Below are 487,507 nucleotides of genomic sequence, written 5' to 3'. Positions count from 1 at the left end.
TATATAAAAACATTGAAACTTGATAGTCTATTATCTCTGAAGTGATGTATCTGTATATACCCATGTATACATATAACCCACCTGTGGTTCAAGAAAAAACAGGGACTTGTGTTTACATGGGTAAAAATTGCAGTTTCACATACTTTCAGATGATGTCTGATGTTTTTGAAGGAATCTCTATTTTTTTTAAAGAAAACTAAAGAAAAGCTGAAGTTAGATATAAACATTCTCAGATGTAATGGAGCATAGTAATGGAGATGGGAAACCCAGGCCATTTGATCACTTTGTAATTCAATGCTTTCTCTTATCTATGCTGTTAGGGATATGCTTACTTTGTCTGAAACTTCAGAAGTATTTATTTTGCTACTGAAATCTTATTTCTATTAATACTGGAAAGTGTGCCAATAGCAGGGTATTTTTGCTTTCTCAAAATGACTGCTGTTGTCATCCCTCTCCTCATTACAGTGCACTCCAGATTGTCTCTGAAGCAGAATCAGTTCTGGTCCCAGGCTGACTCCATACATTTTTACTTAGAACTGATTTGAAATGCAATTTAGCTACTACCAGCTGCTAAATTCCAGTTCAGCTACTGTGAACTTGATCTTTCCTTGATGTTTGTCTCAGTTCACTTGCACTTGCTCTTTCCCCAAAACATCCTAGATCAGTTTAGTTGCTCCCTAGGCTTGGGGATCTACCTTTCATTTTCAATGATATTGATATAAACAGGTATTTCTTAATGCTGCATTTTTATCTCTGCATTTTTAGAGACAGTAATGTATTATTTCAGTTTGTTTGCAACACTTTATGCTCGCCACGCATTACCAAAAGCAGAAGTTAGTCAGTTTGAAAAAGGACATAACAAGTGGCTCTGGTCAAGTGTTTGAGTGAGTCATCTGCAGAGGAGTTGAGGGTAATGGAGGTGGGATATGGGTTGTTCTCATTTTTCAATCACTGTTTTTGGAACCTCTGCTTGGAGTGGAGAAAGTGGCTGCAGAACACTTGAAGTCTGCCACAAGACAAAACAGAGAGGGAGGCCTGATGTCAGGTTTAAACTTGCTGTGCAGCAGTCTGGCTCTCTGCTGGAAAATCAGTAGGTGTCTATGAATGGAAGAGTGACAGATGCCTGGATTACTACCAAAAATTATGTTTCCATAAAGCAACAATATTGCAGCAAAGATTTGGTAAACAAAGAACATAAGGCTATCAGCAGAGAATGATGTTGACCTTATGTGCTATGGATCATTAGCTCACTAGGCCTTTTATAATGGTGTAGACTGCACAATAACAACTTTCATGGTGTTCAGTAAAAGTATTGTTGTACTAAAGAAGGGTAAGGGCATTTGCTAGACTAATGGAACAAGTCTTACACAACCTTGCTGGACATTAGCCCTGCTACTCAGTAACTTGTATGACATCAATCAAAGATGATAGCAGGGTAAGACATAAACATAAACCTACAGCTTTGGTAAAAGCTGGTTATATACACAGCTCAGAGATCCAAATTAGTGCTGTCACTCAGGGAAATGAAATGTAGTCCATAGCTAGCTGCTATGGAGCTGCTAGCCAAGGAACATGCACACACACCCCCAGATACTAACCACGATATGCTTCTTGGCCTCTCTTCAGAGCCATGGCTGCAGAACGGCTGCTCATGGTAAACAAGCAGGAGATGAAGGAGCCGTTACTTACAGTAAAAGCTGTCCAGCAAGGTCAAGGCAGAGTACAAGCATGGGAGACAATACAGGTTAGGAATTTTTACCAGGAAAGAATTTCCACAAAACATGACTCCATTTTTCCTGTAGCCTTTTGCTGCACATTACCTGACTTCACAGGGTTACAGCCTTTCTGTAGAGGCTTACTAGTAATAGCTAACCAAGTTTACGGTACAGAGTCCATTCTCCCTAATACACCTGCTGAAGATCATAAACCTACAAATAGAATAGAATCATTGGTTGGAAAAGACCTCAAATGTTAAGCCAGCATTTCCAAGTCCCCCACTAAACCATGTCCCTAAGCACCACATCCACAAGTCTTTTAAATACCTCCAGGGACGGTGACTCCATCACTTCCCTGGGCAGCCTATTCCAGTGCTTGACGAGTCTTTCAGTAAAGAAAGTTTTCCTCCTTCTTTGGCAGAACTTGAGGTTTTTTCCTCTCACCCTATTGGTTGTTATTTGGGAGAAGAGACCAACCCCCACCTGGCTACAACCTCCTTTCAGGTAGTTGTGGAGAGTGATAAGATTACCCCTTAGATTAGAACCTCCTCTTCTCCAGGCTAAACAACTCCAGCTCTCTCAGCTGCTCCTCTTAGGACTTGTGCTCCAGACCCTTCAACAGTTCTGTTGCCCTTGTCTATACACACTCCAGCACATTAGTGCCCTCCTTGCAGTGAGGGCCCCAGAACTGAACACACAGTCTGAGGCGTGGCCTCACCAGTGCCAAGTGCAGGGGGACAATCACTGCCCTGGTCCTGGTGGCCACACTATTCCTGATACAGGGCAGGATGCCATTGGCCTTCTTAGCCACCTGGGCACACTGCTGGTTTGTGTTTAGCTGCTGTCAATCAGCACCCCCAGGTCCTTTTCCACCAGGCATCTTCCCAGCAACTGCCCCCCACCTGGAGCTTGCACAGGTCTATCTGCATAACAATTTCACGTAGTGAAGTTGGATGAAAGGTGTGTGACTTTTTTTCAAGTATGTATAGCACAAAGAAAGGAAGACAAAAACTGCAGTAGGCCAAGTGAGTGAATTAGAAGCTCAGGTTCAGATAAAGGAATTAATGGAGAAGCTACAATACGGAACTGAGAAAACAACACCCAAGGGAGAGGGCAGGAATGAAGCTGTTGCCTGGAATGGGGAGTTGCAATTGCCAGACTTGGGAAGCACCATCAAATCAGCCCCCAGCTACATTCTCATACTTACTTTTCCTCCGGAAATGTTGGACTAGATGACAGGGCATCAGATTTACAAAAATTGCTTTTTAAATACATATAATGTATGTTTGGATGAGTTATTTGTATCCCAGACTCTTGCTGTTATTTTTGTCATAAATAACCAGCTGATTGAGACTGGACACTCAGCCAAATTCTATCACAAGCTATCAAAAAGCAATCAAATGCAGCTATTTTGATATGGAGAAATGATTACCATGCTGACTAATAATCTAACTGCTAACCTGTCTGGTTCAGTACAGAAAAAAAATCCTGGGACGAAAAATGTGAGGAAATCAAATTAAAAATGAGGACCTGAGAGAGTCATGATTACCTGGCCTGTCAGTCTCTCCCACAGCTTTTGAACCTCCGAAGCCACTTGCAGACCAATGTGGAAGAGTAAGAGTCTTCAGAGATTTTCTACAGGTTCAGGAACAAGGGGGTGGGTGGAGATCAGCAGCTGGATAAAGAAGAACAAAACTCACGCTCCCACAAGCAGAAAGGCAGAACTAAGGATAACGCCCCCCCAAGTATTGCTGCTTGAGATTATTTGTGGGGGATGATACAGTCAGGGACCAAGAGCACAGAAAGACAGGTTTCATTATTTTCACTGCTATGGAAGAACTCATTTTTAATTGCTAGACCACAATAACTTGGCCAACGAGTTCCTAGTCTGTAGCAATTAAGAAAAACTGTACATGTCAGCACTTTCAATCAATTAGCATTGCTTCCTGAGGCAGAACCATTTCAATCATCTTCAGGATAACAACACTGCTTTTAATCTATTCTTTAGAACCACTGAACCAGGACATTTGGGCTAAGAAGAGGCAGGCAGGACACACTCACTGCTTCCTATCAGCTACTGCACATTACTGCCAGCTTCTGGTGTGGATAAAGCCTCTGGCCGTTACATTTCTGCGAGGAACAAACTCCTTTTTGGTTTAGAAGTCTAGTAAGATGGATCTGATCGGTTTCCATACACAAAGAAAATGAACTACAAGCTGAACTGTGTAAATAACACTCAAGAACCAACTGCACAGATAAACTGAAGTGCCGTTCTCACAAAAGCTAGGACATTATTACGCTTTAAAGATTTTATTTGCATTAACTGAAGATTCAAATATTAAAATAAGTCTATATTAAATTATAACATTAAATATGCTTTAAATACAATAAACTAAACATTTTTAGTTTCTAAACACAAAGGGAACAAAAATAATTCAGGAGAATGCAATAAAATTAACGACACCAGATGACAGAATAAGGACTTTTAATATGTAGATCCAGATGACAACAATGTTTACTTCAAGAAGAGGTGGTGGCCTTTTAACTAATGCACAAAACTCAAGTTACATAAACTTTATAAGATATCCTCAAGAAAATATTGCTCAGTTAAATTCTCATTTATGTAGTGATCAAAACTCTTGGTAGCTCTTTTTCAGAATGAAACACACCCCTATGCAAATCAGGAAAATAAACAATCTTTTAAGTATTATCACAAATGGTGTCTTCCTTATAGTTACAATTATCTAACAGATCTACAGTGTCTTTCATTCTTGAATTCAAATCAACTTACTTATATACAATATGTAACAAAGTACTCACAAAATCCTTAGTCTTTCAAGACATGAAGCTATGCTTTCACAATATTGAGACCATAAGTTTTTTGAAAAAAAGGTTTGTTGTTTTTGGTTTGTTTTTGTTTTTTTAAAGTGGAGCACACTGTACAGTAGGTTCCCTGTAGGTTATTTTCAAGGCAGAACTAAATGTTACAGCAATTACATAAACACCTGTTGCTGTAAAATGAAACACTTGTTGCCCTAAAATGAGGTAGGGCCTCTTTGAGAGGCCCCAGATCTAATCTTTGCCACCCAAGCCAGCAGAAGTAGTAATCACAGAACAATCCATTTTTTAGCTAAATAATCCAACAGCTCAGTACACACCTGAATGCAGTTGTCCTCTTGGCACTTCACAGATCTCACTTCAAAACCTGATTTATCCAAACCAGACTGAAGTTTGTAGTAACTTGAAAGAAAATTAACTGAACCCAAGTTTAAGGATTTTCATAACTTCAAAAATTCAGTGTATTTCAACAACACTGCTTGTACATAAGTGTTCATCAATTAAGAGTTTTTAAAAGATACCCAAGTTGTCACTGTAGCTAAAGAATGCAGCATATAGGGACTTTACGGATGCAATTAGGAACACCTAAATGAAGAAACCACACTTGCATCCATCACAGAAGTATTTCTCACACAGGTAATTTTACCTCTCCATCCAACTTCAATGACATTGTTAAACAAAACTGTAAAACTAAATTTTGAAGAACCTAGAAGAACAAAAGAGTAATGAAAGATAAAAACACCCCAGGATGTTTAAAATTAGTAAGGAGTCTTGACAAGGGTGATCAATGAACATGTCATTTTGCTTCTTTTCCACAGCAGTGCATGCAGCTGGTTGTAGAATATATATCAACCTGAAATCTGCTAAAAGGAAAGTCTGGAACAGCATAGGTATTTGGTGTCTTGAAGATATATGTGGATGATTTTGGTTTTTACTTTTTGGGTTTATTTTTTATTTTTTTAAATAAAAGTACTTCTCCATTATGCAACATAGTGGTACTGATTGGGGTTGTCTTTGTCTCTCTCCATATAGTCTCTGTCAATGAGAGATTCAATCCTCTTCTTCAAGTCTCCAGGCTAGAAGGAAAGATGAGATGAGTATAACAGTAAGTAATATAAACGCAAATATATTTTAGACAATATGACGGCTAAAAGCTACATAAGAAAATGCACCATAGTATATAGTTAATTTACTACTAAGTATTAATACCTTGATAATTAGGTTTGATTCTGTGACATTTCACATTTCTTGTTCTTATGGACAAGCTGAATAGAAAAAATGTATTACATATGTTTAGATAAACATTGGATGGTTTGACAAACAAAAACATAAGTTACCTTTACGGGAAATTTCAGTTGATTATACAATTCAGAAACAAGCAGATTATGACCAAGAGTCTTTCTCATCTTCATTATTCGTACAATAGCAGCATCAATCTGATACTGCCTGTCTTGAAATACTCTTTCAGTTGTGCTGACCTGTTCCTCAACCTAAAGAACAATAGAACGCCACAAATCATATCACTTTCTATCACTATTTTTATTAAATATATTTCTATTGTTAACCTTTACAATAAAATGTAAACTCATCTACTCTTACTTATCCCTGAGACAGATGCACATATTACTGCATGTTATGAGCTAAGTGATTCTGACGTGTACTGCTAAAGCAAGTCAAAGATAAAATTAAAGATAATGTAAAGGAAAAAATAATGTATGTCTTATTTTAAATCTATTTGATAAATTAAACTAAATCTTAAAAACTCCCTTCAGCTTTCTGAGAGAACACTCACCAGTTCAACAGACCAAACAGTCTTTTGTGTCAAATGCCAATTTGACTTTTAAGAATTTTAATACGCACAGGCAAAAAACAAACAAGCCAATGTTAATTAAAATATGCCACCTTTTGTCAAGCACTGGGATTCAGGTACAACCAAGACATCTGCTGCAAAGTCAGGGACAACCCTGATTTTTATAGCCCTCTTACCTGCTACATATAGAAGCAACGTGGTGACATCTGATTTATGAGCTCAGTATAGTACCAACACTTCAGCAATACCACAGAAACTTCTAAGATGGAATGAAACATCTACAAGATCCTTTCAATCTAATATATAAGCATTTAAATTTGGAAGCACAGGAAAGAACCTAAATTTTTTCGATTCCAATGAGTTTTAAAATCTTCATTGCCTCTGTGAGTCACCCTGACTACCCAAAAAAAAATTAAATACCTTTCGCTTTTCTCCATATGCAAAAACTACAAGAGGAAATACAGAGATTGTCTTTTCACACGGGATATCTAGATAAACAGTTCATATATAAACAGAATGAATACAAAAAAATACATACTGTTTCCTTCATTTGGATTTGGTTGATCTTTATTCTAAACAATTTATGCTTGAAATCACCATTGAAGATGAACTTATCTCCATCTTCTACATCCTTGCCCTTTGGATTTTTAATCAATACTCGTGCTTTTCCACAAGCTAAAGACTGCAAGGTTCTTCTTAACTCACTGTCCTCTGTGAAGAAGTTCAAAATATGAGAGAAAGCAGAACAAAGCATTAACATGAGATGTTTTATGTGATTAATCTAGAAATACAATTGAAAAGTTACTGGTATTATGTTAATACTTTCTTCCAGCCAAGTCCCAATTAGGAAACAACTCACAGCCTTCAAGCTCAGTCACATCTTTCACAGGTAAGTGCTAAGAGCATGCACAGAGTTGTGTGTGTCAGAAAGACAGACTGAGGCTCATCTCAGTGAGCTTTCCATGCAAAACAGATGGAAGATTTCACATTAACATGAGCCTGGCTTTATTGTTTTAGTTTTGTTTGGTAATAACAGGACATTAGAAGAAAAAAAGTCAGTGGGTAACAAGAAACTCAAGCCACCTATTTTATGATTTCATCACTGTTTCTGACACACACCAAAAAAAATGTAATAGAGTAAAAAAACCCAGAAGCCTAAATTGACAGAAAGATGCTCTGTGAGAGGGTAGAGCTGATAGCTATTATAGTCAAACTTCCCCCACAGCAGGAAAGTAGTAGAAACAAGTGGGTTAGGAAAATTTTATCTACTAACATAAGGCTAAAAGCATTTGGACAAGTAGATAAAATGAAATCTTAAACATTCTAATAATTATGTTGAAAAGTTTTGTATCAGGATTTTGCATTAAAACATTCTCTAGAATACTTTATTCACAATATAAGATTGTCACCAATTTTGTTAGATCTCCTGAACAGAGTTTTAGTCTAAAAATTGAAAGATAGGTTTTGCAATCTAGTGGTGAAATGCAGGGTAGCTGAGTAAAAGATTCATAGAATCACAGAATGAACCAGGTTGGAAAAGACCTCTGAGATCATCAAGTCCAACCCCTGATCCAACACTGTCGTTACTAGACCATGGCACTGATGCCACATCCAGTCTCATCTTAAAAACCTCCGGGACAGAGAATCCACCACCTCCCTGGGCAGCCCATTCCAATGTCTGATTATTCAATCTGCAAAAAAATTTCTTCCTAATATCCAACCTAAACCTCCCCTGGCACAGCTTAAGACCATGCCCTCTTATTCTACTGCTGATTGCCTGGGAGAAGAGACCAGCCCCCACCTGGCTACAGTCTCCTTTCACGTAGTTGTAGAGTGATGAGGTCTCCCCCTGAGCCTCCTCTTCTCCAGGCTAAACAACCCCAGCTCCCTCAGCCTCAATATCCTGAAGTGCTCCAGCACCTCAATATCCTTCCTGAACTGAGGGGCCCAGAACTGGACACAGTACTCCAGGTGAGGCCTCACCAGTGCTGAGTACAGGGGAAGAATCACATCCTTGGACCTGTTGGCCACACTGCTCCTGATCCAGGCCAGTATGCCATTGGCCTTCTTGGCCACCTGGGCACACTGCTGGCTCATGTTCAGCTTCCTGTCAATCCAAACTCCCAGGTCCCTCTCTGCCTGGCTGCTCTCCAGCCTCTGTGTCCCCAGCCTGTAGCCCTGCATGGGGTTGTTGTGGCCAAAGTGCAGGACCCGGCACTTGGCCTTGTTGAACCTCATCCCGTTGGAATCAGCCCAACTCTCCAGCTTGTCCAGGTCCATCTGAAGAGCCCTCCTGCCTTCCAGTAGATCAACACTCCCCCCCAGCTCGGTGATGACACCCCCAACTTGGTGTCATCTGCAAATTTGCTAATGGTATGCTCAATCCCCTCATCCAGATCGTCAATAAAGATATTAACACTATTACTATTTTTAAAATAGTTTAACTTTCACACAGAGAGACCTTTTCCTTTTTTTAAACTTTCAACTGCTCTATGATTACTAAAAAAACCCTTCAAACCACGCGGACTAAACAGGCTTGTATGACATTTGACACATTTTGTCTGTTTCAACTTCAGTAAATGCAGATTGTTGAGTTGTGTTTTTGTTCAAACACAAAGCTGCTGTTAAAACACTTCAGAGCTTTACTTCTGCCTTGTGTGAGAAGTTGCAGGTTGCCAAAAGGAAGGAATCTGCAATTACTTATCAATCACAGAAGTAAAAGTAAAAACTGCAGACAGGTTTTGCAATCTAGTGCTGAAGTGCAGGGTAGCTGAGTAAAAGATTCATAGAGTCATAAAATGAACTGGGTTGGAAAAGACCTCTGAGATCATCAAGTCCAACCCTTGATCCAACACCGCCATGGTTACGAGCCTCCTAGAGGCTTCCTTGACAATGAGAAATACTCTGCATTCTTATGTGCCTATTTGCACAACACATCTTAAAGCACCACAGTTACCAGAGAGAAGGTAAGCATTCTTTCTCTGAGTGACAGTTTATGCATTTTCTAACTCTACTAATGTATCAGGAACAATCTCATCAAAGAGACTGGTGGTAATTTATTTTAACAGTGACTGGAAAACAAATTCCAACCATGGTCAGTTAATGCCTACAAAATAATTAAGAGGGACTTTTTACAAGAGCATGTAGTGACAGGACAAGGTGGAATGGCTTCTATGGCATGGATCCTGGCCCCAAAGGAAACCTCTGGACCATAAACTGTCCTTCTTACCCACATTCCTATACTACTTCTCTCTAGGAGAAATATAGACATGGCACTCAGTGCAATAACATATAGGCAGCTCCCAACTATCAATTCCAGCCAGCTGCCTTAAAAACACTATTGAAATTCTTTATTTTGTGCTATAATGTAATGGATGTCCATGCAGCAGATTTTATCTGTTGTTGTCAAGTAGCCAGAATGCAAACTCCAAGGTACAGCAATACAAGATGAGAAAGAAGGACATGGATCAGGCTTGTGTGAACCTATGTTTGTTCAGTAAACACTGTAGTCTGACCTAACAGGCCTCTCTGGAGGCTATCCTGATGTTTATCATTCACACTGGCATGGATTTTCTTCAGCTCCTTTACCATTAATGGAGTAGATGACTAAGCAGCTTGAAGCATTGATGCTAAGAAGCTAGTGTACTGCCTTCTGAAGTGCAAGGATTCTTGATATCCCCATTTTACAGTATTTTACTAAATATATTACAATGTTTTAGTACTTGTATGGGCTCAAATACTCTTTCAGCATTGCTGGTTTGGGTTAATCTTAAATTTCAAAATGCAAAGGGCTACTCGGTATAACCTGCTGATTGATGCAGAACTTCCAGAGAATAAAGAAATGACAGAGTTATGGCTGTAACTACCTCAAGAAGGTGTAAGAATTTGGAAAAAAAAAAACACGCAAGAACATAAGAATACAGAAGGCAGAGACTGCAGATGGTTAAAAAGAAAACTATATTTCTTCAGGTTTTTTTGTCCTTTCTGCCTTCAGGTTCAAGTGCAGAGGTAGAGAGTTACAAAGTATACATCCAGCACAACACTGCTGCTCTTAACAAATCAGACCAACTATAAATGGAGCACTCCAGCAACAGTAATAGGAAACAGGTGGAAGAGCTCTCTAAACAGTTTAAACTGAAAATACTCTCCTGAATCACCCCCAAATGACAGCATTCTACAGCAGATCATTTTCCAAATCTAGTATGTGAAACTAATGGAACGAAAATAATTTGTACACACAACAGTGTATCACGACTTGAATTTTAAGAATTGCAATGATACGTTCTGTAAATCTAATCGGTTGTTAGTAGTAGCATATGCTATACAGCTGTTACTATTAATTTTGTGAAGCATGTTACACACTAAGAAAAATACACTAAGAAACACCAGCAGTGTGTTTTCATTTCTTCTGGTGTCTGTAGCCTATTGGCTCATAAAGTTTGTCTAATGACCAAGGCAAATTTCTTAAAATTAGGCATTTACATACTGAATCATAATTCACAATCACTCAATTAATACATTTAGGAATCAGAAAGTGTTTTTCCTACCTACACCAGTGGCCATTTTAATTTCTTCAAAACTGAATTCATCTCCTTCATTAAACATAAGCAACACTAATGTCTGAAAGAGCGATACTTGAAATTCTTTCTTCCCCTAAAAGAGAAATATGAAATAATTAGAAGTAATATTCAGAAAATTTTCTGCTGTACCCCCAACCTCTGACAAGTTACAGAAGGCATACATTTACTTTTCTATTCCTAGAAGAGATATGCATTTTAGAATGCCTGGCACACCGGCAGTATTGAGGAAACAGGATATTTCTAAAGACTCTTTTTTTTTTTTTGCTCCTCTAACAGTAGCAATACAGTACACAGCAGCTCATTAGAATGGCCTGGTATTTACTTCCCATCCTTTACTTCATTTTAATTACAATATATGAAATTCTGGCATTGCCACCATCAATATTGAATCTCTTAGTAATTAACTCAAGTTTCATTTTATTGGAGATAAACTAGTACAAAAGAAATCTTGGCATTGGATCAGATACGAAAGAAACAAAAGAAAACTTTGGTTTACTATGACACACAGGGACAGTATTATGAGTAACACAATGTTTGTACAAACAGGCAATGTTCAAAGAACTTGAACTCTTCAGCCAGCTGTGGACATTTCTGTCAATTGACAACTACAAGCTCATCCATCTTACTCTTATGTAATGACTGAACTTCCAAGAGTCGTGTTCACAATGAGTTAGCAAAAGAATTCAAGGTTTTTTTGTCTTTGTTGTGGCTCAATGAAACTGCATGATTACAAGGCAAGATATAGCATGAGACAAAAGAAAACCACATTAAGAAACAATGTGGTAAATAATTCAACAAGCATTTAAAGTTTAACCACAGTCATCACATGACTAACATCCTTCAGTCTCTTCTGGTTATCAGTTAAGCATACTAAAAGCATCACCGGTATTTCTATGATCAAAACCATTCCAGATTAAAAAGAAAAAGATGCTACAGTCTTCTTTCATTAATTTCCTGCTTTATCACAACTTGCTTTATCTGAATGAGCAACAAGTCCTATCAAATGAATATTACCACAAGGTATCACACTGTTGTCTTCTGTTAGCAAGGCAGCATTTCAGTTTAATTATAGAAAGCTTACTTTCTATATAAAATAACAGTGTTGAATTGTGATTGTTTCTCCATAAAAATGTTACTACCTTTATAAAAATACAATACATGTCTAGATTCCAAACAATTGACTTAAATTTTATCCCAACAGCCTTAGCTTTAAAACAGGAAAGCTTACTTCCTTAAATTCTGCCTTTAGGACAGCATGCCCTAAAGTGGTCTGCCACTGAAGCTTTCGACCACTGTGTTTTCCCAGGTAAAAGGTTTTAAATACCTCTTGAAGCTTTATCATCTGTAAAGAAAACAGAGAAAAACATTTATTAGCATTTTATCAATGCAGTGATACCAGATGATTTCATGCATGTAATTGCTTTATTCTCCTCAACCATGTTTCAAAATTAGTGTTTTTGTGGGGAAAACTTTAATCCAAAGAGCAAAATTCTGCTCTCAAGTACACTTGTACAATTATGCACAAAAGAAAGTCTCAATTCAAAAATAACTTTTAATTTCCCTGGAGTTTTTTACCTTTTGTTTTGTTTGTTTTAAATAAAAGTAAAATAAACCCCCCTGTAAAGGGTTTTAAACATCAAAAATAAATACTTTTTTGTCCTGGACTATGAATCTGACCAAAAAGTCATCAGACAAAAAGCATACATCTCACACCTTTGCCCTGTTAACTACCATCTGCTCCCATGTTCTTCCTGTATTTTGTCCTGTACTGGAATTCAAATCTGATTCCAGTAACTTACTCTCTTACTTCCAAGTAAGGGGTTTCTACCCCTTCATTTTCATGCCGTGTTGCTCAGGCTAGATCATTCCACAGAGGAAAAGATGCCTCAGGAGCAAGAGCACAAAAGCTTCCACATTTTCTGAATTGAATGGGAACCCCACTCCCACCTTTGGCCTCTGAAGTGCTTCCCACACTTCAGATCAAACAAGGTATTGTAGGAAATGGGACTACAAATACATATTTCCATCTACACCAATACCAGCAGGAGCTTTGCAAAAATCTCTCAACTTGGAAGCAATCTGTTTTTGTGCAAATACTACTTCAATGCAGGGGTTAGTTTGGTGTGACACATTGCAGGGAACAGAGGAAGGATCTTTCAGAAAAAAGGAACGTGCAGTAACATAACTATTGGCTAGATCAAAGTGCCTAACCAATGTAGTTAAAGATTGACTAAGTTAAGGTGAACTGACTTTAAGTGTTTGACTGCAATGCTGTCAGTGAGGATAGAAGGGTTTTTTAATACTAATTTTATATTATTATTACAATTATTAAACAGGTTAAAAACCCACACTGAGTGAAGCAATCATCTGAAAAAAGTGGATTTTACTCACTACAATTTTTGCAATCCTGCAATCTTTAAAATGACATAACCCCCTTAAATATCTAGCAGAAAAACATTTAATGAAGTGCATTAGTTCAGCCTGTGATAGTGATTATGATTCCACTCTCTACAGTGGATTAAGAAGAATTTAAACACTAACCTCTGAATTTAAGTGGACTTCCATAGGTGTATAAGTTGGCCAATATCCCATAGTTAATATATTTACTGTCAGGTCTATATTTCCTGGGTCACTTTGGTTCTGCATATACTAAAATACAAGAGACAAAAATCATTCAAGTATACTGTCTGCATATTAATTAGAAAAAAAAGATATATTTAATTAGAATTTTAAAATTAGTTATAACAATGAAAAATTTCTACATGCCACATCCTTGATTAGACGTGCTTTGCCAGGACTTTGAATAACTATTTAAGGCCCCCCTCCCCAGTTTCAAAACACAGCAAGTGGTCTGAAGTACAAAGAAAGAACAATATGCCTTGAAATATCCTAGACCACTGTCTCTACAGGATATTGAGGTCAAAGACCTCTAATCACATGCAAATAAAGCAAAAGAAAAGCTTTTTATCATGGCAGAAGCCATGGCAGGGACCATAAGATCAATAGGATCCCCTTGGACTTTCACATCTGTTATAAAAAACATTGTCATATAATTTGAGCATAGCATCATTCAAACTAGGCTGCAAATTTTGGGATAGAGAAGTTACTTCAGTATTTTATTACAGGAGCAAGTGTCCTGGGTTTGATCTCTACCCCAGAATCCTGTCTTCAATAAGGCCCCAAAACAAGTACCCAGGGAGAACAACAGGGTGTGTATATACAGTATTTCCTCCAAGCATTCCCTTGGTTACCAACAGGTTGGAAACTTTGGGGCTGAGACATGCACAGTTTCTGCACACCTAGCAACCTTCAGGGAGTTACTGTGGTGTGGGCCATTCACAAAGGATTCATCAGATCACCAACAGTTTACAGAATTAAGGGATAAAGACTTTAAAAGATGTCAGTTGACTAAATTACTATGTGGTATTTAGACTGTAATTTACTTAAAAAGGAATCAAATAAAACTATAAAATAAGCTTATCTCTGAATAGATACAATAAATAAATTCTGTTCTGTAAAAATAGAATAGTCTACAGACACTCTTATTATGACCAGGACCTGCTCAAAAGTTTTAATTTTAGCTTAATCCGAGGTATAACAATATTAAATGTTTCCCCATGACTTCTGAAAATTTAGTTTGCAAACAAAAGAAAAGGTAAATGTACCTGCTTAAACTGTACCATGACATCTTTTGACAGCTCCATGTCCTTGAACATGCCCTCCAGTTTGCTGGTAAAAGCAGCACCACATTCTGTCACACAAATTAATGCAAAGATCCCACAGTTACAAAGAAGCACAGAACAAGCAATAAAGGTTTAATGTGAGACAGTCAAGCCACATGTGCCAGGTTACAGAGCACCCACAAATAGGTGGATTTTTAAGGATTTTAAGGATTTGGTTCCTCTGTAAGTACATTAAATGAACCAGTCTCATACCTAAGAGGTCAGCCCAATAGTTCTCACTGAGCACAATGAAAGCTGTGATATATATATAGCTAAGTATTTAAGTAAGAGTTGTTCAGTTATTACTTAAAATCTGGCTTGTCACTTCTTAAAATGAGAAAATAGGGATTCCAATTTATGTGCCAAAAAGTGATACAAATTTAACACATCTGAATATGCCTACCATGTTTAAGCTTTGACAACATGGACTTCTCAGCATCTACTGATGCACTTTTTCCAACCAGCAGTCTTTTGGCCAAGTCTTTCTTATAAAACGCCTCAAAAACATCTTTCCCTGTAAAGAAATTGAAACAAAAAATAAAATACAACTGAAATAATACAGTCTATTTGCATAATTTGTGACACAAGCCTTTCTTGTGGCGTGCTGATCTCAGAAGAATATTCACTACACAGCAGTGAAGAAAAACTTGTAGACATTTTGTTCTTTTTATATTTTAATAAATCTATTAACATATGTCGCAAAGTTTTTCTTTCTTATTTTTGCCCCAGGAACATGGACTGCATTGTATTTCCCATTGGATCAGCCGCAAACCACATGAAATTACTCTGGGGGCAGAAGAAGATTCTCCCTCCTGTGGTTTGATTTATTAAAAGAAATTATAGAGGAGGTTTTCTATGTATTAAAGAATATATTTTAAAAGTCTAAGATTAAGAAAAATTGACACAAGTCTTCCCACTTGGTTTGCCAATAGCTTTTTGAAACGAAGCAGCCATACAGACACCCACAAACTTTCACACCTCAAACCCAAGCTTCCACATATCTTTTCTACCGACATGTCAAGATATCAGCAAGTTGTTTCACTTTTAAGAGGAACAAATTCACTGTAACTCAAGGTACTATTTGCACTGCCTGCAGTAGCCCCTCAATTCCTTGTAAACACCTTCCAATGTGGCAATTCCTCCCATAGTCTTCTTTCTTCTCTAACCTGTCCTCTGGTAAAGTGATGTTTCATGGAACAGCTGCACCAAGACATCACCAGAAAGTCCAATGCCCAGAAACTACCTACTAACTATCATCTGCTCTTTAAACACTAGACAACTCAAAATAAAATTTGCACTTTTAGCTCAAAAAATATGAAGAGAAAAAGAGCTGGTGAAAATTTCAGAATTAACAGAAATTAACTTCTTACACTGACAAGTTGCCATTGCAACTGTTTTCAATCACCATCTCTAGCTGATAAAAATCATGATGCAAATGATACTACTTTATGACTTGACTGCTTTCCCATTATATTATACTTGTTTTGGATTTTATGAAGACAAAACCCGACAGATCTCAGAACAAACTAATACAGAATTGGGTCATTCCTGCTCATTCCACCCCAGCCCAGGATACGTGTTCCACTTCCCCGAAAACAGTGACCATGCATCTCTATTAGACTAGACCACTTTTTTTTCCTGATATCCCATCTAGAAAAAAAGAAAATCTCCTAACACATTTAAGTGTTTTGCTCAGACAGGGACATACATGAGGGAAGTGCATTTCAAAGGCAGTGAAACTCAGCAATAACACTTTTTCCTGTTGTACTGAGCCCTCCGCTGTGTTCCCTCTCAGCCATGATGAGAAAAGAGAAGTCATTAGTTGCTGGATTTTCACCTACTTGCACCTACAACTACCGAGGTAGACAGGGAAGAGAAAATCTGTACTAACATCCGTTCTCTGCTGTTAGAGGAGAGGCTGTGCCTACAGATGCGGTTAATTTATGTGAAAAAACTTCCAGCAACAGCTCTGACTCTCAGGTCTCCACCCACAGACCACGAAAGGCCTGTAACTTGCCAATCTCCATAGAACTAGTTTGTCCCCCCGGTGTATTTATTGTGCTCCTTCAGGTGTAAGGCAATCTGAATTAAAGACCAAATAGAGCAGAAACTCATGCTGAAAAAGATCTATTACATTCAGAGGAAAGCATCTCTGCTAGGAGCAAGGAAAACAGTTCCAATTGCATCAGCAGTGAAGTGCTATTTCTTACCATGAATGAATCTAAATATGATCATGATTTTGTCAAGGATTCTTTCCAGCTCTTCATCTGTTGCTTCTTTATTACCAGCTCTTAACTTGGAATCCACATATTTTGCTACAAATAAATAAAATCATTTAACAGCTTAAAAATAAATCTAAAATAACGAACTTAAGCATCTCCCACTTGAAATATTACTATGTGTTAAATATTACTATATGTTAAAATACAGGATAAATGTAAAACTTTTTATTTGCCCTTTTCCCACCCTTATGTTCAGTGGGAACACAGACAGAGTCCTACTGTACTACCAGCACAATGGAAAATTATTGCAAAAAGTAACAGTCCAAGAAAAAAATGAATACAGTATAATGATTAAAATTATCACATTAGAAATTCCCACATTTTGTGTTAGTCTGAACAAGCACATTTCTTGTTGAAAGACAATGTTTTGGAAGCGTACAATGCATATGAATGTATTTATGAGAAACAGAAACAAACAACATAAAGAGGACTATATTTTTGTAGACCTTTACCATGTCCCTCATGCTCCTTGGTGGGAGCATATCAAAATTTAAATAGAAGCACTACTTTCAAGTTAGTAGCTTCAGAATGCCAGAAATAAGGTTAAGCCTTGAGTTTAGCTAGGTATTTATTAAGCTACATTAGTATCCTTATACAGCCTTCTGTGTAAGAAGGAAACCTTTGCAGGAGCTGAAACACCATGATCCACAAATGACAGCAGCCCATATCACAGCTTTAACCTGTATCACTGTGTTGTGCAATCTGTCCTACATAAAGCTGATTTCAGAAGGAAGTCACAAAATAAGCTGAATAAAGGTAAAAGAATGTACAGAGGAAAAACAAACAACCAAGGAGCAGGATCCTCTCCTGGTATAAAAAGCCACAGCTTCAGTTTTGCTGCAGGCAAAATAGTCAGAATAGTTTTTGCCGGATCAGGGATAAACCAAGTAATAGTATTTTTAAAATATTTATTATTTTCCCCCCTTAATATGTAGTAGTTCCCCTTTCAAGGTCTCGAATTTCATTTCCTCTATTAAAATTCCTTGTATCTGAAAGCTTTAAAATCGTTATCCCAACCTAAGCCTTCAAGGCAGATAGATGGGCTATGCTTAGTCGTTTCTGAAAAATCCAGAACATCCAAAGAACTCCTCTACTATCACAATGAAAACCAGTTCCCTCTAATTTGCCACGGCTGCTCTTTCCCCCTAAGCATTTACTCCACTGGTAGCACCAGCACCACGCTCTCTGAGCAGTTGTTAGCACCAGCACCGTGCAAGCAGCAGAGCGCAGGGGCAGCAGAAGGTGACATGCTCCGTCAGGACACCGTGCTCACACCTACGGCACACCCAAGCTCCTGGAACCCGCGATGCTCCCAGGTTAACGTTTGCCTCGTATCCCAAAAATGAGTCTCCTAAAGCAGAATGCGTACTGCACCACTACTGCACTAGCACACTCAGCAGCAATATCTTATCATGCTTTCTATAGATTTTTGAAATATTTTACAGAAAAATATTTGTGTACCTATCAATTCTGCAGGCTTATTTGGTCTCTTGTTGATAAATGTTTCAAAGGACTCCTTCATCAAGTTTATAAATTTTTCATTTTTCTGAAAGCACACTTCTATGATATGGTCCACTTTATCCTTAAAATCTAGTAGCTCTTGCACCATATCCTTGTCTTTTTCAGGATTAACCACTATTGTTGTCCCAAAGTTCTGTAAAACAAACACTTTTGATAGTAAAATACTTTAGAGCGCTACCTATCTCCCCCAACAGACACATTCACCCTTATAAAATTTCTCATTAGAAAGAGTAATTTTTTTTTTATGGAGCTACTTATGTGACTTCAAGTTTTCAAAAAATGAGATGCATTGAAATTTAAAATAAAAACCCAGACACACATTAATGGATTTCATACATTATTGTTTGATTTAAAGATTATATACATTCAAGACAAATGCTAAAAAAAAATAAAATAAATACACAGTAGACATGACTATGACGTGCAAATTTACAGTTAGAGAACTACATGATTCATGTAAAATAAATTATATGGAAACTGCCTCAGAAATGTTAAGTGTAATAGAAAACTTCACACTATTTTTCTTAAGTCCACTAGAGAGCTCTATTGATGGAACAGGTGGCAAAAATTCAACTGCTGCTCATCACTCCAAGATTCCTCTTTCAGGAAGGGTTCTGAAGCAAAAGAAAACCTAGCTGAATTGCAAGGAAACAAAAAACTTTCCCATACACAGGAAGCAGCCACAGACTTGACTTTCACTTCTTGTCCTACATGTATTACCTTAGATACAACACCATCTGTCTAATGACTCAAAATATTCTGTAACAGAGGATTTAAATTTACTGGACAATTTGCTTACAGTTGCTTAGTAACACTGATCAGCGCCCTGGACAGAATGGTCAGTTTTTCAAGGTGAGAAAGGGGAAACATCTGCACAGTAACAGCAAAACACTACTATTTTCATCAACTGAAGCATATTAGCCACAACAACAGTAAAATATGGGGAAATCCCTTTCAAACCTCAGAAGTTCCACTTCAATACATAATTAGCAATTGCCATATTCATGGAGATTTTTCTCAAGTAACATTTCAGAGTGAAGCTGAACACAAAGCTGCCCAAGGTCCTTAGATTTAACATGTGTATCACGGAGTCACAGAATGGTCTGGGCTGGAAGGGACCTCTGATGATCACCTAGTCCATCAGATCTTCCACTTATCACAGTTTCTCCTTCATTAACACAGTATTTGGGCATCTCACAGTCTCTATCAGTTCTGTTCATAAAATTGCAAGGCATTCCCCCCATTTTGCAAATGGTAAATCGAGATACAGAAAGCCAAGTACCACCTCTGGAGTCATAAAAAGGTGATGACAATATAGCACAGACCTTCAGCCCATAACTCAGCTCAAGATAAACTTTAAAAGTTCTCGAAGCCTCTCTTTAATGCATTTTGTCATACAGAATGTCCAAAATGAGATTTACTGACACTACAGAAAAGGGTTTCTAACTTTTTGAGTATGTAAAAAGCCATCTCAAAAACACAGTTCTGAGTGTGTGAGATTTAGTGTATGATAAGCCAACTTAGCAACCTGCTGCTGTGAAAGGAGAGGGTCAGGTCCTCCTTTCCTTATTTTCCTATCTGTCTTGAACTTCTACTTCTTTCCTTGGACTTTTCTGTGAGCCTCTTTAGTTTACTAAAGAGGCATAAAACTGACCTTGCCCAGGTACTGTGTTGAAACAGATCACAAAAGAGTCTGTCTATGGAGTGGCAGGCAGCACAAGAGTTAAAGTCAGGAGCCTGATCTGGGATCAAGTAAGGAGAAAGATGTTCCTCCTCAGCCACAGCAAACCATTCAACTGGCCCAGCTGCCTATGGATCCATGGGCTGTGTATGGGGACACTGGATGACACCCTGTGGAGAAAACTCCACCTCAGTTCTGGGGGACAGAGGGGTGTCTATATCCACTCCCATGGGCTGCAACACTGGTGGATCATGCCAAACTCCAGACACAGGTGCGCGGGAAAGGCACCTCTGAAATGAACTGATATTGTGCACTTAGTCCTAAAGGCTGATGAACACACAAGCAATTCAGGGGAGAACCACCCCAGCAGGAATTATCAACTCCACAGACAAAAATCTTCTGTGAAGCTTTCCTGCCTTCATCTCACAAGAGCACTAAAATGCACTCTCTGGGGCAGTATACCATATGCATATTATTCAATAGGAGCATTTCCTTCAAAATAGCTTAAACATTCATCAGCATTGCTGTAGGTTGGTTATATGTAGCACTGTAGAATAGCAATGTTCTGATGTTTCTGATGTTTTTGCAGCTATGTAAACACAGTTGAGTGTATTTTCAGTAAAACAACACACAGTACAGGCCAGCATACTCCACACACATGTGCATGTGGTTCTATTTAAAAGCAGAGCAACCAAAACATCTTGTATAATGTTCAAACCTATAAGGAAAGCAATTTCCAAGTAGAAATTTAAAACCGAAACAGGTGTTGCTGTTTCTCATCATGTGATTGCTACTGGGGGGGAAGCATTAACATCCCTCCCAATATTTGCTTAAAACAGAACTCTGATGCATACACCTACATATTATTCTTGGGTTTGACAGAAGACATTTATAACAGCATAAATTCTGACATCAGTAACAGATCTTGGAAATACCTTGATGTATTCACTCCAGTGTTGCAAAAGGATCTGCTGCCCACCTTTTACCCGGCTGAACAGCTGGTATGTCTGAGTCAGATCTGATATTCTATTTTCATCGAGCAGGTTATCAAGTCCTAAAAAAATTAAATTAGAAGAAAGAGCAAATTTGAATACAGTTGCATAAATACAGTTAGAAATATATTAGAGAAATCTATATGCAATACAGCAAAAGACAAGATGTTCCCTCCTGTGTGCTTAAAAAGTATGAACATTTTAAAACTAAATTTCAGAAAGCAAGTGATATGTTCTCTTGTTTAAACAGGATGAAATGATTTATGGTATACTATTTTAAAAAGCATTTCAACTGAAGTACTTTCCCAACAAGGTGATGACCGTAAGCCTTTTGCAGAATGGTTATGAAGAAAGCTTAATTTATAGGGTGCAGTTCTATCAAGAATCTCTAAAGAAAACAGTAAGCTAAGTAAACTGCCCTAAATTTAAAGTAAAGATAAATACTTTTTGAGATTTTTTTTCTGTGGAGCATGGTGAACCATGTTTTTAGATTAAGAATGTGGTAGGAATTCTCTATGCTCCTACCGATGGAATAACACGACTACAAATTCCTTTCAAGCAACTTTTGCTTTACTAATTCACCCTACTTGAGACTAAGCTTTGGTTTAACAAATGGAGAAGTGAAGCTCAAGGCACATAACAAGCAAATAACTTAGTACACATTTTTACGTTCGAGAATATAATGAATGTAGTTCCAGCGTAATCAGAGATACATTGTCTGGTATCAGTTACAGAGGCTTCAGTAATATGGGAGCATAGCATCAAAGATTTATGACATTTTTTTAAAACCACAAAGCTTGATTTTACATAGGCTGACAATTCACATCATCAGTGTAGCTGACACTGCACAACTGTCCCACTTCACAAAATGTATTTCATTAGGCCAATTTTTAAATGGTATTAGATTACAAAAGATTTTCAATCACTAAAGAATTACACCATATTCTACTGTATTTTTCAGCTTAAAAAGACTTTCACTGTGTATTATAATTTACTTACATGTTCAGAAAGGTAAGCAATGATCAAGAATGATGTCAGGTAAACTTTTGTCTGATATTTTGAGATTTCCTAAACTTTTGAGATACTAGAAGAACAAACGTACTTTAAATGTAAGACAACAGACTACAAGGTCTCAAATACAGGTGGTTTGGTATTGAGCATGGAGTTAGAATCATAGAAAGGCTTGGATTAGAAGGGACCTTAAAAATGAGCTAGTTCCAACCCCCTCTGTCATGGCCAAAGAGGCCACCCACCAGACCAGGTTGCTCAAAGCCCTATCTAACCTTCTTGAACACTTCTAGGGATGGGGCATCCACAACTTCTCTGGGTAACCTGTTCCAGTGCCTCACCACCCTCAAAATAAAGCATTTCCTCCTAAAATCTACTCTTAAATCTCTCCTCTTTTAGTTTAAAACCATTCCCCCTTGTCCTATCACTATCTCCGTAAAAAAGTCACTCTCCCTCTTTTCTAAGCCCTCGCTAAGTACTGGAAGGTCACAATGAGGTGTTCCTGGAGCCTTCTCTTCTCCATGCTGAACATCCCACACTCTCTTAATTCAGAAATGCCCATTTCATCACATCCAAGCATCATCTACTACTCATTTAAAGACACCAATACACTAATTGCTTTACTACAGTCTAGATAAAGTTTAGCCTTCCCTCTTCTTCTAGCTTGAGCTCTGTGACTGAAAATTTTATCACACATTTATGTGATTAGGACATATAGCAAAGTCCACTGATTAAAAGTTTCATACAGCTTTCAGAAACCACTGTCACAGTCTTGGAAAAATTATTGTACTCGCAACTGAAAAACCCCAATATCTAGCCAATGGCAGTTGTAGTGATACAAGGAAAAACAAAAAGTTTCTTACACAGACTCTGCATTTTTAAGCTTTTTTCTCCCATATCAAACTGACTACCTCACATGCCTTCTCTTAATGAAGAAAACCTACAAAAGGCAGTATTTTCTTCTACTTGCACAGAATACTAGGATGTTATAAGCACATTACAACATGCTCTGAATCAAATGAATACAGATGGTTATGCAAGTCAAGTGATGCTGGTTTTTTAACTTTTTTCTTTTAAGTGCAGACGTAGAATGCAAAAGCTGATCCAACAATACTAGAGTCCTGAAGCATAGTAACTAGAATAATGTACAAACCTCTCCATATTTACATGGATGGTTCATGTACCTTGTAAACCAAGAAAAAGTTCAATTTAAAACAAGACCACATACTTTCTGTTTAAGGCACCTAATAAACAAATGTATCACTGGAAAAGTTACTTAAAAATAATATTGAAGAGCAACCAAAATTGACATATATCAACAAAAAATAATGATTCTTACCTTTTCTGTTTATGATAAGTTTAAAAGTAGCTAAGATGGAGTGACCATGCTTATTTTTATAAATATGTTGAAAACAGTGACATGACCCATTCCCAGAGCAGCTGAGAGAAAACTGTGAGCATACGTCATCTTTAAAGGGGGCAAAGAAAGACGTGGAAGGGGTATTTATAACAACATGTAAGTGTTAACAAACGTGTAAGTGATGGAGCTCAAAGATACCAGACTACCAGGTACATCTGTTTTGCAGCAGTAAGGGAAATAAAGATGAAAAGACAATTTGATAGAAGATCTAAAACCTAAGATATGGCTACTGCAAAAGAAGGAGATCATTTAAAGTATTAAAGGATCAGGGAATAGTGATCAAATCCAGAAATTCAGTGAAAAATGAGATATTAAAAGTTAAGAGGAATAAAGAAATGGTGATTTGAAGACACTAATGTCTGAATAAGGACTTCCTAGGAAGACTGCAGCTCTTACCTGAAATTGCCAGAGAGAAAGTAAAATACAGACAAAATCACATGAAAGCTCATTGCCTCAAATGCTGCCAGTTCCAGTAACTCATGATTCTTGAACTATACAATCACAAGAATATGTGAAACTATTGCACTGCAGTTGTGTGATTATGACGTAAAAGAAGTTACAACAGTAACTGCAGCTCTCATTTAGAAGTTTATATAATTCTAGGAAATAAGCAGTTCCAAAGGTTTAATTCCTAAGTCCACTGCTGCAAGTCAAAGGAGATTTAGGGGCCTAGTAACCTTTACAAATATGGAATTTTATTTTAGACATTTACACAATTTACTTGTCACAATGGGTGTAACAATCACAGGGGGTTGGCTTTCTGTGTCTGTGGAAGTTTTTCCCATGGCTAATATGCCTCCTAAAGTAAAAGCTGTGGACTGTATAGCTATTGCAGAGTATGAGAGATTATCAAAGATTATATGAATTTAAAAAATTACCTTTTTGCAAAATAGCTGATAAGTGTTCTCCTAGTAGCTGCTTCTCCACACACGCAATCAGTGGTTTCCTAAATTAGGCAAGAAAAGTATCTTAGAAACATGAGAGTATAAGAGACTTGCCTTCTGTCACAGTGTAATTGTGTATAACTTACATTATAATACAAAAAAACCCCAACAATTTTCTACTTAAAACAGAGGCTACAAATTAAGACAAAAATGTCACATGCAATATAAGACAAGAAAGACAACAATAAACCATCTGTGTAATTAAAAAATAAATTCAGGTTTGAACACTAAAAATAAAGTCTTTACACAGTAGAAGAGAGAAGCTGAGATAGCAAAAATAAATACAAAAGCATTACTGGGAAAAAAGTTATATTGACTTTTGGAAACAAACAAGCAAACAAACAAAACAACAAAACAAACCAAAAACCTCCAAGGGTTTGAACTCTAAACCAACATAACATACACTGGTGATGTTTAAAACTCAATCTAATTGTGTTATGCACCTACACAAGCATAAATTGAGCTAGAACCATAAGACTCAAATTTGCAAAACGTTTTAAATTTGTCCTTGAATATTCCCTATCAAGTATTTGTTTGATACATTCACAGAGTCGGAACTGAAAAATAATGTCAAGTTTTCCTTTACACCTTTCATAGCATAAAAGATGAAAGAAATTGCTTGAAGTGCAAAGGGTAATTAATTTTAACATTTAAAATTCTACCACTGCTTACAATGTGACAATGTAAAGACCAACCATTTATTTCCAAGTTAACTTTTATAAAACTGGCTCTCAGATCCTTAGTTTAGATTTCCTAGAAGAGAGATGCTCAACTTGGATTTATGGAAGGCTTTTACAGAGCAGCATACGCTTTTGCTAAAACATAAGTGTATCTTTGCTAAAACACTATCTTTCCTGAAAGAGGCCATCAGTGACATGCCTGACTTTCCGTACAATACACCAGTTTAGGCCCTTCATCTCAAAAAGACTAGATGAGAATTTGGAAAGGTTCAGAGAAGGGAGCAGGGATGATCAAAGTATTCAGCACAAGCTACAAGGGAGACAAATGCAATGTCAAGATTCTTTTTTCTGGGAAAGAGATGACTTAACAGGTATACAGTGCATTGACAGGTAGAAATGATGTGGAAAGGAACTGACTGATCACTTCTCTTTCCAATGCAAGAACTGGGTTCACTAACGATGGTATTGGCAACCAGACCTGCACAAAAGGAGGCAACTTATCACACAGTGGCTGGTGCACTAGTACAACATTTTGCCAAAGACCAGACAGAAAAGCTTATGTGACTCCCCATGAGACAGTACAAGTATTTCAAATAAGACACAGACAAACCACATCAGGTTCAGAAAATACTCTGAGATGAAAACAGGCAGATACTAGGAGAGTATCAGGGCATACACTTTCTCTTTTCTTTCCCTTCAATGGTCATAAGTGAACATGAAATATTGTTTAGACAAACCCTTGGTATTAACACACAGACATTTTTATGGTCATTTTCATATTCCCTGGTATTTCCAACTACTGCTATCTGCAGTTGCTGACTTTCTCCAACAACAGCAGAAGGAGTCAGGGTTGTGTGAAATACCATCCTTGGCTCTGAAGACCTATTCTGCATACAGGGGAAGAAAGTACAATTCATCAGCTTGAGACCAAGAGGTGGAGCACAATATCCTAACAAGCAGACAAAATGGGTATTTTATTTATCTTGACTGCTAGCTAAGGAACGAGCCTGAAGATATATTCTGTATGGCCTCAAAGTCATATACCTCGGTCATCTACAGATTGACAAGGAAACATGCTTATTCTGGTCAGCTGTCCAGAAAGGCATTTACTGATAGGCTAAATGAATCCTTCTGTGGGCTTCAATGACACACTTTCCATGCATTGTTTGAAGTATTTGGAATTATGTTTCCCCATGACAGTTTTGTCCTGGAAGTATCATTTCCATCTCAAGACAAAATCCAGTAACTAAATTTAACATCCTTTCTGCTGTTGTCATGCACACATACACAGATAGTATGACCCCAGGAAAACTCAAGGGCACTAATTTTAAGAACTGCTGTTTCCTAATGTAAGGAAAGGAAATCAGTCTGAAGCCTTCTAAAAGTAGGTTTCTAAGCCTTTAACTAAGGGCAAGATTCAAAGTAAGAACTTGATGTCTATCTAGACTGAAAATACAACGTACCAATCCATTTTTTAACCAAAACAGCAAATAAAAATACATATCTGTGTTAACTTTATACACAGAAATAGTTCCACATATTTCAATGTGAATAATATTGCCAGAAAAAGCTAGTCAATCTGCAAGCAGCATTTACAGCAAGATTCAAAAATGAACCATGACACACAATGCATGTGTGTGAGCGTATACATAAAACGTCTGAAGAAAATCCTAAGTTAAAAAGATAATTTTTATTCATTTATCCTTTTGACACCGAATGAATGCCAATATATCATCTGGAAGACTAGAAGATAAAATAAAATGTTATGTTCTTAATTAAAAAAAAAAAAGAAAGGCAAGTGCTTACTGCAGGACAAATTATGTATGGATTTAAATACTGTGTCAGTGACTCTGCAGTACTTCCTGAATGCACATTTCAACCCACGAAAACACAAACTATTACTCAAAACCAGGGGGGAAAAAAAAAGGACAAGCTACTCTACACAGTACATTGGCAGCAGCTGCACCAAAGATGATGATCTGCTAAATTCACATCCTGAACTGCTCATGAGTGATGTTCATGTCGTCCTCTGCCCTTGTGGGGTTTGTTTGTTTGGGTTTTCTTGTGGGTTTTTTTTGTTTGACTGGTTTTTTTTTTTCTAATGAGTCTTTCTTTCCCGCAAGGGATTTGTGGTTACAGTTGTTATCAGTATATGAATGCCTAAAATCAAATGTTATTTTGATAATGCAAATCTGAGTTCTTATATAATGTTTCGTTAACTGCAGTACACAGGACTGGTATTTCTGGACAAGTTTCTCTCTTCTTACCAAAAGCATATTTTCATTTTAAAGAAATAATTTTTGATAAAAATGAAGTCTTTAAAAATCCAAGCTGTATCACAAGCACTGATAATGTAAGATAATGCAGAAATAGTCTTTGTGTCTCTAAAACCATGAATAATCATACTGATTTATGAAGGAGCCTTGACTTACACTAAAATTGACAAAATTTGTACTCACTGTGTGCTGTGGTCTAAATATGTTATTACTCTGTCTCCTTCTTCTTCTAAACGTTTATTAACATGGTGAAGATATTCTGGGACCTAGTGAGACGAGAATGACAAGTTCAGCTACAAAGGTATGAAAGACAGATAATATTGTTCCATGACAATTATTTAAACTACAAATCTAAAGAGAATATGAATTGGAAAGAACTGTTTCACCAGAACGTTATTTACTACATAATCTATATTTTTATTATTCAATGTTACTTCATATTAAACATATTATAATGGCACCTGACAGAAAGGAAGAGAAAAACAGAAATCTGAGAATTTTTCAGGGTAAGTTAGTTTTTTCTCAAAATCCTCCTGAGCTAAGCTAGCCCATAAAGAATCACGGAGCAGGTTTGCAGTCGGTGTGAACCATAGAGTTCTATTATTTCAATGGCCCTTTCTCCAGTACAGCATATTTTCCTATGGAGAGTTAACACATTTAGAACATATCATGACACATGTATGTGCATGTACATATGCATCTGTGCATATATATGTGCATATGCATAAGTATGTACGTGTATATAGTGTGTACATTAGGGCCTCACTCCTTTTGTCTTTTCCCGCAGCTTTCCACTAGATATACAAAAGCAGTAAGACCCTTGATTTCAATATCTGTGTCGAAGCATTTCACCTCAGGTCCCACTGGAACACCAGGGAATGAGGTGAATGGTGCAGAATTAGACACAAGGATTCATCTCAGTGCAATGAAAACAGGTGTTTTCAAAATGTTTGTAGTGACTCTGCGCTAAAATGAATACTAAACATAGTCTTCTGTATTTCAGACCACCAAGAAATGCATACATTTTCCGATACCCACATTTGCTGGCTCCCCACCACAGGACATAATTTTATCTCAAGAGGACAGAAAACAAAAATATATTAAGTCTATTTAACTAATTAAGGAAAAGAAACTGCAAAACAAATAGAACAAAACAGCAAAAAAATAAATTGTTCACTTCGGTATTAACCACATAGTAAAATGATGCCAGTGGACATTTTACAGCTCTTTGGCAAAAATAATATTGATGGCACACCTTTAAGCTTTCTGGTAGAGTGGCTTCATCTACAGAAAATGTCACTGGGTTACTCCACACTTAATTATATATATCAAGTACCATGGCAATCTGGAGTCTGCTCTTCCCTTTGACACAATTGTGGTCCACATCAAAACACATGAAACACTGTCTGCCAGTAAATTTCATTGAATATTAATACACAATGGCACTACCACAAGTTCTCGTGTAATCCCACAGCTGATAAAACTAACATAAAAGCAATCATCTATGGCATGCACCTACCTCTCTTTCTTGCATTAATCTTTGGCCTTCTGCAGCATATAAACAATTTGTCTCTTCCAGAAATCTCTGTTCAAATGATTCCTTGTAAACCTGCTCAAGAAATTAATTTAGTTACTTACATTAAGCTCCCAGTAACAGTAGCATATTTTGTTTGTCAGGTATAGAGGGTAAGTAAAATCTCAAAAGTGCACACCACTGTGAGAAGTGTCAGAGTAAAATTACATTAACACAGAAGTTCTGTTTGCCCACTGGTTTTAGAAAGACTGAGATCAGAGCTGACTTCCTAGCACAGCAATGGTGTGTTTCAGTCATCAGTACTCAAACAGTCTAAACTGACAGGCTTCTGTTTAAGGCACACAGCCCAACACCAGTACCCAACATCACAGCACAGCAATGACATCCAATCCACCTGAGCTCAAAACTCCACTGATATTTCTGTGGAAGAAAAAAGTACTTCCAACTAGTGAAACATCGGCACAAAACAGGTAATTCTCATCAGTAAAACAGTAATATGTTCAGTAAAGCATCATCACATCTGCCAAGTTTCTCTAAGTGGCCCAAGAAAAAAGAATTATACCAAATAAAGTGAAATCTCTTTCTCCAGGTAACGAATAAGGTGCGCAAAAAAGAGCATCAACAACAATCACAGACATTGAAATATCTTTGCATAAGGATAAACAATTTATTATAGAAAGGAACTAAGTTAGAAAGGACAACTATAAAAAAAAAGTTAAAACAGTCTGAAAAAGGAAGCTAGGGGAATAATATGTAAACAGGGGGACAGTGAAAAGGGAAAGATTCCTTGAGTGTGGTAGAAGAATAGAAGAAAATATTTCTTCCAAAACATATTGCTCAGCTGTAAAACTCATTACATTGTGACCACTTTTTTTCTCTTAAGGACTTCTAGAAGAAGGTTTCCTGCCCATGGCAGAGGAGTTGGAGCTAGATGATCCTTAAGGTCCCTTACAACCCAAACCAATCTATCATTTTATGACTTTTAAAGGCTTAATTTTTTTATTCAATGCAAACTTAAATATGAAACTTCTAGCTTGACAAGCATTCAGAACATGATAATTCACTAACTCAGCAGCACCAGTAGACATCAACTCATTGTTTCAGACTCCTCTTTGTCCTACTTCCACGTTCAACAGAATCAAATATTAGTTTTAATTTCTTACCTTCCTTTCTATCAGGATAACTGAAAAAAACATTAACAGTATATGCATATATGCACAAAACACATCTAAACCTCTATAATAGGAAACAGGTATAGAGTAGGATTTATGCAAGGAGGAACCAATTTTCAGCAGCTGGGCCTCAACTGCATAATTGCCTAAAACTCAGAAATTAGTTGGAAATTAATTGTTTTAAATCAAAATACAAGATTTGCTTAATTAATCTTTCTTCAGGAGCTATCTTCTGTTCAAAGAGGAAGAAGTAAAGATCCTGGCATATAATTACAGGTATACAAGCATATCTCTATCTCAGTGAAGCAACAGCTACTATAAAAGAACAGATCAGACTGTCTTATTTTTCCTAGTGAAAAAAAGGGAAAACTACATTTTTAAGCCAATGAAGGAGAATGCAGACTTAAATTCTGTAAGAAGGATCCAATAAAGTGGAACGTGTCCTTTCAATCAGCAGAGTACTTTACTAAAAATTAATAAATATTAAAAAAATCAACACCTAGAAAGAGATGATGCAGTTAGAGAAACTTGGCAAATAACAATAGGGAAAGAATCTGGGGAAAAGCACACAAATCAGATCTGGACCTCCAGGTTACGATCTGAAAATCACTGACAGAAGTTTGCCTTTTCTCTTGAACAGGATAATTAGTTATTAACTTTTCTGGTATGCTAGAGAAAGCTACAGAACAAACTTTGAGAGGATTACCATGAAAGGCAGAAAAGCTGGTAAACTGCCTAACCAAAAAGGACTATTTTATGCAGTCTTCCCCTTTAGGAGGACTTTAATTTTAACCTTCAGCTAGTTTCGTAATGCTGTATGCCACTTGGAAATGGAGTACCCTCACAGTTTTTAAGAGCAAAAGACTGCTTCTAAGTTTCATTGCACATCACACAAGGCTGCAACATCAATTCAAGGACAACCTATAGTGAGGACAGAAGCACAGCATTCTTCAGTCCCCTTGGTTACTCAGTATCTCTGCTGATGGAAAGTTCCAGTAAGTTACAGTTTGACATGATCTATTTGAAAACCTTGGCCTTAACTTGGCATCCCATTCTATCCTTGGCATTTCTGCTAAGAAGTTGCCAATACAGTCATGTTTTTGTGATACAGACCCAAGATCTGGACTCCACAAAGTGATGCCTTTATACAGTGACAGAGTGGGTCTTTTTATTTTCCTACATTTAATTTCACTGGGATTAGACAACGAGTGATTAAGACAGACAAAATATCGCACATACTAAAAGACTTGCAAATCTATTAAGATCTGCAGGCCATTACCTCAGCTAAGGAAAACAGGCAAAGAGGTCTCATTTACAAGCAAAGAATAAAAGATTGTATATCAGCTAAAGAAGAGGCAATCTTATCAATCTAACAGCTAGACTGTGAAGCACATTTACTAGAAGAACAGAATCATTTTTGTACAAAACACGGATTAGAAGAGTCAACTTGTGTTTCTAAACGTAGGTGTTAGTGAATGTTGCTGTACTCACCTGCAGATCAGACAGCATGCTCAACAAACTCCGCAACAAACTTCTGTCCACAGCTTCACCATTTCTTTCTCGTTCGATCAGCAGGAGGATTCCATCGATAGTCTTGGTCTGAACTTGCTTGTCACTAATGATGTGGTTCCTAAATAACTCTAGCCCCATATCCCTGGATGAATATTGAAAATCAGGAAGTCACACTGTTGATTCTTTTGAAAAATCTGTATCTCAGTTTGAAGAAAAATAAATACATATAAAATATAGTGTATATATAATATGCAGAAAGAGACTTTAAAAATGGTGTGTATATTCTTTTTGACACTGTCCACTAACAAAACTATAACAATAATTATCATAAAAATACCAGGTCACATGCTACCAGATGCATATATTTCAGCTGAGAACTGTGAGCAGCCTGTCCATCTTTCACATAATAGAGCATAACTTTCTCTGTTAAAAAATAACAAAAAATCTGAACATATACCTTAACATAAGATTCCCTGGATCAGTTAATCTCTGTGCAATTTGTAAGTTTTTTTTCAAAAGCATGAATTCTTTTTATCTTTAGGATCTTATCACCTGTATCAGATTCTTTTTTCATGCCAAGATGAAAAATGGTGCCTCTATGCCATGAAGCAGCCAATTTTTAAACACTGTCTTGGCCATGTAAAATTGAGGAACCTTAGATAAAACTTGTTACCTCCAATTTCTTCACATGTATCCAGATCTCAATAAAAGGAATTTCCCAGTATGAGAACAGACCTCTTGAACAATGTATAGTAAAAGGAAGCCTAGCACAAAGAGTTGGAGAAAACTAATGCAAAGGTTGGGAAGAAAGATGTCCACTGGACAAGCCAGAGATGGGACAAAGATGCCAAGCTCCTCAGACAGCCTACGGAACTCATAAGAGCACAGACCAGCCAGGCAGGGAAAAGACATGCTCTTACTTCAGTACTTTATCTACAATTATTTTTTTCTTTAGAGGAAGTAACAATACCAGAAATTTTTGGCAAAGCCTGGGTTTGTTTGCTTGGGCAATGATATAAAATGCCCCTCAGGAGAGATGCTTAAAAACAGAATGCTCTAAGATTCAACTGTGGTGGGCTGAAAGCACAAAAGCATTATCTCAATGCTCTGAGACACAGGTCTCAACTCTTAAGAGGCCAGTGTTGGAAAGATAATCTGCACCTTGTCACTGTATCTGACTACTTAAAAAAACAGAGTAAGAAATGAAATGTTGAGTTTTGTCAAAACCATAGGAGCAGCTAAAGTAATGCTGGGCCAGTACTAAGGTGCAGAGGTAGCAGTCAAGAGGAGGTTCCTCACCCGTGCTGTGACAATTACAGCTTGTAGTCATATACCTTGACTTTTATGTTCACAGACATTCTTTTACCCTCACTTTACAATGAAATGATGTATATGCAAATGCTGACACATTTATTTCCATAAACTGACATAAAATTTTAAAGATCTTATATTAAATAGATCAAATATAATGTGAAAAATTTATTTTCTATCTTTGCAAATATCATAGCATGTCCGCACTCTAAAGGTTTTCAGGAATACTTACATGGATACCTACCATATAGAAGGAAGCATTGAATTCTGAAGCACATAGGTACGATCCAAAAATAGAAAAATGCTTCTGATCATGATCTGAAAATATATAAACAAAACGTTTTTTTCTTCACCACCATGTGGTATTTTAAATTACAGTAAAAATTCTAAAAAATTACATCATATAGACATGCACTTTAATTACTGATGCAGGTATCTTCAACTATTATGGTGACTTCTACAGTCACCGGTATGCAATTTATTAAGTTAATACTATTAAGTGGTATTGCCAAGTACATTCCAGACAGTTTTCAAATTCATAACCATTAACTATACAGTTTTATTAACCTGCTAGGACATACATAAGCTATTTGAACAGTACCACCAAGACAGTCAGTAAAAACCCTGAACTAGCATGCTGCCATGGTTTTTGCTTTAAAATTTAAAAAAGGCAGCTTTGTGCAGGGACAGCAATTAGCTGTGCAACAGATCTTTTCATAATAAAAGTTAGCTTCCAAAATTCATGAAAAAAACAGAGACACATTAAATCTAACAGGAGAAAGAAGATATAAAAATATATTATCTCATTCTTAAATTAAAAAGTGGGGTGGTTTTTTTAGCCTATTACTCTTGCGCATTCAAAATCCATTTTTAACTCTGCTCATAAAACGGCTGCCCAACTCTCAAGTTTAGCATTAGCATAAATCAGGATGTCAGTAACTACTTCACCCCCAGGCCAGATACACATTTGTCCCTCTACTTCTTCCCTAAAAGATTTCATTGCTTCTGAAAGCAGTTCTCAAAATGACACAGCTTTTGGCCAAGCATATTAAAGTAAAACAGCAATAAGCCTGATTTTTTTCTTAAATACCACAAGTGCTAATCCAGTACATGGATAAGAAAGCCACTTGCTACAGGTTGTTGCTTTAAGGAAAGCAGGAAAAAAAAAGAATGCTCACAAGTAATTAAAGTCATTGCTCATAGTAAAAGCCTTTTTATAAAAACAGAGGTTCAATTTAATTACATTTTCAAGAAAATACACTTCAACTCTGTTTTCATCAGACTGTTGAGTTTGTTTCAAATAGTTTCCCTAACACTTTACAATTTTAATTCAGATAAAAATCACACACCTCTACCTATCCCTCACAGGGAAGGAGAGAAGTGGATTTGAGGAATGAAAATAGAAATTCAACCATTTAGGGCATTTGTAGGTAAAGCTAAGTGACAATGCAATAAAAACTCATTATAAAATGCTGGGTTGGAATTATTGTGATGCCTTCTTAACAGCACAATTCTCATGGAGAGTGTTTGAGAGAAGATCTTCTGTAACATAAATCATTGTGGAGGTAGAAGACAAGAAAGGCAGAAAGAAAACAGGTTTCAGTTCTTTAATCTACCCCTTTCTTTGCTCTCTAGTCAGGATTATCATCTCTGCTTTGAAAAAAAAAAAAGTCACAAATTAACCTAGTTTTTGAAGCTATCTAAAAGCTAAGATTGTGGATTCTCCGATTACTTTAAATTATAAACTGCAAACAGTTTCAGCATTGCCTGGTTAGTTTTTCTTTTCATCCACAAAAAACAAGGTGTCAATATATTTCTGAATGATATTTCAACTTCACATGAAACTAATGAAAGTCAGAGGTAACACAACAGAACTTAAATTTCAACAAAAAACTGCCCTCAGCTAGCAAAGGGGAAAGCAAAAAGCAATGCTGAAAGTTGGAGGAGGTGTAGCACAGTCTCAAGTTAAAACTATGACAAACTCGGTTTTGCCAGATTTTGCAACTCAAGGATATGTACTGTGAACAAACATTCAACTTACCATTTGTCTGCAATGATCTTGCCAGCATTTATTTATCTTCTTTAAAAATAAGAGACTATCCAGAGAATCTGTACAGCACCCATTAAGGAAAACTAGTTTGCCAGTATCTTTTGAGGCCAGATTCTGGAGATGATCTTTGCCAGCCATTAAGCAAAGCTGCTCCATGGATATTTCAATGTTACTGTGCCTGTCAGAGATAAACCGTTAATTGCAGAGCTTCTGCCCAGCACAGGGGCTGGCAGTTCTCCAAAAGGCCTCCCTATGTTTTCAAGGAATAACACTCACTGCTCTTCAGTAATACCATCTAGTGGCTGTACTGTATAACCTTAAAATAGATTTAAACAAGAAATCCCACCAGTGTCAAAAAAACCCTTGTCACCAACCGAGGTGAGAGGGATGGAAAGGTTATTTTGTTTGTTTAATGAGTTCACACTGTGCACAACAGGAGTGACCCTAATCTCTCAAAAGCAGTTACAGTTCTAAATAATCCTCAACAAATCCAAATACCACTCTTTTCATATACATCTCCAGGTCACCCTAAGTAATCTACAGACTTTCTTCATTACACAACAGATCCAACTGTTATTCAAAAATAACAGAATTTTCATGTGTCATATGAGTAAATCCAAATGAGGCTTTACCTTCCGCTCCCACACATTATCATCTCCAACTCACTCTGGCCAAATCTGATTAATCTGATCTCGTGTCCTTGGGACATAAAGTGGTATACCTGTAAAATACAAAATCCTCAACTCTCCAATCCACCAGTTCTGTCAAGAGGGCAGGGTGAAAGTAAAGTTTTAAAACATCTCTTCATAAGATAAATCTAAAGTCTGAAAAAGCAGGGAGGCAAAAAATGGTTGACTGTACTCTGCTTTAAAGCAGAATATAAGATTTGGTTCTCAGACATCAGGTATGTTTAAGAGACTACTGTACTGACTAACGTGCTATGTAGAAGCCAGACTCCTTAAATTGGACTCAAAAAAAAAAAAACAAACAAACCAAAACCCAAAACAAAACCCAACCCCAAAAACATATAACCCAAAACCACGTTAGTATTTAGCTATGTAACAGGAAGAAAAAAATTATCTTCTTTATGACTGTAGGCACCTACTTGGGAAATGCAGTGAAGTGAGAACCTGAGTCATAATCCAAAGCACATTTAAAGCATTCACCTGGAAAGAAGGCTCTTTCTAGGCCCCGGTCCCTTGTTTCTTTCTTTTTATCCTATCAATTGCTGCTACTAAAATACATACAGAGACCTGGGAAACACTGCCAGCAGCCACAGTAGTGTAGTATCTGTTCAATATGGCACCCTCCATCCAGCATCTGCTTGCTAATACACTTTCCAAGAATGTGGGGACAGCAAGGTGAGCAGGGACTCTACTGCCCAACGAAGTGCAGATCCGAGACTATTACACAAAATGCAACTATCATATAAAGCACCTTTTCAGCATGCAAAGCTTGACTGGATTCAGACCACAGGTCTGGTTGCACCCAGGTGTCCACAGAAGATCTACAGGCACTTCTGTGACCCACTGAGACAGAAGAAAAACCCAGCAATGTAACTTCAGTAAACCAAGGCAAAATTTACCAAAGAACTTCACATCTGTGCATTCCAAATGATCTCCTGAACTTAGAGCTCTCTCCCAAGAACCTCTCAAAGTACACATAAGATACCTGAAGGCTTGTTGAATGCCTTTGTGACACTTGCTGCTGACCACTAGTTATTATTGGTCAAACAGGTGCACTTTATGTTTGAGAATTCTTTTACTGTTGTTGAAAAAAAATCACTATTTTTTTTACGCTGTTGCTGCCATAAGCATCTCTACTACTCACACGCCACAGAAATTTATATCTGCTGTGTAATCTCAGAGTGCTATTAAAATTTTATAGATTAGGTGTAAAATTTGCATTCCTATTAAAATGATAAGTAAATTCTTATTTGCATGCTACTTATAGATACACAAAAATTATTCACCCAGATGATTAAAGTTGCTAACGCCCAATTTGAAAATATGTAAGTGGTCAAAGAACCTCTTTAACAAATAAAAAATTACTGGAGTAATTTTTACAGAGTGTTGTCTTAAAAATAATTATTTAAACTAATAATTCTAATCATTTCTGTGCACGACAAAAGGATATTCTCTAAATTGAAGGATTTGTGCTTTCACATGTTCTTCACAGACTTGTCGTAGCTGTTTGTACAGTGTAGCAGAGACTTTGTAAGAGCAGAGATTTTCAACAGCCTAAAAAAACAAAACAAGATTACGAATGAGACAAAAACACCCTCAAATTTTTGCGTCTGTATAATTGACACTGACAATAAAGGAAAAAATTCAGTATTATAGTTTCAGTGCGCGTAAACCCAAAACACCAAAACGAAATTCTGTAGAAAAATTCAGACTTCATGACTCCTTTCTTATTTTGGTCCCTTCTTATTCTGCTACATTTTGTGTGCAAACAAGGTCCACCATCACAATCTGGGTCATAATTCAGATGTGTTGTTAAACATGACCAGAACTCTACCTCCTCCAATACTGCCCAGCAGCAGATTTCCTCCTGCAGGTCCATTTTGTGCATCCTTCAGTGCATGCATACATGTGCTTTTTTGGAAGGGGAACACAATCATACCAAATATTTTAATTTCTTAATACTGTAGGGTAGATTTTTCAACTAGTCTCTTTAAATGGTAAACGAGTAATAGCTACTTTCCTGTCTTTTTAGCAACTTATTTCTTTCCAAATACTTGTACTGATTCACATACTCACGCTAAGGTACATAAACTGAAGGGAAAAAATAATTTAACAGCATCCCCCCCCAAAAAGCCCCCAACCCCACATTAACCCTTATATAAAGACTTTAATTGATTTTTTGGGAGCTCATGGAATTTAGTTTAGCATTTATTCTTAGTTAACTAAGGAGATCAATTCTGCCCCAAACCAAATGTTCTTGTCACTATATTAATGGCAGCAGCCTTTATGCTATGAGGCAACACTGCAGAGAACACTGCCAAACATTTAAAGTACTGTGTCACCTGGGCAACTAAAACTGACCAAAGAATGTTTTCCTTCACTCAAGACGATTTACAATGTCACATTTTGTTGATAAATTTTCCAGTAACATCAGTGAACTTAGACAAAGTTTCAGTATTTTTGCAGTGCTAGGCCTTTATGGATTTTTTTCCAAATTCTAGCTTTTTTTAGTGTCTTATTTCTTTGTATTATAAAACATTATGGTGCCTAATGCCAGCATGTAATTCTTTGTCAAAGCATTACTAGATGTTCTTCACTCTATTGCAGTTTAAGATCACCCAAACACATTGGCTAGCAAGTGCACAGGCCAAGAGAGAGGTAAGGGGAAAAAGAGAGCTGCTCTGATCAACCTGGTCTAATAGAAGGTGTCCCCGCCCATGAGAGGGGGGTTGTAACTTGATGATCTTTTAAGGTCCCTTCCAACCCAAACCATTTTATGATTCCTTGGGCAACAGCACTGGTTTAAAGTGCATTACAACCTGCAGCCATACCACCTCCGTGCCACTTGTTCCTGCTTCGTTTTTTGGTTTGTTTTGGCATGAAATCAAGTAATTCCCTCCTTATTCACCATTTGTTTAATTCAGTTTTTCCTGCCTCTCTTTCTGAAGAAACTTGATTTGACTCTTATTCATCTTGCATATTTCGTTTGAAAAAAAGATACAGTAATAATCATGTCTACAACGATAGCAGAGAGATGACACTTTTAGCTTCTTCACCCACACAGATCTAGTAAAAGTTTTGTTTCAAATCAACCTTTTAATAACTTGTTTGAAGCAGAGGCTTCTGTTTTAACATTTACCATGCAAGTTATTGCTAATTCTTGTATAATTTCTCTCTGTAGGTTCAAACATACTGAAGAGTTTGTCTTCCAAAACGTAAAGTCAATCTGCTTCATAGAGTTCTCTGCATTGTCTATCTAATGTAATTTTATTTAAATGTACATAAAAATGGCTTTCTCAATTTTGATACAACATTAAAGTACACAAACAAACAAACAAAATTATCACACAGTGATATTATGTTTTTTTTAATCTGGTCTTGAAACAGGTAAGTAAAATGACACCTGGAACAAAGAGTATTCACACTATCTGTTTTGCAGATAGTTTGTTATGTTTCTTCAGACATAGTTTTTCCTATCCACTCATCCAAATAAAAGTCTAGTCGGGACTCATAATTTTTTTTTCCTTTACTACTACACTGCCCTATTCTATGTCCTCCAGAAGGGCAGTGGTGCCCCATTTCAGGTTATTTAGGGCTTCATTGCAAAGGTAATTTTTTTTCCCATTATTTTTATCACTCATTCCTCAATTCTTCGAACTGCCCCAATTTCTCTATCCCGCCAAGTAAAAGCTACTTCTATCAAAACCTGTGCAATCTACCACCAATCCCAGACATCATTTCTATTTTGGTCAGAAAAAATTGGCTGCCACCCTCCCATTGCTCACTGACTATGCCTCTGCCAATCACCTTCATGCCTGATCCCATGCTGCCTCTAATGCCTGGAAAGGAGTAGCCTTCAGGCTTCCTACAAAGCCTCGTCATTGTTCTTTGGTTTCTCCTCAGCCACTGAGCCAAATTAAATAAATAAATCAGAAAGTTCAAAGGCAGGCTAGTACCTCAGCCTGCTCACTGCACTGAACTCTAGCAGGCCTCTCACTTCCTTCTATAATGCTGGAGAAAGACTCAAAAAAAAAAAAAAAGGCAAAAAAAAAGCCCCAATAGTAAGAACTGATGCACACTGTGCTCACCAACAGGCAATTAAAACGATCTGTAAGTACAGATCAGGTTTCAAATGGATGCTGAACCTCATCTTTTATTCCTTTGGCACGTAAGTACCTGTCTGTGCACAGGAACACTGACTGCTACCACCCTCTGCACAGAAATCTTGCTGATATGCTGCTTCACAGATTATTCAACCGGCCTTGTGCCGTTTTTACAAACAAGCAGGCAAAGAGAAAAAGCAAGAAGTACAGTTCTCCCTTCACAGTTTCTCTGAAATCTCTCTTCTCCTCTTCTGCCAAAACTCAAGCCTGTATCCCAGCGATTTCATACCCATATTACTATAATCTCATTTCTGAGACTCTGAAAACAAGTTAGGTAACGCTCAAAGCATCTGTGGGATTTTTTTTTTAGCTAAGCATGAAAAAGCAGGATTTTTTGAAATGCTGAGTTTAAAACAATAAAATATATTATGCAATTCAAACTCTGAGAACCTGCAAGTATTAACAGATGAATACATCACAGTCAATTTTTCTATTTAAAAGGAATAAATTATATCAAGTCAATATACATTTGAGTCAATACTCATTTTAGATCCATATATTATACACCCTACTAATCACAGAGACAAGTATAGTTACAGTCAGTTCTCAAAACCAGCCTGATTTTCTTGAGCATGAATATGAACTGCTGGTCTTCTCCTCTCTCTCAAAGTCTGCACTTTGCAGACAACATCAAACATACTTCAACTGAACACTGAGAAAGTGTCAGGTGAGCATAATAGTATCTTAAGTCCTGATCTGCCCAGGGCATCAACAGATGGGGCATCTGCACATCAAACACCTGCACCCACAAAAAACTCGTAACTAACTTGGTGCATTGGTAATTTTTTATAACATGATCACTGTAAAAAATTACTACTTCACTTAAATACCTCAAAGTACATACATTTAAAATAACATAGAACTAAATCACATACAAACTGAGAAAGTAGAAAGAAATGGTTCATGAGTATGTCTCTCTTTTACCCTTCCTAGTCCCTACTCTGTTAGCACAGATGTTCCAGAAATACTTTTTCACCACCTGAACAAAAAAAACTAAGATCCTGATTGTTATGTAAATATAACAGTAATCTGAAACATGGGTAAACTGACAGTTTGTTGCCTGCTCAATTGAGATTCCTTCTCAATTCCCCAAAAAGTATTGATGTTGAAGTGTTGTGTTATTATCTAATAATAGCAAACATTTCAACTTCACTATTTACAAGAGACCATACCATGTACAAAAATCATTATAAAACATATAACTTCATAAGCCAGTTAGAGGAACATCCTGCTTTCAGTATGTTGAGTGGGCAGAGTATTGAAGATACCAAGAGAAATCTCAGCCCTGCCCAGGAATAGCTTTCTGTGTCTCCCACCATAAACTGTTTTTTCATGGGCCGAGATCCTGGTAACTCTCCAAGGAACTGATATATAAAACTGCAAACTGACTGGAAATGGAGCATGGAGCAAAGCGTTCAAAAAATACACTCAGCTTTTAACAAATCAAAATACTTTATGTTGAATGTGTGCTCTGTGAAAGTCTCAAAGCAGTTTATTTACTTTCCGTTAAACTCAAAGAAATGAAACCAAAATCCTATGTGCCTTACCTGGTAGAGCTCTTCGAGGTTGTATTTAATAGAAATACTACTCTGTATTGCTCCCACGGCTTCATGTAGTTTTTGCCAGGTGTCGTGAGTGTAATTCTCGGGTAATTTGGGTCTTTCTGTGAAGTAAGACACAACTAGTTGAAAAACAGCTACCCAAGAGGAGCCTGCAGCAATCTCGCTCACCCTGCTCCATCGAGTCCTGCCAAGCCATGCTGCGCTTGACCGTGTAACTCTGGCACTGCCAGAGGGAACACCAATTCCACCCGAGACGACCAAACCCTTGCACGACGGACATGATCCCCTGGCTGCTGTGCTTGACGCCTGTGTTACTTTTAGCGAGGTAACGACCCTCGCCTGGCTCTAATCAGCGCTGACACTAAGGTGGCTTTCTGCCCCCTCCCCACAGGGTGCAGCCGCCGCTGCCCCCGCGCACGGAGCCCCCACGCGTGTCCCCGGGAGCCCTGGCACGGGCACAGTGCCGGCGGCGGGTGCGGTATCATTCCGGGGCAGCCGCCCCTCGCCCCGATAAGGCGGCGGGGCGAATGACGGCTGCGGGGCCCCGCCGGCCCGGCCGCGGCGAAGGGGCGGGGAGCGGCCGGGGCCGCGGTAAACAAAGGTCGGGCCGGGGCCGGACGGCGGGGCCGGGCGCACCTGCCGGGGCAGAGGGCCCGGCCTGCCCAGTACCCACCTTTGAAGTTCTTGATCACGAGTTTCTTGGAGGAGGCGGTCGCGCCTCCGCCTCCTCCTCCCGCGGCGCGGGTGGCGGTGGCGGCCAGCGAGGCGGGCTTGGTGAGCCCGTTGGTGTGCCCCACCAAGGCCGACAAGTGCGGCTTCTTCTGCGGCTCGTCCGCCATCTCCGCCCCGAGCGCCGTGTCCGGCCGGGGCAACGCGCTGGGTTGGGCCGGGCCGGGGCCGCTTGGTCTCCGCCTCCGCTCCCCTCCTCCTCCTCCGCCGCCACCCAGCCGCCCTCCCCCACTGCCCGCGGGCGGCTGCCAAGCGCCGCCGGGCCGGGCGGCACCGACAGCCGCCTGCCAGCCCCGGGGCGCCTCGGCGGCCGGCTCGCTGTACGGGTCCGCGTCCGTGCCCCGGTCTCGGCCACCCGTGGCGCTCGGGCAGTGGCATCTCCGCTCACAAGATGGCTCCCGGGCCAGGGCAGCCTCCCGCGGGCCGGGCGGGCGGCGACAGCTCCTCTCGCCATCGCCTCGCAGCCCCTTGGAGCCCCCCCCTTCTTCTCCCGGCTATGCCTGCTGGTAGCCGCCGAGGGGCAGCCGGAGCAGGACCCAAAGAGCAGCCGCGCATCCCGTCCAGAATAGCTACCAGCCCTGCTCACCGGCTCCCTCCAGCCCAGCTCAGACAACCGAGTCCAGCCTGCCCGGGCATGGAGCGTGTCCTTGTCTTACACGCCTCCAAGGCGTTAGCGCCTTTAGGAGCAGCCGTTTCAAGAGTTAAAAGCTCCATTCAACTTTTTTGACCCAAGTTCAGCGAAACCCCCACGTAGCGCTCCCCGCGGGCAGCTCGGCTCCCGGGAGCGCAGCCAGTGAGGAGGGATGGGAGGAGGGCGCTCCAGCCCCTGCGTTCTACCGGGCAAATGACTAGGGTCTCCTGCCAATGGGGTCCTGTCACACGGGGCTCACGGAAGGCATCGCCCGCCACCTTTACGAGCCAACAAAACATGGGCGAGCAGGTTGGGGGGGGGGGGGGGGGAGGAAGGGTGCCCCGCCGCTGCCCACAGAAATAAACACCACCCACACACCGCTGAACGCACTGCGCGTCCCAGCGCACGAGGCTTATCACTGACGTGCCCTCTCTGCCCCGCCCACCACGCTTTCCCATTGGCTACGGGGGCCAAGCCGCGCCCCCCCCGCCACGCTGTGGGCGGGGCAGAGCGCAAGAGCTGCGATTGGGGGTGGAGTCGGGCGGCTGTCACGTGACCCACCTCGACGGGTGCCGGAAGCGCGAGGGGAGTTCCGGGAAGCGCCGAGCCGAGGGCCCGGAGGGTGACAGAGAGTTGGGACTCTTGCCTTACCTGCTTACGGTTTAATGGCGCACATCACCATAAATCAGTATTTGCAGCAAGTAAGCCAGATTTTTTCTGATTTTTTTTTAAATTAATTTGCGGGCGCTGAGTATGTGGGTGTAAATGCGTTGCTGTAAATAGGTTGTCTTGTTTTAGAAGTAGAACGAGCGATGTGGTGAAGACATATATTTCTTCACACACGCCGTCTGAGTGCCGAGGGCCTTTACCTGGAATGCCCGAAAGGTGTGATGGTTTCTGGTGTAATGGATAGCGAGGTAATTTATCCGTGAGAACCGACACGGAGGGATGGTGAGAGAGTGCAGGAACAGGTGCAGCTCAAGGATTCGAGAAACACAGGGATTTAAGATCAGAAATGCGGAGACACCGAATGTACGGCAGGGAGGATGGAGAAACGGGAGCAGAATCACAGGGACACCATCTGGACTTGATTGTCAGTGTCAAGCTTTCAGTGTCCACTCCTGCTGGTTCTTTCCGGACCATTGCATTCTCATCGTTGTTATCTTCCTGCACCTGACATCAGTCAAGTCGGTTAAGTGAAGGGCAGAAAAAGAGAGCAATTGTTTGGGTTTTAGTCTCCAAAAATGGAGCATCTTGAGATCACTCTGGACAAGGATCTGCTCTGAAAAGTCAGCATCTTGTCCAGTGGACAGTACGTTGAATATTTAATAGGAAAAAACTACTTAAACCCCACAAAATTAGCTCTTCCTTTTCCTGAAGGAAAAAATCACTGCCAATTTTTGAAGGAGTTCAAGCAGAGGATTTTCCCTCTTTTGCTGATATTTTAGTCTATAATTTTTTCCCGTTTGATATATATTTCCATACAGCAAAAAAATTGTTTTTTCCATATTGGTACACAAAAATATGACAAATAAAGCACAAGCAGTGGGAAATGAACTCAGAAGAAGTAATATCTAAAACTACTTCCACGACTAAAGAAATTTCCACTTTGATGTCACAATAAACTGTTCAGGCAGACTAATGTTTACAAGGAGTTATCTTTAGCAGGAAGCAGAATTAAACCATTCTCCCACAGAATATAACATTGACAGTCTTAACAGATTTCAGAAGTGTTCTGAATAGATGCCAGTCTAATATCAGATATTGCTTTTGAATGATATCTACATCTTAAGTCTGCCTGACTTTATTTTAAAGCATTACTCAAAGATTGTAACTTCACATCCATGTTTGATGCCCATGAGTCCAACTGGAATGTGGCTCACAACTGCTATTTCACAATGCTAAGCCCATGTACGTTGTGTGGGGATCCTCTGATTTGCTTGTGTCCTACAAATAAGGAAAAAAACACAATAGTGTTCACCTTGCCTTCTCTCTGGGACCTTTTTGAAAACAGGTGTATTGAAAATACAAAATTACTCATTCAGTTTTAAACCCTTTAAAAACTCAGATTGGAGTTGATATGAATGAGGATGAGCAGTGGTAACAAGAAGATGGCTTCTGTAGTTGTGTAAATATATTGTGTGCGTGTTGCTGGATTTTATTCTGTAATGAGGCTGTTTACTTTGGTAGGTACAAGAAGCCATTGACAGCAGAGATGGACAATTTTGTGCAGAATTAGTATCATTTAAACATCCACATGTAGCAAACCCAAGACTACAGGTGAGAATCTAGTTTTGATCTTTCTTTTGCTCTGCTTTCAGTTTTCCTAGCTTTCTATGTGGGTTCCTTTCCATTGGAGATAAATCTCAGAAACCTGTTTCATAGGCCAGAGCAGGATCCCCTTGTAGTTTTGCTTCTCTTTTCTTCTTACACGAATATTCTATATTTCTTTCTTTTTTAATTATTTTGTTTCATGAATGGTTCTTAGTGTTCTGGATAGGTACAGTCTTGAAAGTCCTTTCTCACCAGGTCTACATTAGTAATTAACATGACAGAGTGGAAGTGACTATAGAGAAAAAAAGCAGGGGGAAGGAAGGACCTGGTGTTTGTGATCTGTGCATTTCAAATGCTTTTACTTAAGGCTGGCTCTGATCAGGTTCTGGAGACAGAATGCACAGTAGCAATTCATTGCACTGAATGTGATTTTTAATATAACTTAAAGATTCTGATAGATGCCATTGTACCAGATGGTCTCCAGAGGTCCCTTCCAACTCTAACAATTCTGTGATTTTGTGAAAACTGCCATGACAAAATATCCATATGACACTCTGTTTCTGGTGCATTGGATGTTCCTTTAATGTTTCGTTTTATTCTATACTTAGCTTCCATCTCCAGAGGAGAAGTGTCAACAAGTTTTGGAGCCACCATATGATGAAATGTTTTCAGCCCACTTAAGGTAAAGATGGGCCTGGAATGTAAAGTCAGTTGTGAGGCATCCAGCAGGGATGGGGAAGGAGATATCCTTAAGTTTACTTACCTATTTTAAAGGGCTTACATCTGGAAACTTGGTATTTATTACTCTTAAAAATAATGCAAGAGCTGCAGGAAATAAAGACTTTCTCCTCTCCATATAAAGTTTGCTCTGTGAACCTGGCAGTCATCTGCATATAGCCTTTGGCACAGCTTTGGTTTCAGTGTTTCCCTTCCTCTGTGTGCACTAGCTACATAAGAATTTTCAATGAAATAAATAAGAGAAACATTTTTAAAAGGGAATTTTAGTCATAAAAGTACTCTTAAGACAGCTGTAGTACCTAAATAATTCTGTGAGCCTTTTATTTTAAAAAAAATTTTATTAACACAGTCTTTAGTTCTCTTTCAACAGTCTTGGATTTTTGTTTCTTATCTAATCTTGTTGACCATTTCAGTAAGTATTAGCTTAATAAAGCAAATCCTCATCCATCTCTTGGATCAGTTTTCTACAATTATCAAGCTTAGTGCTCTGTTAAAATACTTGTGCCATTTTGTTAGGAACGTTCTAATCACATTTCTGTGTCTCTTAAATAAACTGTAAAACTTTATGCCTGTTAAGAGACAAAAAGAAATATTTGTTTTACATGTATTTTCTGATGCACTAATGCACCTTTTCTTTGACAGGTGTACTTATGCTGTTGGAAACCATGATTTTATAGAAGCATACAAATGCCAGACAGTTATTGTCCAATATCCTTTTCCATAACTCTTGTATATTGTTTTCAGATTAACTCTGTCTTCTTGTACAAAAAGTTCTCCTTATGCCTTCTAAAAATGTAATAGAATGTGATTTGCTTCCACTTCAGCTGCTTAGGTTCCTAAGCGAGGAAATCCAGATACACTCTTCTTTTAACTTTCTGTAGCGCTAAGAAGGAATCTATCACTTGGCTCTCAAATAGAAAATTAATTTCTCCCAGAGTATAGAAGACCCTCAAATCATTAATATACCTTGCAGTTCATACTTGGCTAGAGGGGAAAATAATGATAAAGAAGCTTCTATCTTATCTCTGGCCAGTGTTTCTTGCTGCTGCTGCCACATGAAGGAATGCTTGGCTGTGCTCACGTTCTTCCATAATGTGTCTTTGCATCCTGACTCCTCAACTACTTGATGCTTTTTTGGTTTCTAGTCTTTCATGTAATAATATATGGTACCATTCAACTGCCGTTTCTTAAATATGTGCTTCATGTCATGGCATTTTAAATTCTCCTGAATATATTACATCTTTCCTGCGAGCATTTCAGGCACATAAAGAAGAAAATTGGTGAGTACATCATAGAAAGCTACTAGAAACTAGATTCGTCTTTTCTGTCTGATACTGTAGTAGTCAAATAAAATTATGGCTATAATTTTTATTTATCCCTAGTGATGCTTAAATCCAACCTAATTGCTTTTGCTGCATGTTTGAGTTTTTATGTTCAAAAGTGTGAAAACTAAACATCTGCACCTAATTATGTAGAATGGTCCGTAAGTGAACACGTGAAGAGTTTGTTCAAAGGGAGTTGGTATTTTAAAAAGTCACATGAAAAAAGGCTTCAGAAATAATAATTGCAGTGTAGATTTATAAAATGCTGAGAACTTGAAGAACTTTCCTTTTAAAAAATGCATCCTTCTTTATTTAAAGATTAATGTATACTTTTCTGATTTTATGATCAACTAACAAAAAAATTGCTTTTTTTCTCATGTTTTACTTATTGCATGATTTGCATATACTAAGTATATTGTGTTTTACTTTTTCAGGGCCTTACCTATTATGTATGCTGTAGCCCTTGATCTTCGAATTTTTGCTAATAATGTAAGTAGATCTGACTAACAACCTCATTGCTTTTACCTGTTTGGTATTTCTACAATGGAAATTTTTCTAGACTTTATTGCACAGCCTAATTTTGTTCTTTAACTCATTATTTAGGATATTGTTGACAAACTAAATTCATCCAGTCCTGTTGAAAAATGAGGTTGCTCAGTCTGTCCATCTCTCATTTGCAGCTTGAACTAGAGGGGTTCTGAGGACCTGCATGCAACTCCTAGCAATTGCTTAGAACTTAAGAAGGGATTGAGTACTTTCTTTATTGAGTAGCATATGTCACAACTCACTATTTCCACGTGTTATCCTTGGGATTTGGTGGAAATCTTTATAAGGGTGCAGGTATCACAGACAACTGAGCTAATCTAACCATTCACCACATCTGAGGAGGGGAGTTTCTGCTCCTTTCCCCTTTTCGAGCTGTGTGCACTGCTTTTGATGCTCATTGGAGCCCTTTCTGAGCTATACAACTGCTGACATGCAAATAATCCCCAAATTTACATTATTTTTCTTGTGCTGATGAATTGAAGTAGCTTGTGTAGAGATCTACTGAGAACTGCTAGGCCAAGGTAAGTGGCAGAGTTGTGATTTGCTCCTAGTCACTTTACCTAAGAGGTGAAGCTAAAGTTCAAGTTAGGTTAGAGTTTTTATGATAGTATCCACTCAGAACTCTCTTGTGCTCTTATCACTCTTACCCACGAAACCACACATGTGGCATGCTTGCATAGAGGATATTTTGTGTGTGTGTGACTGCTCTGTAACAATTTGTCTCAGTCTGAATGAGACAAATCCATATATCTGAGATGCATGAGAAAGGGGAATTTTGAATCAGTCATACTGGAAGTGTTTGGACTCTGTCTTCTAACTGTAGTATATTCAGAGGATGTGGATGCAGAGACTTCTGTAGCAGAGGATGCATTTCCATTTCTTTTCTTTATGTTTCAGCTAGTGAGAATGCAAGCACTATAATAAAACTTTTTAAAAAGTAATAAATACCTACTTGCTATGTTTTTTCTGTTGAAGTTCTGCATTAGTCAGTGCGTGGATCTTTCCCATGCATTGACAATGGAATTCTTTTTTTTTTCTCTTGCTGCTGTAACATAGGTTCTATGTTTCTTCTGGAAGTCTCAGGTCTCAGCATTGTGTGTTACTACTGGAAAATTTTGCATATGGTTTAGAAATAAAATCTAGTCTTCATGGCTGTGGAGAGAAACTGAATAAGGAATTCTAAAACTCAAAGTCCGTAATTTTTTTCCAGGCTCTTGGTCTTCGTAAACTTGAGTTGAAGTTTTAATGCTCCAGTTCAGGTATTGAACCTGAATTTAGGTTTCTGAGACTTGCTTATTTTCAAAGGACTGTCCTCCTGTGCATTAGATTTGGTACATGTTCAGGAGCCTCTGCAAGTGTTTCCTTTTATTCTGTGAGCCTGATTGCCTTCTAGATTTGGGAGATAGCAGGCATGACAAATCTATTGCTATAATACTTTATAAAATGCTGTATTAGGGAACTAAACTGTTTGCAACCCAGCAAACCAGGATGTAGAATTACATTTTGTTTCTTGCTGTGTAATTCTAGGCAGATCAACAGCTTGTGAAGAAAGGGAAGAGCAAGGTTGGTGACATGTTGGAAAAAGCAGCAGAACTACTGATGAGCTGTTTCCGAGTCTGTGCCAGTGACACGTAAGTGAAAGACCCACTATAGAACTTGCACTACGAAATTGTTAAGAGCTTAATGAACTTTACTTATCTTTTCCCACTTACTGAGGCCATGTATGGGTAAGAATAAAGACTTCTGAGTCTTGTTTCCTGTAATTTTTAGTCTGTTCTCTCTTGACTGTTGACTAGAAATGGAGAGCCCTCGCTCCAGGCTGCATTCCCAGCAGATGTTGTTGGGAGGGACTGATTATGTCCCTTTTTCTCAGAAAAGGTGATTAGTGTTTTTGTGCCCTGTTCAATTGTGAAATTTGCTCCACTAGGCTTAGATGGAAAAGCCTAATGAAAGATGAAAACTTTGGTCTCCAGTCTTTGCAGTTTTAACACTTCTGAAGTGTAAAAATGCTTTTTTTCCCCAATCTTTCATCTCAAATATTATAAGTCACTACTGTGCTAGTGTATGTGTTACCTGCAGACTAGAGTGAGAGCCCTCATGCAGGTGGATAGTACTTTGCATGACACCTTTTCGTGGCATTGAGAAGAAATGTAGCAGAGGTATTTATATGGAAACACATGTTCTGTTTTGACAATGCTGGTTTGTCTATAAAGAGTTTAAGGAATTTGGCAGTGACTTTTATTTTCAGACACCTACGTTTACTCTAAAAATCCATAAAATATCTATTAAGTGAATTTACTATAAAGACAAAATAGTTATTTTCTTAAAGGGTTCCGTACTAGTAGATTTTTTCTTTTTGCTTTTGACAGTCGAGCAGGCATTGAAGACTCCAAAAAGTGGGGCATGTTGTTTCTTGTTAATCAGCTGTTTAAAATTTATTTTAAGGTAGGGTTCAAGTCTGGTAAGCTGTGTTCTGTATTTCATATTCTAAGTCAAACCCACCCTTTTTTATATGATGCTGTTTGTCTACACTCTCTAAGTAAAATGCAATTTTTTTTTTTAACAGATCAACAAACTCCATCTATGTAAGCCCTTAATTAGAGCAATTGACAGCTCAAATCTGAAGGATGAATATAGTATGGCACAGCGAGTTACATACAAATATTATGTTGGACGCAAAGCCATGTTTGACAGTGACTTTAAGCAAGGTACTGTGTGCCAGTAAGACACATTGAAAGTCTTTCTGCTTGGTGTGAAATCTGATGTTGTATGTGACTCAAAACATGAGTAGAAGATGCAGTTGTGTTTGCATGGATTAAAGGAAAATCATGTTGAAAGGTACAAGGCCCACAGACTGACTCAGAACAGAGATGAGATTATGTGACACTTCTAATTGTAGTGTATGTCCAGTTTTAAAATATTTGCATGAGGTTCAGTGAGGTTCCCTGTAGTCTTATGCATTATGTGTGTGCATTACAAAATGTATGAGCATCCAGAAGAATAGGTTTGTAAAAGGTTTCACAAAGGAGGCTTTGCAGCTCTTTTGTCCTCTTCATGTTGCTGTGTGCCATGTAGGAAATCTTCAGCAAACTGTAATGTAGATATTAGTTGCTCGGTGCATTGATTTTGGAAGATGTAGAAACTGCTTTTCATAGATTTCTAGTAGATTTCACTAATAGAAATGGTTCTAGAGATTAGGTGTACAACTTCATCATTAACTGAAGCCCCTGACCAAAATCTATTCTGGAGCTGGTTTTGTTACTCTTAACACTGTCTTCTGCCTGTCAGGCTTATCATTTTTATCTGTTATTGGAAATTGCTGAGAGATTTTCATGTTGTTATGCTGTGTGGTCTTGCTGGCACATTTCTGCAGTTCAGCAGATGTGCTGAACTGAAGAACCTAATCTGAATTTAGAAAATAGAGTGCTGTATCATCAGTGCTTCTTGAGATTCTCTGCTCCTGTAATAGGAGCACAATATTACAGAAATGAGCTGAAAATTCCAATATTACTTGTAACTGTTATGTCTGACATCCAGACCTTGGCAAGTTTTCTTTGACTTTATGAAGGAGAACTTACTTTTCTGGTAATACTCTGTATTTTGTTTGAATCTCCAATCTTTCTTCATGTATTTTGATTGGTGTGATTATTTTTTATGTAATTTCAAATGTCATGTTCAAGCTAGAGGTGGAAATTGAGCACAGAATTTGAGTTACAGTTTTAATCTGTTTTTGTTGTTGACTCATGTTACTGGTGCTTGCATTTGTGTCTGCAGCTGAAGAGTATCTGTCATTTGCCTTTGAGCACTGTCACCGATCCAGCCAGAAGAATAAAAGAATGATTTTGATCTACCTGCTGCCGGTAAAAATGTTGTTGGTAAGTAGATGTTACTCTTCTAAATAAGGGGAGGAGAGTGACACACACAGGTAATAAACCTGATGCTCAGTATTGTTCTTGGTTTTCCCTTACTGGAATTCAGAGGCTATGTTTTACCCCTGTAAGAGCCAGCACATGCACACTTTGTTGTTTGAGGACAAAAAACGTTGAGCTGTCATTTATAGCAAAACAGGAAAGGAGAAATGGAGGGTGGAAACACAGCCAAACAAACAAACAAATCCCTCCCTGGCCCACCTTAACAAAACCAACCTGTTCCTCCCACCCCTCCTGAAGGTGCAATCTGATGATACTTCTGTAAGAAAGATATCTTTGAGTTCTTTGGAGAAGCACTTAGCAGTGTAACTTCTGTCATGTAGCAGTGTGCATCTCTGGTGATCAACTGCACAGACGAGCACATTCCCACGGAAATGTGTGAATTCACCAGGATAAATTGATCTTTCACCTAGTGGAAGAAAGGAGGATGTGCAAACAGATGGATGAGGACTGTTGAGAGGGGTTTGCCACAGCCATAGCCTATCTTTGAGTTTTCTATTAGCACTTTGTATATTTGCCTATGTCAGAAGGGTCATGAGGTAGAGCATTTTGGTTTTGGAAAAATCACTGAAGACCGGTTAGTATCTGATCATTTTGTATTTCTGTTAAAAGAATGAAACACATCTGTTTCTTGTTCCTGTCCTTTCCCATGTGCTGTGTTAATATTTGTCTATTCCTGAATTAGTGCAATTATGCTAACAATTAATTCAGTGTAACTGAGGGGACAAGAATTAGACTTTAGAGTTTCCTCTTCCCAGCCCTGTTACGAAAGTTACCCATGGGTAATGTTATCACCTGCCTCTGTTGAGTTGCCACAATCTATTTGTGACCACTCTTCCTTTTCCATTCAATGCTCCCTATCCAGTCCCTTGCTGTGTCCAGTGGGTAAAGGGGAAGCATAATGGGTGTGATAATTGGCTTCTCTTTTCCGTTTTTTATTTATTGGCTTTGTTATTGGTTATTTTCAGATCAATCAATGGTAGGGTTGATAAAGGAAAACTAACAGTCCTCCTAAAAACTGTCACAGTCCTGACTGGGTGCCTTAAACTGGTGGGTTTGGTAGTGCTTGGAATTACTGTGGCTTTTCTGGAGCAGTTCTAATGTACAAGAGCCACTAAAGAAACTAGATAAAGATCACTGTTTTCACAGTTACTTTTTTAAAATCAGAGCCTAAACATTAACACTAACCTTAAACTGTACTAAAATAGTTTGGATGTTGGGTTTTTTTAATTCCTAGCAGCTCTCAAGTAAACATGCAGCTGAGTTCTGCTCTCAGCTAATCCTCCATCCAGGAAAGGAGTTACCAACAGCATAGCGTGATGTAACTAAATTTAAAGTCTGACCAAGTCAATGTGCAATCTGATCTTTGTTGTGCACGGGGAAAAACCGAAGTTTCCTTTTGATAGTGTAGATGGTTCAGTCTTACCTGATTCAGCAATGAGAATTAATTTTGTTTCTTTAAATTTAACATTTCCTCTCTCTCTCTCTTTTTTTTTTTTGGAGGGGGGAAAGGAGGTTGGTGGTGGTGCTTGTTTTTTGAGAGGACATTTTTATTTCCACATGGAGGCAGAGAGAATAAAATCTGCTACAGACTGAGTTGGCATTTGACAGTGCTGCTGCACTCTTTGTATTCCCTTGGGAATGCTTGGTATTTCCACAGTTCTTCTGTTTGCAGATTAGATCATACAGTCATGACATAAAATTTGAATCTGCGTAGGCCTCATGGCATGGGATCTTGATTTTACACATTTGATAGCTGTTCCTTAATACTAAGTATGAAGGCTCCCTAAATCATGATAAATCAGTAGTTATTGTGAGTTAAGCTACAAAGTGTTTGACAGGGACAAGGAGGTTGTCTTACAAATACTTTTATTTGCTTCTTATTCTGTAGCAAAAAAAAGTGGCTAAACGTTTGTCTTTTTCTCTTCACAGATTTTTTGTAGCTTATTAGATTCTATTTAAAATGCATTTGACTTTACCCTGGAAAACTTGGAAACCATTTATTTTTCAGGGCCATATGCCAACAGTTCAGCTCTTAAAAAAGTATGACCTTATGCAGTTTGCTGAAGTAACAAAGTCTGTGAGGTATGATGCCTGTTTCGTTGCTTTGTGTTCAAAAAGTATTAAGTAAAAGGTATTTATTTGGGATCATTGAGGAAGGCAGGGGATACGTATTCCTACCAAGTCAGAGAATTTCTTTTCTCATTTGAGTGAGACCTTCTTATTTTTTCATTTATTCATCCTTGCAGTGAAGGCAATCTTCTCCTACTGAATGATGCTCTGACAAAGCATGAGACCTTCTTTATTCGATGTGGAATCTTTCTTATCCTTGAGAAGCTGAAAATCATCACATACAGAAATCTCTTTAAGAAAGTGTAAGCATAACAAAACCTATATTTGGTTATATATGCTCCTTAGTTCCCTCTGAGAGACCTGACTTCCTCTTGAAGTGAATTTATTGTAGAAAGGCTATTTTTCTAAGAACCAGAATTTTTAAGTATTTCTCAGTAACACATTTGTTCTGTTGTGTCTTTCAGATATTTGCTACTCAAAACCCATCAGCTATCTCTAGATGCCTTTCTGATTGCCCTGAAGTTCATGCAAGTAGAGGATGTTGATATTGATGAAGTCCAGTGCATTTTAGCTAACCTTATATACATGGTATGTGTTGACCACTTGTTGTGTGGTCCTTCCAGACATGAGGCAGTAAAAAATATTGGACAGAGAATAAAAGTTTATTACAAACACCACATCAGTAATCCCACATTTTCTTGTGTAAAACAGTTGATTCATTTGTGCTCAAAGTCAAATGTTTTCATTTACCCTGAGGACTTCCTCTAGTTCCTGCCTTTTTTATTGCAGGAATCCGTTAAAATTGAATTTTACATTACAAATCTGATACTACCATTTTTTCTATATATGCATAAATATTGATTTAAAAATACAAACATTTTAACTGGGACCAAAAAGGATTTGTTCTGCATTTGAAGTAGGAGACTCTTGACCTTCTAACATTAGAAAAAAATAAAGTCAGATTTCTTTGGGTTTGTTCCACATTTTGTCTTTTACTCTAAGGGGATTTCAACTACTTATGAACAGATAAAGGCTTGAAATGTAAAGATTTCTATTAAATCAGAGGTTTTGGAGCAGCACTGCGATGTCAGCAAAAAAACGAAACACATCTCTCTTTCTGAAACAGATGATGTGATGTGGTGTAGGTCACTGGAAGATTTCTTTCAGTGTTGCAGCACAATGTTTGAAAAGGAAGTACTATGTAATTTACTTTATTAGGTGTGGAATACTAATTGATTAAAATCCTCACTTTAAAGTGAACAAAGAGTAAATTTAGAAACACTTCTGTAAAGCTGTGTCTCTTCAAGATAATGTAAGCAGACCAATAGGGGGCCCTGGCAAGAGGCTCTCAAACTGAGAGGGTAGGTAGTACCCAAACACAGGGATGGTTCCAACTTTCTCCGAGTTGACATAAATTGGACCCTTATAGATATTAAGTTCAGTAGTGCAGCGGTGATTGAGCATACACACACTGCTGTGGTTAGGTTATAGGTGTTTGCCTAGGTTACAGGCCTTGTGTTACCAGCTGCCCATACTAATGCTCCCTTTTTCTCCTTCTGCCAGGGTCACATTAAAGGCTACATATCCCACCAGCATCAGAAGCTTGTGGTCAGTAAGCAGAACCCATTTCCTCCACTGTCAACGGTGTGTTGAGTATTGCATCTTATCCATGCAAGTGCTTCCCAGGTACTCGGCTTGTCCAGTGGAACTGCTCCTAATCACCCCAAGGACACTGTAAATTGCCTGGTTCATGTCCAGAACTGGAATACCAGGAACTGTTTGTGGCTCCTTTCCCAGAAGGACCAAGACTGCCAGTGTTACAAAGTGCGTTGGAATGAAATGCTGACTTTTAAATAATAATTTCCACAGTCTTTCTAGATAATTCCAAGTATTTCATGAAGAAATAAAGCAAAGCATTCCAAATTACTCACAAATTACTTAAAAGTTTTTATAAAGTACTTTGTGTTACTATTTTTGCATTTATCTTTCAGAGAGAAGTGTCAGCCTTTGTTACTCGTGTTAATCCATTCTTCAGAATGGAAATAATGTTTTCTTACATGGTTTCCATTTTTTTAAGTCTCTTCGATAATCTTGCTGGTATTAAATATTCTCTTCAAGCTTTCTCTAAAAACTAGAGAAGTGCTTGACACCAAAAGCTTTACTGTGTCAGTAATACTTACAGGTTCAAGTAAATGTGGGCAATTTGTCTGTAGGTGCCCACAGATGGGTTTGTTTTTTTTTTTAGTTCTGGTGATATTTGTTTTATTTCTATAATGGTAAACAAAAGATGATGTAGCTAACTTACCCATAGTCTGTTTCAATTTGCTTCTGGGGAAAACACAACCACTGGATCCAGTATTTTAAGTGTTATTACCTTGGGGGGTCGGATGGTTTGCTTGTTTGGGAGTGGTACAATGTAACTTTCTCCAAACTGATGAGATGGTAGTTTTGGGATTTTAAACTTATTTTAAAAGGAAATTAAACTTTTTCTTTTCCTATCTTTTACAGTTGGGTTTTATTTTATCCTCTAACTGACATGAACATCGTTCATAAGGGAAAACACGGGTACCATGTGTGAGGGGAAGCACTTTTAAACATGATGAAAGTGTCAGGTCCTTACACAGTCATTAACACAGACATGTAAAAGAAGTTCCCCTGGTCTTTGTAAGTTTTACTTGTATGAATCTTGAAATAAGAGTATGAATTTGCTGAAGTAAACCTCAGGGTACCAAGAATGGAAAAGACTCATTGCCTTCTAGCACTATTTAAAATCCCAGAAAAACATCAAAGTGTTTGGAGTTTTAAGATGAACAGTTCTAAGAAATTTAAAGTTAAATCAGTTTTTCATAAAATAACTAGGTTTACTGCATCATGACTTCCACAGTACTGTGTGTCAGCAGAAGAAGGAAAGACAAACAGGCTTTTCTGTATAACTTGGAGTTAAATACGTGCCATCATTGCAACTTCCATTGCTGTGAATTGTGATACAGTCAAATGGGTGTACTGGCTGCATCCATATGTTTCCTTGCAATGATTGGTAGGTGTTTGGTGCTTGAGAGTTGGTTGTGTTTGTGTCTTATTTCATTTTTTGTTTAACCCATATCATATACCTTGCGGTGTTGGTGAATAGAAGTGTTTCCCAGTCAGTGTCTTCTAGTGGCCAAGATCCCAGGATACCAGTCAGAAACCAAGTGCCCTTATACTCGGTAGCTAAAAAGCTTCCTCCAGCCAGTCGTTTGTCTACGGCCTTCTGGAGGTGCCCACAAAACTGCCTGTTTGTGAGGCTGATGTTGAGTATTTGTTTGCAGTCCTCAGCAGGAAGGTACAAAACCTGCAGCTCATCAACTTTAAGTTCATCACCTTCCATGCTCCAGCCACTAACTGTACCAGCCAATTTTGGAATTAAAACGTGTTCTGCAAAGTCTCTTTCAGGGGCGCATACAGGAAGCTGGTAGGTGTTGCACTCAACATGCTCTTGAAGTTGTAGCAATGCAACGTTGTTCTCACCAGTGTCTTCATCATACCGGATGTGTATGTGCTTCTCGCTAACTTGCATTATCCTCTCCGTTCCACTTGTTCCATTAGGCCCTGTGAAGCAATGGCATTTCAACTGCTCTTAGGAATAGTTTATCAGAGACCTGTAAGCTGCATGCAAGACTGCCTGGTCGTGCTGAGGAACACGTGCGGCAGAGAAACTGAAGGTGCTGTTTCTCAAAACCGCTGCAGTAAAGGGAAAGTAGGAATAATACCTTGACGGCTTTTTAATGCTGCGTAGAAGCACGCATAATTTCAGCAGTAAGGACAAAAACCCAACACTGATGTGAATTTTGGCACGAAACAAAAGCCACCTCTAAATCCACCATGTTTAGCTTATCGCTATGTGCTGAGTTCTGCATTATGTCCAAGAGGCAGTTGTCTCTGCTTGGCTTGTAAAGGAGGTATGGGGCAGCTGTAGTTCTAGCTCAGATACTTGACTGAGGTGCTTAAATGAAATGACAGCATATTTGTTTCCTTTTACAATATTTTTATGCAGCAATAAGTTTAGTAAGCTTTTTTTAAATTTAGCTTGTCAATACTAAAATGTGCTGCAACAAGAGAAGATGTGTTGGGTCACTTACCAGCACCAACCCTGATTTCAAAATGGTTGTGCAGAAGAGCACACTCTGCTGTGGTCAATACGAAGTTACTTTTTAGCAGCACTCCTCCACAGAAGCCTTTCCCTTCTGAGTTTAGCAGTAGCACCTAAGAAAATGCAAAAAGGCAATAGATAGCACTGTCCATGTGAGATTGAGTGATGGGTTTCATGAATTGCTAGAAATACCTGCCAGGGAAATCGCTCGTCGTGCTTCTTCCTGGTTTCACTTATCAGATTATCACTGTCTTGAAGTCTGCCACATGCACATTCATCTAGCAAATGAATTAAAAAAAATTCAAAATCTTGTACTGTACCATTTCAAGATAGCTAATACCTGCAAATGCCTTATTGCTTCCACCTTGACTTTTGGATTTTGTTTTTGAACAAAGGAAAAGGAGAATGACAAATTTCTCAGCTGATGAGAATTGGAATAATTTGCTTGGCATTTGTAGTCATAACAGTTTAGCAAGGGGCTGAACATTTTGGGTCATTGTAGTGACCGGATTTCACTGTGTCTGTAGCTAAGGAAATGAGGCTTCCTCTCCAGCCAAGCATCAGCACAGCTTGCTTTTTCAGTTTTATGTCCTGTATTCGAATTGTGCCAAATACCTGATAGCTGTGGCCCAGTCCAGATAAGGTAAATCCAAGGTTTTCTTTGTTAAAGCTGTCACTCTAGGAATGTGCATGCCTTTCTGTTATGGTTCAAACATGAGTGCTCTACAACTGGATCACCCAGTTATCTGCATTTGTCACTTTCAGTTCACTTTGTGGTTTGCTTTTGGGTCACACAGACTGGATTGTGTTCTGGTGAAGCTAAACCAGAAGACACCTTCCAGGAGCACACATAACATACTCTCATAGCTAATCGGTGCTTAGTCCACAGGACTGAACTAAAGCTAGTTTGATGTAAAGCCCACTTGAACTGTGCACTGAGTGTGGGCATCAGGCTTTCATCACCAAAAGAGTGGCTCTACAGCTGAACTCCTATTTGGCTGCCCCACTTGCTAATACAGACATGGGTCTAAATATACTTCTGTGTTTTTGGTAGGCCTACTTTATAAGGGGATGATATTGAATGAGATACCTAGTATGAGACTGAAAAGGTGAAAAGGGCTACTGCTTTAAACTAATTAATATGGCAGCAAATGTTACCCTTCACTTATCAGATCATCAGATGCCTGATGGGAATCAAATGAACCTCATTCCCAAACAAACCAGTGTTCAGTGGACTTACTCTTTACGAAACTTAGGAGTGGGAAACCTGGTCTGGTGAGTGATATGTAAGATGATGCCAGTTCTCTCTGCAGACTCATATTTAAATGTTTAGATCAAATATCACTTCTTTTACTGTTACTTTGGCATCTTAGGTGGTGGTCCCTAGATTTCTCCTTTTTCTACCCAGTAATATTCTCGTTGCTTGAGTCTCAGAGCAGGTTGATCATATCTGGGTATGAGGTGGTGACCTGCCCATCCCAGCCCTGAACAGGTTGCTCCTGTACTTCCATGCTCACACCTACCTAATGCAATGCACTGTTTTGTGTCCTGCCCAAGCTCATAGCCATCAGCACAGGAACAGCGGTAGGAATTAATTCCTGGGTAGCAGAAGTGTTGACATCCTTCCTTTGCTTCATGGTGACATTCATTTTTAGCTAAATAGAACAAGGGGAGGAAAAACATGGGGAACAGTTCACCCAGAGTATTCTTTCATAGCTTGAGTCCTCTTTACGTTTTATTTTTATTCACTTTGTGTGGAGACAGGTAGGAATTCCAGCTTGGTAGTATTTCCCAACACATTATTTTTCACTTGTTAAGCAGAAATCTGAGAGAGCAAGTGCAACATCCACAGACTCATTGCAAGCTGTGTTCCCCCAGCATCTCCCTGAACCGATTCTCTGCACTTCTTAAGTTCTGGGGAGCATTAGCCCTGGGCCTTCCATGTCAAGCCGTGGAAGGATGCCATGGTTTTTTTAAACAAAACACAGTATCTGCAGGGAGGGGAACTGTTGCACATGCTAAGAAGGCAACTCTCGCTTGAGGAAGAAGGTGGCAAAGGTTTCTGTTTTTCAGAAAGAACAACTGCATAGCTCTTATTTTGCACACTCGTTCTAAGAAACTTTAAATTATCAGCTGCCAAAGATAAGAAAAAAAGAAAGTAAGTATAAACTTAGAAACATGCTCAGTCAACTTTCCATAGCTGAACAAACACTTGAAGCTCTAGCACAAAGCAACAGGTGTTTGATCTAGCTCATATGTGGAGAAGTAGCAAAAAACCTCATATAACATACCTCCTTAAGGCTCACACTGAACAGATCCAGTTCCCAGCACTGGTCCAAACTGTGTCACCTTCTATGCTCTCCCAGAAGCTGGTCACAGTCACACCCCTTATACAGAAAATGACCCTGCCTTGCTGCAGCCAGGGCGTCTCCCACCCCAGGGGACCTCTGAACCAGCAGAAGTACTGATGTAAGGGCTGGAAAGTAGAACCTGGCAGATATAAAAATGTAGGATATGGCCAGGGTGTTTCATGTGCCAAAAAGCACATGCTGTTTTGCTTTATGCCTTTCAGTTCCACTGGAAACGGTTTGTCTTCTGGAGTCCCTCTGTCCCAAGGGACCAGCTTGTGGGTGTGAGTGGCCTCAGAGGCACTGGGCTGCCTGGGCAGCCAGCCACTCCAGCACTGCAGCCCTGGTTCTTCAGGCCACACGCCGCCTGGGACCACAGCAGGGCAAGCAGCCATGTAGCACAGGTGGCAGTGGCAGGGCTGCCTTTACAGCCCACCCATGAGGTGGACTTGCTTCAGCCCTTCTGCTGCATCTCTAGAGAAGGGAGACTGGGGGCAGGGACAAACTGCATAGCCTTGGGATGCTGTAATGTTTTGTAGCTGGGCAGCACATATCACTCCTGCTTTACCAAGATCTGTGTTTTAACCAAAAACATGATGACTGGCATAATGGGACACCTGTGTATGGTTTCATGGGAACCACCTCTGAAAGGAGAAGATAGGGCTTCTCTAGAAGGGGGGGGATGCCTTACCGAAAGCACAGTTCTCTCCCTCGTAGCCCTCAGCACAAGTGCAGGTGTAGCCACGAATGCTGTCCTCACACACGCCATTGTTCTGGCAGGGGCTCGAGGAGCACCTCCTGCCCTCTGAAGAAATGGATAGGGTTGAATCACCACCACCACTGACCCCGAATTACATAGCCCCTTTCCCAGCACATGAGCTTCTCATTCTACTGGAATGATTAAACTGTAAGCACCCAGCAAAATAAAAAGGTGGTAAGTAACAACAGAGAAATGTTGTGAAAGTGGTTTGGAAGGAAATGGGCTAAGTCTCACCAAACTGCTCCTCAGGGGTAACTTTAGCCCATCTGCTTCCAGAGGCACTCTTGCAGCCCATGTCAGAGAGGCTGGGAGGTGCCCAGAGGCAGAGTCTGGTTCTGGAGGATGGATGCTCTGCTTCAGGGAAAAGAACTGAGTTACAGTTCCATGTGTTCATTAAAAATGTAGTACGAGACTGGTGTTTTAGGTCTCCCATGTTAGGTTGATATGCACTGGATAGAAAAAGTTGTCATCAAAATTCTATAACAAGCATACAGCAAGCAACATCAAAATAGGAGGAAACCTCTTATATATCTGTACAATTGTTATACAGCAGCTCAGACACTAGCAAGTTTAGTCTTTCTGATGAACCAAATGCTGAAACCAGAGGATGTCCCGTTCACTACGAGTGAAGCACTGGGCAAAGCTGCCAGTTTCCCTTCAAGCTGCCTACTAGAAATATTCCCAAAGAGTTTGGAAACATACTCCAAATAAAAACTGCTTATTGTAGACATAAACTATCAGTGAGCGAGCCAGAAAAGCCTAAACTTTTAAAATTAAATTTAAATTTAACACTTCATCTGAGAGGTTAGCCTCAGTCCAGTGGGCTGCCCTAGTGTGACATCAGAGACAGAAAGATGAAAACTCTACCTATTACTGTGAAAAAAAGCACCAATCACCATCTTCTCAGGCTATGGGCATGCATATCTTTGAGTGTTAAATGTACTGAAATACTGGCTGAAAGAGCTATCACCTTCAGCCCATCTGCAGCCAGATGCCACCAGCACACCCCAGCACAATTTAGGCCTCCTGGGAGGGTTTTTTGGGTGGGTTAGGTGGGTCTTGTCTCCACAGCTGAGCAGGCAGAGATGAGGAGTGAGGACTTCCAGGAGCAGTCATGGGTAGCTGGAGCAATGGAAAGGGTTATGCCTGCAGCAGTTAGATGGTTTCAAGCCTCTGAAATGCATGCTGGGGATACAGTAAATCTAGCACCTACCTTTATTAAAGGAGGAAAGAGGAGACACAGGTAATTATAGAGAAATCAGCTACTGGGATGATTAAACTGTAAGCACCCAGCAAAATAAAAAGGTGTTAAGTAACAACCAACATACATTTTTCAAGATCAAATAATCCAAACCATTTAAATCTAATCATATTATAGGATAAGGAATCTGGGGGGAATCAAAGAACATCATAGAATAGAAATGTCTCAGATGACATTGTCATTAAGTGAGTTAGGAAAACATACACTGCTATAAGGCATGGACAAAACTGTTAAAAAAGTAATGTTTTAAGAGAGATCGTCAATGGCTAAGTTTATACTGTTAATAAAAGAGGGTCGGGGACAAGTACGACCTCAGTTGAAGTGCCCTGACATCCAGCAAGACGCTGCTACATCAGCTTTGACTTGAAGGACAAAGGTGGAGCAGTACAAAACAGAGCCAAAGGGTGACCCAGCAGTTGGGTGGGTGCTCAGCCTTTCTCCCCAGCACTCTTATTCACAATGCAGATTTACCCACTGTACTCTGGACTTTGTGGGGAAAGCAAAACAGATACCAGAAGTCTAGAAAACAAGATTATTGGAAGACAGGATGGATGTGTTTGCTTAGTAAGGAGGAGGAGAGAAGCCACTCTTCAAAGGCAATACTCTAAAATGTTAGAGAAGACATCACAAAGAAGGAAGCACACACTGCTGTTCTGTAGGAAGAAGACAGAACATATGGCTTTTAATTACAGCAAGGAAGCCATCCCTCAGGCTGAAGCCAGTAATGTGTCCTGATTGTGGCTAAGCTTGTTTGCATGGACCATTCTGAACTGGCTGCCCTTCTCTCTAGAGAAGAGGGGAAGCCCGCATGACATGCTTAGTACAAACATGCAATAACTGAAGCTAGAAGTTAATCCCACCCTCACAGAAGTAATAACATGCCAGATATTTAGCATCATTCTTCGTAAAATTTATATAGCACTGATGGGATTCTTCTATGTAATGATTCCTTGGACTCAATGTTTTAGTGGCTTCTGCAGAAAATTAATACTGACTGCTGGTTTTGCCACTCCTTATCTACTGTCTAAACCTAAGATTAGAAATTATTAAAAGCTAAGGTGAAAGCAAGAGAAAAGCTTGGAATGAGCCATGCAGAAAAGAGAGGGAATATGGCATAGTCACCAAAAGCTGGTGCCACAGGCTCCTTGTTCAGGAGGCATCTAGTTACATCAGATCCTCAGTTTCTGTAGATTTGTTTCTTGCGTCAACAGCTGCCAGGGGATGATGCAGCGCCAGCATCCAGAGTTTGTAGGTAGCCCAGTAGCTTTTAACACCTATTTATCTCAGGCTTAGTTGCTAGGTCTGGGAGATATTGCTGGTAAAGCTGTGCTGCTCTGTTGTATCAGCAAAACAGATATTCTCATGGCCCAGGTTGATTCAGAACAGCTTTAAGTTCAGGAAAAGAAGTAGCCTATTTACTATAATAACACTGACTCACTTCAACTTTTATTCTTTTTTTGCAGCCTAAAATTTTTTCCTATTTACTACTCTTTTTAAAACCTTTTACATCAAGACTTTTCCATGACAAATAGTGACTGGATGTTCCTTGTAGAATAAACTGCTAAAAACTCTTAGAAAACCAGCACTGGATAAGATCATACTGTTCACAATGTAACAGTACTATGAAGGAGAAAAATCAAGGGGCCAGCTTACCGTAGTAGATATCCCAAAACATTTTCTGGGGGAAAAAAAAGAAAAGAAAATTAGATTTTAATTCTTAAATAATGTCATAACCCATAAATATTTTGATAAAAGAAAAACATGCTATGAGAGAATATTTACTGCAGTTTGATGTTTGCACAGTTGCATGATTACAAATTCTGTCCTACTAGCAAAATATGCATGAGATGGGAGGGGGGTTTGCCTCCTGCTTATTTTATTGTTTCTTAATAAGCTATAAAGAAGAATAAACACTTCACAGGCCAGAGAGGAACAGTTGAATCCTTTATCAGCTTCCTGGAAAAACTGGCTGGCTATTGTCTCCCTAGCATGCAGCAGCCTGGGAAGTGACCCCATCCTGTCCCATACTGCTTGGCCCCCAGGAGGTGCTGCTGGAGGCAGAAAGGTCAGCACAGAGCAGAACTGCAGGTCGTCAGCACTAGTCACCACCACGTGCCCTGCATTTCCCTTGGTACTGCAGCTGACTCTAATGCTGCTTTTTCCAAAGGGATACCACTCCCTACCATTCCCTTCCTCAAAGCACCATGGCTATGCATGGGCAGCCCTACAGCTGTTTCCTTTGCTTGCCCTGAAAACAAAATCTCCATCAAGATTCCCATTAAAGAGCACAGCATCCACCTGTACATGTCAGGAGGGCTTCTTGTACAAGGGAATTTGCAGCTATTGAGCAAGTGAACCTCTTTCTATAGGTCTAACTACTTGCTGGTGCATTGCTTCCCTCCATCCCTATCACAGAATCACAGAATCGCATTGGAAGGGATCTTAAAGATCATCTAGTTCCCCCTGCCATGGGCAGGGGCAACTTCTACTAGATCAGGTTTCTCAAAGCCCCATCCAGTCTGGCTTTGAACACCCCCAGGGATGGGGCATCCACAACTTTTCTGGGCAATGCGTTCCAGTGCCTCACCACCCTCATAGTAAAGATTTTCTTCCTAATATCCAATTTAAATATACCCTCTTGCAGTTTAAAACCTTGCCCCTTTCCTACCACAGCATATTCTCCAACAATGGGTGGTTCTTAATTCTCCCAGTCCCTGTTTTCTGACTTCTGTGACTTGGGTCATGTGGCTGGAGCACTTGCCATTGAAGACTGGGGTAAAAATGTCATTAAGTACATCAGCCTTCCCCATGTCCCAGCAACTAGTTCTCCTGTTTCCTTCTGGAGACGGCCCATAGTTTTCCCAGTCTTCTTTTTATCACCAACATACCTACATACTTTTCTTGTTGCCCTTGACATCCCTGGGCAGGTTTAATTCACCCAGGGCTTTGGCTTTCCTGATTCCTGACTGCTCAGACAGTTTCTCTGCATTCCTCCCAAGCAGCTACCTGTCCTTGCTTCCACCCTCTATAGGCTTCCTTCCTGTGTTTGAGTTTGTCCAGAAGCTCCCTGTTCATCCATGCAGGAAGTATTTCTGTGTGTGGTCAGGATGGGACAACAACCATGTGATTTCACAACATAAGGTGCAGGACGCATAACTTTCAGGAGGGGACTTGAAAAATGTCAGGGCTGACCTTCTCACTTCCGTTTTGACTGTGGTAGACAACTACTTTCTACCTACTGAAGTGGAAAGTGCAAAGATTTTACATGGAGAGAAACCCAAACAAATGAAGCAGTCTGTGAAGCCGTGTTTAGTAAGAATAAGATCAAGGCAGCAATTTTTATTATGCACACAGGAAAACAAAATACTTACAAGCATTTCATCATTTTCAAATACTTCTCTTGCTTCTTCATGTGTACATCTCTCTTCAAGGCATTCCCTTTCCAAGCTGCCTTGGAGGATCTCCTCCAGAAGGTGGGAACTGGCACGCCTCTGTCTCTTGATAACATTGTTTGCCTCGTCAGCTGATATAAACACTGGAACATTGTATGACAAAATGTAAGGTTTTTTTGATGTAAGTACGTAGATTCATTTCCTTGAATACTTTTATCTCCTTTTCTAAAAGAGAATTAATTTTGGCTCATCCATGGTTTCAGCCATGAACTTACATACCTAAAGAGCTCTACTTTCTTATCCAAATTCAGCAGAGAAGTGTGTCCTTTTACTTTTAGGAAATGCCTGACTTGCTCCCAAGCAGAGAGCATTTGAGGCCCTTCCTGACACATTTTTTTACTGCATGAGACACACAGAGCAGCAATGCTGTAGCACAGCCAGGCAAAGGGGAAGCACGTTAACATAAAGGCAGAGACTATTTTGTGAGACTGCATAGGGCTTTCAAACTCATCAGTGGAAGTGAATATTAGTTGTGTTGGCTTATGATGGTGGATCCAAACTGACACTCTTCAGTTAGTTCATGGTAATTTATTTGCTGAGAAGCAAAGCTGTGACGTGGCTGAGTTCTCAGTTAATTCTCTCTTAAGGAGAATAAATAAAAGCTACCCCTCAGCAATGCTCATGTTGAAGAGGGTTATATAACATACGACCCTTTATGTGGAAGATACCACAATCTTTTTTATTTGAGTAAAGAGGAGGAGGGCTCAAAGACATGAGAGTGGTCAGATCTTAAAACTCCTCTTTGCAATGATATATGCAACAAAAACTGCTTGCCCGCTGGGCAGCTGGCGAAGTGCTGGAGACTGTTGCCCCCACATTAGGCAGTATGTGGCTGTGTTTGTCTGCAAGTGTTTGTCAGTTCTTCTGTACTTGGAAAGTAAAGGTGTTGGGTCAGGGAATGCTTGGGTTGTTTTGGTTTTTTCTTTTATACAGCATTTGGGGGCCCAACACCGCCAGGTTGAAATAATTAATGATCACAGAATTGGAAAAAGTGAGAGCAGTAACAAAATTATTCTGAAACTGCATACAGATGTTTATCTTTTTGAAGGTTATCCCATAAGCAATTGGCTTGCACATGATATTAAAGAAAGAAAAAGCTTCATGACTATGATTTATATTTTAAAGGGTTATCTGACCCTCAACATATATTTCTGCTGTGCAGTGGCTCTGCCACATCCAGCACAGCTGGCAGTGCACTTCTACTGCTGCCAGAGGCGTTTTGACCTTCTTAAGAGGTCACCATCTTTTTATTCCTTGCCTGACTCCTCCTTATTTTTGACAAAACATGAGGGATTAATACAAGTTTCTTCAAGCTATAACGAGAATGCATACCAGCCTCTTTCATACAATTCTCTTATATTTATGTCAGCAACAACTAGAAATAGAAAACAAAGTTTTCTTTAATATCTGGGGTACTTTAAAATTGTAAGAAAAGACAAAATATTACCCTGGCATAAATGATGGTACTTTAAAATTACATTGCCTCAGTAACCTACTGCAGTTTTCACTTAGGTGCATGAAATAAACAGGAGAAATATAAGGAAAATTATCAAGAGACATTCTTCAGGGATGTCACCCCGTGCTGCAAAGTAAACATGATACAAAGTACAAAATTACTGGTGTTTTTAGAGGAGTGGTAACACAAATTAGAATTAAAGGCACAACAAAACAAAGGCCATACCTGTCTGCTCTGTCTGACGGAAAAGGGCAGAGAGAAGGAACAATATTATCCAAGAGCACCTTGTCATTGTTACCCTCTGAGCCTAATGGCGCCTGCCTGCATTTCTGCAGCTCTTGGGCGAAACAGCTACAGGAGAGATGAAGTTTAAAGTCCAGCTGCTCATGAGAAAACAAAAGCTCTAAGGGCAAATCCTGGCTGTAATGTCAACACATGAAAAAAAAACCATCAAAAACCAAACAAAAACCAACCCCCTGCTTAATGGTGCAACAGTGCCCCTTCTCTTAGTGCCCTGGCTGACAGTGTAGACCTTTGCCAGCGCAGCTGAGAGCTGCTCCAAGATCTGGGTATTCCTCCTATGCCCCAGCCTTCACTTACCATAACACAGCGTGGGTGGAGATGAACAGTATGAACATTTCTTTGTGCCATATCAAAGCACAAGCTGGACAATGACCACAGGGAGCAAGTTTATGACATGGCTTTTTCATACACTGTCCCCACAAAACATTTGCCAAGGCTTAGCCACAATGGGCAAATCCCATCAGCTTCTGGAACAACCCAGCACCCAAGCATGGTATTTTCCCCTAGGGATGCATCTGAGTGGATATGGCATTTTTCTTTTTCACTGTTAGGTTTGTAATGCCCAGCATGAAGGAGAGCATGTGAAACTTTTCCTAATGTCAGGATCCCAGTCCCACAGAGACACACAAACACACAGAGTCTGTGAAAGGAGATGTAAATACAGAGAGGACCAAAGCACTCCCTGGGCTGCTAAGATATGCACCCAGTGGCTGGGGCGACCCTGCTTCCCAGCTCTGGACAAGAGGAAGGATAAACCCATTGGTGTGTAATGGCAATGGTACTGCAGGGAGTCTTTTGGCTCCCAGTACAGACAGGCTTCTGGGAAGAACAGGAAATGATTTCTACATTCAGAGCAACAGTTGTTGAGACAGAGTGGGTTTTTTTAATCATAGAGACCATTGTGTGTTTTCATGTCATAAATCCACAGCTATTATCTGAGTATGCAGTTCCTTTAACAAAGTATAACTCATCTGCACATCCATGGGTAAATCCCCAAATAAAACTTCACTTCCCATCAATTTCAACTTTTAAAACAAGATTCAGTGAGTACTGAGGCAGATGAGGGAAGCAGACCACATGCCTCACCAAGGCCAGTCCCTGGCTGATGTTACAGCTCACATCACAGACTCTAATGCCTTCAGCAAATAATCAACCTCAGTTTTAAAACTGCATTGTGTCCTGTACAATTTCCACAAGGCTGTTGCTCCAGAAGTTCACTTGGAGTTAAAACTCTTCTAATATCAAGCTCGATTTTATTCACGGTCAGTTCATAACCTTACATATTTGTTTTTTCCTCCTTGATATTTCTGCAGAACTACTTAGTACAGCCTTCCATCCTCTTTGGTTAACTGTGTGTCAAGTTTTATTTAGTAAATGGACCCTGCATTGTCTCCTCACTCCTCTGAGGCCACCAAGCCCCATTGTACCTGTCCCAACCAGAGGTTTCTTGGCTAGAGAAAGGGAGGGCCATTGCCAGTGGTCACATCTGGTGGGTGCTGGGAGGCTCAGCCAGTACCTCCTGTGCCCAGGAGCTGCTGTGGAGGCTCAGCTCAGCTCACCTCAGCTCACCTCAGCTCACCTCAGCTCACCTCAGCTCACCTCACCTCACCTAACCCCATCCCACCCTTCTTGCCTTGCACAGCAGTGGTTGTGTTGCTTCTCCAGACTCTTCTCTCTGTCCATCCTCATGGAAGCATCTGCCAGTGACCTGTGACTACTTGCCTTTACCTACTCACTGGTAATAATATCATCCTGTGCATATGCAGTATAGCAAGTTGGCTCCCTTTGGCTTGAAAAATATGTCACCACTTGATGTCAGCACAGGACTTTCTAAAACACAAGTTTTAGAAACTGTTTACATTTTGCAAACCAATTAAGGAACAATTTAAATATAAGTTAATTATTCAAATTGGGTTAATATTAACAACACAGAGCTTCAGAAGCTGTATTCTCACCAGATCTTAGTTTACATGGTCTTTTTTTTTCTGACTGTGTGTATTTTTTTGAAAAAGTATCCCTTGGCTGAGAAGCTGTGTCCTTCGGAATAGAACACAGTGTACTCAGTACATATGGCACTGACTTTGCTTTTTCTGTATTGGTATCAATGCAACAGGCTTTATATTTTAATTTTTGCATGACTGTGGAGGGGTTTAAAAGGGCAGTCCTTTCTGCACATCTTTCCTTATGACGTGTTACTGGGATTTCTTCTTCCATTCCTTTAATTACCACAGTGAGCACATGGTGATGTGTTTCATTAAGGAGACTCACACCCTATTTCCTGTAGCCTTGCTTAAGGATTGCCCCCAGCTTGGAGGGTTACTGGTTCCAGGATGAAGCCTGCAGACAGCGTCAGATGTGAAATTAGCAGTTCCTCAGGATGGAGTAACTGAGGGAGTTGTTCCTGCTCTAGCAACCAGTTCCCATGGAAGTAATTTCCTGCCCAGTGCAGTAAGCCAGGGAAAGTGGGTTTGCAGGCCAGCTGCCCAGGCAGTGATGGGGACCTGCCAATGCCACCCACCTCATGCTACGGGACCCTGGCTGGCCATCAGCCCTGCTGCAGCATGAGGGGTCAAGGGCAGCTGTTCTGAGTAACTGGTCACATGCTTTTTGGAAATGCATACCTCAGCTAGTGAAAGGGGACAGCTATTATTTACCAGAAAACATCACCTCTGCACTAAGCAAATAACGAAAGCTGATGACTGAGCTTGCAGCCACATTTCTTCCTCCTTCCGAGGGGCACACAGACACAGCAGTTAATTGTGTGTTGTGGATACTGAAGATGGACTGTGGTGCTGGTGGTTAGTAACCACCAACTCACTGGAAGTGGGGTAGTAGCAGGGGCCCCTCCAAGCCCCTCTGCTCTGAGCCATCTGTGCTGCTGGTAGACCTGGTGACTTTCTTTCCTCTGCCTCCTCTCCTTCCCCATTTTGCCTGTGGCACAGTCCTCAGCACCCTACTGGCTTCCTCTGTGCTCTGTCCTTGCTCCAGGTTACCCAGAGTCCTGACCAGCAGGGTGAGGAGGTAAGAGCAGGTGTGACTGACTGTAGCCCCGCTGCAGCCCACCTTGGGCAACACCTGTCCATCCCATATGGCACAGGGCAGCAGACAAAATGTTGCTGAACTCCACAGCCCCGTTACACCTTTTGCTAAACCTCCCATGGCTACAGCAAGCCACCTCCTTTTCCTCCACATTGTCCTTTTTTGCACACAGGTTACTCATCTCCTGCCTGACAAACTGAAGAGATAAACTGCCCTGTGCCCTGAGTGTTGACAGATCCCCAAAGCACCATCTTTTCTCATAAGGAAAAGGAGGGGATGAGGACTGACTGCCTACTGCCTGGCTGGTCTCTCCCCACAGGGAAGGACCATGGAGAAGCTGCAGGCAAATCACAGCAATTGTTGTCAGCTCCAGAGAGATGGAGAGGGCAGAGGCCAGGTTTTACCATGGCTTAAATCAGTAATTCCTCTGTCAGAGGGCTGATCTTTGGGGCAAATATGTTGTGGAGACTGAGGCTATTCTTTGCATAGACAATATGCAAGTGGAAGCAGCAGATTCAGGAACAAGAGAGAGCTTTTTCAAATTAAAGAAGAAATGCTCCCTTGCAGACAACTGTTTAGAACAACAAAATGGGAGCACATCCCTGAGCCCTGACTAGGCACCAGACTATCCAAAACAGGTGACTGTGGTCATGTGCAGTCTCAGTCAAGAGCTAGCCATGAGTGACATGAGCTAATCCCATTTCCATTCTCCTCATGTGAAGCGTGGTTATCAGCATGCATGCTTATAGGCAGCACAGGTCTTTGTGTGCAGAGAAGCTACAAAAATGTCAGATGCACTTTCTCCAGCCAGCAGAAAGGAAACACATACTCTGCAAAGGGTTAATGCTTAGTACAGTTAAAATGGGTTATGATTCAGCTAAACACCTGGACTGCCATCAGCCAGGTCTGTTCACCACCTGCAGACAAAAACCAAAAGATTTTCTTGCCAAATCCAACATGCATCAGCACTTCTAAAAGCAGGAGGAACGTGCAGCTGTTTCAAAAGAGCATCAGTGCTGTCTTTGTGGTTTGGTTAGAGATTGCAGGAAAACCTGCAATGGAGGAGAGAGCAGGGGGAAGGAATGTAATCCCAGAGAGCTCTGATTCTCTCCTGCGGATGCTGCATTCACAACAAGGCCGTGAGCATAGCCACAAGGATGTGTAAGTCTCCTGACATCCTGGCAGTGAAAACAAAAGACACCTTGTAACTACTCCAACATTTGCCACACCCATAGCAGTGTTCAAGGCCCAGCTGGATGGGACTTTCAACAACCTAGTCTAGTGGAAAGTGTCCCTAACCATGGCAGGTGGTGCTGTACTACATCATCTTTGAATGTCCATTCAAACCCACACCCTTCTATGATTCTATGGTCTGTGTAGGTGCAAGCTCTGACATTCTCTATTTCTGTGCATATGTTGTTAAAAATAGCAATTGTTGTTAATATTTCATTTATTAAAATACATTCTTTCTTTACATCCACCTTCGTGTTTCTTTACCCCCTTCCCCCCACTTTTATTTTAATATCTTTTTCTCTACCAAAAGTGCGACCAATAAAATTGACCAGAAGATGGCAGAGCACATGCACAGAGGACACTGTAGCACTTCAGCTCCTAGTTGATAGTTTAAAGGATGGATAAGGGGGGTTAGTAAGGTGTTTGATTTTGCTCTGAGATGAGGAATATTCTGATCCTTTGTTAAAAATGAAGAAAAATCACTTTGGAGTCTGTGCCATTTGGATAAGGATTTATTATTTTTTCTCCAATTTTCTCTGATAACATCTCCTCATTGCCCTATGCTGAACTTCAGGATAAAAATGGTTCTCAGCAAAATCTAAGCAGTGGATTTTTCAGGCAAACTCCTGTAACACTGACACAGTCTGAAGTGGGTAATGAAGAGAAGTGTTTGGACTTTACCTGGAATTCAGACCGGAGGGAAGTCCTGATCTGACCTCAGCAGCACCAGTGGAAAGTCTACACCTGACAGCTTCCGCCCATGGCCTAAACAGATGTAAGTGGGTGGTGGAAGTGGCTTCTGTCATAAACTTGACTCCCAAGCCATGTGAGACATGGACTCTGTAGACGTGTGCAACTGTCACACTGCCGGACTGCTTTTGGGGACTGACTTCTGCATTTATGACAGGGGAAAGAAATCTGTCCCTATTGAAAAAAGATGGCAAAAAAGCCTATTCAAGTTCCAAAGTTCCATCTCCAAGATGATCCAGGCCTTTTATACTTGGTTATGAATAAACCAGGAGTGCTGAAGAGCTTGAGCAAGTGGTAATGCAGGGCTGTGTGGAGGAGAGATGGATAGCAATGAAGGGATAGGTCAGCAAGTGCAAGCCCTGGGCAATGGCCCCCCCTGTAGTCCCTGGGACACATCTGAGCATGGCCACAGTTCATATATTTTTGGCTCTCCTCAATATATATTTTAGGGATGAACTGTAATCTGAGGCTTCAATGGAGATCCTATGGGAATTCAGAAGGGGTAAATCCTTTGGATAAAAAAAGGAACCAACGTTCCTTGCACTTTGTATAGGTATTGTAGTGTACAAATAAAATAGACCAGTCCTATATCCTGAAGCTGTAGCAATTTATACCCATTTTGGAGGAGTTTTAAAGGGCTACCAAAATGCCAAGCAAGTAGAAAATCAGAACTTTGCAATCAGAATAATGCTCTTAATGAAAACTTTGATATAAAGTTTTGGGCTTCATTACAATATTGCCAATGGCACAACCAAAAGCCTCAACACAGAAAAGAAGAATTTTGCCCCTCTCATTTATAGAGCAATATAGTCAGACTTAAACAGTAATTAGATATTTATTGTCTTTTAAAACTTCGAGAGTTTACCACTTTACATATATATTTGATCTTTCTTGATTTGTATAAATTTTTTTTGGGGAATTAAACAGACAAACAATTGGAATTTAGACAACCACAATTTTTGCTTTACTCTTGTAGGCTGAGTACAATTTTTATGACTCAGAACACCATTTTTGAGTGCCTAGAACTTGTGATAAACTACTTTTTAATAAACAACAGTAATAAATAATGTACTTGACATTTCAAGTATGGAACAGTATCAGAATAGTATCTACACGCTGTCAAAACAGTTATTGCTAATATCTGAATGAGGCATCTGGAATTCTTCAGGGTTTGGCCAACACAGGAAATTGCATAAATGTGTAATGCTAGACCAATTTAACCACATCAGCTCAACCACCTTACCTGCCAGCATACCTTCCCCATTTTATATTTGGCTTCTAACATATATAAGCTACACTAGGCTGAGCTATGCTTAAAGAAACTGTCCATTCTAGAAATTTAAACATGTATTTCACGGTTAGTCAAGAGGCAAGAGATACTGTTAGTCAAGAGGCAGGGAGGAATAACAAGAGAGTAAGAAAAACTCTGGCAGAATTCAGCATCTTGCATATGGAGACATGAACACAGGACACTTCCTTTTTTTTGTAGTAAAGGGAAAAGTGAGAAGTACTTACCAACAAGAAGTCTTTAGACTAGTTAATTCAATGAGCTCCAGAAAGTATAAAATACTCATTCAGAATTGTCCCCCTGCAAAACCATTCATTATACTCATCTACTAGTAGAACAGCTGGCAAAGTGAGAGAAGAAAACTAAAGCACAAAAACCTGAATAGCTAAATGAGATTCAAACAGTTTTCTTAAAGTAGACATTTTCATATGTATTTTCTGTCAAAAAGGCAATCTTCATTCAGAGGGGTTGAGAGTTACACTGAGATGTAGCTGCCACAATGGGAAACCTGTCAAGGCAGATCTTTATCCTGGCTCAAATCAAAGTTTGTGCATTCAGTTATTTTACCAACAGTTTTTGGTTGCTATTTTTTTAAAAAAAATTTAGCTGATATTGTAATAATGTTGTTTGTGCTTGGGCTTTTTTACTTCACTTTAGTCTTGGCCACAACAGGAACTCAGACTACTCTTCTGATATGGTCATCCTGCTATCTGCATGATTGGGTGACTGAGAGGGAAGGGGCTCACCAACCTCTGCATCCCATAACTGCAATGCTACTTCTCTCCTACCCTCTCCCTCTCAGCACTTGCTTGATGCTGAAATGGAGACACAACGTTATTTGTGGTAGGAGACCTGTGCAGTAACACAGTACTCAGGAGAGTGGAATAGCCCATCCAAAATGTTGAAGCCAGGGAAGTCTGCACCCTTGGGGAGCAGGCATGGACAAGCACAGTGAAGACTAAATGGGTGCCAGTCCTGGTGAACAGGGTCAGGCTCCTTACCTGCCACGGGGACATCCTGGGTAAACTGCCAGCCTCTCTGGTGACCTCCAGATGGCTGCTTGGGGCCTCTGTGGTTTCCTCATTTTCAAGATGAGCATCTTGATTTGCTGTGATTCCTGTGACTTCTATCAACTGGCTTCATGATTTCTTAATCTCATGTGGGAACTTGACTGCAAAGGCAAAACCAAAAGGCTAATACTTGATGTTTGGATGGTATTGGGACTTTGAAGCATGTGTCATGTGCTCAGAGTAAGGTGTTCTTGTTCATAACACTGAGCACACAGCTATGAAGGCTCAGCTGCTGTTACCAGCCTCCACCTGAGCTCAGAGCTATCTTTCTTGCTGATTTAAGCCAAAATTTAGGAGATGGAGGACTATAGTCTTTCACCTCTCTGGGGGATATGGTGCCTGTGCAGTTCCTGGGGCACCAAGCCAAATGACATGCAGTGGACAGTAAACTCCAGCACAGCAGAAAGACAGACAGTTGCTGCTGAAAGCAATTTCTGTCACTGAAGTGCCATTCAACAGAGCTTGTCTGACAGAGCCCTTGGTATAGGGGACAGTTTCATGGTCAGAAAACTAAATCTAACTTCCCAGTGCACCTTGTGTTGGTTTTCATCCCAAGAAATTATTCAAACCTGCTGGAGCATGGGTTTTGCAGTCAAAACCAGCCTTCAGAGTTACAGATAGGTACCTACACTGGAGGAACAGGGTTTGCAGGGAAACAGGTCACTTTCAGGGAATCAGCTGCTCATGAAAATGAGAAAACCTTGCTTAATAGTTCAAGAAAACTCCTCAACAGCAGCCTTTTGCAATCTAATTAGATATGCAGATGTTCTTGTCAGGGCTGGCTCTGCTAGATTTTTCAAGACATTAACAAAACCTTTGCAAATGCAAAAGGATCAGAATGGCTGAAAGTAATTTTCCACCTCTAAAATGTACCTGTTTTGAGTAAGTGGGCAAATGCATTCAGCATTTCCAAAGTATTTAAAAGTTACCTATCTTCCATTATTGGTATAATTATTTTCAGATACCTGCTGTTATTAAATCTTTTGTAAATGAAAAATAGAGTAAAGTCTTCCATGTCTGGAATCATCAACTCATGACAATAACTTGGTATTAAATTACAAAAGGCATTATAACAAATATCACCAGACAGGCAGAAGAATAGACTGAGACTAATAACTGTTAATGTTAATGGAGACTTGGCAGGGAGCCAGCTTCAAACCATATCAGAAGAAAAGAGAAAGGTGGTGATATGTGATATGAAAGGTGATGAAACAGGTGATATTTGAGGAGAAACAAGTGAGATACAACTGCAGTCACATTATGTTACTACCACTGAAATGATGAGTCCTTGCAAACTATATATTGTAAAGGAAGAAGTTTTTTGGGTTTCTATTCCTTTGTATCTGTAGATGTTCAGCACAACTCAGGCCTGGAAAATAGACATCAGTTTTCACCAAGCAAAAATCTAACTTATTGCTTTCTAACAAAATCCTCCAAAGCATGAAGGATCTGTTTCAGTCTGTGGGAGAAGAGGAATCTGGGCCCATTGTAATCACTTGTTTCTCACATGGCTTTGCCCCTGCTGGGACACGGGTTCTGCAGTCACCTGAGAGAATGCACCTACTTGCATAGAACAGTTACCTGAGCTATTTCTACTGCCACACATCCCTCACAGTTGAACAATTTGATATTACTTAAATTATGACCTTTAGCTAAGATCTTATTAAATTTGTTACCAACACCTCAAGCAATGTGAAAGGTCTGAACAATTAACATTATTTTTTACGCTACAACAGCGCCGCAACACACCAGCACTTCCCAAACGTGGTGCAGATGTGATGTGTGTCCCATAGAATGAACTTTAATTCTGGCTCCCTACCTACAGAAACACAGGTTTTGTCATTGTCCAGGGCATAGCCAGCAGCACATTAACATATGACTCCTTCATCTTCAGTTTCGCAGAACTGCTCACAGTTCCCAAGTTGACCTTTCATGCACTTGGTATGACTGCAAAGGAGTCAAATGTATAGATTCATGGTGACTTCATAAAAACACAAGTAGCTCATAAAAGCTTGCTTGCAAACATGAATCAAACACTCCACCACTTTGGGAAATATGGTGCAATTCCTGTCAAAGGCCTCAATAACCATAGCAGTTGTAACTACAGTTATTTTAAAAATGCTAAGCTGTCAACATTAGGTAGACCAGCATCATTCAACATCTTATGCTGTGTTTCCCAGCTATAAGTGACAGCTTTTTGAGGGCAAATCAAGGCATAATCTGTAATTTCCAGAACAGCCATAATACTAAGGGAAAGATGAGCATAAGTGTGGATAAGAGGCAAAAATTAGTAACTAAAGCATCAGTAATAAATGAAGTATTGTACTCTTGGTAGATCCTTGCAGTATTCCTTTTCCATCTGTATATAGTGCATGGTACTTACCTTAGCTCAGGTATTGCAAGATCACAGGCAGAATGTGAGAGCTCTTCCTGGCTCTAACAGTGTGAGAGCAAGTAAACTGCTCCTAACAAATGCTGTCTAACCTGTTCCTACAGATTCACAATGAGATTCCACAGCTCACCCACGCAGCTTAATCTACTCCTTAATTAGCCTTACAATGTCTAGAAAGTGTTTCCTAATATCTACTCTGAGTGTCCCTTAGAGTGATGGGATCTCATTATTTCTTGTCCTCATTAAAATGGAGAAGATGTCTTATTTTTATTACATATTTTATAAATTTCTGTGGTTGTGTGTTGTGAGACCAAAGGTGAAATTTTGGTTTTGTGTTTACATAATTGGCTCCTATTTACGTAGAATCACTGTTCCAGTTTCACAAGATTGCCTGAACTCTCATCTCAAGTTATGGTCATCCTTCCAGTCTGGAATGAGCTAAATGCAGTGAGTAAACACTCTCTTTTGTCTTGCATGTCACTGTGGAAAATATCAGCATCAGAGGTCCTCAGGCTCACCTCTGTGGAGCTCTGCACTCCATACAATCTTTCAGTCAAGTAGTGCAGTTTCTCAACCAGATTTGCACCAAACTTACAGTAGTTTCATCCAGAACAGTGTTTGTCTTTCTGTGGCAATAAAAGCATTATATAAAACGGTGTTAGAAGCCTCCCTTAACGGAGAGATCTGAAGTGTACTGCATCTTTTGTAGTCGCCCAGCCTGTTATCCTGTCCTTGGAGGAAATTGATGTGATTTGTCCCTTAGAAGACTTCGATGTGATTTTTTTTCCTGACTAGTGTAACTCAGTTTCTTTTCTCCTTGGTGGACTCAAGTAATCTGGTACTTTAAGGAAGAAAGACTTTCTTCTCCATTGGGCACAGACTAACATTCTTGGGCTTCTTTCCGTTATCTCTGTACATGGATCAGCTATTGATTTTCACATCATGTTTATCTTAATGTGCTTACTCCTTAGCTTTTCTAGTTTTATCCCAAGATGGTTACAATTCTTTATACAGATCTAGGTATTTCTGTGCTTCCTTCTGGAGGTCGTGAAAGAGCTCACAGTTTTAATCAATCCTCCTGCCCTTTCTTGACCTTGAGATAGTTAAGACACTGCCTTAAACACTTCGGGGTTTTATGGGGTTTTTAGAAGTAGCCTCTCTTTTAAAAATACATTAATACATTTATTTTCCTTTTCTTTTTTTAATATATATATTCTCATTAATGAGCTCTGTCATTTTTACAGTTATTTTATTAAAGTCATCTTCCATCTTTGTATTGCCAGCTACTTCTAGTTTATAGATTAAAATTAAATGCAAACAAGTGCACTCAAAATTGCTTTCTACGTGTTTGTTTGTATGTTGAAAATTTTCCATGAAACATTCTGAAGACAGTCAGGACAACCCATGTCCCATTAAGCACCTCTCCCACGTCACCTTTGGGATGTCAAAATCTAACTCACAGCACTTGTAATGGAGATGACTCAGGTGTTTGTTCCACTGTCTCCAACCAGACCTCTGTAATACCCAAATGACTTTTACAGCAAAATTAAACAGGGAAGGCATCATGTCTGCAGTATGATTCATAAACTGGATGAGAAGAGAAGCACCTCATGGTCCAACTTGAAAGACAGGTGGGATGCTTCATCAAGTGGAGAAGTGATGATTGTTAGACAACCACAATGAGTGATGGGGTAGGGTTCTTGTTCCCCCCTCATTGTTACATCTTGTGGGGTTCATTTTGTCACCTTATAAATGGATATGAAGGATTATTTAATTATCACATCTCTTGAGAACATGAAGAATGGCCCATTGTTTGTGTTGTGCATTTGAAAGCCCTGCTTATCAACCTACTGACCCCATATTTCACACTGACACTGTTCTTCCAGTCCAAAATGGTATTACCCATGAGCCTTAGACCTGGATATCATTACACTGCAGCTGACAAATGGGAGCAACGAGGGCAAGACAGCAAAGCTGCCCAGTTTTCACTCATGTCCCCTAGTCCACAAAGCACAAATAATGACAAATAATTACACAAACATGGACTTTTGTCACTCTCTTGCCTGTTCTGTGTCTGCTCTCACTTGGCTCAACAAGAACATACATACACACACCAGCTACTGCCACCATTGCCAGAGAGAGGTCCTGCCTTCAGCTGTCTCAACACCTCATACAGCCCAGTCTGCATTTTGCTTCAGTTCTCAAGCTCCAACGAAGTACAAGAAAGCCTTTAGCAAGAGTATGTAAATAGAATTTTGGTAGCATCTAGGCCTGAGGTTTTCTTTTGAAGAGGCAAGTTTCACCCTGGAGCACAGGGGTAGGCTCCAGTGGGACAAGGGAGAGGAACGGGAATCCAGTGGACAGAAGAACCCAGGGAACAAACATTGCTGAGTAAACACTGAAGTTAGCCCACTGAGGGGTTATGCAGGTCAAGACCATCAAGATGGGGTAACTGACCTGCTCACTAACCTTCCTGCCCACAATCACTACTGACTGCAGAAATACCTTGCTGCTTTGCAGAGTTGTATTTCCAGTTTGTCAGCCTGGTTTGCTCACAGCACCAGCTATACAAAACCAGCCAGTACCAGCTCAAACCCTAAGAGATAAGTGGCAGGTGTCTGGTGAAGTTCAGTGTTCCTCAGAGAACAGGGGAACATCACAGATTGGAGGAGCCTTGGAAAGGCCACCAGGATGGTTAGGGTGTAGAGCACATGATGAACTGTAACAGCCTGAGAGGTCTGGGTTTGTTAAAAAAAAAAGGAGTGAAGAAGAAAGAATGTTTTATTTCAAATGCTGGTGTACATCAATATTGTACCTGACAGAAACACCCAGAAAAATAGGAGATTTCCGATCCTCAGCCATACACAATCCACAACACAATACAGCAAACAATGAACATGCACATAAACTTTTTTTCTGATGAGCAGCAATGTTTACATTAAACTAAGGTGAACTGTAATCCATATAAAGCAAACCGCTATTTTAATTAGCTGCTGTGACCTGAGTAGGCCATTCTGTGGAATATGTGGTTATTATTCAATCACATTGAATATTTACTTGTGTCTCAGCTTTTGCCATGCAAGCTGCCTTGCTCCCTTACTCTTCTGAACACATCCAAAGGGACAATTTAAATAGCTCCATTAACAACAAACTCCCTGCTGAGCCAGATGGTTGCAATATGAGGATTAACTGAAGTCCTGTCCTGCCCACTTTCATCATGGCTAGTGATTGTTTAGAATATGTTTATGAGCCTCTGGTGGAAGCACTTGAGTCAACAGACAAGAACCAAAATGGCAATATAAAAATAACTAAAGCAAACAAAAGACCCCACTGAGCAACCATTTTGTTTGGGGAAATTCTGCCATTCAGCAAATTCAAAACACTACTCACAATCCACATATATGAGATTTAAAGCCAGGGATAATACAAATAGAAGCAGCACCATAACTTTAAGGAATCAGCTCTCAAAATAAATTTAGCAGATGTGGAAAAAAAAAAAGTTTCTGTTACAAAAACTGCACCTAGGAAGGTATCAGAAGGATCAGGAGACACACCGCCACTACAAATTCAAGGCCATTTTTACCCAACGCAAGAACCTGGACAATTTGGTATAGACACCATATTTGCCTTTCTTTGCACATCCTTCTCCCCAGCTAACAATTCCAGTAACAAAATAAGTATCCTTATATCTGGTTACATGGGGGCCTCCACTGTCTCCTTGACAAGCATCTTTTTGCTCTGTGTCATAACCAGCACAGAACATGTTCTCTGTTATTGCAAAGTTAGTCGATTGCTTGCAAGTGTTCCTATTAACATAGGGGACTTCAAGCACTTTCAGTTTTTTGGATAGTCGTCCACCTTCAAATTCACGCCCAAAGCCACTAACCATCCCAGATCTTTGGTTCATCAGAACTTCATTAGCAAAGTCTGCTTTGGGAAGGCACGCTGCGATAACGTACTCCGAAAATGTGATAGGTTCCTTCAGCTTTATTAAGGCTATGTCATTATCATAAGTTGCAGCAACATATTTAGGGTGAACAACTATTTTGTCCACAGTATGCATCGTTTCAGACTGTTCTTTCTTCTCTCTGTCCACTTCACCTGTACAAGATTATTAAAAGAGTCATTAATGTGGAGATAGTATAAGAAATTAAGAACAACCTTGATAGAGGAAGAGACTAGTATACCCATTCCTAACACTTAGCCTAAGCATTTATACAATACAAGTAAATGTAGGCAATATTTATTAGCAGCAACTGGATCAGTTTTGGTCCTGAGTTTTGATCTACAGAGATGTTTGTACCAGTTTACATAAAGGCACAAACCGAGCCAGCTAAACCAATGGAATCTCTTAAAGGAGTTTGAGCCTGACTTAGAGACAAGAACATGGTCTGGGTCAAGACTAAAACAGTAAAAGATAAAGTTGTTTTGATCTAGTGTCCCAGCTCAGAAGTGAAGCAACCATAACCTGAGTTTGTTCCTTTGCCTTCTATTGAATGTGTCATAGATTTCCTGAGTGTTCCTGCAGGAACAAATGTGGATGATTCAGATGTGTCAGAAATGACAAGCTTTCCGAAAAAGGACTGCTCTGCTGAAAACATTGATAGCCATCATTTATAAAACATTTGTTTTTTATCACTTCCAACTAGTTGGCAAAGAAGAAAGGGATGCACCATTATCATTTTCCACATCTGCTGTCCCTGTTGTTAAAAAGGAGGATTCCCACAGTAACAAGAAATTAGAAAAAGCAAAATAACAACAAAAAAAATAACAAACCATAACACGTAAAATAATGAGTACATCTCGCATGACATTTAGAACACAGAAGGTGAAGATGAAACACATGCTCAAACATTGCAGGAGTGAAATAAATAACCACTTACCAACAACAACTTTGATTTCTTTAGATTGGTTCATGCAATGAGCTGCAGTAAGTATAGAATTTTCATTCAGAATAGTTCCACCACAAAACTCTTCTCCTTCCTCATTTAGCAGCACAGCCTGTGAAAGAAAAAAATTAAGTGCAAAATTAAGAAGTGCAATTTAATGTGAATGAGCTATAAACAGGTAACTGATTTCTCTGCACACCACACATTCGCTTCTTACTGCAACACCTATGGGGCCCTCCAGGTCTCTCTTAATACTATGTTCATGGGTGAAGAAGCTACAGATCAGCTTGTACTGCTACAGAGCCTCGACTGTCTTTATGTGAAGTACGTTTGGATTCCATGTTACCGCACTCACAGTACTTTGTACTGTCTTTTAGACACTGACTGACTGAGCAGGCAGAGTGCAGCCCCCAAATCATCCCATCCCTTGGACTTACCATCCCCAAGAATTCCTGTCCAAGTTCTGTTCCTGTTTGTCTCCCCCTTACTATTCCCAAATACATTTTGGAATGTATTTGGAATTCATTTTGGTTGGCCCAAACTCAAAAGTAAAACACAGAAGTGTATTTCCAAAGTAAAACACTCGCTTTATCTGACATGCTCTTGGGTGTGTTCCCTGAGTGGATGCTCTCAAACAGAACCAGACCGTAACCTGCAAAAATGGCCTGGCAGACCATCATGACTCAAAAGCCCTGTGTGGGAATAGGTTAGGCAGCTCCATCTAAAATGGTGCAAAGCCTTTCATTTTGACAGTTTAAGGCCTCAAGTTGCAGAACAGCACATCTAAGTGCCCAGTTCACACAATTCAGCTACATCTCACTACCACTGGCAGTACATGGGTAACATTCAGAAGGCAGCCAGGTGAAAGGAGCCACTGCACACCTTCCCTCAGAAAAACACTCTGCTCACATGCAGGGCACACAAACCAGACTTACCTGCCATGGACATTCACCGAGACGGCATTCATCCCCACCGACTATCCTGGTATCAACATATGGATTCTTGCTACTTGTTCTGTTGACAGTGGGGGGGGTTGGGCTTTCTGTAGTAATAATAATGTCATCCTCTGAGCTTGTTTCATTTGTGGGAGGGCCTTCTTGATCACTCGTTACATTGCTATAACCACCAGGTAAAAGAACCGACCTTTTCTTTCTTCTCACAAAAACTTTTCCACAGGGGTATTTTACTGTGAAGAGCAGAATGTCAAAATTGGAGATGGACACAAACCCCACAAGAGAAAACTCCTTGGAAACACTAAGGAAAATGAGTGAAATAATATGGCTTACAGCAGCAATGTGTTATTAGTTATAAAGGATATTAAAACCAACATCATGAGCCCATGTTTGACCCCTCTGTCAAGGACTACTGAAATAAAACAAAAATGAACAAATGTTAATAGTACCAATGATAATTATCTAACATCGTCAGTTTCCAGTAAAGTAGTAAGTTTTTGCAAGCAGATATTTTATATGGCAGGTAAGTGTTTAAGTAAGTGAGTTATTACTGCAATCACTTTTCCCCTGTCAACATCAGAATTTACTGCGGTAATTCTGTGAAACACACCTTACAAAGGGTTCCAAAACAGCCAGCTATTGATCAAGTCCATCACATCACCTCACAAATGGAAGGCTTTGGAAATACAAATCAGTTGGACTCACTGTTAAATCTATCTCGTAGAATATCGATGTTTCAAAACACATTCTTCAACTGTGAATCAAGACATCCCTTGACTGTGAAAAAAGTCTCACCATAATTGTTATTGGTTTATCATGTGGCTTCATACCTGTTGAAACACAGTGTTTGCCATCCTCTGCTAGAACATACCCATCTGCACAGGAACACAATACATCCTTCTGTCCATCTTTTTTGATGCTGCAGAAATGCTCACAGTCACCATTGTTTATTTTGCAGAACTTTGGTATGACTAGAAAAGAGATGGTTGGTGAAAAACTGTAAATAAACACTGACTTCACAGAAGATCTCAAACTTCACCAAAACAAAATGCACACTTAAATGGGATCTGTCTCTACATCTGCAAAATATCTGAAGTACATCTTAGGAATAACATGAGTGGTGAACACCAGCTTGTGCCTTACAAGGCAGCCACATCCATCATACAAAACGTACTTGCTAAGTCCAAGTGGGCCCAGTGGCCATGTCATGGTGAGCTTAGAAAAGCAGAGACAAACTGTCAGGGGAAAAATGAATAAAACACTAATAGAGAAGATACTAGTAAACCCACACACGATTCCTCCCTCCTGCCCTAAAAATCTCAACTCCTCATCACTCCCCTCAGTCTCGGGCCTGAACATCAGTTCTGCACCCTCCACTCTTACTTCTGGGCTGCTGATACACCCTGCACCTCCACTGGTAGGACATTGTCAGGGGAGCAGTTGTATGCCACAGAAGCGAGCCTCAGGAAGGATTTTTATGCAAAATATGCTTCCTTGCAAACCTGAAGAAGTCTCTGCATTGTCTGCTGAAATCTGTTTTCTTAGTTTTTTTCTGTGTGAGCTAAGCAGGGAGGCTGTACTTCTGAGCTTGGAATAAAGGCTTTTTGACATGAGTTATAAGAATCATATGCTTCTTAGTTTTATCCACATGTTCTGGGGATTCCAGTTCATGTAGACAGGCTCCATCATAATTAAGAGTTAAGAAAGAATTAACTCCCTACTTTTCAGCTACCTGGGAAATTCACTGCCACAGTTCTCTAAAGCAGAAACTTACCAAATTCACAGTTCTTGCCTTGATAACCATCCAAGCATGTGCAAGTGTAGGAACCAATTCCATCTTTACAATGGCCACCATAGTGACAAGGATTTGGGCTGCATTGGTTCCCATCTACAAAAACAAACCAAACACCAAATTGTTGTAAGAGTGTAAGTATTTTCAGTGAACTCTGAAGGGGTGTCAGTTTTAAGAAGCCACCTTTTATCCTTCCTTTTAAAATACAGGTCCTGTGAGTTGCCACATTCCAGATGGAACAAACCATCTAACTGCAGTCTAACTGCAATCATTCCAAACCTGCAATGATTCATACACATATCCTCACTTTTGCAATCTGTTTTTGGTGGGTACTGTATGACAGTGCAAACACAAGCTTTTTTTGTAGAAAGATAAAGTAATACATCGTAGTCAAGAGCATATATAACTTACAATGAAGCCTGTAAAAGCAGATGGGACATTTCTACATTGCAACTACTGCCTAAAAAGCCTAAACTTTTATTTCCTTAAGGTCACCTTATCCCTTGTGAATGTCTTTTGCCTGTAGAGCTCTCCATTTAAAGACACAGCCACCAGCATATTAATCAGAAGATAATAAAACCTCAACACTTTACAAAGCCCTGCAAAATCCATGTTTTGTGCTGCTTAGAAGCACCAAAATTTTTCCGTTGTATCTGGTGAGGTGTGAGCTTGAGCCTCAAAATATCAGCTCTTACCTCACACTGCCACATCTGCGCTGGCATGTCCCACATTTGAAAGGTAGTTCTGCAGCCTTTCTTCCTTTCCATGACCTAGACAATAGTGGCTGACCTGACTCCAGGGCCCCAGCCACAATTATGTCACAAATTCAGTTACCTGGAGGACAGGGAGGCTGCACTGTGTTTGGAGACACATTCCATGGAGCAGCCCTTTCTCCCATCCCCACAAAGGTATCTTACTCCTGCACTGGTGCTTGCTGACACGGTCTTTCCCATTTAGTGTTCCCTCGTGACATGTGTCCCCTGGGCTGCACTGTTTGATAAGAAAAGCAGGATATCCAGAAGAGTGACACTTGCTTAATAATTTGTTGCTCTAGATTTGTTCTTTGAATTTCTGTGTTTTACCACCTGTTCTGCCCCCTCTTTGGAGCAGCTGAAACATCAGTGACCATTGAGGAGACAATATGCAAGAAACTACTCATCCTAAGGATCCAGCTTGCTGCCTGCATGGTGTTTCTGGACTGTGACCTCAGCTGCTACAGCCCTACTTGCCACAGGGAACAACTGACGGGCTTTGCAGACTGCACTCACACATCATCATCCCTTCTGTACCTGCATGTGCACAAAACCAACAGATCTCCAAATGCTCCAGCCACAGAGGCATTGAAACCTGATGTCCATCCTCAAAAGAGGGAAGGCAAGACCAATATTAACCAAAAGAAGGACAGACTCAAGGCCTGCATCACAGGTTCTAGTTACTGCCTCCTCTGAAGTGCCAGAGTAGTGTTTTATGTCAATGTTGCACAAATTCCCCTACTAAAAAAGGAAGCTAGAACAAATTGTTCTAGTAACTTGGCTGAGGGTAGCTGTGGTTTTCAATACTTCTGAACACCCATAAAGCATTTGTGAACTGTGGTTTAAAATGTATGAAATTGGCATTTCCGTTAAGAGCTCTGGCACTGATGTTCTGCTGCTTGTATTCTCATGAGAAAATGGTTTGAAATATTCCAATCCAGTTTACTGCAACACTGACGCAGGCTTTCCTTGAAATTTCAGCCTGTAGGTTGTAGAGTTCTTCCCCTGCTTAAAGGATTGTGAAAGTCTGCATCTTCTTTGTGGTAACTGTTTTCAATTCTCTGCAGATTCCAAAAGACAAAGCTGAGCTGTCTTTGGTCAATATTTTTGAAATACGCCTCCTAAATGCAAGCTGGACACACACTTTCTGGAGAACATGTTACAAAGCACTAATACATTAAAAATCTGTCCTTGCATAGTGCTTACAAACACTAAATAATAAATACAACTCACACCTTTAGAAAAAAAACTGAAAAGATTGTTAGGTAGTATTTGCTGATCTACTGGCATAACTTCCTTGAATTCCAAACCGTTCTGTAGAAAACACATCCCACAAAATGCTTTATAATATAGGAATCAATACCACTCTGGTATGGAAGGTGACAGGAAACAGGTAAGTGACTGTGAGATACAGTTTCACAACTTAGCGTTGGTTATGGCATTTAAGTGACACTCTCATCTGTAACTCTTTGTATCCTGAATTCTCCCATCTGGGGCTGACTCTCTGGAGGAAAACTGTTTGGCAGAGCCACAGGGACAGTTTCTACTTGTGATTGTCCTTAGTGTGCAAAGAGCCACTATTTTTTTTTGAGAGGACAAAGATCAGCCCAGCAACTGGAGGCAGCTGAACCCTGTCTGCAAATGAAATGACTGGGTTTAAGCAACAGCACTCAGTATGTCAGATTCCTTTTTCAGAGGAAACACAGTGTGAGGGTTTGCTGGAGTGAAAAGAGATGAAGCAAGGGAGCAGGAAGGGGTTACTTAAGAGGTGCATCCTTTCAATCCTTGCAGTGAGGAAGTTTAATCCACTAAACAAACACGAAGTGTTTCTTACCTACATAGATGTTCCAGAATTCCTCCTAAAGGTAGGTGTGGAAAATGGGGAATAAAAGGAAACAGAAAGAGTTGAATGAGAATTACTAAATTCCTCAGAAAAATATTAGACCTTTCATACACAGGATATCTGCAGCTAAGAATTGTTAAAAGAAATATTGCAAGGTACATGCCTTGCAGCCTGCTATTGCCATTTAATAACTTAAAACCATATTGCCCAGCTCTACAGAAACAAGTCTCATGCATTTTTCAGAAATGTCGGGAACTTCTTAGAGATACCACAGTGTGATTCACTCAGGATAAGCCACTTCATTTCTTGCATAACTGTGTTTTTCTATCAGTTTTGACTGAATTTACTTATTTTCCCATAATGCCAAATTTTCAGTCTCCATCCCCACCCCATACTCCCATCAACCACAACCTCATAAATCCTGACATTTAAAAACATTTTGTCTGATTTGTGTTCTCCTTTCCCTCTGCACTGAGGAATCCAGGTATGCTGTCTGTCCAAGACAGTCCTTTCCAGTGACATCTGGTCACCAGGTAGAACAGGCTGTGCTGGTTCTGCATAGGTAAGTCAACATTTATGCTCTGAAGTACACTGGCAATGCACCCATGACATCTCAGTGCCACTCCAAGAACATTCTGGCCATCAAGCAATGCTAAAGGGAAATGAATCTGGCCTTAACTCCAGTTTCAGGGTTGTTCTTAACAGCCACATAGATACAGTCGATGTTCCCTATTCTCCTCCACTACTAAGTCACTTCAAGTTTTAAAATACCGCCTATTCTACTGACTCCAGTCTCCACAGCTGCCCCATTGCTTTAATTTTCCCTTGAGCTTGGGAACAGATCACATTTCTGTCTTAAGCAAGCCATTGGAGTAAGGTAGGTGACACAAAAGTCACACATACAAACTTCATTCCAATTAACAGTAAGGCATTTAAGAACTGTCCACAGTATACATTCTCTCAATTCAGATAAAGAGAGCCACAAGATGATAAGCACTGCAAAACTGCTTGAGATAAGTTCAGTTAAATTCCCCCATGAAGTTCCATGTCAGCATTTGCCTTCTCAGACGTCCAATGGATTGTCTTGACCATAGTCATGGCACTCGGCTATGCCACTCAGATAGGGTGAACATATTTCCAACACTGATAGGTAGCATCAAAGCCTTTAAAGGTCAAATACCTCTCAGTGGCAATTAAACAGATCAGAACAAGTAAAAGGATTGAGGCTTTAAGATGGGCTGGCAGACATTTATGCCTTAGCAATTCCAACCACAATCAACCACTATTTTTTCTTTGTGTTAAGTGATTGTGAATAACTTGTGAGTTTTGATGCCCAGTTCAAAAGACTTGAATGGTAATTTTTAAACATGAAATGTACAGATCTATGTTTCATATTATTTCATCCTTACAGTTTTCTCATTGTCTTCAAAAGCTTCTCTTGCTTCTTCTTTTGAGCAGCGCTCCTCAACGCATTCTCTTTCAATATTCCCTTTCTTCAGTTCCTCTAAGAAAGAGTTAGCACGTTTTGTTCTTTCCAAGAACTTGTCGGCATTTTCTTTCTTGATGAATACTAGATAAAAGAGAAAAATTACACAGATGGTAACATTTGGTGGTGGTAAAGAGTCATTAGAAATAAGTGAGGTAGAAACAAAACCAAAACAGACCCTTTCACCCCTCTACCAGTACATAACATTACCTGTAAAGTTAGTCCTCACACAGGCTGATACATTCCAGGATCTCAGAACAATCTCTCTCTGAGAATCAGTAGCCCCAGGACAAAATGTAGGTCCCCAAAATTCTCTCCTACTCTTTTTATTCTCAAAAATAAGAACATGCAGGTTGCCATCAGGCAGGGGTTTACATTTCTGTTGCTCCTGCTCAAGACTCAGTCTTGAACAGAATGACTTTCCCTGAAGGCCAGGGAGATTGCATTCCTCAATTTCGTTTTAAAGCTGACCATCAGGCAACATAACTGCCTGATCTAGGGGCTTGTGATGCAGAAACTAAATGCCACACAAACTCAAGATAAAGCAATGTATCTAGTAACAGCTGGGAAGAGCCCATGTATGAGTTCTATTGCCCTTCACCACCCTAAATCCCACTGTGCTGCACTGGGATCCTCTGCCCCTCTTAACAGCACCTCTCAAGTGCCTGTAGAAATGTTCCTGCTTTACTGATATGTGTACTGATAAGGCAGCTGCCTTCTAAGATTTAACAAAGGCGGAAGTAAATTAGCATCAGCTTCAGCAGGAAAGTACAGCCTGAAGTCGGTTTGCTGAGTTGTTTTTATTTCTTAAAAGCTTGGTGTGACAGAAGCCTAAGACCTGCTGCTTTCAAGTTAAAGATGCAGGTAGCTGTTGATTTAAGCTGGAGGGTCAGAGGTGTTGGACTCATCTCAGGCATGTGGCTATGTGAGCAATAGCATTATTCTCCAGTGACTTGTGCACATATTACCAGGCAGGAAAAACAAAACCAACACTGGATGAAATAAGTTGCCAATTACTCTGTAAAAAGCGTATGTTCTAGGCAAGTGTGAAGAGTTTGGAAGTTGGCTTTTAATCAAGTTCTACCATCTGGAATTTACACCAAAAAAATACTTTCCAACCACAGTGTGGAAGACTGTGCTACAGATGGGACTCAAGGACAACGCCTTATGCTCAGTGCACAGCTTGCACATACCTTCAGGAGCGTTCTTCATGCAGCTTAATTCAATAATAAATAAATTGCTGATAGTAATCATATACCCTAATATCCTCCAAGTGAACAGAGAGGTGACTTATTCTGCTTTCATTGAAATTGGTGGATCAGCCAAACGGAGACAAATTCCGTTTGTGCTATTTATATTAAGCAATCCCATCCTTAATTTCAAGCCCTGCTTACTTTAAAACAGCTCCTCTCAAGGAAGGCTTGCAGAAAGTGCTTGTAACTTGCAGCTCAGTGACTGTTAGTTCATTCACCTGCTATCTTATTTGCCCTTAAATCCCTCTCTGCAGTAACAGGAAAGTGACAGGACACAGCTGGTGGGGTTATCGCCTCTATATTCTTTTGCTTTCACACTACCCGCATAAGAGGATGTTTTTGTAAACTTGAACTAGCTTATCAGTCTTCTGAGGTTGGTCGTTCTCTTTCTCAAGCTTTCTATCATGCTTCCTTCTTCAGAGACACCAAGGAGCAACAGGCACTGGACGACTGAAGTAGGATGTTCCAGAAATATGCTAAAGACTTGTTTTAAACTGTAAGTGGCCTGAGTCACCGAAGGCAGAGTTAACAACTTTTGAAAGGCCACTTCTTGATGCTGCCCTGGACTTTGGCATTGAGCATGGTGGTGGCACAAACAGAGGAGTCACCTCCACGGCCAAGCACACCCAACCAATGCTTGGCCAGGCTTCCCTTCACACACGAGCACCTCAGAGTGTGAGGGCAGCTGTATTCCAGTTGCAAAAGGTGGGGAGGAACAACAATCTCACTTTCCGGGGGAAAAAAGGGAAGACGAAGCAGCCCAGGAAAGGCCCCGGAGACGGCAACGGGACTTAGCATCCCTGGGGTCTGGCACCCCGAGATGCCCACAGCAGCTCCCTGTTCCCGAAGCGCACCTCCCGGCTGCTGCCGACGCTCTCCTGGTGCGCGCCCCCGGCCCGCAACATCGACCTTTCACCGTCTCTCGGCCCGGTAGCTCCTCCCCATCCCCGAAGACTGCTCCGAAGAGGGATTCCCACATCCCAAAAAAATGAGAAAGGTGCCGCCTTACCGCCTTCCTGAGCGCGGAGCTGGCCGGGCAGCGCGGCGCAGAGCAGGAGGAGCAGCAGGCGGCCGGCCATGGCAGCGCGGAGCGCCCCGCTGATGGCCCCGCGGGGACGGGGCACGGAGGGACTGACGGGACGGGACGGGAGCCGAAGTCTTCACCCCCTAGGGCGGGGTGAGACTGAAGCGGCGTTGCTTCTCCCTGCCCAGAAATAGCGGAAGCGCCGGGGCAGGGGGAAAGCCGCGGCGGAATTTCTCACTCAGGGGGGATGAGACTTTTCTTTCTTTTCCGTTTTTCCTTTATTTTTTCAAAGCCCAAGGCCGCAGCCTTTTTTTTTCTCTTTTTTTTTTTTTTTTTTTTTAAATACCTTTTATTTTGGAGGAGGAGAAGTGACTCGCCACCTCAATAAGCTGGTGCCGCCCTGGCCCGGCTCTGGGCTAAGCCGGAATCTTACCTCAAAACAGCCCAACACCCTTGGCAGCTCCCACCCGCGTGTCCCACATCCCAACCCCGTAAGCCGATGGTTCCACACTTTGGATCAGTGACCTCGGCATGCTGCTCGCTGGGAGCTGGCCTCAATCTCCCCTGTCTTGTGGGGGAGTTCATAGTGCGCTGTGGAGCCCCTGTCTTGGGTGCTTCCAGAGCCAGCTGCCAGGTCTCCTTCATCTTCTTGGCTTGCTTAAACAGGCTGTTATATTAAAAATATATCTAAACCCCAGCTTTGTTTTGAAAAGTCGCTCTGTGCAGCTATTATTACTACTGACTTCTTTCAGCGTTTTACCTGTTTTTCTGCAACGTGATGATTTGTTCATAAATGTTAGTATTTACATTGGAATGTTACGGAGGAGAAATCGCCTTATGGACCACGGAAAACCCAAACTGTTTTATCTTCAAGGGTCTTCAGGGATGATTTTGCAATGCTGAGTGACTCGTCTAAATGAACATGAGGCTTTATTTGCTGGCCACTACTCCTAGTCACTTTCCTCCCTGGGATGGGACTTCTTTTTGGAGTAAGGATATGTTTGCATACTGTAAGAGCTCTTGTTTCTCAGGGCTCTGAAATTTGCTGCTTTTCCCAGTTCAGTTCACTATTTAAATGAACAGTGTACCATTCTTCTGTGTCAGTAAAACAGGTTATAGGATGTTTAGTATTGCATGGTTTATGTGCCAGATGATATCAATGTTTTTCCCTAATAATAGAGTAAGATCAACTGTAATTGTCCTACTCTCTGATAAGCTTTTGTGATTGAGTTGATATTCCACATTATTTAAATGACCTTGGGTATAAGTTTTGAATAAGATTGCTAAACCGTTTTCTAATCTCCTAATCATTTTTATCTCCCTTACCTTTTCTTGGGTTTCATGCTTAGATTAGAAGGTATATTTTTAAATTTTATAGTTGATAGTTTTCAGAGTGTTTCAAGTTCTACCATTTATGCCTTAAGATTTTAGTGAATGGTATTTGGTCAGTGTTTTTCATACGGCCAGACAATTATTTTATTCTGACTTTAGATCTCAGTATAGAGAATACAGTTTAGATTTTACTGGACAACAAATGAAACAAATGTTCCCTTTCATTTGTGCTCTATGTATCAACAAGCAAGGCAAAGATAAGATTAAATCAATGGTATTCTTCACCACCCATAAATATAGGGTTAAATATTGCATTTTATAGCCTTACAGCAATAATGCTTGATGCAAGAAGACTGAGATAAACTTTTCATAGCAAACTCGTAAATGTGGAATCAACCTTTTTCCAGCTTTCTTGTTCTGGACAATGTCTAAGGTTCCTATCCCTCAAATCTTGTTGCCACTGCAACTGTTGGAGAAAGCTACTTTAACACAATCTAAAAGAAACATTTTTTCTACTTTTTCTGCTATTTTATAATTATATTACAGGATCCATAGCATAGGAAGTTGTGAAAGCCAGACACATGACTGTGTTCAAAGGAGATTGCATACAATTACAGACAGCAGGTTCATTCATGACTGTTCAGTCTAATGCAACTTCTGGCTCAGGAAGTCTGTAGTTCACTGATTACCAGAAGCTGAGAGGATAGCTGGAGGAAGGATTATGATGTGTTGCTGACAGTCTTTCTCTCAGCATCTAGCTGTGTCCTTCAGCAGAAATGGATGCAGAACAAGAGGGACTTTGATTTGTTATGGTTCTTCTGTACCTGCTTGATAAGATACAAGTTTACTAACAATATTGAAAAGGAATGTATTTTATGTATTCAAGTAGGCATTGGGCTTGCTTCAAATCATTAATAGTGGTGTGGGTATCACGGGTATCACATATCTAAGATAATGAAGGAATGCTTCCACAGGAAAATGGCACAGAGTGATTGGGGGACAATAGCACGCTCTGGAAATGCTCTGGCTCAACATCTTTAGTCCATGTGCTTCTTCAACCAGTTGATGTATTTGGACACCCTTGTGTAAACCCCATAGCTGCCTTCAACAGCACAGCCCTTTCCCCAGCTGACAATCCCAGTCAGAAACCAAGTGTTCTTGTATTTTGTAGCATGAGGACCACCACTGTCTCCCTTGCAGGAGTCCTTAGCTCCAGACAGGTCTCCTGCACAGAACATGTTCTCTGTGATATTTAAATTGGTCTCCTTTTCACATTCTTGTGTCTTTACGCGTGGCAAATCAACTCTCATCAGAACAGAAGAGGTGGCACCTCCATCTAATAGGCGTCCCCATCCACTTACTGTGGAGAACTTGATAGAGGACAGTTCATACACAGCAAACTGTTTTTCAGGCAAACATATGGGCACCACATAATCGGTGAGATTCATCGGTGTTTCCAGGCTCAAAAGGGCAATATCGTTATTGACTTGTCCAATCGTGTATCCTTCATGAATGATCATCCTGGAAACTCCACTTTCTTGCTCAGTTTTCTCATCTTCATTTATTTTGTGTTCACCTGGAAAAGTTATTAAGCGCAGGTCATATCAGGGAGCTCCTTGATTCCTTGTAAGTTTAAGGAGATAGGGTGCTTCTAGTCTGACACCTATGAAAGACAATTCCCTAATACTACCAAAGCCTTTAACTCTGGTTTTATCAGGATGAGAAGCTGCCACCACTTTGACAGGATGAGGAGACGAGAATACATACCCAATCTCACACGAAGCTGGTTAAGGTGAATATAGTCCAAACAGTGAGCTGCAGTGACCACCCATTCTGGGGAAAGCAGGGTACCGCCACACTTTTCTTTATTATCATGCATTATAAGGGCCTGCCAACATAAAGCAAATTTATGTCTTACATCAAACCTGCTTGATCTGAATCTCAGTAGTGATGGGTTTCATATTGCTTTTTTCTGACACTGTATGCAACTGTGTATGAGAATACACAGTGCTGACTTTATTGAGAATTTATGAGAGAGAGTCTTCCTAAGTTGACATTGTCTCCATCTTGTAGTATGGACCTTGCCTATTATGGCCAAGCGTGTAACTCTGCAAGTTGCAACTATAATTCTTGCCAGCAGTAACGTTAAGGACTAAGGTATCAGAGGACAGAGGTGGCCGTGTTATTACTCTACTCCAATGAAACCAGGCACTCCAAAACAAAGCTAAAATGCTTGACTGAAATAGGTGTATCTGCTGGCTATGGATGAAGAGGGAATTCTCTTATCCAGACACCGTACTTTTAATGAATTTTTAACATAACAGATTTAAAACAATGAATTTAAGAGAGCACTTTTGCAAGGAAGTTAAAAAAATAAAAGCAGTGAAAAATTTTTGAAGACTCACTTGCCATGGACATTCACCTGGAGGACAGATTAAACCACCTACTATTCTCCCTTGTGCAGTTGAATTTTTTTTTGCCAGCACTGGTATTTTTCCACATGGGTATTTCACTGAAAAAAAAAATTTAAAAAGAAAATAACAACAGAGGGCAGCAAGTGTGATTTTATTGTACTGAATTCACAGCAAAATTTCAGTGAAGCTGTTAGTTTTGAGAACCCATACTCCCAGACTAGAAATCAGTGTTTCAACTAAGGTAAAGCAGCTCAACAAGTAAGTAGTCTTTTTGTTTGGAAGCAGCCAGAAATGCTCTAAGAAATAGAGTGCAGGCCTATACATTATCATTGACACATATTCACTTACTATAGGACTTTGCAAACACTGTATCTCCTTAAGATATATCTCAAGAATATGAGGTAGGTTGCAGGCTGGAGTGAAGAAGTGGCTCTGCAGTCTACACATTTTCAGTGACCCCGCTGACTTTAATTCAGTTGTACCAAGTGCCCAGCATCCATGGTATGGTCAGAGAGAGGCTTAAGCATGGGGTGGGCAGCTTGCCATCCCTTGTTTGGGCAGACCCAAAGATGTCCTGAGAGCAGACACTACGTCTTCTGGTATGCCTCTCACAGACTGTACCTAGTTTGCTTGTGTCCAGAGAATCCTTGATTCTTCTGGACTTCACATCTCAGTCAATCTAAGGTCTGTTTTCACTCTGAGCAAGAATGTGAAGACTAGCAGTAAGAGAATCAAATCTTGACTGAACGTGTGACTGAGCTGCAGTGCAGAGGAAGCCTTGATGTTTTCAGTACATCTTCCACCCAACTGAATTTTCCTTTAAAGAAGGTCTACCATTGGGGCTTTTGTGTGCCATGTGTCTGTGATGTAACAAAACACAATCCATTCTGTCTAGCAGTCTGTGATAACACTGTGAGGAGGAGTGCTCTCTTTCTACCACTTTGGGAGCCAGGGCCCTATAGTCTATGTTGAGCTGCATCCGACATTTCCATGGATCTGTAATAACTTCAGCTATATGAAGACAGCATCAGCCTTTTACAGGTACAGGTAAGGTATGGAGAAACAGGAGTAGCTTTTTGATGGCAGCTGGAAGGGGAAGGATCAGAACAGATGTAACACAGACCCATGGACTCTAACTTTGTATGCAGGGTAGCAGTGCAAAAGGGCCAATGTCCCAAAAGAAAAAGGGCCACTGTGAGAGATGACAAAAGGACTGTGAGGGGACTGGCAGCCTGGCAGTTGCACAGTTTTCTCTACTTGCAACACATGGTCAGCTTTTTGGCTGTTTTGGTCCCCAAGAAGCAAGAAGCAATAAATACATCGTCCTCGGAGGGGAAGACACACTGAAAAGCCTGTGGGGAATATTGAATTCTTTGTTCTCAGCTTTTAACAAAAGCACCTTCCCCACCATGTGGTATTGCAGGATCTGTTAATAAGGGATAAGCAGATTAGTAGACATTTTTTTCTAATGAAATTGCTGTTGTTGACAGCTATGCTGTCATTATCAGCTCTCTGCATGAGTGCTCCATTGAGGTGTGTTTGTAGGGGGGCATCATCCCTCAGAATTACTTAGCATGCTCCCTACAGCTCTATCCGTTATGTTGTTATGTTCATTTCCACAGGGGTCTCTTTTTTCCCCTCTAATAAAGTAATTCAACTAGGCATCTGCAATAGAGTCAGATGCCAGCTTATGTATTGGAAAAATAATTAACTTGCACTACCCTAGTCCCAGTTGAAACTGACCTTGTCAGGTGAGAGAAATATTTAGCCACAATGTCTATAGTAATACCAAAAATGTATTATTATTCCTACTAAATAGGAAAAGAAGAAAAAGAAGAAAAGGGAAGGAAGGAAGGAAAAGGAAGGAAGGAAGGAAGAAAGGAAGGAAAAGAAAATAACTGGGGTTTTTTTGTTGTTTTTAATAGACCTCTTGCTCTCTTGACCCTTGCACTGAAATAAATATAGCAATAAAATCCAGTCACAATTTCAGATTGAGAGACAACAGTAAAACAATGTTGCCCATGAAATATAGCTTACACTGTGGGTGTAAGCTAAAACAAAGAAGGACTTGCGAGGCCCAGAGCCCCTCCATTTACCAGAAACCCCTCAGCCTGACTCCAAATCCCTGACCACTTGCTGCCAAGAGCTTGTCTCCACTGCTCAGTTCTTCTCTACTTGACTAGTGGTGAGCATGCTCCCAAAGGAGGAGACGGGTTCATCTCTCTCCTAACTCTGAGCAGATAGGATGTTCAAACTTGAATCTCCCATCTCCCAGAGGAGTGAAAAGAGAGGTTCAGAAGGCTCCCTGCTTGGTGTGCACACTGACAGCTGCTTTACTGGGATGCCTAACTTGCACCAGAAGCTTAAATGTACTATTTGGGACTCCACCTGTGAAGAAGAAGTGGGGAGCTGGTATCTAAGGGTTATACCTTGCGCCTCCTGATGTGCACATGTTGAAAACCTTTCTTCCAGAGCTGGCTTAGACATAGCATCAGGCTAGTCTTACCTTGGGGGATGCAGGACACGCCATCACTCGCTAAAGTGTAATCATCTGCACAGAAGCACACTCGTTTTCCGGACTGCTCATCAGCACAGTACTGTTCACAGCCACCATTGTCAAAAATGCACTTCAGTTTGTCAGCCACAGCTAGAGTCAGACAAAGAGCATTTAGGTTTCAAGACAGATTTTTGTGCTTAACATGAATCAATTGCATTTGAAATGTTGACAGAGAAGCAAGGCAGCAAAGCAGATTCCTGGGATTTATGTAGACTGACTGCATCAGAAGCACCTTCCATTTGTGAAAAGCTAAGTAGGCCTGGATCTCCAGGAATCAGGGAATAAAAGGCTATGCTTAAGAAACATACACCTAAAATTAAATCAGTCTGCATTTATACAGTAGCTGAGCTGTCTAAAGTACAAAGGTGTTGCAATTGTGTGTTAGCCATCGTAATAGATGACTGAAAAATTATAACTTTTGTATTTTGCTATTTAGCAGAAGGATGCTCTGGGATTACTGTTGAGGCTGCCTGGCTAGACTTAATGAGTGTCTAGCCCTTGCTTGGACTCTGGGTGTTCTGAAGGTATCACACTTAGTGTGAGGTGTCCACTGAAATCAGTGGAAATATGTATATTAACTTCATTAACCACTGGACCCATCCCTTCAGGCTTTGTACCATGCATATGCAGTGTAGTTCTTATTCACATAATGCATCGAGCTTCTAAGTCAAAGTAACTTCAGAAGTTGGGTAAGAAAAAAATTCCTCCTTTTCTCTCAGATGGTGCACAAAAGGCAATTTTTATTTTCTTTTACGAAGTCATTATAGGACAGTAACTATATTGCTGCCTTTCAGTGCCTGACTGCTAGGTGGTTAATTCCATCATGCAACACCACAAGCACTATGAACAGTAGCTGTCATAGCTAGAATGATGCAGAATCACAGAATCATAGAATATCCTGAGTTGGAAAGGACCCCAGAGGATCATCAAGTCCAACTCCTGAATGATAATGATTGCTACTACTTATCTTAATGCCTTGCATTTGAATTAATAATGGCATTTTTTTTGTTATGTTATACTACAAGCTGACCTTTTTCACAGCTCTTGCCCTCATATTCAACAGGACAGCGGCAAACGTAATCCTGAAACTGGTCATCACAAATCCCACCATTCTGACAGGGGTTGGAGTCACACTGGTTAGGGTCTGTAAAATATTCAGTGTCAGTCCACCTCATGCAAAGAGCTGCAGCAGTGGAAGAGTTTCATAGCTGTTAGAACATCCTGAATAATCGTACCGGAATAGATGTGCCAGAACTCATTCTGGAAGAAAAAGATGTGAGATTCAATTAAAGAAAAATTAACTCAAGTTATGTCTTACCGCTCTTGTCACACAGGAGGGGTTACAGAAAGCCAGAGTGATGCCCCTTCTGCCTTTATAATTTGTGACAGCTAATATCCATGAAATACCCTACATTATTTTCTAGATTGTACATTATTTTCATAAACCAGTAGTGAAGGGGACTCAGTTACAGATACAAATGGGTTATCCATAAGTAACCTCTGTATAGTTGAGGCGGGATTGACTGAAGAATATATTGCACAATACAACAATTTAAAGTATTGTCAGGGCAGGAATTTGGGGCTTGGGGAGATGACTCTGAGAGCATTCCCTAGGTGGATACTGCCGAGGACAGCCTATGCAGTGTGCCTTCCTGTAACTCACTGCTGATGTGCGTCTCCCTATAGATAAGAGACAAAGATGCAAATAGCAGGACACTAACTGCTTTTTCTGCTCTCATGGTTTAGAATGTCAAAGCAAAGCCTTGAGTAGGGGAAGTCCTTACAACAATGAGTGCTCACTCATCCAGGCCCATTTTACTTACTGTCCTTGCATCATCACGGTAAATCTCTCTTGCTTCCTCATAGGAACACTTTTCTTCCATGCATTCTCTCTCTAGTGACCCCAGTTTTATCTCTTCAAAGAAGCTGTTGGCTCGTCTTTGCCTTTGCAAAATGCTGCTTGCCTCTTCCTGCTTTAGAAAGACTGAAAAACAGTGACATGTTCTGTTTGTCATACAGCTGTGCTTGCCAGAGGGGATCTGGGGACAATTTCCTCTGGAAGCTTTTCTGCTTTCCAAGGTTTTTTTCTGAGACACTTTAGAAAAGAGATGGGCAAATGTGAAGGAGCCTCCTTTCTCTGTTTTGCCTCACAGATAAAGTGACAACACATGAATTTTACAGAGCCCAGAGCTTAGGAGAAGGTGGCACGTTACAAGTGTTGTATGTATGTGTGTTGTATGTACACCAGTGACTCCTACGTCATACGCATCTTGACATTTGCAACAGTTTCTTTGAATTGTAGCAGCTATGAAGCCTGTGTCACTTTATGTAGTACCAATGTACATGGCAAAACCTGATTTTTCTGTACATGCTACAGTCATTTGGTGACAGGTGGACCACAGTCATCCCTTCAGCCACAGTCACATGTTATTTCACACTCCTTCACTTGTTGGACCTGAAGAAGGAACTTATCCCACCACTAGTAAACCACAATTTAAAAATCACTGCTTTAATATATTATCTTTAGTTTTTTGTGGAAAAGCCTATGTTAAGGTACATAGGAAAGCTGGACAGTGCTGATTACTTTTCCTAGTGGAGCCTGTAGATGGCTCCTAGCTTCTGTCAGCACTATAGACCACAGACGCAGAGGGGTCTTCTATTTGTGTGTTTATGCCATGCTTTGGGAAGACATTGAGTACACAGGTTTGATAGCAGGCATCAGCAGAGCTCATTTCCTAGAGCTACATCAACTTGCAATGGACAGAAGCGTGCACTGAAAGCACACTTCACCATGCTGACCTGTTCCTCAGCCTTAGGATATAAGCACACCACACAGCTATAGTATAATTCAGGATAAGGAATGAGAAGTCCCAGTGCTACAGTGTACTTTTTATCCATGTACTACACAGAACAAGTCTTAAAATTATCAATTTTTCTTTTTCCTTTATGTCAGTAAGGGAGCTTCTAGAGCTTCATGACAACAACTTAAATTTCAGCGCTTAAACTATTTCACCTGTGATTGTGGGTAGGTTTGGGGATCAAGCCTGACATGTGTCACCTGCCTTTCCCCAGGACATTCTCCACTACATGACCCCGAAAGGAGTTACATTCTACCTTCTGGAAGGGCCCTGAGGGATGCTGAAAGACAAGACTCCCGTGTGTCCCCATCAACATACACACAAACATAAATGCTGAGAGGGTTTATTCCGGTCTGGTAAGGCATCTTCATAAATGTGTCTAATCAGAATATTTGCTGAATTACATGCAAAATAGTGGTATTTTTTCCCTATATTTCAAAGTTACTTGAAGGGATAAAGTATTGTGTGGTGTGCACTGAATTTATCCCAGGGTGCTTCATAAATATTTGGTCATTATAGGAATGTCATCTGGGTTTTTCTGCCATGATTTCAAAGTCAGGCTGTATGCATTTAATATGGCTTTCCTTGAGGGCTTTTAATTAACCTTATGCTGCAGATACATGGCACATGTATCACTGCATGGACACGGACTCTAACGGAGGAGTGAACCCGGGTGTACGGCTGGGAACATCCACCCACGCTTGTTTCGGCATTCTCCACTTATTTGCATTGGAACACTTTTGACTTTGCTACATATTTTTCCGCCTTTCCTCACTGCAACACAGGAGACCCAATCAATGGCTAACTGGGAATCTGAAAGCACTGGATCTACTTTATTACTCCATTACTATGGAGCCACTGAAGCCACCTCCTCTCTGCCTTCTACTGCTGCTGAAACAGGGTGGATCCTCACCTCCTTAATTACTCATCAGCTGAATGACAGGCTATTGATGCTTTGCTTTGAGAAATGTCCCAGTTCAATACGATATAACAATAAATCACAGTTCCTTTCTTCATGTAGGTGGCAGACAGCTGGTGGTTTGCCTGCTGTCTGTGCATCGAGATAATACATTCATTTAGCAATCTAGAGGTGCTTTTCCTTAACTGGCAGAAAATGTGCATGGAACCATCACACTGAGAGCAAACAAGAACTTTAGAATACCACAGGCACAGCTGGAGACAAGAAAAACATGCAACTCAAAACTTGCAATGGAAATTACGTCTTGGTAACGGGAAAGCAGTCTGTTGCCAGTAAACAGAATTACAGCCATATCCTGCAACATACCTGCATCCAGAGAAAGAGGGATCAGCAGCAGAAAGCAGAGAAACAAAGCCACACACTGCCTGGAAATCATGATGAACCCTGTGAGCCAGTGTCCTGGTAGTGTATTGACATTTCAGCAAGGACTGTTTGGACAAAGAGCTCAACTTCAAATGCTTGGAGCCAGAGGAGGGGCCGGCGAGTCGTGGAAACAGCAAAAGATCCATGACAGCCTGGAGAGCTGAGCCAAAGGATTTGCATGTGCCCTTTTCACACAAGCAGGGAGCTTGGTTTTGAAGCGTGCTCTCCTGACCTGTGCAAAGGCTATGATGATTACACAGACTGCTACCCCTGGGCCTTCATTTTCCATCTAACACACCTTTTTCATGACAAACATAAATGCTGGGACCCTGCATCCATAGGACAGGCATTAACCTGGCCCTGTAGCCTCACATGCAGAGAGCAGTGATGTGATATTTATCTTGCATGGGCAGTCAAGATACAGCCTTTCAGTGCTTTGGAGTATGATGGAACCGCTGCCATCTGTCTTTTCCCATTTCTTTATCATCAACCGAAACTCTGCGCTTGTGCCAGAACTTGCTTGGAGACACTAATTAACCAGCAAGAGACACCCTACACTGTTTCTCTCCATCTTTACTGCCAGGCCCATGTAGCCTGCACAAGCTGGAGTAGCTGGAAGAGGTGCTGAGCTGATCCACGTTGTACTTTATTACTAACAACAGGGCTTTAAGGAGCTAATCTGCAGACAGTGTTTTATCTGGAACATAAGCAGTTCTCTGATTTAATGGAAATCAATTAATGGCATCAGACTGGAGAGCTGACAACATTCTTGGGGAAATATTTACTTAAGATAGCAGCAAGGTAAAGAGCATGTTTGTCTATGAGAAGTGAAGCATTGCCTAAAGGCAATGTGTTTTCCAGGCTGTTCTCCCCTTCCTGTGTGGAAAGGAAAGAGGGTCACCCCTGCATCTGAATGCTACAGCAAAGGAAAGCAACAGCTGGATTTTCACTTTCCTGCCAACATTCAGCATAACTTCCTGCAGAAGTCATGATTGCTTAGGAAAGTCAGGCTCCTGGCTGTTTGCATGCAGTGCTGTTGTTTAGTGGTGGTGTACATAGCTGGATGTTCTGTTCTGCTTCAGAACCACTTTCCCAAGAGGCAGCATCCGGGCACTTCTCTGGATCACAGCCTGGCTAATTCCCAGCAGTCCTGTTCCTGGGACAGCTGGAAACAGATGGGCAGTGCTGTCCCAGGCAGAGGAAAGAGGCCAGTTACTGGAATGCAAAAGAAGCTACAGCAGCCCTATGCTGCTTTTTGGGAACCCTCTCCATGCCTCAGAGCCTGCCAACACAATCCTCCTTGTTAACTTGGCTGTGGCAAGTGAGTTGAAAATAGAAAGTGTGCGTTCAGCTTAGCAAGACCAAACCTAAGCTTGTTGGAGCTGTTTGAAAGTTTCTCATTGTCTCATCTTCTCGGGGAAAGACCTAGCCCCATCTAGTTGAATAAGTCACACAGATCAGAGTATGAAGCTCTGCCTTCCGTACCTGAGGCCAGCCTGGGTCTGCACCTCTGCCTTCCGCTCCTTGCATTTCCTTAGGCTGGGTGGGTATCTCCCTGCTGGGGAGCGTGAGGTGGCTGCCACTCCACAGTGGCATTGCAGCACCTCTGCACCATGGTACTCCCTTGCTTTCTTCGTAATGTGCAGATCCTGTACATCCTTTAGGACTGATGCAGTATTTTCATTCTGTCTTCCTTCCTCTCTTGGCATCCCTTAAACATGAAAGATTTTGCTTTTATTTCTTGGGAACACTCAGTTATTATTTTTAGAGCCGAGGAAGGAGACCAAGTGCTGGGAACAAGAGTCAGTTTACATGGGGACCATCCTTCTTCCAAAAACAATTCATGCAATTAGGCTCCCTCAGGGATGAACCTGAGGAGGGTCACCACGGATTCAGCACTCCCAGGACTATGTTACAGATCAAGAAGTTCACACTCAGGGATCTCATCACAAAGGTGTTTCCTACTAACTTCAGCTAGACCAGTTCTTTGCTTAAAGAGCTATGTTTTTAAAGAGCCCTCTTTCCTTTTACTGTCTTAGACCCCAAGGTTCCTGGTTTCAGCTGACAGAGTTAATTTTCTTCTTAGTTGCTGGTACAGTGCTGGGTTTTGGATTCAGTATGAGGATAATGTTGATAACACACTGATGTTTTGGCTGTTGCTGAGCAGTGCTTACCCTGTCAGGGACTTTTCAGTTTGCCATGCTCTGCCAGTGAGCAGGTGCACAAGAAGCTATGAGGGAGCATGGTCAGGACAGGTGATCCAAACTGGCCACAGGGATATTCCATACCATAGGATGTCATGTTCAGTAGACAAACTGGGGAAGTTGGCTGGAAGGGGACAATCGCTGCCTGGGAATGGGTTGGGCATCGGTCAGTGGATGATGAGCAATTGTATTGTGCATCACTTGTTTCTCTTGGGTTTTTCTCTCTCTCTCTGTGTGTCTCCTTTTTATACTATTATTAGTATATTAGTATTATATTTATACTATTATTATATTAGTATTATTAATATTATATTTTATTTTGTTTTAATTATTAAATGGTTCTTATTTCAACCCACAAATTTTACTTAGTTTTTTTGTCCTGATTCTCCTTCTCATCCCATAGGGAGGTGGGCAGTGAGTGAGCAGTTGCCTGGTAACTAGTTGCAGGCTGGGGTTAAACCACAACAGCCCCCTTGGTGCCCAGCGTGGGGCCTGGAAAGTTAACAACTGATCCAACCAGAGCATATTAAATTAAGTTCATTATTGTTGGGGGCGCAAGTCCTTGTATAACAAGGAAAAAACTGCTCCTCGTGGTGTGGTGAGACAAAGAGACTTTATTTCAAAATCCGCGCTCTTTTATCCTTACATATCATGTGACTTCTTTAGCCAATGGAGTTACCTATGTCGGCGCGTGTTCTTTTGGGCTTCACTGCCTCGGCACATCCCTTGTGCCTTAAGACACGCCTCCCACACATTATAAGCTTTCATTGCATTGGTTTAATTGTCACTGGTCCCAATGTTGATTTATTTGCCATCAGAGTGGTTGTGCTTGTTCTCAGGGTTGTGTTATGCAATACCTTACTTGCAGCCTTTCTTCGCTGTTTTGGTGTTCGTCGCCTGTGGGGCCTGGGTTATGGCTGTAATTTTGTTGTACTTCACAGTACTGGCTTACGGTCTGATAGAATTGCTGGTCGTGAAACTAGTCTGATGTGTTCTCAGCATTGGCATGACCTCTGTATTTCGGGAGCCATCTATTGGGAATTATTAAAAATTACACCTTTAGCCTTTTTTCCTTGCAGAACCAATCTATTGAGGAGAGTCCTCCCTCCCTCTCTCCCTCCCTCTGTGCCTGCCTGCCTACCTGTCTTCCATCTTCAGAAGCCCTCCAGACTGAGTAAAGTAGCATTTGAAAATTTTAAATGTTTTTAGTATCCTTTGAATACCCTTAAAACCAGCCTGGCCCCAAACCCCATGACAAGCACTGCTACTCAAAGGAGGAAGAGAGGGATTCAAATCCCAGCAACAGGCTCTGAAGCTGCGGACATTGTGTTGACAAGCACTAGGGCTACTCACCCTCCAGTTTGATTTCACTTGGAGGGGTGTCCAGTACAGCTGAAACTGACTGACCAGGGGCTGTAAGCACAGGCTTACCATCTGCCATGGACACATCCAGACTGCACTGGAATAGCTTGAAGCTCTGGAACATCTGCAATGTATCGATAATATCGTCATGTGGGATGATACAGCAGAAGAAGTTTTTGAGAAAGGGAAGACAATAGTTAAATCCTTCCGAAAGGCAGTTTTGCCATAAAACAAAGTAAAGGTCAAGGGATGTGCACAGAAAATTCAGTTTTAGGGAATACAATGGCAAGATGGGTGTTGCCACATCCCAATGGTTGTGATCAACAAAATAACAGCAATGTCTCCACCAGCTAGCTAGAAACAAACACAGCTTTCCTAGGTGTTGCAGGTTTCTGGAGAATGCGCATCCCAAATTGCAGTCTGATTGTCATCTCTCTCTATCAAGTGACCAGGAAGAAGAATGATTTCAAACGGTTTCACCCTGAGTAACAACAAGCCTTTGAACAAATCCAGGAGATAGTTCACGCAGTAGCCCTCGGTTCAGTGCAAACAGGGCAAGATGTGCTTTACACTGCAGCCAGGAAGAACAGTCCTATCTGGAGCCTCTGGCAGGAAGCACAGGGGAAACTCACGGTTGACACCAGAGGATCCAAAGCCCGCTATACTCCAGCTGATAAAGAGACTGGCAGCTTATGAAGATGTCAGAGCCGCTTTGGCAGTGATTGCTTCTGAAGCACCCAGCTCCTCCTGGCACCCTGGTTACTCATGCTGGGTTGAATGTTCAAAGGGAGGGTCCCCTCTTCACATCATGCAACAGATGTTTGTGCAGCAGTGATGGAATCAGAACTCAGTTCGCCATGCAACAATCCAAATACCACATGCCATCTTTCCTGCCCTGAAAGACTGTTATGACAGATGGGGACAGAGGTCATGAACTAAATGAACTCAGTGGACTTTTATAAGTATGGTCTACAGGCTAAGAGAATGGTATCTGTGTGTATAACTATCCAAAGATGGGAAAGGTGATGGGGTATTTGATAGTGTGGGACTTGGAACGATGTATGTAGCATAGAATATAAAGTGCTAAATACTGTTCTGGTTTTGGCTGGGGCAGAGTTCATTTTCTTCTTAGTAGCTGCTACAATGCTGGGTTTTTTGAATTCATTATGAGGATGATGTTGATAACACGCTGATGTTTTGGCTGTTGCTAAGTAGTGCTTACCCTAAGTCAGGGACTTTTCAGTGTCTCACACTCTGCCAGTGAGGACCTGCACAAGAAGCTGTGAGGGAGCATGGCCAGGATAGGTGACTCAAACTGGCCAAAGGGATATTCCACACCACAGGATGTCATGCCCACTATATAAACTGAGGAGTTACCTGGAATGGGCCAATTGCTGATCAGCGATGGGGGGGGGGCATCGATCTGCAGGTGCTGAGTAATTGCATTTTGCAGCATTTATCCTTTCTTGGCTTTTCTCTCTCTGTTACTATTGTTATTATTGTTGTTGCTATTATATCATTATCATTAGTATTACTATATTTTATTTCATTCCAATTATTGAAGTGTTCTTATCTCAACCCACAAGTCCTACTTTTCTGTTCCTGATTCTCCTCCCCAGCCCACTGGGTGGGAGGGAGTGAGTGAGCAGCTGCATGGTGGTTAGCTGCTGGCTAGGGCTAAACCATGACACCACCCAGAGGAGCAAACAGCAGTTTGCTTTTCTTTCCCAGAAGTGTTTTCTTCCCCTAAGTGTTACTTTGTTTTCCTTCCTGTGTGGTCCTGCTGTAGTTCATGAAAATTGCCCTGGTGTCCTGCTCTATAAATCTTGCCAGTGCAGGCTTTAGGCTTGGCTTATGTTTTCTGAGCAATTTCAAGAAAAATAATCTGCTATTCAATTAAAAGTGAATATATATTAATGCAAACATGCATCCCTGCTGCTCATGGGTGCTACTAGAATCAGTCTGGGGACAGCTGTTCAGAAAATATTATGATATTTTTAGTGTACATGTTTGATGTGCCAATGTTGCTCTATTTAAAAAAAATAAATAGTTAAAAAAATTAAACATGAAAAATATTACAATGTAAAATAAAAAATCTAAAGCAAAAACATTAGCCTGGAAGACATGATGAACTGATATCTTAGAACATGTCCTTCTTTATTTTTGTTTTGTTTTCTACTCACATTTTTAAAAGAAATACACAATTTTTCTATTTTTAGTTTCATATTTTGGGTCAGAGAGAAGATGTATGGAAGCTATTTGGAACTGGGCAACTTGATCTGATCCAACAAGTCACTGGTCATTTAAGCATGAGTTTTCTAGTCAGGGCTCAGGAACAATTAAAAAAAAAATCAATAAATTCCATTTCGAAGAGGCTGTAAGAGAACATTTAAGTTGACAAGGTTGTGTCTAGGTAAGAATGCCTTTGGAATGAGCTGCTTCAGAAATTCACAGAAAATTAAATCTCAATAATAATAATAGTTTGCCATTATTTATTCATCAGAGTAATTAAAAACATGCCAAGCCTGTGATGAAGTCAATAATTTTGTTTCTGTTGTAGTAATCTATAAATATATAAGTATCAAGCTGCTAAACTTTAAAGCAAATTATTTGGGATTTAGACCTCAAAAAAAGAACTAGTTCTTTCCAGGAGAAAATTACTTGCCTGCTTGATGGAGTTCTGTATCTCCATACAGCAATTATTCTCAAAAAGAGGAAATAGAAATTGGGATATAATATTTTTGATTTTTTTTTTTTTTTTTTGCGACCAGCTCTGAATACAAATGCTTAACATAGTAGTTTTTAGTTTTGATGTTCTTTCTTTTCTTTTGTTGCTTGAGGGGAATATTTGAAGATACCTAGAGAATAAATGAAGAAAAAAGATAAAGTTTGCCACAAAGTTTGTCTGTTTCATGCCACCTATCTCAGTTGGCAATGAGAGATATTAACTCTGCTACAGAGGTTTTCATGACTGTGTCCTGAGACTATCACAGTTGCAACAGCACCACTGGTAAATCTAGTCTAGTAGTCTTTTAAATGTAGCTGGGGACCTTGCTGTCTCATCAATGGATGTAGAACGAATAAACATTCATCTCGTTTCAAATGAAAGCCTGGAGAAGCTGCTTCAACATCTAAACATCTTATTTTGATAATATGGTCTCTAGACTCAGTTTACACAAGGTCTTAAGGGACAATAGAACGCAGCTCTTTTATTCCTACATCCTTAGTTGAGGGAATTGAGTTTGGGTAGCTTCCTGGTTCCAGGCAGATCTGGCGCTCGCCCATACACACCTAGGGACGCTGCTAATTCTGGGCACTTGTGTGGACACTCCAGACTTCACAGTGCACTTCATAACATCATCTGACATATGACAGAGAAGGGTAATTGGGGTCCCTGTCATTTTGAGGTAAGTGATGTGAGCTATGGTCCAACATTGTCAGATTTGTTCAATGACATTTGTGCAGTACAGAGAAAAGAGTTTGTGTTCCAACTAGCAAGCTTCTTCTGTGCCTATGAAAGACTGTGCTCAAACTTTGAGCCAGTGATCTAAGAAATCAATTATTATTAGGTTTTTATACAGAAAACTCTTTATTTTCCACTAAGGTAAATCTGGGCTGGAATTCCTTCATTCTTTTTCTCTAACAAGTATGATATGGCTCTACTCAAAAAGGTTGGACCTCCTTTTTACTCAGAAAAATAGGACTATGTACTATAGAGGGTGCTGTTGTGTTAACGAGAGTAAACAAAAAGCAATCAAACCCTAGTAACAGCTTAACTGGATTGTGTAATGTGCATGGCCACCCACTCAGCCCAAATCACTCCAGTCAGTGTGAAATTCACCTTCTACCATGGTATGATGGTCCTTAAAGTCATTAATCAGTGGATGTGCGAACATGTTCCTCTTCAGATGCTGCAAAAGTGAACATGGTGTCTTGTTTCTCACCCAGCTGTGGCCAGATGTGGACCTCCAACTTGTTCTTCTAAGACCATAGGGTCAAGAGGAGCATGCCTACAGGAGAAGGCGAACCATGGGATACACAGCTTTTTTCAGGAAAACCCAAGGGCCACGTGCCTTCTTTCATTAAAGGGTGTATGGGAAAAAGGGAGTCAATCCAATTACCCGGCTTTCATTTTTTATCCCCAACCTGCTTTAATTCCCCAGTGCCAGGTAAGTGAGACCAGAGCACAAGGGTGAAACGGTGTTTCTCTGAGATGGTCCCAGAATGAACAGGCAGAGGACTGGAACACACAGACCCTGACAGCTGGACAGCCCTAGTTTTTCATTCCAAATCCTCCAGCCTCTCTCTGTTTTTATATGATACTCATGAGCTTTCAAGACTGTGAGACAAAATAAACCCCAGAGAATGTCTATATAAAGGCATTCAGCAAGAAGTGCTGAAATTTATTCAAATTAATTACAGTAGAGACCTCTGACTTTGAACTTCTAATTCACAACAGCAGTAAAAAAGGAAATGGTGAAATGGGTTGTATTAAAGTGCAGTGATGTGGAGAAAACCATTGAAATAACACAAAGGAGGCTGCAGTGAGAAATGAAACAAGTTTCATCCTAGCAATGACAGCAATATATAAGCAAATTATGTTACAGATAATTTACAAAATAACTTACATAAATGAAGATAAGCTGAATCTCATGTTGCCATTTAATTGTTAAATATCAAGACTAAATATTCCTGGTCGGCACAGTATTATATGGGATAATTAAAAAAAAGATCAGAGGATTTCTGCATTGAAAAAGTTGGCTGAAGTAAAACTCTGATCAGCCTTTATATTGCAGTATTGCAAGAAACCTAAGTATTTATGAATTGTAAAGTGACACATTCAGCAGCATGAAGACTATAAATACATCTTTTACATTGATATCTACACACATATACATATCTACACACACACACACATATATATACACACAAGCACATACATGCACATACATATGTGCATAAATATATGCATGTGTTTATATATATACGTTTCAATTTGTACTGACCATGGTCAGCTGCATTTTGATTGTGTCTGGGGTAGGGTTGCTTTCACAACCCAGGTGTAAAATCATTCTTAGGAGTGTTTGTCATTTACCTTTCCTAAGCTGCAGCCTCTAAAACATAACATTTTGGCATAATGATAGACTTCAGGGCTCAGCCATCAGAGGGTCTGATGATTACCAGCAGTTCTCATTGACATAATCTACTGTGCTTAGCACTTCTGAAAAATTATGCTCTTAGTGCCCACTTTATTTTTAAATAATATGATACATGAACCAGTTAAAAACCTGTTTTCATAGAAGCAAAAATATTTGAGAGCTAGACAGAAATGAATGCAGTATTCTATACATGCACACAGTTTTGTACTGTTTTTAAGGATGATGTGCAAAAAATGTCTGACAACATGAAAACTTACAATATTGGCCACTTGAAAAGTGGCAAGTTTACCATCACCTTTCCTTTAAAAAAAAATTAAAATATTTATCTGTAGCATAAATCTGACTATTCTCTAAGATTTTTTTCTCCTGTGCTCCCCTTTTATAGAAAAATTATGTCATTGGGTTTTTTTGCTCTTTCAATGAATCTGGAACTAACACTATGCAGACTGAAAACACATTGGATTTCCAGCCTTCGTAGGTTTGACTGAAGGAAGGCTCTTGACCCACAGTGCAGCCACAATAGTTTCCCCTGTCAGTAACTGCACGTTAATTGTTAGAGCTGAAAGTAACCTTGCAATTACCGTTTATTAAAAAATCATTTAGTGAATAAGAACATTTGTGTATCATCGTGCACCTATGTAAGGAAAAAGATACTACTAAATTGCCAAGGCTATGTAAACACAGTGATCTTGGTAAAGAATTTGGTTGTGAGACCAAAATACCTCAGAAAAGAGCTGTTCCATTGCACACATCATTAAAAGGTTGGAAAGGATAAAATAATAGTTTCTTTTGATGCTGTTGTGGTCAGTGAATTGGTCATATCTGCATCCCAGTCTCTAGGGAGCAGACGAATACCCTGAAGACCCAAGACAAAAAGGTGAACCAAACCTCCTCCGTCGTTGCTGTAAGAGTCCCATTCACTGCATTGACTGAGGTACGTCCCTAGAGAAAAGGGGTTTTGGGGACAAGAAATTGTAAACTTGGATTTATTTTCCTCATACTTATCCTGTAGAGTGACTGCTGTGTTATTAGTTTACAATGAGCATTGAGCACTGAACACATTTTGTTTGCTCACATTCAGATTCTGGCTGTTACAAAATTAAATTTCAGTTCTGCAGAAACCTGATTGTGTATCAAGAAGAAAATGCGTTTTATGCTAACAGCTCGGCAGCTTCAGACTTCAGAGCATAAACCTCTACAAAACCCTATTTCAAATCGTTTAACTTTTATTTACAACTTCACATTCCATGCACTTTTCATTGGGATCTTCTGTGAGAACCTGTAAAAGTCACCACTAAAAATACTCAGAGTTGGCAACACAGAATTGGTGGTTCTCCGATGGAGTCCAATGTCCCTAACGCTGCAGCAAGTGACAGTCTCTGAATTCACCTTCCATAGAAGTGGAACGAAAACTTCATATTAGCCCTTAATGTCGGAGAAGCTGGTACTGCTGACATTGCAGCTATCACTGCAACTTGATGATGTGCTCAAAGTGCTGGAGGCAGTGCCTGATTCTGGAATGATAGGAAAAAAAAACCCACAAGAAAATATTATATAGTGGTTGTTTTTTCATTACTTTCTTTGATAACAGGAATCTCCAGAGACACAGTAATCTCATTTAAAATACCTACCAGAGCTGCTCAAAGACTGAGCTGATTTTGAATTGCCTATGAGCATCAGCACATTGTTTGCTGGGATCCAACCTTCTCTACCAGTGCTCAGGTTCTTTACATACCTAAAAAATATATATAAATAAAATTAGGAGTCCGATTGCTTCATCTGATGCCCTTGAAAGTTTTGCCCTAAACATCTGCCTTCCAAACACAGTTCTGCGTATAAAAATTTCCAAACACAGATCTGCGTACCAAAGTCCATCCTCCCCTTCACGAATCAGTTGAACTAGATCTCCACTTTTCACTGTAAATTCTTCAGAAACTCCTTTCTCATAATCAGTCACAACTGTATATTTACCAGGAGTCTAAATGCACACAGAGGAAAAACAAACAAATTATTTCTATTGAGTACTTTAAGGTACGTTGCAGCTTTTGTTATGAAATTATAGTACTTTTCCCTTCTTTCTCATGCACCTACATGCTGAAGAGGTTGTAAATATACATACTGAGGCAGTAAAACTCTGATTGATTACATGCAAATTCAGTACACGAATTCTCACACCCTGAAAAACATTCAGTGAAATGCTTCCATTATAACAATTAATTCATATTTCTACAGAAAATAAAATCAAAAGAAAAAAACCCCAACAATACCAAGCTGGCAAACTCGTGACATGATGCACATGTGGAAACCTGTTGACATGGTAGCTGATCATGTCATCACTTGACTGCTGTAGCATGGCATAAGCAGACACAACTCACTAGTCTGTAGGTATGCAAAGGCACAGATGGACCTTCCAAATTTACAAACACAGGGCTGATTCAGGAGAAGGGGATCTTCTCCACCGCCCTAGGAATTTTGCCCAGCTGAGCATTTCAAGGCAGACACTTTCCTTCCAGCAAGCTCCAAAAGCATTCCTGTACATTGCCACACACAGTGCATTGGTATCACTTGCTTAGCACAATAGCAAAGCATTTCTGGTTACCAGCTTCATCTCGCCTCCTCCTCCTCCTTCTTCCTCCGCATCTGATGAATTCAGTGGTTCTTCAGCACTAGACCAGCCGTCATTTTCTTCAGATGCATCAAGAGAATGGGATGGTTTGGCCCAACCTTGTGGAATAAACAGCTGACTGTTAGCTTAGGAGCAGTGAGCCACCGACTGGGAGGAATGTTCTTCCCAATGATAAGCTCTTAAAGCAATCAACATGAACAGGAGAAAAACTGTACAGACAAAAGTTATTACAGTCACTGGGTGAAATTCATTGCTGGCAAAAGCTGGCCTGCTTCCATCAGAGTAAATGGAGCTGTAGCAATGCACAGCTGTGAATTTGGCCTTTTGGATTTATATAAAGGGAAACGAATGGAGAGAATGCAAATTCCTGACTAAAAAGTAAATACATATAAATATTTGTATAATAAATATATATTATACAAAGATGAATGGTGGATAGATACTCTTTTTCGGGAGGAGAGAGAAGACAGAAAGGTACACTTTTTGGGAAGAGGTTGACACCAAGGGATGTCACCCAAAGCAACCTAAACAGCCTGCTGGAATAAGGGATGAATGGGGAATGCCTCCTTCAAACCATTAAGCACTTAGAGTTGTCAAGAAATTCAACACAAGCTACAAGCACTGTGTACTTCACCTGATCAGGCAGCTCATTATTTAAGGGTGTTCAGGCTGACACAAGGATACTTAAGCACACTGAGTTATCTTGGTGTTAAGTCACTGCACCAGACACTACAAGAACAATCTCCCGCCTGTCATTTATTCCTTATTCTCTCTCAGGGTGAAGCATTTCATTTATTTATAAAGCTGAATCATATCCAGAGTGCACAAAATCCTTTTCCAAATAAAAGTACGGTAAGTTTTTAGTGAGATGCTTTATATTGATGTCAGCAGCTGTCAATAAATGTATGGAGTTCATAATGAAAAAAAAGTCATAATAAAAAAGAGACAAATATTTGTAAGTAAGATTTTGTTTCAAGTCAAATAGTAACAACAATGAAACTCAATGAAAAGAATGAAAGGAAGAACAAACCTTCCACTTTTATGTAGCTATTAGTTAAGCTGAGAAAGCATCAGCATTTTTGTGCTTCACTGCTTCCAAGGCTGGTCATGCCAGTGCCTGAGGAAAAAACTGAACACCAAGTAAAGCCAAAGAAATCTAAGAATCGCAGAATCAAATCACACCCAGAGCACACCAAACAGAGTGGGATTTTTACCTCGCCTGTGCTGCTGGATGACCTGCACAAGATTAGAAGTACTGACCCATTTGGCCCTGTCCAGGGTTAAGAATGAACTTCCATCTGTGAAGAAACTGAGTAATAAATTCCTGCTGTATTCCATGAAAATTTCCTTGGATACTTACATCATTTAATTGGCTTGTTGGACACAGATGAAACCCTTTCCTTTATTTTCAAGTTAAGAACAAAGGAACAGAAGACCCCCTCTGATTTCTCAAAATTGTTCCTAGCTCTCATTAGAAATAGAACCAATGAGTTGCAAAAAATAAAGGGAAATCACTAAAGTTCTCTGCCTGTAGCCTCATACTGGCCTGCTGATCTGGTAAATTTTGTGTAACAGCTCTTGTTCCTCAGCCTTTTCTTTCCTTATATTTTGTTGATGTGCTAAGAGCAGACAGGCCTGATCCTGCCATAGTAACAATACTACTCCTCCTCATACAAGATGGCACTGGGAAGGGAAGTGGTCACTATGGGCACTGAAATTATGCATGCACATTCAATGTGTATGTGTGTATTCTGCATGGTGTGACTAAATCAGAGCTCTCTATAAAGGCAGGAAAGGTAAGAAAATGATAGGCAGTCTTGAGAAAAGACAAGGTTATGCAGAAATGAGTTTAGGTAAGATTGGTGCCAGGAAAACCATTTGACGCTTCTCTTCAGAAACTGTCTCAAGTTTCTTCACAGAGCTATGACCTGCCTACAACATGTGATTCTGACACTAAATCATTTTCCTTCAGCTCACTGCATGCAAATCAGAGCAATACAGCTGTGAAAGGAAATGAGTGGGGGCAACGCACTGTGCACTGCGAAGGTGTGATCATCATGTGGTGCAGTTTCACCCCAAAATGCCTGGGTCAGCTGCCTGCTTATCCCTCTTTGAACTGGGGAAGGAGAAGAGATGAAGTGTCAGAAAAAAGATCGGAAGGTGCAAGACAAAGGGGAGTAAACCAACTAATTTAGTTGGTTTAGCAGTTTCATAAAGTGCGAGGCGCTGGGACAGAACAGCAAATCAGACAACCCTGTTCCAAGGACTCAATAATTTTACTGTAAGTTAGCAATGATCAAGGACTCTTCCTTGGAAAATTCCAGCATCTATGGAAAGGGCCATAAAACACCCTTTTCCTGCAGAGAGCATTTCTGGGCCCTCGGGATTTCCATGGTACCTGGAGATCTCAGAGTTTTGACTGCTACCTGCAGAAAATCAATGTTGCAACTTTCATATCCACCCCTGCGGTGTTTCTGCATGTGTCCAGCCTAGGATTACTTTGCTTGCTGCTCAGACAAGGTGACTGGTGTTGCATAGTTTCTGTAGCACAGCAGCTGAACCTGCAATTCCACAGGTAAGACAAAGACTTTGGAAATCTGGAGAGGAGGTTGATGGTAGAGGTTGAAACAACTTCACCTTTAGATGAATATTTTCTAAAGGAGCTGGTGGTGGAAAGAGGAAGAGGAGGACTGCTCTTCTTATCCTGTCTAGTGAATTAACCCTAGGGATTTGTACTGAAACCTTCACCAACAGCCTTACTGGTTAGAAATGGGTTGTTTAATTGAAATGCGTTTCTATTCTCTGCTTAGCTGTGAGCTAAGAGAACAGGAGGCAAACTGCTGCAAGGGGTTCAAGTTAAGTCATTTGGGGTTCACAGGGTGGTGAGAACTGCCCACTATCACCCAAAGAAAGATGCAACAGGGCAGTGACTACTGTAAGAAATGCAGATCTAAAATGGAAATTCCACATGACAGTGATCTAGATACATGAGTTTCAGATTTTTTTTTTCTTTTTTTAAAAGTTAAATCCTTTCCACAAGGGGCACAGTGACAGAGGGATGCTACCACATGGAAAACCATGTGTCTCATAGCAACTGGACATCCTTGTAAGTCATTAAACACCCAGCTTCTGGTTATTTCTTCAGCAGCAGACCTCTTTTCCACTGTCTTCCCCTAAAAACTAGTTAGCCATATGCTACTTTATTTGATACCAAGTTAAAACTTCAACTGGTTTTGCTATCAAAAACAATGTATACAGAACCTGAAAGATCCACTTGGAAGAACAACTGATATCAATACTACTGCACACAACAGCACCCTACAGGCATCCCCAGCACTCTGATGTAACATATTACATGAGGGATGTGTGGATATTTGTGGAGTACAAGATGTGGTATCACTGTACCTCTTAAACCAAAAGGAGTTGGGTCACTCACTACTTCATGTCGTTTAGCTTTTTTGTCAGGACTGGTAGGAGAAGCTGCAGGAGGATGAATAGGCAAAAAAAACAGAAGAGAGATATTGAAGAACTGGAAAAAAGAGAATAGGTGGATTGCATGCTAAATACCTTTGAGTTTACACTGGAAAACAAGTGGATTTCTGTAATCTAATTTTAGCTGTCATTGTTCCATTGTAGAAGAACAATTAATTATTTACAAGTAGTTATTTGGAAATAAATTGACAAATTTATTCTACAGTAATAGAAGTAAACTTTTCTAAATGAACGAGACATCAACTGAATACAATTAACTTCAATTTTAGACAAACATTACCAAATTAAGCAATCATTTTTATAGAAATCTAGTGCTACAGCAATACCTGGTCCTGTAAGAAGGATCATTGGCAATGTCTGGCTTTTAGCAGAAGGAGATGGAGTTTCTGTCAAGGCAAGCATGGGATATTAGAGCTCACCTCATTAGCATTAGATATACAGCCCTAGTGTCTCTCCAGAAAGAACTCAAAGGTAATCAGGTTTCAAAAGGCATTCTGGAAAGATATTTTTGGGGAAAAAATATCATGCTCTTGAACAAGTGCCATCATCTTAATGCAATTGATAGTGTTCAAAGACAGCTGCTCAAAGCAAGAAGTGACTGTACCAGTGTGATTACTTGGCAGGAGGAAGCAAGAAAGGTCTCAGACTCCTATTGCCTGTTTTAGAAAAAAAGAAGTAAAGACCATTTCTAGAAGAATAGAGAAATCTGTATTTATTTTTCTATCCAGGAAAACAACATTGTCAGCCACATTCTGCTGTAGTTATGCTTTGGGAGTTTTGTTAGAATGAATGCCAATACAGAAATACTCTATAAAACCTTGATTCCTTTTTGCCAAGTACAAGTGCATTTGGGGCAGATCCACTGAAGCCAGAAGCAGGCCAGGTGTCTGATCAGATGACAACTTCCTTCCTCTAGTTTTTCTACAGGAATGAGGCACTCCTTCTTTGGCCTTAACAGTGACATTGGAGACACTGGAAACTGAACTCCTTCCCTTGCATCTCCAACAGCCCCACTTTTCCCAACTGCATCTCCCCCTCCCCCTCTGCAGCTGCTTTCTCTTGAAATCTCCCTGTCAGCGGCACTGACTTAGGAACCTAGCTTGACCTTAGAAGAACAAGCTAGTGTGTACACTGAAAACCTATCACACTACACACACATACAAGGTGATACTTCAATTACAGCCTTACACAGAAGACAGTCTAGCTTTTTTTAAAATTACCTTTCTGACTTTTCAGGTTAGTAAAGCCCTGCAGTGTAAAGCGCTTTTTTGACAGTACAGAGCATTCTGAGGTAGAGCTACTGTTGTCTACAAAGGAAGAAAGAGACACAGAAAGAAAAGATAGAAGGCCATGAAAAGATCAAGGCAAAAAGTCTTTTGCAGCCCTGCCAGGGAACTTGCATGTTAGGATGAGAAAGGACGAGTGAAAGTCCAGGTACAACATGTGCGGTCAGTTGTTCTTGCTGTGCAGGACCTTGTACTGCCACTGGTTCAGTAAATAATTTCCATGATTGGAACAAAATTAAAGAGAAAAAACAAAACAAAACAAACCTCTTTAGAACAGGTAATGCCAATAAACTTATAAAGAGGAAGAGAACCCTGAGAAGATGGGCAGGTCTAAGGGAAGATCTACTGCAGATTTCAGCCTCTCAAGTAGTTCCCATCTGCTTTTTGGCGACCATTCATTCAAAATGGCTTTGGGCCTGCCCAAACCACGCACTGGAGTGCAGAAATCAAGTCCAAGCTATGGACAGATGGGACCAACATGTTGGTGCAGTGTGGGCAGCACTTTGTTGGTGGGCTGCCTTAGGGTTGAAAGCAGCAAAGCCCTGCTTATTCAGGAGTCATGCTGCCTTCTTTGCACTACCGTGGCTACTCTGCTGGTGGATCTGCCTGTGCAACTGCAGTGCAAGGCATGCTTTTCACAATTAAAGACAACTACATGCACGTGTAAACTCACCTTTGCCTTTCTCAGGGTACTTTGGTGCTACTGTAGTGACATAACCTTCTAGACTTGTGAGATCAGCTTTTTTCTCCTCCATTTTTTTGGTATTTCTGATGTGGTTTCGTGAAGGACTGTTTATTGGAAGAAAATTAAGACAATCAATCCATTTCTAGCAAATTTGGGTCTGAACAGGGGTGAGGACCTTCAGTCACAGTTTGTCTTTTACATATAGATATATAGGCTGAAAAACATTTATTTGCTACTTCCCAAATCATAGCTTCCAGGACTGAGAAAGTAATTGCTCATTGTGCATTTAAAGACCATGAGCACGTACAAATGAGAAACACCTCTCCTAACTGGCTGCAATTGCATGAACTATGGCAGTGGGAGCTACTGAAAAGATGGCTCAGGACAGCTTCCTCTCATTTGCAGCCTACAGGTTCCTCCCGAACACATTAGGAAAAAAAGAAGAAAGATGAAGGAGCTGCCTCTTGGAAGCTCTTAACACAGGAACAGATGAGGGATGAACAAAGTCCTTGGGGGTGGATCTTGCAGCTGGATTCCCATCACACCTCCATTTGGGAATGAAATAGAGAAAGACACTCCACAAATACTATATATCTGGGAAATTCTTCCTAAGCAATAAGTAGATGCATAAAAGATGCAGTGTAGAGAGCTACCAATACATATTTGAGCATGCACCATGTGGAAACTGAAGATAGGAGCACATGGGCTTATGGGTACATAGATATACACATATGAAAAAACAGAGTAGCAGTGAAGAGGTGTCAGACAAGGACAGAGCAGCAGGTAAGGAACAGAAGAATATACAGGTTGATATGGTGAAAGATGCAAAACAAGAAAAACTTGACTCAGGAGTTGGGACACTGGAAGAATTTACGTATCACTTGCGTAAAAAAAAAAAAGGAAAATTGGAAAAAAAGAACAAGAGACAGAGAAAAGATAATGCCCTGAAAAAGACAAAAAGGAAGGTTACATTGGACATTGGAAAAGAAAGAAAAGTTTAATCCACATGAAAGAAAAGAACAATGAAGGAGGAAAAAGGCTGCTCCATAAAACTCTCATCTGGACTGTAACATATATAATTAGCTGTTCAACAAGCAGACCCATAATATCACCAGGATTTTGGCTGGCACAGAAAATGACTTTTCTGTGTTATTTTCTATCAACTGGCAAAGTCCAAGCCATTGCTGCTCAGTTTAGCAGTTCTGGATATGTATAAAATCAAAGCTCTATAGCTTTATAGTAGGAAGAGAACTAAAAAGCCTTAAAACACAAGGACCAGTATTAAGGGACAGGATTAATGAAGTAATGCAAACCAGATGTATTAGTATATTTACAAGACAGCCAGGCTGATTTGACAACATATATACTTACCTTGCACATGATGATGCTGGTAGAGGTAGAGGTAAGCTCTGTGTTTGCTCTAGTGTCCTGTGCTGACTAGCTTCTGTAATGGAGGAAAGAAAAAGAACTATTAAAATAGATTTGTGTCCTACACAGAGAAGATATACTGGGCAGGATTTGAAGTTCAAAGAGAAAATAGATTAAATATATATGTATCTCCAAAATATTTTACCTCTGCATGCCTGCAGTTGACTCGTCAGCACTTTTCTTATTTCATTTACCCAAGTAGTTTTAACTTCAGGGGTTGGTGCCTACCCAAAAATAAATACAATCAGCCATCAAGCACAGAATATTTATTACACAAATAGCTGGATGCCAAAGCACAGCCTCAGAGGAATTTTTCCAGAGGGGCAGACAAAACTCCATCTCCAGTCCTTCTGTGAATAGAAACTAGTTGTAGCAACTGGAACATGCTGAGGCAGAGGCTATACATGTGTGACAGTCAAACCCCATCTCCCCCAAGCCATCCACTTGGCTTGGCAGTTGGCAGAGTTGGGCAACAATCGGCCCGAGTCAGTGGCAGCTACAGTAATGGTGTACACAATATCCTCTGTGGATATTGGAGAATGTGATTCGTTTTTCCCCCAAGAGACTCTTCAATTAAAATATATTAAGAAACTTCCTTATGAATTAATCTGGTGGTGGTTTGGGTTTTTTTTGTCCTACATTTCCTCATCACACTCTATTAGTGATATAACAGAGGATTAGGGTTAGACTTCTGCTTCCCTTTTTTCTCTCTCTCTCCTTTCCCCCCTGCCAAAGAGAGACATATTATTTACCTGTATAATGTAAACTTCTTCCCTTGCATTATACCAGATTTCAAATTTTTTTGCATCACCTTTGACATTTTCTGTTATTCCAACTGCAGCCATCTGGAAGCAAAGAGTACAGAAGCTCACTTACCACATTGTAATTACAGTAAGAACAGAAGCAGGTGGATACTAGCATTCTATGGTACCCTATTTCTGAAAAGGAAAACCACATTTGGCTTCTTGCTCAAAGAAATGAATAATATATCATCTGCATGTTGTACACAAGAGATTTAGTACTTTAGTGCTGGCTATCTTGGAGGAAAGAAAGGTTTAGGTACATTACTTTGAGACTGACTCGTAAGATATCTCTTAAAACCCAGGCCATGGACTCATACATCTATTTTATACTACGCTGCTCTACATTTTCTGTGTGATTAATGCAACTGCCATTCAGCTGACCTATTACCATTTGGATTTTCTCAAAAAATGCCATTTAAGAAACAGCAACACAAAACAACACAGACCTGAAAGAGTGAAGTTCTCAGTGCAATGCTGCAACACAGCTTTGCAGAGAAAAAGCTAGAATGTTGTACTACTGCAGGCTAAGCCCCCAGTACCTTGACCTTGCTGGACTGTTTGGCATCTTACATTTAAGGAGTGTTTGTAGCTGTAAGAAGGTGCTTTCTCATATCCCTCTCCATTTTCTTCTCGCTTTTTACAGAACAGCACTGCTTTCTCGTGGAGGAAGAGGTGACGCTGCATTGGCTTGAAACGTGCCAAATCTTTCACCTTCGCATGACCCTTTTTATGATCAGTCCAGACATTGAAGGATCCCTGCATTAAAAGCTTGCCCAGCTCATTCAAGTTTCCCTGGAACAAAAGAAGTGATATGTATAACTACAAAGAGAGAACATTGAACCAAAACACATATTCTGAACAGGTCTTTACAAGTCTGTCATTCCAAGTAATCTCTCACATCAGTGTTTATGTTGGATTTGGAAATGTAATAAAGTTAGAGTTGGATTTTTACAAGTAATTTGCACTGGTCAATGCTGTTCAGGTAGAATTTTACAGTCAAGAGTACCAGTAGCAGAGATACAGAGAACTACACATAGAGAGGGGGAAAGCACAACACACATATTTGCTTGTTTGGTTTTTTTGCCCAAACTCTGCTCCAAAGATGCTTATATAGTCTTTTGGCTTTTGTTATCTTTTGTAATTGGAAGTTTTGGGTGTATTTTTACACATAGATATAAAAACTTATTAGTGACTTCCATTTGGCAGTAGCCTAAACCAGACTCTTCAAGACAGTTTTCAGTTTCTAACTCAGTGTCAAGCAAATCAAAGAAAAAAACTTGGGTAGATACAGCAAAATATTATTCATAGCAAGAAAACTTCAGAAGAGTATAGAGAGATCCATTTTCCATTATTTTCATTACACTATTCAGTTTACAGGCACCTTTTGTAAAATATTATTCTCATTATTTATTAGTACACAGTATAGGGTATGCTTTACATACATCTAAGAAAGAAATGAAAAGAAATTAAAAAGTAAGTAAAAATACTGCTACTCACATCGTAACCTGTAATGGCTATCTGGTGCATAGAATCATTAACTGCTTTAAGAATGCCCAGTATAGAAGTTAGTGCTTCCTGAAGATCTTCAGCACCTTCACAGTTCTTACTATACTTCAGCATTTCCTGAGCAGAAGGGAATGCCAACACACTTAGCTTTGGAAACAGCAACAACTAGGAATGTTCAAATTTTAACTCAATTTGGGAACTCCTCTCTTTACACAAGCTTAAATGTAATTAATTCTTTAAAAGCTGCTAACAGCTCAGTTTTAACTCAAGAGTAAATGTGGCCTGAGGTAAATTTTTTAAGCTACTGTTAAATACAACCATTGAAATATGTGTCTGTGTGAGAAATAGTTCTTACTTCAAACATGGCAAAACATTATACACTAATTTGAATAAATGTATGATATTATATTGCTCTCATTTTGCTCAGTATAGCATGTTAATGTGAATGACAACAGAATCCTTCATAAGTGCTGTCTGTCAAGTGCATTTCCTAGAACCCAGTAAAGCAAGCCCCTCCCAAATACTGGGGTGATTATGACTAAATAGTAATAAGTACTTCAGATATTCTTTTCTTTGTTGCAAAGGTTTCTTGGTCCTTCTGATTCCCCTCATCAACTTTTCATTCTTCTCTTCAGCAGAAATCTATGAGCAAAAGTAGTTACACAAGGTGTCTCTGTGTAACATCTGCTTACTAGCAGCTTTTTGACTAAAAGAAAAAATAACCGTGTTGAAAGCTGATGGACTGGGATTTATCTGTTTCCATTTATATATCCACTCACTAACTTTTAGGTTTCTCTCCAGCAGGCTGAGAGAAGCAGCATTTAAAAATACAAACGCACAAAACACACTTAGCATTATAGTTCAGTAACACATACCTTTAGCAAGAGTTGATATTTGGTTATTCTTTGAACGGGTTTCAGTAAGTATGAGTCCAAACTGAGTTTGTGATCAAGTTTCCTTTGACATTCCTGTAATCAGTGTTGAATTTCATCAGGACACTAATCAATATTTGTGTTATTTGTTCTTGAGATGATTAAGTAAAAATAAACCAAACAAAAAACCCAGACCCCAACAAAACCAAAACCACTGTTATTTTAGGGATTCAAGCAAGCATACCTGAAAGAATACGGAATCTGAAAACTGCCTCCACAAACTTTCAGATCGAGGTTTATTTTGACAGTATTTTTCATAAATCTGGAAGTCTTCCATCTGGAATTGGGGAGACAAGAAAAAAGTTAATAAATTCTTGTGACTTTAACAGACAAAGTTCATAAGTTTTTTTTTCATAATCACTAATGTTATGAAAAAACCACCACCAACAAAAATTGACTCATTGTTTTTTGCTTGAGTTGCCTCAAGGAATTGCAAAATCACCAATTTTGTAATGGTTCCTATTTTGGTACTTGGAACAACAGAATAAAATGTTCCCATTATTTTTTTTGCTTCAGTTGAATGTTAAACATCTTACAAAGAAGTAAATATTGTTTTTACAAATATATTTCTATTACAATATGAAAAATATTTTTATAAATGCCCAACCATGAGTCCCTCTGTGCAACTTTTTAAAAAGACTTTGTCCTTTTTCTTCATTTTCATTTCAGGAATGTGTTTTTCACTGGGAGTCACGCTAAGGTAGATCAAGCAATTTGTTTCCCCTTATCATTTTGGCACCTAAATAGCATGACTTCAGCACTTGTTGAATGGAAAAGGAAATAAATACTGTTGAAAATGCCATAGTAACTTTAGCTGTAAATGAAAGACCAGGTAGGAAATCAGCAGATACAGAAGTAAGTACCTCTGTCCCTCTGTTTTAGGAAACTGCATCTCCATGGATGCCAGTAAATAGAAGGAGGAGGGATGGCTCCACTCAGGGGCTTTAGAGCATCAATAGATAACAAAACCAGGAGATTGATTTCCATAAACACATTTATATTTAGCCTGTAGTATACTTTAGGTGAGACTCATGTTTTAATAAATCCCAGATTAAAAAAGTTTAATTTTGTCATAAATTTCTATATTTTTATATTTTTCTGTATTTTGGACTTACTCTGTTGAGGTGTACTCTTTAAAGAAAACAGGAAAGAACAATAACAACAATCCAATAAAGAAATCTAACCAAGTAAACAAACCATTTATTGTGAAACAATGCAGTGCATGACTCCTCTTCATGCTTTCCTAACTGCCACCTTAAAAAAGCAGTTTTCTTTTAACGAGATGGTAGCTTTTTCTAACAAAATTAATTACCCTGCACAGGGGAAAGTATCCCCACCTCTCAGTTAACATCTACATTCTCAACCTATTACATGCTCAGGACAAATAAAAGGGATGTGGTGGTAATTACTACATGAAAATCACACTCATACATTACAGTCCTAGAGAGGCTTATGAACAAAGTGCCAGTGAAAGATGACACACGTACCTGATCCAGAAAGCACCGTCCTACTAGTTCTGGGTATTCTACATAGTTTTCTAATTCTCTCAAGAATATTCTATGAGGAAGAAGATTTTCTTAGAGCACACGTTGAAAAAAGTTATCATAAATGTTCACACTCTTGCAATCTGTTTTCTAAACTTTTGGAAACAGCTGTAATTCTGTACTACGAAACTAAACAAAATTCTCCTAGATTATGTACTTTAAAAGGCATAGCAAATTAAACCAAACATTCTGACCAATTTCTTTTAGTTTACTATTGCTACAACTGAAATAAAATATCAGACTGGAGAGGGAAGGAGGATTTTGTTTCCCTGCCTTATGTATTCAGCAGTAGGATTTATACAGTTCAAGGTGTTTGGGCTTTCCTTCCAAATACCACAAACCAACCAAATCCCATGTTCCCAAATCTAGAAAAAACCCCCACCCCCCCCAAAAAAAAATCAGTGGTTAAACCTTCCATTCTAGTTTTGCCTGAAAAAGAAACAACTATTTAATATGCTTAACTTCTCTTGAAAATCAATTTATCTTTACTATCAATTTAAATATTAGCCTGTGAAGAAATACCTCTCTAGCAGCAAGGACTCAAACTTCAGAGGTCACTCCATACATATTTTTAATGTATAAAAATATATATTAATTTTATACATCTATAGATATATAAAATTAATCAGCCTCAACCAGATGTAAGAGTTGGGACAACCCCTTAAGAGTTGAGAATCTGTGGTTTAGGATAGTAATTTACTTTTCACAGCAAAAATCACAAACAACTAAAAGAAACCTAAAGAAACCTTACTTTAATTAGCTTGCAGATCCAAATAACTTGCTTCAGGAAGCAATGCAAAATTTTACCTCTGTACTGCAAATATGCAGTTTCACACAGCTTCACTCATCTTTTATAGATATTTTGCTTTACCTCTTCTATGTAATACAAATGTTGATGAGCAGACAGACAAGTAGAACTCAGTAGGGCTCTTTTAGCAATGTAAAAAGTTTAAAAAGTAAAGAATCTTATGGAAAAGCTATTTTTAGATCTGAATGCAAATCCCCACCTGTTGTGAAAGTGATAAATTTCTTCCATATTCCCAAACAAGATATCCTTCTTATTTTGGAGTTCTGGTGAAATGAGATGAGCCATTAAGGGGTTGTCCATCTCTGCAGCATAACCCTGCAACACAGGAGAGAGGTACAATGATTTTCTCCCTTTACTTGCAGTACTCCCCTCTCTGACATGGCAGTCTGCCTTCAGCCTGATAGCGAAGAAAGAGCTCAGTATTAATCACAAAAGAAACATACAAAATCTGTTTTTCCATCAGCCCAGTCAGATACACACACAGTTTTTAGAAAGACACTTTAATAATTCCTGCGATTCTAGTTAAGCAAGGATGAAAAATTTCGCAATCATTTTCACCAAGGAAAGGCTCTGTATTCCCATACTGCTTACAAACTATAGTTCATACTCTTCCTGTTAAGGCTTTACACATCTGAGTTTAAAGCCACAATTCCAGTCCACACACAAACCTTCATGCCTGTCTCAGCCGTTTGTATGAAGGAATAAGCTGACTGTGGTTATCTCTGCAGGTAACAGAAATCATTGAGCTACAAATTCTACCTTCAAAGCACTTCCATTAGCTTTGGTACCAAAAGTCATAACTTTAGATTCTAACATCTTCCATTTGTCATATAAGCACACATCTGTTTATCTGGCACAGATAAGGACAAGAGTACAAAGGTGGCTTTAGCCCAAGACTGTGTTCTCCTCTGGTCTCGAGGTCACTAATCAGCGTTCTCTCAAAACACCAAAAAAACCCAAAACACTCCCACCCACCCCCAACCCCCACCAAAACATCCCCACCCAATCAACCAGAAAAGTGCAAGAATGCTCCAGTACTTCCATTAAAAGCAGATTTCTTAATGTAAGTACATTTAGAAATGTACTCTTGTGGTTTGGTTTTCGTTTGTTTTTTTAATTTTTTTAAACACATGGTGATCATTACATTAGTCACATTGATTATAATAAACTACACCAAATTATAACAAACTGACAAATTAAAAGAAAGGATAAGCAAAAGTGCACCTACAATTAGGAATTTCAATTTCAAAGTGTGGTCCAATTCAAAGTGTGGTTCAATTTCAAAGTGTGGACAAAAAACTTTTGTCAATTTTTTTCCACCTTAGGTTGATGTAGTACTCATTTTTAAAATTTAATACAAAACCTTCATGTTTTACTACTTATACAGTAGTTGTGTTTTAAGGAGAGAGCAAGCTACTTTATGCAGCCACAGAGATTATTTAATCTTACTTAAAGAATATAAAAGGTTTTGCTTAGTCTTTCTTATTAAAAGACTCTAAAATCCTTAATGCTCATTCAAAGATATGACAAGACACAGGTAAGGAAATGTATTTGAAAGCTGTTCTAAAAGCATCAAAGTAAACAAAAAAAAGTGCAGAATTCAATATCTAAAATCAGACTAGTCCGGTATTTTTTCCCAGTAAAAATTACTGAATTTCACAGACTAAAGTGGGATGATTGTGGTTATTAATAAAAGAAAAACGACCAAACTTGCATAAAAGTAGTGATAGCAGTTTCCCAATAATCAATCTTGGGAACTACCTTGCTTTTTTTTCTATTAGAATCCTAGGCAGACAGAAGATGCATGGCAAATAAACATGACAATAAGAAGAGACACTGCCCCTACAAAGGAGTATCAGGTTATTTTACATGAAAAATGGAAAGACTATTAGAATAGGAGAAACAAAGAAACTGGGTGAACAGCCAGAACTATGGATTAATAACAAGAATTACTTGAAAGCTGGAAGACTGCCATTGAACCATACCTCAGCACATATTGATCCAGAATTACTGCTGGCAGCCCCAATAACCCAATTTCAAGAGAGAGGAATCCCAAACAGCAAGGAGTCACAGAGAAGTGTGCCTGGCATGGTCAGAGAACTGAAGAGTCTATCACTCTGGCAGAAAATCAAGACAGCAAGACAAGGGTTGCACTATACTCTATGGAAAACAAGAGTAATACTATGGGAATAGAAAGATTCTGCAAAAACCCTCCAGCAGCAGCAATAAGGACCAAAAATCCTCCAATTATTCAAGTTCTTGATTTTATGGACTAGAACTGTACAGATGGCATTGCATACAAAAGCAGAGAATAAAACTATTATTCAGGTCCACTCCAGACCCATCTTGCCTTATTACCATGTGTCAAACCGTCCTAGTGTAATCAATACTTCTAGCATTTGGACTGGGCACAGGACATAAATGCTATAGGAAGCCGGGCACAAACTAGCAAAACCAGGACAAGAGTCCAAAACTCTCATACAGTACCCTTACCTGAAGGTATGTACTCAGAAATTATCAATCCTGGCCAATAACTTAAGACAGCTCCTATCTAGGAGCTTAACATTGGTATGGACACTAAGCGTACTCACTTGGCTCAATTCCAATTCATCCTGATTAAAATAGTTCAACCCTAGTTATCTACAACTTCATCATCCCCTACAGTCAAATTGGATTACAAGAAAATACAACACATCCATATCTGAAGACTTAAACTTGAGGAACAACAGAATAGCGCAGTGCAATTGTGCAAGCAACTCTGCAGTACTGCAATTGTGCCTCCTTAAGTGTGGAGCAAAAGCAGCACCTTTGCTTCCTTGATGATTTCAAACGAGGATATTACGAAAAGGCATTCTGTTCCCACAGTTGTACCCAAGACGTGGAAGACGACAAAGACATGCAAAGAGGGATGCAAGAAACAAATTTTCTCCTCTGACACAAGATTCTCTCGATGTAGATTCACATTCTTGTGTGACACATGACCTTCCTGAAGCTGACCCAAGATTCTGGAAAGAATTTTTGCAGGAATCAATGACCATTACAGATCTCACTATGTCCCACCTAAATACTAGGTCATATCTTATTTTCTGCTCAAAAAAAATCTAGTTGTATGAATATTTCTAGAAAAAAATTACGCATTGCTGCCTCTATGAAAATATGATGAGAAAGGAGAGATACAATGATCATACTGCTTGACAGGACAAACAGAGGCTTTACAGTGGTGAGGAAAACATAAGAGCATCCATGAAATGGAAAAGACAAGTAGATTCACCAGAAGCCACAGTGAATTTAATCTTTACCTCAAGAACACAGAGAAGTTCTTCCACATATGCTCGTTCAGTCTCAATAAGTTCATTAATTACATGCCTGTGGACAAAGAATGACAATTAAGGTGGGCCTATTCACTCATGCGAAGTAATGAGGCAACATTAACTTTGTCTGTGTTTCTACTTTACTTTAGACAATAAAAGAACAATTTCCAGGTAATGGAAAATGTGATGTTTCATGGATATGTCTGTCAGCAGTTGATATATCTTTATTGAGAGATATGTATTTTTTAAAACATTTTAAATTTTTTGAAAATGTGTTTAAACAGACAAAAAGTCAAATCTAATAGTTGAAGTGTTGTAGTAACTAAATTGAAGCTGTGAAGCCTTTTATCACTGTACATACAAACTCTGGTTACGCTGTGTTCATAAGTATCACGGGAAGCTGGAGTTAGAGCTGCAAAGGATTATCAAATACGGACTTAAAACTACACTGGTGATTTTAAATTAGAGGCATTTAGGGCACACTTCAAATATCTCAACACTGCTTTAATTTCCCTAACAGTCAAGCAACATACATTCCCCCAGCTCCCTTCCTTTGTGATTCTGTATGTTGTAACACAAGGTTGGAACAGTGAAAAGATCATATAAGTAGCCAGTTTAGAGGTGAAAATGCAAGATCTGCTATATGCATTGCAGCTACCAAGTTATTTCTTTAATAAAAGCGATGCTGTTCAGTTTTTATATAAATGATTTTTGGTAACATTTATCAAAACAGGGACTAAAAAGAGTCCAACAAAAAGACAGTCTTGAAGCATGGAGACCAAAACCTCCAATAGATTTACAGGAGGCTTATTACTCAAAACTATGTCATCTCTGAAATGAAAATATGTCGTTATCCTGCCATAGCATCACCTCTCTGCAGCAAAGGTAGAGTCTAGTACTACACAAACTATAAATAATGCTGCAGACAGATTGAAATATCTTCCTTTGTGTACAGAGCAGAGCCAATGCATTTCAAAAAGCACTGAGGCTTATTTCAAAGAAGCATCTTATCAAAGACACTTCCAGAGAAATGTCTTATCAAATCCTTAGCCAAACTCAGGCTTTGCTGAAACCAAATCAGAAAAAAAGCATGTTTTTTTGCTTATCAAAATATACTTACTGTCGTAACACAGCTAGGTTTTCTTCATCATCCATTGTAGATCCTCCTCTGCTTTGATGCAGGTCAGTCATTTCACTCTAAAGAAAGAAACAAATAAACAATGAAAAAAAAATAATCATGGCATCACAAATGGGGGGAAAATGCTTTAAAATACAGAGCTTTGTGCTCAGGTCTACTAGTATGCCTTTTCACTGGAAAGACTGTAAACCATTAAAAATTAAGGCAATTTGCAAGAACGCCGCAAAAAAAAATCCAAGTCATCCTGAAGATCTTGAAGCACACAACATTTGGACACAAGAAGTTCTCCATGAGAGGCCAGTTTCGAAAACATGGTGGTTCAAAGTCCCTTTTCCAGGAAGACAACATCAAAGCATCAGCATAATCTTGTAGGCAACACCGGCCTTAGTCTGTTTTCCAAGCTAAAAATAAGGTACTGTGCTAACTTTCTAGTTCTTGACACAGAGATTCACTCTTAAAACTCCTACTGTAATGGCTAAACTTAACTGTGGCTTGCTGAAAAAAAAGAAAGAGGCTCTGCTTTCAACCCCACCTTGAACTAACCCTGTTCTCCAAATGTTGTCTGTCCTGGTCATGTGGTCCTGCTTTTCTCCTTGCATTGCCTTTTGCTGAACCTTCGCTGAGTTGACTCAACTCTCTAACCCAGTGCGAAACTATTTGTTTCTGTTTCTGCCATCAGGTTACTTTCCTTGCTGGAGGCAGGGCAGGAAGACCATCTCCACTTGGGAATGGCAACATATTAGTTCAGGTGAAGCTGTCTTGGAGCCAATGAGAACTACCTCTTCACTTCACCAGTTTTAAGAGTAGTCAATTGCTACTGGCAAATAATAAATGTTTCCTGTTCATAGATTTTATATTTTGCTGCCCTTAACATTTTTCCTAATATCGGCAACTATTTACTTTACCTTCCCTCATACTCAGCCCAGCAACAAAGCAGCCTCTATTTAAACCATGTGACTGTTTCACCAGAGTTACTTCTATAGGGACAACACCATCCCTCTTCCAGTGGAATTGCCTCATCCTTCTTGAGAGTTCCTGAATATTCCATTGTATTATGACTTTCTCAAGCAGTACATACATGAAAAAAACAAAGGAAAAAAAAATTACCTTTCCTCTTCTGTAGTTTACCCTCCGAAGTGCACTGCTTTCTGAGTTGGGTACGTATTCTCTTTGAAGACCTAAGCAGGTAAACCAGAATCAAACAGCAATTAAAACTTGATCAGATCTGACACAGATGTTTGTGCAAACACAAATTATGGCTGAAAGTTTCTTTAAGTTTCTCAGCATAGCACAAAAAAATTAAAGGTTAATACAGTTACTTACCTGGAGAGGTACAAGGAGATTTTACAAATGCTTCTGGTCTTGGTGCAACAGGCTGAACAGGACGTGTCTGCTTAGCTGCCAGTTTCTTAAGACTTATTTGTCTCTTTTGAAACATTTCTTCCATACTTTCTTGCTTCTGGAAAACCTTTTGCACGTGATCCTACCATTGCCATAGAAATAAAAAATAACTTAAGATAATAATTTAAATAATTTATTAAAATTTTTAAATTCCTGTCAGAGACCTATCAACAAGTTATATTGACATTTAGCTCATATTGATTTGAAATTGCAATTACTTTTATACCATGTATGGAAATATTACCCTAATTCTTCTCTCCTAACAAGGCATAATTTACTGTCATTTAGTACATTTAAAAACTGGAACATCACTTCATAAAGTATTTTGTGTGCTTATTATAGAGAAATCTGGGATTCAGGTTTTCAGTTTAAAAAAAGGAAAAGTTTTTTTGACAGTGTCTAAAGGTTCTGTTACATGAAGAGATCAATCAAGAGGAAAAGGGATATGTTCTCAAGTTCTTAACAAAAACACCAAAAAACTAACAGCAGTTACAAAGCAGAAGTGTGCAAATATCAAGGACAGAAAGTATCATGGTTTTGCTACATTAAAAAAAAAGATACTTCAAATACTCAGGAGAATTTTTTCTTTAAAAGCAATCCTACTGTCTGAAAAAACTGAAGCAGTTATTAAAAGACATTGAAATCCTTAATGCTCATCCAAAGATATGACAAGACATAGGTAAGGAAATGGGTAGGCTTTACAGTTCTCAGGTATAACTCCTAGTACCGATTATTTAGCTTTATACATGGCAGTACAAGAGAGCAATTCTAAAATAAACAAATGGACACACAGATACACATAAACGTCTTTTGGTACCTTTAAGTCCTCATTGAGGATATGTGCATACTCTCTGTAAATTTTATTCAACTCCTTGATTTTATTGCCAGTACCAGTATCCAGGAATTTCTCAATCTCCTGTAATGCCGATTCTGCACCATCCTGAGACTGACACTTGTCTACTGGCTGTGAAGCCAGCAGATAAATTCCTTCATCACACCACTTCATAGACTAGAAACAGAGAAGAGAACAGGCTCAGAATGCACCAGTGTCAGCATCAAACACTAAGAGGCCTAAAACACCTCATACCTCTACTTATGATGTATTCAGCTACTTAAGGATGAAATTTCCAACACATGAAGATAATACTACCTACCATTATGACAACTGGTTGACTGAGGTTTCAGCAAACAAAATGAGATTCAACTGTTCCATTCAAAATTTACCTTCTCTAGTAAGTCATGCAGTTCCAGAGATTTGTTAAGATGATTCCTCCTCCGTTCTGTCTCAGTAGTGAAGGCATCACAGAGATGATGAAGTTCAGTGCATTTTGGAATAATGGAGTCCACAGCATAATGATTGCTTTGAATAAAAGCATCACCCTCTGAGGCTAGCAGTCTGGCTTTTGCTACAGTTTCCTAAGAAAGCAAGCACTGATTTAGGTAAATCTTTCCTTGTATCAAGATCAGTGAAAAAAATTTCAATATTATTTTTATGCAGTAAAATACTCATGCTGATAAAGAATACATCTTTAGTTAACAGGTGCCTTGATTAAGAAATTAAAGTGATTTCCTGTTTTTCCAGATGCCCAAGAACTTTTATGCCTTCTTCCTTTCTGTACCAGAGTACTTCAGAAACATTAATACGTTTAATCATATTCCTCCCTGTAAGTAAACACTATTGTCTTCCTATGCCTTATTCAGCAGCATCCTGTGTGTATATGTATGCAATCTGGGGTACAGCAGCAATCTGAACACAAATTTAAAAATATCTATCTCAGCCTTGAGAACAACGACCTCACCTAGAGAGCAGTATATTTCACTGTGAAGCACAGATCAGAAAAAGGTTCCCTTTCTACATTGTTCAGAGTGCATGTTTCTGTTGGCCATCTTTTAACATACTGTACATTCAATACACAGCTTTCTAATTTCTAAGATTTAAGGAAACAAGTGGCTTTAATAGGAATTGAAGTGGCCCCTTGATCACTAAGTGCAAAACTTGGCTATGGAGACAACTTATGCAATTCTTCAGTGAAGCAATCACACTTTGCAACTGGTTACTCTGCTCTTCATTGAGGGATGTCCTACAATTAGTCTCAGATGTAGTCTCAGCTCTAATAGCTAAAGACATTACTCCAAATTCCTTCTGCACGTTACTTGAGACACTGATTCTGCCCTGTTGTCAGCTTAAGCTCTGCTCATAAGACATACTCAATAACCAAATACCATTCCCTTCTGCACATGCTTTGTCATAGTAGAAATTAAGGAGACTTGTAGAGTTCTTACACATGATTTTTCTTCAAAGTTGGCAAGATCTTTCAAAATATGTTCCACATGTGATCTGCTGTTTCCCACATCTGTGAAAGCAGATAGTCTCTCAGACACAATATCCAAAGCTGCTTTGACCTGAAATGAGACACAGCTATGTATGAATGAAAAGGGTTGCACCTCTCTGCAGACCCATCAGTTAAATAGCTGAGAGCAACTATTTGCAGTCAGGTGACTCAAATTATGCAGTTACTGGGGCACAGAGACAAATCACTTTTTTTGTCAGCCTACCTTTACCCCCAGTTCTAAATGAAAACAAATACAAAGAAAAGGCATTGAAGTAATCCTGTTTCCTGGTACTGAAAAAAAATGCCGGAAAACTAATGGAACTCAGGAAACATTTATGATCTTGCTTTTACCAGATGACAATGATACAAAGCAAAAATTAATGCCCCCAGCAAAACATGAGGCAGAGGTCCCCACCCTAGCAATTGGTCAAGAGACAGACAGACGCACACTTGCAACAGGGTTTCTGAGTGTTGCTCTCATGAAGACACAGTGGCTGTGCTCTGAGATCAGCTACACCAGCATAAAGGGACTGTAGATGCCATCAAGCATGTGAGTTAAACAACGTGAGATCAGAAACTGGCTGTAAAAACTGTAGTTCAGTCTCCAGCCTCCACCCAGCTTCTAACAGTGTGGTTGCAAATTCCCACCCACAGTGTTGGAGACAGTTTTTATAAAATTTCAGCCAGAAGGTTTAGTTGAGTCTTGGTTCCACAAAAGGGCCTATTGGCAAGATAAAAGCATTGCAGCAGCATTTCATACTTCTATGGTACAGAACAGGTTTCAAAGGGGTTTTTGAACACTTATACCCTGCTGGGTGCATGGAAAAAAGACTGCAGAAGGAAAGGTGTTATGTCTCTATAGGCAAGAATTCAAAGTAGTAAAGATAGCAGTATGTCAAGTAAGGACAAGTACAAGAAAAAGGTTGGAGAAAGCTTTCAAACACACACAAGAACTGCAAAAACAAGAAGAAGTATTTTCTTCTATCATTTCTATATTATCAAATATTGACTGCCACCAAGAAGTTCTCACCTCTCTGAAATTCTGTTCAAAATTCCGAAGGCGCAGACACTGCTCAAGTTTTTGCTGATGCTTAATCCAAAACTCATCAAAGGCAGTTTCCGTTTCATGTAATTGAGCCAACAGTCTTAAAATAAAAAAAGGACAAAAACCAAAACAAAACACAAAAAATCCCCACTGTAAGAATGATGGGTACAACCTTCAAGGGACAATGCAATCTTCCACAGTAAACAAACAGTCTCCCCAAAGCAATATTTTCCAGATCAAATAAACTGGATACAGGAAACATTTTAGTATTGCACAGAATCGTTTCCTAGAACAACAACTGATGTAAAACCGAAACCCAACACAAACATTAAGTTGTGAAAAATGGGCAAGTGTGACTTGAAGCACCTCAGTTCTGGCCTGGGGGCAAAGGGAGTTGGGTCTAACACACATAAATAAAACATGCAAATGTGTGTGGGCTAGGACCCAGAGGAACCCAAGCCTTAGGCTGTAAGGAAAAATTAAAGTAAAAATTTGTACTGCTGTGACCAGCCAGCTGCCCTTACATTTCATTCCTTGAAGCAAAGCTCACAATAAACCTGAAGGCCATTGCTCCTTCTCTTCCAAGCAGAGTTACTACTTAAATATCACAGGCAAGCGTACAGCAGTACCACAATGAAAAAAGCCTTCTTCAGTTATATTTCTATATACTTTTACTTTTTAACTTAACTTCTAATATTGCATTTGACAGTATGATAACCTATGGACTTTTTACAGTGAACTTTGCTGTACTTAGCCTACATCCAGGGAAGGCTACACATCAGAATTTTAATGAGCTTTTGTCTTCAGTAGCACAGAAACAAACTCTGAATTTAAAAGTTAAAACTGATTAGAAAAAAGGCAGGGACACATGCAGAGTTTGTTCCCGCTTCCGTCAGATATTGTACTGAATAGGAATGTTACGGATAAATTAGCAACCCCCGCCCCCATTGTCCTTGGATAGCTGATAGCAACAGTGACCAAAAAAACTGAATTCTGCCAAGCTTTGTGGATTGTAATGGACAGTTATTTGGAAAGAAAAGTCAGCCTGAGTGTAACAGAAACACAGAATGACAGATAAAAAAAGAATGCAGAATACTGCCTGAGGGAAATGAGCTATGCTTTCATAGCTTTCTGAAAATTTACATCTGTCCTATGGTGATATAATGTCTAAAAACCTGGTAGTAATTTAAGGTGTGTGTCGGGGGGGTGTGACAGGCGGCAAGCAAAGGAAAACAACGTCTATTACTGACCAAAGGAAGCGTATAGGAAACTGGTGCATAGATTCCTCAAAGGTGGTGTACTCCCTAGTAGCCCTTTAAAGGCTACTAACAACGTTGATAAATATCAGGTTTAAAGGAAAAAAAAACCCCCAAACCCTCACACTTCAAAAGGACCTGATGAAAATGGACAAATCTACTGAAAATAATGGATATATTACTTCCATCCTCCCCTCCTGTCTTCCCTACAGCAGCAAAATTTCCTTTAGTCTCTAAACAAAGCATTGATGTTCTTTAAAATAAGGTAGAGCTGTTCAACTATATAGTCCAAATATGACAAAAGAGAAAAAAACCCAGTGTTGTTTCGTTGGTACCAGAACTCCAACCCCATTTCCTTACAGCCAAGTGACCTAGTAGTGGATTACTTTGCTCAGGACAGATCTGACAAAAGATAAGTTGTTTCTGAAACATTTTATAACGTTCACATTGCAACATTTGCTTATTTGCAAAGCATGCATATGGAACTAAGCAAAAGAGCTGGGGAGGGGTCAAAAAATCCCAGAAAAGCAGCATGTTCAGTATTTCACACCTCTCACCTTTCTACCGTTGTTTGATTGTCTAGCTGATCTTGATTCAGTTTGTATTCAGGATTCTCAGTAACTGGTTTGGTAATACTTCCGAGGATATCATCTCCCTGTTCTACTGCTACCCTGATGTCCTCCTACAAAACAAAACAAAACCCCCACGAGCTGTAGTTGTGTGGTGTTGTTTTTTCAAGCAGAATTCATAAGGCACCAAACTGGAAGAAGGATTTTAACAGCAATAGAGCAAACACAGTTTGATTAAAAGTAGTGTTTGACAACAGACAGTAAATGATAAATGTCAGCTTTTTCTATGGTTACCGTCTTAAGATCCCAGTGTAACTGAGTTGAATTTTCACAGTGGACAGCCTTCTAGTGTCGCCTTAGGCTACAAATATCTAAAAAATTTTAGATGGACAATTTTGAAACCATCAAATAGTTTTCATTTAAGCCTATTTGAAAGAACATTTGTTCGTGCTTCAAAAGGCCATATATTTTCATGTGCATGCAAATACAATCAAATTTCCTGTTGCAAACAAAAGTACAAATTAAACACACCATACTTACAAAGAAATTACTGTTTCACATACAAATCATTATGCATTTGTACATAGATAAACTTAGCCTCAAGAAATGTCATTTTTGAATGCAAAAAGGATTTTTAACATCAAATCAAGTAAGTTCAACAAGATTTCAGTGGTTGACATTGTTACTTTCTATTAACATGTCCCATATTTTCCATTTATGTTGCTAGCTATAACTTAAAACACAGTTTAACTATAAGACAGCATCTTTACAGAAATTACATACCTTCATTTTGTCCTTTTTTTCTGTGTGTGTTGCAAGAAGGGAGCTGGTGGATTGCACATCATTTGGTAGTTCAGTTTCAGCCAGCTCAGTCCCAAAGGACTGAAGAATCTGAGCTGTTTGCTTAACCTTTTGGGCAAAACCTTCTATAGCCTTTTGGAATAAAAAGCATTAAAGATGTTTTGAGCTCATCACACACATATGCACAAACAAACACATACACACAAAATATAACTCTCAAAACAAACCCAAACAGATGAAAACAGAAGACTGAAAAATGGTCAAAGTATAATTTTGCAAGCAACAGATACCGTCACCATTAATTCCTTAATTGTATATTTTTCTTAGGCTTGTAATAGGTGTATCTTCTTCATATTTTTATAATCTGGAGTTATTTGACAACTTGAGCTTTTCCCTTCTTCTAGCAAAACCAATAAACCTCAACACAATAATACACTGTAGTTCCTTTGCTCCAAGTGTTCAGAAAACCACTCCCAAGTTATTACTCATATTATTTCTCTAAGATGACTAAGTACCATTGGGAACATCTTCTCACTCTGAGCAAGTCAGCTTGCATCACTTGGAATCTGTTTTATAAATGACAGGGTATAAAACAGAAGGGTTCATTAAACTGAAAGGTTAAACCAAAACCTAAGACTTACAGTGCGACGGGACAGCCATCTGTTATGGCAGTAATCCAGGGTGCCACCAAGATCTTCTGTTAATTGTGTCTTATCAATGTAACCCTGCAGTTCTGATACTGAGCCCAGCATTATGATCTGCAGAAGGAGAGAAAAAAGTGAACGTGATCAGTGGTGACAAGTCCCTTGTTAAGGATTCTAAGCCCCATCCTTCAGTCACTGAATACAGAAGTAAGTGATGGAACTATTTACTTTGGGTATAGAAAAACAAACTTAACGGTTGTTTCAGTTGAAGTTGATGTAAATGTAAGTAACTGAATAGAAACATGAGCACCATGCATACTAGAAAAAAGGCTTATGGTTTATACAACATAAATTGTTTTAATCTTGATAAACCATACTTGGTTATTTTCTAAGAGCAACATACATTTCTTCCTAATTTTTCTTTGTTATCCTGGGTCTCCATGAGAGAACAACAGTGTCTACATGGATTTGGCATGTAAGGACTGATTCCCCACCCTAAGTGAAAGACAGAGGAAAAGTACTTAAAAACTGTCTTTCAGCCTTGAAATTTACATCTGATAAGCAGATAACTTTTGTATCATTAGCTCATAGTTTCAAAGTTTATTTTAAAATATAAATGCTGTAGCTTTGCAAACAAAAGTACAATCAGTGGGTTTACTGGCAATAAAACAACAAGCATCCATTGTATGTTTGCTCAAATGACAGAAACCATGGGAAATGCGTCTGCCTCAAAATTCATATATTCTTTCAAGAGTAAACCATCATGAATTAGCTAAAATTGCTAGAACTGCCTTTAAATGAGGCTTTTTGGTGGGTATTTTTGGTCCTTACTGGCTACATTAAGTACTTTTACAGATTCCTGGTAGTAAAGTGAAAACACAGAATTACTTACAGGTACTTTCATTTTAAACTCATCTTTGCCGAATTTGAAAGCAATATCCGAGAGAGCTCGATGAAAAAATCCTGTTGGGCGCAGAACAAGGACCAGTTGCAGGTTTCCTGGGAAAGAAGCCTGTAAAGTAAGTTTAGTCTGTTATTTTCTGTGTCTCAGCTCCAGAAAATATTTTTGAGCAAGGAGAAGCCCCTGATAAACCACGAACCAACTGTATCAAAGGCCTCTCATAATGGGGTGACCAATCATATAGTTACATGACTAGTACAAAGAGCTTCATTCAAAAGACATTTACTTGTCTTCGGGAACAGGGACCTATTCTCTAGGAATCAATTTTTTTTCAGGGCTGGCTTGTACTGCTCTTCAGCTAAGATCACAACCTACCCAAGGAGGCTAATGAAACGAACAGCAGTGGCTTAGTATTTTTTTAACAGCAGTACTTTCATGGGTACTTACTTTATCTTCTCTTTAATAGAAGGTGCCAAGAGAAACCTCTGTTATTGTCTGAACACCTAACAACATATTTCTAATTTGTGCATATGCTACGTTGCCAGTTGCCTACACAACTTATTGCCACAGAGAGTGAATTTCTCAGGCAGTAGCTTAGAAGTAAGCTTTAATTTTGCAGACAAAAATAAAAATCAAGCATAACAGCTGTGTTTTTTTCATCATCTTCCCACTAGTAGTCAGATGGATCTTCCCCAGTTCTACAAGTGATAGAAGGAAAACACAGGAGAAGCAAAAAAAATAGCATTAATTTACTAAAAATCAACCTCTGCTATGGCAGAGGCGTGCATATTTGGCATTTAGCCATTCTTGAAAACATGCAAGTGTTCTCCTCTATTCAGTATTTCTACTGTAGGGAGGCACTGAGACTTACTAAAGAAATTATCATTATAATGATTATGTATGCAATTTTCTTCATTATACTGTTAGAAATTATTTCACATTTCTAGCAAACTGAGTCACTGAAGGAAAAATAAAAAAGCCAACAAAAAAAGCCCCACTGACTGAAGGAGCTGTTATGCTATGCTGTTTCCATGCCTAGTGGAACTGTTAGCATCTGGAAGGTTGATGAGTGGCTTAAAACTAATTTTGAAATTTCCAAGGGTTCCAGGTACTTATCATTGCAAATGATAAACTTTTAAAGGGAAAAGTAGTTCAAAACTTTTCTGGAAAATTTCACAGATTCATTGTGTTTCCCCAGATATTCAGTATAAAACAAAGGTTTCAATTCGATTAGGTAACCTTAAAGGTTTGAGCTTCTCAATCTGTCTCCATTTCAGTGAAGTCCAAATTTTCTAGAAAGCATAGTAGCTCACTCCCAAAGAAGTCTGAGGGCTGGGAACAGAATCCAGGTAATTCTGAGTGCCCTCAGTAGCTCCTCATGCTTGAACTGTAAAGTTCATTAAAAAAGTACCCTGTTCACAAAAACTAGTTACTAACTAGTGAAATTAGTAGGCTAACTAACCCACAGTTATCAGAAGAAAAACTTTTTATAGAAAATTAATCACTGTATTCAGAAGAAAAAGAAAAGATGATCCTTTTTTACCATTTTTTTTCTGAAGGGACAATTGCAAATTTATTTAAGAAAATTATTTCACTCATACTAAAAGATATTACAAGAACAGAAAAAAGATTTTTTAATTAAATCTCCTCAGTAATCTTTTTAGAATGACAGATGTTTAGTTTATTTATTTCACACACTTGACCGACATGTTAATTTATTTTGGGCCTGTAACAGCAGCGTTCAGAGTCCGAGTGAGCTGTTACTTTTCACCTCTAACTTCCAAAATGTAAAGTTTATTCAATGGCAATGCCAAAATCTCAGAAGAAAAAGCTCCAATAAGTAATATCTTTTAGATAACACATTTTGAAAAAAAATAAGGTGCCGTCTTGTGAGGTATCCACCCCACCACATGACTTCCCGACATACTATGTCTATGGCAGCAAATATTTGCAACACCTTTAGCGTCACTCAGAGTGCTGGGAAATGCCCAGCCTGCTAGCCTCAAGTTGGGAAGATACATTAGAAACACATAACAGCATAAAATTATGAAACAAAAAGACTCCAAGCAGTAAAAGGAAATTTAAGGTACCTGTATGAGTAATAAATTTCTTCAGTCTAATTTTAAATTCTCACTTTTACACATTGTGACTGTAGCCTAGATTTTTACTTGAGAATTTCAGAGGAAATGTGCTGAATGGGACCTGGGGCTGCTGGTGGACAACAAGCTGAGCAGGAGTCAGCAGTGTGCCACTGTGGCAGACACGGCAAATCGGATCCCAGGCTGCATCCGCAGGGCTGTGACCGGCAGAGACAGAGACGTGATCATCGCACTCTACTCAGCACTTGTCCAGCCACACCTGGAGTGTCCAGTTGTGGTACCCACAACTCAAGACAGACTGGAGAGAGTCCAGAGGAGAACTGTGAAGGTGATCCAAGGGCTGGAGAATCTGCCCAGTGAAGAAAGGCTGAAGGAACCAGGACTCTTCCCCCTGGAGATGAGTCAGGGGGCACCTCATTGCAGCATTGCAGCTGCTACTTAAAGGGTAGCTACACAGAGGACAGAGGCTCCCTCTTCACCACAAGCCATGTGGAAAGGACAAGAGCCAATGGATACAAGTTGTACTGGGAAAGGCTTCATCTCCATATAAGAAATACATATTCCTTTTTACAGTGAAAACGATCATTCGCTGGAACAAACTCCCCAGGGACGTGGTAGAATCCTTATCATTGGAGGTTTTGAAGATGCAACTGCACAGGGTTGCATCTAGATAATCTCATCAAGGCTCCCTTTCCCCATGAAAGGTTGGGCCAAGTGGTTTTTCAAGGTCCCTCTCAACCCAAGCTGTTATTCCGTGATTCTATAATATTTAGGCTATTACTGAAGCAAACAGTAATACCAAAAAGCAATGTAATGGTAATTTTTTCTGAACTTTGTATTAGCTCTTATGAAATAGAGTTTGATTGCATGACAAAGAAAACAGACAGAGAATACACATTACAATTATTGTCCATCTCTGTGTGTCTACCCAAAATGATGATGTTGAAGTCAGTAGTCTTGTATCACTTGAATTCCCACTTGAGGCTTGTCAAAATTTCCCTTTCTCTCTGAAGAAGTTCAAATTCTAGATTACTCTAACTTTGTCTACAACAGCATCTTGTCTCCACTAGTCTACCTCCTATTTAGTTTGGTTTGGGTTTTTCTCCCTTCAAAAAACCCTCAGGTCTTAGAAAATTACACCTCCTCTGCTTTTTGTTGCTAGGAGTCAAATCTTCAAATTGATCTTTGTGAAACAAACAAAAAAAAGGGAGGATTACTACAGCAAATAATGTTGAACCTGTGCCAACAGCATTTGCAGTTTATCAAAGGTTCACAGAATCACAGAATATGCTGAGTTGGAAGGGACCCACAAGGATCATCAAGTCCAACTCTTAGGCCTGCACAGGACCATCCCCAGGAGTCACACCATGTGCCTGAGAGCATAATTCAAACACTTCTTGAACTCTGTCAGGCTTAGTGCTGTGACCAATTCCCTGGGGAGCCTGTTCCAGTGCCCAACCACCCTCTAGGTGTATCTGCACTGTCCAAATGCTACTATTTTTACTAACACTTTCTTCTTTCTAAAGCCCTGGTGACTTGAAGAGACAATACTATGATGTAAGAGATACTCCTTAAATGCCTGTGAACTTCATTGACCAGTCAATGTCACGCTGAACACGAGAACAAAACAAAACAAAAAAACTGCTGTTCCAGTCCAGCAGCATATTTGTTTGAAGCCATTGTATGCTAAGCAGACAGAGCAAACAATGACTCCTCAATAATGCTGTGCCAAATGTTAAGCACCAAAAAATGGTCATGTATGTTTAGTAGTGCCATCAAATAAAGTGCCTTCAAGGACTGTTTCACTGAGGTCAGTGAAGGTCAGTGAACTTCACTGTGACTTGAAGAAAGGCTTGTGCACTTGAAAACTGGTTGTTTTTTTTTCCTCTCAAAGTGTCTTTCTTTACTAGATTAACATCCACAGCTTCTCTGGGCAACCTGTTCCAATACCTCACTAATATCACAGTAAAGAATGTCTTCCTAACTTGTAACTTAAGTCTCTACTCATTCAGTTTAAAACCACTCCCTCTTGTTCTATCACTATCTGCCTGTGTAAAAAAATCACTCCCCCTCTTTTTCATAAGCCCCCTTTAAGTAATAAAAGGCTGCAATGAGGTCTTCCCGGAGCCTTCTCTTCTCCAGCTTGAACAACCCCAGTTCTCTCAGCCTGTTCTAATACAAGAGGTGCTCCAGACCTCTGATCATTTTCGTGGCCTCCTCTGGAACACAAGGTAGTTGCATATCATCCTAACTATCACATTTCTTCACAGTATATTATTGACAGAGGCTGTTTGTACCACCACCCATACTGACCCTGAAGTTAACCCAATTTTCAGAAATATCAGAACCATGTGAGCCACTAAAGAGCTAATGCTTGACTCAGTTTTAGCAGTTCTGTCTCAAACTACTTGGAACAACACTAATTTTCATTTTATGACCAGCTTCAATATACCCACATTACAAAACTCTGTGATGGTGTTTTTCCTTCTGCACTCACTAGTATGCCATAAGCCACAGCGCACTTCTTTCCAAAACACTTTTGTATATAAAGGAGCTAATAAATACTCTTTATTCCTGGCTATAATGAAGTCTCTTACACAGACTTCTTGTCAGGAAAGAACCTTGAATTAAATCAACTCATAAAAGCAGCAGTTTGAAATCTAGTTTTAAAAGCACTGAACTGTTTTGCATTAGAGCCGTGTTTAAAGCTTGTGATGTTATGATACTGTTTTCAGAGCTTAAGTGACTCACTTCTCTCTTTTTACATATTAGGAAAAAAATGTAATAAAAAGGAAAAATGGTTGACTATACAAGGATAACTGCAAAAGTACCTGCACCTGTAATAGGCTCAAAACATCCAAAGCAGTAAGACAAAACCATACTAATCTCAAGATAAGTTTTTCATTTATCATTTACTGGACTCATTCATAACAATAGCCACAAAATTAATACAAATACTGATCTAGCTTTATCACACTGTCAAGTTCTTGTTTTGAATCCAAGCAAAATGAGAAACATGACCAGAGGCTGAAGGAAGTTTCCCACCTTGGATGTCAAATCAATGATAAGACTCCAGACAGCCCAAAAATGGGACTGCCTCACTCCTGTAAAGTTTAGGCTTGTATTACAAAATCACAGAATCCATTAGGTTGGAAAAGACCTCCAAGATCAAGTCCAACCTAAACACTCTAGTCTCTCCATTGGCTTTTAGTCTCTTCCTACCAGCTACAGTCTTGGCCCATCTTCAAAGCAACTGTTGGGCTAAGCCTCTGTTACAGTGATTGCATTTTGATTCACAAACAGCTGAGAAAAGCTCTGGACAATGCAGTCCAAAACAGAAGTTATGAAATCTGCATGCAATGCATCCTTAGTTAAAGGTGGCAAATCACAAAGCAAAGTTCTTCTCCAGGAGGTTGGACAAAACCCATCTCTTGACACACTTAGAAATGGCTGCAAAGTTTTGTCACTGGATAAAAATTCCTCACTACCACCCAAGTGACCTCCATACCAACTGCTTCCTTAAGAGCAGTTGCCCAGATGTATGTTATTCCTTAAGCATCAAGTTTAAGGAAGTTTATTTTCTCTGGACCTTCAATATGAGGCTGATGGATGGCTATGGTAAAACTTTTAATGATGTTGAGTGCAGTTTTTTGTTTGCCTAAAAGTATGAGTTCACACTTCAACCTTTCCCTCAGAATGGAGGAAGACAAGAGACAGAACAACAGACAATGTAAGGATTAGCTTTCATTTTATTAAGAAAATACACTGGAACTCTGAAGAGAGCAGTGTGAAACCCTAGAACACAATGATTAGTACAGAGCGTTGCTTCTACAACTGCAGATTGAATAAATAATATCAGGACTGCACGTGAAACAACATGAAACTTGGCTTTTGGAATCTCTACCAGAACTCCACCTCTCACCCTGACCACCCTAGTAGGCCAGATTCTTCCTAGGCTAATAAGTTCACTTTAGCTAAATCAAGGGGAAAATAAAAAAATAAAATGTTGTTTGCAGTGTCTCTTAAGCCACAGAGTTTGCAGTCTTGCACTGGTTATGGACAACCTCCTGGGGCACCTACCCATTGCAACTTCATCAAGTAAAATATATCAGAAGCAAAGCCTCCACACTTGGACATGTTCTTGCCACAGTCTCTGTCACATCCCAGGAAAAGAGAGGTCATCTTTCAGCCCAGTGCCTCTGGCTGTGCTTTCAGTCCCACTGTCACTACATGTGCTTGAGCAGCAGTCATCCTGGGCAAGCAGTGCAGTCACTGACCTTCCACTATGTCTGCAAAAATAGGTTTACCTTGGCTTCACAATCGGCTTCACCTCGGCTTGACTACAGCAACCTTTAAGTATCTTGATGAAATACAGTTCAATTCATCACTGCTCAGTGCTTACAAATGTACTTCCTACAGCTGTCAGAGTACTACTGACTGGCAGATGCTCCATCCACAACACTCAATGCTGGCATTTCTGATTTCACAAATCAAGAGGGTCAACTTCCTTGGGATGATAAGAGAAGAATCAGGAAAGATGGCAGAAAGGACACTGTAGAAACTACAACAAATAACACAACAGCCAAAACTCTTTTCTCAAATAACATGAGACATTTGTCCTAACACACAACAATAAGCTTTAGCAATCAAAAAAAAAAAAAAAAAAAAAGAGGCACTTTTTTCAAGAGCAGGGAGGGATAAGACAAGGGGGAATGGCTTCAAACTGAAAGGAGGTAGGTTTAGATTGGATATTAGGGAAAAAAAAAAATATTTTTCCATCAATAGGACCTCATGACTTTGGTGCAAAATACATGTCTTGTATATTTGGCTGTGGTTTTGTTTTTTTTTTTAAGGAACAGACAGCTGAAATGTATTAAATTTTATTTATTGCAAATCCTATAGTAAAGAAATGATGGACAAAAACAATTTTTACTATATCTTCTTTTGAAATAGGAAGATAAAATTTTCCAGTGTTCAGGGTTGATGTGACTATTACTGAAGCCCAATAGGAGGACTGCTACATACACCAATGGATGCAATTCAAAGCCAACGCTGTTGCTGTTCAAAAAGAGAAGCAAATATAAAAAAATATCATGCCTCTAAGAGACGAGACTTCAGCTAGGAAGCATAATTTCTCTTTTAAATAAACCTCACAGAAGAATGAGGAAAGATGGAAAAAGCAAAATACTTCATCATCAACAGTACTGAAACCTGCAGTGTTCCCTGCACTTAACACCCTTCTCTGGGCAAATCCCTTAGGCACCAACACCATCACGAAAACGACATAGCCCTTATAATGGGGAATAGTTACTCAGGTTCTGCAAACAGTGCTTCTAAGCAAAATAACACACACTGGAGGAATGTTTTCATAAATGTTGTCATTATGGCTCTAAGCAATGTGTCTGTAGTTCTCCTTGACCCTTACAACCCCAATTATGCAAATAAAACGACCATCATCTGTGCAATGCTTATCTGTCCTTGAAGAGAAACTACAGCACTGAATTTTAAAAGAGATTCAAAACCTCCTGAGATATAGTCTTTTTTCTTTAATCATCTCAAATTATGCTGCCCTCAGTTTTCACTACTGGAATCTACTCATTGCTGTATCTCAAAATTTCAATGTGAGCTGCAAAAGAAAATTTTGCTAATACTTAGTGTATTTGCAATATTGTAACATTCCTAACATACTTATTGTGTAAAAATTTGTACATTTGATATAATTTGTGTATTATGATATAATATTTGGGGATATTATATCATTATTTAGTAATTAACAATATGTCATATAGTGGGAGTAATGTATTACCTTTAAAGAAATACCTTTCAACTTATAATACAGAAAAAAGTTCTTTGGCCATAATGAGGCTACACAAACACTTACTGTTTTGATTTGACTTTTATCTTACAGAGTCAACATTTTTCAGCAATTAAATATTAAAGAAAAGATGCTTACAGCTCTGTTTTTCAGCCTTTACTGGAAAGATTATTGATACTAACAATTCAAGCAAGGATAACAAGAAAAAAAAAACAACCAGCCAACCAAACAAATAAAAACTAAAAAAGTAAACCAAAAGTAGGATAAGCACATGATAAACACGAATCTGTCCTTTCCTAGTTCTGTTAAAAAAAAAAGCCTCTAATAAGCTTATTTTTCAGATTTTTAAAGCATTAATTAAAAGGGAGACTGCAAGTTAACAGCATGTGCTGTTGATTGATCATAGAGGGCACATGAGATTTTTGTGCTTACAATTAACCCTTGTTTTAAACCAAATATTACAAGATCGGTTTTTACATATGAATTCCTTTCACAAGTGGTAAACTTAACCAGGACTCTCACCCTCATCTCTTCCTAAAAGGGAAGCTCACTTGAATAGTGAGAAGTGGACCCAAAGCTCTATGGGACAGATGGGATGTCCATGCAAATATTAGTTCCCATCTGGGAGAGCTGCACACTGCACACATTCAAACTCATACACACACATGCTCTCCAAGTGCATACTTAGGAAGATGTACTGAGTTGCAGAGTGCATTAAAAGCACATTATAGATGCATGATGCTCGGTCCAGTCAGCCAGGATACAAAAAAACTACTGGTTACTTTTTGTATCATTTATTAGCTGACATTTTGTTGAATAAAAAAAAAAACAACAAAAACTTGCTGGTTTTCCACTTGTAAGAGGAAGGTTCAACACAGAAAACTCTTTCTAAGGAGTTAATTTTAAACAGTACTCACGGCTATCCGCAGTATGGAAGCTTTCACAGAGGTCCATTTGTCCTGTCTGCGATCTATGACAAGAATAAATCCAATTCCAGCATCTCGTAAACTAAGTTTGAAGGAAGAAAGGAGAAAAAGGGAAAGTTTAGTTGAAAATACCAATGTAACTCCCGGTTCTCTCACTCAGAAAAGCAGTCAAAAAATTCCTTTAAAAAAAAGTAGCTTGACCTTTTTATGCAGAATCTTCATTAAATAAAGATATGTTATACACCATTGCAAAGATGCTGCAGTTCCATATGAGCTTCACAGAGTTTCAAAATGTATTCAAATAATGAATTCTTTCTCATGAAAGATAGTTTTTACATTTCTTGTACAGGGATTATTTCAGAGAAAATAAACCCCTTCGATTCTCCACTGTTTTGGTGCTGATATAATCCCTTCCTCATGCTGTTTTCAGTATAATTTCAGGATCAAAATAAAGTTGTTTTTCTTTCGCATCTGCTTTTAACCTTCTGTTTGAATTGTCTTCCTCCTCACTGATATTTAAAACTCCTTATAAACACAGGTCCTTCTATCATTCCATGATATTGCTCCATGCATCTGAAATTCTCATATGCTTCCAGGTTGCAAACTTCTTCCTAGGTGCGTTTTTACATTCACTGAAACAAGAAAACCTTACGGCATTTAAAAACCCCAAGTCACAGACGAGAACAGTGAGATCAGATGCGCTTCTCTGGAATGGAAACATCTGTGGGAGAGATTCTGCTCAAATCGTTGTGTACGGCTGACCTTTCTTTTTTGCCTGTGCTCAGCTGCATGTGCTACCGAGTCCTGATCAAGGGATATGCTCCTGTTTTGTAATTCCCCATCTAAGCCAATTGTGCAATGCCAGCAGCAGCCCTTGCCAGCCAATCGCAATCAAAATGGAAACAGCAGGCAAATACAAGGCAGACAGGCTCAGATTTATTGTTTCTTCACGTATTTGGTAATTTTTTACTGTATGTGCTATATTTTTAGTCCTGATAATAATTTATTACAAGGCCTGCTGTCTGCATGGAGTGACTCTTAGAAACATTGTGCATCTATTTGTTATGGCAATATGTTAAAAGGCAATATAAAAATCAGCACAACAGAATGTTGGGATTCCTTATTCAAGATTGCTGAATCATGGAAACACCGGCTTTGCTTTATAAGATTATGTCAGGAGCATAATGATAAGAGGATGTTTAAGAGGATGAAGAACACGGGTACCCAGATGTGTCATCCTAAGCTATTCCTCAAAATGACAAATTTAAACATGACTCACAGTCTATTTCCTCTCTTTTACAAAATGCAGTATCTCTCGAATTTACAAACAAAATATTTAGGGGAAACATGAATAGTCATTAAAAATACACAGGAAGAAGCTAAGCAGTCCTTTAAACATTGCAGAATATTAGAAACAACCCTCACTGCCCACATTCAGCACACATTACTTAACTCTTGCCTCTGGGTTAGGACAACACTGATAAACAACATCTGAGCACTTGTCTTTTAAGCCTGAACAACCCTTGTAGACAAACAGGGCTTTATATTAGCAATATGCTTCCCACTACAGTAAATTTCCATGATTTACTAAAGCTTCCCCTCTTATTTATCTTCATTTAAAGAGCGAAAGGAGGAGAGAGATCCAGATTGATTTTAGCATCTTCCTGTTCCCATTTAAAGTTCCCACCATTTTAACCTTTAGTGACTGAGCAAAATAAAATTAAAATAGCAATCGTTTTCCACAATAATCACGTAGCAAAACAAACCCCCTGGGTACACAGCCTTAATGTGGATGAATGGAGTTAAAAAGATGCTACAGCTGTTCCCATAGGAGTTCATGTGGGTTTTGGAGTGTATTAAGACTCTTAAAGAGCTATTTTCTCTGCTAAGTAGAAGTTCTTAGGAGCCCTGAAATTTCTCCATAGTTCCTCAGAGGAAGCGTAATCTCAGAGTACCAAAATGCAACATCTGTATCATATTTTAAGAAACTACTGACATTTCTGTGAAACATGAATAAAATGAAAGCCTCTGATAGAGCACCAATCAGATTTCTGTCCAGGAGGACAGGATCAACTCAGGTGGGATCCCAGGGACAATCTAGATGGCAGCTCCACACAGTTAATCACCTGCCTCAACACTGGGCAATAAGTAGAACTTAATATCATTATCCTAGAAAAATAAAAAGACAAGGCTTACTTAAATGGAAGAATTGACAAAGGAAAGCGCATCTCTAAGATAGCCCAAAAGATGTCTTTAGCCAACCTTCTTTTTCCACTGGATCAAATATGTTGTGTGGTTGCATGAATCAGTATGGGACTCCTTTCCAGGCTCAAACATAAAAGACAGGATTCCCCACCAGCAGCAAAGTCTTGAGCACCTGACTTCAAACCGTTAACACTCCATTAATATAGACCGCTAAAAAAAATGTAAATGCTCTGTTCCAAACAGATCAAGGTGGGAAAAATATTTGTCATCTTGACAACAGTGTCTTGTTGCAAAGGCCTGGCTATGGAAACTGGGATCCAGTTCCAGCAAGTTGTAGGCAGGAAGCAACAAACCAAACTAAGACATTGTGTACAACAAAGTTGAGAACATTATCAAGACAACAAAGTCACGTATTCAAGAAAAGCAAATATTCAAAACAGGTCTGTTTGCCAATGCACCCTCCCTTGCTCTACTGACCTCTCTTTGCTGCCACACACATACCTGCATATGGAGTTATGGGACAGTTTGCAAACCCCTCTTGTTCTTTTAGGGCATAGGATGAATGGTGCTCTGGTAACAAGCACATATTCAACTTTTGCTTTGGCTCCTGATTTAACTGTGAGTGCCAGTTGTCCCTCTTCCCCTAAGCCAAATTTATTACATTTTATCCCAATACTGATTTCTCCCTTCCCCCGATGTGGATGAGAGGAATGCATTCTAGTCTCTGCTCTGTGCCTCAGCAAGAGCAGAGAGGTCTTGATCTTTTTTGGCATGCAACTGTAAGCCTATGTAGGAAGGACTTGGAATTGGTTCATCCACTCATCACCGGTCATACTATTGCACCACAAAAGGGCAAACATACAAGACATGGTGGCAGATCACCTTAGGAATGGTATTACCCACCCTGTCCACACAGCAGTTAGGTTTATGCTTGGGCATGCCACAAGGTTTGTGTGGACCACTTCTTAAAAAAAGAAAAAATTAATCTCAAAATATACTGATTCTATATACAACTATATAGTTGTATATAGTGCAGAAAAAGATAAGCTGGAGCTCAAACAGTCCAGTAGTAGAAGCATGCTCTGATGGGCACAGCCTGTCCTGCTCATCAAGCCTTGCTCCATTTGCACTGTACCCATCAGCTTAGCCCACATCTTCTGATACCCCTGTATCACTCTCCAATAAACTTGTCACCACCAACCACATTTGTCTCTCCCATTCATCCCTTCAACCATTCTAATTCCTTGCTGCCTTGACCCAAGAACAGTTAAAAAAGTAATTTTTATTTTTATTTTTTTTTTTTTAAATACTGTCAGGTCAAATGATCTAATCAGTTCTCACCCCACTCCTTCCTGAATATTGCAGTCCCTTCATCCTCCAATCTGAGTTTCCCGTTCCCTGTGTCCCACTCAATCTTCCAGTATCTTCCCTTGGGTGAACAATTTGGTCAGCTGTGGTCCTGCCTCTGGAGTCAGGCAGTTTGCCTGCACTGCCTGCTTGTCAACAGGCGATACTCACATTCCACCCAACAGCTTTACTGGTAGTCAGACCTGGCTTTGGAGCAGCTCATCCTGCAACCACAGAGAAGCCCCTGTTCAGCCACAGGATGAAGCAGGACATTTTCGACAACAGGCTTGGGTAGCTACTGAGCATCTGTGGCCTGGGAGTTAGGCAGATTTTTCTCAAGGTACTTCCTTGACACAAAGGCCATCATTCTTCTAAGTGCCAAGTCTGAGTCCTTGACCAAAGGAAGGAGACACTTGAGCTTCTCAAACAAAGTTGTTTTAATGTTTGAAAAGCAGGGCAGATTTGTTACCTGACATCTTAGGAACCACTCAGCTATTCTGGCTGAACTTTACACCAAAAACTCAGGTGGGACCTCACAAATGGAAAGAAAATTTGCCAGAGTTGTAAATGACTGCAAACCAACCCTAACAGTGAGAAACAGCAGAAAACTTTAACAGAAGCACCTGTGCATTAAGGTTTCTTAACATTTCCCTTACAGTCTCTGTTGTCATTAATGTATTAACTTGTATCCGGTGTACTTTCTGAAACATAATTTATATAAGCTTGTAATTAAAATTTAGTATTTCCTTCCTTTGTTTCCCTCCTAACACATGCAACAAAAAACCAAAAAAAACCCCAAAACAACCAACATAAAACCCCCCACTAAAACTGAAACGTCATGGGGTAAGCACTGTTCTTCTATTTATTCAGCAGAACAAAGAACAGAACGTTTTTAGACAGGCAGAGAAACCATTCTTGCTCTGCAAGAAATGTGTCCAGCAAACTCACAAAGGCCAGGTCAAAAAGGTAGAGTGGGGGAAGGGGAGCAGGGCCCCAGAGGACAGGAGAAAATGCATCAGAGGGTAGATTTTCTACTCAGTCCCCTCTGTCCTGGGAAGCCAATGTAAAACCATGTGGAGGAGATGACAGTGAGGTTGAAGTACCTGCCCAACAAGTACCAAGTTTTCCACTGTAGAGCAGGAACTGAATTTTCCACTTAGTGACTTCTCAGCTTTAGATTATGGGGACACCCCCCTCTTTGACTTGTTTGCAAGACGTATGAGCTCATACACCTGGGGGAAAGGGTGGGAAAGCTTATAGTACATAGGACTGTGGAATAAAACTTCCCTCTGGGGTATGTGGAAGCAATTACATAAATACCATGTGAAAGTTCCTTGCATTTCTCCAAGGTATGGGTGGTGACAACTACTACACAAATAAGTGTGCTTCTACACTGCTGTATGAAAACTGTCTGCATACATTGATCTCTATACAAATGGAACAAAGCAAATGTTGGGGTTCATGCCAGAGACTTGAAAATATCAAACCTTTGCATGTTTGAAATTCTGTACAGCACTTTCGCTTACATAATTCCTGTTTTCTAAAACTGAATTTCAGTCTTAAAGCTTTATTATTAAACAGTTGGCTTACATTACACTCAGGATTGTTCCCTACCTCAACTACCTCTGCCTGTACATACAAATGGACTAGAAATTCTTTCTTTCAATGGCTGAACAGCTATTTTCATAGTAGGACTTCAGTAACATTCCATGAAGAATTACTGCATTGAGCAGAGCACCAAGGCAATGTCTGCGGCAGAACCCTGGTACCACCCATTTTTAAAGCTTTCTCACCCACTGCAGCTTGTCACTGACCATCAGTGTGCATCAGTGACATGTACACACTGTTTCAAGGGATGGGTGGTCTTGGGCGGCTCACAAATCCTGATCTTTTTTGGCATGCAACTGTAAGCCTATGTAGGAAGGACTTGGAATTGGTTCATCCACTCATCACCGGTCATACTATTGCACCACAAAAGGGCAAACATACAAGACATGGTGGCAGATCACCTTAGGAATGGTATTACCCACTCTGTCCACACAGCAGTTAGGTTTATGCTTGGGCATGCCACAAGGTTTGTGTGGACCAGCTCTTAAAAAAAAAAAAAAAAATTAATTTCAAAAGTAGAGTTGTATGTAGTGCAGAAAAAGACAAGCTGGAGCTCAAACAGGTTTGGCATATACAAGGAGACAGTCCAGTAGCCTGAGCACAGAGGTACCAAACACTGAACATCAAGCACTCCCATCATGCCCCCAGTGATAAAAATGCTTCCAGCAGATATCATTCTTTGAAGTCAGAAGTCATTCTATATTCAGTCATCAGCAAACAAGCTAGAGTAATTACAAACAGAATTCTCTGTTACTTTGCTTAGGAACATTGGAAACCAGACACTTCTCAACTGAGGTTGTTGTTTCCCATGAGAAACTTTGCATCCTATATTTTCAGACACTTCAACTGACTGAACCTGAGCTGCTTCAAAGATCACTTTTCCATCTCTCCTGTTGCTGCTAGGAATGATTTCCTGGGGAGTGAAGGGGAGACAAGAAGTTTCTTAATCATCAGTGTTTCCCACATTAAAAAATTATACCACTAATGCTCTGGCAATGAATGAAAGTAGAGAAGAGCAACCTCTTTAGTGGCCTTTATAAGCTAGAGAAGACAGTCCGATAATATGGTGAAGAATGTGATATTAATGGTTTTAACAAATCAAGATAAAAAATCTCCAGTATGGCAACTATGAAAGAAAAAAATTCAGCTAAGCCCTGTGGTGACATTTCACTTAACCGGTTTTATGCTGGTTTCCCATGAAGGAAAAGGGCAGGAACAATTCACCTGGCATAGCCTTGCTCCACATCTGCCCTCCTTCTGTCCCTTACACAGGATAACCAAGACTATTCTAATCGATAATTAGCTAAGTCTTAGAGGATGCAGTTTTTTCTAGGGAAGAAGAATTTAATGGACTATGAACTTGACAAAGAAAAGAAAAAAAAAAGGTAAAATTCAACTTTAACGTTAAATAAAACCTAGACACTAAACAGTAGTAAGACCTAGAGCAGTTTCATTTTCTTACAATTCTTTGTTTCAGAGCTGGCCAATTTATCCACTTCATTCCAAAACAAATCCACCAGCTGGGTATTTTAAAAGAGAAAAAAATTATCATATTTGGCATGTTCCCCTAATTTTAAGAGGTATTCTACTTAATAATATTAAAATGTTCTTGTACTCAATTGGTCTTGAAGAATTTTGATCTTATGGTAGCTTCTTTCTCATGATCCAAAGTAAAACTAAAATTAAGGACTTAACATTTTAAACCACAGTCTCTTAGGAGAAGAAAGCAGACTCATGCTTTCTTGAGTAAATGATCAAAATAACATGATATATCACACTTCACTGATATTTCAGGCTTTTATAGCCCATAATACCAGCCTTACTGTAGAAGGTGCCTGATTAAATCAATTTAGAGATAGCAGGAACTGAAAAAGAACTATAAACCAGACATTTGAGCTTTAGGTTTTAACACAGTATCTAAGCTGAATATTGCTTTGTAATGCCGCTGCTACTACAGATCTTACTTACATGTTTTCTAGAAACCTGCACTTAAATTAGTACTTGAAAGCATTTAACTGAAGAATAGCCTGGCAAATAAAATAATGTTAAAATGCTTTATAACACCAATACTACAAATGATATTCTGAATCTGCAAGGTATCATATATGATATGTATAAAAATATATACAATCGAAGTGATTACACACCTAAGACAAGTTAGAAGTATTCCAAAAGTTGGACAGTAATACCTTTCCACTAAATATGCTTACTTAAATTAGCAAACTTTAAAATTATATTTACTATTTTTATGACAGAAAATCTGAAGTTTTCATTGTTATTGAGATATCAGTGGCAAAAAAACCATCTGCAAAAAAAGCAAATAGAATGAAATCATATTTCCAAAGATGGTTGTTATATAATTGTATATTGCTGTCATGGCATTTAACTGGTTAGACAGAAAATAGTAGTTTGATGCCAAGTTCTGCCACACATGTATGACTAACTGAGGTCAAAGAACATTGAACAAATCTGAGTACAGAGTTGTTCCTAACAAGGATAGCATTTATTAACATCCAGATAAAGCTCTTTGGCTACCTAGCAGACTTCCAGAGCCCCCAAAGCAAACTGGCATGACATTTTGGCTCCCACTCCAACAGCGGACCTGTCACATTGTGATGACGTTCATTTGTGATACAGTTCAGATTCCTACAAGAATTACTTTCAGTTGAGGTGTGTAACTGGTCTATCAGGTATCAGTTCTTATTCCAGCAACATCTATGAGAAAAAACAGAAATTATGAGTGCACTCTATTTCTGCCACATGGCACTGCACAGGGGCAAAAATGTGAATGCAACGATTAAAAACTTCTGCATTGTTTCAGATACAATTAATATAATTCTGGCTTTAGTTTTGTAACCTATATCTCTTCAGCTGAAAACACTGAGTAAGTCAGTTAATGCAGGAAGTACAGCTGGAAGGACATGTCCATCATTTCTGATCTCATTGAAAAACCATCCAGAGCAGACCTAAGGAACAGGCTCACCTAAAGCTTCCTGAGGTGCTGAATTTAAGGCTGGTGCTTGGCGGTGTGGAAGTCACTGCATTGCACCTATCTCTCCACATCAAAATCTCTGGAGTCCGGAACAAAACTTGCCATCTACTCCTTACTATGTTTAACTAGTGAGCACTTGTACTGTGTTTCAACACGAAAGGCTATTGTTATATAAGAATTCATTTTATTTGATTATTGGGCCCTCTCTCACAATCAGCTCAATGAACTTTAACTGTGGAAGGAAAAACCTACCCAGCTCAAACTAAGACTGACCATTATTCATGAAGAAATATAGGAACAATTTAATATAATAGTCAGAAATGCTGTTATACAAGTGCAGCCTCTAGTGGTCTGTATAAAATCACTGAATGCCAAGTAAAATTACTTATCAAGCTCCTGGCAGTAACAGCTGCATTTCACCCAACACAGCTGATACTGAGACACTCCACGGCAGGAGCACAACCTGTAAGCAAGGAGGCAGCATTTCTCATTGATGCTTATGCTTCAAAACTGATTTTGAATATAAAAACTGCTACCCCTGCAAAAAAAACCCCCAACAACCCCGAACAACTAAATCACTATGAATAAAACAACATGCATACTATTCTACAATCTAATTAATTCCACACTGAACTTCTATGAATAGATGTATTTTTAAATGCACATTCAAAAAACCCACAGCATTTAGACTCTCTTTGCTTTGGTTTTGACAGTTACTGCCTTCACTTCAGAGAAACAGATGAAGTAGCACAGAAAATTAAGAAAATCTGAGTCTTTGTGTTGGAGCTGAACCTGTAAAAGTTTCATCATTAGGCAAGGTTCAGATAAGAAGTCTGATGCGTTTCCCTGCCTCCACTATGCACCTTTTTTTCTTATTTCTCCACATTCCATCTAATTCCCCCTAAATCTTACCCAGTGTACCACTGATAAAAACTTCCTCTTTCCTATCCTATTATGCTTATTTTTGGTCTCAGTTATTACTTCATGCCCCAGGTATATCTGAAAACACTCAATACTGTATTGCAATTTTCTCAGGCTTGGGGAACCATCAGATAGACAAAACTGTATTTTAAAATCTCTTGGCAAGCAGGTAAAGGAGAATTTAGACCAATGTTGGGTTATGAGGTGGCATAAATAAAAATGTGATAGGCAAGTGTTGTTAATTTGGTCATGAGGTAGAAGAAATGAGCAGAATCATACAGCCTGGCAGAGCAACACCATGGAAATGGCCTTTGCAACTTTATAAGCATAGGTAAGATAATTACACATGATGTTGTGCCAGTGACAGGAGATCTTAAAAACTAGATAAATGGGAGAAAAAATAATAAGGAGAAAGCAACTTCAAAGGGCTTTGTCTAACGGGCTATTAATAACTCAAAATGTTGGAATTTTCATCCAAACTTCACAACAACTGTAGCCCAGAAAGCCACGAGTGGTTCTGTGCATCCCTATGCCTGATCTGAAAATTCCTCAGTCACCAGAGAACTGTGACAAGAGCTCACTGCATCTGCCTCCCAATCAAGAACCCGTAAGGAAGATGAGCTATTATTGGAGAGGTACTGTTGATGAGGCAAGTGCCAACTCACAGACAAACAAGAGAGCTGTTCTCCAGCCTTGGTCCCAAAGGCAACCAGAGGTCTTTATCCTGCACAGCAGCAGGTCCCCTGAAATTGTGAGATACGAACCAAATGCAATTACTTGAGGTACTTCTGTCTCAAGCACTGCTTGTGTTCCTCAACCAAACAGAGAGCACAGGTATTTACGCCAATTTATGGCACACACAGTCACATTTCTCTTTTATCTCCCCGTTCAGTGGCAGAGATATCCTCCTTGATTGTTCCCTATAGTTCCTCTTTATCTCCTGTGCTACTTTAGGTCCTCAAATCAGTCTCTCTTCCACTTTCAAGCCAATTCCTCCTTAAAATAAACTCAAATGACTAGAATACAGTAATACTGGCTACATTCCATTATATATGCTGACCTTCTTTCTGCTCCAAAAAGCTTATGCTGTTGAGGGGGGTGGGGGGAAGCTGAGGGAATGTAGCCAGTGTTAAAAATAAGAACTAAAGTGTCCAGGCATCATCATCTGCCTGGGCCTGGACATCTGCTTATACCACATGCACTGATTTCCTTTCCGTGGGACTCATTATCTTTTTTATGGTAACTTCATAGAATGGCTTGGGTTGGAAGAGAGCTTATAGATCATCTAGTTCTAGCTGTCCAGAACTTCACAAGCCTTATCCCACCAAGGAACTAAAATCAGAGCAACCTTAATGCATTTTTGCAGGTAAAAGAAATATAATTTAAAAAGTTGTTGCTAAGTGTGTGAAATTAAGTAAAATAAGGGGTTTTAAGGAAGAGTTCTAATTTTCTAAATGGAAAACACAGTGTAATTTCTTCAGGCCACACAGAGCTGCTTTTGGAAGGACTGACTGAAAAAAGACAACTTTGAGGACTCATTTAGACTTAACTACAGATGGCTGAAGTAGGTCATGTTATCCTGCAGGGGCAATTAAGGATAAATAGGTCAATAAAGGCAAAAGGGCTCCATGTTGGTTTAAACTTCAGTAAATTGAGCAACAGAAAGCCTATGCAATCCTCATTTTAGAACTATTAAGTCCAATTCCACAAAGGCCTTTTTACACCTATTCAGAACTATGATATTGGAATATATTTCCAGGACACTGTGACAATCATTAATGCCACTGTACAAAGTATTGGCACAACCTTACTGGGAATGCTGCATGTTTTGTTTTAGAACAGTGCTTTTACACTTAAATAGGGAGTTAAGTTATCTGAATGTAATCCTGGAGTAACAAAAACTGTGTGAAGGTCCAACATTTTAGTAATTAACTTTCATAATTTTACAGTGCTTAATTTACTTTGCCTTATTACAGACTAAATTTACCACTGGACAGTGCGTGTCATACATACTATTCAAATCATCTAAACCCTGAAAGTATAAATGGGATTTAAAGACTATAGAGACTTTGCCTGTACAGGGCTGACCTTTAAAACAAATTTAAGGCATTCATAAGGTGGACACCAAAAGCAGTGTGATTTGTTCCAAACCCAGTAACAATTCAAACTCTAAGTAACATTTTGGGCTTTAATCTACCCTTGCCAAAGTATGTATCTGACACAAAAGCTTTGGACTACCACCTAAATTTAAGATAAAATGCTCTTACTTCAAACCTAGGACTTTACATTTCCTGTCTGCTTACAGCAACATATGGCATTTACAACTGTTTGGCAGCTGTGCTGAGAAAGGAAGGGTACACACAGCATGACAGATTTTGCTGGAAATCCTGGGATGTTCTCACTGACAAATTTGAGGGGCTGCCAAGGTAACAGCAGGGTACAGGTTCCATATCTTCAGCCTGGATTGTAATCCAACAAAGAGGAGAGCATGGAAATTAAGCACAGATGACAGAAATAAACTCTGAGGCTGCAAAACTGTTGCTCAGCATATCAGTATGAACTGTCAGGGCATTTGTTTTTTTGGCACTTCTTACCCATTATGTTGTGATGTTCATCCCTGGCACTCTATAAAACAGAACTGGTTAACTCTTAGCTAGTGGTGGACTGCCCATTTAGTTTGCAGATAAATGAAGAAACACATGAAGTTACCCTCTCACACTGGCTCTTCATAAGGTCTGCTGGACCCTGACAGACTTACTAGCTCAGAACACAGCATTACCCCAACACTGCTGCCTCTGCTTTCAGAGCCCAGTGGTGGATCTGTGCTGAGGAGACTGGCCATGCCCAAGTTGTGTGAGCCCTGTGCTCTCCAGTGCCCTTTGCACTGAGGTTTGTTAGCTCCAGCAACACCCATGCCATGTTGTGGCATGTTCTCCTGGTGCCTACCTAAATCCACCCTGTCATGCTTTGCTGTGCCCACACTAGTGAAGTCTTCTCATATCTGAATCCATCGGAAGGCTTAGCACAGACACTTCCCTTTCAGTTTTCCAGTCTTGTCCCAAACTATGGGGAGCTGTTACAGTAAACAAGGAAGGGTCTACCAGACACATAGCAAACCCTAACACTGAGCTTTCAAACTGTTAGACATCAACACTTTCAGAGATCATCTCGTTCTGTTCCATTACTTGGACAGGATGGCTCCCTAGTTCCCCCACACCAGACAGCACCACAAACAACAGGATTTCTTAGAAGGCCACACAGTGTTCAAGCATTTGGGAATCTCAAAGAAGGGGACACTCTCCCAGGCAGGAAACTGACAGGGACAGCTTTCAAAACAGGAAACTGCCGAGCACACCAAGATAACCTGAGTTATGCTCAAGATCATGCATTCGGACAGAAAGGCATTACAAAGAGAGGCTGAACAAGGCTCTGGCTGAATGCAAGTAAAAAAAGCCCATTTATTTTATTTAATCAGCAGTGTGGGACTCAAACAGGCCATCAAAAACTGTTCTGAATTTTCTAATCTACACTATTTCCTACTTTTCTTGAAAGGAACTTTGTGTTTAAGATTCAGTTTTACACTTCTAAAATATTAGCTTTCCAATCACTTGTGACCATAAGAATTTTAGCTTGCTTTCTTTGTTCAAAGATGAACCTATATGAGCAGCAAAGCATTAAAACTATACTCTTTTGTTCTCATAAACAGCACATTGTTTTCAATTTGCAGTAGAAACTGCTAATTAACCAGAAGCAAAACCATATGTTGAAAAATCCTGTCTGGTTTTGGTTTGTTTTTTTGTTCTGTTTTGGTTTTTTTTTCCTCTACTGCAATTATCTATTAATTTCTTTTGGACCTCGTTCTCATTCTACAACACACATATGGTAAATTCATATACTAACATATACTATGTGTAAACACTTAAGTTAATAAAATACATTTCAAGTAACAATTGTGATGGAGAGAAGTATGAATAATGCTTTCAGGGTATACTGCAAATCTCAAAAGTTTATTTAATAGATTTAATAGGATCAATAGAAAGAGGAAAAAATACTTTCAAAACAAAGGAACAAAGAAGAGAACACTGAACGTCCTGAAATGCAATCTTAAGGGTACAGTTGGCAGCTATTTCAGGAGCCTTTTGCAAATCTGAATGTAATATTCTTCCTTTAGCCTTGGTAAATTTGGAATGTAAAAGGTACATTCCACATGTGTCTCTCTCACTATGCAGTAAGAATGATGGACACTGTGTATGGGGGCTGTCAGGTTTTTACTTAGCTAAGAGATGAGACAGCCTTGTTCTCTTTTTCCTACTGAGCTCACTGGTCATCCCCAAAATATTCACAGAGTGAAGTAACAGGAGCCATTCTTCTCTGCAGAAGGAGAATCAGACCAGCTACATGGACATTTTATAATGTTCTCAAAACATCCCAAACAGATGCAAGATTTGGCTCACTGTCCTCTACTGAAATAGAGTTGAATTCAAAGATCTCACATCTTAAAGTCACTGAATAAAGTAATATCCATAAAGAAGTAACTCCATTGATAAGAACTATTAATTCCTGTGGATCAATACTTACACATAAATGATTTGTACCAATTCAGCATTTTAGTTAAAGTACTCTTCCTAGAAAGTATTGCCTTACATACTGCCATGGTTCTCCTTGTTTTGTCCTGGGTAGCATATATATCTTTCTAAGAGAATTCTCACCTTTTTAATAAAACTTTGTCTTATACTTCCAGTATAATGAAAAAATATTGTCTGTTAAAAGGAAAAATCTGCTTCAGAAGTATTATACATATATCTTTACATCTATTTCACTACCAAAACAGCAGTTATAAAAGGATTAGATGTAATCTTCCACTGTCCGTTGTACTCATCCTTAATCCATCATTTTTTCCTGACAAAGCAGTGGGTGTTCAGTACACCCTATGTCAATAAACTGTACTGAATATTTTGAGATTATTAAAAACCATATGTTAGACATCACATTTTATCCAGCCATCTATAGAACAGGAACTTACCTTGCAACATTAACAACACCCACCTGAAGAATATGGTTCAGCTCTCTGCTTAATGATATGCAGCAGCACCAGGGTTAACTGAGTATCTTTAAATTGAGATGAGGTATTCCCTTTCCACTGTATCCTTTCTTACAATCCTCATGTATCAGGCATTTACACATCTGAGCACATACTAATAGCTCTCCTGTTTGGACTTTTCTATTCCATGGTCATCTAAGTTAGTAATATGCAACTTTCAGTAGTTCTATTCCTAAATGCGAGGTGCCCCATGAGATATATAACTCTTCATGATTAAATTTCACTACGAGAAAGATAAGAAAAAGTTCACACAGAAAAAGCTTGTGGAACCCAGTATTTAGATTATATAGAACAAGCATGCAGTAAGAGGTGACAAGGTCATGTTTATCTATAAAATTAGAAGGAATAATAAAGGTAGGTTTAAGAGGTTTCAGTTTTTCCTTTTTCAAAGTTGTAAGCTAGTCTTCTTTCACCTGGAAAAATCTTGAAAACCTGATGCTAAAACCCACTGCTAAGATTTATTATACCAGTAAATATTTTATTGGGTGAATTTCACTGAAGAGCACAGAAAGGTCCTTTCTTATGAGGTTTTTAGTAGCTCCTCACTGTCATCCCCACGAAATATTATTTCCCTTAACATGTGACTGCAGGCAGTCACACAATGAGGTTTGAGTTACTGCTGCCAACCCCTTACTGTGATCTTGTATGGGGCCAAATAGCACAAGTAGTTTCCTGAGGAACTGTTGTGGCATCAGACATGTCTCTGCTCTACAGGGCTTTTCACAGAAAAGTCCATTTCTCCTCAGTCAGTCAGAACAGCCCAAAGACAGAGTTCAGTATCTGATAAACTAAATAACAATAGCCTGGGAGAGCAGTCCATGCATAAAAGCTGTGGGCTCCATTTCTATCCTTTCTGTAATTCTGTACTCCTTATACCTCTTTAATCAGCTTACAAACTGAGAAAAATTATTAACTAACTGCCTCCACTTCCCTCAAAAGCAGTTTCCAAATAATCCAAAACAGCATTTGAACACTCAGATAACAGGAAAAATCCTATCTTACAACACCTTTAATAGCACTAGAAATATCTCAATTAAAAAAAAAATTGCATTAATGCCCTTCTTAGGCTTATACGCAGCCAATAACTTATCATTCACAAAATATACTTCATAAGGGCATGCATGCTGGCATCCAGCCAGTGTCATTTCTGTAGTTTTTTATTCCTATAAGCCCGCACAAGGGCTCACAAACACAATTTTAAACAGTAAGCTTCTCACACTTACGATGGATATCATAAGGCCTTTGAGATTACAGCAATTCTTAGACATGAAAAGGCCACAGGTTTATCACTATCTTAACAGTAGCATTATTTTTTACAAGGTTTGAAATTGAAATGTTATCACCTTAAACCTAAAGAATTGTTATATTCACAATAGTTAATACCTTCACATCTGGCCAGCTGGGCTATCCCCCTTGTTTACACAGAACAGTCATCTCTTTCTAAATAATTATAATTTAAAGAAACAAGAAAATCCTACAAGAACAGCCAGACTTAAGGAATGACCTTTTCTGGTTCGATACCCATAGAATAATTTTTGTCAGGTAGAGGCAACTAACAAGAAAAATCTCCAGAAAAACTGTTCCCAGACTTTTAATTAGTAAAAATGTGCTCCTGTCAAACTGATGTGCTGGGATGCTCTCAGTGCTCCTCCCCTGCACCAGATGCTGTTTGTTCTGATCAGAATTTCTCACATGAACCCCACTCTGTGCAGAAGCTCAATGGGTGACCATAAAGTGCACCACCAAGGGCTTTCAAAAGGAGAAGCAGATGTGAATTCGGTATATAATTATTTGCAATAACAGTATCCATGATACCATGAAGGGATGCTTGGCACCATGCAGTTTAACCAACACAAGGACAAAAAAAGAAAATGCAAAAGTTGGTTGTTGGCTTCACAGCTCCATTCCTTGCTAAAATAGGATTAACAAGTACATCCAGGAGGGCACTGCACAGTGCTGTGCTGTGTATAACCAGGATTCCCTCACAACGAGCAGGTCCTACAGAATAATTAACAGGAAAGCCCTTTACAAGAACACTACTATTTCTCTTCATGCACGTACAGAAAACAAAAGCATACACGTACATTAAGGACATCTGCCATGACTAGTTCCAAATGTGAATTCGGCATGGTCCATGCTGAGGTGCTCTGAATGCTATCAGCAAAAAGAATGGAAAATACAGCCCCCACTGCCGTCTCCTCACAGCCCTCTGGTTGGTGGGAATGGTGGCTGTTGGGCCCAAACAGCTTTCCCTCCCCAGGCTGAGCAAGCCCTACTCCTGTAGTCTCTACCTACACAGCAGCTCCAGCTCCCAACCACTGTGGGGACCCCACTGGATTCACTCCTCTTTGTGAACCTCCACTCCATGGTAACTCAGAGCTGAGCCCAGTGTTGCAGGTGGGGCCTGGAGAGAGCCAGCTAGTAAATCCCTTGCTGTCACCCACTCCTTGTCATGCTCCTGCTGGTGCGGCCCTGGGGCTTCCAGCCTTCCCTGCTAGCTCATGGTTAGCCTACAGCTCACCAGGACCTCCAAGTACCTTTCAGAAGAGCAGCCTCACAGCCAGTTAGTTCCCAGCTTGCACTCTTGCAGGTGGTCAGTCCACCCCAACTGCCAACTCGGCATTTGTTGTTGCAGAATTTCAAGAGGTTCCTGTCATTCCATACCTCCCACCTGTCTAGGTTCCTGTGAATGGCAATCCTTCCTCAAGTGTACTGGCTGGTCCACCAGTTTCTCGCATACACACTTGATGAGGATGCACTCCATCTCCTCCTTCAGATCCTTGCCAAGAACATCAGGCAGCACGAATATGTATGGTTCCCTGAGGAACTCTGTCTCCAGATAAAACATGAGCCATTAACTACCTCTCTTTGAGCTGAATGATCCAAGCACTTTCCCCACTCAGCAGCCCACCTGCAAAAACACAGTAACTCAAAGTGGACAGAAAGGTGCTGGGGGAGACTAAGTTGAAGGTCTAGCTTAAGGAGAGGCACAAGACATGCACAGCTTCACCTCATTGATGCATCCAGCAACTTCATCACAGAAATGGGCTGGTCAGGAACAATTACTGTTGTTTAATTCATGCTGGCTACTCCCCATAATCTTCTTTTATGTGCCCAAAAGCATGTTTTAAGAGGACTCACTCCATAATTTTCTCACAGATCAGTGAGGTTGACCAGCCTATAGTGCTCCAGATCATTATTCTTGCCCTTCCTGAACATGAATGCAATATTTACCTTTCTTTGGTCATTATGGTTTATCTCTGATCTCAGAAACCTTTCAAAGATGATAGAGAGCACCATTTCTACGACAATTGTCAGCCTCCTCACCCCTCTCAATGTAAGTCATCTTATCCCAAAGACTAGATTTGGGTCAAGATTTCTCAAGAGATCCTTGATTTGATCCTCACTGATTTCTTGTCATTCTCCTCCTTGAACCCTCACTCTGAACACATAGGCTGGGGTGACATTGTCAGAGAAGACTGAAGAATTCAACTGCCTCAGCCTTCTTTGCGTTGGATGCTACTAATTTACCCAGTCCATTCAGCAAAGGTCCACATTTTCCTTGCTTATTCCTGTACTGCTAAAGCAACAGAAGTTTTTTTTGGGTGGTCCTTGATGTCCCCTTTTTCTTGTCCCTCAGGTTCAGATATGCTTTGACTTTTCTGACACCATCCCTATGTGTTTGGACAATGTAGCTATATCTCTCCTTTGTATTCTGTCCCTGCTTTCACCTCCTGTATGATGCCTTTGTTTTGCAGCTCAGTCACAAGTTCACTTTCGGACAGTCGGGTCAGTCTCCTGTTATGCCTATTCATATTCCAGGACATACCATTCTTGTGCTTGGAGAATGTTGTCCTTCAAAACTTGGCAGCATTCCTCAACAGATTATCTCTTCAGAGCTGCCTTCCATTGTATCCCACCTACCAGTTCCCCAAATAAGTCCAAAATCTGTTCTCTTGAAGTCTACAGTCTGTACTTTGCTACTTGCCTTCCTCACCTCCATCAGGATTTTGAACCCACCATTTCACCCCCCAACTGACTGTCAACAAAAATCACAATGTTTATTGAGAAGCCCATTGACAACACTACCATGTCCTCTAAGAAAATCAGGATTTTCTGGGCCTGCTTAGCACTCTCAGGCAAAGCTTTGGAAGTCTACAAAGACCTTACATTCAACTGAGTCAGAGAAACATAACAAGTGGTGACGACAAACTTCTGTTTGTAGTTATGGAGTATTTCCTCACTGAGTAATATCTTGAGTAGTTTCCAGGAATTAGCATGTTCTGCCAAAATTATATGTTTTCAATTAAAACACTGAATATTGTACTCCAAGATACAATGAAGACACAAGAGGACAACATCCATCACAGAATCTATATCCATACATGTCAGGAAGTAATCTTCTGATGAAATATAAATACTACTATATAAATAATTTAGCAACTACATTAGGCAGCTAATGTAGTTGTAGCACTAATCAACACTTACTGAACCTGCACCAATAAGCTGCATTTTCCTTTTCTTTAATTAAATGCCAAGTCGATCTTTACACCATCATGTAAGGGACTGAATGTGAAAAGTCACTTAGCAGATAAAAGGTTATTTTCTTCTAGACAGGTGCTCACCTTGGAATGCTTGTCAGGTAGGTCAGGACATTCTGGAACTCTTTTTCGGGGATCTCACTGAAAGCTGGATAGTCTGGAAAGGTGATAACAGGGCAGCCATCTCCTCCTCTTCCACCTACAAAAGGAACAAGTAGCAAGCACGTTTACAAGCACATTCCTTTACCTAGACCGCAATTTCCCAGGAAAGAAACTACTGTATTTAATTTTTTTCTCTCTTTTTTCTCCCCTCCTTTTGTGCAGAACTCATCAGCGTGGACATTGTTTATTCTGAACACTGTATTCTTTAGAGCTTACGAAGTTTGAAAGGAACTTGTTACACCACATTCATCACAGTTTTTTTCTGTACTAATGTCTTGGCTCCTGTGAACACAGTTTTGACACCAGATGGCAGTGCTTCTTTCTTTTGATAAACACCAACTGCATGTAAATATAACCCATCTGGAGAAAGAAATGAACTAATTTAGGAAAAAAAAATGTTAATTCGGAATTAAGTAGGCGAATCTCCATCTTAAACTGAATTCAGCCTTCTTACTAGTTTGAACTCATTCATGCAACACCCCCTTTACCCTGCCCAGTAGGCTGCTTTGCTTCCAGGATGGTCTAAAAGAAAGGAACAGAACATTAAAAGAACTGGATGTAGGTGTTCCAAATGAGATTTACCATTCTCAGATTACGTACAAAAGGTAAAACAGAGCTTTTTTCACAGTACCTATGCTACAGTAGAGCTGCTGATGAGCTACATATCGTTATCTCTATCTTTTCTGGCATTTGCAGCCCTGGGTAGAATTCAAAAACACAATGCTTCTTAATGTGCTTCGCACACATTTTTACATGTAAAATGTAATTATTTCTTTTTTAAAAGCAATACTAATGTTTCATGTCTTAAGCAAGTATATTTTCATAAACACAGGCAGGACAAGGGGTTTACTGAGCCCTAGGAACTGCATGAAATTACTAGTTTGGGGGTGGTAAGAACACGTTGCTGGGAAGTTATCTTTGCTTCACACTTCAAAAAGAGAAGAAAAACAATGAAAAATTACTGTTGTAAAATAACAAGGTTATTTTAGCCTTGAAATCCAATATTTGTGTAGAAATCAGCTGTAAACTGTATAAGCAACACCAATCATGAGAACAACAGTGATTTGTGAAGATTACAGTGTGCTTTTTTGGCATCTGGTTACCAGCCTATTCCTATCTGATAAATATTTGTTGGGGCTGCGACTTTGTATGGATCTATGCACTCTGCTGGTTTTGTTTGGATTGCTTCTGTTTGGATTTAATATCCATAGGGATGGGAGTTTGCAGCTGAAAAATTTGATAACTCCATGACAATGATTGTTGTAAGTAGCATGTGACTGGCTGCTAGTACTGAGATGAATGTAAGCACAGACAGTATTTCTCACTAGGAAAAGTACTCACACTGTTATTTGCTAGTGCTCAGCTTCACGTGGCTCCTTTTCTACAAATGCAGCCAGTTTTGATTATATACACTATTCTATTTTGATTTAAAAAAATCCAGCAACAAGGCCCAAACCCACTCCCAGTGCCTTTGCATCTAACCTCACCAGGAAAAGAAGAGAAATATTTGAGCTCAGATTTGCTTGATAAAAGAAACCACAACTTCCCTCCAAACCATAAGTAATAAGAAGAGCTCAATTAGTATCCTTATGTTAATTTGTGGTGAATCTGACTTCTACTAGTTTACAGGCAATATGGTGCTGCCACTGCAAAGCACTTGAAATCAAAATACATGAGTAAATGCACTCTGGATGTGTTTAAACAACAACAAAATGCAACTATTATGCAAATATCACAAATTTGCAAACATGACCTTTACAACACATCCAAATATGGCAAACTTTATGTCAAGGGAGCTAATTTTAGCTATACAAATGTTCGCAACAAAAATATAAGTTAAGAACCATTTTGATTCTATTATTTTTTGTTCTGCCCAGGCTCTCAGGACTTAAGTATTTTTCTCTCTCATTAAAAACATTTTTCAAGTATGATAATGATTATTTCTGTTGCTCATGAGATGTTCTGCTCTCTCTAGAATATCTATTTTTAGGTACAATTATACATTATTTGCTGTATCCTCATTGGTTACTTGCTTTGTTCTACATAATTTCTATAAATAGGATATATGAAACAAAAGAAGAACAACAATAGACTTGCAGGGCATGTCCTAAAAGCAGAAGCCCGGACCATGACCTTCAGGAAGTTCCCAGACCACCACTGATTGTCCAGGGCAAACAGAGGCATCCTGCCTTGACACTGCCTATTAATATTCAGTTTCTAGTACAGTCATCTGTGGTTATCTTGAGTGGAGACAACTCTGTCCGGCCTTGTGCTCTTTAGAAGATCGTTGTTCACTGATTATCTTTTTCTCCAGTGTTTTCCTGCTGGGACACTTGAGCACACATATACCTTCAAATGCTGCTCAACCACTTTTCCTTATCAGATCCTCACTGCTCAAAACAGTTTAGGGCAGAGTGACCTGAAGTGATACACGTAACGAATACTGTAAAATTTCAGCTTTAATAATTCTGACCTATCGAAGTCACAATCTATATTGCAACATTAAATACAGGGCCATCAATGGAATACAGGTCACTCTAGCAAAGTAGTCCCTACTTACAAACGAGCATTTGTCACAGCAACCTACAGAAAGGGCATGGGAAATAAAGTAAAAATCCTACATATTAAATAATAGTAAAAGCAGTAGGCAGGTTCACTTTTTAGTGTCCCTCATTTTTATAATGAACCTAATGCAACACAGAAATTATTTTTTCCTTTTTTTAGAATCACTTTTTCTTGCTTCACCTCTGCAAAAGCAACATTACACAGTTTATTCCTAAGTTAGCTGTGCAAAACGTGATTTTCTGGCCTTCTCCCAGAAGTAAATCATGCCACAGAATTCAGAGGGAGGGGATAAAAGGGAAAATTTAGGAAGCTAAGCTGGGTTTCGGTTTTAGTGAGAGGGAAAGCATTCAAGTGACAAAAATTAACAATTTCACTTCTCTCATCCTCCTTGAAATGGAGGTTTAAGACAAAAATCTCAATATAACCATCCAGCATCTCAGAACTATATACACCAATTACAGAAAGGGACACGTAAAGTGAGATGAACTCTGTGGGTGCTAAAACTCATGAAAATAATTCAATCTGTACAGAGTAATTTTTAAAATGAGTGACTGGAATTTTAATCATCATCCAAAAAAGCAGTAATTTAACTGCAATACTTTAATAAATTCAGGTCAGTTGGTAGAGTGGCTGTCTAATTACCTCATTCATAACCATTGAAAAAAATCACGTCTTTCTCATTCCCCAGTAGCTCACAGTCCTGAAATTCCAGCCACAGCTGTGGAACAGCCTAAACTTGTTTGCTGGGCAAGTTCTGTCCACAATGGCACACACAAGCCCATTCTCCTATTTCTAGGCCTAAACAGGGATACACTGACCTATACAATTGGAATTTAATAGTTTTATGTGTTACTAACAACCAAGTATACAACCAGGTATCTGAGAGCATTGGGAGCATTTTCTTAGTCTAATTTTAGGGTTTTCTTGGTTTTTTTGAAATCTAAATTTCTGAAAACCCTCTTATTTTTGTTTAAATAATTATAAATACTGTTGTGACTATGTAAATGTCAGGTTGGATGGAGCTTTGAGCAATCTGGTCTAGGTAAAGTCCTTACCCATGGCAGGGGGGGTAGACTAGATGATATTTAAAGGTTCCTTCCAACCCAATGCATTCTGTGATGCTATGAAAATGTTGGAAAACATTCAGCATTATTTCAAAATATTAAACAAACGTCACTTGAGCGTCAGTTTTTGTTTACAGAAAAGAGCAGAAGAGAATGCATCAGTCCTTAAGCAAGTGCAATCAGTCCACACACATCTTACCTGAAATGATTCCCAAGAATTACTTGAGACTTGCAGCTATAAGAAACATTCTGCAAGGGAGAGGATTATTACTCTTCAGTCTAAAAATGGAAACACCATAGAAGTAAAGAATACTGAAACTTATGCCTGCAACTAAATAAAATAAGAACACCACACTACTTTAAATTAAGCAGATCTGCTTCCACCCTACTTTTGTGAGCCTTCATTAAAGGAAAACTTTGTTCTTAACTCACCTATACTTTGGCAGCCTATTCAACTGAAACTTCTTCAATAGATTTAGTATCAAATAAAACATAAATTACCTCTTTAAAATGGAAATTTTTCAGTGGATAAACCTCTACAATTCTAGTAAATCTTCAGTTAGGTGGAGTTCTTCTAAACAGACCTACACTCCTCAATCTAAGATCAGTTTTTGCAACAGAGACAGTCCTGTGTTTTGGAGAAACACGTTTTAAAAACATGTTGAATTGTACAAGGTCCACAGTTCAGGCATCAAAATGACTTAACTGTGCTTAGTATACAGCACTTCATGTTCCTAACCTTTGAATACAATTAGCACCAACAATAGCACCAACTGTTAAAATTATGTGGACCCAGAGCATTGTGGTCTTGTGTATGAAAGGAATGGAAAAATTATCCTTGGAATAGTAGCTGTGCTACTGTAAGATGGGACTGGTAAAGTTTACCTTAAGTCTAGGTAATTTAGCATTTATTCTTTATATTCTGCTACATATAACTTTTCCCATCACAGTTGCAATCTCTTTTGCATTTTTCTTTTATTTATTAAGCAGGTTGGGTGATAGAGAAGTGCCAAGGAAATTGCAACAGTATTTTACAGAAATTCTAATCAAGAGGCATGTTAGTGACCTGGTATCTAAAAACAATCTCAAGTGAGAAATAATTAGCATTCTTCTCAACTTAAAAAGGTATTGACAGGGAAAATTACAAAACCTGTGAACTGTACAGCTGCTAAAAACCTCACACACAAGTGCACACAGAGAAGAGTCATTTCCCATAACCCTGTGAAAGATATACTAGTTGTCTGCATTTTGCTGTATGGCCAGCAAAATTTGGCAGCAGCAAAGAGACTGTTCAGACTTCCAGGAAAGATGAAATAATTACATTATTTTGTAATGTTTCCCTAATTAGTTTGTTGCTGTTTGCATAAGAAAAGGTATTCTCAAAAGCACTCTGACCAACCCACAAAAAGGAAGTAAGGGAGTTGGATATAATTAGATGACAGAGAAAAGAGGTAGGTCTTCTGGCCTGAATCTATAATGCAAATGAAATAGTATTTGGACTGTAAGAAAAAAATATGATGTCTATGTTTATCAATGTGCACACACAAGATTAAAGAACATTTCCTTGTTAAATGGCTTAGATCTACAACTTTAGTTCAAAAGACCTAGCTTAAAAGTAATCTTGTTTGTAGTCATGTCAAAAGTGAGGTCCTCACATAAATGAGAGAAAGGCTTACTTCAGATTTTTCTTTACTGTTGTGGTGGTTCATCTATTATGTTTGTGTGTTTCTGATAGAGAATTTCTCCTTTCTAATCGCATAATATACTTAACTGGAGCACTCAGAGTATTTGAAATTACATGTGGACTTCAATGAGGTAGTGGATAAAAGTTTCATAGAATATCCTTTGCAAAGAAAAACAGAATCAAGAAGAATTTATTAAAATTAGAGAAGTTTTAGTTGTATAATTTCACAAGTATACAAGTTTTTGCATTTTGCCCAGGCTGATCAGCAGCAAGTATACTGGTTTAGAAATCAGACTGCAGTAACTAAATTTGTACCTGAATATATTTGAACTGGAGTTCTCTTAGCCAAGGATTCACTTTTTTTTTTCTGTTTTTCTTTGCTACTACTTTTTTTTTTATATAATCTCCACAGTGGGTTTAGCACAGTGAATATAAAACAACAGTTAACCTTACACCCACGCAAGGGAAAAACTGCTAAGCTGTATCTCTTCCACTGTCCATACATAACACAGATACTGTCTATATTACATCATCAACAAAAATCAAGCTGATATTTTTACGTAACTGTTACAATGTATGTGGTACAGGATCGACTCAGAAATTCTCAGATATAATTTTACAGACTCAGCACCTGCAGCTACTTCAATGGAAACAGTTTGACCAGTGAGGTATTGACAGATCATTTCCGCGGAGAAGAGCAAGAACACAGTGAAGTAAAGTTACAGACAGTGAGAACCTTAGTGTTTAGAATGGCAAATATACATATGTATATAAGCCAAAGATATAAGCATTTTGAAAGCTAGTACCAATGTTAACTTTTTCAAAGGCAGAAAGAACAATTAGGAATCAATAAACAAAAATGCAAACAGTATGAAATCATATTTCTATTTCCTTTAATTGAAATACTTTGAAGTTGTTCAATGCATAAAGAGGCATTCAAAGGGAAGTGAGTTGAAATAACTGGTTCAGCACTTATGGCGGCCAAGAGCCTCTCATTTGCACATCACATAGCTTGAATGATTTAAGATGCATATCAACATACACACCTGTCTGCATGTTCTTCATCCACATTTATTTTAATACACCTGCACACTGCAATGGCAGACAGACAAAAGGCTGGGTGGGTATGAAAGTCACCCAGCAACTTTACAGTCATGGAAAGAGAAAAAAAAAAAAACTTATGAAAGAAAGTATAAAATGTGAATGAAAGACTGTACTGAATACGTAAGGAATACATTTTCCAGAGACTTTTAAGTGGACCTTATAATGTCCTTCATGGGATAAAACCCAAAAACAAACAAACAAAAAAGGCAGAAGACCCTTTTCAATGCAGAAAAAAAAGTGGTTGCACAAGTAGTAACTAAAGGAATAAAATGGTGAGAGAGGTGAAACAGTGAACCATATAGCGAGGACACTTAATAAGCAAAACAACAAAAGAGAGTAACAATTCTAGCAAAGATAAGGACCTTGTTCCACAGAAAGAAAAAACTCCAAGGCAAAAAGTAAACAGCTGTGTCTGAGGTAAAATATTAACTTCGTGGTTTATAAATTTGCTGTGTGAATGACTGAATAAAAACCTCACCCACAGCCCACCCCTCCATTAGCATTAAGCTGAACACATGACTGCATAGTCACAGCTGAGAAAGCTAGTCTGCAGGAGTTAGCTAGCACCTTGATTTCATTGCACTTTGCTCTATTTACTGACGAACTGAAGCATTAACATAAGTTTTTGCTTTAATTTGTTTCATTTCAAGTCTAATTTGGATGTCGCTGCAGCATTTCCATTACAATCCAGGAGAACGAGGGACAAAAGTAAGAAGCGACCTCGACTTTGAACAATACACAGAAAGTAGCTTGGGAAGGGCTACAGCCTTTAGGCACAAAAGCAGACTAGGTTTCATTTACCATTCAAGCAAGTGTCCCATGAGACCCAGATACATCCTATTAGAGAAACTAAAGCAATTCTCAAGTACATGTTGCCTTGCTGTTGAAAAGCCAACAAGTAAAATAAGAAATACATCTAAGACATTCACCAATAACTGCAAAGATGCTATCCACCAAAGGCATTCATAATCCATGGATTTTCATTTTAAATTAGTTTTATGCCATGTCCTAAGATTCTGTTTTGAAGGCAGTTTAGTAATAAGCAAAAATGCTCCATTCTGTGGGAATGTCTTAAAATGTCTTAAGACACTTTAAATGTCTTAAGGGGCCTTAGAGCAAAGACACTCCTAAGCACAACTGCAACAACAAGCAAAATGTACATAAATCAAGTATCAAAATATTGTCTCTGTTCCTTCATTCACAGAACCTGTAACACCACTATACGGTGCAGCACAGAGAACTAACTGTCAGTGTCCTGAAGGAGAACATTACGGCAAAAGAAGTGGAGTCCAAAGCGAAATGAAAATGCCTAATGGTCAACTTGCCCAAGAATAATAAAATACAACAGAGAATGTAATGCACAGCAATGCAGCTGTCCTACTATTTCAGGCAAAGAAAACAGACTTCTAATAGACTGAGTATGAATTAAATAGAAGAAAATAGAGTGAGGAACTTACTAAGCTCCACTGCATGGAAGACTTAATGAGTGCTGAAGGCACTTGTGGATTTGTGAACTCAACAACTCATCTACTGTAGGCACCAGTTTTCCGCCTCACTTCAGAGAGGCAAAATATAAACCCTATTTACAGTTTCCTAGATAGGTTGATTCTTGCATAACACTATTACAAGACATTTTCTGCCCTTGGATAAGAAGGAAGAGCTCGGAAGTCAAAAAGATAAACCATCAGAGAAGAATGGTAGATTAAACACTGTCATCTCAAATGGAGCATGAACAGCCAACTCCATAAACAAAATATTCTTACCTCCCCATAGAAAACAGTCACTACCACAGACCCACACCTAGTTTAGTTTGCGTGGCAGGAATAAATCATAATTAATAGCTAATAACAAGTACAAGAAGATTCAATGAGCTTTTGCCAAGCAAAGCAGTACATTACTTCATCACTGTGTGCCTCTTGATTTGATGCAGGGAGGGATTCAAAGAGAGAGAGAACAGTTACGGAGTCCAGCTTCAGCCCAGAGAGGTAAATCTCCTTTATGATGAAGGATACAGAGAGGCTCTGCAAAGCCACTTCCTATGTCTTGGCGGGAGGGCAGGGCTGGAACTCCAGCAAGTTTGCTGCTGCACACCTGCCAGAGCTTGACAGGCAGGAAGACAAGAGAACAAACTCAGAAGCACATCAGACACCTTCCACACAGCCTGATCAAAGGCCTGATCAGTGAGCAAAGGCACTATCTCCCTTTGCCCAGTATCAGTGAGCCACAGTCTCAGCATGGAAATGGGCCAAGCTCAGTAATCAACACTTGCATGGCACAAACACCATCACCTACCTGGCACAGGTTATCCAGGGGCAAAGTCTCCTTGTGCTGTGGGAACATGGCTGTGCTGCTTTTAGAGATGGCTTTACACCTAAAAGCAGGTTCCTTTGCAGAAGGCAGTTAGCAATACCAAGCCAAAAATCTTGTCCAGAATCTGATGCTGCACATGTCTGACCCCAACACTGAGGCTGCAGGGGAACGTGGTGTTGTGGTGCTCACTCCACCACTTTGGCCAAGACTAAGGTGTCAGCTTGGGCTTCAGTATCAAACATGACAGCAGAGCCAGTAGCATCTGGGGCTGTGAGCTGAGGACTGCAAGACCATAGCAACCACCAGCATATCCACGTTGCAATCTCCAGTTAACTGGAAAATTAACTGTAATTTGAAAATTTACATTATACTTCTAAGAAAATCTCTTAATAAATCCTTAAAAGACAAGTCTTGATAGTCTGCATTTTGATTTACTCATTAAATATTAATTTCTTATATAAGAGATCACAAAGACTGAAAGCACAATAGGCTGAACCGTACATCTAAGCAATGTCAATAGGAGGGAACACTGTAATCCTACCTGACAGATAAGCAAACTGTTTCTTTAATTGGTCTTGAATATCTGCAGCATAGAAGGGAATGATGTCCTGATGCATGATTTCATCTGTGGAGAGAAAAAAAAATTTGCATTGCAAAGTCATTTTATGTAAAATTTCAAAATTTCACAGCAGACATTAAAAAATAATCACCCCTAGAACACGAACACCCAGAAAATTGTCCAAGTTTTGAAAAATATGTGAAAATCTTTGGATTCTTTCAAGCGTTTGCCAAAGACAAGCACTTTGAACAGCATACTGATAAAAGAGTAATGTAGATTTACTGACATTCCTAAGCAATACAGGACTGTCAGTGAATCAAACACTGTAGAGCTATTATTCCTCGGGAATGACTTTAAACAGTGAGGGGTTTACACATAAAATTCAATTTTTATTAAAATCTTCTCATCTCATGCAAAACCAAGAAACTTATGATCCCTCTAGCCTGTTGTCTAGTGTTCAAATACCCCAAGAAAACAGCTTTAAATAAGATAGGTAGAACAGGCTTGAAAGCACATCCTCACATTGAAAACACACACACATTCTGCCTCAACACTGAAAAGCAATGCTTAAGCTTTTATCTCAGCCCTTGCACTTCAGCTTAATGACAACCATACTGCTTTCCTGATCCTTGCTTTTCTGCCACAGTGTTTAAGCAGCAGCTTTTCCCACAGCATATTTCCAGAGGTCAAGTAGAAACCTGAGTTTTGCTGATTGCAAGATTGCATGACAAGAGTTGCCTCATTCATTAAACTCTAATGTCATTTTTTTTACAAGGAAACAAAAAGTTTTACTCTTTTGCAATTACTAAAAAATAATTATTCTACATTTTTAGCCTCATTGAAAAGTAGTGAAGAGAAAATACAGCTTTTTCATTATTCACTTTTCAACATTTCTTTTAATCTGACATTGTATTGGCATTGAACTTTTGGTTTTTAATGTACATTGAAATGCCATTACAATAGTCTCCAATCTGACACTCAAAGCTGTGAATATGCACAGGAAAAGTAAGTAAAACCTAAAACTGATGTAAGGATAAGTGTCATCTGCATTGAAGTACAAGCTGAAGTAGAGCTCTGACCCTCAAGGAAGGGACTTGTTTTCATTGAGATCTTTCAAATGGTAGATTGTGAGCAGACAGACACTCACTTCTATAAGTGATTCTCATATATATAAAATTCTGAGAACTGCAATTATTTGAGAACAGCAAAAGAGTCACTTTCAGTTACTTCTTCCACATAAGCAACAACTTATACTGTGAAACAGAACTTCTCTGTTTTCTGTCGTCCAGTCAGGCAGAGGAAGACCCATGACCACTTTCAAGGTCACACACTGATCAGGGCTATTTTTCTGCATCCGGTGAACTGCTGCCTGATCAGAAGACCTCTGCATACCATGCTGTCAAATCCATAAGTGGATATGTTTAACTGGCAAGACATATTTCATCCAGACGTTCAGTTATGTCATCATCTTAACGTTTTGATGAGAACACTGAACACAGATCTTTCAAAAATCCAATCTCAGACGGCCAAGTAACTCCCAGAAGAGAAACAACCCAGTCCCACAAAGAAAAAAGAATTCCAATTTTCTTTTTGTTGTCCATGCTTTATAATATAAGGAACCCTCCTGCAGCAGTGTTTAAGAAACTGATTCTGCAAACCAACGCCTGCAGGTGGACCCATTTACCTGAATATAAACTACTACAGGATCAATGCCTATATTTTGGTGGGAGTTGGGAAAAGGAAAAATAATGTAATCACTCTGCAATGTGTCATCCTGCCTGAAGTCATAGGCAGAAATAATTTTTATTATTGTATAGTATTGTACTCTAAGTATGTAATAAAATAGTTGTATTTTGCATAAGTACGTACATATATGACACACGATATTCAAGCAGGCAAAACATTCTTAAGGAAGAGAAACTCTGTGTTTCCCAGATACATATTGATCACTATTTCCTCATGTATCCATGTGATCAATCCCACTGCAATCCTGACTTGTGCCATGTGGAAGATGGAGTCTAGATTTGATTGCCCCAGTGTTCCCTCTGACAGGAAAAGCAGCTTTTGCAACCCACACAGGTAAGCCCCATAACCTTGTGGTCAAATAGTGCTTCACTGAAAAGATAGTATTTTCCTTCTCCTGGTTTTAAACTCAATTTTGACTCAAATTTAGGAGCCTGTCTATTTGCAACTGGAGGAGCAGCACAATGTGACTGTTTACAGACAGCAAACCTCCAGAATCCCTTCCTGCTGTGCTCTCCTCTACCAAAGCACATCTCATCTTGCTCTTGCTGATTCAGTTTCACAACATACTTCTAAAAGCTAAGTATGCATTAAGATCAGAGCTGATTTTCAATAATTTGAAACAACTGTGATTGAAAATAGCAGCACCAAAAAAAAAAAGGGGGAAAAAAAGGGGGAAAAAAAAAGGGGAAAAAAAAGGGGGAAAAAAAAGGGGGAAAAAAAAAGGGGGAAAAAAAAGGGGGAAAAAAAAAGGGGGGAAAAAAAAGGGGGGGAAAAAAAAGGGGGGAAAAAAAGGGGGGAAAAAAGGGGGGGAAAAAAAGGGGGGGGAAAAAAAAGGGGGGGAAAATAAGGGGGGGAAAATAAGGGGGGGAAAATAAGGGGGGGAAAATAAGGGGGGGAGGGAAGGCAAAAAAAAGAGCAAGAAAATGCAGCTCTTGGAATTGCCAAACAGGTCACATCCAGCAGCTCAACTGGATACACTTGAACCCAGTATCACTGCCCGTAGATTTAGCCATAAATCCCTTTTAAATACCTTGTTTTCCTTTAGAGAAGATGCTATTGTAAAAACTCATTGTTCTGCATCATTTCCTTCACATTTAGCATTCCTCTAGAAAAGAGAGCTCATCACAGTTTGTTTGGGGTTTAATCTGATTTTACTTTAAGGCTGTCCATCATTAGTTGAATATGCTATTTCTTTAACTGGATAAGGCAACAAAAGGCACACATACTAAACAGACTGTGAGGGCACATGCTCCTTACAGTAGTGGCCTTTGGGGAAAATAATTTCTTGGAAGTATTCTTTAAATAGAGAACTTGCCACCTGCTACATTCTTTAGGGAAAATTTCCATTTTTGTAGAGTTAATTAAGTGCACATTAAAACACAGAATTACTGAAAATCTGTTCCCTGTTTTCTAAGAAATTTTTATAGGATCAAACTCCACTTCCACTTGGATGGATTAAGATTCGCACAGCCCATTATTTTCCCTGTTCTATCTTTATTGCTTTACGTATTTTTTTCAAAGTAGACTTAAGAGTCTGCCTGTTTTACTGTATCCAAAATCCATAGCTGAAAAAAGTTGCTCATATCAAATCATGCCAGAACATCCAGTCTTTCTTGAGGAGCTCATTTAAAGAGCTTGCCAGGCTAGCTTGCTTAAAAGAAAGCCCCCAGGATTTATAGTGCATCTGGTATTGTGTGTGGTAATGAAGAGGAAAATAAGGTTTTCTAAAGTTACTACTGCTTTTTTATTATCACTGTTTTTTTCTAAATAAACACATACAATAGCTGGTAATGCCCAAAGATTTTTTTCTAAGCCGACAACTAGAGGTTCTTTAAAAAACCCACATTATTTAGTATTTGAATTATGAGTGTAAGACAGGACAGGAGTGTCATCTTACTAACATAAAGGAATCAGTTAAATATATGATTCTTATTACAAAAAAGTCTCTGTAAAAATGTGAACCTCAATCTTACAGATATATAATCTTTTAATTCAATTTTAAATATTGCTTTAATAGTTCTGTCTCCATGATAGAGGATGATGGCTTAGAGGGGCCTGACCCCATCCCATCAGAGGCACCTGACTGCATTTCAAATGAAGCAGGATGACAGATTTAAGCATGAGGGCACAAAGATAACTTGTGCTTGAATTACCTAGTGCCTGTAAGCCCTGAAGAAACCTGGATCTGAGAAAATGATCAATGTCACTCAAGTCAAGAATTTCCCTTATTGGTAAAAGGCTCCTCTTTCTTTTCCAATCAAACTGAAACTCATCATCATCTGGAGTTTGTCTGACATGCCAAAGCAAACCCATTTTCACAGAAGACAGTGCTGGGGGGGAGTCTAAACTGTCTGTACCTGCATGGCACAGAAGGAAGACTCTGGACATGACTTGTGAGCCTCCTGTAATGGTTTAATCTAATTCCCAGTGTGCCAGCTGGAATTACACCACCCTTTAAGTAGTTCTGCAGGAAATTCTATGGTCATTACTTTATACCATCTTGAAAGGCAACCTACTTGTACACATCCGGACACAGTTACATCTTTCAGCACAGATTCCAGTAGCACACCAGAAAGCAAACTGCAAATAATTTTTCCTCCTCCTCCTCCTCTTTCTAGCTGAGTCAGCAAGATTTTCATGAAAATATGTCTATGGCTTCTCTATGAAATTCATGCCTTAAACTGAAGAAATGTATTTTTCTCAAACAGTTTTGTTTTGCTTCTCCTCTGGAACAGCCTACTCACTCAAAGAGTTTTATAAAGGGGATCTTAATTTGAAAAATCTCTTCTTTAACCACCCTCCCATCTGGTAATTATAAATGCAAGATAATGACTTTCAGAGTAGTCCCTTCATCTCCCTCAGCCCCAAGGCAAACCTTTCATTTCCTCATTCTTTCCTCTTCATCTTTGTCCCCCGACCACCATCACTAACAGTCAGCTCCTTTGTGTAGCCCCCAAAGGAGGAAGGGCCAGAGCAGCAAAGCTGGTGCAGATAACCCTCTTCCACACTAAGCCATGTAAAACTAATAAGCCAGTCAAGATGCCAAACGAGATTTCCAGCTTTAAAATTGAATTTTAAAAATTGCTGATGACCAGTGACAATGCCTGCAAGCTCTGTGCTAGGTGTGCTCAGGTACAACAGCTGCAGACTGAGCTCCTCAGGTCCTTGTGCTATTTTTAGCCACACAGGGCTGATGACGGGAATTTATACAAGTGTTCATAAACTAAGATTTGAAACCTCACCAGTTCAAAATGCCTTCAGGAAGAGTTCATTTCGATTTCATTTGACTACACTGTCATCAAAAGGAGGGTCCAGGAAAAGTGAGTGATTAAACTTCTGGAGTTTGCATGCAAAACACTGTTCTCTACTGAAGTGTAGTTGTGAAGGAAGTTATCACCCAGGCAAAACAGTGCTCTTGCAACTTGTTTGTTTCTGGTGAGCTAAAATATCCCAAGCAAGCAGAAAATTCTTTTTCTCCATCAGCATCCCAGTTGTTAGCACAAATAGATATAGAACAATCTAGTGCTCCAAACAGCTTCATTTGGCACTGAGTTTCCAATAAACCTTTTATAGTTATGTTAGAATTTTACTTGTAAAAGCTTTACAGCCTACAGTCAAGTTATAATTCCCATTTCCTCTTCTAGTCAGAGAAGACAATTTCCTCTTATGAGCCCTAGTACATAAAACAGATCCTCAAGTTGAGATACTTTTTCTTTTAAGAGAATCATGCTTTATATAAGTTCCACTTCTGCAGCATTACTAACATCAGTAAAGTTTCTAGGATTGTATGGCCTACTCCCCAGTGTGCATAGAACAGCACCACTATGTACCCAATAGGCTCCAACAGGCTACAGTGGAATCCCAGGCATCTTCAATGTTAAGTAAGGATCTAGTCGAGTCAAGACTTGGAAGTGGTACTGCCAAAGAAAATCTAAAACCTTAGGAGTGATGTTCCCTGTATTATAAGCCCATACACAGTGGACACAGGTACATATTGTTTGAGTGGATTTTAAATGTTTTGTGCATCAGAAGCCCTGACAGATCTTTGACAGACTCCATGATATTTCTCCAGCACTTCTCATAGTTCCTAACTTTTGGTAATATTTAAATTATTTCACTGAAATGAAACTTGATAACTCTGCTTTGTTAATCATACCTGAAGAACACAACTACTACTTAGAAGACACGTAAATTAGTCCAAAAAGGCTGCAATTACAGAATTTAAATATGGGGCAAAAACTTGTCAAGGGTTAAATAACAAAAACCAAACCCCAACATGTTTGTATTATACAGATGCCTGTCAAACCCTGTGCTTTACACAGGTAATTTCTGCTTACTGTAATCACAATTAAAGAAAAAATATCCACCTGTTTCTTCCTTGAGATCACAGAGTTAGAGATTTGGCACAGGATAATGAACAAAACTGTGAGGATGATGGTTTGGTTTCAGACAGGGAGACTAATAATGGATCTTTCTTTAAAAAAAACATTTTGAGGTGCACAGCAAATGCACAGTTGCTGGCCTGGCACAAGATGACAGAAGGTGTAACAATTCCCATTTTCTTGACTCAAATTATGAAATACCTGCTCGAAAGCACACTGAGAGCTAACCAAGATGTTGGTTTCTTTCAAATTCTTATCTAGAATTTTTGGAGACCACTTATCATGCATGTCGAAGTATGTACCTGTTTTTCTCTTTCTTCTTACACCTCCCCTATTATAAAAGGTAACCAAGTTCTTTGTCTTATTTTGCCTAAATAATATCACCTCAAAGCACAAACATCAGAGGAAATAAAATGCCCTCTATTTCACGTATAATAGATGTATTCACAGGATATGATGAGTGCCAAATACTTCAGCTTCTTCCTCCTCTGCTTCATCAGTCACACCTACTTGACACATGGACTCTGTAGTCCCACAGCTTGTCAGGGATCAGCTTTAAGTTTGAATATGGCTTCCAAGAGTGATTAAACACTAGCTAATCTGTAACTAGAAGAAAATGATGCAATAATTAGGAAGTCAATCTAGGGATCAACAACAAGACATAGTATTTCTTTGTTCTTGAAGAAAACTTAAAGTAAGATAAAAGGAAGGAGTGGGAGTGGTGATGGGGTTGCTGTAATTTTGCAAGAAATCTGAAAGTGTTACCAGGTACAGCATTTAATCTTTTTTGCCATGCTTTTGGTCCATATGTGCTTAAGTGCACCTAGTCTGTTTTGGTGAGAAAGACATTCTTTGTGCTATAGTAAGTGATAATAATTACTCCCTTCCCAAAATGAGAAGGAAGAGGAAGTTAGAATCATGCCACAGAGCCATATTATATAATAAATTTTTATTAGCCACCAAAAGGCCTTAGAGATAAAGGGCAGTGACACTGTCAGATGTACTTACTACCCAAACATATAAATTAACCTGGTGTGTATGGCAAACAACAATATTGCTCTCATCTCTTTTCCAGGATGTCCTGAAGAAAGCCAAGCCTGCTGGTAAACCCTTTTCTGTTATTTCAGAATAGACTGCTAAGAATATTGCTTAAATATTGCCAAAACTGCAGCATTATTAACTCCTTAATACTGCAAATCATGCTGAGTGTATGGTATAAAAATATTTCTACAGTATTAGATGTACTTAGTCACCTACAAGCAGCAGATTTTGCAAAAAGCAAAGATTTTTTTTTTAACGGAGAAATATTAGATAAAGACTGAACAGCAGAGAATGTTCCCCTAGCCAGCACTTAAGCGATAAGAAGGCAAATGACCCAGATGTGTCTCACTTGGTACTTTAGCAAGCAAGCCTCCATGAAATAACAAAAAGGTTAGATTTTGCCAGCTGCATCTAATGAGATTTAATGCTCTGAGAAAATTATTACAGGAATTTTGGTTTCTAAGTGCTAAAGCCTTGCAAAGAAGAGGAAGCCTTACTAATACAGAAAATGGAAAGATCCACTCTGAATAGAAGAGCCACATGTAAATTAAAGAATTCATCTTCAGTGAGCCTTAAAAACTAGTGATGCAATCACTCAGCTTAAACACAGAAGTTAAAGTGGATATATTTTCAAGCAACCAATCCAAAGATTTGTCTCCATCAAAATTACCTGCTTTCAACTCCTCCTCTGCAGAAAAGTAATGTATCTCAAAGCGGGTCCCAAAACTTTAACTGAAAAGTCAACATGCACAGGAGCAGCTGCATGAATACCTGGCAATACTATTAAACAGAATGCTATTTTTGTGTGCTCTTTTGGAAGCAAGATAAGATTTCAAACAGTGAGTGTTTTACTCTTCATTTGAAAAAAACCAAACACTTTAATAAAACAGGAAAGTGGTAAAATCTAATTGCTTATTATACACATCTATTCTGGAGATAAATTACAGCAGTGCTAACAATTGTCAGGCTGTCACAGAAAGGGTTGGGTTGGAAGAGACCTACAAAGACCATCTAGTTCCAACCCTCCTGCTGTAGGCAGGGACACCTTCCACTAGATCATGTTGCTCAAAGCCCCATCCAACCTAGCCTTGAACATTTCCAGGGATGGGCCTTTCACAACTTTTCTGGGCAACCTGTTCCAGTGCCTCACCATCCTCAATGTAGAAAAATATTTTGTCTTTATGCCCAAGATAAACCTGCCCTCTTTCAGTTTAGAACTGGTACTTCTTGTCCTGTCATTGCAGGCTCTCGTAAAAAGATTTTTCCTGAATTTTATCATTTCAATGACATAGAGAAGGGCTATAATCACTTCTAACAATATATTTTATGGTACTCTGACACAAGCACAGTTTTTCATGTAACTGTACATTTATAAACTTATATTTTGAGAGGGGATGCAAAGCACTTCACGGGTGTGAGAGAGAAGGAAGGGCTAAGTGTTCACTAAGTGGTTTATTTAGAGCTGTGTACTAGTTTTCAGCTAAGACATTCACTTGCAGCTGCTAGTAAATTTCCCAGTATTTTCAACTCTGACTACAGGTGACTTAGAAAGAAGAGGTTGCTGAGTTCATAACCAAACTGGCTACTCCACTTACCACACAGACGACAGAATTGTTAATGAAGCAGCCCTTGAAGCACTGTGGCTTACTGCCTAATGCCACTAAAAATATGACACCCATCATGTCTTTCTAAACTACTGCTAGTATTAACTGTTTCATGTAGCACAGAGGCAGGACATGGACATGGTTCAGTATTTTGCGTGGGCAGTAAAGAATCCTTTAGTGCAATACAGCGAGCTTTGCTGCTCACATGCAGTGTTTTGCAGGCAGTGTGCAAGAAGTTTGAAAGGAGCCCCCACTCCTTTGCTTTATAGGTCCCCATTTTCACCTCTTTTAGGACTCAAATGAAGCTTCTATTCATTATCCAATCTGAGAATTTGACATGTCTGTAATGATTAATCAAGGTCTCCTAAATAAAGCTCTGCACTTGTTAGCAAAAAGCTATTTTTGATGGAAACTGTGCAAACCAAATCAATGAAGATATAATTTCTTGAACTTACTTCAGTGTCTCATCTGCAACAAAAAAACTTCTCTAAGTGTTACAGTCTAACTGGATGTTACCTCTAATTTGAGAGGCTGTATTGCTAGAATTTCAAGTCCAAAGATTGATAGTTTTCTCTTAAAAAATCTGCCCTTTTGTGCATATAGGGAAACTACTTCAGATTCCTGAAACAACAACAAAAAATTCCATATTCTGTGTGTGCAAAGTACAAAGTAGATACATATTAAAAAGGTAACAATTTGCTCTTTGTTAAGAGAAACTGTCGTCCATCAATTGCCTCGAGTGATATGTGAAATCCTTGCTCAGAACTTAAAACCAACAAAACCCTGTCACGTTCAAACTGAGAAGTTAATAAATACATCACTTAGTCTGAATTAGATGACCTACATAATTTCTCTCACCTAAGTAAGCATAAAGCAGGAAACAAGGCTAAGTACAGTGAAGCTGAACTTAGTTTGCTGCAATTCCACAGACTTTGTGGAATGAAGGTTTATAAAAGACAAGGTCTTCAAAAGGCAATATGAATGACTGCTTTTCCATTTTCAAAAGCTTTGAGTCTTCTGCACAAAATGGAAATGCAGTAGGGCTGCATTTTGCAGAGAAAAGCAAGGTAAACGAAAAAAGTTCTGAATATCTGATGCTTAGAGAAGTGCCTGAGACACAGCATCTATAAAAGCAGTTGAGGAAAAAAACCATATGGCTCCTTCATTTTGAACCTCTCATACATCATGTGCAGTAAAGAGGCTGAAGTGCAAATTTTGACCTTGAACTTCCCCAGTGGTGGGTTCTCATCTGGAGTCCCATTGGACCTCACTGGATAGCCTGCTCCTTACACACTGAAGGCAGGCTTAAAAAAACAAACGAACAAAAAAAAGTCACATTATCAGTTTTAAGATAGTGGTTTACTTTTAAAATACTTGTGCCTAGGTGCCAGTGAGCACCAGGTTTCAATGACATCACTGAGGTGCTCTATACAAGTTTGGAGTGTTCATTTTAGTTTTTAAAGGATACTAACACTTACTAGAAAGGAGTTAATGTCTTTACTGAAACTGCACAGCAAAGGGATGAAAGGCAACAGCCAGACAGTGCAACATTGTAAATTCCAGCTGAATACAAGTAAAGAAAATAGACCATGAGAAGAGCCAAGCACTACAACAGGCTGCCCCATCAGACTGAGTGATCTCCCCTTGGAGATATACAACACTCGGACAAGTTTCTGAGAAACCTTCTTAGCTTTAAACTTGCTTGGAGCCAGAGTGGGAACTAAGTGGCATCCAGAGGTCCCTTCCAACCTAAATTTTCCTGTAATGCTGAAGGAATTCCCTAGTGAGAAGTCCCTAGGCCTACCTCACAATCCTGGAAAGAAAATAGAAATTTCCAACATAGATATCATGGCCTTACAACAAATGATCACATACAAACTAAATTGCATAATAATTCAATATGTTGACTTCAAAAATGAATATAGAATATAGTGTAAAATTTAGTTATGTTGACACATTTGCTGAATCTCAGGCTAATAAAGTCTGTCTACAACTATATATTACATGGTATATCAATTTTCTGAAAAACAAAATTAAAATAAAAAAAGGGCTAAGGCAATACCTTTTCCAAGTGAAAGGGGAAATATCCCTAGTTCTGCTTTCTAAAAAACAACTCCAGCCAATAATTTATTTCCTGAGAACTGTTCACAACCCACCAGAAGGGTCCCATGTTAACAACTAACAGGTTCTCAGGACGCAAAACTATCACCTAGTAGCAGATCCCTTTCCTGCTGCAGTTCTATAGCTCTGAAAATATCACATCATACCTGTCTCGTGGGCAAACAAGCACAGTACTGACCTGCCTTGCTTTCCTCCTTTCAGATGAAGCTTGTTCTTAACACCAAGATGTAGCAAATGACATGACGATTCATCCACTGCAACCTTCATTCCTAACATGCAACTTGCATGTGCCACACTTGACTCCAGCAGATGAAAGGCATCCATCTTCATTGCAAATAAGGCTGTGATAGCCAGATTTTAAGAACTCCCTTTAATTACAAGCACACATAGAAGATCTCTACTAGGACTCCAAGTCATCCTCTTTCCTACTGACAACAAAATCCAGCAGAACCTTCATGACAGATCCTCCATAAGATCCTGTCCCTTGGAGACTGCCTGTTAACTCCTGAGGATCCATGGCCACAGATAGGCAGTGCTGGCTCCCACACCCCACTTGTGCAACAGCCAGAATGTGTTAGAGACTTTTTAGTCTTGTACCTACAAGACAGGAGGTGCTTACAACTGCATTTGGATGCTGAAAACCAGAACCAACACTGTTCACAACTACCTGCACAGTCTTTAAGCAAAAGAGAGACTCAAGTCCTGCGCCTGTATTCCAGACCCATTCTCTCTTTACAGTTTGCACATCCTTTTTGCCATCCCTCTATCCTCACTCCTGGACACAAACTGAGAAAAGAATTCTCCAAGGAGATATTGTTTTCCTTGGAATTTTTCAGAGAGTTGACAATGGAAAGATGGGTATCTGAGACCTCTCCCCTCTACCAACTGTAGGCACAAAAAAAAAAAAAATCTTATGCAGTGCTCAAGAAGAAGAGGAAAGAACAGTGCCAGGGAACAGGACAACCCTTTTGCCCACTTTGAGCACAAAGTCTTTCAACAATTCTCCAGAAAGGAGTGATCTCTGGCACACTGAACATGCCCACAAGAATTGGTGGCAGTCAATAGATGAAAATCAAGCCTTGGCAGTTGCTGGTAAAAGCAGCCCTGCTCACTTATTTCTCAGTAATCAAATACGAATTAAAACACCCTATTTTAGAAATAGCAATTTACACAAGTAGTCCTGGCACGGTTACATATGCATCATTATGATTTGACACAAATCACTCCCTAGTTTTGCAGTTTAAAACAGACATTCACTCTGTTATAGAATAATCAGTGGTTTCCTAAATCAACCCCTCCCCTCTAAGGACAGATGATGATGCACATAAAGAACAAAAGTTACTCAGACTGATTAATCCCTCCACCCTTTCCATATGGTTATCTTCACCTTCCTTAAACCTTTCATTCATTCCTCCTAAGCAGCATGCCTTTTAGTATTACCCCTAGTAGCATCGAGCGCTACTTGAGAAGCGGAACACTCAGACTAGCATGTTGTTAATTAGTAATACTAATTAAAGATTAGTAAGAACATCCACCCTTCATTTAGAAGACCCACCCTTTACATACCTGTTTCATTTAAATCTGACATTTCAATAGCAACAACACTGGAAGGTTAGACACCAGTCCATGGGCTCAGCGCTCTTTTTCTGTCCTCCTCTGCAATAGTCATGCATACCAAAAGCAGAAAACAGAATTGGCAATGTGGATTCAGGCACCAGAATAAGGAAGCAATTTTTGCTTGTCCCTGTTCCACAAAACACGCTTTCAGTTTGCAACGGACTGTAGCTGCACTATTAACAGCAAATAATATCTTCACTATTTAATTACATCTTAACAGAAACAACACTTCTATAGAAAGCTCTGACTGAAGGAATCCAAGAAATAATGCATTTTAGATTAACCCTCCTATACTAACAACTAGGGGATGCCAAATTGTATCCTGTAAAAGAAACTATGCTTTTTCCCTACCTCCAACAGGGATCAGGAGAAATTATGTATCTGATATTCACACGAAATGCAATGAATTGAAAATTAAAACACACTGTACACCAGGAACAGCAGGACAGCTCTCTGCAACAGCAAATTCTCCGTGTAAGCTTTAGTAGCAGTTCTGATCACCATAATCATGGTGTGAGTGAACAAAGTACGTTCCGTATAAAATACAGGAACAGATTTACTGGATATATCTGCTGTACCAAGAAATACATCCGCAAATAAAAGGATATACTGCAAATTTACAGAAGGACAGAGAACACACACATGTAACAATAAATTATATTTATACATGAATGTACACAAGCAGAACAGAACTTTTGCCATTGTACAAAAACACATCCCATTCTCCTCCGTAGGATAATGTTATCTGGCAAAGTTCCTGCCTGACCTGCAATCAAGTAACTAAGAAAATTTGAAATACCAGACACACCTGTGCTTTTCTTCAGAAGAAGCCACAATTCAGCAATATCTCTGTAGAGCAAGGAGATCAGGCTTAAGGTCATGTTGCTTCTAATCGATTTAGTGCAAAACAGTTCCGCGGACAGTGACCTATTTATCTGTGAGCTCGTCTTCAGTGCAAAATGAGAGCACAAAACTCCATCTTTCACTCAAAGCCAAGCCACCGGGGGCACAGTGCCTTTCTTCAAATTACATGCAGAGCAAGTGTGCCTGTCAGCAGGCTCAGAGGTCTCCGAAGGGCTTGCTGGCTGCTGGTTACCACTTCTTGTCTTCCTGCATAAAGTGCTGGCATGCATTATATGCCAGCTGTTTGCTTTAAATATGAACACATGCCCTGTTCAAATGTTATCAGAGTAAGAATGTATTAAAAAATTAATCCTAAGTGTGCCTTGTCAAAACCCCTCCCTTTAAAAGCCCCAGTTTTAACAAAAATTGTCCAGTAAATCTATCATTATCATATTTTTCCACCACCCACCCCTACGCACAGGGAAATTAACAGCCCAAGGGGCAGATGTCCTTTTTCCAACCAACCTTTGGCTAGAAAGCTCCCCAGAAATATATTCAGTTTTTCCTGTTTGTTAGGGAATTCTCACTGACATGTCTTTGGTGGAACCAAACCAGGTTGTTTTCCTTGATGGGAAACTCATCAAGCACCTGTTCCCTATAAAAAAGCCTACCTAAAGCAGCAGGAGCTGCCAAAAAGACATGTATTCTACTAATGTGACTTTGCAAGTTGAAGTATTTTGAAATCTTATTCATAAGACAATGGGAAATAAGCCAACAAATTACAAAACCAACTAGAACAAAAGTATTCCATATGATCTTTCAGACATGAATGCTGGGCTGTCTTGCTTTACTTGATCCTTTAAAGTCATTGTCCAGTGACAGACTACCTGTTAATTAATACACTTGAGATTAGTTATCCAGACTCACTAATACAAAGAATGAACCAATGAGCATGAGTGATAGCAACAACCACATGAAAACAAATGGATTGGGTTTTTTTCACTTTACTGTTATAAGAGCCCTTACCCAACAGGAAAGGTCAAGGAAAGAGGACAGCGAGGATAAAAAGCTTGAATTGATGGTTACATCTGTTCACAAAATCCCATTTGCAGATGGAAAAAGCTCTGTTTCTGCTTCAGCACTCCCAGTCATCAACCAATCCCATAAAAAAACCCCCAAACAAACCCAGGTCACCCACAGACCACACTAGAAGTTATTTTCTGAAGTGTGCCACATCTGTGTTCTCATCACTCATCTGCCATGGGGCAGGAACTGTTAATAATGCCACATCAGTCAGATGTATTATAATAAATCTACCATCTATATAAGCAGCTCTATTCAGTGCATGACATTAAAATGTAACCAGAAGAATATAATCAAAGTAATTTTTTTTCAATTCTGCTATTCAATTCAATTTCAGTTTGGAGGCCATGACATTTTATACTATATCAAAGCACAAGGACTTCCTAAGCAATATCAGATGTTTTTACATAAGATAGATTTAAAAGAAGCAACACTCCTTAGAAATGTTATACTTAACTGTTCAGTATTGTACATGTCGTTAGTATATTGGATTTTGCAAAGAGTTCAAAATTAGTGAATGAGTCTTCACACCGCTCCCAGAAGTCATGTAAATTCTCACACATGTGAAAGCTGAGATGGAGCAAGTGACCTCTCTTGGATCAGGTAACAGCATCTGTTGCAATGTCAGAAACAGGATCTATGTCTCAGCTATAAGCCCGTACTCCTGCCTTCCCTGGACTGTCGCCTAATCAGCCGGGTGGAGGTGAAGGCTCCTAGATGAGTATCATGACTTGTAGTTCTCAGACAAAGATCACAATTTTATTTCTAGCTCCTGTGCTACAACATGGCTCCAGAAAGAACAGTCTCAGAGCAGCTAGAAATCCATACACCATATGCAAGTACACACACTTGTGTGATATTAACTGCTTACTTAACAGCACCAAGCTGGTATCAAACATTTGAGAGCCCTCTGTAATATGCTTGGATATGTCTGCTAGTAGTGCCAGGATTTTGCTGTCACCTGCATGAGGAAAATGTAACTCTTGTTATCTGACTGATAATAAATGATGATAAAGCAGGCATGAGAGCGCTTTCCAAACATGCAGGGAGGAAGTTTTATAGCCTTCCTCCAGAGATTAAAACTGAGCAAGAGAGGAACTACACCCTTCTCAAGATAGGCATCACCCCAACCTAGACCCATTCAACAAGCCACAGGAATCTGGTATTTTAGCAAGCTGGCTACTTCCTTAAAAAACCAAACCAAACCAGAAAAAACAACCCAAACCCCCCATGAACGTAGAAGAGGAGAAAGAATGACCTATAGCATATTGGCTGTGCTTGTTCTCATTGTCAAGGCAGAGAGGAAGTATAAACCCTTGTATTAATCAACGCTGCCTGTTTCAGAGCCCACTTGTTGTATGTAATATGGACAACCACTCTTCAACAAACTTCTGCCTTCAGATTTCAGAGAAGAGGAAACAGTGAAACAAGTAATTCAGGTGAAAACCAAGTACTAGTTTAAAAATAATTTAATTTCTTGGACTAGTGCAACAGATACATGGAACAGTTTTCCTCCAGGCTTCCACTTAGCTTCCTCCTTCCTCACGTTCAGATCTCCAAAAACCATAGTTACATATGTTTTAGAATCATAGAATTGCCTGGGTTGGAAGGGACCTTAAGGACCATCTAGTTCCAATCCCTCTGCCGTGGACAGGGACACCTTTCAACTAGGTTGCTCAGAGCTCCATCCAACCTGGCCCTGAACACTTCCAGGGATGTGTTTTTCCTGGACCAATCAAGATGTAATAATGACTGTGGCTAACAGCACCAAAATAAAGGAATGTCCCGCTGTCCTTTAATATTAACCAGCCAGATGCACCTTCACCTCCCACTTTTAGGGACCAGAGTGATCTTAGACTTAACAACACACATGAAGAAATGGTACGTACAGAGAGCTCAGCCTGTGCTGTAGAGCAGACTCAGAACCTGCTCTGACTGTGCTGGAGGGACAGAAGCCCACACAAAGTGTCTCTGAGGAAACTGGCCTCAGATGCTTGGCTAAGGGGTGTTTAAGGCAAAGGTGATTTTCTTCGTAGGAGTTCCATTCTCCATAGAAATCTGGACTGGGCTCCTGTGAAACACTCTCCTGGGAAAAGAGGGTTCCAGCCAGTAACCGAATGCGTTTTTATTTTAGCACTCTATTTTGGGGTGTGTGCATGGTGAAACATTTGCCCCATGGTGATAATACCAGATTTCCTAGCTGTGCACTTCAGAGAACAGCAGCAAGAAAGAATAAAGGTGTTGAAGCACAAAACCCTTCCCTAGCCTTCATGATCCAGCTTGAAATACAACCAGGCGGGAAAACTGTGCTATGTGGGCACACATGTCAGCAAGAAGATTTTAGTGCAAAATTAAGCTCTATTAAAACACGAAGGAGCAACAGCTCTCTGGAACAAAATGTGTGGGCATAAGTGTATATATTTATAAATGTAAAGAAATTAATTTCAACTCCACTCACGCTCTGCACTCAGGTTAAGCTCTCCCTCCCACCTCAGCATGGGCTGTGAATGACAGGCTCCAGTCGGCAGCGCAGAGGAAAATGTTGTGGGAGAAGCTGTTGAAGATGCATGCAAAGTCAATTGAGGGTAAAAGACTGTGTCATCATAGTGTTATGAATCCAGAGAAGGAAGCTATGACTGTGGTTTAAATATACAAGACACTATCTGCTTTATAAAGCATGTGAAAGTGTGCAGCATGAGGGTGGCAACATTTGTGGTAAAGGATATTAAAGTTTGGTAAGTTCAACATTGAAATATAATTATTAAACATATTTTTCCTTCAGGGGTGTGGTACTTAGCAAAAAAGCACACCAATAAAATTACGTGGCACTTTGTGCAATTCAGCATGACAAAAGCCATCCTTATAGGATCATCTTTAGCATAATCTAAATGTATACTCTCTCAAAAAAAACCCTAGCAAAATACACCTAACTCCCACCTGTAACTGCAGAACTTATAATTGTGTGGAGTTTTGAAGATGTTGAGCAATTTGATGCATAATCTATTGGCATCTAGTTTATCACACTGAACTATTTAAAAGCCCTATTCATTTTCTCCTTTTAATCCTTCTTGATGTTTTTTTCCAAAGAATGAATGCAAAAAAGGTTTCATTCTTTTTGAAGTCATCAAGCATTCAAAATTTCCAATTCTGTCTGGTTTACATCAAAGGATTTCAAGGACTAAAATTAGTTTATACACACATAATACATATATGCACACACAAACATATGTGTTTGCATAAATCCATTACACTAAGCAGCTAGTTAAATATTCACATAGCAACAAAACTAACCCACTTTGAAACAGCTCTAAAAAAGGCAATAAAAACTGCCAATCATGAAGAAAGACACACTTTTCATTGAAAACAAGCATGCTGGTAATACCAATAGTTTCTGGAGCACTAAAAAGGAAAGGATGCTGTTCAATTAAAAGGCTGAACTCTGTGGTACCTCTGAAAAAGATAATGTCGGGAAAAACCAAAGGAAAGCTGCTGAAAAATTCCATATTGAAAATACACTTTGCACTCAAGACAAAACTAAATGTCAAAGCTTTGAAGATTACACATCCCTTACACCAGGTATCTGAAAAGTAAAACAAAAAGCAAAAGAACACAACAGTAATTTTTAAGGCAGTGTAACACCCTATCAAGGATGGTACTTCTGTGACCTCATGACTACACCTAGGAGCTTTCCCCAAAACCGTGATAGAAGCCTGGCCACTGAACACAGTTGTCACACATCTGCTTCAATTTCTAATTAAAAAATTATATCTTTCTGGTGTTCTGAGAACTGAATTTTAATCAGTTTATATTTTTTTGTTTACATGTCCTTTCTAAACAAGATCTCCCATAAGTATTTAATCATAGGCCTCTCCTTGGCTGTGCTGCAGGATTTATCAAGGTTTCTTGTTTCACAGAGACACAAAAACTGGACTTGTCTTCGGGTTGAGTTTAATCACACAGGAGTTAGTAGTAACACACTTTATCCTGCAGTATTTAGTGACAGCTCTGACTACCCACAGCTGCAACACCAACAGAGAAATGGAAGTGGCCTTTCTAACGTCACAAACTGCAGCGATACTCAGTACAGCAGTGTCTGCAGAGGGATGCTGCTACTCAGGTAGCACTGGGGTGAGGAAAAGAGGACTCCTGGCTTGGGGCTGAAGGTGTCTGCAGTGGTGTTCAAAATTCAGAGATGGGAATTGCAGTCTGATAAGAACTGAAAACTGTAATTAAGGATGGAAACCAAATCACTGCTGAAGTTAGATAGAAGGTAGGATTAAAATTTAGAAAAATGAAGATCTATTTTTGTATCAGCAGTGGGATTAAAGGAGCAAGTAAAGGAGGGGAAAAAAAAGGCTGTGGAGTTTAGAGGCAGCAGAAAGAAGAATCCAACAGTAAATAATAAGAACAGAAACACGTGATAAAAGTAACACAGGAATTTGACTCAGGAAAGGAAAAACAGTTTTTATTAAGCATTCTAAAACATTACATCAATAAGAACATTACTTCAAAAAGTAAGTAAAACCAAAAGAGACCATTACAACAAAGTAAGCGTTGTGACACACTCACAACTATATTTATAGTCAAAATATAAAACTTTGTCACCAGTAGGAAACCCTTTTTATGGCTCTTGAAGTACACAGAATCACTTTTTTCCAGATGAACAAGATAATCGGGAAGCAGAAAATCTTTCAGGTCAAAAGTTGTGGGAGAACCAGTTCCAACAAAAACATCAGATACTCCTGTAACACTGACAAACACAGATAAAGCCTGCAAAACTTCATTAAAAAGGAAGGAAAGGAAAATAAAAGTTTGCAGAAATCATCATTCCCAAAAATCCCTAAAGAGCACACAGGACAGAGAGAAGAGATGAGAAGAGAAACCTAGTTTTGATCTGTGGCAAAATTAAGAGATAAAAATTATTCGTTTTATCACATCTCAAAAATAATAATTTAGGGTAGGTTTGGACAAGTTAATTAAAATATTTCAGTAGCGGAAGATTATTCATAGTTCCAAATGAGTTTAAAAAAAAATCTGGTTATGAGATCATATCAGTTATTTGTCATTTTAAATTAGCAATTATAGGCAAAATTCTTCAGAATTGGCCATCAACCTTAAGTCCTTGCACTGCATAAATCTGGCCCACATTATTGCAAGGTTACACTTGAAAACAGCAAAACCCACATAACTGATAGGAAAAAAATGCCACTGTCTTCTTATTTATCAAGGCAGTTTTGATTTTGACTTATGATTTGGAATTTTTGTAGCCAAGGGATGCACACTGCAGCAAGCTGTGCAACCCACCCAGGCCCCCCACATGGGAAAAGTGTGAAAAAATGCTAGCAAACACACTCAGCAATCCTCAAACCACTTAAAGGTTTCCAAAATAGTATCTCAGTTTCTCCCTTAGCCAATCCTTTCACCCTTCTGGGCTTCAACAAGCTCCACAGTTTTCTTAAGAAAAGAAGAGTCTTAACATCAACAAAGAGTAACCAAAGCTCATTTTCTACCATCAAAAAGAAAAAAAAGCAGAAAACAGACTAGTTTCTTCTGGAGAGCTAACCAGGAGAACTGCTTCAGGGTCTCAACAGAAATTACCTTTTCAGAAAGAAAGTCTCACTGCAACGAGAGAATAAAATACCTTATCCCCTGTGCTTAGCAGCATGATTTTGGTTAGATTAAGTCAGTGGAGCAGAGACAAAGCCCACGTGGGTTGCTCTCTGTGGAAAGACACGACATAAAATCACACCTGACCTTTTTACTTTGTAGATGTAGAATTTTTAAGAAAATATTATTGTATCATTTAAAAAGGCAGTGATCCCTTTAATAAACCACTTCTTCAAAATAAATTTAAAAAACCCCTAACCCTGTAAACAGCTGTTGTAACATCCATAAACTACTGCAGCATAGCAACCATATCTGTGTTCTGTTTCCAGTCTCTGGGAAGCAAACAGGAAGCCTATACCCTTACCTGATTGAAAAAGCAGCCAGTCCCTGAGATGTTAATCAGCCTAAAGAAGACCTTTTCCTTCTTTTCTAGTTTCCTGGGATGCTTCCTGGCCCATTCAGGAAAGCAGTATGGAGACCAAGCTCTTTAACAGCAGCATTACCTTCATTTTCCACATTAAAGACTGCTACTTGCCCTGGTACTGTATTTACTTTTGGCCTAGGTGTGACAGCTCAGGCAGGGTTGTGAATTGAAACAACAAAGCCCCGCCTCTGCCGAGGGTGGTTTATCAGCATTTAACCTCTAATTTCAGGAGGCCAGCTTTTTCAGTATGCCTCAAAAACCTTCACACTATTTTGAGATGAGCAATAACAAAAATAGATGCGCCAGCCATGTAAGAGATGTAATATTTCGAACCTTTAGGAAAGAACTATAAAAAGTTGGCAACCCATCACATCGACCTCCTAAGTCTCCAATGATTAGGATTTTGCAATTAACAGAACACAAAGCTTCCGAAGTTTCACCCTTCTGCAGTTCTGGGAAAACACCTTAATCCCAAAAAGCTTTTGAAGCAGTTTTATATTTCTTCTCCTTTCCATAAGGAGAAAGAAGACACAAAGAAGGATGAAACAAATGCCAAAGAGCAAATTCCACTTGTTCTGACACATGCAGCAGCTGAACTAATGCCCATGAATCTCACAGGAGCAAGCGACAACACAGACACAGCCCCTGGCCATTCTTTCTGCTCTTCTTGTTGCCTCTGCAAAAAATGCATTTAGTTTCCACCAGCCCCAAAATATTCCCTTTTCCCCCCATCCTAAGATTCTGGAAGTGTTTTCCATCAGCTTTCACGGTGTTTTCTTCATTAGAATTTCTTTTCCTACACTATGAACAAATTTGATGCAGTTCACGTATATAATACGTATTCAATTCCCTACCATTAGCTGCATATAATTCCTTTAAGCAGAAAAAAACCCCACTGCAAATCTTTTTAACCACCTAGTTCATTAACTTGTGAAGAAAAAAAGCAGCTTGGCTACAAAGAGGTAACACCATGTAAGTATGCTAGTCTCCACAAACCAACAACAAAAAAACATGACTTCATTGAGCTTATTTCATGTTTTCTTCTTCAGGCAAGAAGGAAGGAGCTCTCATTGTACCTGAGTGGAAAGAAAAGACTCGCAGCTCTATCATCAGCTTGCCCAAAAAAGCAGTATGCATCCATCTAGCATCTCCTGGTAGCTGACTGGTATTTAGCTTCAGCCAGCCCAGCTGGCCTAAATTCACAGGCATTTAAAGATTCACAGGTGCAGCCACCAGCAGTTGGCTGATAAAGAGCTTGTGCAAACATTACTCTTGCAACAAGGTCTTCAGATTAAGTGCTGTGCTATAAACCAGTAACCAAAGTTTCTCCTGAAGCTTAAACACTGAGAAACAGACTCAGTCCTAGTGCAATCCTGTTGCTGTCTGTGGCAGCAATTCCACTGAAGTTACTGCCTCCCATGCAACAGCAGAGATTAGGAGCTAATCAGTATACTTCTGGTGTGCTCCCCAGTTTGGCAAACTAATGCAAAACCTACTTTGTCATGTTTTCTCTGTTCTGATATTATTATTTCATACCATTTTGCCTCCCCTCACTTGCTTAACTGTCGGCATTGTGCTCTAAAACATGTTTACTCTCTCTGAAGCAGTGCTTCTGTGTGCAGGTAACAACAGCAACCTCTATTTTTTCCTTTCTAAAATAAACATGGTCACATAGAGGAAATTGTTTTTAAAAATTTAAACTATTCAAGAGTGAACAAGCCCACTGTTTGGACAGGAGACTTCAGGGCAGCAGTGTGCTGCAGAGCATCCATAAAAATCCCATGGACCACAAGGATTCAAGGTTGGTGTGTACTGGGACACGGAGAGAGGACAGAGCATGCTCATTATTTAAATATAAACAATGATAGTAGGTTTTTGTAACCAAGAGAAGGAAGCAGTGTAACGAGTAAAAACAGTTATTATTACTCTGTTTATGACTCCTTGTTCCCAAAAAATATGCTCGGTTACTTTGTAACACTGAAGCAGGTAAACTGAGGTGACCTGAAACTGGGCAAATGGCCAAAAATGTATCTGATAAGACAGGCTTGGGAATACCATTTCTCTTTTTTATACCGAGAGCATGCTAGAATGGAAAATACCGGGTGGAAGATCCATAACTCTTGTGACTATAAGATCTTTAACCTCAAACTCTCATACAAATTCCAGGTGTTTAGGCACTAAACTGAATTCACTGCCAAACAGTGGCTTAGGCACTTTCAGGGAGAAAGCTGTTACCTGAGTCTAAGGGCATGATCCTCAAAACAACCTCCTGACACCTCAAAACCTGAAGGTTCATTACAAATTTTTCCAACACAACTCAAGTTCTCTGCACACAGTCTGATCTGTATTTAGAAAATTGAATACAGAAAGCAATTCCAAGAGCTGGGCCAAAACCCCAAGTCTTTCCTTCGGCAAAGAAATAGGCTTTGTTGGGAGCCACTAAGACAGTTATGTTTTTAAGTTTTAATAGTAAAGGTCGGTACCATCAAACCTCCTTTAATGCTTTCAGTGAAAATGGCAGCAGAGATTGGTTTTGTGCTGAACTGTGGGTGCATGTTACTCGTGCTTGGAGCATGCTGAACAGATTAGAACACTTTATGGGAGATAGGCAGAGGATCTCCTTGGCTAAGGATGCCACTGCATTCTAGGGTGGCATATCTGGCATTCCCAGAGAGTTATTTCTGGGCACTGTGAAAATTGTACTCACCAAGTAGTGATACCTAGGGACCCAAAAGACCAAGCCAGGACTCTGAGGGTCCAACTTTTTGGCTGATGTACCCAACTTCCATTTACATCATTCTGTGTCTTTGAGCCTTGGTGGTTCATACAACACTTAAGTAGCACTGTACAGACAGTAACCTGAGCCAATGGAGCTCCTCTGTCAGACAGCAAACAATGTTAGTCTTTTTGTTTGACAAGACAAATTTCAAAAGTTCCAGTCACGCTCAGGAAAAAAGCAATCTCCCACCAGGCTGTCTTAAACACACATTTTGTCTTGCTGCTTGAGCTAAAAGATGACTAAACCTCTGTTTTATTTCTCGGATATCTTTTCTGCCATAGGACATTCTGTTCATCAATATATGACCCATGTACATATTTCATTCGGTCAAAGGGGGTATTTTCATGAAATATTAAGCACTCTGTCATTATTCAGCACATGCATCTGGAGCCTGTTATATCTTAGCTAATTCAAGTAAAAAAGATCATGTATTTCTGTAAGCAAAGCGCAGTATAAAATGTTTTCATATTACCAAGATAAAAAAATTTTGCTTCTCAATTATGAAATAACTTCCGATTAAACAGGAAAACACTCAAAACCCCCTGGAATCTTGTTTTTTTTTTTTTTCCTCAAGGAATTGATCCCTAAAATAGCTATAAAGGCACATGACAACATCTGCAAAAATAATTATTACAACTTACCTTGCAGACAAAGAACGTAATTTTCAATAGCTGGAAGTCAGAAAAAAAATCAGAGAAAAAACCAAGGTCAAATGTTATCAACCAAAGGGCTAAAAGTTTATACTGCAGAAGATAGTAGACACCACCTGTACTTGGACCTGAAGTCCTTGAACAGCCTTTGATGGCCATCATGGTAGATGGCACAGCGACAGACCGCAAAACATTACCTGTGCCCCACGTGCACAGTCAAGTTAAAATGTCTGAAGACACTACTGGAGTCCTAGAGATATAGATAGTAGAAGCTAGAGAGTTTGAAAGGAGAGCTGAAGAAGAGCTGTGTGGTTTGGGGCTCTCTAGAAGGACATGTTTTGAGTTTCTGTTTCAAAAATCCAGCTATAACAAGCAGTATTGGAAAGGCAGAATTTCTCTAATGTAAAAGGATAGAGGCAGCATCTTGAATTCTTTGTTTCACATACCAGTTCTTTTTAAAAGCAACTGATCCTTATCCACTTTCTCATATACACATTTGGAATCCACCAAAGAGGGTAGGTATTAGATAAGTGTTTGGCTAAAACAGAGAAAATACTTATTTTTTAATCATGAAGGCTTAGGAATTAAGGAGTAATTCTGCTCCACAGACTCACTGAATAAAACAAGTTGCTTGTTGTTTCATGAAATCTTATCTTTCACCTAGAAGAAAAAAAGGAAGGACGTATATATTACATCTTTTCTTCAAATGGAAGCCTGAAAAGCAAGTAATTCCTTCCCCAAAAGCCAAAGGACACAGACAAATGAGTTCTTCAACTAGTCCTCTGACATAGAATCATATAAACTATATGTCACATACTGTGGAGACTTCTAAAGTGATTTCTCAAATAAATAAATTAAAAGAGGGAATCATTCAGAGAATTACTCATCAGTAATACAACTATGTTAGGACTGTCCATCTGAAACTCCTAATGATTTTCAGAATACAGCCCTGTCAAGATTAAAATTACTGTAGGGAATTCACAAATCACAAGAGTTATTATAATCCAGGACAATAAGATAAATTGTCACCAGAATTTTACCAGACACATTTTTTTAGAAGCATACTCTTGACTAACCACTCACATTTGAAATTATAGAATGACTTTCTCCCAACTGCCCCACTGCTATGTGTTTGTTAAATGAACAAAACTCTTTACTAAAATGGATGCAATCCATCCCCTCTGAGCCTTTCAAGGTCTCCTTCTATCTCAGTCTCTGGACTCACTTTTTTTGTGACCTCTATTTACAAAAGTTCCAGAACTGACTAGAAACTTTGAAATTACAAATAAGTGTAAGACTGATTAAAATATGTAAGACTGATTAAAACAAGACCAAAACTCACTGCATGCTGGTAGCAGTGCAGCTGGAAAAATCTCATTTTTTTTCCACCTGGGGATGAGAAAGGAGAAGAAGTAGCCCCTACAGAATCCTTCAGTTAGCTCTTTGGCCTCACTCCAAAAGGGAAGAATGAACTTATTCAACAGCCTGGTCCCTCACCCTGAATTGTGTGCAAGTTGACAAACTCAAAGTCAATGACACCAAAGACTGCTGAAGAGTAAGTAAATGTGAAAACTAAGACTGTAAGCAGCTCTTAGCCATTATTTACAGAAAAAACACCAACCAACAAGACAGAGAAAGGTTTCATGCCATACTCGAGTAAATGTACAACAAACAGAAACTGCGTGTGAGGTTGGATTAACTGCTGACTAAAATAAAATGTCTTTTGGGGTGTTTTGTAAATCACTGAGCAAGGAATGCATATTAAAGTTGCACTGGTCTTCTCTTCCTGCTTTGGAAGAAGACATAGTGGCTCTGAAACAAGATAAAATATATAAGTAAATACAAGAGCTAGCTTCAATCAGGAAGCACTGGAAATCTTACAATAAACTTTGATCCTTTTGACTTAGTGTGCTTCACCAAGAGGCCATGTGTGTTCAACCTTTTCAGGTTAGCTTAACCTTTGAGGTTAATTTGGAGATCATGTGGGATTTCATTAAACACTGTAAGTATACACAGTAAGAGGAAGTATTGCAAACCGTCTTATTAAGCATGACTTCAGTACAGCTAAACAGATTGCAACAGCACATGAGAATTGTAACTTCTTGAAAGAACAATTAAGAAGATAAAGGGTGTAAATAAAGTTACATCCTGGCTCCAGGACTGGTTCTGCCCAAAGAACAAATATCTACTTGTTGACAATTCCCTATTTGGAAATGCAAAAATACGTTGTAAGAACAGGAAGTAATTTTTCTCTAAATTATTGAAGCAAAGTCTCTCAGATTATTGATCAGGGAAACTCTAAGGTCTTTTTTTCATTATTGCATTATTTTTTTCAAATATTCTTCAGCGGCCACGAAAGCAGGAAAAATATAAATTCGTACTAGCTCACTGCCTGTTATGACAGTAATGTTGTATATGCTAGTGTCTCTAATTAAATGGGCTTTTCAGATAGTACTAATGCACAGGAAGACATTTTTTTTTCCCCATTTCAAGCATCACAGACACAGATTTTGTTGTCTGAGGATTTATATTACATGTATTGAAGTAACTATTTTTCACATTTTTTCCTTCCATTCACATGTGCAACCCTTAATGTCACCTAACAACCCTTAGAAAAGGTCTGTTCCCTGTAAGAAAACTCATAGACAGCCTAAATCCTAGCAAAAAGGGAAAAAGAGAATATCATAGGCTGAGGCTGGGGAGGTCCAAGGGGCAAGGGAACAGGCTCATGGAATTCAGTCAGTGTGAATCTACTGGAAAAGGAACCTAGAAGCAAGGTCTTTTATTGCCCCTAATTCTCTGTGTGTGTCTCTTGCTCATTACAAAGGCTCTTTAAAGCCCTTGTTTTCTTGGAAGAATCATCATCCAGGAAAATAAAAGTGGTGGCCTGTATATCAGTACCTCAGAACCTACATATTCCTTCGTCATGCACACAGCTAGAGAAGTAAAATCCTTCCCTCCAAGTTAAGGCACCAAAAATTTTAAAATAGTAACTTTAACGACAGTGTAATTTAAAATATTATAATTTTATTCAAATTACTGTTTAACACAAGAAATATGAAATAATAAGCAATTTCAGGAATCTTGAGTGGGACCATCTCAAAAATCTCCTGATAATGTCATTCTTTTTAGATATTTCTACTTTCCATCAAAGCATGTATCTTAATGTGATTGTAAAATACTCTCCTCAAATCATGCATTTTCTTCACTTTTACTTTTTAACACAAAGAATAAAACTTTTTAAATTAATAAAAAGGCAGCAAAAAGGATTTAAAAAAAGAAAGGCTGAGGTCTCTCAGATTTACATAAGTCAGTACAGACATATTAAGTGAAGGAAGAAAAACGTTTGCCAGTGTCACTGAATTGGTATCTCTGAATAAGTAGCAACCCCTTAATCAGAAAACATATACTGAATATGTCCCTATTAAATTGTATGATGATGCTCTGAAAATTATTTGAAGAAAGAAACAGTTCACTTCTGATGGACATACTGCTTGGAAACTTTTCTGTCTTTGGAAAGATGCCAGCTGTTTTGCTGATGTGCTCACTTTTCACCAAGTAACTTGTCTGAGCACAATTAATCACTGAATTTAGGTACATCACAGATATTAAATGGTAACAAGTTTGGGGTGTGATATTTGAGAGGAAAGAAAGGTCTATAAAAACCTTATATGAAAATTTAGAACCCAAAATATCTAATATTTTACTTCCTTTGGAAAAAGTTCTTAAAATAAAATCCAAACACTACCATCCACAACACACTCTCTCCCAATGATGTGTATTTGATGAACAGTGTGTATTTTCAAGAATCAGTGAGCTCATAAAATTTATATTAAGGCTCTTGAAATGCATCTTTTTTTGGCATACACAAAACATGTTCAAAATTCTTCCAAGAACGCAGTCCCAAGCCACACACCTTACACAGCCCTGACTTAACAGACTACACAGGTCTGTTTACATTTACAAGACCTAGGAACTATTATAAAGTTAAGCCAACTTACCCTGTGCTACAAAGTCCAGCCATGAACACCATTCTGAAAAAAAATAATAGCTCTTCATTTCTGCTACTGAAATTCCTCTCTGATTCATCATCAGAGAAGAAAAAGGTCCACTTTTCTCTTCCCCTGCTCAGAACAAACTACCCTGAGAAGGTTACAGCTTTCCTATTAACTGAACTTTGTTCCATAAATGCAACAGGTGGCACAAGATGACTTTACAAATATATTTTCCTCCACTAATGCCACTGTTCTTGTAATTATCTCTTTAATTATAGCGTTCTCCCCTCACGTCCCCACCCTGAATATTTACAGACTGCTGATATACCCAGTGTCTCATACAGTATATCTAAGCATAGGCATAAGCCCTAAGCATATTTTCACTAGTGTTAGGTTTTAGCAAGGCAAAGCAAACTGTTTTTCATGCAGATATTCACCATACTATCTGGAACTAGTTGTATGGAATTGCTCACTCAGAAGTACAGTTTGTCATCTCTGCTATGGATTCACACCCAACTCTCTTCTCTGTCTTTCTGATGGAAAAACTGCAAGGGCATTTCAAGCAGGACGGGTAATGAGAGTCTCAAGCATGGAAGCTCAAAATCTCAAATGAATCCATTTTCAACACATTTATCCAGCTAGCAAACAAAAATATGAACGCAGCAAACAGAAACACAGCCTTACATGCCTTGACCTATCTACTGTCAGGACTAACAGTAACAAAGTTGTTGTGGCAGACTTGAACACCAACCAGAAATGTCAGTATTTGCACAGGCTCCAGGCAGGCTTTGGCTACATCAGGTACACTGAAGTCTTCAGGTACTTAAATATTTCTGCTATATTAGTATGCTCAGTCTGACATTTTCTGCATCCACACATTTTGCTAGCCTGTCTGTAAGCTAACTCCCTCTCCCCACGCGAGAATGACCAATATCTAACAGAAATAGTCATACAGTTCCAGAAGATGTACCACATCTCCGTCCCCTCGGCTGACACAGAAGATGCAAAGCTGCTCTTCCCCTAGACTCTTCTTCACTCTTTGTTGTGGATTATTCAGGTTATCTGACTCCTTTACTACGAAAATCTATTAGTATTAGACACACACATTACAGCGCTGCCTCACTGTACCTTTTTGCAGAACTTCTTTGGCTTGGAAGGACCCTGTGACACGGACAGTCTCTTCATTCATCACACACCTAGAGCTACACATGAAAGCAAACTGCTTCAGTCATCTTCATCAGAAAACCAACCTGAATCCAGTGTGAAAAGACGTAGACTGCAGGATGCCTCCAAAGATACTCCCCATCCATACTACACGCAGCACAGACTGAAGAGAGATGTCTCTGGCGTCTCTACTTGCCAGACTTGTTTTACAGCTCTCAATTCAAGCCAACCTACTGTTCCCATTTGCTCAGAGAAAGCGAGAAGAGGGAGAATCTCAAAGGATGGTCTATGAGCATTGTGTCAGGAAGCCCACCACAAAGGGCCACAGCAAGTCAGCACCCTGGGAAATATCCCCTGCTGATGGGAGACCAGTGTCCTCACAGAAGACAGCTTGGAGCCACAGCTTTCCAGAGCTGAAATCCTCCACAAATCCACAACTGCTGCCCCACCTGCTTGCAGTCAGAGATGTAGAAGTACACAGAAGAGACACAGTTCAGCGACAGATTCAGAAAACACGATGCTGCCTCACACAAGCCTGGCTGTACCAGCCTGGGCCTTGCCTACCCAGGCAGTAGAGGCCATGTGGCAGCTGGTCCCAAACCTCTGCATTCCAAAGAACAAGTGTCACCAGAGCTAAGGCTCAACTGGTGTGAGCGGATAAGGGCAACACAGCCTGCCCTGAGTAGAAGACATCTGCAGGGAACAGCGCAGTGAGGATTAGGCCAAGGAGGAGAGGTCCAACTGTCCACGAGCTGCAGTAAATAAAGTCTGCTTTGTTAAAATGAAAATAAAACAGAGATGGATTTCATGAAGTATGACAACTGGAATCAAGCCCAGTTTCCCTTATTAAGGTAAATAAGATAATGCAAAATCAATATATGAACTAGAATATTTATTGTTCAGTTAAAGATTACTATATTCTGTATTAAAGATTTTAACATCCAGGGAAAGTCACAGCAAAGAAAACATGCTCTCAGCAATTTCCAGAGATGCTAATGAAGAGAGAACAAAGCTTTGTGAGACCTGGGACAGCAGGACAGAGTGGCTCAGCTTTGTCACAAGGAGAAGAGAGGTGCATACCTCATGGGATTCACTGAACCACAAGCACATTTCCTTGAGAAATACATTCTTGCCAAAAAAATTGTAATTTCACCTAGCATACCTACAGGACAAAAATGTTCCCAGGCTGGAGTACCTCTTCCCTTCTAAAATCTAAAACTTTGATCCACCTTCTGTGTAACATTTGGTCTGAAAGTGCCACTGAAAGCTGAGGTTTGCCACCAGCAAGGTGTGAAAACTCCTATCAGTCCAAAAAGACCATAAAACAGCTTTGACCAAAACAATTGAATAATTCTTACTGAATATATAAGGTTAACATTAAAAGCATATAATTGCTTTCCTACTGTCAACATAAAATGGGTAACAGGAAGGAAAGGAAACAGAATTTTTGCATACTTGAAGACTTCAAACAGAAAAGGTTGCAACATGATCAAAAGGAGCTTTGCAATAATAATAAAAATGGGTGGGAGACAGAACAGACAGCTCCCTAGAGGAACACACTATTTTCTGACTATACACACTCTTATATATAGTGAAAGGAACCTGTAAGTAAAAGATGATTGTACGGCATTACAAGATTTATATTAAGGAGCTTAGTCTAAAGGAAATTAGGCAAAAATTAGGAAAACTATGTTAGAACGTGTTCAATAGAATAAATCTGTGGTTTTCTCCTATGTAGTCAACCTTTGCCTGTACTTGGAATTAGCTCCAATCCATTAATGAATGGCCAGCAGGTGCCTGAAACTCATAAAAACATAAATATTATAAAATATTTGTTGAAAGTAATGGCTTTTATGGCTACACTTAGGACTTGACAGCAGTGTGAGTGCTACCAAGTGATGGTTGAATGCTACATGAAAGTAAGACTCAAATTAGAGGAGATCTTGTTTTGCTTTGCTTTGCAGGACTGCATCCCATGTGGTTAAAATATTACTTAATTTTTCTTCATTTTTCTTTACTGTGATTAACAGCAATTAACATAAAAACTTTTTCTATTCTGAGCTGAATAGAATTAAATGTTAAATTTTTATAATTTACTAGTTAGTGCCCCTAAAAATACCAAGCCTTGGCCTCATGAATGTCTGGAACTGGTAAGTCAGGAAAGGTGAAATCTTTACGTTTCAGAGGTTATAAACAAAGTTTACAAAAAAACCCCTTATGATTTCAATTCCAAACCCAGTAGATGACAAAAGACTCGTGAGCACAGTACAAATGAAGGTATGAGAAAAATGAATCACCAGAGAGGCATTTTTCTCTTCTATTTTTTTTCCTATCAGTAAATGTCAACATTAAAGAAAGAAATATTGAAAAGCCTTGAAAATTAACTAAGGTAGCCTAGCTTACGTTAATTTCAATTTTCAAATTAATTTAAAAAGAAACAAAAAAAGTCCTCTTTTTTTTTTAAAGACCACAATAGGTCACTATACATAAAAAACCCAAGAAAGTTTTAATTAATTATTGAAAAATTGTACAATTCAGCTTATCTTAGCCAGGCAGAGTTAACTTAGTTCAGAGAAAAAAACCCCAAAATGCAGCTTTACTAAACACAAAGATTATATAATTATCAGTCACACTAACATGTTATTACACCACACACTGTATGAAACAGACTTTGAGATTGAGTAAGTGGTGGCAAGTCCTAATTTAAAAATTTTAATTTAAATTTAAAAATTTAAAGATCAGAGGCTTCTTGATTTTTTGAGTACAGTTAAAAATATTTTTTTTGCTTAATTAATTATGTTTTTTAGGAGAGGAACACTCAGTGACATTCTTCCAGAATATAAAAGGAGGGCTGGTGTAAAGCATTCAAATCTGTGTTAGATACTGTCATACACCTGGAATTGTAAGGAAAAATAAGATATAAATTTTTTTTCCAGTAAGTACTGGTGACAGAGAGTAAACACTATCATAAGTAATACCCCATATTGACAAAGATACATATTTTTTAACTGTAACAGTTGCTGGATCCCTACATGAGTTCGCTTTCAGAAACAATACTTGTCCCTGCAAGAATCATCAGTTGAGAAAATCAGTAATACATATCCTAGGCTAATTACTGCTCCTTTCAACTCACATGCTACTCAAATTTAAGTGCAACATTCTACACACACATATATCACACTATAGAATCACGTATACATTCGCCTCACCAGAGCATATTTGATGTGGGTTATTTCTTGAGTGCCTTCTGCCATGAAGGATTTGGAAGAATCTTGGTAGGATCCTAAAATGACTTTCATGTCTTTCCCTTAAAAAATGGCGTTGAGACATGGGTGTATCTTCACCAAGTTAATCAGTAAAGGAAATAAAAAAATCTGCTCTTCAGAATTAACACTTCCAGAAAGACACTCTAATTTTGTTTTTAAATGTCAACGGAACGTGAAACTTATTTGCCAAATTCAAATGCTACCAAAAAATGATAAAAAAAGGTGGGATTTAAAGGCCTGGAAACAGCCGCAGTGCAATTATTTTGTATTGTATGTGCTTTTCCTCAGGAACCAATACCTGGTTTTACTAGAAAGGAAAAAGAAAAATTGGTTGCACTCAATGGACTGAAAATGCCAAGATTGTTTCTGTATAAAATTGCGAGGCCCTCTCAGCTCCTAGTGTGCTGCACCCAGCAGACAGGACATCTTGCCACAGCTTTCAGTCTACTCTCCGTGTGATTACTATGAATAAGGAAGGCTTCTCACGTAAGCAGGTCAGACGAGCAAGCGAAATTTAAAAAAACTGTGAAACCGTCTCTTTTTGGTGTTTTATCCAAAATAACTATAGCCAAACTAACAGCCCTGCCCTGTTTTGGATGAAGAAAAGCCCCCACAAAACATCCAATTTGTTAGTGCACTCCAGCAGCACACGGAGATCCAACACCACTGCTCGCCCCAAGTAGCTGATACTTCAGGCTCCGTCTTCACATCCTTCTCTTTAACGTGAGGGATCTTCAGCTGTGGCAAAGAAACATGCGAGGTTTCTCCTGAAGAAGGGCAAGTTGAACGTCTTTCTTTTAACTTTATGGTCTTGTTTGTCAGTTCACAACTTGGCACTCCAAGGGCAGAAATCTCACACTGACACTTGCTGTGTTTCCTGATTCTGTGTCTCAAACACTCGGTATTCCTCAGGGGCAAGTGCTGTGTTCGTGACAGCAAATTAAAAGAAAATACCTTTGTGAATATAATGTTGTCAGTTAGAAACTCCTCTTCAGTTCGCTTGCCCAAAGTCAGACTTTCATCATCAAAACTCCTCTTCCTCTCCCTGTATCTGCACAAAAGTGAGGACTGAGCCCCTCAAAGGCAGAGCCCGTTTCCAGAATATGTGAGCAGAAAGGTCTCACAAGAAAAGCCTGAATCTTCCTGGGAGTTAACAAACAGCTAATAGGAAGGAAGGGTGGGGAAATGAATCCCAGGCTTTCTTAAAACATATCAGGAAACCCTACACTGTCTGTTCCCCCTGTCTCTTTCAATGCAGGAGAGAGGAAATTGATAATGCTGCTTTACTTGGCAGTCAAGATTTTCCTCTCAATTATGTTTAACTATGCTCTGTGTGGCCACAGATCTACCACAACCCAAATATATACCATTACACACATTGTCCTGAAGAAGGTTTTTAACATATGATGTACCAACTATTACTCTGAAAGCAATTCAAAGAGATAACCTTTAGTTAATCACATTGAAGTAAATATTAAATAGCTTATTACAAAATTCTAGTTTGCATGTGCTGTGTTAAGAGAGGAGAATCATTACAGTTCTAGCTGAAATTTGTTCAACTTTCAGCATGAAATCATGGGCAAACCTGGCAATCTCGAAATGGGACAATGAAGAAAAGTATCAAAGTAATAATTAAGAACTGATGAGTCATGCAAATATCACTTGTTTTCCAAATTCATTATACGAAGCAAATGGACCACTGCATATTGCAGCTGTGTTACCACCTGTCCTGGGTCAAAGGCCTACTAAGGTATTTAAGTACACAGATATTAAAAGGAAGGAAAGATGAGAACAGCCTAGTGGTGAAAAAGCACCATGATGCTCATAGCCAATGTACTATATACTCAGGCTTCAAACAAAAGAAGAACTGAGATTAGGCACAGCATCCATATTAGAAAAAATTCCACATTTTCTTGTTCTGCTTGTCACTGGTGGGCACAAAGCAGTGGTTCTGGTCATACACAGGGTAACAACAGCATTGGCAGAGACAATCTGTTTCTTGCTGAGTTTACTGGGGGAGGCACCAAATGGGACCAGGGGACACCTGCGGCAGATTGTCAGCCATCAGGGCTTTTCTCAGCACAGGGGCTCACAAACACTGTTCTGTTCTTGTCCCAAGGGGCTGGGTTCTACATCTGTCTTTGGGGGTTAAAACCAGTTTTCTCTGTATCATTGCATTTACTGTAATCTTTTTAGTAAATTGTAACTGACTTGTAATCTCTCGAGTTGGGTTCATTTCTCCCACTGGTTTACTTTTAAACCAGCACAGGTAGATAGAACAGGAGAAAATGGCTTCAAGTTGTGCCAAGGAGGTTTAGGTTGGGTATTAGGAAAAATTTCTTCACAAAAACAGTTGATGGGCTGTCCAAGGAAGTGGTGAGTCACCATCCCTGGAGGTATTTGAAAGACATACAGATGTGGCATTTAGGGATATGGCCTAGTAGTGGACCTGGCAGTGTTAATAGCTGGACTCGATGAACTTAAAGGTCTTTTCCAAACTAAATGATTCTGTGATTCTGTGAAAAGTGACTTGTTGTCCCAGAGGTGTTTTGAGCATGCAATGACACTACTGACACATGGTGAAAACCTCACCAACAATTCGTGCAGAGGATTATTACCGTGAAGCAAAAGAATGTTCTCCTTGCTTTCTTCACATATCAAATGCATGCAGAAAATTGATGACTTGAGCTGTGAAGTTGGTAAGTACACACAATCCTACTGAAATCTAGCCATTAGCTACATCCCTGTCTGCAAACAAGCTTTTAATCTTCTTTCAAGCACTCAAATTTGTGCCTAGAAGCAAAGAAATTAATCACAACAATGGCTATGGTAGTGCGCAATCAGAAGGAAACAGATGGTGTAATGCACTGTTTTCCAAACAGCAGCAGCTTCAATCTCCAGGAAAATAATCTGAATATTTTCCCTTGCCGTCGGCATTACTATAACAGAAGCTCCTATTAGAAGGGTATCTTCTCTGCTCTGTACACCATAAGCAAATTACGTCACGGTTTAAAGACAGTAATATTCTTTGAGTATTGGCAGATCCAACTAGACTGCACCTATCTCTTCTTTCACATCATAAAAATGGTAACATTCAGTGCGTAACACCTCCCCCCCCATTATCTTTAAATGACTGCAGATAGCCTGATGGAGTCAACAAAATTGTGGCAACGAAATAGGGCTTATTTTTCTCATGCTTCTTTCCAGGTCTGTTTCTGAGTACAGGCAGAGTGTTGCACATTGACAACAGAAGCAGCCACGCTGACTTACACCTGTATGCTCTGATTCTTCCTTTCATTTCCAGGGGCTCTCACAGTATTTTAGTAAAATAACTTCAAGTTTTCTTGGGAATCATTAAATTAAGAGCTCATCACTTTCTTCACCACGGAGTGTTCGCACTGTTCCTTTTGATCTTTTTGTTTGTACAGGGGCCTTATCTTTACAGGGAATCTCAAACACCCTATTATGATTTTTACTCCAAATCCTAACAATTATATATACAAGCCCTTCCTTACATCCTCACATTCAATGTGAGGTTCACATTATAGGACCATGTATCCCTCTTAATTGTGCAGAGCAGGAGGCTCTGTTAGCAGAATCATCACTGCTCTAGTGTTTCCTCTCTATTTATTCCATTCCTCAACACAAGTTATTCTTCCTACTGCTGATATGTCACTGCCACTGGTGTTGCTCTTCCTCCTACTGTAAACCTCGTTTTTCAGGCAAAAGAGTACATCTCACAGACATGAAAACGTGGCACCTCTCACGCACTTCAAGATCTCACCATGCTCACAGGGCATAGGAGTCCACTTATCTTTCGCTCATCCAATCTTTTTCCCTGGAGTCCTGGCAGGGAGCAGCTTCAGCAGAGAAATTTCAGTACTGAAAGTGCCATCACATCCCCAGTAAAAACCCAGAGGGCTGCAGGAGATATCTGGCATGAGGAATATAAAAGACTATGAAAATTATATGGGGAATTGCATCTAACATACACATATGCAGAGCTCAGAAATGGTTATTTCTTGGAACAGTTTCTAAAAAAAAATATAAGGGCACATACAAGCTAAATCTTGCCATGTGTATCTTTCAGCATCAGCACACTCACAGTTACAGTGGAAATGACATGAGGGGGAAGGAAAGCGAAATGTTGTTTAGATTTTTTTCTTTAAAGCATGCTTCATCAATTATCTCTGCACATATATTTATTTTGTTGAGAAAAAAATACAAACAGAACGCTAAACTGGGCTCATGCTACCTTTTTGAACAAAATTATTGTTTTGCACACATTAAAATATAACATACAAGTTACTTCCAATCTAAAATGCAAGCTGTTTTATAAACACCCATATACCATAACAAGGCAGCACTGATTGTTATTATGCTTAGTCCTGAGCTTTCTTATAACCCTACATAAATGCTGAATTATGGTGAGTTGCTTGTGTTGATTTTTAAAATTAAAAACAAGTTGTCAAAGATTAATCCATGCCAGAGGCTAGTCACTAGGCTAAAACAGTAAAGAGTCAACTAGAGGCTGATTTTGGTGTAGCTGAGATCTTAAAGACACAGGACTTGATATTTTTATATGCACATATCCCAGAGAGCTCTTGGAGATGGAAAATGCTGAGAGTAAACCTGTCTGAAAATGCAAAAAAATAAATCATTATTCCAGGAATATTCTAGTACTCTTGAAATACAAGGACTGAATCTTCATTTTTCAGTGTGGATGAGATTAATATAAAGTTTTGGTACAATCTTTGCCTTTATTATTTTTACACTTGTAACAATTGGATATCTGTGCCTATAGTTCACTTTCAGACTATTCTAGCAGAACATTCCCTCTAGCAAAAAGTTTAAAAAGGGGTCCCATAGTGTAATCTAGAGAATCTATGACCTGGAATTATATTTAATAAAATACCATGACATATAAGGAGAATCTGGAGTGGGAAGAAATCTGAGAAACAGATATGAATGGAGGTTATCTTGGTGAACCCAAAAGCAATTACAAACAAACCCAATATTTCATAAAAACAAAGACAATTACAAATATTCTTAATATTTTGATATTAATTTATTACGGGTTAGGAGTTAAAAGAATTATTTAGTTTCACAAGAAATCTACACAGAAACCCTGAGTTAAGTTACAAGAGTGAGTTACAAGAGCGAATTAGGTTAGTTGTCCATGCTTAATCCTAACTGGATATATCTGCTCAGAGACAAACCACGATTGTAATAAGCATCAGATGAATATAAGTAGATCAGGACTGAGATAAATGGACAGCTTGCATTCTATTTATACTTGCACATTATGCTGCTGAATCACTGCTGCCAGTCTTTCCTTAAAGCAATCTCTCTCTCTCAAAAAAATTAAACTAAAATAAATCCTAAAATCAATACACAGTATTTCATAATTTAAATGTATAGTAACAAACAAACAAAAAAATTGCAATATATAAAATTAGGGTTTCAATATTCTGGAAATGATAGCATTTAATTGTCAAGATAAGAACAAGCTTTTAAAGCGTAACATCTGTCCCTCTAATATAAGTAATCTTACATTGCATGTCTGAATTTCCTGAAGGTTAGCAATAAATGTGACCCATCTCCAAAAGAACAAGTTCTTCCACCATTAGCAACACAAAATACTCAGAAAATCACAGTGGATCAGAGAAATAACTAGAGGAGAATGTCTCTTTATTATCTGTTGAGCGAAGTAAGCTTTAACACCTAACAAAACAGCACTTCTACTTTGTCATTTAATGTAGATCCTTTCACTTTTGAAGGTAACTAGCAATTGATTTCAAAACTTCAGAGATGTTCTAGGAAAGTGTAAGGAAACTGGATGTATGCTGCAGAAAACCAGGAGGTCAGAATATAGGCAAAGCCTGATTAGTATCTGGTGCCAATCAAAAGCAGCAGGTAAAGGCTATTGTGATATTGGAACTAATTAAGCAACAGTCACCACTAGTTCACTCATTTACTTAAATTCTACTAGGTAAAATGACCTGGGAGATGACAATTACAGATTATGATTGAGCAGATTTGTCAGAGGTACTAGGTCTACCTTTTTGGTCAGAAGTGAAAGCACGTGAAGAAGAGGAATCTGTTCGCATTAGGAAGCTCCTGGGACTTATTTCAGTCCTATGCTTGATATGGGCCTACACTTTCACCCAAACACAGCATCTCAGCTCTGTGTTCAGTGACCGACTGCTGTTGTTCTATGAGCACAATGTGAGGGGCAGGAGACCACAGCAGGTGGTGGGCCTGCAGAGAGGGGATTTTCACAGCAAGAGAAGGAGAAAGAAAGTGATACGAGACCTTTGGTGTCACTACACATCTGTGCCAGCACACCACAGAGTCACTGCAAGGGGAAGCTGCTGCCAAAAACCAGAGAAAACAATTGGCAGCGAAAAGAAGTGGCTTAAAATGATTTATCAAATACAGTTTCATTGACAATGTCCTGTGAAGATTACTATAGTTTCGGGCATATTGGCCATTCCTTGCACATACACCATGGGACACAGTGGTCATTCCCATCATGTACCAGATACTAATCAAATGAAGGGACTCAGGATAAGTAGTTGCTTTATACATTGTTATGCTAGTGAAAGCTCCCTTCAAAAATCACCCGTATCTAGAATGTGTATATACATACCTATATAAACACATGTGAATGTATAGAAATGAATAATACATCCAGTCAACAATATTGACTGATCTTCCAGCAAACAGCTCTGTGCAGAATCAGTTGGGGAAGAGAAAGCCAAAATTTTATGTTGGAAGAACTTCTGCTGCTATTTAGAAATACTTTGATCACACTCAAAAGAAATCTAGTTCAAAAGTTGTATCTTCTAACAACTGCAGCAGGTACATAGCATTTCCTCATCGGGCTGATTTCTGGTAGACGCAGACAGAGAAGGAAAAGGAGGTTATATGCACTTACACTCTGGCCAGATACTGCTGCTCTACCCATGTTGGTCTGCCCCATTTGACAGTAGTGAACACTACTCACTAATGAAACCTGCACTTCCTTAGTTTCTCTACAGGAGACAGAGCAACCTGCTGCACTGCCTAGGAACACATTTCTCAACTGTTCAGGGAGGCAGATTTTACTGAGGTCCAGGGCATTGCAAACCCCATGATTAGGTGGCTGACTTTCAGAAGGTCTTTTCCTAAAGACGATACCTTTGACAATTACGAAATGCAGAATATGGTACAGACTGCTGCTGGATCAAAGCATTTTGACAGCTTCCAGCAAGGGTGAGCCCTGGCTACAGCTTCTACTGTTCTCAATAACCTAATGTGTACAGTGAGAAATGACTGCTGCACACCTGCACACACAGAGGATGTTGTATTGCTGTGTTGCCACAGGCCAGGAGCACCCTTTGAGCCTTCGGTCTCTGCTACCCTAACTTCCTTCTTCTGAAAAACGTTCTCTGTTACCATGTACTTTGGACCCAAGGAATCCAGTGCTCAGCTCTCACGTCTTCTCTATCAGACTTCAATTCTTTTCCACATTTCACAATCCTCCCTCTTTAGTCTCTTCATGAATGGGCTATTAATAAAACAAGAGAGTTTTCAGTTGAGTAGCTACTTTGAAATTCTTCTGCATGCACTGTTACACCAATTACAAATTTATATGGCAGTAATCCACCCTGTGCAAAAGAAGTAGTGCTGTTAATACGTCACAAAGCTTGTATGTAGCTATGAGTAATACCTTTTACGGACCTTTCAAAAATTCTGCAAAAATTCCTAGGCTGTAAGAACCTCATGCAATTTTTCTCAGGCTACTGTTAGGATACAGCAGAGCAGGTGTTGTACAGCAAACTTCTGAAATGGTTATAGAGTGATAAATCACATAAGTGTTGGGAGAAGGAATGAGATTTTCATAATATTAATGAACATTCCTGAACTGCTGATTTTGACTATGCTCACGTAGGCCTCCAGCAAAATGGGATTTTCCCCATGCACAGATAAGCCTACTTAATTGAACTGGGATGAAGGGATTTATTGGTGGGATGTTCGCCAGTCTCCTAGCCAGTCAAACTTTTAGTTGGTTCAGAGTTAGTTTGCCTCATTCTGCTTATCAGCTAGTCAGTTCTAATAGACATCTTTTAATTACACAGCCATAATTTAGGACATGCAAGTCCTAAATTTACGACAGGCAGTGGAAGAGAGAGCAAGGGTCTTGTCCTAGTTTGGCCAGGACCAGTTTATTACTACGTGAGTATAACCAAAACTGTGTATTCTACACCCTCTATGTAATTTCTGATGGACTGTTGATAATGGATCATTTGCAGCAACTGCCCAGGACACACCTAATGACTCAGCTGTGATAACTCCCCTCCAAGGAGGAATTAGCACCTTCACACCCAGCCTGAGGGGTCATCTCTGTTAATGGGCCATACTGGACTGGCATAATAGGCAGCTGCAACACCTAGACCACCAAAGATGACAAAAATAACCCAAGACTCACAGAGTTAGCACCTCCCCTGGGGGAGGTACTGGAATCCACCTGAACCTGAGCATATATAATCTTGGGGGTTTGGGACTCCTGGTACTATTCGTCGGATCCAGAGGAGGACCAGAACTCCAACAGGGAGACCAGAACTCCAACACTGCCACTCTCAACAAGACTGCAATCATTACCTCAACAGAACTGCCACCATCATCTGGACCAACAGGTTTTTCTTTCCTTTTACTTTGCACCCAGAGGGGCCACGGGGTGCTCAGCACAGAGGACAATGAACACTGTTCTGTTCTTGTCCCAGGGGGCTTGGTTATACATCTGTTTTTTGTGAGTTAAAACCAGTTTTTCTCTGTATCGTTGCATCTATTGTAATTTTTTTATAGTAAACTGTAACTGATTTATAATCTCTCTATAGTTGGGTTCATTTCTACTGCCTGTTTACTTTTAAACCAGCACAGGTCTTTATGCCATCTGGAACTGCAAAGGACTAGGACAAGTCCATGTTTCAGTTGAATAATGAAAAGCACTTTGAGAACTAAGAATCAACCATTTCCCTTGAAAAATTTTTTAAAAATGCTGGATGATATGCAGTTATTATCACCGTAATCCTTAAAAGGACCGAGAAACTCCTTCCATCTATAGCATCATATCAGCAAGCACTAGCACTGAATACAGCCACCATGACACAGAAACTTTGTTTGACCTGACTCTATACTGCTGTCAAAGGAGGATTCCTGCTCCCAGTGACTTCTAGCTTCCTTTGTGTGGGCCTTTACATTTGTGCAGCCAAACAGTGAATTACACATGGATACATTCCAGGTAGCGCAAGCAGGACAGAGACACATGATGTGGCTCCTGGTTGAAGAAGTCAATAATGATGGTGTATAATGTGGCATGTAAAAAGCTGCTGAAATTATAGGTACCTACTGATTTCCAGGTTGAGTATACTGCTTAACAGTTATTTTCAAAAACAGCACTGCAAGCGGTGCTTGTCTTTTTTGGATTCTTCAGCTGAGATCTTCACATTATTTAATAAAATAGCACTAGTCATGACTATTTATGGCTATACACTTAGAACCCCAATAAAGGCACAATGGGTAAATGTACCATTGGAATTATAGTCTCCAAATAAATTACTAAATCAAAATGTGTTGAAAGACACTGAAGATTTTGTGAATTAAATATATAAAGTAGAAATAGGCAGTGATGAAATCACAGCTCCTCTTGACATAGTCATACAGCATGAAAACACTGTTAGTATGGAAGCTACTGAGAAAGAAACAGTCAAGACATTACCAAAAAATCCTAGGTTATACCTGAGCAAAAATATTTTCCTGTATATTCTCTCATGCGAATAAAGCCTGCAAAGGGTACAAAATGTGGGCCCCCACAGCTGTAGAGTTGTACAACCAAAGGTCAATTCCAGCCAATAGCCCCTTCCTCCCTCACTAATTTTGTCCTCATTTGTTACATTTGGATTCACAGATTATTTTTTTCCAGACAATCTAAGGAAGGCTTCTCACTTGTCAGTTAAAGTTAGCACAGTTAAAGACAGCAATTTCGATTTGTTTTTTCTTTATACAGAAGAAATGTTACACAGGCATGCTCTGTTCTCCATTAAGGATGTGTTCCTGAAAAATTTGATAATTAAAAACATTGCACTATTGCTTCACTCTTCATCCTCAAATCAACTTGATAAATCCCAGTTTGTTTGAGGAAAATGATGATGACCATGAAAATACAACTACTCAGGAAGAGGGGCCCAAATGCTCACACTAAAAGACTGATACCGGGGACTTGATCTCAGGGATGTAGCAGTTGGGATCTGTGAGAAGGGTAATCTGCAGACTACCTCCGGAAAGCTGGCATCTCTTCCAGGTCACAATTACTCCATCCACCATGCCATACGTAAACTGTCCTCGTGCATTTAAACTGTGTGTATTTTTGTCTCTGTACACATCCCCTTCTCACTGCAGAAAAAGTAATTTGCTCTTCAAACAACCTCTGGAGTTTCGTGTAGGTGACTGACAACAGTTAGCAGAGCAGAATGTTCAACGAACAGCAGTGGTAAACCAAATCCAAGGACAGGATCATCTTGAGAGCTGGTCCTCTCATTGTGCAATCAAACACAAAAGAGACTTGGTCACAGGAGCAATCTTTGCTCAGACTTGTGATGTGTAAAGGCATCAGTAGCAGGCACCTCTATTAGTTACATACAGGTCTGCAAGGGATATTTTTCATTTAGTATCCTCAACACAGGCAGGGCATCTGGAAAGCGTCATGAGTACTGACATTCCCCATCAGAAGAATACACAGGATTCCCAGATATACCCCAGGACTGAGAAGCAGGTAGAGAAAATGAAACAGAAAAGATGCTGCAGTTCATGCTAAAGGTATACAATACTCAAACATGTCAGAACTTCCCAGTTGTTTGCAAATCCAAGTAAACCCAGATCATACCAAAGTTATATCAGGGGAAAGGCTGGTACTGAGTGTAGAAACTTTGCAGAATATTAAACCACAAATTACACAATGTTCTGCTTTGCAGCTACATGCCTGGTCTTTGCTTCTGTTCTGGATACTAATAACATCTTATCACATTTCCTTATGTACAATCATTTAATTCTCTTCAGACATTTAAAACAATCTGTGACAACTACTACAATGTGTAGTATATGAATATGCCAACATGAAACAAGACATAGTAAGTAACTAATTGGCTACTAGGAAAAATGACAAAACCAAATTACTTTAAGTAGCAAGACCTAGAAACCTTCATAAAGTCACTGTTTTAATATATTAAAGGTCCATCTAGAGTGAGCTGCAAAATTTTTTGCTCTGCCACAACCACACTAGAGCACCTGTATGCTTTACCTCAAAGGTTTTAACCACTGGGAAAACTTTTAACACTGCAGACTACCATGAAAATCCATCAAATAGCTGGGCAACAGGTCTGATGTGCCCTGTTTGTGTTCCCAAGGACACAGGAGATTCCTGGAACATCTCCACAGTGGAACGTCTCCACCCTTGGAGGCATTCAAATCTCGACCGAGTATGTGTATGGTAAGTAGATTGGCTTTGAGCAGGTGGTTGGGTTAGATGACACCCACAGAAGCCCTTTCCAATCTAAATTTTACTATGATCATCTTGTCCATTTAGCTCCCTCGCTGTCATCCAATTGTGTTCACCGCTTTGATTCCCACAGAGAAAAAGGGAACCATTTTTGGTGCTTAATTTATGTCAGTTGTTTCAATTTCCCAGTGAATAAATAATTTAGAAGAATTTTATCTTCTTCATTTTAGAGTTATGTGAAGAGGCCAAGTGGTAAAGCAAAACATTACATTATTTACAAGTTGTACACATGTGGAGGCAGATAAATGATGTAGCATTATATATTTAACAGTTGTTAGAAAGTACAGAAACTATAAGCATGACAGTCAAAGTCCTTTGTCAAAGGACAGAAAAGTAGCCTTCAAGTCTGTGTTAACTTTTCAGACATTAAAAAGAGCTAAAAAATGTATTTAAGGTAGATCTGAAGTCTGCACAAACTTCAGAGCTGCTAGAATAAGCAGTTTCTGTCTGCAAATGAAGGAATGAGGCTCCATTTCCCTATTGGCAAAATTCTTCCCAAAAGGCAATTAAAGCCCTGCTCCATGTTTTAGGGGGATGGAATTGAATAAATCATAAGTGTGAAGACCTTTCAAGTGCTGGAAGGTGATTAGGTTATCATAGACTAGGAGAATAAATTATAAATTCATTTGTAATGGGTGGACAGTGCTATAAAACAATGGATGGATCCTAAATCTTCAAGCCTTCAATTACCAAGTCTATTTTGTTTGCTTGAAGGATTACATCTTCTTATTTTGGTGTTCAAAAAATAAAGATCTAAGAAATAACATTAGCAGCTGAGTTTTTATACAACTCCAAATAACCTCCATGCATGATGAAGACAAGGACAGCAAACAGAATTCCTCATAATTCAGCATTTCTAAATGTATTGACTGCCTTATATATGCAGCTGAAGAACTTCTTTTAAATAAAATTTAATCAGAAATAGGTTGAAAAAATGGAAATAGGTTTGAAGTACCATTCTCTGAATATGATCTACATAGAGACCACACCACTTTATTTTTTTTCAGTAACTCCACATTTTTTCTCAAAAATTGATTTAAAATATATTTCTTTCTTAATGTGCATATATTTTAGACAAAGACCTTCTGTTAAAATTCATCTGGCTCTCTGACCCCCCTTCCCCCAAATGTGCACAGACAGACATAGTCATTAAAGGATTGGCAGAACAAGATCTCCATTCTTTTCTGAAAGGGGCCCTACTAACAAAGGACCTCCGAAAGTAGTCTGTATTGTTAGGTGCTGGGAGATGCAATCTTTTACAGCAGTGAAGATTTAGGATCTACTTCCTCCACGTCCTGTCAAGTAGACACATCTCTTACTCACACTGTATTAGCATCTTTCTACCTTCTGGTTTTAACAAACTCCTGTGTCTTGTCATTGACTTTAAGTTCAGCAGGAACCCCTTTGAGCATTTAAAACAAGCTCCACCATACCCAGAAGACAGTCTTCTATCCATAATGTGTTCAGCACATAAGATCTGGTATAATGACAGCAACTGGAAGGGGTTAAGGCACCTCTAGCCTCATAGTTTGCCACGGCTCCCCAGAAACACTCAGTCTGGCCTGGAGCTCACTCCTTTCCCTGGTGCACACCGCTGCCTCCTTTCACTGGTAGAAAGACCACGAGGTGCAGGGGGCAAAAGGATCCCCAGTAGGGAAAACGTGGCTGCTGGGACTAGGTGGACTCAAGCCCACAGCTTGGGGAAGGCTTGCAAAAAGGGGAAAGGAGGCTGGACCTGGGTGACAGAAGATGCTGGGCAAAAGGAGTCATCTTTTAGTGAAAGGAGACACTACAAGGAGGCCTGTGGAAGGACAGGGACTTGGCACAGGCCAGGGAGGGCCAACAGGGACTGAAAAACAGTGAGGGCAGACGAGATACAGGCACTAGGATGGGAAGTGTGGTGTGAGTCTGGGTGCAGCAGATGAATCTCAGACAGGAGATCTGAAGAGGGACCTGCTTAGGACAGCAGTAATGCGAGCAGAAGGCCAAGATGAGAGTTTTCCTCTCCTCATACGAGTCCTGAGAGGTTGAGAGCAGCTCTACCATGCAAGGGAAACTGCTTCTGGCTTTGCCTGGATGCCCATGTGCTTCCTGTTCAGTGCTGCCTGATTGATCGTTCACTGTGAGTAGCAGTTTTGCTCGAGCGTCTTAAAGAAAACAGACAAGCAAGACTTGGGATCATCCTGTTCATATTGTATCGATGCAGGTATGTGCCCTACCACGTAGGCAAGGATAGAGGGGGAGAGAGAGCAGTGCACATGTGCAAACAAGATATCATGATAAGAAATAACATAATTACAGTTTATTTTGACAAGTATTAATGGTTTTTAGGGGCACAAATTTTAATGAAGTGTGGTGAGACACCAATGCTTTCATGATCTTACAGACGATGAGCAGACAGAGCAAAAAACACGAGGGCTCGAAGAGGTAAACATCTGGCAGTCATACAAACCTAGATGTACCTTGTTTCCTTTTCAAAGTAAATCTCGTGCCTCAATTTCATGATTTAAGGCACTTTTCCAACTGAAATAAGAAATTTGAGAGCTTGAATATATTCTCATCAAACTGTAACATGAATTGACAGCATACACAAAGTATAAAAATATGTATATCTCATGTTAACTTTGCAAGTATTATAAGTAAATAATAAAAGTTAATACCCAGTAACTGGCAAAACGTTCTCAGATAATATTTAAGATAAATAATTTAGCACTGAATGATAAGTTTATTATGAGTAAAGACTTCTAAGTGGAAAAAAGAAACACCTAATAAGATGTTTCAAATCAAAGCTAGCAAAACAGCACATAGCTGTCACAAAGTTGTGTTTTCTTGGACAGAACAGGATAAGTGGTAAAAATATTTGTAGCTCTCAACAGACAGGCTTGGAAAAAAAATCAGAAAAGGTATTTAATTAAAAAAAATACTTCTAGTTCCTCTTATCATTGCAGTTCATTTCTTACAGATACTTAGAAGTTGTTACTAATACAATGTATGCTTTGTCTCTATTCAGTTTGAGCAATGATGTTTTTCAAATTTTTTTCTCAGATTCAATTTTAGATTCAGCTAAGGCAAAACTGTAATTGATAATATTCACTGAATCAGAAAGGAATATACACTAACTCACTAAAGTCACCAAAAATATCTAACTAAAAGTAATACTTTCTAGACTCAGTCTGTACGTTCAGCTTTCAACCTTGTGTCTTCCCAATCACCATCCCATCACAGGTTTGTTTCTTTAGGCATAGTGCAAGGTCAAGATGCAAAGGGAAACACAAGGTTCTAAGTCAATCACTGTCTGTGCCTGCATCTTATTTACTCACCTTGTGAGTTAACAATGTGGTACCTGAAGAAATTCTAGTATTGGTTTATACATACTGGAATCTGAATTTCCCTGTAATTTCTAACTATAGAGTTTTCATCTTTGAAGTCCACTGAAACATTGCTGAAGACATCATGTATTTATTTAAGAGGTGTGAAAATTTTTGCAAAAGAGCTTGGAAAAGCGGTGCCATAAAAAATGTAAGTATTTCTACCTTTCACAGCAATCAAATAAAAATTTGCATGAAAACAAGCAGTGTGAAGATATCACATCTTGAAGTGCAGTAGTCTTCAGTTACAGGCAGAGGAGAGAATGAACAGAAATATCACATTTCGAATTCACACAACATGAAAGACTAAGAGCCTGATACTACACCTACTAAAATGAACTCCAAGATAACTGGTGAGCTCAAAATTAATTAAATTAAATACTGACAGAAGCATGCATCAAGAAGTCAAAAGACTCAGCCCAGAAACTTAATGGGCTTAATGGGTAGCTTAAGGTGTAGTGGATCCATGCAGATCTCTGCAGAAGTCAGGCAACAAACAGATCTTCTCTCTGCTTTTCCAGCCAACAAGCCAACAGCTATAACATTGTACCACAAAATACCCATTTCAGATTTGAGGTTAACCAAGACAGTAAACTTCTAAAAGAGATGATCATACGTGACTCAGTTATCCAGGAAACACAAATTATGGGAGATGGTCACAGGAGTTTCACCATTTCTCCCCTGAATTCACTGCAGAGCACTACTGAAGGGACAGTCATACCCCATCCTGTTCCTCCAATACCACGGCCATGTGTTCCCACTGTTGCCCTGATATTAGCTCAAATGACCACAAGATGAGGCAGGGCAGGCTACAGATATGACAGTAAGCACACTTCTCTCCCCTCCACAAAACAGACAAACAAAAAAACAAACAACCCCTCCCCAAACAAACGAAGAAAAACCCCAAAAAACCCAAACCAAAGCAAAAAACGGCAGATTTCTGTTGAATCAACAAATCACACCAGTTCAATAATTGCAAGGTACCTATCTCTCACCTAATGCAATAGAAACCATGAGAAGCCAAAGACAAAAAAGAGAAAAAAATTAATGTTCTTGCAAAATGGTTTGGGACCAACTGTTTTCAAAAACTAAAAACTTTATTAAAAATTATTGCAGTTGGGGTTTGGTTTTGTTTGTCTGTTTTAACTGGCCTCATTTATTAGATAGCAATAACATGGTTTATTACTAGGAGTCAAACTGTTGCTTCACATTAGAAGCTTTTGTTTGGGAAAACTGCAGTTTTGTTGATTGACTGTCTAACAGCTGTTAGAACCTAACAAGCTAACCAGGAGTTGTCTCTACACCATACAAACCACAATTCTGCATTAAGCGTTATGAAATGTGACATTTTACACCATTTTTCAATCAATTTCTCAAAACCTAAAAAAAAAAAACCCTAAAAAAAAACCTACAAAAAAAATTACAAAGATGGAAACTAAAACATTGGAGCAAAAATGCTATTTCATATCTTACTGTTCATAACACAACTTTAGTTGCTTGCTGACAGAAGCATCCAAGGTGAAGAACAAGACCAGGTAATAGCCCTGGATATCCAGGTTCACATACAGTCATCCCTGAACAGATGCCACACAGGCTGCCTGCGGATGAGAGGAGTGATTGCTGTTTCCCCAGGCTCCCACCCGAGCCATGCCCTGACTTTATCAGGGGAGGAGGCACACAGGTGCCCAACTCTCCCTTGCCCTGCTCCCTCCCATTCCACCTCATCTCTAGGAGAGTAAACCCAGGTGACTCAGCTGGACAGAAGCCACAACAGGACTCTCACCTCTGCGCTGATGAGGCCACACCTCGAGTACTGTGTCCAGTTCTGGGCCCCTCAGTTCAGGAAGGACATTGAGGTGCTGGAGCAGGTGCAGAGAAGAGCAACAAGGCTGGTAAAGGGACTCAAGCACAAGTTCTATGAGGAGAGGCTGAGGGAGCTGGGGCTGTTCAGCCTGGAGAAGAGGAGGCTCAGGGGAGAGCTCCTCACTCTCTACAACTCCCTGAAAGGAGGTTGTAGCCAGGTGGGGGTTGGTCTCTTTTCCCAGGCAACTATCAGCAAGACAAGAGGGCATGGTCTCAAGTTGTGCCAAGGGAGGTTTAGGTGAGATATTAAAAAGAATTTCTTTACAGAGAGGGTGGTCAGACATTGGAATGGGCTGCCCAGGGAAGTAGTGGATTCTCTGTCCCTGGAGATTTTTAAAAAGAGACTGGATGTGGTACTTAGTGCCACATCTAGTGGTCTAGTAACTGTGGTGGTAGTGGATCAAGGGTTGGACTTGATGATCTCAAAGGTCCCTTCCAACCCAGCTGATTCTATGATTCTATGATTCTAAGCAGAGGACTGGACTTGCCAAGAGATACTGTGGGGCACAGCTCCCTTATTCTCCAAAATAAGAGCAAGTGCAGTTAGAAAAACTGCTTGAAGCCACTGACAGTACTGTGCAGTGATGAGCCTGACCTTATTTCTGCTGGGAATGTTCCTCCCTCCCTCATCAGTTCCACCATGCTTGTCTAATGTTTCCTTTTTTGCTGTGTCAAATACAGATAACAAGTTACTCGAGGCAGGGAGCTGTCGAGAGCAGTATAGCTCATCTGGAAAGGGTTTGGCAGGTTGTGCAAAAAATAGAGCAGAGCAGATGACCAGCCTTTAAAACAAACACAGTTTCATTTGTTCATATCTTAATAACTTACTAATTCATTGCCTAATGTCTTATTAGCAACACTCTTAAAAAATCAGGCTTTGACCCTCAAAAAATCAGGCTTTGACCCTCAAAAAATTCATCCTAAAGGCATAAATAGTTCAAACTAAATTTTTCCCCCTTAAGTGTTTTGTGAATGCATTGGTAACGTTCAAAGTCTAAGATCTCCAGCATTAATGATGCTATAAAATTAAACCTGACGCTTTTCGTAACTTCTTCCTAAGTGCTTCCCAATTCCAGTAAATTGCTCTGAGCTCAATGGGATGAAGGTCCCTGATGGCTATGACAACTCATGAAGTCCCAGACAGGCTGTAGGGTAGGATCTGGTGAGAGGCAGGCTCTGCAAAGCCCTGACACAGCACCCAGTGTGTTCCTGCTCCCTGCACAGGACAGCAGCACACACATGGCAAGGCCTGTGAGGCCCCACAGAGCCCAATGGACAAAAACAGTCCCCGTATGACTAACCCACAGATGATCTGCTGCCAGGAGCACAAAGCAGTGAGAAGGGTTAGGAAAGAGTGGAGAGTGGATGTATATTTGCCTTGCTTCCTTTTCTTCCATGTGTATCTTTAAACCTGATAGTATATACTGCATTTGTTCTTCTTTAATGTCATAGGTCTAACTCACTGTATGGGTCATCACACGTCTCACGTGTCATGGAAACTTGCAAACTGGTTGTCAAACCAGCGAGACTGCTGGTCCAGGATGATGGTGATACTGAGTGAGTGGGAAGGCTCCTCTGTCTCATAGCACTGCCTGCTCCTACCTTCCTTCTCAGGCAGGATGCACACCAAAGAGCCATGAGCCACGCTGCAGCTCAGGCAATGTCCACGTGCAAAAAGTCAGGAGCTACTTGACGGGAAAGGATGGGAGAGGAACTCCTAAGGGAACATGGGGGAACAGGAGGGGCTTCTCCGGGATCTAAGTGCCAAACGGTAACACCCATATCCCTTCCTGCCTTGGCAGTCGCACATCAGGACGGTCTCAAATACCTGTTTTTCCCTTCAAACTGCTATTGGATCTCTCTAATCTCTCACCCTCCTTTGGGGATAAAATTGAAATCCTGCCCGTTCTCACCAGCTCCAATAAGGGTTCCCTGCAGCATCATATAAATGTCAGACAGAGTCATTACTGAATGTAGCCCTAGTCCATCGTGGGACTTAGACGGTGTTTAAAAGGAACGTCAGATAAAGCTCAGAGTAACTGTGCTGTTTCCATATTTTAAAAGGCAGGTGATAGGATGCAGAAACATTTGTTCCTGATTTTCTGAAGGCTGGGTGGGAACTGTTAGTACTACTTTAACTTGGATAATTGCTAAGCACACCATGCAAAATTAACAACGTAGTATTTAATGCATATTTTTACTCTCCTAATACAAAATTATGTCAGCCCTCTGTGCCACCTAGACCTTTTTAATTCCCTGTCAGATCTTCAAAAATGTAAACAATTACTTTGAAAAACACCTCCACCTGCCACACTGAAATAATTAATCTTCTGTCTTCATACAACAACAGAGAGAAGCTGTTTCTATTAATATCCCTCTCCTGCTCCAGGCTGTGTGTTCTCAAAGCAATTCAGGTATACCATTTTAAAGGAAGTGACTGTGAAACAACGATTGCACTAAAGTCAGAAGCGGACTGCAATGTCCTTGAAAGACCAGTAAAACATGAGCTGGGGGTAAGAAACACTGAGAGATTCAGCAGAAGGAAATTAAGAAAGCATACAACTAAAAAGCTCAAAATGCTATGTGTTGTTTTATATATTTTTCTTACCTTTACTTCATAAATTACTTCACAAGGGATTTGTCTGATATGGAAACGCCCATTTTCTTTCTGTCAGCTTTTGGTAGCATATTGAAAACCACCAACAACTTCAGTGGTTTCCTTTTACTCTCTCCAATGCACTCAGATGCTCTTTGCCTCTCTTTACTTTCAAATCTCTAGTATTAGAACTCCAGTGTACATCCCACAGATCACTTGCAGCCTCAGCAGCCTTTCCACAGAACCCAGAAATGGAATTTTTAACTGTGGCTATTCTCAACAAAACCAGCTGTGCCAGGATCACAGCAAATGTCTGGGTCCTGAGCAGACAGGAGCTATCTCATAATTAAAGCCTGGCATCTACTCAAGTATCAATTAAGTACTCCTGATAAATTTTCATCATTCTTGTGACTGTGTGTACGTCATATTCCATCATAACTATTGAACATAAAGCTATTGTGTTTCAGACACTGTATTATGGGGGACCCAGCTTCACATCCTACTAAATGCCATCTATGACTAAAACATGTAGAGAATCTTTTTATACCACCTCATTTCTGCCAGCTTTCTATTCTCATCCAAGCTGCATAACCAAACACACCTGTTTTGCTTCCATACCCCATTTTCTCCTTTTTTTATTCCATTGTCAGCAATCTTCAAAGTAAGCTGGAAAAATTCCTCCCTCAAACACAAACAAAACTTTTGTTAAAACACAGGCGGGTGACATGAGGTAACTTAAACTGACCAGCTAAGTGACATGGGGTAACTTGGAGAGACAACCAACAGCCTAGGACAAAAGACTGACCAAAGGAATGCACTTTGTCCAGCCCAGACGCTAGACACAGGACTGTTTACAGAAAGGCTGCAATTTATAGTTTTATCTTTTTAACAACAAAGGTTGCAGCCTGAAGAGTCATTTTTAAAATCAGATATGTGTATTCTCATTATTTTCTATTTATATCAATTATCTTGGTGTTTCATATGCAAAGCCACCCTCCCTTTACATTCAACAGGCAATAGGCAGGAATTGAAAGAAAAGGAAGATACATTTCTGGATCAACAAGAATTCAAACTATAAAAGAACTAGGACAGTCAACTTCTCAGTGCAAATTTTCTGCCTGCCACATGAAATGCTAAAGACAGAAAGACTTTAGTAAAACTGTCACTTAGCAAATGCCTCAAACACATGAAGGGGGACAGTGCTTACATCCCTGAAGTAATAGCACAGGTGAAAAACAAGAGCTTATCTATCACACAGCAGTGCAGTTCTCAACTTGCCAAAGACCTGTTTGCCTAGATTATCAATTTTAAGAAGGCAGACTGCTGCCAAGTGGCATTACACACTTAAGTCTCCAAAACCTGGCAGTACCACACTACACTGTGCTTTATCAGCTTGCCACAATTTGAACACCACATCCTCCTAGAAAGCTGCCTTCCCCCATGTCCTCAAAGGGATTTAACTACCTAAGGCACTATGACACCTGCTTCTACTAAGCTCAAACACCATCAGCCTTCACATGAAGATAAAAACATTTGGGGATAGCTATCACAAGGCTTCTCCATTTCAGTTTACTCCCATATTGGAATTCACAGCCAGTTACACCTTTTGTGTAACACCTTTAACATATCTTCATTGCAGCGCAGGTTTCATTGTGTCCGACTTCCTGCTGCTTCAGGGAGCCATGTGGGAAGCCCAACAGCCAGCTCCATGCCCCTGGTACATCACAACTCAAAGAGGACTTCCCATCAGTTGTCAAGGAATTTAAAGCATTAGTACAAAAACTCAAAAGCCACAAAAAACCAGCAGAGACAGATTGAGGATATAACTAATATCTAAGATTGCTGTAGGTGAGGGGATCTATTGTCCTGCCCAGACTGCAGGAAGTCAACCCCCAAGATGGTGATCCTGTCTCTATCACAGCCCAGGACTGTGTGCTTAGGGTGACTGTTCCACAAAGCTTGAGGTAGCTGCACCCAGTGCTGTTAAAGGCAATGTTAAAGGCTGGACTACCAGACAGTTTGCCTCAACCACAAAGCTGCATTCCTATGTGTGGTGAGCCAAGAGGCTCATGCTTGAGCTATGCAGCTATGGGGATAACTAGAGAGAGGTCAGACTAGCTAACACAGTATTGCAGGCTTAACTCAAGAGACCTACAAGTGATTAATCCACACAAAAGCATCCAAGATCATGCTCTCTGTCTGAAATAAAAGCTGCTATTTAATAGGACAAGACAAAAGAAACAATGGAACTAAATTAAAGTGGCTTTGCCATATATTGTAAAACAGAAGGCCCAAACTTCCAGCTGAAATACATTGTTTCAGATACTGAAAACCTTAAGAAGTTGTTGGGCTGTCACACAACAAAATCTCAAGTAGTTCACTTGATGTCCTTCATTAAATGAAAACGCCTCGTGCTCCCTGGCTTTGCTCAGCAGGTCAGCTTAGAGCAAACACCTTGAAGACAAGACACCCTGTGTTACATACGGACAGCTCTGTGCTGTTCCTTTTCTGCAGAAGTTCCCTGTTATTTGATATGCACGAAGTAATCTTGCAGCTTGGCTCTCTGCAGTTGGAAGTGTGGCAGGCAGCTGTGCCAGGCACTCTTGCCAAGAAAGTATTCTGAGACACCACGATAATAAAAATGCATCAGAGTAACAGGCTTTTCTCTTCTTTCATATCACTAAGTACATAAGTCCAGGTAGGACATTTTTGGCTCTGCAAGCTTTAAGTATACATACCCAAAGTTCATAAACTGAATGGGAGACTGACAAATATACACCCTGCAATCCTCTGAAAAGCCACTCTAAATGGGTGATCATTTACTGTTTAATGCCTATTTTGCCCCAGTCTGTTGAAAGATATCCGCATAGGGTGAATTTTCCTACTGCAGTTCAGCAACTGCCATTAAAATCAGTGAAAGACTGGGGTAGATTATATAAAGAGATCACTGATAGTCCCAAGAAGAAGTGCATATGAATATAATTTTATTTTCTCTGGTATGTAAAAAAGAAACCCTTTAAGAAAGCCATCTTTAAGTGACAATACCTTGGTTAATAATAAAATTTAATCAACCTTAATGTTGATCAAAATATTTTTCCTCAGATTCCCAAAAAGGCAGCTAGCTCACTTTAAGAAGGATGATTGCCAACACTGAACCTTACTCCCACTAATTTCACTAGATCCCTCCATTTCAATATTAAAACAAAGATGTTGATTTAGACCAGAATATACTAAGAAATGGATGCCATGCAGGTGGTCACAAAAGCCGTGACAGTGCATGCTCATAGAAAACATGAGCAATACAGTCCTACCTGCTTAATTGTTCAACTGCAGCTCCCACCCTTATTTTTCAAATTTTAAACCTTATGTCAGGAAGACCATGCCTACTTTATACTCTTATGTCAGGAAGACCATGCCTACTTTATACTCTCTGGGCTGGAATATCAGAAGCATCTTTCACAGTTCAGCTCAACACGGGTGCAGGAAAGCTGAAAGGAAGGGACAGCAAATTAGTATCAAGCAGAGGTATCCCCCACTACCATTAAATTTCACCTTAGCGGATGTGCTAAGAACCTGCAGATTTTCAGAGCTCTCACATGGATCTCTTCAACTCTACCAGCTATGTAAAAAGTTGCCAAGTAGTAAATTAATGCTGTTCACGCTCAGGCCTGCCTGCCAAATTAACATGCACACACAGAGTATTCTGCCATGTGCGGAAAAGATTTTTTTAAGTTCCCAAACTGGAAAATCGTGTGAACCAGGGAGAGATGCTACAAGGGTAAGAAAGAGCAGGCAAGCTTGCAAGAGTATTGGAGTGGGGAAGACACACAGAACAGGTCCTTCCAGCTGCACACAACTTTATAATACCCCTTCAGTGTGCCTGGGGGTGTTCCTGTTTCTCCTTGCAATAAGCCAACTCATCCCAGTGATGCTGGGTACTTGGAGATGGGTATGTGAGTCCATTCCTCCTACATTTGTGCCTAATTTGTTAAGACAGGTGAGCCAGCCTCCAAAACTTCAGAAGCCTGCCTGTCAAGAACACAAAGCCAGGGAAATGAAATGTAAAGTTTTGGCCCAAATTGTGAATAAGACAGAAAATCTGGAGCTAATGAAAACTGAGTGAAGCTGAAATGGCTACGGGATGTTACATGTACTTAAAATACTAGCACTGCATACATATTTACTGAGGAACTACACACATGGTTTCCTTCTTTGATTTGCAGATGTTTCTTCCTTTTGCAGAGTGTTAAAACTTTGTTTTAAGGAGAGGAAACAGATGCTAGCTGTAATAGTGGCACCTTTCCAAGATGGAAAGAAACCATTAGTGGGGCTTCCATGGGATTAAGGATGGGAATGTGAAATCTGTATTGCCTGTTTGCATGAATTAGACAACACCATCATGACAAGGCTTCCTAGTGCTGATGCAAATGTAGAGTAGTGACTGACATTAAGAGCTGGTGCCTTAACAGTTTCTGTATCAGTCAGACCAAATGGAGTCCTAAGCAGAAATTGCACAGCAGACAGCAATATGGACAATGCATGAGGTCCCAGGCCAGAATTATTTATTATCTTGTGCTTCAACCTCTGAGCTACTGTTCTACAGGGAGAACATAATCAGAAATTTATGGAAAAGGGTTGAATTTAACATAGCAACAAAACTCAAAAAGAAGACAAGTAAAAACTATGGCCAAATGAACAGAAAATGTCATTATCAATCAAAACAATTAACATGGACAAAAACAGGATATTTTTTAAGCATCAATAATAATTTCACAGTTTTTCTGAAATAAACCTACAATTCTAATGGAAAGTAAAAAAACCTACACAACTTGGAGAATGTTTCTAAATCACTTCTCCCTTGTTTTATGGATTTATATGAAAACAGCAACAGCAATTAATCTGGTCATCCAGGTCTAGAAGGTGATTTGATAGTAGTGGAGTGAATGGGAGGACTGAGAAGCACATAGGGGAAAAAATAAAAGAAGATGCCATAGGAACACCTTTTATAGTTGCTGAAAAGGGCAGGGTACAACATTATTTTGAACTGTGGAGCAGTAGTCAAAGCAGGAACATGAAGAGGATGATAAGGTTAAACTAGAGAGCATCTTTACGATTGTGATAGTGAAATATGTCCAGAAGCAGAAAAGAACGTATCTGCAAGGTGCTGGAGGAGGATAAGGTGAAGGTGAGGATAAGGTGAGGAAGATGAGAAATAAGCAATCAAAGCTTTGCCTGAGAAAGCTGCAAAGGTTTGTGAAATGTGGCAGAGGAGGGCTGGGATACTGTGAGAGAATCACACATACACAAGATAGTAAGGAGTAGGAGATCAGTAATTTACCATAGGGGCTGAGAACGTGAGTAAATCAGAATTTAGTCAGAGCAGGGGGAGCAGAAAGATCACTAAGGAAAGCGCTGGTGTGGCAGTGAGGGATGAGTAGCCCAGAAAGGTTGTGTGAGTGCCAGACTAACACAGGGGACTTGCTAGTGGGAGAGCAGCCAGAGGCAGAAAGGCTGTTGTGGTAGAACAGCAAAAGATTACAGACACACCCAGACTCACCACACCTAACCTCAAGCATTGCTAGGTTAGGAACTGAGCTACTCCAGGCTTCCTGGCCCCCTGTCCCTGTCAAGGGAAAGGCCAGTGCACCTCAGTGCCCCTTTCTCTCTGTTCAGCGCACATGGATTTTGGAGAATTCCTCTTCTGACTTAGAAGCTTAAAACTACCTGGGATGAATCCCAGCCTGCCTGTGGTATCATTCAGAAAACAAACAAACACAAAATCCCCAAACCAAGCTAAGGAAGAGGAATAGTCTTTTTTTTTAACCTAGGATCCTACAAAGGAAAAAAATCCCTTGATGCCTGAAGGTGGACAGCTGTACCATGGGACAGCCAGGGGAACCTTTGCATTTCATTTGTTCTTGAGCAGGGAGCTATTGAAAAATGGGCTTGGAAAAAGTCTGCATATGATCTTGGGCTGTTAAGGAAACCTCTGCTTACAAAAGGTTTCTGAGTGACCAGAAAGACAGCTGTGAAGCCAGACAGGAGCTAATTTGACCCAAGGACAGGGTACAGCGCAAGAATGGGAGACAGCAACAGAGAAAGGGTCTAAGCAACCTGAAAGCAATAAGGGGGGTGGAAAAAAGGGAAAAGGGAAACTTAAAACAGTCACCTATAAATACAATCACTGGCTGTAGGAAAGCACTGCCTTTGGCCTGGGAATACCTGCACAGGGATTATAGAGAGGAAGAAAGAGAAAGAGAAGGGGGAGGAGAGGGACCAGCTAAACCACACGAACATGAAATTGGTTGTAAAGTAACAGCTGCTTTTTAAAAAAAAAAAAAAAAAAAGGCAATTTTAACAAGCTAAATACTAGCACACGGGCAGAGGCTGCTAGCAAGTGTGAAAACAGCAGTTTGGAGCTCCTGCTGGCTTACATGAAGGTCACAGTGTACCTGCAGCTGCACAGCTGAGAGACAGGCGGTGTCATAGGCAAACCAGCCAGCCTGCTCCCACTCTGGAGGATCCTTCTCCTTCAATTCAGGAAGAAAAGGCTCCCACATTCCCAACAAATTCTACCATATATTCTTAAAATTCATCTTGCCTTAGAAAAACTAAAGCAACAATTTTAAGGGAGTAAAAAAAGTAATATACAGATTATTAAAATAAATGGCAAAAGACAGTATGCCCTAGCAAATATCGGACTGACTTTCTTCTTAAACATTCAGAAAATCAAAACAGGCAATGAAACAAAAATCCAGACATTTAAAAAAGATATGTTTTAAAAACAGAAAGATAATCAATAGGAAAAGCAAGCAAGAAAAAAATAGTATGTATGGTGACCTTTACTTGTAATTTAATGCTTGTTCTCATCAGATTAAATGTTACTTCCCTCCTGCCCCCCCCCAAAAAAATATTACTAAGAAGGTAAAATACCTACTTTCCCTGTCTAGGAAAACAGATACAGCTGGTCTGTTCATTCCACATTTGTCATTTAATCTATCTGTTCATCAGACTACAGCATCAGCCATCTTGCTAATTATCTCCTTGCAACACACAGAAATTGAAAAAGATGAAAAAGTCACCCATAAGAAACAGAGGACTAGGAAAATGGAAAGATAAATTCCAACTTTTGATACTGCAGTGAATAATACCTTAAATATTCTGTATTCTCAAACCACTGGTTTGCCTCAGATGACAAGAAGATGCAAGATTTCTGTAATCTGTCAACCAACTAAGAATAAAGGGCAAACCAAATAGTTTCTAAGGATGCAAAAACCACATCTCTTGTCTTTCCAGGTAACTTCTTATTCTGAAATATATTTACATCTCTGTATGAGCAATAGCCAGAAAAATACTCCCAGATCTAATTACAGATCACCTTACTATACACTGCTTCTTAGTTCTAGTTTTGAACACACAAGCATTTTTATTTTCAAAAAATTATGAAAATCTCTCAGAAATTGTAATAATGATTCTACAGTGCTAAAACCATTTTAGCAAATCTGCTGCAATTTTTAATCTATACAGATGTAAAACTAACTTTACCATGATTAATTCACACAACTCTCCATTTTAATGAAAGTGCAATTTAGATCCATCCTAAATACTGCCTTGCAATGCCTTACAGTTAGCTGAGCTTTTCACTGCTTCTTATTAGACCAGTTCTGCTAGAGAAATCCGTAATTTCTCCAATTTAGGTACAGCCGAGTCAGATAAAAAAAGGAATCAAGACCCATTTAGAGTATTTGAATGGACTAACAGTTACCCAAAACTACTCAGGTCTTCTAAAGCATGCCTCAGGAGTATCCAAGCACTAAAAATGTTAATTAGTGTTAATATCAACAGAAGTTTAACATGGTGACAAAAGCTCCTAACGTTTTCTTTCCTATTAATTGCGAACATGCATAAAGAATGCTAGTCAGATTACCAGGATTTTCTGTAAATCCTACAAAATCACTAACAGCATCCACACAACACATTATTTAAGACCAGCAGCTCCTCCTACCAGCGCACTGGGAAACCGCATTTAATCTTTGCATCAATTCTTCCAGGGCCATTTCTTCAATTTTCAGCCAGCATCTCATTCTCAGATAAAACAAAAAGAATCCACAGCAAACATGCCCTCCTGCTCCAAGGATGAAGGGAGGCAGAGGGGGGGAAAACCCCCAAACCCGACCACTACAGCAGTGCTTCTCAACCTTGCATTTCAATCGCTCCGCACGGATCCCCTCGGCACAAAGGGAGGCAGGAGCCCACGTTCCCTGCTGGCAGCGCCTGGGTGAGGCGGGCGCTGCTTGAAGCCAGAGATGTGAATGTTAATGACAGCAAGACCGCTTAAAACTTCTCTCCCCTGCGCTGCGTGAGAGTTTGCCCGCAGTGGAGTCCTCAAACGCCAGAATTAATGCGAAGCGTTGATGAGCCGACCTATCTCCCGCCTCTTCCAAGCGGCAGCGAGCGCTGGGAAGGGCTGCGCTGCATCGAACGGGGAGCAGCCGGAGCTCGCAGAAAGCCCCATCCTCACTCACGCTTACGTGAATGCTAAAGCTCCTCTTTACCTTCTTGCCAGTTTGGTGCCAGGGTGTGTAGCTTGGAATGAAAATGCCTTCCCACTGAACACGCCAAGGGCGATTCTGCTCTCACCAGCCCGCATGATACCTCCACGTTCGGTTTGAAATGGTCATTTTTGAAGGCGGAGGACTTCAAATTTCCTTTTAACACAGCTGTCTTCTGGACTATTTGGAGGAGTTGAACTGCTTAAATGTGCCGCAGCAGTCTTGAAATTTTGCGAAATCCGCATTTCCACAGAAACTGTACCACCACCTTAGGCAAAGGACTATGAGGGTCAGGATCTATGGACCTCTCAAGCTGTATGGGGTATACACAACAGAACCGCTGCAGCAAGCCTCATAATCAGTAAATTTCCATTTGCTATAGAGGCTACAGTACCACTGGAAAACTTTTAGGGATACAGAAAATCCTACAAGACTGAAAGCAGTACAGTGCTGTACGACTGCTCCTCATAATTGATTTTCAGTGCTTTTATACAGACTGTTTTACAAGTTTCAAACTACGAGGCTTTTAACACTTACGTTTTTAAAAGGTTATCTTGATGCCTGCTAAATCTCATTATTGGCATGTTTTTGCTGATGGTCAGCTGCACATTCTCCCACTCTTCTAATCATCCTATTGGTTTTATCGATGTCCTCTTATATTTTAGCCATTAAAATAAACAAATAGTTATCTACGGCTAAAAGAAAAAGGGATGTTTTTCTGTATGCTTAAAAGGACTGTACTGTGTTATTTAAGATAAAGATTCTTTTCTACAGATTACATACAGCAGGCAAAAAACAACGGCCTTTCCCAGGAAACTAAGTGGACAACTATGATGACTTGCTCATAACTCTCAACAATAACATTAGAGAGGGCATGAAGTAAAATTTAAGAGGACCTATCAATGTATCTGGGCTTCCTCTGCCAATGAAATTGACTGAGGTAATTAATTTACTACATTCATTTACATTATTTCTACTGAAATTATGGGAGGCCTACTGTAGCTCCATGTATTATATATGACTAGAGCCATATATGTTTGCATTTCTATATTAATAGAAATGACAAAATGAAGTCTTCACTTAAGCTTTTCCATAACAAAGTATTACCACAGGAACTTTATATGCAAAAAGTATTTTGTTTATCTGACTGCCATTTAAGACTGCATTTTTGCGAAGGAACAAGTGATGTGCAGCAAGACCACGAGTACCAGGTCAGGCTCTGATCATTCAGATGGTGAGCCAGGAGGAGCAAAGGAAGGAAAAAAGGTGTGCAAGTCTGCAGGTGTATATGGATTACTGAGACTTGTTTTGAAACAAAGGCTGTGCAACAGAACATCACATCCAAAGACAGCCCAGGGAGAACTCCAGTTGTCAGTCAGTCAATGGGATTTGTTGACTGCAACAAGTTAAAGACCTAAGACATTTTAGCATATGCAGAACAGCAAAGTTCACTTGTAAGATTACACCATTTCCTGGTGCAGCAGGAAGTGCAGGAGACTTATTCATTCATAAGCACCTACTGCAAGAGAAGATGCTAGTTCAGTCCCAGCTTTCCTTGAATGTCCTGCCTCAATTCAACAGTAATTTCATATTTTCCTTGGAAAATCAGCGGGCTGCTTAAGTCTCCCATATATCATAAGATCCATCTTTCCATGGAGTTTTTCGATGAAATAATAAATGACAAGGAAGATATAAATGTAGTGATGAATTTTATCACATCAGCCAGTGAAGTCTCAGAATCACATGCAAAATGAGTCGAGAACCCTAATATGCTAGTTAAACCTAAGTTACACCAACACTGCCACTTTATATATACTTTCTACACCTTTGAACAAATTCAAAACATGCAAGGCATGACCAAAGCATGAAAGTGAAAGGTTTAGTTACCCAGACTGAAAGTTAGTTTACCTAAAAGTGGGTTATTTGCAATCATGTACTTGTTTAATCATGTTCCTTCACTGAAATCAGGCACCCTTGTCTTCCTAAGAAGCTTTGGCCTACCTTTTCTACCGAGTGAAAGAGACAAAGTATTTTCAAGACACTCAACTAAATGTGAGATTATGATCTCTGAAGGTCTGAAATAGGATCACCCATGTTTTCATAAACAATCTTGAGTCAGAGTAAAGAAACAGACCTTAAACTAATTAAAATCAACTCTTAACAAGAAGAACCAACTGAGCTTTCTTGCAACACAAATCAAACTAATATCTAACCATGAGCTACCTAAGGAATTGAAACAGTCCTGAAAATACATTAATATACTACAGTATTAGAGATGAGCTATTGCAATTTTCATTCTCTTGAAGTTTCTACTTGATCCCCCCCACATCTGCAGGTCATTATGACAATCATAATAGAAGTTAAACATGCCATTTCAGTCTCACACACCTCATGCCAAATTAAAATTTAATAGGAAAAGGACTGGTGTCCAGTTCTAGCACTGAGAGTCTGTAAACACAATAGGAGATGTTGTCATTTTTCAGGTACAATGTGATTATTTTTTTTAATGAAAAATTCAGACAGCTTCTGGAATTCTGATTTTTAACTTCTGCTGATGTATCACCTTTAGCAAAATATCTTCACCAGTCCCAGGCAAGCCCCTACTGCAACAGAGGAATGCATAAAGAAATTTGAGGAACACATAGTTTTTCAGTTCTGCCTTACATATTTAAAATGCAGTGGAAACATTTTTGTCAAATGGTCTATACTCCTATTTTTCTCAGTGAAACTGCAAAGATAATAAGCAAGGAGCGAATGTATTGCAGAATTTAATCAATCGACTTCCATGGCTACATGGATGTAATATATGATCTGATTTGTACTGACTTTTTTCTCAACTTCTATTGGATTTGAAAGCCACAACAGTGTTATTTTTTTCCTTCAGTACTCTATTATGCTCTGGTTTTGGCTGTGGTCTTCAGCAAATCCTGTTCAACCACAGCAACATCACACATCTCCTGTTTTCAAACAGCTTCACCCAAAAAGCATTACCTAGTTTTTCAAGAAATTGTAACTATTTTGAAAATGTTCCAGAAGTAACACACAGCTGTCCTCTCACATGGGGAGCCAAACCAGTAACCATTAGCAAATAATCATTTAATGAGTTTTGCTTGAGCAAAAGATACTTTCTATAATATACCTAAAGATTTCTGTGCTCAGTTTACTTTGATCTCCATTCACTAAATCAGTCATCAGTGAGTTTCAAAATTTATTTATGTGCTGTGTGAAAAACTGTTTTTGTTTAAACTACCTTCCTGAAAGTTTTCTGTGTGCCCCAGTTTGCCTTTTGTGAAGCAGTGGAAAAAAACCCCAGGAAATAAACATTCTCTATTCACTTCCCCAACCCATTCATGACTATACAGACCTCCACTGTAGGTGATATTATGTCTCCTCCAATTGCCTGTTTTTCAGACAGAAAATTTCCTACACTAATTAGTTCCCATTTGTACAAAAGCAACCCCATACCTCTGACTGCCTTCACCATTCCTTCACGTACCCTAAATCTACTGTAACAAAGAGAACAAAACTGGACATGGTACTCGAGAAGTGGGCACAGCAAAGATTACAAAATGACACAGGGATTTTGTTGTTCTTGGTTTCCCTCTCAGCAGTTTGCAGTGCTCTGTTTGCCTTTTGGACCAACACTGAGTGCTGATGGTGCTGCTGCTGTTTTCAGGGCACTACCCACAGTCAGTCAAGGTCCCTCAGTGAGGGGAACAGCTAGAATAGCGTTGTCTTTTCTCACAGATATCACTCTGTTCAAACAATTAATTTCACTTTCTCTACTGATCAGTTACTTAACAGCACCAATTTATCATCCAAGCGTTTGCATTCAGCACTGAATTTTACTATTTTGCATAGATATTTTCACATATTTGCAAATTTTAGATTTACATGCTTGCTTTCCATTTCCAGCTCATTTGGGGATTATGTTCAATAGCCGCAACCCTTGCAGAAATCCTTGCTTAACTCCACCAGTAACTCCCCTTCCACCCACAGAAAACTCCCCACCTAAAGCAACTCCCCATTTCTTGGTTTTTAATCAATTATTAATCCATGAGAGGGCTTCCAGTTTGACCCATAGGAGCTTAGTAGCAGCAGAAGAAAAACTATTTATAGAATACAAAATAGGACTACAAGAAATGAAAACACATACAGGTCTCTTTGCTGCTTTGCATGGGCCCTACCACATCACTTGTGGCAAAGGGAACAGGTAGAGCATATGGATGTTTATTCCTGTGCAGCCGAATCCTCTGCCAAACATTCCATACTGCTTTCTAGTGATAGCACATGGTCAATATCAGGCAGCCAAATCAGCACGCTCTTTTCTGGATGGCCCCAACATCACATGCCACAACACCATAAACTGTGCAAGCAATGAAGCTTCAGGCATCCATGTCATTGTCTGAAGACCCTGCAAATACAGCCAGAAAGACTTACCTAAGCTGGGCTCCTGCAGAGAGGGAGGAGACCTACTGAATGTGTATTTCATAAATCTAGGTCCTTACAGGTCTTACAAAAAACTTCCACATACACCCACTGCACAAGAGCAATACTGATCCACAGTCTTAAATAAAAGAGGAAAGAAAAGGGAAACAGGACAGTTGATATGAAAGATCCAAACAGAAAATGCATTTTTAACATTTCAACCTCCTCTTGGCACCAGTTCTTCCTTCATGAAGCAAGGGGATTTTTCCCTTTTATTTCTCTGAATGACTGAGTTCTCTTGGTAATCAGCCCAGTTAGGCTTTATTATGTAAAGCATCTGGGATTTGAAACTGGGATTCATAAGCAGAGATGGCAGTATTCTGTTTTTGGCAACACCTCACTCTTTCACAAGGAGAAAATTGTTCCTAGATTCGCAATCTAAAGGAATACACAGAACCTAGCAAATACATGGAGGAAGGAAAAAATTAGTCTTTCCTTCTTAAAAACTTGACACTCAAACACTTATAAAAGGCCAGACTACAGGCAAGGTTCATTCACACAGGAACACAGACTAAAGATGCTTTCAGATGCGCAGGAGCCTTTAACAGAGGAATCCCATCAAAATTATGCCTTGTTTTATTAACATATAAATTTACCAAATCTCCATCAAGTCCTCAGTATCTCCTCAGCCTCAATACTTTCCTTTGAGAAAGCAAGCGCTGTACAGAAAAAAAAGGTCCTAGCAGCTGTTCTCCATGCTCCCTCACATGGAATGCGTGTTAACTCCACACAGGGACCAGGCCAAGGTGGTAGCCAGACCAGGTACTCAGCAGCAGAGGAAAAGCTTCACTCTGCCTTCCCTTTCCATTATTGCCCAGGTCCATGGCTGAGAAATAAAGGAAGATGGATGAAATGCAATATAGTTATCACTGTTTGATGGCCTCTTTCCAGTGGAGCCCAGTCCTGCTACAGTCCAGCTCCCAGTAGTCTTCTTCTCTGAACACCTTGCCCTTTCCCCCATTACTTGCAATCTAGTCTCTACTTACAAAAAAATAAAAATAAAAATTTTTTAAAAAAATCAAGATTAGTCCTTAAAGCTTAGCTTAGTTACTAACTCTTCCCTATTTCATTTCTTTCATATCTGTATCTCAGTTTCCCACTAAAGCAGCATTCCTCATACTTCTGTGAAGTTTTGTAGTTAGGCTCTTCAGCCTGAATTAACTTTAAATGATTGACCAGATCACAGGTTTCAATACTTCCTAGAGTAACAGGCAGCATCTTCTTTTTCCCCAGCCTCCCTTGCTTGAATGAAATGTCATTGGAACCTCTTCTACGGGTCTTCTGTGTTTCAAAAGAGCATCAAGTTTCTTAGTAACTGCTTCATTCAGTTTTCTTCTTCATCCTCCTTTTTTGCCACATGGGATTAAGTAATCACTGCAGAGCCAACAGCCTTGAAAGAGTTTATTTAGTTTAACACCTCCAACTGCCCCCGCTCAGCTGAGATCTGCTCCAGTCCTTTATCCTTCTCCAGTCTGAGGAGATAAACTATCCAGATGTGCCCACAGCTGCACTCCTCTAAAAGCAGGCATGGCAATAAATGAATGATTATTGCCTTTTGCCAGTGCAGTGCCAAGTAAGACCCTACCTTTCTAAGTTTACTGAAATATCTTTATAGATGAAGGAAGCACTTCCTGTAGGAAGTTAGGAAGACCAAGGACAGAAAGCATAAAGCTGAACAGGAAATGAACTTGCTGCAAACAGAAGTAATATGGAAAGAAATGAAGCATCACTGTTACTTCCTTCATTGGGGCACTTCCACATGTAAGTATAGTTAAAGGAAAGGCTACACAAAGGAAATTTCTCCAGCCTCTAAAGAAATGAAACCACAGTGCTTTAACCATATATATAAAAAAATTGGATATCAGGGAGATCTGGTTTTAGGGGGTCAGATATTAAAAGGTACCATAATAATTAAATAGATGGTAGAGTATGGATGCAGAGATGTCACAGTCTTATTCTTCCACAGAGTTAGTATTACATAAATAAATGCAGAAATTAAATGGATCCAGAAAACACATCTTTTGTCTTCTGTTTTCAGGGTGACTTTCTTTTCAAAGGAAATGCAGGATGAAGGATCATAAAATTAATTTCTTCCCTCTAAAAGAGTTTGATATTTTTTTAAAAGCTCAAACCTTTGAGCTCCTAAAAACTATCAGAGTTTAAATCAAATCGTGTGTGTGTGTTAAGATTTGGAGTACTAAAAGTCTAAATTTTATTATATGCCCTACTTTCTAAAAATTGCTGTTTCAAAAGAACTAGCTGTAAACATAAAAGTTCAGCAGGTCTACCATTCAAGAGTCAGGATTTAAAACACTCATGAAATTTCCCTGTAACAAGAAGTGATATTTAACAGCCACTTACAATTGTTAATTTTACATACAATCAGCAATATAAAAAGTATTCAGAATAAAAAACTAGGGTATTTCCAAGACCATTCAATTTGATTACACAGAGTAAAACTGAAGTGCTTCCCCCTGAGGTACAGGCTGACAAGTTTTATCACAGATAAAGGACACAGTAGAAGGATGTCAACTTTAATTCAGATATTTTTAAAATCACAGAATCATTTAGGTTGGAAAAGATCTTTAAGATCATTGAGTCTGACCATTAACCCAGCACTGCCAAGTCCACCACTAAACCGTGTCCTTAAGTGCCACATCTACGTAGCTTTTAAATACCTCCAGGGATGGAACAGAATGTATCTTAAAATTTGATTACCCTTTTCCACTTTTACATCTTTTAAAAAATAGCACTCAGTGGAGTTTTAGGGTGACAGAAAGCTTTTCCCTTTTCCCACCTCTGGCAGATGTGCTGCCTCAAATGCTATGTACTGTTCTGCCCTGGATGCTGGCCTCCCTCCCAGACTGCACCTCAAGTACTGCTAAAGGACTTGGCTTTCTCTTGATGCCAAACAGGAAAATTTAAGAAGTCTCAAAAACAACCTAGAAATCAGAAAATAATTTCCAGCAACCACAAGGGTATTCCACCTGCAGCCGAAGAGGCTGAATGCAAATTCAATGCTGAATGCAAGATCTCAGCCTTGCTGCAGGATGCTCAGAACACTCACACTCATCACAAGTCCTTCAATCATACCTTTGTGTTTTTCTCAATAGAGCTTGAAAACTTGTCTCTGTATATTTTCTTAACAGGCCTATTGCCCCATCTATTTTACCGCACACAATCTTCAGTTAATAAAGTAGCATTATTTTCTTATTTGTGTTGATGGATGCTTAATACACCAGATATTATCAAAAGTGGCAGGAGATTCCAGGTAGTGAGAAAAAAATGCCTCTGAGAAAAAAGTTTGGCAGTTACAACTTTTTCATTTCTTGACAAGCAAAAATCACTATGTCCCATCCACAATTTATTTTTGGGTTTGGGGTTTTTTTTTAAAAAATTAGGATATGAAATAGTGAACATTTTGAGATCTGTTTTTTGTTCCGTTTAATATTCTTCACAGAATATGGTACTTCTCAAACAAGACAAATTAAATTGATCTTTCCTGAGAGATAGTCTGCATAAAACCTCAGCAGGTGAGGGAAAACCATCTATTACACATAAGAGGCTTCAATTTCAAATAATTTTTTAAGCTTTATAATGTCCAGATACTTTAAAAAACATCACAACCATGAATAAGAATTGGCTCCATAAATCCACAAAGATTAACGCAGAGGAACAGGCACACAGAGAGACTCATCCCCAGAGTCCAGTACACCATTTCCTATTCCAACTCATGAGGTATATTTGTTTCTAACCCTATCCAATGCTGTCAGCTCTGCTGCACAGTTATTGGTAACTAATCTCCAAGATGCACCAAGTGGTGCATTGAAGTATCTTCAACACTGGTATTTTCAACAGCTAATTTTTAATCATGCTGTTCTTGTACTGTATCTGTTGTCTGTTAAGTCATGTCATGTTTTATAAGATCTAAAAAAGTTTGAAGTGAGATTTCCACAAAATGTCAGGTTTTGCACTCTTGCTATTTCTCAAGCACTTCAAGTTTGTTTCTGCGAAGTTTTGCTCTGAGTTCTTCTCTTTACAAGATCAGTTTCAACAGGCTGAAAACTACTCACTCCTTCAACTGCCAGCTCCCTCCCAGAGCCTCAAAACATCAGTGCTGTCCTCTTCCACACTTCTGCCACTTACCCATCTGTGTTTACTCAGCAGCAGCAACTATGACATCAAGGTTGAACTGCAGCACAGAGCTTTGTCAAAAGCTCAGTAGCTGAATGCCTACTGAAACACAATTTGGTATAACTTGGATGTGCTGATTCCAAGAGCACATCTAAGTGCAAATTTTGGTTCAGCTCATCATACTTTTTATGATAACACTGAAAAAAAATATGATTTAATAAAAAATTCAGAAGTACACAAAAATTTCCAAGACAGTAAAGGAAAAATACATTAATATGTCAGACAAAAACCATAGCATCTCACAGTACTTCATTGTACATGCTCATATATTTGTCATTGCATACAATGCTTCTGCATGATTACTGTCAGGATGTAGAGCCTGAGAAGGACTTCAAGGAAAGAAGAAGTTACGGTACCATATGGCCTTTTCCAAGACAGCAGATGAAAAATGGACCAGTCTCCAATCATGTTCCTGAATACTTCATGGCAATGTCTGGATCTCTGAAGAGGAACACTTAGATCTTCTTCACCATTCCCACTTATGTACCCAAGAGAAAGAACATTTTCAGGGCTTAATACTGTCACTGCATCAGCAGAGCACAAACAAGCAATGGGCAGAATGGGGAGGTTTAGTATTTTAAACTGTAATTTAAAATCACGATTCCAAAGGGCAGCATACAGAGGCCTGAGGATGACAGATACAATGCACTGGAAGGCCTGACTTGAAGCTTTAGCTATACCACACCAACACACATGAAAGGAAAAGTCTCTTTGGCCCATGCAGACTAATCTACATTAGCACCCCCCTAAGAGCCATTTGCTTCCTTCGAGATCTCAACCAACCCTTTAGAGAAAAACAAGACAGGCATTAAGGAAACAGTCACATTTGCATCTCTGGTTATTAGTATGGTTGGATCTGCCATTGCTAGGATCCCCTGCTACAAAAGCATAAATCATTAAGTAACTTTGGCTGGAAGGCTCTATTGAGTAAAACCAAAGAAATGCATAACAATAAATAATCTAGGAAATAATGTTTGAAATTATGTTATCAAAAACAGAAGTCAGAGATTCTTTAAGTATCAAAAAACTTTCTACAACACAAAGTTACATGTAAAAAGTGTTATCCTACTTCATCTTTCTAAATATCAGATTTCTCTTCACTGTCATATTTATGGACAAATGGGATGTCTTGTAGAGTAATTGGCAGTGGGGCAGAGGGCTGCAAGCAAAGAGTTCTCAAAAAGCAGAAGTTGCTATTAAATGGTTTAATTTTATTGTTTTCATGGAATGAGGCAGCACAGTGTTCAAGAAACTAAATTGTTTGCTTTACAATAGAAAAAATGTTTTTGTTGTCTAGATTTTTAAATGTGTAAAGGCAACAAGGAGAGGTAGGATAGGATTTGGAAAACAGAAACGAATAGCCACAACATACAAATAATTCTTTCACTCCTGTCCCTTTCCTTCCTTTCCTCCTAATATTTGCAGGAGAGTATTTAAAACTAAAGACCAGTTTCTCCTGGAAAAGACAGTATCTGCCTTATTTGCCTGCTCTTTTCCCACCTCCTCAATCTCCAAATAGATTCGGTTTGTACACACTGAGCACATGGACCATTCTCATGCAATGTTAGTAACTTAGAGTGCCCAAAGCAAATAGTAATAAAAGAAAGTCCATGAAAACTTCTTTCCTAGAGAGAGAACTCTTTAAAAATAAATACCTCAGCAATGACAGTTGACATTGTCTGTGGGGGGAACACAGTAAAGTCTCAGATGCAAAGGTCGTTTAAAACACTAAATACAAAGACCTAGTGACTAAACTCATATAATTTCATGTGAACAGCTGCCTCCTTTTAGAAAGGAAAAGGAGTTTATGAAACATTTTAAAACCTATTTTAGGAAGCAATCCCACTGTGGAATTACTGCCTTTACTGACAATGTTTTGTCAACATGTGTTGTGTTTTTCTGTAAAGCCTAGTCTTCTCAGAACTATATGTTATTTTTCCAATATATATGGGAAACTCTTTTGTGAACAGAGAGTCACAAATATGACTTCTACCTCATGTACTTGTGGCCCAGGTACACACATAACGTTTAGCTGCACTAAACAGACCTGCTGAAAAACAATCTAATTCTTATGCAATACTTGCTTAACAGAGTTTTTCTTTCTTAAAGTTCAATAATACAAGTAAGTTTTAAATTAATTCTTTCTGATATAATTACACAACCACACTTGCATAGATTTATTTTTTGCTCAAACAGTTGCAGCTAATCATAAGCATCACTAAAATCTTCTAACACAATACATGAAATCATACTCCTCTCACAGTCAGAGCAAAAATACTCATCTGTGAGAGCACATACATGTATCCCATATTAAGTTACTTACACGAACTACAAATAAAACCAATGTCCTGCCAAAATTCTGTTATATGCAAATGTACTAGCAATTCCTTTCAGCAGCACTCTGATCTCCAGCTCCAAAAAACAGCTAAGACTGCAACAATATACAAACAATAGCATTGAGCTTTAGAAGGCAAGACTTTAAAAGTAAGTGTTCAGAAAAATAGAAGCTGTAAGTAAATATTTACACACAGATAATGAGTCCACCTTTAGGCTTGTAAATACCAACCTTTTTTGTTGTTCTGTCCAAAATCCAAAGCATGTCGCACATCTTCTTTAATCAGGCATTTTATAGAACAGCACAAATGACACAGCATTTGAGAAACAAACGCAGTCAAAAGGCCCAAGTGTGCATGTTAAACTCTTCTCAAATGCAGTAAAACTGAGAGGCTCAGTGTAGTGCATTTGGCTTTTGCAGTGAACTTGTTACCAAGGAAACCAGCAGCTGCAGGTGTTTTCCCATATACCAGGGAATGAAAATTGAGCAGTGAGATTACTTGTCTCCTCAGTATTTTATTCACATGGGGTTTTTTGTATCAATAACAAACTACTTCTCAAACTTTGTTAGAAGACCAGACCACAGTAAAAAATAATTTTAAAAAAGCTTCCCCTGCACATGACCTTATTGAACAGTGAATAGCACCTTTAAATGTCTTCCTCTTTATTCTCCTCCAGTCCCCCCTCCAGAAGTGAGCGGCCTCCCCTGAATAGTCTCCTTCAATAAGTGTGCAAAGCCCACCCCATGTCATGGGTTTTCATCCTAAAAAGTGTTCAACAACTTGGCAAGGCTCCAGCTACAAAGAAACAATGCAGACTTAGGAGAGGCTGCAGGAATGCCTATTCTGACCATATGGCATAGTTTGCAAAATTGTATCATGCTACAGAGATATCACCATGCTTCTTAGGATAAAAGTATAAATACAAATATTTAATAAAACTCTAATGGAGATGCAAGTAGGAAATCCACTTTCAATGCAGTTCTTCCACAGGACATTAAACCTATAACTCAGTTATACACACAATGCTTACTTCTCATTTATACTACAGATTCTCAAGGCCAGATATATAAATTTAAATGTGGGCACTGCTTTTTTTTTTTTTACATTAGCCCTTTTCTCATAATAAGATACCAGAATATTTACCATATCTTCTGAGCTCCGAAAGCTTTTTTCCACTTGTCCTCTTTCAGTGTTACTGATTCAACAGCAGCATCTACTGGGCATGGAAGGGCAAGATTCAATTTCTTAGAAGAGATTAGAGGGCCAGGCACAGTGGCATGCAATACTCACAGCCTCTGTCTCTGGATACTTTGGCAGTGGTCACTGTGAAACAAGAAAGGAACTGAACTTTTAAGTATGCTTTTGCTCTCTATTCACCTCTCCAAAAGGAAAACAAACCCAACAAAGAGATGGACAAAAGAATAGTAGTGACTTCTTGTTGCCCTCTGGAGATAACATAACATATATACATATTACATTTAGGAATATTACATACACTGGGCTAACAGAACCAGTTGGTAAGAATTCTGCCAGAAGAAGTATTCAAATATTCTTAAAGTTCATGCAATGAAGAGTTTTATTATAAACCTTTTTGCTCTTACAATCTATTTTTCTTCATTGTTAAGCAATTACACAGGTTTTCAAAATAAATAAATTGAAAAACCTCCACCAAACCAGTACTAACCAAACAGCAGTGACTAATAACCAACCAGATCAGACCAAGCAGAAGTTCTTCAAAACTTCACAAAGAACAAGATTAACACATGTGAACCTACTAAATGCTCAAAACAAGGATTCCAAAGGACTTTGGCCTTATAACACCCAGCATTTGCCTTCCATAATAGAATCTATCAGGGTCTAAATTCTGTAAGTGGAACACAATAATCGAGGGCCACATTTCTGACAAGCTCATCTAAGCAAGCCAAAGAAAATGATGGGGCAGCTCAGCCTCATCCCTTCCTGTGCCCTTCTGCAGAAACTGGTATTTTATCTGCCTGCTGAAAGGCACACACCATGATCAGGGTTCACAATCATACCCCTTGCCTGGCTTTTGACATCTACACAATTCCTTCTTTTAAAATGCATCCAGATGAGAACAGGAGCCCTATTGCAAGCACTCACTGTGCATCACAAACCAAGTAATCTTTATTAGATGTACAAATGCTACTGGAGACAGAGAGCAAAACTCAAGACTTTCATTTTACAAGTTGGGGCCTCAGTCATCAGCAAAACAAGTTTCCCCTTGCTACCACCACCTCCGGTCTAGTCAATCTTCACTCCTTCAACACGGAGTCGTCATCCAAGAAGAGTCCAGCAGCCAGTCAGCTGAGTATCCACGCAGACTTCCAGGCTGAGAAGGAAACTGAGGAGCACTCTTTTTGTGGGCAAATGCTCCAATCCCTTTGCTATGACACATTGGGAACCCCAATGCCTTTTTAACCAGCCTGCATAAAGCTGACTATCCTACCATATGAGAGGCCAAGCAAGGTGTACGCTGGGCACATGTAGCAGCTCAAGAACATCACACATCCCAAACTAAAGATGAATCCTCCTCAGAAAAATTACTGAAGGAATTACACCCTCTTGGACTTAAAACATCTAAATGCTACAAAAGCACCACAAACACTGGCACTGTTCTCTCCTTCATGCCACTGGTAAGCCTCTTCTTCCTTTGCAGTGCAGTGAACTACAGCAAGTCCAGCAGCACTGCTGGAGCCCCTCCAGTTGGTAAAACAGGAAGACAACTCAACTGCTCCCTTTGAGATCAGTCCAGGCTACAAATACAGATACTATTTTGATACCTTCTATAATCTCATCAATAGCCTTCCTATGTAAGTGTGTTTTGCAAAAGTGAAAAGGGCAGGCAAGGGCCATTTCTGTGGAATGAAGTATGCCAGGGTACACAATACACCACATACCATTGCTCTGTATTGAAACTACACAGAGGCACATTACAGGACACAGAACAGCAAATTTCAATACATAGTATGGTTCTATAACATACACTGCATGTTCTAAAATGAGGTGTTTCTCAAAATAAGCAGTAGCACAGAGGGAGAAAAGAGTACAATGGCTTAACATGTGTAACATAGCATTTTTTCTGTATTTTCCTCCTGATTCTCTGACTATAAGCCCTGCCTATGTGGAAAAAAGAAACTTCCAGTATTTCTCCTGGAAAAAACTTCTCCTCATCACAGAGTTCTAGTGAAGAGGACTTCGGGCAGCATTAAAAGACCTGACTCTGCTTTTAGGCCCAGCAGCCTTGTCTCAAGTGGATTTTTTGGCAATTCCAGACAGCATTACAAAGGGTCCCAATACCGTCTCTGCACATAAGTGGCCTCATGCATGTATCTGCACACCTTACTGGAAAAAGAAGCTGCTAGTAAGACTGACTGGTTTTAAAAGATCAGCTCTGTAGCTCAAAGCAACCTCAGCAGAGCAACATTGATGTGGTTTCCCTAAAACCTTCACCTTTTGGACACGTTTTCTTGGCAGCAGTTAATCCCAGGTGGCTTATTTTCCATTCGGTCCATAATTTTCAGTGTAGCTGTTTTTCCCCAACATGATTTTTGGATGGAAGTGACACGTGTCGCAGGGATACCTCTCAAAGCCTTCCCCTCCTTCTTCCACACACTTAGTAATCAGCAGAAGTTACGGTAAGTTTGCAAAACAGGTTGCACAAATTTAACAGTGGAGAGTTTAAAGTGACAGACTCCAGATGCAATATCAAATTTATTTCCCTCTTCTCTAAATAGAGTTGTTTAGCAACAGTCGATGGAAATTATATTAGTCTGTTCAATAATTAGTTTAGATGACATTTTAAGATTATAAGCAATAATCTAATTCTGTGCAATAAAAAATTTTAAAGAATCACAATTTTTCTAATGTACCCTATGATCAACAAATAGGCTTAAGCAGATCTGGTAAGCTGAGCTGTGAAAATAAAACTTATCACTAAGGAACTTAAATTGCCCAAATTAAACACAGTATCTGTAGCTGAAGGAAAAGGTTTTCCTTTGACAGCTGGCCATTTAACCAGTTCTGGTCAACGCTAAACCAGCACAATTTTCAGCATCCAAGAAACCCAGCCATATCAGTATGCATCCAGTCTTCAGCTTGTACCTGAAAATAACAAACAAAGGAATTCCTAGATAGCTGTCTTTTCAGTGGTAGAAAGATTTCTAAGCACCTTATTTGTGGACATAAATACTTGCAGCTATAGCAAAAAGTAAAACTATAATTGAAAAAAAAAATCAATATTTTATTTCATTATTTTCTACTGTTTACATTACCAAAATACCCTCCTCCTATGCAATGACTTTGACTTTCTAAACACTGAAAGAGAGTGCATCTGATTAACCCCAGCAAATCTGTACATTTGCATGAAACAGCCCTGAGTAATTCCTCAGTGCCAGAGGCAACAACTGAACCCAACATCTAATCTGGGTACTGGCTAGAACTGAGGCAAAGCAATTCATTTCCATGACAGACAGTCCAGCTGGAAGCCAGTGAGTCTGTCTAACCCCACCACATTTTACCCGTACAGATATGTAGATGACCCTGAAATGACATTAAGACAGCATGTGAAACCTTGTCACTCAGATGGTTTCTATTGCACCTATCCAAGACCTAACGTTTACATTCACAACTTGTCCATCTTCATGGCCTAAGGAGCAAGTGCCAAATCCAGAAAGCACCCTGCCCTTACAGAAGAATAAGCCAATTTTTAATACAGAGTTTGGGTTTTTCTGTTTGGATATTATAATCAAGCAGATTTGCAAAGATATCCACTGACTACAGATGCAGGAAAATGGGATTTACAGAATGCCCAAACAGGTTAGACATGTAGCCCCTCTTGAATTTCAATTATACTGCTGCTTAGGCACTTTTCCAATTTCTTTGGAGCCACCTGAGGCACCAAAAGCACAAAGGTACTAATGTCAGAGACTAAACAGAATTGACATAGCTTTCCTGTTTTAGTTTCAGCAAGTATCTGAGGCTTCATCCTGCACTAAGAATTCCAGAAAAACAAAGCATAATTAACATCAAACGAGAAAGATTTGTTACATTCAGATGCATCACAAAAGCTAGGAATTTTCATAATAAACTGTTATTGCTTTCTCTTCTGATTAAATGGCTATATATTTCAAATAGATTATAAACAAAAGTACATCTATAACTACATAATACTAAAATATATAATTTCAAGAAAGTTGTATTAACTTTCACTTGCTGTATTATGCTGGAGAATAACTTCATATCTCCCTATGTCACATAAAAATGCCACTATTTGAGGAAATGCCAAATTTCAGTTTACATTCATCACTTCTTACCATGAAAGTATTCTGAACACCATGCAGAACAAAGCAGGTATAGTTTCCCTGTAACTTAATCTTAAAAAGTCCTTGCTTCTTTGTACAGATAATTGCAGTTTGCGTCTCCCTTGGCAAGGAGCTCTCCAAGCACAGAACAGGCAGTGAAATGAAGGCAGAACTCCAGCTATACTTCCCAAGTTCATGTGATCTCCAGCTAAAAAGGAACCCCAGTCAAACTCTTTCTGAGAAGCAAATCACTCTCTAGGAAATGGGAGAATAGAAAGGGAAAAATAAATGCTGTGACTGGACTGCTCATTACAACAGGGAAAAAGTAGAACGAAGTGTAACAGTGCAGCAAAGGTATTTCCAATACACTAAGTACCCACTGAAAGTTGTGATGTATAAGCCTTTGCAGGACATGTTACTTGGAACATCTCTCTAAAATCTTCCTCAACCGACTTCAGAGAACTTTGAAGAAAAAATTAAAAATGCTTTCACACCTTTTATAAGGGCTAAGAGGAATTTCAGGCAGGATGGTTTCCTGAAAAAAATCTTTTCAGCAAGCAGCAGCTGAACTGAAAGTTCGTCAGCTGTGGCACCAAATTACAGACATATATATGTTCACACATATGTACACACACACTCTGAATTTTACTGCTGACATATACCAAAATACCTCTCCATAGCTCATTTTTAGCTGGCAGTGCCTTTTTACACTAACAGAACTTTTCTGCTGTAACTTCTTGAACTGAATGATACCAGCTGAACATTAAGTTATTTTTATATATTCCATATTTGCTGCAATTCCCAGGAAATAAGGAATTAGAGTAAGATGTCTAATATTAATTTCATTTAAGAGGCTGGTTAACCTGCATAGCTTAGAAGTCTTAAGAAGAAAATCCTGACAAGACTCCTACTGATTTTAATCGGACTGGATTTTACTGCTCTGTTACTCAAAGCAGCAACACAATACAGAAGGCTTACCATGCAAAGGTTCTCTTTTCCATGTTAGATAGATTACTCCAATTAGCTTCAAACCTGTCTCATTTTGAAAAGTTAAGCTCATAAGAATTTGCCAAATTCTTTCAGTAGAAACTCAGTTTTAATAAAAATCAGACCATTTAACTAACACATAAGAACATTGGCTTGCAAACACGTGCTGAGACTGGTACCAGTCCTATAGCAACCAATAAAGGAACAGGCTTGAAATAAAACTCTATTTTATTTATAAAATAGAGTTCCACTGTATGCAAATAGCCTTGAACATCGGGAAATGCTAACTGTGCACACATATCTGCTATATCTTACTTGGACATGCACTCACGTCAATCAAACTACCAGTACCAAACAAAGCTCCACATGAATATACTTAAAAGCTCCAGAGTAAAACACATCTAGTCTTTTAGGGACAATCCACTGTCACCAAGCAGACAAAGAAAAGCATACAGCAAAACAAATACTCTTCTCTGCCAACTGTCATGGTGATCCCAGAACAATGTCCATAAAACAGAAGATAAATCCTGAATTCTCCCTTCTTGAGCATTGTGACAGATGCCATCTGGGACGACAATAGCTCCCAGCTACGTGCTGGACTGTGTATCACTAAGTGGCTTGTGCATTATAGCTTAGGGACTCCTGCCCTGGTTGGCTTGTATTTAAAGGTAAGAAAGGTCATGGGCTATTTAGCACCTGAACGGACAGGCTGAGAAGTATATAATGACATCTTCATTCCACAGAAGACATACCAGTGTTAATCAGATGACAGTGTCACTCCCATGAAAAAAAGCAGTTGTGTTGTAGCTGCATTCTAACAAAGAGGAAATCTCCAACTGCCTCACGAATTTTGGGTTTAATGTGACATGTTAACTGGGGGGGGGGGGGCGGGGTTGAGTAAGCAAACATCAAAAATACTTGGTCTGATATTCATATCCTCATTTTTCACATATGCCTGCTAGCTGAAGCGATAATTCATCAAGCGTGGCACCAAATTACATATATATATATGCACACATATATACACACACACTCTGAATTTTACTGTTGACATTACCAAAATATCTCTCCATAGCTCATTTTTACATCTAGTATATAAGTTACCTATATATCTAGTACATACTTACATATCTAGTATATAAGCTATCTATATCTAGTTTATATGATATCCCCTGAAAAAAAGCTTTTCATCAAGTTGTTACTTAAGGTATGCTGTAATGTACACAGCTTTGGCAATTAAAATTAAAATTCTAGTGAGATATTCTCCAAGAAACTTTATCATATTAAATATCAAACACCTCCAAAAATCAAGGAACTTTTCAAATAAATTGCATTTTTGTGGAAAAGTCCTTCATTTATGCAATAGCACTCTTTTAGCTACCAATAAAAGCAGTTTCTAAGATAAATTTCAGTTTTCTTATTTTTTAATTAAGATTTTTTAAAGGTTGTCTTTGTAGAACTTGAGGAACAGAAAGGACTGGATCCAAACAGCATTAGCTGCTGTTTTTCTGAAAAGTCACTTAATTTGAAACAGTATAATTATTATAACGATGAATACCTACAATGCTTCTGTTGTACATTACTACTGAAATCTTGTATTTATGCAGTTCTGACTAGTGGAGGCAAGGGACTATAGTAAGTATAACTGAAGTTATAGTTATAGTAAGTATAACTGAAGTTATACTATGGGTTCAGAGCATAATCAGAGTTACCAGGATATACAACTGTTTAAGAAACAACATGTTGTTTTTTCCCCACTCTCGTGCAGGTGACGAGTCATCAGTGGTCTTGATAATGTAACCTGACCATACTGTTCCAGTGATCTTGCAGCACATATATTATTCAGTCAAAGCTGTCAGCCTCAGTAATGCCACTGAGCAGTACCTAGAAAGGTGTTTATGTACGGAAAACAATTCAATTTAACAGTTTGAGATGATACCACACATATTTTTTCCAAGAGCACATGACTGTAACAGATGAGCATTTCAAGTGCCTGTGAGTACAACAGCTGATAGTGTGTTTTGCAGCACTGTTACAAGTGTTGGAATTGGCACATCACAGTCCTTAGCTGTCTTCTCAGCTGCCTTGTAATTTCTCATACAAAAGTGCTAAAAATCAGGTAAAATGCTAAAAAGGCACATGCTTTATAATTTAAAATAGCTTAAAAAACTGTTTCCCTACTCATGAAGTATGTCATCTTAGGTTAAGTTTGGACCAATGAAACTTCAGACTTCAGTCAGTTGTCACATTTATTCTTGGATTCCTCAAAACCTGGGCAGAGCCTTGATAGTCCCTTACTTTTGTAAAAGTTTTGACTATAGCACCCTCATGGCTACTACATCAGCAATCACTAAGATGTAACATTAGCAAATCTTGATACCACAAAAGGTTTCCTCTGCTTCCTTACTGCCTCATGGCAGAAGGCTGAAAAACCATGTGAAAGATTATATTCCAAACAGACCTGAGCTCAACAGAGAAAACAAACAAACAAACAAAAAATAGCAATTTGAATTTCCATTTGAAAGGGAAATCTCTAGAGCAGAAAAGCCCCATTCAAAAAACAACAAAAAAAATTGTTGTTATGTAAATAACAACAGTGCAGCACTCCTGAAGTCCAATGCCAGACAGGTAGAACATAACAGGCACTAAGAAATTACAGTAATACTAGATTTTTTTTAAATTATTTTTAAAGACTCGTGACTGTCTTTCATGCCTCCATCCTTTCTCCAGGATCTTTCCATTTTTCAGCCTCTGCTGAAGATGAGGGGAAAGGATGTATTACACACACAATCTGAAATGAGGCAAGAGAACACACAAGTTGATCTGACATTAATTATCATGCTTCCATCTTGGTTGTGCTCTGCCACAAGCCAAATTTTGCATGCTGCTTCATCTATTGCTTTCAAGCTAGACTTTTAAAGCTTTCAAGATGCAGTATGTTCTCTCTGTGTGCAAACTTACAGACACAATGAAGACCTGATCTTAATTATAACTTCTAGAAAGACACTGTAGTGAAACTATTGCTGTTAATATATTATCAATAGCACAGCAGATGAGTTCCTGGGGAGGAGGAGGGAATTAAAACTTCAGTAACAGCAACATATGGTTTAATGAAGAGCAGCGAGATGCTCTCCATCATACAGTATTATTAGTCTTCATGAGAGACTAAGAACTCTCACATTTGCTTTCAGAAGCCAAAAATAGAGAAGGGAAAAGACTCCAACATTGTTGGAGTTTATCTTCTGCAGCAACATTTCCCTTTCTGCCTTTTCTCACCTATAAAGCTTAGCTTCACAGAACAAGGGACTGTGGCTCTGTTTACCAGCCACAAGAAATACTTGCTTCTTTTCCTGAAATAAACATTTGGATAAGTATTAAAGCTAGAGCAAAACAACTGCTCATTCCACCATATACCCAACAAACAAATTACCCATTTTAAATGTTCACTATGTTATGCCACTGTAGTTCTTTTCAGAGGAGATTCATTTTAGCAGTCCCTTGATAAAGTCAGAAAATATTAACATGCAGACTGCATCAATTAAGAGTAATAATTTGTTAAAAATCAAAACCCAGTAAAATGGCCACAAACACAATGATTCATTCAGTCTTCAATACTAGAAAAACCAGTATTAATTATGACACAAGAAGAGCTTTCATACTTCATTTAGTTTTAAAGTTTATTAACTCTAGCAGAAAGTTATCTGTCACTAAGTTTCTCATGTAGTCTCTGCCTAGTTCTGGAAAAGCTCCTTTCCCAGTCTATATACTATTGTCTTTTTCAAGTCAAAAGAAAACACTTTTTTTTTTGAAAATTACATCCTACTTTTTCCAGGCATAAAGAGTATTGTATCATCAGGTGCTTTTCAGTTTCAATTAATGACTTGCAATTCAGCTGTCAAGCCAGGTATGGATGTAATCCACAATGAAAAATCTGCTGCATCTCAGGCCAGGAAACTTGGTCCAGAACTTCTTTCACTAAACCTCATATCCCTTGCACATACACTACAGTGACAGAAGGACAGCAGCCACAGCTAAAAGTGAAATTAGCATAGCCAAGTATGTGCAGGCTTTTATAGGCAGTCTCATGCCTATGAAGTGTATGTATACACTCAGTTCCTGGTCCACCTTCAGTGCTTTCATTCCTATCTGTGCAGTTTACTAAGCTTCCTTTGTAGATCAACCAGTCAACCATTAACTCGCCGATACTTCAACAGAGAGCACACATGCACCTTCATCTGAACCCAACACAGCTCTGCCCTGAATTTCTGGAGCGGAAGAGTAGTAATTTCCCATTTTAAATCCTTTAGATAACACGAGACAGAAATGTCTCTCCTCTGAGTTCATACTCCAGGCCTGCCTTCCCAGGACTTTTTTGTTTCTTCTTCCACCACAGCAGCACAGTCCTCTTAGCCTAGCTTAAAGCACTGAGATGAAATCAAGTACACCTAGCTCACCTCCAGCAGTGGTTTGTTTCACTAGAGATTTCATTAAGAACAGGTTAGAGACTGTGCAAGCTCTTTAAGTAGCATGTTTAACAATTCTAATTATGTATGAATATTCTCTGCAGAAATCAAGTTCACATTTTCTTACTGTTACTCTATTAGATATGGACAACAAGAAAATTAAAACAAGCACATGACCACCTTCTTCCATAACTTACAAAGATCTCCACTATAAAGTCCAAATATGAGTGATCTCCTTTCAGTTTTCTCTTGCAGTCTAGATACACCCTCCTTATTTCCACAGAAATTATACCTGACGAACCCTGACATCATTCTGTGGAATTACTGCAGGGTTTTTTTGCGTCTTTCCTTGTTGCCCTCAAAAGAAATCTCATATTCTGGTGAGGTATCACTAGTACACAAGTAAAATGATTACCCTAATCACTACTTCCTGTTAAGTCAGAGCAAAATATGAGTCATTCTGTAGTAGCACCAAGATCATTAGCTCATTACAGCTGAAAGAATGAGCTTTTTTTCTCTTAGGACAAAGGAGTCATATCCTGCCTTATAATTGTATATTAAATGCAAAAATCGCATTTTAGTGAATTTCACCTTTCTGGTTTTGGATCATCCTTCCAGCTTAGAGAGGTTTGCATTAATATGTGAAGGTATTCTTTAATTACCTACAAGGCTTTATAAAAACAAATTTGCAAAAATGAAATGAAGATGTGTTAATAAAGACCAAATGCCATCAAATGCAATTGCTAATCAAATCTTAAAATTACAATCCATCTGCACTTGCACCAAGGCAAAGGTCACATAATTTATATATGAATACAACAACGTCCTGCATGGGTAAATATAAGATCAGATGGTATTGTAAAAAGAAAGGAAACACATATTCTTAGTCCCAGTAACTATAAACTAGAGCTCTTTACAGTTTTCTGCTTATGGACCACAGCAACAAAAGCAATGTGACATGGTGCAGAAGTATTTTGTACTTTCTTCTCAGCAGTTTCAACACTATGACTTTAAAACTGTAGAAAGGTAGGTCAGGTTTCTCTGGGATACCTATTTTTTGCTAAACAATTAATTCATAGAATTATTTTAATTTCTTATAATAAGCATCAGCCCTCCTGAGTACAGGTCTTCATTCTTTACTGGCTGCTATTAAATGTTTTTGTGGTGACATCAGCCTCCTCTAAGTGAACACTCAGCTATTCCTTTACTTGGGATCCTGCCCTACTCTCCTTGCCAGAGATACTATTGCTAAAAGTCTTGAAGCCACCAGTCCTCTTCTAAATACAGTTTGGCAGCCAGCCAGACAATTTCAAAATATACTATATTTTTCTCACCTGCTGTGCTTTCTGGCACCTCCTGCTTATCTTGCACAAGCTGCATGATATCTGACACCACAACCTGATGGTTTGTATCTTCTTCTTTCTCTTCATTAGGCTGGCTGGCTGTTGCAAAACAATTGCAGCTTCCAGTTTCTTTGCACAGGATCAGAGTCCGATACCAGTAGTCAGACATGAAAATTCCGTAAGCTGATTTCTAAATTTAAAAACAAACAGAAAATCATTTTCTGCAAAATGTAAGGAAAAAACCTAGCTACTTGAAAGAAAATGCTCAAATAATGTTAAGACTGACAGTAATATATATCTTCATTTTATTTGAAGAAAAAATATGCTGTCTACACAACAGCCATCCATGGTATAGTATGCAAAGTAAAAACTCCAAGAGTCCCCTGTAGTTTCTTAAAATGCTGATATCATACGTCAGGAAGCTAATGAAAAAAACCCAAACAAACAATATACAAATATCAAATCACATATGATTTTAATAACAACTGCATAAAGGCAAAAAATATCATTATCACTCCATATTTTCAGCAGAACAAGTCATTATTTGTCTTAAAAGCACCTTCCAAAGCTCAGTTTTAACTAGGTGAAAGAAAACCCCAGAACACTGACTGTCAAAAAGTGAAATAATAGAAGAATAAAATAATAATAATAATTAAAAAAGAACGAGATACTATTATTCCCTTATATGAGGAGTTGAAATTACAGTTCAAAATTTTCATAAACAGATCAACTGAATGAAGCCTTGACACTTGAAACGTGGCAGGAAGAGAAGATTTGGTTTCTGACACAGCACCCAGATCCTTTGGGGCTGCCCTCTTCCTGAGCAGAAGGAAGAGAGGCAAGAGTTCCCTTAGCCTAGAAAGAGCTGATTAGCAGGATTATTATATGTGCCTAAAAGTAAGAGAGCAAGCATGTTCTTAAACACCTGCAGGCTTCTCAGTTTATGTCAGAGAACTACAGGGGGTTTTGTTTGGTTTTTTTAACATAAACAAAAACCACCTTCTTGAAATTATAACTAAATCACTGTTAACTGTAAAATGATTTCTTCTACATGAAGAAACAGCTTGATCTTTCCTAATACTTAGGAGTTGCTAAAAGGTATTTGGGTACTTTGCAAAGTAGAATCATTGAATAGTTTGGGTTGGAAGAGACCATTTAGAAGTCATCTAGTCCAATGCTCCTGCAAGGGACACCTTCAATTCAATCAGGTTGCTTAGAGCCCATCCAACCTGACCGTGAATGTTTCCAGGGATGGGGCATCCACCACCTCTATGAGCAACCTGTTTGTGTCTCACCATCCCATTTTAAAAAAACCTTTCTTATATCTAATCTAAAATCAACTCTCCTTCAGCTTAAAAATATTACCTCTTCCTATCCCTCCATGCCCTTGTAAAAAGTCCACGTCCAAATTTCCTGTAGGCTCCCTTCAGGTACTGGAAGGTGCTGTAAGGTCTCCCTGGAGCCTTTTCTCCTACAGGCTGAAAAATCTCAACACTCTCAGCCTGTTTTCACAAGAAAAGTGCTCCAGCCCTCTGATCATCTTCATGGCCCTCCTATGGACTCACTCCAAAATGTCTACATCCTCCTTATGTTGGGTTCCACAGAGCTGGATGCAGCACTCCAGGTGGAGTCTCACCAGAGTGGAGTAGAAGGGCAGAACCACCTCCCTCGACCTGCTAGTCACACTGCTTTTGATGCAATCCAGGATATGTTTGGCTTTCTGGGCTGTGAGCACACACTGCCAAGTCATGACAGCTTTTCATCCACCAGCACCCCTGAGTCCTTCTCGGCAGGGCTGCTCTTGATCAGTTCATCCCCCAACCTGTATACATACTGGGGGTTGTCCCAGCACAGGTGCAGCACCTTGCACTTGACCTTCTTAAAACTGCATGAGATTCCCATGGGGCCACTTCTCGAGCTTGTCCAGATCCATCTAGATGGCATCCTGTCTTTCAGATGTGACAACTGCACCACTCAGATATGCCTCTCCCTGGGCAAAATTCATGCTTTTTGGATAAGAGATGCACAATCTCTGTCCTGCAAACATCTAAATCCAAGTATTTCTAGTGTATCTCTGTTTCTAGCTGCTGATTAACTTGAGTAAAAGTATCACTCCAGAGTATGGATATTAGCAATGATAAAAGTCAGGATTCTCTATATTACATTTAAAGGTGTCAGTTTTATAGACTTGAACTGGCTGGAGGGCTGGGCCCAGAGAGTGCTGGTGAATGGGGCTGCATCCAGCTGGCAGCCAGTCACCAGTGGTGTCCCTCAGGGATCAGTGTTGGGCCCAGTTCTGTTTAATATCTTTATCGATGATTTAGATGAGGGGATTGAGTCCATCATCAGCAAATTCGCAGATGACACCAAGTTGGGAGGGAGTGTCGACCTGCTGGAAGGCAGGAGGGCTCTGCAGAGGGACCTGGATAGGCTGGAGAGTTGGGCTGATTCCAACGGGATGAGGTTCAACAAGGCCAAGTGCCGGGTCCTACACTTTGGCCACAACAACCCCCTGCATCGCTATAGGCTGGGGACAGAGTGGCTGGAGAGCAGCCAGGCAGAAAGGGACCTGGGAGTTTGGATTGACAGGAGGCTGAACATGAGCCAGCAGTGTGCCCAGGTGGCCAAGAAGGCCAATGGCATCCTGGCCTGGATCAGAAACAGTGTGGCCAGCAGGACCAGGGAAGTGATTCTGCCCCTGTACTCAGCACTGGTGAGGCCACACCTGGAGTGCTGTGTCCAGTTCTGGGCCCCTCAGTTCAGGAAGGATATTGAGGTGCTGGAGCAGGTGCAGAGAAGAGCAACAAGGCTGGTTAAGGGACTGGAGCACAAGTCCTATGAGGAGAGGCTGAGGGAGCTGGGGTTGTTTAGCCTTGAGAAGAGAAGGCTCAGGGGAGACCTCATCGCTCTCTACAACTCCCTGAAAGGAGGTTGTAGCCAGGTGGGGGTTTGGTCTCTTCTCCCAGGCAACCAGCAGTAGGACAAGAGGGCATGGTCTTAAGCTGCGTCAGGGGAGGTTTAGGTTAGACATTAGAAAGAAATTCTTTACAGAGAGGGTAATCAGCCATTGGAATGGGCTGCCCAGGGAAGTGGTGGATTCTCCGTCCCCGGAGGTTTTTAAGATGAGGCTGGACGTGGCACTTAGTGCCATAGTCTAGTAACTGTGGTGGTAGTGGATCAAGGGTTGGACTTGATGATCTCAGAGGTCCTTTCCAACCTGTCTGATTCTATGATTCTATGAAAGTCCATTTAAAAAGCCTTCTTAATATAAAAGGGTTATCTGTTTCAAAAGAGACAGGCAAAAAAAGACACCCACATTATTTAGCCCCAGATCTCCCAAGAGTCCCCCACGAAGAGTAAAGTACTCTCTCTGGCACTTACTACACTACTTCAACAGAAGAGATTTCCAGATAAAACACTCTTCAAGTATTACAGCAAGGTGCATCTTCTTTAGCCAATATACTGCCAATTTCCTCAGTTCTCGCTTTACGTACTTCCAGAGTTCTAGGTTTTGCAGCATTTATCAGGGGATGGTAATGCACTTAAAAGCAAATCTCTCAACTCTTTTTCTAGCTGCTGGACCTGACAGGTTCAGTGCACACATTCTCCTTGGCACACAGACAGCAGCAAACACTTACAGCTTTACTAATGCATATACTGCTTGTAAATAATGTATGTAGCAAATAGTTCACAGATTTAAGCTGCATCTGCCTCTGCAGCTGTCTGGCATGCCACATGCAACGACACACACAGGCGTGCACACACAGGTACCTAAGCAGCACTGAGGTTCTAACCAAGAAAGGATGCCATAGCAATTCAACTTTTTTTTTTTTAGTTCTTTGAAAGCAGGGGGAATTCTTTCAATTACCCTTACACCTGAGACATTAAATAGATTTTACTTCTTGAAACCACTTAGTAAAGTTTAAGGTTCTCTAGCCCAAAACTTCTTTTTACTGCAAGAATTGGGGCAGAGATGGGGAAGTCTCCTCTAAAAGAGATAAGAATCCCAGACACTACCAGCAGTTTTTCCCCTTGATCCTGTGCAAGGTGAACTGAAAAGCAGCTGGATCTATGCTTCAGGAGTCAGCAAATTCTCTAGGAATAAATTTTTAATTTATTGCTTTTCCTTAAGGAATGGAAACTCCTGAAGATTAGCAGAAATAATTATATCCAAACATGCAGTTAAAGACACAGATTTAATTTATGACCTTAATCCTTATCTAGTTTTCTGATCCACTCATCATCTTGACTTTAAGAGCAGTAATGTGAACTTAGTTTTTAAGCCAACACAGTAGGGACTCAAAGGGCAAACAAACTGGGGAAAAAAGTACAAGAGGGCTGAAACATAACCACTGTTTATCACACTTTCAAGAAGAGAGGCAGCTTGCACAGACATTCACAAAATTACTTGACCAAGATTGCCTATAAAAAGGAAAACATAAAAAAAGGGGGGGACCACAAACAACCCAAACTTACTCTTTTAAGAGCTAATGTAAAATGTTCCAAATGGTCAAAGCATCCCTGATGGATACTGCAGACACAAGTAGCTTTTCTTATTATTCCAAAACATCCAAAGATAAACTAATTCCCTCAATCAGCATGAAAACTCTAGACTGATGTATCAAGAAAAAAGCTCAAGAATAAAATCTCCCTTTGACATTTACAGGTCTAAACAAATGCTCCTGAAACTCAGTTTTGCATGCTAAAACCAATACTGCTTGAGAATTTGGGGGTTTCTGTTTGTTTTAAACAAGATTGCAGACATCAAAGTCAGTGAAATACCCAAGGAAAAGCAAGGGCAGAATCTGGATCCATTTGTCAGGACATAAAGGCACAGGTAGACTTCACTGCCGCCAGGACCTCTATCCATGGGCCCAAGAGTTGCACCTAAGCTTAGCCCAAGGCCTTTAGTCTGTTCTTCAGCTACACCATTGGCATGCCTGTCTACAACCCTGTCACATGGGCGGGCCTACATCACATCCCTGCCTTGAGTCCTGGCTCTGGATCCATTCACTCCTGACTGGACTCCCTGGAGGGACCAGGTTTGTTGCTCGCCAGGTCAGGGATAGGTGGTAGAGCCTGTTACCAGCATCCAGTTCAGTGCAAAGCACACAGGAATGTGTAGGACTTGGCAGGAACCACTGTATAAGACCAGGCACAGTTACATTACAGCTTTGGCTGTGCTCTAAGTTAGGAAGGAGGGGAAGTCTCCAAGAACACAGTAGGTACAACACGTCACTGTGAATTCAAGTCTTCATGTAAAAGTTGTGTTCTCCTCCTGTGGTGCCAGTTATTTCCACAGGGTACATTGGGTAGGGGTCACCATCCCCCCCATTTACTGCAAATAGTTACCTGCTCTTCTGATATCAATTAGGTATGCTGTGTGCTTTGTCTGCAAGTTCTGGCAGCACGTTAGGTGGATGACACCTTAGCTTTGAAACTGTAATTACATACAGGACCCATAATGCATTAATATGCAATATAAAGGCTATATAATAATATTCTTAATATCCATGACTTACTTCTTAACTCCACATTACTCCTTAATTAAGGTACAAATGCTTTCTGAACCATTGCTTATGAAATTCAGACAAAAGAGTAGGTTTTGAAACTTCTGTTTCAATCACTTTGCACGCACACTTCGCTGAATTTGCTTCCCCCTTTAATTCAAGAATAACATTGCAAAGGCAGTAGTTAATAATTATCTTCAAATATAACCAGATTACACAAAGCACACAGCTATCTCAGAAACTTAAATCCATACTCTGCAGCCATGGCAGTTAAACTCAACTACTTGGGTCCCCATCACCCTGAATCCATTCACTATTCCTCTAGTTATTTAGGCAGGGCATTATTTCTCAGGTGTAACACAAGCATTTAAATATACCTCACTTTGAAGAACATTTGTCTGATATTTTCAGATTGCCCTGTGAATTACCTCACTCAGCATTTAATCACTGCAGCATTTTACCATGCTTTCATCATTGCTCCATTTAAGTCACTGGGAAATAAAATGTATTTGTGTGGGGAAAACTGGTCCACATTTAGCACTTACTAAGATTTCACACCCTTATTTTCCATATACACAATGACACTTTATTCCAACGTTCTAAAGAAAAACTGCTTAATGGCCTGAACAGGCAGGCTTAAACTCAGTAATTCACCAATTTCAGTACACCCACATCAACAGAGACAGTGGAGTTCCACCTGCTGAAGTAAGAGCTCATCCATGTATCCTACAGGTCTCTGCAGGAGAATTGGACTGAATATCTGTACAGGATTAATGAATGTTTCTTAATTTTAGAATGCATTAAAATACACTGAACAGTATTTAAACCTGTCAGTATTGCTCTGATTAGAATCCTTTAGTGCATGTGTCTGGTCTGCAGCATTCTTTCTAAATTTTATGCTTTGCAATACTGGCCAGTCATTCTTCCCATTGCCCAATACAAGGGAAAAGTGCAAAATACGTAAGACACATATTACAGCCTATATTTCTCCCATCCAAAGTCAGACATGAAACTGAGAGGTCTAAGTTAAGAACCTACTTGATCCATGTGACTTCAGCATTCACTGGTGTAAAAGAGATGTGCTTCCTGAGGGCTCATCAGTCCCTCTCATTGACTCCAGAGAGAGTCCAAGGCAATTGTGGATGAACCAGAGTTTGTATCATGAAAAGTCCCACTTTTGAAATGTGAGTCATGTAATAAAAACAATAAAGCATTTCAGGATTTTAGTAGAGCCCATTAAACTACTCAAATTCTGCCTATGGAGATATTTTATTTCTACTCTTGCCCCTCCCCCAGTCCTTTCACATTTTGTTCAGAAAGATTAAGACGAAAAATCATCAGCAACAAAGCCCCATTCTCATCTCTCTCTATGGGAACGTAGAATATCCTTTTATGTTTTAAGTCAAAATCAATTTAAAGACTAAATGTTTTCTCATTTGGAGCTTTACTGTGATCAACATTTAAACTTGAGTACTAAGCAGTCCTTCAAGATAAATGGTCTCATTTTTTATTTAAAAGCCTTTCACAAAATATTAGAAATCATCAACAGACTTATGTGGAAAATACTAATTTCAAAGAAATTGTATGACTATTTAGCAAGAGATAAACTGAGGCTTTTTCAAAGGGAAAAAAAAAATCAAACGTGTTTCATAAGAGAAGTGCTTTCTTACCTATTCAACTTTTCGTCTTAAAGGTAGCCACTTCTTTTTTGAGGAACACTTTCAAGTTTAAATGAAGTCCTCAGCTGTCTTCCTTCCTCCTTTTGGGGCAGGCAGACAGGAAAAGTTTATCTTTTGTTACTTAACTCAGAATTGGGCCTTATATTTTAAGACCTTTAACAAAACGAATAAGAAGGTAAACATACATCACAGAGCTTAGCTGAGTTCCCAAGACTTGAGCAACCTTCCTGCCTGCCTGCCTACAACCACTCTGCACATGGGTGAAGGAATAATTTCAAAGTAGTCAGCCAGATTCTCCCTCCCTTTTCAGAGCTACAGGCCCGGTGCCCACCCAGCTGCCCACAGACGGTTGGAGCAGAGCCTGAGAGCAAGGCAGCAGCTTCTTGCAGGAATGAAATGAGGTATGGGCAAAGCCAGAAGTTACTCTTCCTGCCCCATCAGCTGCAAGCATCTTCACCAGAGCTGCATCCGAAATCCTTCGGAAACCTGGACCTTAAATTATTTTCCCTTTGAATCCACCACAGGAAAAACCAGAGGCCTTCAACTTTTAACACGGCATTGGATTTGAAAAGTGGTTTGCTATCCGTTCTGTACAAACTTCATGTCTAATGCTGAGTGCGAGATCTTCCCTATTTTCAGTGAATATAGCCAAAGAAAGTCAGAGTCTGAGGAGAGTTGATGTAAATGTGGGGAAAAGCACCATATTATAGAATTCTAGTTGCCTGGAGATCATTATTAGCAAAAGCGTAATTTTCTTAGTCTTCAGAACTCCCACCAAACCACCTACATTCCTTTTTAAATTAGGTATCTAAACTTCTCCTCCCGCCCCCTCATACTGCCCCCACACAAAGTTTTCTTTCCCACTCATTTCTCCATCCAACCATGAGAAACCAAACAATCCCACTGGCCTGAACATGGCGTCCTCTAAAGTGGCATGGAGAGCAGCTTACACCTCTCTAGAACTGTTCAGTCTGTATCTGTTTCCACTCAGATTTCACACATTTCAGGGATTTTCCCCCAGACCCCAGAGAATGACAAACTAGGTTTCATTTTTAGATTAAGCCTGAAACACAACAGAAGCTGATAGTGCTATGCAGCACTCTGTGGAGAATGAGGTGGTTTTGTACTTGACCCCTTATTTCAAGGGGCTGATAAATCTCCCCTTATTCAAGTTGTTCTCGTGATAAACCCAAACTCCCATCTCACAGATGTGTTATACTGGATGCACAAAGCTGTGATGAACACAAGACGCTGCCCACCAGCCAGAAGACACTGCACAAATACCATTTGCTTAACTCAAAGGTACCTGTGGCCAAGCATGCAAATTCCAACTCCTAGACTAATTCAGCTGAAAAAAGAAAAATATATGCTACTTTCTAAAGGTTGGTGAGTACATGGTATGTTCTATTTTAATTTATTTATCATGGGAACAAGCATCATAATATTACCAGTTTCTCCTGAAGGTAGAACTTGGAATGCCTAAGACCTTTCTCTGCAGAAAGCTTCAAGGACAGCGCCTTTGTTCAGCAACCGTAAAACAGGAGTACGTGCTTTGCTCAGCTTAGAGGACACAGGTCTCCGAGAGATCACTTGGGTCACTTCATCCTACTGCCTTGCTGACAAACATATAATAGGTGTCCAGTTTCAAAGGGCTCACAGACCATCTACTCCACATGTCCCTTCTCTTCCTCCTCCCTCCTAACCCCAGCTTGTGGCAGATCAAAAGCATTTTGTAATATCCCATAAAAAACCCGCAAGACCTGTAGCTTCAGCATTCAGCCTTTTACCATCACACACATGGGGGAAAAAAGGCATGGCTGAGGTTTCCTAAGGCTAAAGAAACCTCTCCTAACTGCCTGTCTACAGAGATGGAGAGCACTGCTGCCAATGTATCCTGTGCCTGCAGAATCTGTTGCACAGAAGTGCAAGGTAAAGGAGATACTTCAGGAAAGAAGAGACAAGTTCTCCTCCCATCTGTCTGAGATTTAATTTCTTGTTAAGTAACCATGATGACTACTTCCTAACGAAGTTGTTATAGATTTACCCAACAGAGTAATTTTGTTAGAAACAGCAACTGACAACAACTTTCATCTTGAAAGGAGAATTGCATTCAAAATTTCAAGTTTTAAGACAATTACACCTGGTAGCTATTCTGAAGCTCCAGCAAAAAAGCCTCAACAGTGCACACAGATGGCTGCCTTCAAGACTGATTTTACAGACGTATTTGTCATTCAAGAAAAAAGGCCTTTCCATGCAATTTCTGTAATTACTTTTGTATAGTCCAGTCCCAAATCAGTGAAGCATATCAGTTCTGGAAGCCATCTGAAACACAAAAATCACAAAGTTCAATAGAAAAAAAATCATATGGATGCAATCCCGACCTTCCTACAGAAGGGAAAAGAATGGATAAGAGGGTTGTGTGGTAGCAGCCAGGCCCTAAATGAGAAATAACATGCAGCATCAAGTACAAAAACAATGCTCAATTCTCTACCTACCACTGTGCCTTTATTAGGCCTGTGCTTTAGCACCTCCTTGAATTAGTGTCCAGATCAATTTTTTCCCTTCCCCCTCCTGCTAAAATGACAAGATGTTACTGTTTTTTATTTTTCAGCATGCTAACCCAACTTGCACAGCATAAGTACATTAATAAACACAGACCCTGTTACTGAACATTAATTTGACTGTTCCACTCCCCAAGCCAGAAAAGCCGTATGAGTACTAACAAACTCCAAAAAGCACTTGAAAACTGTCATAAAAGGGCAACCTACAGGAGATCTTTTAGAAAATAAATCTGGTTTCTTTTTATTTGCTTTCTCACCTTTTATTATTCACGTTCTCAGTCATTCTGCAATCACTAAATCAAACTGGTTTTAAAAATTAAATAAAAGGTTTGCAAGAACAAATAGGCAGTAGGCATTGCCAAGGCTATTGAAGTTTAAAAGTCCTTTTCAAGGGTTTCGGCTAAAAATATCTTTAAACAAACCTTTCTTTCTGTTTTTTTACATTACAAACACTTAAATCTCCTTCCTTTTGTAGATAAAAAAGGAACAGAAGTAAAAAAAACCAAACCACCAAACAAAAAACAAAACAAACAAACAAAAAACCCAAAACAAAACGATCAAGTCTACAGACAACACTGCTGGCAAATTTAACAGTCCAGTCCCAGTAGCCCCAGTGAAAATGCAAAAGGTAAATAAACACTACTAGAGGCAGAAACATCCTATTTTACAGTCTGCGTGATTAACCATTGCAGGTAACACCAGCCAACACCACCTCTTCACGCCAGGGGACCGCTTTGTTTCACTAATTCGGGGATGCTGTCGAGTTTGCTTCCACAGTCCCAGCTGCACAAGCCCTGCTCGCACCATCGCAGCGCAGGGCAGGGCAGGCTCGGCGGGGCAGCCCCGGCCGCCCCCACACCCCCGGGAGCAGAGGGCATCCCGTGGCGACCGCCCCGTGTGATATTTGTACGCTCGTTCTCAGGCAGGTTACCGTACTTGCCTTTGTTTGCCTTCCTCCCCCAGCCCGGATCTACCGCCACCGAAACAGAGGGGGACTAAATAAAGAGGAAGGAAGAGAAACACGGACAAGCCCCCGCCGAGGAGCCCCGGTGAGCGGCGGTGCAGCCGCCCCGACACGTCCGCCCGTGACCCGGCGCGGCCCGTCCTGCCCGGGGCTCCCCCGCCTCTGCCCGGGGTCGGGGCGCTCCCCGGGGCCGAGCGGGGCCGGGCGGGCGGTGCGGGGCTGCCCGCGGGCCATGCGGCGACCCCACTCACCTCGGCGCCCTGCCCGGAGGACCAGGTGACCGCTGCCGCCGGCGCTCAGCAGCTCGCCCCGGCGAGTGGGGCAGCACCTCCCCCCGGGGCCGGCGGGATGGGAGGGAACGGGATGGGATGCAGCGGAGGGGAGGTGTCGCGGGGCCCCGCCCGCGGGCAGGGGGGCGGTGGCGAGGGGCTGCCTTTTGTCAGGGCTCCGATCCTCGCCCCAGCACCGGCATCTCTCGCCCCGTGCGTGCTCCCGGGGGAGGCGGCCAGAGGCCCTTTGTGTGGCGGGGCGAGGCAGCGGAGCAGAGCTGAGCGCTCCTCCCCGCCCCGGGCGCGCCGGCCGCGCTTCCCTCGAGCACCTGGAACGGCCGGGAGGCACCGCTGCCTCCTCGCAGCCGCTCACAAAGGGCAGGTGCTCACCAGGTAGGGATTGTTGGAGTTAAGGGCTTCGCATGTCTTTTTCAGGGAAAAGTGTTTATTTCCAGGAAAGCCGTTGCTACCTGTAGGAGTATCGCATCATCTTTTGTGGCACTGTGGCAATTAGGGACAGGGTTTAGTGGCAGTGCTGGATTAACGGTTGGACTCGGTGATCTTGGAGGTCTTTTCCAACCTAAACAATTCCACGATCCTGTAATAGCAGAAAGGTACACTCTGTGCCATGTGAGTTTTGCAGCCTTAGTTCTGCCATTTCCTGGTGTTTCAGTGCTTGGTTCACAGGGTTTTGTCGTGCTTCTATTGGAATGCGTGGAGGAAGGTAACAGCTTTTTTTGTGTTTATGGCTTGATCAGACAATCGCACAGCTGGAAGTAAGTTAGTTTTCCCATCATACAAAAGAAAAAAAGGCAGCAAACCAGCCAACAACAGGTGTTTGCTTTTTCATTCAGATATCCCCAAACAGTAAAAACTTTACCTGTAAGCAAAACAGCGTGCAGCTTGTGCTTTCATGTGCTGCATGTATAAACACGTGGAAACAGGTGCTGTAGAGAAGATGTGCTTCACGGGAAGCATCCAAGGTGTGTGCCTAACTGACCACATGGGCTTTCCCAATCCCTTCTCTTCTCAGGTGGACAGAAGTCTGTCATGCTACGCTACACCTGTGCTTGCAACAGTGATGGTTTACATTCATGGTAACTGAACTGCAGGTTTCAGAAATGAAATTTTTTAGGAAGTGTATTCCAGGACTGAGGACAAAGAGGGGTTACCACATATTTCTTGCACTATCTTTCTTTAGCAAGAGGCTTCTCATTTTTAGAAATACCTCAGATGACAAAGATATGCTGTGTACACTTGTCTTCTTAATAACCTGAAATGCTCGCTCTTAAAGCCCAGTGACCCAGAGTAGTGTTAGGAAATGGCTTACAGAAACAAGTTTCAGTATCTAGCAGCTTCTTATGGCAGCTTAACCCAAAATGGGGTCAAACTGAACCTGAGGTAGGTAAGTAATCAAGTCACCTTAGCAGCACCCATGCTCTGTTCTCACATGCTCCACTGTGTCATGGGAAACAGTGAGCCTGCAACACGTCACTGCAAAACTCTGCAGAGAGAAAGTGCAAATTCAGATATATCACTGTTTTTTCATTTCTTTTTTTTTTTTTCAGTACCTCACAAGAACATTTCAGTGTTGGCTGAAAAGATCTGGTTGGCTGTCCAGGGAAAAGGGCCAATTAATGATGACATGAAAGAGCAGAGGATGCCTTAATTTGGAGATACTGTCAAAAATAGCTTCGAAAGAAGTCTCTGAAGCACAAGGGAGGGAGCAATCAAACATACAATTTAGATTTCAGTTCTGTTTTGTGTTGCAGGCATTTTTTGATCTCTATCCCTACAGCTACACCTACAGAAGTAAATCAAATGGGGCTGGGGTCCAGGATTAAACCACAGTACTGGTCAGCTTCTGTACTGTCTCCAGGGCAGTGGTGTCCCCAGTGTGATTCTGTCTAGCAAACCAGCAGTCCCTGAGGCAGCTCCCAGCACAGCTCATGGGTCGGTGTGGGCCAGGGGCCATTCCCAGCAGACTGTCTGTATGCAGCTGACCTATTTTGGGAGATAAGAGAGTTTAGCTGTGCGTATGCAAGGCCATGTCGTGCCAGTACGTTCCTGTGCCAAAGGACAGTTCCTGACCTGCTTTACTGGCTAGTAGAAAGGTGAGGGGTTTGACTTTTGTGATCCCTGCTGTGTTCTGTGTCAAACCAGAACCTTAGGCACTCGCTGGAGTTAAGCAGTGAGAAGTCAGACCAAAGATCTGAGCATTTTATTGATCGAGCAGGATTTCTGCAGAAATCTTTGCTCAAAAGAAGGTACAGTTGCATTGGCTAGTAGTATCAGAATTTATGGAAGAAAGGTATCTTATTATGAATAGACTTTGTTTCCTCAGATATGTTATTTCTTCTACATTAAATAAACTACATTTATTCATACAGCATTGGCTTTTTAAAAAATTCTATATTCCACGGAAAATACTGGTTTTTCTCTGACTAATGCCAAGAAGCTGGAGTGGATTTCAGCAGGGAAGCAGTTAAGTTTCAAGCAAATGTCAAGAACAGAGTTCTAAAGAAATTATTAAAGAAAGTAAGTCACTAGAGCAAATGTGCTTCAGCACATTACAGCAGCTGAAGTTAAACGTGGATTAGAGTGAGATTGAATTATTTTAAGATATCTGTCCTAAATATGAGTAGTAGGGTGGGATTCCTCAGAATTGTAAACCAATGAAGCTATTATGGCTCTGGAAAAAATTGTGCCATGGAGCACCTCCTTCACAGGCATGTACTTAGTATTTTTGGTGCCCTGTCAGCGTGAAAATTCTATAAATAAATATGGCGGTAGTTTTTATTGAATTTGTGTTTTGGGGTTTTTTTTACTTTTCAGCTCAAAAAAAAGCTGGGATGAGAAAGCCCGGAAAGATCTAACAAATGCTGAGGTGCTGGACATGCTCAATTATTGCACAGATATTGAAGACTATGAAGGGATAAACTCTGCAAGGTGTTTGAGGTTCGCTGGCACGGCAGTATTTTGGGAGTCAGATTGGGAAGGCAGATGACCATCCTTCCAGTGAAGGAAGGGCCTTTAGTTCAGGAGTTAACTGCTTCTGATCCTATGCCCGGTGTCCTTTGCAAAATTTGTCCAGAAAAACACTGTAGAATGCATGTTTGTATTAAATTTCATGAAGAGGTGTACGAAGGTAGGAAAAATAGGGAACCATTATTGTGTGCTCTGGTGTAATTCTATGTGCATGTATAGACGAGAGCGCGCATTCAGGCGAGAGCAGAACTAACTACGGCACTATGGGAAGAGATTACCTTAGTGTGAGCTGTATCTGTTTCTGCCAGTTATGAAGTCTGGAGGGGCTACAAAATAACAACAGGTTGGCTTTCAGGGGGAAATTACATGAATTGTGTCTATCAAAAATCTGAGACTTTTTTTATTTTAACTGGTCTAAGCCACACCTTGTACAAAATCTTGTCTGTAAAATCATAGTAATGTACTGAGAAAAAAATACACAGAAAATTAAGACTCAAAGATTTATCAGTGGCAAATATAATGGAAATGGGAAGTGGAAGAGCCCAGACTTTCGTGAATCCCATTGGTAGGCTGCACAATTCCATGTTTTTACAAGAAGCAAGCAAAATATTTTACCATAAAATCTAGCCTGTCTTATTACACTGTGAACATTAACTAACATGACTCATAGACTCAGGGGATGCTATGCAATCATACTCTGCTTTCTGATGGTGTAAAGTATCTCCAGAAATTTCTCCTCCTCTAGTATGAAATATTTACCTTAGTACAAATCCTAAGAACGCACTAAAAATAACCATTCTCTCCATAAATAATAGAAAGACTCTTGATTTCAGGGTTATTCTAAGGCTGAAAAATCAAGCTGAATGTGCTAGAAATACCAGCAGAGGCCATAGTAGTCCTTTTAGCCTGTAGTAAGTTAGATTTTATCCAAAGGGTGCTGCAGAAGATTCAGCTTGTTAGGGTTGGATCATCCTTTTGTGTCCACCAGGATTCTTGATAAAACACAGGGCAGCTGCCATAACAAATGGGAAAGAAACTGGCTTGGGCAGGAATCAAATGGATAAGACACTCAAATATGTGCAGTGAATAGGAAGAAAGCTCATTAGCTACAAGGAAAAAGAAATGTGCACACCAGCTGCTCTTTGCCCTTTCCGAACTCATTTTGATCAAAAAACAGTGTACAGACTTGGGATTTGAAAAACAGATGGTTGAATGGGAGACTTCTTAAAGCATTGTCACCACTTCTGTGAAGACACACGGGACTCTGGAGATGAAGTCATTCATTGTAAACTTTCTACCATTTATTGCCGTGATTCCCTGAACTAGTGACTGGAACAACCATGAAGATACACTTTAGTCTTGTAAGAGGAATGAATAAACCAAGATGAAAGTTATCTCTAGGGAATCAGCTTATAAAGGGGAATCCTTCAGTGGGACCTTCCTATTGGGAGGTTCTAGGAAACCTGTAGCAATGGGAGCAGGGACTAAGGGAAACTAGCTAGTGTGGAAAAAGCCTCTTTATTTACATAGCGTTAAAAAGGCACGTTAAAAAGCTCTAAACTTTTCTGAAATCCAGAAAGTGCTTTTCTATGCTCTTCCATTCTAATTGAACCAACACTGAGGAAAGCACTAGCAGCACAAAGTAGGCAGAGTTCACGCAGCTGATGTGTGCCTTAGCTGTCTCGTGTAGCAGAGCTTGCAGAAAGGGCCTGGAATAGCAATGCAATCTCAAATGTGCCTGTCACAAGACAGAAAGTGTTTTCTTGCAGGTATGGGAAAATCTATAGGGAAAGCATCTCCCCATATTTTGATTTAGCAAATATGTGAGATTTCTAGCAAATTTGTGCTGGAGGTGTCCATGGAAAAATCTGTCCTGTTGTTTACCTGGGTGATTGGCACAGAATCAGACTCTTCCACCACTTCCGGTGCCCGTAAAGCATATCTGACATGTGGAGCATGTGATCCTCTTTCCTCTCCTCCCTTCCTTCCTTTCAGGGTAATAAGTGAGGGCAGGCCTCTCATTAGCAGTCTGTTAAAGGTTTTGGGAGGACTGGGAGGTCTTCCTGTAACCCCAAGTGTAGAGTATATCTAAAGGGAAGGAGGAAGATTCACTGCTAGAGACCTGGGATTCTGAAGATGCTTAGGTCCTACAAAATTCCACAGCTTCAGGCTGCAAGGTCCAGACCTTGTCAGCTAAATAAGATTAGTCCTAATCTGTGTATTGGGGACATGGCCACAGGGAATAAAATCATGTGGGAGGACGAAGCTCTAAGTCCATCCTGCTAATGGCTTGTGCGAGAGCCCCAAATTCTACCTTCGGTATTCATGTTTCAAATTTTGAGGCTTTGTTGCCATAGTGACAGAAGTCACTGAGAATATTTTGGGTTTTTTTCTTTGTCGTGGATGCAAAACATCACTTGCCATGTATGTCTTCTGTCCCTTCTAGTTGCCTTTTTTTAGGCAAGAACTTCCCCAAGAGTTTTTTTGAAAAAATGAATTAATTAATGGAGTTCATTGTGCTTATGTTCAGTACCATTAGGCAGTAAATACAAACATACACAAACAAATACATAGTAAAGGACTTGGGCTGAATGTCATGATTAAAAATATGTTGTAAGTACTATTTGTTTTTATTCTCAGTGACCATCGAACAGCTGTGCATTGAACACAAACAGCTGTAAGTGCCTGAACCTGAACCTCACACTTGGCATCTTGGATCATATTTTGAGATTGAGTTGTTCCAATACACGGCTCCCACTTAATTCTGCTTATGCAGAGAAGAGGCAGAAAGGGAGAGGAGAGTGGAAAAGTTTGTGGGACTAGATACATGGTGTGCTTTGATCTGCAGTACATGAGGAGGGGAGTTCAGTCATAGGTGCTGCTGTCTTCTTCTGTGGGAAGCACAAACTAGATCAGTGTTTTGGGCTGTGCACCATGAAACAGCTGAAATGTAACTATGAAGATTCATAGTAAAGGAAGGAAATTGTTTGAGACTGAACAAAACGCATGGACTTTCTTTAAAAATATTACTAGAGCATGTTAGTTTTGAATACATCTACTGTGGTAGAGAGAATAAATGGATTTGCTAGCCTATTAGAAGAGTGGTGTAACATGGCAGTAAGATGAAATGTCTGTGAACAGTAATGTAAAAGGTGAGGTGCAGGCAAATGTACAAAATGGACATTCATCAGAATGAATGATTGACATTCATCAGAATGAATGACTGACATTCATCAGAATGAATGACCTCTCACAGGTCAATCCATGTGAGAGGATGCCTGAACTCTACTGTGGATCAGTGAAATTTATTTTTATGCCACTCTAATTAACTTTCCTAACTCCTAAGTTGACATATTTTAATATAACATCTGTAATGTCCACATATAGACAGATAAGAAGACAAATCAGTGATGGGAGTATTGTGGGATCTATAGTGCCTGGCAGCAGAAGCCTGACTTCTTTGCAAAACATCCACTTTCCTCCCTAAATCACTGTAGTTCCAAACATACTGTCTTGGCTCAATATCTGGATATAAAATTAATTATACCAGGATTGTAAGTGTGCATCTCTGTGAAACGTAAAGGGCATGTAAATCTTCATAAACTGAAACAGTTAAAAAGTTAATAGTGTGGTTGGATATTAACCTTATGGAAAACACAAGTACCTTCTAGAAACCAATTATTTGCTGTTCTATAATAGCCACAGCTCTCAAACAATGAGTAAGGGTGGAGACTTCTCAAATGAGAAGATTAGTTGCCAGTGAAATTAAGATTTTATCTCAACTTTCTGTATTTCAATGTTCATACACATTTGGAAATAAAGTGTTGACAGATGGTTCTCATGAACTACATCTGAAAATATAAAATGCCAAAGCTGAGTGCATGAATATTATTCAGATAGGATATGATGGAAAGATTCATGGGCTGAGGATAATATCATATTTCCCAAAGTTAATTGAAGGATATAATCATGATTGACACAGAACCAGATCAGTATGAGGGAAATGTATCTTTCAGATATGGGTAAGAATTTCCTTGATGGCAGTGACAGTAGAATTTAAATAGCCCTTCCCTTTCTATGCTAGATTCAGATGTTTGGGTATGGATGAAAATGGACCTTTTCTCTTGTCTAACAAATACTATCACTCTTAAATAAATTCTCCCTGGAGACCCTCAAACATGAGACCCTCAGACAAAATTACAGGATACAGGTAATTTGCAATAAATTAGATGGGTTAAAAATTTCTTTTTTTCCCCCCCAATACCTTCAAATCACAAATTTTTATAAGGAAACAAAAAAATATCAAAAAGTCCCCTGAGACTGTGTAGCCTTTTATAACAACTAGCAGAAATGAACTCACTACGGAGAAGGTTAATTTCCAAAATGTGCACAATTTTAGTAAAAAAAAGGATAGATGAGCTTACTTTGAGTGTTAATTTGCTTAGAAAGACGCCTGGGAAAAGCAACAGGAGGAAGGCAAGAGAAAGGTTATATCCCATGTGAGATAGGGTGGGGGGCATGATTTGTTGTGTTTATGTGCACGTGTTCCAGTATTTTTTGTATAGAAGCAACCAAGGCAGTAACTGTTGTGGTGGTGACCACGTTGCTTCCAATCTGCTGGTTGGTCTGCTGAATGGTCCTCTGAGAGAGCATGAAAAAGAGAGATTGCTCTTGTTAACATGTATGGGACTATGTTGGCTCAAATGTAAAAGAAATGTTTTTTTTTCCTTTCAGAATTAAGCTTGGTGTGCTAAAATAGAATTCTGGGGGAAAGGGAGGTACTACAGCATGTCAGGTACTATATAAGAGGCAAGAAAGGGGAAATGTAAACATATGTATCCCATTCCCTAACTATAGGGAGAACAAGACTTGAGCAGGCATTAAAATTTGAAACCATGGTCAAATTTTAGATGAACAATTCAAGAGAGCTGGTTTCCAAATCATCTGCTGCGGGCTGTATCCAAGAGGACAGAGAGAAGCCTGACTCATGTTCCAATACAATCTACAGTGGAAGAATCTTCAGCTTTTTTCCATCTGGACCAGTACCTTTCAGCACAATGATGCACAGACATTGCTTTTGTGCTAAACTAATACATAATTTGAACTAAGAAGAGTCACTTAAAAGCCAAGTAAATCTCAAATGTTACGAGCTCTATCACTGCATCAATGTTAAATGGTCTTGTACCTGAAATGCCTCAGGAGGAGAGATATTTTTTCTTGGCTATAATTTTATCAGAATAAAATTATACACGGTACCTCTTCATAGCTGGGAATAAGCAATTAAATCTCAACCTAACTAATACTGACAACTTTCTCTAGCTATGCAGTTATATTCATCCTAGAAGCAAGCTATTCAGGACTTCCTAGAAGAATGCTCTTCTAGGCTGGCTACTTGGTTGGAATTATTTTCTGAAATTAAAGTCAGTGTATACCACCTGACGATCTTGATCCTTAGACCAGGATTTGTTTTCCTTCTTTTCTAAAACTCGGTGTTTATAAGATTGCAAGATCCAGCTTTCAAATTTGGTTAACACTTCACCATGAAGTATGTTTACAAAAGATGTTTGAAATCTTGAGGTAAGTTGTTGATGTGCTTTTTAACATTGGTGTCATCATTAGGAAGAAGCAGCACATCAGCTTCTCCCAAATTAAATAAGGAGACTGGATGTTAACATTTCTCCCTGATACAATGCAAACAGCCTCTGAACCTAGCAGGACACTGCATCATATGTATTGTTAAAAGTGTAATGCACCATGAGATTTCTTAATCAAAATGAATAATGGAAAACAACAACAAGCCTTTTAGTGGTTTAAAATTGAATACTGCTCCTATTTGTCTCCTTTAAATGCAAAATAAACACTTAAATGATTGTCACCATTATTCATTTACTGCAGACTTGCCATTTAAAAAAAGAATAGATCACACAGTGTAATTTTCTGTTAAAAACACATCTAAACCTAGATGGGGACATTAGGCATCTGAGAAACTGATCTGTATAATGAAATGAGTTCATGGCTTTCTTTGATATTATCCCTGTCTTATCACTTCACAGTGTAAATGAAGCCTTTATGTAGGTGTGGGTTTTCATTTGAATGAAATTAAAATTAATAGACCTGTAAGTATTTGCAGTGGAAACACACAACAACAAAGCTTTAATAGAATGGTCAAATACTGTTTTTAAATTCCTGTAGAGTATCACCTGAGGAAATCGAAGTAATCAGAAAACAAAACCAAGGAACTTCAGTCTGTCTCCGACCTATCTCACTTCATATCAAAATAACCTTCAGGAAAGATTTTATACATCAGTGTTGCATTTATAGCAGAAAAAAGTGTAGCCTCACTGTAAAATATAAGAAACAGTTTTCAATTAATTCTATAATGTAAGTTTTACTAAAAAGAGCATAACTTAAGAGCTAATGGAAAACACACGGTATTGGATTTAGAATACTGTTCAGAACTTAAATTACTTTCTATCCTTTTTTGTTTAAATAAGTAAATGTATTTTTGTATGCAAAATAAAAATTTATGTACTTATGAGGTAATTTGTCCTTCTTGCTACCGCATTCCTCCTGAAATCAATGCATGATCACATTATTTTTTTCAAAACCAGTTTCAATGTGATAGTCCTATCTAATTACAATTCATGCATTTTTTCTTCTTTGCATGAATACAGGGAAAAACATCTTCCATAAAATACATTTCCTCCTAGTACCTTCTCCAGAAGCTCATTCAGTAGAAACAAAATGTGTGTAACGGTTTTGAAACTACAGCGAGTCCCAAAATACTCTATCACCAAATGAAAGAAAATTTTGGTCTTTCTGCGCACTCAGCCTCTTCTGTAAGAATCCATGAACATTGCTACCAACCTACCAACTCAGATGGCAAAGCACATTGTTTTTTAATTTAGTAAAGTTTCTGTAAATTGACAACATTGCAAAAGAAAAGAAATAGCTCTGGATACCTTGCACAGCAGAACGGTAAGGAAATACAGATCTTCTCATGTGTAGCTTATGAGTTTACTTTGGAAAGAATCTTAGCACTTACCCAATCTGTGCGGGAGGAACAAAGCTTTCCTGGACTGGTACCAATTTCTACTAGCTTTTCAACAAATCCCCCACACAGCTCATGTTCCAGCCTTCTCTGAATTTCATTTTGTTAGCCTGCTTTTTTAGCTGACTACATACACTCTCTGAAAATCACAGAATCAGAGAATTGTTAGCGTTGCAAGGGACCTCTGCAGATCATCTAGTCCAACCCTCCTGCCAAGGCAGGGTCACCTAGACCAGGTGACATAGAAACTCATCAAGGTGGGTTTGGAATGTTTTCAAAGAGGGAGACTCCACAATATCCCAGGGCAGCCAGTTCCAGTGCTCTGCCACCCTCAGAGTAAGAAGATCTTCCTCATACTGAGGTGAAACTTCTTGGGGTTTAGTTTGTGGACATTGCCCCTTGTCCTGTCACTGGGCACCACTGAAAAGAGTCTGGCACCCAACTTTGAGATATTTATATGCATTATTAAGGTCCCCTCTCAGTCTTCTTTTCTCCAGACTAAACTGGCCAAGCTCCCACAGTCTCTCCTCATAAAAGAGATGCTCCAGACCCTTTATCATCTTTGTGGCTTCTGCTGGACCCTCTCCAGTATGAGGAGAAATGAGGGTGACTACAAGCATATTCAATAACAGAATCAAACACTCATTTCGTTTTCTGTTATCTACTTACATTTTATTACAGACTAATATGAAACCATCTCATATTCATACTAGAATTATTGTAATTATTTGTGAGCAAACTTAAACCAGTCTTGGATGTTTATATTTATTGCAAGCAGATTCATGTCTCCTGCTTATATATTCTACATAAGGATCCAAACTGTGACTGAATATAAACAAGTTATATTTGGTTGTCTACAGAAATAAAAGTTAAAAATAGCACTGAAAAGAAACTTTACAGTAATGTATTCACACACTGACTCTTCAAATAAAATAAATCAAGTAGTATAGAATAATCTAAACATTAGATTTGAAGGCTGATTTATTTTCAAATAAACGCACCTATAATTGTACAATTAAAAATAAGTGTCAGTATTTGGTGCTGATGACTACAGACATCTTTAATGTTTAATGCACAGATAACTACCCCCAGCCCCCATACAGCAACTTCCGCAGATTCTACTTTACATTAAATCATGAAAGGACATCTAAAATGCAAAGAATATGTCCAAGACAACACAAGTTGAAATCCTGTGAATCTTCATAAGGTAAAAAATTAAAGCTATATAAACTGATTTTTGATTATTCTGCAAAGTAGAATCACATACGTTTTCACTTCTGTAATACTTTCACAAATTTCCATTAAAGCTTTTTTAGCAGAGACAGTAGCATGAGCACAATGACCCCACTGGCTTCCAAAAGAAAAGTAGTGCAGTTCCTCAATTAAACAATTTTTTCCTTTTATTTTTGCAAGCCAGTTGGGTAAAGACAAACAGGCTAATGCAAGCAAGAAAGTAAACTGTAAGCTTTTACATTAAGTGGCTGAACAAACAATTATTGTACATGGTAAAATGAAAAAGATCTTTTGCCACGTGCCACTGCAGGTATATATGAACTTCAGTGGCCGAAAAGCTCAAATACTTTCAAAGTCTTCACATACATTTGGTTAGCGCTTACCAGTTTCAAGACATTTATAGAAGCAGTTATGGAGACATTATGCTGTTAAAGCTGCAACAATTTAAACAAGGCAAGTTAGAAAGTTATATAGATTTTTAGACTTTTCCTCTTTAATTCTTTTTTTCTTGATACATAAAAATTTGTCTCCTTTCAGTGTCCCATCCATAATAAACACTATAACGCATTTTGTTCTAACTTCTACTTTTTCATCTTTGTATCATCTGATCCATTTACAGTGAAACTCCAAGTTTACACCTGCTGTAGTGGACTAAGTTTGAATGGCAATAGTAACAGGAACTGAAGCAAAAACACATCAAGTGAAGCTGAGTTGATGTTTTATGTTTTTTCCATTAAATGGTCTATTTTAACAAACAGCACCAACCTTTAAAGGGAAAAGTATTGCTAAATCAAAGCATTCTTTCTCCTCCAAAAAAATGTCATCTTTAACTAAAATTTCTTAAGCATGTATATTGGTGTTTAAGCCTGAACAATGTTGTCAATAATTTCGAAGCTCAGGGCTACATGAAGTTTGCAATGAACTGCTTTGTTACTAGGCAGAACAGGAATGCAGCATTTCAAAAACATCAAGCAAAAATATCCTTAATTAAGGCTAAAAGATAGAACTCACAAAGTAAAAAAGCAGGAGGCTTTATAGAGTAAAAAAGCTCACTATAATAGAATAGCACTGCAAGTACAGCGCTCTAATCACAGCTACCACAAATCTCAACAAAACATCAATAATTTGGATGAAACTGACAGAGCAACAGACTTGTACTTTTAATTTGACATTCATTAGAATTTTAACATTCAGCCACAACTCCACTCTAGGCTGAATTTAAGTGGCCAAAACTCATAGGTATAAAAAAAGCCTTCAAAACATATACTTAAAAAAAATAGAAATGGTGTGTTAACAAATGTATGCGTAAAACAGATTTATAAATAGCTACAGTATGAAAAATATTTCAGTGCAAAGGCAATTTTAAGATTTCTAAAAAATACATTACAAATAATTTGTTAACTACACACAAGAAATTTGTCACTGCTACTGGTATAAAATTTATACCCATATTAACTTTTTAAAAATATATACACCAGTGTTTTATGTAGGGGACGGTTCTAACTGACCAACATTCAAGTCTGCAATGGCAAGTATATGTACACACACCCACACATGTGTATGTATTTCAAAATGCTACTGCTATAAGGACATTCTTTGAAACTTAAAAGTGCTATATGTTATATGATACAAAACATTTGTCTGTGGTGCTCACCATTAGACTTTGTAAAATTCTGTTATCTTTGGTATACTGAAGATTTCACAAATCACTTGACAATCTCTGCTTGACCCAGGGCATTTTAATAATAATTCCCTGTTCATTTAATGTGAAAATCACTTGGAATACTGTGAGGAAAATTTCCTAGTAAGTTGGTTTTTCTTTTATTAAAAATTAAATTGTGAAGTAAACTTATTTTGTCTGGTTTTTTTGCTTAAACACAAAAAGGGAAAAAAATTTTTCTCTGCCACCCTAGTCCATTTTAAAGACAACTAAAAATGTCTTGGCCAGGTCTTCCAATAAAGGCTGCAGGTCTGATTCCAAATATTTTGTTTTCACACTGAAATAAATTTTTAGCTAATGTCCTCACAGAGGTATTGAATGAGGATGGTTATTAACCAGTTCTAACCATCAGGCTGAAACTGACTGAAATCTGATTACTCCTTCAGATATTTCTGCACCCCAAAATAAAACACTGGACTAAAGAAACAAGACAAGGACACTGCTAATAGTTGAATTAGTACAAGGTAAAATAAACGTAGCAGAGAAAACAGAAGTGCAAGTTGGCTGTCATTCTTAAAGTAATTAAAACAGAATCCTTGCAGTCAAACTGGTTTCTATATCCCAACTACGATTCAACTGTTAGTCAACGGCCGTGTGCCACCTTGTGGTTTGTTTGCAAAAGCTAACAGCTGCGTGCTTTGTAATACATCTACCAAGCCATTTAGCCAGTATTTAACCATACAAACACACAAAAAAAATCAAAATTAAGAGGATGAATCCAGATAGTAAAAGATGCTCATTTGGAAAAACAACTTTTTTTCTTTTAAGAAAAAAAACCCAACAAACTGTGTCAAAAAAAAAGCTTAATACTTTCTGCTAAGTATATTTTACAATTACAGGGAGAGGAAGTGGGAACACCAGGTAGTCTGCATCTTTGACAAATTCAAAGACCTTTTAGGCAAAATGCTTACATTCAGTTTTTAAGTAGATACCAACACTGATGATATTTACCAACTGAACAGCCAACTTGACTTCATATAGTGTGTGCATACTCTATACAAGGATTGTCTTGCCTATATTTCTACAGGGGAAAACTAACTGAAAACCAAACATAGCCCTGATTTGGCCACTTACAAGAAAGTGAACATTAGAGAGTGTTTCTTGAAAGCAGATTTGCACAGAGGAAACACCAGTTTGTTCTACAGAAAGAGCAAAGAAAGAAAAAAAGGACAGAGGAAAATCAGAAACAGCACTTGTTAAATACGCTTTAAGAGACTTTCATTTGAGATAACTGAGGTCATTGCTTCTGGCTGAAAATTAAAACTGTTGATCTCAAAATGTAGGTCACTGACTGAAACTATGCACTTCAAGTAACAAAGAAAATTACTAAAGGTGACAGAAGCAGTAAATGCATGGAAGTCTTGACACAGGATGAAGACAATTTTCAGTGCTACCAGTCTCACAGTACCAGACTGTGCAGATTGTTCATTGCTCCAGTAGTTCAAAACATAAAAAGAGGCCTATTGGCCTGGAAGGGTTCATACTTCTAGCTCTTGATCCTGTTTGTCTGAACACTACCTCAGACAGCAGAAGCCACGTATAATTTAATATATTTCTGTGACATGTTTGTTTCTGAAAAAAGAAATAAACAAAAATACAGTTTTTAAAGGCTTGACTTGGTGTTCTGTCATATAGACGTTTCCAAACCTGACCCACTGTAGTGGTAGCCTGCACTGGAATGGCAATGCTTATTGGAATAGCCAAAGACAGATGGAAGTACTGAATAATCAACGCCTCTCCAGTGCGTAAACATCATTTTTTTAGAATGAGAATTAGACCTTCTTGCTGGGGAATTGCTGCAGTCACTGCTCCTGTATCTTGGGCTTTTCAGACAAGCAAGAGGTGTGAATTCTGAGATGTGCTCCTGACAGTGCCTCGATGCATTCTGTTAAAGGGACAAAAAGAAACAAATGCACAGTAAATAGACAATCTTGGAACCAAAAGTATATAACTGTGTTCTTTCATATGGCCATTGTGCCCTAGGTACAATAATGGCTTTCACTAGAACACCACTCTGGCTATTTGTTTCATGTGAAAGTATAACCTCTCGTGTTGTTTTGCCATCAACCACTTTTAATGTCATCAGTTTTATATTCAGACCTACAGAACCAGGCATAATTTTACACTTAACCTCTAAACCTGATAATGGGCTCTTTGGAGAAGAGATGAAGACACAGAGGACTGCTTTCATATCAAAGTGTTTTAAATGAAGTTTATATTTCATTTTGCAATCTCTCCTGGTACATCTTTTTATCTCTGAACTTCTTTAGTCAGGACTTTTTATGAGGAATTTTAAGACAGAACAGATTCAAGTACTTTGCCTGTACTTCCAAAGAGAGGGAATTCTTTACAGACAGTTTGTGCTAACAGACAAAAGTTCCAGAGGTTTAATGCACTTGCTTTGTACTTCTAAGCAGTATTGAATTTTAGACTTGCTTAGGTTACACGTAGCATCTATACAGGCAATTTATACTACACAGTCTAATTGTCCATTAAAATTTATCTGTATCACATAATCACTCCACATCTGGCAGAATTGCCACTTCCCCTCAGGAAATGCTCAAGACTACAGTAACACCATGGCTGCATGACAAGAGCCTGGAACATGTGTACGAGCAGAAAGAAAATTAGCACAGCCTTTTGCCCAATGAGTTGATAAAATTCTTCTCACTAAATGCACATAAAATTTCCAGGTATAGAGGTTATGTGATGGTATCTAAGATATAAATGCATTATAAGCACAATTCAAGTCAATGTTATCAATCACTCTCTCCATGAACTCTATATAAACCAGTTAATCCTCTATTGTCAATTATCCCCTTCCTTCTTCCCTGTTAACTGGAGCATAGTAGCAAAAGGGACAAAATCACAAAATAAATATTAATGATGTAGTTTTTAGAACTTTGGCTGAGATTTCACATTACACTTCAATGCCAACCACAAGCTTGAAACACCATTGCATAACCAAGAGCAATCAGAAAGCTTTCTTACAACAGACACTCTCGGAAAAGTCACAAAATTAAAATGAACTGCTCACCAACAGTGAGGCCTGGGTTCTTTTAAACACATATATAGACCAAATATCAGCATTAATACAGAAAAATCAGATTAGCAGATTTTGGTTTGGAAATGTCAGAGGGAGTAGTCATATACTGCTTGGTTACTATCTTTCCTATTCTTTCAGCTGGGAAGTGAAGCATTTTAGTTACCCTACATGGTTCTAAAAAGAAAATGTGGTTTTTTTCTACACATGGCCCCAAGGCAAGCACCTCTACCATGTCTGAAGCTACTCAAGAAAGCTGGGGTTTTCTACTATTACTTGTCTAACAGTCATTAAAACAAATCAAAAAGCACCCATCAGCTACCTTGAAGTTCTACAGCCCACAGAGCACATGACATTTGCCCTCTTCATATACTGATACTTTGCATCCTCACTAAATTCCTCATGTGCTGCTTTCAGGGTCAGGAGAGAATGAAGGGAAAGGAATAGACATGGCATCCAGATGGGAATGTATTTGAGTAAAAAGTGGCATGGCAAGGAGATGATGTAAAACTGAGAACTTCATTCTGCTAATGAATGGCCTAATGTTTGGGGAATTTAGAAGCTCACCACTCATGCTGCTGTCTCATATATTTGGCAAAACTCTCTTGATTTGAGGCAGTGATGCAGCAATGCCCTGGTCCATACAGAACACAGTACTATGGTAGACACTGTCGGAGGTACAGCCCCAGCCTTCTGACCCAAGGTCCTTTCCACCAGTAACTCACTGAGATAAGCTTCATGTGTTACTGTCTGCATTTGGTCTATATATGTATTCAAGAGCATGAGAGATGATGGATAAACTGGGTGAGAATTACCTCTGACTTTATGTATTCAACACTATTCTTTTATCCCAAGAAAGACAACAGTTCATATGTGTGAGTACACGCTGCAATAATGACTGTAGTTCTTACAGAAGAAATGTCCCACAATACCTATACATAACACAGTGTATTTACAGGACTGGAGTATGGGTAAATTGATTTATTATTTTGCCTTACACGATTAAGTTTCCAAGACAAAAAGATCTTACCTGTGGCATGGAACATCTCTTGCAAAAACTAGGCTCTCCAAGTAAAACATACTGATTTTGTATCAATATTGATCAAGTACATCAAAAACTCTGGAGGAAACAGCTGATTTGTAAATAGCACAGTTCACCAATAGAAATTAATCCAAATTGGCAACACGTACAGTACTGTTACCTAGCTTTGATCTAATTATGGCTCGGAAGCTGAAATATTTCCTTCAAGAAGTGGCCCATCGTTGTTCGTCAGTGCATTTAGGGCTGTTTTATGTCTCACACTCTTCTGCAAGGATGAGGAAAAACAGTGAAACTCTTGCTGAATACAAGAGGGAAATGTGAATGAATTGTACCATTTGTACGTAACTGTTATAGCAAACTGGAAAAATGATGGATTTTCTGATAGATTTAAAATCGAAAGGCTATCCAGTGTAAAACAAGGTTTGTACTTCTGGATCCTGAGGTTAATCCTTTGAGCCACCCTGAGGATGTTTTTATTCCATTTCAAACTCTGTTAAAAATAATTACTCTCTAAAGCACTAAACTGACTAAGTACTATGGGCTGTGTGTCCTGCCCTTCTGACAATAACTTGTACTAAAACAGGAGAGGTCCCCGTGACACAGTGAGGCCAAATCAATTCCAAATTAAGGAGCGGACATCCCGCCTCACTACTCCCCAGAACAACTGGCTTGCTGAAGGGAGTGCCACACACCAAGGTGATGGGGCTGGTGCTAATGAAGGCTGACTTACAGCTTAGTCATTACACTGAGGGAAGAGAGGGCCTTGGGGAGTTGCCAAGGAAACTTCTTGCACAGGATTCAAATATTGCAACAGCGAGATCCATTGCTTTGTTTTCCGTAGAGGAGGAGCCTGACAAAGGCAGCAGTTTTCTCGTGACCAGTTTTATAAGCTCCCTGTGCAGCTGTTCAACAGCAGCTAAGCCCATTGAGGAACAGAAGAATGATGAGTCCCCAGAAAGGCTTCCCCAGGCAAAAGTACCACTTCGGGTTTTCCCAAGCGCAGCAAGAGGTAGAGATCTCATAATGTAGCTGATGGGCCAAGCTTGTGATTCAGTGAAAGCAAAGTAAAAAATCATCAAAAAATCATCAGTCAAAAACAAAGAGAAAAAAAGTATTTCTTAAAAAGGGATGGGAGCACAGAAGTCATTTATGGCTCAGGAACTAAACAGCTGGTATTTCAGCTACAAAATACTTGTGATTGCTGAAACACTGTTAATTGAAGTGACAATGATAAAAATGGAAATAGGATAATTTAAAGTGAATTTATATTTTCCCTAACAGAGAGGTTGAGCTTCTGCTATTAATGATAGAAGAAAAAAGAAAAGAAAAATATAATCAATATAGACTGGATATATTAAAAAAATACCTTACTACTTTTCAAAAGTAAAGGCTGAAAGAAGCCTCACAGATGCACAGTACCAGTTAAAGCACAAAATTCAGCTTGTTTCATTGAGCCAGAGAGTTGCAGAGACTATATATATGAGAAATAAGCAGAATTTGACTGAAATTACCAAAAGGCAACAGATTCCTCCAAAGCTTTTGCAAAATTAATGTTTTAGCCCAGGAAAGACAACAGTTCATATGTGTGTATGTATATATATATATCAATATTAATATGCATGCACATATATATACATACACTTGTATCTACATGTATGTATGTTTATACATATACATATATGTCTGTAGGTGTATATGTATATATCCATGTATCACTGAAAAGCTCTCTCTCAAAACAAACAAACAAACAAACAAAAAACCAGAACCGTATCTGTACTGTTTAAAAATATCTGAATGTCAATGACAGTAAACAATTGCTCACCACACACCAGAACGACTCTCAAATACATGAAAAATTTTGAAGCATAAGAATTGCTCCAAAGGCTTTAAGCATTCTTATTGCCTGAGGAGAACTAATTTACTAGCCTGGGAGGTGGTTGCTAGTCCTATGTTAATTAAAGGTTTTCAACCTTTTTTTTTTTTACAAAGAAAGCAATATAACTTATAGGAGTGCAATAAATTTAAAAACAATTGTTCATAAGCTCAGTTCAAACCAATCTTAAGGCACTTAAAAGCCAATTTTAGCCAGAATTTTCAATAGTGAAAAAATGGTGTGTATTTTCTCTGTGACTTACATAATTACAGTACATTTTATTGACTATATATTTTTGAAGGGGGAAAAACAGGAAATATGTTTATCTTAGCCAAGTTTTCTTGGAGACTATAGGGTAAACAAGATTTACTTGCATTTCTTCTACTTTTATGTTATATTAAATAATGTCACATACAGGTCTTGAGCTGTTTTCTTTATAGAAAGAGCACAGAATTTTATAAAAGGGAACATAAGAAAAATTCAGTTTCAAAATGCATGCTAGGAAAAAACTTATTACTAAAAAAGTTGCATTTTCCTTTATCACAGTGGAGAAGATACATTAATATATCCCAAAGATTGCTTAAATGGTTTTCAGTACCCCATTTTTTGTATGATGGTAGTAATATCAGCCTAATCCGAATTATCACTTCTTTGTGTGGCAACTATTCCATTTATTCAGGTACAATGGAAACATTACATGCATTCACCTACAGACAGACCAATGATTAAAATGGGAATATAAAAATCCTGGATTCTTGAGGCAGAAAGGTTCTGTAAAATGCAGTAACAACAGTGACAAAAATGATAATGACAGAGATGGACTGTGACAACAATTCATAAAATCTTTGAGATAAACAGAAGGAAAAAACTGTACCAAAAAGTAGTCTTCAAAATACAGCTGAGATGAGTCACAAATGGAGATAATGAGTAAGGTAAATAACTTCTGATGATAAACATTTTACTGTCCTTTGAATGAAATGGCCAAGCATGCAGAAAGGCAGAAAAAAGTCACCTTTTGTTCCATTAGAAACTTAGACTGCTTGAAGTCTGAGAAAGCATAAAGATGGTGGACTGCTCAACAGAAAGGCACTGATGTTTAGTCTGATTTCCCCAGATGTAGGAAGCAACCGTGCACATCATTTACGTTTAAAGCAAGGTAGCAGTTATTTAGACAAAGCGGATTGGAAGACAGGAAGAAAGAAAGAGAAGGAAGAAGAAACACAAGGGATATAACTGGTTAAAAGTCACAGATTTTCTACTAAATATTAAAAAGTGAATATTGCAAGTGTTGAGCCCAAAGTCTGCTTTATAATTGATTCATTTTCCAGCACTAATACACAGTGTCTCTAAGAAACACTGCAATACCTTTGTTAGAGGCTTTTATTCAATAGCCTGTTTCTTTGCCTTAACCCATGCTCATTCTCTCTCTTTAGTCTTCTTTTAAATTAAGCATGCAGAGCCTATACTGAGATTAACTTCTTCCAGAAGTAGCACATAGGGCAAAGATGATGTATCAAAGATCTCAAAATGAAAAACCACTACATACTGATCCGCCTGAGAATGCTTTTCTGCTATTCTTTATTCATTCCTGCCCTCCTGAAGTGAGGCATTATTACACCTGTACATTCTAGGAATACAAAACAATGGCAAGGGGTTTTACCTTTACCAAAGGGAAATTTTATTTTTCTTAGCAGTAAAGCTCCTCTATTCCTTTCCTCTTAATGCAAAGCACCTCCTCAAACATCAAAATGCTACCTAATCCCTACAGTTGCCAGTAACTCATTATTTTAACCTACCAATGGCAGCTGATGGACTGAAAAGGGCAAGGGCAGTAACATTAAGGTTCAACACCTCTAGTGTCCTTTACATTCTAATGTATAGATATATAAAAGCTTACTGGGGTTAAAATAGAGGTAACATTTTCTATTGAGGCTGGTTTAATGTCCCCAGCATAGCACCATGCTTCTGACAGAACCTGGCTTCCCCTCCAGCCTCAACAAGCAGGCCTGTATTTACACAGTGGTTCCTCTTTTTTGGTTGATCAGATGAAAGGAGAAAACAGACTTTAAAATCCTCTTCCCACTGGCAGAGCAAGGTACATTTATGTAGAAATAATGGATCAGAACAGGCAAAATGTAAGTTGAAATATAAAAGAGGAACAAATTGTTAATAGGATAAGTTCTAATGCATGTGTTTTTGTAAAAGGCATCAATCAGTATATTATTGGATATAAGTGCCTTCTATCTACCCTCACAGAGATCCCAATCCCCTTGCCCTTATCTCCTCTAATCAGAAATCATGTTGAGCCTGTCTCCCACCATCCTCATCAGCTGATTTTCCTATGGTTGTTCCTATGGAGGCACCAGGGTTGCCCCAGGATTCAGGTTAATACCACCAAGTAAATAACTGGCAGTGTCTTTCATCATACTGCTCAGACACCACAGGTGGGGAACACCTGTTCTAATCTTGTCTCTGACTTTGAAAGAGGACTAATTACTAGAGACTTATGATACAAAAAACTAACTTCACAATGAAAAATATTTCTTACCTGGATTCTTTCTGTTGCTGTAGGCCACAACTCTCTGTATAAGACCTTCTTCAAAACATCTGGAAGAAGGCTGACAGTTATGAGCAGAATTATACCCAGCCATGCAGGACCACTAGACAGCATTTGCATGAACACATAATACATCCTCTGATAATTGAGAAAAGGCCTGGCAGGAAAAAAGAATAAATAAAAATTACACTTCAATACACAAAAGAAAGACTGACAATGTTAAATATAAAAATTATGACAGTGCTGAAATTGTTCAGGTTCAGCTTCCCAGTTTGTGGGATTTTATCCATCCCAGTTTTCTCAAAAGGAGAGCTAAACATACTGGAAACAACTACCTTCCTCTTGTCTTCCAGGCTGCAGGAAATACCATGCTCTCCTCCCCTGCCATATTGTCTCTCCCTTGCAAAGATAAACTAAGTTACATTCTTATTCTGTTTATGCTCTTCCATATACCCTTATCTTGCCCCAGGTATTTTCCACCTTTCTTCTCAGTATCCCATCCACCACTTCCCTCTTTCCTAAGGCACACTTGTCTGTATGTGTCTTTAGAGTAAGGCTCATTAACCATACCTATTTTCATACCTCTCAGGCTCCCCTACGCATCTCTCATGGTTTCATGTTATGATCCCTAACCTAGTCACCACATTGTTATCTAATCACACTTTCAATACTTTCATTTGCATACCTCCCTGTATACCATGGCAGTTGGATGGTTATTAATATGCCACCACTACATAGTACTGGGAACCAGGGGCCATGATTACTGGGAGCAAAAATCAAGGGACAGTTTGCAGTAACACAGCTCCTACCACTGGGGCAGTTTCCTGATAGTTTCCAAAATTTGATAGTATTTGCCGACATAAAAGGTAACCAAGCTAAAATACATTGTTGCATGTAAATAGTACACTCTAATATGCAGCAAGGCTAAAGCTGGCTGAAAAACGTAGCAGGGAAAACGTTGCTTCTGCAAATTGTTTTCCTCTTGCTGCTGAAGAAATTAAGACCTGATCTTACCAGGAAATAAAAAGAGGCTGCTGGATATCCAATGAGTTGAGAAGCAGTTGCAAAAGACACTCATTTGCAAAAGACACACTGAAATACAAATCCTTTCTCCAAATTAAATGGCATCTTAATCACCATGCAATAGTTACCCTCTGCCTTCTCTCTAGTCCCTCAAAATGTTATACTTATGTATAAAAAGTAGAACAGCTCCAGCAGACACATTATAAAAGATGGGTCCTCTACAGCTGCGAAGTGCCATTTCAAGTTCCTGACAGCAATCAGGCACAGTAAGGAATTGAACTTGTTTCAACTTGATTTCCTTCACAAAAACTTTCAGTTTCAAGTACATAGAATTTTTAATAGGAAAAAACCCCCAACACTTTAAATCAGCTATGTACAGGAGTTATATTAATTCCTAGAGAGCTTCTTACCAACAGGAATAAGCAGGTGCTCAGACACCTACAGCAAATCTACTTTGATAAGCAGGAGGCAAATAATGAGCTCAAACACAGGACACTGGGCCACCCACATCACTTCCATGTGAGTTTCACTCCTCACTCCAGTTTTGACTGCTCCAGCTAGTTCCTTCCAAGACTGGCTGCATAGACATGACCTGTTCTTGTGACATTTTGTCTCAGAGAGGCAGCCTTGGCCCCTTGGACCAACCCTTGGATTGCTTTTTACTGACACTACTGAGATAGACCCACTGGTAGTCTGAGCTCTGATATTCTTCTTGTATTCTCCTTTAAGAAGATTTTAGCAGATATTCAGTGAATGAAGAGCTGAGAACTCTCCAATTAGCACTAATGATGTGATTAAAATGGAGTTCTGCAATGGATAAAGGCTAAATTTAACTCTGTTTCGGACAAAAAGGTGAAATATAACAGCTTTATGTTTCTGAAATAACATTTGCAACGCAATTTTGATTAGGGTTCATACCAAATAATTCCTCCCCAGAGCAGAGAAAAGATAATGTAGAATACGAGTGATCCCCAGATCACGAAGTGATTTATCCATGTCCAATAGTGTGTATCTAGTGCAAGCTTAAAAAAAAAGAAAAAAAAAGAGATCATATGGTGTTATCACTATCTAAGAGCAACAGAATACTCAGCAGGAGATAAAATAGAACTGTACTCTTTGAAAATAGGGATGAATTCTACACAGAATTAGCCAAAAACATTTTTCAGTTTTGAGCACAGTTAAGAAGGCACAGATAGAAAAATCTATATTTAAACTAATAAAACAAGGCATGGCCATAGAGAGAAACAGATATAAGTAAGCGGCAATTAGAAAACAAGCTCTAATAAAGTTTCAGTGGATAAAACACAGCACCCCTTACCTTCAATGTAACCGTGAATACAAGCACAGTAAACACCACTGTTCCAAAGGTCCAATTTCCAAACATCTATAAAAAATGGTCCAAAGCAGTTATAGGCAATATTGTCCCCTACTTTGTGAATTGTCCAGAATAAATATCTTAAAACTATGTATTGCTTTGTATCATGAACTGACACCTAAGCAAAAACATGACCTATCCAGTGCAAAGTGTTTTGGTTTCTTGCTCTTGTGTGTACACACCTCAGATTTCATACAGACAGAAAAAGATCACAACCAGTCCTCTCAACCTGAAGTTCACAGGTATGTTTCTTAATAAAAATTAAGTGTAGCACAGTTAAATCACTGAGATTGACAAATGAACAGCATCAGTCTTCTTGGACGTCATCTTTTCTCTGATCTCCCTTCTCTGCTGTCCTTGGCATCCAATAATTTCTCGTAGGTTGAACAGCATATTAAGCAGATGAGTAACAGTATACAAAAAGAATGTGATAACCATCTAAGTACATAAATGTCTACATACATTTAAAGATAAAACACTTTTAAATTGTGTTTGATTTTTTCCCCACCTGCATAACAAAATAAGAACACTTCAGCTTTTCAGGTGGGCAGAAATGATCATCAATGCTGATGGAGAGAAGAACTGGGCACAGAGGATTGCTTGGACTATAGTGGCTATTGGATGACCAGGTTCAGGATCCAGAGAAATGTTGGGAAAGTAAGCAACAGTTAGGGCACTCTCTTTTAGAAGAGACTTTGTTTGATTCAGAGTACTGCACCCATGAAAGAGTACCCAAGAGACCTGAATTATTTTGAAAGAGAACTGCTGACATCTCATGAATTCCCTTCTGCAGGAAGACATGGATTTCAGCAGAATATCCAGTTGGCCAAGTAGGATGTTTCTCAATGAACAAAAAGGCAAAATGGGAGCATACAAGAGATGACAATATGGGCAGGAAGTAAACAGATAGCATAAAAGCATTACCCGGGTATAGAGGGAAAAAAATCGCAGACAAAGGTCAGTTCTGACTAGGATTAGTAAGGGGTGTCAAAAGTGACAAAAATGATATTTATAGATATCCTTGTTTCAAAGGGAAAATGAAAGTGGAGTGGTAAGACAACCTAGTGGAAAGCGTAACAGAAAATGCTGAAATATGCAATACTCTGGATAGCAGTTTTCACAACCAAAACCTGCTTCTTGCATTTAACAGCAAAGTTTGGGAAAGAAAGAAGCAGCCAACAGTGTGGGAGCAACAGGTTAAGGAGTTGTTAAGGAGAGAAAACAGTGAATGCAACATATCTTGAATTTAGCAAGGCATTTGACACTTGGACAATAAGGAAGCAGGGGTGGGGTAAATGGACTACTACTAGAGTTGAAAATTGGCTGAACCACTGACTCAAGAGTCCTTGATGTTTGATTGGCTGCTGGTAATCAGTGAACCCCACTAGAAACAGCTACTGGGGCAGATATTGTGGAACATCCCTGTCAACGGCCTGGATGGTGACACAGAGAACATCATGAGCAAACTACCAGGTGATACAAAAATATAGAGCAGCTGACATAATGAATGACAGAGTTTCAATTCAGAGGGACCTCTGCTGATTTGAGAATCATGCCAACAGATATCTTATGAAATTAAATAAGGAAAAGTACAGAGATTCACATCTAAGGAGGAGTAGTGCCATATATTAGAACTGACTGGTTGAGTAATGGCCCTGCAGAAAAGGAAGTTGCAGTGGGGTTACATGGACTCCAGGTTGAATACAAGCTTGTTCTATACATAAGGGAAACTGCAAATGGAGCTGCACTGGGAGGAACATGGCCACTGAAGAAAGGTTATTATTCTCATGTACTCAGCTACAGTGAGATTGAACCTGGAACACCATACTCAGTTTTGGGCCCCTCAGTTCAGGAGCAATGTAAAAAAAAATGGAAACGATCAAATGGCAGGCAACCAAGGTAGTTAGCAGCCTATGGTTCTTCTGCAAATAGAGGTTGAAGGACTTATTTAGTCTGGTGGAAAGAAGGTTAAGGAACAACCTAGCAGCTGTCCACAAATATCTGAAGAACTACAGAGCTGAAGAACTGGAACAGACATCTCTTCAGCAACAAGCAATATTCTGCTTGGATACTGTGAGAAACTTCTTCCACCATGAAGGCAGAAACACACTGGAATAGGTTTTTCTATGCTCGGGGATATCCAAAGCTTGAAAAAGACTAGGCAAAGCATTCAGCAACTTGATCTTAATCAGGCCTGCACAAAGCAGGGATTTGAACTGGATCACACCCCATCTAAATTTTTCTGTATGAGCTTGCCCAGTATTACATCACAGGGGATCTATACAGGCAAGTGATCACACAAATGTGCTGCTGTGTGACAAATTCTGAATGGAGACCACAGCCAGCAATAAGAGAGAAATCTGTAGGAAACTAGGCTGAGAATGTGATGAACTGGGAACAGAAAATAAATTTAAAAGTAAAGAAATGACTGGCTGAAAAATTATTTTTCTCAGTAACCATTTCACTATTTTAAAATTATTCTACGTGAGACCAAGCGTAAAGACACAAAATGAAATTCAGAAAACTTTCAGCATTTTGACCTTTTACATAGATATGTAATATAATAATTCTATAGGCTCATGCCATTACTGTAATACTTCCTGTGCCCTAAAAAAAATCTGTGCAGTTAAAACTGGTCAGGAATCTGGATCAGGAGCTTCCAATTATGCCATTTATCGACTTTCTTCTTTCAGTTAAATTTTACAATATGCTCATGTCATATATGGTATCTCTCAGAGAGCCTACTGTCAGTCTAAGTTCCTGCATTTTGAACAGTTTTGTCCACATTTTCAATATAAGCTGTTAGATGAAATAAAAGAGTTGAAACAACCTTTCTCTGTGTTCATTAGGTTAGATAGACAGCATTGGGCTGCAACCAAACCCTTTACCTCCCCATCTTACTGGCTCAGAAAGTGAGGTCATAGCACAGAGACACGAGACTCCATAAAGCTGCTGATTTGGCACAGAGAAAGGTAAATGGAACAGTATGGGAAGGTGTAAGTTTCAAAAGCTCACAATGGCTTTTCAGCACTGAATATCTCAAGATAGTACTCATGCCTTTAAGTCTGTTTGTTACAATCTAGTTTATTAACAAGTTTTTTCTATGTCCTACTCCCAGCCTATCTAAGACTTCCCCTCCTCCTTCTGCGACTATATTTGCTGCTCTTCCATGTTCTAATTCAGCATTCTACTCACCTACTTTCCTTCCTGTTGTATTGTATTTGCCATTCTGTTACTCCTTTTAAGTCTCTCTCAACCTAGTTTAACAATTCTACTTAATGTACTCCATATCAAATGTTAAAATTTAAAAAAAAAAATCAAACAGGAAATACATTTTATTATATGGTTAAACTAAGATGACATTTGACACTCTGCAATGACTTCTACGGTGCCTTCCTTTCCTCTTACTTTCTGATACAACACCAACCAGGATGTCATATCCAGAGTGGAACACCATACACACAAAGAAACACCAAAAATTAATAACAATTAATAGTAAATAAATCTCCAGCACCCATTTTAACAATATGGAACCTAACTTGAATCATTTTATAGCATTTATTGCATTAGTATTACCATCAGCTTTTTTATCTCCTTTCCTGCTTTCTACCTGTTCCATAATAACATGCTGTTGCAGGAGTAAATCCTTCAAATCTTCAAAACCTTCATTGACTTTTTCCAGATGTAAGCATAATTTAAATACTGAGAAATAACCATCAACACCTATTAGCATTCATGTATGTATGAACTCACATAAGTACCACTATTTCTGAACGCTTAACCTTTCAATTTAAAATTGCAGCACAATATCTGTAAGTCTTATAATAAACACAGGTATCCATGCTGAGTAATGATGAATTTTCTAACACACTCCGGACACTCAGGACTCAGAATGCCTCCTCAAGCAACATATTTTATCATCAAATATTAACATGGGTATCTACTTGTAGATATAAACATTCAAAATTTGAAAATTAGGCATTAGTCTCGCTTCAGAGCCTTAGAATTTGATTGAACGTGTGCAAGAGAAGACGACTAAAATTTCAAAAAGGAACACAGTTCAGAATATTTGTAATATAAACTGTTTGCAAAATTTGTACAGGTATGATAACTCTAATTTTCAGGACCAAAGATATAAGCTAATGCAGAATTTTGAACATCTAAAAGAGAGCACAGTGGTACCAAGAAAAGATATACTGCAGTGTACAGTTCTGTCTAATGGAAATACATTCTGCCCTTAGAAAAGTTCCTTTAAACAAGAATTCTCTCACACGGTATAAGTTAATTTCCCTAACAGATGTCACAAAGATGGTTTTTAATATCTGAATATTGCATTTCTAGCAAATATTTATGCTGCCTGTAAGCAACAAAACTGTGTACAGTTTATTTTCTCTCTCACTTTGAGGGTCTTTTCTAAAGCCATTTGAGCACATTATAGCATCAACTGTAACAAAAATTTCCATAGCAGAGATAGTCAGCAACAAAACGTAGGTTACAGAAAAGCACACAACAAAATAACAAAATGCAAGGAAGCAAAAAGCCTTTTTAAAGTTCATGGCTCTTTATCATATCTCATATACATCAATATGTTTAATATAAAGTTCCTTTTATTATAAGTACTTCTAAAGTAGCTATAAAGAACAATTCTAACTACAGGTTTAAGTGATATTTTATTGCTCTTTACCAGTTTAATTAAAGAACAGTGAAAGATGAAATGGATATCATGACAAATCCACAATAGTCTTACCATGTGAGTGCTGGTTGTCATTAGCTGAGGATAGGAAGAGAAGCAAGTAGCAAAAAGAAAAAAAGCACACAAATAAAATAGACCAAAATATCAATGGATAAAATAAATAAAATGCAAAAGTTCTTAAGATTTGCATTCATGTGACTGCAAAGCAAGCAGAGATACGTTATTTTAAGCTGCCATATGTCAAAAATAATTAAACTATTAAAAAGCTTGTTATATTTCAGATCTTTTATGACCATTCATAACTACTCTACCTGGAGTCTTGACATGTTAAACAGATATTCGTCAGATTTATGTTAAGCATGAAACGGAAAAGTCACTATGTAAATTCAGAATGAATACTTGGAATTTATGATACTTATTTCTCCTAAGTTGTATCTAGTCCTATGTCTCTGCTTACTGATACACAGTGTGTCCCACTGCATAGTTCAGACTTCACTAAAGAGATAACCCATCTATCTCACTGCAACTCATAAAACAGTTATCATCTTGCATGAAATATTGAAGAAAGCAATTAAAACTATGTTCATTTCACAATTGACATTAAAAAAAATTATCATTGACTGACTGATCAAATCCAACACTAACCTGTCCATTGCTGGTCACAGCTGTGTTGTCAAACAATAAATAGGCACCAAAGAAAAATACCGCAGCATCAAACACTCCTAGGAATGTCCAATAAATAAATGCACGCCAGCGCAGCAAAGCATTCTTAGCAACATCTCTGTGTAAAATAAGATACATGTATTCATTATCAGCAGGTTTGAAAATCCCAGACAAATGATGACATTCATATTGTTTTTTGAAGAAAAAACAATTGAGATACTGCATGTAAAAGCACCCCCTTCCCACATGACAACTTCACCAGTAAATTTTTCCTGAAAATGTCCTCTTCATTTATTTTCATTTCTTTTTTACTAAACTGTTTCAATTGCTGCCTATAATTCTGCTGATTTCAACCGTATGGTACACTCCCCTGTGCTGCACCTATTTACTTTTCAATCTTTTTACAGAAGGTATCTCTTTTCCAGTATTTGCTGTGCACGTGATGATCCACTGTAGATATGAAATTAGAACACTAGAGGTCTCTGGAGACTTTGCGTTATTTCCTATTGGGGACTTATATACAGACTATTACAACAAACCAAAACATTAATTTTATGTGGAACATGCAAAAAGAGTGGTTTGCAGTTGACTTGAAGTTTCAGGTCAAACAGTACTTCTTCAACATTTTCCCATAAAAAATACAGGAATTGGTCAACAGCATAACTCTTCACTAGCATGTATTTTCTTATAACAAAAAAATTTACATGTTACAGCTTTAGCTCTTGTTCACAGAATGGGTAGGTATCAACTTGACATACAGCATAAAACACATCAGAGTAAATCAGAACACAGTTAAATGAAGACCCTGAATTACAGAAACATTTGCTACCAACCAATACTTTCACCATATGAACTTTAAAGACTGTCTGATGACCACATGAAGTAACTTCTCCCTGCAGATTAACAATACAGATTGCAAAGTCATACATGGCAAACAATAGCCTATCTGGCCTAGAACAACTGTACAATTGCCCAAAACAGTTTAGCAATAGGCTCTGTTAGGTATCAAAACCCAAAAATTGCTGACAAATAACCTCTGCTAGCTTTCAAAAACCGAAAAAAGTCTTCTGATTTACCATTTCTAAACTAAAAACATTTAAAATATAAAAGAGAAAATAAAAATATAGGGATTGAGTTTCAACCCGTATTCTCTTGTATTCCTCTGCAGTTTCATTGGTAAAAACATATTAGTGCACTGATTAACCTTTGGGCATCTACTATTACTTCTTTCAAAAAATGTTTTTCCTTTGATTACCTACTGTTAACTCTCCCTGAAATGTACTGTGTTTGCAGCTACAAGGATCAAATCTGGGCAATGTCCCTAATTTAGATGGCCAAATGCAATTAATTGGCAAGAACTGTATTTCAAGTGGCTAAGAACCTAAACAAGTCACAATTCCAATCCTCAGAAGTGAATCAACAATATGCAGAGGACAATGTTGGACACCACACAAAATACATCCTCTGATACAACACTTTACCACTCAGTCCTCTTTTCTTTCAGAATAAAACATGTATATAGGAAAAAACCAGTATGTTTTCTTTTTAAAAAATACTTCTTTTCCCCATGGTTTGAGGAAATAAAGAGTACTAAAAAAAAAATCATAATTTTATTTGTAGAACAGTAATTTCTATTTTGCTCTCACTCATAGAGCAAATGAGTGGTGTGGTTTCTAAATATACATGTAAAACTACACTACTGTACTTTGTAGACTATGCATGCGGTCTTCAGCTTTTCTATCGTGGTGTATCTGATGTTCTACCATAGCCTGGTAGTACAGAAATCCTGAGGACTTCTGTTGTAACAGAGATAGATCCCACAACTGAGCAGTCAAATTTTGGGGCACAGTGTATTAATTTTACCTGTACAGGGAAGGCTCTCTCTTGAGTGTGTCTGCGCTGACATGTTGTTCCATTAGACCATAGAAGAGGATAGGAAGGGAAGTGAAGCTGATATTGTACAGTGTTAGATACGCAGTATCGTATAAAGTCTGTAGATGAAAAATAAGTAAATCAGGTATTTTAATTTAAAATTAAATCTTCATTTAAAATTAAATCCTCTGCATGACACTTGATTTAAAATTAATGAGTCACTTTTTCTGGAAAAGAAAATCATATTCCTTCAGAATGGAGGCAAATATCCCTGAACAGTTGCTAACTGATATAAGACAACTCTGCACTTGTATCCTGTTCATCTGGAGGACAACAGCTAAGCTAAAAGATCCATTTAATAGTCTGATTCACATACTGGCCCCCTCCTCTTGTTTCAGCTGTAAGACCAACTCCGAACTACCCAAACTGAAAAACAGCTGATTCTTGTAGAGGAAGAAATTCCTCTCTGGTGCATCCACACACACCCCTTCCCTTTTATCTCCTCTATATAACATGGAGACAGGAGAAGTACTCCAAAGGTTCTTCAACTGTGGGTGACTGCAATGAGCTATACAAAGAAACATCACAATGTGCCTTTGAGTCTTCTCACTGAACTACTTTTTCACATATGTCACTGTAACTAGCCCTCAAACCCACTACATCACCTCATAAAAAGAGTTGTTTACTTCCCAAAACCTATCTGGCGATCATTTATGCTGGAAAAATTGCTGTCAAAACCCCCTTTTTGATTCAAAATTATATTTAGCACTTAAAAGAATAAAATCAATCTAAAATTTCATCAGCATATGCCTTCATATCTAAATCCTAATGATGCTTGAAAAAAACCTACAAAGTTTTCAGCCGTCATTTAAAATTAAAACCAAAACAGACAAAAAATAGTTCTGTCATTTTTACTCCTCCTGGAGCTTTTTTTTTGAGATAGTAGTTGAGATAGAGTAAAGTACTATTTCTCCCAATTAAATCCTACTCTCGCCCTTTAATCCTGAAAATATAAACCTTTTTTTTCCTATATTTGGTCATTCATTCCTTTGTTTTTTGGTCCCTCACTCAGAAAAAAGAAGAGGTAGATCTTTTCTGCACAAATTAGATGAGAGCAAGGAGAAGAGAAAATGAACAAAAATTTAAGAAGGAGGATACTGGATCCTGTCCTGAATGATGGTACTTTTCTGGTCAGGAGCAGTTCACTTTTCCTCTATTTTTCTGTTTTTATTGTTTCTTTTCAACTAATTGAATGCTGCTATTTGTCTGAAATTTGTAATTTATACTCATATACACCAAAGAAAATGAGTTTATTCTTCCATTTTCATTCTGGATTCTAAAAATGAACAACTAGTTCAATTATTCATCTTTCAGGATTTCCTCTGCCCATGTCCAATAAGCTTAAACCCAACTGACTCTACATTTCCATAGACACTTCACTTTGCATTGCCATTTCTAAATTTTGTGTTCCTGTATTCCTTGACTTTGAGAATAACATTGCTTTTATGATAATTCATAAAACTGATTTCTGTAACTTAACTGCAATTGCCACTGAAAACCATTTGAACCAAAAGTGATGTTCTTTTTAAAATGTGTAAACTAATACAAAAGTTTTCTCAGGAGGATCTGTTTTTTTAAAAAAAGCAAGAGAAAACATGACGTTGATGGAAAAATAAAAACTAACCTGTTGTGAAAACCCACAGAAGAACTGATATAAAAACTGAGGAAAAATGAAGCAGACATTCTGAAAGACAAAGTGACAGTCGTCAACTGAAATGCAAGCACTAATTTATATGCTGTACAATGCTATAGCTACGTATACCATAGTTTTATAACACTAGTAATGGTGGACATTGCAGAACATTAGAAAAAGCTGCATATATTAAACATCAACAGTCACATCTTGCATTACTACCACTAAGAAAAACACTTAAATATTTTGAAAGCCAACTTATAAGGCTACAGTTTCAAAATTCAAGGGCAATGAAATTTGTGATCCAGGAGCACAGTTCATTCAGCCAAGGCAAATAAGGGACAATTCACAGGAGGACACAAACCATGATAAGCAAGCGCAGGCATGGTTTCCAGCAAAGCAACTGAAAGATGTTTCTAGCTGTGACTGCAAACATCATCCTCTCCTAATTAGACATATAGTCAAACACTAAAACCTTGGATTATCCTCTGGCAGTTCCTTTCTATAATCATGCATTGCTTACTGAAAGAACTTCAACTGGATCCCAACATTTAGAAATAACAAAACTGTCTGAAGAGGGGGATGCTCATTATAACCTTCCTCCACCTACACTATCCTAATGAATTTAACATAACTTAATTTACATTAGTTTCTAAGTTCTCAAATACTATTTCCAATGTGACTTAAAAGGTCACTGTAGAGACAACCCACAAGGTATTGGAAATAACAGAACAGTCTGAGATGAAATCTGTAGGAGATGAAAAAGTAAGACAAGGCAAATTTTGGGTTTAAACATAACATAGATTACAGAATGTATCTATGTAAAAGCTATTTCACTTCATCTTCAGGATAGAAACAATAATCCCATTTCAGCATTGTATCTGGCACTCAACAAAATCTCTTTATGGAATTATTGCTGTTTTGTACTATTGGCTGGGAAAACAGTATATAGTTAGGTATTACCATGTAAGTTTTTGAGATTTATGTAATTATAATAAGCATTCTCCTACCTTATAAAAGAAGTATTGCACAAGTTCAGATATCCTAACATAATAAAAATGCCCATGAACAAGCAACATCTTTTTCAAATGTTTAAATTTAGGTATTGCATAGTCACTGTTTCTTGCTGCTTGACGACCTTCTTTGCCAATGATTCCTTAAAAAAAAAAAAGATTAAGCTATTTAATAACTAAAGGACTATTAAAAATACAATTATTTGAAAAATTATATAATAATGCTATAACATTGATCTAATGGATGACCACCACTGTATTTCATACAATTTGTGGGATAAATGCATTGGAAATTGTCTATAAAACGTATAACCTGATTCTTCAAAACTGCCTGCTTTTAAGAAATAAATGGGTTTTGTCATTTCACTGAATTAATATTCTAAAAAGTGTGCTTACCTATACCAACATGTGCTTCTAGAATCATACTGACATCGTTTGCTCCATCACCAATTGCTAATGTGATAGGATGCTCCTTTGATAACTTAATCAATTTCACAATCTGGAAAAAAAATAGTGTTAAAACTCTTATCTGTAATGGTTTGCTTATTTTGCATGAGTGTACAATTAAATACAAATTACCAAGAGGGTTATATAAGAAATCCCCTGAAGGGAGACAAAACCAACGTTACCCAATGAAACTACTATGCATAAAGATCACAGTTTCTTCATATTACAAAGTATTTGTTCCAAACATTTTTCAAATACTTCCAAACTACTTTGAGAGAGATAGGACAGGAGGAAGGAAGAGCAGAATAAAAGATGTTGTTGAGACGGCTTAACACTGTGTAAGTGCATTAATAAATTAAGAGGGTTCCAGAGACAGTGTTCAATTTCAAAGAAATCCTGAAATTAAAGACTGAAAAATTCTGCTTTCTTAACTGTGCTGAATTTTTTTCTTACTATTTAAGAAAATATAATAGGACTTTCTATATATCTAAACACTATTGACATAAAAACTGTTCTAATATTTTACTTCAGATCTTTCCATTACAAATGGTCACCTCTGTAAACCTGGTACCGAGTCAGCCGCAACTAAAAAACTTCTACAAACTTCCAGATAGTTCAAGTACTGGCTAAATACACTTGTTATGTGATTTAGGGCTACATATGTTGTACCTGAGCACTGTAAACACACGACCATTTCAAGAAAAAAAGAAGTGCATATTCCAATGTTTGTTTCCTTTAAATGTTCTTCATTTAAAGAGATGAAACTCTTTAAACATCTTGAGACGTTTCAGTAATGGAAGAGTATGTTTTTACTTGATATAAACAACAAATGCAACAGTCAGGAAGTACTTAAAAATTATAATGCACACATTTTTTTGTCTGGATTCTTCTTTAGTGGCTTTCCACTTATGTGAAAAATAGAGAAAAAATATCACTCTACAGTAATAAATAATGCAGGTTCTTGTAGTATCAACAGATAGTAGAATATTCAAAGCTTGTTAGGTTAAAAAGAGAGCAGTTAGTTCATTTATTAAATATGTTCATTTATCAGCATGTACCAACCATAAAATTTGCACAATATGTACATAAATCAAATTCAGGTGCACAGCTGGGTGCCATTTTAGCATATCATTATCTAAACTGCTTGCCAGTAGAAATTCACCCCTCTCCTTTTCTTTGCCTTCTCCATTTTAGAAGACACAAAAGTGAATGGTAACATCTTAAGTTATTATGATAAGTATACAGAGTATTAACCTTCAATAATTATGTATGTGCACAGCTAATAAGCAATTATGAAATTAAACACAAACCTGTGCTTTTTGCAGAGGTGCCATTCGACAGCATAACACTGCACTGCAATTCCTGCAAATTTCAAGAAAGAGCTCTCTGTAGTTACCAGAGCTCCCATCTTGTCTTGGTTTCATTATTAATGATAATGCTGCTCCATCAATAATTAAACCATAATCTTGCATATCAGTTGAAAGTCTGTTCAGGGATAAAATATAAACTAAGAGTCACTGTAGAATTCTCAGACATGTTTCAAATCTGGCAACAGTTCTTATGTGAAAATTAATTAATGAAAAAATAATGAGTATTCAATACAGCAAAATTAATATACCTGTAAAGGAAATGTCTAAGACCGATATTTATGACATTTGAAAATTCTAGATTATGTTGAAAATATTCAGTGCTTTACCAGTTCAAATACAGAAATCTAACACCTCATTGACTTCCCCAGTAAGTATGAGTGTATAATTAGTGACCTTTCAGTTTGGTTTGAAAGGGCTCCAAGAACTGCAGTGAGGTAAACCAAGTTGCAGGAATAAAGTTAATTTTGTGGACATTCCGTAACACAGAGAAAAAAAGTTAGAGGGAAAGGCCATTATACTCTGAAATCTACTCTGATGAGGAAAACAATATTTTTCTTTTCCTAAGGGTCTACATTAAAGAAGTAAACCATGCTTTGAAGAAAATGCCAGAGAGACCTGTTGGCCTGGATAGATAAGGCTACATTCACAGTATGGATACTTTGCATTCAGTGTGGTGGCTAAGTCTCATACAGGTATAACTTAATTTTAATCTTAAAATACAATAACTATATATGTTACCTATAATATTACAATATAGTATTATATATATAAAAATGTATTACCAGTATACCTGCTAGAAGTGCAAGCATGGTTGCATGAAGCAGTTTATCCCAATAACATATGCTGAACAATGCAGGAAGATGGTCCACATTACAAGAGCCGTTTTCTGAGGGATCTGAACAAGTTATTTCAGAGCACCCTTGCCTTTGCCTGCACTACATAGCAGCCTCAGGCTTCAGCTCAACAGTGAAGATTGTATAAACATACACTGAGGTTTATTTTTACTCACTTTTCAGTGCTACAAGGTTATATGACTGTGCATGAGGTTTCAACAAACATGGTTTCACCAGGACCAGTGCTTGTGAGGAAAACACCATATTTATTAACAGCAATGTATTTTAGGTGTCTCCATCTTCACTGCTAGAACACAAGCTATTTTTGGCAAATAATATAAAGATCAATATAATATATAGATCAATGCCATTAGTGTACAATGATACCAAAAAGTTAATGATAACTAAAAAGTTACCAAGTTCAGGCAGTGTACTGAATGTTTGGCATGTTATTGTGAAATATTTTCAGCCTGAATTTGAATATACAGGCAGAATCCTGTTATTACTATCTTAGCACATTCTCCAACTCTGGGGCCAAAGGTAAAAAAATCCTAAAGAGTTTTAACATCTAGAAAACTGGCATTGCATAAAAAGTTAAACAAAGATGTTTAATCATACCTCATAAGGCCTATGGAATTTCAGCTAAATGTGGTACAGATGACAGAGAAATATTTATTTAGCTGAACATACAAATGTTCTTCATTAGACCAATGGGGTTTGAAGTGTAAGGAGAGCTAAGAAAAATGCTCTGGCCCAGAGATTCAAGCTGTAAGGCTAAGAGTTATAGAAACTCTCTGCTAAAATAATATCACAAATGCTTGCTAGCTTGTTGCTCCTTTACTACAAACTGATTACAAATGCATATACAATGTGCTTGCTAGCTGGTTCCATATTAAAAAGAAAAGCAAATAAAATATGCACCATTATGTCTGGAAGCCCAGTAAACTCCTAACATCTTAAGATGATAAAAGTGCTTTAAAATTCAATTCTTGTTTTTAGGGGGGGGGGGCAGGGAAAGCAAGCAATGTGTACCAGCTATAAACCTTCAAACAAGCAGCCTCATTTACTGCCTGTATGAGATTTAACTACAGTATATGTACTTTTTTCTTTTTAATGCTACTTTTTATCTTATTTCATGTTATGTTTCACTTCTATATACATGATACCTATACTTCTATAAAAATTCAAAATACACAGAAGTCAATGATTTCTTTACTATTTAGGTCACTTGAAGTATTTTTATGTAGACCAGAAGATTTGGTCCTCTTCTGTTCTGTAAATGTAGCATAATCTTCCCTAGAAAGAGCCATATATTGCTGCTCTCTGTGGCCTTGGTCTTATCAAGAAAGTTATATCATATACTAACTCTGATGACACGAATATATCATATCTCCTTCCTTTGTAGAAGTCAGAAACAGTATTTTGCTTTATAACCTCTTTTTTTTTTCCCAAGAATAAACAGTTTTGCAGTGGAAAAATAAGTAATTGCAATACCAGTTGTGATTTTTCTTTAAATAGTTAAAGCAGTAACATAAGTAAGATAAAGAACCATGACTGAAAATTTAAATTTATGTAGAACAAACATACTTAATTGTCATACAATAATTCACACTTTAGCAACAGAAACTGAAACATACTATGTTCTTAACGTAATTGGTCATCATTTCATTGTTTAAGAAATGCACAGCACCACATTCCTGGCTTGAAAATCCAACTTTTTCCTTACCCTGAGAAAGTATCCCTGGTTAAGCTGCCACTTTGTCTTAGGACAGTTTTGCTTAGGTCAAAAAGCACATCGTGTAAACTCTGTTCCTCAATTTTCTTTGTGGTTAGCTCAAGTATTTGAGTATTTCTTCGGAAGAGTTTGCAAGCATAGCAAGTAGCTGCAGCAGTCTCCATTTTGTCTCCTGTTAAAACCCACACTTTAATTCCCGCTTTCTGGAGTGCTTCAATAGTATCAGCAGCTTTTTCTTGTAGTCTGTAAAGTCAATTGACAACACATATTGATAGATTGCTTGGAAATGAGAAATTCAGAGGTTCTTACTGAAAGATTCTAAATAAAAAATTTTAATAGAAGTTATCAGATAAAAGAACTTTCCCCAACGTGTGACTCTGAAAATGTCTGGGGACTAGTACATGTTTTCGAAACTTTTGAAGATCTAATGATTGTATTCTTCCTTTATTTCCTCAATGCCCATACTGTAGTTCTTTCTTCCAAACCTTTTCCTTATAATTTGATTAGTGAAGTATTACATGAACTGCTTGCAAATGGCTCGAATACACTGATTTTTGTACACCTAACTACTGTTACTAGCTTACTAAATTATAAAGTTACCATGTGTAACTTCTGCAAGCTAAGGGTGTGGAATTGATTCAAATAAAGGGTTTTTCAAATAAGTCTCTAATGCAGAAAAAGACTCTTCAATTACTTTGATAACATCACTAAACATAAGAAACATACTAACCGATCTTCAACAGCTGTAGCACCAAGTAAAATTAAATCTCTTTCTATCTTCTCATACACTTCTGCCAATTTCTTGTCCCGATCCTGGAGGGCCAGCTTTGCATTCTGAAGCAGCTTCTGTACTTGGCTATATTCTTCTGCTGTGAGCTTTTTATATGCAACGCACAATGTTCGCAATCCCTCCTAAAGAATGTAATCAAAAGAAACAAAATGTATATTATAAAGTTCTTCTTAGATTTCTCGTTGTTTATGATGGAATATTTGAAAAACAAAAATCATTTTACTACTAACACGAAGAGTCCCACTAGTCACATTTATAATGAAGTGACTGCTACAGAACATGGTTCAGCTTCATTCTCTGCTGCCCTGGAAGCAGTTACAACCTGAGGGACAAATCTCAATCCTCCAGAAGAGAAACAGAGCTCAGTGACACAACTGGATGTATTAGATTACCAGGGAAGGGAGAGTCAAGATAAAGGTTTCCTTCTCTATGTGTATAATTAGGCAGGATGAGTCAGAATAAATAACAATAATATAAATAGTAGCTCTGCAGAGTCTGATTTTGATGCTGTGTTGCAGCAGAGGCATGAACAGGGACAAAACGTCACAGACAGCATTGAAAGTGAAAATCCAACTATCATTTCAGTCAAGTGAAAACTAGAATTTAGCTGCAGGTGTTTCAGACTGCATCAGACTTCTGGACTGTGTGATGCATTAGAAAGGGAGTATAATAGACTGTGTGAGGTGGGGAAAAGCTGCTATAACACAGAAAAGTTTTGCCACTTCAAATATACATTGCCTCTCACAACACCATTTAACTGGCACTTTATCTTCTTAAACTTAATCGAGAAGGTATTTCTATAGTTACTTATTACCAAATCAAGACGGAGAATTATTAAAATAGCTCCCTGCTTCTTGTTATTGATAAGGGCAGGTGGCAGGTGCATTTTCTTTCAGAGGCTTAAGTATGTAGAAGCCAGCCCTGTTTCCAATTATCCATAATGAAACAATAGCTGTTGGTCTGACTTTCTTTCTTGACAGACATTGGATGGATAGGATACGTAAACACTTCTTTCAATTTCATTGGCCTTCTTCACTTGTGATTATCATTCAGCTGTTTCATATACTAAAACAAAGCACTTTGAGAGTTTTGAAGTTTTCCTTCAAAACAAAAGCAGGTGACACTGTAGGGTTTTTTTTCACATACTTGTAACAATACTTTTTTTTCAGTTTGAGTACTGGATGCCAGCAAATGTTATGCTATTTTTAAGACCAGCAGTCATATTGCATTGCAATGAGTTCTACATATTTTTGGACACAGAAAAATTCAGTATTTCACAATTACCTATTAGATAAAACCAAGTTCTGAATTTCTTTTAAAGGTGATCAGCCAGTTCACAGCAGATTTGTAGCATGCAAAAGTGTAAGATATGAATGATCACTGCACTGTTTCCCCAGAGCTTGTAAAGCAATCAAAGGCAGCAAATCACAGTTGCTAAGGCTGAGGACTGAAACTAGCAATGAGATTTACAGTTTTTTACTTTTCTTTTATTCAAAAGTTCATTCAAACTACCACAATTATGAAAGTGCCATACTAAAAAGCTAATTGATGACCTCTGGTTTAATATAGAGTTGTACATATCTAATGCATTCATATTGTACCACAACTACCATTTGGAAGATAAGATGGCGGACAGATGCAAATAAGGGAGTAACACAGACTGCTACCCACACAGCATGAGTGAACTTTGGCATAGAATAACCTTGGTGCCTGGGAAGACAAATCTCTTAGCAGATAAAGCAGGAGGTAAGAACACTTAATTTCTTTTTGATACGGATATCACGTGAACAGATCAATAAAATGCAATCTTACCACTGCATTGCGTTCTACTCGAGATCGTACTTGTTCAATTTTGCCTTCTTTAACCCTAGGAAATATGGAGGAATCTGCTCCCTTAGAGAACAGAAATATATCACCTGAAAGAGACAGCATATGGAATTCAGAATGACCAAATATACTTTCTTCAAAAAACATCCAAATTAACACATTTTCAAAATGTTTTCTTTCAACTTTTTATTAACATTTGCACCCATGCTAGTGCCTGGTCTCCTATTTTATAAAGAAAGGCACACACACTGTGATTAATGTCTAACTCTTTTATAAACCTGAAACAAATTCAACTGAAACAAAAAATTTAAGAAGAAACAGAATGTGACAGTCCTACCTGTTGAAGATTTAACAATTACACTCATTCGCCGTCTCACAGAATCAAAACTCAAAACCTCCAATAATTCAAACCTGAAACAGAAACGGAATTATTTTTTAAACAATGTTTTTCCTGATTATTATGACTTCAAGCATTAAAACATGACTTCTAACATGGAAAATTATGTTGAGTACTATGGAATATGAAACTAGTACAGAATGAAACAGCAGGTTACAAATAATAAATAGGGGAGGTCCCCAAGACTCCCTGCATAGTTGGCAGAGTATCCAAGACCCAGATATACAACAGACCTAACCAGCTGAGACATCTATAGAAGCGTAATGTAACGTTTTCAAAAGTATGTACATCTCATGGAACAGCTGTACTACTTAAATGTTATTGAAAATTTCACTCATATTATGGTCTACAAAATTTATTCTACATGTCAAAGGAAAGCAACAACAAAAAAAAGTACCTGTTTTAAATTTCTTTGAACCAGCTATAAAAATTTATTTTACAGATATTACTCTCCTATAAATTCTACAGATTATTTGTGAACAACAAATTGGGTAAACACCATTTTCTTTTAAGAAAATATTATTTACCATATAAAAAAGGAAAAATACCCACAGTTTCTAAAACTGTTAGGAACTATGAGATTAGCTCATAAACCTCACACCACATCTTTGTTGTCATATCAATATTTTGTACTGCATACAATGTCACACTACTAGACGAAGTAAAATATAGAACTCCGGGGTTTATTAAAATTATCAATATTTTATTTTTCTACAAAAAGGTAAGGTTTCTGACTTTCCTGATTAAAAATTAATGTATAAGGAAATAATGATTTATTAAACACATCAACAAAAACTCTTCATCAGTCTATTCTGTTATATTTTTAACCACTTACTTTTCTATGTTATTTTCCCGATTTAATATCTCCATAAAATTGTCCTTCAGCCTTAGATAAGTGTACCCAAGTCTGTAAAATGAAACACACATCTAGAGAATGAATACAACAAATATATAATTATCCAGTTTAAGCATGTCATAAGGTTTTAAGAACAAGCTTATATTCTGAAAAAAAACCCCATAACAAACCAACACCAAAATCCCAAACTGCTTTTAGTTGATTTTAGAATATGAATAATTATGACTGCACATTAAGAAAATTATCAACTGTAGATTACTTGGTGCTTTGTATTACAATTTTTGTGCTCAAAACAATTTTGAACTTCAGTGATTAGATCCATAGATTAAAAAAGCATAATACCTAATTACACGCATACCTCTGTATTCCTTCAACTAAAGCAACTTCATCAGGTGATGATGATATGTATATACAAGGTCTTTTTGAGAGCTGGTTTTTCTTCAGTCCATCGACACTGTCATCATCTTTTACTTGAACAGTGTGGCAAAGACAAAGAGCTCGGAAAAATAGTTCCTCTCTCTCCTAAAAAATAAAAAGAATAGTTGTCATTATGTGTTATCATTTTTAAGTATTGCTTTGAAAACTTTTCTTTTGGAAGGTGAACTCATTACTGCTGTTCCTTATCAGACAAAGGCAGTGTCACAGGTCACCTTCCCTTTAAGGGGAGCCAAGTCTTTCCCAATGGCAACCACACAACTGCTTCACAGCTGCTTCCACCACTAGTGTTGCCCTGCGAGTCAAGTTTCTGCTGCCCAAAAGAAGATAGTGGGCAACTTCTGCCTCCTCTGAGCACCACCATGCGGCTCAAAGTGTTTTTCTTTTGCTTAAACTTTAACAACTTATATTAATTAAATACTAGTCAAGGTACAATTTAGGAGTCCTGAGTCCACACAGAAGGATGCAGCACCTGGAGCACAAGTCTTAACAGGGAGTACAGATTTCAGTCTCTTAAGCAGCTTGAACACCTCTCGGAGCTACATAAATTACCTGAGTGCACACATTTTGGCAGCTGGAGCCAAATGCTTTCTAAAAAATTTCACATTATTTGGTAATGACAGCTTCTTGCATCAGAAAGGTATTTCTATTTCATGGATACCTGGCTGTGTTGTACCCTTATTTGCGTATCTGAAACCTATCCTTGTGTACTGTCACTGTAATTCCAAGATAAAAACACAGCATACTTTGTACCACATTCTGAGGGCTATGGGTGAAGGGTATGGCCAAAGTATTATATGATACTGTACTGATCTATATAAAAATATATTTTCCTTTGGCTATGATTATCCTGCCCATTTACACACTGCTCACCTGTTGACATGTGAAGACTCCTTAACTTTCAACTTACTTTTATTTACACAGCAAAAGAGCCATAGTATATACATGCTATGTGCAGCACACTTCAGATGTGGTTATATTAAATGACATTTTAAAGTAATTTAATTTGATCATAAACCATTCTTTGGTCACATCTTCATTCAGTGATGACTAAGTAAGTGCTTGCACTGAGCACTCTTCCCCTTGGAGGAGTTTCCTGCCTTGCTTTCCCCTCTGTAGCTAATGTTAAACAGAAACCAGTTATTACATTTCTTTAGTTATTAACCAGAGGAAGTTCTGTATTTTGGGGTTTTAATTCAGTCTTACATTTGCAGTAAGATGAGAAACTTCTTATTAAGCCTTTACATCTTACTCTAAACTAGAAAAGGAAAAATGTCTATGAAGTTATCTACTTTGATTAGTGAAATTAAAGAATGTTGTATTTCTAATATTCCCTTCATCAGTACAGTTCAATTTTTATGTTTCATTGTGAAAAAACGACAGCACAGAAAGAGTTATCATACCTTTCCACTTCCTCCCGGAGATGAATCGATCATATCAATGCCTGTACAATCATGGAGAATTTGGCCATTGCAGATAACATGTGGTACATAAACGTGCCCTTCAATACAACATTCTATGAATTCCATGTTGTTCTCAGTTAATGTTCCTGTTTTATCTGTGAAGACATACTCAATCTGCAAATGAGCACAAATTAAAACCAGCAGGAATACAACCAGAGATTTTCCATCATCTCTTAACAAAACTGAGTTTATTACTGGATTACATCTTTCTTTAAAGATCCCTAGGCAGGCTTTTTCAGAAAAGGAAGACGACCATTTCTTTTGGCAGTTATCTTCACAGAAATGGAAACAAAATGCACACAAATTTAATTTCCCAGGGATTAGTATTTAATGCACATGCCTGGATTTGCATCAGTTACTGTCAGAACAGTCTTTAGGGTAGCATCAGAATTCCATGCTACAATTATGTTAGCTTAAATGAGGATTCTGGACACATGCAGTTATACATATGGGCAACGTTACCACTCTGGAAACACTCATTTTGCCTCAATATTGAAATCCCTAAAAAACCCCCACCTTTAAGTAACAACTTTAAAATAAACTGCACTAGAGACAGTTGGAAAAAAAAATTACCATTCAATGAAATTTACCTGTCCCAATTCTTCATTGAGGTCAGAAGTATTCACCAGTGGTCCTAGACCCGTGTCCTCATCAAACATTTCCTCATCCCATGTAAGGAAATAAGAACCAAGAAATTTCTGCATTTCCACAGTGACATACATGGATACAGGAATAATGTAGTTGAAAAGAACCATGAATGCAAGGAAGTCTGTAAAAGCTCGAAGAAACTGCCAAAGAAACAAGATGAAAATATTGATTTTTCATGTACCATCAAAAACTGAAAAATTACTACATATATTTACTTTTTTTTTTTTTCAAATAACTTTAAAAGAGTAAGCAGTGCCCTTCACAGCTCCAGTTCAGCATAGGATGTAGATCTTCATGGTTTATAACATCACAACTAATTTGGCATGAAATAAAAATTTTTATTTTAAATTTGCATTTTTCTTTAGACATATGGGTGTAGAATGCATAGCATTGTGGCAAAGTTCTAGAGCAACTAATGAGAGTGGTGAAGATGTATTTGAGAACAAGGGAGAAAATAACATGTATGTTCACAGATTACCAGAAAAATACTGTAGAACTATAGCAACTCTTCCAAGGATTACCAAACTAAGTAACTTTCAGGCAGCATTTAATTAATAAACAAAGGGATTCCTTTCCCTCTCTCAGAACAAGTAGAACATGTGCAGACACCCTAGCTCAGTTTTTTCAGTGGTGGAGCTATAGTCAACCTGCTGAGCGTGTTGAAGTAGTGCTACTGGTGGCAATGAGAAACCTAGAAAATGCCTGGCTAGCATGTGCTCATCATGCATTTAGGGTAGGGAAGCAAATTTTCCCCTAGTTTGATTGGGAGGATTTAGTGAAATAACACTGTGCTTTCTGTAGCTCAGGGTTCAGTTCATTACTTTGGATCATCTGAGTATCCATTCTGGACAACAACCTTGTTTCTGTAAGAACATCAGACACTGGTAACTCTTGATGCTGGCCTCTAGTTCTCATGAGACAGCTATATGAAACCAAGTTTTTGAGGGATATTTTTGTAGAGATTCCCACAGTAGATTCTTTTAAACATGTCTGTTACAGGATTGCCAATAGCTGTGGGACTCCTTCCAGTCTTGTATTTCTCTGCAAGAGGTTAGTCCTTTAGTAATTTCCATAAATGACAGGCACATCCAAAACACTTCCATGAAGCTTTCTATACTAAGCCAGACATTTTCTCATCAGTTAAATTCACACATACAACTAAAGGGCAAAAATTTAATATACAAGCTTTCTACAAATACACTATCAGCATTGTTAGCAAAAAAAGCAAAAATTTATGACTGGTAAGTAAGCAAGCTGTATATACTTTTCAGTAAATACTTATAAATTAAGGGTTTAGAGAAACTTTTTTTGTATTTTAATTTACTTCCATACCAAATTTCTTTTCCTTTCTGGTTCTGTTTTCTGATTATACCATGGCTCATCACGAAATGGTTCACTCTGCCAGACATACTTCAGAACAGTATTTATTAGTGCTTTACTGATGAGAATACAGAGGTATACAATAAGAAATACATTCATTGATCTAAAAAAAAAAAAAGGGCAAAATAAGAATTCCATTAGCATATAAGCTATAGAGTTCATTAAAAAATGTACTTGTGCTTCAGCCTAATCTTTGTTGCAAGTTTAACAATACCAAGATAGTATATAACTTTTCTATGGTCTTTTTCCAATGAAGAAAAACATCGAGGACTATTTTCTATTTAAAATGTTAACTGCTATAATTGTTTCTAAAATGCGTGACACATTACCAAAACTAGCATATTAGTGAAAACAATAGCATAGATAGAGTCATAACAGAATAACTGGGCTTGCCTCTGCAGACCTTTTTATGCCATTTCTCTGAATCAATATAAACTCACTCACATAAGTACTTTTATAGAAATATAAAACCATCAAGAACATTTTGCTTTGTAGCTGTAATGTTTTAATAGACAGATCTAAAAAAAGAACAAGAACATTTTGCATTTAAAATTATATTTTTATTAATGATGGGTCCAACCTAAAAGTCACGTTCACATTAATAACAATAGAAAGAGACACATTGTCATTGCTTAGTCACTGCATAAGAAAAGGGCTGTCAGCTGGTCAGTACAGCTTGCCTCAGTAAATGACATCTCGTTTTTTACAACGTTGGACCCCTTACTCAGAGCTGATGAGTTCAGATAGCAGAGTAGGACTAGAAAATAATCTAATGTAAAAACAGTAAGTGACCACTGTCAGCTCATTCCTTAAGGATAGTAGTGTCATACTTTCCCATTACACATGCCTATATGGAACTTGTTAATTTTAGCTAAACCATGGAAAACACACCACAGACAAGCACTGTGTTACTGCAGCTCACCAAAAGTGAAGTGCATTAAAAAGGTTATTTTTACTGAATTCAAGACTTAATTGCAATGAAAAGCATTGAATGTTAGCATAATAAAACACTTCATGGCTAGTCTTCACAAACAAAGATCTGGAAATAAAACACACAGCCTTGGAAAACTGTCAGTAGGTGTACTCCAACCAGTGAAAGAAAAGTCTTCTGGTACAGTAAAATGTCATATCTTAAAAACCTAGGCATTAAATTAAAATTTGTTAAACATTTAACATTAATAATAATTCAGTCTTGAGAAACTTTACTTATATGGCCTTATATGACTGGTATTATAACTAAAAAATATTCAGAAAGAAGCAAAATCATAACTCCTACCTCTTTTTTTTTAATTTAAATCAATGAAACATACACTGTTAGAAAAAAAAATAAATCCCATTTTCACCATTCAAGCATGCAGTTTTCAACCCCCAAAATAAATAATAGAAATTTTACTTTTCTACAGCAGATCGCTTCTGTGATTTTGCCTGGTAATTTAATGCCATCTTAGTTTCCATGCCAGTGTAGATAGCAACACCTGAAATTAGACAACTTGTTTACTAAAGGCTGTACAGTACAATAACTTTATAAGAGTACAATTCACTAGATTATTATACTCTGTCATTTCTTTGATTTTCTTTAGTCTGAAGAAAAAGAACAAACATTTGGATGATACCCCAAAACTAGAAATGGCTTTAATATCTTGGTTCTTAGAGGGAAGTTTTAAGCAGCATTTAAATCCCATTCCAGTAACAGTTTTCAACTGCTAAAGTGTTCCTATGCAGCATCAGTACCCCTTATTAAGAAGTTGTAAATCAAGTGATTTAAAAGAAATCATATACCCAGTAGTAACTGTACAGTTTTTTTCATGTTTGCTTATTAATTTGGTGTCCATTCAAATAGTCAATACAAATATTTACCAAAGATTCTTTCTGTGTTCTTTAAAGTGGCTCCTCTAAGGAGCAGATTTTCAGATCCTAGTGGCCTGCAAAACATAAGTATTAGAAAATAAACATTTAGAGAAAAACATCAGACCTTGGTGAAAGTCATGTAAACCAGGAAATTAGTCTTATTCAAATACTTTTATTTTGTTTAAAAAACTTACTAGGAATATGTAATATTTGAAAATTAAAAATAAACAATCAGATGCTTAAAATTAAGCTCATAATTTCACAAGGCGAATCTTGAACCAATGTACCTGAAACCCATATGTGTAGGCACATAAATAAAGACTCATCATCCTATTTGCACAGTTCTTACTTTTAAAAATACTGATTCAAGTCTGTTTTAGGCTTATATAAACTATAGTGTTATGTATGTTAGAATTATTTATTAAGGAAAATACACTCTTCCACTTTAAGTATAAATGGCATGTAAGATATCTTTAGACACTTCTTGGAAACATTTCAAAGCATGTCAATGAATATAGGTAAAATAACTTATTGAGGCATAAGGGAATTAATGTAAGGATACCCACGCAGTTTAAATAATATTTTGGAGCATGATATGTAATAAATAAATCACCATAGGTGTTCAAAACCAAGGACTACTTTATAGAAAGATTGCATGAAGAATTATCAGATTCTATCCATACAGCAACGAAAAAAACCACAAGAAGTAAGTCCAGTGTTTTTGAATGTTATTCAAAGTTTTCTTGTGGTATAAAACTAACCCAAAATCACAAATTCTAAACAAACAGGAACTTCAGAGCCATAACTCTGATGTAAAACCTGAAACTAGTTCCAGGAAACTAGTGGAGTGATGTTACATTAGTGACACAGATCAATCGACATTTTTTATAGCAGATTGTGACAGAAAACAAGGTATCTGAAGAGGTTAGGAAGGCACTGAGACAGAACTGAGTAACTCCCCATATGCTGGGATCTAGGGTATCACCCGAGCAAACAGCTTTCCATCCTATTGCTTTGCCTCTATGTGGCAAGGACCCAAACAAAATCAGGTACAGCAAACTGGATGTTGCCTTCCTTGCACACACAGCACTATGGGCATTTAGACCCTTAGTAAAATTAAACATGATTATTTGACGTGTTCCAACTCTTCAATATCTAAGAAGAAAAATGAGAGAAATAAACAAGTGATACTATTCGTACTGTTTAGTGCACTACCAAGATCTCATGCTAATGAGGTATTATTGTACAAGTGTTATCAAGATCCTAAAAATTATTTACTATTTATTTACAACTATTTACAAACTCAATACATTTCAAATAAAATTGAAATGAATAAAAACAAAAATATAAAAGCAGAAAAATATGATTGGAAAATGAAATATTTATGATTTATGAAATAACAGTCTGGAATTTTTTAAGGAAAAATATTCTATCATTAAGACAAGGTAGCACCATGCTGGTGAACCAAAGATAATTCTCATTATTGATATTTATTCAACCGTGAAAATGTTTAAATATGTAGAAACTCTGGATTTCCCTACCTTGCAGTAGGCTCATTCCTATCATGGTAAACATTTATTCGACCAACAAATCTGAAAGGGAAACATACAAGTAGTTTAACAGCACTGCTAATAGATTATTTGAGAAATATTTTCTAGAAAGTATTTATCACAGTGAGCATTTTCCAATTGAACAAGCTCAAGTTATCCAGAACATGAACAAGAACATAGACATATATATTGATACACACTTAAAACATGTAAGTACAAAAATATACAGAAGGGGAAGTCAGTGTAAATTTTGCATATAAAAAAATATACCAGATTATAAAATTAGGGATAAATCTTCTAAGTAGACCCAGGAGCAAGAAATAGCAAGAAGACTTATTCCCTAAACTGCCTGAGATAAGTCAGTGTAATTACTATCCTTTACAACATCTAAAGCCTACAGCTGAATTAAAACCAAAGCAAACCAAAGCATAGAGCCAGTAAGTAATTTTCCCTCTGAATATCTCTAAGTACATCTTATCTGTATGTGGTGGGTTGACACTGGATAGCTGCTAAGCACCCATTAGCCTCTTGTTCATTCCCTCTCCAGCAGGATAGGGAAGAGAATCGGAAGAGCAAAAGGAAGACCATAACAGTTTATTAAACAAAGGGAAAAAACCAAGTGATACAAGGGCAACCACTCACCACCTCCCATCAGCATGCCCATTTTCAGCCAGTCTCCAACAACAGCTACTTTGGAGACTATCCCACCCCAGTTTTCTTGCCACAGAATATCCCTCTGGTAAACTGAGGTCAGCCATCCATCCCCAGCCTCTTGCCCACACCCAGCCTATTTGCTGGAGAGGCAAAGCCAGGAACAAAAAGTTTGACATTCTGCAGGAATTTGTCAGCAATAGCTAATACCCTGGTGTGCTATTAACACTGTTTTATTTAGAAAAACTGATACAAAGAAAACTGACGCCATTCTAGCCAGATTCAGTACACAGTACTTGCACTGTATCTCAAATCAAAGGGGATTAAGACCGACATTAGTGTTACGATTGGTAGAAGAAAACTGTGGGGAGCTGGTGGACCTGTTACCCTGAAAGGGAACCTCTGAGGTTCGCTGGATCGGTAACCTGTCTGCTCAGAGAACATAAAACACATTAGGGCCACATCTAAAGACAATGTACGTCTGTTATGACACATCATACTATGTGCCTTTGGAAACAAAGATTCACCACTGTGATTTGTGGAGAGAAAAAGTGCCAAGTAAAAATCAGCAGAGATTCAAGCTTTCTACCAACAAGCATTTTCATTATTCATCTGTCAACAGCTGTTGCAACAAATTCCACCATCTAAGATAGCGTAAGCTTCAACTTTCAATGATTTGCTTTGTGAGCCAGGTATTTAAAAAAGGACTAAGCCTTTGATGGACTTGATTTTCTAAAGAATCTGTTACCATGCAGATTTTTAGACCAGTTTCTTGGTCACTGAGATTGGGGAAAAGAGGTACCTTCACACCTCAGAAACAAGAAATGTTTTCTCTGCATCTTCCAACAACATTTGTCAAAAGAGTACATTTTTGTTTGTCGCCATATTGCTTTCTGTGTATTATTTCAGCTATTTTTACTGTGGCAGAAAAACCAAGTGTTTTCCCAACAGTATGGGCTTTTTGTCTTTCACTATTAAGGAAGAAACCTGAAAAGAGGCTTCTAAATATTTATCAGTAGGTTTAGTGAAATTTTGTACACTACTTTTGTAAAATATTTTGTATTGCATGACTTTAAACAACTGCAGAGGTTTTTCTTCATGTGCTGCATGTTTAGTTTTTAAATGTCCTGCTAATCATGATGGCTTCATGCTATAATTAGTTAATATAATTAGCTAATATCTCAAAGCACATGTTCTGAGCAGATGTGCTCAGATGTAAATCTGTATTCCAAAGAGTCTTGACAATTTAAATTTTTTCTGCCCAACTTCTTGTCAAATTTGATTAAATTAACAGTAGCTTAATCAGTCACATTACAAGGTAAAGTTTTCATATCAGGAGTAGAACTGTTTGCCATTTTCTTGTTATTCATTTGTGCTCAAATGTTATTATTTTCATTCTGTAGTTTCTTTACAAGAATCTTTTTAAGCCACTTAAGCATTTTGTTAGTGTTACTTTAGTTAAAACTAGATAATATAATCTGTAAATCCACTTAACTGGGCACACATAAACTACAATACTTTGCAATATGCTGAAAGCAAAGGAATGAGTGATGGTGCCATAAGCAGCCTCTCCGCATTGTAGAACACCCCCTCTTTCCCTGGAGGTTCCTTGAGAACTGCCTGTGGCATAGGGCTCTCTCACATACAGACTGAGTAAGGGTGCCAACATCAAGAAATGCATTAAGTGTTAGTAAAGCTTAATTTCTTTTCTATTTTCAGATTAAAAAGGAATTGATATTCTAAAATTTTCGTCACACTCCCCAGTGGATTGCTTTGTGCGATCTCTGGAGACCACTACCTGTCAGCACACCTGAGGGTGAATGACCTGCAGAAAAGGAGTATGGATGAAAGACTAACCTGACTTCCAGCTCACTCTGGGGTTCCCTCCAACCCGACAGATGCAGACAGCATCTTTTCATTATGATATTTTTCATAATTTATTGCTAGGGTACCTTAAATGAAACAGGTAAAAATTATTTTCTTACTTATAAAGGTCAGGCTGAGGTTGTTCACATTCAATGGTAGCATGTAGTGCATCGATTTCTTGTTCATTGTGAAATGCCTTTGTATCTTGAACAGCGTAGTAAGTCTGGAGTGAATAAAATGGTGTAAATAAAATAAAAAAGGACAGATATAGAAGGCAGTAATTTGCATGTGTACTTCAGATTGGCATGAAATACATTTACTCACTTTTACATAAGAGCTCATAGTTCAAATAAGATGCAGCGTTAAATGCTCCTACTTGGGCATCATCTTATATGGTCTTTTCCAAGCTTAATGATTCTATGATTATGTGCCAGTACCTTGCAGTGTACTCACAAATCAAGTCACGGTGAAAGCATTTAAGTACAAAAAACTTAGTGCACTATCTCTGCAACCTGCATTCCCAGATCGGACACAGACAAAATCACAAATAAATATGTTTTAAAACTTTTCATACAATAATGTTACTTTTAGAGAAATGAGATCAACTGGTAGAAACACAGATTACGGAAACTAGTGTATCTGCTCACACATATAAGCACGAAGTCATATTGTGATCTATGTAAAAAATTAAAAGCAAACTTTGCCTTAAAAAGAAAATGTAGAACATTTAATTACTTTATGACTGGATTCACCATCCAAACTAGTTGTTGTAACAAAACATGTTCCATCTCCTCTACTACTTGATAGAAATATTAAATCACATGGGAATGTTTCATCTTCTTTTACCATTACAATATCTCCAACCTAAGGAAAAAAACCACAAGAAAATAAAATGCATTTATATCGCAGCCCAAATTTAAGATTTCAAAACTAAAACCTAGATTCACACAAATATTTTGAAAATTCACCAATTTTCATTTACACTAGGATTTTGCCAGAGAGCGAAGAACTATAGAAAAATCTCTGAAAAACAGAATTATACCTTGTGGAATGACTGAGGTCTACCTGTCCTCTCAGGATTAACCATTTTGCAAGTACTGTCTTATTAAGTTTTGCAACACTGTTTGAGAGATGGAAGACATTATCCCTGCTTCAAGACTGAATACAACAAAACAGTGTTTCAAAACCAGCTGGAGATGTGAGCTACTCTCGTTGGCTCTTGAGGATAAGCATCTAGTTCCACATATTACAGTAAGAGGTAGAAAAAGCTAAGAATTCCAAGTCTGCCAATGAAAACAGGATACATTTTTAGAATTTGTGACTAGGTGTCCGTCCTGTTTTTATTCATGTTTACAGATGAGCAAATGAATTTTTATTCACGCACGCATAGGCAGTATTTTGCAGCATGTTAAAGTATCACAGAACAGCCAACCAACTACAAATTCAAAATATTCCTGCAAATCATTCATTTGAGAAAAAAGGCATTTGCTACATTTTTGGAGGTTACCTTTTACAAATAATTATAAACAAATTAACAAGTTGCAAAGACATACTCCACATCTTAAGAACATCAAAGTTTCAATAAAAATACCATCAAAAATATGTAATTCTTGCAATGTTTCATGTAGGTCAACATCTGTTCAATATACTTTTATGTCATAATTCATTATAATAAGACTCAGCTTAATCATTGTTCTTGTCATGTGCTTATAAAGCTAAATTCCAATACCCTCAGCAGCTGGCAGGAGTCAGTTAATTCTAGTTAAGCAAAATAGCCTGACAAAAATCAGCAACATTAACATCTTAAAATAAAATTTTTGAATTATGATAATAAATTAGATTTATCTATTTGTAGATATGCAAAAGGCTTTTCTTTTCTTAACCAATAGCAATGAAAAGTTGCAGATTGTACACCTGGCAGGGGAGAACACAAGCTATTAAGCATACTTGCAACTATCAGGTATGAAATTCTCTTTTTCCTTAACCCAAAACAAATAAAAGTACTAGCACATAGCAACTTCTTAATAAAATACAAAAGGTGTTCCAGCAACATTTGTCACTATGTCAGCTAAAGATGCAAAGAGAGCAGAGACAGGTTCTTCTCAGTGGTGCCAGTCACAGGACCAGAGGCAATGGGTACAAAATGAAACATGGGAGGAATCCATCTCTTTTTCACTGTGCACTGGAATAGGCTGCCTAAGGAGGTGTTGGAGTCTCCCTCCTTGGAGATATTTAAAACCTGTCTAGTACATGGTCCTGAGCAAACAGCTCTTGGTGGCCCTGCTTGAGCTGGGGTGTTTGATCAGACAACCTCCAGAGACACCTGCCAACCTCAACCGTTCTCTGTTGCTGTGAAAAAGAAACCTCCTCTTTTAGCAATTTTTTTTCCTTTCTTTAATCGAATATCTAAAGGGTTTAGGTGCAGAAAGGTCTACTTTTATACAATCTAGTTTGCTTTCTCATGTTATACAGATCAGAGAATTTTACCCATATTTATCCATATATACAGATATCTCTTTCCAAGCAAATATTTCCTATGTCTGTCTCTCCTATCATTTACTTGCTCAATACACAATCTCTGAAAAGCAAGGAATAGAGGAGAAATTAAGAAAACATAGGCAACAGATTAACTAATTGAATTCAAACTTCAGTTAATGCAGTATTTTTTTTGTTTGGAATATTTAACAGGTTAGTTACACACACAGAATTCTCAGCATGTGACATCTTAATCTGGGAAGCCCTAGACAGAAGCTATTACACTCAAAGGGAAGGTCACAGCAGAGAGGCTGTGAACACTGTTGACGCCTTTATGCCCAAACGCAGCAGAGCAGAAAAAGATACCCCAAAAAAACATATTAAAAATAAGAAAATTCCAAGCACATATCTATCAAATTTTCTGAGTTCTAAAGAAAATGATGATAAAAAGTTAATCTGCTCATGAAAAGAGGGGAAAAAAAGGCAGCAAAAATTAATTTCTGAAAATAACCCTCAAAATCTCAAGAAGGGAATGTAGCAACACTCAGAAGGTCAATGAAGAGACTGTGGTTTGCTGGGTAATGAAGAAAGGATTCAGAATGTGTTGTGTACATATGTATGCATATATCTGTATATATAGCATTGACTGTCACAATCATAATTAATAACTTATTAATGTGCATGATAGTAATTATGCCTCATCCCTGGGAGTGTTCAAGATCAGTTTGGATGAGGCTCCGAACAACCTGGTTTAGTGCAAGGTGTCCCTGCTCATGGTAGAAGGATTGGAACTGGATGATCTTTAAAGTCCCTTCCAACCCAAGCCATTCTATAATTCAATGATAATCACAGATGACAGAAATAGAATAAAGATAAATCGTGAGATTAATTTCAAGTTAAAAACTAGAAAATTATAGGAACATTTATCAAAGGAGTTTAACTAGGCAAAGAAAGTAGAAACTTAACTAGTTTATAAAAATACTTTATTCAAAGGCACTAAATTAAAATTAATATATTGTAGGCCTAATCTCCATAAAACGCAATAAATGCTATATCATCATACTATATTTCTCTATAATTTACTTTACATGTAAAGTGTGTAAAGCCTGACTCCCAAAACCTGTTAGATCATAGTTACTTACTCTTAATTTTCGGCTTTGCTTTCTAACCAGTTTACCATGTTGAATGAAATGAACAGGGTATTGATTTATTGCATTGTCAGCTTTATGTCGCAGCCAATCTTCATAACCCTAGAAAAGAGTGAAATGGAATGATGCAGTGATGTACATTTGGCTACAAAGACACAGAATAGCTCTAGCTTGCAAGCAAAATTTTAAAAATTATCCTTGATCAAGAAAAGGAAAAAAATATTCTCACTAGAACAAATGGAATTGTGATACATATCAGTACTACAGTCATGCTAGACATCTGTGAAAAACAGCATTCACAATTACCACTGGTCAACAACATTATGTATTTTAATGAAGACATTTTGATGAATAGGGATGTTTCCAATGTGCAGAACAGTTTCTGGTATTTAAGTGATCATCTCTTGCTCATGCTCTGTTGTCCCTTGAGTAAGTGCAAAGTACTTATAAAAGCAGTTGCCAAGAAGATAGAAGTGTACAAAATAGATCTGGAAAGACTGGGACTTCATCCTGCAAGATGATAAAGAGATGACCTGACTAGAGGTGGTCATACTTCCCAACTGTCATACAATTAAGCCAAACCTTTTAACCTTATATACAGTATACAGTTGGGAAGAATTTTTCAAAAGACTGTGCAGCGAAACCTATTTTTATTGTTCAATTATCCTATGAATTTGTGTTTCATACAAACAGACAAACTAAATAAAGGACAGGGAATCTGGAACTTTCCATTGAAAAGGTGCTGCCATATGATAAAGATTAGGACTGACAGTCACCAGTGGTTAAGAGATGGAAAATACCACTTGTCCATAGCATTTTTACATCTAATTCACTTGAGCACATTTGAAAATTCAACGTAGAACAAAAGTATCACTTCCTTAAATACTCCCAGAGATAATCTGGGAACTCATAAGAGACTTTAAACTTTAGTGTATTATACTCCCAGGGGTTGGAACAGCTCCTCAAACAGGTCCCAAAATCTACACCAGTCACTGGGAGAAAGACCCAAGGAGATAGACAGAACTGTAGTAGTGGCACAGCATGTCATAACCTGGGCTTTGGTAGGTCATTACTAACAGTAAGACTTTAAAATTTAACATTTCAAATCTTAATAGTTGGAAAGCCACACTAAAATAGTAGTTCTTGCATGTATCACAACTTGTGCTCAACAAGAAGAGCTGAATTCAACCATAGAATATACTCAATTATGTATAGTTAGCACTGTAAAGAAACAGAATCACAACTTGCCACAGCTTCTTTGAAAACTCATGAAGGAAAAGTCTGCATTTGGCATTAAGATTGCAAAGATAATTGGTTATCTACTAAGGAACAGTCAAAATTATCCTCTGTTTTGGGTCTGCCTAGAGTGGATGTTCACAGCAGTCCATATGCTGCTGTTTTTTGTACTTGGGGCTAAACCAGTGTTGGTTCCACCCCAGTGTTTTGCCTACTGCTGAACAGTGCCTGCACAAGATGAAGGCTTCCTCTTAAACTTTCCCCCGCAGCAGACCAGCAGGCTGGGGGTGGGTAAGAGGCTGGGAGGGGGCATTGCCTAGACAAATCCAAACTGACCTGACTCTTTAATTTTACTTTTGCTAACTAAATTACTCACCTGTTTAATAGCTGTTACAGTGATGACAAATAAAAGTGGAAGTCCACTTGTAACTGGACTAGTAGGTGTATCAATAATTAACTGCAACAAAAGGAACAAATATTTTCTGGTTATATTTTTGTGAATGTAAGCAGTCAATCTTTCAAGTAAGATCTTTCAAGCAATCATTTCACTACTATCTTACAAGGTAGCAAGGAACTTGAATTAAGAAGAACAGCACTTTGATACAACTTTAAGAATATATACTATAGCGACAAAAATTAAAAGTTAGATGGTATAAAATGATACAACACTGTAGTTAGATCACATTAACATTCAGACGTTAATGTCTCACAAAAATATTAGCTTGCAAGAGTTAAAGAAAGTATTAGACTGGAAAGTTGCAGCTTTGGAGGCAAAATTATGGAGCACTGTTAGAAATTAGCACAGCACTGGCTTTACATGTTATACAATACAGTTGTTCTTATGCATGCAAAAAGTAAATCCTGAAAAACTGAGCTGCGGCTTCTGCAAACATAAACAAAGAGGTAGAATTCAGAGAGGGAGTGCAAATGACAAAATCTAAATTGTCATGGGAATCCACATCACTTTTCTTTCTACAGAATGTGGTATGCAAAGTAATACAGGTTTCACTTAGCAAGATTTTTACTGTTTCGCACATTTAAGTGGTTGCAAAAGGTTCAGAATGAAGACATCTAGAAAGCAACACACTAGTTATTCATGGTACTAATTACAAAAACAAGTATTTATGTACCCCACCTAAGTAAACATCATACCAGTATTTCTCTACAGACTCTGATGACACTACAACTGGAAAACTGATGCCAAGGAATTATTTTTATAAAATATCATGTTTTGCAAAACTAACAAAATTTTATCATCAACATAATTTATAATACTAATTTTACTGATCTGGATGTTTAGTACAAAATAAAAATGATACTCATTCTTTTAAATTTTATCAAGACATCTTCCCATCAAAACAGTGATGGTATCAAACGCTAATTAGATTAGATTAACATTTAACAACCTGGAAATTAAATAAGACTCTTTTTGTCACATTATCAGTGTAAAAGGCTGTCCAGGCTCAACCATTTACCTCCTTAGTCATCAAAACCATAAAATTTTTAAATCTTTTTCAACTCCTCTCTTTTTCAGAAAGAGTCCAGGAACTTACTGAAAGATGGAGCTAGCTTACCTGAACAAGGAAAATGATGAGAAAATAGAAGTTAGCTATTCTTCTGAATTGCTCAAACAAATTTTTTGGTATGAAGTTCCAAAATGTGTACTGAAAACAAATGCACAGATTATGAGTCTTTGTAAGAAAATTTTGTTTACATTCTATGTAAAAAAAAAAAAAAAAAAATCAAAACCTTCATAATTCACATTTCAGGATTAAATTAAAAAAAAGAAGTATTTTTGTTAGTTTAATAATTTAGTGAAATTGAATCTTAAATTGACAATCATGTATTCTCAGAATCATATCGATTTTCTGAACTGTGATAATCTTTCTACTAGGGACTGTAATCATTTCTAACTAGCAACAATGCCCATAGGGAGATTTAGTTGTGGAACAGATTATTTAAAGCCATCAATGGATTTTAAAAGCATCTTAGTCACTTCGAAGAACACTTTTAATTCACTCATATGTTGTTTGCATTACTTGAGGTGATAGGTGGCACTCTGAGAGTTAACTATACAGTCATAGCAAAACAATCAAATAAAAGTTGTCAGCCCCTCTTCTGTTCCTTGGCTAGGGCACAAACGTACTCCTTAAGATAAAACTATAGTGGTGGATAAGAGTAAATGCCTGCATATTTCCCTACTGATCTTACCAATTATCAAAAGTTTTGTAAAATGACATAAGAAACAGTATATAAAACTGCAAACAGAAAATGCTAAAATTTCAAAGGAAAAAAAAATCATATAAAAGTGAGAGAGAAAGGAGCTTACACAACCTAGTTCCCTTCCCCTGCCCTGCAGCAGTTTCAACTACACTCTTTTCACACAGCTCACTCTGTAGCTCCAGAAAATCCTTGCAAGGATCGCTTATTGGAACACACGTAAAAATGTCAGCTAAAACTGTGTGAAAAGGTCTAAAGAATGGCTTGAGAAAACTAACACTGCATAGTCTTATTATCTAAATTATCCTTTGACACATAATAAAATGACAACTCCAATAAAACTTTCATTTCAAAGGAGATGGGTTAAGAAGCTTATCCTAATTTATTTGCTCTGCTACAAATGTGCCTTGTCTCCTCATGGCAGATTGCACTTATACTTGCTGATAACCAAATTATTCCATGAGCTAGACATCTTTTGAATTTGGCCCTGAAGGCAAAGACAGACAGAACTCCAGAAGCAAGTACTTCTATTACATCTGCAGACAAAAAGGATCCTTGAGAAGTATCCCTTAACAGTACATGAAGCCCTACTATATAGAATAATCTTTTTACTTCTTGGGAGTTAAAGCCTGGACAAGTGTAAGACATAGGAATGAAATGTTCTTTTTCTATCATGTGCCAAAAATCAGTATCTATTCTAAATATGCCTTAAGTTACCACTTATCCTGGATAAGTGGTAAAGTCATATGTGAGCAAGCCAAAACTCAGGCAGGCAGACATGCAACACCTAGAAAGATCAAATGCTCTAGTTTTGCAATCAGAACACTTTTCATCAAAAGGAATGCAGCTTGCACTGCCCACTACCTGGCTATTTATCTTGGAATTTTCAAGAAAAACCAGTTAGACTTGATTATAATTCCTTGCATAACAATCCTGGTCATTCAAAACTGCTGTTGTGATAGATGAAAATATAGATTCTATTCTACAACAATAATTGTATATTTTCATCATTAACTTTATCAGGTAAATTATCTTTGTTTTCTAATTTTATCCCTTTATTTTTCAAGAATCTCCATCTGCTGAGAAAGAAAAACAAATAGAGGTTTCAGTGAAAAAAAAAATTTTGTTAACATCCTTCTGTTTAGCTCTTTTGATAGAAGTAGTGTTTTTTCCATGGTAAAGAGGTTTTTTGACTGTTAAAAGTTTGATGTTTTATACAAGCTCCCCAAATTACCTTCATTAAAAAAACCCGTAATCTCTTATGCAGTGGCTTCCTCTTTAAATATCCTAAAGGGTTATTTGACTAAATGTGTGGTAACAGCATATTATTGTCAGACTAGATATTTAAAAAATGTGATTGAAGAAGTCGAGTAAATCAACTAAAACGACAATCTATAACAAGGTTGAATGTTCACCTTTACCTAACTTCGTATCTGATCCTCCTCATATTCTAACCTCAGTTCACTGCTTTCTCTGTCAAGCTGTGGTCTTTCCCACAGCTCCACCTTTGGTCAGCAACTCTCTTAGCTGAATAAAAGTGAATAATGTGGGAACAGATTATTTTTGTAGTCTGAGAAGCAATTCCTAAAATGAATGCTCCTTTAACATGGAAGACTTCTTAAAACTTTATTTTCAAACAACCTGCCAGACTTTTAGCACTTTATTACACTGGGTTTCAGACATACAAAGTATGTCTTTATTCCACCCATTTTTCTTCAAAGGAATATTTGAAGTTTAGTCAAGAAAGAAAGACCACTAATAAGATGTCTAGCAGACTCACCCCTACCCCAGCCATCAGTAGCTCAGAGTGGTATCTACAAATGGGTAATTAATGTTTAACGACCATAATCATTCCCCAGAGAAGCAACAGAGTGGCTGCTACTCAGAACAATATTTATGTCATGATTGCATTCAAGGCAGTTTCTCTACCCTCGTTAGGCAGGAATAAAATAAAAATCTGTAAAGGAAAGACAATAAAAATGATGATATTAAATGCATCAGATTACTGTGTCCAGAGTTAATACCATCTCTCATCTTCAGATACTAGTCACGTTCTTTGTAAAATCTGAAAAGCAGCCTATGTATATTTAACTGTCTTTTTTCACTGTAATTCACTTGAAGGATATAAGGTTATCCAAACAGTTACACACTATTTGAATAAGTTTTTAAGTTAGGGAAGGCTTCATTGATCTTCTTTAATTGCTACAATAGAGGCCACAGCACATATATGCTTTTTTGCATGCGGGACTTAATACCTCAAACAGCAAGAAGTAGCATTTACACATTCATCCAAGAGATGAACACACTGTGCGAACAGATGCATCTGAAGCACTGTGCAAGAAATTGTAAAATCAGTCTGTCTGGCGTCAAATCAGCATCATTCAGGTAGAGTTTCTTCCCATCTATAATTGCCGTAGCACCTGCAGTGCTGGTGTACTTCTGTAATCATATGCTTGAACTACTCATGCACACCTTAACAGTATTCCAGCTTAGGCCCCTGGTTTCATCTCACCAATGCACCAACTACTGATGCCATGTTGCTTTCAGCTCCAACACCTCCTTATTAGAGCCAGTCACATGAATTCAAAGATACAAAATAGTTTTCTTGACAATGGTTTGATTTTTTTAAAACACTGTATTTTGACCTGTTCATTTGATATCTACATGCCAGAATTCTGGCTCATATTTCAAGCTTCTCTTTCCATAGTAAGAGGTATTTCCTTAAGTAAATGGAGAGTTTCTTAAGTAATCACTTGACATCAAAAGCTGGAGCAGTAAGATAAACCACTCCATACTGCACTACTGAGTTCTGTCAACACCTCAGTTTCACGTTATTTGTTTTAGTCAACACCTCTCTTCCAACCCATTCTGATTTCACTCACTTCCCCTCAATCTTTTTGACTATTTCATGTAAACCCTTAAAACTATTATGACAAAAACATCTACTATGTTGCTTCACCCTAGTTTACATATATCTTGCTAAGCTGATTCTCATCCCTTCTGCAAAACAGAATCCATCCTGAAGATAGTAAATTCAGGGAAGTATAGAGAAAAGCTGAACAATAATTTTGCAGTCACTTGTGTCCATAGTGACTTCAGTATTTTTAATACATGGATTTTTATAGTATCTATCAGTTACCAAGAAACACTGCATTCTTAAAGCTACAGTTTAAAAACTAGATTGCAGGCATATGTGTCTATCATAGAATGGTTTGGGTGGAAAGGGATCTTCAAAAGACTTCCAACCTGCCTGCCAGGGGCAGGCACACGTTCCACTAGACCAAGTTGCTCCAAGCTGCATCCAATCTGGCCTTGAATGCTTTCACAGATGTATTATCCACAGCCTCTCTGGGCCACCTCTTCCAGTGCCTCACCACATTCACAGTAAAGAATTTCTTCCTAATATTCAACCTAAACCAACCGTCTTTCAGTTTAAAGCCCATTCCCCCTTGTTTTATCATTAAATGCCCTGTAGAAAGTCCCTCTTCATCTTTCTTGCAGGCCTCTTTTAGGTACTGGACACAACACTCTCTATATAATACCACCTTACATAGTATTACGCTGTTAAAACAACATAAGCGTTTAATATATTACATAGATATAATCATCCCCCTTCAACAGAATAGTTGAAAAAGGTCTGATCGAAAGTTTGACAATTTCCTTTAAATTAGTTTTATTTATAAAATTATTACTTTTTTCAAACACACTTTGTCTAACTCTATCACAGAACTAGCAAATCGAACTGTAGCAAAGAGTATGAAAGTATAGGAAGTCAATAATCTTCTGAAATCATAAGATCTGAGTTGAGAGCATGGCTTGTCTAACTCAAGTGACTTGCTTATAAACATATAGGAAGTCTGTAGAAGAACTGATCTATATTCTTTAATGTATTAACTCAGTATCAAGTCTTTAACTTGAGGCAGAAAACTTCAGACTTCTGTGTTTATATGATACTCAATAAAATTGGACTATTTTGGAAAATACTTTGCAATATTTAAGGCAATTTGGAACGACTGTAGAAGGACAATTAACAATATTGTTAACGACAGTATTAACATACGTGGCATCTGCACAATGTTTATCACCCCACTGAGGGAGGGACCCCTGTTTCTCCACATCACAAGGTTGTTCACAGCACAGGGATCCCTGGGGAAGCTCTGCTACATGTAGGGCTTTTACAAGTGAATTAGAGCCACCAGTACATTCAGAGAAAGTGCAAAAATAAAACTGGTTCTGGGAAGTTAGATCAAATGGTGCCTACACATTTAAGGAACAAGCATACATATTTTGGCATAGAGTTTCTTAAAAACTGTTGCTAATAAAACAGGAATTCTATTAAAACAAAGAAGCCTATCTTTAGTCATCCTTGTTTAGCAACTCTCAATCTTATAAAATACAAGCTATTAATTCCAGGAACTCCTCTGACAAGGACACTCCTCAGCATCTGTAATTATCTAATTATAATTTTAAAAAAATAAAAATAAATCTTACAGCACAGATGACTGACTGAAGACAGAAGTCACAGAGAATGTTAGGAAAACAGAAGAGAAAGTGTGTGAGAGTAAGCAAACTTCACTTTCTTATATGTGAAATGAGAAAAATTACACCTGCCATCCCTGGTGTTAGGTTTGGATCTGCTTGTTTTGCTTCCTTCTTCTGCTTCTCTCTTGCTACATGCAGACTCCATACTGACATAAAAAACTTAAATTAAAGGCTCTGTTAGGGATAGTACCAGCAGAGTATAAAATATTGCTAATAACCGTGGACCAAGTCATGGGAAGGGTAGATGGCTTCTCCTGGGAACACAAAGGAAGTTGCAGAGAGCTTTTGCCCTGGAAATCCCATCCAGGGATCCATCATCAAAAGCAAACAGGAGCTCTTCCTTGCTCTCTAGGCACTGGCAGTTATCCACAAAAGGAAATTGTATTATTGTGCCTGGAAGGAGCAGTGCACAACCATGGACTCACATCCCATCTCAGGTATCGTTATCCCTGAGCTGGCACCTTAGGGAGTCCAATCGATTAAAAAGTATTTAAGCTTGACTGCCAACAACGGCTCGTGCCCCACTCACACTCTGGCACAGTTGGGCACATCTGACTCTTCAACCCCTGCAGCATGGGATCTGGCCTCCTGCTTCAGCCAGTGTGGCTGTGAGTCAGTCAGTGGATTACCTGAGCTCAAGGTGGGAATTCTGTGTTACAGCTGCTTTAAAGCAGAGCAGTATGTTCACACTAGAAGGCTCACACAACACTCCCTGCATCGGTCCCTGTCCTATACACATTGGTGTACAATCACCCTCTCTGCCCACAGAGAGTATTCTACATAATTATTTATCAGCTTCACATGACAAGGCCTATTCCCACTGTGGGCTTTGGATGCTTTTTTGACTTTTAGATGTTACTGCTCAGGGCTGTGTTTGAACTCCTCATCTTGAAACTGCTATCTCATGGCCGTAGAGAGGCCAGACAAATCTTCCCCGTTACGAAGCATCACTTTGGAGAAGTGCAGGACAGCCTAGGTCTCTTCTGGGTTCCAAGTGGCTCATCCTGGCAGAGGTATTTTAATATTTCCTTAAGCTTCAGTATTAACATTTCTTCTAAATGTGGCAACAAAATGAGAAATCAGAGCACACTCGGTCTTTGTGGTTTTATAGTGGTACTATAAACGAGTGCTGCACAGAAAAGGTACAGCACAAGGGCATGAATTTCTGCTGAAAGAAAGGAATATTTCAACATCTGCTGAAACATGTCAGAATTATTTAACTTTATTTAACTATTAGTCACTGCGATTAAGATGACTCACAATTAATCAGATTAGCACTGAAGGTAGCTAAAGTTTCTCTTGTATATATAGTACTCAAAATGCAGAATTACTGTTTTAGGCCACTGTCATAGAAATCAGTGGATCAGTATTTGTTGAGAAGTCCCAAGGAAACAGGCAGACAACAGAACACTGCAGTATTTGTGAAACAAAACCAGGATCACTTCAGGTCCACTAATATAGTATACAGCGTTTCAAAGCAGGAGTTAATAATACTACTGTTTCCCCATCTGAGTTCACCTTATTGCTTCTTTATATGAAGAACAGGAAATAAAGCTACAGCACAAGAGATCATTTTGTGATTTCAAATTATAATTTAACTTCAGTGACATCTCTTTAGGCAAATTCTTCAAGTAACAGGTCTGCATCCACTGTAGATTCAACCTTGCATTTCATTGAAGAGTCATATCCCAATACTCCTCAATATCATCTTCTGGGAGTTTAGGACCTGCTGCCTCCAGTTATGTTGGTGACCTAGGCACAAGTGGGTTCTGTAGCTGTAAAAATTTCTCTTTGTGAAACTACGACAGGACAAGTTCACAGCTAGACAGGAGCACCACCACAAAATACTATGTACTGATTACTCCCAGACTGAAAGGAAAAATAAAAGACTTTCTACGTCTCTCTAGCCCAGCTTTCTCTATGGGTAGTATGGAAAAAAACAATTAGATCTCCTATCTGAAGTTTCTGGGTTTTCTAAGTTTGTCAGCTGTCTCTGACACACAGGGAAGTCTCTGACCTATTATTCAACAGGCTATTCCTATCCAGGCATTTCTGAAATTTTTGGTTCTTTCTTGTGCTTCATTCTTTAGGTTGTCTGTCAAAAGCCATAAGCAGCTGTAATTAAACATGTTTCTACTGAACTCCATATTGTTGTCTCAAAAGAAGATTTTATTTTTGGTACAATTTTTGTCTCTGTTCAAGAGACAAATGTACATATTCAGTTAGTCTTCAGTTCATTGATTCAGCTAGAATAGGAGATGCAAATCCCTACTTTGTCTACAAAATGAGATCTTGGAAGCATAGCAGTTCTATAAAGATATCAGACCAATTTCAGGAAAAGATAATTCAGATGGTGAAAAATATTAACAAATTAAAAACAAACTAAAAACATCATCATGCCACTATATTAATCCATAGTTTGTTGTGTATTGAATGATCTGCACATGCCTCAAAAACTCTACAGCTGGTGTGAGAAAAGGTAAGACCAAGTCTGAGCAAAGGTATGAACTAGCTTCCACACAAACAATTATTGAACAGGTTAAGGATATTCTGCCTGGAAAGGAATATAGTGGAAAATCAATGGAATCAAACAAGGGATAACAGTAATTTTCAGATTCAAAGACTTTGAATATGAACTCAAATTAACACAGTTATAAAATGAAGGTTCATAGTTTCTTTTGGCAAACATTTCTACAGTTTAACTGGGCCTGAACCATGTATTCTTAGAATTTACATGGGCTTAAAAGGTATTGAATTAAAGACTATTAAAAACAAAATCATACCTTTTGGCTCACAAATGGCTAAGTCACTGAGCACCAACACCCAGAGAGTATTCTGAGGAAGTATCACTCTATGTACTTCTTCTTGTAGTACTTCTTCTATATGTACTCCCCTAAGGATCTACTGCTGGTGACAGTGTACTGTGACAGAAGGATCTTGGGCAATTCTTAGCTCATCAGGCACATCTCTGTACTACTACACATGTACAGATACTCTGTTTAGCATACTGACTGGAGTACTCCCAGCACAAAAAGCTTGGACCTTAAGGAAGTTTTGTATTAAAAAGATATTTCATGATTTATCAGTCTTTAAAAAAAATAAGACCCTTCTGTTATCCTGCATCAGAAGAAGGAACAAGGTTGTTTCCTACCCAGTTTTGCTAACTGGTACATGGTTTAACTTGGTTTCCTTTTGACCTAGCAGTTCTACTAAAAAGTAAATTTCAAAATATGTATAATTTGTTAAAGAATAAAAGCAAGCCACCTCCCTGCCAATTCAATTGCTTTCTTTCTTCTCATTTGAAACATTAGGTTTTTCTACCAGCTGACATTTTGCCATGCTGCATCACTGTCATGTGATAAATTCAATCAAGGGTACATAACAACCACTTTAAAGGCTAACACCCTAGGCAGCTGAAGTAGCTAGAAGTCAGATCAACATAAGGATCCACATTACAAAGGTCACTATCTGTAGAACATAAACAAACTGCTTGCACAATCCAAAAGACATAAGTTTTTTGCCTCTATTGTTTCAACACAGCCCTTCTGCAATACACTCTTAAAATCATAATTGAACTAACACATCAAACAAATAGGACACTTATGTCTTGCCCAGGTCTGTCTCTATAAATTTTCATGACCAGGAATGTGTCATTAAGTAGACAGAGTATTAATCACGTTCCACTGTGACTTTGCAATATACAAGAAATATCACTCTGTACTCAGATAAAATAACTATCTTGCTGACACCAGGAAGCCTCTGCTGAAGCACAGTGAAGTATACCTTTGGCAAGACTAGGAAAGTTTAAGGTTCATATTATTGCCAGCTGCTGTCTTTTTCAGGGCATTATGACATGACATTTGTTAGTACAGCAGCACACAGACAGACTAATTGATGAGGTTTCTTCATGGTTTTAAGCTACCCTTTTCAGAAATTCAATGTGTCTTAAATTGGTAAAATATGTACTTGAAAGTCCAGAGTTCCTCATCCTTGAAGAGCAATCATACACCTTCTTACATAAGCACTTAAGACCTATAAAAGCACAGCTGAAAGTCTGTCTCGCCGATGAAAGATGAAGTAAGTATCCTTCACGGCTCAAGTAACATTACACAGTTTGCTTGCATGTATCTTTATTCTATTCTGACAATTATGGATTTGCCACCTTTATGTGGTATATGTGATAATTTTTCAGGACGCTTATGTCTGTGTTTCCTACATTGTAACAGATGCCCCCAAAGCAAGTAAGGGACAAGGACAGGGTGAAAAGGTCTGTGTTTCCTACATTGTAACAGATGCCCCCAAAGCAAGTAAGGGACAAGGACAGGGTGAAAAGTTAAGATTAGTTAGCTTACAGAACCAGAATGAACGCAAGTCAAATCACAATGATGCTCTTTATTCAGGCTGTTTGGGATAGAGCATATAAATAAGAGTTTTCTTGAAAGGGACAGCACAGAAACTTCTCATATACAGGCAACTGTCAATAAAACAGCTTTCAGCAGTCTAAAGAACTGTTCAATATTATAAAACATTTACGTGAACTCTGTCCCCTCCTGAAATATTACCACTGTATTTACTTTCACAAAAACAACCTATATTTTATTTTTTAAGTGAGAGAAATTTAATCAATAAACAGAAAAACTGAGAAACATTGTGTATATATATAAAATATATATATTTTCACTAATACCTGTTGTTTATGAAAAAATATTTACAGACACAGCTCACAACTAGAGTTTCACATTAAAAACATTCAACTAAATATACTTTATATCCAAATAAAAATACAGTGAAGTCTCCTTTCTGAACTTGTTGAAGTCATACATATTTACTAATTGCTGCCAGGGATTCCTCAACTCAATCCAGGTCTAAGTCATACTTAAAAATCTCACTCTGTAACAGTAACTTGAAACTTCCACTAATTTAATATTCACAAAAAAGTGTCAAAACACCTTGCAGAGTTGAGCAGGACAGTTTTATTTCAAAAAGTATCAGCCATAACTTCAATGACTTTATTTATATAAATCCCAGATGAAATGTATGAGATGAAAAACAAGAAGATTGTCACAGGAGTACCAAAATTTGCATAAAATGTGTTTACTCTTCCATAATTCAAAAGCCAATACAAATCAACATGTAGAACACAGGATTTACTACTGTATCAGTTTGACTGTACTTCATCTGGATTATTCACTGCATTACCTTTTGAACAATCTAAAGATGCTTAGATACTATGCTGCTTGTCATTATACTGTTTTTGAATGAAGTATGGAGAGAAGGTACTAAAAACAGCAGTGAAAGAAGGTACTAAAATGCAAAATCTCGCATGACACCGTTTGTGAAAAGCGTGGGTTTCATTACAGCTTTGCCATTATGTTAATGGATGGCAAGTGTTTGGATCCACAAGAGTAAGCACTCAGTTCCTTGAGATCACAATGCTACTAAGGTTCTTAAAGTGTCTGTGGATTTGACACACTGTTCAAAAAGAAATTCTCTCAGTAAAGCAGCTGTTCTTTTGAATTCGTTGACTGGAGGTGTGTGCTCACAAAGATTAAAAACCAAACACACTAATAACTTGGACTTCTTGAGTTGTCAGCTGCAAATGTCCATTTTTCCATGCCACTGCAACACAAACTTTTGGCTAAACCAAGCCAGTTGGAGAGTAACAATATCCCAACTTTCACAGAAAGCTGCTGAAACTTATGGAAGTTAAAGCTTACTAGCTGAAGTGGGGAACAACTCGAAGGTTTCTTAAGGGCACAAATGTATCACAATACCAAGACTTTACACTTGCATGTGTATAACAAAAATTATTATTTCTATGGGGTTTTGTCAATACGAGCTTTTGAAGGGAATGACACTTGTGTTGGAGATAGCATGATGAATTTTAGTGCTCCACAAATGAAGCTATTTCTAGTACTTTGAGGTATTGCTTAGGATTACAAAGGATGCAGTCTTTACTTGGAGTCTTTACTCCAGGATTGCCCCAAATGAAAAGTGCTTTCTTACTTTCTTTCTTACTTTTCCTTTGTGGAAAAGCACATTACTCAAAGCTGTACTATATTATATACTACAGTAAACAATGGAGAAGTCATTTTATTTCTATTCATATTGGAGGCGATTTGGCTATTAGTTTCCGTAGAAGGAATAAGATACCTTCATTCTACCTCTGTCGGTCAGTGGAAAGAAAAAATATGCAGGAAGTATAGGAAGAAAATCTTGAAAGAGATAAATGAACACATACAGAATAACTTCAGCTCATTTATGTACGTGAATGAAAGAAAATATTACTACCTTTGATGAGACTATTCGGTTATCTGGAAATCTCTGTGGAATGTAGGCTTCAGTGCCTGGAGGTGGTTCACGATGCCCAACATAAATAGTCCGACTGTCCACCCAATTCTCTTCTCCAGCACACTATTGGGGGAAAAAGTTATTGTGTCAGTTCATTCAGTATTTCTGCAGTAAGATGAGTCACACACTGAATTAACTAATCATGTGCTTGATCATTAACACTTACACAGCCACTAGTGCTGAGGTATACAGAACATACTCCTAACACTTACAGAAGCCCAGGTACCAGCAATTTCAACATCATCATATGGTCAATTTAAATATTTAAATAGCCATAATATTAAACTCAAACCCTCTGATTTGTGTTGTAACGATGCATTTACATATTCTTTTGTTAAGCACGTTAGAGGCAAGATTTTTTCTGCATCTTCAACAGCTACATTTATTTAGTATGTTAAATATGTCCTGAAAGTGCTCCCGGGCACTGGTGCTTGGTTGTCTGTCTCTATGGGTGAACTGTCAGACTGCTACTAAGCAAACTAACCCCAGACACAGAGCATGAGTTTGGTAGTTAATGCAGCCAAAGCATCATTCCCCAAAGCAGCTGGATGTAGGTCAGCAGTTCTTGACAATAAGAGTTTAATCATATAGACGTGGTACCCTCTTCTCTAGTTAGTCTTGCTGTCAACAGTAACGGGTCCATTTACTTGACTAGTACACACTTAACTAATAAGTTTAAAATAAAATTTAGTTCTCAAACTTAAACATTCATCCTAACATTTCCTTCATTAATTCGTTGCTATACGATTTTTCCACTGCCTTAAGTGCAACACAGGCAAAGATCAAACTTTCAACATAATTTATTGTTAAAACATACACATGAAATCCTGCAATACTCTGCAAATCTGGAGCAGTTAAGCTAAAAACCAATTATCTATGTGATGCACGACTTTCTTGGGGGGGAGGGAAGAAACATAAAAAGAAAACCTATTGGACTCAGACTATTAACCAAAGAATAGCTGAGTAGTCATCAAGTAAAATGTAAAGTGAAGTAGGCGGCTTAACGAAAAGCAACTTCTGCTATCCCAGACATTTATACCAGAAGTAGATACAAAGGACCCTAAATTATTACTATTTCTTGCACATGACAAAAATGAAGGCATTATGTTCAGAAGATACCAAAGGGCAAAATTACAAGACTAAGTATAAAACTAAACCCAAAAACTAAATCCAAAGTTCTCCTTGGTCATTTTAATGTATTATTCAATTTTCAAGAATTTGAAAGAGTCACTTAACATATTACATGAAGACAAGCTGCTCATAAAGGAAGTAAGGGTGACAGCCATTCATAAGACAGGGTTAGTTAGAGCTTATGCTAAATTCTAACTGTCCCTGACTCAGTGGGAGTACACATACAACATTCCTCACGTGCTAGGTGTAGCATGACTTGAAATCAGGATGTGGGTTAGTTTAAAAATCACACTGTGTTTTCCAGCTAGACAGCTCTTTCCATATCACTGATTAGAATTCTCACAACCCAAAGTAAAGCACCACTTCTGAAGACCAGGTAGGATTCTTTGAGCAAACGAAAATAATTTGGAAGGAAGTAAAACAATGAAAATGTTTATATATTCCACATGACTTCTACGAAATGAAAAAAAAAAATGCTCTCTTTTACCATTTTATACACAATATTTTTTCATCTTGTCAGTGCACTGAATGTAAAATGCACACAAATTCTCTATTAACACTCTTGCCAAGTAATACTCCTAGAAATGCAAGGGAACGTGAGATATTCCTGTATAAGACATTAAACTGTACAACATGTTTAAATTTTTTGTAAGGATAGACATTACAGACATAAAAGTAACACAGAGATTACTCCTGATAAGTGCCTGAGTTCAGAGATGACTATGTAAAGGGCTAATGGGAATTTCACACATGAAACTTTGAACATCAAGAAGAAAGCCCTCAGCTTCTCCTTCCCCCTACACAGGCTCAGCCCGACAATTTATCTCTTGTATTTATTACGAACCAGTCCAAGACAGCTTGACAAGGCTGTTAGTTCAGAAAAGCATTTTTTTAAAATTTCACTGTATAAATTGAATCTTTATCACAACTCAGTTAAAATGGGCCTCTGAAATTACCCATGAAGCTGCGTAGTACAGAAGACAGAGCTATAAACAGCATTTTCCTAGCATCACCACGAGTTTTTACAGGTCTGATGGCCCTGGAGTACTGTGTCAACACTAAGTAAATCAATTTAATGTTGTACCCTGGAATTTATATCCCTGGAAAAAAGGCTCTACAAAAATTACTTTAAGCATGCATATAAAACCAAGACAATCTCTTCTATTAGCTTAATTGGATCTGGTTTTATCACAAATTGATAAATTCACCACAAATGTACAAAACCAGATCTAATTTAATTTAAACTATCTGCTAGCATAAAAATTTTATACTTTTCAATATGTTAATGGAAGGTACAAAATAAATGCACTTTACTAACCTAAGTCAAGAACTTCAAGCCTCCAAATCACTCACAATTCAAGTGTAAAAATTTAGCAGGAAAGAGTAAGGCTCTGTTTTCCAGTGAGGTACAAGCTCAGTGCATAAAGTAGCATGCATTATGCACTATGACCACCAGGAAACTCACTTGTGTGAAGAAAAAGATGCTTTTAGAAAAGCAGCACTAAGTCAGGACACAGGTCACTTAGAGAAATCAAAGCACACCAGCTGAATGTCTGGTAATGCCAAGCTACAAAGACAACCATGCTGATCCAATGATTCTTTTAATGCTCAGGTACTGTACATGAGAGATGACTCACAGAATGACACAGAGTAACTGAAAACAGCAATCTGATACTGCTGTCAGAACAATGAACTATATTCACTTCTTTTTTTAAGTTCTATTACTTTAGCCCATTAAGGATATGTCCAAGAAACCATAAATTAACTTTAGCATTACCTGCTATTTATACTGTAAAGTTCAATGTACCGAGACCTAATTTCATGGGCACATCAATGAAGAAATGTTACTTAGCTTTTACTCTTTCAAGCAGGGTCAGCAATACTGAAAGCAAAGATCAGCAAAAGACTAAGGCATCTTTATGTAACACTAAATAAGAGACAGTTAATAGGATTGTACCTTAAGATTTAAAATATTAATGCATCTTTTTTCCTGATTTAAAAAAAAAATCAAACTGAAACTAGCTTGAGATTCACCTTCATGCTACTCTGTTAATTTTTATCTAAATTTAAATTTAAACAAAAATATATTACCTGAAGAGACAAGGGGGTTGGTATTCAATGGGCGACAGCAAAAGGATGATAGGAAGGTACTAATGGTAGCTGCTGGAAAAATAACTGACTTTGAAAGATTCAAAGCCTTTCCAGGTATTTTACAGTAATCAGATTTGACTTACAGTTTGAAATCAAGGGAAACAATTTATTTTCCTGACTCTCCACTTGAACTAATAATTTGGGCATAATTAGCAGCAACAATCTTTGGCTCAAAATTATATTTTCTCTCCAAATAATGTAAACACAAACATTACTCAGTTAAGTTAGCATGCATTAAATACAGCTGAAAACCAAGCTACAATCTGCTCTGGCTAGGCTGTAAATACACTTCATTGAACAATATTCTCTCCCACTTTTTTGCTAAATACTTTCTCATTAAAACATTTAGTACATTCTAAACACAGATTCGACAGCAACAAATTCTTGTCATGAGCTACTGCTGTGTTCACCCAGGCTGTAACTCCAGTTCTTTCACACAAATTCTTTACACCCATAGAGGGAGGCTTGAAATGCTATTTGATGTCAGTTAAGCAATTAGCACCATTGTTAAAACAATCACTCCAAAGTTTTAGGATGACAGAGATAAGCCATTATCACTTAGAAGCTGCAGGAAGAGCTAATGGTGCAGTGTGGAAAAAACCTTCACAGGTAAAATGTTTTGCTGGTATCTGTTGGGATATGTTGCAACAGCTCTGCACTAAATGCCCTTAGTTTTTAATATTTTATTCAGTGAAGAGTAAAATCTTCAATATCTCAGAAAGCTGTAATTAAAAAAAAAAAATCAACTGTTTTTACTTTATACCATGAGATCATATAGTCTCATCTCCGTCTTCATTTGTCAAACATACTGAGTACCTCTTCTTTTACACTTGATGCCATTCTGCAGGTCAATTTGCAGCCCTCTCCCTATGCAAACAATGGCAGTGTGTGCAAACTTTTATGTAACCTTTAAAAATTCCATCAAATCCACAGTCCCTTCAAAGATAAATCTGATCTATAAATCACAAAAAGTAGAATCCCTCTAAAGAAATGACAATTTTTAAAAAATCTGTTTTCTATAATTGCTAGTAAAATAGATTAAGAATTTAAATAATCCACTTTGAAAAAAATTCTCATTAATTTACATGTATTTCTTTGTGAAGGTAAAGAGTAAAATTCTCATCCACTTAAAGGATCTCAGTAAGATTTAAAATGCTAGGAAAACTCAGGCCTATACAGGGAGCACTTAAGAGTTACATTTTGTTCAAAGCATTACATCAACCCTCCATATGAATGGGCCAAGCTCAGAATGAAGTGTAAGTAAAACTTTAAAAGCTGTTAAAATTGTTCTTATATTTCATATGAATATGAAATTCATATGAATATAGAATGGCACAAAAAATAATTCCCATAATCATCAGACAAATTCCCTATCAGGTTTTATAATTAGAAAAAGGGCTACCTCAATATGATGCTCTGTAAACAAATTACTTCAGGCACCTATAAGTCATATGGACATATGCCATTACATCTATAATTTAATGGAATACCAAAATGCAACACTTCAGAGGCAACCACAAAAAAAATCCAGAACAACCCTCTCCCAGAAACTCCTACAACTAATTAACACATTTCCTATGATATATGTCACCCACAGTAGGATCTGTTGTCACAGAATATTTACTACTGCATTTCTTTTCAGTAAATGAATCAAATCCTTGGATGATGACTTTCATTACAAAAAACATTTATAATCAAAACTCTCCCAAATCAATTGCCTGCATATGACACAATGTTGTACGTAAGTATATGCAGAGGATTAAGAAAGAGTAGATAAACAGTCTTTGACTACAAATAGGGTATTTAATTTATGACTCTCAGGAAAAGCATGTGATTAGAAGCAAAAGTGGGCTTATTTTAACTACAGAAAATGGTGCTAGGCCCACAAATAGATTTTCCAACCAAGTCATATCTATCCTATTTGGTGGATCCTGGTTTTCTGATCTTTCTTTCCACCTCCTGTAAGGGTCTGTGCATGCAGGCAGAAGGGGAAATGGATTCATAGCAATAGGTTGCAATAACATTATGTGAAATTGCTTGAATTTGTGAAGAGGAAACACAGAAATATGACAATGAAAAGATGTAAAGTACTGTAATTCACAACTCTCAGAACAAGCATTCTGTCACAACAGCAAATATTCCAGTTTCTGTAAAACACCTAAAACTTCTGTATGTGTGCTTAATATAAACTTTATCTCTGCCTTCCACTTTATGCCTCCTTGAGCACTGTACTTAGAATAAAAGGTTTCTGAAGCCATCCTAACACAGCAATGTTCCAGTCATGTCACATGAGCTGGCACAGGACATTGCAGTATAGTACTTTGTAGACAGTTAAATTCTCCTTCCTGATTTCCAGTTTGGAATGTCATCTTTAACTGAATTTCATGTACTCTATACTTTGAATGGCTGAATCATTTGATTTCCTGAATGACAAGGCCAGTCATCTGTGTTCCTCTTAAAGAGTTACAGTAATTCTTTGTTTCACATACCTAAAAACTAACCCCAGTTATTTGAGTGGGATTATGATCTTTTCTAAGTGGTCAATTTAAATTCCAGATATTGCTGACATACTGGTCCAAATAGCTATTTGTGATGCTTGTGCATTCTCTTCAGGTGAAAGAGTCTTGTTCACTTTCCCTGTTTATTTCAATGAAAAGTAGTAATAAAAGTGATACAAATTAAAGTCTCCTATTCCATTCACATACACAATCTTCAGCCAATTTCAAGGAATCACTGGAATGACAGCAAAAAGGTTCATCTGTGAAATATGTGAATTTCTGGATAGTTGAAAAAATGCTTTTGCTTCATTCCTTTTCCTTCCTCTCACTGTACTGGTTCTGACACATTTTGCTCCTTGCTGCCAGTGAGACAGGGACACAGTTTTCCTCCTTGTATGTCTTCCCAGTCCCAGTGAAGAACCTCCACTACATGGAAATCCCTTCAAGAGTGTCTCACTTGCAATTACAAAGGCAAATGAGAAACAAACTATACTGCAAATGGAAGCGATAAGAGAAACTGTAAGGGAAAGTGTCACATAAGACACATGATATTTGACAGCCTTAGCACTTTAATTAATTAAAAATCAACTTTATATCTAAGCAGCTCCAGATCAACAGCTGAAATTTTTTAAGGTTTGTGGAGAAAATTTACAGCTTCCTTAGGCGCTAACAAAAGCCGATAAACAACAAGAGCAATTTTATTTCTAGCAAGCCAACGAAATGCCATTAAGATTTGCATGCAGTGCCAGTCAAACTCAGAGTATCTGTAAAGACACTTCTAAAGAGAAAGTTGTACAGATACTTCAGAACCTGCAGGGATTGTTTTACTCTCTTAGTTGCCAGGAAATACTTGTATTTGCAGTAATTCATTAATAAACAAACAATCTAAAGAGATTAAAATTTTCAGGTTAAAATTAATTGAAATTTTAAAAAAATATTGTTTTTACAGATTCTAAAGAAACATGAGGATGGAGGGAGGCAAGCTGCAGGTTATTTTCATTCATTCAGAAAAAGTAATAAAAACAGATACACCATACTATTTGTTTTCTTTCTAATGAAGATACTAAATGATTAAGAAAAAAAAAAACTACTGTGAATCTTTTCAAAAGAATAAATTAATGCATATGGAGACAACAGGCGCTGGCAAGACTGACAAGATCAGATGCAACTAAGTTAATTCCTAAGTGGTGTTCTTATAGGAGTTTCAGGTTATTCAAAAGGGAACATATTCTAAAAATATGCCTTAAATTTAGAACAGTAAATTGCTCTACCATCAGGCTTCAAGTAAACATGATCAGAACTTGTCACACTGACAACACCTACAAGGACTTTAGCAAACAAAAAGTGAAGAATCAAAATTTCCAGCCTGGATTCCGCAAAGGCAATTAAAAGATATGGGCTTCCATATGCTTCTTTATACTTAGTACAAGGGCTGTCAAAATACCTCATCTACATGTTTGCCAGTTTCTAAATTGTTAAAGTAAGTTATGACTGAAAAAAATGAGTAGTTAACTATTGCACTCTCCAACACAGTCTACCAACACACGGCTGAGCAGACCTCTGTTCCTACTTTCACTAGAGAAATATAATGCAGTGTTGCTGAAAAGAAAACACTTCATTGTTAACCTTCGTCATCATGCTGAAATCTGTAACACGAGTTCACTGCAAGTAGTAACAACTACTCACTGTCCTGACCATCAGCTCTTGTTAGACTTCAAAAGGATTTTCATTCCTAAGTGAATACAGAGCTAGTGAAGCTATGATTCCAGCAGACAGAAGGTGGTACAACTTGGCAGTATCATCATATAATACAACAAATCTAACAATTTGTAAAATGCTGGTCTTGCAGATCACTGAGTCAATGACCAAAGAGCGTCCAAACAGTGTTACATAAACTGTTCTGTCCATATTAATCCAGATCTTATGTTACATATTTGTAGTGGAGAGTCACCAAAATATTTGTTGTAAGCTCATTTATATCTCTATGTCTATACATATTTAACTATTTATACTTACCTGATACTGAACTACAGTTTCTCAATGAGCAGTAACTTACTATGTAACACTTTTTTGGGGTTTTTTTGCTACACAAAGACTACTTAAAAAAATTAGCCTTCCAGTGTATGTCTGTACCTATGCCACTATACATACTGGAGATCAGGCTGCAATCTTATCAGAAGGAATTAACCCAAGGAAAAAAATGAGGAAAAACTACCACGAGTGTTCCTGAAAGCTGTTCAACTCATGCCATTAATATCTGTTAGTTTTCCACACCTATAAGGAGAAACCTAATTCCTCAGCAAAATTAGCAGGTGTCATGTTTTGACAATTTTTCAAATTAAGGTTTTGCTCATGTAGTCCGGTCCTGCACTTACTCCCTGAGACTAAGGCCAGACTCTATTGATCTACAGAACTACCCAAAGAAGTAAAAAAGGTACAGTAAAAGCGACAAGCTTTCCCTGCATTACTGGTAAATTTATCAACAGCCTGGAACTCCTGGCATTAGTCAAAATGACAATATTAATAGCCAAATTTCTAATATGAATAATTATATTTTGCCATACTCCCTGCAGTGTAACCTGCAAATTATCTCTCTCTTCTATAGGTAACTGGTTTTGAGTGCTATTTAAAAAAACATAACCCCAGCATCCCTATAATTTATCTTGAAGAAATCTTGAATTTATAGTTCAAAAATAACTTGGCTGTTTGGAATAATAAGGTCTATAGCACTAGAAGCTCCCCAGAATTTTCCTTCATCTCCATGCTTTTTACTGCACATCAGGACCAGATCTCACATTATGCAAATTCAGCTTGGTGAACACACAGATAGACACACTTTGATACAAGGAAGGACCATAATTACAGATGGTCAGAAAGTTGATGAAATATTTGGAGATATTGGAAAAACTTTCAACATACTTCAAATTCTTCAATAATTATTCAATAGTACTCCACTACAGTTCTGCAACATTAAAGGAATAAAACATTTTAAGCTATTATATCTTCCAGTACCGCAAAGCGATGCTATATATTCAAGTATTTGAAGGGGAAAAAGTCATGTGCTGATTCAGGTAAGAGTCCACAAACAAAAATTTTACAGTTTTACCTACTGTCACACAGTGTTACTAATGAAATGCCACATTCACTCCTCATGCATAATAGTGAAGAATTTTCCAAAACTAGCAGGCATCAGGATCATAAATGTGACTTCAGATAAAATCTACACTGATGAAAGACAAGAGTTTTAAACTTATGAAATGGCATGAAGGACATTCGCTACCTTTAAGTGTTCAAGTCAGGGGTATGAGTAAACCTACTCATGACGCATAAAAAGCTTTATGACACCAATAGCCACAAGATTTTAGAATCCTTTTTGTTTTCACTGTGCTTGAAGAATGTGAATTCCATGAAGATTAAATATTACTTGACAATTCCTTTGATGCAGTCAGTTTTTTAATATTTACTTTTACTCTCAAAAACACATTCAAGGATTTACAACTGAACAATATGAAGTACAATAAATATTTCACAACTTAGTACTTTCACAAACATCAAAAGAATTATTTCAAGAACTTCTAGAGTAACCAATCAAATATTTATAAAAAGTAAACTATCAGCATTTGCTATTAGTTGTATTTTTAGATATTCATACAAACCCATTATTTTATATTAGAGCTATTTCCTTTGTCATATATAGTCACATACAGAAAAATATAAGTAGCATTTCAAAAAAATTAGTCACGATATAAAATATAAAATGTGACTGCTCAGTTAGAAGCTTGCACCAGTTGCTATTAAAAAAAAAAAAATCTAGAAAGTCCAGAACATCTACTTTACAAGAATTAAATCACAAACTTGAGAAATCAAAATAGCCAATGCTTAGTATTTAAAACTGTGAAAATGAAGTTTGGTAACTAAACTCTTCAGTAACTAAGGTCAGAGAAACTCCAATACTTAACTAATCCCTGAACAAGCAGGACATTGGAAATCAAGGACAGACTTTTAGTTTTCACCATCCTAAATAGTTCAGTGAAGACTGGGTGAAGTTTAAACCAAAATAACATTAATAATACAGAGAGAACTTCTGATATAGCAAAGGTGAGGAACACTCAAATAAAACACTTTTTTTAACATATAGTCAGTGGCCTGTAAGGTACTACAAGTTGATCCACAATGACTGACTACCGTGAGTAAACACTTCCTACTTTTAAAATACTAATAAAATACTAACAAAAGTATTAATGACAACCATGGAATTCATAGTAAGATCAACACAGTATACCCAACACATCTGAAGTCAAGCTCCAGTACACTAAGTACAGTGTGAAAGACCATCTCTTGATCAAAGCAGAGAAGGTTCAAATTATTTTATTTTAGCAAAAACTGTAGCTACTTCCCACTTTAAAATGTAAATCACACACTCCAGCATTTATCTATAGTTGAACAAGTAAGGTCCAAAATAATGCTATAAGACTTGTATCAGTGTAATTATACAATACTGGGGACATGTTTTTGAAAGCTTTCAATGATTCATGTACCTTCTTTTATTGATATGTGGAAGAAGAAATGTCCACATTGCACCTCAATATATCAAAACTGTTCTGTGTCCTTCACGTAGAATAGCAAAGATATTTTTAAAGAAAGACTTTTCTATCAAGTCTAGAACTGTACTGTACACTGAGATTAATATATTCTGAGCTGCAATGATTTTGATAATAAAGGGAAAGGAGGTTATGCAGGTTTGTCTGGGATGAGATGATAAGTGTAATCTCAACCTCCACATGTCTGCCATTCAGTGATACAGAGAAGAGGTCTGACAACCTTTTGATGCTGCAGGTTTCTATTCAGCAGTAAAAGCATACATAAGAACACAAGAGAAGCCATCTACTTCTAGGCTTTGATATACTGCTGTGAATTCTTTGATATGGGGAGGAATGGAGGCAAGTAGTTACAATACATCAACCTCTAAAAACAACTTGTGATGGGATAGTCTCTTTTTGCCATAAAGCTCTCTCAGGACTCTAGAATCTACAAAACCAAAACAACAACAACAACAAACCACCACCATTTTTTCCCTAGGCAAATACACTCCACAACGTCAACTCACATCTTTAAAAGCTCACATCTTTAAAAGTCTCCCTAAAGAAATGCTTCTCAAACTTCAATGGCTGATCTGCCAGCCCTGTCCTTCGTCAATGACAAGTAAAGAAAAAAACAAGGGGAAAAAGACCCCAAACTACATTTTCTCCTCAATAGAAGACCAGAAAGGAAACCAACATAAGCTAAGAGCAGCTTACAGAAAGTTGACAGTCTCCTACACCCTACATTTTGAGAAATTCTACCGTAAGTAAACTCCCAGTATGTGCTGGCAGGAAACACCTCTATTTAGCAAATTTGAAAAAAACGTGTATGTACCTAAGGACATCACAGGCCCAACAGATCCTTCTGAACCAAGTTGAGTATACCAGGCTTTTGGATAGCCTCTATGACAGATTATCTTAGAAAAGAAAAAACCAAACAATTAATCTTTAAATAGAAGAATGGTACCTGAAAGATATTACTTGAACTGAACAAGTATCAAAAACACCTTTGAACCAGAATCATCAGGATTATCTATCTTAATGCACTGTGCATGACAGGCTGAAGCACCTACAAACAAACAGCTAGGTAGTCATAAAAAGCACATTTGGTAACATTTTGCTGTTTAAAACAAATACACTTATGCAAGAAATTGAATTATTACAACAGTGAAAAAAATGTTTTTGAAAGCAGTCCAATAGACATGCTTTCTTTTAAAACTATTAGTTTTTACGATCAATTCAAAAACATTCCCAGAAAACAGTGTGCCCTCCAATCTGTCTCTTCCTGTTGAACTAGGAATTCCTGGAATCAGTACAAGCAAAAAAATCCAAAACTTCAAGTCCTCAGTTGCTGGAAAATTGGGTGAGGAGAAGCAATGAGGAATTTTTAACTAGCTTGTTATGCTATATTGGTTTACATTTCTTTTCGCACGGAATAAATGAAAATTAAGTCTAAAACCCAATATCCAATACTCTTGTTATACTCTAACATATATTCCAAATAATGCTTATTTCAAAAATACACAACAATTCTGTACTTTGTAATCATTTAATAATATCTGTGAATAAGGAAGCGTGAATCAGACTTATTGAGCAATACGATTGACTTCAAAGTTCAATGAACTGTAAAACTGTCCATATTCTGAGCAGAGGCTTGGACCAAACAACTTCCACATGTAAATGATTTTAGGAGAGGCAATTTTATGCCCTCTCTAAAACCAGTTAACATGAGTTTATTGACCACCAGGCCAATTTCAGCACAACTGTGTTTGTAAACAAAAGTCTGTGCATGTAAGACATTTATTTTATTAGGTAATCCTTTACCTTAAATCTTTAATAACATTAAAAGCCAAAGGCAATGACTAAGTCAAATCAGAAATCATTGTTCTAGACTCACTTCTTTGTTCACCCAAAAATGCAGTAACATAAGATTCTACTTCACCCATACACACAAATACACACTCCTAATGAATGAGGTATGTTTGATTCTCACAGAAGAGCATATTATTGTGTTTGTAAAATCCGCATGTTTTCAAATGGTTTCGATGACATGCTGCACACTTGAGGATATGTATCCTGCTGGCAGGATCATCTGTCCTGTAGGCAAAGAAAGTGGGGAAAGATAACAAAATGATAGCACCAAAAATAAAACTTCAGGTGATAGTTCAAGGAGTATTACTACAAATGAGATAAGTAATCCTTAGCAGTGCTCTGGTTGGTAGCACAGTGTCTTACAGGAGTTATTTCTGTCTACTTCCTAATACTTTTTTTTTCCCCTCCTCTAAATCTAAGAAGATTTAATCCATAAGTAAGAGAGAATTTCAGGAGGGGAAAGTAACTTGCTTTTACCTTGTAGAAACAAATGCTCTTTCTTGGTTTTAGGAGGCATTTTATTGGACAATTCCTTAGAAATAAAATACAACTAAAAGATAGAGGGAATATCAGGGACAGATCCTGACCTGAATTGTCTAAGGAGACACAGTACAAACAAAAAAGGAAACTCACAATTTCATCTTATAAATAAGCAACTATGCCTAAAGCCAAGGAAAGCAGAAAATATTTTCACACTTACATTACTTTTTAGAATATAACTGCATCTGAAGCTATATCAGCTACCATTCTCAACAACCATGTCTCTGGAAGCAAATAGCTACTGTTGCTTTAATGCAGAGTAGGACTGGGAATCTACCAGTTATCTTGTTAATATTTTCTTCTATACACGTGGCTCCTAAAGGATCAATTATACTTTGTAAGTTGAATTCCAACGTAGTAAGTATTCTGATAGTAAGAGATAATTACTTACTTTGTTTCTTAATGTAAGTTGATTATGTGCTTATGCAAGAGGCTATCCAGTGGCAGCTGGAACGTTTTACTTCAGCTGAGCCACTGCCTCCAGTCACTAAGGCACTGAGAGGTGGAAATGGCAGTGGACCTACCATTAGAAGGAAAGTAATGCTCACACCAGTTTGCAAAGTTCTGGCACATATAAGAAGTAAGGAGATTTTGTGGCATGTTCTATCACAAGTGAGTTAAATTTTCCATTGTTTTGAATACAAGAAAGTTTATAACTCTTAAGGATATATATTATGGACAATATTCAAATAGTCAAGAAAACTGGGTTTTGAGTGGGGGTTTTGTTGTTTGGTTTGTATTTTGGTGGTTTGTTTTTTCAGTGAAGATGTAACATCACAGAAGGAAGAAAATTGAATTCAGCTGCAAACTTCCAGAAACAAGACCTCCAGATGTTTTTGCAAGGACACTGACAGAAGGTTATTAAACAACTAATGGGTTCATTTGCAGGGTAATTTTTTACATTTACACAAAGAGTAATTGGAAAGTATAGAAGCTATGTCAAAATGTATTTGCATTTAACATAAATCCTTTCAAATAAAAAGTGTTCAAGTCCTAGAAAAAGTCCTACCAGAGGACTATACCTCCAAATAATCTTAAAATGCTATGACAATACTTCCTGCAGACAAGTCCAGTACAGATTTCATTTGCACATACATACACACCATACACAGCATCCTCTCTTGACTCATTGTACCTTTGAAATAGAGCTACACACTAACTGCTGAAGAGCACACACAATTTCATTTGTACATAATTAGGCAAAACCTTGAGTGAAAACAAAGCAAATACTACAAAACCTCAGTAAATTACACATGTCAAATCATTTATATTAGGACCTATGTCATCCCTCCCATATACTCTATAAAAAGGCTATAAAATGATGCCTTAGCTCTAGATAAAAGCAAAGGTATGTCTTTCTAAGGAGCAATGCTTCCACTGAACTGTGAATAGGGAGGAAAGACAAAAAATAAACTGCACATGTTTTCACTTATTCCATAGTGTCACTGTTGAAAGACTTGGAGATATTGTGAAAAGGAAGACTTGCTAAGTCCCAAATCTAAAAGTTACCTGTTGGCCCTGTAAGAACTGCAGTGTTTTTCTTTGAAAGTTGCTTAATTTCCATAGTAGTAATTATTTTTTGCTACAAGTCTATAAATTCAGTATCAAAATCAACTGATTTGGAAAACATCTCAATTTTGAGTACTTGAGAAATAACTAGTTTTTCACTCAAGACCAACAAACAATAGAAATATCATGTCTCTACAACAGTGTTGTTATTTGTACCCAAATTTGTGTTATTTGTGTTATTTGATGAAGCTTCTTGTTTCAGATCTACTGAAAGTCCACAGAGTTTACAATTATATTTGTTATTTTGTCTCACTGCAGAAAACCCTCAACAGTATCACTCAGAGAAATCAGCATTTGGTCAGGGACCTGAAATAAGATGAACTTTTTTGAAAGAGTGTTCTCTTCATGTGTGCATGAAAAGGCAAGTGGTCTACACAATGGAGGTGGAAGGGACAAGGTACCATGAAGCAGCTTTTGCTGGAAAACTCGTATTGTCTAACCCATGCCATCTGATCAATGCTTAAGCAAGGAATTTTAAATTATATGGTGCTGACTATTTTAAGGGTCTCCATACAGAATTACAGAATATGGTGAGTTGGAAGGGACCCATCACAGAATCATAGTTCAGCTCCCAGCCATGCACAGGTTACCCCAAGAATCACACCATGTGCCTGAAAGCATTGTCCAAATGCTTCTGGAACTCAGACAGACAAAGTGTATTGACACTGTACAGCAGTGGCCACTGAGTACTGCTCTGAAACTGTATTTTACTTTAAAACATTATGCATCTAACTGTGGACAGCATCTTTAACCATCTTTCAAAATTCTCAACATCTCTGCTATTTCATGCAGAGCCAACATTAGCCAGCTTTCTGGTTTGGTCTCTTCGACATTAGTTACGTAGTTCCTGTGTCTCTGAAATGATCACATGACAAAAGATCTAAGAACATTGTTATTCTTTTGAAATCTCTCCAAAAAGGCTATTCCTCTTTTATTGCTAGCTTGTCATTATTGGTTGGTGTTATTTCCTTCAAAAATGAGTGGCTCTAAAGCCTATTGATTTGAGAAGTTCCACTCCAGGGAGCTCACATTAAATTCAGTCAAATGATGAAATTTATTGGATTGTCCCACCGCTTTAGTTCAAAAATTCTCTAGGTTATAGAACAAGGCTAAGCTAAGAAAAGAAATCACCTTGGCAACTCCTTGAAATTAATAAATAAATGAGAAGGCCCATATAAAACACTTTCCTTCAAGTTACAGCAAGTAACAAATCAATACACATCAAAACTATTACTTTATTTTTTTCCCATTCCTCTGTACTGAAATAAGAGAACAGATAACAGCTTTTGCAAGTTAGCTCTAATTGCAACAATCACTTTTAGTGATGCAAATAAGATCAGACCAAAGTTATGCAAGGATGGTTTGAAGAGATCATTAGTAGTTTTCCAAGACCTGGAATTGAAAAATTGATTAGCAGATGTCCATTTTACAGCATTTTAAAACTCACACACCCTCCAGACACTTTCCTTTCCCTGTTCAAGCCCTCTAAAACTGTTCAAGCTTCCTTTTCAAACATACCTAGATGGACATTCAATACCAATACACCAGGATTAAAGGTCAGCAGTGTCTTGTAGGCCCAAATAAGATAACATGAAGGTGCTTCCACACACAACATGTTGGTGCTTCTTCCCTTCAAAGGAATGGAACAGGAAAAAGAAAAAGGCACTAAAAGGTACTTTAGTTTGCTTAGAATTACACCAATACACAAGGTAATTCTTTACAGGTGTTTCCTACAGATCATTTAAACACCAATATTATTTCTGAGCTCTAATAATTACCATGAGAAGGGCAAACACATGATACCTTTTTTTACCCTAGGAAAAAACTCAACAATTTCATCATCATTTACATCTAGCTACATATACTTTCCTGTGTTTCTCCCACTACCAGACATAGCCAAGAACCAACACTGCATGTCCAGTTTCTGGCATTTAAAACAAAATAAATGTTCAGCTCAGCCAATTACATGTGTTTTCTTAGCTACATACAATATAAAACCAAACAGCCAATTAAGATAAATGAAAAATCAGAAGAATAGGAAAAGAACTATACAAGCTAAGCAAGTAAACCTCAGAGCAGGATCCAAAGGTTCCCTAGCTCATGCTCTAGGGAATTCACGTGGATCAATTTCCAAGGTCAGAGAACCTTCAATATCCAACTCTCAAGCACAAACAGAAGTTCATCAGAAAATGTCAAAGGGGGAAAGGTTGTTTGGCCACAGATTTTTAGAAAAACACTGCTAACCTTATAAATTCAGAAGGTTGACGGACTTTGCCAAACGATGTGTACTATGCTGTCAGGTAAATCCTGTCTGCTCAGTGTGTCTATTTTGATGTAAAGTTTTGAAGGTTCTGACCTTTTTTTTCTTGGTTTGCTATGTTAGGCATAGCAAACATATTTAAAGTTGACAAAATGTGGATAACTTCTTCTACATTATACATCAAGAACAAAGACCTACCATACACAGATGGAAGGACATGTTAGTTCATGTTTCCATGAAGTCCTTGGATTTGTTATGTTCCCATAAGCTCAGAAAAAAACAACAGCAAAGTCTAAAATGCAAATAGCCTCAAGCACCGATGAAGCACTTCAGTCTTATGAAGGTCCTTCCACTTATCAGCATCACTTCTACTAGGGATCTGTATACAACTAGACAAAATTAAATCTGATACCATTCTTCACCTGAAGTTACTGTAAAGTCAGTCAATGACACAATATTGATGCTCATTCCTGGACCAGAGGTCATCAGAACAACTTACCTATGCAGCATCATTTCCGCAAATCAAATCTGCATAAAAAAAACTTTCCACTGCACATCACTGAAGGCATAAAACAAGCCATGTAACTTGATGTGTTTTCCATATCATATCTAAGTTGATAAGCTAAAGAGAAATCAAATAATTTTAGGATAAGCAGTGACTTCACAAATGCTTTATCATCACCAAAACCCTCCTTCCATGTAAGACACATATAATCAGCAAAAACACTTCATTCTCAAAGTCAGGTATTCAAGGCCTTCAGAAATCTTACACATCTCAATTTGTTTATACAGAATAAAAAAAAACCTTCGACTTCACTCCCCCATCACTGGTTCTCTCTACAGAACACATGATCACTCCTAACTGTAACAATCATCACTTAAACATGGCATGAACTAGCAAAAAAAACCCCAAAATAAAAGACACTCACTCAGTGTGCCTAACCTTACCTGTAACAATGGAAAGTAATCTGCATCTCAGATTTCTGATTTTAACTCGTTGTATACATGAATAAATGCCTTCTTTCCTTTAACAGTTAAACTACTATTAACTCTGAAACAGTAAAGAAGATACAGTCCATAACAAAGTTTTTTACAGTGTAGTAACTGATTTTCATAGATATATGATGATGCTACAGAAAAAGCAATGCTCTTTTTCTGACAAGCTTTGTTACCATTCCATACAATACCATCCTTCACTCATAAGACTTGTCCATATGACACTGTAGTTGCTTCCCTTATAGTAAAAAAGGCACAATCGTGTCCTCTCTGTTTCAAGATACATCAGTGTTATTTTGTTATGTATAGACTAATTTCCTAAATAATGTTTTATTTAGAAATCTAATATAAGATTTCTACCCCTTCCCTCTATGTTAATACAAACAAAATAAAAATGCTTTGTTACAGGACTATGCTGGCTTTTTTCTTCTTGGGAAAGCAAAGTACTTAGAATTTCAAGCTTCAGTTTCTGTGCTCTTTTAATACTAGTATAATAAGAGATTAAAAGTTAACAATGCACCAACTGTTACAGAAAATAAGACTTAGTTGTTGGAACAAACAAAATTTCTACTCATATTAAAGCATAAATCCTTAGAAAACATTTGCAAAAGGAGAAAAAACAATCTATTTATCTGCAAAAACAAATTGCAAACACTGCAGATTTTATTCTAGGCATCAGAAAGGAAAAGTCTTGAATTAGATCACATTAAATATAGTGGCACACAGTGTCGAATTAAAAACAAGGGTTTCGAGTTTCCTATACAGTTTCACTACTAATTGTATTCAAAATAACATGATCTAAACAGCTATTGTGGGAATGATTCAGGATTATTGTAGATGAAAAAGCTCTTATTAATAAAAATGGTTCCTCTTCCACAAAGGAAAAGGAAGCCAAAGCATAAGCTGTCAAGTCACTCAGACATAATGCAACATAATGCAACAAGAAGCATTCTCTTATGCAATGCATCCCTTGCTCAATCTATTATAGTTTAAGTTGCCACAACATAGATACTGGGAAAGGGAAATAAAGCAAATACCAAAACATGAACAGAAAGGTTCATGTCTTCTTTTGTAAGACATGAAAAGATCTCTAAACACAAACTGTAGTTCTATCTCTACGTTTTTCTTCTCTCAAGGCTGCCATGCATAAGAACACTTTTTCCCTAAAACGTATCAACATTTCAGCTGGTAAAAGTTTCTTTCTATTGTCTTCCTCTTGTGAAAGCATTTTTCTGCATTCATACTGACAAAAGGCTTTTATCGAAAAGTTTCACACTGTTCTTGCAACAAAGCTGGCTCATCCTATTCTTTGCTGACAGGTAATTCTAACAAAAGACAAAAAAACATCTGATCATAAGCACACCTTACCTTGAGAACCTTCCCACTAGAGATCAAAGCAAGTCAACACAAAAAAGGGGCTTTTAGGCTGCTCTTTAGTAAAGAGTAACAGAACCATGAACCAAGATCAACCGAGCAGCAGGACCACACACTGCACTGCAGCATGATGTGTTATTTCTGTATCAGTCTCCCAAAAATGATAGTGTTACAGTAACTATTGTTTTGTTTGTGTCCATGGGGGGGTGTTTCATATTCCACAAATAGAGAATCTCAAGTCTTATCTTTTCTTCTGAACCAGAACAGAAGAAATACAGTCTGTTATGCAGTGCTGGGTTAACAGTTGATCTTAGAGGTCTTTTTCAACTTAAACGGTTTTCTGATTCTCTTTTCCTGTGTTTTAGTACAGGGAACCAAATGAAATTCAGAGTAGAACAACAAATCCAGTCTTTTGGGAAAAACTGGCAGATAATGAAAGCCAGGTTGACACTCAGCACAGCAGCCATGCAGGCTGGCCAGCAAAACAAAGTACATCTACAGTAGTGGACTAAACAGGACTGGGACCTGGGTGAAATGAGGATCATCATACACAAATAACTGTGGAAATGTTTTACAGAACAGTGGTAAATTTTGATGACAACACAAAGTTAGGCACCAAAAGAGGACTGGGATGTTAGAAAACTTTAGTAAAAGAAAGCAGCAAAATTTAATTGTACAGAGTATAAGCTGAAGGACTTCTAAGGACTAATAGCAAAAGCTGTGGCTATAAACTGGCAGTTCATTAGCTGGGAGAGGGCCAGATGGTGGGATGCTGCCTATAGAGAAAGTACAGTACTGAGAGTATTATACAAGGCAGGGGTGGTATCTAAAAAAATGCATGATTCTGGTCTTCCTTACTCAAAAAAAGACCATCTCAAATTAAAGCAAGCATATAGTAGGGCTGTATCAATAATCAGAGAGCCTTTTTGATGAAAAGAAACAAACCTATCTAGGAAAATATAGTAATCTATGAAATTTAAGTGTAGAAAAAAGTGTGGTTGTCCTCTAAAATATAAAAGAATAAAAAGGACTCCATACTAAGTAACGACTTGGTTTACGAACAGACATACATTAATTGTCTGTAAAGTTTGACTGAAAATTAAAATAAAGTTTCCAAACTAAGAAGCAAAGTTTTGGTTGTTTGTACGGTTTTTTTGGAACAGACATAATAAAAAACTCTTTCCAACAGGGGAAAAAAGTTCTAGCAGCCCCTGAACTTGGTAAGTTGATGACACAAATGGTGGCTGCCTGAAATATGCAACTCTATATTAAAGAATAAAAGCCAAAAGGTACTGCTAATCATTCACTCACAGACACATGACCTCTCACTGAGAATTTTAAGTCATCACCAACCTGCATATTTCTTCCACTAGAAAAATGTTAAGCTCCTAAGATATTTTTCATTACAGAAACATATTCACTTGAAATAATATAGCACTATTTTATGAAATGAGATTCTATGAAATTTCAGAAAAAGGCTTAGGGGGAAAAAAAAAAAGTCATCTGACATGTACTTCACGAGAAAGTTCCTACCAATCATAACACCTCTAATTGCTTATCTAGTCTATACTTAAAATGTTCTTCCATCCCAGAAGACTTTTTGCTGACAAACATGACTAGACAGATGATTACATCTATACATCTGTATTTATTGGATATATGTATTGTGCAGTCAGAGCTGGCAATAAAAAAGAATTTAAAACTAATGCACTTGTCAAACAAATGGAACAAGCTCAGACTTTGCTTATTTCAATTATCTAAGCCTTGCAGCCTGTGGCCTCAAAGATGAAGATTAGTACACTTACATTATCAAAAACATCTCAACACAACCGAAGTAGCGCAGCCTTTTCTAATTGCTATGGAATAGGTTTGGAACCAATAAAACCAGCAAAATACATTAGTATTACAATCCTAAAATTTTCAAGTCTTCAAGCTGCAGAACAATATCTGTAGTTATTAAAATATCAATAGCTATCTTTGAGGATACTACATTGGGATAAGGGCCACCATAGCTACATTTAACCTTTTCACAGTAATTATTTTTAAGTTTCTGGGTCAGTGGCAGTATTCAACTGAACAACAAAGCCTAGAGTTAAAAACCAAGTCCAAGTGGCATGGCCTTTGTTTAAACAAAAACCTGTCCAAGAGGTACAAGTGGACTCCTGCACAAGAAAACAGTGCCTGAGACTGGGAGTATCCCCACAGTATCGTATGGGGATGATGTATGATGTCAGAAGTCTCAAACATCTTCCTGTAATTATACTTACATTGTAATTACCTTAGTTTTGCAATAGGATTTCTGCAAAATATTTTCAGGGCCAAGAGGGTGGCGAATTAGAGGCAACCTCTGAACAGTCATCACTATCTGTAAGGCAACCTGTTCTTCCCTCCCAGTTCCCTGTTAAGAGCATTCATAGCCTGCAACACATAAATGAAGCAACTTCTGTTCTCACTTCTGTATCATCAAATCAACACTGTCATGGTGTCAGTACAGACAAAGTGTTCTTGCTCCTGACTACATAGCTACTGCCCCAAAATACAGATAAGGCCAAGGGAAATTCCACAGAAGTATCTTCTGTCTCAAAAGGTGATGGTGCCTTTTGGAGGAGACACTGTGTGTGCTATAGTCACTGAATTTTCTAGGTATAACAGGTTATTCTAGTGAAGGAAACCACAGCAAAAAAACCTGTCTAAACTTGCTAAGGTATGGCTAATGGAAAGGCACCTACTTCAGCCTTTGAAAGACCCATAAATAAGGTTTTGAGGGTTGTCTTATTAACACACTCAACCTCCCACAAAAGTCTCCACTATAATAATGGCCTACCCCGTGAGAGATATAGCCAGTGTGCTTGAAATATTTATAGTTGGCTTTGAATAACAGAATCATTAAGGTTGGAAAGGACCTCCAAGATCATCAAGTCCAACCTTTGACTGATCACCACCTTGCCAACTACATCATAGCACAAAGTGCCACGTCCAGTCATTTGTTGGCTTCTAACAGTATTTCACTCACAGGTCACCAAATGCCAGTTATCTCATGGCTGCAGGTAACATTAGCTGAAGTTTTAGTGACTCCTAAACTTTAACAATTACCAAGCATGATACTAACAGTATCCCAGCCAGGCATCCTTGATGACTTTCTGGGTATAATGAGCCACATGCCACCAAAACTGAATTATGTTCAATTCTGAAAGGCAGACAACTCTCGCTCATAAAAAAATGAGTGGACAAAATGGTCAGAAGACTAAGGAATGTGATTTTACCCCAAAGGATTACCTAACATGAGGCTGACTGCACAGTCTCTCTGCAAAGTAAAGAAACAGATGTGACATTCAAATCTGACTTCCACAAAATACATTCTGACCAAAGACAATATGTCAGTATGGGCACAGGAACAAACATACATCATGCGTAGAATGAGACAAAGGAATTAATGTCAAGGAAGGAAATAATCTCAAGAGGTGATGTGTGCCCTGAACATATGAAGATCAGTGAGCCCTATATTCTCATTTTCCATGCAACTCATGAGCCTTTCAGGCAACAGTAGTACCTGTGAGACAGCAACATATTACTGAAAACCAGAAGCAAGAGGCTGGAATGAAGAGGAAAAAAAAATTACTAATGGAAAAGAGAAGTCATGAAAACAAACTCGGCAAATAGATAGAAGTCCTTTGAAAAAAGTGATGTTTCTTCTGATATTAATCTGGCATATGTGGATGTTACTGAAATGAGGTAAATATGATGCCACATTAAAAAGGGAGCTACACACAACACTAATAGAGAATCTATTTTATTCCAGATGGAAATTCATTTAAAAAAACATGTGCTCTACTAGCAAACTGCTGAGTGGCACTGACACTCAAACAATACACAGATAAGGTATTTACTTCATACTCCATAAGCATCTCTAACATTATCTGTCATTTTCCAAGGGCATTTTCTGCTTTGTAGCAGTAAACATATAACATTTCTACCACAACTGAAGAGATTTTTCTTTTATAAGCACTGATACAAATACTGCAATCCACTTGCACTGATGTTTCTGTATCTTGATTTAAAAATGGGCTCTAGAAGTTATCTCAAAATAATATGAAACCACATTCTTTCCACATATTAGAGAATAGTGACTTCAGCTTTGAGAGGATATTATCTGTGAAATACTAATCCTCCTGTGAACCACATGATTCTCCACAATTTCCCAGATTTCTGCACTGGCATGACCAGAAAGCCATGCAGACCTACTTCCTCCAATAATAATACACCACCTAAACTGACAGAATCACCGAAGAAAAACAACCCACAAGCAAAAAAAACCAAAGCAAACCAAAACAGTCTGACTCCTCTCTCTATAGGAAGGTATTTTGAGTTTAAAAACTCAACTGCTCAATGTATGCAATGCCTTCAGGTAAGGAAAAAAATCCCAAGCATTAAGAAAGCAAAAACTGTCGAAAATCTACTTTTCAGAAAGTATATCAATCTTCCCCTCTTCATATCCTTCTGTTCAGCTAATTAAGTTGGATACATCACTGTAGCCAGTGACCCACATTACACAGTATTAGCTGATCTAACAACACTTAAGTAAGAAAAGGGCTTAAGTAGTTTACTATGCATATGGCAAACCACAAAAAAAAAACCAAAAAAACAAACAACCAGACAAAATAAATAGAAGCAATTTAGAGGTCATGTTTCAGTATATTGTCAGACTTTGCAAACAAAACAACAGGAATTCTAAGTATTTGAACAGACATTTTGACATTTCAAACAAATGAAGAATTATCAGATTGTCAGGGGTTGATTTCATGAAGCACTTTGCCTAAAGACTAGACCGGTGCACACAAACGGCAAACGAAGCCAAACATTTTTACCTTTAAATAAATTAGCTCCAACAGTCATAGTCCCTAAAGGTAAATCTGCTCCTGCCCTCTGCAATTTTAGTCCTACTATCATAGCTTATTTCCACACAAATTCTTACACAAACTAACAAAATCTTCATGTAAGAATGATTTTTCAAGTTGTAACTGCAGAATAGCAATGAATATTTGAACTTACACTCAGAAAAGTTTGTAAATCACTTCTGCAGTAAACACAAGACAAAGATTGCAAAACTTCATTTTTATTCAAAAAAATCCGGATCTGGTGCAGATTATACTGTTTTAAGCCGGAGTTTAATTCTTCTCTACAGAAAGCCTTGAAGAAATTCTATACATTTAAGAGCAGTGCTGGGGCAGTCCTGTTCTTGAAATTGCAAGTCCAGCAAAGACTACTAATAAAGGAAACATATGATAGGCTTTTGTAAAAGGTGAATTTTCTTTATATAGATAAAAATAAAATAATCTTCACTAGAGTTCACAAAAATTTTAACTTAGAAATCTGTATTTAGCTTGCTTAATATTTAGGTGACTTTCACTATTAAGATATAGCGTCCAGTACATCCGTTGTTAAAAGGGGAGGGTGGTCAATTCTCATCTCCATATGCAAAAACTGACTACTGTCTCAGTTAACAATTTCAGTAAAAAAAAAAGTTTATAATGTTAAACAGATACCCAATTTAACAAAGTTAGATCAGGAAATTATACTAAGATTTTAAAAAACGCAAAATCAAAAATCCAGTTTGAATAATTACATTTTATTGCTAAGTAATTTACTCCATATGGAAAAAAGCTAGTATTTCATAGAATTGCAGATGATCCTCAGTTCTAATAGATTCAAGCATACCAGAAGTCTCTCAAGTATAATTTTTTTCCCATAGATTTTAATTTGAGAAGAAACCACAATATTTCAAAAGCAGTTCTCTTATGATACTATTTATAATGCAGTAAATAAAAAAAATCCTCAATTTGTATCAATTTCCCTTTCTGAGTTTGTAGTATGTCTCAGCATAAAGTTTTATTGAAAAAAAAACAAACAAGCAAACAAACCTATATGCAAAAGCTGCATAATGTTTTAAGCAGACTATCCCTGCTTATATCAAACTCAGTTTAGAGCTGTTTCACACACACACACACATTTGAAAGTGATCCCCATTTTATCTCCTTTCATTTCACTAAAAACTGTTCAGAAATCTGTTAGCAATTTGTGGAAAGGAAAAGAAGGGTTAATAATCTCACTTCTTTACATCAAATTTAAAATAGAAATTAGTTCTTGGCAGTTTACATTGGATGATCAGCTTTTTCTTCTACTACCCATAATATCTGACAGCAGTCTACAGTAGGTGGTCATCAACCACCACAATTTACAGGGAGGAGACTATTCTGCTCATCCATTCAGTGAGTCATTCAAGATGACACACGGATATTTTCATAACTGAAGTTGTAACACCTGTATTCCTCTTCACAAAAGCAGCAGTGCTTTAGCCATTAACCTGACTCAGAACACTCACCAATGTCTCTGAAGAGGAAACACAATCCTCCCCTTTGTGAAGGTGAGAGTTGTGGCCAAAGTTGTCACTTCAGGCCTGAAGGAAGGTGACTATATTAAAGCAGCTCTAGGTTTGAAGAGTTTTCACTACAGCTTCTCCTGATGTACGTAATCAGGGCTGTAAGGTGATTAATACCTCTATTAAGAATGCTGTTTTTCAGGTTTCAAAGTTCACATGCCCAAGTTAGTCCACATTTCTATTCCTATATGTAGATAATGGAACCCAAAATTTTCAAAGTCTTACACAGGACAAAACAGACAGAATAATTACCGATATTCTACATCAAAGCCTTGAAAATTTATCTATATTTGCAGTGCTTTATTTAGCATTAATTCTTAAACCAATCAGGACTCTAATATCTGTGACCCTCTCCATGAAATCCCCTCTTCAAAGTATCTTTCAGTACTCATACAGTAATCTATGTAATGGAAAGTACCTTGCAATAAAGTGGTGGGACTTGCTGGGGGGACAGGGGGAGGGGGAAAAGAAAAACAGAGGCTCACCCTTTGGGTCCCTTTTCCAGAAGAACCTCCTACTTAAGAGTAATCCACAAACTTCCCTCTCACCACTCAATCCTGTTTAGCCTTCTCTCAACTGGGAGCTGTGCCATAATGATTATCCCAGTCACCATTACTAGTTTTACTCATAGTCTGAGGCAGTGACCAAGATGGATACAGCATACAGTACACCAAGGAATAAAAAGGATGTTTTCTCTTCCACCTTCTATTCCTTTACAAAACACTTTTGCCTTTGTTTTCTTTTTTTTTTTATAACTACTCAGCACAAAGATGATACCTTCAAAGAATTACCCACAATAACAACAAAATTTCTGTCAAATGATCACAATTAACTAGGACTCTGTCAAAGCAGACAAAATCAGACTTGTTTTCATCCTCCTCCCACAGTAAGCATTACAATTAGCAAATGCTGAATCCCAGTTTATTGTCCAGTTTCAGTCTATTTGAAATTCTTCTTGAATTTCTCACAATTAATTTTGAGTTGTGTGATTTTGTATTCCTAGTTGAATGTCAGCACACTTTGTTCCTTTGTCTAGAATATGCATGAATTTGCTGAGGCCACATATCCTTGAAGATCACACTGGAAAGACCTCTGTGGAAATTCATCATTTAGTCTTACCATTTTCTCATCTTCTGGCCAGTTATTAATACAACAGGAGGCAGTTCCTCTTAATCCACAGCAGCTGATTTCCTTTAAAAGCCTTTGGCAGGAGGTCTTGTCAAATGCTTTTTATAAATCGAAGTGCATTACACCAGCCATATACTTATTCCTCTACCCCCTGCCCTCTCCAAGGATTCTAACTGGTTTGCAAAGCATGACTTCTAGCTATAAATGACTTTTTTTTTTTTTTTTACTTTATTTGGGCATTTAAAGAATTTCTATGGTACTTCACTTCCTTGAAATGCCCAGTTCTACTTCTCTCCTAGGTCACTATGGTATCGCACTTGCATCTTCCACTCCTCCAGTACACACAGCCTAATGTAAGGGATGGATTACACATGTCTGACAAAAAAATCTGACATTTCCATATTTGAGGTATTTTACAACTTGAGCACATTTTAGCTGGTTTGCATGATGTCCTCCTTTTATACTGATTTACTCTCAACACATTCAATTAAAAGACAGATCCTCTTGTCCACACATGTAAGAAATTCTGAGAATTCATCTGCAGTCCTCCACAGTGAACACTTCTGCAAAAAACTCCCGTGGCTTGTCTGCTGTAACAGCACCTTCCAGAAGAATTCCCTAATATTTTGGTCACTTAATGAACTACAGCATTCCTCACATGCTTCCCACTGTCAGTGATACATCAGTAATTATCTTAGGGTTTTAATTTTAAATCTGTCACTCTTCAAACAGTTCTGTGGCTTTTAAAGTTTTTTTGACACGTGTTACTTCCAAGTGTCCAATCTGCAGTCTTGACACATGCAAGACTCACCGTCACAGCTTCACCTCTTCATTGCTTCTTAGTTGGCTTCACTGAGTCTATGAGGCTCAATTTCGGTTTTTGGAAAGGAGAAGAATAAGTCTTATTAATAATTCTGGGGATTTTTTTCTTCATACAGGAATGTCATATAACAATACAAACATAGGTAATGCTTACAAGCTGATTGCCAAGCAACGTCTTGAACCAGACTTCCTGCGTTGCTTAAGATTAAAATTTCCTATTTGCACAGAGGCAGATGATTAAAGAATATCCTTGACAGTTGAAATAAATGTCTCTTCAGCACATTCAGTAGTCAGATTTGACCCTCCTCCTCCCTCTTGAGAGTAAATGATCTGAAGTGCTTTTACCAAAACTTTCCCTTTTCATGTCTTCAGGTATTTTACAGAATTATCACTATTCTGATTATGTGATCATCAGCTACACTATGAAACAGCCAACAGAACAGCTACAATATTAAAATCCTTCATCTCCTTTTAAGGCATATTTCAATCCACATAAATTAACACATATTCCTCTATCCCATATTCCTTAATCATATAGCACCTTCCTACTAAAGGAACTCATCTGTAATGCAATTCCTACATATTTGCACCCAGATACTGCAGTCTCATTGATTATCTGTCTTCCACCAAGTTTCTCAAAATGCTTGTATGCTCATTTTAAGTTATTTCAAAAGGTACACAGCATTTTGGTAAAGGCATACAAGACTCCACACTTAATCAGCTTGTCTATTTTTATATGCACCATTTAAGAGGACTTAATGTGGTGATAAATTAAAATTCAGGAAAGAGGCAACAAGGAAAAAAGGGATAGAAGTGCTTTCCTTGGCCTTCCATCACTCAGTGAAATACTATCCAAGAAAACCTTCTCTTCTACATCTTCCAGTTTAAGGAATATTGAAAAAATTATTACAATAAAGCTAATATTCTTTTAAATTTAATTACAGCAGATTTTGACACCAGACAGAGCATACCTCCAATCCCCAGGACTAAAAAGGAATCCTTACATTTTTATTCACCTGCCCATTCACTGCTCATTCCTACACTTTCCAATAGCTCTTCATTGAAAAACTGTTTAGCTCCTTTGCCAGTTTCTGGAATGTGTAACCACCTTCATTCAGCAATTCTGCTTCTCAAATACTGCCTTATGACAGCTTCAGAGACATTTTTTCATGAACCATTTCAGTGTCTCCACCAGTTCAGTATACTGAAGCACTCTACATTCTTCTCCAGTACTATTAAACTGTTCTTGGGAATGCCCAAAAAGCCCTACTACAGTTTAGCAGTGGACTTGGCAATGTTAGGTTAATGATCTTTTCCAACCTTATGTCTAAGCATAACAGTCCAGTGAAAATGAGACTTGGTTAAAACAAAACAGCAGACAAAGCTGCCTACACTTACAGCAGGTGTTAACAAATCCCCAGGGTTCACCAAGAATATGGAAGATGACAATCCTCACTTATGGCCTCAAACTAATTTCAGCTCAGATGTTCTCTGGGTGGGATATGCTTTCTACATATTTAGATACATGTTTCCATAAAAAATGTTAGCATACAGCAAAATTACTGGCATTCCATTTATCAACACATCAAGTTGAACTACAGTGCAGCATTTCAATTCTGTTAGGCATTTCTGATGTAGTTCACTAGCTGTCAGTCTCTTGATGCCTTTTGTTGCATCCTATTGAAATGTCAAAGTTTCATAACCTGCAGCTACTCTGTCACTTCATCTGACTTTGTACATGAAATAAATGTAGTGGGCATCAGATCACTGAATTTGGCCTGCTTGAAGCGTGAAAAATTTAAGTCACAGCTCAGGAACAAAGTAATATAATGTGGCAGCCTTTTATTAATAGCATGAAAGCAAGTAGAGCATGGAATAGCTTTCTTATTACACCAAAACTGACAGATTACAGTATGCTCACTTTCTGTCAGATTATATAGTCATTGCTTCTAGAAGGACAGAGAAATAGAGGAAATAGAGCCTTTGTCTAGATTTTCAAGCATGATCATTTTTTCTAAGAGTTTGGAGGCTTGTTGGTTTTGTTTTTCTAAACACTATCATGAGTAGCAAACTACCTCTCACAAATATGCTGTTCAACAGAACTCAATTTTTTAATCACAATTTTTCATTCTTGTTCTATTTCAACTTTCTATTGTGACTAGAAGTGATACTTGAGTATTAAAAGGTTTAGGAAGCAATCAAACAGAACCCTCAACTTCAAAATCAGAAGAGTTTAAATGTTTTTGTGACACAGCTCAATTCTGCTAGTTTCTTCTTTGCTCAAAGCACTGTCTTTCCCCCCTCTCTACGGAAGAAAACACCTCTGCAAGCATAGATAGTGATATACACATTTCAGCATGCCCCAACATATAACACCTGCACCTGAGCCAGTGAAATCATGAACAGTCACAAGAAAAAAGGTGAAGTTGAAAAGCACTACCCAGCAGTAGAGTAAAGCTGGAGACTGCTCACCAACTCTGCACAGTGACTGCACAGAGGAAGGAAAAGACTATTCTCCCATCCACCACAGGCTCCTTTATTGTACGCAGTACAATGAGAATAACAAATTAGATGACTCTCAGGCACTTACCCTGCTTGGAGGTCTCTTAGGAAACCCATAAACTGAAAGATATGCCCACTCCCCCATATAAAAACAGCTAAAAAAAAAACCAAACCAGCTTGAATGTGCTTTAATTTGTTTAGTTAAACCAGCTACTTGATTTTAGAGAAGGGAAAACTTAAGTTATTTTCCATACAAGCATTCTCTGCTTTTTCCAGTTTCTTCTTCTGCATAAAGCTACAGTTGAGCTGATGAGACTTTGCTCTGTGCATTACCACACCACCAAGCACAACAGGTATCACATGTAAGTATCCAGGTACAGTTTAAGTAGACAGACAAATCATGTGTGAGATTAGAACGGTGTAGTAGTTTTGATACATCAATGCAAGTGCAATAGGCAATTAGAAATCTTTGCAAACTTTGCAATTCAAATCTAGTCATCCTAAGCTTGAGCTGTGTTACTTGTCTGACTTTTAAAGTAAGTGATAATGGTGAACGTGAGAAATTAAGATACTTGTAGCTAATGTGAAATCTCAGCCTGAACACACTTTAAGTCACTTTAAAACAATCAGGCAGATATGTGTTTTTTCTTAACTTGTCTTTGAAGTACAGACTTCTCAGTATTAAGGCCTGGATAATGGTTAACTGGAAATCAGGTAGGGTGAAAGTGACAGCGGGCAAACAGCTCCACTAACATCACTGCCCCACCCACTCTGCAGCACAACCAGCCACTTCTGCCAGTCCTGTCCATGGGCAGACCACCTGCTGCTGCCCTGCACAACAGATGGTGCTGAAAGATTAAAACCTTCATTTTAGTTTATCAGTTTTATCAAAAAGCCCAGCCTATAAAGAGCATTCACTAGGGAAATTCTAGTTTTCACTACTGCCACTAGGTTTGAGGGACCCTGACTAAGTTCCTTATTCTGTTTAGGACCTAGTGTTTGCACTGCATATAAAATAAACTTATCCAGCTCACCCAGATCTGGACACAGAGACAGCAATTCACTAGCACTTACTTCCTTGCTAAGCCTTCAAGTGTGCCCAGTACTGGTCTAACTAATCTCCCAAGGTCAAAATTACAAGAATTCTTTAAGGTATTAAATGATTTACATTTTGGACCGGGGGGGAGGGGGGGAGGGGGGCAACATACATCTGTTTCTAAAAAGCTTTAATTCATCTGATACCAACTGTATCAGATGGCTTATCCTCCTAAGAACTGGGCACATGAATAGCCTAATAGCTGCCATCTTACAACTCAGTCTACACACTGACACAGAACAGTAAACTGAAGATTAATAATCTTGGTTTACAACAAAATTACTTGCTTTGGAATTGCTATCTAAATGTCTAATGATTTATTCCTTTAGCCATTTTGTTCACTAGGTTTTCTTGGCAATGTAGAACTATCAGTCACATGCCATTTTCAGCTTTAAGACTCTCAGATGACTTGATGTGATAGCTCAAGCTTTGCTTTTGCCATTTACTTCTAAGGCTTCAACCGGTATCATTTCATTCTTGAGAAGTCTAAATTGCATGCCAGACCCCAGGGTGTCCTTCACTCATTTTTGGTGCCTTACACTTGTCTTAGCAAAAAATAAAATAAAATTCAAGAACAATTCTGATACAAACCAAAAAATTTCACATGTTTACTTGCCACTGGGAGATATTTGTCAAGCTCCACTTTCTCAGTAACAGGTCTGATGACAGGAAAAATGAGAGCAACACTTTTCCCTTGAAGCAGACTCATATCGTATAATACTAGTTAAAAGGAAGGATGCTTCACAGACAGTATCAATGCTGGAGAACATAGAAAGGGAAGGCCATTCTACAAGATATTAGAAAGCTGTGCCAGTAATGGAGAGAATGAAGTTACTTATCCACAATGCATAACAGCAGTATACAGGATGCATTACATTGTAAAAGCTTTAAACGTGCAGACACAAGGAACAGACAGTACATTAGAGGTACATCCTAAAATATCTCTACAGTAAAAAGGGATTTTTTTTCTTTAATACATAGAAGTAGGGTAACATCTATATGTACCATCACAACACACTGTGAGGGATTTATCCTCTAAGATTAAAGCACAGGGTTTTTTGCGAGTGCAATAAAGGGCAGTAACTGCCAAGAAAATTAACAAAGCTTTATTCTGAGTTCAAAGAATTTACTTAACCATAATTCAGTGACTTTACCTTTTACTAAATGACATAGTAGTATAAAATGTCACCAGATTAAAAAACTACAAAGAGATAGAAACCTTGTATTGATTTTAGAAAATATTTTCCAATTCTTTATGCAAGCAACACCATCTTCCTTCCCCATTTACTTCCATCTCTACTGCAGCAATATCAGTTCAAGAGTCACATTACTCTAGGTCATCAATGTTATAAATATGGCACTGAAGGAAAGAGTCATTACTGTCTGAGCAGTTGCTTCTACTGATTAGGCTTTTATCATATATCGTTGTAGTAGTAGATGAGTCTAATGTTAGCACTGCAGTTCCCAGCAATATTGCTAATCAAGAGAACAAAACATACTTTACAGTGTATTCATCAGGGAGGCATCCTTCAAACTAAATGAACTGCAACAGAAGCCTTCAGGGACTTCTGCAGAAACAACCAGAAAAACAATACTTCTCTTAGTTTCTCACACTTTGACTCCCTGATACCCTGCAGATTCCTATGCTTCAGAAAGAGCTCTCTTCATGCAGGGAGCAGCACCTCTCAGGAAGTGTCCTAACAAACAACCTGTGGAACTGGGTCTAAGCATTCTCTTGGGTTTATACTTAAGCTGATTTACACTGACAAGTGTTTCATTCTTTAAATATTTAAAATAGTTGAAGTATGAAGTTAAAGTCCCAGTCCACAACACGATATGCTATCACTTTTAAAGCTTCACTCCCTCCCTGCTTCTCCTCCACACCAAATTGCAGCTCTTCACTTGCTTACCACTTTTCCATGAGAATTGTTTTTATTATATCAGAATTGGTAAAGTGCATGACCCACAGTCACATTAGAACATGAAAAGCATGGAGAGAGCTCAAAGACAACACAGAAGTCTGCATGCACCTGCAACTAGTCAACCAAAAATATTCAAGAGTATTAAGACCTTCCACAAGAAAAGCATTTGCTAAACAGACAATGTGTTTATAGCTTATTTTTCTGTTGAAAGCATAGCTTGCTGATCATTAACTATTTTGGAAGAATCTACTTTATCACCATTTCTCTAGGTCACTTTTTTAATCAGAAAGCTATCTAAGCTACTATTTTCCCCCTCCACTTATTTCATGGAGTTAACCCTCTATGAAGAGGTCCCAAAATGCAGACAGGAAAGGACAGCAGAGAACTGCAAACACTTGGTTATAAAAGGCTCTTGAGCATGACACAGGCAAGAAACAGGTTTCTCAGAAGCTTCACACAGAGGCAGAAAAACCCAAAAGACGATTCAGCCAGACGTGAGTCAGAAATTGGCTGTTTGTTTTGTTAAGCCACTTGCTTTTCTGCAGGAAACATGGGAGACAGCATTAAAAAAATTAATCAAAACAAAACTAAACACATTTAGTTATCTGGCTCACCCAGTCACATTTCTCCTATTGGCGTCTATATCCCTGGTACCTACAACACATGATTTGTTTCCACAAAAAGAGGTTTTTACACATATGTTTGTATACATATACATAAGTTCACAGTAAGCAGTTATATCTTTGTTGTCCCAAAAAGAAATGGCTTAAAATAGTCAAGTCTATTCCATGGAATGATTCAGAACACAAAAAGAAGTCCTGTAACTCTTTCCAGATCCAGCTATATTAACATGCATGCTTCTGCTATCATGTCTTTCAATAACAATACAGCATGCACAACTGTTAGAAAGTTAACATGCAGGCTCTACTTCAGTCCCTCAAGAGAAATCAAGAGTTGGCAGAAAGATTTTTTATACCACTGGCAAAAGCTCCTTTCATGCCTCTTATACTGAAGGATTATCACTGTGAAAAAGGTGAGTTCAATTTCATCATATTTCTTGCATTTAATATATCCATCACTTCAATACACACCACCACATTCTGAAACAAACCAGAGTAGATTTAGGTCAAACCTAATGTTCTATTAAAAAACCACAAATCATTAAAATCTTTTTAATGTTGCAGTAAAGTACTGGATAATATTCATATGTATTTATTAAGACCAGCTTATACTCTACAATGTAAAAAAAAACCAAACCAAAACAATCTCAATAACAAGGATTTCATCTTCTGTCTTGCCCAAACTAAATTATAACAGGCTCATAAAACAGAGTAACTATCAGCATTTTCAGAGGTGGCATTGAACTACTGCTTTGAAAGCTCACCTTCTACAGAAATGCAAAACAGTCAGATATAAGCATAGTTAATGTTTTCAGAATGGGTTTATTTTAAAGGAAAATAAATGAAGAGAGAACTACAATCCCACCGAGATACAGCGTAAAAGCAAGAAGTTGATTTTTTTATGGAGCTTAACTTCCATGGGTGCTACTTTGAATCTGTCTTTCCTGATTTGCAAAGAAGTGAATTTGGATAACTGAAGTTAAAAGTTGCTGGACACATTCATGTATTTTTAAATATAACAATATGTTTTCACTCCAGATACACTCTAACTTATGAAAGGCAATTTATTTTCTCGTTTGGAGGATAATAAGAAAGAAATTAATACTAGTAAGTAAAATAAATCCAAACATCAAAGTAAACAACAGAATTGAGGCATGAAAGAAAGCATGTTTGAGCTTTTTACTTAAAAAAAAAAAAAAAAAAAAAGGATTATTCCTCTCATGCACAGCCCTTATTTGTTTGCCAGGCAATCTTGCTCATTCTCTTTTTTCATGCTCTAGAAACTATAGTGGCTTCTTACCAGACCAGAATTACATGTAAAGGTCTACAGTGAACTGGGTAAAGGCAATCTCAGTACACGTCTCCCATCACTAGCACAGATTCAGTTTTGAAATAAATATTTATTATCCCTGAAGAGAGCTGTGATCTCTAGGGGAAAAACGAAAAAAACAAAACAAAAAAAAGAGAGCCCAACAACCCAACACACACAAAAATCCCGAACACTTACGAAAATGGTAATGCTGAAAAGAAGCCCATTCTCAGCAGAGAGCTAACTCCTTGAATACTTGGTCCTTGCTGTGAAAAGTAGATAAGCACTTACCTTTTTCAGAAGTTTTCACATTTCCCCTCTATTTTAACACTCTTCATTCCACACAACAGAAATTAAACATTAATAGTGAGGAAAGGCAGAGGGGGCAGGCACAGGGCATCTCAACTGACTAAACATTCAAGAGTTTGTGCTTTAAGTTTTATATTTCAGGACAGGGGGATACCCACACTGTTGGTTTTTTTCTTTCGTCTCCTTTGCCTTCCACACCTCACTACTTCTGTACACCCCTTCCCTAGTCTCTTTTGGATTTGAACAAAGAGGGAAGAGTACTTTTTGCACATTTAGTTAGATGCTCAAAGCATCAATCACACCTGCTTCACTTTCTTCCCCCTTACACTGAAGTTATAAATATACCAATAATCACTGTCTCTTAAATACTGGTATATCACAAGAGAAATTCATGTTCCCATGAAAGTTGATAGCCATGTCTACCATCTTAAAAAATAATTTTTTAAGACAAGTCCTCTTGTTAAGACTTTCAAGCAAACAGTTCATGCTTTTCAGATAAAGGATAACAAAGTGAGCTCTCCTAAAACTGAGTCAGCTGAAGTATGGAGCAACAGGAGAATTTCCATCATCCAGCCTGTACTACAGCCACCATCTTGGATTCTTCAGCCATAAAAGTGGGATTACTTAGATTTTTATCATGCTTAAAACCCACCTACATTATTTATGTCTTAACTAAACCGAGACCTTTACTCTTGCCATCTGTATATCATAAAGCAAACAAACCCAGTCTCCTTATGCGCAGCATTTCATAAATAATTAAAAATGGCTATTTCACTTCCTTTAGATCAGGACTGAGCCGGTTCAGAACAAGAAATCTTTACTACTCTTATTAAATATTTACTATATGGCTGTTCTGGCATCCTCACAAGAAACACTGCATACAAATGTTATGCATTAGAAAAATACAAAAGCTACATTTAAAACATTTAAAAGATGCTGGCAAGTGCACAATAGCTGTGAAATGCAAACAAAGCTGACAGCCTAACTTTCACTGCTAATTCTTTCCAGGACAAAAATCAGCCACATGAGACAGCTTAACCTTTTTCTTTAAGGTCAATATGCGTCAAAGAGTTTTCCATAAAAAGGACATTTGTCACTACCTGAAAAAAATTTTAGGAAAACATTTTAATGAAGCAAAAAGACAACCAATTTGTTTCCAAGCTTTCCATCAGCGTATATTACAAACCTAGAAAGGTCATAAGTATTTACCAATTTCATGTATGCAATGAAATTATATCTATCCCCCTCTGCCAGCAACACTTCTACCTTCAAAACAGCAAGCTTAAGGAATCTAACTAGGAGTGTAACACCTACAAAACCAGCCGTAAGATGAAAAATGCAGGAGCCTTAACATAACAGTCTTCAATAGCCCATCCCCTGTCACCAAAGGAAAGTTTCAGTCTTACATTACATCAATTTTTTCACCAAGCTTTTTAGATAATTGCCCTGGCAGTACTCATATAACCATATCTCAAGGCAACAGGCACACAGAACAATGATGAGACTCAGCAATCCCGCTGCAACTTTCAGATTTAAAAGTACAACTGCTTATCCCAATCAATGAGATACACTTGCACGGCAGCAATAACCACCACAATTGCTGGTTTGTGGCAGGCCTCAGCACACACTGCATTTTTTCCAATAAGTCTCTAGTACAAGGCCAAAGGAACATGCTTCCCTCAGCCTCTTGCTCTCTCTATAAAACTGCTACAAGATAGTATTACATACTACAGTCTCCTGCAAACTCTGTGCCTGTAAGAACAAGCTTCCAAATTTTAAGTTTTATTTGAAGTGACCCAGTAGCAACCAATGGCCTCATAAAAAGTTCCCAGCCTGAGCATCAGATTATTTTTTAAATAAAGAAAAATCTGAAACAGATCAGGACAGACCAAAATAATGCTGGTTGGGAATATTTTCAGGTGGCTCTCCCAGGTACAAAACTTGGTTTATAGCTAGTAGGCCAGTTTCAAGGCCTTCAGCCTCAAGGCAGCAAGGCACCTATTTCAAAAGAAACTTTTATTTTCCAACTCCCTTCTAGTAACAAGCAGCCAGGCTACAACACTGACCATTCTGCAATCCGTTTTTCTGAGGGCAGAAGGTGAACACACTAACATTTCCCCCTTGTACAGAATGAACTATCATAAGTTAAACACTACTGTGCTCAGCAGCAGCTTTCAATCCTCTTTTGCTGCCAGTCTGAACTGCCACTTTCAAATGCATCAATCAGATACATACTAAATTAGGAACTGCACTTCTTTCTAGCACAGCCTGCCAAGACAGCTGCTCTGTTTTCTATACAAACGACTCAGAAGGTACTAAAATAAAGTTCTGGCACTGATGTCCACCAAGAGAAGGTACTCTCTTCATTACGGGAAATGACTATCATTGTGTTTTTCTTTTTAGTATAAGAATGTCATGCAAAAATATATTTAGTAACCTAGTGTAGCATAATCCTTTCAGTCACACACTTCATCTCAGTTTGAGGGAGATAACAAAAGCATGTTTTGTTGGTTGTAGTTTTCCAAACACCCAAGGCTGTGGAATCTCCAAAGGAAGCAAGGGTCAATTTATCCTTCCTGTATAAGGCCACCACATAGCAGCAACAGCTGATCTGGTCAGCTGGGGACCAGATGACATAGATCAGACTGTGGGAAGAAGGGAGGCAATGTCTCAGTTGGGAGAACTCATCTGGAGTTCACTACACTGTTCCCTGTAACTTCTCAAAAGGGGTGCATACAAAAAGTTAGGCAAGTTAGGGCAAAGAACTGCAGAGGCACTCTACTGATGTAAGAATACAGGCTAAAGGAAGGTAACTGTGAAACAGTGAACCAGGAGACATGAGCAGAAAAAGACCTTAAAGAAAGACTTTTCAGAAGAAACAGGATCCATAGTAAGATTAGCTGAGGTGGCACTAAAGAGAAATTGAGGCACTGGGCTTAAAGACCAGTATAATATTCTGAGATAAGGCATGGAAAAATGGAGCATCCTGAACCACCCACAGAGGAAGCAAAGCCGGACAAACAGTGCTTTAGCAAGTCATGTGAGGCTGTTAGATGCCATCCAGAGTAAGGGGTTATATAATTTCTGGTATCTATTATACCTAGATCTCAAACTCACAAATTAAGCCTTTTCAAGAATGTCTCTGGTGTTTTGAAGGCTGCTGGAAACAGAGTACACACCTGTGAACAGTGCAAAGACCAGATGTTTTAACACATTTTCTAATGAAAATAAAAATTTTTAGCAAAGATTGTTTTATGTAAATGGATGGAAAGGTTGAGCCTAGTATAGAAGGGGTATCATTAATTCTTCAGATGTCTACTTCAAAGAGATGAAAAAAAATCTTCTTCCTGGAGAATTCTGTCAAAGCTTCCAGATCCTCTTTTAGAACACATCTCTTAAGAGTGCATCCCAATTTAAACCACTTAAGCAGGTAGATTCACTTTGCCTTTTTTTTTTTAAGAGCAAACTGAAATCAGAAGGAGGAAAGCCAGCTTAATTCGCCCATTTAGTGGTCAAGTTCTAAATAACAAAGTTCCACCAAGCTTCAACTGACCACACAAGTAGAGAACAGAGAAGTGTTTATAGCTTCCCCTCCCTCAGCCACCAGCTCCGAAACCACAGAAGGACTCATTACAACACATGACTTCAAGCGCATGATATCAAACACTCAAGCTTCTCTTTCAGTCAAGGACTCCTTCTCTTCCACTGAGTATTCTTTCACATCCTTCTCTCTTTGACATTTTAAAACAGACATAGAAACCCATTGCATTAATATACCCCAAACTATATTAAGATAAGTACACTGAGATCAGGGAGGTTTTCCTTTTGTATTTTCCTTCCTCACAGTCAAATCATCTTCACCTTTTATTCAACTTAGGGCCTGCAAACCCTTTTCAAAACTCTCATCAGCTCTTAACCCAGTAAGAAGTCTTTCAAGAACAGCTTAAAGCCTGTTACTGCGATCCAGTATTATTTTCATGGTAATGGCATTTAACAGTAATTCTGTTTATACTGATGTCTAGAGTTGTTGCTATTTGCTATCTTCTTTCTACTATTCCCATATTCCCCAAACTAAACACACATGTAGTTTCAGCACCTAAATGCAACTCCAGAACAACTCCTCATAGCACTTGCACCCAGTCAGTGCTCCATGGTGACACAACAATCTTGTCATGAAAGCTGAGATGGGCCAGCTTAAGTCTCAAGGGTACAAGCATTTTCACACTATTTGTTACTAATTAAAGTCTAGTAGCTTTTCTCTTCCAGCCTCTCAGATCACACCGACACAACAGCAGCTTCCAAATTAAGTTCTAGGCATGTAGCTTCTTCAGGATCCCAAAGAGATTCCCATCCACAGCTCCTCCCCCACCTAGCTACTCACTACCATCCACTTTCAGGCTAGGACTTCCTTAGATACTATGAACATCTGAATGAAGGAACATGAATCAAACAGCTTAACAAATTATTCAGTAGTTTGAGAAAAATACATTTTTTGATGGAAAAATGTTTGGAATAGCCACATGAGCAGGTAAAGCGAGTAGGGAATGATGACAATAACCATGTATAGGCTGACTGCAATAATTTTTCTTTAACTGGAATATGAACCAGGAGACATACTTTAATTGATGTGGACCTGACCAGGTTAAAGCCTCAGTTACACCTACAGTAGTTTTTACTGAGTGATGAACACAGGGAAGTTGTTGTGAACCTCTGTTATGGCAATCCTAAAGCATGAATGAACAAACACACCAAGTGGTATAATTACTGCTCACAATAACAATCCGTGGAGTCCATGGGTTATCACTTAAAGATGTGATATCCACAGAGCTTTATCCACAGAGACTGTTTTAAACTAGGATGTCTTATTACTACCATCTCCCCAGAGATGAAAACCAAGATGGCTGCAAAAGAGGCAAGAGTATTTTCTCCTTTAAGTTAACATTAAGCAGAAGTCAGTGGTTCTTACTTTAGAATCAGAACAATGAAGGTTAGAAGGCATCTCTCCAGATCATCTAGTTAGTTTTCATGGAAACAGTGTTAAAAAGCATGAAGCTTTTTTAGACCAATCTGATATTAACAAATATTTTTTTTGCTTTAGAAATACTGAGTTTAAATAATTATTTTCAGAATTAACTCATTCCAAATATCACTAGTGAATCAGATCATGTACACCTTGTCTTCATGCAATGAAAACCTTGATTTTTAAGCATTTGACACTGGCCTTCATGCTAAACCAAAAATACCAATCTCCCACAGTTGCCTGTGAAAGGGTTAAAGGTGCTACAGACTTTCACAATCTTAAGGTATTCCTGTGCTGGCTACCATCCTTATTTCAATAAAACATGTTATAAAAAACACAGGAGGAAATCTTAAGCATATAATGGTTGTTCCATTCCTCCCCCCCCCCGCCATCATTATGCTTTGATTGCAACTAAAAGGAAGGTCAAGCCATATGACAAGTACTACAAGAGCATGCACATCAGAGTTAGTTCAGGGAGGAAAAGCTGGAGTTATTTCCTGGTTGGTTTATTTTTAAGTAACATTCCTTCCAGTATATTGTCCCCCAAATACTACCCTTCATTTCATAAATCGTAAAGCTTCTCGACATTTACACATAGTGTTAACTCCCATCCCTCTCCCAACTACTTTTCTGATGCCAGATACTACTCACAAAACAAGACAGTGTTCCGTGGATGTCACCAACTTGTCAAGTCAGTCCCTGACCTATCAGTTATCACTCTGGATGTCACTTCATCCCAGTCAGAAGCACAGTCTAGAACTCTGGCACTTGGCAGCATTCTTCTCCCTCACAATGAAACTTGCCACTGCATTATCCATTTCAGCTTCAAACGCAGAGCAACAGCTGCCTCTCTAGGAAGGTACCCACATAAAGCCACTACCCAATTGTTTTGTCACTCAGACAGCACAGTGAAACATGTCTCTATCAATAGTCCAACAGCACATCCCAAACAGAAGACAAAAGAAAGCACAAACCTCTGTACAGCCAGAGTCCCTTCTAACAGCTCTTACAAGACTACAGGAGCTACATGCCACTGCATCAGCCCGCTTAACACTTCTGCTTTGGTCTTCTCTACATACTACAAGAAAACAACGAGAAGTCCAGATCACACCTTTCATCAGTTTAAGGAAGCACAAGATGCAGCTGCCTCCAGTCAGCAGCAGAACCACAAAGATGTTTTTCCACTCCTATGCTGATTTAACTGCCCAGTGCCAGGTGGGAAGCTCCCTATGCTCGAGTCCACAGGGCTGTAAAGACCACATTTCTCCTTTTCCCCTTCACATCTTCAAGACTTAGATAAGAATTTGACAGTGCCATAACACTTTTCCCCTTTATCAAAATACTCTCAAAGATCAGCTAAAAGCCACATAACCAAGCAGCTGCTATTCTGCAGCAAGAAGTAGTCATTACAAGAAGAATTAATTGGTCTGACTGCAGGCAGCAGGAGAAAGCAAGAAAAGCCAATACTACTGTCTTACTAGCTTACTGTCTGCAAGTATTTGCAGCAGTCTCACTCGATGACTCAACTATAACCACAACTCAAGCAAACTTTGTTTGGGTTTTGTCACCATTTTTAACATGCCAGAAAGCAAATGCACATGTAAAAGCATTATTATTTTCAGTTTAAAATACCTTATAATTTGCAAGAAAATAGTAAAGGAATACTGATATTTTAATTCTACATGCCCAGCAGAAATCTAGGCTCAAGTCATTTTTTTAGTGTATTTTTCAAAAACCTTACTTTATATATATGCTGACATAAAAGCTCTTTGAACAAGTTACAGCAAATACCATTAACAGGGTAAAAACACTCAAACTCTTCACTTCTTAGGAAGGAAGTCAGAAAGCTTAAGAACTTTCTTTTAAGAAAAAAGACAAGCCTTTCAAATTTGAGACTTCCTGGGCTGAAGGAGATAGGAGATGCAAAATCACATTCAGTTGTCCTTTATAAACCTGTTTTTATACCTGCTCATGTGCACTATGCACTGCTTCACGAAAGTATGTGAAGCTTTCCTATTGCTTCTGTGTCATTACAGCCACCAAGTATGGAAACAACCTCCTTATGTCAGACAAAAGCTTACAGAATCAAGAAGTCAACATATCCACGAATCATCTCAAAGCAATCATGCAGTTCTGGACTGAGGAAAGAGCTTTTTTCCCTTTTCCCTTCACTTCTTCCCTCCTAGTGCCAATACACAGGCACCTCCTACCAGATTAGGCCATCTGGTCACTTGATAACTGTAAAGAGCAAGCAGTCAGTTAACACTGTTTAAGAGATTAACAAAACTACAATATTTTCAGGTGAAGTTACAATAATCTTGTGGGTTAGTTTTTTTGGGGGGAAGGTGGGTTTCCATCTTAGAAGGTAAAAGAATTTTGTAGTTGTGCTCAACAGTAGTCATTAAACAAAATTCTTAGCTTAGCTTTAACCCACCTGCCTCCATCCTCCCTCCTATGATGTTAACAACCAGCAACATATATTTAACTGGCTACATACTGTTATAGAGAGGATATACAAAGAGCTTCAAGTCAAGAAGAAATGGGATGGTAGTCAGGAATTGAAAACCTGGTACAAAAGGATAAAAATACTAAACATTTTTAAAAATCAGACAGCAGAAGACATTATAAAACCTATATATTAGATTTTAAACATTAAATTAACTTGACAATGTTTATAATACTTGATGTTACCTGAGAGATCTTTATTTTTTTTTTTAGCCTAAATGAACAGAAGGTTCTTATTAGAGTTAAATTTTCCAAAAATCATACTGTTAGGAGACTAGAATGTGAAAGATGAGAGTAGCTCTTAACATCACACTTATTGTTAATGTAATTCCACTGAAAAATCAAAGAAAAAGGAACTACACATAATTTACTAGAAAGGAGTTACAGCCATTCTGTAACACACAATACAGCAATGAATAACAACATTTCAGTACATTCCGTGTTTACAGAGAAAGTGCTGAGTATTAAACTAAAGGACTAACATTAATCTATGAAAATCTGCTTATAGTGTAAGGACCCTTTTTGACCAAAGCCAAATGTCTAGCCTGAACTTAATTACATTATACTTCAGCATCAGTTTATTGACCAAGTCATAGCTAAAATAATACACAGTTTTAAGCCTACATTTATAGTACCCTCTGTCATATATATTGTATTTCACATAATGAAAGACTGTATTTCTACACAGGCACATTTTATAGCACAATTAAAGAGTGGCCTGGTTTTTAAGAACTTTCATGCAGGTAAATTTTAAATAATGTCTTCTCCCTCTAAAAAAAAAAAAAAAATAAATAAATCACTGAATAAGCAGGATGTCAAATTCTCCAACAATATTTCCTCCACATTTGTTATACTCTACCCAAAACTCATGCAGTGATTGGTATGCTGTTTGTTACTCACCATAGCCTCAAACCCAAGCAGAAGGCAAAGACCAGATACATTTTAACAGAAGACTGCAACTCTCCTTGAAGTCAGCTTTGGGATCCCAGAGCCACACATTCCACTCGTTCTGGAACTGTGGTTAATGCCAGTCTGAGAAAATACAGTTTATGTGACTCCAAGTTGCCTCAAGAATAAGACGAAATAAATAGACTTCATCTTTTTCTGGACAACCCTTCTTCAGGCATATTATCATCCAAAAAATAAGATTAGATTGAGCTCTCTAGACTAGTGTTCTGCAGGAAACAAAGCTAAAGAAGCCATGAGTTTCAGTAGCCTACTTACAACTGCTAGTATTGAAATTAAGACCACAAGAGCAATTTCTCAGAGGCAAGTGTCATTCAACTATCTTTTCTGAAGCTCCACAGCGTACTACTACCCGTTCTTCAAGGAAGGCAGTCAGTTCTATCATTTATGGGGTGGATTCAATAGTCAAACCTTCTCCAAAATACACATAGACATTTTTCCTTCCCATTAATCATTATACTGTCTTATGCACATCATGTATCTTCCAATAATAGTGGTATTTTTCAGTTTTATTTTGTAATGACCTCCTGACAAGTACAGCAGTTTCATGTTAGCTATCTAATGTCACTGCTGATTCAGATTCATCTCAAGAGATGCCATTTATAATGAATATAAGTGACATAAAATAGTTATACAAGCACAGATTATGGACAGTGTTTGTACTTCATTATTATAATTTGTGCTAACAACTCATTAATAGTACTTTGAAAAGAAGTGAAAGACTATGTATAACGCTAAGCATGAACCGCAAGTTACTAATGTAATTTGGGTCACACAAAATCCATTTCAGTTCATCTACATATCCAATCCACAACGTAATTTAGAAGCATTAGAGACAAAAACTACTGAGCAAAGAGATCAGTATTCCTTCCCTCTCCCCAATTCATTCATACAGTTATCTCCAGGCAAATACTTCATACACAAAGCTTCTTTTTCTGCATATAACTATTTTGATTATTAACATTAGTTTTGCAAAACTTTAATGGCACATCAGCAGATGTTCTTTTCAGAGGATTTCACAACATCCTATCTTAATGGTGAAGTAGAGGAAGAGCCTAATTGTCCTTAATCCTCTATTCAAAATAGGTTAGATGAAATCCTCTTTTGACTGAAGCAAAGAGATTAGTCAGTGTCACTAGGAAAAAGAAACAGTATTTCCCCCTCACTCTGCCCTGTATCTAGATGAGTTTAATAATTAATGAAGGAAATACGTTTTCCTATTTCCAAAAGGGAAATTAGACTATAGAGCAAAATAAATGGAAAAATGTCTCTATGAAATCTCCAAATTCTTAAGCTTTCATGCTTGTAGTAATGACCACAATGATCTAAGGAAGAAGCACCCCAGAACACACTTTCACGGTATACTTCAGTAATCAGACACAAGAGCTCATATGAAGGACCTTTTTTTTTTTTTAATACCAATACACATCTGGATCTCTGGTAAACCTTGGCATAATTCTTGACACTACCAAAGGAACAGCTCCCAATTTAAGGAAGCACGTGTTCATTCCTCTGCACGCGAATGCATGCAGATGGAGGAATCAAGAGGGAAATCAGAGTTTGCAGGAGAAACAGTGTGGAACATTTAAGTAACAAAAAACCCCAACCCTAAGACAAAGTCATTACAGGCTTATGTTCACACTCAGTTGTCTTCCTGGAACATGCTAATTTTGTTACCTGGAAGCATTTAAGTACCCTTACAACTTCTCTCTATGGAAAAGATGGGCAATACTCTCATCCCTTGCCTAAGAAAAGATAGATGCACAAAGAAATTAACATCCAGATCTACAAAGATATTTAGGTGATTTATCAGCCTGTGGTCTTCTGTGATGTTCCAAACAAACTCCCCAGCCACTGGCTCATCTCAGTCTCCTAGAATGATCCAGGCTAGGCTTCCAGTTTCTTCCTAAAAAGAGTGCATTTTTAATACAGTACCACAAATACTCAGTACTTAGAAAATTAAAATCAAAGTTAAATTGAAAAAAAAAACAAACAAACAAAACAAAACACTTTTCATGATGACTCTGTGTTTGTGCCACAGGCTTCTCAGTGTCATTACTGAGAAGGAAGAAAAATAGCTGGCGTACATATGATATAGAAAAAGAATCCTCAACTTGCCTTGTCTACCTGCAACTGTTGCCATGGCAATTACAGCAGAGAAGATAATAGCATTCCAGTGTCATTCTGCTTCATAGCTCAGGATGAACTTTAACTGAAATATCCCTCAACAATTATACAAATAGAAATATTACATTATCCTATGTAATGGTAAGCCACTAGAATAAGCAGTATTATTCTGGAAAAAATACAATCAGCCTAAAAGACTTACATGAGGAGAAGCAGGTTATTTTGCTTAAAAAAAAAAAAAACAAAACCAACCAACCAAACAAAAAAAACCCACCACAGTAAAGTTGAATCCAGTTGCATAACAGGTGCTAAAACATCTGCTCAGTCTTCTGTGACACAGTTTTCTCTTGGTTTCTGCTCCCTGACACACCTGCACATGACACGCAGCAAGCAGCTCACTGTCAATCACGCGGGAGCTCCTCAGAAACCACAATGGTTTTCTAGTCACACTTAAACCTAGTTCCATGGGACAGTTTTTATCAACACCACAAAGAGCAGCCAGCTATGGTATTTGTGGAACGCTTTACTTGGCAGCCCAGTTACTATTTTCTAAGTGTTTGGAGTTTAGAAAGCAGACTCACTAGAAAATCCCATTCCATCTTGACACTTTTCTTGTTTCAACTACTACTGTATGACAGGAGAAAAGAATCAACAAGAAATGGTTATCAGAGATGTGAAGCTATAAATGTGCTATGTCGTACTTTGTCCTCTTTCATTCCCAAAAATAATTTTGAAAAGGCTTCCTGCTTGCAGAATTGATACTCCGTGGTGCTTGAGAAAAGGCAAAGCAGAACAACATTAAACTCTTTTTAATCAATCAACATGTTATCAATTGACAAAAGCAACTGTGCAGTTCTCACCTCTGAAGAGACAAGTATTTTGATGCTAAACAAAGGCAAGATTAAAAGTTCTTGATTTATTTTCTTGATTTTATTTCTACAGTTTAGATGCTCCAAAAGCAATGTTTTCTACTGTCAGAGAGCATCTGATGAGTGCAGATGAGCAATATTTTGTAGTCAATAGCAACCAGCTTGTACACTGACTTCCTGTAAGTGAAATGTTTTACATATGCAATGTTCTATTTTCATTTGTTTATTCTCAAAAGAAAAAGGAAATTATGGTTTTTTTGTATAAATTAGTTAATTGATGGGGTAGGGGAAAGGGAAAAAACAAAGCCCATGCAATTCTTCATGTTTATTGCCCTTCAGCAGTAAATAATTGATGTGGGAAGGGAGATTGTCTGTGGGGTTTTTTGAGCCTCAGATAATACTGAAATACCTTAAAGAGTACATTACAAACCAGAATGAACATAGGAGTCACTACCAGTATGAAGTGCTAGTTAGATTTGCAGAAGTGCCAAATCCTGTCAGTCACAGTGAACGTTCAACTGAATTAACTTACAAGTAATTATAACTTTCAAACTTTGCTTTTTTTAAATAAATTCCTGGAAAGTATGCAGGCAGCACTCCATACAGACACCCACTCTCCCAAAAAAATAAAAGAAAAAGGCAACTAGGAGAATAACAAAGCAATGGTGCTTGGGGAAACAGGAATTCAGAACTTACTCATGATGTTTAACCCACTCATCATGCCTTCCACAGCAGGAAGAACTGGTCCCTGCAGTGAAGCAAAGCTATGAGATGGGAAGCATCTCAGGTTTCAAGAAAACATTGTGACACACAGACTTGTTCAAGAGATAACAAAAATGCATTGCATACCTGGGACAGACACTTAAGAGCTACAAGTTACTAATTCCTGACCCATGAATACACACATGGCTCCTACAGGGAACATCTTTCATACCATTAGGACAGTTAGTACATGAAGAATCTGTGTACAAACACACTTATGACATTTAAAACAGCTTAAGATTTTGTCAAGTCATATCCCTGGAATTAAACACCAAACCCAACACAAACCTTTTGACTTATTTTAAGGGATAGCTAGGAAGAAAACTGTGCTTATGTTAGCAGGCACCCTGAATAAGAAACAAACTACTGCTGTCTAGGTAACACTCATCTGCCAGGGTGCAGAGAGAGCTGACTAAATACAAGCAAAAGCAAGAACTGACCACAGTTAATACCTCAAATGTATTAACTGAACTTATCTGAAACATGGATTGTCCTTTAAGACAAATACTGAGCACCAACACTTATAATTTTGCCAAATTTCAAGTCAAAGTAGTTATTAACCTTTGCTGTATCAAAGCTAGATATATGAATAAACTGAAGCTCAATATTGATTTATGTCTACTAAGACTACAAAAACAAGCAAAATACTTAGGAAAAATCATCTAAACCATGACCAAAAGCCACAAGCTGCCATGAAACTTAGTTTTAGGGGCTAGAAACCCCTAACATAACTTCCTGGTTAGACTAGTCAATCTTCTCAGACTGATTAAAGTTGACCCACTTCTACAATAGGGAAAAATAGAGCATCAGTTTGTAAGCTCATTTATTCCAATCTCCCAAAAAAAAGATTTTTTCAGAAATACCTGAAATTAAGCACAATTAATAGGCCAGCAGCTTCCCAGGGTCCAGAGTTGTAGTAAATCCCTGTTCCTTCTGGAAATAAATCTTACCTCCTACTATGCGCATTTGGACATATTTACACAGGCAACAAATACTTAATATCCTGAAGTAACAGCAGAATCTGAAAGAGGAGAAGCAGTAAAGTACCAAGATATCTAAATATACTACATAATACTGGCAAAACTGTTCAGTAATACAGACCTTTGACCCAGTAGCATTTACTATACAGCCCAAAGTCATACGTGGACAGGAATTTTTAGTGATGAGGGCCAGCTGTCTTACAAATACAGAACAGACTGCCACCATAGGCTGCAAGACATTTAGCAATCATTTAGTGTCCAAACACACATATGCTAAAGAGTAGCATCTTCCCAGATTGCCCAGAGATATTCAAATCCACATTCAGCCATAAACAGCTACCATGAATACACAAAAGACACGTGCACAGGTTTTATTAAGAAAAGTGTTCATTTTATGAAAGATAAGAAGTCACCAAGACTTGTTTTAAATATTATTAGCCATCCTTTGATTGTGAAGAGGAGGGACTTCAGCAGTCCTAAGATCAGCAAGAAATAAGTCACCAGAGAAAACTAATGCAGCTGCAGTTATACAGGCAGAACACATCACTTAATGATATCCACACAGTGTCCCAAATAATCTAACTATAAAACAAAAGCTAATCTTGTATGGAGACAGTTTCAATTGCCATTGTCTGCTTGTTTTTACCCTAAATAGTGTACTACTGAGCACATAGCAGGTTCTCCATGACATTTACAGGATAGCACATGCTAATTCTGTATTCTCTGGCTGTGAGGCTGCCATCCTTGGGGTATCCCACATCCTCTAGGGAATACACAAACAATCCAAGGAGAAGACAGAGGAACATATTGTCTGATGCAAAAGCAACATTCAGAAAAAGAGGTAATATTTTTATAGAGTATGTGACAAAAAGTGTAGCCCCCCCCAAGACAATTTTCACACTACCCCCATAAAACCATTACTTCCATTATTTGGGAAAGTAAATTAAACAATACAGTTGTAAAAATTTATCCTATTTATCTTACTGTAGAAAGCTTATTTAGTTCCTATGGTTCCACAAAGTGGAAAAGCTATATATAAAGATGTTTCTGTTTTGTGACTTAAAGATGCCTTTACTATAGCTCACACACATTTTAAAGCAGCAAAATATACAGAATAACCTCATTAGACACAATTAAGAAAAGTTACATTGCTGTATATCAGTTAGAGGAATCACAAAGGATTTAGAAAACTATAAGGAACTTCATATCAGCTGTACTGCAGTGAAGCAAGTACCTTTTCTAGAGAAAGTGATTCTTCCCCATCAGTCCTGTAAATTGTGTATGGCTGCAGTAATGGTAACAGGAAGCAAGAGCTGAAGTGAAAAACCGCAAAGTCTGGAGGATTTAAAGAGGCAGAACAAGGATGTAAATTTAAAAATTTAGTAAGATAAAGACATAATTCCCTCTGTCTGTCTAAGAGACTACACCATCTCTTGGTGAAGAGATATGAACTCCTGTATGACAAGCATGATGAACATCTATTTTATTCAGCCCACATGGCTAAAGTGTTCAATGCCTGGAAGACATAAACATGATACTCAATGCAGGTAACACAACAGACATATTTGAAAATGCTAACCAGGAAACTTGCAGCACCCAGTCATTGCTATTCTTCCACAGGGCCTTGGAAACATGTACGATTTTGCACTGCTTCAGGACAGCAACTGCACAGTAAGGGAAAGGGGAATGGGGAGGATCTTCACAATAACAAGAACCCTTGTATTTAACTTATGTCTTTATGTCCAGCACCAGGAAAGAAAAGAAATGACACACAAGAAGTGACATTAGAAATGTCAGAAACCATTCTAATAGAAGTCTCCATTAGTACATCACATAGCAACTGTTTGTTATCCCAAGATCGTACCATGAGAGCTCCCGGCTACCCGAACAACATCTCCAGTTTGCATCAGCCAAGGTTCTCAGGATACTCCTGAGACCAGCCTGCTCTAGGGAGGACCTGCAGCTGATCATGACCAGGACACAACTTGCAGGACACAGATTTGTACCTCTAGGTCCTTGATCATTGAAAAGTTTCCTTACAGATTTTAACTAAACCAAAGTTTGAGCTTACTTTGAAAGAAACACAAGATGTAACTATCCACTCCAACTCTCCCCACAGAAGAGTCACTGCCTAATTAAAAAGCAGTTTGGAAAGTGGCAAGCACATCTGTGTGGTTTGGCTGGTGTGCACAGAGCTTTGGTGAAAAATTACGGAGTGATCCTGCTGACGTGTACATCTGCTACTCATGCACTGCAGCCAGTTTCAGGCCCAGCACTCAAACTACTACGTTTCATTTTCACTGCTGTAGATGTACAAAAGTGTTGAACCGTGGAGATATAAAAAGAAAACGTGCAATATCTGGCATCAGCTTGCCAGATATTAATGGTCTTAATGAAATGACGAGCAAAAATTTACTTACAGCAGCTTTTTTCAAAATTACCTTTCCTTGGAAGAAAGAATTCTAAATTAAGGCACTGGAGGCATGCAGAAGAACAAGAAGCAACAGGTGAAAATATACAAGGTAGCCTGGAACAGCTGGGCCATTACCTAGCCATAGCCTATTGGCATATATACAATACAGAAAGTAGTGTAACCCAGGAAATAAGAACCCTTCCTCACATGGGATTTAATAATGTTTCATTTATCTTTTAGAATGCTGAATTAGCCTCGTCAGCAGTGCAGGAGAGTGGTGACAGTCCACAACTTAAAAGCTCAAGTGCGTTATTTTCAACATACTGTCTTCTCATTTACACCTAGTTTAGCTACTCTGTTTCCTTTATATCTGATGCTTAAGCCTAGTTAGAAAGAGGTTAGTAACAATGTTGCGCAGACGACATTTAACAGTATGCTTGCTCTGTGCACAATGAATGCACCTTTTGTACAGGTTCCAGATGTGAGCACATATAAAAAAAGAAATCTTAAACTAAATCCAAAGTTAGATCAGCACTGACAGATCTCTATACCCCAAGTGATCCCACCTGCTTCAGACCTCAGCACAGCTCACCTGAGCTTTATATATCCATAGAGACTATTGCTTCTCTTATACCTCATTATTAATACGAATATTAGTTTGAGTATTCTCCCTCAGGGCCGCTTTCTAAGGATCCATACGCACAGTTGCTTTCAGTATTCACCTCTCCATTCTCCTATTGCAAACAGGAGAAAAAAATCCAACCATTTTTCACCTCTGCTGTTTTTCTTCATTTATGCTTCAAAAAGACAGACTTCAGCCTGTACTACGTGGAGACAGCTCTTGACACACACCAATCTAAGTGTATTTATTTTTGTTTGGTCAGAGCACCAAAGTTTCCTTAATTACAGGAATTTTTGCATAGGGCAAAAAGTCATATATATTTGAAAACCCAAATTCTCTCTCCCTGCCTTTTAAAAATTTCTTCTACACCCAAAAGCAGAAATTTGCAGTTTCCTGGTATTGGTTGTCCCCATCCCTTTTATTGCACAGCCCCACACTTACAGGCATTCTACCAATCTACTTAAATCATTATCCTGAGCATTTGTTTGGGGTTCAGTGGAACCAGACTCGCATCCAACTGACGCACTTCAGCGTACACTTGGATGCACCCTAACGCGCTACCGAGTTGTTCTTTCAGGGGGTACGGGTGGGCTTTTACACGCGAGGACCTCTCTCTCACCGCTGTACTCTCAAGTCTGGCGTGTTTGAATATTACTACGCACAGATACAAAAACTTGGGACTATTCCGACCATTCGCCAGTGTATTTAAATTGGACAATTCCACAAAAGCGCCGCTTGACTGAGACAATGTAACAAGAAGAAAAGGGAAAAAAAAAACTAAACAAAACCAACCAAACAAAAAACCCCCCACAACCACTGGACATTTTCTCTGCCCTAATAACTACGTATCGCAGCACACTGTAAACTACAGTGCTCTGAACTCAGGTCAAGCCGCTCTGGTTCAGCGAAGGACAGTCCCGTGGGGCGGGCGGGCTGCAGGGAGCGCATCGACACCCGCCGCTGCATCCCCCGCTGACACCGGGCATCACGTGTGGCAGCCCCCGGGGCTCCCCCGGCTGCCGAGCCGGTCACGGGACCGCCCAGCTCCCGACCGAGCCCTTCCCGAGAGCGCGGGGCCACGGCGGGCGCTCCCCGCCCCGCTGGGGTGCGAGGGGCACGGGCGGTACTCACGTATCGGCTCACGAGGGTCCGCAGGAGGCTGCAATCCATGGCGGGCGGGCGGCTCAGGACCGCGCCGCCGGGTGCTCGCCGGTGCCGCCGGGCTCCCTGGCTCGCCTCCTCCCTTCCCACATGCAGGGAGCCGCGCTCGCCCCGCCGGACCCGCTGTGACGCCGGCCCGGCGCTCGCCGCCAGTCCCGGCTATGCCATGTGTTCGCCGCCGCCACTGCGGCGCGGCGCCCCGGGGCCCCGCATACCCCCCGCTGCTGCTGTTGCCGCTGCTGCCGCTGCCGCTGCCGCTGCCGCCGCCACTACACTTTCGCGGAGAGGAGGCGGAGAGAAGCCGCCGCCAGCCGCTGCCCGGATCAGCTCTCCCACCCCCCGCCCGCTCCGGGGCTTTATCCGGCGGGCGGGGCCGAGGCCGCCCCCGCCGCTCCCCCCGCACCTCCTCGCGCGCGCGCCCGCCCGGTACCGGCCCGGCTCGCGCTGCTCCGATCTTGCCGGGCGCTCTCGGCCGCGCGCACGTCACGCGGGGCGGGCGCGCGGGCATGCGCGCGCCGGCGCTCGCGCCCGTGCCCGCACCCTGTCCCCCTCCCCCTCCTGTCCCGCGCGCGAGGGGCGACCGGTAACGGCTGCGCGCGGGGGTCGCGCGCGAGCGGGTTTGGGAGAGCTGAAGGGAGACATGGAGTGATACTGGGAGGGAACGGAAAGCGTAGGGACAAGCCAGAGAGTGATGTTGGGTGCACTGGGAGGGAACTGGGAGCACGGTGGGGGGGAAAGCCAGGGAGTGACACTGGGTTCGGTAGGGGAGAAGTGGGAACGCTGGTAGGAGACAGGAAGCAATACTGGAAGAGCTTGGATGGAATGAGAGCACGGAGTGGGAGCCAGATAGTGAGCCTGGGAATACTGAGATGGCATGGGAGCATGGGGGGGAGATGGGGGCGGGACCGTGGGGAGCCAGGGGGTCATACCGGGAGCACCTGGAGGGAACTGAGAGCACTGGGGCGAGCCAGGGAGTGACACTGGAAGGGAACTGGGAGCAATGAGGGGGAGACAGTGGATGATACTGGGAGCACTGGAGTGAGCCAGAGAATCGTACTTGGAGCACTGGGAGGGAACTGGGAGCACTGGGGGAGATAGGAAGTGATACTGCATACTCCCTCCGCCCCGCCTTTCCCTGCCCCCGCGCTCCCGCCCTGCCCGGAGCGAGGGGAAGGGGGAAGGTGAGGCGCAGAACAGGAGGGAGCAGCCGCCGCGCCCTTCCGGGGCGGAGGTGCGGGCGGCGGGACGGCGCCGCTGCCCCGCCAGGGCGGGAGGTGCGTGCCCGGGTGTGCCCGGGGTGGCGGTGGCGCTGGCTCCGCCGTGCTGCTCCGCCGGAGCCTGGCCTGCCTCTCGTTGGACCGTGAAAAAGATTTCGATAAGTGCTGCCGGTGCCGCGCGGCGGGTCCGAATTGTGCTGAAGGCAAACCCCGCTCCGCCCGTCCCGGCGGCCGAGCAGCGGCAGCGCTGGGGCGCAGCGCGGCGGGAGCCCGGCCGGACAGGTGGGACCTTCCCGCGTGTAAAACGCGGCAGGAACGGATAAAGAAAGTTCTGTGCAGTGACTAAAGCCCAAATATTACTGTCCTGATAAGGCCACAAACGATAGAAATGACTTGGTGTTAGGTGAAGGTATAAGCAGAACTCAGAAGTAGGAGCATATCAGTATTCTATTTTTTCTTTAAATACTTGAAAGAACACCTCTAAAGGCCTTTATTTTACTCAACTGTTGGGTTTTCATGCCATTCATACCGAAGACTAGCTCAAGTTTGCAAGATTCTTATAAGCAGTCTCAGATGACTTCTGTATTACTCTATACAACTTAATGTAAAATTAAGCCTCTACACCAAATACTTTCTCAAAAATAATTTGGAACTTATCAATTTTGTAAAATTCAATCATTTACTGAAATTATTAGTTTTGACGAGCATTTTATGCTTATGAAAATCCATTCTCTTCTTTAGCAGCAACCACATAAGCTGTCCTTTATTGCCTAGCTTATGGCCAGAACTAGGCAATTTTTGCTTCTTTAGTTTTTGTGTTGTCTCAATTAAAAAGTTCTCTGGACACCATAAAAGCTGCTAACCCAAAGAGTACCTGAATTTCTAATACAACTAACATGTGGAAAAAATAGAAATTACACTTTTTGAGATCATTACGTAAATACTACGAGAAAGGACATATAATTGCTTCTTTACAGGTCACCTTTAATATAGATGCATTATGTACATTTGGCATTTATTGCTGGTTAGATTGCAAAACATATAATTTAATGCACACTAAGTGCACTGTGGTCAAGGTAACGCTGCTATTCAAAGTCTAAAGTGATGTTGGTCTAAACCCCAATTTTCTTCATCTTGGTTATGACTAATAATTTGTATGCATTTTGTAGCAACTCCCCTTTTCATGCTCCTGTTTACAGACCAAATGGTTTGTAACATAGGTTTCTGTACTTGCATTTCACTTTCAAGAAATCATCACTGAAGCTGAAACAGGAAAATAATTAGACCTATGAAACAACAGGGATTTTTCTCAAAAGTAGCAATTCTGCATGAGTTAACACAGAACTGTTATCTGTTTATTTACATGAACAATTACATATTACAGTAATATTATGTGTGCGTATCATTAGTCTTCAGGAAACTAGTTTATTACCAAAAAAACCACAGAAGAACTTAATTCATGAGCATAATATTCAAAATATTCAGTTCGCAAAGCTGAAACAGGAAATTCTTTGGATTGGTTTTTAGGATACTTCTCTGTCTAGCCATTCCATTTTCAAAGAATCTGTGTAATATTCATATTTTGTAATATTTTTAAAAGTTATTCCACTTTTATTTAAGCTGTGCCATTTAATCAATCCAGTGTTTTCAATGACATTACTTCTTAACAGGATCTGGAATGAAAGTGGATTTTCAAAATATGCAGAATGTTTTTTTTGAAGTTTTCTTTCTTTTAATACTTTTGGTAGTTTCTTTCATCCAAATGCCTCAATATATTTTTCCACTTCATGAAGTGTCTTGTGTGCGATGCACACCCTACTTGGTGCACTTCTTGGAGCATCTCTGAAGAGAAGGAAGTTCGCCTGATGAGCTGGGAACAGTTATCAAGAGCTCAGTGCTGAGCGTGATCATCATGGGGATATTTCTAAGTTCCTTGTTGTCTCCTCAGCTTTAGTAACCAAAATGGGCCTGCAAGAAACATTTTCCTTGCATCCAGAGCCTGGACCCACTTGTGGCTTTAGGTTCTGCAAAGGTTGGCTGTATTCCCTTAGGTGAAAAGGGGACCAAGGCTCCTGTTCTTACTGTCTCTTTCAGTCAAGGGCAGGTGACACACACACGCTTGGATACAGCCATTTCCCGGCTACTGCTCAAGCAAAGCTGAGCCATTTTTCTACCCTTCCCTATGCTGCCAAGAAAAAGAGAGAAAAGGAGCACAGCTGGATTCTGGGCACATACTGAGGTGAAATGCCAGCCTGCGTTAGCTGTCTCTTGTGCCCACACTTCCCCAAAAATGACACCTAAATGTGCAGCCCAGAAGAGAGCACCCACCAGTAGGACACCGAAAGTTAACACAGCACACCCTTGCCAACTGAGCCATGTTTGTGCAGGGAGGACTGAACAGCAGATATATCTGACTTTTTGGAGTTAAAAGCTTCTCCGGGGGTAGTGTGCAACTGAGTAGGGTGTTTAGGTCATACTTCTAGACTTAGGTACCTCAAATCTGCCTAAGTCAGGCTTAAGGTGCCTGCGTCCTTTATTGGATCTGTCCTTAAGCGACCTGCTAAAGGTCACGTTGTGACTTAGCAGTCGAGCCAGAAGAGGAGCCTTGATCGTACTGGTCGTGGATCTGTTCTGCCTATTATGCAATGTTTCACTTTTAAGCAATTTATTAAACTAATTGTCTTTGAATATACCATCACATTTATTTCACTCCTTTCTCATTTTAAAAATAAACTCCTAAAATTACCCGTATGCTGTCTCTATCTTGTGTGACCTAGCTGTCTTTTCTAAATTTCTTTCTTCGTCTCTGACTGCAGATTAGATTTCCTGTTCTATTGCTCTCCATTTCTCCTTCCTGTTCTTACTGAATGATTCCTTGTGATCCATTACTGGCCTCTCAGCCTCCTCCTACCTGCCCAGCTGAATCACCAAATGCTCTAGATCTTACTACTTACCACAGAATCTCACACTGCTTCTGATTTACTTACTGTGTCAGTACAGTTCTGCTTGAAAGATCCCCCTCATTGTTTAAATAGCATTAGAAATGAAGGTGAATATGTTAGTGTACAAAAGATTTACTCTTCTTACGTACAGATGTATTTTCTGTTACTTTGCAATTCTTACTGAGTTACCCTGTTTCATAATTGCAGTGATGTTGAGAGACTGATCCAAGGGCAGCAGTTCACTTCATGCTGGAGTCTCTTCTTGAGGCAGTGATAGATACCCTGCAGTTTAGTCTACCTTGACTTTGGAAAGTGGGAAGGCAGGATTTAAAGCTGGGCCCCAATAAAGTTCCACAGTTAGCACAGGCACAATGGTGATATAGTACACATAGATAACATGGTAGACATCAGAGGATTTTTGTTCTGGATTTTAGGATGTTTAACATCTGTTTATGTTCCTGCTTCCTATTATGTTAGTGACTATGTACCTCTAGTAGTTCTGGCTAAAGTGACTAAATACTTCTTGAAAAAACTGTATGTAGGTGGTAAGAGTTGACTTGGGCATAGGTGAGAATAGTGTGAGGGATGGGAAATGGCAGAGATTGAAAAGCCATTAATTGTATGCAGCTCATCTGCTTGAGAAATTGGTGTGTGCTTTGAGTGCAATTGCTTATCCTGCAGTGTTCCTGGCTTTTCCTCTACAAATATATCACTTCTTAATTTGTGTCTCTCCCTCTATTATATTTCTGAAAAGCTAATTATTCCCTCAGTGGAACAGATGTTTGTGCTTTGATCTACTGAAATAGTATTTTCTCAGATCCTTCTGAATATTGTTTGTGAAAAGAGATACCAACAATAATTTTTAAGTCTTTGCTTTATGTTAAAAACATTTCACGGCCTGGTGTTTGTGACAGATGTACTTAATTTGAAGAAGAACATAATTAACAGTTACTGGGGTACTCTGAGAACTTACCTGCCCAGGACAGATAGCAAACTGAAGGTGAAGATGAAGCAAGTAAAATGGCCAGCATTAAACTGCTCTGCTGATGGTTTTAGTAGAAGTAGAGTGGCCCAAAGGACACAGGATTGAGCACTGGAGACCGAAGATCACTCTTGTGAAAATGAGACATTTTTGACTCTGACCTCTTTGTTTCTAACCTCTGGCAATAATGCATAACTTCTGTTATACTCAAAAGCTAAATGCACTGTCATTATGACGAAATGTAATTCCCACATCCTTGCTACCAAAGGTGACCTTTGTTATATAGTTTCTTAACAAAATCCTCTAAAAGAACAGAATTTGGCTTCTAAATATCCAACACAATCAAACAAATGCACGTCAGTTAAAACAATTTGGCTGCAATCTTCTGCCAGGTCAGGCAGTTAACTGCAATTACAACCAAGATTTGTTCATCTGCTTTACCTGATGCAAGAGATCCAGTCCCTGGCTGCTGCAGAGTAGTCCTGTTCATCAGGAAGGTCTTACTACTGAGATAGAACAGTCACCTGAACTGTTTGGAAGACTTGCCCCATCACTGTGAAACTCACTAAGAGGAAGCCCAGCCTCCACCAGAAGGTTCTCCTGGGATGAAATGCTGTTGGCTGCTATGGTTACTAATGTGATTTTCCATTTACTTCCTTGTTCACTCACCTGCTCTCTCATTCAAGCACCACACACAAGTACCTTCAGAGAGATTTGTTGTTGGAATAGTGACAAACCTCATTAGTGGCAGCCATTCACAATCACAGAGAAAAAAGATACAAATGAGCAGCAAATAAACAGAAGAAAGGAAAGTGCTGGAATCTATGGGTATTGTGAATAATATTCTGTCCTTGCTGCTTTGTGAACTTTGTGTTCTCTTTGCTTTGGATTTGCATTAATGTTAGTCTTGCCTTATGTCTCTATTTTACACCTCAGTGCCTCGATCCAGCAGTGAACTCCCCACAGTCAGACTCCTGTGACTGTAGAGCTGAGTGCAGCATCAGGATCTAGATGGGGAAAGTATTGTGGTTTATTTTTGGTATTTTAAAGGGACAAGAACATTATTTTGCTATTTAATTTTATTTTTGATAGCACTTCACAGGTCTGGTTTTCAGATTTACATACATTTTTTTCAGCTGTTACATTTTTCTGAATAGACTGTCTAACTGTGTAATCATTCTACACTGTGAAACTGTCAAATTCCAAATAAATTTCAGATGTTCAGGCTGCTTTTTTTCCCCCCAAGTATCAAGAAAAAAGAGATTACTTTTAAAAAAGCGTATGAAAATTCCTGTCATATTTCATGATAATAACCAGATGGACTAGTTAGTCCAGCTACTATTCACCATAACACACTTCCAGGTTAGGAAGTACTTTTTGACAATATTTTCTAGCAATAAAAGCAAGGAGCTGATCCTCCAAAAGGATAGTAAATAATAAGGATATCACTTTCTGGCTACTTTAATGTCATGTGTTAAATTACTTTTGTTCTGATGTAGCATTCAATCGAAGCTGGAAGAAATCTTTTAGTGGTTTGTTCTTTCCCACCAAATAAGGCACTAAATATAGCAGTATCAGCATTCTAGGCTTCAAAAAAGCTGTGGTTCAGGTTTCTCAAGAATATCTGCTTTTTCTCCTGATTATGTTCAATTTGTTTTATAACTGTTTATTTAGGAAGCATGAGAAGCTTCAAATCAATACGTAAGTACCAGAAATATTAAGCACTACAAAACTGAACCATTTGCTTAGATAAAAGTGATGCAGTGATACAGTCATCAGATTTTCCAGTTTGAAAGTTAAAGCCAGCTGGAGGACAAATTCCTAATAAAGGGACACAGCACTGCAGTCTTGGGCAATCTGACTTGTTCTGCAGAGAACTGCCCATGTACCTTTGCATCGTTCTCTCTTCCCTCTTTGTTATTCTTGGAAGCTGTGTGCTCACGGGCTGGGAGTGGACACAGCAGTGGAGTGATGGTGGCAGAGGGTGTCTGAAAGATGGTCCTTTCTTCACCCCTTCACACCTCCTGATGACCCCCACAGGCAGTAGGATGGAAGTAGGATGGATATGGTCCTTTTTTTTTTCCTGTAGCTAGATCCCAGGTGACAGTGACACAGACTGCACCTCTTTCATTTCCACTGTCCAAAAGGCATCAGCATTTTCTCTCAGATTAACAAAACTACCAGTATTTCAGTACATATTTTCAAAATAATTTTTGGCCATGTTTTCAGTAGTAATGCTCTATACATGGCTTTCTCATCTGCATGTAGTAAGTATCAAAACCTGCTTTTATGGCCACAGTTTATTCGATTGAGAAGTAGTTCTTTAAGACCCTGCTGTATTTTCCCTTAGTGCTGCTATGTCTGGCTCATCTTCTTGAGAAGATGAGGCTTGGCAAGATGAGCATTGTGTGGACTGGGAATCTTGCTGTGAGGGAACATGGTGAGACTTAGCATTTTGTAGATGGATTCAATGAAGTGTGTGAGATCCCTGAAGCTTTCAACCATGACAACATTCAATTCCATCATGTCACTTGCTGTGAAATGTGTAATGGCCACAGTCATTGCTTTTTTTTTTTCCTGCAGGAGTTTGCGTGTATTTTCATTAAAGTTGCTGTTACAAGTTTGTTCCAATTGTCATTTGTATATTATGACAAACTGCTTTAGTTAAGTAGGCAATAATTCTAGGAAGGTTTCCTCCTGACAGAGATGTATTATCACAAACCTTTGCATCTTTACAAAAGGGCTTATAAAGATAAAAATTAGAATTGCATAAAAAGACAAAAATAAAAATAATAGCATTTTCATTGTCTTATCTTTCCAGAGCACAGCCTGTTGTCATGCCAAATATCTCTATATTATATATAATCAGAGAAGTTTGAATTCTGTATTCTCCTATAACATTCCACTCATTTAAATCCTCTAGAGGGGAGCAGGAAGAAGACCCAGACTAGTATAGAGGCTAGTATTCTCTGTGGACAGAAGTATTTATGGGCAAATCTAGTTCTGGTCTCCACAAATTTCATAAGAAAATTTGTGTAGCTTGCTGAGAGTGTGGAGGTAGATATGTGTGACTATGAAGTAGCTTGCTTCCAGACACTATGTGTGCTTTCGCTGTACTGGAAGTTTGGTTTTTTTCTGTGTCTTTATTTCATGTAATGGGCATATGGATGACAGGCTAAATAGAAAAGGATTAATAAATGGTAGTGATGGCATCCATGCCTTGTCGTGATACTTCCCAAAGCTGTCAGTTCTGAAGGGAACCTGTCTGACTTAATAGCTGAGTAGGAAGGAGAGCTGGTCAACAACATCTACACAGGGTGAAGAGCCTGGTGAGGGAGAGATTTTATCAAAAGGCTGTAGTTTTGCAAAGCAGCAGTTTCTTCTGAGATGTTAAGTTTGTGCTGACTAAGGTCAATTGCTCTGAGAAGGCTCATGTTTCCTTGTAACTGGGCTTAAGTTCTGGTTAGGCAAACCAAAGCTTTTCCTGATTTTGTGTTTATGCTGATTCTAACCTGAGACATCTGTTTGCTGGAGTAGGCTGTCCTGGCAAGGGACATCAGTGACCATCCTATCAGCAGGTGAAAGTCTCTGCTGTACCCAGGCAGAGGAGATTTGACCTAGTGTCCAGAAATCGTGGGATGGAAAAAAATATTTTTAGCTGAGAATTTCATGGGGAACTGATGCTCAATAGTAGTGAACTTACAGTGGAGGTCAATAATACTACTAGAAACCATTAAAGAGAAATGTATCTGGTAGTAAGCTAAATCCTATGATTAAGTGCCACCAACACTATTTGGTGCCCTATAAATGGACACGTTTACCAGGGCAGTCCCACAGCAGCCATTCGGTGTTGACTGATTTTAAGACAGTTAAGGTTACTGTCGCTTTGCCCCATTTTGATGCTACTGCTTCTACAAACCTGGCTGGTGCTGGAAAGGAAGGGCCAAGGTGTATGATTTGTATCCTCCACAACTAGTGCTCTAACATTCCCAGGTGAAAGGAGAGAATGCAACCTATCTTACTTCTTGAATATGCTTCTTTCTTTTACTTTCTAAAATAATTGTTTACTGGCAGTTTAGTGCCTAAAATTAGGCCACCATTACAAATCATCTTCAGTGCTACTGCAGAAAGATGAATGTAGCTGAATTTTCCTACACATGGAGATGCAGCTGGGATTGAGAGCCACATGAAGTAGGAGCGCTGTCCTGAGTTGCACAGGCCTGCCCTGATGCATCTGAACTGGGGAGTGTATGTGCATGTGTGACATTTCTAGAACTAATCATCCTGGCAGAATGACTCCTGTAATGGGTATTGATTTATGGCTGGATGTGGGAGAGTTTGTTCATGTTGTCATAGAGCGGTTGAAATTGAGTTCTGTCAATTAGCAACCACTTTGCCTCCTCTGTACTGAGAAGTATATGAACAAAGAGGAATTTCAAATTTTTGCCTTAGTTTTCCATATTGCTTAGAGAAGGAAGTGAGGGAAATGTCAGCTTTTTCCACTCTTCCCTGCTGTGCCCTTCTTCTGCCTTTGGAAAGAGTGGCTCAGGTTAATCATCAAAGGTAAGATATTAAGGAAAGAATCCAGTAGTGGGAGAAGTGATTTATGAAGGCTTCCATGCTTTAAGGTCATGAGTCAGGGATTCCTTCCTTGAAATACTTAGCCCTTAGGCTGCATTCCCATCTTTGCCTGCTTCTGTGTAGTCCCATTGACGTTGGTGGACTGGCATGTGGGTAACTGAATTACTCCTAATGATCCTCACACATTATGAATCTGAATGGCTTCTTGGATTTCTGCAGAGCTGCTTCAAGGGTGCAGGGTGGTAACTGTGAAGACAGAAACAAAATCTTATGAAAAAATCTGACCAAGTCTTGGGCAACTGCTAGCCAGAGAGAAGAGAGGTGAGGGGAAGGGAATAGACAGAACGAAGGTGGGATGGGTATTTGGTAGCTCTTATCAATTAATTTATAATTATTTATAAATGTGTACACAGCCACATGCATACAAACTCCTTTCTTCTGTTTAACATTTTGATTACAGTGAGGCCCTTTAGTACTAGTCACTGTATATACAGATATAGACACATATGAAATCAAGGCACTTTTCTAATAATGCATAACCCAGTGGCTGATGCATTACATAGATGTATATATAGCATATATACAGAATGATGCAATGTATATATATATATGAATTACAGTTTTTGTAAAGATAAACTTGCTGCTAAAAAAAAATGGAATACAGTAGCTGAAACTGTATTACTACAGTGTATTACATATCCCTTAAGGGTTACAGTTATGGGACATAAAAGCTAATTTTAGTCAAGAAGCGGCATATGTTGTCTGAGTTCCATGAGTAGACTGCTGCCAGTATCCTTTATGGTAGTGAGCCTAAAGAGAATTTGGATGGCCCCATTACAGCTCTGCAGTTTTTAGACAAGCTCTTAATGGCACTGAAACCCTGGATAATAAAAGCATTTGTTAAGTCATAGACTTTCTATTTAGTCTCATACTCAGCAAGCAAAAGAAGGCTGTGGGAATACTATGTTACATTCAGAAAAATTTTAAAAGCAAACAAACAAATTTTTATCTCACGATTCTGCATCTGCTGGTATCAGGATATATTTAGCTGTGTTTATACAGAAAGTAAACTGCAACAAGACAGTGAAGTACTCTGATGGGATTTTTTAAAGAAATATTTTATAGTGAAAGCATGGTTGGACATTTTTACTGCATGAAATTGGAAACTGCTTGAAACAGGAATATTGAGTTGGTTTAATTTTGTATTCATCACATAAACAAAATACAATAAAAATAACTTTACTGAATAAAGCAAGAAAAGAACATTTAATAATAAAACTATAGTCATGTTCAAAGGTCTAAAGAACTCTTGAGGTGCTATATATGCATATAATATTATAGAAATGCACTAGAAACCTAGTCTGGAAGCCCGGATTTTTATTTTATACTAATGGCTGGACAAATAGCAAAGAGCAGATAGGGAGACCACCCTACTTTCATTACACCTTTAAGGATGCTCTTATTCTAAATACACAAACATTATTACTTGAAATAGATACTACTTATTGCTGCTTTTACTTATTATTTTTGCTGAGAACATAACTGTGCTTCCTTTTTGCCCAGCAATTTTCCTTCTGTAATATAGTGATATGGTTCTGCATAACTCCCTGCACTGTACACATTTCCAGGTGTTCCAGCCACTACTGACAAAACCTAACTTATCTCTTTTTTATGTAGCCTGTTATGTTTGTCTGGAAAAGGTGAAGACAATGAATTTTCCTCCATGACTAAGGTCAAAAAAGTGCTTTCTGACAAAATATCCTTTCCTTTTGCAGTAAGCTTACACATTACTCTTCCTATGCTGATAGGCTGCCAAGGCTTTTTTATTAACAGCTAGAAATTTTGGCATGGTTTCCTGTCAGATCTGAGTGGATTGTTAATACATCTGATGCAGGCACATATGAGGCAAGCGATTTATCATGCTTGAGTTTTTGTGTCCTTGACATTTATATCTTAAAAATCAAAGCAGCCTGGAACTGCACAGCACTTCATTGCAAACAGGAGGTGTATCCCTGCAGACTTCAGTTATTTAGCATGGATTTAGTGGTAAGGGGCAAATATCTGTAAAGCAGCATACATTCCTTTCACTTATATGTCATATTTAGAACTCTGAAGATGTATTCTTTCTGATAGAGAGGTGTCAACAATATCATAAGACGATGTCTGTCACATTCAGATTACTTTTGTTATGATCCATTTCAGGGTAAGATTCAGTACCAACCTGTCAAATGGGAGGCAGGGTACTCCAGATGTAGGAGCTGCAGAAAATATTAAATACCATGCTAATTATTTTTTAGCTTCTATTCAACAGGTGAAGAAATTCTTAGACATTCCTAAACTACACTGGTGAACTGAAAGGGAAGGGGAAGTAGGGGCAATCAGACATGTCAAAATGGCTTGACTTCCCTAAATCTGTCCAGTAAAAGTCATCTTTTGTATCAGCAAAATAATCTGAAATGTTAGGTAGCAAGAAAGGAGACCCCAGAAATGCTTCAAAAGACCATTTTGGTCCTATTTGTGAAAAAGGATTATAAAAAAAGATTTTCTCCACAGCAGACAGAAGAATGGAGTGACTTGCTGGGATGCTCTTAGTTTGAGATCACAGCCCTGAGAAGCATTACAGAGCCAGAAATACAAGCTCAGTGAAACTTTTGGCCAGATTTACAGAATAGCTTACCAAATGTAACTCTGACAGAAAGAAACAGTAAGAAGGGAAGAACAGTCTCCTGGCATCTGGTAGGCACTCCAGTCCCTGGAAAAATCATTCTTTTTTGTTAACATGATTTATAGGATGCCATCAGGATTGATTGTGCTCGAAAATCTGATACTAAAGTTGTGAAGAGTCTCGTGTGACAGGAAAAGGCCCAAATGAATCTATATATTGGGACCAATAAAAAGGGAAAGAGTCAGTTCTATAATAATATTCTAGGAATACAGGTGGAATTTTATTAATCTTGCATGGTGTTGCCAGTGCAGAAAGATCACTAGAAAATGCTACTGTGCTTTGTCCAGAATGAATACACTACTCCTGTTTAGAAGAGATAGATATAATGATAATCGGTTATATAGCAAAATGGCTGTCAGATAAGAATATTATAGCATACAGTTAAGAGACAAATAAAATTTCATTACTTTTACAAGCTTTTACCTTGCTTCCGTATCTGATGCTACCAAGGTTTTGCCAGTGACTGGAGCTAGAGGTACAAACAGCTGAAAAGAAGAGTTCTCTGAAGAGTGAAGGTGATCAGTCTTCCTGAAGAAGACAGGAAGAATAGGATTATACATGTTTTTTCAACCTCTAAACTCTCATTATGATGAGGCTTTGTCTGCTGTTGTACTTGAGGTCCTGTCCTTTATAAAAATGTCTGGTTCAGGGAAGATTTTAGATATTAGAGAAGATAATCATAAACCCAATTATTTTCCAGAAGAAATAAAATGTAGTTGCTCTAGAAGAACATAACAAATGTATAAATGTATAAATGTGAAAGACAGATCTTTTCCTTTCTTTGAAACTTCTGTGCAGAAAATGTTTATTTTTGCTCATGTTAGTTTGTCTGTCGGTGATTACATTGCATCTAGATATATTTGCATCTGGTTTTGCTCCTACTGTTTCTGCAGATTTCAGAGTAAGTACATAGCTGCAACTTTCCCATATTCTGTAGTCTTTAATGGGTACTTCGGTTCAAGAAAGGATTAAAACCTTGGTTAAAAACTGGCTGGATGGCAAGGCCTAAAGAGCGGTGGCAAATGGAGTTACATCCAGCTGGTTGAGAGACACAAGTGGTGTTTCCCAGGGCTCAGTTTTGGGGTCAGTTCTGTGTAGCATCTGCACCGACAACCTGAATGAAGGGATTGAGCAGCTCCTCAGTCAGTTTGCAGATGGTACCAAACTGGACGGGGTTGTGGACCTGCTGGAGGGCAGGAAGGCTCTGCACAGGGATCAGGACAGTCTGGATCCATGGGTCAAGGCCAGTGGTAGAGGTTCAATAAATAGAAGATCCAGGTCCTACACTTGGGTCCCAACAACCCCATGCAGTGCTACAGCTTAGGGAAGAGCACTTGGAAATCTGCCTGTTGGAGGTGCTGGTTGACAGAAGCTGAACATGAGCCAGCAGTGTGCCCAGGTGGCCAAGAAGGCCAATGGAATCCTGGTCTGTTTCAGCAATAGTGTGGCCAGCAGGACCAAGGCAGTGATTGTCCCCTTGTACTCAGCACTGGTGAGGCCACACCTGAGATCGTGTGTTCAGTTTTGCGCCCCTCACAACAAAGACACTGATGTGCTGGAGCATATCCAGAGAAAGGCAGCAGAACTGGTGAAGAATCTGGAGCACAAGTCTTATGAGGAGCAACTGAAGGAGCTGGAGAAGAGGATTCTCAGGGTGGACCTTACTGTTCTCTACAACTACCTGAAAGGAGGTTGTAACCGGGTGGGTGTTGGTCTCTTCTCCCAAGTAACAAGTGACAGGACAAGAGGACATTGTCTCTAGTTGCGCCAGGGGAGGTTTAGATTGGATATTAGGAAAAATTTCTTCACTGAAATGGCGGTCAAGCATTGGAACAGGCTGTCCGTGGTAGTCGTTAAGTCACCAGCCCCAGAGGTGTTTAAAGACATGTAGATGTGGCACCTGGGGACATGGTTTAGTGGTGAAGTTGGCAGTGCTGGGTTAATGGTTGGACTCAATGATCTTAAAAACATATTCCAACCTAAACAACTCTATGATTCTATGATTATTAGGGGACCATTTTGTTCAAGGTAACTTATTTTGTAGTGTTTCATGTTGAGTCCACGAGACCAGATGTACCAAACCCATAAATTTTGGTTGTGTTTCATGTATATCGCTTCAGCTATATTTGACTAAAATTAGATCATTGAATACAGTTCAGAAATTTCTGCTTGTTCACCCAAACTACAGTTTAGTGAAAGTGATTTAAAAATACGCTGGTAGTGCCAGCAAAATCAGAGTATCGTCACTGCTCTGCATACTACTGAGCTTTTTCGCTTCTTTTTTTTCTTTCCTTTTTTTTCTTTTTTTTTTTTTTCTGTAATTTAAACTTTTGTCACTTTTCCACGTCAATCCTCTCTCAGTTGGGTATGATTTTATAGTTTACCAGGTTTCTATTGATGTCATACAGGACAGAGACTATTCAAGAAAGTCAGTGTAACAATCCTTGCCTGGAATTTCATCAGATTTGTATCTCTTTGCACTTTGGCTTAAACAAGTAAAAATTTAACAAGTATTCTTTATCATAACTAAATATTCCTGGTTTTAATAAAGAAAAACAAGAATACTACTAATGCAATTACTAACTTTTTTTGTGGTTAATGCTTTTCCAGTGCCCTGTTGGTCTACATTGAAAGGGAGATAATTGGTTTATGTGCTAAGAAAGCTGATTATGCTGCCCAGACAGAGCAGGAGGAGCGTCTGAAAGATGTAGAAAATATGTAGACCAGAAGGATCACCATGTGGGAAAATACCTATGACCTGTGCAAAATCTTCATTAGTGTAAAATCAGTTTAAAATTAGTTGAAAATCTTCATTAGTTTGAAATCTTACATAATTCTTTGCCCACCATTACTTATAAATGCTACAGATGATGTGGACTGCTGTGTTATCTTCCAAAGAAAAGGGCATTGGAGGAATGAGATATGTATTAGAGGGGCTGAAGTCACTGGGATTGAGCATGGAACACAGCAGCCTGAAGCAACGACAGAGAGAGGGAAGATCATGGACTGTAGCCAGCAAAGGCTACAGGTAATGAAGAGAGGTCAGAGTTGTAACTAAACTACTATTTGTGAGAGCTAGAGTCTCTCCTTTTCTTGAGCTTTGTTCCCTTACTTCCCTTACAGACAATTCAGAAAAGAGTAATTCTGTAAATGATTGTCTGAACAAGCAGGATCAGGAACTGCTATTCACAGTAAAGTTCTAGCATAATACAGAAGGAAATCAGACACACCTCTGCACCCTAATTGAAGTAAGACCCCACAGGAAGGAATTCTTAAATCAGACCAGACACTCCACAAAGAAGAAGAGGTCTAATACATTTACATCTTAACCGTTGCACTTCTGTGACTAAGTTTAGTCTATCAGTTCATATCTAGTTAACTATGAAAGAAAATCAAACACTGTTGCTTCAAAGGCAGAATGAGTTTGATACTGCCTGATATGTCAAGCCAGAATACCTGACATGCAAATTAGGATCTAAAATATTCACTCTTATGCTTAGCTAGGTGCAGGCAAGATCAAAGGGGCTCCAAAACCTTTGAATTTATTGAAGGGAAATTGGGAAATTTGTCTAGAGCTTGTAGAAGGGCAGAGAGGACCCTGAGTAGAGACATAGGCAAAACTGCAAACGACATAGTGATAAAAAAAATCCAGAAACCTTTTTCCTCACCCAAATGAAATTTCTTAGTCAACATTCCATTAGTAAAATTCTGAAGAATCTTTGATTGAAATCTTTGATATGGTGATGAGGTCTCTCACAATCCATCTTCAAAATTATTCAGAGTATAAAGGACTGGGATATGAGAGTCTTTGAATACCACAGGCCATAGACTCTTTCTTTTGCTTGATACTAGGTGTCCTAGGGAATTGAATAATAACTCTGAAAGTTGCCTAAAAGACTGTTTTTAAAAATTGATAGCCCATCAAGAGAAAGACCCAAGGAAGTAAGATAAATATTTTTGTGTTATAGAGTATCCAAATTTTTAACCACCTCCTCAGTTGTTACAGAGCTCAGAGTAGGTACCACAGAATCACAGAATACACCGAGTTGGAAGGGACCCACAAGGATCCATTTCCTCTAAATTAACAAGATTTTCAGTCTTTAAATAAACCTTGTCTGGAACAAACCACTTGTATCATAGTCTCATATTTTGGATTTACAAGTAGAACAGTTTCAGGAGTGAAACAGCACTAAATTTCTAATAGAGTTAGACCTTAAAACATTAAATCTTAAATCCTTGGGTGCTAATCCTTGGTGTCTTCCGCTTGGCATTGGACAAGAAAGCAGTAGACGAAAAGTGCTTTCTCTTCAGTATCTTGTTACAAGAGCATGAGCTAAAGGGCCTAAATAAGGGTTTAACCAGCACTAACACAGAATATTATACTAAAAATACTTTCAAGAATGCATTGAAATTTGATAGGCTGCTTAGCTTTGTCTCTCCTAGCAGTGTCAAAAAGACCACCAGAACTGTTCAGCCTTGAGAACAGATGACTGAGAGGGGACCTCATAAGTGTCTGAAGGGAGGATGCCAAGAGGATGGAGCTATGCTCTTCTTGGTGGTGCCAAGCAATAGAAGAGGCAATGGGCAGAACTTGGAACACAGGAAGATTCACCTGAGCATGAGAAAGAACTATTTTACTATGTGGGTACCAACCATTGCCTGGAATGTTTTTTGTCTTAGAACACCACTGTGAGGCAGAAGTACTTTTCTCCTCACTTGCCAAAGGAAACCAAGAACAAACATCTATGGTGCATTTCATATGTTAGAAGTTCTAAGCCTTGATTTTAGCTCAGTCTTTCCAAATGCAAGTGTACACCATGGCATGAAATCTAGAAGTGCAATTTGACAGTGTCTGCACTGTAAGAATCTTCACCTGAACAGTGTCTGAACTCCTACTATAACCAGTGAAGAGCTAATCAGGGTAGGCAGGGAGCTCAAGGAGGCTTCAGTTGACCAGATGTGTTTCCCTGTAGACACCTGTCTCTATGCAGACATGTATGTAGACACCCACTTTGGGAGAAAGTAGAACTAGGCAACCTCAAGTGCAGTTGGATATACTGGTATCTCTGTATCCTGGCTGAGTCTGTCACAATATTCAGCAACAGCCCTTCTTGGTGTGTCCTGTGGCTGATGGAGAACAGACATGTCAGCCAACGAGTTCGTGACTAGTGTGGAAGTTGCAGTGGCCCTATACCACATGTGGCACAGACAGCTGGTGTCTGTAGGTAGCCAGAGCTCAAGCAGCCTCATCCTTTGAACAAGGTGTTCATGGACTATACTAAGCGAGGCAGATAAAGGAACAAAACTCTGTCAGGAAATATTCTGGCTATTACCCCACCCTCTGTCCTATGGGATAATACAGATATAAACAGAGTGACTCAGATCGGATCCCATGGGAGTCAGGCCCTGAACTCCTTTGGGATATTGTCTCCACATGAATTATTACAGGTTATATAGGAAGTCTTTGTGGCAGAATATAAACAAACTGTAGCATCTCAAATCTTAGGCTAATGTTTTGACACCTAGATAATCCATGGTGAGGTGGCTCGTGAATATTTTTTATTTTTCTGAAGTACTTTAAAACACTTCTATGAGATTTAGAAATAAATTTGAACTGGCTGTTAACTCATTACCTCCATTTTAATTGAATCAGGAATTATTTTGAATTCTGCCATTTTATTAAGGACCACTGACATGTCACAAATGAAGAGACAGAGCAATGTTATATGCACCTTGTGCCTCTGAGTAAAGGTGCTAAATTTGCTCATTCTAGAAAAAAAAATGCAACATGTTCTATGCTGGTTGTAGCACATGTACACAGAAAGACTGCATGCCTCTGGCTTAGGCTGGAATGGGCATGGAAAGATGACTGTGAACAGAACATGTGAATTCAGTGCAGTCAAGGATGACCCAGGTGGTTTGTGAAGTTTAGTTTGTATATATTACATAAGGCAGATGTAAAAAAAGTTTTAATGTTCATCACCTTAGAATGTGCAGCAATGTGCAGATAGATCATGATTTTACATAATCTGTGTTCCCCAGTGTTGCACAGTACCTCAGGTGCCTTCCCCCTTCTATTGCCAAAGATCTCCTGTTGGCCCTTCTGGACCCTGCTTTTCCCTACCAGCTGGGCACTCCTGCCCCCAAGCTGCCCCATAGCCTCAGGCCTTTTCCCTTGGTGCCCCCACATGGTTGTTCTCATGCTGTTATTCCCGTGGCCTCACCCCAGCAAACCAGCTGCTGTGGTGGTGGTAGGTTCTCCTGGGGAGTGACCAGCATTGGCCAAGACTGACCCCCTCACGCTGCTGTCTCCCACCCCTCGGCTGTAGGGTCTGGCTGACCCGAGGAGACCCATGATGGACTGCACAAAGCCTTCCAACTGGTCAGCACACAGCACTGCATGCACGCCCTTATCAACGCTGGCATGCACAGAAACAACAAACATGACAGGGCCTGGGGCAGGTCCTGAGGTCACCCCGGGCATCACTGCAGGGAAGGCAGGATGGTGGGTGGCACCAGCTGTCCAGGGCAGGATGCTCATCAGAGGATCTGCCATCCCTCCTTTTCTCAGCTGTCCACTAAGAGCTATTTTTCTCTCTCTCCTCCACTCTCCCCATCCCAAAAAGTAACATTCAATATGAGAGGTACTGTAAGCCACCAGCTGTGAATAATTGCCCCTGACAATAACACTTTGGGTATGTGAACCTGTCTCAGCATCCTCTGTGCAACACATTTAATCTTTGTCAGTTTCAGGGCTTTTTAGGTCAACTTTCTTGGATCAGAATACATGTAATGATATATTGATGGCCTAACTACTGAGAGTGAAAACTATTGCTTTTAAACCTCTTATAATGTCCTTTTTTTTTGACTCCTGCACCTTTACATAAATGCATCCCTGCTCTCACAATCAAGTCTAATGGATTTCTGATTTTGGTACAGGAGAAATAATACCATCTTCAGTAAGCACTAGGAACATGGAGTTCCCTGTCTTCAGTTATGGAAGAAATGTATATATAGAATATGTAAAAAACTATTCTTTCCTGGGTTGCTTGCCTGGCTGATATTAGAAGACCAAATCTATCATATTTGCATTCCTGGCATTGCCTCAGAAGAAGCTAAATGCCAAAGGGGTATAAAGCTGCAGGGTAAGTATAGGTTAAATCCATTTTCAAAGTAACTTCATCCTGTCAGCACTGATTTTTCTATTTACTTCAAAAGTCAGTAGATATTTAGATCACTGGAGATTGGATTTAAAATCAGTTTCATGTGATAGAAGCTCTATAATATGCACAAGAGGTATTGCCAAAGAGTCTTGGTCCAAGGCATCTTGATTTTATCATCTTTATAAATTGTGGATTTTTTAATAGGGAGAACATTTATATTGTTGCTATAGGCATGCGTAATCTGGGTTATTGTAAAGGCTGAGACCAACCATATTTCAGATGGATAAGATTATTTTCCTAATATTTGAAAATTATTGTATTAAAAATATGTAATAGAGTAGGAAATAATCACATCTATTGTTATGTAATGTGCAATTAGTCTTGTATCTAATATAAAATATATTTATTCATTAAAGCCAGTTCAGTCTTGTACTATCAAATATAAAATGACATTCATGAGAGTGGTGGGGTTTTTGAGAACATGTAGCATGATTATTTGAAGTATTGTTTTTAAGAAGATAAAAATATTGAATTTCTCATCCATTAGACAATTTTTTTTCTATTGGATTTATTTTTTAAAACTGGCCATACTCATTGAAGACACTTGAAATCCAACACAATGGCAAATGCAACAAAAATAATTAATAATTTTACAAGTTTTTTATTCTGTCCACTACAGCTGTATGCAGCTGCCTAGCATGAATAATATTCTATAGACATCTGTGGCAGTTAAAAAAATCTAGGAATTATGAAAGCTATGTGTGAGAGTCTGGAAAAAAGATATTACTGGCTGGAAACAACTCTGTGTGTGGGGAAGGGGGCAAATAGAGTTCTGCCAAGGTGGAATGGTGCTCTGCCCTCATAACCCCACCTCCTTGAGAGCCTTTAGTGCAGCTGTCAGTCACTGGCACACTGAGAGCACTGCCCCACAGCCCACCCTCTGGAGCCCCTAACCCAGAGCCCAAATGGCTATTAGCCATTGGCACCCCTGAAACCCCACATGACATCCCTGGAGCCCCTGTTCCAGATCTCAAATGGCTGGCAGACTGGAAGCCCCACCTGGGCAGGGAGTGGCCACAGGAGTCCAGAGCAAATAAAACCAGCAGCAAAAGGCCTCCAGATGGTCAAGGCTCCATTGTCCTTGGATTTGTGGTAGTTGGTTCTACACTGGATCTAAGGTAGGAGCTATAAGTCTCTCTTTCTCTTGCTCTCACTCTCTTCTTTTTTACTTCTTCTCATAATTCGCTTTTCTTGATATTTGGAAAACTTAAACCTGGATGGGTTGGAATTTGCTAAGTCAATGCTTTGTGAAGTTCTTTATGTTGATTGGATGTGTGCTTTAAACTTTTGCCAAGTTCCCTTATTTTCCAAAGTTTGCCAGTAAATGTGTGTTATTTTGACCCCCTGAGAGGCATCGTAGCATTTTTCCTGTGTGTGGCCTGAAGGTATAAAAGAACCAAAGGCTCCCTTAATAAATCCATCAGACAGATTTTTGGAGCCTTACATCTTTTTTGGCATAAAACCCCTCCAATGAGCTCGTGAGGCGAGCCTGGCGTCTTACACTATGCCAAAACAGTGAAACTAATGGAGCCTGCTAGTTCATTTTATATCATGATGCAATGACAAGTGACAATTTGAGCATGCATTTTAACTGAGTACTCATTTTCACTTGTGATTCATATGAATAACCAATTATGTCTTTAAAGGAGACTACTATATAGAACAGACTTTCAAATATTTGCTCTGCTTTAACTGTATTTTAAGGAGAATTTTTTAATCTTCTATTTTAATTTTGCTAAATGTCAATGTATTGCCTGACGTTTTAGCTGATATTTGCCATGTTAGCAATTTATATTTTCCTAATATGAACTTTGTTTTCCTGTGTATCATACAGATATATGTTCTATACCACTGAGCTGCATACAATCATACAGATTTATGATCTAGACATTTGTATGTCACATACATAAAAGCTCAAACAGCTTCGAGTTATTCCCTGATTTAAGGCATTCTATTTATGCTGCAAGCTAGCATACCTTCATGACATCCCAGGGCAGCTTTTATTCCTTTGCACCAAGAAACTCTTCCAATCTTGGTCAGCTTAAACAGTAGCACAATCCAAGAAAATTACTGTAAATCCTTGTAACTCCTAGAGGTAAAACTGTACTACCCTGGAATGCTACTTGCTGTAATCAAGTCATAGAATCATAGAATCATTGAGGCTGGAAGACCCTTAAGTTCATCAAGTCCAACTGTTAACCCAGCACAGCCAAGTTCACACTAAACCATGTCCCTAAGTGCCACATCTACACATTGTTTAAGTGATTGAAATCTTGATTTAATTGGAATACAAATTATGCTAGAATTATAATAGCATACCTCTTCTATACACATCATATCACAGAAGCATCTCAACTGACCTTTGCAATGCCTTTGTATGAAGGTAATTAGGAAACCATAAATGTAATGTAGAGGAGGAATTAAATTAAGTGTTCAAGACATAGCTCTGCTTAAAATAATTTAACACATGCTACTAATGAAAGCCACCACTAATCTTGATATTAATTTTTTATTCACATAATATGGTTCTTTTTTCCCTTCTTACACATTTCTCTGTTTAGTACATGAATAAATCCAATTAACATAATTTGAGCACTCAGATAGCACTTTGCAGGATCAGAAGCCCTTTGGAAGAAATGTAGATTTTCTAAGGCAACAGGGCCAGAAGGGGTACCCCCTCTTTGTTAGAACTTTTAAGCACAACAATTGCCATAGTTATGGCCATCCTCATTTCAGTTCAATAAATTCAGTGACATGCTTTCAATTTGCTGACATGGAACGGTAGGACTATAAAATAATCCTGTATATTGAATTTGTAGATTTTCTTCTTTGAAATATGGCTGCTTTGCTACTCATCTGTTGACAATTAGATCCAATATAAATAACTGAATCTCAAGACATTATGAAGGACTAACTGGACAAGAATTGCATAAGTGACTAAATGCAGTTTTTCAAAGTCTAAATTAACTCCTTGAATTGATCTTTATTTTGCAAAACATTTTATCATTATAATATAATTTTAGAGGAGAAATAGAATGTGTTTTACCTTTTTCCCACTACACAGTGGAGAACGATGTGTAAAATTACCATATGCTGTATTTTTTTCCTCTGATATCTTTTCCACACTGGGAATTTTTTAAAGGCATGCATTTATGCAGATACCTATAGTGGATAGCTGGTACTTTTAAATGTGTTTCTAGGTAGGAAGGAGTAGAAGAGCAACAAGAAGGCATACAGCTCTTATAAAAGTGCAGGATCTCTGTGGGGCTCCACAAACTCCTGTGGAAACTGAGCTAGAACCTGCAGTACTGCTATTCCATCAGAAAAGGGTATAAAGTATTTTACCTGGGGAAACTCCTGCAGGGACTTACTCCCGTGACAGAAATTTTCCTTTAGTGGAAAAGAACAACATGGTCCTGTGGGGAATTTTCACCTTGTCTTACGAGACATCTGTGCTGAGCTGACAACTTGTTTCACCACATTTACAGTGATCTTAAATAAGGTCATTCAGAAAGTGTAATTGTACCAATGTTAAGCTAAGTTAACCTTGATGCATTACAATATTAAAATATTCCAAATTTAAGAATTGTTAGTTTTCATTTTAGGACAGAAAACTAAAATTTCTGCCAGATTATCATGCAGAAAAACTATGTAATATGCATTACATTTTTCTCTAGATTCTAATAATAAAATACAGTTATTCTCACTGATAGATTTTGTCCTGTGTATTTTTAGACTGAGGTAAGTATTTCTGAGTAATGTAACTGCCTCAGAGTTGTGTGTCTGTGTGTGTGTGCACGTGTGCGTGGGGCCAAGACAGAAAGGAATACTTATTTCAGAAGAGGATTTAGTATGTTGTCTTCCAAAATATATCAAATAGATATATGTTCTTCCAAAATACTGTCATAATAGTCATAGGAAGATGTTCAAAATTAATTTAATGCAGAATCTTTCTTATTAGTTTCAGACCTGAAGCAGCTGGAACAGGACATTTTCATTTTGTATGAGCAATTCTCATTCTAAATGAATGGAATTTGGATCAGTGTTTCCATATTAAGAGATGGTTCTGCCACAGTTCATCTTCTCCATCAATAATAGGTACCTGTCACCCCTGGCAGTTAAGAAATCCTAACTGGTACTGACTGTTTTCAGATATATTTCAAAATGAGACTTAAGCAAATGTTCTTCTCTTGGCAGTTTGAGTACTTATTTGACTTTACTCAGTTTGCAGATGCAAATAGGCATGTCATAAATACACAAGCATTTTTACAGCATGCTTTATTAATTCTTTAAGTCAGAGATTGTTCATCATCTGTCAGAGGCAGATTTACTGGAATGGGCTAAAGGACTTTTAAGTCCTTTCTTCTCACAGCCTACCCCATTAGTACTGTCAGCCTTCATCACAATGATGAAAAAAAACCTTTACAACATTTCTACCATAGCCACATCATGACAGTTAAAGCCTATCCAAAGCAATGCTTCAATTTACTCAAAACACTTTTAATTTTCAATTAGAGCCTAATGATACTTCTCCTAGTTTTGTCTTAGCTCTGACAAGACAAAAGCATGACTGTAGTTTACCAGCCAAGCACTTTTTAGGAATCCCAGAAATACAATATCTATGTGGTTGATATTGTGTGTTGTTGTTTTCATAAAGCTGGGGTGATGGGGATGTCTTTCTGTCTGCTCCAAGTTTGTTTTCTAAAGAATTCCCAGCAAATGCAAGCATATAATTCAGAATCAGTTTTGCAAGCATTCTCACTGTCCTTGGAGTAACTGTGGTGCTGTTCTACCAAAGCCTAATCAGTACTGTCAGGGAGCACCAAGGGCCACAAACATCTGTAAGGACAGGAATGGAAGTGGAGACTCCATGACACTTATATATCTTCAGTGGTACTCCTTACAGGAGGAGTAGGTTACAGCAGAACTCTAATCAAACAAAATGACCCCTATCCTTCATTTGCATAAGGGATAAAACCTATGCTGAAGTACATGGAGTTGATTTAGGATCGAATGAAGATGGTGAAACAACATGAGGTAGAGTCTCAGTGCCATAAAAAGTTAAAATCAACTTGTGTGATATGTACCTAGAGTCTTTGTGGCAGCAGTTGTACATTCCTAGGAAAATGGCCAAGGATTTTATAAAGATGGCTGTCAAATATGTGAATGAGAAACTCTCCCTAAAAGTAAATAAACTTCCTCATCTTGCGTTTGAGTCATCAAAACTGGTCCATGACCTCTAATTAAAGGTCTTTTAATTCTTTGTCCATATTCTTGCCTACTTTTCCTATTAGTGAAACAAATCAAGTATATACAAATAATTAAAATAATAAAATAATACATATTCAGAAAACTGTATTCTGATTTTTACAGGGAGAATCTGACAAAAGAATGTCTTCCTGAGCTTTTATCTGTAATGGTATTTTTATAGGTCAACTTTTTTGCTTTTTCTCATGCATGCACACAACTACTGTTCAGAACATTAAATTTTCAGATCTTAAAATAACATTTCACCTACGTTATTCAGCACAACAGTCTGAAAATTCATGTGAAAAGAAGTACATTTCTAGTGATGTTGGATGCTGAGACTTTTATGCTATGGGTTAGAATGCATGTCAAAAGAAAGGTTTTGGAAAGAAAAAAGGCTTCTGTTGTGCTTTTTGGTTTCTGAGAAATTAAATTATTATTAATCAACCGACATTTTTATATACTGATGAACATAAAAGTTTAACACTACCTCAACTGTAGAGATTAAGGAGAGAGACAATGAATCTTGTGATAGAGAAGGTGATGGTCTTAAAGGACATATTCAACTACTTTGCAGATCTCAAGACTAACACAAGGACACAGTATTTTACAAAAGGGAATTAAAATGTTCCTCTCTTTCCTGCCTACTTCTCCAATTGGAAGCCAGGGATGCTTTTTAGCCAGTAAGTCTTTGCCTGCAGGGGAACATAAGATTATGAATCTCTTTTGTCATTAAAAGCTTAAACAAAAATACATGTTTTGCTAAAATTTTTGAAAATAAAGGTAATGGATTATTTTAAATATTAATTTAAATTTGTTTTGTCCTGATTGCATCATGAACAACAGATGTTGCAGCAGAAACATACACACGGCAGATTGTCCGGATGTACAGCAGGCTCACTGAATGTAAAGGAAGTTTGCTGTCAGGAGGCCTCAACTGTGTCAGCAGTTTGGGATGTGACCGGTGCTTAGCCTGTGGGAAGGGGGAGTGTGGCTACTGAAGGTCCCTGTGATAATGCCTGTGCTGTCTAGATACAGACCACCTACACGCGTCTGTGAACTCCACTGAGGTGCATGTAGCTGTTCCTCAATGCATGCAATGCATTCTCTGCCTTGCACAGTTCTCCTAGCACAGAGCTAAACCTGGCAGCATTGCTACAGACGCTTTTCTGGCCAGAATTCCTGGCATGAATTTTAAGGAAGGGTTTGCTTGCAATCACCTGATAGAAGAATATAGTAAATGATTACTTGCAGCAGAGAGCACAGTAATCCATTGTCAAACTGTAATGGGAAAAAAAGATGGTATTTGTCAAGAGAAACTAAGTATTACATCGTGATGGCTCTTTATTGTCAAATGTTTGAAAAATTAAAGGAAAGTACAAATGCTGTGGTTGATGGTGTTGCCTTTGACTGGTTTTGTTTTGTTTTCAGTTAGCATTAAGCTATGTCTTTTAAGTATAGGAAATATCATTAAAATTTTGTTTAAAATTATTATAGATTTAATTTTGTGCATCACTGGTGAAAGTCTGGGGTTTTTCTATCCTATTAGGCAGTTTTTTGGTAAAGATTCCTGGTATAAAAATAACTGCTTCCGAATACATAATTTTAAAAAAAGTGCTTGGCAAACCAGACATCACAGAGAGCTACAGAATGAGTACAGACTGGGGCTGTGGTATGGTCTGGGCTGTATCGGAAGCATGTGCCCACTCTGGAGCTCTGAGTTCAGATACCACTGAATGTGGGCACATTATGGAAAGATAGAGAAATAGTTTCTGTTCTGTCTGTTCTACTTCTTTCCTGAGAGCTTCTCTTTCCATGATAAGAGGAGGTAAAGAGCCTAAAAGTGCCTTTAAAATTTCATGGGCTGAAGGTGGAGAAGGTGTCTGAGGTGTCTGTATTCCTTTGTGAAATATGTGTCACTAGACAAAAGGGAGGAAGCAACCAAAAACCAAACGAGTTCTGAAGTTCTGCACAACCTTTGTTTCCACTCTGGTACAGGCCAGACAGATCCTATTTCATTTATTATTAAAACTCCTACTGAACTTTTGGAAATTAATACCAGGGAAGAACGTATTTTGTGTGGAAAAATGCTGTAGAATACCAGAGAGGACAACATGACTGCGAATGACAGTGGGAGTGTTTTTATTTCATCTAAGTTTGAAATAGGAGAACTGGATAGACTGCTGAAAGCAACTCTAGCAATGCAATATCCAGTATCGGGAGAACAAAATCCTTTTGTTTCCTGACCTCGGCCTCATCAAACAAACTAAGAGAAAAGTGTTATTGAGCCAGAGGAATCTGTTTACTGGAATGAACACCGAAGCTCTACGATGGCATCTTACAGCACGGAAGACATTGGAACAGAACAAACCTATTCTGGAAAAAAAAAGCAGCAACCATGCACAGATGGCAACAAAGTCAACGGAAAATGAACTTGCATGACCTACAAAGTAAATTGTCAATAATTTTGATTGCTTTGTTTAGCTGACAGCTGTGCCTAAAATGGATCTCGTTATACTGACATTAGATGTTTTAAGGACTCTTTAAGTGACATGCACATTTAATTCTATGTGAAATGTTCGAGTTAAATATGCTTGTGTCTTCAAAAATGTATGATCTGGTTGAGTTGAATAATGGTGAAAAATATCTATCCAAAATGAATGTTAATTTTTTATATTGTAGAGTTAATGAAGCTGTTTCTTAGTGCATTCCTGTAATGATCTCTGGAAGCTCCTGATCATCTTGCTGTAATATCAAAAGACTTTCTTTAGTATTCATGTTTAGTATATGAATATTCTTTTACTCTATATCTTGATATGAATTCGCTTGCATATGTTACTAATCATCTAAGCTATGTACTTTGCCTCCTGAATGGATGATATACTTCCAAAATAGGAAAAATATAGTGTATCATAAATAATGCATTTTTATATTAGATATTTGTATTAATTTCCTTGTCTTAAGCTTTATGATTTTTCTAGAATTATGAGCATTTTTAATAGATATTAGTGTAAGTAACAGCAGCCAACTGAATTCTCTACTTTTTATTCAAAATCACTTCTATTATTAGTAAAAATATGAATATATTAAGTATGATCCTACCAATTATATTCCAATATATTATCGAGATTTTTCCACAAGTGTATTCATGTTTCTAAGAAGTATGTACAAAAAGATATAAGACAGAAAGAAATTTTTGTATAATAGCCCAAAGGTTATAAAATGCAGTTGTGGTTTCTATCTTTAGTGAAAAAATAGAAGCTATAAATTACAAGATAGAACTTGTAAATCTGAACTTGAATCTGAAAACGATGATAATCTTTGACTTTTCATAGATCCATTTCATCCAGTGGGTGAACTACACACTCCAGAAAATTACTAACTTCAACAAAACATATGCAATAAATCATACGACCCTTCCTCACACCTGCAGAAAAGGGTTGGGTAAGCAGCTGAATCTTGCAGGGTGTCCCAAAGGTCATAGTCTCAACCTCAGGCTCTCGTGCAGCACAGCAGTGAAAGCAGGTGTCCTGCACACCTCGTCTTGTTCTCCCTAGTGTGACATTGTGCCTTTTTGATTCGACATAGTTCCTTTGGCATGCTTCACAGCATCATGGCCTCTCATGCACTTGTCGATTTTATCTAGGAAAAAAAAAAAAATCAATTATCTGTAGCTCCTCTGCAGCTCTCTAAAGGACTAGGACAAGATGCGCTGATAGACTCAATGGATCAACCCAGTCTAAGCAGCACGTCATTTTATCAGGCATGAAAGCAAAGAGATGTAGGTATACAGTTTTGTGTTTTCTATAGTTATATCTAACTTCTGCAATCCCTTTTTTAGCGTCTGAAACTAAACATCCTCTTGATATTTAAATTCTGAATGTTATTGTGTCTCCTGACCAGCACAGATATCATAAGCTGAAATCTCAGATACCTGCTGAAACAGCACTGATAATTTGTTTGATTCTGAACAAATTTTAATCCCACATAATTTATTTTCATGTTTGTTCTCTTTTCACAACCTGCTCTCCTCCCTCACTGCTACTGAGTCCTGTTATTCTGGATTATATGTGGCAAAAGAATGGAATGGCAGATGGAGCTGCTCCATATTTAATGCCTTCAGGGAGAAGAACAACACAAGGGCGTGCAGAGCACATGTGTGGTCCAACAGCAGTTTGTCAAGGTAAACCCTCAGAAATGTGGAAAGCTAGTGCCCCAAGAATGACTCTTCTGGTGCAAGAAAGCTCACTATTGTCTTATGAATTTATGAAGCATTCAATCTGATATTTTGTTAATCAGAGATTTTGCTGAGAATGCTGGGGAAGATTTGGAAGAGAAGGCAAGTGAAAAGGGATACCATCAGCTCTCCTGTTTCTCAAGTTCTGGGAGGTGATACTGTGGATGGGCACCCACAGTACAAAAACTAGATCGTGGCTATACTGAATCTTAGAAGCTGTACTTCAGTGTGATCTATGCACGCATTTGCAGAGACACCAAAAATAACACACTTTGTATAATGACGTGCTTTATTATGTTCATATATCCCTTGTCCCCGGGTGGTGTTGTGTTGTTTAGTGATCATCACAAAATCTGTCTTTTGCCTTAAAAGCAGTGATTTGGCTGGTGTAACTGGGTAATGCAGAACCCTATGCAAACCGTACAGATAGAAGACCTGTTCCCTTTCCAAAATACTCTTCTCCAACCTTCAAAGCAGTCTCACTGTAAACAGAGCTTTTCCTGGACCTCGGTCTGCTCTGTCTAGCTTCACTTGCTGAAAAAAAAAGAAAGGGACTTAGCTTCTGGGCCAGTCTCGAGAGGATTACATGTATTTGTCCCTTAGATGAACAGTAGTAGAAAGGAAAGAAAGGCATATATCTGCTGCACCACACATTGGTATTTTCAACAGCTGAGATTGATTACGTGTGAGTCTGCAGAGCTGAACTGCTGCTGTGGCTTCTGTCTGAGCAGAAGCGGAAAAGCTCTGTGAGGAGCCCATGCTCTGGGGTGTGCGTAGGGAAGTTAGTTTGGTGTCTGGACATGTCTGAACTGTCTCTAGAGTGTACACAAACAGCAGCAGTCTCAGACAGCGGGCAGGAACCACGAATATGTGGCGAACAGTTAATGCATCCTGGGACAGCGCGGCATAACCGAGCAGCCCTCTTCTCCAAGTAAGAGCTGCAGTCTGCATCAAAAAAGAGTATCATACAGGCCCTTTATTAACTGGGGGGTGCGTGCTCTTGTCTTCGTCGCTGCTGATCTGCAATTATCACTTCAGTTGGCTGACAGGGTAGCTGATGACGGCCGCCGCAGGGCAGACCCACCGAGCCAGTGCCCCTGCTGTCGCAGAGGAGCCCGGCGGGACGCACACAGGGCGGCCGGGGGAGCGCGGCTTTGGAACAGCGCTACGTTTTCTGTGCCCTCTGCAGTGACACCTGCCGTCGGCGCCGTGCATGTGGATGAATTTCAAACGCTGGTTTTTACGAAGAGCTCTGACATTTTGCATGTAGGTCTTTTGCAGACCCAAAAGATCGACGCGCTGGCCAGTTAACTTCAACTGGACATTCCAAATAAACCTGCTTTCGTGTTCTTCTGACATCGTCCTTATAACAAAACTAATATTAACATTACCAATGTTACTGTTTCATGCTGACTAGCAGCAGCAGGAGGTTTGTAACACAGCTTACCAATAAGTTGCCATGTCAGACAGACAAAAAGTCTCTGTGCGATCAAACTTGAGCTCTGACTTGCTTTAGTGTTGTTGTGCTCTCCACAGCAGAGAATATTATATTCAGATCCTTGTGCTTGTTTTACCAAATGTCGTGTCTCAGCATTTGTTTTCCTTGTCCCATTTCTGCTCTGGTACTCTTGTGTTCTCAGGTTGCAGTTGTTCAGCTGCATCTTCTGAAGATAGCACGGGTAGAAATATAATCTAGTGAGCTCACCAGGAGCCATGTCTCCCAACAGTCTATTTGTTCTTACCATGCAGACATATTACCTCATTTTTTTTATTAAATTACATTATACAAGGCCAACTTGGGTTTAGACATGAGAAATTCAGAGTTTGCTGATTATTTGCTCTTTCCATCATTTCCAGCTGAAAGCTGTAGTTCTAAAAATACTAGCTTTTTCTGGACAACTTTGCCCATTTCCAAACAATGATTAATTCATACTTAAAATGGAATAGGGGATGAAAATGAGAGAAAATTTACGATTACCAGATGCACACAATATATTAGCTGAGCCAATACTTATTAACATAGATAGTTCCCTTATTATATTAATTTTACATGAAGATATGCGGAGTCTGTCATCTGGAATTATAACTACATTGACATACAACACAACACACAGAGTCACTTCTGACAAGCCTCCAAATTTCCCCAACACCATTCTGCAACGAGCCCTGGGCACCCAGTAGCCTCCTCCCTATGCCCTGCCTTCCATGTAGAAGTAGGCAACATGTAGGGCTCACATGTGAGCAATGCTGCAATCCCAAGTAAACAGCACTACCTGGCCTATAGTGTATTTTCTCCTACTCACCTAACCTTTTAGAGTCAACACCAGTGCAACACAGGTAATGAGTATGAGCTAGATAAATGCACTGGTGTTGTCACATTGTCATAAACATGACTACTTTTCTCTTAACGCAACTATAACTAGGCACCTAGAATCCTAAGTGCCCAAAACTGAATTTAGACACCTCACATTATATTAGACAAGTCAGGAAAATTTAGGATTTTCAGCTAACACTGATTTTTTAAGTATTAGCTCATGTAACATCTGTTGTTGAAATTCCTTCTCTATTCAGTGAAGCGGACTGTGATGTTTTCTATCTTAACTGTTTGATAAACAGCTTTGTCTGGTTTCTCTTGTGTTTCTGTCCAGCAGAGGAAGCGACTGGCAAATGAAATGAACCTCCACAGTTTCCTGGACTGGATTCTGATTTGTTTGCTTATTTGATCACATATTTAGTTGTCTCTTAGTGTCTCTATAAGGCAGTACAATAATCCTTGCCATGCAGTTCTGTAAGAAATCAGAAACTAAGGGAAAATTTCATTTCTTCAGATTACCAGCAACTCATTTTGGAGAAAGATATTGTTAAACAAGACTATTAGAAGACTTACACAAAGATTATGCCACTGTTATTACACTCTCTCCCTCATAAAGCAATAGTGATAGCTGTAATCATAATCCAGTGAATTCCAATCTTCATGAGAAAAGCTATTATTTCTAAATTAGCTGGAATATATATCTGAAACTAGTTCACTATTTTTTCTTATACTGATAATAAGAGAGTTTTCTGACTTTTAAATTGCATATTGGCATTAGAAGGATAATAAAGACTTCTTTCTTCAATAGGTTTAAGAAACCTAAATAATCTGTTTATAACAAATATATGCTGCTGGTGTGCCTTCTAGAGAAGTGCTGAGTACATATCCCTATCTTTAAATAGAAAGCAGTCAAGGGATAATTGCAGCATTTATAAACACTGAGAGCATTCCAAGTAGGAAGGAAAGATGGTTCTGTAGTTCAACCATAAGAAAAAGAGAATATCTGGGTTACATTCCTTGACTGGACAGATATTTCCTTTATAACTTTGGGTAAAATGCTTCATCTGTGCTTGTCTGCATTCTGTACTTTATTCTGTATAAAATGGGGATTCTAACCCTTTTCTGCCTCAGAGAATACTAAGAATATTTGTGCAGGGACAGACATCCTGAGCTGGAAGGTGTTATCTGATTTATTATAAACGAAAACACAGGATATGGCTACATAGGCTCTCAGTTAAGAGCTGATCTAATCACGCAGGGGAAAACCAAGAAACAGAGTCAACAAACCTCATTCTCAAAGGTTCCAGTTACTACCTGATTGTATCTCTTGTGTGTATTTATGTCTGCCTCCGGGAGCCTGATTCTCCTAGCATATGCTTTTAACTGCTACAGATTTTCAGGAGGGAGCAAGTGTTGAGATTAGTTTCTAATCCAGCGGATATTATATTTAAGAAATCTTTGAACAGTATAACACAAAAGAAGTTACCTACAGAAAAACTACCATTCCTCACAACAATGAAATGCTCCTGCAGGTAGGAACCAAACGAGAGACCTAAGAACTGGCAAATTTTTGCAGCTCCAGTGCTGCTCCTTTTGTCTAGAGTCCCTCTATTGTTAGCAGTTCAACAGTGGTAATAATAAGCTGTACTTGGAAATTCTATAGCTTCCTCTAATCTGAGCATCTGGGACCATGTAATGTAGGCTTGAATTCACCAACATTTACAAGCCTAAACCCCAACAATATTTTTTAACAGCTATGGGGGCACATACTCATACATCCCTTTATAAATTCAGGCCCTAAAAGTCACTTTATTAGACCAATTTATTGCACCTCTTAGCTTAACAGAATATGGTAGTTTTTTAACCAGGCATAGAAAAATGATTCGACAGTTTAATGCAGGAAACAGACAAAAATGTCATATTCCCTAATGTAGATAAAAGGGATATTAAACATCAGGCTAGAATGTGGCAAGCAGAAACACTAGGAATTGTTCTTATTTTCCTAAGAAGGCTATAGATTGAAGTTTTTTTATATCTTTCCATACAAATATATAGTAATATATACAAACTCCTCCTAATAGTGTGAATGAAATCAGTCATCTTCAAGAATTGTAATGGAAAAAAAGCTCAGGCTGATATGAAGTGGACTTCCGGAGATGGATGATCAGCTTCATGAATATGAAGAGTTCACTAAAGTGAATAGCAATTTTTCTTCCAATATTTGTAGAAAGATGAAGCTCAAGATGTATTCTTGAGGTGATATTGTTACCTTGTTACCTAGACAGTAATTTTTGTCTGGAAGTATGGTACACATTGTTATGAAGTGACTAATTGCTATACTCAAAATAAACCTGCAGGAAAGAAAATGAAAATGTTTCCTTCTTTTTTTAAAACTGTTTACCCTATACATTTAACACAATGAAAGACAGAGCTAGTACATCATTTTCTTGACTAGTTCATTGGAAAGGAAAAAATGAGCATCAGGATAAACTCTCGAAACACTGAGAGGAGAGCAGAAAAATCAATAAACATTTTAAAAAGCATTACAGAGCGAAATCTTCAGACTGGCTCGTTGAAGAGTACACTGCCAGAAGACTGCCTAAATATAGTTAGTTCAAATACAATCATAAGATTACATTTGCTTATCAGTTTATGAATATTTTTGACATTTAAAACAAAAGCACAGGGAGAATTGGTTCCTCCTTTGCCAACTGGTTGCTGCCTCTTCCTCCCTGCGATATAAGGAAAAACTCGAACTTTGACTTTGAGGCTTTCAGCTCACACAGACGTGAGGTTGCTATTGGAGTGAGAAATATGTGCCTGAGGAAATGAGGAAACAAAGTATGGTTATTAAAATAATACTTAAAAAGCCCCAATCCCAATGTTATTGCTTTACAGTGAAATTAAATAAAATAACACTAAAAAAATAAAGAAAAAAACCCAAACCAAAAAATCCAATTATTTTGTTATTTCTGCTTACACAGTATTGCAATGCTTTGTAGAGCTTTCTTATTGACTTATTATGATGTATTGAATGAGTTATATTTGCCTAGTGATATTTATAGATATATTTATAGAAATTATTTCCTTACAAATATATTAGTACATCTTTTTTGATTGTTTTTTTAATGCCATTGTTTGATTCAATGTCTTATTTTGATAGGTTCCCGCCACACACCTTGGTCTAGGGCTGAGAAAGATCAAAAGCCTTTGCTCTAAAACACTGAAGCCAGATATGGTCAAAAGTCCTATTGAAAAGCTGATGTTCTGTTCAAAATGAAACATATATACTTGTAAACATTAACTCTGTTTTATTACAGAGCTTCATTCCAGGCTCCCTTCCAAAATTATTGCTCCGCTTTTTAAAATTAAATAGTTGTTATCAAGTGGCTTTAGCTTTCAAAAATATTTTGACAGTATTTTAGGGAGTTTTGACAAAGTAGAACTGTTCTTGCAAAACATTTTCGTGGAATCACTTTCTGGCAGAAGATGATTTGATGTGATTTCTTTATTGAAGTTCCATATATGTAACATGACTGTGATACAAGAGACAACACGAGAACTAAGGAAATGTCAGGCAGTTTTACTGAGCTTGTTAGAATGCCTGTTTGCTGGGTGCAGCTATACTGTTCTTTAGAATTATGTATAATGCTGTCCACTCCTGGGTGATCAAGATCATTTAATATTGAGTGGGCTTCAGTGTGCATGTGTCTGTGTATCTTCATGTTGGGAAGGAATCCTGTTTATGACTAAGAAGTACTGGAGTGGTAAAAATGAAACTTAGCAGACAGCCAAGGCACCACCAGAAAAAAGACAACTGAGATGCAAAACATTAATACTACTTACAGTTTATATGATAGCTAGTATTATTAATCTAGATAGCTAGTATTATTCATCTAACTCCTGCCCCTCTACTCAGCCCTAGCTAGGCCACATCTGGAATGCCATGCACAGTTCTGGGCTCCTCAGTCCAACAGGGACGTAGAGCTCCTGGTGCGGGTCCAGCGGAGGACAACAAAGATTATGAGGGGATTGGAACGTCTCTCTGATGAGGAAAAGCTAAGGGAGCTGGGCCTGTTCAGCCTTGAGAAGAGACGACTGAGAGGGGACCTCATCAATGTTTGTAAGTATCTGAAGGGAGGGTGTCAAAGGATGGAGCCAGGCTCTTCCAGGTGGTGCCAAGCAATAGGACAAGAGGCAATGGGCAAAACCTGGAACACAGGAAGTTCCACTGGAACATGAGGAAGAACTTCTTTACTGTGCATGACCAAGCACTGGAACAGGTTGTTTGGAGAGGTTGTTTGGAGTCTCCCTCACTGGACATATCCAGGAACCATCTGGACACAGTCCTGTGCAGTGTGCTCTAGGATGAACTTGCTTGAGCATGACCCACTGTGGTCCCTTCCAACCTTACCCATCCTGTGATTCTGTGATCTAAAATTGTTATTTTATTGTAAATATTGAAATAAAATCCAAAATAAAAAATTGAAAATGTCCTTATTTTGCCCTTATACATTTTAAATCATAGTTTCTGGCATCTCTTAAGTATTGGGAAACACAGTTTCTTTTTTGATATACACACCAATTCAGTAGACTTTCTGTAGGTATATGGCATTATGGAGCACACTTCAGGCTCCTCAGTCAACAAAAGAACAGCTGAAGTGAAGAGTTTTGAAAATGGAGAGGTGGTATTATTGAAAGTCACAGCAAGTAGGCAGCAATGCAGAACTAACACATGCAGGAGGATTAAACTGGATCAAACTCTCTCTTCATCTGAGCCCCACTTGTGCACAGGGACAACATCTGTCTGAAAGGAAGTCACAGAACATCAGCCTAAAACATACGGCCTTTCAAAAATTATATCTGTGGGCACCTTTAACAACCTTTTATTGCTACAGACTGAGCATAGCAGGGCTCTAGGCCATTATGGGGTTGCCTGTGTGGAAAATATATGCTTAGGTACAGAAGCCAAGTGGTGCTGGAGCCAGAAGAGGCCCAGCTGCTGTACCTTGAGGGCTGCCATATGCTAAGTAAGGCATAGACAGTATCCTTCACTGTCTCCAGCCACTATAATTCTTGACATTGGTTATATGACACCTAAAAAAAGTCTGTCCAGCTCAGAGAAACGCTGGAGGTGTTAGCATGATTCTTTACTGATTTTCGAATGCCTCATGAACAGCTAGAGCTATCTATGGTATTGTGCCCTGTAGACAGAACCAAAAAGTTCAGAAAACCAGAGCAATTAACCCTTAGGTTTTTTTGTAAGGGTAAGAATCTTCTCTTAGCATTATTGCTTAGATTTAGGCAGCTTAAGACTAAAAGGGACTATGATGCCCTCCAGACTGATCTTGTGGAGAATATAAACACAGCTCAGTAGCTCCTGTGTCAGTTTGCATCTGGTCATTAGGCCTGTAACGGAAGCCTGACGTAAAATGTTTTAGATATGGAGAAAGTGCCGTGCTTTTAAACATCTCTCTCTATGGATTGAATATCCTTATTGAATTAAACCCATCACTTTTTTCTAGCCTTATTTTGGCAAGCTTCAGCTTCCATCTCCTGCTGGATCTCATTGCACGTTCTTCTGTTATAATGCTATTTGCTATCAGAAATATGATCTTTAAGTAGCAGTTCTGAACACAAGTCTCTTTAACCTCCTATGGATGAACCGATTTCTTTGTAAGACACTGTCAAGCACACATTTTAACTAGGCTAACTGATGAACTTTCTGTACTATGAAAATCAGAACAGCAACTAATTTTTTTCAATTGTCCAATGCTGAGAGACCAAGCAGCAAGAGGAACTAAGCTTATAGCTACACAGTAAGAAAATAGTTTATATTTTTTCTTTCTTGTTTTTCAGTGAGATTTTTAAGATGATTTAAGCGATCATAGCTGTACTGTATAATAAGCTGCATGTGCTAGCAAACTGCCTTATCGGAATTAGCATTTTTAAACACGATTGCAGGATTAATTCTTTCCATTAAGGAAAAAGCAAGATCTGTGAGCCATAAAACTAAGGAAATTTAAGTTTCTGTTACTTTCCATGAATTTACAGCCCTCCTGTCTCTTTCTGACTACTTTCTGCATTATTTCCAGAGTTCTCTGTCCCTTACACCTTTGGTTTCTGCATCATCCATCAATCAGGTTGGGTAAGAAGTAGCTGGTACTGTAGGCAGCTCAGAGCTAAGGTATATACCCACCAGTGCAGGGTGTGCATACTGGTCAGCTGGTTTGCTAATAGCAAACACAACTGGGAGAACTAAGTTCTCATTACCCTTCTTTTCAAGGGGGCACTGACTAGGGCCTTAGTACTCGCAGCCACTGAATTCTGTAAAATTTTTATTAATATTCTAAAGAACTCTATCCTTCCGCTAAATTTGTTTAAAATTGGTGAAAAGATCCAACAGTTGCGAGGAGACACGGACACATAGAGTAACTGCATTAGGAATGCAGTTACATTCCTGCATTAGACATGCAGTTACTTAGGAAAAAGAGGCTATAAATGAAGGAATACATTCCCAGTAGTGTAACAGAATGGTTGGCTATTACAGTACTTCAGAAGCGTAACATAGGATGTGGTTGTGCTGAAATAGAAAAGCTTACGTTCATAAATGTGCTTCTGCTTGCAGGAGGCGTGAATGACACATTTCAATGGCATGTTCTCATTGTGCTGCTCCATAATGTGTTCTGATTTCAGAATGGTGACACAATTGCCATAGTTAAAATGACTAGCATGACCAGAAAGACTTAGTCATAACCACTTAAAAACAGTAACAGGATATTTGTGAGTGACTGGATTCCCTTGGAATGTAAAGGTTCTATAAAGGAACACCACTTCCAGATATAATTGACAAAGTTCTGGGGCTTTTTGTTTGGGTTTTTTTTTTTTTTTTCTCATGTGAGCAACCATATTTGCTACTTGATAGATTGACACCTTCCATGATGGAATCTAAATCCTAAATGACCGTCAGCAGTGGTGAGTCACTGGGTCTTTGTAGGGCAACTGTGTTTGCTTTGGATGGAAAATGGAAGAGAAATTCTGTTGCTCAGTACAAAGAAAAAAGTCACACCATCTTTGAAGTCTTTTTTCAGGATTATTGGAGACGCAGCTTACAATCTCCCTTATTCACCTGGGATAAAGTTCTAATAACTTTGTTAGTTTTGGGTCCTCTCTTACCTCTCAAAAGAATGTATGACTAAGATTTGAAGAGTTAATGTAAGTAACGAGACTATGATGGTTCTACTACAGTATTCCAAGTAACAACAACAACTCATACATTCCCAATGTGTTTCAGTTCTTGGCTTGCCATTGTGATTTGTTTCTAGCAGTAGTGCTAGTGACGAGCTGTTGTTTACATCTATAATGTTCCCATAATGAAAGAATGCATATATGTGCCCGTAGAAGGAATACACACAAAATTGTAGCTGCACAGAGATAATGAAGCCAACAGGGGCTGCCAGAAAGCCATGTGTTGCACAGCAGGAACTAATTTGTTCACAGCCAGTGGTGCACCAAGCCCACCTGGCTGCTGCTGCAGTGTCTCAAATCATCTCTTACGGGACAGAGTAGAGATGGATTACACAGAGCTCCAGCACCACAGGAAGAATAATTATTCCCTAAGTATGTATTTTGGGCAGACATAGCAAGAATTTACTGAAGAGATGGAAGACAGACAACTTGGAACGTCAGTGTCTGTGTTAGGGGGTGACAAGCCTGAGGAGCAGGTCAGGGAGAGGAGTGCAGGCCAGCCATGAGCGTGCTGCCCACACTGCCCGGCGGCTGGAGCCCCAGGGACTGGGGACACTCAGGTGCATGGCCGAGCAGTGTGGGGAGATGTGGCTCGAGGATCTTCAACATTTTTCCAGATCTGCACTGATTTGTAACTACTTTTGTGTGGAAAAGCCACCAACGTGCCTCAACTCCCCAGGGCAGTAAATCACGGGAAGTGCAGCCACTTCAGGGCTTGTTCTGCTCTGAGGGGGAATACACGAGTCTGATCTCCCCCGAAGTAATTTATGATGTCCAGTTACTTCTGCAGAGTTGGGGGGGAAAAACCTTATATACTTAAGAAATTTTTAAATTTAGTAGGGAAATTTCTAGTAAAAATGCATAATAAGAAGCTGAAAACAAACATCCATCTTCAACCTTTTCTACAGTTAGCCAGCTGTGGATGTGAAATACAAGGTACTGATGTAATTGGGTGAAATTTAATAATAGAAAGGAGTTGAGGTTCGACTGTCTAATGGTGGTTCGTTCCCTGAGTTTGTGTTTCAGAATTTTTGCTCTACCTGGCTGTGTTCTTTCTCAGCAGGTGTTATGTTTGTGAGGAAGCTATGGCTTCAGGAGGAGCTGAAGGGTTCTGTTTCTATAATGTCTGTCTGATAAAAGTGCACTTAGGGCTTACGTGGGCTTACTCTGCATCCGTGTCTACACTGTGCAATCCCATGCCTTAAGTCCTCTGTAAACCCTTCATCAAGGATTGTTTTCTCTTTTGCCCGTGACGGCCTCAGAAGGCCTCCACCTTCTCCACTTGTTAAAGCTTTACGTTGAAGTGAATTTTTGCTTTGGTGGAATGTGACATCAGAATTTTTGAGGGACAGGTGAGAGGGCGTTTTCCAAGAACGGAAAGATGTTGCAGAACGGGAACGTTCTACTTCCATTCCGGGGAATTCGGGGGACGTTCCTGGGCGGTGCCTGCCCCGGAACCGCCGCGCGGAGCGCTCCGGGCGCGCGGGGCATTGTGGGCGCTGTGGCCGCCGCTGCGGCGTTCGGCGGGTCCCGTTAAAATGGCGCCGTAGGCGGCGGCAGGAACGGGAGGTGTTGCCGGGTCCCTGCGCTGCCGAGCGGGCGGCGCGTCCTCGTCTCTCTCCCTACTTCCCTCCGCCGTTCCGCCGTGCCTCCGGCCCTGCCGCCCGCTCCCTCTGCCCCGCACCTCCTCCTGCCTCCCGCGCGGCGATGGCGACTCCGGACCAAAAATCCCCCAACGTTCTGCTGCAGAACCTCTGCTGCCGCATCCTGGGCAAGAGCGAAGGTAACGGCGTCCCCCCGCCATTCCCGCGCCGGTGGCGCTCGGAGCCCGCGGGCGGGGGCGGGAGCTGCCCCGGCGGGGCTGGAGCGGTGCCGGCCCTCTCTGCCCCCCGGCGGGGAGGGTCGGCAGCCCGGGCGGTGCAGAGCTGCCGGCCGGGCACGGCGGCGGCCCCGTGAGCCGGCGCCCTCCGGCGAGAGGCGGCTTGCGGCGGCTTCGCGTCCTCCTCCTCCCCCGGAGCGCTTGGCCGGCTGCTCATAGCACTGTCCTCCTCGGGGAGCGGGGCACCCCTGCCCCACGGTGTGGGGCGAAACGGGGCTCGTGTGCACCGTGAGGAACCTCCGCCGGTGGCTGTTCGAGTGGAGGCACTGGCGTGCGCCAGGTCCTCTACAGGTCCTCTGTGTCATGATGCTGCTGTGGTCCTCCAGCAAGGAAATGAATCTCTTGTCTGTGTTGACTCCCTTGCAGTCAAGGCAAAGACTGTTTTTAGTAAGCAGTCAGAGGGTGGAAAGGAGGAGGTGCATCTGCTGAGTTTCTTTTTTAAGCTGCTGTTTTTATAAACATTGCTCACTAGACAAATTAATGCAAAAGCTTCTATTATGTCAGTTTTTTGTATGAGAGATGACTGTCTCCTTCATTAGCAGTAGCTGTCAAGTCTCTTATGTATTTTCTCCCTCCATGCCACTCTCTTCTGACAAGTCCCTCTGGTTACCTTTAGCCATTTCCATGGCAGTAACTAATAACTTTGAGCATTGACCTATTGTAAAGAATTAGGTTCAAAATTACTAAAATGTGGCCTACGTGTGAATTACTGCTATCTTAGAAATCTAGAAAGTGAGTAGCAAGGTACAAATATACCTGTCTCTCAAACTTTGTTTCTGTCTACTGCAGACAGCACGTCGTGATCTCACACCCCATCCCTGTCTCTGAGCTAGAAAGATAGGAGTTTAACAGATGAACTGTTTGATGGATGAGGAACCAGTAGGATGGCCACATCTAAAGAGTTGTAGTCAATGTCTCAGTGTCAAAACAAAGATCAGTAGAAAGTGGTGTCCCTCAAAGGTATTGGGACTGATGCTGATCAATATCTTTATCAATAGCATAGACAGTGGGATTGAGTATGCCCTCAGAAGATCTGCAGGTACCACCAAGCTGAGCGGTTCAGCTGATATGCTGGAGAAAAGAGTTGCCATGCAAACCTTGAGAGACTTGGGCCCATGTGAACTTCAAGGTTCAACAAAGCCAAGTCCAAAATCCTGCACCTGGGTCCAGGCAATTCCCAATGTCAGTGCAGACTGTGGAATGAATGGAGCAAGAGCAGCTCTGCAGAGAAGGACTTGGGAGACTAATGAAAAATTCTATGTGAGCCGGCAGTGTGGATCCTACAAATCCAACTATATCCCGAACTTAAAAGGAAGCATGGACAGCAGGTTGAGGGAGGCGATTCTCCTGTCTCCAGTCTGCTTTTGTGAGACCCCATCTGCAGTCCTGTGTTCAGCTCTGGGGCCTCCGTAGAAGAAGGAGATGGACCTGTTAGAGCAGGTCCAGAGGAGGACCGTGAAAATGGTTAGAGGGATGGAACACCTCTCCTACAGAGAAAGTCTGAGAGGGTTAGGGTTGTTCAACCTGCAGAAAAGGCTCTGTGGAGATCTTATTGTGGCCTTTCAGTTCTTAGAAATGCTTATAAGGAAGACAGACTTTTTACCAAGGCCTAAAGTGACAGAGCAAGGGGTAATGGCTTATATGGTAGGTTTAGATTGGACGCAAGGCAGAAATTTTTAACAATGAGTGTTGTGAGACACTGGAACAACTTGCACAGAGAAGTTGTGGATGCCTGGAAGAATTCAAAGCCAGATTGGGCAGGCCTTTGTGCAACCTGGTGTAGTGAAAGATGTCCCTGCCTATGACAGGGGAAGTGGATTAATGGTCTTTGAAGGTCCCTTCGAGACCAAATCATTTTCCGGTTCTGTGATTCATCTGAGAACCTTGGAAGAATTGTCTTCACTGAACTTAGTGAATAGGGACTCCTTCACAGGAACACACTGTTGGTCCATTGAACTCTCAGATCATCTTTGATCTAAATGATTCTATGACCAACAGCTCTTGATTACTGTGTTTTGTTTTTCAAAATATTTTCCCTTTCCATTGCATTTTTAAATCTTCTGCAAGGCCATAAATTGTCCTTTTCCAGAATCTATAATATTTCAGTGACAGGAATTCCTAATGTGAGATTTTATTAGGATGTGGTAAGTTTCTGCTCTTCCCCTATCTCCACCAAATCAATGGTGAATTCTGAACTGTTTAATACCTCTTGTGTTCTTATGTAACCACGTTTCTTTTAGCAACTGATTTCACATCAGTGTATAATTCTAAGGTGCTCTTATACCTCTGCTTTTAAAGCTGTTTCTTGCTTTTAACATACTTTGGAATTTTTTTTTTCCTAATACAATTGGTATACGTTCTTGTTTAAGAACACTTCAGACTAGCACAAATTATTGTGCTAGTCCTACTTCCACAAAGGAAAAAAAAATTGAAAATAGATTGTCTTGCTTTATTGGAGTAGTGGATGCCTTTTTGAGGACATTATTTCTATATTGCCTAATTCTGTTTTGTTCATGAAAACAATTTTTGTTCATGAAAACAATTTTTGTTCATGAAAACAATTTTTGTTCATGACTCTGTTTTCTTAGGTTTGGAAGGGAGTGCAACCTAAACTCAATCTAAGCTTGTTTCTTGGTAGCATCTTATTTGCGTCTGTGATACAAAAGAGCATGAGAACAGAAATGGAAACTTCTGTTTGTCAGCTGAGGTCTGAGTGTTGAGGAGAGGTGGTTCACTTCTAGCAGCTGAGGATCAAGCTTCTTTTTGAAGCCATAGTTTCTATATATCTCAGTATCTCCTGACTGGAATAATAATTTTATTTGCAAGCAATATGTGCAAAAACATGCGAGAGAATTCTGATTTTTGTCTTTTTTTAAAGTAAATGTTGAACCTGTTCCTGTGTGTTGGGATTCTATTAATTTAACTTGTGTGTGACTAATGAAAGGGGAAATTTTGCCCAAAATCACAGTAAGTTGCTGCATGCAACCTGTAGCCCTTGAGGGGCTACTTGAGGGACGTACAACTTCAAGTAACAATTTAAAAAAAGGAAAAAAAAGGGTTGTCTGTCAGTCTTATCACCCATGTTTTTGTGCATGTGACAGATAGGAAGCCCATCCTTTCCCTTCTCTTTATTCCTGTGTTAGGAGGGACTCTAGCACTGAAACCTCACCCTTCTAACATAGGACTTCTCTTGAAGTGGTCAACTGTAGTACATATATTAGCTCAGCTGTTGACTTAAAGTGCATAGAGGCCAATAAATCAAAAGGTCTTTGATAGTCTCAGTCATGAAAGGTGTGTATGGTGGTTGGACACAGAAGCCAGTGGGAGTACAGGGAATAAATAAAGACAGTAAGGGAATTTTGTTAGTACTGGCATACTCTGTGTTGAGGAAATGCATATATCCCTACGTGGTAAGGAACCCATCAGACAAGTTACTTAGCATCTTGCTGTTTTTCAGGCTTGTAACTCTTAACTTTCTTTCAGCACAAAATAAGTTTGAAGTGAGGTATTTGTGTGTGGTTGGTGGTCTACGTGCAGCTTCTCCCCTCCTTGTGTACTGACGAAGTTAGACTGCTTTGTAGATACACATTCTCTTTTTTGAAGCAAACTTTACAAGTATTATCAGTTTAATCTTTGGTAAGTAATTTGTGGTGTTCAATTACTTGTACAGAGTTTAAGGGAAAGAAACCTTAGATACTTAGGAGACCTTTAAATTTAGTAGAAAAAATTTTAGTGAACTTGCATAATAAGACTCTGAAAACATCCGTCTTTAACCTTTTCTGTAGTTTGCTTGCTGTGAATTTGAAATACAAGGTACTGATGTAATTGGGTGAAATTTAATGGGTAAATAATAGAAAAGAGTTGAGGTTTAATGGTCTAATGGTTGTTCCTGCCTGTGTGTTCCCTGAGTTAGTACTTTAGAATTTTTGTTCTACCTGACTGTGTTCTTTCTCAGCACTTTTGTGGTGTTATGTTTGTGAGGAAGTTATAGCTTCAGGAGAAGCTGAAGGGTTCTGTTTCTATAATGTCTGTCTGATAAAAGTCCACTTAGGGCTTACCTGGGCTTACTCTGCATCCCATGCAATCCCATGCCTCAAGTCCTCTGTTAACTCTCCATCAAAGATTGTTTTCTCTTTTGCCCGTGATGGCCTTAGAAGGCCTCCACCTTCTCCACTTGTTAAAGATTTATGTTGAAGTGAATTTTTGCTTTGATGGAATGTGACTTTAGAGGCTCTCCATAGCGGAGCTGTCCTCTCTCTTCCCCCTTTTTGAGGCCACCCACCAAGTAGATGATTTGCTTTGTTTCCAGAACCAGTCAGCTGAATAGGCCTAGTTGCTGAGGTTTTTTTGCAAGCAGCTTCACCTCTGAGAAATTCATTACAAGATCTGCTGAGTTATGTGGAAGAACTCTGTATTTTTTTTAAAAAAACACTATCTACTTCAGTATTTTTTTTCTTTTAAGGACAGAGGTTTGAAAGCTCTTTGCTCCTATGCTTTAGCCAATTATCAAGGAAGGGCTTAAAGCTTTCCACGGTGCCATGTATGTGCAGTCACCTACTGCACTTAGTTGGTGGCCTCTGCATCTGCAGTTGGAGCTGTTCTGACCTCTCTCTTCCTCATGTCCTCTCTAAGAACTAGTGTACTGGTTTTGTATTATCAATCTCCTGTATTTATCCAGGCTATCTACCTCACTTTTACAATTAAACCTGATCTTGCAGAGAGAGCTTTCCTACCTGTGCAAAAATTTCTATAATTTTTTTCTCCCCTCTGTGGGCTCCAGCAGTTATACAGGGTTGCCTCTCTTTGAACAGTGATTTTAATCCTTCTGACAAAGAACTTCTTGTTCTTAGCTGTCTTTCAGAAACCTCCTAGTAATCTTAGAGACTGTAGGCAAAGTTGTTGCTGTAAGAACTCTTAGTGCCTCCAATGGAAACAAATGGTATTGCTGTAAATATTCAAGCTAAATCTATTTGGTTTTGAATCCTAAAAAGATTTTTGTGTGGCTAAGTACTATGGGATGTGTGCACACTCCAGAATGTAGTATTTCAGTCTTCAGAGAGCAGTTTGCTACCTGAAGTCCATACTATGGCCTTAATTTCATCTCTCTAACGGCAGTGGTAGTTTTGTTATTGCTGTTTGATTTGGGGTTTTTAACATCCATTCCAACAGTTCAGAATTCAAAATTTTATGGCTGTGGGGAAAGCCTAGAGTTCATTCAGAAGGTGATGTGGAAGGCATTTTATTCATGCTAATAACAGAGCAAATGCAACTTGATAAAGTAGGCAAAAATTCACAGTGAAGGCAAGTCCTGAGAAGATTGTGTGACCAAGTTGCTGATAGTCCAGTGGAACATCCTTCAAATAAATCTGTTTACTGACAGTGCAACAAAAGCCAGCAATATTAGCAGAATTAAAGAATAGTTATGTTTTCTGTGCTGTGTTTCAAAGTTTATGGACAACTGCTAAGTAAGGAAAGACATGGGAGTGTGTGCAGCTTGGGCTTTATTTTGTGGTTTTGTCATTTTTTGAGTCTTTTTCCTTCATGGGAAAGGAGTTTGGAGACTAGGAAAACAGTTAATTAACAATAAACTTAAAATACTTCAACTAAAAACTTGCATAAACAAAAGAGAAGGTTAAGGTAGTTGACTAAATCAGAAGACATGCAAAATTAATTTTTTTTCGGGAATACTTCACAGAATCATAGAAAGGCTTCGCTTGGAAGGTACATTAAAGGTCATCCATTTCCAACTCCCCTGCCTTGGGATGGGACACTTTCCACTAGACTAGGTTGCTCAAAACCCCATCCAACCTGGCCTTGAACACTTCCAGGATGGGACATCCTCAACTTCTCTGGGCAATGTGTTGCAGTGTCTGATCACCCTCGCAATAAGGATTTTCGTCCTAGCGTCTCATCTAAATGTCTCCTCCTTTATTTTAAAATCGTTCCCCTTTGTCCTATTACTACTTGGGTGGAAAGTTGCTCTACCTCTTTTTTTTATAACCCCCTTTAAATACTGAAATGTCTCTGCGTGGAGCCTTTTCTTTTCCAACTGAACAACCTCAGCTCTCTCAGCTTATCTTCACAGGAGAGGTGCTCCATCCCTCTGATCTTCTTTGTGGCCCTCCTCTCTGGACCTGCTCTGACAGGTCCATTCTTGTGCTGGGCACCCCAGAGCTGGATACAGGACTCCAGGTGGGGTCTCACAAGAGCAGAGTAGAGGGGCATGACATACAGCTAATTGGAAAAAGAATGGAGAGAGTTTGCTAATCTTTGAAGTCTTTCAAGAAAGGAAGTGATTATTGTTTAGTTTAGCTAAGCTTTCTTTAGAATGGTCCTATAGTTTAGAAATTATGTTTACAGACATATTAAAATAATGAAATGTTGTCTTTCCAGGAAACAAGGTTTCTTGCAATCATGATACATTAATGTCTGGAAAAACAGTTTCAATTACTACTTAGTTTTTTCAGGAGTTCACTCCCACCCCCTTCTGGAAACTTCAGTTGACTATAACAAACCTTGTTTAAAAAAATGTATAAGAGTGTGACATGAATTTCAGTTCACTTCCTCAAATTATAAGTAATTAGAAGCTTCTTTATAGCAAAAGTCTTGCTGAATTTCAGCAAGAAATATTTCCTCTGAAATACTGGCTTCTTGGAATTGGCTGATTTTCTGTTCATCTTGAACTTTTAAGTTTTATCTTTTGTCCTTTTTCTCCTTGATTTCTTTACAACCAAATTGTTTTTGTGCATTGCTTCTATATTTTTTTCATCTGCTACACTTGTACTTTCTGCAGCTTTAAAATACTGTTATCTGCCTTTTGGAATATTCACTTCTAATACTGCACTGTGCATAGGAAAGTTTGAATGGCTGTGTGGAGTGTAGATTTTTGAAGGATTGTTAGATTGCTTTGCTTAAAGGAGAGGGTTTTAAAAAAACTATTTTTTTTTTGTTGTGATTCACAAGTGAATGTTCTCTGTTCAGCTGTGTGGCTGCTTATCAGTATCATTAATTGTGTGTGTATTACTTAAGGGATATAGTCTGAGGAGAAGTGGCTGTATCTATCTGCATTCACTGCTCTGATCCGACCTCAGGAAAGCAAGTCATGGTCAATGTTGTTTTCCCCCCTTTACCCCACAAACAGTTGCATCTGTTTCATGCATCAGGTGTATATTGAGCTTCCTGTTACATGACAGAGTCATGCTGTGATAATTTTTTGATGAAGGATGTTCAAATAAATGACTGTGTTTTAAGTCCATCTGCTGTTATAATGATTGTTCTTTCAGGAGAGAAGCAACTCAATGTGCCTATCAGTGACAAGCTATGTGAGTTTTTTTATTGTACTGGCAGATATCCATATTAAGTTGTGTTTAATCACTTTTGGTACTGAAGTTATTTTATAGATTCATAAAAAATAATCTGAGGAAACACAGCAAAGAATTTTTTTTTAAAAAGAGAAACTGGACTTGATATGAATAAAACATGAAAATCTGAATTAAATGTAATAGGAAACCAGTCTTGCTATGAAGCTGTTGAATTGCCAGTGCAAATCTGTATGTGTAAAGAGCAGATAACTTTGTTACATGCTCACCAGTAGTGTGACAGGTTTAAGAATCAGGATTTGTTGGTGTTATAGGTTGAGATTGGCCCCCTCTGAGAAGCTGGGGGGCTCAGAGGTGATTGGGTGCCAGGACAGTTGGATGGAGTTGTAGTCTTTCAACTAGACATCTTTCTCAGATGCCTTGTTAGGGCAGTATGGAAAATACTAAGTTTCAGTGCTTTAACTAGTCTTCCTATGGTTGATATTGAAATAGAAGGTTGTTATAGGTTATGTATCTTTCTTAAAAGTTCCCCGTTACAGGAAGAACTTTCCCCTTGCTGATCTGCTGCTAGGCACACAGTTGAAGAATTAATGGAACATACATTGTTTGAGATAACTTGAGTTATCTGACTTTAGTTGACCATGCAGAATACTTTTTGAAATCTCAAGTTCTGTAATGACATGCATTAAACTTAAGAATTGAGCAGAAGTAATTCCTCATACTTAACTCTTCACACCTGGTTCATCAGTAGCTGGACTCTTAAATTTTTATGTTCTATTTTCAAGTCCTTGTTGCAGTTGAAATGTTGCTTAGTCTAACAGTAGAACTGTTGTTTCTGGGAGGCATTTAAGTCATAGAGATATGTAGTCTGAATGTTGGCATGTTCTTTTCTGACAGTAGAAACAATACTCTTGCTTCTTATGTAGGCCGATATTGCCAAATACTGTTAAATGTTAAAGATTTTGTCTGAGCAAACTGTTTTCCTGGTTGTGTGAGGTACTACTTTGTATGAACGAGTTAATGTTAGCTGTTCTACAGATGTGTTCTAGCAGAGTAGGACCAGTGGGTGACATATTACAAGACAGTAAAAAATAGACATTCAAAATGAATGTGGGGCATTAAAAAACAATCTAGCACATAATGATTTCAAATTTCTTCTTTCCATAAATTTCTGGAGTTTTTAATGCATTCAGTCAATAATTGACTCCTAGTATTTCCCAGGTGACTTTTTTTTTAATTGTAAATATTCGTGAATTTTAGGGATGATAAATGCTTCAAGTATTTCTGCTTCTAGTGGTCCTTTACCTTATTTCATTTTTCTGTTCCTTTGGTACATATTTGTCTTGGCCAGCATCCTTGTTTTTTCCTTAGCTGAACCACTGCTGTGTTACTCTGTGATTTTCTCTGAAAGTTGGCTGCTTAATGGACTAAATAACATGTGAGGATCTGATGCACTTGCACAGATAATATGCAGAATTGCTTGGTTTTTTGTTTTGTTTTGGCTTTTTTTTTTTTTTTTTTTCCTGAAGTGAAAGGATTCAGGTAGCTGACTAACTCAATTCTACATTTTCTTATGTACCTTTCCCCCTCGTGTTATTACAGTTGCTTCAGTATAAGGAGTAGAAGTGTATCTGACATTTTGTAAGGGCATTTGACATGTCTGTAGGGTTATTTGCTTGTTAGCTTTTTCAGGTCAATAAATGGGAACCTGACTATGCTGTGAAGACAATAATACTGAGCTGGCCCCTATCTTTGTGTTACCAGAGTGTTAATCTTCCTGGAAAGAAAGAGGCTTGCACTTAAATTGTAGTGCTAAGCAATGATATTAAAAACAGAGTTATTGCATGAGGAAGGAGCAGTGGAGGGAGGTCACTAAGTTGTGACCTCTGTATTAATGTCCACATTATGCATTGGGATGTGATGCTGATATCTCTGAGTGGGCTTTGAACCTAAGGGTGAAGCAGTGCAAATTGTTTTATAAACGAAACCAAACCTAAAAATAAGATGCAATCTGATAAAAGCGCTGTTGTGGCTATCTGAGTGAAGATCCACAGATAGGATAATCCAGTTTTGCTGCTTGGGATGAGAGTGTGCCTGGTGAACACATCTGTATTCCTCCTGTGTGTAAACTGAATTGTGTGGCTCTGTGTCAAGTCCCACAGCATTTCTGTCTGTTGGGATGGGCAGAGCCAGCTCAAGAATGCAAATGCTCTCTAAAAAAACTTGGTAGTCCTAAGTGTCTCTTCCATCAGCATGGAATAGGAAAGGCTTTTTCACAGATTTCAGTGCAGTTGTTTTGTGGAGTGTGTATACTTAGTTGTGTTTGAAGTATGGCATTGATACTATGGTAAACTGGGTTTTACTGCCACCTGGTTAGAAGTGTGTCTAAGAATTATGATATAACATTATCACATCTAAGCGAGGTACATTTATGCTGGATTCAGACATAGCAATGTAATCTCATGTCTTAACTTCTTTGTTTTAATAAAACTTTAGTGTTCTGCTTAACAGAAATAGTTTTCATTTTTTCTTCCAGCTGATGCAGCCCAGCAGTTTCAGTATGCAGTGAGAGTTATTGGAAGCAATTTTGCTCCCACCGTTGAGCGTGACGAATTTCTTGTAGCAGAGAAAATCAAGAAAGAACGTAAGTGCATCTTTGTTCCTTTCTTAGAAATAGGAGTTCTTCATGAAGTTATTTGATCAGTTTATTTCTCTGAAAATGTGACAGCTCTGCCTCAGATAGTCATCGAATCTGTTATCAATACTTACCTCCTGAAAATGTCATGATAAAAATGCCAGTAATACTCTAGTGAATATTCCTGGGTGGCTATTTGTATTTACAGCTTAGATTTTTCTGAATCCTCAGCTTAGACTTTCCTTGCCATTTACTTTGTATCTCAGCCACTATGAAAATAAAAACCAATTAATATTGCACTCCTTTCACTTTAATAGTACTCAGAATTTATGAATTAGTAGGTTTTTTTAAGAAGATATTTTTGAGATGTGCACTTTAGAAATATTACATGTTGGCACAATTAACTTCATGAACACCTGTGTGAAACTTGCTGAATGAGTATCCTGGGACTTGATGGAATTGGTTGTGACTTACTTGATATTTCTTGACTTCAGTTTCTCTATAAGTTTTCGGCAACGACCTTCTCAAAACCAAAATAATAGACTATGATTTCATAAGTTATGTTGTGGTTCCATTCCTTTGGGCTCTGTGCTGCTCCAAGTGAAGTGTCACACTGTGTGAATCCAAAGAGGATGTGATGCATTCTTCTTGAAAAGACAAATACGGCTTTCAGCAGATTGTCTGCTGTACAGTAGCATGTCCAGAAACAATTACTTGAAGTCTGCTAGTTAAATTAAAGCTTCGTATTTGGGCTTTGAGTATTCAGTCAGGGAGATTGAATTGAATTAGGGTAACTGATGTCAGTGGTTGTAACTGTTTTAAGGTCCACTTGTAGTTTCTGCTAATGCAGGGCTTCTGTGACTTGCTAATAGGCAAATAAGACCATCAGAATTCCTCTAGCTACAACTCCGAAACACTGGAATCTGCAATATACACTTTCTACATGATGAGTTTCTACATGCTTTGGTTAGTTCTAGAGAGTGCAGCACATATTCTTTGGGCCTGTTGCCAGGAGTTTTGAAGAGGGCTATCTCCCTCATCTTCCTTCTCCCCAACTTCAGCTTGTAGGCTGATGGAAGTGGTCATGTAACAAGAGATTAGATACATCTTCTAACTTTACATTTATCTTGGAAATACCATACAGGAAATTACTTAGCTGGCAAAGTGTATGTAGCAGTGGCTTTTGATGCTAATTAACATATCTAACATTTAACAGCTATTTTTCTTACCACTAAAGTTTCTTCAGATGTTTTTATCTCCTTGTTTTTCTTAACATGGCTCTTCTGACGTAAAGTAGCTTTTCTGAAGAAATGTTAGTTTGAAGATGGTTTTTCCCCTGAGAAAATACTTGTGTTATGTAACTGGCATTGATTGAGACTATTATTTTTTTGTAATATATGAGTTGCATGACCTTGGAATTCTGCTTGACTTGGAGTGAGTAGCATTACTAATATTTTTTCCTGCTTTTATTGCCTAAAATAGACACAATTATACTTAGTTTTGTGAGCAATTACACATTTTTTATAGCATTCTTTAACACATATATGCTTTTGGTTATGTCCCTTAAGTCCCTAAACCTACTATATGGCAGACTAGACTTTAAAAGGGCACTTATTTAGAAGGTGTATATTTCGATTGCTCTAAGAAAAACAGGTACTTACATTGAATTGCTTCTGATGCAAGAATTTCCAGGACTGGAATGCAGATAACATGAAAATAGGCAAACTGTTTGAGAAATAGAATGAAACTGTTCATCATCAGTAAGCTTTCTGGGGTAGACTTGCTGATTTACCACAAATATATAATGTTAGAAATAAGTATTATACTTCTTTCAAATTTTAAATCTATTTTTTTTCCTTTTAATAGTTGTGCGACAAAGAAGGGAAGCAGATGCTGCTTTGTTTTCAGAACTATACAGAAAACTTGGTTCACAGGTAGTGTAAGAAATGTGTAAAGAGTAAAAAAGCTGAAAGCACACATCTGTCTGATGTTAGAGTTGTTCTGGAGAGTGCTCAGGTCATGAACAATATTTTTTTCTGAAAGGTTAGTTGAATACTGGAACAACTTACCCAGGAAAGTTGTGGTGTCTCTATCTTTGGAGACAGTCAAAAACTGAGTGGACAGTTGCAGGCAACCTGCTGTAGACAATCCTGCTTTGACCAGAGGGATTGGACTAGACAATCTTCAGTGATGCCTTCCAACCCTAATTATTTTGTACTTTTTGTGAAAAAGTTTACAAGTTCTTTTTTTTTCTATTTAACTGTAAATTGGAAGAAAATAAAGGATACATTTTTAGTATTTGAGTCCAGTTGTATGCAAGGGCACTTCATATGAAGAAAGGAACTCTGTAAAAATAGAAGTACTCATTTGATATGTAAAACTGATGAATTTTCTCATCGTTTATTTTACAGAAATCCCTTGCAGTATACTGATTTTAATAATCTAGGGTTCTCGTGCTTCTGAATTTTTAAGTGCTCCAAGTCTGTAATGTTGAAAGTTAAGGGTTTGTTGACTTTGATTGTTCCAACACCAATGTTAATCAAAGAATACTGTATGTCGACATTCTGACAAAAGATGTTAATGTGGAGAAAACCTGAGTTTAACAGGATAATACTACAATGGCATTTAAAGTAATAAAAATTGAAATGCTTGCTTTTGAAGCCTCTTTGTAAAGGAGAGTGAATGGGAAAATGGAGAAAAGACTCACCATGTTTTAAATGGTGAGAGCATGTGGGAATGCTGGTAAAAGTTCAGCTCTGTATAAACCTCATTCTTAGTAGCTATAGATTTTAAATTGAGCTTACTTGCTGATCTCAGAGCAGGTGAGAGTTCATGATTTGAACACAGTGGAAAAAATTCATAAAATTAGCAATACAGAGACTGCACTGCACATTTTCAGTTTGTTCAAAATATGTTAGTCTTACTTATCAGGAAAATTTATTTATATGTACATATATGAGGCCACATAATTAAAAAAATCTATTATTATCAAGAGCTAAACTCATTTCTGTTTGTCTTCATCTTTTTAAAGGGCGTTTTGAAAAACAAGTGGTCAATACTCTACCTCCTGCTTAGCCTTAGTGAAGATCCACGTAAACAGTCTAACAAGGTAGACCTTTGTTACTTCTGAGAAACAGTAAATGTGTGTGACTTATTGTAGATGTCATAAAGAATCATTATCCAGACTTAACCAACACACCAGGTTGTGTTTGTGGGAGTTGTGTGTGAGGCTGAAAGGAAGAACACACTTGACTTAAGTGTCTGCAATATTTAGTGTAATTTTCTTACACTAAGTACATGTGAAAGTTGGAGCTGTCCAACACTTGTAGCTGAAGTTGTGGCTGTATTAGATGGGTGGTTTTTATGTTTGCTTTTGGTTGGTGGTGTAATGTCTGCTCATGTGCTAATGAGTTTTAAATGGAGTAGGGAAAGCCAAATTTCTCCTTTGATTGCAGCTCTGCTTGCACCAAAGTGCTTTTTACAGCTATTGCTAATGACGATTTGCAGGCAAAAAGAAGCTATGTTGCTAAAAGTACTTTAGCTCACCATAAGGGACTTTTTTGTCATTATAATTGCATCAGCAGACTTTTCTTTGCATAAATGTGATCTTCAGATGTTTCTTGTGTTCTAGATATTGCACTTCTGTTAACTAAGGATGTGACTTAAAGCAACTCCCGCATCTTTTTTTTAATTTTTCTTTTTTATTATTCCTCCCTTTTCAAAACCTTTTCTTTTCAGGTGTCAAGTTATGCCACGCTTTTTGCTCAAGCATTGCCACGGGATGCTCACTCAACCCCTTATTACTATGCCAGGCCTCAGACCCTTCCACTGAATTACCAAGACCGCAGTGCTCAGTCTGTCCAGAGTTCCTGCAGCATGGGGAGCAGTGGGATCAGCAGCATCAACCTGTATGCCCTAAATGGGCCAACACCAACTCCACAATCACTCGTTCCAGGGTAAATTTTACCTTACAGATAGGTTTGGAGAAGAATTGAAATGATCTGCTGCTGCTTTTTTTGCCTTTTTTTTTTTTTTCTTTCTCCCACCCTCCCCATTTTTATGCCATTGGAAATTCCACTGTAGGTGCAGAGAAACTGAGTTCCTTAGCTGAACAGTTCTGAATATCAGGTGCTGGCATATGACCATATGAAGCCATAAATGGTTGCCCAAATGTATCCATTCTTAACCACCATCTTCCTGTCTCTTAGTTTTCCTTCCCACCCCCAAGATTTGTGAAACAAACACGAATTCACAACAGATGCATTTTTAGAAAGGACTAAAACTTTTTTCTGGGTTGAAGATAGACTCTACTAAAAAACTGTATTTGACATGTTATTGAATTCATAGTGTGGAAATAATAACTAGTGCTGACAGAACTGGATTTTATTGTTATTAATAGGCTCTAGAATACAAATACTTATTTGACTTTGTCAGTACTAGGTTTATATTGTGTATCTTGAATACATGGATAGAGGATGCCTTTAAACTAGGAGCAACAGGGAGGATTGAGCCCCACAACTGAGTGAGGAAGTGACCGACCAGCTTAGTAAGCAAAAGATGCAGGGTGATGTGGGCAAGAGATACCTTGAAACCAACAGAGCAGGGCAGAAGGGAGTCCATCCAACTGTGTGCACAGAAATGAGGAATGTGGAGAGGAAACCTTATATGGAAAATTCTCATACTTTTTCTGGAACATCAGCACAGCTTTGCTGGAGTGCTTACACACTAACACATGCACTGCGGGGAACAGAGGAGGACTTGAGGGGTGTGCAGTACTAGGGCTGTGATCTCACTGGAATCACAAAAACATGGTGGGGTAGTTCATATGACTGGAGTGTTGAAGAGGTAGTGCCCAGGAAAAAGAACAACAGATAACTGGCAAAATTTGTAAATCTGTGAATCGCAGGAAGGTGGGGTGTGTGTTTGAGGGCAGTGGGGATATTGTGAAGCACTGAAATGGGTTGCCCAGAGAGGCTGTGTAGTCTCCATGCTTAAAAATATTACAAATATGTCTTGGACAATGCACCAGGTAACCTTCTGTAGTTGATCTTGCTTTGAGCAGGAGACTTGGAGGAGGTGATCTCCGTTCCAGCCTCAACTGTTGTATAATCCTGATACAATATAGAAAGCTATGTCGATGATGTTATTTCACATATCTGCTTGCTTAAAAATATCAGCAGAATTTACCCTGTTTCTGGCATATCCTTGGTCTGACCTGTTCAGACTGTTCCATTTTACAGCAATTTCACTGCACTCTTTGCTCTTGTAATCTGTGAATTGAACAGCCCAGATTAGATCTTTCTGTCAGCTTCATTCCTCCTGAACTTCTCTTTATACCTGTCTTCCTTTTTTCTGGAATACATTCTTCTGAACAGTCTAAATTCAGTGTTGTACTCTATTTGACATGTTACAAATGCTAAGAACAACAGAGCTCTGTCTTTGACAGTAAGACCAATTATCCTTTGGGCAACCGACCTCCTGAGCTGGTAGACAGGAAGCAGAATGGACCCCCTGTAATCCAGGAGGAAGCAGTTAATGATCTGCTGAGCCACTTAAATGCTCACAAGTCTATGGGACCCATCCTAGGGTGATGACAGAGCTGGCAGAAGAGCTCGGTAAGCTGCCCATCATCATTTATCGTTGGTCCTGGCTAACTGGGGAGATCCTAGGTGACTGGAGGTTGGCCAACGTGACTCCCATCCAGAAGAAGGGCCAGAAGGAGGATTTGGGGAACTACAGGCCTGTCAGCCTGACCTCGTGCCCAGCAAGGTTATGGAGCAGATCATCTTGAGTGTGATCACATGGCAGATGCAGGATAACCAAGGGATCAGATCCAACCAGCATGGGTTTAGGAAGGGTAAGTCCTGCCTGAGCAACCTGATCTCCCTTTATGACCAGGTGACCCGCCTAGTGGATGTGGGGAAGGCTGTGGATTTACTCTACCTGGACTTCAGCAAAGCCTTTGACACCGTCTCCCATAGCATACTCCTGGCAAAGCTGGAAGCCCACAGTTTGGAAAGGGGCACTCTCTGCTGGGTTAAGAGCTGGCTGGATGGCCGGGCCCAGAGAGTGGTGGTGAACGGTGCTGCATCCAGGTGTCCTCCAGGGATCAGTGTTGGTCCCAGTCCTGTATAATATCTTCACTGATCATCTAGATTAGGAGATGGAATCTACCATTAGCAAACTCATGAACAACACCGGGTTGGGTGGGAGTGTTGATCTCCTGGATGGTAGGAAGGCTCTGCAGAGAGACCTGGATGGGCTGGATCAACAGGCTGAGACCAATGGTATGAGATTCAAGAAGGCCAAGTGCTGGGTCCTGCAGTTTGGCCCAAAGAACCCCCTGCAGTGCTACAGGCTCAGGGAAGAGTATTTGGAAAGTGACCAAGTGGAAAAGGACCTGGAGATGCTGGTCACCAGTGGTGGATGGAACATGAGCCAGCAGTGTGCCCAGGTAGCCAAGAAGGCCAATGGTACCCTGGCCTATATCAGTTGTATCAGGAGCAGTGTGGCCAGCAAGACTAGGGAAGTGATTCTTCCCCTGTACTCAGCACTCGTGAGGCCACATCTTGAGTTCTGTGTCCAGTTCTGGGCCCCTCAATTTGGGAAGGACATTGAGATGCCAGAGTGTGTCCAGAGAAGGGCAATGAAGATGCTGAAGGGTCTGGAGCACAAGTCTTATGAAGAATGGCTGAGGGAGCTGGGGTTGTTTAGCCTGGAGAAGAGGAGGCTCAGGGGGGACCTTATCACTCTACAACTACCTAAAAGGAGATTATAGCCAGGTGGGGGTCAACCTCTTTTTGCAGGCAACTAGTGACAGGATGAGAGGACATAGTCTTATGCTGTGCTAGGGGAGGCTTAGGTTGGTCATTAGGAAGAACATCTTCACGTGAAGGGTGATAAGATTTGGACTGCCTGGGGAGGTGGTGGAGTCACGGTCCCTGGAGATGTTGAAGACTGGACATGGCACTTAGTGCCAGGGTCTAGTTGACATTGTGATATTAAATTATAGGTTGGACTTGATCTTAGAGGTCTTCTCCAACCTCATTGATTCTGTGATTCTGAGTTGCTCTGTCTTGCCGCCTGTGTTCTTGTTGACCATCCCATGAGTTAATGATGTGGTTGAGAGAGGAAAGACATTCCTCAACTTTTTTTACATGGACATTTATTTTGCAATCCTGTTCCATCTCTTCATGCAACTGCTTTCACAGCCTTGTGGAATTAGTATTTTGAGTTTTTTGAAAAGATAGATATATTTCAAAATGTTTGCATTCAGTTGGGGGAAGGGGAGGAATGATAAGCAGCAAAAATCCCTTGCAAATATTTTGCAACTTTATTTTTCATCATGATGCAGAAATAGTCAGAAAACTAACTTATAGTCTTAACATTTTTTCATGATTAAGATTTTCTTTGTGAGAAAAATTGACAAGTTTGAAAGGAAGGAAAATCAGCTTGTCTAGATACTCCCTCCTTGATCACATCTTCAGGCACTTGATACAAACTATCTGAAAGAGTAGAGTAGCAGGAATGTCAACTTTGTCCTCTTTCTCTGTTTTCCTTTAGTTCTTTGACATGTAACTACGGTTTCAGGTAATAACAAACTTAAATATTTATGATTTTTATTATGACTGTTTATTATTCTTATAGTACCTTCATTTTTAATCCATTTCAGTATAATTACACTTTTCATCAAAGTCAGCTTTTGATATTTGTCAAATTTGTACCTCCCCTTTTTTATTTTTTTTTAAGTGTAGGCTTATAGGAATCAATAGATTTCTTATATGTTCTGTACTCTTTTTTTAAGGTCTCTTTATTAAAAAAGAAAAAAAACAAAGAAAACATCCACAAAAAGCAAACTCAAACTTGGGGCATTTTTCGAAATTTGTACTGCTCCATACCATGTAATGGGTATGGAATCAAGGTTTTTAAAAATGGTTCTTGCTTTTATCCTTTTTAGACAATCCTATCAAGCTCCAGGTGTTGGAGACTGCCTCCGTCAGCAGTTGGGATCACGTCTCGCATGGACTTTAACTGCAAGCCAGCCTTCTTTACAAAGCACTACCTCAAAAGGCTTTTCAAATGCTGTGTCTCGTGGTGTGCCAAGGTCTAGGCGAGAAGGGGATACAAGTGGTGAGCAAAGATGTATTTGCTGAAGATAATTTTTTAAAATTATTTTGGAATTGTTTTATAGCATGTGGATTTTTTTTGAGGAGTGTTTTTCTAGAATGTGTTTAACAGAAGGATAGAAGGAAATATGCAAGACTAGTATATTTGGCCACAATCTCTCTGGCTGATGGTTAATTTCTTTTTGCAATGGTTGGCTTGATAATGTGTTCTGGTCCTCTTAAAAGACTGACTTGATTCCAGTGTTTGTCAGTCAAGTGATTGTGACTTGTGAGCAGTGATCATTCCTGTGATGATCAGAAGATGCTACTGCTTTTAGAGAGCTCAGTGAATATAATTTGTTGAAATAGATTCATCCTTTTGTGATTATGTGTCTTTTAGACCTTGGAAATGTGCACTGGAATATAGAGATCTTAAAGCTGTTTCTTCTTTAAATTAGCACAGTTTACAGTGGTTGTATTTAGAGCAAGTGACAAAAAATATTTTCAATAAAATAAGAAATAGATAAATATAGAATCATACAATCACAGAATGGTTTGAGTTGGACTGGACTTTAAAGATCATCTCGTTCCAGCCTCCCTGCCATAGGCAGGGACACCTTCCAATAGACCAGGTTGCTCAGAGCCCCATCCAACCTAGCCTTGAACACTTCCAGGGATGGGGCATCCACAGCTTCTCTGGGCAACATGTTCCAGTGCCTCACCCTCACAGTAAAGACTTTCTTCCCAAATTCCTAATATTGCTAATTTATTTCCTTGATTAAGTGGCTGTAAACTTGAAGCTAGTGCCTAGAGGATCTATTCTGAATTTACACAAGCATAACTAAGGAGAAATTGGTTAACAGGTGATCTCTGTGACAATTCTAACTTTCAACCCACTCTACTTTTACTGTAAAAGTGAGAGACTTTTCTGAATAAGAGAGCTAATGGCAGATGTCATCTTACAGTGCTGTTACTCTCTGGCAAGTAAAGATAAGGGATGCAGTTTTTTGTTTGTATGTTTTTTTCTTTTTTTTTAAATAACTCTTAAACAAATAAATGCTGCATATTTAGAAGCTGAAATATAGCCTGTCTACCAGACATCTTTGAGTAGCAGTGTACAAAGCAGCAGCTTATAGAACAGACAGAGTTGTACTGGTGTATTGGAGGGCAGTGTTTGGTGTTTTGAACCCAATTAACAAGACTGTTGACGTGCAAGAGGACATGTGTGTGTATATATATATATATAAAAATATATATAAAGTAAATACATTTATATATATATGATAGATTTAATATAGAGAAAAATATATAAAATCTAGCACTGCCTCTTAATTTGTTGTACTGATTGGTGTGGAAGGCAATACTTCTGTTGAGTCAGCCAGCAGCTGTGACGTTTTGGTTCTTATGTGGGATGGGTATAAGGACTGACAATTGTCTTAAATGAGTCAATTGCTGATGTAGAAATAGGACTGCATTCAGAATATAGAAGGCTAATGCCAAGAAGATACATTTGTATGAATATAAAATTCTTGTATAATTATTTTTTTTCTGTCTTCTAAAGTTGCTTGCTTTTATTTGGAGTCTTCTTATTATTACACTTACACAAAGAGTATAATCAGGCATATTGTCTGGCTGATGTTAATACCCGTTGTGTTATTTACCAAGTAAAGAACCATACACCTGCATCTTTCACCATTTCATTAAGAGTTCCTAAAAAGAGCAATGCACATCTTAATGTTATGAGGAGAGACTAAGTTTTAAACAGCACCTTGAGGTGAAGGCTACTTTTGCCAAATAAGAATAGACTTTATTTTTTGTTGTCTTTTTCTGGGAAAGGAGATTTTTGGGGAGGCATGCTGATGAGAGTAAGAGTGCTGTCAAAATTGGGAGAAGCATGTTGTAACATCTCAGTTTCTGGTTAGTTGTTAAAATTGTTTCATTCTTGTTATCTTAAATGAAGTTACAAAAGCAAATGCTGCTGTTTTGCCCAGAAAAGGTTGGGGTAGTTTCAGTGACCTGCACAGCAGCTTTTTTTATTTTTTATTTCCTTTAAATTGATAAATATCCAAAATCTCAATCATAGTCTAACCTCTAACTAGAGATAATAACCAGAAGCAAGCTGTATGCTGTAGTAACAAATGCTTTACTAAACCAAATGTATATCTTCAGAAACAGTATTTACACTTTACTGTTTGCCAGCTCCATAGCTGTTATGCAGCTGGCAGTCTGGTTTGATCACCAAGCAGTGGCATATATGATTGAAAGCCAGTATTAAAGAAGCAGCTTTTTCTTTTGGATTAGCTGTTGTTTTCCAAGGTGAATATAAAGAGATTATTCTGTAAGTCCTACTTAACAGCTTCAGCTGTTTGTTCGAAAAAAGATAAAGTTATTATGATGCTTGCCTCAGAAATTGCACTGGTGGTTGGATCAGAAAAGATAAAAGGTTTAAGGACTGACTGATGTGTTGATTAAAATATAACATGCCCTGTGTCATATAAGTTGACTGCTCTGGGAGCATCACAGGTACCATTAGAGGCAGGCAAAGGGCATCTGGCTGATTGTTAAGAGTACCTAAAACATTTCGTTACAGATTATAAATACAGGTCTTATAATTCCTTTTTTTTTGGTTATGCTTCTAAATAGCTTTCTGAAGTTGTAATCAAAACTAATTATCTCAACAAATCTAAATACTGTTCTGTTTTTGTTGTTTTTTTTTTTCTTTTCTTTCTAGGCTCTGTTGAAATAACTGAAGCAAATCTTGTAAGAGACGTTTTATATGTCTTCCAGGGAATAGATGGCAAAAACATCAAAATGTGCAATTCTGAAAATTGCTATAAAGTAGAGGGAAAGGTACTGTATGGTGACTTGTATTTCATATATGAGCTGAGGTGTATGTAGGGAAAAAACAGCCATGAAAAACATGTAAAAAAGTTAAAATATTATTACGAATCTTTATTCCCTCCCCCAGTTTTTTTGTTTGTTTCTTTGTTTATTTTTTTAATACAAAAAAGTAGCTTCAGTAGAAGTAGTTTAAAATTGTTTGGGTAGATTAGATTCCAGAAAGAAACCGTAACATTTCACAAGATAGGACTAGACTCCCAACTCTTAATCCAGTAGAAAGATTCCTATGTTGTGGCTTAATTTGAGGCTTTTTGTAATGATTTCCCCTCTCCAGTGTGTAAAATATAAAGCAGATACAGACGTTTGACCATATTATTATTGGATTAAATTTAACAGCCTGAGATGTGGAATGGATGCAAGTCATTTGGTGTCATGGTCTTGAATACAATGTAGAAGTGATCATCTAGATGGGTTCATGCAGATTACACAAGAAGGGACTGGTGATAGAACAGAAGAAAGTGCTGATATGAATTTGAATGGAGGTGTCAAATAGGGGACAAAAGAACAGCAGAAATACCTGAGAGAGAGAAGATCTTCTTTTAAGGTGGTGAGATGTTAAGCATAGCTGCAAAAACACCTCAAGGGTGAGATTGGCTCAGCCAGAGCAAAGAACAAAAATATGGCACTAATTTCATTAGCAGCTTCTCATTCAGTGTTGAGACAGGACTGCCTCTGAGTCCGTTTCTACTTGCTAATTGGCTTTCATATTCAAATGGAAAGACAATGCTTCTGATTTTTTATTTGTATAAGAACTTTCTACTATATTACATAGTCCTAAAATGGGGGGAAATGACTTTTGAGCCATTTCATGTGCCAAGAGCACAGTCGACAGGTCTTAATGTTGGTGATAACAGAGCTAATTTCCTTTATTCCTCCATAATAGCAAAAAGTTACTTTATAATGAGGTTTACAGCTGCTTAGTGGAGAGTAAATGAAAAACTTACCTCTTGTTAAATCAGTTAAACCTTGCTTATAAACAGATTCTTAATAAACAGATCTTTTTTACCTGTAGAAGCTGCAAAATTTGTAATTCCTCAACACTTGCACCGAGTTAATTATGTCCCATATATAATTTAGATTATATATGGCAAAGAAAAGGTTTCTAGAAAGAAACACACTTTCCAAGCTGTTATTCTTGCCTGAATGTTTTCTAATGTCAGTGTTAATATTAGATCTGATGGTGACATTCATCGCTGGACAAGCTAGCAGTTTCTGATTTGATCTAGGAGATGCAAATGTAATAACACTAAGCCAATTTTTCTTGTTCTTCTTTTAATTCCATGCATGTGTATTTTACTCCATGCTTACGAAGTACTCTGTAGTTGCAGAATTCTAAATAGTTCTTATGCCATCTCTTTGGTTTTAGCTATGGGCAGTTTCTGACTGTGTCCAATTGTGCTTGTTTGGGCTGGAATTTACCCTACAGAAGTTGTTCAAGAAGTTAAAGCTGTGCCTGTGTGGCTAAACAAGAGGACCAGGGACTGAACTGTGGTCTTACAACCAGCTGGTGCAAGCCCACAGTGGTGTGGCTAACACACTCTGACACTGGTTGTTATCTTGGAGAATGCCTGTACTGCTAACTAAAAGGTTTAATGAATGAGATTGATTTCCAGTTCTTTGGCAATCTGCTTAGCTTGTTAGAGCACTTCCTTGCTTTGGTTTGAACTGTTCCAGCTGGCTCTCCAAGTTAAAATTGTCTGTAGAGGTGGGGTAGGCCCAGTAGCTATGAGCAAAAGTCAACTTCTGCCTCTTGACCTATTTTGTCAGTCTTACTGTTTGGGGTCTTTTTTCAATGAATTTTGAAAACTTGATGATTGTGTTGTTGGGTAATGTGGTAGGAAAAAAAATTTAAGTAGAAACAGTGGTCATTTAAAGGAAGAAATGTGCTGATTCAGATGAAAATAGTAGTAGTAGGGTGTTGGGACTAAGGCAGGCTTGCAGGGTGAGTGAGATACTAGAAGAAATACAGGAACAGAGTAGAAGAACTCAGAGGGACACAAGATTAAATAGCTTATAAAAGCTGTTACTAGTGGATCTAACTTAAACTTGGAAGTTGGATTCTGCAAGCTTGTGTTCCTGATACCTAGTCTGACCTACTACCTGATGGTTTATTTTCTATTAAAGGTTTGTTTCACATGTAACAGTAACTAATTATTTTCTCAATGTTTCTCCGTTAGTTTCAGTGATTGACTCCTCTTCTAGAGTTCTAATATCTTCTGTTTTGTTGGTTATCAGGATAAGATGAAGTCTGATTCTACAACATGAAAATACAGATTTCTTGCTTTCTTCTGAAGACCTTTTTGTTACTGCCATAATTGCCTAATGTGAAAAGAGTGGATGAATACTTAAAAGTTTTTCCCAAACACTAATAAGATTTCCAAACAGAAAGGTTTCTAAGTGGCCAGTAGTTTGTTGCTGCTGTCTTTTCAGTGCATGTGTGTAAAAAATTAATGCTAATTACATGATTGTCTGCTTTTTTTGACACTCTCTCTGCTGTAGAATGTAAAAGTTTTGTTTCTTGAACTGGCTTGTTTTATGAGAAAGTTGGACTTTGGTGAAGAAACCAGTATTGGCATGGTAGATTTGACTTAATTGCAAGTTATTGTTTCTGTTAACTTTATAGGTGAGCTTGTCCAAATCTCTGAGAGATACTACAAGTAGACTTGCAGAACTGGGATGGCTACATAATAAAATAAGAAAATATACAGACCAGAGGAGTTTGGATCGTGCATTTGGACTTGTGGGACAGGTAGGTCAGCTAAAAAACTAATTTAGCTACAACACATTGGTCTTGTTTCCCTAAGAAACTGCTGAGTAAATGCAGTACTAGAATTATGCATAAACTTTGGAACTTGGATCATTCATCGTTTGATTTACTTCTCTTATGGACTACTGCTTTTGATACGGGTCTTAGACTGAAGGCAAGGAAAAGGCATTTGCTCTTGCTGGTCTTAAGGATTTGCCCCTGCCATTGGTAGCCAGAAAGTCTCATGCATAGATTCTTTTTCTTAATATTCTTAAAAAAAAATTAATTATCATGCATATTTATAAACAAAAACATTGCTTAAATGGGGTGGTGGCATCCCTGAGCTGATTAATCACCAATTCAGTTGTTAGTGACCTATGCAGGAGACATTCTTGTCAGCTATTGTTGATGTTCATGTGTTAGGACTGCAGTAACTTACATGAAATGGAAATAACCCATTATCTTCTGCCCTTTATTTGGAATACAGCATCAAAAGAATATTAATTTTTGTTTTTATAGGTTTCATCATCATGATTTATAGTCTACAGTAACTTCACTGCTGCTGTAATACCCAAAACCACATTTACTGCTAAGGCATTCCCGTTTTCTCTCCCTTGCTCCCTCTGTAAAACTGGATATTATCCCTTCTGAGTCAACAGAAATGTTATCCTTGCCTCTAGCCATAACATCCTACCTAATCTGCCAAGAAATTGAAGTGCTTCTCCCTTCAATCTAATTTTTCTTAAGAGGTCAGTAGAGACACTGTAGTGCTTCCTACTTTTCTAATGTTTTATTCTGTTCCCTTCTGTCTCTTATTCTAAGTAATCTTTTTTAGTTTTGTATAAATAATTATTTTTCTAGTCATCCAATTCTGCTTTCCATGTTTTATATGGTAGTGCTACTGTATATGCATTTTCTTCAGACTCTCTCCCTTACATCTGGGTGAAGTTTCTTATTCTTTATTTAGTAGCTTCAAGCTTATGCTTATTTTTACTGTCTCTGCCTTTAGTCTTCAAGTTTACAGCAAGGAGAGAACTGTAATTCTTCAGTGAATTTAAATGTGGAGTATCCTAGCAGGTTTCAGATCCTGTGCAGAAGGCTGTGCAGTTAGTTAGCTGAATTTGCATAGCTCTAATGCTGTTAATTTTGCTTGAGGCAATCACTTGTATATATTTCTAGGACATAAGCATACAAATAAAAACATATATTCTGCTCCTGCTATCAGTATCTGGGCACAAAGAGTATATACTATTACTCTTCATAGCTGTTATAGCTGGAATTTTAGGTGCTGCACACTGTGCATTAAAGAATTTAGCACAAGAATATACATTGTATTATAAAGCATCTTTTGCCAATGTTATAAAAGAATGCTTATTTAAATCACACGTAGGAGAAGATGTCTGTCACCTCTTTTATTATGATTCTGGTGGCTGTTTTTATTCCACAAAGTGTCAGGTATTGACAATTATTAGGAGTAGAGATAGAACAATATATTACACTTTATATTTTTCTCCTTTTGCTGCTTAGTATGCAAGTTTTGCTTTGTCCTCAGAAAGCAGAAAGAATAATTGACAACAACTTGTCTTGTATTTTGACATTTTGCCCATTTAGATCCAATTGAGGTAGTGGGCATTTTAATTTTTTTCTTATAAACAAGCATTCTGTTTCCTTCCTGAATTCTCTTTTGCTGCAGACCAAATTAGAATTCTAGGATAATGTCCAGTTTTTCTGTAACACTTAGGGAAACAAAAAAAATCTGTAGTCTGTGATGCAGGAATTGGCACTGGATGTAAATTTTAACTTCTAAAGCTTCTCTGAAAAATTGGTGGCCAGTAGATCCTAAATCCTATTGACTCCTGAATCACTAAAGTCAGTGATTACTGTTCTTCTGTTTTGAGCAGATGTATAGTGCCTTTGAATGTTTTCTTGGAGGCTCTACTCTACCCTCTGTCTTGGCAAGTGCTACTTTAAATAGGTTCAAAAATGCACTGAAGAAGCAAGTGAGAAGAAATGAAAAGTGGAGTTACACGTAAGGGGATTTCTTTTTGCCCTTCAGTATCCTCTGGAATAGAACAAATGTCAAATTTCTTTGTAATTTATAATGTTCAGTTGAAGAAAGGAACCTCCTTTCCTTCTAAAGGATACAATGGCAAGATTAATGACTTTTTTTTCCTAGGCTTAGCTGCTTAGCAGGAAAGAAGATTTATTTTCTCCTTATGCTTGTAGAAATGATTCTCCTTTTTAAATACTCTAGTGAATAAATATTCTTCTTCAAGCTCTAAGGTCCTTTCTGTGAAGTTTTCCTTTTTTTTTTTCCAAATTATTTTGACTGTGAGTTTAAAAGATGTTGAAGGGAAAGTCCTGGGGAATTTCCCAGTAAAAAAAAAAATAAATAAAATAGAGATCAAAGTTGTTAGCTGAGAATTGGTTAGAAATCAGTCCTGAATGTGTGTGTGGACACAGAAGTATGCTTCCAAGAAACTAGACATATACAAAACGTTAAGCACACTTTTGGGGATTTTAAAGTCCAAAGTTTCAACTTAGTCCAAAATTAATGAGCCATATTTTTAATTCTGTTTTGGAAAATGTGTTGCAGGAATTTTTTTAGTCTGTATGTTAGGTTAAGACCATTACAAAAACAAAGGAAAACCCCAGTACCCCAAACTATGGAAAACTCTTTGTTACTAAATAAATGCTCTTTACAGATTTTGTTTTTTAAATCTACCTTTATTTACTTATTACTACTACCAAAGTAGGCTGTGCCTAGAATTGTTTAACAAAGAAGCTTTGCTTTAGTTCAGGCCTGAAGATATACTTTGTGTTATGCATTTCTTCCATGTCAAGTGAAGAATCATGCACAGCTGAGAATTGGTAAAAGGACAAAAATTTACTGGATCCAGCAGCACTGGAAGTATTTTTTTGAGCATTAGGTTTTCTTATTCATGTCATGTAGTCTATACCATAAATATAATGATGGTTGCCTGACTTCTGTTTTCTGTTGTTAGAGATATTCCTGAAATTGAAGCTCTATTACTTTACTACATACTGTGTTTTACATGGTTATTAAAAAAGAACTTTAACTGGGTCATGTTATAATTTGCACATCCCTGTGCTAATTATTAATGTTGTTATTGAGATGATATATCTATTTGAAGAGTTACACTTGTTATAGTTTAATCTGTTCAGCAAGAAACAAAGTAACTTGACAATGTGTATATATATCTGGAAAAGATATGTGCATCTCTTAGGGCAGCGTTTATACTTTGGCGAGTTTTCAAAGAGTTGGCTTTTATGCTGAAACTTGTAGCTTGATTCCCTTCAGGAAATCTGACTACCTTGAAAGTGTGGTGATAGAATTAAAACTATTCTAGATTAGACCAGAAAGATTTTTCCTAACTATTTTTTCCATTTTTTTTCTTCCTTTTTTCCCCTCTCCTCTTTCTCGTACAGAGTTTTTGTGCAGCCTTACATCAGGAACTTAAAGAATACTACCGACTTCTCTCTGTTTTACATTCTCAGGTAAGTTAAGTGGTTCTTATTTAACTTTCCTGTTTTACTTTACATTATCTACCTCCTGAAAGATATACCTGCGTATTCCATTAGAATGTGAAGGGTGTACAGAAGTTTCTGTTGACAGTGGACATAATTCTCTAACTTGTACATTTCTTACTATTTGGATGTATGTACCCTTGAATGTTTTTCTCTTAGAAATTCACTGGTATTTGATGTATTACATAAGCAAGGAATATGGTGTGTATTTCTAAGCCTCTGTCCCTGGTTTGCATCCTTTTTGAGAGTTTCATATTGCGTAGTACCTTTATCATTCAAATCCCAAACAGTGACACATCTTTGAGAGGAAAAAAAAATGATACTTCAATCAATTGTTCAGCAGCTAGTAATAACAGTTCCAACTTTTTCTTCTGCCGGGGGCATTTTGTGCATTTTTCTTGTCCCTTCAGTTATTTTATAAGAGTAAAAACACCTGCTTTGCAGATGTTTCAGTGTTTTACTATTTTTCTGTAACATATAGACCAACTCCGTACTGATAATTTTGCAGTTTGTCCACAAATGTTTATAGTATGTGCTCCTAGATGCTAGCTTTAAAATAAAATACATTTTTTTCTTGTGCTTGCCATTTTATTTTTTTTATGTAGGGCTTTCAAGGAGTTCATTACTTATAATGGAGAAAAATTTATTCTGAGAATTTATCTAAAGTTAAACTAAACTGGCTTTTAAAACTCTAACTTCTAAAAATCTGTATGGTTTAAGTCATAGGCTTTTGTAAATGTTTTTAAGGCATCTGTTCCTTTTTACTCGCAGTTCTTTAGCGTTCCTAACTTTTGGAATGCCTGTCATACATGCTTTTTGCTTGTTTTTCCTGGCTGCTATCCAGTTATTCTTTTTGTAATTATTTCCTGCTCTGTCTCAAATACGTTTGCTCTCCTGATTTGCTGGAGCTTTGATTTATTCTGACTTTTAAAACTTCTTGGTCATGAAAATACTTACAAATTTTTTGAAATGCAGCTTTCTCTACCTTTTCTGCTCCACTAAACCTTTCAGAAGGAGATGAGTGTGGTGGGAGGGGAAGCCTATAAGGAGAAAATGAAAGGAAAGTTCTGGGATTGCTTATTTTTGAACTGTTTGCCTTTGCGGTGGGTTGACCCTGGCCAGCAGCCAAGCACCCACCCAGCCTCTCACTCACCCCTGCCTGTTCAGGAATGGGGAGAAAATTAGAAGGAAGACAAAAAGACAAGTCAATCAAGTTAGTGACAGTTTAGAAGGGAAAGCAAAAGCTGTGTGTGCAAGGAAAGCAAAGTAAGGAATTCATTCACTGCTTCCCATCAGCAGGCAGATGTCCAGCTGCTTCCTGGCAAACAGAGCATTGGGACATTTAACACTTGCTTGGGAAGACAAACTCCATTACCACAAATATTCCTACTTCCTCTTCCTTTCTCTGAGCTTTTCTTCCTGAGAAAGCTTTTTGTTCTCCATGTACTTGGAAATGGTTTCCAGGATTAGTTGCTCTGTCAGCATCCTGGGGAATGAAGCAAGCCTCACCAGTATGTAGTTTTATGGCTTCTCCTTCTTGGAGAAAGGAGTGAATTTGCTTTCTCCCAGTCATCAGAAACCTCCTCTAATTACTGTCTTGCAGAGATAATTGAGAGTGGCCTTGCAGTGACATTGGCCAGCTCCCACCCCAGCACCTGAGGATGCATCCCATTAGGTCCTGTAGACTTATGCATATCCATTTTTTCAGTGTTCTCTAACTTGATCCTTCTCTACTCAGTCTCCCTTGTTCTGGACTTCTCTTCTGGTCTCAGGTGACATCTGGTATCCCCAGCAGCAAATACTACCAAAATAACAGGGCATGAAAGGCATTAAGTACCTCAGCATTTTCCATTTTTCCTGTCACTGGTTTCCCAGCACCATTCAGGAGTTGGACACACGTTTTTCCCAATCTTATTTCTACTGCTGTTCTTGTTTGGCTCTTCATGTTCTTTCCCAGATTCATGTCCAGTGTTAGAGTTCCTGAGTGTATTGAGCCCATTGATTAAGTGCATTCATGTAGGGAACAGTCAGTACAGTGTCTGTAATGCACAGTTTTGATGGAGTAGCATGCTGGAGTGTCTTGGGAATCTAGGTCCCTAAGCACCTAACTGAAAGGGGCTCCCAGGGTCATGTTGTGTTCGGATTTTCAAGAAGCCCCTGGCAACATTCCTCCCCAAAGGCTGTGAGGGAAAGGAAAGGGAAAGGGAAAGAAAAGATCCAGCAGTGGAGGAGAGATTCTTTTGTGACTTAAAGGCCGGGAAGGCTTGAAGGTCACACTGCAGGATGGGGGAAAATACCCTGTACATTTCAGTTAGTTGAAAACATGTAGAAAATTGTGACTTGAAATTGAGTGTATGCTGCATTCTTAGATTCGGGAGATCATACAGTCTGCCAGCTTAGGAGTTATTAGCTGCAGTTCCAGTTTGCAATTCAGGCATAGAACAACAAGAATGTTGTTCTGTACTGACAGGGTTCTGTACTGGGTTTTGTACTGTCTTTCTCTCTGTGACTTTTTATTATGTCTTCACAGCTTCCCCTGAACATGTTTGTGCCCCTGAAAGAGTAATTCTGAGTGTACTGTATACTGTTCCATAAGCTTTTCATGCTTTTTCCTTGCAGACTGTTTTCACATTGTCAGCCCATTTAAAAGTGTAGTTCCACGATGAAGATGTACCATCTCTTACCTAAAGTCAAAGGATGGGTTTTGCTCATGTGTCTTTCTTACCATTACCAATTTCCAAAGAAAAAAATCCACCTGTGGACCCAAGAGCATCCAGAAACTAATGTATCTAACTGGCTTTAAGGCTGAGCTTAATATGGATGACACTGGTCTTAAGTTTAACTGATACGTTGTATTTGGAAAAAAAAAAAAGGTGCTAAATATGAAAGCACAGAGTGAATGGGCTCTCATATACAGGAAACAACATCTTTTCTAAGAGTTAGTCTGTTTGGCCTATTCTGTATTCTTAGGTTGTGTTCTTGTCTTGCTAATCCCATCTGTACTTTTATGAGATGTGCATTTGCACCTCAGATGCAAATATTTGGCTTTTATTTTCCATGGTGTTGGAAGATTGTCACTTTGTGACAGATTTTTCTTATTGTATCTTTAAATTTTTTTTTCTAGTGGTGGTAATTCTATAATCTGACTATATAGCTGTCTTGAGTTCTGATGGCTTCTGGAGGAAGACATTGAACTGAATTTGTCCCAAGTTGAACTAAACTAAGCTGGGAGTGCAGTAATAAAAAGTTTACCTCCTACACTTTGCCTGTCCTTTAGATCTTTTTCTTTACTCTTTTCTGAGCATCTCTGGCCAGTATTGGCTGTCTTTCAGGATCTCTGCTCTCTTTTCCTTTGCTCTTCTCTCCTTTTGTGACTCTCTGTCATCTTACTTCCTTTAATTTTCTTGTCATTTTTACTTTGTCTGCCTTATTACACTTCTGCTTGTCACTGTTCTTTCACTTGCTCTTGATTCTTTATTTTCACTAGATCGGCTCTCAGGTTTTAGCCCAGTGATTTAATGAGAGAACACACAACACTGGGTATTTCAAGTGTAAAAATCTAATGTTCGAACACAAACTATGAATCATCAGTTCTGCCAGTGTTTTGCGAGTTTTGTTCCTTGACATGTCTTTTTCTTTGATTTCAGTTGCAACTGGAAGATGATCAGGGTGTGAATTTGGGACTTGAGAGCAGTTTAACACTTCGCCGCCTTCTAGTCTGGACTTACGATCCTAAAATAAGGTTAAAGACCCTTGCAGCACTCGTTGATCACTGTCAAGGTCTGTTTAACATTACTGTTTCTGGGGAAGTTATGTGACTGAGTAGCTGTGTGTGCCAGATAGCAGTAATATTATTTCTTCAATAATATTACTTCTTGTTTGGGGTTTGTTTTTTTTAAATTTTGAGTAGTTAATCCAGAGTATTTGCTCTATTAGTTTAAACAAAACATGGCAAATTGTGGTGCTGTTTTGATACATCTGTATTTCTTGTTTTTTTGAAACAAGAATGTGCTTGAGAGATCCTTCCAATTTTAAGCATGCATTTTTCATGCTGTTTTCAATTACTCAATTTAATCATCTTTTAGAGAATGTCACACTTAAAGAATCCTGCTAATACATTATGAAATGATTGGCTGTCTCTTCACTATGCATGAGTATTATGCAATTCTTCTCTATATAATGGCATATAGAAATCATTTGCAACTTGTCTGCAGATTAATGGGAATCAACAATACTTTACAAATCTGCAAATAGTGTGTGACTGTTGGCAGTCCACAAGAAAGTGCTGAGGAGTTATGTTGGAGTTGACCAAAACTTTGACCAGTAACTGACCCATAGCCTATGCTTCTCCCTGAGGGTACTTCAGATTGGTGACATTGTTGCTCTTTAGGAAGAACATCTTAACCAAAAAAACCCTACAGCATCTGCTTTACCTTGATTATTGGAATTTGTAACAAATTTGAAAAAAGAAATGGGCTTTACTTTTTAAGACATTCATGAAAACTTTAAATTCTACAGTCTCTGCTGCAAGGAACCTTTAAGCTATGCAGCATAACAGCAGAGCAAATATTTGTTCTATTTTTTTGGGTTGTTTATGACAGCCTCTTACCTTTCAATTGCGAGGAAACAGGAGATATTACCTAACAGAGCTATAGTGGGAACTGTAACTAAGAAGCACGAAAGGTGTTTGTGTGCATGTATGCACACAGAATGTCAAGTACAGGAGGGAAGGAAAACTTACTAAGGCTTCTTTAATGCTTTTCTGGTGGGGAGAGTGGGAAAGAGAAGCATAACATCAACCTTTGTGTGTTATCTGATGCCTTGAAATTTGCATTCCCCCAAGCTACCATAAAGTAGGCAGAGAATTCTGCTTAATGCTTTAGTGAGATTAATAATTCATGCCTTAAAACCTAGGAGAATTCCCTGTTAAACATTAAAAAATGTACTTTTGCTACACTTTAGAATTGCTGTTCAGCGTGATCTGAGTGACACATGACTAGCTGAAATCAATGGCTACTGAATTTAAATGGGGTGCATATGGTTTTCCTTCATACATTTCTGTTCCCCTTCCCTATGATCTTACAGGGAGAAAAGGTGGTGAACTAGCCTCAGCAGTTCATGCCTATACTAAAACAGGAGATCCCTACATGAGGTCTCTGGTTCAGCACATTCTTGGCCTCGTATCCCATCCTGTACTGAATTTCCTTTATCGCTGGATATATGATGGAGAGCTGGAGGACACATACCACGAGGTAATGTATGTGCTATGGTAAATATTTTATCTCTGTTTACTTCGAGGTATCTGTGGGAAACCTAGAGGAGAATTTGAAAAGTAGATAGTGATGAAAGTGTATAATATGTGAGTAAGCAATACATACAATAACAACATGAAATATCACTTGAATTCATGATTTCAGTCAGTTTGATATTTGCAAGCTGCAATGATGCAGCATGTTGTCTTCAATAAAGCATAGCCTGGGTCTCGTCTGGTAGAGTCAGAATAGTGGACTGACAATAGGTGCTTGCTTCTGAAGAGAGATAAAGTCATTTCTCTAAGTTTTCTTGCTTAGTGTAACAGTAGTATTGTATGCAGAGTTCTTTGTAACTGGTTAGAATGCAGGCCTTTTATTTGGAATGAAGTTCAGAATGTTTTACTCTGACTATTCACTGTAATCCTCAGCTTGATAAATAACTTTAATCTGTAAAATTGGGTAGAAGAGGTTTATGGTTTGAGAGCTGCTGTAGAAACTCTGCAGTTATTTGTTGTGAGTTCTGTAACAGCAAGTTCCAGCAATTGTCCTCTTTCTTCTTACAAATGTTCTTATGCTTTCTTTAAGCTCTCCCAACACTTTTGTCTCCTATCAGCAAAGTCTCTTTAAAGTGACTCTTTTTTTGGTTCCAAGAAGCCAAAAAATAATTTTTTAAAATTAGTTGAGCACTTCTGAGACACATCTGAGCGATTTTACTTGAGAGTGAAATATGCTGTCTGTTTCTGTGCTTCTTTTGGTCAAAATTTCAATTAGTACAAATATCAGCCACAGCTGATCTTTAAGCTCAGCCTTAGGTGACTTGTGTAAAAGGTCTATGAATCCTTTTCTAGTAGTGTAGTAGTTTCCAGCTATTCCTCAGATGTGTGAGGCATTATTGGTTTTGGGTCTTATGTTTAGATTTCAACTCTGTTTAAAAATTTATATGTGTAGTGTAAGAGTGTTCTTAATACTGAAGATCACTGTTGAATGTGTTGTACTGAAAACTACAATTTTCATACCATAGGCCCAGTTTGTGAACCAAGACAATTGGCCATTCTTGGTGGCAGTGAAAAAAGTTCTTGTCAAGAAAATGGATATCTTGTTTGACAGGATGAGGACAGAATCCATCCAAAAGTCGCTTTAACAAAACTAATGAAGTAGATTTAGTTTCTTACAAATCAGAGTATTCTGTTGTATGGAGTTGAGAGACTGTAGCATTTGATCAGCAGTTCAATTGCAAGATTTTTTGGTTTTGTTTTTGTTTTTTTCTCCTGCAATTCTGCATCTGTTAGAATAGGAGAAATACTAGGGGTGAAAACAGAACCAGCAAAGTAAAAGCATATTATATTTTGATCTTCATCTCCTACCCTAACTGTATAACTAATGGTTGGAAAAATGCTACATGCTACTGTATTTAATAGTGGATGTTTTACAGATGGTACACTTTACCCTGAGGTAGTCAAAGTTTTCCTAACATATAGAGTAGATTAAACTATGTGAGCTGTTCTAACTTTTTTCTTCAGAGTTCATGTTGGTCAACATGCAATTTACATATCCATTGCCAGGACAACTCTGCATGTTAGCTATGCAAGTGAAAAAACCAACTCAAAATATTTTTACAGTTTTCTGAATATGGAAGTTAAACTCTAGAGTGGAGAGTTTACATTAATCTTTTGTTTTTAATATTTTTTCAATCTTCAGTTTTTTGTAGCTTCAGATCCTACTGTTAAAACAGATCGGTTGTGGCATGACAAATACACTCTGAGGAAATCAATGATCCCTTCTTTTATTACAATGGAGCAATCAAAAAAGGTATGAATACAAAAGGTAATCTTCTGATTTGTTTGCTCTGTGCCTCCACTTAGATTTTCATTAGGAAAACAGAGGCCAAATTTAACAGTAAATATTCATCTTAGGAATTTTAGAATTGTTTGCTGAGGAAGACTATAAGACTGTTTCTCCTTTCCATTCTCTAGTTCTTAAACTTTGTTTAAGGAGATCTCAAGGAGGGGGAAAAGAAGTTTGCGTTTAAAACCTTTTCATGTTAGCATTGAAGTTCTGATTTACTGTGGTTGGGATTGTGAAGCTAAGAGCACAGAAAGATAAGAAAATATCTTGTCCTGGTGGCTGTGGGTTGCTATTTTGTTTAGGTTTTTTTTCCTTATATGCAAATAATTTTTTAAAAAATCCTTTTTTGTTCAGGTCCTCCTAATAGGAAAATCCATAAACTTCTTACATCAAGTTTGTCACGATCAAACTCCATCCACAAAGGTGATTGCTGTGGCAAAATCTGCAGAGTCTTCAAAAGATGGTAGAGTATTAATGTTACTCAGTATCTTCCCTTTGAACTGAGCTCTGTACATTATGTTGTTTAGACTGTAAACTGACTGTTTAAATAGTGGGATGGAAAGGAGAACAAAAGTCCCATCTGCCCTAAAACATAGATATTTTAATGGATATTTGATATTTACAAAAGATGTATGGTGATGCATGTTCTGTAATTTTCTTAGTTTGATAGGTTTGCTGGATAGTTGTTAATGTACTGAATTTCTGAATGAAACCATTCAGAAACCAGTCTGCCTTCAGCTGACTTTTTGTTGAGAGAGCTGGGTGGGAGCAGGGTGTGCTGCAATAAGAATTAGTATGTTTGACTTGTCATCAAATATACTCCATCATACAATTCCATAATAATACTGAATTGATTCTGTGACTGAAAAATAATAAATACTCAATTAGTTGTAAATAAGGGAATGAGCAATAAAAACAGGACAGAAACCTGTCTGTAAATGCATAATACCAGTATGTCCAAAGAAAATTGAGTATGTGGAAAGTTAGTAAAATTATTTTTGAAGATTACTTAAAATTGGGGTTGCCAGTTGTTGAATATTAAACCAAAATTTAACTGTCAGAATTCCTTCAGGTTATTTTGTTTCATGTAGAACGGATTCCAATTTTAATTAGTGAGAACTTACATACTATTTGAGGTTATTTTTTGGTGGCATATTCATTGTGATGAAATAAACATTGTTGTGATGAAAGATAGAAAACTGTAAACATCTAAACCAAGGAGATTTTGTGTAAACTAAGCAAAGAATGTGTAGGATGCTGCTACATATAGGAGAAAGGACAACTTGCTGCCTTCTGATGAAAGTGGTATTTTGCTACTATAACTTCTTTTGATAACTTGTTTAATATACCAAAGATAGTTTAATTGTTAAGGTGTGACTCACTGGGATAATTTCTCTGATCTAAATATTTGGTTTTCAGTCAAGTTCTTGTTTGCTAAGAATATGGTTCTTTGCACTTTGACAGCTTGTACTATGTATTCTCTGTTATTCCTGTACTCAAATGTAACTTTATTGCATATGACTTTGAAGCTTGGTTTTGTGGGAATGTCTTTTTTTTCCCCTCTGCATTAACCTTGGATTAATTTTTAAGTGTTCACAGCGTGGACTTCTAGATGAGCACCTCCATGAAAGATGTTCTAATAATAAAATCCCATTCATGTCTAGAAGAATGTCATCTAATAATGTGATTTTTATATGACATACAGTGCTTGCCTAGTCAAAGATGTAGTTAAAGTGCAGAGAGGGGTCAGGGTTAAGTGAATAAGGACTGTAAATGCATTTGAACAATCATCTTGCCAGCTACTCCTGAAAAAGGAAAAAACATTCTTTGGTGACACTACTTTCACTACTTTATGCAGCATTTATGGCCATAAATTATTATTTATTTTTTTAAATTTGCACATGTTTCTCTCTCCTTGGTTGAATGGGAGATGTGCACAAATATATGTTTCCTATTATTTAGGGGATGAGAGCTTCAAAGCAAGTATATTATCTTAAGCGCTGAGAATAACTGTTTGAGACAGAAGTGTAGTTTTAGAAACAGATGTTACTACGTACAGTGTGCTGAAGGTGTGCTGAGCTCATGGTCTGCAGCCTGAATAGCTCATGGCATTGCACTACTTTAATTCTGCATGAAACTGCATTTGTGTTTGGTCACTTTACCCGTTTAATCCTGAACGAACAGTTGTGTCAGTGGTGTTGGAAATGCTTCCTTTCTTGCTTGTCTGTGCCATCTGACAATATCCTGAGCATCCCTTCAGATCATTACTGATTATAAGATCATGGAAAGCTAGGATGCCAGCCTGAGTTCTGGATGCTTTTTCTCTTTTAAAATCTGACCATTTCACGGGTTTGGCTGTGTTTTTTCATTTCTTTCATTTGCTTTGGAACCTTAGTTCTCCTGTTTCCCTGGTTTCCTTTTGATGCTGAAGTAATCGTGGCGTAGAAAACGGTCTGAATGTATATTAAAACAGGAAGTCAGAGATAAAAAACTGTGTAAAAGTTGATCATCTTGCCTGACAGGGAATTGTAGCATTTGGGGAAGAGGGATAGTAAAAGAGGCAGCTCCCACATCTAGCTGTCCACAGTTTGGGGACTTCTGAATGGACTATACACTACCTTCAGTAGCAACTCATGGAGCTTTCTGTTAATGCGTCTGGTCTGACCCTTTTTTTTACCCATTTCTGACTTTTCAGTGTGCTAATATAATTTTCCAGTTTTCAAAACTTGTGCCTAGGCCTCTTGTTTTTTGATGCAAACAACCTTTTTAGCAGTTTTGCATGTCAAGCAGGAATGTTGCATTCCCTGTGCTGGTGTGTGTGTGTATACAGACATGGGGCATTACAGGTACCTGTGTAAAATTGAATTTCCCAGTCTGAGGTGCAGGGCTGTGGCCAGGTCACTTCCTTCAAGGCAAGCGGAACAGTACTAAGGAGAGGGGAAGGACTTTTTTTTCTGTTTGGGACAGTAAGAGGTTGAGACTGGTCCATGTGTCCTCAGCCATAGGTACTGCCTTACATATGCTCACCCCTACTTGCGTGGAGGCAGGACCAGCATGTGTGACATGGTAGGCTTGGCATAGGCAAGCTAGGAAATTGCCTGTTGGCTTTGCCTGTGCTAGGCCTAGCCAGTCCTAGGCCTAGGTCTCGTAGCTGAAGGTGTTAGCTTGTAACTGGTTTTGGTTTGACTTGTTCCCTCTCTTGTTTTGCCTGCTAGGCTTGCTTCTTGAGAAAAGACACTTGCAAAAGATCTTTGGGGTGTTGTAGCTTCTTGTGTTCTGTCCCTGAAACTCTGGGATTTTTTCCCTTTCTGGAAGGTCTTCCTTCTTCCTTCAAAGCCAGCAGTGAAGCCATGTGGCAGATCAGGTGGCTAGTGCCACTGTGCATGCAAGCAGCCACTGTGCATGCAAAGCTTGGACCCATCTTTTGAAGAGAGCAGTAAAGTGGATGGGTTCTACTGACGAGGAAAGACCAGATGAAAGAATTGACTGGGGATTCTCACTGCCCTATTGTCCTGTAGCAGTGACACAAATGCTTTTGCATGAACTGATATTTTTCCCTTTTTGCCAACGGTGGGAGCACTGCTGCATGCTTCCTTACCTGAGCAATACAAGAATTGCTTTGTCAAATCACACCAGATCTCTGCCTTCACCACAGTAGGCAGAGATCTTGGTGAGCTGTCTGTCTTGATTTGCTGTCACTTACTGGAAAGGGGACTTGGAGGATTCCTTACTGCAGGCTGTATTAATTCTCACATCCCCAAGTTTGATGCGTGTTACTTGACTATGTACTATTCCCCTAGTGTAGGGATTTTGAGCATAGCAAAGTATTGTAAAAAGTGTCATCTCTTTGACATTTCTGCATATTATTGCACTTTTTTTTTCTTATGGAGAGCTTCACTGGTTACTGAATGAGAACTTGGAAACTTCAGGGAATGTCATTGAGCTAGACATTGTGAATTTTTCCTCACTGAAGAGTGACTTCTGTATTAGAACCACTGTTTATTTCTTCGGTCTATAAACATTTTATTAACTATGGCTGAATGCCATCAGAACAACACAAAACTTGGTTTTAATTTTTTCCTTTCTGCAGTGCAGGTTGAGACTAATCCTGGAGCAGGCAGTGCACTGTCCTACACTAATTTGGTATCTGGATCTTTGTTTTTTTACCTTTAGAGAAATAGTTGCGTAGTTAAAAATCATTGAAAGTGGGAGTAAATCCTTAAACACTGTGGAAGGTCTGAATCTTATGATAGTTGAAAATCCACTATTTGGAGTATTGCTCCATGTTGCCTGAAGAGGCCACATTTCTTGCTGTCTCATGACAGCTTTATTGCAGTCCCTGTCTTAATAAGCTTATAGTTGCAGAAAATAGTGAAATAAGCTTCCCGCTAAAGGGCAATGTATTGCTTTCTGTCCCCAAATTGCCATGCACTGAATTTGGAGACGAAAATATCAGGTTGATGGCCGTCCCCCAGGTAACAGAAGCATATTCTATTTTCTCTCATTCTCTCTTATATGTGGGAACTCTTTTCTGTTGAATGTTCTGACATTCTGATTGTTTGATTTATTCCCCCAGTCCCCTGCCTTAGAAGTGGCTTCTGATTTAGATCCCCCCAACAAAGCTTTTCCCTAACTCTGAGCTTTTAGATCTCCTTCAAATTATTTGATTTTGTAAATTGCAGTACTTCAGCAAGCTTAGAAAATCCTAACTCTTTGTGTAAAAGTGATGACTCAGTGTAAAAGTATGAGCTGTTACTGGAAAGTACAAGCTGGGCACTAATTAAAAGTAATACTGTTGAAGTATAGGCTGCTTTAGACTTGCTTTCACTTTGGCTATGGCAAATGTATAATATAGTGGATCAGAAGAAATAGTTTGTCTGTTTGCATGTTTCAACTTCAAAGCTTATTTACCACAGTTTTGAAAAACTACTAATGTAATTTTAATCTATCTTTCTTTTTTTTTTTTTAAGCTGCTGATTTGTTCACAGATCTGGAAAATGCCTTCCAAGAGAAAATTGATGCAGCTTATTTTGAGACGAGCAAATACCTGCTGGATGTTCTCAATAAGAAGTACAATTTACTGGAACATATGCAGGCCATGAGACGATACTTACTCCTTGGGCAAGGAGACTTCATCAGGCATTTAATGGACTTGCTCAAGTAAGAGAATTGGGAGAGTAATTATGTTGAATTTCTGATGCTTCCAAATGTGCATGATCAGCACAGAAACTGTTTTGCTTTTGGAAGAAGACCCTCCAAGTATCTTGTTCAATTAAACCTTTGAGTAATAACTTTTAAATTCTATTTTCAGTTTAATTTCTTTTACCCCGAGGCTCAGACTTTGTTCTTCCTTTTTGATAAGAGGTATATACAGTACCATTTCACAATGTCTTGAAAAGTTGCACTAATATAGTTATCTTTATTCTTGCCCTGTGACAGACAGCCTCAAGGATGTTAGCATTTCTCTTGCTCCTGTGAGAGCAAGTTTAAGCAGAAAATTTCTAGTGATGCCATTAGTGAGCATTGCTGTTAGGCCTCTGTATTTTGGAGTTGTTTGGTCCAAAACATTGTGTCAAAACCCTTTAATGCAATTTTAAAAATTTAATTGATGCCTCACTGCCCTCTGTTTTAAGTGCTCAGGTGCACCCACAACTATTGGTTTCAGATCTTAAAGTATATTTGCAAGCTCACTACTTTTACATGCTAATGCTACTAGTGAAACTTAGTTTATCAAAAATGTTGTTTCCAAAGCTTTCCTTTGGTATAGAGGGCAAGCTTTGTAATAGAGCTTCATTTAACTTGTTTGTAAATCAAAATCATCTGGTGACGATTCATATGTGACCATACTTTTTAAACTGAAAATTGATGTTAAGCAGAATAGGATTGCTTTGTGGAGTCAGTATTATATTTGAGGCAAATGTAGTGAGAGGTCTTTCAGTACTATCCTGAGGGAGAGAGAGAGTGCAAGAATTGCATGTTGCAACTCTTTGAATAGTTTAAGTTACATAGAGGAGGTGGATTTGTGTGGTGTCAGCACTTCTAAGCCCAAGCTATCAGTAAGTTTCTCAAAACTGAAATGGAATTACTGGTTTGGTGTGTTAATGATGTAATCTGCCTCATTTTAGATATGAATGCAACTCAAATTACAAAATAGCTAAGCTAGTCATCCTGGTAACTTCAAATTACTGACATTAAATTGAGGATGAAGTTACTCCTCATGGTGATGTTCAGGAGTATAGCTACATATGAATAGCTGTATTCTGTTCATACTCTGCTCAAATATTTTGCTCATTGATATTCTTCTTGAATAAGACTGAAAGAGTAATATGAGAAGTTTTGAATGTCAGAAAAGTGTTTTGCTGTGTGCTGCAGTTACTACTGAACTGCTACTGCAGAATAGTTCAGTAATATGCTGTGACTGTTTGTTTCATAACCACCAGGCCAGAGCTTGCACGACCAGCTACAACCTTATATCAGCATAATCTAACTGGAATCCTTGAAACAGCAGTGAGGGCAACAAATGCTCAGTTTGATAATCCCGAGATTCTCAAGCGATTGGATGTTCGACTTCTGGAGGTCTGTTGCATAATGGTGACTGTGTGTGTGTGTGTGTGTGTGTGTGTGTGTGTACATTCAGTCATCTCTATGAAACAAAACTTTCATATGTATATATAAACACATTTCCCCCCCCCCTTCCATTGAAGTTTACTTTGAATGATATAAACCTCATTTAATAAGTCGTCTTTTCCTGTTTCCTGTCTATTATCTATTTGTGTTTCAAGCTGTGTGTTTACAGCCATTGACAATATGAAGTTGAGTATTTGGGGCCTAACAGGATTTGAGGTTTGGCAAACAAGTCTTACTGCTGTTGCTCTTACAAGAATTGGGTTGGAGAGGGGCTGGTTGGAGTGTGTGTCTTTGCCTGTAGTTATGAAGAGGGAAGCAATGAAAGCACAACTGATGAAAGAGACCTCTGGTAAGAAACTGGAATTAATGAGAAAGCTCCAGTCCCAGAGGTGGGAGTTGAGTGAAGAGCTGTAGCATCTGAAATAAGTCTGTAGTCCTGCCCAAGAAGTTTTTCCTTCCCTTCATTTTCCATTACTAGCTTCAAAGGAGAAACATTGACATTACAAACATCAACATTTGGGTGAGATGAATCTCACCCATGTATCAAACTCTGATTAATTTTGCTTAATCTACTACTTTCAACAAGGAACTCCTGTATCTCTTATTGATTTGGATGCTTGTTTTCTCATAGGCCTTTGATGAAACAGTCTTGGTCTAATGCTTGGTCTTCAGCACTAGTATGTTCTGAATATGTGCTGGAAGTAGTATATCTTTGTATTACAGGTATCTCCCGGAGACACTGGATGGGATGTCTTCAGCTTGGACTATCATGTTGATGGGCCAATAGCAACGGTAATGTCATATACTGCTGGCTGTGAGTGTGTCTTGGGTATTGAATTGAATTGCTAAATATCTTTTTATTGAAATAATCTTTTTTGTTCTGCAGTGTGAGATTAGAGTTTTGGTTTTTTTTTTTGTCTAGGATGTGCCCCCTGTAAAAACGGTTAAGCCAATTCTTATGAGTTAACTGTGAGTGCTGAAAAACTGCATTTAAAACAATCATTACTGAAAATTAGTAATGAATTTGTTCCAGCAGTTTTTAGCAAGTACTTGATAAATGGAGTGCTCTTCTTTCATTGTTATTAGACTGTAGATGCTAACTTGGGATAATTTACCAGGATATATTTGAGGAGAGAATATATTTGAGGAGGAATGTATTTGAAGAGAATGTATTTATGTTGTCTAAATGGCATTTGATAGGTAGTGTTCACTAGAACTACTGAGGAGTCAGCTGCATTTGATCAGAATGCATTTAGCCTCTGTGAAGAACTTGTAAAGAACTTTTTAAATAGGACAAAATGTGAGTCTGACAAGCAGAAGGAATCTTCATATGTAGTTTTAAGAGCTAAGTGTTTAGGCTTTGTCACTGTCACCCCTTCTTACACTTCCAGCAGTGCCCTCTGCCTGCTTGAATGTTAGGAAACTGTTCAGCTCTCAAGAAAGGATCTTTCCAAAATCTCTGGGGTTTCCAGGAATTTTTTTTTTTTTTTACAAGATTTACCAGTAAACTGCATGGATCAGATAAGACAGACTGTGAAGAGGTTCTTGGTACTTCAGAACATATGGTATGTCTATTAAATTTGTACTGATACTTTCTTTGTTTTGTAGGTGTTTACACGTGAGTGCATGAGCCACTATCTAAGAGTATTTAATTTCCTTTGGAGAGCAAAGAGAATGGAGTATATCCTTACTGATATATGGAAGGGGCACATGTGCAATGCAAAGCTGCTGAAAAGTATGCCAGGTGAGAGGTGCCCAAAGGGATGGCATACTTGGAAAATTGATTTAGATGACTGCATCTTATTTTAAACTGTGTATTAAGAGGGGGGGGAAAAATGTCTGTTGGGACAGATAAATTTTGTTTTTTGCTCCTCTTGACTGGCTGTTTAATGAATGATGATGAAGGTAAAATAACATTATTGTAAGTGAAAGTTTCCTGTTTGTTTTTAATGCTTGGTCACTGAATTGAAAAGTTGCACTGATATAGGTATCTTCATGCTGCCTCAGTTGTAAGGCTGTAACTCTTCTATCCCTTTTTATTCACTCTTCTATGCATTTTTATTCATCTTCTTTGATGCCTTCCTGTTTGTACCCTGCATATCCCTCTCTCTTGTGCTGCCTGTTAACTATTAAGTCTCATACATGCACACTTTGGAATTTACTAGATTTACTTTCATTCATTCCCTTTGCTTTTGTTTAGCTAAGAACTGAAGAGGCTAAGAAGAGAAAGATGTTTGAGAAGAAATAGGAAAATTCTTAAGTGTAGTGGCTCTGGTGTATGTTTAGTGGACTGGGACTTTTTGACCCTATTTCTCAGTGGAGATTGTCGTATTTGTCAGCATCTGTAATGGCTCACTCTTGAAAATTTTTTCCAATCTATCTACATTTTTTCAGTAAAAAATAGCTGCAATGTTCTTTGCTCATCTGTTGCCAACCAATCTTGCTGCTACTGTCTAAGATTAGTGGCTGTTTTATGGAGTATTCAATCTGGTAGAAGAAAATTTACCAAGCTGATATATGGTTGTGCTTGTCCTTGCAGTCTTTAATATGCCATCTCTTTGAATTTTTTACAGAGCTTTCTGGGGTGCTGCATCAGTGTCACGTTCTGGCATCAGAAATGGTCCATTTCATTCATCAAATGCAGTATTACATTACATTTGAGGTATACTCTTTCCACCCAATTAGTTACTTAAAAATGAAATACTTTTAATATTCTGTATGTGTTGTCTCTTAAATTTCAAAGAGCTTGTCATCTAGCAAATCAAAACAGCCAAATTCTGAATCATTGCTTCAGGTGCTTGAATGTTCATGGGATGAACTCTGGAACAAGGTCCAACAAGCACAGGACTTGGATCATATCATTGCAGCTCATGAAGTTTTTCTGGACACAATCATAGCTCGGTGCTTGCTGGATAGTGATTCAAGGGTAAATCTTCTCCTTTGCATTCAATTGTAAGTTTATGATCTTGGCTTATGTGTTAGGAACCACCTTCTCTGACATTGTAGGAGCAAAGAGAAAAGTAATTTTTCTTCCTTTGATATAAGATTTTATAATGGTAAGTTCTATACCTACTGCCCAGACATGGTGACACATGTTGATAATAAAACTTGCTACAATGTGGACCAGTTGTTTTTGGTCCTAACAAGCTATGTGATTATGCAACCACTGACTTAGGGCTTTGTAAAACAATCTCTCCAGCTGTGTGTAAAAAGATTTTTTTATTTACTCATATTCTGGAGAATGGTAGTAACTTAAAACTCTTGCTGTACAATTGTTTCATTATTTTGTTGTCTGACTGTCTCACAGGTACTTCTCAACCAGCTTCGAGCAGTTTTTGATCAGATCATTGAGCTCCAGAATGCCCAAGATGCAATGTACAGAGCTGCTCTGGAGGAGTTGCAGCTGAGGTTGCAATTTGAAGAGAGGAAAAAACAGCGTGAGCTTGAGGTGTGGTGAGGATATTACTAGAACATGACAGCGAACTGGGGCAAATATGCTTGTCTTTTGATATGTAGAGGTACACTGAAAATAAAAAGTGTATTTGGGACAGATGTAAAAGTCATTAGCAGTAGCTAGTGACTGCAGACAAAACTGCTGAATGGTGGTTTTGATTTCTGTTGTGCCGAAAATCTGAGTAAGATTTCTCTAGTGAACTTCAGAGGATGAGAAATTTGGGGCTCTTTTAGGTGAAGTAAATGGAAAAGGCCTTAATATTCTGAAACCTTTTGTGTAAAATGCCAGAGCTCTGTATCTACCTTCATGCTGTCAGTCTGTGGGACATGCAGTGTTGGTGAGAGATTTGCCTGCTTTGCTAATGTCAGATTTCTTTCATGTGCTGTACAACCACCATGGGGACCGATAATTTCAATATTGGAGGCTCCATCTTTGTCTTTCTTTGGCAATAGTTGATTTTTATAAGCATGGTGGTTTACCTGGGCAGAAGGTGGCCCAATTAGCAACTTGCATCATGTAACGCTTGACCTCTTAACTCATTTGGTCTCTCTGTAGGGCAAGTGGGGTGTAACTGCATCAGAAGAGGAAGAAGAGAGCAAGAGGATGAAAGAATTTCAAGACTCAATACCTAAAATGTGCTCACAGCTGCGAATACTCACTCACTTTTACCAGGTGCCTCTTAGATTATATTTTTTTAAATATGCTAAGCTTTGATGTGTAGAAATGAATTTCAGATATTGAATAGGTGTAACTTATGTATTCATGTGTGCAGTTTGTGGATCTAGGCCTTCATTTTTTTCTTCTCTACTTAGAAGCCTGTATTCACTGTTCCTTAGTAGTCAAAGGTTTTGTGATCATTTATGTTCATCTCACAAAGGAGGAGTCTTTTCGTGTAAGTCTCCCTTTTCCTCTAGTAGTGGAATAGCTATCTTTTGGTATAATCTGAGGGATAAAAAATAGGATTCCTTCTGCATTCCATTTTTTCACACTGTCTTTGCAAGTAATTGCTATTAAAGACTGCAGACAGTTTCTTGTTTAAGGCCTAACAGTTTTCAACTCACTGATAAGCTGTTTGGGGGAACATGCACAGGCTGTCTTCTTTAATGGTAATTTGTTCTGGCTTTGTTTTAATTTGTTATATCTGATGCTAAATGGGGAATTCCCATTCCCCAGAAAAATCAGCTGTTAGGTTTCAGGAAAAGCATTTCAGAAAGCAATGTGAGGGACACAGCACTCTGTGCCACAGCAGCCTTTCAGGTCAGCTGAAAACCAAACCCTATCCCAAATCATTTCTTGACTTTGACATGAGATACTCATTATGTGATGTACCTTTTAACCTCTCTTATTTATTTCCTTTGGCATGCCTGAAGTTAAGAGTTTTTGAAAAAATTCTGATACTGAATTTAACTTGAAGCTGTAGAGCCTGCTTTTTTCCTTGTTGCTGCTGGTATTTCTTGTATCTTTCTTGTTTTTTATATGCATAAATACACATTTAGGCAAATATGCATTGTTTTTCTAGCTAAATGAATGAGTTTGAAGTGATTTTGCTGGGTTGTTACCCATGTGTTCATTTTATCTCATGAGTGGACAATTGCTTGTTTCTAACAGTTATAGCTGAGACTTGGCAGCTGTACAGCATGTGCAGAGCTCTTCCTAGGCCTCCTGTCTGGTGTTTTGCATCAAATCTATTCTGTAATGCCTATAGCTTTGCCAAGCTTTAATTAACCTGGATGGAGTGCTGCATTGTCAAAAGAGTTCGGTTTACACGAGAGTTTGAAGCAAAACAGAACAGTTACACCAGTGGCTTTTGTTGAAGGCTGTAGATATCCTATGCTTTGATGTAAGGGCTTAGATTTGGAAGGAATTTGCTGGTGGGTCCAAATATTGCAGTTTTCCCTGCCCCCGCCCTCACCTCCAGAAGGAAGTAGAGGCAAAGTGTTCAAGTGTAGGCTGTAAATAAATTGTAGTTTGTGTGCTCTACAGAACTGTTACAAGTTGGCAATGTAGATTCTGCCTGCTTGGACTGTATTCCTGCTGAGCCCTTCTATGGATTTTCCATGCAGGACTTCCCTGGCCAGCCTTGGTCATCTTTGGAAGTAATGGAGTGCTCTAGTTATGGGCATGTCCACATGAGTATTTAGGTGGAGACCAGGAATGAACTCTTCAAGTGAGTCTTCTCATCCTCCTTAAGTCCTCTCCCTTCCTGTATGCTGTGGGGCTCGTGCAGTCTCTTGGCTAGAGCCAAAAGGGAAGGTGGCATCCAGAAGTGTGCCTCCCATGTGCAGAGTGCAACTCCTCCATAAAAACCACTCCAAATACATAATCCAGTTATTGGGTCTGTAGCACTGACTGCCCTAACGGGCACACGCTCTGCTGTTCTGGGGTGCCCCTTGTGCTGTACAACCTACGTCAAATAGGTATGTTGGAAGCAAGCAGTGCTCTAGCACTGTATATGTGTCACAGAAACAAGGTGAGGTCTCCTGTTGGCGCAGGTTGGGTCCTGAATTGGTGTTTCAGGACAGTGACACAGAAGCATCTCCTCTGCAGCTTGGGAACCTTCATGCAGATGGAGGGTGCCAGCAGGGCATGGGGAAGGGGGAGCATGCTTCAAAAGACCAAGCTGTTTGCACTGAGTCTCTCTCTACCACACTTTGTGTGGTAGGTATTAGAAGATAAAGTGAAGCTCTGGATTTTTGCAGAAAGAATGAATCCAGCATAACTGATTTGTTAACAATTGGATATGAACCCTTGTGTTTGCCTTTTCCTGTATTCCCTCTGCCTCCTTATTAGGTCTAGGCTCCACCTGGCATTCTTGTGCAAAACACACCAGGGATGTTTCCTTAACTGTCTCTTGGGTTTTTCTTTCTCCTTCAGGGAATCGTCCAGCAGTTCTTGGTCCTGCTGACAACTAGTTCTGATGAAAGCCTTCGGTTCCTCAGCTTTAGACTGGACTTCAACGAACACTATAAAGCAAGAGAGCCCAGGCTGCGGGTGTCGTTGGGCACTAGAGGCAGGCGAAGCTCCCACATGTGAACCAGCTGCTAAGGACTGCACCTCAGTATCCGAAGGATGTTGAACCTCTTGTTGGACACAGCAATCAGTGTTGACATAATGCAACCAAATCGTTTGTGGTCGGTGTCTACCATTGCTGCAGGCAACGTTTTCAGTCCTGTGATTGTGTGACACTGCATAGCAGAAAGCAAAAAAAAAAAAGTAGAGTTTTTTACACTGATGTTTCTAGACTTACGAGACTAAATGGGCTGATTGAACCTCATCCAATCAACTTGTTAAATCATCCTTTTAAGCAAATGCCAGTTTTATTTGAAGCTTTCTGAGCTCTTTCCACTGTAACTTATATCTATGTCAAGGAAATCGCATCTTTTGTTTATAGAAAGCACCATTTCCTTTTTTAACAAGAAAATAAGAAGGTTATTTTTTCTATATGTACTTGTTCTATTTGAAGAGAGTTTTTGTTAAAGCCAACAGATCAGGACCCAGACCTATTGTCCATTTAAGAAGCTATACAGTATTTCATTATGCTGACTTTCAATGTTGTGATGTGTTTGACTGTGTAAGAAACTTTGTATCAGGAAACATAAACTTATATTTAATTTTTTTGTTGTTTTCAAAGTTAAAAACTTGGAATAAAAATTTAGTAGGGAAACTCTATGGTTACTGTACAGGAGCAAACTATAGAAGCAGAGTCAGGAATGTATCTGTTGCACATAAGGTCTAAAAAATGAAGTTAAAGCCTCAGTACTGTGAAGGAAAGTGTTGGTTAAGGTTGAATAATTAATGTTCAAAATCAGATATGTAGAAACAAACTGACTTGGCTAATGTTGACTTCATTGTCTTTCCTATTTTTTCATTGTAAATATTTATATATTGCTGCCCAGAAGTTGGGGAAAGGGGGAATCTTCTTTTGCAAAGTTGTCATTATATCAGGTCATTTATTATGTTCCACAAGTGCAAGCTTAGAAAAATAAAACCACAATTATCTTTCAGACTTGTTGCTTTTTGCAATTGAAAGTTTTTGATTTTTTTTTTTCCAGGATAAGAAAGGAGAAGCTTCCAGTTAGGAATGTAATGATTTACAGATCCCTATCCATTACAGGATTTTGGTACTAGTCTTATATACACCAAGACTTGTGTGCAATTCTTTAACAATTACCCTCAGATCAACCTGGTCTGTGGCTTTTTTTGCTGTTTGCCCTTGATCTGCTTGAACCTCTGGGAAGCAGAGGCACCTGCCAGGCCATGCAGGTAAGGCTGCTGTGAGCTATGATGGAAGTGAACTCTTATGGGGTTGATGCACTGACTTGCAGCCCTGGTCTAGCTGTTTTCCCCTCTGAACAGAAGGATTCCTGTTGTTGTGCAGGCCTTAGAATCCTTACTTTTGTTAAAACATGTAAGGCTTTAATCCCTGTGCCTTAGAGGACCTGCCAGTGCAGCTGCTCTTATCGGGTGTACTGGCAGGCAGCATTTCAGCTGTAAGCAAGTATGGATTCTGAAGCCTGTGATATTTGGTGTGCCAAAGGAAAGCTGAAGGATCTTGGCATCACAAGGTCACAAATCATGTGACAGGCAGGAGTACTCCATTTTTTTAGGTGTGTTTGTACTGTATTCTTCTTGTAAAGTCTGGAAGAACAACAAAGCTTATGTGATTGTGTTTTGGGCAAAACTGTTAGGAAAAACAATTAGCTGCATGGACACTCTTGGTCACTGCATTGAGAGACATTTGCCATGATCCCATGTTATCATTAGCCAATCCACAGGCCAGAGAGGCAGCACCATGTTGGAACTAGAGGACCAAAATGAATCCACCTGTATGTGGTGTGGTGGGTCAACCCTGGCTGGACATCAGCTAGCCACCAACTCCTCTCTATCACTCCTCTGTAACTGGAGAGAGGAGAGAAAATGCAACGTAGGGTTTGTGAGTTGAGATAAGGACCAGGAGAGATCACTCACCGATTAGTGTCATGGGCAAAACAGACTGTGCTTGGGGTTATTAATTAAATTTATTAGTAACAGAATTAGAGCAGGAGAATGAGAAGTAAAATAAATCTTAAAAACACCTTCCTTCTACCCCTCCTTCACACATTCTGCCTCCTTCCCCCTGCCCCAGGGTGCAGGGAGACAGGGAATGGGGGTTACAGTCAGTTTCTGCTGCTGCTCAGTGAGAGGAGTCCTTCCCCCACTTCATCGTGGAGCCCCTTCCATGGGAGACAGTCCTTCATGAACTTCTTCAACATGAGTCCATCCCATGGGCAAGTTCTTCACAAACTGCTGCAGTGTGAGCCAGTTTTCCACAAGGTACAGTCCTTCAGGCACAGGCTGTTCCAGTGTGGGTCCACCACAGGGCCACAAGTCCTACCAGGAAAACCTGCTCCAGCGTGGGCTTCTCTCTTCATGGGTCAGCAGGACCCTGCTCCAGCTTGGGCCTCCCATGGGGTCACAGCCTCCTTTGGGCATCCACCTGCTGCAGTGTGGGTATCCTCCATGGGCTGCAGGGGCACAGCTGCCTCACCATGGTCTGCACCACGGGCTGCAGGGGACCCTCAGGTCCAGTGCCTGGAGCACCTCCCCCTCCTTCTACACTGACCTTGGTGTCTGCAGAGTTGTTTGCATGTTCTCACTCTGCTCTTCTCTGGCTGCAACTTTCATCTGCCCAATAACTTTTTTTTTCCTTCTTAAATATGTTATCACAGAGGCATTTACTATAATTCCTGATTGACTTGGCCTTGGCCAGTGGCAAATCCCTCCTGAAGCTGGCTGGCATTGGCTCTGCAGGACAGGGGGGAAGCTTCTGGTAGCTTCTCATAGAAGCCACCTCTGTAGTGCCCTTCTACCACAACCCGGACACACAATACACTAGGAAACCCACAGTAGTGGCTGTGCTGGGAATGATCATTTTGAGGTGATTCTGCAGGGACCTGTTAATCTGGGAAGAGTTCTCACTGCTGCAGGAATTGCTCTGACTTCCAGGCTAAAGGGGCCAGTAGGGACCTGCCATTGTCCTCATGGTCCTTTGTGGGTGGAGACCAGTCTCTTATCCCCTAACTTGGCAGCCGTTACAAAAAACTCATGTAGATGGAAATAAATGTATCTTCCAGTCTTACAACTGGAACTGGTCAGTTCAATTGGAACTGGTGTAACAAGGATACCTTGGGGAAGCCAATGACCCCTTTTCAAGGAAGATGAAGCAGTGAAAAAATTATACAGACAAAAAAGGTGAACCTTTGTGAGCATCTTTTGGCCCTATACTGTTAAGGCCAGATTATCATCAAGAGGGTGGATCAAAAGTTGAGTAAAAATACTTAAATCTTCCTTTGGGCTTGGAAATAACTGTGTTAATAGCCTTGTCATAATACCTTATACAAGAGCACTAAAACCTCAAATGAGCAGAAAATTGTGACGATGCATCAATAAATACAGTCATAGAATAATCTGTTCCAGCTCTGCGGGAAAATCCCCTAAAACTGGATGGGAACTGTTCCTGGGAATTTCAGTTTCTCAGGCCATGGGATCAATTCTCCTTCTCAGAGATTGTTTTGCCCACACCTGTAGGTGTTGGAAGAGCCATTGCCACACTCAGGTGCTCTCGATTGCCAGGCTGGGGGGAAGACTCTGAATCCCTGGCATGAAATAACTGGACCAGCTCTGCTGAAAGATGCCCTGGAAGTGGATAGGAGCTAATGATGCCTTCTTTGGTTTTTATGGTAGTTTTATTTTTTTCCTTCTTTCTTTTTTTTTTTTGTTCCCTTCTGCTGATTTATGCTCTGCCTTCACCTGCAGCTAGGTTTTCCCTCTTTGGGGCAGTGTGAGCGTTACTTAGTGCTGCTTCTCTGCAACACAAAGCATGGCTTTCCTGTAAGAATCTTCATGTGTGTGAAGGAGGACACTGATTTTAGAAAGCTTTCACAACAGAAATGCTACAGAGCTGCCCACAGCTAGCTGTACTGTTCATATAAATGCTTCACTGCATGGAACAGCCATGCAACTAAGAATACTGGGAAAACCAGCTCACTTTTTTCTCTTCAGTGATTTATTGAGGTGGCCCAAAAGTGATTTTGGAAGGACAAAGTGTGGGAAAATATTGGGATAAGCAGATAAAAAGGACTGGTTGTTTGTAAATAGGATGCTGTTCACTATGTTTTTCTATCTTTGCCCTTCATCTGATCACATAGCCTGTCCTGTCTTCTAACTAAATTCCTTTCCCCTTTTCTTCTGTGTTTGTAACGGGAGTCTGAGTGCAGCAACTGGAGTGGAATTGTGGGTGGCAGGTGTGCCTGTGGTGCCAGCAACTGCAGATACTGCAGTGAGAGGACGAATGAATCTGGAGATGAGAGGATGCAGGGATCAGCTGCTGGCTGGACTGCCTGTAAGCCTAGCTGCTGGAGAGATCCACCTTTGCACTGTGAGCCTTGCAGAAGGTGGTGTGTTCAAGGAATTAGCGATATTGAACAGATATGTCTGCTCTGCAGGGCCTTGTGCTTGGTGACTGAGCACCCTGAGTGTCAGCATGAGCAGCTGCTCTGTGGTAACCTGATGGAGAGCCCTGTGCCAGCCCATCCTGCACACCAGGTGGTGGGAAGAAGGAACCCTCCATGGGATGGGACCTGTGTAGTGCATCACTGGAAAATCCATCCAGGCTCCATCTGGTGCTGCACAAAGGCAGGGTGCCAGCATCTGAAGCAAATTTTACTTATTATCTTTTTATCCTATTTATATTCCTGGTTTTATTCTGCCATACTAAAGCAGCTATTTTAAGTTGTTTTTTGTCAGGCCCTTATTATTGGGATCCAGAAAGAACCCTGCACCCTTACTCTCTCACTGACCTGGTGCAGAAAAACTTATTTTTATAAGTTATATATATATATACACATACATTGCATATTAGTGAGATATACAGATGTATAGATCTCCCGCTAATATATCTATATCTCCCACTGATGGTCCTCCATCCAGCTCAGCAGGATGAAGCTGTTGGTGCTACCTGTGTTCATGTAAGTGCTCTGCGTGTTGTTCTGTGTTGACCTGTGTTGCCAGCAGTGTATAAATACATATGTGGTGTGTACATGTGCTCTGTGTGCATGTGCCTATCTGTGGAGGATGCATCCTGAGCCTTGCCACTGGTTGGACCCGAGGCCATGAAACTGTGACAGCCTCACCTCTGTCAGGCTGCTGGATTCGGCAATTTCTAACAAAAATGAGAGAGAAATTATCTTACTTTGTGCCTGAAGACCAATATTAAATTCTACATAAATGTGTGTACTTAGAGTAAAAGTTGACAAGTGTTCTTCTGCTGCAACTGCACAAGTGGCTTTCCTTGCAGTGGGTGGCAGCAGCACCATTCAGGTACATTTTTGAATAGAAACATATGAGATTTTTGCCTTTTTACTTTATTTTTTTAACACTGAAATGGTTATATACTAAAATCAATGTTAAAGAATAATTCCTAGCAACACATTTACTATATTTACTATACAGGGCTGTTTTTTATTTTGTTAGTTATGTAATGCACACTTCTGGCTGGTAATTTGATGTTTTGCTGTTAAAGCTACAGTGTCTGAAAATACAAATAGAGCTGAGGCTCTGTCTCTCCAACCATATTTCCAGGCTGAAAAAAGCACAGCTTCTCCTCTTTTCTGTATCCTGTCCCAGGGCCATTGCTAACTGACCCTGCGTGCTCAGCCCCCTCCTTTTCAGGGTTGCCAAGGCCTAAAGACATTTTGGAGAAACATTAAAAGTAGAAATGCAGAAACCGAGAATAAAACTACTGCCCATCTTAGGATGTTACACAATGTGCAACACTCTTCTGGGGTGAAGGGCTACCCATGTGGTGCTACCAATATCCTAAATACTTTAAAAGGAAAAGAACTGCAAAGTATTTCTGTCTTATTCTTTTAAACTACAAGGGATATTTTTTCTGCTGACTGACAGAGAAAATATGTCTTAACCAATATGCACTCTGAAGAATAAAAAGTTAAAAACCAGCCCCTGAAAGTTTTATCTCCCTCTGTAAGTTACAGCCACTCGACTGCCTCATGGTGCAGTATGATGAAATTTAGTATCTTAGAAGCACTCACTAGGAAATGCAGAAACTCATGATATAATGTATTTTTCAGTGAATTAGTTACAGGCTTAGGGTAGGAGATCAAGGACAGAATATAGTCATAATCCAGTTTTATTTTAGTGATTCAATTATTCTGTCAAGGCCCTGTGGATTTTCTTTTCTTATACCATATGCTGTGAATAAATGCCAAGGTCTCTCAACTCTACATAGGAGCATAGTATTTATTTAAAAAGCCTGAATCTACTTTATTTATTTTGTTAAAATTAGTTGTGGAGAGATTCTGTCTTCCTCCTGTCATATGTCCATGTGACATATCCTGTCTATATTTTGGACAAGAACTTTTTCAACCTTTTAAAATAATATTCCTATCAAGAATGGCCAGTTATTTTTGGTTAGTGTGTACAACTTCCAGTATGTTATATCTAACAATGATTTTCAATATTGAGGACACTCTTTAAGTTCACAGGTAAATTTTTAAATACACTGAGAGTTGAAAGCTAATGAATGATTGAAAAAAAAAGGGAGATATTTGGACAGAAAATTGGGGCTTTATTTAAAACTTCTAGACTTGAAAATTGGAGTCCTCTGTGACCTTGCATGTTTCACCTTGTGAATGTTTCTGATGTT

General features: G+C 38.7%; 8 protein-coding genes and 2 long non-coding RNA genes across 25 annotated transcripts; 3 read left to right on the top strand and 7 right to left on the bottom strand.

Annotated features, from left to right (window-relative positions):
* Nucleotides 1–4,312: 4,312 nt before the first annotated feature.
* On the bottom strand, nucleotides 4,313–42,333 carry CUL4A (cullin 4A). 2 transcript variants are annotated; one of them, XM_032679662.1, is made up of 20 exons: nucleotides 42,133–42,333; nucleotides 41,445–41,560; nucleotides 37,185–37,288; nucleotides 35,040–35,109; nucleotides 33,243–33,316; nucleotides 31,667–31,829; nucleotides 28,989–29,078; nucleotides 27,653–27,735; nucleotides 24,448–24,515; nucleotides 21,085–21,203; nucleotides 18,409–18,601; nucleotides 16,876–16,980; nucleotides 15,069–15,179; nucleotides 14,609–14,694; nucleotides 13,485–13,592; nucleotides 12,172–12,285; nucleotides 10,911–11,016; nucleotides 6,902–7,074; nucleotides 5,891–6,043; nucleotides 4,313–5,629 (listed from the first exon to the last, which is right to left on the bottom strand). In XM_032679662.1, exons 1-20 carry the CDS (start codon nucleotides 42,296–42,298, stop codon nucleotides 5,534–5,536), a joined length of 2,298 nt encoding a protein of 765 aa, XP_032535553.1. In that variant the 5' UTR covers nucleotides 42,299–42,333; the 3' UTR covers nucleotides 4,313–5,533. The 2 variants fall into 2 exon arrangements, 1 of the variants encoding a protein (XP_032535553.1); XR_004355337.1 differs by lacking the exons at nucleotides 4,313–5,629; nucleotides 5,891–6,043; nucleotides 6,902–7,074; ... (3 more) ...; nucleotides 14,609–14,694; nucleotides 18,409–18,601 and having other exon boundaries at nucleotides 15,140–15,179.
* A 1,029-nt stretch (nucleotides 42,334–43,362) lies between these two features.
* PCID2 (PCI domain containing 2) lies at nucleotides 43,363–56,206 on the top strand. Its single transcript, XM_032679732.1, has 14 exons — nucleotides 43,363–43,520; nucleotides 45,010–45,099; nucleotides 45,702–45,775; nucleotides 46,474–46,539; nucleotides 47,070–47,111; nucleotides 47,588–47,642; nucleotides 49,227–49,330; nucleotides 50,069–50,144; nucleotides 50,266–50,407; nucleotides 51,474–51,574; nucleotides 53,640–53,713; nucleotides 53,878–54,003; nucleotides 54,166–54,289; nucleotides 55,265–56,206. The coding sequence occupies exons 1-14, from the start codon at nucleotides 43,485–43,487 to the stop codon at nucleotides 55,352–55,354; spliced, it is 1,200 nt and encodes a 399-aa protein (XP_032535623.1). The 5' UTR covers nucleotides 43,363–43,484; the 3' UTR covers nucleotides 55,355–56,206.
* On the bottom strand, nucleotides 56,192–67,501 carry PROZ (protein Z, vitamin K dependent plasma glycoprotein). Its single transcript, XM_032679730.1, has 8 exons — nucleotides 67,333–67,501; nucleotides 65,571–65,734; nucleotides 63,853–63,877; nucleotides 60,870–60,983; nucleotides 59,354–59,485; nucleotides 58,023–58,108; nucleotides 57,820–57,943; nucleotides 56,192–57,289 (listed from the first exon to the last, which is right to left on the bottom strand). The coding sequence occupies exons 1-8, from the start codon at nucleotides 67,397–67,399 to the stop codon at nucleotides 56,778–56,780; spliced, it is 1,224 nt and encodes a 407-aa protein (XP_032535621.1). The 5' UTR covers nucleotides 67,400–67,501; the 3' UTR covers nucleotides 56,192–56,777.
* A 12,444-nt stretch (nucleotides 67,502–79,945) lies between these two features.
* On the bottom strand, nucleotides 79,946–91,317 carry F10 (coagulation factor X). The gene is made up of 8 exons (XM_032680725.1): nucleotides 91,160–91,317; nucleotides 88,821–88,981; nucleotides 87,403–87,427; nucleotides 84,799–84,912; nucleotides 83,855–83,995; nucleotides 83,007–83,257; nucleotides 82,066–82,183; nucleotides 79,946–81,283 (listed from the first exon to the last, which is right to left on the bottom strand). Exons 1-8 carry the CDS (start codon nucleotides 91,227–91,229, stop codon nucleotides 80,742–80,744), a joined length of 1,422 nt encoding a protein of 473 aa, XP_032536616.1. The 5' UTR covers nucleotides 91,230–91,317; the 3' UTR covers nucleotides 79,946–80,741.
* Nucleotides 91,318–91,625: 308 nt separating this feature from the next.
* Nucleotides 91,626–101,770, bottom strand: F7 (coagulation factor VII). Of its 2 annotated transcripts, XM_032680907.1 has the most exons (8): nucleotides 101,621–101,769; nucleotides 99,301–99,461; nucleotides 98,713–98,737; nucleotides 98,508–98,621; nucleotides 97,427–97,567; nucleotides 94,912–95,018; nucleotides 94,274–94,394; nucleotides 91,630–94,082 (listed from the first exon to the last, which is right to left on the bottom strand). In XM_032680907.1, the coding sequence occupies exons 1-8, from the start codon at nucleotides 101,688–101,690 to the stop codon at nucleotides 93,544–93,546; spliced, it is 1,278 nt and encodes a 425-aa protein (XP_032536798.1). In that variant the 5' UTR covers nucleotides 101,691–101,769; the 3' UTR covers nucleotides 91,630–93,543. The 2 variants fall into 2 exon arrangements, with proteins under 2 accessions (XP_032536799.1, XP_032536798.1); XM_032680908.1 differs by lacking the exons at nucleotides 98,713–98,737; nucleotides 99,301–99,461 and having other exon boundaries at nucleotides 91,626–94,082; nucleotides 101,621–101,770.
* Nucleotides 101,771–109,613: 7,843 nt separating this feature from the next.
* MCF2L (MCF.2 cell line derived transforming sequence like) lies at nucleotides 109,614–270,327 on the bottom strand. Of its 11 annotated transcripts, none has more exons than XM_032678897.1 (34): nucleotides 270,312–270,327; nucleotides 259,338–259,536; nucleotides 175,897–175,980; nucleotides 166,551–166,665; nucleotides 147,743–147,833; nucleotides 138,903–139,022; nucleotides 138,008–138,124; nucleotides 137,349–137,498; nucleotides 136,554–136,678; nucleotides 134,726–134,840; nucleotides 133,646–133,765; nucleotides 132,587–132,778; nucleotides 132,180–132,371; nucleotides 131,285–131,444; nucleotides 131,069–131,139; nucleotides 129,944–130,020; nucleotides 128,812–128,878; nucleotides 125,712–125,827; nucleotides 124,648–124,717; nucleotides 123,345–123,437; nucleotides 123,104–123,196; nucleotides 122,220–122,345; nucleotides 121,293–121,514; nucleotides 120,672–120,764; nucleotides 120,065–120,143; nucleotides 119,863–119,935; nucleotides 118,480–118,595; nucleotides 117,741–117,827; nucleotides 116,847–116,906; nucleotides 116,434–116,508; nucleotides 113,002–113,126; nucleotides 112,268–112,380; nucleotides 112,034–112,137; nucleotides 109,614–111,916 (listed from the first exon to the last, which is right to left on the bottom strand). In XM_032678897.1, exons 2-34 carry the CDS (start codon nucleotides 259,513–259,515, stop codon nucleotides 111,822–111,824), a joined length of 3,714 nt encoding a protein of 1,237 aa, XP_032534788.1. In that variant the 5' UTR covers nucleotides 259,516–259,536; nucleotides 270,312–270,327; the 3' UTR covers nucleotides 109,614–111,821. The 11 variants fall into 11 exon arrangements, with proteins under 11 accessions (XP_032534788.1, XP_032534789.1, XP_032534794.1 ...); XM_032678898.1 differs by lacking the exon at nucleotides 270,312–270,327 and adding an exon at nucleotides 266,527–266,605; XM_032678903.1 differs by lacking the exons at nucleotides 259,338–259,536; nucleotides 270,312–270,327 and adding an exon at nucleotides 247,463–247,607.
* Nucleotides 270,328–281,013: 10,686 nt separating this feature from the next.
* ATP11A (ATPase phospholipid transporting 11A) lies at nucleotides 281,014–393,173 on the bottom strand. 4 transcript variants are annotated; one of them, XM_032680293.1, is made up of 30 exons: nucleotides 392,747–393,173; nucleotides 340,177–340,299; nucleotides 328,698–328,787; nucleotides 327,500–327,580; nucleotides 325,882–325,989; nucleotides 323,000–323,128; nucleotides 322,384–322,487; nucleotides 319,739–319,789; nucleotides 318,207–318,271; nucleotides 317,743–317,824; nucleotides 316,302–316,452; nucleotides 314,912–315,109; nucleotides 314,262–314,435; nucleotides 312,782–312,945; nucleotides 312,403–312,474; nucleotides 311,508–311,581; nucleotides 311,156–311,259; nucleotides 309,284–309,465; nucleotides 308,545–308,796; nucleotides 305,926–306,100; nucleotides 304,565–304,667; nucleotides 304,166–304,311; nucleotides 303,147–303,206; nucleotides 301,454–301,581; nucleotides 299,573–299,708; nucleotides 294,178–294,243; nucleotides 293,778–293,881; nucleotides 291,828–291,993; nucleotides 287,556–287,671; nucleotides 285,091–285,206 (listed from the first exon to the last, which is right to left on the bottom strand). In XM_032680293.1, the coding sequence occupies exons 1-29, from the start codon at nucleotides 392,783–392,785 to the stop codon at nucleotides 287,582–287,584; spliced, it is 3,417 nt and encodes a 1,138-aa protein (XP_032536184.1). In that variant the 5' UTR covers nucleotides 392,786–393,173; the 3' UTR covers nucleotides 285,091–285,206; nucleotides 287,556–287,581. The 4 variants fall into 4 exon arrangements, with proteins under 4 accessions (XP_032536183.1, XP_032536184.1, XP_032536185.1 ...); XM_032680294.1 differs by having other exon boundaries at nucleotides 285,095–285,206; nucleotides 287,567–287,671; XM_032680295.1 differs by lacking the exon at nucleotides 287,556–287,671 and adding an exon at nucleotides 290,292–290,380 and having other exon boundaries at nucleotides 285,098–285,206.
* LOC116783056 lies at nucleotides 380,294–398,048 on the top strand. The gene is made up of 4 exons (XR_004355448.1): nucleotides 380,294–380,306; nucleotides 384,146–384,149; nucleotides 388,937–388,948; nucleotides 394,413–398,048. It is a non-coding gene; the product is annotated as an uncharacterized LOC116783056 (long non-coding RNA).
* Nucleotides 398,049–414,791: 16,743 nt separating this feature from the next.
* Nucleotides 414,792–433,318, bottom strand: LOC116783055. Its single transcript, XR_004355447.1, has 3 exons — nucleotides 432,649–433,318; nucleotides 424,609–424,716; nucleotides 414,792–421,335 (listed from the first exon to the last, which is right to left on the bottom strand). It is a non-coding gene; the product is annotated as an uncharacterized LOC116783055 (long non-coding RNA).
* Nucleotides 432,972–481,808, top strand: TUBGCP3 (tubulin gamma complex associated protein 3). The gene is made up of 22 exons (XM_032680296.1): nucleotides 432,972–433,275; nucleotides 443,227–443,334; nucleotides 445,192–445,259; nucleotides 446,357–446,434; nucleotides 447,064–447,281; nucleotides 451,283–451,455; nucleotides 454,162–454,280; nucleotides 456,955–457,080; nucleotides 460,528–460,596; nucleotides 464,274–464,406; nucleotides 465,712–465,878; nucleotides 467,577–467,687; nucleotides 468,078–468,186; nucleotides 472,694–472,883; nucleotides 474,164–474,299; nucleotides 475,074–475,142; nucleotides 475,959–476,094; nucleotides 476,924–477,012; nucleotides 477,145–477,276; nucleotides 477,658–477,798; nucleotides 478,360–478,476; nucleotides 480,679–481,808. Exons 1-22 carry the CDS (start codon nucleotides 433,200–433,202, stop codon nucleotides 480,835–480,837), a joined length of 2,724 nt encoding a protein of 907 aa, XP_032536187.1. The 5' UTR covers nucleotides 432,972–433,199; the 3' UTR covers nucleotides 480,838–481,808.
* The last annotated feature ends 5,699 nt before the right edge of the window (nucleotides 481,809–487,507 follow it).

The sequence above is a fragment of the Chiroxiphia lanceolata genome, chromosome 2 (genome assembly GCF_009829145.1).
Source record: "Chiroxiphia lanceolata isolate bChiLan1 chromosome 2, bChiLan1.pri, whole genome shotgun sequence".
Taxonomy (NCBI): Eukaryota; Metazoa; Chordata; class Aves; order Passeriformes; family Pipridae; genus Chiroxiphia; species Chiroxiphia lanceolata.
This window is presented reverse-complemented; position numbering and strand designations above follow the sequence as displayed.

Coding starts and splice junctions, on each gene's coding strand:
- CUL4A (XM_032679662.1), bottom strand. CDS start 42,298: ATGGCGGACGAGCCGCAGAAGAAGCCGCACTTGTCGGCCTTGGTGGGG. Junction 29,079..31,666: donor GCATGCTGTCTGATCTGCAG/GTGAGTACAGCA, acceptor TTTCTTGAGCAG/GTTTACAAGGAATCATTTGA. Junction 18,602..21,084: donor ACTGGAGTGAATACATCAAG/GTATTTCCAAGA, acceptor TTTGTTTTACAG/AACTTTGGGACAACAATAGT.
- PCID2 (XM_032679732.1), top strand. CDS start 43,485: ATGGCGCACATCACCATAAATCAGTATTTGCAGCAA. Junction 45,100..45,701: donor TAGCAAACCCAAGACTACAG/GTGAGAATCTAG, acceptor TTCTATACTTAG/CTTCCATCTCCAGAGGAGAA. Junction 50,145..50,265: donor TGTTTAAAATTTATTTTAAG/GTAGGGTTCAAG, acceptor TTTTTTTAACAG/ATCAACAAACTCCATCTATG.
- PROZ (XM_032679730.1), bottom strand. CDS start 67,399: ATGACAAGGTGCTCTTGGATAATATTGTTCCTTCTCTCTGCCCTTTTC. Junction 60,984..63,852: donor GTTTTGGGATATCTACTACG/GTAAGCTGGCCC, acceptor CCATTTCTTCAG/AGGGCAGGAGGTGCTCCTCG. Junction 59,486..60,869: donor GGGAGAGAACTGTGCTTTCG/GTAAGGCATCCC, acceptor TGTTCTATTTAG/CTAAAAATGAATGTCACCAT.
- F10 (XM_032680725.1), bottom strand. CDS start 91,229: ATGGCCGGCCGCCTGCTGCTCCTCCTGCTCTGCGCCGCGCTGCCCGGC. Junction 84,913..87,402: donor ATTCTGGAACATCTATGTAG/GTAAGAAACACT, acceptor TTGTTTTTGTAG/ATGGGAACCAATGCAGCCCA. Junction 81,284..82,065: donor AGAAATCAAAGTTGTTGTTG/GTAAGTGGTTAT, acceptor AATCTTGTACAG/GTGAAGTGGACAGAGAGAAG.
- F7 (XM_032680907.1), bottom strand. CDS start 101,690: ATGATTTCCAGGCAGTGTGTGGCTTTGTTTCTCTGCTTTCTGCTGCTG. Junction 99,462..101,620: donor CCCTCTTTCTCTGGATGCAG/GTATGTTGCAGG, acceptor ACTGTTTTTCAG/TCTTTCTAAAGCAGGAAGAG. Junction 94,395..94,911: donor CAGGTGAATGTCCATGGCAA/GTGAGTCTTCAA, acceptor TTATGTTGGCAG/GCCCTTATAATGCATGATAA.
- MCF2L (XM_032678897.1), bottom strand. CDS start 259,515: ATGTCTGACTACTGGTATCGGACTCTGATCCTGTGCAAAGAAACTGGA. Junction 137,499..138,007: donor GATGGCTGTCCCGTCGCACT/GTAAGTCTTAGG, acceptor TTATTCCAAAAG/GCTATAGAAGGTTTTGCCCA. Junction 131,140..131,284: donor ATCTCCTTGTACCTCTCCAG/GTAAGTAACTGT, acceptor TTACCTGCTTAG/GTCTTCAAAGAGAATACGTA.
- ATP11A (XM_032680292.1), bottom strand. CDS start 392,785: ATGGATTGCAGCCTCCTGCGGACCCTCGTGAGCCGATAC. Junction 317,825..318,206: donor GAACACAGAAAGAATCTTTG/GTAAATATTTGT, acceptor GTCTAATTTCAG/GTGTTGCTATCTACACTGGC. Junction 294,244..299,572: donor CTGTGACCAGCAATGGACAG/GTTAGTGTTGGA, acceptor CATTTTTTATAG/ATGTTTGGAAATTGGACCTT.
- TUBGCP3 (XM_032680296.1), top strand. CDS start 433,200: ATGGCGACTCCGGACCAAAAATCCCCCAACGTTCTGCTGCAGAACCTC. Junction 454,281..456,954: donor GCTATAAAGTAGAGGGAAAG/GTACTGTATGGT, acceptor TTAACTTTATAG/GTGAGCTTGTCCAAATCTCT. Junction 457,081..460,527: donor CATTTGGACTTGTGGGACAG/GTAGGTCAGCTA, acceptor TTTCTCGTACAG/AGTTTTTGTGCAGCCTTACA.